At 44.6% G+C, this 426527-nt stretch overlaps 1 protein-coding gene, 1 long non-coding RNA gene and 1 other non-coding gene across 6 annotated transcripts; 1 reads left to right on the forward strand and 2 right to left on the reverse strand.

Moving 5' to 3' along the window:
- Positions 1 to 2389: 2389 nt before the first annotated feature.
- On the reverse strand, positions 2390 to 39128 carry LOC110348848 (uncharacterized). Its single transcript, XR_002394424.2, has 2 exons — positions 38722 to 39128; positions 2390 to 2811 (listed from the first exon to the last, which is right to left on the reverse strand). It is a non-coding gene; the product is annotated as an uncharacterized LOC110348848 (long non-coding RNA).
- LOC147821938 (U6 spliceosomal RNA) lies at positions 10534 to 10640 on the reverse strand. The gene has a single exon (XR_015446357.1). It is a non-coding gene; the product is annotated as a U6 spliceosomal RNA (small nuclear RNA).
- A 9722-nt stretch (positions 39129 to 48850) lies between the features above and the next one.
- Positions 48851 to 329814, forward strand: Myo18b (myosin XVIIIB). 4 transcript variants are annotated; one of them, XM_087198064.1, is made up of 44 exons: positions 48851 to 49036; positions 60710 to 60901; positions 62926 to 63086; positions 67489 to 68781; positions 69212 to 69278; positions 70038 to 70150; positions 71096 to 71272; positions 75379 to 75577; positions 77475 to 77617; positions 78400 to 78500; positions 81449 to 81512; positions 91800 to 91944; positions 116127 to 116300; positions 119236 to 119326; positions 121608 to 121800; positions 131243 to 131323; positions 133297 to 133444; positions 137947 to 138106; positions 140943 to 141126; positions 141934 to 142153; positions 145681 to 145790; positions 162965 to 163030; positions 167863 to 167991; positions 168809 to 168952; positions 170434 to 170523; positions 191721 to 191840; positions 192496 to 192604; positions 196121 to 196245; positions 199356 to 199510; positions 203194 to 203317; positions 204155 to 204355; positions 206937 to 207047; positions 208806 to 208910; positions 226256 to 226408; positions 241346 to 241459; positions 242904 to 243020; positions 244856 to 244939; positions 245875 to 246012; positions 247974 to 248159; positions 287918 to 288048; positions 296990 to 297034; positions 298513 to 298650; positions 324998 to 326222; positions 329603 to 329814. In XM_087198064.1, the coding sequence occupies exons 2-43, from the start codon at positions 60865 to 60867 to the stop codon at positions 326208 to 326210; spliced, it is 7659 nt and encodes a 2552-aa protein (XP_087054190.1). In that variant the 5' UTR covers positions 48851 to 49036; positions 60710 to 60864; the 3' UTR covers positions 326211 to 326222; positions 329603 to 329814. The 4 variants fall into 4 exon arrangements, 3 of the variants coding, with proteins under 3 accessions (XP_087054190.1, XP_087054191.1, XP_087054193.1); XM_087198065.1 differs by having other exon boundaries at positions 196124 to 196245; XR_015446186.1 differs by lacking the exons at positions 287918 to 288048; positions 329603 to 329814 and having other exon boundaries at positions 324998 to 325017.
- The last annotated feature ends 96713 nt before the right edge of the window (positions 329815 to 426527 follow it).

Below are 426527 nucleotides of genomic sequence, written 5' to 3' on the forward strand. Positions count from 1 at the left end.
GGCCCATCCCAAAGGAAGGACCTTCCAGGACAAAGGAAGGCAGTGTGGCATGTAGTTCTGACACAGCTCTGTAACATAAACTGTATGCAATCAGGCTGTAGTATGTGACCATGTAAGGGAAACAGAAACAAAAATTGTATAAAAGGTAAAACCCTACTATGCTCAGGACTCAGCCTTTGGATGTGAATCTGCTGACTCAGTGCTGGCACAAATAAAGCTGCTTCCTGGAAAAAGCTTCAGTGTCCTGTCTCTCTGTGTGAGAATCCTATAACAACATTGTCTTCTGTGAGAGTACTGATTAGGGTCCTTTAGCTGAATGACCACTAGAGTGGCATTGACAGCCCTCCCCAGGGTGCTGTCATGCTGAGAAAGGAGATTAGGGAATGGGAAGAGGCTAGACAATAGGGTATGACCTGTCAGTAATGGAAAATGGTTAAGTCACAGCCAGAATACATGCACAGAACAACTCCCAATGGTTCACATCTGATATCAAGGAAAGATATAAAATATGGTGACCACTGGCTTCAGGGTCATGGCTACTCTCCTGTCTTGCAGTGGTGTGTCCTTCATGTAACACATATGTCCACCTTTCTTCTTTTTGTACTTCACTTCTTTATCTTCTTCTACTTTATTTTTGGTACTGGGGATCGAACTCAGGACCTTGCGCTTGCAAGGCAGGTGATGGAACCACTGAGCTAAAACCCCGACCCTCTTCTTCTACTTTAAATAAATGTTACATTTTTAAGTTTATTGACTATCCCAGCCAATTCTTTGGATGGGACAAAAAGAGCTTGGAACCACTGGACAACACCCTGTCCAACAACAATACCATACTTAAGGATCAACTCCTGGCAGAGGCATCTGGCAACCATGGGTTAGATTGACCAGGTCCCTAGGAACTAGGGCACAGGTTGCCGGAGGACTGAATGTCGGAGTGGCCCTGAGTAGGAAGAGTATATCTCTTCCAATTACTGGTATGGGGGATTCTGGTATCTCCATAAAGACAGATTGGAAAAGGAAGTCTTCCAACCAGCAGTTCAGAGTGGGGGTAAAGAAAGCTGCTTGGCTAACTTCTTCAAAGCTCACAACTTTGAAAAGAGATGAAAGCTCACCCTGAGGCAGAAGATTAGGGAATGGCAGGCTGGTTGGAAGATAGGATGTAATCTGTCAATTACAAAGACCTGGAACTGAGGCTAAACAATAGGATGTGACCTGTCAATCACAGCCAGGATGTGTAGGAAGAACAACTTTTAACAGAACAGGTCTGATAAGATTATAAAACACAGCAGCCATTTACTTAATCACCACCGAAATCTTCCTATTTTGCTATCTTCCTGTTTGTGCTGTCAGCCCAGAGCACCCATCTGCTCTGGTGCCACACTTGCCTTGACTGGCAACACATGGTGGGTATCATTACCTGTATCACAACCCACTCTACAAAGTGAGTTCAAGGAAAGCCTGAACTACAAAGAAAGATCCTATCTAAAAAAAAAATTCACAAAATATCCTGCCCGTAAGAGTGGCCCCAGAGATGGAAAAGAATACTGGAGTTCAGGTCCCTTTTTCAGTTGGAGATATCCAGCATTGTAAAGAACAACTACCCCAACTGTCAGAGGATCCTAGTAAGTTTGTAGATGGGTTTCAAACTTAGATCCTTGCTTTTGACTTATGGAGAGATGTCCAATTCACTTGGCCACTTGCTGTACCCCATATGAAAGACAAAGAAGCCTATAAGAGGTTAGGATCTCTGCAGGTGAGTAATATGCTTTAAAAACAGAAGCAAACCACCACAGAGAGGCTATTCTTCCTTCAACAGAAATTGGGACTATAATACTAGTGATGGACTAAAAATGGTGTCCAATATGTTAGCTGCTCTTACCATGAGGATGAAAAGGTACACTTAAAAATCTGTTAATTTTAAGGTGAACAGGGTCATACAGGGGAAAATCCAACTGTCTTCCATCATTGATTAAAAGTCCTTCATAAATATAGATCCATCTTCTAGGGAGGCGCAAGCATTAGTGGGACTTCATTTCATTTGTCAATCAGCCCCAGATATTTGGTGTAAATTACAAAACGTTCAGATGGGTCCACCAACACCTATAGCTAACTGCTAGTTATGGCCTTTTCTGCATTTAACAATCAGGATGCAGAAGGGAGACAAAAAAAGAAAGACTAAGATTATAGCTGTTGCAACTGGCAATGCTTTAAATTCACCCAGGTTGTCTAAGGGAAAACATAGGGTCAATTGAGAAAGAGTTCCTATCTCAAGTGCATTAAGACTGAACACTGGGCATGAGACTGCATTAGGCCTGGTGTGACCTGCACAGCATAGGGTCCTAAGCCAGGAAGAGTGGTGGGAGATGAAGAAAAGATGATGAGACCAAGATTACTCTTGAAAGCTGTGACCACATGGAACCATAGCTTGTCAGGAGCTAATGGACACCTGGAGCACCATGAGCTCTTTATTTATAGTGGAAAGCAAACAGGAAGAGAAGGTGGGGCAAATAGTGCTTCATACCCTATGTGGCCAACGCAGAACGTAGAGTGTTTTGTGATTGGGGCACATGCAGGAAGGGAACAGGGAAGGATACAATGTAACTGTCTCCTGGGGCTACACCATCCAGGGTCTACAATAATCTATGGAGGAGAAAGTAAGCAGGGAGAAGAAAGGGAGCAGGAAAGAGATGAAGGACCATCTTCAGGCTCGGCTCGTGGCATCTCTCCCTTTTCTTGTTTGTGACTTGAGGTGATTCCAATGTTGTTCCAAGGCAAGGTGGAGCAGTTGGTGCTGGAACATTCAGCAGCAGACTAGAATCAAGACAATCAGTATAATCAGGACAATTAAGAGTGCAAACATGGCAACCACGGTGTCCCTGCCAATACTGGAAGGACTGAACCCATTGAGGAGGTCCAGCACTGCTGAAGCAGCTTGATCTGGGGCAAGACTCTGAACCTGTGCATGTTGTATGCCTAGAACTTGTGTACATTTTTAAAATCCAGATTGAAGTTGGCCTAGTGGAAGAAGATACTCATGAGATGAGCAGTAACCTGTTCCCTAGGGCCATGTTGTCCCATTATATTTTAGAGCTGTAATACAAATGGGTTTAAATTCAGCATGTCAGTGAAGCCCTTGATGGAATTAAAGGGCTTTAACTTGTGTTCCTAACTTGAGAACGGCTGCCTCAAGTGCTTCAAGTTGAATCTGAATCTTGGAGTCAACATCCTCCTGAGTTTCTAAGGCATAGGAGGTATTTTTTTGGTCAGATGGTTGACAAAATGAGTGGATGGTTTTGGCCAAAGCCACAGAGGCAAACCATGGTGGAGGCAAGAAGAGTGATCAGAGTCACAATACCCAGGATGATGAGGTAAACTATCTGTCAGGGATGGCTCAATTGATTTTCTATCTCTTTTAGTACTTGGAGCCCTCTGTCATTATACCAGGATCCAGAAAGATCAGTGGGAATCATGACAAAAGAGGGATGATACAACACAAGAATGGGCAGTGTATTGAGACAAGTAGCACAGTTGGTAAGGTCACAGTTGGTACAGGTAACATTAAAAGTATCATCAGTGTTATTGGTAACATTAATGGACCCACTAAGGAAAATATAGGGTGTCTCCACACAAGCATGTCCCCAGTGGCTAGCAGCTCCCACGTGACTCCGGTCTTTAAGGCTATAGCTGGATTGCATTATTTTATGAGTATATGCACCAAGCCTCCACAGGCTAGGCTGTCCGAAATGATGATTAATTTCAAGAGAAGTAACTGGAAAGAATCCACTGTAATTTAACAGTACATGAGAGCATTCTGAAAATTACACAGAATGTATGAGTCTGATTGATATGGGAGGTACAACAGTTAACCCATGACACTGAGCCTTTGAGTGGAACAGTGGCTGTTCTACTGTGGCAGGGATAACTAGAACAAAATATATTAGACAGATCCATGCTGTCTAACTTAAAAGATTTTTATTTTTTAAAATTAATTTTATTGGTACATTTTAGGTATACAATATGATGACATTCATCATTAGAAATTTGCACATTTACATAATCTCTTGTGGTTATTTTTTCCCCATTCCCTGCCCTCCCTTTAACCCCCCCATACCTCCCTATTTACAAAGAATTTGTTTCCATTTTTTCATTTTCTCATATTAATTCCATTTCCTTTTTTCCTTTCCCCCACTCTACCCACTTCCACTTTGCTCCTTTTCTTCCTATTTCACATTATCTATTATACATTTTAGTCCTTATTTAAACTTTGTTTCTCACACCAGAGAAACTATTCAGTATTTACACGTGTGTCCTGTTTATTTCACTTAAGAGTATGGCCTCAGTATGCATCCATTTAGTTGTAAATGTCTCTAATTTCTCATTTCTTATGGCTAATACTCCATATTATTTTTTAAAAACATCACATTTTCTTTATCCAGTCTCCAGTTGATGGGTATTTGGGCTGTTTCAAAGTTTTAGCTATTACAAACTGTGCTGCTATGAACATGGGTGCACATATATCACTATGGTATGATTCTTTTAATTCTTTGGGGAAGATACCGAGCAGGGGAATACCTGGGTCAAATGGGACTTCCAGTCCTAGTTCTTTGAGGTATCTCCATACTGATTTCCACAGTGGTTGCACCAGTTGACACTCCCAACAGTAGTGGAGCAGTGTTCTTCTTTCCCCACAGCCCCACCAGCATTTGTTATTGGTTCATTTCATGAAAACAGCCATTCTTTCTGGGGTGGGGTAGAATCTCAGCGTTATTTTCATTTGCATGTCTCCAATGACCAGTGATGTTGAACATTTTTCATGTTTATTTTCTATTTCTAATTCTTTGTCTGAGAAGTGTCTGTTCATTTCAGATGCCCATTTTTGGATTGGGTCTTTAAATGTGGGAGGTCTGATTTTTTAAAGTTCTTTATAGATTCCAGATAGACCTCTGTCTGAGGAACAGCAGGTGAAAATTTTTTCCCACATTGTGGGTTGTCTCTTCACACTGCTGGTGTTTTTTCTTGCTGTGCAGAGCTTTTTAGTCAGAAGAGATCCCACTTGTTGATTGGTTGTGCTAGTTCATGGGCAACTGAGGTTCTGTTCATAAAATCTTTTCCTACACCAATGTCTTCAAGAGTTCTACCTAACCTCTGATTCAGCTGGTTCAGCCTTTCTGTTTTAATATTTAGATCTTTAATCCATTTCAATTTTAGTTTAGTGCGTGGTGAGAGATATAGGTCTAGTTTTAATCTTTGGCAAGCTGAAACCCCATTTTTCCAGCATCATTTATTAAAGAGGCTATCTTTCCTCCAGTGAGGGTATTTGGCTCCATTGTTGAACACGACATGGCTGAGTGTGACTGGAGATGTTTGTGCATCTTCTAATCTGTCCAACTGGTCCTCAGGCCTGTTTCTTTGCCAGTCTCATGCTGTTTTTATCACAGCAGCTTAGTAGTACAGTTTCAAGTTGGGGATTGTGATACCCCTGCCATGTCTCTGTTGCCTAGAATTACTTTTGCTATTCTGGGTCTTTTCTTATTCCAAATGAATTTTTGAATTGTTTTCTCAAGGCCCATGAAGTATGCTTTTGGGAATTCAATTGGGATTGCACTGAATTTATATAGCAGCTTTGGAAGTATGGCCATTTTCACTATGTTGATTCTTCCTACCCAGGAGCAAAGGTTGTCTTTCCATTTTCTGATACCATTTTCAACCTCTCTTTTCAGAGTTTTCAGAAAAGAGGGCTTTAATTTCTTGTGTTAGGTTGATTCCTCAGTAATTCAGTTTTTTGCATGCTATTGTGAAAGGAATTGTTTGCCCTATTTTTGTCTCAGTGAGCCTGTTGTTCATGTAGAGGAAAGCTATTGATTTCTGTGTGTTGACCTTGTATACAGCTACTTTACTGAATTTGGTTATTAAGTCTAGAAGACTTTTGGTGGCATTCTTGGGGTCTTCTATATAGAGTATCATGTCATCTGCAAATAATGACAATTTGACTTCTTCACTTCCTATCTTTATTCCTTTTATTTCTTTCTCTCGTTTAAGTGCCATGGCTAATGTTTCCAAAACTATAATAAACAGGAGTGGTGATAGTGGGCATCCTTGTCTTGTTCCTGATTTGAGTGTGAAGGATTCCAGCTTTTGACCATTTAGTATGATACTGGCTATTGGTTTTTCATAGATGATTTTTATCACATTGAGATAGAGACTGTCTATTCCAATTCTTTGTAGGATTTTTACAATGAATGGGTGTTGTATTTTGTCGAATGTTTTTTCCGCATTTATTGAGATGTTCATATGGTTTTTGTCTTTGGCTCTATTGATTTTTTTTTTTGGTATTGGGAATTGAATTTGGCTCTATTGATACAGTGTATTACATTGATTGATTTGTGTATGTTGAATCATCCCTGCATCCCTGGGATGAATCCCACTTGGTCAGGGTGTATGATCTTCTTGGTGGTCTTCTGCATTCTATTTGCCAGTATGTTATTAAGGATTTTTGCATCTATGTTCATTAGTGAGATGGGTCTATAGTTCTCTTTTTTGGTTGGGTCTTTCTCTGCTTTGGGGACCAAGGTGATGCTTACTTCCAGGAATGAGTTCAGGAGTATTGCTTCCCTTTCAATTCCATTGAAGAGTTTAAATAGTAGTGGCAGTAGTTCCTCTCTAAATGTCTTTTAGAATTCAGCAGTGAAGCCATCAGGACCTGGGCTTTTTTTAGTTGGTAAGTTTTTAACTACATTTTCAATTTCATTGATTGATATTGGGTCGTTTAGAATTTTTAGGTCTGTTCAACTTTGGTAATTCATACGTATCTAGGAATCTGTCCATTTCTTCTCTGTTTTCCATATTATTGGCGTATAGGTTCTTGAAGTATGTATTGATGATCCTCTGGATTTCTGCTGGGTCTATTGTAATTTCACCCTTTTCATTCCTCATTCCATGGAACTGGGCCTTTTCTTTTTTCTGATAAGGTTGGCTAAGGGTTTGCCAATTTTATTTTTTCGAAGAACCAACTCTTGGCTTCACTGATTTTTTTGTATCATTCTTGGGCTCCACTGCATTGATTTCTGCTCTGATCTTTATAATTTTCTCCATTGTATGAGCTTTGGGTTTGTCCTTCTCTTTTGCTGGAAGCTTGAGGTTCAGCATCAGCTTGTTTAATTGGGCTTACTCGGTTTTCCTAATGTGATTATTCACTGCTATGAAATTCCCTTGTAAGAGAGCTTTCATTGTGTTCCATGGATTCCAATACGTTGTACTGTCATTGTCATTTAATTGTAGGAATTGTCTGATTTCTTTAGTTTCCTCTGTGACCCATTGGTTATTCAGAAGTGTATTGTTCAATTGCCATGTTTATGAAATTATTGCTATTTCTTTTGCTATGGATCTCCAATTTCATTGCAGTATGGTCTGATAATGTACAGGGGATAACTTCAATTCCTTTGCACTTAAACATGTTCTATGAGCAAGTATGTGGTCTAGTTTGGAGAACGACCCATGTGCAGCTGAAAAGAATGTATATTCTGATTTTGTGGGGTGGAAGACTCTGTAAACATCTGTAAAGCTCATTTGTTCAAGAGTTTGATTGAGTTCTAGTATTTCATTGCTTATTTTTTGTCTAGTTGAACTATCTATTTGTGACAGTGGGGTACTGAGGTCCCCCACTACTTTTGTATTAGTGCTTATATGATTTTTCATGTCCGTTTATATTTTCTTTTATATAGTTGAGCGCACTAGTGTTTGGTGCATAGATATTTATGCTTGTCATCTCTTCCTCTTGGACAGTTCCCTTTACAAGGAATGAAGTGTCCTTCTTTGTCTCAATCAGTGTTGGTTTGAAATCCACTTGATCTGCAAAGAGAATAACTACTCCTGCTTTTGTTCAGGTTCCTGTCACATGGAGTATTGCTTCCCCCCCTTTAACTTTCAGTCTACGAGTTTCTTTTTGAATTAAGTGTGTTTCTTGTATCCAGCATATTGTTGGATCTTGCTTCTTGACCCATTCTGCCAGTCTATTTCTTTTGATAGATGAATTGAGACCATTTACATTGATGGTTATAATTGATACATATTGACTTATTCTTGTCATGACTTCTTTTAGTTGTATCTTCCTCCTTTGCATGTAATTTCTTGTAATGTCTGATGGATTCATTCTGTGGGCTTCCTGGGGTTGTGATCCTCATTGTCTTGTCCTAGGATATTATTTAAAATTTTTTGGAGTGCTGGTTTGGTATTCATGAAGTTCCTAAGGCACTTTTTGTCATAAAAGTATCTTATTTCTCCATTAATATGGAAAGATAACTTTTGTAGGGCACATCAATCTGGGTTGGAGGCTGTTTTCCTCTAGGGCTTGAAATATGTCACTCCAAGCTCTTGCTGCCTTGAGGATTTGCAATGAGAAGCCTGCTGTGATTCTGATGGGCTTTCCTTTGTATGTGATATTTCTTTTCTCTAACCACCTGTAGAATTTTTTTCTTCTGTTGGGTTTCTGGAATCTTAACAATTATATGCCTATGTGTAGTTTTTTTAAAATCAAGGCTGGTTGCAGTCCCATATGCCTCACTTATCTGTACATCAAGTTCTTTTACCCTGCTTGGGAAGATTTCTGCCATCACTTCTGTGAACAGATTTTTTTATGTCATCTGCACTCTCTGTTTCGTTTCTTCATTGACTGTGATCAGTCTTATTTTATTCTTCTTTGCATCATCTAGAAGCTGCTGGGTTGATTTCTCATGGTCCCTTACAATTTTAAAGAAATTTTTCTTTTCTTGGTCACTAATTGCAATTTTATCATCTACATCTGAAATTCTTTCCTCACATTGGCTCATTCTGCTGCATAAACTTTCTTTTTCTTTAAATATTATTTTATTGGTACATTTTAGGTATACAATATAATGACAGTCATCATTGGAAATTTGCACCTTTACATAATCTCTCTCGGTTCCTATTTTTCTCCCTTCCCCTCCCTGTCCTTCAACCCCTCCATCCCTCCATATTTACAAAGACTTTGCTTCCATTTTTTCATTTTCTCATATTAATTCCATTCCCTTCTTTCCTTTCCCCTACCCCTCCCACTTCCCCTTCCCCTTTATCCCTTTTCCTATTTCACATTATCTACTATACCTTTGCATCCTTAAACTTTCAGTTTCTCACACCAGAGAAACTATTCAGTATTTACATGTGTGTCCTATTTATTTCACTTAAGACTATCACCTCAATGTGCATCCATTTAGATATGTCTCTACTTTCTCATTTTTTATGGCTGAGTAGTACTCCATTTTATTAAAAAACCACATCTTCTTTTTCCAGTTTCCAGTTGATGGGCACTTGGGCTGTTTCCAAGCTTTAGCTATTACAAATTGTGCCACTATAAATGTTGGTGCACATATATCACTGTGGTATGATTCTTTCAAATCTTTGGGGGAAGATACCCAGCAGAGAAATAGCTGGGTCAAATGGGACCTCTAGCCCTAGTTCTCTGAGGTAGGTTCATACCGATTTTCACAATGGTTGCACCACTCTGCACTCCCACCAACAATGGAGAAGGGTTCCTTTCTCCCCATACTCCCGCCAGCATGTTATTGGTTGATTTTTTTATATTCAAGATAGTACATCCCTGCTTTATTAAACAAAGAGCCAACTCGTGTTTGTGGGGAGGCTGGGGCACTGTGCCATTCTCTCAGCAGTACAGAAGATCATGTTTCCTGTCATTGTGCTGGGACCTGAAGGAAATGCTGGCCATGTCTGTGAGAGTATTGCCATTCACAGAAGACCATGTTAAAAATCTTTGCTCATTTCTGAACTGCTTAATATAAACCAAAGTTTAAGTATGAAAAACAATTAAACACTTCTGCATCATCCGTGCCTTTTAGGCCTGTCTGAACTGTACTGCAGTAATTTCACATTCAGAATAAGTTACTGTCAGTGATTCTTCATACATGAATTCAAGTGAGTTCTTGTCTGTGTCCACACCACTTTTCTCCTCACCTTATGCATAATTCATTGCAAGTTTATTTCTTATACAATATGCTCTAATCCCTTTTCTTCGTTTTAGTAATATCTGCAAGTGCCCCTTTATAGCCTGTTGGTTTTAACCACTGCCTTAACATTTACTTCTTAGTGCAGCTTTAAAAAGCTCCAATTTCATTCAGTCCTGATGCTCTGTTGCTCTGTCACTGTGCTACAGGTCCATGAAACCAGCAGCCTGGTAATGTCTTTGTGGGGCCCATTTCACTGTTAACTTCAATGCTCCCAGTCTGAATCCACAGTGGTCTATCAGACACTGCAAGGGAGCAGCAGGACTCGTCACTGTCTGATGTAATAGCTCCCATTTGTTGAGACCTGCAGAGTGGGTGGATGTGCAGCAAGACTGGGGTTTGGGTACCACCTTGCCACTCCACACTTTGAGTCTCATCTTCAGAGAGGAGTCATTTTCTTCATTCCTGTACCACTGTGGTTTTAAGTGAACACAAGGAGGGAGGGAACCTGAGCTAGAATTCTGATACTGCTGTGTGAAGTGGCCTTTTGAATGTGCATAAAAATATGGAATGCTTCACGAATCTTCATGTCATCCTTGCGCAGGGGCCATGCTAATCTTCTTTGTACCGTTCCAATTTTAGTATATGTGCTCCCAAAGCAAGCAAATTGGTTGATTTCTTGATAGCAGCCATTCTTTCTGGGATGAGGTGGAATCTGTGTTGTTTTCATCTGCATCTCTCAAATGACCAGTGATATTGAACATTTTTTCAGATGTTTATTTGCTGCTTTTACTTCTTGGTCAGAAATGTTTTTGAATTGGTTCTTTCAATTTGGGGGGGGGGTCTGATTTTTTTCATTTCTTTATAGATTCTAGACAGTAGTCCTTTGTCTGAGGTACAGCTGCTAAAATTCTTTTCCCACGTTGTAGGTTGTCTCTTAGCTCTGTTGGTGCTTTCTCTTGCAGTGCAGAAGCTTTTTAATAAGATGAGATCCCAGTTGTTGATTCTTTCTGCTAGTTCCTGGGCTACTGGGGTTTGTTCATAAAGTTTATAATAAACTTTTCCTGTGGCAATGTCTTTGAGAGTTCTACCTGTCTTCCAGAAAGTTTAGTGTTTCTGTTTCAATATTTAGATCTTTAATCCACTTTGATCTTGGTTTAGTGCATGGTGACAGATATGGGTCTAGTTTTAATCTTTGGCAGGCTGAAATCCAGTTTTTCCAACACCATTCATTAAACAGGCTATTTTTCCTCCAATGAGTGTGGTTGGCTCCTTTGTCAAAGATGAGGTGGCTTAGTATGTCTGGAATTGTTTCTGGATCTTCTAATCTATTCCACTGATCCTTGGTTCTGTTTTTTTTTTTTTTTTGCCAGTACCATGCTGTTTTTCTCACAGTAGCTTTGTAGTATAGTTTTAAGTTGGGGATTGTGATACCCCCTGACATGTCTTTGTTGCTTAGAATTGCTTTTGCTATTCTAGGTCTCTTCTGGTTCCAAATGAATTTTTGGATTGTTTTCTCTAGTTCTGTGAAGTATACTGTTGGAATTTCAATTGGCATTGCATTAAATCTATATAGCAGTTTTGGAAGTATGGCCATTTTCCCTATATTCGTTCTTCCTACCCAGGAGCAAGGGATGTCTTTCCATTTTCTTATATCCTCTTTGAACTCTTTTTTCAGAGTGCTGTAGTTCCGCTATCAGTTTTGATAGCCCTTGGAAAACCGAGCTCCTGAAAGGAATGTTACATTGATCAATAACATGTCAGGCAGCCTCACCTGGTTGAGTGGAAGTGACAATCATGGAGGAATAGCTGTCTACAGAAATATGAACATATCTGAGGCAACCAAACTTTGGAACATGGGTCACATCCATCTGCCAGAGGTCATGAGGATTCAGGCCTCTAGGACTGACACCCTGGATGGGTGATGGAATATGAAGTATGCAGATGGAATAGGCACGAACAATGCTGTATGCTTGTTCTCAGGAAATATGAAAGTCTGCATAGAGTGGAAGCATTTTGGTGAAAAACAATGTGAGGCAGTGTCCTGTTGAAGGGCGAGTGGAAGACGCTGAGGAAGGAAAGGAGCAATAGGATTATCAACAGTGTTGTTTCCTTGACACAATGGCCTAGGGAAGGAAGAATGTGCATGAATGTGTGAGATGAAACAAAGATAAATGTGGCATCTCACAAAGTCTCTCAGACAATGAAAAAGCTGAAAGAGAACTTCACTGGTAGTGGAGCAAAGGGTAGCAGTTTCTATTTTTTGGACTACACCCACTACATAGGCACTGTGTGAGTACAAATTGAAAGCAACAGAAGCAAACTCCTCAAGCACCCAAATGGCAGCCTATAATTTGGCACACTGAGGAGATGTAAAGCCAGTATCTTGAGATCTAGGGCCGGGGATTTAGCTCAGTGGTTCTGCCACCTGCCTTGCAAGCACAAGGACCCGAGTTCAATCCCCAGTACCAAAAAAAAAAAAGTATCTTGAGATCTATTCCCACTCGAGGAATAATATCCCACAAATCCATTAGAGGAGCTGTCTGTGAAAACAGTAATGGCTCCTTCCAAAAGCAACAACTGGACAACCTTAGGGAAAGTGAAAGGAGTAAGGTTTGCAAATTGTAAAATCTTGTCCAAAGGCAGATGACTGTCAATCTGTCTGGGGAAGTAGGCTAAGGCAGTCTGCCAATCTTCAGAAAACTGTCAAACCCATCACTGTTGTTGTAGGGAATAAGGTATAGAGTATATGAGCTTCTCTCACCAGGAATTGAAGACAGTGTCATTGTCCATGGCCTATCACAGCAACCACTGAAGAGGGATAAGGGGTAAGAGAGTGGGGTGGTGAGTTAGGAAGATGGATCCACTCAAGAACCCCGAGTCTGGCACAGGGCTCCTGTTGGGATATGGAGAGTGGACAAGGTCACCAACCATAAAGGCTGTTCAGGGACAACACGAGTGAGGGCTGCCTGTTGAATACCCTTCTCCACCTTACACAAGGCCTCACAAGCTGAAGGGGTTAGGAGGTGAGTCAAGGTGGGCGAAGGGTCACCTTCAAGGATTTTAAATAATGGCTGGTAGTCTGTAGTCATTAAAGATGACAGTCAAAGCCAGTTGATGTCTCCCAAGAACTTTTGAAAATCATCAAGTGCAGAAAGGTGATCAGTGCAAATCTGGGCAAGTTGAGGTCTTACCCAAGTATTTTCTAGAATATGTGCCAAATAAGAAAAAGGGTATTTTTTGGATTTTATCCAGGGCTATAACCAACCCCAAAGTGGAAAGTCCCACCTGCAAGGCAGAGTAAAGTTCCTGGAGCACAGGTAGAGAAGCATGGGCTAGAAGATTGCCATCCATATACTGAATAATATAAGCCTGAGGGAATTGTGTCATCAGAGGTTGTATGGCCCAATTCACATATTCCTGACAAAGAGTGGGACTGTTGGTCATGCCTTGAGGTAGGCACTTCCACTGACACCTTTTTTTTGGTACTAGGAATCAAACTCAGGACCTTGAGCTTGTGAGGCAGGTGGCAGCACCACTGAGCTAAATCCCTGGCCCTCCACTGAAATCTTTTAGTGGGGTCTTGATTATTGGGTGAAGGAAGACTAAATGCAAAATGTTTAGTCAGAAGGAAAGAAGTCTGGTAAAAAAAAGTCCTTGAAGTCTATGACCAATAAATGAAAGGACAAAGGAATCATGGAAGGACTTGGAAGTCTGGGCTGCAATGCCCCCATAGGCTCCATGATCTTATTGATTGGACAAAGATCCTGTAGGAGGCACCATTTTCCTGATTTTTTTTATCACAAAAATTAGAGTATTTCAAGGACTAGTGGAGGGTTCTAGATGACCTGCTCCTAATTGTTCCTCTATAAGCTGGTATGCAGCTAGGAGTTTCTTCTGTGGTAAAGGCCACTGGTCAACCCAGACTGGATCATCTCACAGCCAGGAGATGGGTTTGGCCACTGGTTGGGGTGGAGAACTGACCAACAGCCCTAGGAAAAATTTGAGTAGCCCAAACCATGGCAGTTCAGTTTGTGACAGGGTATGACAGGCTTTTTTCTTCCCTGACTATGATGTCCTGACCCCATGTGGGAGACTGCCTGTGAAAGTCTACTCACAAAATTTTGGAAAGCCTCATCAGGCCCCTCTCTGATAGTGGTTATATCCATGGTTTTTTTACCTTTCAATGAGAGCTCTCTCTAAGCTCGCAGTGCTGCAAGCTGTATCTGATCATAAGCTGGTTGGACATAAGTCAACTGGTTAACCAGACCCGTCTGATTGCCCTCTCCAGTGAGCATGTCCATAGTAATGGGAACCGCATGGTACTGTTTGAGCATGGCTTGTTATGCACACTGGTCAATGTACACAGACTTCCACAACAAATCACCTGAGGACATGCAAGCCTTGGCCGGGGCTTTCCAATCATCTAGGGGCATAGCCGAAGTGGCTACCACCGCCACAATAAAAGGAGCTATGGGCCCATAGGCAATAACAGCCATTTTTAGCTCTTTCAAAGTTTTAAAAGGAATAGGCTCATGTTGCCTAAGCATTTGCCTTGGATTATTTGAGTTGGGAACATCTATGATGGGGTATATTCCAGGCCTGAAACATTCCCAGGCTTCCCCTTGATCATGAGCTCATTAGAGTGCCATCTGTGTGTTGGGGGTGGGGTGGGGCAGACCTACAGCCAATGTGGACATCTGTAGTGCAGCTAAAGTGCCCTTTAAGGAAGTATAGCTTTTGATTTCACCCAAGATAGTGTAACTGCATTGAATTTTGCTTTCAGCAGCACAGAAATGAGAAGAGCAGCCAGAGCTGCAAGCCCCAATGCATTCTGTACATTGGAGTCTGCCTCATCCCTTGAGACCTCTGAGGAGCAATCAGAAAACTCAGAGAAGGGCTTCTCCACTGGGGCCAAGGGCTTCACCAGGGCTGAGGGCTCCATTCCCCCGACTTCCCCCTCAGCCTCAAGCTGCTCAAAGGCCACTTTCATTTTCTCATAACCCTGAACTGTTTAAAGTGTGACGCTGTGTTTGGTACTGTATCAGTGGCACATTCAATCGCAGGATGGGCATCTGAACACTCATTAACCAATGACCACAAAATAAAGGTAAAGATAGGAATCTTGTCCAGATCCTTGGTAGTATAACGATCTCTCAACTGTTTCCCTACTTTATGCCAAGTATCAAGATTCACCGTGTCCTGCTCTGGAAACCAAGGACAAGTATCCTGAACAAAAGAAAGAAAAGGGGCCAGGGATTTAGCTCAGTGGTTCTGCCACATGCTTCAAAAGCGCAAGGTCCTGAGTTCAATCCCTGGTACCAAAAGAAGCAAAACAAAAACAAACTTATCCAGGATCCCAAAAGAAAAGAGCAAAGCTTATTTAATTTGACTATAGTCCTCTTAGCTTTTAGTAATTCCTGTAGCAATTGAAGATAGAGCTGTCGCCCATGTGAGCCTGACTGTTCCATGTTTTACACCCAGCAAACCACTCACCTCCCTGCTTTGTGCACTAATGGAAGTGTCTCCTCACCTGAATTCTGAAGCCCCTCACACCAGCCACATTGGGTGCCAGATGCTGGGACCCACATAGTGTAGAGTCTGAGGCCAGGGAGAGTGGTGGGAGATGAAGAAAAGATGATGAGACCAAGATTACTCTTGACAGCTAAGACCACATATTCATAGCTTGTTGGGATCTAATGGCTATCTCAAGCACCATGTACTCTTTATTTATAGTGGAAGGCAAACAAAGAGAAGGTGGGGCAAATAATGCTATGTGGCCTATGTGGCCAAGGCACAATGTAGAGTCATTGTTTTGTGATCAGGGCATGTGCAGGAAGGGAACAGGGAAGAATACAATGTAACTGTCTCCTGGGGCTACACCATCCAGGGTCTACAATAATCTATGGAGAAAGGAAGCAGGGAAGAGACGAAGGACCATCTTCAGGCTCAGCCCATGGCACTGGTCACTGCCTGGCCCTTGCTCCAAATGTGAAGCAGCCAATATGCCTAACTCCTGGCACTTGAGGCATTCCCAGAGAGGAGATAGGCTAGCCAAAACTCTCATTTCCTACTCTGATAATTGAAGAGGCCTAGGAGAACCTGTAAAGCCCTTCTACACACACATTGCCATCTCCTAGGAGGAAACCTGGGTAATGTTAGATGTCATGGGTGACCCAATTCAACTGCTACTGACACAGGGGCAGGCCATTCCATTTTGATTTCCTTCTTTGGAAAACCCTCCTCTAGGTCTATAGCCATAGTGTGGTTGAAACCCATAGTCAAGAGTTTCTTTACTTCTCCTCCTTTCCTGCATCTTAAAGTCCAAATGTTTAACTATAAGTTTATAACTGTCTCACACTGTCCTACTCCCTTGTTAGAAAGAGATTTAATAGCAAAATTAGGGGCAATTCTCAAATTCCAGCTAAGGCCAAAACATTTTTCCTGTTGGGACTACACTAGGTCTGCCTGACCAAATTAGCCAACAGGTGGATCTTGCTGCATGGTATAATGGAGCACCTGGTATGGCAAATTCAGCTATGCCAGCAATTATGACTGAAAGGGGCATCACGCTAGATAAAATATATCCATCCATACTTTTCTAATGAAAATATGTACAGTGAACCCTCAAGTTATGACTGGCCTGACATATGAATTTGAGTTACAACTGGATTTTTAGTTTTAATTTACAAACAAAATCTTGAGCTATGATCTGAATGCTGGCTGCTTGTGCTTCCAGATGGTCTCAGATTTAACTCTTAAAAGAGTTCTGGAAGAAACATTACTACATCCTTTCCTGTATGGGGTTGAGAAAACCTGGGCCAATGTCTAAGAACAGTGAGATCTTCCTGGAAGTGTGGTCTAAAATTATACAGGAGAGAAACTTTGAAGGCTGTGTAAAGGAGCCTGAGCCTTCAATAGACCAACTTGAGTTATAACCAGCCCTCATGAACAAACTGAGTTCATAAGTGGTTCCACTGTACTTTAGCATAATGGTAGCCAGCTGTGTGTCTCAGTAGCTACACTTGGGGAATACAGGAAGAACTTTGGACTTTCTTGTTATTACGAATGGCAAGGTGTACATGTGCAAAAGAGTCAACAGGTGAGTTTTACCCACAGAATGTTTCACTGTACATTTTGTGCATCACTTGGCATTACAGGGGCCAGGGGCTAAAACATACCCATACCATACTTTTGTAATATAACTATGTACTTTACCGTAATGGAGGCCAGGTGTGGCTGACAGTAGCTGCATCTGAGAAAAATAGGAACCTATCTGTACATTCACCCATTTGGCAGATGAATGGCAAGGTGTGTATAGGAATTCCAAAGCAGCAACAGATGAGTTTTAGCTATGAAATGCTCATTGTTAAATTTCTTTGCATTTAGGATGTTTTTATTTTTCATTTTAATTTTAAAAATTTTTTTTGGTACTGGGGATCAAACTCGGGACCTTGTGCTTGCACAGCAGGTGCCAGAACCACTGAGCTAAATCCCTGGCTTATTTTTCATTTTTATTATTTATTCTTTTGATACTAAGGATCAAACTCAGGACCTTGTGCTTGCCAGGCAGCTGCAGTGCTACTGAGCTACATCCCCAGCCCTAGGATTTGTTTTAAAAAATGTTTTCTTTTGCTTTTTCTTATAGAATTAGCCCAATTCATTACAATAGCACATAAAAACCAGATTTGCAAGTTTGGGAGCTGGTTAAAAGTGAGTCAACAGGAGACTCATGCACTGATGATGATGATGATGATGATGATGATCATGACTGACAATGGCCATTTGAGCCAAAGATCCTGTGACAGTGAAATGGAGCAAGAATCAACTGATACAGACACAGGGAATGAAGACCTTCTTGATTTACATGAGGAAGAAAATGGCAATGCAAGTACATATTTGACTAGTTGAAATGCAACAAAATGGTCCCACATGCATGAATGATCCAATGTTAGAACTAGGTCCAAAAATATAATTAGTTTCTTGGCAGAGGTGAAATCTATTGGACAGAATCCCAGCACTGCAATTCAATGTTGGAGGGTGTTTGTAACAGACAATATGCTACATGGTGTGAAATACCCAAATGATGAAATATAAGTAAACCAGTCTGTATGCACCAAATCATACTCAAAACTGTGTTTATTATGACACCTCACTATTTGAACAGAAAGCATTCATAGGTCTGTTGTATTTTGGCAGGGCTTTTTCATGGCAATCATAGGAATGTAAAAGACTTATGGAGAACTGGTGGGTGCTGGCTTGAGACTTGTAGAATAACAATGACATTGAAGAGATTTGGTTTTCCACAAAATTGCCTGAGGTTTGATAACAAAACTACCTGCCAAGAAAGAAAATGAACCAACAATCTGGCTGCTACCTGCTCATTGTTTGAGAGCTTTGTGTCAAAATGTCAAGCAATTTACACACTATCTGAATACATGACTATTGATAAACAGCTTGCAGTGTTTCATGATCACTGTAGCTTTAAGCAGTATTTGCCAAATAAACTTCACAATTTGGTATAAAAATATACGCCCTTGTAGATGCAAAGACATATTTTCAATTTAGAAATATATCCTGGAACTCAGCCAATAGGTCTTTATTCATGCAGTAATAAAAAGAATGATTCTGTAAACAGACTTGTTGCTCCTATCTTTCAAACTAATCAGTGTGACATTCAACAATTGGTTTACCAGATACTGATTGATATTACATTTGCTAACAGAGCACAAGTTGACCAGTGTAGGAACTTTACTCAAGAATAAAGCAGAAATTTCCAATGAAATGATGCAAATTCAAAATACAGCAGTGTACAGTACAATCTTTGGATTTCAGACCTAACACTGGCCTTGTATATGGCAAAGAAAAACAAAGTAGTACTGCTGATGTCAACATTGTACCATGATGGCAAGAGTGACACAGAAACCTTGACAAAAATGAAGCCAGAGATGGTAACTTTTTACAACAAAACCAAAGGTAGAGTAGATGCTGTTGAGTTATGCAGCAACTATGCTGCCATTTGAAACACAAAGCATTGGCTAATGATTTTGTTTTACTCAATTCTAAAGATGTGTGGCACAGTTTCACAGTTTGCAAAGAAAATAACAAGTACAAAGTATCATGGAGAAATTTTCCTAGAGGACTGGGATTGAAAAATGATAAAAAGATCACTTACAACAGAGGAAGAACAAAATATTTCTGCCCAAGGAAAGATGCCAAAAAATTCTGGAAAAGACTGGTGAGCTAATAAGTGAACAGGCTGGTGCAACATCACAAAGATCTACTACGACAATAGGAAAACCCAAAAGATGCCAACTGTGTTCCCCCCAAATGACAGGAAAACAAAACATAAGTGCTAACAGTGTAAGCAATACTTGTGTAGGGAACATGCAGTTTTTCATGTGTGAAGACTGCCTTGGGTGTGACAATCAAAGCAAAGATTATTCCTATGGCAGACTTTTGTTTGTATATTCACTATAGTTCATACAAGAATTTATTTCTGAGGTTATCTTTTAGGTTTTGTAAGCAACTAAACAGCTGATGTATAGATGTTGATTTTTATTCTAAGCACTCATTACATATTTTGCATTTTACTTTATTGATATTTTATTTTTCTGTTAAGTACACATGGTTAAATAAAACTGTAAAATAAATAACTCATCAGTAGAAATACTTCTAAAAATAAACATGGGCATTATACACCCCTGATGCTCCTTTAAACAAAATTTGACTGAAAGACTCCAGCTCATTTCCTAAACAAAAGCAATATGTAGTTGAAGCAGCACATAAAAGCCTCCAGCCTCTCATAGAGAGGTTTCTCAAATACAGCCTTTTCAGTCCCCTTGCAATACTCCCATTCTCCCTGTAGTAAAACCCACATGAAAACACAGGATGGTATAAGACCTCTGCCTCATTAATGAGGCTGTCGTCCCACTCCACCCTCTAGTGGCAGATCCATATATAATTTTCTTCCAAATCCCAGGGAAAGCTAGCTGGTTCTCAGTCTTAAGATTTTAAAAATCCATTTTCCCCATCCTCCTATATTCAGATTTCTTCTACATCCCAATTTCTATTTCAAAAGAAAAGCAGTAGTATACTTAGTTCTTCCATAGGTGTTTAGAGACAGTCCTCACCTTTTGTCTCAGGAACTAGAGGACTTAAGGAATTTAGAACAGGAAGCCACTGTACAGTATGTAGATAGTATTCTGGTTTGGATTCCAACTTGGAAATTATCCAACTATAATACTGTACAAACTCTCTGTAGAATACTGTACAAACTTTCTGGCTAAGAAAGGATATAACATCTCCAAAGAAAAAGCTTATATCCCTCAGAAAGTTCAGTATCTGAGATATCTTCTTGCACCGGGGAATGACAGTTGACTGGATCTAAGATAGCTATGATCTTGGGCCTCCTGCCACCAAACAACAGCTTTGTTCCTTCCTGGGAATTGCTGGCTTTTGTAAGATCTGGCTACCTAGTTCTGCACTAATGGCAAACCCTTTACATGAGGCTGTAAAAGGTCTTGAGTCTATACCCTTAGAATAGACAAAAGTGCCTGAAATAACTTTAGGGAAATAAAGTATGGCCTTAACTCAGGTTCCAGCACTGGGAATACCTGAACTAATAAAACCCTTCTTCCTCTATGTATCAGGAAATAGAGGAAATGTGTTGGGGTTCTTGCCCAGTGCTATACTTTTCAAAAAAGTTGGATGGGTTGGCTGCTGGACTGGCCACCCTGCTTGAGCTACATCTATGCTAACAAAGGAAGCTGCAAAGTTAACTTTAGGACACAGGCTAAAAGTTCTGGTTCCCCCTCAGGTGAGGGATATTCTGGAGAAAAAAGGCTAATTGTGATTGTGGGAGACCAGATAGGAAGACTGAGGCTTAATCAGCCTCCTCAGTGAGCACTAAGAAGAGGGCAGGCAGAGTGCTGACACACTACAAGGAAAAGTAAAAACACATGAGATCCTGTTATTTACCTGGACAAGTATCATGGAGGGTGGTAGACAGATGAATCCTAATTGCTTGTACCCCTGTCTGAATAAAGCCAAGGTGCACCCGTTACTTGGTGCTCTACATTGAAGTGAGACAAGAGGCCCCTGGCCCTTCACATTTTAACTTGATTCTGTGTCTCTTTACTTTTCATCCTCATCACCCCTTGGCCAGGTTCAAGCTTATAGGCTGGTTCCTACAGGAGCCACCCAAACAGGGACTTGATCAAGGAAGTCCAACCTAAGGAAAAAGGTAGTGACTCAGCAACAGGGACTTCCACAGTGGAGAGGTGACAGCTGGCAAAAGAAAATGGCAAAAGGAGAAAAAAAGGAAAAAGGGATGTGAGTGCATATGGTAGTCAGCTAGGGTAATGGGGCAAAGTTCGTCAATTGAAGTACAACATTATATTCCTTTTTTGGAAATTCCATTGCACCACTCTGGCACACAAATTAGTACCCAGGTGATTTCTCAGATATTGCAAGATATTATCAAACATAATCCTTGGTGGGCTGGAGATTTAGCTCAGTGGCACCGTGCCTGCCTCACAAGTGCGAAGTCCTGAGTTTGATCTCCGGTACCGAAAAAAGGAAGAATTACCAAACATAATCCTTGGTTTCCTCAGATGGATACATTTGATGTAGAGGTGGGATTGAGTGTGAAGTTTGGAGCATGCTTATACTCAGGGCTCTGCTACATGTCCTAAAACTTTCTCCATATAGAGCTGAGTCTGTGCAGTTCTTTGCCCTTTAATTACAGGGAAACATCCTACACCTAATGTACCCTTGAGAGAAGATGAAGATAAGGGTGAAGAGCCCTGGTCCCCTCCTCTTCTTCCATCTGTGGTTGAGATAGAAGCAGTATCTTCTTATCAAAGACTGGTTAGACAGGCTGTGCTTAAGAGAGCCCTTTGGGACATGTGCATTTACAATTAATATTCATCCTGACTCTAACAATCCACAACAAAATGTTCACAAGCACAATCCCTTGGAGTAAAAGTTGCTCAAAGAATTAAAACCCAGTGTCATGAACAATGAGGTTCAAGGACCTTTCACATTAGGCTTATTGGAGTCTGCACTTGCTTCCTTTAGACAATGAGCATTTAACTAAGTCTTGCCTCTCTTAAGGGCAATACTTAACTTTTCACATTAACTTTTAAGAATTAGCAGCTAAGTAAACTCAACAGAACTAGGTGGGAGGACACCTGGAGATTACAAAAGAAATGTTGCTAGGAACAGGTCTGTACTCAGATCTAATTTCACAGTTAACATGTCCAGACCAGGCTTATCAGCAAATGGGCCTTATAATGAAAACAAGCCTGGGTAATTAAACCTGAGGATAGTATTCCCACTCAGTCCTTCTTACACATTCTTCAAGGTCTCCATGAGCCCTATGCCCAGTTTTTAGCCAGGTTGTAGGAAGCCATCCAATGACAGATGCCCAAGCAGCAGAAATTGTGGTGCTGCAGCTGGCTTTTAAGAACACTAATAAGGGGATGGAGATTTAGCTCAGTGGTTCTGTCACCTGCCTTGCAAGCGCAAGGTCTCAAGTTCGATCCTGGGTACCAAGAAAAAAAACCCAAAACGCTAATAAGGACTGTAAACAAGCACTAGGGACCATCAGAGTGACTAAAAATCTTGGACTTATTTGAAAGTTTCAAGATGTGGTTATTGAAGGTCATAAGTCCTCTATATTTGCTCATTATGGTTGGTTTAATTAAACAGAATTGGGCTTCTTCAAAGGTCCAACATTTTAATTGTGACACAACAGGGAATATTCATAAACACTGCACTCAACCTCAGACAAGAAAGGGTGCAATTGTTCCTCCCTGGGAGGGGAAAGCACCAAGCACTGGTCTGAATTGCCACAAGGGAAATCATTGTGTGGGACTATATGAAATTGAACAAAGGTTACTCCATGTTGCCTCACTCGATACTCCCCCTCCCTTCTGAGTAAACGATGTGATGTCATTTCTGGGAAGAAAAACAAAGGTTCACGAAATGCACACTGTTCTTTGAAATTACCCAACTCCCCATAAACAGAAAATGTACTGGAACATGCTATCTACTATCTAAATGTACTGGAACATGCTATCTAAATCCTCTAACCATCAGCATCTCACTTTTGTAATCTCTGCTTGCTAACTTCCCCTTGCAACCCCTATAAAAGAGCCTCGGACTCTGAGCCAGTTGCCTCTCAGCTTGTTTGCTTGGAGAGTGCCACCTGGCCAGACTAATAAAGGTCTGTTTTACTTTCCGACTTGTCTGGTGTGTTCCTTCTCAGGTGTTCTTCGCTACTGTCAGCTCCTCGGAGCGTTTGGTAAGGCCCTCGGTCTTACAATTGGGCTAATCAATGTAATTCTAAATATTATCAAAATGGCACCACACTGGTGAGAAACGGGATGCAGGCCTGGCCCCAGGCCCAACAATGGGGGCATTCCCAATATGGGCTTACAGCCCCATTCCTCTCAGTCCTTTGACAGCTGAGTCCCTTGTTACTGGTGCAGGATTAGACCTTCCTGCCACTGAATGGGTGACTTTGATTGGTGGAGATAAACCAGTTATGATCCCCACAGGAATCTGGGGATCTCTTCCCTTAGGTACTATGGGTCTAATCCTAGGAAAAAGTTTAAACCTCCAGGGTATTAAAGCACTCCCTGGGATTGTTCAACTTGGGAGAAATTTAGGTTGTGGTTCAGTCACACTATGTTTGGGTTTTTGAACCAGATTATATTGCTCAACTAATTCTTTTACCAGCTGTTAAAACCACAGCAATTAGGTGAGAAGTAAAGGATTTAGCACCACCCTCCCATAAGAAAATGTTTTTCACTCAAGATATTGTAGGTCACCAGCCCATGTACAACCTTAAGGTTAAAAGAAAATATTTTCAAGGGCTCATGGATACAAGTGCAGATGTTTTGGTGATGGATTCATCCCACTGGCTGCCTGCCTGGCTCACCCAAGCAGCAGCCACCTCTTTGGTGGGGATTGGGTCCTCCAGACAGGTTATACAGAGTGCTCTACCTCTGCCTTATGTAGGCTTTGATAATTTTAAGGAAGTCTTTCATCTATGTGTAGCAGGGATCCCAGTCAATTTGTGGGGCAGTGATCTGCTGAAAGAATGGCAAATTCAAATTACTAATATGGCAATTCAACCTGTTGATAGAAAGATGCTTAAACCTATGGAGGTTTATCAGAGGAATAAAAGGAAAGATCCTGGCTATGAAACAAATTTTTAATGGGGTCATTGTGGCTTTTCCCCATCCCAAAACCATTCTCATTAAATGGAAAATTGATGTGCCTGTTTGGGTAGATCAATAGGTCCTACCAAAGGAGAAGCTCATTTGCCTATGAGCATAAGCAGAACAGTTGAAAGTGGAACATATCAAGCCTTCCACTAGCCCCTGGAATACTTCTGTTTTTGTTATACCCAAGAAATCAGGAAAGTGGAGGCTGTTTCAGGATTTAAGAGCTATTAATGCACGTATTTATCCTAAGGGCATTTTGCAGCCTAGACTCCCCTCTCCCACTGCAGTCCCAAGGGACTAGCCTACAATAGTTATTGATCCTAAGGACTGCTTTTTTACCATCCCTTTAAGCCACAAGACTGACCTTGTTTTGCATTCTCTGCTCCTGCCACTAACTTTGTTGAGTCTGTGCCCCATTATCAATGGACAGTTTTGCCAAAAGGAATGATGAATATCCCTACCCTGTGTCAATATTTTGTTGGTCAGGCTTTAGATCCTGTGAGGAAAAAATTCCCTCAAACTTATATAACACACTAAATGGATGATATATTGCTTGCTGTCAATTCTCAGCAACAACTTATCCTTCTTTTTGCAGAAACTAAATGGGCTTTAGTAAAACATGGATTATGCATAGCCCCAGAAAAATTCAAACTACCTCTCCCTATAGTTACTTGGGAACTCTGGTAATGGAAAGAGTACTTCAAGTCCAGAAATTAACATTAAGAGACTTGTTATGAACACTGAATGATTTCCAAAGATTGGGGGACATTAACTAGATTTGCCCAAAATTAGGAATATCTACATACCAGTTAAGCAATCTATATAAAACATTACAAGGAGATCTAGATTTGAATTCTTATACCCTCACACCTGAAGCCCTTAAAGCTCCAGTTATTAGAGGCTGCTTTGGCAGACAGACAGGTGTTCTGAATTAGTCTGTGCCTTTTATGCTACTCTTCACTTGCCTAGTGGACCCTTTGGTCAAATATTGAACAATAAATGTCAACCTACTGAATAGCTTTATCTTCCTAACCAGCTTAGAAAAAGTCTTCAGACATATACAGATCAAATGGCTAGGCCCACCACCGCTGCATACAGCTTTTAGTATTTGATCCTGACCATACTGTGCTTCCTGTTAACCTTGCACAGCATACTCATTTACTATAAACTTCCTTAGTCTGGCAGATAGCCTTTGCGGATAATACAGGATTAGTTGATAATCATTATCCTTCAGATAAGTTTGCACAACTGTTTTGTCATTATTTATTTCACCTAGAAATATTCAGACAACTCCTCTTATGAATGCTTCAACTTATTTTACAGATGGATCCTCTCAAAGTTTTGCTGCTTACTAGACTATGCAAAATCACCAGAAAATTGCTATTCCTGGACTTCCAGCTCAAAGACCAGAATTGGTTGTTGTGATTACCATATTAGAATGTACTTTGGCATACCATTAGCATTTTATGCAATTCTGCCAATGTAGTTAATGTCACTATAAAAAGTACTTTAGATCACCCTGTTTCATTTGTTTTTGATTGCAGGCAGCCATTCAGAATAGGACTGCCTCCTTTTATATATAGTTCATGTGCACTCACACTCCAGTCTTCCTGGACCAGTGGCAGAAGGAAATTGTCATGCCAATAGACTCATTGCTTCAATTTTTCAACAGGCGGGGCTTTCTCACTCTTATTTCCATCAAAGTACTCAAGTCTTTTCCTCTAGCTTTAAACTTTCAAGATCACAGACATGCCACATTGTACAATCTTGTCTGACATGTCAAACTTTGCCTACATCAGTTCCATCAAAAGGTTGTCATCCCTGAGGCCTCCAGGCAAATGAGCTACAGCAAATGGATGTATCACATATCCCAATTCAGTAGATTCAGTACTGAAGTATGTGCATGTTAGTATAGATACTTATTTTCATTTTATGCATACTACCTGCCTTGCAGGCAAGACTGTGGGCCACATGCAGCAACATTGTCTCTCAGCATTTGCAAAGATGGAAGTTCCTAAGAAAATAAAAACAGATAATGGCCCTGCCTATACAAGAGGGCACTTTCAAAGATTTCTGCAGCAATGGAATGTTAGTCGTGCCACTGGAATTTCATATGATCCACAAGGACAAGCTATTATTGACCATGCACATTTAACCTTGAAACTGCAACTAGAAAAACAAAAAGACATAATAATAGGAATAAGCCACAAGCTTGATTTTGCAACATTTACACTTAATTTTTTGAATCCTGTTGGTAATATAAATAGCACTCTGGCACAATCACATTGATCAAAAGTACAAGGGCATGGGAAAAGGGAGAAGGCACATGTGTTGTGACAGTATCTGGAGACTGGAAAATGGGAGGGATTGGTTACTCTGCTGGCATGGGGGTGGGAATTTGCTTGTGTCACTGCAGGAAATGCACAGTGTGGGCACCCTCTAAGAGCATACAACCATGGAGAGGTCCTCCTCATGACACGTCCATGAAGGAATTTGACTCCACTTTTCTCAACAGTGGAAGTGTTCTCTCAGATGACAACTGAAGAAAATACCCAGGAGGTGGAAAGACTTGTTCATCTTTAGCATCTACTCAAGAAGAGAACACCTGGTATCTATTGAGGACCACTGAACTGACCTTCTGGAGGTTATCTCTGACTCATCACAACTATGCTCCTCTTCACCAGGAAGTAGTTAAAGCAGTCTGTACTTGTCCATTCCCTCTCAGCAGTTAAACAGTACTTCTCTACAGTTAGGTTAGTCATAGTATAAGCAGTCAGATAGGGCTAAGCCCTTGAAAAGAGCTAGAACAGATACATTACAACTGGGGTTGGAGGTATAGTCATTAAGGTTAGACCTCAAAACAAAAGATAGAATACTTACACCCAGATACTTCCTCTAGGGATAAACAGCAGTGACTGTATTCAACTGTTGCTATTGTAAAACAAAAAGGGAGAAATGTGGGAAAATAGGAAGACTAAGGCCTAATTGGCCTCCCTGGTGAGCACAAAGAAGATGGCATGTTGACAAACTACAGGGAAATGTAAAAACAGCTGAGATTCTGTTGTTTACCTGGACAAGTACTGTGGAGAGTGGGAAACAGATGAATCCTGTGTAACTCTAATGCTTGTGCCTGTGTCTGAGTGAATAAAGCCAGGGTGTGCCAGTCACTTGGGGTGCTCTGTCACAGGGAGATAAGAGCTCCCTGGCCCTCCACATTTTAACCTGATTGTGTGTCTCTTTTTCATCCTGGAGCTCGTAGGCTGGTTCCTCCACTCCACTTCTCTATTCTCTCCCAGCAGGGCTACTCAGTGATGGTGTTATCCTGGCTTCATCACTCTATGCTGATGTAGAAATAGTTGGGACCCCATAGGTGGGGTCAGAAAAAGGATACAGGTCCCTTAGAGCTTGAGAAAAACAGCTTCTGCAGTGTTCCTAAGAATGTAAACAACAGGCAGTCTGGTTTTAATTTTGTCAGTCCACATACTTGTTGCAATGTGTACTCAAGTTCCTTTATTAGCCCATGAAACCCAAACTCCTAGCAACAAACAAACCAATTGGATAGGGCCACCCCCAGAGGGAGGGACAACCTCAATCCCATAAAAATAGGGCCCTTCCCAGCATATACCCAGCTCTGGGGCCCTAACTTCTTGGAGTGGTTTTGTATCTTTCTTCTGCACAGTAGCTTTATTCTTGCTTTGCACTATCCTAACTCTTCTTCCTCTTTCTACACTGGAGTTAAAGACAAATTTGGCAAAGTTTGAGGGTATGCTAGTGACCCTGGACCCACCCAGGGGATGTGGCATATTTTGGGGGCTCATCCAGGATCAACTGAAGACTACCAAACATGGTCAGTATATCCCAGCCTAAAGGAGCATTAACACGGGAGGACATTCTGTTGTCTTGCTTTCTGGAGGTTCCCCCAGCCATGACTAGCACAACTGAAACCTCAGGGTGGTTGGCTTCCTTGGGTGGTGATAGGGGACTCTATTCTGTGGGAAGTTCATCCTCATATGGCTCAATGGCAGTATGCAAGGACTCAGCAACTCATATAGCTTCCCTGTGGTCTCCAGGATGCAGCCAGGAGCCAGTAACTTATATGGCTGGGTGACAATACGTCTGGGGTATCCTGCCAGATGCAAGTCCAGCTTGCTATTCCTCAGACAACCAAGTCAAGGAATTATACCAACATTCCTATATCAAGAGATTGACCTCCTTGTCTTATAACCTGGTCTGAGCCTGGTCAGGGGTTGACTGACCTGCCTACTGCTAAGAGACCAAGACCCTGCTTTGGACCCTGTCAATGACTTAAATTGGCCTGCCTACTGCCAAGAGGGGACTCCCCTTAGTTCTGCTAGATTGTAGGACTCCAAGGAGTGGGGGGGGAGGGGAGACCTACATATGCTATGACTCAATGACCTGTCTGCAGGCTCAAGAGCACAATTTTTCTGGGCCATCTCCAAACTGTACTTCTTGGGAAGATTTGTATCTCCTCATGAAATTAGGATTCTCCATGCAAGACTGCTCCGTCACTGTACAGTTAGGGAAAACTGGGCATTTCAGATTGGGCTCTGGGTAGTACTAGTGTAGCTCACTCATTTGTGCTCTCTCTTGCCCCTTTCCCCATCTTCAAATAAATCATCTTTTATCTAATAAGAGTAGACCCAGGCTGAATCCAGATCACCTTCACCTATTTACTTGTTTTGCCATTTCCTGGCTCCTCCTGATGAGTTACATTGATAAAAACAAATGATGCACAACATGGCAGGCCTTTGTCTGTTCTCAAGCCCCATCCCCATGTTTTTACCAGTTATCATGTTTTGTTAAAATCACCTGCACTGCAAATGTAACTGTTCAAGCATCCTAATTGCAAATTTAATTGTTCAAGCTGCAAGATAATCCTACCCAATGTTTCAAGATGTTCTGTTAACACTGCCCTTCTGCTTCTGTAAACATATTTACCCAATGGTCCTTCCCATAAATCTCTAAATACGGTTGCCTCCATTTGTTTGGGGCTCAGACTTTGGACTGTGAACTCCTCTGGGACTGCCAATGTAATAAAACTTGGTTCACTCCCATCTCTCCAAGTGTTTTGGTGGGTTTTTGTGTGTGTGTGGTTTTTTGCCTCCAGAGACCTTCAGCTAGCTGTAACACTGGGCTGTAATGCTGAACTGTCACACTTTGCTGTAACATCATAAGGACCTCAGAAGAGAAAAGGAACTCATGAGAGGGCAATGTACAAGGGGACTCTTCTTCCTATTACATTTGTTGTAATTCCTCAACATGAGTTTTTAAGGGAAACCCAAGAGGACTGCTCAGCCTCACCTTTAGATGGGTCCTTTTTGACCTGTTTCCTCCTCCACTTCAAGCTCTGACAGAGCTCAGTCACTCTGGGACATTGTTTTAACAGCAATCCTAACCCTTTCAAAGAAAGGGCCTACTGGGAACTTTTGGCATTTACAACATGGTATATACATCATTACTGGGGACATGAGAGGAGTTACCAAGGGTCTGGTTCAATTCCCAGGGGAGAAAGACCCATACAAGGATGCTGGCACCAAACCCATGCATAGGTATAGTGAGAATGAACCTCAATGCTGGATAGGGTAGCCAGGACAGGAGCTTGAGGGTACACTCAAACCTCTAGGCAAGATGGGAAATGCTCTGTCTCTTTAAGGCAAGATGGAAAGAAAAACTGTGGTAGGTAGACATCTGCCATCTTGGCCTTGCAACTGAGAGATCTTTTTGTACCAGGGGATGCCCAGGGATGTAAGGGGACCCTCACACTCAGTCTTTCTCTTCTTCCAAGATGGGAACCAGCCCATCAAGTATTCCAGCACATTTACCCCTAGAGTGCCTCTTTAAACACTAGAAGGAATTAGATCCTCAAATTTTAAAGAAAAAGACCCTAATTTTTTATTGTACCAAGGATTGGGCTCAGTGCCCTCTGGATGACCAAAAAGGAAAGTGGCCTGCAGGTGGAAGGGGGTGTTTCCCCTAACTTTAATACTGTACTTCAAACTTCTTTTGTAAAGAGAAAGAAAATGGAATGAAGTGCCCTGTGTACAACTCTTCTTTACCCTCTGGGACCATCTTGAATGGGTTTCTCAGTGTTCCCATGACCCCTTCCAGGAATCAAATAAAAAAGAAATACTCCTGGAGGAGGAAGGGACCCGCTCTGCAGATCAATCTGAGAAAGCCTCCTTCTATGCCTATTTTCTTCAAAGTTTTTTTTATCATAAAGGGATTTGAATTTTATCAGTCTTTTTATGCATCTATTGCAATGATCTTTTTTTAAATCCTTGGTTCTATTTACGTAGCATATTACATTTACTGACTGACATATATTAAAACATCCTTGTGTCCCTGTGATGAAACCACCTAGTCATGGTGTATGATCTTTTTAATTTGTCACTGATCTGTTTCCAAGAAGCTTACTAAGTATTTTTGTATAAATGATCATCAAGGATATTAGTTGGTAGTTTTCTTTTTTTGTTCAGTCTTTGTCTGGCTTTGCTATCAATGTAATGTTGGCTTTATAGAATGAATTTGGAAGATTCATTCTCTGTTTACTGGATGAAAAAATTTGAGGAGCACTGATATTAGTTCTTTAAAGTTTTGGTAAAAGTCAGATCTTCGTAAAATTGGTAAATTTTACCACTGGTAAAATTCACCACTAAATCCCTGAGGTCTTGGGCTTTTCTTAGTTGAGAAAAATTTTATTTCAATCTTATTACTTGTTACTGAGCTCTTTGTTTTTTTGTTTTTCGTTTTTCTTGGTACTGGAGATTGAACTTGGGACCCTGTGCTTGCAAGTCAGGTGTGGTGGGAGCACTGAGCTAAATACCCAGCTGGATTTTTAAAATATCTTTTTGGTTCAATTCTGGTAGGTCATGTATGTCTGGAAATTTATTCATTTTTTCTTTCTCTAACTTATTGGAATTCAAGTTTTCAAAATAGTTTCTAATAATCTTTTGAATTTCTGTAGTGTCCTATATTTTTGCCATTTTTGTCTTTAGTTGATTTGGGCTTTTTTTGAGGGTAAGATTGGCTAAAGGTTTATTAATCATTTATCTTTTCAAAAAACCAACTCTTTGATTCACTGATCTTTTGTATTGTTCTCTTAAGTCTCTATTTCATGAAGTTCCACTGTGATCTTTATCATTTCATTGCTTCTACTGGATTTTAGTTTAGTTTATTCTTATTTTTCTAGGACTTTAGCATACATTAGGTTATTTAGGATCACTGTTTTTCTAATGTACGCAATCATAGCTATAAACTTCCCTTTTACAACTCCTTTCATTATGTGCTACAGAATCTGATATCGTGTTCCCATTTTCATTTGAGTCTAGTAAGTTTTAAATTTCTCTCCTGATTTCTTCAATGACACAGTCACTGATCATTTAAAAGTGTATCAATCACTCCCTATGTGTGTGTAGTTTCTGTAGCTGTTGATTTCAAGCTTCAATTCATTGTGATCAATAGAACACATGCGATTAAATTTTTTTGTATTTATTATGACTGCTTTTATAGGCTAAAATGTGGTCTGTTAACAAACTGGTTCTTGATTTGATAAGACCAAGGGCTGCTCTGGGTCCCAAGGCTTCCTGTTAACAGGCTCCTTCCTCTGTACAAGAAGGATAATATACTTTCACTGTATTACTCTATAAAAACAAGACAAGACAGGCTAATGTGAAAACTTTTCCCCTTCTTTTGGTATTGAACTCAGGGCCTCCTGCATGCTAGAAAAGCAGCCTACCACTAGGCTATGTTCCTGCTGTGAAAATTATTGGCAGCTATTGTTATGACTTAAGATGGCAAACAGAACCACAAATCAACCTTAAGATAGCTTAACATACTTTCTTAATATGTGAATCTGAGACAATATTCCATAAATTCCACAGAGGATTCTCGAAAATCAAAATGACAAGCATAAAGATTGAAGCACCCATATTCAAAGGGATTGTTTTTTCTGGGTCAGGGGCTTTGAAAGAGCAGTGATATTTTCTGGGACCTGGGTTGTGGAGACCCCATGTACAAAGCTGGGCTACAGCTTTTCTGAATAAGTAAGGTTACACACAAAGTTAAGGATAACTGAGAGTGCTGGATGATCTGCATCATGGGGGGATGTATTACTGTTTTCAGGCAGCTCATGAACACCTCTATGTAGTTACTTCTTCACTTTCATCTGATTCCACAATAACTCTGAAATGGGACTGACATTTCCTAAATGAAACATGAGATGTGTGAAGATGTTAATACTTTCTAAATTCACCGAGTTTACATGGGAGTTAGAAATGGAATTTAAACTTTTTCCCCTACTTTTTAATCAGTGTTGTCTTCCACAACAGGATGTTAACTTAGAATATTTATATTGTTTTCAGTACATATTTTAATATTCTTCCCACTGTTCTACAAATTAGAAAAGAATCATCTACCATGTTTCACAAATATTAGAATGAGTTTAAATACAAAGTAGTACTAAAAAATACAAGTCATCAAAAAGACAAACACTGCATGATTCGACTTACATGAGGTCACTAGAATAAAAGTAAAATGGTGTTGCTATTATAAGCAGCTAAGTCAGATAGAAATTAATATACAGCTAGGCTCATAAAGAAGTCAGCACAAAAAGTAAGACATCAGAATTGTGGCTGGAGGCACATCAGGTCAGGCCTCAAGATGCAATGGCCAGGCCTACATGTCTCCCTAATGGATAAAGAGTAACTTGAAATTATACTGTAATTAGCATCACCTAATCCAGTAAGTCCAGATAGGCACCAGACACCCATGACATATGGACCCACCCCTTCCCAAAAATGTCTTTGTTTTTCCCATACACTCCCCTTCATGATTTCTTTCCCTATTGGGTCAATGTACTGGTTGATTGTAGTTTGACCCATGTTGTGACTTTACTATATAAATTAGCCCCGACAAAGGGCCTCAATGGCCACCAACTTGGGACCCCTTCCAGAAATCCAGGAGCTAATTCTATCCTTACTTCCAATAAAACTCTCCTAACTTTTTCCTTTGGTTCACAACTTCATTTCTTGATGTTGTGGGACCACAGACTCAGCACATTTGACATCTAACAGGTCCGCAGTTATATTTCTCCTATATCATTTCCAGAAGCTAGGGAGATGGGGCATGAGGAATTACTATTTAATGGGTACAGAGTTTCAGTTTTGCAAGATGAAAAGAGATATGGAGATGTATAATGGTGATGGTAGTATGACATTATGAATGTAATGAATTGCGCACTTATCAAGTTAAAAAGGTACTTTATGTTGTATTTTACAATTAAAAATTAAAAAGTGAAAAACAATGGCTAAGAGAAACAATTTGTTTTTAACACAAGTGAATGACAAGTATCTGCCAGTACTGAAATCAAGATTCTTTTTCTTTTTTTTTTTTTTTTTCTTTTTGGTTTTTTGAGACAAGGTCTATGTCATTCAGACTGGGCTTCAACTCACCATACCCCAGGCTGACCTCACACTCACAGCAATTCTCCTGCCTCCACCTCCCAAGTGCTAGGATCACAGGTGTGGGAATCATACCTAGCTTATTTTTCTAACAGATTATGAAGTGCTCTTTCTAGGATTCCAGCAGGAGAATAACATAAACTATTTGTTTCAAGAAAAAGAAAATAAGGAGAATTTTTCACACATGCCCATCTGGGTAATGGAATTCAAAAATTACAAGTAAAGATTATCTCCTAATTCAGCCATTGGAAACAGGCCTAAAATATTTACTATCCATAGCTACTAGGAAAAATGGTCAGAAAGACAGAAAAGCAGTGAGAATGAGAACTATCAAAGACACCACACAAGGTGCTGTTGGTCCATCTAGTAAGAAAGTTCAGATAGGGAAAATGCCCTCCATCACCAGCTCATGACCCCAACAATGAAGAGCCCACAGCAGCCACTGCTGGGACCACAGGCACCACCACAGGATGCCAAGTAGCAGCCCACTGCCTGGAACAGAAATGATATACTGCACAGTTTTAGGCTGTTCTCATTACTGCAACAAATAATCAAACCCAAGATGATTAAAGAAGTGGTTATCAAGAGTGCTAATTAAATATTAACATGCTGTTCAAGGATCATAACGGCTACAATTATTACATATAAGATTCATTACCTCTGATTGTATATGGCTAACCTTACTACATAGCCAGAACTATGTATGGAGAAAGGATCCCTATTTTCAATGGACTTCTTAAAGAAAACCAAGCACACAAAGAACATTCTAACCAATTAAGATTGAAAATATATAGTTTTAATTTTCTCTAGAAAGTTTAAAGTGTGATTACACAAGAGACTGCACTATGTTTTCACATATTGTCAGATAATGATTCACACCATCTTTTCTTGTTGGCTTAGGAGTTCTTTCTTTCTATAAAGAAAAATAAAAGGAAGGAAAAAAAGTAACCATGTGTTAAACACTATCCACATCATTTATTTCTACACCTCATTCATTCATTACTTCTTGACCACTACAAATGAACCATTTACTCTGAGCTGGCGCAGAGTAGAACAGGTCAGGGAAAGACAGAGGAGTTCCACCAAGACATTCCTAACCACATCCATCCACACACAAAAAAATCAGATCATGTCATGAAAGTAGCATCTCCCCCCCCCCCCACCCGCCCTCCCTGGCTTTTCAGAGAGAAGAGGAATTGAAATGCCAACAGTGACTCATCCAAGATCATAGTAACAGGAAACAGCAGAGACCCAGGAGTGGTCTTCTGGTTTTAAATCTATACATATCCCACTAATTCACATTTCACTGACCTTTTTCTCCAGTGTTAATATTACTGAAAGTGGATTACATTTTACAACTAATGGCATGTCATAGTTTAATTAGCAGCTTTTTTCTTTCTCAGCCATACAGAAGATGATGTCATGGATTACAATGGATGGAACACATTCAAATCAGTGAAACACAATAATATTGTACCTATTCTATATACCAAGCTGCCTCCATTTCTCAAAATCACTGTTCACCTACTGCAGTTACCATACCATACAGCCCTCAGTAGGGTATAAGCGAAGGCTAACCACTTCTATATCCCCAAAGAGCTGGAAATAAGCTGCCTATCAAGACTTCTCAGCAAGCAAAAGGAGATAAACAGCCTGGTCAAGAAATCAGACTAAAGTGCTTCCTTCCCACCCAAACCTATGGCTTCAGATGTTTTCAAAGTCAGAACCATTGAAGCTAAAAAGGGATGAGCCAAACTGGAGTACTAACTATAAACAATGAAACCAGAAGATCACTAAACCTTGAAGTGTTTCAAGCCCTAAGGAAAACAATTTCCAACACAGGCTGACTGTTAAGAGAAACAAGATATATTCATGATAGAGAGCACCTAAAAGAATTCATGACCAGCAAACCACCAAAAAGAATTTCAAGGATATCCTAGAAAGAGACAGTGAAGTTAACAATGACAAAAGGTCTAATAGAATGAATATACCTGCTAGGGTGAACAGTTGCATAGAAGGGAAAGATAAGCAAGCAGCAACAGGAAAATAAGGCAATCACGTGAATAAGTCATTATCTATCAATAATAAGTCTCAATGTGAATGGTCTCAGTTCCCCAATCAAAAGACTCAGATTGGCAGAATGGATCAAGAAAACCCAATTCCATGCTGTTTACAAGAAACATGTTTAACCCAAAAAGAAACTCAGACTAAAAATCAAAGGATGGACAAAATTATTCCATGCAACAGGAGCCCAGAAAAGGTTAAGTATAGGTATCCTATATTCAGACAAAGTGGATTTCAAGCCAAAACTGATCAAAAGAGGCAAAGAAGGTCATTACATACAGGTTAAGGGAACAATCCAACATGAAGAACTAAAAGTTATTAAAATATATGGATCAAACAACTGCATACCCAACTTCATAAAACAAATACTACTAGGCATAAAAGAATGTAAACATTATGTACCGCAAACATGTACTACTAAAAATAAGTGCTGGCAGTTGTTAATTTTTTTCATTTGCTTTGCACAAGGAATGCAGAAGGTGACAGTTGGGAGCAGCCTGAATGGGACTGGCAGAGGTGTAAATGGGAATATTTTGGGAAGCTCCAAGTTGCAGCCACAGAAAAGACCTGAAGGAGATAGAATGATGGAATGTAATGGAGGGGACTACCCTGCAAAAAGTAGCTGGTTGGGTGTGACCTAACCTTCCTTTCCAGCTGAACCTTGTTCCTATCCATCTCCATACTCTTAAGCTCTGTCACATTTGCCACTCTTTTTATGTATCCCAGGCAATTACCACTGTCTGGCCTTGGCTCCTGTAGCTCCCTCCACTAGGATCCATGTCTATCACCATCTTTGGATCTGGAAAAATTACCCAATCCTCCAGGGCCAAGTCACATGCCCTCTTCTCATTCCCTCCTGAGTCCTGCACTAATTTGATATGGTCCCCCCTCCACTGATCTTGTAGTGTCACTCCTGCTACTACTTGATTATGAGCATCTAGCTCTGGAATCTGACCTTCATGAATGCTCTGGAGCAGTTCACATCCCTTTTCTGAGCTTTGGGTTTTTCCATCAGTGAAATATTAGTTTCTGCCTTACAGGCATAACACAGTCAGTTTCCAGCCCTTTACATCTGAGGGTTCTGTATCTGCAGATTCAATCACCCATGGATTGAAAATACTCTGAATAAAAAAAGCAACTTTACTAAACATGTACAGTTAGTCCTTGTCATTATTCTCTATTTCAATATAACAACTATTTCCATTATACTCAGTACTGTAAGTAATCTAGAGATGATACAGTATACTGGAGAATGTACACAAGTCCTAGACACACCTGCATCATTTTCTAAAACAGATTTGAGCAACTATGGATTTTGGTATGTTAGGGGGTCCTGGAACCAATGTCCCTTAATAGTGAGAGAGCACTGTACATTTCAAGCATTTAATGCAATAGCTGCTTTATATTCTTGCCTCAAGTAGAAAAAACCAGCATGTACTTACAAAGTGTTCACTGTGTGCTGGTGCCATACTTAAGGGCATGACTTCATTTAATCCTCATGATAGCTCAGTAAGTGGGTATAGCTCCACTTTACTGATGAGGAAATTGAGTCCTGGTCAGGTCAAGTGACTTGCTGTGGGGATTTAAACCTAGGACTATCTGTCACACACCAAGACTGGCACACACTATGGTGGTTCTTCATTCCACAGACACCTGTGGGTGCTTCCTATAGGTGGGCTTCACAAACATGAGCCCAAGATTTATAGCAGATGCCACTGTCACTATTCCCACATTCCCAGTGAAGTTGTTCACCTGGGAGAGGCAAGGGTCAATCAGGCCTGCAAAGAGGCCAGGATATGAATAAAGGCCTCTGCTCAGGCACCCCAGGCTGCCTCAGGTGGGGACCTCAGCAGGAGGGTGGCCAGGTAGCTAGTATGCTGAGCTCTCAGTCTTCTGCACTGAGCATAGTAGTCATAGCCAGTTCCCTGCTCCTGGAGCCAGTGTCCACTCTGCCCTGGGTCACCAGTTTTTATGGCCCACCTCTCTTGGCATGCTTAGTACTTCCCAGCTCTCCCTCTCTCTCTGCCACAGGTGGGCTGCCAAGGAGAATGGTGCTAATGGAAAGGAATGCCCAACTTTAAAAGTTCATTATTAACTGAAAGAAGCCAATATGAGATGGCTGCAAGCTTATGACCCAATATGCTATATATTGGAGAAGGGAAAATTATAAAGACGGGAAACACATCAACTGTTTCCACAAGTTGTTAGTCTGCACTAGGGAGGATACAGTCAGGGAGCCCAAGCTTTCTGCAAACAAACTGAGCGCTTCTTTCCAAACTGGCGCCAAGTGCTTACCACAACAAGAGAAGCAATGGGCTTTGGGTCTTTGCAAAGAAGGATTCTGGTGGGGAAAACTCCAAAGCCCTCCCTGCCACCCTCGTAGGGAACGGAACATTTAAGGGTATAGTCAGGACAGCATCTGGCTCTCACTGTCCTGAGTGTGTAGACTGGAGAAGGCAATGCCAGGGCACTCTACCTGCCAAAGGAGCCCACGGACCCTGACCCAGGACCCTCGGAGTGAGTTCCCCTGGCGCCTGGAGGTGGCTCCAAGGACTGAGGATTTGGGGTTAGGAGCCCTGACTTTACCAAATAAAACTCCTTTCCTAAAGCCTGATTCCTCCCAGACAGTCGCATTCTGCGTCCCCTATCAGCAAGTCCTACCTGGCCCGTCAAAAGCGCGTCTCTCCCTTAAGACTCCTTACTGAGCCCACCCACCAGCATCTACAAGACTCCCACCTACAGGCCGCCCACTGTACCCACACCTGGGGGAAGGGGTCCTCACACTGCCTGTCTTCTCACACCGATGAAAAACACGGAGGTTCCCCTCCCCCAGCCAAAGCCCTTGGACCCGAACTCCACTTGCCTCCAGGTCTGCAGGAGGCAGCGCCCAGAGGGGACCTGGCCCCTGAAGTAGCCGCCCCGCCGCAGCGCCTCGTTCCTCGCTGGCGGCGGCCGCCCGGCACTTACCTCCTCCTTCACGGTGCGCTGCAGGCTCTGCCGGGTCTCCGCTTCTGGGGGCGAGCGGGAAAGCCAGTCAGCCGCGCGTTGGGAGCGGCCTGGGCTACGTTCCCGCCACCTAGCGCCTGTCTCTGCCCGCGGGGGCTGAAGTCTGGCAGGGTCCATTCTAGTCAGCAGCGACAGGCGAGCATCCTCGAACTTCGAACCTCCAACTGTCACAGACTCGCGGGGCGGGGCCGAGCACGAGGGAGGGTGTAAGGCGTGACGTCGGGGGCGGGGCCGACGGCTTCTCCAACCAGTGAACTACGGCAGCTGCGCGGGGGATGGGGGCGGAGCTTAGGGCGGGAGAAGGGTACTGACCTCAGGGGCAGGGACGAGGGCCCTTCCTACTCCGCTCCACGCTCAGCTGCCGCCGAGAGGGGCGGGGCCAAGCGTGACGGATTTATTGACAGATTTTTGGGCCTTTGTTGGGAAAAAGTGGAGCCCAATTCAGTCATCATTCTACCTTTCAGAACTACCATTGACTTTATACAAGACTGATTTTTTGGGGTAGGGAGGATACTGACAGGGTTTTGCCTTTTAATTTACCTTTCAACTGTTGAAAATATTTTATAATTAAAAATGTCTGAACACTGCATTCCAAGCAGTGCTACTCTGATTGTTGAAAGATTGGCTATTAGTTATCTAGGGAGTATATCTATGAACAAGTGCATTCTACTTAGAAAACCTCATCTATGTTATATTTGAAACTTTCAGTTTATTTTTAAAGGACAGGAAAGTGTAGGGGGCCATCCTATGAGTTTGCTCTTTTCTAGAGGGCGAATGGGGAAGAAAGACAAAAAGAGTTAGTTTAGAATGCCGGGACAGGGGCTCTCTGTCTCGAGTTGAACCGGAGCCCTGAGCATTTGGCTCACCTCACTTTTATTCACTTGGACACGTGAGTAAACAATCAAGGTAACAGAGGGTTCATCTAGCTCTGGACTCTTCCCTGGAACGCGCAACATGCTAGCGTGCTTGTGTTGTTGGCCAAAAGAGCACAGCCTGCTGTTTTTCTCCCCTGTGCTTTCAGAGAAGGTCAGCTAGGCCTTGACCCTCTTCATCTGATCTCCTACAGGAAAGGAAGACAGAACAATAGCAGCACTGAACAGGGATTTGTGTAATTAAATACTCAGCACTTGGATAGTAATGTATTACTGATGAGTTATGTACGGAGGAGCATGTTATTCTTTGTACTATCATGGGAATTTGAATGTGTTTTTGGAGAAATAAGCAGCTTAAAAACATGGAAACATTATGTCACTTTTTCTACAAAGACAGAAAATTATTTGTTGCAAGTGTGATGTTTTGTTCACTGCACCATAATCAGTCTGGAGTAATTTACGTGAAGTCATCTGCTTTTCTTGAAAGGAGACACATTTTTCTCTCACTTTAAACTATCTTTAAACAGGCTTGAAACAATGTATAAGCACTTTGTTTTTATATATTCCTGAATAGGGTGGAATTTTGGGAGGCGGTGGAGATTCAACTATACCAGAAAGGGCATGCTTGAAAACAATGTATTTGCTTTGATGATATGTTAATGAATTTTGTTTTGTGATTTGAGCCTGTGTTATATGAAATAAAACAGACCATTTAAGAAAATACATTGTAAGCCAGATAACACCCTCCAGAATAGCACTGTGAGTTGGTAGAGGCATAGGCCCATGATTAAACAAAACCAAAGCAACAGGTTCTTTTTTGAAGTTAGACTGATTTATGATAATATTTTTTGAGAAACCTAAAAAAAGGTCATTTGGAAGGAAAAAACTGAAAGTTGTTATTAAAACTTGACAATGTCTCCTCTAAGTACAATATGTATAAATCTTTTTATTCCTATTATATTAAACCTAAAATGATGTAATTCAAAAATGATACCACTGTTAAAAATCACAATTGAGTTTTATTAACTTACGTATGATTTTCTTAGCTTTTTTAGTCTACAGTTAGAGAAAATTGTTGTTACTCATGTTAAGACATTTATGTTTTTGTCCCAGGAGGCTTGGCTACTTGGGCTGGATCCAGGGTTCCAGAGGGTCTGACTTGGGGCTGGTTCAAGAGGCACCACAAGAGGCCATTGGGCAGGAGGAGAGAAAAGTTGGAGTCCCATTCCCCAAGCTTTCTCCCTGCAGGTGACCTTGGGTCAGCTGTCCCCTCATCCATAAGCCAGAGAGACTCCTCTGGGAGCTCCCTGGACACACTCTTCCTTCTCCTTCAAGCCAGGGGTGGGTGGGCTTCCTCTGCTCTTAGCTCTGAGGTTTCTTTTCTCCCGCTGGTTTCCTACACACTGCCCATTATTGGATAGAGTCTCTTTACTGATCTCTGCTCAGAGTAACCAATGGGAGAATGTCTTTTCAGCTGTGACTTCTGGATAAATGCTTGCATCATTCCTCCTCAATCTAGACCCTGGTATTCACAGTGTAGACTTTATGACAGTCCTGGGGACTAGGACAAAGTGGGGCACCCAAAGGTCCCCCTTTCTCAGGGGACCTGGAATGGAAACAGTGGATCTGGACTTGTGCACCTCAATACCACTGTGGCTTGTGTCTAGATGTCCCCGCAAAGCCTCATGCAGTCATTTTTTTGGAGGTAGCTAAATCTGGAATGTGTGATGCTAGGGTTAAGGGCATGTGATTACTAAACCACTACATGTTTCTTTTTCTATTTTTTAAATTTTTATTTTTTATTTTTGGTACTACAGGTCGAACTCGGGACCTTGTGCTTTTGAGGCAGGCAGCGGAACCACTGAGCTAAATCCCTGGCCCCTAAACCACTACATGTGAGTCATTGGTTTGACACTGCCTTAATCCCGGTGGCCTGAATAAGATAAAAGGAGCAGAAAGGCACTTTTAATTTCCCTTGTTGCCTTTGCTACCTTGTGCACACCATGTTGTTTTTCCTCTGCAATGCCTGTTTGCCACTGCTGTCTTGGAGCCAGATGATTATGGACTAACAGCTCTACAAACTGTAAGACAAATCTTTCCCTTTAACTTTCTGTGTCAGGTATCTTGTATCAGCAATGAGAGAAAAGTAGCTAACACAGACATGTTGAGCCAGGTAATTTTGAGGAACTGGTGCCTCATAGGTTGTTTAGCAGTATCCTTGGCCTTTGCTTACTAGATATTGGCAGTACATCCCACCCCCAAGTCTTGACGCTCAAAATACCTCCAGACATTGCCAGAGGTCCCCTGAGAGCAAAATTACCCCCAGTTAAGCACCAGTGGTTTTGGTAATAGGTGCTTTCATTGTGTTAGGGGATAGAATTGAGTAGGGTCTTCACAGAGGGTGAAAGCTGTCATCAGGTTTGGTGGCCAAGGCCCTACTTCCTCAGAGCCCACAGAGACTGAGACCTACTGTGTGGTAGCTATGGCCAAATCGCTTATCAAGGCATGACGTGAGCTGAGCACATGGGCGGTTGGAGATCACACCAGGCCCAGCATCAAATGTGGAAGAATGGATGTTATTGTTAAAATAGCAGGAGGGGACCCATAGCCTTCCCATAGCCCAGAGCTCTTCTAATACCTGCTTTATCACTAACTTTTTTTTGTACTGAGGATTAAACCCAGGGACTCATACATGTTAGGCAAAGTGCTATACCACAGAGCTGCATCACTGCCTTTTTAAATTTTTTACTTTTTGACAGTCTCATACATGGACTCACTAAGTCTCACTAAGTTGCCCAGCCTGGGCTTGAATTTGCAATCCTCCTGCCTCAGCCTCCTGAGTAGCTGGACCTACAGATGATCACTAGTATGCCCTGGCCTTCACCAGCATCTTGATGTTGGTGTATTTCACATATTTTTGTAAGCAGCACATCAGTCTGTAGTGGGCTCAGCAACAGGAGATGTAATGCCCTTGAGCTTCTTATTCAGCTCAGGAATAACTTTGACCACAGCCTTGGCAGTGCTGGTAGATATAGGGCAGTGGTGAGCAGAATTATGGCTACAGGGCCACAGCTTACCAGGGTTGGCCGTCCACAGCCACCTGGGTTCTGGGTATCAGTAATGGCACAGATTGTAAACATGTATGAGTCACTCACCTAGGAAAAGTTTCATGCCTGACCTTGGCCAGGGTCGTGGGTGCTGTCACTGATAGTTCAGACCCTCTTTCATGGAAGGATCCTTGGTTCAGTTGCTGGGAGTGCTCGCCTCAAATGGCTCTCAGCTGTCACCCCTTACAAGGATGCCTCAGTTACAGAGAGACACCGTGCCTAATCTCATGCCCTTCCTGGGGTGGTGGCTCCTGTCCAACAGTTGGTTGACATGGAGATATAGCAGCCTGACCTTCTTATCACAACCTGGAACACCTGGGGTCCAGAGGTCACAGTGGGTTGGCTGCGGTGGTCTCTGAGTTTTCATCACAGGTCGACATCTCCCTTTGCCCAATTCTGACTCCCTCCTCATTCCTCAGTGAATGTTGATCCCAAGGGCATTCCTTCATAGACATCTGCTCACTAGATCCCATCTCAGACTCAGGGAACCCAGTGAACAGTTATTGGTATCAGCAGTAGCCAGAGAAACCTGAGGCTAAGATGGACCTAGGAGGTGGAGCACTCCCTGCCAGGTCAGTACTATAGTATATGTGCTGTCGAAGTGAGCACGAGGTCAGTACTATAACTGGAGGGAAGGGTGGCAGGAATTAGAAATTAATTAGTCCCTGGTTCCAGGGGCAGCACATGTATTTAAACTTCTAATGGGAGTGGACTGGGATGAAATACCAGTGGAGGGGAATGATTGGCTGGCAGGTCATAGCAAGCATTTGAGACAAAGAGGAAGAGAAATAGTACATGCAGGGCAATGGAATTGGGTAGGTGTTGCTAAGTTTGATTGATGCTTTATAAAAAGACTAAAAAGCAGAAAGAAATTAATGGTCAATTAAAAGCTAAGTATAAAAGCCAGAGGATCTCTTGCTGGCATACAGGAGAGCCCCAGCTGTAGTGGGAGGCAAAGAAAACTGAGAACCAGAGCCAGGACTCAATGGCTTGATCAGACAAGCTCCAAAGATGGTTGAACTCCCAACCATCCCTGGCCTGCTCTGCTTGGGAAAGCATGAGACCTTGTCACAGGAGATGGGGACATCTGAGCTGATGTCCCCAGAAATTTGGATGTCCAGACTCCTGGGAACCTCTTACAGGATGCAAAAGTGTCCCATCCCCTCCTACAAAGAAGCAACTCCCCCTGGCTTAAGGATGCTGCGGAGGCTATTTGGACCCCATCAGTGTCTGCTCTTCCCCACTCCCACTCAGCCTCTAGGCCTATACCTGGGATTAGGTAACATTACACCCCAGCTAGGATACTGCTGGGCCTGATGGGATAGGAAGTGAATGATACCACCATGGAGATACGAAACTCAGCCAGCATGGATTGTTAGAGCAGAGAGAGAAAAAGTGGGGTTGAAAGCAGAGGGTATATGAACAAGGAAAGCAGAAAGGCTGGATAAGATCGTTTATCAGTTTGCAATTGCTCCTTCCAACTACAAGGTTTTGCCCCAGGCAAGGACACTAGGAGATGGTGCAAACCCACTACAGGCTGATTCTTATAAGCACAGAAAGGTCTGTGCTTCAAGAGGTTGAGATGCTGGAGTTCCTGTGGTAAACAGTTAAAGAAGGAACTAAAGATTCCAGAGACATGGGTATGCTTGAGGGGACATGTTAAATAAGACCAGACAACCCACTGAGGCGCCAAGAGGACACTCCAAGGCAACCAGGGGAACTGGCACCAGTACCACTAGGAAGTTCAGTGGCAACTCCCCTCTGCAGCCAGCACTGATTAGGGGAAAGGCCTTTATATACTGTATTTCCCTGGAAATAAGACCAAATTTTATAATATTAATTTTTGCTTCAAAAGACACAATAGGGCTTATTTTCAGGGTATGTCTTATCTTTTCATGTACAGTAACCTACATTTATTCATGTACAACAATCTACATTTATTCATTGGTTTATGTAAAAAAAATCTACATTTATTCAAATATACTCATGTCATCTTTTTCTGGAACATCATCATAACTCTATGAACCCCAAATTCTGGCCTGAATTTCTTGCAACTCCATTTCCTGTAGAGCCATTAGCCTCGATCTCTCATGTCCAGCAATAGAGCTCTTCTTGTCCATGTAGCTTGCTTTTTGGCAACACAGCTGTCAGTGATTTTTATCCCATGAATTCTTTATCCAAGTCATGACCTCTTGCAGGATAGACTTCACAAAATTTCCATTAAGTCAAGTGTTAACTGAAGGCTTACGAGACAGTGGCAACAAAAATGATGACAATTAAGAATGATGGTCCACACAAAAGTGACAAACAATTGCAGGCACCAAAATTCAGAAAACATTTCTTTATTTCACAGAAGTACATTAAGCACAGCTGTTACAACACACCATGTATTAAATTATGAAGAGTCATACTAGACACAACTATGTCCATTTGTTATCAAGTGTGCATGTTATTCATGCATTGTGTCTGTACTCTAATTGGTCATTTGACAGTAAGTATCGAGTTTACCTGTTTACTTACTTCTTGTCCAAAGGTGCCCATTTGGGTATTTAAAATACTTAATTATAATTTATATTATCATTTATTTTAAGTATTAATGTCAATAATATTATTTATTTATATTTAATTATATATTAATATTATTTTATAATTCAAAATGTTTATCGTGAGTTGCAGTGGACATACTAAATGTGTCTGTCTGGCTGATGATCTTAACTGGGACTTATTTTAGGGTTAGGGCTTATGTTACAAGCATCCTGGAAAATCATGTTAGGGCTTATTTTACAGTTAGGTCTTATTTTGGGGGAAATGCAGTATCTACTTTGGGTCATTCTATCATTCAGCCATCACTGAGGGTCTATGGGTCATGTGGACTAGAACATTGTAATAAGAATCCCATTTTACAGAGGGAAATCTTGAGGCCCAGCTGGGTGAGGACACTTCCCCAAGGCATCCAGTGAGGAAGTGGCCAGCACTGGATCTGGATCCAAAGCTCATGCCCTCCCTATACTCCCCTACCACCAGAGCTCTGTGCAGATCTGCAACCTTCTGGTTAGAGCATGGGTTTCATAGGAATCTTCCTCTGCAGATATCTCTTCTTCCCCTATGCTTCAGGCATATGATATTTTTCACTGTTCCTCCATTTACCAAAGATCCCATGAACAGCTATTGAGTGCCAAGAATGAACCGAGACACAGACTGGTGGTGGATGGACAGGTAGACTGGCAGATAAACATCTAGAGAAAGCATGACACAGAACCAGATCTTCAGGCACCTTCTCCAGCCCAGCTTCCATGCAGTTAGTTATTCATGGCGTATGCATTTATTAAGCACCTATTGTATACCAGCCACTTCAAGGGACATAGACTGAGAAATACTCTTCCTGTTTTTTGCTATAGGAACAGTGACATCCAACCCAGGCCTTGGCAACAGTCATGTGGAAGGTTTCTCCTGATTCTCACACACACAGACACACCAGGACTGTTCCTCTGTTTATTAGTACATGTGCAGGTACACAGGCAGGTCTCTAGGAAATTGGGAATAACAGGACCCCAAGATGACAAAGACCAGATGATGGCACTTCTCCATTCAAGCCAGGTGGCTAGAATCATCCTCCTGAGTGACAAGATGGGCAGGGCTTGCAGGGCTCATGGGGGTGATTGATTAATGGGATGGGCCCTCAGCAAGAGTTCACTCAGTTTGTACCCTTGAAAGATTAGGGATTGGTAAGAGACTGAGGTCATTTGCCCCAGTAAAATGTCACAATCCTTTGGACGTTTTGCAGACACAGAATTCACTGGCTGAAGAGGCCACGGCTCTAGGGGGAAGGACTAGGAGCCCAACAGCAGTGTGTGATGATTCCTCCCTACTCTGTCCAGAAGGATCTATGCCCACACAACTGTCACACACCCCACCCAAAAGCACCATCATCTTTTCTCTTGGTGACACCATGCTAATTAGACACAAGCCACAAGTCATCAGTTCTCTGAATGCCTTGGTAAAACTACATTCACTTTCTTTTCCTTTCCTCCTCCCTGGGAACAAAGCCTGGAGATTGGGAGATAAACGGTTAGCTGGGTGACAACATCTTGCTTACAAGGGTTTTCCTAAATCACAGCATACCCAAAGTAATACTTGGTTGTCCTGAAGGGGGAAAGAAATCCACCTAGCCCAGGTCCCAGGGGAATGACAGAGAGATGTATAACGTTGGCTCCCTTGAGGTGGACAGTTTTCTCTAGGTCACAAAACCATCACCACAGGTCACAGCTTACATGGGGCCCAGCCATAGAAAGATGACAAGGACAGAAATGCCCCAGGAGATGGTGTTGTAGGACCCCATATGAGGTGGGTTCATGTTTCATTGTCAGACAGTCCAGCACAGTCTGGAGGGGACAGCTTGGGGATCATTTGTCCCCAACTTCTTCCTGTGGAATAGTCTATGATGTCCCAAGCCACTTATATTAGTTAGCTTTCCTATTGCTGGATACAATACCTAACACTGGCAACCTAAAGGAGAAGAGGTTTAATTTGGCTCATGTATTACAAGGATTCAGCCCGTGGTCAGCTGGCTCCAAAGAAGAAGCAGCATTGTGGAAAGATGTGGGAGAGGAAAGCTGCCCATAGTGGCAAGAAAGGAGAGAAAAAGAAGGGAAGATCAGGGGACAAGAATACATCCCTCTTCTTTGGGTCACACCCTGAGTGACCCACCTCTTATAACAAGGCCCCCAACAGCACAGTCAGCTTTGAACTCATCAGTGGATGAATCTACTGACAAGTATACTACTCCATGATCCAATTGCCTTTCAAAAGCCCCACCTCTGAACACAGGAGACTTTTGAGGGACATTTTAGATTTGAACCACAATGTCACTCTCCACTGGGGGCCCAGAGCCCTCATAGTTTCCTGGTTTATATGTGGATGGGCAGCTATATCTAACGTAGGCTTCATTTAGTGTTCTAGTGAGCTTCTGACTGAATTGATTCTCCAGGCTCAGGAGGAAAGGTGTACTTTGGGAAGTTATTGTTCTTAGTCACAAAGCAGGGCAACAGCAAATAGGAATGGTGGAAATGATTCTTAGAGAAGCAGTGTCTCATGTTTGAACAATCCTGCCTTTCTTCTTTTGCAGCACTGGGGATTGGACCCAGGACTTTCACACTGAGCTATGTCACCACCTCTTTTTTATTTTTTCATTTTGAGATAGCATCTTGTGAAGTCACTAAGTTGCCCAGGCTGGGCTTGAATTTACAGTCCTCTTGCCTTAGACTTCTGGAGTGCTGGGATTACAGGTGTGTGTCACCACACCTAGCTACAATCATGTCTTTGGAATCAGACCTCTGACTCCATTTCCCGTTAGCTATGTAAATCTGCATGATTTGTTCTGTCTACTGAAGTCCCTACTTTCTTTTTTCCTTCCAGGCCGTGGAGAAAGCACTTAAAAAAAATAATTGCTAGCTGGAACCCTGGGCCTCAGGCATACTCAGCACATGCTCTATCCCTGAGTCACACTTCTAGCCCTGAGGATGAAGCACTTTTTACAGCACCCAGGTTAGTGTCAGGGTTGATTGTAACAAGCCTTTTAAAGGCAGCACTGCCTGGGCTCTCTCCACTGCCTTGGGTAAGTTGCTTAACCTCTCCATGCCTTGGCTTTCTTCTCTGTAAAATGGGTCTGGGAGAAAAGTCTGCCTCACAGGGTTGTCAGCACTGTTAATTTAGTTTGTTGCAGGCTGCCCATTGTGTGAGGGGTGCTCATCAGCATCAGGCACATTCACTTGTGTTGTTCACCCACAGTGACCAGCACTGTCCCCAGTTATTTCCCTCCCATATTCGACCAGACTGCAGAGCCACCCCCTCCTGTCCAACTCCTGCAGCCTCTGGGTTTCCATATGGGCAGGGGCAGGAGCATGGGTGTGTGGCCTGCCCTGGTACATGAAGCCTGGGAATGTGCTTGCGTCCGGAGCTGTCCCCTCCCCTGCAATGTGCCACCAAATATGTCCATGCTCTCCACTGCCTGGTCAGCGGCCACCCCAGGCTGCCGCTCTCTCCTGGCTGGACCTGCAGCTCAGGGGCTAATTTTAGAAATGACTTGTAGGCACAGCTGCTGTGATCGCATTGGCTTGGAGGAGGGTGGGGGCCAGGGTCGAGAGGGGAAGCAAGGAAAGGGGATGTGTGTGAGCGTTTAGGGAGGGTGTTTCTGACATTTCTCTTTCAGACCAGCTCTCTTGGCTGGCTGGGGTCCCTTTGTGGCTAACTGGGGAGACCTTTTGGGCAGGAGTCGTTCCAGGGACCTGCGGTCATCAGGTACTGTACTGTCTGGTGGGGCTTTGCAATGGGCACCTGTGAGCTGACGGGAAAGCTGTAATTTTCTGTGCTTTTGGGGGGCATGGCAGAAGGCCCTGAGTCCTTCCAGTTGTTCTATTTTCAGTCTTTCTGGTGCTGAAGGCTTCGGAGGCCTTATCCCTTCGCCTGTTGCCTGTGTTGTTCACTCTGAAAAACAAGACTATTCTGTGGAAGGATTTTACAATTCAATGCTAGGCTAGGTGGGTACTTTCTAAGCTGATCACTTTCCCGAGGACCTGGCTGTTTGCTAATCACTTTTTAAAATATGCCCAGAGTCCTGAGTTAACCTCTGCTGTGGAATCTTGGCCAGCAGACATCAGCATTTATATTTCTTCTAAACTTCTAGTGATTTCAGCTTCACTGGTTCAGGGGTCAGGCAGCCCAATTCTTCCCCCTTCATATTCTCAATGCTGCTCCGTGTCACTTTTAATTTTAATGCTGTTTAAATTTCAAATAAAGCATGCAGGAGTGGTGGGGGAGGGGAGTGGTGGCTCAAGGCCGAAGTTTCCAATGTCATGAGGCACTTCCTTGAGAAGGGGTGTTTGGTGATGGCACACCCGTTACCAGGCTCTTCTTTGAATGAAGAAGACCCACAGGTCTCAGTGGTCAGGCTGGGAGGTCACCTGGAGCTACTTTCCAGAAGTCTGAAGGCTTTGCTGCTGTAGGCCTCAGGGCCGCAGTCTCTCTGAGGCTTTCCCGTGGAGGTGGCTGGTGGGAAGAGCCCAGATACCTCCCAAGTGGCTCTGAGATGCCCGAACTGATCTTGACTCTCATGAGCAGTGCCTGGGTTTTTGTCCTGCAGCCTTGGAACACTAGGCTGTTATTTTCAGTTTGTGATCGTCCAAGAAGACTCCAGCTTTGTTCAGGTCATGGCTCCTGGAGGCTGAGTGTCCCATAGGGATGGTTCCCTGCATGCTGTCCCTACTACTGATCTAAGTGGTATTGTCCTGTGGCTGGTGTGTCCTGGCACACCTAAGGGCAGACAGGGAAGGGCCTGTGTGAGAGCAGGATATGGATGAGTTCTAGAAAGTAATAGTAGAGGCTGGGTGGGGGTGAGAGGGATACAGAATAGAAGGAGAAGGAGAAAGAAGAGACTGGGAGGCAGGAGGACTGCAAATTCAAGCTCAGTCTGGGCAACATAATGACTTAGTGAGACCCTGTCTCAAAATCATAAAATTAAAAGGGCTGGTGATATAGCTCAGTGCAAAGGCCCTGAGTAAAATCCCTAGTACCAAAACAAAACAAGAGAGGAGGAGGAGGAAGAATAGCAGAGGAAGAAAGAGGATGAAGAGTACAATGAGAAGAGGGAGGCTTCTGGCCCCTACTTTTGAGGGGCTGTGACTCACCAGTTAACAGGTTTTTGGTTCTACCTACACACAGGCCTGGTCAACTTGAGTCACTTGCCTTGGGCTCTGCTGACTCTGTGACCTTGAACATGACCCTTCCCCACTAGAAGCTTAGTGTTCCCTCCAGCACTGAGGGCTTTGGGACTCTCAGAGATCTCTAGGAGCCACCATCTGGGGGTGCTGGTCCAAGTGTTGGCCATTGACCTTCAGCTAGCTGGCCTGGGAAGGGGCTTTAAATGCAGGTTTCTGGGCTCATTCCAGGCTCATCAAACAGTCCTGGGGGGCTCAGCCTAATGGGCATATTGAAACTCTCCAAAGTAGTCCTGGTGTACATCTAGCTGCTTTGTCTCTGGTGGGAGATCGATGACAGAAGACTGCTGCATGGCACGGGGCTCTCACATTGCATTGTCACCAAGTGGAAAAACTGCATGGCATTTCATTAGGGTCTGACTGTTGCTAAGATTTGATTAGGCTGGAGTTCACCCTTTGGTGTCATGAGAACACAGGCCTTGCTGGAGAGACCTGCCTTGAGCAGCCAGGAAGTGGACCTAGGGCTTTGTCTTTACAAGGCCTTGGGAGTTGGCCTCCTGTGGGCCCTCATGCACTTGGTCGCTAGAGATGACAATGACCATCCGCAGGGCCCATTTTAAGCCAGGGCTTGGTTGCTGAGGTATATGGCATGACTTTCATGTTGAAATTACATAGAACCAAATTGTTTGAAAAATGGAGGAGGTGGGTTTGAGACAAACACCAGGCCCCAAGCTCTGCCCAATCCACTCCATGTTTATATATGGTGCAATTAAGGTACAGAGAGCAGAAGCAACTTGCTCAAGGACACGTAGCCCTACGGGACAGCATTGGGTTAAGGGCAGCCCTTTCCTTCAAGGCTGGCATCAAGGAAGGAGCTTGAGGGTCCCAGTGTTAGTAGTACCCCAATCTTTCCTGTTACTCTCACTTCCAAAACATTTTTTATCCTCCTCCGAGAAGAAAGGATTAAATCTCAGGTCTGGTTTGAACAGAGGGAACCAAAATGAACTTTATGACACAGGCAAGCTGCTTGACATCAGGGAAGGTGTCAATCTCCCTCTCTCCCTCCCCGCTCTACCTCTCGCCCACTCAGTCTGAAGGATTCAGGGCACCATCAGCTCCACACCACAGGCTTCATCGGAATTACTCCCACCCCCATGACTCACCCAGCTCTGTAATTTTCCTTTTCTGCTTTATGTACTGTTCTTCTGTCTGATGCTTAACTACTTAAAAAAACTAACAAACTATAGATTCTAGCAGCAGAGGGAAGATCCTCAAGATTTGGCCAAGTGGGTTGCCCATGTCTGTGACCAGTACTCACACTGGGAGTAGCAGGAATTTCAAGGTTTAGGTCTCAGGCACTGTGTCTCCACCTGCCAAAGACAGCACAGTTTCAGCTGTTTCTCAGGGACAACTGGGGTTGAAGTTTCCATTTCACAGAGGGCAGCTGGGTTAGCTGTTGAGTAGAGAGAGAGACACGGCTGCTGAATGGGATTAAATGTCTCATTTGCACTTAATATTCCTGTGAGTTTGGGTGTGAATGTTTAGCCCCATTTTATAGATCAGGAAGTGAGATGTTCGGACTTAAGTGACCCCAAGTTCACAAAGAGTGAGATAAAACTGGGAATTAGTGCTTTTTTACTCAAGATTGAAATATTTAGCTGAATCTAGTGAACAACATGGGTTAGGACAATGATTTGTGCAATATTGCTTTACTAGGATAGACAACAAAACCTGTTCACACTCATATCATTTAATCCACTGATTATCAAGGGGATAGATGACATTGTCCCTGTTTTATGGAGGAGGAAACAAGATCAGTGAGGTTTAGTGACCTGCTTTTCCTCTCATTTTTATACCAACACAGAGTGGCTTATTTTCGTATTTCTGTCTGTGTCATGTCTATTTGTTCACAGCAGATTTTTGCCCTCTTTCTCCCTCCATGCCCCTCTCTACTTGCCATGGTTCTTCTAGACCAGCGTCTGGACTAGTGTCATCTGCACACTGTTGACACTTGGGCAGGATGACTCTTTGTTGTGGGGGCTGTCATGTGCTGTGCAGGATGGTTAGCAGCTTTCCTGGCTTTGGCCCACTAGATGCCAGCAGTACCTCCTCTCCAGTCGTGTGTGACAACCAGAATGTCTCCAGGCATTGCCAGATGTCCACTGGCAGGCACTATCACCACTTGGTGAGAACCACTGTTCTAGTCCAGTCCTGTCCAACAGAGCTAGCTCTCTGTGATGACAGAAACTCTGTATGTGTACTACCTAGTAGGGTAACCACTAGCCATTATGCACTTGAAATATGCCTCATGCAACTGAGAAGCTATATTTTTATTTAATTTTAATTAATTTAAATTGAACTAGCTACATGTGGCTAGTGGCTACTGCATTAGATAACATAGCTCTGAGTAGCCCATTATCTGTCCTTTGATAGAACACTCACACCCTAAAAGTAATCAGAGGAGCTGGATGTGGTAGCACACACCTATAACCCCACCACTCTAGGAGGCTGAGGGGGGAGAACCATAAGTTCTAGCCCAGTCTGGGCAACTTACAACTTAACAAGACCCTGTGTCAAAATTTTTAAAGGGCTAGGGATGTAGTTCAGTGTGAAGGCTGTGTTCAATCCCCAGTACTGCAAACAAACAAGAAAAGTTGTCAGGGGAGCCTTCCAGAAAAATTCTGATCAGCTTCTTGCTTCATTGTAGCAAGGGAAACACCAGACTAGAATGGCAAGTGCTTGCCACAAGCACCACCCTAACTATTTCAGTGCCTGTGGCAGATGTTGCTAGTTAATCCAAGCACATGTTGAATTTGGACATAGCCCAGGATCTTTCCCAGCACAACACTCCAAGCATCCCCCAACTCTGAGTCAGGTGGTGTTGGCACCTGACACTGTTGCCTGTCCCTCAGTGGTCCCTGAGTGAGGTGCAGCATCTCATCATGTTCAAGGTGGCTGGCAAAGAGCATGTGGCCAGTCAAAGTTAGCAGGATGACCACAGACATGGAGAGGGGAGAGCCACTGTGCTGGAGAAGCTGAGATTTTTTTCTCTTGTAATATTTATAAGACCTCTACTGTGTAATTCAGGGATGGGGTGGGGTGTTGGCTTAGGTGGCAGGTTTGACATGCAAAGCACTTAGAGATTTTGATCAACCTGGAATTTGGCATGAGTGGCTGCTGCTAAAGCACCTCATAATAAAGTCCATAAAATGACTCATAGGCTTAAAAACAGTCTAGTACCCAAATCACCCTTCAAAGTGAGGGAGAGAGGCTGGTGCATCAATGTGACAGACAAGTAAATTGCAGCCCCAAGATATAGGAGGCCAGGCAGTGTGGGGCAGGGGCTTAGGGCTCAGAATCCCAGGTTTGATGTCACCCCACCCAAGGGCAGGAAGCCTTCAGTGTTTGCCCTGGTCCACCTCTTGCAGAAGGAAATGTCTATTGCTGCAGAGAGCTGGTTAGAAAACTCCCAGGAATAATGATGTTGCCTAAGGAACAGTGGAAAGCAACAATGGGAAAACAGGGTGGACTCTGCATCACATGGAAAAGAGCTCTTCTTGGCTGTTTTTCACTCCAGACAGCAGAACTGGGGCCATGTATGTGTGGCTGTCCTGGCAAGGCAGCTGTTTTAGGAGGAGGAGAAAGAGGAGGAGGAGGAGGTGGAGGAGCAGGAGGAGATGTCAAAGCCTGGGCACTAGGAAACAAGAACCTCGACTCTGCCATCATAAGAGGCTGTAGGGCCTTGAGAAGATTCCTTCCTCTCCTTGTCCATAGATACCAGGGTAGGATAAGGTGGACTTTATGGCCTCTGAGAGCCCTTTGTAGCTCCAGTTTCAAAGAATGAAATCAATGAAAAGGACTAAGCCCCAAATGTCTTAGTAGCGAGCTCCCCATCAACGGATGAAACCAAGAGAGCCTCTGGGGCTCTTCCATGTGTCAGTGCCTGTGGCTCCCTGATGGTGTCAAGGCACCCAGTTGGCCTCTACCCCTGCTCCCTTCTCTTCCCCATGCCTCTTCATCTCACTGTTGCTGGGAATTCCTTACTGGCCATGGGCCTTGTGGGGCAGGAAGAGAAGAGTAATAGAGGAGCCTGGTGACAGCTGGCGTCCGTGGACCACTCAGAGGAGTTGTGGTTGCAGACAGAGAGAGCTTTTGCCAAGATTAGAGTCAATATAGAGGGAGTGGGGCAGAGGCAGAGGAAGCCCCTGACCTCCAGTTCCTCCCTCATGCAGGTGTCTTGCCAGAGCTGTCCACTGGCCAAAGTTAAGGGGAAGCTAGAGAGGAGGAGAGCCCTGAGGAATAATCACTAGTGGTCCATCTCCTGGGGCTCAGAGCCAGCTGGCCTGCAGATAGCCCTTGGAGAGAGCATACCACATGGATGCTGGAGCCATGACCTCACTCCGGTCATCCAGTCCTCTCCCAGGCAGCTCTGTTAGCTTTCTGTCACTGTGACAAAAATACCTGGCATAAACAACTTAAAGGAGGAAAGGTTTATTTTGGCTCATAGTTTCAATCTATGGTTGGCTGGTTCCAAGGCAGAAACATCATAGTGGAAGGGTATGGTGGAGGAAAGTTACTCACCTTCTGGCAATCAGGAAGCAGAGACAGAAATCTTGCGCTAACAGGCAGGGCTTCCCACTGCTTCTGCTTTGTACATTCAGGGCGGTGTCCCCTCAGTTTGATGACTCACACACCAATCATTTCTGACACACCCAGAAGTGTGCTTTACTAACTTCCTAGGTGTCTCTCAATCCAGTCAAGTTGACAGTGAAGATTAACTGTCATACATTCCTTCTCCAGGGTGCAGGTCAGCTGTGTGTGAGAAGGTAGATAGGTTACTCCAAGGATTCAGTTAAGAAGAGGGCAGGGAGCAGGGTGCAATGTGACCATTAAGGTAGGGGTCAGCAAGTGATGGCCCGGGGGCCCAGTGCAACTCTCCCCTGGTCTTAAAGACCGACTTGTACTGGAGAGCCATGTCCATCATTTGTATACTTCCTCAGCTCTGAGGGCAGGGTGGGGTGGTAGTGACAGAAAGCCCATGGTCCTGGGTACTTCAAAGGCTTACTGTCTGTCCCTTTATAGAGAAAACATTCTGACTCCTCTTTTTGGGGTGATGCAGTCCTCTGGGGTTAGAGACAGAGGGCACTGTGATTTCCTCTGATCCTGAGGTGGCTGAGGAAGGAGTTATTGCCAGGATAGCAGCAGGGAGAGGGAGGGGCCTGCCACAAGTCGCCTTTGGACCAGGGATAGGTGGCAGGCCAGCCAAATGCAGTGGGGAGACCCATTAGCTGACCTCACCAACAGGGTGGGAAGCACAGGAGACAGTGGATAAACCCCAAGGGGATAGCATCTGTGGGCAGAGAGCAAGATAGAATATGACTCTGTGTCTGATAGGAAGGACCCAGGCTCAGAGGCTGATAGGAATGTCATCGGTCCTCCCAGCAGCTCCTTTCCCTGTGTACCTGGCCTCCCAGGTGATATTCAGAGATAGCAGGTGTCAGGAGGTTAGCTTGTCTCCACTGTGCATCTTAGCTCTGTGCCAGAGCACACAGGAGTCAGCTCCTCTGCGCATCCTCAGGACCCTTGAGGGCCAGCTGGGGAATCGGTAGTAACACTCACAAGCGGCGGTGAGGGAGGCAGAAGTCCAAGTGTAGATGAAAATGGTGCAGGGCCCAAGAGTGACTAAGTCATGTGCCCAGGTGAGCCAAGGGCAGGGTGGAGGAGGCAGGAGGGTGTCAGAGGGCCAGGGAGGGTGTCAGGGACCAGGTGGCCAGAAGGGCTGCTGAGAGATGGTGCATATGGGTAAGAGCCCAGAAGGGGAAGAGTGTAGCTGTCATGTAGAAGCTTCTGCATGCCAGCAGAGTGGCGGGCAGTGTGGGGAGACCTTGTCCTGTGGTGGCTGTGGGCACAATCTCTGCAGTCGGCCTGTCTGTATCCCAGGACTCGCTTTACCCCTCTTGGCTGGATGCAAGGGACCTCCCTGCCTCTGTCTGGGTGTTCTTCGATGGAGCTACTGGCTGAGTCCACCTGAAAGAAGAATGGGGAGAGCAAAGAGTGGGGTTATCCAGGCACCTGGCACAGCAGAGGCCAGCTCCCAGGGGTGCTCCCCGCCACCAGCTCTGTTTGTGCTGCATCCACCTTTGAGGTAGGGAGGGCAGAGAGCTCAGAGGGCAGCAGCACAGGGATTTAGGCACCCGGGCATCCCTTTCCTTTCTGTGTGACCATGAATGAATTTGTTAACTGCCCTGATCCCTGGCCCATGGTACATCCGGCCCCATGACTGGCACCAAACAAAGGCTAAGTCAATTTCAGTGCTTCCTCCTTGCACACCCAGCCCTACCCAAGGATGTACCTGCTTGAGCTAACTTCTTGGGATTCCTCACCTTGCCACTGGACACAGGGGACCTCTGAGCCTTGGCCTGGCACCCCTTGCTGATATAGAACTGGGATATGGGGAGCCAGGATGAACAAGAGGACTCAGACATACCTGGGGGGAGTCTCACCTTGGCCTTCTTACTGGGTGACCTCAGACCAGTACCCCAGCCTCTCCAAGCTGCTGTCTGCCCTGGGAAAGAAGCCAGCCATGTGGTACTGTTGTAAGAATGTAATGTGAAAAGGATTTTGGTACCAGGATGATTCTGGTCTGGTGGGAATTTCAGAATGACAGGGGCAGTTTCATGGCAGGACCTAGCTCAGTGCTTGGTGTATCACTGACTCTCTCTAAATATCAGTGAGTCCTCTTGTGCTGGGGTCTCTAGGCAAGCTGTCACCATGGAGTCAAGTGAAAATAGAAACAGGGTTGAGAGCAATGACCAGTGGCCAGCACCTGCTGCAAAGGTGGGTGTCATTCCATTTTGCAGAGAAGGAAACAGGCTGGGAGAACTTCCCAGGGCCATGAAGGTGTGCACTCCCATTGTGTGTGGAGGCAGATGATGGCAGAAATCCTTGCCACAGACCTGCTGCTCTGTTCCTTCTCATCCCCCTAACTATTCATTCAATGAATATTTATCAAATATTGAAGAAAATGGAGCAGAGGGAAATTCTTCCCTTTGCAGGGGAGTGGGATGGGACGGGGGGCTATGCTGCAATTTAAATAGGGGTGAAGGCAGGTTCACTGCAAAGAGGACTCCAAGCAAAGACTTGAAAGAGAATAAGGTGTGAGCTGCGCATTAAGGAGGGCATTCAGAGCAGAAGGAACAGGTTGGAAGTGTACCCAGGGGTCAGTGTAACTGACTTGGTGGCCTGAAGGGAAGAGCTGTTACAACAGGTGGTCATGAGGGTCTCGTTGGTACCATAAGCTCCTGGACATCTATCTTCTGTGACAGGTGAGATGCCTGGAGGTCTGGCTGCCTGGCAGTGGGGCAATGGGGGAAGGGTCCATGGGCCTCTCAGATGTAGGGTATGTGGGAAATGGACCACGTCATCCCTGTCTCTGAGGGCTGCCTCTCCTTCACCAGCCTCCCTCCTCCCTAAGGGGAGACTTGGGGCTTTTGCAGGAATCCATGTGGAGGCTCCTCATGGGCTGAATACAGCTACTGATGAGGCAGGCGTGCATTTCAGCCAGGAAGGGACATGGTGATAAGAACACTTGCTTAAATTAAGGCTGACAAAGCCTTGCTGTGGGGATGGCACCTTGCCCTGGGTCAGTGGGGCTGGCTCAGAGCTTTGGGGGTAAGGACAGGGAGAATGAGGCCCCACTGGGCTCCATTTCCTGCCCCCTCAAAGGGAGACCTCAGCCAAGTGGCACCCACTGTGTTTAGGAAAGCCTCATCTACAGTCAGGATTCCCTGGAGCTCTAAGCTGAAAGTGATTCTTTGGTGGCAGCCACGATGTGGCCAGGCTGGGCAGGGGAGGAAAGGCCACAGCCAGGACAGTGCCTCACGTCAGGCCTATTCATAGCCCGGCTCTGCTCTTCAGGCCTGATGCCTGTGAGTCACTCAGGGCCTCTCCTGTGTCCCCAAGGGGACAGTGGGCAAGATGTCTTTGACCCCCTTCCCTCCTCCAATCCCCAACCCCTCTTACCTAAGATCTGGCCTCATGTTGAACCCGGGGCCTAAGCGTCGAGCTATATCCCCAGACCATTTAAATTTTTTTTATTTTGAAACAGAGTCTTGTGAAGTTAGTAAGTTGTCCAGTCTGGATTCAAACTTGTACTCCTCTTGCCTCAGTCTTCCAGAGTGCCAGGATTGCAGTTGTTTACCACCATGCCTCATTCATACAGCCTGTTTCTTAAAGCAGACTCAGCTGTTGCACAGGGGCATGTTCCCAGAGCCTCTCTCAGGCATGTGGCCCCATCAGAGCTGGAAGTCCCTTCTTGGATCTCTGTATCTTGAGAGTCTCTCCTTGCAAGTTTGCTCAGGAGTGAGTGTTGTAGTTTCCCCTAGTCCTGTGTTGAGAAGCATTGAGCACCCAAATCCCTAAATCTGTGTCCTGTTGTAGTAGTTGCCATTTTCTGAAGTGTAGACACTCCCATGGCTGATGCCAAGCCACTAACGGAGCATTGCTGAGCACAGCATTGGAGATGGATCTTCCTGGTGGGCTCTTGCAAAGGGCTGAGAATCGGCTTGTGCTGGTTCTGGACTCTAGCTCATTTCCACCTCATGGCTGCCATGATGCGCAGCTTCCCAAGCTGTCTTCTCCTGCACAGGTCACTGCAGATGGCCACTTCCTAGCCCACAAGGCCTAGAAAGTGCCTGGCCAGTGGTGGCTCTGACAGTGGGGGATGGGCAAGTGCATCTCCCAGGGAGGTGCCTGTGAGGGATGCTTCTCAGAGGGCATGGCCAGGAGCTAGAAGGGAGCAAGTGGAAGGAAGGAGAAAGAGTCTCTTCTCATGGCACCTCCAAGAAGACCCTGGTGTATTTTCTTGCACTTGATTTTCTATGTGGGGTGTTTTTTTATTTTCAGATTTTGGTTACTTTTCATTGTGCAACACTGCATTCCACTGTTTTAGTCCATTTTCCACTGCTGTGACAAAATAACTGTGGCTGAGTTCCATTCGCAGCACTATAAAAAGAAGAACACATCATCAAATTGTGCACTTACAGTGGGTGGATCTCATAGAACCCAAATGAAACCTTGATAAAACTGTTTAAAACCAATGTTTCCTAAAATTCTCTTCCATAGAGCTTTAATATTCCTTCAAGTTGGACATACTTGAAGGACAGTGCTTTATTTGATATTCTCTAGGTATTGGCCACCATGTCTGCTTTGTCAATGCTCTAAGTGACCGATTGATGACATTTTCTGGTTTAGGCTTACTTTGTCAACTTTATTTCCAGAATACAGCTTTCTGGGCCCAAAGTTAATGCTGAGGCTTTCAATACAATGACTGAATCCTATCTCCAAAGTTGGGGCCAACTGGGAGCTATGGTTTCCTGCTCTCATCTAATTTGCAAGATCAAACCATATAAGCAATTATCCTCTTATTAAAAGAAGACTCATCTCTCTTTCTTGGTGTTAGCAGTTAGTGTAGCATTTGCCCTTGAGGGAACAGTGACCATGAGGGAGGTTCCAGGGGCTCGGTGTTCTGCTTGCATTTTGAGTTGAGATACGATTTCTGTCTCATACAGTAAAATGTCTGATCTCAGTTATACAATGGGATGAGTTTTTGCATATGATACACTTATATTAGCATCTCTTGGGTCAAGATACAGGACATTCCCAGTCCCTATAAAGGTCCCTTACACCCTTTCCCAGCTTAGAGCTCCTTTTCCTTCCATTGCCATTAGTTGCATTAAAATAAATTTTGGGGGGTAGTTTTGGTGATTGAGCCCAGGGCCTTCGCACTGAACTACCTCCCTATCCCTTTTTCATTTTGAGATGGAGTCTTGCTAAGTTGTATAGGCTGGGCTTAGAGTTGTGATCCTCCTGCTTCAGCCTTCCAGAGTGGTAGGATTACAGATGTGCATCACCACACCCAGAGAGATTCTCCTGTTCTTGAACTTCTTATATTTTTGAGATCTTGACCAATATGCTAGTTCTGTAGAAATGGTCTTTTTGTAAGAGCCACTGGGCTGCATGTGTGTGATGATGTACTTTTGTGTGTTGTACCTTCATAAAGGGTTAACATGTGGGTAAGAGGAGTTCAGGGTGCTGCCACTTCATGATCCATGGCCAGTAGCCCCCTTGCTGGCCACAGTCCTCATGAGCCTGAACAGCCATCATTGTCCCTGGTTGTGCCCTTCCCCGGTTCACAGCATTGGCGGTGGTGGGAGCGAGACTGTGCTCGTGGTCTAACTTGTCTTTCTTCTCTCCCCAGTGTGTCTCTGTGTGTCAGGCCTGTGTCCTCCCACCTCATGTGCTGTGCGTGTGTGTAAAGCCCACTCCGTGCTGCCTGCAGGGAGCACCACCTCGCCTCATCGGCTCATCACTCATCTTCTCATCTCACCACCTCACGCCCTGGTGCTGCCCAGCATGGCCATCTCATCACGCCTTGCCCTATGGGAGCAGAAGGAAAGTGATATTCAGGGCTGGGATGCAGCTGTGGGCTTGGAGGACCCACCACACTGGGGGACAGGGAGCCTGATGCCCATTTTTTCCTGGGGTGTGCCCAGGCCCACTTGCCACCTTTCCTTAGCCAGCTCCACCCAGCCTTCCTGACCCAGCTGGCGTTGGTGACCATTACCTTGATGTCCCTGATCTGGAGGCTGGGAAATGAGAATGAGGGGAGACCTACTGCCCAGTCTCTGTGCTCATGGCGGGGGCGGGGTGCAAAGGTGGGTGGCAGGCTGATGCTACAGGGGTGGCTTTTCATGGTCCCTACCTTCTGTCACCATGGAGGATTAGAAATTGGCTTTTCTTCCCAGTTACTCCTTATACTTCTCATAAGGCACCAAGAAGGGCTCTCTCTCTCTTCTCTTCCCCCCAACCCCTTCTCTCTTTCTGATGCCTCTGGCCCCTCAGCTTTGTGCATGTGATTTAATGCCTTGGAGTCAGAAGCAGAGAGAGAGGCTTCTTTCTGGCTGCCCCCTGGCCCTCTCAGGCTGCCAGGCACATTACTGGAGCCAGTGTTGCAAGGAACAGAGGGTGACTCACCCTCTTTTAGGAAGTAGGTCTTAGTCCTGAGCCTGGCCTTGCAGGACCTGACTCCCACCCTGTGCCTGGGCAGAGATCCGCATCAGAAAGCCTCCCCCCACCCCCACTAGGTCTCCTTGCCTCCTGTCTCCTTTGGATCCCTTTATCAGCTGAGCTGCAGACAGCAAGCCTTTACTAGACACATGAAGAAACTTTGATAAGGAGGCTATTTTAAACCACAGTGTGCTTCTTCCATATAAAGCCCTGGTGACTTATTCTTCCTCATGAGCAGTTACAGTGATGCTAGTTTAAGACACTCATGCGCGTTAGCCACATTTGGTCCCATGTCTCAGCCTTCAAGGTCACTCTCTGTGGCCAAAGGAAGGGCCTCAGCTTTTAGCAGCTCTGGCTTGGCCACATTTCTAGGGGTAAAATGCCACTGTCCAGGATGCTTGTTTTAAGTCAGTTTTAGGTAGACTGCAGCTGCCTAGGGGCTGGTTTAAAGGACATGAAAAAACACAGTGGGATCATGTGAGGGAACTGGAGCCACAGGGCTGGGTCCTTATACAACTGTCTCTAAGTATCCATGAGGAATTGCAGGACCCCTGCAGATATCAGAATTGACAGATGCTCAAGTCCTTTATATAAAATGGTGCAGTATTTGCATAGAACCTATGCATGCCCTCCTGAATATGCTGTCATCTCCAGGTGACTTATAATATCTTATAATACACTGTCCTAATCCTAGGACAGTGTAAGTGCTATGGAAATAGTTCTTATGCTGTATTATAGTCTGTATGTGTTTTACACATATGCAATTTTTTTTTGTTTTGGTACCGGGGATCAAACTCGGGTCCTTGCACTTGCACAGCAGGCAGCGAAACCACTGAACTAAATCTCTGGCCCAGATGCAATATTTTTCTTAAATATTTTTCCCTGTGGGTGGTTGAAGCCATAGATGTGGAACTCACAGATACAGAGGGCCGACTGTACAAACTCTGTCCCCTGCCATGTCCTGGCACTCAGGAAATGAAGCATTCAGAGATGTATCTATTATACCAGCTCCAAGTTGAGGTGAGGCAGGAGAGTGTGGATGGTTGCCGGTGATCCACTCCCTTCTGGAAACTGGAGAAGCTCTTTCCAGAGCAGGTCCTCCCGAAGATGGGTCTGTCTCAAGTCATGGCCAGGAACTTATGGCCCTGATGGGCCAAGTTCAAATCATGATGACTCGTTCCAGGCAGAAATTGCATTGCCTGGGTGGCCTCTGCTACATTCCACCTTCATGCATTGTTGTGAGGTCTTTGGGATCCCACTGAGGCTTCCCTGCTTTGATGTGGCCTCCCATCCATCAGCTTAGTCATGTGTGTCCTCTGTGGTCCTCACAGGGTCCATGGCACCCTCTCTGGGGGCAGCCTGCCTCTGCTAGCTCACTCAGATCTCTCTTTGTTTGCTTCTGCAAACAGATCCGGGAGGAGGACAAGAGCCCACCACCGTCCTCGCCCCCGCCTCTGTTCTCTGTCATCCCAGGGGGCTTCATTCGGCAGCTGGTCCGGGAGACTGAGAAAGAGTCCAAAGAGGCAAGACGGAGGAAAGAGGCAGTGCTTGCCTCCCCAGAACAAGAGGTGAGTGGCCCTAAGGAAGGGGACCAAGTGCCTTTCCAAGCATACCCACTTCCTGTCCTCTAAGATTCCTGAGTCACTGCGTTCTGCCTTGGCTCTGCTGTCCCTGCTTTGAAGAATGTCTTTTCTTCAACTCTGTCTGTTGAACTCCTATGCAAGCTTCAAAACTTATCCCAATTTTACATTCCTAGATGTTCCTCCTCTTCCTCTTCTTCCTCTGATTTCCACTGTGTCCCCCTGTGCCCGTCTTTACCGTGGAAAGCATAATATTTGATCATAGGGCTGATTTGACTAGGAATTTTTTAAGAGCACTGACTGCCTCTTTAATTCATTCTGCATCTTGGGCAGCCCTCATAGTATGTGGCCAATAGTAAATGTTCAAGGAATGCTTGTTGAATGAATGAATGAATGAATGAATGCCAGCAGTTGATATATGATGGGTTGGATGATTTTGCAGAAAGGAAGAGTTGGATACTGGCTAAGGCACATGGTTAGCTCACTTTAGGCAGAAAAAGAGACTCAGCTGCTACTCACTGATATAGATGTATTGTTGCTAAAATATTGAAATTTTTCTACATCAGGTGGGAAATACTCATGGCTCAAATCCCCCAAAAGCCCCCCAGCTGCCTTCTTCCCCCCTCCCCCTCCCCTGAGTCCCTTGGAATGGCTAAAGTCCAATAATTTGAGGACTAATTCATGGCCAAGGTAGGGATCTCAGTACCCTGCCCCATCTGCATCCATTCCAATTGATCAGTGTCCACTAAAAACCCTTCATTGTTCTGGACAGTACTTCTGGACTGAAGCAATCATTGAACATGATGCAGCCTAACGAGACCCTGGTAGGGGCTAGGCTACCTCCGTCCTTCTCTCTAGCTCCTTAAGGAGGGAGGCCGGGCACAAGGGTGGCAGACCCAGAGCACAGTGCAGCTTTCAGAAAGGGCATCTCTTCTCCTTGCTCTCCAGTGCCCTCTGGGGGTAAAGGGAATGCTGCCATAATGGGCTGAGTGATCCAGTGGCCTCATGGCCAGGTGTTGCCTGAGCCCAGTGACCGTCCTATGGCCTCCTTCCTGCACTTCAGTTTTCATCTGCCCGACCAGGACCACATGTGCAAGCTCCTGTCCAGTGACAATGACTTTGCTGTGTCAGGAAGCCCTCCAGCAGCTGAAACAGTAGCAGTTGTAGAAATAGTCTGGCCAAGCCTTGTTGGGGGAGAATGACAGGGAGGACAGCACTTTTTCCCTGCCTGTCTGATTTCAGTTGGCTCCAGACAGCAGTTGTCAGGTCATGAGAAAATAGTACTGTGTTCTGTGTATCACCAGACAACGTCCAGTTTGCTGTTCATGGGCTTACTCAAGATGCTGTGTGACAGTGGGGTGGATGAACTCACACCCATGCATCAGTGGTGGGGACTGAGCCCTGGGAAGTCAATGACTTGCCCAAGGTTGTGAGACCAGATAGAGGCTGAGCTGGAGTGTAAGCCTGTGTGCTCTCCATTTTTTGTGAGTTGCCTGGGGAAGGGCCATCTGGTGAGTGAGGTGGCCAATGTGGTGGCCTTGGAGGGTTGGGGAGGGCAGGGGCCCAAAAGGCTGTGGGTCATGCTGGCATCACTATGAACAAGAGAAAGAAGCAGAACTGAGCTGAGCATGGAGACAAATTGTCACTGCTGGTCCTAGGCACAGACTCACAGCCAAGGCAGGAGATGGACAGGCCCTAGGCCACAGCAGGTGGCTGCTCCACAAGCCAGGATGTTCTAGGAGCTGGAGCAAGGTGGCCTCTGGAGCATGTCCTTGTGGCTGGCTCCTGGCAATTGAAGTTTCTTGTCCTGATCAGTAAATACCCCACACTCCCTCTCCTTGTGCCAGCACAACAGTCCCCTTGGCCCCCATAGAATCCTGTCAGGATCCATAGGATCTATCACCATGTGGCAGGAAGGGGAGATGAGGCTCATGGAGGTGACCTGATTTTTTTAAGGTCACATGGCCAGTAGGGGCCAAGGAGAGGCTGTAGAGCCCTCGAGTGGAATGTCAAGGAGATCTGGTTCTGGCCCCGGTCCATCACTTGGTGCAGTCCAGGGCAAATCCTTTCCTCTCCATAGGCCTCAGTTTATTCACCTGTAAAATAGATGTGCTATGCATTTCCTCTTGACTTCATGGATTTTAGAAGGCTGAGCCTAGAGGGGCTACTCCCTCCATATGTGGAGAAGGCTGTGGTGGGGAAGGGCTTTGTGACTGTGAGAATCCAAAGGACGAGAACTCGCATGTCTGCAGCATGGGGGGAGCCTGGGCTTGGTGAGCTTGTGTGGTGCATCCCCATGTTACTGCCTCCTCTGTGCCAGTTGGTTAAAAATAAGGCACTGACTCACTTTTCAGGAGGGTGTAGATGGGGTGAAACTTGCCAGTGCAGTGAATCTCTCTTTTGAGGCTTGTCCTGCAGGTCCCAGAAGGTCAGTCTGAGCCACTTGGTCAGGGCTGGCAGAGCCATGGTTCTCAGCTCTGGCAGGGCACTGAAATCACCAATGGTGTGGTAACCAGTCTGACTACTTCAGAGGCTCTGGGAAGGGGGGCAAGGTGTCTGGGTTTTAAAAGCTCCTAAGAGTTTCCAAAGAGCCTTAGAAAGTCAAGAAAGGGCATGTGATATACAGCAGTTGAGGGCCACAGAATTTGGGTCCAAGAGACCCAGCTTCATGTTGCAGCTTTGCCGTGGGCCACCTGGCATCTGGGTGCAGAATGGGGTGCAGTTGAGCACCTACCTCCCTGCATCCTCAGGAAGCTTCAGCAAGATTCCGTATCATAGTGATGCAGGGCCCACTGCGAAGGGGTCTTTGGTCACCACCATTATCATTAGTATAGAGATGAAGAGAGGGCTATATGTGCTTTTGTGGCATCTGCCCTACACAGGAGAGGGACACAAATAAGAGCTAGAATGGAGTTCAGAATATGGTCACTGCCGAGATGGAGGCACCAGCCTAGCGCTCTAGGACTCCGGGGATTCATGAGATAGCTTCTGATGGAAGTGTTCAGGCAAAGCTTTGTGCAGAGGGACAGCCAAGCTGAGTATAGAATGATGAGCAGATGGTGGACAAGTGACAAGGGGAGGGTGGGCTGGTAGCTACTCAGTGTGAGCAAGCTCAGAGAAGCAGGGTGGGAGATGCCCAGTGTAGCATGAGATGAGAAGGGACAATCAGACCAGAGTAGGCCTGGGGGGCCCCTCCTTGAGGATTTGAATGTCTGATATGGGGTGGAGTGATTTTTCTGTAATCTGTGGGCAGCCACCAACATCGCTGGATCAGATTTAAAATGACTGGCAGCCAGCAGAATGGAGCCCAGTTCCGAGGCTGTGGCAATGGCCCAAGTGAGAAAGAAGATCTGGGAAAAGAGACATGGAGGCTTGGCTTGGGAGGGGGAATCAACTCATTGTCAGGGCTGGTTTGAGTGCAAGAGGGGGTGCGAGCTCCAGTTCCCAGCACAGGTGTATGTGAGACTGCACCAGCATGGTCCAGATGGAAGAGCCAGACAAGGGCTGGGGACGAAGCTAGGCATTGTGGCAGAATGGCCTCTAGGTCTCCATGTGCAGAAGTGATAACAGAGGTCTCAGGCTGGCCCTGAGAACGGGGGCTGTGCAGGGCTGAAGAGACAGGCAGAAAAGTACCCAGAAGAGAGGCCGTGGAATCCCCTTGGTTATGATGTAGCCCCAAATGTTGGGGTCAGATGGAAGCTGAGGACCTGAGGATGGAAACGAGGGCTTTCAGCTAGAATAATCAGTGGGTCAGGGGAGCAGGGCAGCAGAAGCAGCAGCTCAGATTGTTCATTCTCTCTGGGTGTTCCAGAGCCCTTCCCGCTCTGCATGGCACCCCCATCCAAAATCTGCATGGCTGGGGGCAGCTAAGGGAAACTAAAGATGATGCTGCCAGTGGTCACCCAGTTGGAGAGTGGGACCTCTAATGATAGGAAGAGGGTCCTTTCCCCATCTCTTCCTTGGCCAGCAGGAAGAGTCAAGCCAGGAATAATAATAATAGCAGCAGGACCTTCTGTTACTGAAGTCTTGGTATGTGTGAGGCTTGGTTACTGTGCAGAATCACAAATCCTCACATCCACCCTATAAGGCCTTTACCATTTTTATTTTATTGATAAAGATGCAAGTTCAAAGGGGGAGAACAATTTTATTTTCCTAAGGACACACAATGAGGGAGTGCAAGAGCCAGGAGTTGAATTTGGTTCTGTGGGGCTCCCAAGTTCACTGCCCTTCCACTCTGTCCCTTGGCCTTGAGGCTCTGTACCTTGCCTAGCATGGTGCCTGTGGGATCTTGGAGGTGCTGGAGGATATGTGGAGGGATAGATGGGTGGATAAGCATGAGCGTGTGGCAAAGCTGTCCGACAGCAGCTCAATATGGTGATCTCTTTCCTAGACCCCAGAAGTTTCTGTCAACCAATCCAACAGCAAGACCAACAGTGGCACTAAATCTGGGAGCCAACAGACTTCTGGGGACAGCCAGTCTACCTCTCTCCAGGGCACAAGCATTCCAGGCAAGGACAACCAGCATTCTGGCACTGCTGACCCTGCACTGATGACCAGCGTCAATGGCGAGAGGCACCAGGAGCCAGGCCCCGGTGGGATACCGGCCAGAAAAGCCCTACCCTTCAAGAAGACAGTGAGGAGGGGTGATGTGCTACTAATGGTGGCCAAGCTGGACCCAGAAGCCACCAAGCCGGAGCACAGAAACCAAGCCCATGATACCCCTACTTGCAAGACCCCACCTGCAGCCACAGACCCTGGAGGGGCAAAGGAAGGGGAGACCCCAGGAACTTCTGGCCCTCAGGCCAGTACTGAAGATTTGGCCTCAAAGCCTGAGAAGACTCTGACTGGGGGTCATGGGGACCCAGGCCAAGGGATGAAAGGCGAGAAGGGTCAAGGCACAGTAGGGAAAGGGAGTGGGGGCCTCCAGACCAAGGGGCCAAAAGGAGGTGAGCCCAAGGACAAAGAGGAACAGAGGACCAGGCCTCAAAGCCGAGGGGCAGGTGACGGGGGGCAACTGGGGACAGTGGAAAAGGAGGGAGGGGATCCCCCAACCAAGATGGAAAAGAGAAATGAGTCCAAGGATATGGGAGCTGAAGGGAAGCATGCTGGGCCTCGAGTGCAAGGGAAGAAGTGGGGAGAGTTCCTGAGCAGGAGCAAGTGGGATGGTCCCCAGAGCAAGAAGGACAGAGAAAGTGAGCTCCCTGGTATGGCAGAGAAGACAGGTAAGCCTCAGGCCAAGATGGAGGAGAGGGGCAAAGTGCAGGGGAAGGCCGGGCAGGCTGGGGAGGCGCTGCAGACGCTGGGGAAAGCAGCTGAGCCTGGAAAGGCAAGTGAGGCTCCAAAGTCAGAAGAGGTGGGGCAGCCTCAGAGGAAGGCTGCTGGGACAGGTCGTGCTGGGAGCCAGGCTGACAAGGGCTGCAAAGTGCCAAAGGAAGTAGCTATAGAGAGGGTGTCACCTGCAGTCACTGAGCCAGAGGACCGGCCAGAAAGCAGAGCACAGAGAGCTGAGAAGCCCTGCACCAAAGTGGAGGATGCAGCTGGGGGCCCAGAGCCACAGCAGGAGGGGTGTGCGGAGCCTTCTCTGGAAACTAGGGTGGAAAAGCCTCCAGGACAGACGCAGGCCCAGGAGGGGCCCACCCTGCAGGACCAGGGCAGAGGCGGCCACAGTGGAGGCTTGGGCCAGGTGATGGGCTGCAGCCTTGGAGTCGGGAAGGGTGGGCAGGATCCTCCAGAGATGGAGGAGTGGGAAACATTTACCCCTGGGGAGGGCAAGGGGTGGACAGGGTATTGGAGAAGGTTCTCAGAATGGGAGGTTTCCTTCTTCGCTGATAGGAATCAGCTTATTTACCATGTCACCCAACAGTTCTCAAACCTGAGGTGGCAAAAAGAGCAGATGGGCTAAACTGCCGATTCTCAGGCCCATCTTGGAAGATCTCATTCCAAGAGCCAGGAGCAGGGCCCAGGAATCTGCAGTTAAGTAAGCACCCCCTCCATCTCTCAGCAGATTCTGATTTCAGTGGTCTCTTACAAACTCCCACTCGACAGGTTCCCCGCACACTAGGGTGGGGCTGGTGTCACTTTGCTCGTTTAATTTGTGTGGTCTCTGTTCCCAGGCTCATGAGGACAGATGGTACGAGGCAGAGAAGGTCTGGCTGGTTCAGAAGGATGGATTTACTCTTGGTAATCAGGGTGTCACCACTCCCTAGGGGTATAAGTCTGCTCCTCTTGTGCTCCCTCTAGTTGTTAGTCCTCTTTGCTGGATCCTGACCACACTTTAGGGTGGAAAGAAGTTGGTAAGGAGCAGAAGAGACTAGGATGGGGACATGTGATCTTTTTGGGGTTGGAAATGCTCAGTCTTGGTAGCTGGCCTACTGGGTACTCTTTCAGTGACATCTGAGGCTTGATAGCTAATTATTTAACTAATTATTTCCTGCCACGAGAATGGTTTGGTTTCTACAGTTAGTTCTGCAGAGTCCAGAGCAGGTAGGCAAAGAGATCTCATCAATTAGTTGTGACTGATGACTACACTCTAAGTGATTCTGATTTCCAGCTGCAACATGGCTGGGAAGAGGGATTGATTAGTGATGTCTGTCACAGGCACTTTGGAGAAATGTAGTCTGTATGCCACTGCTAGGTATGGGGTGGGCCAGTCTAGGTCCCAGGAATAGGTCTGAGGTGGGCCAGTGCCCCCAACCAGCTGGGTGCCTACTCGGCCTTGCCCTGAAACCAGACTTAGCCTCTGTCCTTAAAGGATTTTTTTTGGGGGGGGAGGTCAAACTTGAGAACCCTCTATGTAAATAGACCCCAATGGGGCAGGAAGTAGCCCCTTTCTGACCTGTCCCCGTCCCTCTCCAGCTCCTAGCCTGACTCCAAAACTCTCTTCTCTATCCTTTCACATCCCCTCCCCTCTTCCACATTTCCCTTTTTCTCTCCAACCAGCAACGGTGCTAAAGCCAGATGAGGGAACAGCTGACCTGCCAGCAGGAAGGGTGCGACTTTGCATTGATGCTGACAAAACGGTCACTGAGGTTGATGAGGAGCATGTTCACAGGGTGAGTCCCCTGTCCTTTCCTTGCAGGCTCTTTACCCTCTTTTCCTACCCCTGCAAGAGATTGTACCAGACTGCAGATACCGCTTTGGATTGATGCTCTTGAGAGTTATAGGAATACCCCACTGAAGTCATTGCTCTGCTGGTGGGTAACATTATGGGGTCATTTACTCTGTCCTACAGCATCCCCTTCATGAAAACACACCAAGAGACATGCTTGTCAGGTCTTGGCAGTGGAGTTCTGATTGATCCAGGAAAGTGACTGCTTTTCACTTTATGGACATTGAAAAATCATGCTACAGATTTTCCTTTTCACTCTGGCTACTAGGAAGGTCACAGATAAATCTACTTGCCATTAACTATAGCATAAATTCCAACAACCTATATTTTGGGGCATCAACTTTTCTCTTAGGGGTTTGAGGGTATCTCCAGGAGATCAAATCTCAGGGGGCTATCAGACTCAAGAGATAGTTTGTATTTGACTTCCATCCCTGGGTACCAGAGAGAACCTCTCCTTTAAGACCTAGAAAGGAGGTAACAGCAGTGCACACTCTAAAAACATCAGCTGTCTTTTTGTGGCATCTGAGACAAGACCTTATTATGAACTTTCCTGGGTCTTCAGAACATCCTTATTGAGCAGTGAACACAGGACAGTGACCAAAGAGAGGGGCTCTCAGGGTGCACTGGGGCAAGGAGAAGGGGCTCCCCTATTTCATGGGTAGGGTCTTGTCACTCTCCCTCCAGCATCCTTGTTTCCTTGGCATGTGGCCCCAAAGGGCAAGACTGCTGTGAGCATGTGAGCAGATGCATTCATGTATGTGTGCCTTTGTGTGTGTGTGTGTGTGTGTGTGTATGTGTGTGCATGTGTGTACATGTGTGCATGTGCATGCATGCAGGCATTCATCTTGGAGGCAAAGGAGGCACGAGGATTCCTGTATGTGTTTCACAGGCCAACCCTCCGGAGCTGGACTACGTAGACGACCTGGCCTCTCTTGTCAGTGTCAATGAATCCAGCATCCTGAACACGCTCTTGCAGCGTGCCCGGGCTCAGCTGCTACAGACCTGCGCGGGTCCAGACCTCATTGTCCTCCAGCCCCAGGGATCCATGGCACCCTCTTCGGGGAAGGTGAGGTGGCGCCAAGGGCGGTGATGGCAGAGCTCAGGGCCATTGTGAGTATAGAAGGCTTGTGAGCCAGAGCCCTGGGAGGTGGTAGAGGGGACCAGTCAGAGGCTGGGAGTGTAATGGGTGATAACAACATCAGAGAACCTGCCGAGTGGGTATCGCCTGTGTGCCTGACACCACCAGTGCTTGTGTCCTGACTCGATTCTCTTACCTGTCTGAGGCAGGAATGTTTATGAGCCTATTGCACAGGTGAGCAGCATTGGCTGGGCTGGGGAAGCTGTGGTCAGGTGTAGCAGGTGGAGGGGCTGGGGGGCACCCCTCGGACTCCTCCGTGTGCTCATCATGGTACCAGACTCTTGATCCTGAATGCCTGAATGGATGCGGAAACAGAAGCCTCAGTTCTGGGTTTTTTGTTGTTCCATTTTTTTTCCCTGCGGGACTGGGGGTAGAGCCCAGGGCCTCACACATGCTATGCAAGCACTCCATCACTGAGTTACAGCCCAGCCCTTTGGTTCTGCTTTCTTCCTCCCTCTCTCCTTTCCTTCTTCCCAGTGTAGAAATGGCCAGTTTTTGCCAAGCTGGGCAGTGAAAGTGGTGGGACTTGGAACCATACCTGTATTCTTTGCTGGTCCCTTTCTCTCTTTCACCAGATGGACACTGAGCTATTGGTAGAGGGTCTCCTACCTGCCAGGCAGGGAGGTGGTAGCAGGTCAGAGGACAGACTTCTAGGGAGGGCAGCCGGCCATGGGTAGTAGCATCACAGTAGCGGCATGGAGGAGCATGTGTGTGGGCAGGTGGGTGAGGTCTCAGGTCAGGAGGGGCCCCAGCACTCATGGCACAGGTCTCCTGTGTGCTCATCATGATTCTGCCTTTCACTCTGGGAACAATGGTGGCTGCTGGTGATTCTTAGCAGTACTGGGTGGGTGGGAGCAGCTGACTGACATTATAACAGGATCCTCTCAGCTATTGTTAGAGACAGATAGGAAGAGGCAAAAGGGCGACAAGAGGATAGAGGAGGGGAAGCAACCCACTTGCACCTGTTCTGAGCACTTGTTGGCAAGGGCATAGGACACTGGGGCCTTGGGAAGACTGTGAAGCTTCTCTGGCCTCAGTTTTCTCATCTGTCAGGATAAAAAGCCGCATCTTACCTGCTGAATTCCCCCCAGGTACACATTCATCTTAGTCCCTGATGATGCTAGGTTCATAGAGAGGAGCTCATGGACCTGAACCCCTCTTCCTAAGATTTTTTTTCTTTCAAGTGATCTGCCCTGCACCTTTAGTGTCCCCCTAGGACACTGAGCAAGCTGTTGTTGGGCAGGGACTGTGAGGACCTTAGAAGCCTGGGTGGGTGGAAGACTGGTCCTGCCCTCTCCCTTCCCTGCCACGAGTGCTTATGCTTCTGTGACTGCAGCCCAGGGCCTGTGAGCTGTCTGTATGGCTGAGTGTTGTCTCTGACTCCTTGGAAGCCCCTGGAAGTGACATCTTTACAGGCTTCGGTAGCAGACCAGGTCCACATAGCCATCCTGGACTGGAACATTGAGTTCTGGCGAAAGTGCCTCAAAGTGCGGGCAGTGGAACCCACCTGCAGGGGACTCTGATCAGTGTGACCTCCTTCTCCCTTCTCTCAAGTCGCCCAACCCACAGCCTCCTCTCAGCCTCTGGCTAAGTCAACTCTGATTCCTCCAATGGCCACCAGGTGGGAGCACAGACCTGCGGCAAGGCTAGGGATGGGCCACCTTGTGGATGGCTTTGGGGCACAGCTGGGGCTCTCACTGAGGGAGGAGCTGGGCCTGGGAGCTGAGGGTATTGGAATCTTCATGGGTGTGAACAAGTGTGTGACTGGAGGGTGCAAGTGGGCATCTCTGTGTGCAGCCACTGGGTGTTGTGCCCATGAACACATGCATGTACACCTGTGCACACATGTACCTGTGTGCAGATGCAAAATCCCTTCTCTTCTCCAGACAGTAGACCAGAGGGGCCAAAGAATGGGACAGCTTGCTCATAGGACTTTAGGGTTTTAGAGTAGAGGTAGCTCCAGGGCCCGGATCCCAGGACCTGTGCCTACCCTGTGCCCTGAGGCTGTGCCCAGGTGCTGTAGGGCTTGTCCCACCTTTGCCTGATGCACGATTCTGCTGAGCTGTGTGCTTTGCAGTAGGACGGGGACTTGCTGCTCTTCATGGGGTCTTGGAGCAGGAAAGGCCAGCAGTGGATTGAAGCCTCCACCTGGAGGTTCCAGCTAGGGAGAGGGTCACCATCCTGGGCTCAAGTAACTAGGGAAGGCAGATGGGACCTTGGTGGGCTCTTTGGTTACCTCTTGGGGTCTTAGGCTCTGTGCATGCTTTTCCAGCATGGCCCCTCCTGCTCCCTCCCACTCACTCAGAGCCTCCTCTTGGCTTTTCCTTGAAGACCTGCTAAGCAGACACTTGTCAGGGTCACTGTAAAGCTCTCTGCTGTCATGATCACTGTCAGCCCTCAGTCTCCTCTTGATTGAGGTCAGCATGCTAAGGAGCTGGGCCACTTCCTGTCCTGCAAGTGCTCCTTCTCTGCCCTGGCTCTGGGACTCTGCTCTCTTGGTTTCTTCTGGAACCTCCACTCTGCCTCTCTAGGAGTCTCTCTGACTTCTCAGTGTCGGGGTGCCCCAGTCCTCACATTCTCTGCTCCTGTTTGAACACCCACACCTTGATACCTCACCCAGGCTTGTGGTTCTCAAATGACTACCCTTGGATAGAACTGAATCATTTGTTTATCATCTCTCTCTTCCCACCAGAAAGCAAGCTGCTCAGAGACAAGGACTTTTTAGAGTCAGATTAATTAAAGTGTGACTTATATACAGTTTAATTCATCTTTTTAGTGCTCAGTTCCGCGAGTTTTTGACAAAAGTGACCAGCTGTGTCACCACCTCCATAATCAATTACAGGACAGTTGCTACCAGCTCTGAAAGGTTCCTGGCCCCTCTGTGGTTAGCCCCAGATCCAAGTCCCACGCTGTGCAGCCACTGATCTGTTTTGTGTCCTGCTAGTTTTTTCTTTTCCAAGAAGTCACGTAAATGAAATTGTACTATACGTAACCTTTTGAATCAGCTTGTCCTGTTCACTACTATGCATTTGAAGATTTGCACATCTTGTTGCATCTATCTGTAGTTTCTTCTTTTATTTTAGTGTAGGGTGCACTTGTTTGTTTATTTGTTGACAACTGGGTGACAGTTGTCCTAGTTTTCCCAGGACCAAGGTGTTCTCTGAGTCCTGGCACTTGGAATGCAGAACTTAGGATGGTGGGTTACCTTGCTTCACCAGTTGAAGAACATTCAAGTTGTCTCCAGCTTTGGGAGGTTTTGTATATTTATGCAATATAACCAATGACACAGAAGTTTAGTGAGATCACAAATTTCTATTTCTCTTGGTTAAGTCCCTGGAGTGGTATTGGGGATTGAGTAAGAAACTGCCAGTCTGTGTGAAGAGATAGAACCATCTTGCACCCCTGTCAGCCTAGTCTGAGAATTCCTGTTGTTCCACATCTTCTTCAGGACCTGAAACTGACTGACAATTTTTTAAGTAATTCTAATAGACATATGAGAGTATCTCCTTGTGGTTGGCTGAGATGTCTGTTATCCATTTTGCATAGCATTGAGCCTGCTACATTGCAGACCCTCAGTAGAGTTCTTACTGAAGGAAGTGTGACTGAGTCGAGGAAGTCGGTGTGGTTTCGGGTAGTCGGTCACTGCCAATGCACAGGGCACATACCAATTCTCCCACATGCCGCACCCCGTTTGGTGCAGACATCATTAATCAATCACCCCATTTTATCCAGCTGCCTCACTTCAGGCAGGTGCTGTGCTTTGAGTAGTGACATGAATTCCAGAGGCCAATGTGACTCAGGGTTAAGCCTCTAATTATCTAACTCACTCAGGCTCAGGAAAGAGTCACAGCCTGCCCAGGGACTCACACTGAGTGAGTGACAGGACCCGCTTGGTGAAGTGCTGAGACTTCTCTGGCAAGTCAGAGTAGGGTGGGAGCTGGACACAGGGACTCTGTCCTGGTGTGGGGCACCGTCTTTCTGTGCTCCCCAGCAGTGGCTAGTTGGGAAGGCTGATGCCTGTTATCTTCCTGCAGGTGCCCAGAAGCCGCCGGGATGGCCTGCCTGCCCACGTCAGCTCCCTTGCCCAGCGGGCTTACTGGGCAATGCTGAGCCAGCGCAGAGACCAGAGCATCATAGCCTTGGGCCGGAGCGGTGCTGGGAAGACCACCTGCTGTGAGCAGGTCCTGGAGCACCTGGTGGGAATGGCAGGCTGTGTGGATGGCAGGGTGTCAGGTATGGTGGTCTTCAGGTGATGTGTGGGGAGGAGACAGTTGCATTTCCTTCACCCAGCATTCACTGAGCCTTAATATGTGCAGACCTGGTGCCTGACACTGAGCAGGGCGGTCCTCTATTCCACTGGGGACCTTTGTTGGAATTAGATAAAAGTATTCCTTCGTCAAGATGTTGACAGCTGTCTGCAGAATAATCACCATATATTGGCATTTTCGGGACCAGATGCTTGACTGCCATCTGCTGGGAAACCATACTAATAAGCACACAAATCTGGGACAGTAGGGCTGTGACCAGTCCACCTGTTGGATGTGGTGTCTGTGTGCAGTGTATAACCTGCTGAACTGTACAGAGGACCCATTGCATAAAGACAGACAGGCAAAGCCTATGCCCAGCAGAGGGGAGAGAACTATACATATGTACATAGTCAAAAGTTCTCCAAAAAATGCTGGCACAGCTAGTTAGAGAGGAGGCCTAGGAGGCATGCAGGAGTGGTGTAAGGGCTTTCAGGAGGAAGTGAAGTTTGAGCTGGGCATAGAAAGAGCATCAATTAATAATAGTAATAATAATTACAATATTAATAGCAATCAGAGTAAATATTTGTGGAAGACTTATGTGCCAGGCCCCGTTCCACACGTATGAACTTATTTATTTTCAGACAGTTCTATAAGGTAGATATTATTACTTGAGTTTTACAGATGAGGGAATTGAGATCAGAGAGGTTAACTAGCTTGCTGAAGGCCCCATAATAAATCCACCCTAGAGCTGAGATTTCACATCCAGGCAGTTTGGCTCCTGAGTGTAACCACTGGGCCACTGTTCTCATTTTTTTATTTTTGTTCCCCAAGAAGGCTTTGTAGACATTTCCCCCAGCCATCTCCCCGACAGGTAAACCATGTATATAGTATATATACATTGATATGTGCATTAAAACCACTATTTATTAACCACTTCCAAGAACTGGTGTTGCCCACTGTGAGTACAGTGTCCCCCACTGAGACCCCCTGAAGGATTGCATTTCCAATCGTAATGAATGCACCATCACTGCCACCACCACCACCACTGCTACCACCACCACCTTCGGAGCACTTTCTAAGTGCTTCACATTATTCAGTCATTCAGTGCTCATGACAACTAGGTGAGGGAGGTACTTTTTTTTTTTGGTACTGGGTATCGAACTCAAGACCTTGCACTTACAAGGCAGGTGGTGGAACCACTGAGCTAAATCCCCAGGTAAGGGAGGTACTTTTGTTGTCCCCTTTGAGCTTGTGAGGCAGGCAGTGGAACCACTGAGCTAAATTTCTGGCACACAGGAAGGTTAACTAATTGTTCCCAAATGAGGTAACTAGTGAAGGGCAGAACCCATACTGAATCTCTCCTGGACACTGAGCATACTGCCTCCCTGCTGGGTTCTTCCCTTGCTTTCCCGAGCCCCTACTCTGTACCTGGCCTGAGTTAGGAGCTGGGATTCAGTGAGAGAGGCACTGGTCTCTGCCCTCCCAGAGCTTGGTTCTGCTGTGTGTTTGAAGGTGGGAGTCAGGATGGATTGTATCTAGATGCCCAGTACAGTTGGCGCTCAGTGAATTTTGTGGAGGGACTGCAGGGCTTTTCTGACCTGCTGCTAGGCCTCAGGTCCTGAGGTAGGTCTGAAGTGTTAGCATTTCGCTTTCCCAGGCTCCTAGGGCAGCCCATTCTGACTGAGTCTTGCTAGCCCGGTGCTTGTAGTGCCGGGTGACAGCAGCAACTGGTGCTCAGCAAAGAGGGTATGGTTTAGAGCAGAGCTGGGGAACAGCAGGGAGCCCAAGTCAGGTGGAGGATAGAATGGGCTGAGCCAGAGCCGGGACCAGTGGGAAGGTGGTTCCGTGTGAGCCATGAGTGACACCCACTTTGCCACACTCAGTGGAGAAGATCCAGGCCACCTTCACCATTCTCCGGGCCTTCGGCTCCGTGTGCACAGGCCATAGCTGCAGTGCCACCCGGCTGGCCATGGTGATGTCACTGGATTTCAATGCCACTGGACGAGTGACAGCTGCACAACTCCAGGTGAGAGTTCTGGGAGTTCATACGGAACCCTCAGGGCTGCTTGGCCCCACGCATCCAGCTACAACCTGGGGTGTGTCTGAAATGGTCATTGCTCCCCTAGCCATGACCACCTGCTCTGCACCCACTCACTTGGTCCCTGCAGTATCCTGTCCCCACACCACTAGCCCCACTTGCCTGAGGCACGGCCTGTTGTGGAGATGAAGTATTTATGAATAAATATATAATTCAACCACTCATTAACTAGGTTTTAAGAGGATGAGCTAAAATTAAACAGACACTGGCCAGTCCCCCTTAGTGTCCTCACATGATGGATACGTGGCCGGTTTGTCCCCATCTCCAAGGCCATTGCAGCCTTCCCCTCCTCACACACGTTCTGTTAGAACAGAAAGTTGGATTAGGTTATGAGGCCGATATTTGTGCATGGAGCTAGAGTGACAGCCTGGGTCTTGGAAAACTTGCCAGGGGCTGTGTATCCCTTTGCTCTCTTGGCCTCATGTCCTGCCAGGAAACACTACTTGGGTGGAAGTTCTAGGGGCTTCTGTTGCAGGACGTGTGGGGAGGGCAGCCCTGTCTGAATGCAGTTGTCCTATGGTACTCCAGTTAGGTTGGGTCTGTGGCATTAGCGGACTTCCTGGGTGGCCTCTGAATTAGTGCCACACAGGGCAGATGGGTTGAGATGCAGAGGCTGCCACTGAATCTGGGCCTGGCATGAGTCCTCAGTGTGTGGGCCGGGCCACGCTCAGAGGGATGCCCTGCAGCTGACAGTGTTATTCCCTCTGTAGACTATGCTCCTGGAGAAGAGCAGAGTGGTGCGGCCGCTTGAAGGGGAAGGCAACTTTCCCGTCTTCTCCCAGATGCTGGCTGGTTTAGACCTGGATCTCAGGTGAGTCCCAGGTGGGTGGAGACATCAGAAGATGGGGCTGATGGCACCTGTTTATTTCCACCCAGAATTGAGATGCCTTCCATCACAGCTAGCTGGGGTACACACTGCTCCCAGATGTTGACCTTGGTCACACACCAGCCATTCTGAGTCTCAATGTCTTCCTCAATAGAGGGGAGACCACACCTTGGACAGACCCTACAGGATTGAGTGGTATAGTCACATCCAACTTTATAGAAGCTGGCGCAAGGTCATGTTGGTACAGAGCTTGATGTGGGACAAGACCCATGTCTTCCAGAATTTTCTGAACTTTGTGGGAGCCTGGGGTACACATGAGGGAGCCTCAGGACTAAGGGGAACTGGAGAGTTGTCAGACAGCCTCATCTTGGGGGACTTCCTGAAAGAGGTAGCCTGGAAAGTTGTCTTTGCCCCCTCAGGACTGGGCACAATCCAGTGCAGGGATCCCTGGACATGTGGCTTTCTCTGACTGAACTTCAGTTTCCTCCTCTGTCATCAACATCAACCAGGATCTAATAAAGGCCCAGGGGAGGAGCAAGCTGCCCTTTCCCATGTGCAAGGTGATGATTTGCAGTGTGCTCCTCCATGCCCCTTGATACTCCCTGCCTTCCACCCCATTTGGATGGTAGACTCAACCTGTCCTGAGCCCAGGCTTAGACTGGAGAGACCACTATACCTGCAGAGAGAGGCCAGGTCAGAGAGGCAGTTCCAGTTTTCAGAACAGAGTGACTAGGGACTGAGGAAGCTTCTGCAAGACCTGCGGAACCCACAGAAGGAAGCACTTGGCTTGCCCGGTAGAGCCCAGTGATAGGACCACAGATTCTGGGCCCAGGCTTTGCACATTTGTACCCTGGCTCCTCTGCTTGCTGGTTGTGTGATCATGGACTAATGACATCACCTCTCTGGGCCTCTGCTCACCTGTAAACCCGGTGTAATTCTGTCTACCCCAAAGTGCTATTGGGGTCAAAGTGTGAACAGGCAGCAATCCTCAGTGCTGCATGTTTTGTGTGGGTTTGCGGTTATTTTGGGAGGATTTTTATCCCATGTGTCCTCTGCCCCTGACCAGGGATTCCTTGGGAAGAATTGGCTTTTGGGTCAGAGGGATGTGTGCTTGACACTGGCTTTGCTGCAGGTGGGCCTCTCTGAGCCTCGGTTTCTTCCTCTGCAGTATGCATTCCTTGCTTTGAGCACTGAAATACTGAGTCAGGGCAGTGGGCACCACGTGGGGTGCACACTGGGGATGTGACACAGGAAGGCACAATGTGTGACTCCGGACAGGAGGGTTTGGAACCCACTTTCCAGCCCTGTGGCCTTGGGGAGAGGGTGCCCCTCCTGGGTCCCCTGTTTTTTCCACTCTCACAACACTGAGGGGCACATGCAGCTCCCCTGCTGCAGCCTGGGCTCCGGGAGAGTGGAGAGAACAGTGTGAAGCTACTCAGACCCCAGAGCAGGTCACAGGCATTCTGGAGGCTCAGTAGTGGCCCCATGCTATTTCCCAGTCTCCACCTCTGCTGCTACCAGGGTGGGGGCACCACCATCAGAAAGCTTCCAAAGGATAAAAACTAGTTTCTACTTTCACTCGTGTCTTTACTTTCTCCCAGACACTCATGTGGTAAACTCCTAAAAACCCTAGTCCAAATCCTTTTTTTTTTTGGTACTGGGTATCAAACTCAGGTCTTTGTGCTTGTAAGGCAGGCTGCAAAACCACTGAGCTAAATCCCTAGCCCTTTTCTTTTTTTTTTTTTAAAGGAGCATTGCTTGATTTTTGCTCCTCAGGTTCTCTTTTATTCCATGTTGATGCCTGGAATGTGCTTCTGTTTCAGCACCTGTCATGCTGGGGTGGACAGATCTGTCTTCTTCACTGGATTGACTATGAGATTCCTGAATCAGGGATCCCCTTACTCCTTTCTGCCTCCCAGTCACTCCCTAGCTTGGGAATTGGCACTCGGTAGGATAGATGCTTTTCAATTGTTCATCAAATTGACTTTCCAGCGAATGGAGGGGGTGTGAGGAACAGAGAGACAGACTACAGATAGCTCATTTAGAGCAGTAAGGCGAGGGAATACGACCATTTCAGAGGAAGCACATGATGCTCAGAAGAGAGAACTGCCTGGTCTGCCGAGTGTGCTCTGCATGCTTGTGGAACATGTGTGTGGGAAGGACATCGCTGTGCTCCAGCTCTGCTTCACACCCTTCAGGCCTGGGGAGAGGCCCAGCTGCAGGTTCTCAAGGAAACTGAAGAGGCCTGAGCCTCATGACACTTTGCCCATGCAGCCTGAGGCCTGAGAGTAGGCATGGGGCAGGACCACATAGGGGTCAGGCTCTAGGAGGCAAATACTTGACTAAGTGTTGCTGTCTGTGAAGCTGTGGATGAGGAGCTAAGTCCTAGTGCCTCCATTTTGTCATCTGTAAGGTGGGGGTAAGATTGGACTATTGAGCCAGGCATGGTGATACAGGCCTGTAATCCCAGCTCTCTGGGAAGATGAGGCAGGAGGAGCACAGATTCAAGCCCAGGTTGGACAAATTTAGTGGCTTAGGAGACCCTATCTTAAAATTAAAAAAAGAAAAACCTTTTAAAAAAGGCTGGAATGTAACTCAGAGCACCTTGAGTTCACCTCCAGTTCTGCTGGGTGGGGGTCAAAGCAGTGGTACAATGTGGCACACGGCAAGGCCTCATTCATGATGGTGAGGGTCGTGTGTGATCTGTGTGCATGGTCACCCAGCCGACGACCTGGAGTTGGGCCTACTGCCTTGATCTGACTCTACACCATCTCTTCTGGAATGTCCTGGGTCAGACTTGATGGGCCATGGCTCAGGGGAGCCATTGGGGTTGCCTGGCATTCTGGGTGGAGTCCTACACTGAGGGAAGGCCTGCTGTGCAGGCCACTGTATGGGCAGCCCTCTCTGACCCCTGGGCCCTTCTCTGCCTGCAGGACAGAGCTGTACCTGTACCAGATGGCAGACAGCAGCTCCTTCGGCATGGGCATGTGGTCTAAGGTAAGTTGGTGCCCTGCAGGGCGGGGTGTGCATCTGTATCCCTAGGCCAGGTGCAGGGGCCTGGAGGGTCCTCTGTGCCACTCATTTCCTTTGTCACTGCCGTTGGCAAGGGCTGGTCATATGGAAGAGGCTGTGGCTGCCTTTGCAGGGCCTGGCCTGGTGAGGGGAAGAAAAAGGGAACTGAGAAGTGGTATGCACGGAGGTAAGAGATCATCTGGCATCAGATTATCTTTGCTTAATCCCTGGCTCTGATACTTACTAGGTATAGGACCTGAGGCAGGGAATTTAACCTCTTGGAACTGCTGAATCTTCTTTGGTTAAGTGATGTTGGTAGCAGCAGTCTGTCTTATGGGTCAATTCGAGGATGAAGTGTGAAGGTGCACTGAGAGCACTGAGTGCAAGGCTTGGCTAAACCAGCCCCCAGGGCAAATCCCAATGGTGCCAAGAGAGGGGAGGTGGTCAGAGAGGTTTCCTGATGTACTTGGTCTCTGTTTCAGTATCTGTGCTGCCAAAGTGAGCACTGCACTTGGTCTCTGAGTGGGACCTTGAGAGATGTGTACTCAATTGCTTAAAAAAGCTAAATGATTCCCTTCTTAATTTTTTGGTACCAGGGATCGAACTCTGGACCTTGCGCTTGCGAGGCAGCCAGTGGCACCACTGAGCTAAATCTCGAGCCCAATGATTCCCTTCTTGATATTTTATTAGTTTATATTTTAACAATTGTTTTCTGAGCCCTCTCCTCCCTTCAGTTTAGCTATGAATTTTCACCATAGCAGGAAAGGCAGACACGGAAGTAAATACAATCATGTGCAATAAGAAGTTCCTAGAGGTTGCATGAGATACTTAAGGCACCAGGAGGTAATTGAAAGAGCTAGTAGGCCTCAACCAGGAAGGCTCTTTACTCAAGAGGACATTTGACCTGAGTTTTGAAGAGTGAGTATGAGTTTACCAGGTGGAAGTGAGTAAATCATTCTTCTCCAAAGCCTCTTTCCAAACATACAAGTCTGGGAAGTAAATGGTGCTGGAGTAATTACATAATCCCATGCCAAAAAAAATTCATTTCAAGCTACATCTCACACTATATATAAAAATTGACCAGAAGTGGCTCAGAGGTAGACCTAAATGTAAAACTAAAAACCATAAAAGTTCTAGGAGAGAAATCTCCACAACAACCTTGGGTTTGATAAAGATTTCCTAGATGGAACACCAAAATCATAGCCCATAAGACAGCAAACTAACATCATGAAAATTAAGAACTTCTGTTCTGTAAAAGACACTATTAGATGAGTAGACAAGCCACTCACTGGGAGAAAATACACGTTTGATGAGGGATTTGTGTCCAGAATATAAAAATAACTCTCAAAACTTATAAATAAAACAACTTGACACAAAAGTTGGGCAAAAGATTGACCATATACTCTTCCAAAGATAAGTGGAAAGCAAGTAAGCACAGGAGAATATACTAAAATCAGTAGTCATTAATTAAAGAAGTTCAAGCTTAAAGCCACAATGAGATGCCACTACCTGATTATTAAAATGGCTAAATTTAAAAAGTGCTAATGGTAATTTGAGGGTAACTAGGATTTTTCTACATTGCTAGTGTGAATGCAAAATACTACAACCACTTTGGAAAACAGTTTGGTAGCTATCTAAAAAAGCTAAACACATACCTCTTATGTAACATTCCATTCTATTCTAAATATTTATGTATGCAAATAAAAGTGTATGTCCACATAAAACTTTGTATCAGTTTCATTTGTAATAGCTCCAACCTGGAAACTGTCTAAATGTCTATTAGCAGGTCAGTCAGCGAGGATATTGAATGTGGCCATACAATGGAAACTACTCAGGAATAAAAATGGATGAATCACTGATACAAGAACAAGAGTGGCTCTCAAAATAATTGTACTGAGTGAAAAATTCCAGACTAATAGGAAATGAACACTAATCTACAGTGATAAAGACAGGTCAATGTTTGCCTGGGATTGGGCGGGGCAGGAGGTGTGGTGGGAGAAGATTACAAAGAGGAGCTTTTGGGAATGACAGACATATTCAGTGACCTCGTGTGATGATGGTTTCATAAGTGTACAGTAGACCATTCTTAGCCACAATTTTGCTTTCCATAGTTTCAGTTACCCATGGTCAACCATGATCCCAAAATCCTAAATGGAAAGTTCCGGAAACGAACAACTCATAGGTTTTAAATTGTGTGTCATTTTGAGTAGTAGATAAAAACTTGCACACTCCTGGTCCATCCTGCAGAGGATGTGAATCATCCCCTTGTCCAGTGTATCTTCTACTGGTCCATTAGTCACTTAGCAGTATCCTGGTTATCAGATCAATTGTCAGATCACAATGTTTGTGTTCAAGTGACCCCTGTGCTTGGCCCTGGTCTTACCTCACAGTGCCTTTGCTGTTCCCCTCACTTCAGCTCAGCATGCAGGCGCAGTGTCATCTCACATCAGCACAAGAGGAAGGGTGAACACGGTACAGTGAGATTTTTATTTATTTATTTTTTTGCATTGTTGAGGATTGAACCCAGAGCCTTGCACATGCCAGCGCCCCCCCCATCTCTGTCATCTGTCTATATTTTGAGACAGTCTCACTAAGTTGTCCAGACTGGCCTGGAGCTCAAGATCCTCCAACCTTAGCCTCCTGAGTACTGGAATTACTGGCATGTGTCACTATCCCTGGCTAAGATATCTTGAAAAAAACAGAGATGACAGACACCACATTCACATAAATTTTTATTATAGTATATTGTTTGAATTGTTCTAGTTTGCGATTAACTATTGTTAATCTCTTTCTGGGCCTAGCTTTCTCCTTGGTGCATGTGTGTAGGTGTAGACACAGTCTGTGTGGGATCTGTTACTGTCTACAGTTGCAGGCATCCACTGGAGGGCCTGCAGTGTGTCTCTCGTGGATGAGGGGGGAAATTGTATGTGTCAGAACTTATTAGATTGTACATTTTAAGACGAGCAGTTTATCCTTTGTCAATTTTAGCTTGATAAAGCTTCTAAACACACATGCTCCCACTGACGCCCTTAACCATGTTGTCTCTGTGTGCTGGCATTGCTGGGTGTCCTGCACAGCAGCCAATCAGGCACCGCTGGGGTGCAGCCTGAGCATCTCTCTGCATAACTCAGAGGTTTCCAGCTGCTGCTGCTACTGCTGGCCTGGGAACCCCACTTTGAGAATCCCTGGAGTGGAGTCTGTTTCTGCAGTGGATGAGGGGACAGAGCTCCCCATCTTTAAATTCATTCTTCCTGTTCCTGACAGCCTCTCCATTGGGGGTAGCTGCAGTATGTTCTTTCTTATTGTTCTTTCCTGTGCCCAGATCTTGACCATGAAGGTAGAAGAATGGGAAGCCATCCATCATTGGTTTCCTCATTTATTGGATAGGTCTGGACGCATGTATCCATTTAAGCCAGCCAGTGTTATTTGTTTTCTGGGTGATTTTGAGGAGGAAAGGGCCAGGAGGGCTCCACTGAGCTTCTCCAGCCTGCCCTGTTTGTTAACAGTCTTCGCCCAGGAACCCGGAACAGTGTGAGTCCACACAGAGGAAGCCTTGGAAGTAGATTTCCTTTTTTTCTCCTAGAATATTCCCATGAAATGTTTTTTATTTTTAGACCAATTGATTTATAGGAACTAGGGGGAGCTTCCTTTGTTCTCTCTCTCATACCTGGCAGGTACCAAGAGAATGTTTTCTTTGCCCTCAAAAAACAAAAATAAAGTCTCAGGTCTTTGAAACAAGCTTGGGCAAGTTCCCAGGATTGGGTGGTCTAGGTTCTGTCTCTTTAAAGGGATCTGTTGTTAGCTGATGCCCCCAAGCATGGGACTTAGTACTAAGTAGGAGTCCCCATGGTTATCAGATTTAATGAATCATAATATTACAGGATGCTTAGTTAAAATGGAGTCTCAGAGCAAATGCAAATAGTTTTTAGCACCTAAATATTGCTTGGGAAGGCCTGGAGAGCCCTGTGTGTACCAGGGGAGGCTGCCCGGAGGAGGGGGACCATCTAGGGTCTAAGAATGAGTAAAGGGAGGATGGGTGGGGCTTGCACTCTCACCCAACCAAGCATCAGGACTTTCTTATATACTAAACAGTTAGCCTTTGTTTATCTGTTCACAGAGGAGCCCTGATTTCCTGAACTGTTTTCCTAATGTGGCCCAGTTACATGGTTTAGAACCTTTATGACATTGGTTACCCTGCGGTACTAGGTACATTTGTGCGTCTGTCCCGAGAGCCCATAACTATCTTTGGCTTCCACCCCTGTCTAAAGAGATGCCTCCTGCTAGTGTCTTTCCTGCTGTCTCCTCGGTAACCATTTCTCATCTTGCATGACACTGTTTGTTTACTTAGTCTGTCTCCCCTCAGCCCTAAGTTTCATGAGATTGGGGTTCTTATTAGTCTTATTCACTGCCAAAAACATCAGGCCTAGCCTTCAGGCATGCATGCAGCAAGTACAAAATAAATGTTTGTTGAGTGAATGATCAAATGAACACACCAAACTCACCACAAGTTTACTAAAACAGGATCTTTTCAATGTTCTAGTCTTTGGCTACTGTGGTTGGTGGAGATCTATTCTTTACACTGTCATTTCCCACTGCTGTATTCTTTTACTAGTCCTCGGGATTTCATGTCTCCTTAGGACCCTATTCGTGGGTCCTGGGAGCGAGCACATTGGCTGGGGGTCCCAGAAGACCTGCAGAAGGGGTTAGAATGTTCAGGACACCCATCCTTCAGCTAGCCTGGGCACTGGGGTCCTTAGATCTGTGATAAGCAGCAGTGTGGACCCAGCTCAGTGAGGGGCACACTGTAACCCAGGATCTATGGCTCTTACCTGGGGACATCAGGGGCAACTCAGTGTCACATCCATCAATGGCTATTTATTGAGTTTTTAGGTGCCAAGTACTTACTTAGCTGGGTCTCTGTGGTCACAGACCTCATGTCTGGTTCTTGGGTGAAGCATGCTGTGGCCACCTTAGCTGGTCCTTCTGTGCAGAGGGGCATGTGCCCAGGCTGAGGCTAGTCAGGGGCAGAGAAGGGAGCATATCAGGGAAGGCTGCCTGGAGGAGGTGGCCAGGAGCTGGACCTGGGTGAGCATTCCTGCAACACTGAGCCCCCGACAAGAGGTGGAGGTGGGAGACGGCAGATGGTTCAGTGTGGCTGTAGCACAGGGTGGGCAAGGGCAGATCTGTGGAAGTGCTGAGACTTCCCTCAGGGGCTGACTCTAGTGCTGCCCACCAGTGTTCAGATTTTAGGTGAAACTTAATTGCAATCTGCTAGGCACCAGGGCACATTTGAAATCACAAAGCTTTCCTATTTCAGTATTTTCTTCTCTATAATTTATTGTTCTGCATCCTAGCCTGAGTTTTAAAGAAGTGCCCAGTAGCCATGGTCATTGTCATCATCATCACCATCATCATCATCATCATCCTCCTGCCCCCAGCAGTTTGCTTCTGGCTGTCTCATCTCAGGCTTCAGCCTGAGGTGCATTTAGTTTTTATGACCCAGTTGTGAACTGCGGAGGAGGAATGGTCTCCAAAAGGGAGTGTTGGGAATCATCCTCTTGGCCAGGGGCTCCACCCGGAGTTCCTGTGTGCTTGATCCAAAACTGTCTTTTGAGGTAGGGATTATGATATATCTGTCTTTCAGGAGGAGGAGCCAGGCCCAGAGAGGTGAAATCACTTGCCCAAGGGCACACAGCCTTTTAGTGGCAGGAGCAAGGGTGAGGATCCAGGTGTGCCTGACTCTGCATCTGACACTTTTGTTCTTTGTACTCTGTCACTTTGGTCCCACATTGTGACAGAGGCCATGTGCTCTGGGTTCTGACCCACTGTGTGTCCTCAGGTCACTTAACCTCTCAGCAGCCTCAATTTTCCACCTGTAAACTGGGAAGGAGGGCACCTAATTCAGAGAGTGGCTCCAAGGATGGGTCTCTTGGAGTGTCTGACATAGAAAGACTTGGACCTTCCCCAGCTGGGTGGCCTTGGACCTGTGTCTTTGCCTCTCTGAGCCTTGGTTTACTCTTCTCAGTTGGAGAGACCCACCCTGCTTTGTTGGGTAGATGCACCTGGTAGGATGTATTGAGTGCTCAGTGAATGGTTTTCTCCTCCCCAGGGCAGACTCCACCTGTGCAGAGGGGAAGCTGGACTGGAGACAGCGGGCCAGAGGGTGGAACCTCTCAGGAAGGGACACAGGGTTCCTGGCTCTGGTGGGCATCTGCCTGCCTCCAGAGCTCTCCATGAGGCTCACCCCCTGCAGCCTCCATGGGGTGTTTCTCTTCAGAATGGGTTGAGTTGGTATCCAGAGTTTTCCTCCCAGAGCTGGCTGTGGGTACAGGAGGTGGAAGGGTGGGAAGGCCCTGCAGGTTGGTTTTGGAGATGGGTGCAGGGAGCCCTGCTGGCCCTGGAGGGAGTGCTAGGTTCCATGCCTGTGAGTGGGTTGCTCCAGCCCAGCCCTGCCAGAGGACCCACCGAGCTCATGTGGGAGGGAGGCCTAGGGAAGCTCCACTGCACCAGAGGGCCACATCCGGCTGCACACCTGATCTTGTGGCCTGGGGTCTGCTTGCAGGCCTGCGACCCACTGCCTCAGAGTTCCTGGGCTCAACCCTTGCTCCCCAGCCTGCCCTTCTGTCTGAGACCCTAACTGCTCCCCAGCACCTGCTCTGCCCTGCTTCTTCTGTTGGCCCTCCACAACTTGCTTCCTTACTATTTCCTCCAGGAAGCACCCCCACGCCCAGCCCAGTCTCCAGCCTGTGGGACTCATTTTGTGTGTCATCATCTTTTGGCACATTTGTGTCCCTTAGAGGACTGGGAGTCCCTGGAGGACAGGGCCAGGTGTGATTTACTTCCTTTGGCGCCAGGGCATGAACTTGGGCAACAGTGGGTAAGGTGTCCTTGGAAGGTGGAGCTATGTAGGCAGAGGCCTGCAGGGATAGAGGCGGTAGTGAGTGGAGACCAGCATTTATTGAACACCACTGTATGCCTGCTGAATGTGCTGAGTGCTTTACAGAGACTCACTTGGTCCTTGTGGACAGTGGACTATTATTTCCATTTTAAAAAGCAGAAACTGGCCCTCCATGCAGGCACAAGAGACATAGGCAAAGCCACATGGTTGGGAGTGCAGAGTGGAGACTGTGTCTGGTTCTGTCTGCTCCAAATCCAGGCCTGGCCTCTCACTGCATCTTAGGAGTCCCCTCAGTGTGCTAAACTCAGCTCAGTTGAAAATAAAGAGAATATTTTAGATTTTTTTCCCACAAAATTGCTTGCAATCTTCAGTTGACCTTGAGATTTTGATTGCACCAGACAAACCTCAAGCATCTTGCAATTAGTTTCTTTTTCATACGCTAATTTTTTTTTTTAGAAAATTGAAGTAAAACATACAGGAAAGTGTACAAATTATGCTAGTTTTAAATGAATAACTCAGAGATATTTATATTCTAAAACACATTGGCAAACACCTCCCTCCAGATCAAGATGTTAAATAGTCCTCCTTCTGCCAAAGGTTTCCAGAGCCCCCTCCTAGGTGGTCCTCAGCACAGGTGACTCCATGCAGAGTCATCACCTGACATCTCTTACCCCGTGTTTTGTCTATTCTTGGGCTTCGTGTAGATGGTATCACACTGTGTGTGTGTGTGTGTGTGTGTGTGTGTGTGTGTGTGTGTGTTTTTTCCATATTTGGGAATGGGCCCAGGGCCTTTGAGCTGAACTACATCCCAGCCTTGTTTTGTTTTTTATTTTGACAGAGGGTCTTACTAACTTGCTAAGTCGCCCATGTTGTGCTTGAACTTGTAATCCTCCTGCCTCAGCCTCCTAGAGTACTGTGTCACCATGTCCAGCTTGAGTTCATGTTAATGGTATTTAAGATGCATTAGGGGGATAATTAGGGTTAGATGAAGCCAGGAGGGTCATTACCTCACAATGGTATTGATAGTCTACAGGGAAAGAAGAGGAAGCCAAGCTAGCAAGCTCGCTCTGCCTCACCATGGGATGCTCTCTGCCACATTATCATGCAGCGAGAAGACCCTTACCAGGTGCCAGCACCATGCTTTGGACTTCTCAGCCTCTAAAACCATGGGCCATATAAAGCCCATTCTTTATAAATCTCCTAGCCTCAATTTTTTAAAATAGCAACAGAAAACAGATGGAGACAGTGACCTTTTGAGTCTGACTTCTTTGACACCGCATGGAGCCCATGGAATTCCTGTGTGTGTTTGCTTGTGTCAGTGGCTCAGTCTTCTTCATTGTTGCATAGAACTTGATTGCTATGCTCTGAGCAGAGCACTCTTTGTGAATCTCCTCTCCTCTTGATAGATATTTGGCCATGTGTTGATGTGTTCCACTCACTGAAGTTATTTTAGTTTAGATCCAAGGAGCAGCTTTTCTCAGGTGCTGTGTATAGGCATTTGAAGAAGTTAGTTTTCTACAAGTTTATAAAACTAATTTTTGACCCTAGTCATTTTGGACCAGAAACATACATATTTGTTGATCCATGTTTTGTGTTTCCTAAGAGACATGGGGCTGTGGGGGACCAAAAGAAGCAAATGAGGTTTTGCGGATGTTTTTCCATTCTTCCCTTTGCCTTAGCTAAGTGGCGGATGATGGAGTCCACCTGTAATTTAAAATCAAATGCTCATAGCTGACAGTGGTGCCATAATAGGTGTGTTGCTGCTGTCCTCCCAGTGTCCTTTCTCTGCTACTTTGAAATCTCATAAATACCAGAGAGCATGTTGGTAAGACGCCTGCCTTCCTTCCCTCTGCTGGCTCCAGCGGAGCAGCTGTGGTTGCTAGGTTGAGCTTCTGGTTGCTAGGGATTTTGTGGTCCTGTGGTGGCCCAGAAATATGATGGATCAGTGGATCATGCTTTTACTATTATTGAAATGTTTCCATAGTGAATCTCTCAATGTCACCACATGCTCTGATGTCGTCCCAATTGGTCAATGATGCTTACAGGTTTCCCAGTTAGTTAGTAGAGTGGCTTGAGTGGAAGAGACAAATGGCTTGGAATTAGAGTCAGAAAAGCCTGCTTTTAGTCTTGTATCTGATGTTGAATTTGCTGTGTGACCTTAGGCAAGTATTGTATCATCTCTGAGCATGGGACTTTATAAAATTCAAGGACCTGTCAGCTTCAACAGACCATGGCTCATCACCTAAGTTCTCTGAGCAGGTCCACTGCAAGCCAGCCTCTCACTATCTGCTAGTGGATTATTGGCAACAGAATTCCTGTTCCCGGCTCACTTCCTCTACCCTGCAGGCTTTTGGGCTGAGTTGCCTTGGCCAGATGGCATGTGCACAGGAGTTTCAAACTCATTTTAATATTCAATCAAACATAATTGAGATCATGAATCTGAAAAAATACATCAAAAACTCTACAACTCATACACATTTGATCATGTCATTTTTCTCTTTACTCCTGCTTAAAAAAATACTTTGGCAGTTTCCCACTTCTGTTCTGGGGATGGCAGTCACTTTCCATTTTGGTTACTAAGGCAGATGATGTCCTGAAATGAATCTGGGCTCACTGGCTTGATGTGAGATCCTAGTCAATTAATGATGTCTGCATGGGCCCAGGAATGGATATAGAAGCACAGATCAGTGTCAGTACTTGCCAACCATGGCTGGAGTTTAAAGTCCGTGCCCTTTAATATTGTGCCTGAGACCTTCAATCTCTGATCTGCTGGCTTCTTGCTGCCTTCCTGCCCTTTTCTGTCTGATCTGCCTCCCAAAATAACATGCTGTCTCCAAAAATCTTTGCTTATGTGGCTTCCTTTGCCTATCAGGACCTCTGTTACATTAAATTGGTCAACATTGCCTATTTATCTTTCAAATGTCAATGACAGTTTTGTCTCATCTTGTAGGATATCGAAAGCTTGTGGTTCTCACTTAGATCTGGAGTCTCCCACCTAGCCTGTTCCCACTTCATTCCTTTTGTGAATCTTTCCATTTTTACCTTGCGATGACCTCAAAGTCAAGATCTGGGTATGCTTAATCTTTGTAGCTCTGGACTAGACTTAGCACAAAGTAGTGTCTCAATAAATCTGTCCTGAATGCACATGGAAATGAATAGAAACCACCTTGTATCCCAGAGTCACACTGAAGTGATTTTTATAATTTTCCCAGCATTCTGAGTTTGGATGCCAACACTCCTTAGCTTAATCATGGATAATTTACTGTGGTAATAAACTGACTGCAAGTCCTCCAAGACTGACCCTGGCTTCAAGTCATGAATTTGCATTTTCTCTGTCATGATGGTCTCTTTTTCTTTGCTCCCTTTGCTCTCAGCCTGAAGACAAGCAGAAGGATGTGGCAGCCTTTGCCCAGCTCCAGGGTGCCATGGAGACACTGGGCATCACAGAGGGTGAGCAGCGGGCCATTTGGCGGGTGCTGGCGGCCATATACCACCTCGGTGCTGCGGGTGCCTGCAAAGGTACGTCCCTGCTGCTCGGCCCACCTGGGCGGCCAGCTGTCTCCTTTGGCAGTTGTCTGACAAGGCCTTTCTCTCAGCGAGGTGGGGACAGGGTCAGTCTGTCGCTATCCATGGCTCTGGGGCTCCTCTTTGGGAGGCTGTGAAACCAGGGATGGTGAGACAGACATGGATTGGAGTTTGCAAACAGACCTAGCCCAGCATTGTGCAAAGAATTTTCTGCAGTAATGGAGATGTTTTCTGTGTTGTCTGCAGCAGTGGCCACCAGCTATATGTGACTACAGAGCATTCAAAATGTAACCAGTTTGAACAAGAAATTGAAGTTTTAATAGCATTTAATTTTAATTATTTTGAATGTAAGTGGCCATCCATACATGGCTAGAGTTTGGGCCAAGCAGCTGTTGTGTATGTGTGAGAAGGGGGAGGCCAGCAATGAAGCTGCTGTTTCCCCATAGGCATCGGGGAGGTGTCCCCACTATGTGCCCTAAGGTTGATCATGCCCTCTTTGTTCTGCCCTGTAATTGCCTGTTTGCTGATGACCCCTCTTCAAACTCTGGCCTCCTAAATGGCTGCATTCACCCTGGTACCCTTCTCTTCCTACCCAGTCATTCACTATGCCTGTAGATATTCTCAGTAGCATCATTTCTATTCTGTCTTTATCTTTACTATTATCACTTAGACAGGGTATTTTCCTTTAACATTTTTGTGCTTGGACTATTGGAATAGGCTCCTTGTCAATACTTTTACTCCTCCTTCTCTCCATTTCTATTGTGACCACTGGGCCTGTTCTAGAACACTGAGCCATTGTGCTGTTCTCCTGTATAGATTCTTCCTGGGGTTTTCCCTCACCTGCTAAATCAAATGAAATCCCTTGACTTGGCATTCAAGGCTCCTCACCTCCCTAGCTGGTCTTTTCTGTGCTTTCTTTGGCACTGCACAAGGTTCTGGGGGAGAAAGTAGGGATCAGAAACATTGTGGCTCCTGCCTCATGGGGTACAGGGGCCTTGCATGGTAATTGTGACTTCGCCTAGCTCCTTCCAGCAGGGGCCCACTTTCTTTGGGCTCAGGATATAGAGTTGAAACTTACTTGTGGAGCGAACTTGTTTGTGAACTGAAGTCTGGTGACTCTGGTAGTGTCTGGTTTGTTCCCTAAGGGATGGCAACATCCTTGGGGAAACAACGGCCATCATTTCTGCCATTTCCACATTTGTAGGTCTTGTGTCTCCTTCCTTTGATTACCATTCATTTGAGCCACACATAGTAACCCATTGATTTGATTCTAGAAACTTCTAGAAGTCATGCTGAGTCAGGGGGAGATAGGGTTGGAATTGCACAGTTGGTCCAAGCCAAGGACAGACATGCTTGCCTGGGCAAATGTCACTTACTCTCCCAAAATTCAGCCATGAGCTGTTCTAGTGCCTTGGCTGTTACGATGTCACTGCCACTTTGCCCAGGGGGCTGTGATGTTTCTATCTCAGTTCCCAGTCACTGAGGCCCACCTGGTCTGTGGGTACCAGGGAGTAAGACTCTGGTCTCCTCTCCAACCTGGTCTCTGCTTCCTGCATCACTCTAGTCCCCCATCAGAGCCTCCACCTCTGCACCTGACTCATCCACACAGGGGTCCCCCGCCACAGCCCCTAACCCTCATCAGTCCGCTCTCTACTTTTATGCTGACTGCAAACTAGGAATAGTTTGTACATTTCCATTCTATGAAGAAATATATATATATGTTATATATATGTGTGTGTGTCAGAATAATATGTCAGGACACATGAAAATTATACAGTAGTCAAATTATAGAGCCCATAATTAAAGTTTTATTGGAGCCTGGCCATGTCCATGTCTATGGGTGCTTTTACTCAGAGATTTCATAGCCTGCAAAGTAGAATGTAATTATTAGTTGTCCCTTTACAGAAAAAGTTTGCTGACCCCTATTCTGTACCATTTCCATGGAAGGGCACAGTGCTCCAGGGTCTTTGTGCCTCTGCACCACCCACTTGTTTGATTGTGCTCTGGGAAATTCCTCTGCCCTCCTCACATCAGCCAGGTCAGGGAAAGATACCAGAAATCCAGCTCTGTTAGTAACTAATGCCGTTAAGCTCTGCCTATCTTGATTTGTACATGTACACAATGTGTGTGTATTAAAACATAAAATTGCACTCCATAAATATGTACAACTATAAAATGGCAATGAAAAAACAAAAGAGAAACCCACTTGTAACCCCTACTTGTTGTATGACCTTAAGCAAGTCAGATGTCTGTCTCTCTAGGCTCAGTTTTCTCGTACGTGAAATTTAGGAGTTGAATCAGTATCTTAGCCCATTTTCTGTTGCTATGAAAAAGCATCTGGGACTCAATGATTTATCAAGAGTAGAAGTTATTTGGCTCATGGTTCTGGAGGGTGGGAAGCTCAAGAGCATAGCGCTGGCATCCAATGAGGCATTCTTGCTTAGTCGTGTGTGGTGTAGTAGATGCGTCCCATGGTGAGACAGAGAGGGAGTATGCCGGAAAGTGTCCCCTTTCATAATATAACCTCTTCTCCAGAAGCTGTGAAGCCATGATTTCCTGAGTAGATTAGTCCATAGATGAGGGCAGAAGCCTCCCGGTCCATTTGGCTCCCAAAGGCTGACCTCTCAACAATGCTGTGTTAGGCCCTTGATTTCCAAAGCACGACCTTTTGGGGGACACATTCAAACCACAGGAACTGCATGAGAGGGTGGTTTTGTTTTGTGGTACTGTGGATTCAATCCAGGGGCTTTGCACTGAGCTACATCCCCAGCCCTTTATTTTGTGTTTGAGACATAGTCTTTTAAGTTGCCCAGGTTGGGCTAGAACTTGTGATTCTCCTGCCTCAGCCTCTAATAGTGCTGGGATTACAGGTGAGTGTCACTATGCCCAGCTTGCAATAGAAGTTTTTAACTGGGCCCAGGTCCCAACACCCCCACCCCCAAGCAAGGGTTTTCTGTATGTATTTCAGGGTGTGTTTGTTTCTCAAACTGCTGTAATAAATTACCACAACCTTGATGGCTAAGAACAACAGCTTTTCACAGCTCTGGGGGGCAGAAGCCTGAAGTCAAGGTGTGAGCAGGGCCGCACTCCCTCAGAAGCTGTAGGGGAGAATCTATCCTTGCCTTTTCCAGTTTCTGCTGGGTGGCTCTGGTCATTATTTGCCCTGTGGCCACATCACCCTAGTCTCTGCTTCTGGCTTCTTGTGGTCTTTTCCTCTGTGTTGCACCACCTTGTACCTCTTCTAAGCATCCTTACTTCTGGGTTTGGGGCTCACTTGGGTAACCCTGCAAAGACGCTTTTTCTCAGTCATATTCATGAGCAGCAGGGGTGAGGATGTGGACATTACTTGTGTGGGCCACTGCTGAACTCACCACGGGGAGTCAGGATAGATGCTGAAATGGGAGGATGTGTGTTGTTCTGTAGAGAGATGGAATCTGTAGCTTTCACCAAATGGATACACTTGGCCTTAGACGTTCAGGAACTACTGGAACCCGTGGAATCAGGAGGCTATTCCAGATACAGCTACCTGGAGTGAGATTTCCCTTTTGATGTCATTGTAGCACTTTAAAACTAGAAAGGACCTCAGAGAGAAGCATCACATACTACTTAAGATATAATGGTAGCCATAGTAACCACACCAGGAGGAACCAACATTTACTTTGCACCGATTGTACACCTGGCCATGTTCCAGGCATTTTATATATATTCACTCATGAAATCTGTCCAGCAAAGCCAACAGGTGGGTGTTATTGTTACTCCACTTTATAGAAAAGAAAACAGGGGTGCAGAGAGGTTAGATGACTTGTTCAAGGTTGCACAGCAAGGAAGTGGCAAAGCTGGGATCAGAACCTCATCCATCTAGCTCCAGAATCTGTGCTCCTAACAGCTTCACAGGCAGTAGAGAGGAGCCATCTGGGTTTTCCCAGAGTACGTCTCAGCACAGGCCCCTTTCCCCAGGCCCAGAAATGAGACTCCCTTCATCCTGAGCGTGTGGACTGGCCAGACTAGAGGGATTCCTGCAAACCTTCCCCACTCTGGGGTTACTGATTTCTACTGGGAGGAAGGAAAGGCAGGAGCTTGTCTTCCAAATTCATAAAGGACTATGAATATACTAGTATCTGATTGGTGCATGTGACCATTTTCTTTGCCTTGATAGGATGGGCTCTTTGACTGACAACACTGCCCAAACCACACTTGTCAGGAAAGGCTGTTGTTCCCAGAAGGCTCAGGCTGCCATATTGGTCTGTTCTCAGTGGGTGTTTACTGAGGAGGCAGGGTTCTTATTTTTGGCTTGGGTGGAGTATGGGGACCACTCTGATTTTCTTGGATTGTGTCAGCAATAGAGAGTCACTTCGAATAGGCTAAACTGTGAGAAACTGGGGCAATTATTTGTTTCTTGCATCATGCCATTGATCCCAAGCTAAGGACTTCAGATATCCTTGTGAGCATTTTCACAAGAGCCACCCTAATCACTGAGATGAATCAGCATTGATTTTGTGCCTAGTTCTGTGCTGGACAGAAGCTGGAAAAGAAGAGGTGGTGAGGATACTGTCCCTTCTTGAGAGTTTGCCATTTTGGGAGAGATGAGATTTCTGAACTTGAAATCACCAGCTGTCTGTGTTCACCGGTGACAGTTGAGGCTGTGCTGGTGTATAGCACAGAGCAGTCAGGCATGGAAGTTCCTAATGGGTCCTGGACATCCTGGCTTGGGAATGTGTGGAAGGAAGCAAACCCACTTAGCAGATGGGACGACTGAGGCCAAAAGGCATTGGTGCCTGAACTGCGGGGCATAGGCTCCCAGATCTGGGTTCAAACTAAACTTCACTGAGCTTCTGTATCCTCTTCCTGTGGGTTAAAAGGAGGGGTGATGTGAGCACTGAGTGGACTAAGGACAAGGAAAGGGATTTAGGCTGTGCTCTCCAGAAGCAGGCTCCAGAAAAAGATTTTGGGATATGTAGTTTATTTGGGAGAGGACTCCAGTGGACCCTGGAAGAGGTTAGGGGAGCCAGATGGGAAGGGAAGGCAGGTGGACAAGCTGAATTAGGGAGCAGTTTAGATTTGGGCACTTGGGGCTCAGGCCCGTGGAGGGCCTGGGGAGACTCCCAGGACCCTGGGTCCTAGAGGCGCGAGGTAGCTGGGGACTTATCCACCCCTCCTGCTGCTGGGGTTGGGGCATCCCAGCACCTGCACTGCTTCCCATGGACCGAGCCTGCTCCTGCAGCCGGAGAAAACAGAGGGGCACAGAGAGGCACTGTAGCGAAAGCCTGGGACACATATGGGTGACACATACAGGACAGGGAGGTGTGGCAGGGAGGTCATCCATAATGACCAGCACCAGGAAACCCTCAATAGAAGGCAGCTTGAAGGATTGGTGTCACTGAGCCAGTCCTTGGTGAGGGTGAGACAGCCCTTTGCCTGAACACAGCAGCCAGGTCCCCTAGGATTACTCCTTCCCGCACTTCTCTGCAGGGCCTGGGGAGAGGGCCAGTACTGTGGACGGGATGCCTGGGACCTGCTTTCCAGTGTCCATGCTCACCCTTGCACCCTCTTTGCAAGTTGACACAGCAGAGACAATGGGAGCCCCCTGGCCTGGCAGTCTGTCACCAGAGAAGGGAAGGAACCCAGGGCAATTCCTTTCTCTCCTGGGATGAGGTCAGGGGGCATCCCCTCTGATGTGGGCTCAGGACCTGCCCTGTCCATGTCCCCTGTCCTGTGATGATAAAAGAGAAAGTCACATTTATAAATATCTTATTAATACATGATTATGGCAATAATTCCTCCCCTCCTCCCCTCCCACCCACCTTCTAAATTATTTTAAGAAGAGCGGCTGTCTGTCTGCCTGGAGGCCCCGCCTGATGATTTACTCACTATACATTCTGCTTTGGAAGGTTTCATAATAGGTTGTTCTAAAATCAGCTATTAAGAATTTCACAGTCGTATATAAATGTCTTTGCTTTGTGTCATAACAGATCATTTTGAAATATATTAAGAATCATTTTCATTAATCAAGGCTTTTTTTTTCATTAAAATGATACTCTCCTCCCCGTGTGCCTGGCTTCCTTAGCTGAGTTTGAAAGCCCTGATCCTATTCTATAAAACCCGTATCATCCCTGTGGGGAGATGTGGGGCCATATAACCACACTGGTTTTTGAACCCATAAAGGAATAACAGCCACTGCTAGTGTGGGTTTAGTGTTTGATGGTTTCAGAAGCACTTACACCTCAGTGATGTCTGTGATCCGATCAGACTCAGGCAACAATCCAGTGAGAAAAACAATGCCTCACACAAGTTGGGGGCCCACCTGCTGGGTGAGTTGGCCTCGGCAGGTCTGAGCCTCAGTTTCCTCCTCTGCACAATGGGACTCATGCTAGTACCCACTTAGCAGGCCTCTTGTGAGGATTCAGTGAGTCAGAAAGTGTGGAGCAGAAGAGCTGGTGCACGATAGACTTCCTATATATCGACTTTCCTCTGTCTCTGTAGATAAGGAAACAGGGCCCAGAGATAGAGGGCAGGTCACCTCCCTGGTGTCACACAGCTGGCGCCTTCTGGGATGAGGGCTGAGTCCCTTGTTTTCCCGGGGGGCCCTGTGCTGAGTGCTTACAGATCAGATGACGGCACTGCTTCTTTGGCACAATCTGGGAGGAGCAAGAACTGTCACAGAAGACACGTTCCTCAGGACCAGACACGTAGTGGATGCAAGTGATGGGTTGTGGGTCCAGGTCCCCCTGAGCTCCTGGCACAGCCTCAGGGACCGCACTTCCTCCCTCCTGAGCCCCTGGTGCTCCGTTCAGCTCAGTTCTGATGCCAACTCCCCACAGGGCCACAGTGGAGTGCTCAGTCCCTCAAGGCCATCCCCACTTGAGATGCCATTTGCAGGCACCCAGCCTCCTGTCTTCTGGGCTGTAAAGTCAAGGGTGCTCATGAGCACACCTCAGGGGTGACAGCTCCGACTCACAGAACTCAGGAAGAGACCCTCTTGCCTTTGCTGGTCATTACAGCAGACACAAGTGAGGAACAGTCACTTGGGTGAGTTTCATAGGGTGACGCTTCTGGCTGTGCCTGCCCAGCGCTACCCTGAACCACAGGCTAGGGACTCCAAACTTGGGGCTTTCACATTGTTTTGACCTCATCCTAAGAGACATTGCCTGTCCTAGGAGTGTGTGTTCAGGTGTGTGTATACACACACACACACACACACACAGACACACACACACACACAGAGTTTATAGAGGAAAGCCTCTGAGGAAATTCTCCGTCCACTTGAGTTGGGGTGGGGTTAAAATAAGATAAAAAGAAAGAAAAGCAGTTTAACAGTGCTGTGGAGACCTGGCATGTCCCACAGGCCCACCCCACACTACTACAGCCACTCAGCCTCTTACATTTGGTTTCACCTTGATTTTGTGAGTATTCCCCACTGAGCTGTGTCCCCAGCTTTTTTTCTTCTTTTTGAGAGAGGGTCTTGTTATGTTTCCCAAGGTGGGCTGGAACCTCTTAGTGATCCTCCTGCCTCTGCCTCCTGAGTAGCTAGGATTACAGGCATGTATCACTGCAACCAGCTTGATTTCTGCTTTTAACCTCATGCAGTCTCCCTGTCCAGCCACCAACATAGCCCTGCTTAGACACAACCCAGGCCATGCCACTCTTCTGTTCCCATGCCTGCCCAGAGCTCCCATCTTGCTTGGAGTTTGGTTGAAAGCCTTTGGGTGGGGGTAGGGTAGCAATGATTCCCTAGCACTCACTTTCTGTACTGAGTCTCCACTCCAGGATCTAAATAAATATTCAGAACAATGTCTTAAGGGGGCCTTTGTCATTTGTTCAGATGAGGGAGTCCTGGCTCAGAGAGGTGGCATGACCTGCCCAAGGGCACACAGCTGGGAAGTGTAAGAGTGCAGGGCTGTCTGATCCTAAGGTTCTCAGGCTTTGGTGGGGACCAGGGCTCTTCTTGCCTACTGTGCTCATAGCTGTGGCTCTTTTGGAGGGAGCAGTCCTGAATTCTAAGGGCTCTGCCCTATTTGAGCTATTCTTTTGGCCCAGGATGGGCAATCGCAGGTAGGCACCTCCCATGTAGGCTTCTTGGTTGTCTAGGGCAACCATTTCCTGCTCAGCCTGGAGGACAGGGATGGACTTGCCCTGCCCCACAAGCCCAGGCAGAGAGGAAAAGGCAGCCAAGCTTGCTTGCGATGCTGCCTGGCCATGCTGGTGGAGGGATGTGTGAGGCTGGCATGGTGGGTACCATTGACACCACCCAAAGGACCCCAGGGGTCCAGTTCACCCATGATGTCCTTGCTGCTTAGAGGCATGGCAGGCTTGTCTGCTGAGGAGGGCCAGGCCCTGGTCAGAGAAGGGCCCAAGGCTGGGAGGGCCAAGGGGATACTTTGTCACTTTGGCCCCTGGGATGGCTGGCGGCCAGCTGTGCTCTCTGCTCCCCTTGCTGCTCACGTGCTGCTCCTAAAATTGGCCCCCTGGTGCCCAGTTCTGTGGGGATGGGGCTGGCAGCCATGTGGGAAGCACCCTGTCATGCCAGGCCTATCCCTAGCCTTTAGCATGTGCTACTAGTTTCACTCCCTTTGACAAACTCAGCCCTGTTCTGCAGCTGGGGAAACTGAGGTACCTCCAGGAGAGCTCACTCAGGGTGTGCAGGGAGACTGGCCAGGCTTGGACTGGAACTCAGGTAGGTCGGGCTCAAAGGCCCCCTTATTCCAGTATGACCTGCAAAGGGCAGCAGTTCATGGCTGGGAGACAGATGGCCCCTGGGGAGTGTCAGGTTGGGCCACGGAATCATAGCATGGGGCTTTTGTCCCAGAGCCACAGCTGGGGCTGGCTCTCCCCAGGGGACCTTGCCTTCCAGTCAGCTCATCTGATTGGATACCACCTCTGTCCCAGAAGCCACCAGGTGTTTCCCGGGGGGAACCTGGCTTCTCCTCCTTCCCATTCTCTCTGATGTTGGTCTGGTCCCATCACAGCTGGAGGGGTCTCTCCTGGTATGTTGGGCTGGCTTTTCACCAGGGCTTCTTCTGGCCGCACAGGTGAGCTGGGAGCAGCTCCCACCTGGCCTTGGCTCACTCACTGCTCCAGCCTCTTGTGCAGCCACTGTGCTGTGTGCTGTGCTATCTCCAGCTTTTCTCCCTTGCTGTGCCTGCAAGGTCCTGGTGCAGTGGGTTTGTCTCTGTCCCTTGCCCTGCTTCCCTTGCTGAGCCCTCAGCTCTTGGCTCCCAAGTTCCCCCTCCATCAGAACCCTGGCCCCTGGGTGAGGCCTAGTATCCTTGCTAGGGTATCTAGAACAGCTTCTGCCACATTTACTTTTTGTGAAGATTATTAACTACTGGATTACTAAAAACCAATGATCTCCCCCTCTGGGATTGAACTGTTTGCACACAGAGGCCCCATCTGCTTCTGCTCATTGCTGCAGCCTAGGACCTAGCATGGGGCCCCATACATAGTATGTGCTCAGTAAACATTTGTTGACTGACACTTCTCAGGTGCTCTGAAAGGTGGGGAGGTGGCCACAGAACAGAAGTGAGATGAGAAGTGAGCCTGCCACATTGGCAGGGGAGGGAGGGGCCGGCCAGGCAGCAGGACGACAGACAAAAGGCACTGAATAAGGGCCACTCAGCTCCTGTGGGCCTCCCTCTTGTTTGGCTGGCCAGCTGGTTCCCAGGCTGAGCTGGTTGATGACAGTGACACTTGTTTGAAGAGGCTGGGCACAATTGGCCTTTGGCTCTCAGGCAGCCTGCCCTTGTGGTGGCAGAGGGCTGCACCCCTCCTCCCCTCTATAATGCAGCATCATCATGTCTCTCGGGCTCTCAATTACTGATGGGTCCCTCACAAAGGCAGTGGGAGGGACTTTGAGGACCAGCAGCACCCAGCAGGCAGGGAACACCAGGGCGCTTGATACTGGCTGCTGTGCTGCTCACCAGGGCCTATGGCCTGGGCTGTTCCTCGAGCTCCAGACAGCAGCTCACCTGAGCTCGTGCTGCTCCCCTTTGGCAGGAAGTGGCCCCGACATGGGTAGTGGTGCTGGGAATTTGTAGTGGTGGTGAGCAGAGGCTCTGCAGTCGCTTACTCAGTTAGGACAGGGCTCGGGCACAGAGAAGCTTGGACAAAGAATTGAACAGGATGCATTTAAGTCCTGAGCTCCTGGCTGTGTGACAAACCCCACATGAGTGACTTTTTTTTGCTGTTCCAGGCCTCAGTTTCCTTGTCTGCAAAATGACAATGACCCACCCATCTTCTGCCTCCATTCTGTAGCCAGACAGTGAACATGCAGTGCTTGGCACAGAGCAGGCGCTCAGCAAGCTGGGGCTCTCTCCTGCACAGAGCACTCTTGCTGTCTGCTCTGGCCCTCAGTGTTGAAGCTGCCCTGGAAGCGGGCTGGTTGTGGGTGTTAAGTCCTTTTGGTGACTGAAGAAGCCACACTGTGAGCAGCTATGCCCCTTCCCAAAATGACACACAAAGACATTTCTGTGCCAGTGAAGGGCAAATTCAGAGCCAGAATTGAGCTCTGGACTCAGTCCAGTGCTCTTTCCACAGCTTATCAGAAGGTCCCGAGGGCTAAGGACAGTGCAGGGCAGGGTTGGAGCACAGTCCTGGTGACACAGACCTGGGCTCAAATTGAAGCAAGGACTCAGCATGTGGTTGCTCTGCAGCCCTTCAGTTACCCACTGTGTGGCACACAAGCCCCCACCTCCATGGCTTAAACCACTGTCACTTTTTCTTTCCCTGGGCTTTTGAGCACCTGCACTTTGGGGGGACCCAGTGGTGTTCCCGCTAGGGTCTCCCCTGTGGCTGCAGTTAGATGGTGGCTGATGCAGGGGCAGTGGGAGGCTGACATAGACAGAACCAGCTTGGCATCTCCTCTCTGCACCTGGCCTCTGGTCTCTGCAGCTGGGCCGGTCAGGCTGGCTCATGTCATGGGGGCTTCGTTTCCCGTGATGACAGTGGAGGCTGCGTTGCCTTTTCTGAGCTATGTCACTTGTACTATGTCCTTTTGATTATAAGCTTCAGGGGTGGCAGGGACCAGACTCCATCCCTGGATGGGGAGAAGTGAGTTTCCAGAGCATATAGGGTGGGTGTTATTAGTGTGGCCATATTTGCCATGGTGGCCTTGAGCAAATAACTTAAGCTTTCTGGGCCTCAGTTTCCTTGCCTGTAAAATAGGCAAGAAAGAGCAGTGACTGAAGGGTCGGTCTGCTGTGCAGATGAACAGAGAGGTGACATGCCAAGGCCTTCCGAGGCATCTTAGTGGAGCAGGCTGCTGTGAACTGTGACATTACACAGCTTGTAGATCTCCACACCTGTGCTTCCCAACTCCCTGCTGAGGTGGAAGAGGATGCTCTGTGGACTTGTGCCCCGTGTTTATTATCAGCATCCTCACCATCCTCAGATACCCACCAAGGACTTTCTTGCCATAAAAGAGTAGATCTAGGATGCTGTCCATACTTTCTGTGCTGCAAGAAACAATTCCTGTGTCTTGGGGCATCTTGGCTATGTGAGATTAAAATCCAGCACGGTGCTCTTCCTGGCATAACCTCCATGAACAAAATCCCCCAGAGTCCCCGGTTCCCTGCCCCAGGCCAAGGCTGGGGGTCACTTTCTGGGGATTGTCTCTGAATTCTCACAGCAGCCTTGACAGGTAGGGATGGAGTCACCATTTTGTGGGTTAGGATACAGAGGCTCAGGAGAGGTTAAGCATCCTGGTCAAAGTCAGTGTGCCTGAGAGAAGGTCGAATGCAGGGCCTGTCTGCCCCCAGATTTCCTCTTTGTCTCCTCCACGAGGCTGTCTGGCTGGCCCAGCCCCAGGAGCATTCTGGGTGTTCAGATCTTTGCTCTCTCTTAAGAGCCCCTTCCCAGCTCCACCCTGTCTCCATCCGATCCTTCAATCCCCACACAGCCCTCTGTAGGGAAGGTTGGCCTGCTAAGCAGAATGGAAGAGAGCTCAGAATCGAGGCTATGGGTGACCAGTATTCAATCGACTATGTAATCTTGGTGACTCCCCTGACCTCTGAGACTGTAAAATGGGGTTGTAATAATGTCCACCTCCCAGCATTCCTGAAATCGTCCATTATGTAGTCTGAATATTTAAAGCTCTGCTGTTTTTGTTATTCTTATCAGTAGGAAACCGGGTGTCCAGGGGAGTTTCCCAGCATAACTGAGGAGGGAAGGCCCCCTGGGCTGGTCTTTAATCCTTCCTATTCATGTGGTCCTGCAGCTGTGGAAGACATTGTACTCTTCCCAGAAAGTCAAGCTTTCCACCATCCCGCATTGCTTCTCAAAAAATGACAATAAAGTTCAGAGTCCAAAATGGCACCTAGGATGAATGATGCCTGTCTCTATGGTCATGTTGCCTGGTGTTTTTTTCTCTGAAGGTCAGTGTGGTGCTTCATTTATTTGTCTCTCACAAGATTTGCCAGCTACTTCCTGTGGACCTGCTGCCTAATATATGGCACAGGCAGCCCATATATAAGCCAAGGTGGGCTATAATGGGGTAATAAAGGAGGCTGCCATTCCTCAGCTCCCACCTGCCATAATAAAAGCATCAGGCCCTGAGTAAGTGGCGCTGGAACTTGGGGAGCCAGCAGAGTGTCCACTGGAAGGAGAGACAGTACCAACAGTAACAAAGTCTTTCTTTCAGGACCCAGCACCATCACCAGCAAGGTTAACCCATCCAGGGACAGGGGGAGGTAGCCAGATGCTTTCCACAGTGGGGTGAGACCCTGAGAACAGAAGGCCTGTGATACCGATGACAGCGATGCTATTGCCACAGAGCAGTGACCCTCCACAGTCTAGGGCTTTGTGGAGGGCATGCCTGTTCCCCTTGCTCTAAAGCAATTGCATGAAAAATGCTTTCATGTTGTCTTTCTGTAAAAAATGGAACCAGTACAAAGAATATAGAGAGAAGGAAAGAAAGAAAGAAAGAAGGAAAGAAAGAAAGAAGGAAAGAAAGAAAGAAAGAAAGAGAAAGAAAGAAAAAAGAAAAACAGACCCTCCTTATGCCTCAGATCCCACTGCCTTCGAGGAGGGACCACTGGGAACAGTTTAAGGCCCATCCTTCCTTCAGACTTTTCAGAAAATTTAATGGACTTTATAATTTGGAGCATTAATTTGGAGTATTTACAGAAATATTTAGCAAGTACGGAGTTCCCAAATATTCTCATCTCTCCCCGTCCTCCTCCCAGCCTCCCCTGATACAGCGTCACATGTGGCCCATTTGTTACAACCAATGACCTGAGAATCAGACACCTTCACCGTGTGTGCACCATACATATGATGTTGACAATTGTATCCACCATTGCAGGGTCCTACAGGGTAGGTTCACTGCCCAACAGGCTGTTTTAGTACTTCCTTGGTTTTTTTTTTTTTGTGGTACTGGGTGTTGAACCCAGGGTCTTCATGCCGAACTGTGCATCTATCCATCCATCCATCCATCCATCCACCAATCTATCATTTCGAGACAGAGTCTTGCTAAATCGACAAGTTGCCCAGGCTGGGTTCAAACTTGTGATCTACTCAGAGTGCTGGGATTACAGGTGTGTGTCACCACACCCAGCTCCATGACCTCCCCCATGCTAAGCAGGTGCTGTACCACTGAGTTAACCCCCAGACAATTTTTTTCCTTGAACTTTTGAAGTAACTATAAACTCATGAGAAGTTACAAACACCGTCCTGAGAGTCCCATGAACCCTCCCACAGTGTCTCCTAGTGGTGGTATTGTTCATAGCCACAGCACATATCACAACAGGATGTTGACCCTGGTACGTTACTGTTCCCTGAGTGACAACCCTAGCCTTCAAAACTGCACTTAGCTACCTGTCACGCAGGGCTGATGCAGGGCTGGTGGGTTGGTTCCTGCTGTTAACACAGTTGCCTTTCACCATTGCCGTTTCTATGTCCTATGCTTGTTCTATGTCACACTGTACCTTGTCTTTGCATCTTTCCACACTGGTTGATGGTGACGTCCCTAATTCTCTTTGCTGGGCAAAGAAGATTGCCTGGAATGGGTGGGCCTCAGTTTACCTAACAGTTTTTCTGTTAGTGAGCATTTATATGGTTTCCTGCTGTTTTGGTATCATAAATAGCAGGACCCTGTACATCCTGGTACATAGGTGGCTGTGTACACAGGTGAGCATTCTGGGGCATGGGTTCCTGGGAGTGGGACTGCTTGGCAGTTCCATGCACACAGCCCACTTTCCTGGGTGTTATGTGGGTGGGTTGGCTCATCCAACCCTCACACGCCTATGGGTAGGTGCTGTGTTATCATTTCCATTTGTAGATGGGGAAGCCAAAGCTCAGAAAGGTGAAGTCACAAACTCAGGTCATGCACCTTGAAATAACACAAAGCTAGACCTCCTGCCTGCTCTGCGCTGTGTCATCAGGGCCCAGAGGCAGGCTTGGCATTTGCACATGGACCTTCCGTGTCCACACTGGGGATGCTGCCTCTGTCCTCATGGGCACAAGGCCTTCTCCACTCCTCTGAACCCTTTGTTTCCTTCTGTGATTCCCTCAGGGCTCAGAGACACCTGGCCAGGACCATGCTCCTCAGTACTCTGCTGCCATCCCAAAGGGCTCCCTTCCTCCCCACCCCTTCCCAGTTGCCCTGGACCTCAGTGGGGAGCTTCACCCTGAACGAGGAGAAGTATGGAGCCCAGGGGACAGGCCAGGTCTTACCCTCCCCAAGGCAGCTGATGAGCCTGGGGCCCAGGGTGGACCAGTGTGCCCAGCCCCACTCGTTCTTCAACCTCTGAACATGAGAACAGTAAGAGTTCTCAAGTCAGGAGGAGCAGGACGGCAGGGGTCCAGGCTGGATGGCCACTCCGTGCAGTGGACCTGGGGTGCAAGCACTGCCCTACCGAAGCCCAGGCTAGTGCAGGTCTCTGTTGGTATTGACCTGCCAATGTGGCTGTATGAGGCAGAGTCACCAGCCCTTCCAAGAGCCTGGAAAGGGCTTGGACCAATCAAGCCCGAGCTGCTCTTTGTACAGGTCCCAGAGACTAGCTCAGCGTCATACACCAAGTCTATGGTTGAGGTGAGACTAGACTCCTGCTCTCCTGACTCGTGTGCCAGGCTTCTGCATCTTGCTTGGTTCCTCCCTCCCTCCTTTGTCCCTTCCTCCTCAGTTCCTTCTCTTCCACCCCCTTCTCTCTCTGCTTTTGTTCCCTCTCTCTTTCCTTTTCCCCTCCCTTCTCGTCTTCTGGTCTGTGCCTACTGCTTGACAATGCCCTTGCTGGCCTGGGGCACCATCCTTATGTTCCAAGACAGAGTTTCTACTCACTCAAGAAATGAAGAACCAGGCAACTGCACTGATGTGTTGGGGATGGACAGGAATTCTAGGCAGGGGCGCCCAGAGTGGAGAGCAGTCAGGTCACTCAAGGGATCCTCAGGCACAGCCCTTCAAGACAAATGCCAGAAACAGAAGTAGTCAGGGAGGGACCTGCAGGCTGGGCAGCATCCACATGTCAGGCTCGGGCACTCACGACACCTGGCTGGGACCTGGTTGCTCCACCAGTGAGACGTAGACCTGAGGCCCTGCATGTGGAGTGCAGGCTGCTGGGCTCTACCTCAGGGTGGCTCTGCCCTGGGTCTGGCAGCCCAGACCAGCAGTCACAGCCGGAGGCCTGGCCTCACCCTCTGCCCACCCTGACCAAGGACCTTCACAGGCCCTGCTGCTCATGCAGCCTCCATCCTGCCCAGCTGGCCGCTTGGCTCCCTGCCCGACAGCTGCTGCAGCCAGGCTGGAGCTGGGCACAGGCCAGGATTTATTCTGCGTTTTCTGAGCATATTAAATTCACTCATTAAGCTGGAATGGCTGCTCTGGGATGTAAACAATTATAATTTTTTTAAAAAATGAACTCCCTGAAATGGCCATGGCTGGAGGGCAAAGCTGCCAAGCAGTCTGGTGTCCTGGGAGGGCGGAGGGAGACAGGAAGCTGGGTCATGAGGGAGACCTGGGCTTCAGAGAGGCCAGGCCACTCCCATGCTGAGAGGCCCCATGGGAGCCTCTCCTCTCTTTTGGCCTCTTTCCCCTAAGTCACAGCAGCGGCTGACATTTATTCAGTGATTCCCAGGTGCCAGGAACTGTCGTAAGAGCTTCGGCTATTTCAACATCCCCTGGAGCAGATGCTGTTACCCCATTTTACAGATGAGGAAACTGAGGGTCTGGGCCACAACTTGCCTAAGGGGTGCACTAGGGCCTCTCTAGGGCTCCCTGTTTGCCTGGATCACCAGAGACTCCACTGACCTCTCTCTGAAGGAGAGACAGGGAGGGCTCAGGTCCTGGACCCACCGTTCTGAGACAAAGTGTAACAATGCCAGTAATGATGATGACAATGATTGTGGACTTGTTATCTGCTCATATTCACCACAAAGTCAGCCTCTGCTAGACATAATTTACGTGATTCATCCTCATAACCTTGTGTGGGAGGCTGTACCCATTGTGTGGATGAGTAAATAGAGTTCCAGAGAAGTGAAGTAAGTTACATAAGGCCAGGGACTTAGGAAGGGAAGGTGCCCAGTGTGAGGCCAGCTGGGTTTGTCTTTAAAGCCTGTCCCTTATTCTTTACAACACATTGTGTTGCTTGGTCCTTGGGGTCATAATGAATAGAATTAGCAATAGTGCCTTTCTGTAGGGTTGTGGCCTTGGTGAGATTCAGTGCTGACCACCGGATCAGAGGTGTGGTAAGGATTCAGATGTGGTGACCCTGACTGTCCTTGGGCCACAGGACTCATCCTCCAAGGGAACAGTTTGATAGGTAGGTGACCCTTATTGTCACCTGGAAAGAACTCCCTGCAATTCCTCAGCTGAAGGTGTCAGTGTGATCCTCCTTGGCCACACTGCTCCTTGGCTTGGGTACACTGTCTGGCAGCTTTACATCCAGTGACTTGCTTCTTCCCTAAAATGGCCCAGTGGGAGAGGAGCCATTCCATTTTACAGATAAGGAAACTGAGGATCAAAGGAGTAACATCTTCCATTGGAGATTTCACAGCCCAACTGAAACTATCTTGGGCTTTTACCCTCTAGTTCTTTCAGCTGTCCCCTTCTTCACCCCAAAGAGGCCTCATAGTGGCCTTTTCCCCCTGGCTCCTTGATCCAATTAGTTTAGGACACCTCCCCACCCAGCTCTCTTCCTCTTGTACATTCATGACACACGTTGAAAGGAGTCCTGGAAGAAAGCAAGCCTGCTGGGTTTAGGCTGAGGTCGCCCCACCTGATTTGCCCTTATAAACCTTTTTTTTGGTACCAGGGATTGAACTTGGGACCTTGTGCTTTAGAGTCAGGTGCTGGAACCACTGAACTAAATCTCTGGCCCTGCCCTTAGAAACTTCTTTTCCCAGAACTTCTGCTTATAGTCTGCAGAGCACTGGGAGGGGATCTGTTCCTGACTTTCCAGCTGTTAGGGAGGGGCAGTGGCTCCTGTTGGATTATGAATCATTCAGCAGTGATTTACAGATGGCCCATTGGTCAGGCCTGACAGGGAGCACTCAGTTGTAGATGGGCAAAGGCTGAGACACCTGGGCAACTTTCTCCAAAGCCAGGCAGGGGGAGCAGTCCGTGCAGATGTGTGGGGCTGTGGCACCTGAAGGCAGCAGGACCAGGTAGGAGCCATGAGAAGCAGTTCAGGCCTCCAGGAATAAGAGGGCCACATTTTCCAAGGTCTCAGCATCAGAACTTTGGTGGGTGGCCCCAGGCAGAAAGCTGTAGCTACTCTAATTGTGCTTGCTCCTGGGGTTTCTCCTGATCCATTTGTCATTTTTAAGGTGGGAAGTTTCAGAGTGTGACTATAATAGAGGGACTGGTAGTGAGCACATGCTGCCCTCAGCATTCTGCACAAATAAGTTCCTGAGTCTTCGTCTGCTCTGTGGGGTAGATTCTGTTCAGCACTTGGTATTCCTCCTTTGCAGAAGAGGAGACTGAGGCTCAGAGAGTTGATCTGCTGTCTCCCACCTCTCATGGCTTTGAGGGGTGGAGGTGGGATTCGGACCCAGCAGCTGTCTCCAGAGTGATGCCTTCTCTTGCAGCAGCTCCGGCCTTTTCTGCTTCTTTCTCCCCTGCAGGTGGTCTGTCTTCACAGGCCCCGGATTGTAACTCTCTGTGTGAGGAAACGGGAAGCAGATGTGCCAGTGTTATAAATAAGTCACATAATGTTGAGTGATTCAGCAACAGCACAGCTATTGTTGGAAGGAGAAATAACTTGGTTATTAATAAATGCAGGAGGCCACAGTAATTGATAGCGATTGAACTCATGGTGCACAGGGAAAATGGCTAAGCTGTTTCTGTGTGTCTCCCTGTCTTTCTGTCTCTGTTGTCTCTCTTTCTCATTGAGCATCAAGGGAAAACTTACCTTTGCAGGTGAATTTGAGCATCATAGAATCTAAAGCTCCATCTCTGTCTCTCTGTTTCTCTCTCCCCTGCCATTTCTACCTTGTTCTCTCTATTCAAATCCCAACCTGCCTCTTACTGACAGAGTGATCATGGCAAGTGACTCAGGTGAGGCAATTTGTTCAGAGTCACCTGGGCAAGTGAGGGCTTCTTCAGACAAACCAGTATTTCCTACCCTATTGTCTCATTGAACATTATTCTTTGGTCAAATAAGTCCTAACAGAACTTCTGTTCTTGGAGAGTCACAAGATATGCTTGAAAGGCTCTGCGAAGTCCTGCAGGTAGGAAGCGCATGTCCCCAAGCCTTGACCAAATCAGCATCACACAGGAATCATTTTTCCTGGTACCTCTGATGAATATCCCACGAAATGATTGCAGTGAGAAGCACTCGGGGAGATGCCACCCCATCCTGCTCCACACTCTGCTGCCACCCGAGACTCCCTGACTCAGGCCTGCCTTTGGTATCATGTTGGCTGGAGCCCAGCCTCACCCCAGCCACGCAGATGGCCTCTGAGGACCAGGCAGAGAGGCATGGAGAGAGCAGTGTGTGAGGGGTGACCTCCTTTCCAGAGAGCCTGCCCCTGGCCTGCTGACTGAGGGAAGACCAAGCCTCACCTTGTCAGTGTGGTCATGCCTGGGGCTCGGCCTCTGTGGCTCTCTTGCCTTGGCACCTGAGCCAGGTGCAGATGCTGAGACAAGGGTTCAAGGGCAAGGTCCAGGAAGCACGGCGGGGTGGGGAGGGAGGAAAGGAGAGAAGGAAGGAAGTCAAGGTCCATGTGTTCACCCCCCATGGGTCCTGCTTTCCAGCAGCAGCCAGAAGAGTGGCTGGAAACCGTATGCTCACATAGAAATGGTCTCTGCACCGAGCTTGCAGTCAGTCCAGGTGCGGCCTCCCGTCCTCCTGGGGGTGGAGGGGAGAGCTGTGGGGAGAGTGGTGATCCTCTGCAGTGTGCTGGGAGCCAGTTCTGCCTTTTCTCTCTGTTTCCATCTCTCCTTGCTGTTCCATCTGTCTCGCTTTCTTTTATCTTCTATTGGGTCTTTCCTCACTGTGGCTTGATGAACAGCCAGTGTCCAAACAGCTGGTTCCTTGGGGCCAGGAAGCTCCTGGATTCTCTTTCCCAAACTGTGGCAGAGCAGGGAAGGAGCATGGCCAGGGCTGTCATCAGCAGCAACTGTCATTTGTTCAGTGATTCATTCCTTCATTTGATCACTCACTTTACAAAGGTGTATTGAGCCTTTCTGGGGCTGGGTCTGTTCCAAGGGCCGGGGATAAAGCTAGGACCATACAGATCTCTGCTCTCACAGGGCAGGAGGACAGCATAGCTGCCAGGAGCCCCGGAAAGCCACTCTGGGGTAGAAATCCCAACTTTGCCACTCACCTCCTGTACTGCTTTAGTGAAGAAACTCTCCCTTGCAAAATGTGTTCTTTGAGTGCCTTATCTTGGAGGGTTTTATAAATTGTTGGGGGGAGCCAGGGGAAGACTTTATTTAGCACAGTGACTGGCACATTAGTCACACACAGTACTCACTTGATAGCTTTGTGAGTAGAAGGACCCAAACATTCTCCAGGCCACCCTGCTCCCTTGGACATTGGGGTCCCTGACCTCACTGGTATCTGAGGTCTACTGTGATATCCCTGGCTTTAGGTTGGTGGCAGATGCTGAGTCAGCATGTGCCATTCTTTCGTCAGAGAAGTGGCCTCAGCTCAGAATCCCCACATCCAAGTGCCATTCCCCTCCCCGCAGGATCCCTTGCACATAGTCTTTTCCTGCTAATGGACAGACTGCAGGAGGTATGCTGGAGCCACATAACCACCATTCCACCTCATCCTCACAACTCTATGAAGAGGTCATGGGGATTTTATGATTCCATTTAGCAGATGAGTAAGCTGAGACTATGTGACTGGCTGAAAGTCTGATAGATGGGAATGTTTGTTCCATTGCCATGATCTTGCCCAGTTCCTCTTCTCTCTGCCTTGGATGGCATCTCCAGGTTTTTGACCTCTCTTGGGAAGACTTTGGCCACTGCCTTGCATGAGCAAAGAGAGAGGAATGTACAGGGTGGGATTTTTTGTGTCAGCCAGACTTCGGGGGTCTGGGGCAGAAGATATTCACTCCTGCCCTCCCCTCCTGAGTACCATCTCAGATTCATGAGCAGAGTGCCTCTCAGCAGCACTCAACTGTTCCCTTAATGTAGGCAGTATTTAGGGAGTCTGCCTGCACCTCCTCTCAGAAATAGCTGAGGCCAATTCCTTTCCTGACTCCTCCCAGCTCACTGAGGTCAGGAAGGTCATGGCAGGTAGAGTGTGGGAGATTGTATTTTGGAGAGCAGCCATGGAGAGTGGTGGGACAGGAAAGGGACAGGAACACCCACCTAGAAAGTGACCTCCTATTTCATTTAGTTTCTGTCCCCACCAGGAAGAGGGTGATCTCATTCAGTGATAACAGCCTTCAAGTCCTCCCTCTAGTACTTGTTAATCTCCCTTCTAAAAGAGAGTGGACTTCAGGCTCACAAGTATTGTGTCTAATTAGAATCTAATTACATTTTGGTGTTTATATTATAGCTTCTATTGTCCATTGTCACAGGTGAAAATGGATTCTCATTTAAGATAGTGCAATAATATCTCCTTGCACAATATATTTATTTCCATGAAAGAGATAAGTGAATCCATTTAAAAGAAAATATATCCAGGGTCATAAGAATATGACAAATTTCCTAAAGATGTTATTTGAGGAACTTATTTTGGTGAAAGAGTAGTTCTTCCATTTAGTACAGTCTGTTTCCCGGAGACTTCTCTGAGTCTGTTTTCTCAACTATAAAGTGCAAATGGCAATAGTGCTTTCTAAGACTTTTGTGAAGATATAATAATAATAGCAACAAATATTTACAATAATCATGCATTGAGTTTTTTCCACATGTCATACATGGAAGTATATCACAGGCTCTCTAGCACCAAAAGCCTTGAGCTAAATAAGATGCCATGTTGAATAAAATGAAGACAATAAAGTTTTACTATTTTCAGCACTGTTCTTATGGCCACCACCACTTTCATCATCACCATCATCATCATCATTATCATCATCATTATCATCACCATCATCATCATCACCATCATCATCATCATCATCATCTACTGGGGATTCCTGAAAAGTTACTGAAAACCTCGGTAGTAGGCTCCAGTCTCCTACTCAGTGTATGACTCAAGCCTGGGAAAAAAACTAAAAGACAGAACTAAAAGAGACAGAAAGTGGAGTGCCAGGATGACCAATGCTGGTGCAATTGACAAAGGCACTGGCCAGTCCAAGTCACTAATTTTTATTAGTAATCAATTGGGGTAAAGACAAGCTATGTACAAGGGCAGAGCTATGTGTGAAGATGTGCAGTTGTGCAGTTTCTGTGGAAATTAAAGTAAGCAAGTCTTGTAAAAGACAAGACAAAGCATTCTCGAATTAGGAACAGAATAGACAAAATATATGGTTGTAATTAGAACATTGTCATTCTAGTTAAGAAGGTTTTTGGTTATGGGAACAGAATTTGGGTGCAAGTTACTTGGCATGTAAGCTTTGGCGGACTCACTTCTATAAATGAGCCAATTGTGGGGTTAACTCTTTACAGCTTGCACTGCTTACAGCCTGCTTTGGAAATAATCTTCTCCCCAAATCATCACCACTACCACTATCATCAATCAATGCTATAATAACATCCTCAATTCTGTCATCATTCTTATCACCTTCATCACCACCATTGCCATCCTCAGTTGCCCCTATTAACCATCATCTTTATGACCTATGACCATGGTCACCGGGATAATCACCATCACTATCATCAGTTACCAGTGTATCCATCATCATCACTACTATTTCACCACCACCACCACCATCAGTCATCCACATCATTATCATCCTCATCCTTATCACCACCATCACTACTGTCATCAACATCATCACACCATCACTACCATCACCATCTTCTTAATCATTTTTGAAAGTGGCATTACTTTTTTATTAGCTGTATTACCTCTTGGTTCATTATCTGTAAAATGAATAATATGAAATGAGGGTAAAGTGATGCTTTTGTGGTGATTGGTGCTGAGTCTCTGGCATATGGGTGGACCCCAGTAAAGAGCAGTTACTTGTGATAGCTTTAATGACTGAGGCCATTGCTTTCCTTCTTGGATAGTGTTGAGATAAAATAATTTTTCCAGATTTCCAATTTTGCCATAGGCCAGACTCTTTCTTCTAGGGATCTTTTTAAAGAGTTGATCCCTCTTTTCTTGGATTGGACTAAGAAATCTCTGTGGACAGTTATCATTCTTGTTTCAAAGGATGAAACACACTTATGGGAAGATAAGAGATGGGAGAGTATTTTTAAAGGATGGCACTGTTACTTGTTTCATTTTTTATTTTTTTGTTATTTGTTTTAATAAATAATTTATTTTTTATTTAGATTACAGAGTTAGTGCACAACCACTGTAGAAAATTTGGAAAATACCAAATCTCCTTACTCAGTTGTAATTAATATTTGGCCACATTTCTGTTTTCATAATTTTAATAACCATTAAGAATAATTAAGTTTACATCTGTACTATGGTCTAGTTTTCTCATCTACTTTTCACTTACCATTCAGCCCTAAGTATTGTCCATGTTGTACAAGGTCTCTGTTGTTGATTTTAAATGACCTTATAATTCTCCATAGCATGGTTCTCCATTGCTTCTGCAGCCTTTTCTAGTGGCCTTCCTCCCCCATTTTAATCCAGTCACCCTGGCCTTCATGGCGTTTCTCTAACATACCATGCTCACTTCTGCCTTAGGGCTTTTGGATTGTCTCCTCTACCTCTAAAGTACTTTCTTGATTCTCCTTTGAAAATTAGTGCATAGTACTTATACAGAATAATGGGTTTCATTTTGGCATATTCATACATGCATATAACATTCCTTGATCATTTCCCATCCTTTATCCTCCTTTGTTTTTCTCCCCACTCCTCCGATCCCCTTCCTCTTCTCTTTAGTTTCTCTTTATAAAAAAGTCTTTACAGTTTTGTTTCTAGATGGCTCATATGAGAGAAAACATGATGTTTGACTTTTTGAGTCTGGCTTATTTGACTTAACATAATGATTTCCAGTTCCATCTATTTTCCTGCACATGACATGATTTCATTCTTCCTTATAATATTCCATCATGTATACCACATTTTCTTTATTCATTCATCTGTTGACAGCTACCCAAGCTGACTTCATAGCTTAGCTGTTTTGAATTATGTTGTGAAACATGGGTATGCCAGTATTGCTATGGTGTGCAGAGTTTAATTCTTTTGACTTCCTTGATGTGGCTAGCTCCTTCTCATCTTTCCAGTACAGCTCAGTGATCATACCTTTCTGGACCCTCTGGGACCACTCTAGTTAGGTAACAACTCGCTCAGCCTTCCTTTATCTTATTAGCTGCTCCAGTTTCTTCTTGCAGTGTGTGTGTGTGTGTGTGTGTGTGTGTGTGTGTGTATGTGTGTGTGTCTGTGGGCTATTATTACCTAGAATTACCTTATTTCTCTTTACCATATATTTTGTTCACTTGCTTATTGTCTTGCTCCTTCAGTAGACTGATAGATGCATGAGGACAGTCACTCGGTCTATCTTGCTCACTATCAGGTTTCCCAGTGGTTAACAAAGTGCCTGCCACATAGTAGGCCTGGCATTCCCTGGGAACTCTGCCTTGTTAGATTTCCCCATGAGGGTGGGGGGCCTAGAGGGCAGCAAGACCCTGGAAAGTACTCTCTCACTGCCAAGCCTCTTCCTGATCCCTTATGCAGTGGGCCGGAAGCAATTCATGCGGTTTGAGTGGGCAAACCATGCAGCTGAAGCCCTGGGCTGTGAGTATGAGGAGCTGAACACAGCTACTTTCAAGCACCACCTGCGGCAGATCATTGCGCAAGTGACAACCGGGCCAAGCCGACGGGGCCTCAAGGATGAGGAGCCCAGCTCAGGTATCACGCTGCTGCCTCTCCTCTAGGCTAGCCCCTGGGAGCTGCAAGGGCTGCAGGTATCATGCTGAACCCTTTCTCCTGTCCATCCAGGATTTCCTGAAGACCTACCCTATGCCTCTGTGCCAGGTGTAGGGAAGTCACAATAGGAGTCATGGTTGTGGTTCCTACTGCACGGTGCTCATAGTCACAGCTTTGCCCAGTGATCATGAGGGTGGCTGGATCCTGGGAGGGAGCTCTGTATTGGGCAGAGGGGACACTGTGGACAATGCCATGGGATGGAGGCCTTTCTACTGGAAAATACGAAAGTATTTTTTGAGTGCTTTCTTGGAAAGGGAAACTGAACTTTCTGTTTAAGGGACAGAAATGAGGTTAGTGTGGCTGGATCAGGTTAGGTGGGTGGCCAGAGGGGAGTCCAGAGGGCAGGTGGGACCTGCTCACAGATGGTTCATGGACCAGGCTATATGTCTCAGGCTGATAAGAAGCCATGGAGGGGCTTAATCAGGGACATGGTATGATTTACCTTTTTCTTTATAATTCTCAGGCTGGACAAAGGTTTTGGGCTAAGTGGGAGAAGGGAGATCCTACTGGGAGCCTAAAAATGTCACCAGATGAGAGAGAGTGGTGTTGGATTAAGAACAAGGTGCTGGAGATGGGATGAGGGGATGATTGCTGGGTCTGGTTTACAAACTGAGCTGAGATAGCACAAGCCCTCAGGGGAAGAGCAGGACCAAGCATAACTTCTGGGACTCAGTCTGGAGGAATCAGGGCCCTCTTAAGTGATTTGGGGAAAAGGGGGGTATTGATTCTGAACCTATGAGGGTGGTCCATGGTGTCCCAAAGCTGCAGCCTTTGCCAGCCAAACACCTTGGCTGCAGAGAGGGCAAAGAAATCGCTGGGAGTCTCTGGAGTCCTTTGAGAACTGAGAGTAGCTTTTATTGAAACAGTGGAATTTGGAATTATGGAGTGGGATCATTCTAGACTGTGGTATTGGGGGCATCTCTTAGAACTCCCTTGGGTCCTCAGAGCTGTCTCCACCTTCCAGGGACTTCAGCTGGGTGGCTGATGGCACTATGACTCTATTGGCCTCTTACAGTTTCCTCCAGACCTGTGCTCTCAAGTGAGCTGTGGTCTGCTTGCACCTTTTCTAATGTATATGCACATGCACATGCTTAAATGTGCATAGTACACTTGTGTATTTTCACACAAGCACAAACACATGCATAGAGCACCTGGGCGCCAATGTACAGTACATACACATTCAGGCACATGACACCAGTGCAGAGATAAACGAAATATAATTGCAGACACATGCACAGCCACACACTACACACATACATACCCATGCGTAAACACACTTGGACATGGGCATACATGCTGCACACATGCATAGATACACATATGGGTTTGTGAATCTGAGTCAGCCTCTCAGGCCCAGGTCTTGGGTAGACATTAATCAGGCAGGGGACCTGCAGGCTTGGGAGAGATACAGGGAGGCTGTGTGTTGCCTAGCAACAGCCCAGGGTGGGGGTGAAGTAAATGGAGGGATGGGAAGTGCTTTGGGGGCTGCACTGGGTTGCCTAGAATGTACGAGCAGAAGGATTTCTTTAGGCACTAGTGCGTGTAGATTTGGAAGCTGGGTTTCTAATTCTGTGGATGGAACTCAAACTTGAGGATGAGGACTTTTTGTGATCTGACCCTCCCGTCCCCTACTCTGCTTTATTTCATATAGCCAATCAAGGCTGGTTATTTTAATGGAATGCACACAAGCACATATATGTTTAAGCAAAATGGAGACCACAACTGAAATTACAGTTTTGTAAGCTTTTCTATTCCCCCTAACATTATAGGTGGGCACTTTCCCAAACTCCTCTTTATTTTCCTCACCTGACTAGGCGCATTGCTTTGCACAAACGGACTACAAATTATCTTACCCATTTGCTATTGTGGGGCATTGATGCTGTTTCAAAAATTGATCTTGCCAATTTAACCAACAATTGGAAGAACCTATGTGTACAGGCATCTTTGTTTCTCAGAATATTTCATTACAATAAGAGACAAAGAATGAGCCCCAGTATATGAATAAATTATAGCTTCTGATATAAAATTGTTAAATTTCCTTCTGGAAAATGAGAACAGCAAACATTTACTATATTCTTACTACATGCCAGACACTGGGGATTTAAACACCAAAAAACTCAAGGACAGTTCCTAACTTTAGGGCACTCCCAACCACGTGAGGGAGACACAGGTTAATAAAATAAACACACAAGTGAATAGTTGGCTACAGTTGATTGTAAAAAAGCAAATAAAGTTGGGAATTGGTCTAATGGTGGTAGTGGTAGTCAAGGAAGGCTTCCCTGAGGAGGTGACCATGTTAGCTCTCCATTACTGTAACACAATACCTGAGATAACCAATTTAGAAAGAGAAAAGGCTTATTTTGGCTCATAGTTTCAGAGGTTTTAGCCCCTAGTTCCTTGGCCCTGTTGTTTTTGGGTCTGTTGCAAGGCAATATTTCTTGGGGGGAGCACATGGCAGAGGAAGCTGCTCACCTCATTGTGGTCAGGAAATGAGGCACAAGAGACTAGGGTCCACTGGCCCCTTCAAGGGCTGGATACCTCCCACTATGCCCCACTTCTTAAAGGTTTCACCACCTCCCAGTAGTGCCTTGGAATAGGGACCAAACCTTTAATACATGCACCTTTGGGGGACATTGCAGATCCATACTATAGCAATGACCTTAGGTACAGGTTATGCTATAAGTCACTTGGACTTTGTCCTAAGAATGTGGACACATTACTTCAGCAATGGAGGGACATGACTGGGGAAAGGGACATTTTTGCAGTCAAGCCACCCCTGCTTCTTTGTAGTTATACTCTGGACCTAGGGGATGGTTGTGACTACAGGATCTTGACCTTGGCTCTCGCCCATCTGCAGGGTTCAAAATGACGGGCACGGAGTGTGTGGAGGGCATGGCCTCAGGCCTGTACCAGGAGCTCTTTGTGGCTGTGGTCTCACTCATCAACAGGTAATGATGCCCCTCTGTCCCACATAGCGTAGGCCTCTTGCAGTGGAGCAGTTTTGCAGAATAGCATATTTTCCCTTTTGCCAAGAAGCACTGTTTTTTATTTTATGAAAAAAATAAAACAAAATTTAATGGCAAAATAAGAGAATAACAATAGTTAATACACTGTATATCATTATCTTCAAAGTAATTATTTAGAATACAAGACATAAATCACAGAATGGCATTTTTGGAACAGACAAGAGGATTCTTAATGAGCAGTGGTGGGTTTAAATTCCTCTGTGACTTGAGTGAATCTGTTCACCTCTCTGACTTCCCTTTACACACCTGTGAAACAGCTCTATTCTGCAGGGTTGATGTGAGGATTAAAAAAATAATAATGAATTGAAGTAACTTTTTCATAGTGATAGTAAAAATTCTAGCAATAAAACCTGATGACTTCTAGGTGTCTTCTAAAGACTGGGGGAAACTCCAGTGGTTTATTTTTCCTCATCTCTTGTAGTCTCACATCAGCCCATTGGACAGATGAGGAGATGAGGCAGGGAGGCTGGAGCCAGCAGAAGCTGCACCCTTACCTCTTGCCTTTGAGTCTCCCTATCTGTCCAGTTGTTCTTATCATTTATTTGTCTCATTTTTCTTGCTGGGGACAGGGAGAAACCAGAGTATGATTTTGGGATGACTGTGTCTCCAAGGGTCACCTGCCAGGCTGCAGGCACCTGGGGCCTCGATTGGCATCTTCTGAGTTTATCTTTGGAAACCCTTTAAGTGGTTCTACCAGGGCCACTGGAGAACATGGGCAAAGGTTTCCCTGCCTCCTCTGGGGGAGCAAGAAGCGTAATTAGGCTTCTGAAATCCTGCCAAAGGATGAGGCTGGCACACAGCCATAGAAAGCTGGAAATCTCCAAGTTGGTGCCCCTTGGTCTGTCGCTGGTGGAGTAATTGCCATCAGAGACCGCAGGTACATTATCCGGAAGCTGAGGGGATCATGTGTGCTTGGAGGGTTGCAAGGGTGGAAGATGAGTTCAGGCACAGGAGCCCCTATTAGCCTGCAAGGGCAACTGTTCCACAGCTTGGGTTCTCAGGGGCTACATCTATAAAATGGACGCGTCAATAGCAAACCCTCATTTATGAATCTCTAGTAGGTACCTGGCTTCCCCAGGTTAGCTGAGTCATCTCTATCTTCATACTTTATTAGATGCGAAACCTCCGCAGGAAGAATAGAGAACCAAGGTTCACACCAAGCCTTCTCCCAAGCTGTGAGCTGATCGTGCTAATGATGATAATGCAAATGACATTTCCTGAGCACTGCCCACATGGCAGACTTCACATTCACAGTGGTGGATGAGTTATCCAATGTCCTACCAGGGGCCCTCACGGCTGGCCTCTGTCATTAATCCTTTTTTTTTTTTTTTTAGTATGGGGATTGAAGACAGAGCCTTCTCACTGAGCTACATGTCTCAACATTTAAAAAATTTTATTTGAGACAGGGTCACTAAGTTGCTAAGTTGCCCATGCTGGTGCGGGCCATGAACTTGCAGTCTTTCTTGGTCTCCAAAAGTGCTTGGATTACAAGCTTTTGCCACCACACCTGTTCATCATTAACCCTTTCATGCTGAGGCTCAGAGAGGTTGGGAAACTCTGCAGAGACACATAGCCCATTGCAGAGAGAAGGGGGAAGCCCAAATATGACTGACACCCAAAACTCCTAATTTGTGCTTTTTCATTGGAATAGACCCTGCTCTGTCCACCCAGACAGATTCATCAGGAGAATTCTAGGAAGTGATAGCTTGAAAGAACTTTGTAAATGGATACCCTGAACAAAATGATTTTCTTGTTTGAGTGTGCCACTGGAGCAACCAAAGGAAGCTCTAGTTGTAACTTTGGAGCCAGTTTTCCAGGTTATTATAAGTCGATCATTTCTCCATTCCTCTGGGCCTGCTAGAGAAGTCCTATTTCCCGAAACCTTCCTGTGTCCATGTGTCATGAGAGGTTCTTTCTACACATCAACTCCTTTAGTCCTTACTGCAATCTGTGAGATCAGCCTACTCACTTCCATCCTTGTTTAACAGTTGGGAAAACCCATACTCAGAGAGGTTAAGTAACTTGCCCAAGGTCATTCAGCTTTTAAGCAGTGATCTTGGTTCTAAAACCATATCTGCTGGATCTCCAAACCCACCTAGCACACTGCTTCAGTTTGTCCAGCTGTGCTGTGGGGAAAGGGAGTCTTGTTCCAGTGGGCTCTCGGATTCTATGTCGTACTGGGGCCTCTCTCTCCTCTCCCTAGATCCTTCTCCTCCCATCATCTCTCCATGGCCTCCATCATGGTTGTAGACTCTCCAGGCTTTCAGAACCCCCGGCATCAGGGCAAGGACCGGGCAGCAACCTTTGAGGAGCTGTGCCATAATTACATTCACGAGCGCCTCCAGCTGCTTTTCTATCAGCGGACTTTCATCTCTGTGCTGGAACGATACCAAGAGGTATGTCTAGGCTGGAGTTGGACCTTCGCCAGGGCTTGGAGGCAGAAATGGTGAGCCCTCCCTCAGCAGCCCACAACTTCCCTGTGCCATTCACCACAGAGCAGTCCCATTTCATGTGTGGTTTTCCTGGCCTCTACTGCTCCATCTTTGTGCATAACCAAGTTTCCACCCACTGCCTCCTGCTCCCCCACCCCAGTCCAGGATCCCCAGGAGTCTGAGACTTCCTCAACCCTTGTTCTCATGCTGGCCCCTTTTGGGATGATCTGTCTCTCATCTCCCACCATACCCAGGCTCAGAGCCACTGTGTCCTCCCTAGTGTGGGAGGCCCTTACTGTGTTATGGTTGGGTGCAGACAGCAGCCTGCAGTCCCGTGTGGAGCACAGGGTGACAGTCTCCAGCAGTCAAAGGCACATGTGCCCTATGACCCAGCAGTCCCCTTCTTGGGGCACTTTATAGAAACTGCACATATGTGAGCCAGGAACACATTTGGGTCCATGTACAAATGTGTTTCTTTCAATCTTTCTCTCATTTAAAAAATTTTTCAAACATTTACACATGTCCTAACCTGATTTGTGCTGCTTTTACCAGAATACTTGAGATCAGCTACTGTATAAAAAACCTAAATGTATTTCCTTACTTCTGGAGGCTTAGAAGTCTGAGGTCAAAGTGCCAAAAGGTGTGGTATCTGGTGAGGCTGCTCTCTACTTCAAGGATGGCACCTCAGGGCTGCCTCCAGAAGAGAGTGTCTGTCCTGGAAGGCGGAGGGCAAGAAAGGTGAATGCTGAGTGAAGCCTCTTTTATAAGGGCCTGAAGCCCTTGTGGGCCAATCACCTTGGGAAAGCTACACCTCTTAATATTATCACATGATGTCATTGGCCATGCAGACCTGTACTTTGGAGTGGACACATTCAAGCCATAGCAACACAGGAAAGTATATAAACCACAAATGTGCAGCTCAGTGAATTTATCCAAATGAAGATATGCATGCAGCCACCAGCCAGATGACTATGAGAACCCTGGTAGAACCCCAGATCCCCAAACCATATCTCCTTCATTTTTTGAAGGTGACCACTTTGACTCCAATAAGTGTTAATGGAAAAATATTAGAAATGCCCATATTATCATTCATCCATAGGATAATGAGTATTGAAATTACAGTAATTTCTCTGGTTGGAGCCCATGTAGCAGTCAAAAAACTCATTGACTCGGATAGATCTCTAGCAAATAATGTTAATAGCATCTGATCCAACCAGTTACTTTTTGGTTTGTGTGGCCTTAGGAAAGTCATTCCCTCTTTCTGACCACTAATTTCTTTTTTTAAAAATTAATTTTATTGGTTCCTTTTTAGGTATACAATATAATGACATTCATCAGTGGAAATTTGCACCTTTACATTTGTTATTGGTTGATTTCTTGATAGCAGCCATTCTTTCTCGGGTGAGGTAGGATCTCAGTGTTGTTTTCATCTGCACCTCTTGAATGACCAGTGATATTGAACATTTTTTCATATGTTTATTTGCTATTTCTACTTCTTTGTTTGAGAAATGTCTGTTCATATTAGATGCCCATTTTTGGATTGGGTCTTTAAATTTGGGAGGTCTGATGTTTTAAAGTTATTTATGGATTCAAGATAGTAGATGTTTGTCTGAGGGACAGCTGGTGAAAATTTTTTCCCACATTGTGGGTTGTCTCTTCACACTGTTGGTGGTTTCTCTTGTTGTGCAGAAGGTTTTTTAGTAAGAAGAGATCCCACTTGTTGATTGTGCTAATTCATGGGCAACTGAAATTTGTTCATAAAATCTTTTCCTACACCAATGTCTTCAAGAGTTCTTCCTAAACACTCTTCAAGCTGGTTTAGTGTTTCTGTTTTAAAATTTAGATCTTTAATCCATTTCAATTTTAGTTTAATGCATGGTGAGAGATGTAGGTCTAGTTTTAGTCTTTGGCAAGTTGAAACCCAATTTTTCCAGCACCATTTATTAAAGAGGCTATCTTTCCTCCAGTGAGGGTGTTTGGCTCCTTTGTTGAATATGAGGTGGCTGAGTGTGTCTGGAGTTGTTTCTGCATCTTCTAATCTGTTCCACTGGTCCTCAGGTCTGTTTCTTTACCAGTCCCATGCTGTTTTTATCACAGTAGCTTTGTGGTATAGCTTCAAGTTAGGGATTGTGATATCCCCTGCCATGGCTCTGTTACCTAGAATTGCTTTTGCTATCCTAGGTCTCTTCTTGTTCCAAATGAATTTTTGGATTGTTTTCTCAAGGTCTGTGAAGTATGCTGCTGGGATTTCAATTGGGATTGTACTGAATCTGTATTGCAGTTTTGGAAATATGGCCATTTTCACTATGTTGATTCTTCCTACCCAGGAGCAAGGAAAGTCTTTCCATTTTCTGATATTGTCTTCAATCTCTCTTTTCAGAGTGCTATAGTTTTCAGAGCAGAGGTCTTTGATTTCTTTTGTTAGGTTGATTCTTTGGTATTTCAGTTTTTTGGATGCTACTCTGAAAGGAATTGTTTGCCCTATTTCTCTCTCAGTGAGTCTCTTATTTGCATAGAGGAAAGCTACTGATATTTGTGTGTTGACTTTGTATCCAGCTACATTACTGAATTTGTTTATTAAGTCTAGAAGACTTTTGGTGGAGTTTTTGGGGTCTTCTATATAGAGTATCATGTCATCAGCAAATAATGACAGTTTGACTTCTTCATTTCCTATCTTTATTCCTTTTATTTCTTTTTCTTGTCTAATTGCCGTGGCTAATGTTTCCAAGACTATATCGAACAGGAGTGGTGATAGTGGACATCCTTGTCTTGTTCCTGATTTTAGAGTGAAGGATTTCAGTTTTTGACCATTTAGTATGATATTGGCAGTTGGTTTTTCATAGATGGCTTTTATCAGATTGAGGTAGAGATTGTCCATTCCAATTCTTTGTAGGATTTCTACCATAAGTGCATGTTGGATTTTGTGAAATACTTTTTCTGCATCTATTGAGATAATCATATGGTTTTTGTCCTTGGCTCTATTGATATAGTGTATTACATTGATTGATTTGCATATATTGAACCATCCCTGCATCCCTGGGATGAATCCCACTTGATCAGGGTGTATGATCTTCTTGATGATCTTCTGCATTCTGTTTCCCAGTATCTTATTAATGATTTTTGCATCTATGTTCATTAGTGAGATTGGCCTATAGTTCTCTTTTTCAGTTGGGTCTTTCTCTGCTTTGGGGATCAAGGTGATGCTTGCTTCCAGGAATGAATTCAGGAGTATTGTTTCCCTTTCAATTTCATTGAAGAGTTTAAGCAGTAGTGGCAGTAGTTCCTCTCTAAATGTCTTGTAGAATTCAGCAGTGAAACCATCAGGACCCAGGCTTTTCTTAGTTGGTAAGTTTTTTATTACGTTTTCAATTTCATTGATTGATAATGGGTTGTTTAGAATTTTTAGGTCTTCTTCGTTCAACTTTGCTCATTCATATGGATCTAGGAATCTGTCCATTTCTTCTGTGTTTTCCATCTTATTGGCATATAGGTTCTCGAAGTAGGTATTAATGATCCTCTGGATTTCTGCTGGGTCCATTGTAATTTCATCCTTTTCACTCCTAATTGCATGGATTTGGGCCTTTTCTTTCCTTTTTCTGATAAGATTGGCTAAGGGTTTGTCAATTTTGTTGATTCTTTCAAAGAACCAACTCTTAGCTTCATTGATTTTTTGTATTATTCTCTTAGTCCCCATTGAATTGATTTCTGCTCTAATCTTTATAATTTTCACCCTTGTATGAGCTTTGGGTTTGTCCTGCTCTTCTTTTTCCAGAAGCCTGAGGTTCAGCATCAGGTTGTGTAATTGGGCTCGCTCTGTTTTCCTAATGTGATTATTCACTGCTATGAAATTCCCTTTAAAACAGCTTTCATAGTGCCCCATAGATTCCTATATGTTGTATTGTCATTGTCATTTAATTGTAGGAACTGTCTGATTTCTTCTTTAATTTCCTCTGTGACCCACTGGTTATTCAGAAGTGTGTTGTTCAATTTGTATGTGTTTATGAAATTTTTGTGGTTTCTTTTGCTATTGATCTCCAATTTCATTGCATTGTGGTCTGATGATATACAGGGGATAAATTCATTTCCTTTGCACTTACTTAAACATGTTCTGTGACCGAGTATGTGGTCTATTTTGGAGAATGAACCATGTGCAGCTGAAAAGAATGTGTATTCTGATTTTGTGGGGTGGGACACTCTGTAAGCACCTGTTAAGTTCATTTGTTCAAGAGTTTGATTGAGTTCTGGTATTTTATTACTTATGTTTTGTGTAGTTGATCTATCTATCTGTGACAGTGGGGTATTGAGGTTCCCCTATACTATTGTCTTAGTGCTTATTTGATTTTTCATGTCCATTAGTGTTTGCTTTATATTGTTGGGCGCACTCATGTTTGGTGCATAGATATTTATGATTGTCATCTCTTCCTCTTGGATTGTTCCCTTTACAAGGTTGTAGTGTTCTTGTTTGTCTCTCTTAATCAGTGTTGGTTTGAAATCCACTTGATCTGCAAAGAGGATAGCTACTCCTACTTTTTTTCAGGCTCCTGTCACATGTAGTATTGTTTTCCACCTTTAACTTTCAGTGTATGAGTTTCTTTAAGAATTAAGTGTGGTTTTCATGTGCAACATATTGTTGGATCTTGCTTCTTGACCCATTTTGCCAGTCTATTTCTTTTGATTTGTGAATTGAGACCATTAACATTGATGGTTATAACTGCTATGTATTGACTTATCATTGTCATGACTTTTTCTTTTTGTTGGATTCTCCCCCTTTCCATTTAATTTCTTGTTGTGCTCGATGGATTCATTCTGCTGGGCTTCCCGGGGTTTTGATACTCATTGTCTTTTCCTAGGATATTGTTAAAAATTTTTTGGAGTGCTGGTTTGGTATTCAAGGAGTTCCTAAGGTGCTCTTTGTCATGAAAGTATCTTATTTCTCCATCCATTTTGAAAGATAGTTTTTCAGGGTACATCACTCTGGTTTGAAGGCTGTTTTCCTTTAGGGCTTGCAATATGTCACTCCAAGCTCTTCTGTCCTTGAGGGTTTGCATTGAGAAGTCTGCTGTGATTCTGATGGGCTTTCCTTTGTATTTGATTTGTTTCTTTTCTCTAACTGCTTGTAGAATTCTTTTCTTCTGTTGGGTTTCTGGAATCTTAACTATTATATGCCTATGTGTAGATTTTTTTTTTTTTGATCAAAGCTAGTTGAAGTCCTATATGGCTCACTTATCTGTATGTCAAGTTCATTTCCCCTGTTTGGGAAGTTTTCTACTATCACTTCTGTGAACAGTTTTTTTTATGTCATCTGCACTCTCTCGTTTCTTTATTGACTCCAATGAGATTCATGTCATTCTTCTTTGCATTGTCTAGCAGCTGCTGGATTGATTTCTTATGGTCCCTTATTATTAGTTTTTTTTCCCATTAACTTTATTGGTACATTTTAGGTATAAAATACAGTTACATTCATCATTGGGATCTTGTACCATTACATGAGTCTCTTGGTTCTTATTTTTTCCCCCTTCCCTTGCCCTCCCTTCACCCCCTCCACCCTTCCCTATTCGCAAAGACCTTGTTTCCATTTTTTTCCTTTTCTCATATTTTTTCCTTTCCCTTTTTTCCCTTCCCCTACCCCTCCCAATTCCCTTGCTCTTTTAGACCTTTTCTTCCTGTTACACAATATCAGTTATACATTTTTTAAATTACAATATTAAGATCTAGGAGACATTACCACAGATTTTACAGAATTTAAAAGGATATAGAAAGCATATTACAAAAATCGTTTTTGAAATAAATTTGACAACTTCTAAGAAGTACCTTGGAAGACAAATTAATGAAACTAACTCTGGAGGAAATATAAAATTTGAATAGCACCTATTAAAGAAAGTATATTCCTAGCTTGAAAACCTACCTATATGACAACAGCAGGCTCATAAACATTTTAACTGATAAATTATATCAAACTATTATTTTAAAGCAATTTTTCTTTTCCTGGTCACTAATTGCAATCTTATCTTCTATATCTGAAATTCTGACCTCACATTGGCTCATTCTGCTGTGTAAACTTTCAATGGAGTTTTTAATCTCCTGGATATCTGGTTGCATTTTTTTTATGGATTCCTTTTGTTTCCTATGCTCCTCAGAATGTTTCTCAGCTCCTGTATTTTTTTTTTATCTGTGTCCTCTCTAGATTTTTTAATCATGTATTGCACTATGGGCACAATCTCCTGATATCTGAGAAATTATTTTTGATTTCATTTTTTCCAGATCCTCTTTCATCGCCAGTTCAGGGAGTCCAGGTGGTTGAGTATCAGATTGTTCCATCTCTTTTCCCTTTGGGGTTGCTTTAGGGGATCTGGGAGTCTGGTTTTGAGACTTGTTTACACGTCTTCTCATTTCAATGTGGGAGGAGGTGTGCTGTGGTTGCTGCATGGTTCATCTCCTTGGTGCTGCGGGTGGTGGTACGATGGTCCAGAAGGTTCGCCTCCTGTGCGCTGGTGGCAGCTCTGCCTCTCTGTGCTCGTGGTGGTGGTATGGTGGCTTGGAATGTTCACCTGATAATTAATTTCTTTACATGGAAAATAGAAATAATAATCCTCCTGTGTCAGTTACCATTTTCCATTATAGGGCTCCACAAGCTACCTCCAAATATGGTGGCTTTAAAAAACTTTTTTGTTGTTGCTCACAAGTCTCTGGGAAGCCTGGGCAGCTTGGGTGGGTCAGCTCTTGAGTCTGTGATCAGGTGTAAGTTGGGAAGGTGGCTCTGTTGACTCCTGCTGGGCTGCATAATTTATCTAGATGTCCTCTAGTGGTGAATTTATAGCCTGTCTGTGCTCCCTGATGCCTCAGCCTCCAGCAGGCTAGCCCAGGTGTGTCTCATGTGCCAAAGGGAGTTCCAGGACCATCAGAAGAAGTGTGCAGAGCACCTTGAGCCCTTGACTTGGAGCTGACATGGGGTCACTTCTGCAGACTCTGGTCAGACTAAGTCCAAGGCTGAGCTGTGATTCAAGGAGGAAAGAAATTGGCTTCACTTCTTAATAGTAAAGCTGCAGTGTCAGTCTGCAAAGAGCACTGGTACAGGGATGTGATGCAGAGAGCTAAGTTATTTTAAAAACAATTTTATCACATTCCTTAAAGTAGCTGTTTTGAGCATTTAATGAAGTAGGATAGAGAGTGCCTACTCAGTGTTAGGATTCAATATAAAGTAGCAACTGTCAGTTGTAATGTTTCACTTATTTCTATTATTAAAATAATGCAGGATTTTTATTAAAAACTAGAAAGTTGATATAAATAAAAAGAAACAGAAAGGAACGTTTCCTTCATCCCCACTACACAGAAGCAACCATTGTCACTGATCTCTGTACTTTATACCAGTCATTTTTCCACATATTGTCTTCTGTATGGATTTCCTATCCTTTCTACACATGATTTTGTAGTCTGCTATTTTTCTCATGGCCTTAAATTATATTTCCCTGCTCCATTTACTAATTTAGTAGACATGCATTTCAGTGGTTATATCTGATTCTATAGTAAGTCTTTTACCGATCTCTGGGTGAATTCCAAGTTTAAGATACAAACAACACTGTGATGAACATCTAAGGTACACAACATTGTCGGATATTTCTTGTTACATTTAATGGCAGCTATTATTATCCATATTTCTATTTTTTTCTTCCAGCACTGGGTTCTCAGACTAGGATTTACTACGTGCTCTGCAAATATTTTAAAAGTTTGTACTGAATTATCAGTTTCCTTTGAAATTAGCACATATTAATTGTATAGAATAAAGAGTTTTGTTGTGAATTTTCATACATATGTGTGACATACTTTGATCATATCTTCCCTCCTGATTACCTTCCCTTCCCTTCCTTCCCTTTCCCTGAAATACTAGTTTCTGATGAAGTTCCTGTATGATTGCTGATGACCCCACATGATGAACAACATCAGGATAGTACTGGCATGGTGATCTACAGTGTTTCTTCTCACATAAAGGCTGAGAGGTAGTGAAAACAAAATAAGCTCAAAGTAGCAAATGATGCATATAGAGATTTCTCCAAAGCAGACATGCAAATGGTCACTAAATGCATGGAAAGATGGTTGATATTACTAATCATGAGGGAAATGCAAATCAGAGCTGCAGAGAGATACCACGCATTAGGATGGCTACTGTAACAACAAAACACACACACACACACACACACACACACACACACACACACATGAAAGCCTCAGGTGTTGAAAACATGGGATAATTTGAAGCCCTGCCCATAGTTGTTGAAAATGAAAATCAGTGCAGTCACTGCATGTAACAATAGGGGAGTTCCTCAAAGAGTTAAGAATAGAATTATTGATGATCTAGCAATTCCACTTCTGGGTATATACCTAAAATAATTGAAAGGAAGTTCTTGAAGAGATATCTGCACATCCCTGTTCATAGCAGCACTATTCTCCATAGCTGAAAGGTGAATGTAATCCACATCTCCATCAGTGGATAACCACATAAGCCAAATGCAGTGTGTACAACTGATGGAGTATTCAGTCTTCAGGAAGGCAGTTCTGACACCTCCAACATGGAAGAATCTTGAGTGATATAAGCCAGTCACCAAAGGGCAAATATGGTATGTATGAGATACTTAGAGCAGTCAAATTCAGAGATAGAAAGTAAAATAGTTACGAGGATTGGGATGTTGTAGGGAAAGAATGGAAGAATTGTTTAACAGCTAGAGTTTTGATTTTGCAAGATGAAAAGTTCAGTGCACACTGTATGCATATATTGAAATATCACACTGAACCTCATTAATATGTACAATTCATACAATTTCATTTTTTAAAATCTGTGGAGATGGATAGTGGTAAAGGTTGCATGCACCATGAATGCACTTAATACCTTCAACTCATACATTTAGAAATTATTAAGGTGGCAAAATTAATGTTATATATGTTTCACTACAAATTTAAAAAGTAATTTTTAAAAGAAACGCTGAGAAGTATTAGCTTTACCCTTGCTGGGAAAAAATACTTGACACTTGCAACTTGAACGAGGAGAGGTTGATTTAATGGTTCATGTTTTCAGAAGTTTCAATCCACAGTTGGTGGGCTCCAAGGTAGAAACACTGTGGCAGAGGAAAGCTGCTCACCTCATGGCAGACAGGAAATGAAGAAATAGGGAAGAAGCTAAGAGAAAGGGGCCAGGAGCAGACACAGTGCCCAGAACCATGCCCTTATGACCCATCTAGACACACTCAGAAGTGTTCTTCACTAATCTAGGCATCTCTCAGGACAATCAAGTTGACAATCAAGGTTAACCATCACAGTAATGATGAAAGTCCTCATTTCCTTTTTTCCCCTAGAAGTTTTCTGCCTGACCCAGCTCACTGAAGGAGCTAACTTTTACATTCTGTGATTTTTTTAGGAAGGCATTCCTGTGCCCTGTGACCTCCCAGAGTTCTCCCCAGGGACTACTGTGGCTATTGTGGATCAGAATCCCTCCCAGGTAACAAGAGACCTAGGGACTAAGTTTCCCAGATGTGACATTTTTAATAAAATATTGGAAGATATGAGTCTTTAAGCTACCAAATTCTTCACACTGTCTACACCTGGAATCCCCCTGGGTTTGTTAGAGATGCACATTTGGGACACCCTCTCCCCTAGGTCCTGCATTGATTAGTCTGGAACAGAAATGAACTTGGAGTGAGAACCACTGTGCAACTTTATGCCTGAGTCCCCATCTTAGAAAGCACCCACTGGGGGCCTATGGTCAGAGCTGGGGTACCTCAGGATCCTCCAGCTACTCTGCTCTGGGAAGACCAGGCACCTTCAGAAAAAGATGCTGGCCTGGAAAAGACAGGGAGCTCTGGGAAGTGGAGGTTGGGGGGAGGGATGGCCTAGAATCCACTTATTGACCTTGGCTTAACCTTGTCTTAGACCATTGACCCTTTCCCTTGACTTTTATTATTTTTTTTGCCCTTTACATTTTGGTGTGAAAATGCTCAGGCTGTGGAACCTGCCAGGTGTGGGTCCACTCTTGGTGACCTTGGGAACATTGCTTCACCTCTCTGAGCTTCCATTTTCTCATCTCCAAAATGGGAATGATGCTTTTCCCTGGGTGGTGCCTGTCAGTGAGATGCTGCACAGGCAACTCGTGGCACAGATTGTGGCACACAGCCGTATCCCACAATTGGCCTTTCCCCTGCCATTGGACACCTCAGGTCGCCCTTCTCATCCCTTGTCTCCCAGTAACCACAGTTGGCCTCCAAGCCTCCTCTTGCCACACAATGAGCTGTATCTGTCCTTGCAAAGCCCCTTCCTTCACAAGCCCTGGTGTCTGCCATGTTGTGCTTCTTGCTGGCAGCTCTCTGGGTCATCCTCTCCCCACCTACTTCTTCGCCTGTGCCTGGTCTTGGAAAGATCAAGCCCAAAGAGACCACTCAGTACTGTTAGTTGGGAAGAGTGGTGTAGTCCCCAAACCACAGTCCATTGGGCTGTGGTTTCAAGTGGCTACTTTGCCCAGCTGTCCACCTCAGCCCTAACATAGAAGGCCAAGGTATAGGCCTGGGATGCCTGGGATCCAGTTGCAGTTCTGCTTCTGGACTCACTGTGTAAGCCTGAATGTGTCCCTTGCCTTCTATGGAGCTCGGAGGGGTGTGGACCAACACTCCCAGCCACTGTCCTGCTGTGAACAGGACTCTCCCCACCTTAGCTCTGAAAGCTGCATATATGGGCCGCCCTGGGTCCTGGGCATACTGGAATGGTTGGTCACTGTCCACATCCCATTTCCTCCATAACTACTCAGTGTCCTTTTTGGTTGAGCCAATTCCTTGTGGGCCCTCGAATAAGCCCTTGAAACTCCCCAGGCCTCTCTGTTTCCCATAAGCAAAATTATAGAGTTGCTTGGATGGATGCTGAAGATAGTGCCTAGATTTAAAATTCCATGTCTGTGCTATTGAATCAAGTTCACTTTCTCTTCCAAAATGTTCTTTGAGTGCTGGTTTTATTTTTAAATTCATTCTCCAAGATTTTAGTTTGGAAAAATACAAAGAGTTCTAAGAGGAAGGGACAAGGAGAGAATCAATCTTTTCATGTTTGGCAATACACAAATAGACCAGCTATCTGTGTATATGCAATTTACAGAAGGCTTCCCCTCACTAAATCCTTACTGCAGCCTTCTGAGGAAGGTATTTCTGCTCTCCATTTTGCAAAGGGGGAAAAGAGGTTCAGAGAGGTCAAGTAAGTTGCCCAAGGCCACACAGGAATTAAAGACAGAGGCAGAATTCAGACCCCTTGCAGCAGAGAGGTTGCTACAGTTTTGTGGCTTCAACCATGAGTGCCTTGGGGTGAGTGGGAGCATAAGTCTAGGCTGACTGTGGCAGCTTGGATCCTGCCTCACTTCTGGCTGGTGGGAAGAAAGCCCACAGCTGGCCACTGTTGGGATCAGGGCTCCTCAGTGTATCCTGGGTCTCCCACCAGGTCCGCTTACCCACTGGAGGACGCACTGAGGATGCCAGGGGCCTTTTCTGGGTCTTGGATGAGGAGGTCCAGGCAGAGGGCTCCGAAGACAGCGTGGTGCTCGAGCGTCTGCGTACAGCCTTTGAGAAGAAGGGAGCTGGGGCCAAAGGTAAGGGAGCAAGGAGGAGGGGGAGGTGGCTGGGTCGAGCCTGAGTGTTGGAATCTGTCCATGTCATGTAGGAAAGGCCCTGACAAGGCCTGCACAGACACTGGGAGTACAGCAATGTCTGTGCATGTGCCTTTATATTCATTCATTCATTCATTCATTCATTCATGTAACAAACACATTAGCAGCCACAATGGGCTGGGTCCTGTTCTATAAAGCAGTGATCTGGCCTGACAGGGTCCCTATTCTTGTGGGGAAAATACAATGGGCAGTCTCTTGGGCAAGCACAAGCACTGTGAGGTGGAGGTTGGATTCTGAAGCTGTGCTTCAGGCAGATCTGATTTCTCTGGCAGTGGAGAGGACCACACATGCATATACATCTAACAACATGAAGGGAACACAAATGCAAGACAGGATGGAGGTGTGATCTGGAATCTGATGGCAGGAGCCCTTGTGGGACATGCACACATTTTGCTCTTAACCCTATAGCAGTGATGGTGAACCTTCCAGAGCTTTCAGTGATACAAATGATACTGTGGCACACGTTCCATAGGTTCACCCCCACTGCCCTAGAGCAATGAGAAGCCAGGAAGGATGTTAGGCAGTGGGAAGTATAGTCAGATTCATGTTCTAGAAGGTTGACCCAGGCTACAGTGTGAAGACATGATGGGAAGGCGGCTGATCAGGTGCAGGAGAAGCTGGCCTACCCAAGGGAGGTGTGCAGAGTCTGGAGGTGTTAAGCAGGTAAAGTCTATGCATGGCATTTGGTGATGGGTAGGGGAAATGAAAGGAGATTGAGACATCAAGCTGGAACAATGACATCACGGGATTTGACATCTGTTGGCCCAAGTTCAAGTCCATGTTCCCTACTTTCTCCTGTGTAATGCTGAGCAACTCTTGTAGTCTTAGTTGACATGCTTTTAAAATGAGGAAGGGAGTTAGCCTAGCTCCTCTTTCTGCAGAATTTCTGCTACAGCTATTGTGTGAGTCATGTGTGTGTAGAGCTCTGTCATAATTCTACATGTTGTTGCAAGGTTATAGGGGAGGACAGAGTGTTGATGGTGACAAGGAGTATTCCTCTGTCATATGAGGGGTTAAAGGAATACTGTATACACTCTATGCAGGGTGGCATGCTCAGAGCTTTAGCTGTATGGTCTAGTAGGATTCTTTCGCAGGTCTGGAGGTAGATATTCTTATTGCCAAGATAAGGAAACAGATCTCCAGAGAGGTGGAGGTGCTTGTCCAAGGTCAAGCCAGAGGAGTCAGAAGGCAGATCCCAGACCAGGCTTGTCTGGATTAACTCTTGTGATCTCCACACCACCAGGGATTAAGGAAAGCAAATATGCTTTCAGATCTTCTTAGTCCCAACTGGCTTTGGGGACCAGGACAAATGTGAGCTCATTCATTATGGGCTTATTCAGTAAATATTGATGGAGCACCTATTATGAGCAGCCACTGTCCTTGCCTGGGAGGTACATCAGTGATCAAAACAGTGATCTAGGCAGGTCAGTCTGTATGAAGGAGACTGAGGACCATAATTTTGGTTTAGGCCACTGAGGGACAGAAGAGAAGATGATTAAGGACTCAGCCCTGGGACATTTTAGTGTCAGGGAGTTAGGGACAAGGTCACCAACCATGGCAGGAGCTTGAGGAAGAAGGGCAAGGGAGGAAAGATGGAGGCCAATGGATGTACTGTACTCACCACATCCTAGCATGATGGGCTTCTTTACCTTCTTCCAGTCTTGGGGGCTTCCTGACCACCTTGGGAAAAATAATAATCTCCCCTCATCTGAACTCTCATCTCCCTCCCCTGCTTTCCTCTCCCCCACTGAAGTGGTTACCATTAGACATCCCACACTTGCTCACCAGCCATCTTCCCTTTGAGGATAGGCTAGGATGGTTACCTCTGCTGAGCAGCACCTAGAATACCCCTAGTGTGATAAGGTGCACAAGGAGTACTTGACATAGAAGAGGTAAGAGGTAAACATGTGAAAACTCAGTGATCCAGGACCAAATGAAATGAAATTCTCAAATGGAACATTGCCTAGATTCTAACTTTTATGCAAGAGACAGAAACCAGGTTGGCAACAGAAGAAATCTTGTAGGGCATGGCTGGGGCAGAAATGGTCTCAGATATTTTGTTTAAAAAGTTCTTTCTCTCCAAAGCTTTCTGATTAGCTCTGAGTTAATGAGAACACTCAATCAACCAGAACACTTAGGGCATTCTGGCTAATCAGGGCTTGCTCTTTATGACCCCTTAGCCTCATCTAAGGTACATTTTGCTGAATGTCCTCACATTGGCAAGTGAGTTCACTGGGAGCATTGTGGGCCTAGAGGAAGTCAATGATTAGCAAAAACTGTAGGGGTGACCTGCAGGGGCTGTGGGTGACCTGGTTGAGGGGTTCAGGGTCTTGGGTGAGGTAGTGAAGCCTGAAACCATGCTGGATAAATGTCCATCTCCCAGGAGTTTTCATGGGTCTCCTGAAAACCCAAAGATTTCTGCAAAATGCTTTGATGAATAAAATTGTGGTGTGAAAACCAATTCCAGAAGAAAGAAATGAATGAGAGGAATGAGCAGCCCTGGATCCTACAAGCTGATCTCCAGCACAGTTCCCAAGAAATGTGGCATCTCTGGTCAGGAGCAGGCTTTGATGCTAGCTTACTTGTGTATCTGCATCCTGGCCCCACTTTGACAAGCTCTGCATCTTTATCAGAGTTGCCTCATCTTTCTGAAGTTCAGTGTCATCTTCCAGAAACCAGACCAGGGATGCTCACATCACTGGGCAGAGTGAAGGCAAAGTGATATCCTCTGAGTTAGCCTTCCAGCAGAGTGGGCAGCCTGCCTGGAGCTTAGCAAACATTAACATCTTTTTTTCTGTATTCCCCCTTTCCACAGGAAGATCCTACTTAGAGCCAAGCTCTGTGGTAATTGAGAAGCCTTATGACAAATGAACCCCAATTCCTGCTCTCAAGTTGCTTCCAGACCACTGGAGGGAGGGAAACCACATAAACAGATACCTGTTTAGGGACAGTACAGCCATATGTGCCAGAGCCTGGTGTGCACCTTGCTACCTTGCTTCCTGTGGAATGCTGTTCTTTCCTATTGGAAGGCGATTCCCATGAGGCCAGGGACAACACATTTCTGAAGGTCTCACAGGAGGCTCTTGATGCAGTGGCACTTCACTTAACTGGAGATGTTCCTTGATGACAGCTTCAGTTATCCAGAACTTAGAAGTGATCCAGGCAGTGGGCACAAAAGACCTCTGTGCAGCCAGACAGGTGGTGGAATCCATGGCCTTTCCTCACGGAAGCCTGCAGATTCTCTGACTGGGTATATTTGCACGGAGTTCAAGAAATGCAGGTCTCTGATTTCTAAGATCATTACAGTTTAGAGATAGCAGATTAGGTCTTGAGAGAAAGACTCAAGACCATGATGTATGTGAAATATTGACAATAGCAGGGAAGAAAACTAAGGAAGGTCATGCAGAAGTGATATAGGAATCACCCAACACTACCTCACTAATAATAATCAGTTTGGAGCCATTTAGGGGAGGGACAACTCTTCCAAACATGGCAGTGCAACCTGAGAGCGTCATGATGGTCAGGGCAATATAACTAATAACCAGCAGTTCATTTATTTATTAATTCATTCCACAAGCACTTCTGGACTCTGCATGTGCTAAGTATGATGCTGGGCACTGGGGGTATGGGGGTAAACACTGTGTTGTTCCAGAGTATCAGTATAACGTTAAATGCAGTCAATAACAGTGACAGCCGCTATTGCTAATTGAGTGACTACTAAAGTATTTTACACTCAGTATCCTAAAGGAGTCTTATGCTACCATGGGAAGTTTGTATTATTTAATTTCCATTTTACAAAGGAGGAAGCTGAGGCTCAGCAACTTAAGTAGCTTGGCCCCTTGTACACCATAATGAATGGCAAGGAACTAGATTTTTCTCTACATACAAGGCCAGCCCCTTTTGTTCCTCTTACCCTTATTCTTGCAATCAAGTGTGTGCCAGCATCTCCTGAGAGAATGCTGTACTTTTATTTGGTTGATAATATTTAAGACAATTTTAGACATAATATGAACGAATATTTCAAACATATTTAATAACTTTATTTCCATACATATTAGAAAATAAATCTAGCTTGTATATCAAACCTGCAATCATATGCTGCTTTTTAAATGAATGTATTTGTAAAAATATTGATTTAAAGGAAACATTAAGTAAATCACAGCCTAGACGATACATGGATACACATAGCAAAATTCATGAAGATTATGTGTACTGATAATGCTTGGGTCAAATAGGTATCCTGAAAGCCAAGAAGAATAGAATCCACTTTGGAAATAATGTGTTCAATACATAAGAGAAATGTAGGCATTTTGAACTGGTAGCTTTAGCTATCTGGAAAGATATTAAAATGGAAACTGTGTTCTTGGGGATACCAGCTGATTGCAGAATGTCCCCAACATTCATGCCATTGTGTCTGCTTTCAGGGACCTCTGCCCTGCGGACCTGTGAGCAGCCCCTCCAGTGTGAGATTTTCCATCAGCTTGGACAGGACCCCGTGCGCTATGACCTCACGGGCTGGCTGCACAGAGCCAAGCCCAATTTCTCGGCACTGGATGCACCCCAGCTCCTGCAGCAGTCAAAGAGGTGAGCCAGGCAAGAACCGGCGGTGGATGGGGCTATTTGAGGTGCTGCAGTTCCATCCCTACTGGTACCTCTAAGCCACAACAACCAGTGCGTGGAGGCCGGTCGGGGACCCCATTTCCCCATAATGGACTAAAGAGCTGTGACTTGAATTGGAGTGGTACAAGTATCTCCCCAGGGCCAGAGCAAATCCAGCCAAGGAGAAAAGCTGACTGTCTGGGGAGGTGGCACAAAAGCTAAAAAAGCTGTGACTTCTTATTTTGGCCTTTTGCTTTTCATTAAGTATCTGAGAGATGTGATTGGAACAACTTTTATGGACCTCCTAGAACTTAGGGGGTTGTAAAACTAAAATGACTCATTTTGTAGCATTATAAAAAGCTCACCACATTCCCTGGTTGCTGGACCCAGAAGGGCAGGCAGTGATCATGCTATCACTTTGGAGTTAAAGGAAAACGCTTGTTTTGTGTGTGTGAGCCTGGTACACCTCCCAAGTTCAATGCCAGAAACCTGCAGGAGTGGAGCTTGGAGACAAGAAGAGGAGGTGGTGGAGGAGGGCAGAAGGGCAGAAGAGTGAGGAAGGAATGTTTACTGACTGCCCCCCTATGGGCCTTGCATCAACATCAGTGACTTTTACATATCTTATAAAGCAACACCATACCTTAGCCCAATTTTAAAGATGTGAAAATGGAGGCCCCATGTAGGCTTGCCTTCACACAGAAAGTGGGATACAGCTGGGATACAGCTTGAGTCTATGTGATCCTTGGGAAAGTTCTCAGGATGCTATGGATACCATTAATTGGAAGCCTCAAATCTAGGAGAGCTTGGGAACACAGCTACTGAAGAGAGTTCAAGGCAGGGATGGATAAAAGGAAGTTTAGCAAGCTCACAAATAATAACAGGGAGCCAGGGCACCTGAGTGACTGCAGGTAGTCTCTTTCCTCTCAATTATTTTTGCTTCTTCCAGCATAAGAGTTAGATGGAGCAAACAAAAGATTCAGGAGCTATAGCATCTCACTGAAGTCAGGCAGATGTTCAAATTCTGCTTCTGTCTCTCTCCAGCTACATGTCCTGGGCTTCAGTTTTATCAGCTAGAAAATGGACATGATAACCCCAAGCTTGGATGTTTAATGTGAGGCTTGGGTGATGTAAGGTAGCAAAGAGTTTATTAAGGAGCCTGGTTCAAATAAAGCTCTCATCTTGAGGCCTTGTAAATTTCCTTCCTGCTTTAAAATACTTTGGCTCAGTCCAAGAGAGGGACACTGAGTTAGGGAAGGGTAAGGCAAAACTTTATGGACCACATGACATTCCCATGTGAGCCATGTATGAAGTCTCAGCTCCATGGAAGTGGGCAGAAGAGCACAGTGCATTTGGGAGTCAATCCCAAATGAAAGTATTACATGCGAAAAAAAAAGTATTACATGCAATCCATCTGGTTTTTTTGTTTTTTTGTTTGTTTTTTTTTGGTACTGGGGATTGAACTCAGGACCGTGCACTTGCGAGGCAGGTGGCGGAACCACTGAGCTAAATCCCCAGACCATGCGATCCATCTGTAGAGCCAAACCTTGGTGATTTTGAAGGATAAACAGCACTTTTTAGGAGAGTGTGGCACTGAAGCCAAGAGCCTGAGATCCCCTGGGACAGTGTGCTCAGCATTGTGACTCCTGGGCCCTGCCTTGAGCCACTAGGGTGGATCCTAAGGCCTTGCATGGCTGAGGAGCTTTCCATAAATAAAATTCTTAAGTATAGTCAAGTTTCAGAACCATTGTTTCTGTCCAAAATTCATTTATTTTATTCTTGAGGAGCTGAGATCCCTAGGAATGAACAGATGACTTGGCCCAGGTCACATGGTAAATTGAAAACAGGCTTCAATTCAACCACGCAGATACAGCAATCCACACATAGAGGTCAGGGCTACAGGTGTGAATGAGTCTCCTTGGATCAATGTGTGGGCCTCACTGCTCAGGTGGCCTCAGCTTCTCCACAGGAAGGCCCTTGCTTCCTATGTACTCACTCGGCATCCTGTCCAGACTTTCAATTTAGCAACCATGTGGCCAAGCCTTTGTTCATCTTTGAGCATGTACCACACATGTAATTTTGGGCTCCTTGGGCAGTGCTTGTTTCCTGAGTAGTTTGGATAGTCAGGTCAGGAACTGGGGAACATGGGTGAAGTATTTTCAGGACTGGGGCTGGGGGTGGGACATGAACTTTGAGTGAATGATGAAAGATGCCTGAGTGCTTCCAAGGGAGCTCAGGAGTGGGGCACCAGTCCTTCTCTGGGTCTCAGTCCCCCCTAGGGAAGAAAGGGTCTTCTAGCCTGCTTTGTCCCTTTTTTTCCAAACAAGAGGCCAGACTAGCATGGGTTGATCAGAGCAGACCTTTATTAAGGGACTGGCTGCCCTTGCCATGTCAGAGCTAGTCCATTGCAGGAATGCTAACGGAAGGCCTTAGCTGTCACCTTGGCATGAGGCTCGGCATGTCATTGGCATTAATCTTGCAGCTCCATTCATTCCCGCATGAAATGTACAGTAAGGCCTACTGTATACTAGACCAGTTCTAGGGACCACAAAGATGACAGTGCCCTCTAAGGTGGCACTGACCAGTTTAGTAGGATTGCTGCAGTAGGGAAAAGCTGGTGGTCAGGGAGGACAGAGCGCTTGTTGGTGGGATGAAGAAGTTGAGGGAGGAGCTGGCACTTGTCATTAAGAGAAGTCTCCAGTGGCAGAAGAAACAGTGAGCAAATGGGTAAGAACAGGAAGCAAGGGGGTGTAATCCTTTCATTCACCAGGGCAAGGGCTCCCCAAGAGTCCTTGAGCCCTCCCTCTTTTCCCTCCTACTCCAGGGAGGAGCTGCAAAGCTTATTCCAGGGCCGTGCCAAGCTGCCACCTGTGTGCCAGGCTGTGGCAGGCCTGGAGGGCACCTCCCAGCAGGCCCTGCATAGGAGCCGTGTGGTGAGGAGGACGTTTACCAGCAGCCTTGCCTCAACCAGGAGGAGAGCTCCGTGCTCCCAGATCAAGCTGCAGATGGTGAGCGGGGCCCGGCCTGGGAAGTACACCCTTCCAGGCCACAGATCCTCATCTCCTCTGGGGAGGGGCATCTACGCCAGTCACCTCTTGCCTCCCCAGAAACCCTGGGAAAGACATATCTGATGCTTGTCTGAGGAGAAAATGGAGGCTCCAGGGCACAAATAAGCTTGACCATGGCCATGGCCTGGGAAATGGTTGAGCTGAGCCTGAAGCCGAAGCCTCCATGGCTTGGCATTGCATTGAGGGGTGTGGGGTCTCCCCAGGAGTCACACATGCCCTCTTGGCTAGGGTGACAAATACCAGACTATCTGCACTGCTTCTCACACCATGAGGCTGTCTCTCTTTGGGGATAGTCAGCAGGACCCAGGGCTGGATGTAAATATGTTCCCTAGATCCAGAACATTATCAAATGAGAACATTCAGTTGGTCAATAGGCTGAACTCAAATGAGAACAGGCTGGGACATGGGAAGAATATGTTTGGAAAAAATTCTCTTAGCATATTACAAAGGAAAAGCCCTGAGACTAAGTCTTTTCTGCCCCAGGTCTTCTGTGGGTGGTCTATGTGTCCTGGGACTACCCACTGGCCGCTCTATGCTTCACTCTCCCCATCTGTCTCACCTAGGGGTGTTATAAAGCCCCCTTATTTCTCATGAGTACACATCAGAATGGAGGTGAGATGACCTTGGTGTAGGACACAGGGCCCCAGAGGTGCCCAGGGCAGGCTGAATGTAAGTGTGGGGAGTGGCAAGGACCCTGTCTGCTTCCCTTTGACAGCAGTCCCTAATCTCCTCTCCTCTTGGCCTTAGGATGCACTGATCAGCTTGGTGAGACGGTCTCAACTGCACTTTATCCACTGTCTGGTGCCAACCCCAGCATTGGACAATAAGGGTGGGCAGGAGTCTTCAGCACCACCTTTGCCTGGAGACCAGCAGGAGGCGAGCAAGCCCCTGGCCCCAGATATCCCGGCACTGAGGGTCCAGCTTGTGGGCTCTCACATCCTGGAGGCGCTGCGTCTGCACAGGACAGGTAAGAGACAGCTGGGAACCTGATCTCTGAATTTGGGACCTGCTTGTTTACCAGTGGCAGCCAAGGGACCTTAGTACTTATTGTGCTCGAGGAGCTGTTTCCAGCCCTATGAGGGAGAGACTGCGTTCAGTCCAGAGAAGTGAAGGGACTTGGCCAAGGTCACACTGCTGGGACGAGGCACAGTCTGGATTTGGACCAGACTCATGTGATTTCTGGAATTGCCTGCATGCTCCTCAAAGGCTGGGACTGTATCTTCCTCATCTGTCTTGGGTAGAGAGCAGACTTACCACAATGAGTAATAATTTGATGTTTGAGATGCTTGATTTAGTTTGCAAGATCATTATGATCACAGGAAACAATAATATGAGGAAGGCATATGTCACACAGGGATGCAGCAGGTATACAGACGCCTAAAGGAGGGAGTTTTATCTTCCTGGGAGATTGGGGAATCCTCCTAGAGGATGTAAAACCCTAAATGGGTCTTGCAGCATAAGAAACAGCTCCTGCTGGGAGGTGCGTGCGGGGAGAGGGAACCTTAGGCAGAAAAATCAGCAGGTGCCAAGGTGAGCAGATGTAAAAGAACCTGGGTTTTCAGTAATGTTGTTCAAAATGCATGCAGAATTATGGGAGAAGGGGCTGGTGCCTCCACCAGAGAGGACTGTGAGTGCTTTTGCCAGGCACTTAGCTTTCACTGGGTCAGCCAGAGAGATGATGGGGGTTAGGGGATACAGGGGATTTAGCCAAAGGAAAGAAGTTATCAGGTCTGTAGTTGACTAAGCAAGCATATGCCTGCAGTACCCACCACTACTTCATCTTGGGAGTTGAGTTTGATCTTAAACCTTCCCATTCTTCTCTGCCTCTCAGCCCCCAAAGGCTGCCCCACAATTCCCCCTCCCCAACCATAGAAATGGTTCAGTACAGCCTGCCTCTCCACAGAGGATGGTGTGGCTGGGGCTGGTGGGAGTTGCAGGTGGGCAGCTGTTTGTTTAATGTCTCTGTGGTCACTAACACCCAGGCTTGTGGTCGCCTCACCATCTCCCCCACTATGTTAATAATAGAACCCTGCCATGAAGTATTTGGCAGAGAAGCTGGGAGCAGCTGGAAGCAAGGCTGAGACTTGAACTCCCCTGGGCACATCATTGATTTTCCCGCCCACTTGTGCAGCCACAGGCAGAGGGAGACAGATAACGTCACAGGGGAAGAATGAGATGGTCACAGCCGGCAGCTCAGCCCCTGCAGTTGATCATTTCCACCTAGCTGGCAGGCAGAGAGCACTGGGCCTTTGTAGCCTCCTTGGTCTGCTGTCCAGTTAGCACCCCAGTGTGCATGCTTGGGTATCTTCCTCCTCACCGCAGGGGCTGCCTCATCTGTAAACAGACCAACTCAGCCAGTGTGAGGTTTCCAGCTGAGTAAAGGGTTGATGTTTCATGGTAGAACTTTCCAGTTTCTGCCTCCCAGACCTGGTTTGTTTCCTCCTTTTTTCCCCCTATTCTAAGTCATTTCTGTCTTTCACACTCACATAAGATATATTTACATGCATACATAGATGCATGCATTAAATATTTATGAATTTGAATTCATGCCTATATTACAAATACATCTATATGTGCATGTATAATGCATAGAAATGTATGCTATTTTTTGAGTGCCTACCATGTGCCAGAGACATGTTACATGCACTAAATGAGGTCATTCTCACAAAGCTCTTAGGACAGTGCCCGGCACAGTCAATCTTCTGAGTCTGTGGGTTCCACATCTGTGCATTCAACCAGCCTAGGATCAAGAGTGTCTAAAAGAAGACTGCATCTGTAGTGAACACACACAGACATTTTCTTGTCATTCATTGTTACCCACATAATATAGTACAACTATTTATACAGCATTTACATCATATTAGCTATTGTAAGTTATCTAGAGATAGTTTAAAGTATATGGGAGGATGTGAAGATACTGAGGGATGACTGTTTAGCAAATGTTCATTAAACATTATCTGTCATACAGCCTGCAGGGCACAGCTCAGACTGTCACCACCTATGTGACCCCAGGCAAGTCCCTAGAGCATGCTCTGTTTCCTCTCCAATAGTTGCCGAGTTGGGTGGGTTAATAAAAGAGTAAAGCTTAGGAGAGTAGCTGGCTGTGCAAAGCACATAGTATGCCTTAGCCACTTTCACTCATACTGTCATCAGATGTCACCCTGCAGTGACCATGGATGTGAGGATACATCTTGTTATTTTCATTTTTCAGATAAAGAAATTGAATTGCCCAGAGGTAGCATCTGCTATCCCTATTACAGGGATAATAAGGGCAGAGATGGAATGTGAACCCAGCAAAATCTGACCTAAAAGAACAATGCAGGCTTGTAACCTCCTGGATCCCTGTCTTTGTGCTGTCCACATTTTCCAGAGCTTCCCCGAGACCCTCTTCCTCTCCCAGGAAGACTTCTTAGATTTTCTCTCCACATCCCTTATTGCTCTTTCTCCTGATTTATGCACCTGACTTATTGTGGAGTCTCAAAATCAGAGTAGGATTCCACCAGATCTCCTCCAACCCAGCCACTTGCAGGATCTTTCTGCAGCAAGGGAGCCTCTGCCACATCCTTCACAACTTGGAAGAAGTTCAAACTTGATACTTAGAATCAAAGTTCATGTTTCTTTTGGCCCAGTCTCTGCTCATCTTTGGCTATTCTCCACTAGATTATTTTTCACTGCTTGAGTTTAAATCCAGGCTAAGACAGTTACCATCTATGTGACCAGGTACACTTAACTCTCTGGGCCTCAATTTCCATATTCATAAAATGAGGATAATAATAAAGGTCCAAGAGTCTCTAAAACATGAGGAGGTCACACCCTCGTGTCTTGCACATAAGTGCTCAGTAAAGGCTGGGTGTTGCTGTGACCCTGGGATCAAGTTTGTTTCCCCACTAAGTCTTGTCTTCATAGTTCCCTCTGTGTAGATTTTCTTTCCATGCCAAGTCCTGGAAAACTCTTCTGGCTCCTTCACAGGCTAGCTCTTGAAATTCCCATTCTCTGTAGTTTCCCACACCTCAGAGTGCAACTCTGTCCACCCATGTGATAGAGTTAAAAAGCCTCGAATACCTCCCAGTGCAGCATCCCTCTAGGGCATTCTATAGAGTAAAAAATATACTGGACAAAAAACTTTCCATGGGTGAGCAGGTTTGGGTAGATCAAGACCAACCAGTTATCTCCACCACAGGATTTCTCAGAGCTTTTGACTTGGATATTGACGTGAACTGTGACCTTCTGAGAGGCAGAGGAGAGTTCAGACTTTTCAAAATGTCAGTGGTGTATTGAATGGGGTTCATATTTTGAGGAGTACATTTGAGAAGTGGCTGTCAAATTCAGTCTGTTCAATTAGCAAAATTAGCTGAGGTACTGGCATGGGAATCTGCACAAGTTAGTAGTCAATCGGAGAGCAGGATGCTGAACTCCTCCCTGGGGGTCCAGATCACAGGGATGTCTCTTCTCTTTTGGCCACTGTGACTTCTTTTGCTTGCTTCCCCTCCCTAGGCTACGCTGACCACATGGGGCTCAGTCAGTTCCGCCGGTGTTTCCAGGTGCTGGACCCTGCGCTGCTGAAGAAGTTCATGTCAGTCCCTGAGGGAATAGATGAAAGGAAGGTATGTGAAGCTGATGCAAGAGTGTGGGCTCCCTAGATGCCTCTGCTGAGCTCCTCTGACATATGGGACTCCCCCAAGGGAGATTTGGACCAGGTGGGACCTGAGAGTGAGGCCTTGGGGCAATACTAAGGACGGCATGAGGTTTGCCTCAGATCCGTGTTTCAGATCACACCCTCTCCACCGTGTCCTTGGGGACCATCCATCCACCTACCGCAATGGCCCTTCTCAAACCCTAGGTGAAGAAGTAAAAGAGGAGAATGAGAGCAGAATAATGAGAACAGTGTGTCCCAGCTAAAAGGGACTGCAGCAAGATGAAAAGTCACCATTTCCTAAGGTGTCCTACTGAGTACCAGCATCCTGGGATGTTCCACATGAAGAGGGCTTCAGCGTCCAAAGTACATGGGAGATATTTTACACTAGGGCTCTCCACTTAGGGATTGTAATGAATGTTTTCTTCAGGGCCTCTGCACTAGCTCTTTGCCTTACCTGGAACACTCTCCTCCAATCTTGCACAGCTGGTGATATCCAGCTATCAAATTCTGGCTCATATATGAATCTCTGTCAGATCCCCTTTGTTTTAATGTTTGTGTAGCCCCTATCCTTATTGGAAATTATGTAAACACCCTATATGTTTTTGGCTCCTATTGTCCCAGCTAAAAGATACCACAGCATGACCAAATTGGCTTGGCCAGTATTGACAAACTCAATTATTTTTAATTGTGTGAATACACAGTACTTACCTGTGTGTTTTGCTCCTGTGCATCTCCTTTCTCCAACTCTGCTATACATTCATGAACTCTTGTCTTTATTCCTGGTGCCAAAGTCTTCACAATAAATGTTTCTGTTGAGAATGGCTACAGGCTTATCAATAATTACAGAGCTTGTTAGAATTTGCAAAGCCCAGTTGCCCAGTTGCACTGCAGCAGCCCTGCAAAACAAGAGCTATTATGTGCTTGCTTTTTACAAATGACAAAATGAAAGCTCTTAGAAGTGAAGCCACCCTCCTGAGGCCACACAACCAGGCATTTGTGGGTTTGTTCCTTGAACTTTACTGCCTGGATTTCAGGGGTTGGTAGTTGAAAAAATAGGTCTCAAGTCAAATAGAAATGAATTTGACTCCCAGCTTGGGGAATGTGAGCTTAAGCAAGTTACTTATTCCTTCTGTCTCAGGTTCCCCATCTGTACAGTGGGACAATCAATAATGCCTATGTCCACAAGGTGTTCTGAGGATGTCATTTTTGGCACAGTTGATGTGCTGTACACAGGGCTTGGCATATAGTACAGGCTCAATAGATATTAACTATGCTACCAACATCACTGGCATCTTTTAAGGCCAGAGTGATGGCAGCTGAACCAGGCAGCCTCTGTACTGTGTTGAAACCTCACCTCTACAGGAGTGTGTCCATGTGTGCCTGAGATCATCAGCACTGTAGTCCTCCGTCAGTAAATTATAAGGCTAGAGGAGGAACCAGAGTCACAGTTCTCAGCCCCCTTGGCTCTTCTCTGTACCAGGGAACAGGCCAGCTCCAGCAGACAGGGCAGTACCAGCTCACCATGAGAAGGGTCATGGTGCAGGGTCACATGTGCTGCAGGGCCATCCTCTCTCAGTGTGGTAGTTTAGTTTAGAAGTCATGAAATTCTGCTTGGCTTGTTGCCATCAACAACTCTGCCAATGATTCCTGGAGGTTCTTTATCTTTGGTTCCTCCAAACTTGATCTCCTTGCAGAGGGCATGGAATGGAGCCGTTGAAAAGGTCTTGGGTTCCTCTGCAGTTGAGAATGGGGCTGGAGTTGGGTGTGGGGGCATTTTCTGCAGGGGGAATTGGGTGTAGCATATGGCACCATTTCTATTCTGGATGAATCAGCAGGTTTGTGTCCTAGCCAAGCTGAAGCCTACTCAGTATACACTAGAGGCCTCAGGAAAATGGAAAATTACAAGTGGAATGGACTTGGTTGGCGGTTTTTGTTTCTTCGTATTCTTTTTATATTTGCTCACAAATTTCATTTGCCATAGCATAGAAATTTAGTAGCAAAGAAAGGAAACACCATTCTGCTTCTTATGAAAAAGCTGATAAATATTCATTCACTAGGCAATGCAATATGCCATGAATTATACATGAACACGTGCTCGGGCGGGCAAACCAGCGGCCTCTGTGTGCAAAGCAGTTAAGACCTCAGGATTTAATAAGACAAGTTTGACAGCTAGAAAAGGTCAATATTGTCATCAGACGCTAGACGGCAGCAGAGGAAATTCATTGGCAGGGTATAAAATGGGCTTGGTGAAGTGTCCTTCATGCCTAACGTGTGGTGTCTTTTTATGCCACGACTGCTTCCCAGTGAAATACTCTCATTTTCTGGGCACTTGCTGGATATTTTGTATTCCTGAAACAAATATCATGTATTTTGTCACACCTTTTACCACATATGTGCACATGTGTAGCAGAAAAGTACTGTGTATAATGTGAAAGGTTAGAAGCAACTTGAGACAACTCGAACCAAGGACCTGTTTCTTGATGAATGGGACACAGTACTGAGGCAAAACGCACCAGAACAAGCAATTTCCGTACTGAGTGATGGCCTTCCAAAGGCTTTTCAGCAGAGGTATAGAATCAAAGACTTTGGCTGGCTTAAGGAAAATCATAAAGGAAGTGAAATCCTTTTGGCCCATTCTATAATGCTCTTTAGGAAGCAGTGTCTATGCTGACCTCTAGCTGCTCAGGATGTTCCTGTCTCTTTTAGCACCTAGAAACGTTCTCAGGCTTCTCAAATGGGAAGCCTTTCCTCTCTATTGTGGGTTCCATTCCTCTTTCCCACTACCCCATCTGGTTAAGATTATGCTTTAACCAACAGTGAAGTCCACTCAGAGCAACTACCGTGGTGGAATTACAGGCAAGTCAGTGAAGGAGCTCTTTCAGCTCCCTTTGGCTGCCTCCCAGACTCTGCTGGAGCAGTAGTTGCCAAGTCCCTGATTGATGTGGTGCAAAAAAACCCTTGGGCCCACCCTCTTCCCCTCAGAGTGTCTACAGTGTTGATTGATTTTAGCCAACATCTCTTTCCCTGGGGACTTGATCTGAAGAACATAATTAAGAGCTTTCAATTCATCTTCTCAAAGGCAGCCACTGTCTCTCTTTCTCAAACTCTGGTGGATGCTCCCAGTTTCTTCTGAATTCATCCCAATAGTCCTCTGTTGAAAAGAGGTCCTTAGGAGGCCAGGCCTAGAGAGGGAGCTGTCCACTTTCCAGGTGCTGAATGTAGAATGTATATAGCACTTTTCTTGCTCACTGTGCTATGCCCTTCTAGTTTGGATGTACTGTTTTAATCACTGTATATATTATATAGTCAGTATTAGCCAGCCTAGTGTGTGTGTGTGTGTGTGTGTGTGTGTGTGTGTGTGTGTGTATAGTTTCTACTTTGTTCCAGGCCTTCTTTTACCGTCCAAAGCATATAGAGTTAAATAACAGATTATCTCCATCTTTAGGGAAAGATTAATTCACTGTGTGAGTGAGAGGTTCAATAGTCAAGTACATGGTTTAGATCAGAAGAACTGTGTTCAAATTGTGTCTTTGCCCCTATCTCTTTGTGTGAACATGGACAAATGTGATAGCCATAGCAGAGTGTCTAGCACGTAGTAAGTTTTCAACAGATAAGCAATATGAATCTGGGTTTCATGGGGGTAAGATGCTGTACTGATGGGAGCCAGTGGTTCACAAGGAGAACATCCTATTCCACAGACTTGTGAATCTCAACTCACTTCCCAGCTAAGGCTCATCACTCTTCCTAGGGTCTTTCACTGCCTGTCCAGCATATACAGCCTAATGTAAGATGTCAGCCCATATGCTATTGAGTGCCTCCTTCTTGGATATTATAGAGAAATCTCTTGCATAATTCTAGAACACAATTTTTATATATAATTGTTCTATCAATTGAAAAGAGTCAGGTATTAAAGCCTCCAACTGACGGTATTCAATTGTCTATTCTTTAATTATATTCATGTTTGCTTTACATGTTTAGGGCTTTCTGTTTAGGTACACACATTATTTATAATTGCTATATCTTCCTGGTGGATTGATACCTTTATTACTTCAGAATGTCCCTCTTTGTTTCCAGTGATGACTTTTGTTTTAAATTCAATTTTGTTTACTGTTAATACAGCTGCCCCAGCTCTCTTATGTTTACTGTTTACATAGTATATCTTGTTTCATTTCTTCCCTTTGTAAAGTCTGTTTTTGAATATAAGCTCTATCTCTTGTAAACAGTATAGAGTTGTCATTTTTTCAAATCCAGGCTGTCAGTCTCAGCCATTTTATTAGCATGTTCAATCCATTTATATGTAATGTGATTTAAAAAATATTATTTTATTGGTACATTTTAGGTATACAATATAATGACATTCATCATTGGAAATTTGCACCTTTACATAGTCTCTCTTGGTTCTTATTTTTCACCCTTGCCCAGCCCTCCCTTCAACCCCTCCAGTCCTCCCTATTTGCAAAGATTTTGTTCCTATTTTTCCATTTTCTCATATTAATCCCATTCCCTTCTATCCTTTCCCCTAGCCCTCCCACTTCCTTCCCCTTTGCCCCTTTTTTTCCTATTTCACATTACCTATTATACATTTTAGTCCTTATTTACACTTTCAGCTTCTCACACCAGAGAAACTATTTGGTATTTACACATGTATGTACTATTTATTTCACTTTAGAGCATCACCTCAATGTGCATCCACTTAGCTATAAATGTCTCTAATTTCTCATTTTTTATGGCTGAGTAGTACTCCATTTTATTAAAAAAAACCACATTTTCTTGATCCAGTCTCCAGTTGATGGGCATTTGGGCTGTTTCCAAGTTTTAGCTATTACAAACTGTGCTGCTATGAACATGGGTGCACATATATCACTGTGGTATGATTCTTTTAATTCTTTGGGGAAGATCCCCAACAGTAGAATAGCAGGGTCAAATGGGACTTCCAGTCCTAGTTCTTTGAGGTATCTCCATACTGATTTCCACAATGGTTGCACCAGTCTACACTCCCACCAGCACTGGAGCAGGGTTCCTCTTTCCCCACAGCCCTGCCAGCATTTGTTATTGGTTGATTTCATGATAGCAGCCATTCTTTCTGGAGTGAAGTGGAATCTCAGCATTGTTTTCATTTGCATCTCTCGAATGACCAGTGATGTTGAACATTTTTTCATGTATTTATTTGCTATTTCTACTTCTTTGTCTGAGAAATGTCTGTTCATTTTAGATGCCCATTTTCAGATTGGGTCTTTAAATTTTGGAGGTCTGATCTTTTTAAGTTCTTTATAGATTCGAGATAGTAGATCTTTGTCTGAGGAAGAGCAGGTGAAGATTTTTTCCCACGTCATGGGTTGTCTCTTCACACTGCTGGTGGTTTCTCTTGCTGTGCAGAAGCCTTTTAATAAGAAGAGATCCCACTTGTTGATTGTTTGTGCTAGTTCATGGGCAACTGAGGTTTTGTTCATAAAATCTTTTCCTACACCGATGTCTTCAAGGGTTCTACCTAAGCTCTGTTCCAATTGGTTCAGAGTTTCTATTTTAATATTTAGATCTTTAATCCATTTTGATTTTAGTTTAGTGCATGGTGAGAGATACAGGTCTAGTTTTAATCTTTGGCAAGTTGAAGCCCAATTTTTCCAGCACCATTTATTAAAGAGGCTATCTTTCCTCCAGTGAGGGTGTTTGGCTCCTTTATTGAAGATGAGATGACTGAGTGTGTCTGGAGTTGTTTCTGCATCTTCTAATCCGTTCCACTGGTCCTCAGGTCTGTTTCTTTGTCAGTACTGTGCTGTTTTTATCACAGTAGCTTTGTAGTATAGCTTCAAGTTGGGGGTTGTGATACCCCCTGCCATGTCTCTGTTACCTAGAATTGCTTTTGCTATCCTAGGTCTCTTCTTGTTCCAAATGAATTTTTGGATTGTTTTCTCAAGGTCTGTGAAGTATGCTGCTGGGATTTTGATTGAGATTGCATTGAATCTGTATTGCAGTTTTGGAAATATGGCCATTTTCACTATGTTGATTCTTCCTACCCAAGAGCAAGGGATATCTTTCCATTTTCTGATATCATCTTCAATCTCTTTTCAGAGTGCTATAGTTTTCAGAGAAGAGGACTTTGATTTCTTTTGTTAGGTTGATTCCTTGGTATTTCAGGTTTTTGGATGCTATTGTGAAAGGAATTGTTTGCCCTATTTCTCTCTCAGCAAGACTGTTGTTTGTGTAGAGGAAAGCTATTGATTTTTGTGTGTTGACTTTGTATCCCGCTACTCTGCTGAATTTGGTTATTAGGTCTAGAAGACTTTTGGTGACATTCTTGGAGTCTTCTATATAGAGTATCATGTCTGCAAATAATGACAATTTGACTTCTTCATTTCCTATCTTTATTCCTTTTATTTCTTTCTCTTGTCTAATTACCATGGCTGATGTTTCCAAAACTATATTGAACAAGAGTGGTGATAGTGGACATCCTTGTCTTGTTCCTGATTTGAGTGTGAAGGATTTCAGTTTTTGACCATTTAGTATGATATTGGCTGTTGGTTTTTCATAGAGAGCTTTATCAGATTGAGGTAGAGACTGTTCATTCCAATTCTTTGTAGGATTTCTATCATAAATGCATGTTGGATTTTGTGAAATACTTTTTCTATATCTGTTGAGATGGTCATATGGTTTTTGTCATTGGCTCTATTGATATAGTGTATTACACTCATTGGTTTGCATATGTTGAACCGTCCCTGCATCCCTGGGATGAATCCCACTTGATCAGGGTGTATGATCTTCTTGGAGGTCTTCTGGATTCTATTTCCCAGTATCTTATTAAGGATTTTTGCATCTATGTTCATTAGTGAGATTGGCCTATAGTTCTCTTTTTCAGTTGGGTCTTTCTCTGCTTTGGGGATCAAGGTGATGCTTGCTTCCAGGAATGAATTTGGGAATATTGCTTCCCTTTCAATTTCATTGAAGAGTTTAAATAGTAGTGGCAGTAGCTCCTCTCTAAATGTCTTTCAGCAGTGAAAACATCAGGACCCAGGCTTTTCTTAGTTGATAAGTTTTTAATTACATTTTCAATTTCATTGTTTGATAATGGGTCATTTAGCATTTTTAGGTCTTCTTCATTCAACTTTGGTAATTCATACACATCTAGGAATCTGTCCATTTCTTCTGTGTTTCCCATCTTATTGGCGTATAGGTTCTCAAAGTAGGTATTGATGATCCTCTGGATTTCTGCTGGGTCTGTTGTAATTTCATCCTTTTCATTCCTAATTGCATGGATTTGGGCCTTTTCTTTCCTTTTTCTGATGAGGTTGGCTAAGGGTTTTTCAATTTTGTTTGTTCTTTCGAAGCGCCAACTCTTGGCTTCATTGATTTTTTTGGTATCATTCTCTTAGTCTCTATTGCATTGATTTCTGCTCTGATCTTTATAATTTCCTCCCTTGTATGAGCTTTCTGTTTTTCCTGCTCTTCTTTTTCTAGAAGGCTGAGGTTCAGCATCAGGTTGTTTAATTGGGCTTGCTCTGTTTTCCTAATATGTGTATTCACACTATGAATATCCCTCATAAGACTGCTTTCATTGTGTCCCATAGATTCCGATATGTTGTATTGTCATTGTCATTTAACTGAAGGAACTGTCTGATTTCTTCTTTAATTTCCTCTGTGACCCATTGGCTATTCAGAAGTGTGTTGTTCAATTTCCACTTGTTTATGAAATTTTTTGAGTTTCTTTTGCTATGGATCTCCAATTTCATCGCACTATGGTCTGATAATATACAGGGGATAACTTCAATTCCTTTGCACTTAAACATGTTCTATGAGTGAGTATGTGGTCTATTTTGGAGAACGACCTATGTGCAGCTGAAAAGAATGTGTATTCTGATTTTGTGGGGTTGAACATTGTGCAACATCTGTTAAGTTCATTTGTTCAAGAGTTCGATTGAGTTCTAGTATTTCATTACTTATTTTTTGTCCAGTTGATCTATCTATTTGTGACAGTGGGGTGTTGAGGTCCCCTACTACAATTGTATTAGTGCATATATGACTTTTCATATCCGTTAGTATTTGTTTTATATAGTTGGGTGCACTAGTGTTTGGTGCATATATATTTATGATTGTCATCTCTTCCTCCTGGATTGTTCCCTTTACAAAGTTGTAGTGTCCTTGTTTGTCTCTCTTAATCAGTGTTGGTTTGAAATCCACTTGATCTGCAAAGAGGATAGCTACTCCTGCTTTTTTTCAGGTTCCTGTCACATGTAGTATTGTTTTCCACCTTTAACTTTCAGTGTATGAGTTTCTTTAAGAATTAAGTGTGGTTTTTATGTGCAGCATATTGTTGGATCTTGCTTCTTGACCCATTTTGCCAGTCTATTTCTTTTGATTTGTGAATTGAGACCATTAACATTGATGGTTATAACTGCTATGTATTGACTTATCATTGTCATGACTTTTTCTTTTTGTTGGATTCTCCCCCTTTCCACTTAATTTCTTGTTGTGCCCGATGGATTCATTCTGCTGGGCTTCCCGGGGTTTTGATACTCATTGTCTTTTCCTAGGATATTGTCTAAAATTTTTTTGGTGTGCTGGATTGGTATTCAAGGAGTTCCTAAGGTGCTCTTTGTCATGAAAGTATCTTATTTCTCCATCCATTTTGAAAGATAGTTTTTCAGGGTACATCACTCTGGTTTGGAGGCTTTTTTCCTTTAGGGCTTGCAATATGTCACTCCAAGCTCTTCTGTCCTTGAGGGTTTGCATTGAGAAGTCTGCTGTGATTCTGATGGGCTTTCCTTTGTATTTGATTTGTTTCTTTTCTCTAACTGCTTGTAGAAATATTTTCTTTTGTTGGGTTTCTGGAATCTTAAGAATTATATGTTTATGTGTAGATTTTTTTGATCAAGGCTATTTGGAGTTCTATATGCCTCACTTATCTGTATGTCAAGTTCATTTCCCCTGCTTGGGAAGTTTCCTACCATCACTTCTGTGAACAGTTTTTTTATGTCATCAGCACTCTCTCCTGTTTCTTCATTGACTCCAGTCAGTCTTATGTTATTCTTCTTTGCATTGTCTAGCATCTGCTGGATTGATTTTTCGTGGTCCCTTACAATTTTGAAGCAATTTTTCTTTTCCTGGTCATTAATTGCAATCTTATCTTCTATATCTGAAATTCTGTCCTCACATTGGCTCATTCTGCCATGTAGACTTTCAGTGGAGCGTTTAATCTCCTGGAAATCTGTTTGTATCTGTTTTATGGATTCCCTTTGTTTCCTATGTTGGAATTCCATCATGTTCCTCATCTCCTCTATTTTTTTTAATCTGTGTCCTCTCTAGATTTATTAATCCTGTCTTTCACTATGTGCACAATCTCTGCTGTCACCTGAGAAATTATTTCTGATTTCATTTTTTCCAGATCTTCTTTCGTTGCCAGTTCAGGGAGTCCAGGTGGTTGAATATCAGAGTGTTCCATCGTATTTCCCTTTGGGGTTGCTTTAGGTGATCTGGACGTCTGGTTTTGAAACTTTTTTTACATGCTTTCTCATTTTGATGGGGGCGGGGCGGTGCTATTGGCACCCACTGGCTCATCTTCTCTTGGCTGGCAGTGGTGGAACGTTGGCCCGGAAGCCCCTTCCTCTGGGATTGGATTGGTGGAACAGCAGCCCAGAAGCCCCTACCTCTGGGCTGGGAGTGGTGGAATGGCAGCCCAGAAGCCCCTTCCTCTGGGTTGGGAGCAGTGGAATGGCGGTCCAGAAGCCCCTACCTCTGGGCTGAGAGTGGTGGAATGGCCTATCTAATGTGATTATACCCATCATTTTGCTGTTTGATTTCTATGTGCTACATCTCTTTTTTATCCTTCTCCTCCTTCAATTCCTTATTTTGTGTAAAGTAGACATTTTTCTGGTGGACCACTTGAATGCCTTCTATTGTGGTTGTCCTAAGGCAGTGATGGCAAGCCTTTTAGAGACCAAGTGCCCAAACTGTAACCCCAGACCCATTTATTTATTACAAAGTGCCAACATTTCATTTAAATTTGAATATTGAGGTTTTAGTTTAGAAAAATCAACGCATACATTAACATCTTTTGTCTTAAAAAACCCACAGTAACAGAGCTTTCAATGAACAAACAGCTTTCTATTGAAAGGTAAAAGTTTGCATTTGGCCTGCTTTTGCACAATTAATGTGACCTTTGCTGTTGTAGGCATGCTGATAATTTGTCAAACCTTAGCTGAGGTAACTTGGCTCACATGCTGACAGAGAGGGCTCTGCATGCCCACTTCAGCACATATGCCATAGGTTCACCACCAGTCTTCTAGGGTTTACAATATGTATCATAATTTATAACAGTCTACTTCAGATTAATACTAACTTGGTTCTGGCAGGATACAAAATCTTTGTTCTAGTATAGCTCCATTTCCTCCTGCCATCTTGTTGCCATTATTATAATATACATCATATGTATGTGAATTTATGTGTGTATATATATATGTATATCCCAACAATACAATACAGCTTTATAGTTTTATTTAATCTTCTGTCTTTTAAAGTGAAGGAAGAGAAGAGAAAATATATTCATATATATTTTGTATTTCTTAATATTCATATTTCCTGGTGATATTTAATTCTCTAAGGATTAGAATTATCTCTGCTACCATTTATTTCATCCTTTACTGTAAGTAGGAAGACAGATCTGCTAGCAAGAAGTTCTCTTCATCTTTGTTGGGAAGCCTTTATTTCATCTTCATTTTTGAAGGATGGTTTTGTCAGATACAGAATTCTTGATTGATAGGATGTTTTGCCCCTTTCAGCACTTTTTTTTAATTTACTTTTTTTCCATTAAGTTTATTGGCACATTTTAGGTATACAGTACAGTTACATTCATCATTGGGATCTTGTACCTTTACGTGATGTATCTTGGTTCTTATTTTTTCCCATTCCCCTGCCCTCCCTTCACCCCCTCCACCCTTCCCTATTTACAAAAACTTTGTTTCCATTTTTTTCTTTTCTCATATTTTTTCTTTTCCCTTCTTTCCTTTCCCCTACCCCTCTCACTTACCCTACTCCTTTAGACCTTTTCTTCCTATTTCACAATATCAATTATACATTTTGATCCTTATTTACACTTTTAGTTTTTCATACCAGAGAAACTATTTGCTATTTACACATGTATCCTATTAATTTCACTTAAGAGTATGGAACTTTTAATATGTATTCCCACTGCATCCTGGACTTCAGTGTTGATAAGTTTAGCCATTAATTGTTTTGATGTTTCCCTTTACAGAGTGAGCTATTTTCTTTTGTTGCTTTCAAGATTTTTACTTTGTTCTTGGGTTCAATATTTTGACTATGGTGTACATAGGGTGTATCTCTTTGTATTTACCCTATTTGGAATTCATTGACCTTCTGTGATGAATATATTAATCTTTGGGGATGATTCAAATTTGGGAAGTTTTTAGCTGCCACCTCTCATGTTGTTTTCTATCCTTTTCTTTGTTTCCTTCTGAGACTCCTCCTATGCAAATATTGGTAACCTTGACATTGCCATAGATGTCTCTGAGGCTCTGTTCACTTTTCTTTATTCTTATTTATCTCTGTTCTTCAAATTGGGCAGTTTCTATTGATCTGTCTTCAAATTCACAAATGCATCTGCCATGTTAGATCTCCTATTAAGTTCCTTCAATGAATTTATCATTTCAGTTATTTTACTCTTCAGTGAAGATTTCTATTTGTTTTTTAAAAATAATTTGTCTTTTAAAAATATTTTATAAGTCATTATTATACTCGTGTGTGTGTGTGTGCGTGTGTGTGTGTGTGTGTGTGTATTTGCTGAGGATTGACCCAGGGTCTTGTGCATGCTGGATACATACTGTACCACTAAGCTACACCTCCAGCCTAATCTGTTCTTTAACTCATTAAAAGCATCATACCCTTTAGTTCTCTGAATATATTTACAATAACTGCTTTGAAATTTTTGCCTGCTAAGTCTAAATTCTGACCCCATAGACATGATTTCTATTGACTTCTTCCACTTTCTTCCATGTATAGGTCCTAATTTCTAGATTTCTTTGGCATGTCCTGTAGTTGAAAACTGAGCATCCTAGATAAAATATCTAGCAATTCTGGATTTTGATATTTTCTTAACCATTTAGGAACTTGTCTTGACCTGAATTCTGGACTCTTTCTTTCCTTTGGTGTGGAGCCACTGACATTTCTGACCAGTTTTAAAAATTCTTTTCATTCTAAAGCCTGGATCTCTAGTGATGGCCCCTGTGTGCACATATCTTGGTGGTCAGCAGGGGTGGTTATGAGACTCCTAGAATCTGTGCAGTGTTTACATTTCTGTTGATGAATCTCTGTATGGATTCAGGGCTCTGCCTTTTGCTTTTCTATCTCTTCTGCCTATACATATGACCTTCTGTTCAAAGAGGGATGTTCAAAGACAGCTAGGGCCCTCGCCAATCTCTTTTATTCTTGTGTTTAGTCTAAGCCAGAAATACATAGGAACTTTGTATTGGAGTGTTTATTGGAGTCAGACGTAGAAGAGTGCAAGAGATCTATCAATGTGCTAGGGATCTGAAAAATCCAGCCGAGGACCTAGATCCCTTAGCAATATCCCACATGAGTCCAGCCAAAGACCTAGAGCCCATGACAGTGTCCCATGCAAGGTGGCATCAGGAGGCCAAGGAATCCATGATGGAAGACTGAAGGATCTTGGACTGAAGAAAGTCCAAGGGCTGGTGCTGGAGGCTAGAGAGTCTGTGCTGGCAGGTGAAAGGCCAGTGCTGGAAACCAAAGAATCCATGCAGAGAACCAGGAGACAATGCCCAAGGCAAAGGCAAAGACCAGAGCTCCCAGCCGAAGTGTCTGTGCCAAAGGCCAGCAGGCGATGCTCAAAGTGGGGGAGAGGCCCAGAGCTCCTCCCAAGAGAACAACAGCCATCCTTGGCAAAGACCAGAGTTTAGCTGAAGAGAACAGCTGAAGCTTCTCCAAGAGAAGTCAGCATACAATCCTCCCCTCCTGTTTTCCTTTTATACCGTTTCCCAGAACCATGCTAACTCAGCCCAGCTGGGCATTCCCACCCAAGGTGACCATCAATTAATCAATCACCACAAACTTGCTATGTCTGTACCATTTCCTATAACTCTTTGTTAAATTCCTGGCTTGTGTGTGGTCTGTCGTTTGCCTTAGTCAAGACAACTGCTTTAGTCTTAGCAATGCCATTGACCTTCCCATTTGTTTGCTGCCAAGATCGTGACTGTTTCCAACTAACCCCAGGTAAGGGCTGGTTCCATACCTTGCATTGTACAAGTGAGCTCCTTCTGGCAGCAAAGCTGCTAACTTTCAGTTTGCTTCACGATGGTGGGAATTCTGCAGGGACAGACCTGGGGTGGGAGATAGGGAAGAGGAGGGGAGAGCCCCAGTCATGATTGCCGCCAACTCTCACTGTTCCTATCTGAGGTTCAGTAGTCTGTCTTGAATAAATGCTTCCCAATTTTTTAAGTTCCTTTGTTTGATTTCCAGAGTTTTGAACTTGATCCTTGGGGAATTTTATCCATTTTTATCATCTCTGGGTAAAGGAGAGAGGATTTGTTAAGTTCCTTGTTTCACCATTCTGGAAATCTTACTCTTACATGCTGCTTTATGACCTCATTCAATCCTCACTACATCCCTTGTGGCACAGGTATGATTCCCACATTTCTAGAAAAAGCAACTGAGAACCAGAGAGGAGGGGTGATTGCTCAGAGTCACACAGCTTGTGGATATTGGAACTGGGCTGGATGTCAGTGTTGGAGGGTAAAGGGCAAGCTCACAAATCTTTGGATAACCTGCCATCACACATCCTAGACACATGGACTTTTGCCAAGTCATTTCTTTGCATTGAGCCTCAGTTTCTTTTTCTGTAAAATTGAAATGAAATAGTACCTATTGCAGAGACTTGAAAACAAAAACGAGTTATTATGTGTAAGTCCTTCGAGCAGTGCTCAGACCTAGAAAAAGAATTGCAGGCTGTTTTCTTGGAGCAAAATGGCAAATATCTTACTCTTCAAAGTGGTGTTCTGTGTTGAGCAATAAACTTCCATTACCTGGACAGTTTGGATCCATGGAAGTGCCAATTCTGTAAAGGGCAGGACAAAGGAGACATTTCTTATTATAACTCCCTATTCGTGCCATGTCTTTTTCTACCAACTAGCTGCTGAACAATGATTGCATTGTGTTGAACAAAATGAAATAATTGATATTTGGCCCAAACAAAGAGCAATTTCATGTCACTCACTCTAATAATATTATTAATCAGGATAACAAAACAGCAATTAAGCACAAAGTCGTTTACAAAGTACTTTTCATATATTCTTAATTAATCTTCCCAAGTGCTGTATGGTCCAGGCAGAGGGATTATCACCACGCTGCAGAGACGCATGAGGGTCAGATATATAACATCACGTTTACATTTACCTATTCCATCCTTTGTACCAGAGCTTGCTTGTCTGTAAGATGAGGTCAACAGAAAAGAATACAGTATCTTCATTAGGGCGGGTATTCTTGGCTGCACAGACATTTTAAGTGTTCTATGAAAACAAGGAGATGGAGAAGAATCCTCAGTTATTATGATGGGTGACCACGTTCTTTGGCAGTGTTTGGGGTATATCCAAGAAAAAGAAGCCTTCTGTGTTCTGCAGGATCTCTACCAAGTTTTGTCTAATACAGGTGACAATGGGCGTGGAATAGCTTCTAACATTTATTGAGTGCTTGTTCTATATAAAGCCCTCTGCAGCACAGCCTTAGAATCTACTAAGACAAATGCCATCATTTCTTCCTTTTTCCAGAGAGGACCCTGAGGCTCAAGTAAAGTACTTGCTTGAAGACAGTTTATGGGTGGTAAAACCAAGATCTGAAGCCAGGCAAATTCAACTCCAGGTTTTGATACTTTTTCTCCAAACATCTATCCTAGAGTTTATATCCAAGATAGACTTAAAAAAATTTCACTGGCCATAGATTACACTTTTTTCCATCCATCCTATTTCCGGCCAATTTTTATTATTTTTTTTGTGCAGAAAGAAAAGATATTATATTCTGGATATATTGGTTTTATGCATTTCTACCACCTACAACTCCCTTGAAACATTTTTTGCTAAAGTGTAGTAGGTGAAACCACTGAAATTTTGGAGGAGTGTCATAGAATATTCTTTCAAGAGGTCAGAAGATAAAACTGCCTTCCTGATTGCAGTCCAGGAGTAGACTTTTAATAAGCAACGTTTTGGGGGATGTCTTAGGAAGTGTTCTGTGATGCTGTTGACCCATGGAATCGAATCTCATCCGCTCAATGACTCCAGTCTCATCCCATTTTTTTTGCTTCTTGAGTGTTGCAATTATGTTTTTGACAGTGTATGCTGAAAACAGACTTTCTGATTTTCAGTGAGTGAAAGACCGATGAGGGGTGACATGAGGGGGAAGTGGGAGGGGAGTTGGCAGCCACAAAGGAACCAGGCATGACCTGCATTTATCTGAGGGTACACATCTCTGGAGAGGTTGTTTGACAACCTTAGTGATTATTTGACAAGAGGAAGATTCCATAGAAATGGCCGATGATTTGGTCAGTGCTGCATCCAGAAATCTGAGTGTATTTGTTGCTCCTGCATGGGGCTGCCTCTCTCTAACCCCTCACTTTTGCATTCTCTAATTTGTTTGCACATTCATTCATTGTAATAATTATTGAGCTCCTACTGTATAAGAGCGCTGTAGTGCAGCAGAGGAAACAAGTGATGAATAAACACGCACTCCCTTGTCATAGTCTCAGTCAGACAGACATAGTTAATTGAAATGCCATTTATCGAGTAACTATTTGTAAGTGAGGCAGGAGCTGGTAAGTACAATGTAAGAAGTACAGCGGGCTGGTTGGCTGTCCCAAGGGGATTTGGTGACATAGTAGGGGAACTTCTTAGTGCCCTTGGGTGCTGCAGAGTCATCCTAGTTGTGCAAAGCAGTTCAGGGAGCAGATGCTGCAATGGGACAGGCAGATCTTGATTCAAATCTGGCTCTGTCCTTTGTGCAAACTTTTAATCTTAGAGAACTACTTTCATTTAGGGTTTTAAATTTTTTGCATGTGCATTAAAATATACATAAAATTTACCATCTTAGCCATCTTTAAGTGTACAGTTCAGTGGCATCAAGCACTTTTGAAATATGGTACAATCATTAATACCACTCCTCTCCATAACTCTTCCTCTTGTAAAACTGAAACTCTGTGCCTTTTAAACGTTAACTCCTTATCTCCCACCTCCAACCTCAACCCCTGGCCATCTCTCTTCTACTTTCTGTTCTATGGATTTGCCTATTCTAGGCAACTTATATAAGTGGAATCACACAGTATTTGTCTTTTTGTGACTGGCTTATTTCACTTAGCATAATGCTCTGAAGGGTCATCCCTGTGGTAGCATGGGTCAGAATTTCCTTCCTTTTTTAGGCTGAATATTTCATTATATGAATGGACCACATTTTCTTTATCCATTCACCCCTCAGTGGATGCCTTTGTGTTGTTTCTACCTTTTGGCTGTTGTGAATAATGCTGCTGTGAACATTGATATACAGGTACTTCTTTGAGTCCCTGGTTCTATTTCTTTTGGGTACATATACAGAAAGGTGATTGCTAGATTCTATGTTTAATTTTTTAAGGAACTTCCACACAGTTTTCCATAGCAGCCACACTATTCATTTTGCTTTGTTTGTACCTTTTGTTTTATCCTCTGTAAAATGGACTTGGGGGTAGGACAACCCAACAGAGGCTGTGGTTTTATTTTTTATTTTGTTTATGTGATACTGGACATCGAACTCAGAGTCTCTGTATGGATCTACATATCCAGTCCTTTTATATATTTTTTATCTAGAGACAGGGTCTTGCTAAGTTGCTAAATTACCTAGGCTGGCCTCAAACTTACCATCCTCCTACCTCAGCCCCACAGAGTGTACTGCCATGCTCAGCCTAAGGTTGTTTAGAGAATGAAAAGAATTGGTTTTTCAGTCCTAGCTCCTCTTCTGTACATGCCTACATGATTTTGGGCTGTTAGGCAAACTCATAGACATGTGGAGTCATCATCTCTCTCCCAGCTGGCCTGACGGTTCCTTTTAGATTCTCCTACTTTGTGTCTATCTTCTCCTCTAAGTTTGTATTTCTGTTTGCCCTAGGCTGTGGAGGAGCTTCTTGAGACCCTGGATCTGGAAAAGAAAGTGGTGGCCATGGGGCACAGCCAAGTAAGTAGTGTCTTTCTGACCACATTGTCTGTCAGGTCGGGGAACCAGGTGAGACCCAGTTCTCACCCTCTCTCAATAACCCATTATCTCCTTTATCCAAATTAAAAACAGGGAGAATAATTTTCCTCCCTGCCTGTCTTACAAGTTGTGAAGATAAAATGTCATAGTGTGGGAGCAAACAGAATTGGGAAGTAGCACTGGTTAATGGTTACACACCAGGGACACTCAGGGAAAATTAATGTGCCGGTACCAAAATGGCCTTTTGTGCCTTAGGAAGAACTGCTGTAAACCTGAAAAGAGGCACTAGGCCCTCTTCTGCACACTGAGCCTTTTCCTTCTACGTTGCAAGTGGCTGTAACACACTATAGTTCCAGGTGATTAGTAGCAGTACATGAGCGGAAAGAAGGGGCAGGAGAATGGGCCCATGATTATTTGAGTGGAGAGGTAGTTTTTTTCCAAACTGCTGCTGAACCAAAAGCTCTTCCAAATATGCATACATGTTTAGAGAAAATTTAATACTTTCCCAGTATGTTTGTATATCACACACTTTCAGGAAGGGAAGCATGGTATTTAGCGATTCTCAAACAATTTGACATGGAACACTCAACCTTCGTTTTTGTGGAGTACTCATCACTATCTTCTGATGCTGCTGTTCCATAGGCTGTAGTTCGGAAAGTGAGACGTGGAGATTTCAAACTCAAGAACCAGGAAGTGAACAGGGGAAAAGCAATAAAGTTTAGAAATACAAACTGGAGAGGGAACAAACTAAAGGAAAGATAGTTCTATCCATCTCCCCACCTAGTTTCCATTGACTGACTGCACAACAAACCATGGTTGATAGACTCCTGCCTCCAGATCCTATGTGAGGAGCTAGGGTAGGGCCCTCCTCTCCAGAAGCCTGACCTGCTGGTATTATTGGCCATGTGTCCTTCTTAGAGTCAGCCCCTTCACTTTCCCTGGAGGTCATTCCCACTGCCCAGTGGCCCTCAACTCATCTGAACACACCAGCATCTCCCTTCTGGCTGCTGGGTTCTGCTAAGGCATGTGGTCCAGGCTGTTAGTCTACTGCAGTCTCAACCTGATTGCTCCTGCTGGGAGTTGCTTGTCTGGGCCTTTGCAGATGTTTCTAGCAGAGAGAATAAACCTGTCCATTTCTGCGCTACCTCCACAAGCCAGGTGCAGTGCAGGTGATTTCTCATTTTGTTCCTCTTTGTTCCTTGCAGTGTGCTGTGAGATAACAAGGACATTTTTGCTTTCCCCAGGAAGAGGCTGTGCCTTTGGGAAGTAAGCCTCTTTCCAAGGACTTCTAGGGACCCAAGAGCACAGACTCTGTGCAAATTTGTATTGGTCCAAATCTCAGTATCTCTCAGTCTGCCAAGGGCTCTATTATTACAGGAAATATATCATGCATTCTTTAACACGGGTCTCTGTGGTCCCATATCAAGGAGTTGTTCTTTATCTTCTCACAACTCATCCTCTTAGACCAGCAGTGCTTTCTCAAAGTGTGGCCCTCAGACCAGCAGCACCAGTGTCCCCTGAGAGCTTGCAAAAGGCACAAGTTCTCAGGCTCCCCCCAAGTCCCATTGATTTGGGGACCGGGTTGGGGCCCAGCAGTCAGTGCAGATACAAGGTGGACCACGTCTGGGTGGTTCCATTGGACACTCAAGCTTGAGAAGCACTGGTCTACATAACTACTCAGCTATTTCCTGAAGAGGACTTTCAGTGTTTGTGACCCTTGGCAGCTATTGCAGAGCCAGGAAGAAGACAGAAGTGGTTACACACAGTTTTACAATGGCAGGAGGTGGAAGTTGATAAGCCTAAACATTCCCTAAATAAAACATTGTTATTATTATTATCAAACAACACTTTGTATTGTGTTTTCTAAGAAGCTCCCAGAAGCAAATCAATGTTAGTTTACCCTTTGGAAGCCAGGCTGGATAATAGATGGAGGTCTTAGGGGCAGATGCAGCATCCTCTGTACTGCAGGATTTGGTACTCAGTAGATGGGATGTCTGTGAAGGCCAGTGGAGAAAAGACTGGTGAATCCAGTCCATACCCAGGCTCCTCCATTTCCTACCTGTGTGACTCTTGAGTGAGTGGTTAAACCTCTCTGGGGCTCAGTCACTTCATCTGTGAAAGGGACCCATTACTTTCTACTTCCCTAGTGTGGGAATCAGTACATTGTCATTTAATGGGCTAGCTGCTAAATGAATGTATTTGTCAGTAGGACAAGATGCTGATCAAATAGGATAACATCTTAATGTTTATAGAATTAAACTTCTCTGATCTGTAAAACTAACAGGAGGAGAGGAGCCAACCCCTCAGTGGTACCAGAGATGGGAGCTATTGCCATATTAAGGACTTTAGAAAACTTGGCCCTCAGCATTTTTAGAGGAAATACAGCTTACAGACAATGGCTCCTATGGATTCTTTACAGATGGGGATGTTGGGATGTTATATTCTGTATGGCCCTGATAAGCAGCTGGACCCATCAAAAGTGAATAATTTAGATTTTTCTTTGTGATTTTTTTCAGCCCTTGGTACCTTATCAAGGCTTCTGCCATGGGCTGTGACATTTATGAGAAAGATGGGATTCTACATGCAATATAAATAGGACTTCTGGTGGGCAATATGCTCTCAAAAGGGAGAAAAATCGAGATAAGATTCTGCAGAGGCAATGACTTATTTCCATTCTGTGTATGGTCGTTTCCAATTATCTTTTTAATGAAAGCTTCATACTTAATCAATAGTGGTTTGGGCCGCACCCGCCACCTATGGTAATATACGAAGTGGTGTTGTCATCATCTTGATCATTGATTTTTTTTTAGTAGCTTTTGGGACTCACTAGCTTGTGAAATTAATAATGTCATTATTGAGGCAATCTGATAGGTAATGAGTCACTCGTGTCTTTATTTCAATGAGGCTAATTGTCTCAGTGGCCCTGGCTGATAGCAAGTGTTTTTTCTATAAAGTGTTAGAAGGTTGCAAAACAGAGTATGCACCAATTGAGTGTGCTCCTTTTCATTTCTCTACTGAGTAAAGGCTCACAATAGGATTGGCCGAGTGATCGTCAGTACTGAAAATAGGTTTAGGATAATGGAGAATTGATTGAGACCCTTTGTTCCAACTGGAATCAAATTGGAATTGAACCTCTAACTTCAGATGTTTGTATCCTAATGGATGAGGAAATGAAGGCTTGTGTCAGCAAAGAAAATAGGTGCAAGAGATAAGCTGGAGGTCCTGGGTTCAAGTCTTGGCATTAATGATCACTGGCTATTTGAACTTTGGTCAGTTACAGAGCTGATTCCTTATAGGGCTGTTTGAAGTATTAAAAAGGACAGAGAGGAAGGACTTTGAAAAATGTAGCTGTCATCCAAATGTTAATTACAAGCAATGTCAATTATGGGTTTGTCTGGAGTCACATAGAAGGAAATGAATCCTGGGGTTGTTACTTGCTAGTGAAGGATTGTAAGGAAATGCTTTTCTTAGCTTTAGTTTCTCCTGCCATAAAATGGAAGATTCATAATAATTATCCTATAGGTTTGTGTATGTAAAGTGCTTTACTTATATGTTAAGTGCTTATTTAGTTCAGTTCCAGAATGTAGAAAGTGCATAATAAATGTTGCCCACTAATTGGTAACATCATCAATTAATTAGATTAATTAGACAATATCATTAATTAATTAGAGCTACCTACCAGATTCTCCAGAGAAACTGACACCTTTGGGATTCTGAGGCTCATTGACAAAGAAATACACAGAGCTGTTCTTAGAAATAAGCATCATAGAGTCATCTGAAAAGTGACTTGTCTCTTTGTCACTTAAATCTCACCATTAGAATTTCTTTCCTTTGCCTATGGCAGGTGAGAGAGCAGACAGATCAAGCTGTAGGTCCCCTACTTGGCTGGGACAGGCCTGCCCCAAAAGCTTTGGGTTCCCTTAGAAAATCCTTCAACCCAAACCTCTGGGACTCTCTGCCTTCATCTTTTGCTGACAGGCAGCCCTGTGTTCCCCCGCTTTCTTGGTCCCATTCTGTTCCCTGTGGTCTGTTTACAGGCAGCTCTGTGGGGTGCTGAGCAGACATTGATCACAGTGCTGCTGAGGTGATCATGATCATCTATTATTGATGAGCCCGGCCTGGCAGGCAGAAGGGTACCATGAGCTGTTTTCTACTGCTGGCTGAGCAGCGCCTTGGTATGGGAGCAGCAGCCCAGCCCCACTCTCTCCATCCAGGAGGGCTCCCCTTGCTTCTTTCCTGTCTGTACCTCCTTACAAAACTCAGTGAAGTTATTTCTAGGATGCTGCTATCTCTGATCCCCAGTGGCACTTTAAAAAAAAAAAGCACATTCTCCTGCCTGGCCCCAAACCCACTGATTCAGCCTCTCCAGAGATGAGGCCTGGGAAAGGATAAGGCCTGGAAACTTGCATTCCTAGTCTCCCCAGGTGATTCCCATGCACAGAGGGGTTCAGGAATATTTGTCCTAGCTGTGGTTCTCAAATTAAGATGCACACAGATTCCCTGGTCATTGGGTTGAAATGCACAATTTGACCCAGCACACCAGGAGGAGGGTCCAATGTTCTGTATTCCTAACCTGCTCCTAGGTGGTGCTCAAGCTGCTGGGGCATGAACCATGCTGAGCATCCAGGAACTGCAGGAAGGTAAAGAGGAGCCACCAGGAGACAAAATGCTTTGATGTTTAGACTCTCATCAGAGGCTGGCTGCCAACAAACATTATAGTGGATACAAGAGAGTGGGGTCTGTGTTGCAAGTTCCTATCACTCTAGATGACCCTACTGAGCAGAGAAGTCACCTGCAGCTTTCCCTTCCTCTAGGTCTTCCTCAAGGCAGGTGTGGTCTCCAGGCTGGAGAAGCAGCGAGAGAAGCTGGTGTCTCAAAACATCATTCTCTTCCAGGCAGTATGCCGGGGATTTCTGTCTCGCCAGGAATTCAAAAAGCTGAAGGTACTGCATAGTGTTGACATGCACACTATGATCCTGTGACTGTGGGGTGAACACTAGGGCTGTGTGTCTCCCAAGACAATGCTGATGATGCCTGCCCAAGGAGCACCTGGGCACTGAGATGCTTCCCAAGATGTGGTCTTTGTCTCTAGAACATGACCTCAAATTACCAAGGGTTGTTGGCTTTGATTTAGGTATCCATGAGTTTGTCCAAGCCCCTCAGGGACAATTCGTGATTTCAGCCCATCCCGGCTCTGGAGAAAATCACTTTCAAGGATCAGCAATCTACTGTAGTCTTTGGGATCAAAGAACAAGCTGAGCTGACAGTCCTGAGTCCTGGTCTCTGGAGACTGAATTTCTCCTCTACAGCCTGCACAATGGACAGAAAGCAACATGGCTATGTTTTCAGGACAAACAAGACCTAGGTTTCAGTTCCACCTCTAGCTCTTAATAGCTGGTTAAGGGTGAGAGAACATAATGGTAAATAGTGTGTTTCAATGAATCCTAGCTACTATTTTCTTGATGTTGTTATTATTAATGACTACTACTACTAGAATAGAATCTTTCCATTACGTGTGCCTCAAGAGTACGTGACTTTTTGAATTCAAGAATATGCACTTGGCAAAACAGGAAAAGGTGAGAACATTAATAATCAAAATATTGTGGGCAACTCCACTGACCCACTGCACTCAACTAGCTTATGCCTTGGGTTAATTTATATAAAGGTGCAGTCTAAACCTGCTTTCTCCATCTGCATCTGTCCTCCCTTACCCTCTCCTGGGTTGGGAGGACATCTCCCATCTCTATTCTTCCCCTCTAGATTCGCCGGCTGGCTGCACAGTGCATCCAGAAGAATGTGGCCATGTTCCTGGCGCTCAAGGACTGGCCTTGGTGGCAGCTCCTTGGTTCCCTCCGGCCCCTGCTGAGTGCCACTGTTGGGAATGAGCAGCTCCGAGCCAAGGAGGTCAGTCCATGCTGCAGACAGGTCTCTGGGTAGTAACTTCTTCCCCAGCCCTCATCTTAGTGCTTGTGTCCAGGACCTAGGGTCCCTACCCCTGAATGTTCCTGATCCAGGAGTGCTCAGCTCAGCAGGCCTCCATGTCCTCTTCTGAGTACTTCCAGCAACAGATCATCCTTTATCCTCCATCCCAACCCAGTTTCTCTGTAGGTGAGGGGTGCAAGTTGAATAAGTTATTGCCACCCCAGCTAGGGAGAGGCTCAGTAGTGGAAGCTTTGAGCTTTTTATTTTCTAACCTTTCAGAAACCACTCCTTCCTGTCCCTTCCACCCTGTAAATCAACTATCTTTCATAGATAACTGTTTTGAATGGTTTCTTGTTCATGCTTCCTATTGGATTTTTTTCTGCAAAAATTAGCAAATACATACACATATAATTCCTTTCTTTCTTACATAAAAAGCAGAATACTATATAGGCTGAGCACCCTAATCCAAAAATCTTAACTGATAAAGTCCATGCAAACATTCTAAATCTGAAAACCTCTGAAATCTGCCACAGGCCCCAGGCATTTGGAATAAAGGATGTTTGGCCTGTACAGCCTTGTCTGCAGCTTGGATTTTGCACTCAAATTTACTCTGAAAGTAATCTGTGTCCATTTTTATGGAGCTCTTCCTTGTTCCCCTTTTGCAGTTGCACATTTACCCCCTCATGTCCATGTTCTATAGTTCATTCCTCCAGCCTGCTGGAGCACATTGAAGTTGTTGCTAATGGGAGCCCCTGGCAGAAAGATGGTACTTGGAGAGAAGGAAGCTCTGAGCACGCTGTCTGCAGTCAGGCCTGCCAGTCCCACCCAGATTTAGCAATTCTGAGCAGCTGTACTCCGCCCACAGGTTGGTTGCTCTGGACCAGCCTAGTATGAGTAGAGGTGTGAATATTAGGGCCTGATGAAGGAAATGTCCCTTGTTGGAATTTAGTTTGGGACACCATTGCAGATACACTGATGATCACCCACTCTGTTCTGCAGCCATTCTTTCTAAAAATTCATTTCTTTGCAGTGCCAGTGATTGAACCCAGGATCAAATTTTATTTTAATTGACAAATTAAAATTATATATATATATATATATCACCAGGAATCAAACTCAGGACCTTGTGCTTGCCAGGGCACAGTGCCACTGAGCTAAATCCCTGGCCCATAATTGTATATATTTATGTCATATTTTGGTATGTATTTATAATGTGGGATAATTATGTCAGACTAACAAATCCATCACCTCATATACTTAACTTCTACAGTGTGGGAAAAATGTTTAAAATCTACTTTTTGCAATTTAAAAGTATATAATGCATTTTTAGAATTACAATCACTATTCTGTGGAAATGATCACTAGATCTTATTTCTCCACTCTAACAGAGAATCACTCATAACCTAAATGGAATGTGTATTTCTGGTCTGCAATGGCTTCTAGGCAAGTGTTTGTTTTTGCAGGAGGAGCTCACAATGCTGAGGCAGAAGCTGGAAAAATCTGAAAAGTCAAGAAATGAACTCCAGCAGACTGCAGATCTGCTAGAAAGCAAGGTAACCTCATTCCTCCTCCTAGGTCCCCAGTGAGGTGTCTGTGTGTGTTGAAGGGGAGATGATAATGTGCCTGGCACTGTGCTGATTACTTTACAAGCACCCTCAAAATAACCTGGGAGATGCATGCCATTATTATACCCATTTTACAGAGGAGGAAACTGAGGTCCTGGTATATTAGGTGTCTCCCCAACATCACACAGCCAGCAAGTGCTACAGTGAGATTCAAATCTATGTCATCTGGCTTCAAAGGGAAAAATTTCTTAAGTCACAAAAGCACAGATCATAGTGGAAAATGACAACTGTTTGGTACCCTAAACTAATAAACTTCTGTTGATCAAATGATAAAGTAAAGGCATAATACATACTTAAAATTGCAATACATATCACTGGCAAAGAATATCCAGAATATGTACATAAAGGACTTCTTCAAATCAATCGGAAGACAAGCGCTCCAAAAAGATAAAAGGTCCAAGAATATAAATAGGCAGTTCCAAGGGTAGGGGAGGTCTCTTATTTCAAAAATTCATGCATTCAAGAATTCAAATGACCAATGAACTCGAGAAAAGAAGCTCAACCCAAGTAGTATCAGAAAATGTAAATTAATACCACACCAGGTACCAGTTTACACTTCAGACTGGCAAAATCAAAAAATCTGATGTGGTCAACTATTGGGCAGCATGTGCAGCAGCAGGAGCTCTTATAGACTGCCAGTGGGAGTGAAAATTGATCTCATAACTCTTCAACAACTTGGCATTGTCTGTGACACCGAAGCTCCATGCCCTGTGGTCAGCAAATCCACTTCTAGGTATATATATGGGAGAAACTGATCTGTGTATACATGAAAAGAGAAGAAAAAATTTTAACAGCAGCACGTGTTTCATTGAAGGGATGTAAATACCAGAATGGGAGTTTATCTATAGGGGAATGGAGGAAGACATTTGGTTATATTAAAGACAGCTCCCAAAAGCAGGAGTGAATAAAGAGCTGGCAAGCTACAGCCCCACAGACAAAATCCAGTTCACCACCTGTTTTTTGTAAGAAAAGTTTTATTGGAACAGCGCCACCTTCCTTTGTTAGTGTCAAGAATATGCCACATTACTGTGGCACGGTTGAGTAGAGGCCACCTGAAAACATATATTTACTCTTTGGATCTTTACAGAAGTTTCCTAACACTTAAACTAGAGAAACACTTGTCAACATGAGTTGCCCTTGCAAACATGATGCTAAAAAACAAGGATTAAGTTACAGAAAATACCTAAATATTGGATCACACATTCTATGTTTTATGATTTGCAGAACATTGCAATCTTAGTCCATTTTTTACATCTGTACCAGAATACCATATGCCACATGACTCAAACAATAAAAATTTACCTGCCTCAGGGTTCTGGAGGCTGGAAAGATCAAGGGAGCACATCTGGTAGGGTCTTCGTGCTGTATCATTCCATCATGGAGAACATCACATGTGGAGAGCATATGGGAGAGAGCAAGAGAGGAATGACCTCACTATCACAACAAACCTATTCTTAAAACATTAATCTATTTGTGAGGCAGAGCACTCAAGACCTAGTCACCTCTGAACACTGTTGCATAAGGGATTAAATTTCCAGCACATGGACTTTGGTGCCTGCTTTCAAACTGTAGCAATTATGCTATGTTGACTAGGGGCATATACTTTGCATATACTTATGATGTAAAGATACTTATGGGAAGAATAAAACCAAACCCAACGTAGTGGAAAGGGCTGTGTGAATGGAGAAGCTAAGGTTGCATGTAAATGTGACTTCATTACTGAGTTGTGTTCATGGGCTGGGGACAAGGACAACCAGACAGTTCCTGCCCCTAAGATCTACACTGTAATCTGGAGGCAGGCTCCCAAGTTAATTCAAACACTAGCCTGTGGGCATGGGTTATGATCACTGAGCTCCGGTTAGACCTAGGAAGAGCTATTTGTTGTTCCACTTAGACCCTCAGGGCTGGGACTGGGGCGAGGTGAGAAAGCTCTTGTTGGGGCATAAAATCTACAGGGTCACCAAAAATCTCAGTAAGATAAATATTTTAATGTAAATTTTTAAAAAATGCAAATTAATGCAAAAATTCAGGTTGAGCAAAATATCAAAATTTTAAATAAATTCAGGATTTGTGAGTCAAGATTAGAACAAGGCAAGTGAGGCACTGTGCACAGTGGGATCCTGTATTTACTTAAAATTTTAATATTGACCATGGATTTTGTTTGCACTGAGATCTTAAAATATTGGATTAAAATATTATTTATATTTTATAACCTTGGGCCTCTCCCCTTACATTTTGCATGCTAGGTAAGAGTTCAATTTGCCTCACTAGTCCCAACTGTTTTTCTTTGAAGCAGTGGGTACCTCAGAAGGTTCTATTGAAACCCAAAAGGAATCCCTTTATTCACCCACTGAACAAATATTTATGAGCAACTCCCATGTTAGACATTCAGCATGGTTCTTTGCATATAGCTAGGGGCAAGTTAAATCTCTGTCCTCATGAGATCTCCTGGCCAACAGAGGGAGACAGACCTCAAGTAAACCAGTTTTTGATGATGAATTGTTACCAAGATAAAGCAGAAGAGAGTGATAGTTATGAGAGGGTAAGGAGGGGGGAAACTGTTTTTACCTCAGTGCCCTAGGAGGGATTCCATGGAAGAGAGATGTTTGATTCTAGATCTGAAGGATTTGATGTAGTCATTTATGTGCAAAAATGGGAAAATATAGAAATGGCAAGTGCAAAGGTCCTGAGGCATCCTGGAGTAATATTTCTCAGACCAGTGCAAAACTAGAGCTCTCTACACCATTAAGTCCTTAGTGTTTTTTACTGGTAATACTGTTGCTTTATTGGTAATACTGTTGCCACAGATAGGCAGTGACAGTTGTAATTGGATTTATGATAAACCCAACAGGGCACACCCTTTTTCCATGTGGACCAACCTGCATGGAGCTGCCTGTCTGACCTGAGGATGTGGAATGAAGTTTGGGAGGGAGCTCTCATTTTCTGCCCCCTTCACATTCTCCTGCGAGAGGGTATCTGTTCTTTCCAGAGAGGGCTGTGTGCTCCCCGGTGCCCACTCCTGTAGCCCCACCAGTGTCATCTGTGGAGTCAGCCGTGGAAAGGAAGAAGCAGCTGCTGCAGGAATAGTCACACCCATGCAGAGTTAGGAGAAGTTGGCTGCTGTGCATGCCCCTGCATCTCTCCTATGGGAAAGGCTGTGGAGGAGGCGGTGAAGCCATACCCACGTTCCCTGTCCTCATTTGTGTCCCTAGAGAGCAAGCTGTCCGACCTCTCAGGCCAGTAGCAGCAGTAAGTAGATGGAGAAGTGGAAAAATCAGAAAGCTGGGGGCTGGCGGGGAATATGAGTGACTTCGGCGTGGAAATTCCTTCCCCCTGAGCTGGCGTTTGATACAGTCACAAATCACAAGCAGTCAGGTCAGACTCAGTGATTTGCAGGGCCAAGATGCACATCCTTAGCATCCAGAGCCACAGTTTGGGGGGACTCAGAGGAGGGTAGGAAGCTCAGGCCCTTGGTGCTGATCATGCGGTGTTGGCACCTGCAGGATATTCTGCAACTTTGTGCGGGTCACCGATGGTAACAGGAAGAGGCATGGGTAAAGCAAGGCCACTTTTAAAAGCGAACAGAATCAGAGCAAAGGGAAATAAAAGTTGAAGCAGATGCAAGCCCGGTAAAAGAATTGCAGAACTGCAGTCTCCCACTGGCCTCAGACTCCCCTCACACCACGGTCTTTGCAAATACTGCCTACCCAGCCTGGAGTGCTCCCTTCACTTGCCTCCTCTGCTCAGGGCCTCCTCTTCCTTCTCATCAGTGTAGGAGCTCCTGCCCCAAGGAGTCTTATCTGCATTCTCAGGGTAGGTTAGGGCTCTACTTTCTGCTACCACTGGCCCTGTGTTCTCCTCAGTACTGACCATTTCCTAATACCTTCCTGAAGGTCTGTGTCCCAGCCAGACTTAACATCCTAGGGCAGGGATGTGTCTTGGTCATTTTAAAATCCCAGCCGCTGGCACAGAATAGACACAGAATGAATGAGCTGGCAGTCTACCGCTGAGCTTCCTAGCAGCCAAAGCTAAAAGGGAAACACAATATCCTATAGATTTGTTGTGTGCAAATTAAACAAATACCTATTGCTTGAGATAAGAGTAATTTTTCTGGTTACTGAGGTGTTAGGAAAGTTTGTATTGTGGGTCATTAAATGCCCGTAAGGAATATGGCAAAATATGATTCCAGTAATGTTCACACAGCCATTTATTCACACTGGGGTTCTGTAGGAGTGTTTTGGTGGCATTATCTTGAACTGTGAGCATAGGGCATGATACAATTCCATAAAAACTGGAAATCAAAGCAGTGCTTTCTCCAGGAAGCACATTTACAGGTCTGCAGGTTAGGATTTCTTCCTCCTCCTAAGTTCTCCTCTCCCCCCACCCCACCTCCCTTCCTCTTCCTTCTTCTTAAGCTTAATACTAAACTCTAACATACAAATAGATCCACATGTCATGCGTGTAGCTTGATGAATTTGTCACAAAGGGCATAGCACCAGACAGAGACAGAGCCTTCCTGGCTTCTCCAAAACCTCCTCTTGTTTCCTTTCCATGTCTGCTCTCTGAAGGTAACCTCCGAGCTGACCTCTAACAGTAGAGGTGAATTTTCCTCCCCATCTTCTAACTTTACTAAATGCACACAAATGGGTGTAGTGATTTATGCTTACTTCCATTCATTTGACTTTGTGTCTGTGACACTTATTCATTTTCAGTGTTGTGGGCAGTTGTGGGTCATCCATTCTCATCGCTGTCTAGTGTACCATTGTGTGAATACACTGTTATTCATCCGTTCCACACTCTGAACATTCAGTTGCTTCCAGCTTTTCCTTACTTTCCTATTTATGTATCAGTCTTAAAATTTGACCCATTAGAAATATACCAGCTGCAGACATTCTTGCACTCATGTTTTGCTGCACATATCACACATTTGTGTTAGGGCTGTGCCCAGGAATAGAACTGCTGGGTTTGAAATCATCTCTGTTTTAGTTTTAGTTTAGTAGTTCAGTTTTAGTAGAGACTTCCCACATTTGCTGAAGTGAGTGTATCAACTCATGCTCCTGCAGGGTGGGTGAGCATTCCAGTTTGTCCATGTCGCTATCAGCACTGATGCTGTCTGCCTTATTCATGGAGCAGTTTCGGTGTGGGTGCAGGCAGACCACAGTCAGTTAATGGATGCCCTTTTAACATATTTTTGGCTATTTGGTTATGCTTTTTGGCTAAGTGGTCTTTCAGCCTTTTACCCCCTTTCTATCTTCTTGTTGATTTGCAGCTGTTCTTTATGTACTCTATATACAAGTTCTCTCCTTGCATGAATGTGTTGTAGGTCTCTCCTTCCACCCTATGGCCTGTCTCTCTGGAGGCAGTAATGTTAATTTGTGTTTTAGAAACCTTGGAATGTCTGCAGGGCTGTAGAGGAGGTCAGAGGGCTCTAGAATTTGTAACCAACATCAGTTGCAGTAGCTCCACATTTTTGGTTTCATTCTATATTTTATTAGCCCTCAAATGCATATTGTTTACCTCTCTGAAATTGGGTTTATCTTTGTGATCATTGACATTTTACACTTATAACTGGTAGCACATTCTTTTCTAACATTCTGTATTGCTACATCATATAATCCATGGCAGCTCAGATTTGGAGAAGGTGGGATATTGGGGCCCATGTAAGTCTTCATTTGAAGAAATGGCTCTAATCTCCCCGGGGGGAAATTACTACTGGTTTATATTCATTGCTTTTACACCTTAGAGGGCATGACAGTCACCCAAGGAACTATTAACCGTGTAGTTTCCCAGACTCCCGCGGAGGATTTGACCCAGCAGGGAGTTGTCAGTGGGGGCCCACAGAGTCCCTTGTTGCTTTTATTGACAAGCCCAGAAGTGATTGTGATGCACAGAAAGGGGTCATGTTGCTTCACTGCTGTGGTTGTGATCCCTGAAAGTGTGTCTGCATCCTCTGGAGGACTCAGTGTAATAGAGATTCCTGGGCCCCAGCCTTGGATGTCCTGAATCAGTATACATGGATGGCCCTGGAGAATCTATACCTCCAACCATTTCTCAGGCCACGTTGAAGCTGCTGGGCCAGGGAAGCACACTTTGAGAATCCTTAGAGGAGACAGCAGATAGAATGCATCTCCTCCCAGAGAGTTCTTTCCTAGAAGGGAAATTCTGCTAACAGCTGGGGACAAGACCTCCCCACGCCTCATGCATCATGAAGATATCCATCTGCCATTCATGACCACTGCACCCCACCCTGTGTCTCAGTGTGTGGGGGGGACAATGGGTAGAGGCGCTGAAATATGTTTAGTCTCATCAGTGGAAATGTCATTTGACTAGGCTTATTAAAAAGACAACATTATTGCAAAATGATTTAAGTGCTTCATTTGCAAAGGAGCAGAGGAGGAGATGAGGAGCCATGGAGAGGCTGGCTATAAATATTCTTCAAGCATGCAAAATCTGCCAGGATGCAAAGTGGGGCTTTTTATGTTCACGAGAAATCAGTGCCCCACTGTCATGCAGGAAGTCCCTGTAAGGGATCAGGAGTTCATGGAGATGTGCCGCAGTATGGAGGTGTGCTTCCCTCTCTGGACTTGGTCTGGGTTCTCCCAATACCTTATTTATAACAAAAGACCAAGGCTCGTGCACTCTGTATTTCTGGCCTTTTTAGTCTGACAGCTTTCAGATTTTGGTAAGGAATTGCAAGGAAGATCTACTGGGGACTGGAGATTTAGGTTTGAAAGTCCATTTTGCACAATGCTGATAGATTTTGGTCATGAGTGTGGCCAGGGACATGTGACTAGAAAGGGAAGGGGAGTGACTTTCTGGAAGGGAAGGAAAAGTCACAGGACCACCTGACGATTGAATTTGGACGGTATCCTGTGCTTCCGACACAATGTAGTGCTCCTGTGAGGGGCTGGTGTGGTAGCTCCCTGGTCCCTAGGACAGTAAGATGGTCTGCATTTTCATCTGGTTCGAGAGAGTAGACTGGTAGTTAACTACTGGGGTGTGTCTCCTTCGGGGGCCAGCTGGCTGCAGACATGTTGTGGCCATACTGTGTAAATGCATGGATGACCACAGTGGGATTAACTATGGCCTCTCAGAGGAGGACGCTGATGGAATATTCTTCCTGTGTTCTTCAGTTTCCCCATATGATAACTGGGACCGTGATCAGGACAGTGAAGGAGCCAGGGCTTGCAGAAAGTAAGGAATTAGTGTAGTGACCTAACAGTGGAGGAACAGAGGGTGGCACTAGCTTGAGATTCAGGCATCAATTTTGTGCCCTTATTTCTGTGGCATTGTGGGCAACTTCTTCAAATCTCTGAGCCTTTGTCTCATTGTTGGTAAAATGTCAATGCTAGTAATTACTTGTTTTTCATAAAGCCCTGGTGAGGAGGTATGTTTAAAATAGTTTCATGCCACCTGTTTTATAGCAAGCCACATCACCGCTCTTACCAATATATGTAATTTAAAAATATTCACCCTCCCCCAGTAGATGGAATTCTTCAAAGATATTGACAGATCTTAGACATTTTTACACACTTCAGTGCCTAGCACAAAGCGTTCAAGGCAAATTCAATGAATGGATGGAGTCCTGCTGAATTTAATTACAAAAGCAACATTTAATGAGGAATGCCTTGGTGCCAGATGCTGTGATGAGTCCTTTACCTGTATTATCTAATTTCACCTTTAAATCAATCTGTGGGGAAGGTGTTAGAATTCCACATTGCAGATGAGGAAAACGAAGCCCAGAGAAGTGAAGTGATATATCCAGTTTTATTCAGCTGGTGAATAGCAGAGTGGGATTTGAACTCCTGTCTGGCTGTGCTAGAGGAGGAGCAGTCTGTGCAGACTGGGAGTGGAGTCAGGGCAGCCTCCTCTTGGAGGAAACTTGGAGGATAAGCAGGAAGCTGGCCAGGTGACAGGTAGGGGGCACAGGGAGGACACAGACGGAGTGGGACCTGGCCTGGAAGTTTGGAGTATTGTGGGAAGCATGGTTTATGGGGTTGGGAGAATCATGATGGAGGCTTGGAGTCCACTCCAAAGGAGAGCAGGACCAAAAAACAAATTCAAGCCTGGATGTGTGGGTGATGGGTCTGAGGGCTCATTTCCTCTTTCTGGTGCAGCTTTTGGGGCAGGGAGGCTTCAAAGCCCTTGAAACCACTTTCTAAAGCCCCTGACAAGCTGTAGTGCCTTCTCTCCCCGAGGCACCACAAGGCCAGTCTGATGTGTTACTCCCTATCCCTTGCTCAGGGGCATGCCCCTTCTTAACCAAGTGAGCCTCTTTCCACAGGCACTCCAGAGGCTGCGGGAGCCTCACTTTATCCTCTGTGCTCTTAGGGGCTTATGTTATGTGAGCCCCTAAGAGGTGCTGTAGTTGTGTGGTTGGGAGTGAGGACTCTCAGCCTGAGGCAAGAGGCTGAGGCTGAGCTCAAGCCCAGCCTGAACGATTTATGATCCATTGAGATCCCATCTCTAAGTAGAATTTCCCAGGTGCACACGTGTGTGTGCCCACACACACACACAGACACACACACACAGACACACACACACAGTGAGGACCCTGGCACCATTGTCTGGCTGATATCCCTACTCAAGTGTCTGTACCTTATCTGTGCTTGTTTCCTCATCTGCCACCCCGAGGCAGTGTCAGTGTCCACCTCTCTGTGTCTTTGGGAGGGTCCCATTGGTGTCTCCACACTTGGCGTGTGGTCAGTTGTGTTCCTCTGTGGTCACACTTATTGTGGTCACACTTATTGTGGCCCACTATCATCAATCACTGTTACTCATCAGTGGGATGTGACCGGCTGGGATCCCTGCCTGGAAGAGAAGTGCCAGGTGGTGCCCAGGCTGGCCACCAGTGTGTGTCTCTGGGGAACCCTGAAGCTGCCACTAAGCTGGAGATTTGTTTTGAATTTGCCCTGACAACTGAGGCTGTGTTGGGGGCTTAGTCTCGCAGACAAACAGCGCTCGAGCCAGGCGGCGCTGCAGTGGGGCTGACCCTCCATCCGCAGGCTCCTCTTCTCTTTTTGTCACTCAGGTTTATAAGGATGGAAATGGGGCATCCCTTCCACTGGGGAAGGGGCTCATCAGGCTCCCTCTGGCCATAGCCCAGCAAGAGCGGTTGAGGTCTGCATCTAACCTGGCCTTCGATCTGTATCTGCCGGGTATTTAACCTCGTCTGCTTGGAGCCACTGCTGGTCCCATCCAGGTGGGAGCGACTCCTGCTCTGCTGATCTACAAAGCCCCAAAGGGACTGAGTCATATGGTGGATGGGGACAGAGGACAGAGAGGTGGTTATGAACTTGGGCTGAGAGGGCTGCCTGGGCTGGGCTTCCTCTGTTGCAGACCTGCTATGATCTGTAGCAAATCATTTCCCCTCCAACTGCCTCAGTTTCCTGCTCTGTACAAATCAAATAACAAAAAGCCCTGCCCCTAAGCGTTTGGTGGATGTGACACAGAGAGAGTGGTGAGTGCCTGCCTTTCTCAGCATGGGAGGAGTGTGAGCCAGCACTCACAGGGGGACACAGTAAACACATCTTTTCTGTGCAAATTAAGGATGCAAGAAAGGAGGGAAAGGTTTCCTGCTCCCTGCAGCAAAGATGGCTTTGGGACTGGAGAATTCTTTTTTGTAAATTATTAAAATAATAGTTTTTAATGGGCACATAATGATTGTACATAACCATAGGGCACAGGGTAGCATTTCAGTACATGTGTACAATGTGTGATGAGAGGATCAGAGTAATTGGCACTGTCCATCAATTTGAACATTGATTATTTGTGTTGGAAACATTGAAAATCATCCCTGCTACTGTTCCGAAATATACAGAATGTATTTCTTCCAACTATAGTTATCCTACCTTACTGTGCTATAGAACACAAGAAGTTGTTCCTCCTAGGCTGCTGCATCCCTTTGTCCCATGAACCATCTTCTCTCCACCCTCCTCTTTCTCCCCTTCCCAGGATCTGGTGTGGGCTTGAAGAATTCTTGAATATAAGAGCCGAGAACAGGGTCAAGCCAAGAATGTGGGTTCCCTGTAGTCAGTCTCCCGTCTTGATTGTGAAGTAGGTGCTTACATAATGCCCATCAGACCCATGACTAATCAGTGACAGTGACAACCCCAGGGAGCCCGTGTGTGCTCAGCACTTAACTTGTATCAAATCCAGTTACCCACTGCTGTCCCAAGCTACAAATGATGTCCGTGCACAGGATGCCTTCTTGCTTCCCAACTCTGTACAGAATGTGTGGCACATTCATCCATTCCTGTCCCCTCTTCTTCAGCAGACCCTTGGAGTCATTGTCCCTAAGAAGAAAGTCCATTTCTGCTGATTTGGCCAAGTGGTAGAGCCAGGGAGGTTTGCAAAATCATTCCTAGTTAACTGGTTCTTAAATACTCCGCGAGGACCCTTCTGGGTTTCCAGTCCAGGCTCCCCCTCATTAAATTGGTTTTTCTTTTGCATTCATCTAACAGCTCTGGGTTTGTGCCCGTTCCTCCCTCCATGGACAACGCTACTGGCCCCACAGTGTGGGAAGAGGCAGAGACCTGTTGGGACATGTGTAGGTCAGGGGATACTTGTCTCTGTGAAAGACTTTCTGTCATTTTCTCCATTTGAAAGGCCTAATTGTCCTTTTGGCTCCAGACTTTGGGTTCTGTGAAACTCAAAATTAATTCATTAAATTAATTTTGTGTTCCCCTTCCTTAGGCTGATTAGCACAGATTAAATTTCACACTGATTGGCTAAGGTGGAGAGAACACACTCCCCATGCTTGGGATTTATGCTGATTTCTGGATGAGGTGGTGAAGGGTACAGGTGTGACCCAGGGTATTCCTCAATGGCACTGGCCTATGTTTGTGGCCATTGCAAATCTGTACTCTCACAAATGCTTCTGCATGTCCACAAGTGAATCTAACCCACCCCAAAGCCAAAGGTGAGGCCCAAACTAGGAAGAGAGAGAGCCTGGCAACTTTTGTAGTGGCAATTCTCAAATTTCCTTGTGCATGAGACTCACTCCAGGCTTGGTAAAATGCAGATTCCTGGGCTGCACCTTGGAGACTGGTTTGGAGGCCCTGAGCATCCTGGAATTTGCATTTCATAAACTGCCCCAGGCCATTGCAATGCAGGTCCTCCTCCTTTCCTCCCATTGCATATTTTTAGACATCAGTGCAAGGGACAGTGAAAGGAAGCTCCTCCCAAAGGCCACCAGGAGCACCTCACTTGTGAGCAAGCCATTACTTGGATCTGACAGATCTGTATGCACATCTCAGCTCTGCCACTTATTTGTTATGTGACTTTGGAATCTTCCCTTCCCCCCAGGTTTCCTTTTCTTTCTTTTTTGTATTGAACACTGAGTTTTGGTCTGAGTGCTCACTGATGTGGTCAACAAAGTGGGATGCAGATGGGCTGGAGGAGCTAAAAGATGGGGAACAAAAAATGTACAGAGCAGCCCTTGGTTTTGTAGCATAACTATTTTTGACTCTACTTGGAAGGTAAGTTTCTGTTTTCTGATTACAAAAGTGGTATAAAAAATGAACAGTGTGGAAATGTATCATGGGGAAACTGGAATCCCCTGTGAACTGACACTTCCAGGAAAAACATCCCTATTAACAATTTGGGAGCATTTTGCCCTGTGCAAGTACAAGCAAAAATGGGATCATGGCAAATATTCTGCTCTGCAACTTCGCATTTTTTCCCCTTTGGTAGTGGACCTTGGGGATTTCTAGTTCATGTCAGAATGCATATACCTGTATCTTCCTTCTTCATGAGGCAGCTGGAAGGTTTTTGAGGCTACCTGTGAGCTGACAGTGTAGATGGGGACTGGCTCTGAAGGGCAGTTATCCTCTGTGTTGTGAGGACCATTTAGCTTCTGCTTGAAAACATGTTTAGTCACTTCCAAGTACCAGTCATGACACAGGTGGTTTGTTATGGGCAGCTTGTTTCAAAAAAATGGCTTTCCAATTAAACATTACCGAGTTCTGGATTGCTCGCCTCTCCTTCTGGAGTTAGATTCTAGGTGCTTCTTGCCTGGAACAAAGAATTGAATGAAACTAGTAAAAAGCAGCAGCAAGGTTTATTCAAGAAAGCAAAAATGAAGAATGGGAGAGAAAGTGACTCTGCAGAGTGAGCTTGGGCTGAGCAAATAGAAAAAGAGGGAGAAAGCAAAGAAAAAAGTACATGCTGTCTTGGAGACGCAGAATGGGTGATTGTAGAAAATATGACAGCAAAACCTTGAGGTGTCCATGTGTTCTTTTATGCTGTCTAAATCTGGAGGAAACCCACGAGAACTTCTATTTACAAGGTCCTGAGAGATGATGCTGGGATCCCACACCTCAGGCTGACCTCAGGTCTAGGCCATCCTATTGAAAATCTCTAGTTCTCACCTGCAGGGCTTTAGGAACTGTTCTGTGCATGTGTCCAGGATCTTGCAGTTAACAGCTCACACCCACTTCCCCAGTCAGCTTTGCCATGCACTAATCTATCTCAGGATGATGGAGGAGAGAGGTGCTTTGACATCTTTGTACACAACATGTGTTGTATAGAATCAGAATGCATAGAGGACATTAAGCCTTCCCTAATCCATTTTACAGTTCAGCTGACCAAGTCCCCAAAGAGAAAGAGACTCTTCAAGGTCAACCAACATGTTTCTTACTCTCCCTGTACTTGAGCTCTGTACTCTGCTTCCTTCTTTTCTTTTTTCATTATCTGCCTCTTCTCTCTCTTCTGTCTCTCTTTGTCTCTCAGTTGCGATTACAGGTATGTACCACCATACCTGGCTCTTTTTAAATTGTGCCACATGTTTGATGTACTTATCTTATATACCTATAATGAAATGATCACTGCAATCAGGAAAATTAATAATCCAGCATCTCATATATTTATGCTTTTTCTTTTCTTTATTTTCTGGTGGTGAAGGTATGTATCCGAAACCTACTCTCAGCAAATAACCTGCCTTTTGCCTTTAGCAGCTGCCTCCCACCAGTGGCAGCATCAGTTCCATGATCTATCCTGCCTTTGCACAAGGCCCTTGCTGGTAGTTTGCAGGCTATTTAGACTTAGTGACCACAGCTAGGTACTACTCCACCAGTGACCCTGGACAGTAACAAAGCATATAAAGCTTGAACCCAAACCCTGCCACAATCATAGGTCTTATAGTTGCTGTGGAAATCAGGAAACAATGGCATCTAAGAAATTTGCTGTTAAAATCCAATGCTCTCCCAGCCTCAACCAGCCAGCATAAGCTAGTGAGACAAGCAGTGTAAAGTTCCCGGGCCATCCCGGGTCCTGCCCATGCAATGGTGAGGTCTGCTTAGCCGCACGGGCTCCTCCAAGGCCCAAACCCACTCTCCCTCCTCCGCCATGCGCCTCTGGCCTTCTGGCTTTTCCGCTACCTGGTCACACACTACAGAGGCACAGGGCATTATAAAGACCCTTGTTCTGAGCGCCACAAGATAGAGCAAAAGTTAATAACAGAAAGTGGGCTTCTCAGGCTCCTCGATGAAAACTGAAGCTCAATGGAAAAGTAAAGAGAATCTCTACAATAAAGGCACATCAGACCACTGTACTTGGTAAGTTGGAGGGATCATCACCTGGGACCATTACCTCCCATCAAAACCTGCACTATCTTCAGGGGAAGGGCAATTGGAACCTGCAGTAGAACTTTGTAGAGTTCAACCCTGCAGGAGGACAGGGAGCTCAACTTTGGACTAGCAGCCAGAAATCTGCCTGAATCTCACAGGTCTGCTGCTGGCTTGCTGAGACTCACTGACTCATATATGCACACAGATTCCTGCATTGCCTACTGTGACAGCAGAGACATACCCTGAAGGAGGCCCATAATTTTTATTTTTTGCTATTTGCAAAAAAGAAAAAAATTTTTTTCTTTTATTTTTAATTCTTAATTTTTACTTTTTTCTACTCCTCAAATTTTTACTTTTCTTTCTTTTATCTTTTTTTCTCTCTCTGTCTCTCTCTCTCTTTCTCTTGCTGTCCCACATTGCTCTTCATCTCCCCATTTGTTCCTTTCTGCACTGAATTCGGATTCCTCCTTTATTTTTCTTTTCTTCTCTTTTTCCTTCTCTTGATTATCATTAGGTTTAAAGGAAAGTAAATATGGTATCTAGCCTCCCTGTTGCTGTTAGGTGATTCTATTCACATGTTTGTTTTTTCATTCTACCTTTTCCTCTTGCCTTTAACAACTTCTTAGAGTTTGTATGATCTTCCTGTGCCTTCTGGCCTCACCGCTAATCTTTCCTGATCTTTCTACCTGTCCCTCCCTCCCCAACTCCTTCTAACTCCCCACCCCAAGGGGAAAAGATGCTATATTGAAGAGTTTATTCACCATAAACGTATGTTGGGTTGGTCCTCGATTTTAATTGAACTCACATAGTTAAATGTGATAGATTAATAACTACCACAAATTGTTATTTTTGAAGATGTGCTTGATGCTATGGTATTGCTGATTTGGGCTAACATGTTATGATTGATCTAATTAGTTTTCCTTCCTGGTATAAGGAAAATAAAATAGCCTCAGAATCATTAGAGTCTCAAAACCCAAACACAAGCTATATCTGGAAGACACCTCTGAAAAGCAATCATTTCACAAAGGTTTCAACCAGAAGCAACAAAGATACCTACATCAAGCAATTTTGAAATATCAACCCAGGAATTAAACCAAGAACAGTATCAAAAACAAAAATGAGAAGACACTTAAGCAATGCACAAATGCAGGCTTCCATGCCACAAAAAGGAAATTCTGGGGGAAATGAGGTGGAAAAGTCTGACAAGCAATCACTTGGACACCCTGAACTGATAGCACAGGAAGTAACAAAGCAGATGCATGAGGCTCTAGAAAAATTCAAAGCAGAATTAATCTCCCAGATAAATACAGAGATGGTGAGCAGAGTAAAAGACATGATTAGAGGCTCTAGAGCAGAAACAGATAAGAAAATAGATGAGATCAGAAACACGCTGGAAGCCATGAATGTCCAGCATAAGAAAGAAATGGAAACCATGATCACCCAACATAAGAAAGAAATGAAATCCACAAAACAGATTCAAGCAGATATCCAGGAGATTAAAAACTCCATTGAAAGCATGCAGAACAGACTAAGAGAATCTGAAGACAGAATATCAGATATAGAAGACAGGATTGCAGTTAAGGACGATGAAAACAGAGATTTCTTAAAGATAGAAAGGGACCATAAGAAATCAATCCAACAGCTGCTAGATGATGCAAAGAAGAATAACATAAGACTGATAGGAGTCCATGAAAAAACAGGAGAAAGCACAATTGACATAAAAAAACCTGTTCACAGAAGTAATAGTAGAAAACTTCCCAGACAGAGGTAGAGAATTGGACATACAGATAAGTGAGGCATATAGAACTCCAACTAGCCATGACCAAAAAAATCTACTCCTAGACATATAATAGTCAAGATCCCAGAAACCCAACAGAAAAACAAAATCCTACAGCAGTTAGAGAAAAGAAACAAATCACCTACAAAGGAAAGCCCATCAGAATCACATCAGACTTCTCAACTCAAACCCTCAAGTCAAGGAGAGCCTGGACTGAAGTATTTCGAGCCCTAAAAGAAAATAACTTCCAACCTAGACTGTTGCATCCTGGAAAATTATCTTTCAAAATCGATGGAGAAATTAGATACTTTCATGACAAAGAACACCTGAGAAATTTCATGTACACCAAACCAGCACTCCAAACAATTCTAAGCAATATCCTAGAAAAAGACAATGAAGGTCACAACTTCATGAGGCCCAACAGAGAGAAGGCACCATGCAAGGTAAGACACTAAAGAGAAAGGGGGGAAAATAAGAAATAAAAGAGCCAACAACAGTAAAACATCATGACAAAGATGAGTCAATATCTCTCAATTATAACTGTCAATGTTAATGGCCTCAATTCACCAATCAAAAGAAATAGACTGACAGAATGGATTAAGAAGCAAAACCCAGCAATATGCTCTATACCAGAAACACACCTAACTCAAAAAGAAATTCATAGACTGAAAGTAAAAGGATGGAAAACAGTTCTCCACATGACAGGAACCCAGAAAAAAGCAAGCATAGCAATCTTATTTGCAGACAAAGTAGATTTCAAACCAAAACTAATTAAGAGAGATAAAGATGGTCACCACATCCTTGTGAAGGGAACAATCCAAGAGGAAGAGATGACAATCCTAAATATATATGCACCAAATACAAATGCCCCCAAATATACAAAACAAATATTAATGGACATGAAAAACCAAATAAGCACTAATACAATTGTAGTGGGGGAACTCAACACCCCTCTATCACAAATAAACAGATCAACTAGAAAAAAAATTAACAATGAAATTCTAGAACTGACCCAAGCTATTGAACAAATGGACTTAATAGATGTTTACAGAGTGTTCCACCCCACAAAAATCAGAATACACATTCTTTTCAGCTGCACACGGGTCATTCTCCAAAATAGGTCACATGCTAGCTCATAGGACATATCTAAGTAAATGTAAAAGAATTGAATTTATCCCCTGTGTATTATCAGACCATAGTGCAATACAATTGGAGATCAATAATATAAGAAACCGCAAAACTCCCACAAACACATGGAAATTGAAAAACACCTTCCTGAATAACCAATGGATGACAGAGGAAATTAAAGAAGAAATTAGACAGTTTCTACAAGTAAATGATAATGCCAGTACAACATACAGGAATCTGTGGGACACCATGTAAGCAGTTCTATGTGGGAAATTCATAGAAGTGAATGCCCATATTAGGACAACAGAGAGAACTAAGTTAAATAATCTAACACAGAATCTCAAGCGCCTAGAAAAAGAAGAGCATAACAAACCCAAAGTTCGTACAAGAAAGGAGATTATAAAGATCCGAGCAGAAATTGATGCAATGGAGACTAAGAATGATACAAAAAATCAATGAATCAAAGAGTTTGTTTTTTGAAAGAATAAATAAAATTGATAAACCTTTAGCCAACCTTATCAAAAAAAGGAAAGAAAAGGCTCAAATCCAAGCAATTAAGAATGAAAAAGGTGAAGCCACAACAGATCCAGAAGAAATCCAGAAGATCATAGATACCTACTTTGAGAACCTGTACTCTAATAAAATAGAAAACACAGAAGAAATGGACAGATTCCTAGATACATATGAATTGCCAAAATTAAATGAAGAAGATATAGAAATTCTAAACACCCCAATAACAATGAGTGAAATTGAAAACGTAATAAAAAATTTACCAACAAAGAAAAGCCCAGGTCCTGATGGCTTCACTGCTGAATTCTACAAGACATTTAAAGAAGAACTATCACCATTACTCTTTAAGCTCATCATGGAAATTGAAAGGGAAACAAGGCTTCCAAATTCATTCCTGCAAGCAAGTGTTACTTTGCTTCCAAAACCAGGGAAAGACCCAACCCCAAAAGAGAACTACAGACCAATCTCCCTAATGAACACAGATGCAGAAATCCTCAACAAGATACTGGCAAACAGAATACAGAGTGTCATCAAGAAGATCATACACCCTGACCAAGTCAGATTTATCCCAGCGATGCAAGGATGGTTCAACATCCGTAAATCAATAAATGTAATACACTATATTAACAGAGTCAAGGACAAAAACCACATGATCATCTCAATAGATGCAGAAAAAGCATTTGACAAAATCCAACACCCATTCATGATAAAAGCGCTACAGAAAATTGGAATAGAAGGTCTTTATCTCAACCTGATTAAGGCTATCTATGAAAAACCAACAGCCAACATCATACTGAATGGCCAAAAACTGAAAACTTTCATGCTAATATCAGGAACAAGACAAGGATGCCCACTATCACCACTCCTGTTCAATATTGTTCTGGAAACATTAGCCATAGCAATTAGAAAAGAGAAAGAAATAAAAGGAGTAAAGATAGGAAAGGAAGAAGTGAAACTGTCATTATTTGCTGATGATATGATACTTTACATAGAAGATCAAAAAAACTCAGTCAAAAGTCTTCTAGACTTTATTGACAGATTCAGTAGAGTAGCTGGATACAATGTCAACAGAAAAACAATAACCTTTTTATACACAAATAGCAGACCCACTGAGAGAGAAATTCAGGAAATAATTCCTTTTACAATAGCATCTAAAAAAATGAAATATCTAGGAATTAACCTAACAAAGGAAGCAAAAGACCTCTTCACTGAAAACTACAGCACTCTGAAGAAGGAGATCAAAGAGGATATGAGAAAACGGAAATATATCCCTTGTTTCTGGGTAGGAAGAACCAATATAGTGAAAATGGCCATACTTCCAAAGCTGCTATATAGATTTAATGCAATGCCGATTGAAATTCCAACAATATACTTCACAGAACTAGAGAAAACAATCCAAAAATTCATTTGGAAGCAGAAGAAACCTAGATAGCAAAAGCAATTCTAGGCAACAGAGACATGGCTGGGGATATCACAATCCCCAACTTGAAACTATACTACAAAGCTACTGTGATAAAAACAGCATGATACTGGCAAAGAAACAGACCTGAGGATCGGTGAAATAGATTAGACATACTCAGCCACCTCACCTTTGACAAAGGAGCCAATCACCCTCATTGGAGAAAAGATAGCCTGTTCAATAAATGGTGTTGGAAAAACTGGATTTCAACTTGCCAATGATTAAAACTAGACCCATGCCTATCACTGCACACTAAACTAAGATCGAAGTGGATTAAAGATCTAAATATTAAGACAGAAACACTAAACTTGCTGGAAGATAAGTTAGGTAGAACTCTTGAAGACATTGGCATAGGAGAAGACTTTATGAACAAATCTTCAGTAGCATGGGAGCTAGCACAAAGAATCAACAACTGGGATCTTATCTCATTAAAAAGCTTCTGCACTGCAAGAGAAACTACCGACAGAGCTAAGAGACAACCTACAATGTGGGAAGAAATTTTTAGCAGCTGTACCACAGACAAAGGTCTATTATTGAGAATATATAAAGAATTGAAAAAAATCAGACCCCCCCAAATTCAAAGATCCAGTTCAAAAATGAGCATCTGTAATGAACAGACATTCAGACAAAGAAGTAAAAACAGCAAATAAATATATGAAAAATTGTTCAACATCACTGGTCATTTGAAAGATGCAGATGAAAACAACACTGAGATTCCACCTCACCCCACAAAGAATGGCTGCTATCAAGAAATCAACAAATAACAAATGCTGGTAGAGGTGTGGAGAGAAAGGAACCCTTCTCCATTGTTGGTGGGAGTGCAGACTGATGCCACCACTATGGAAATCCGTATGGAGATACCTCAAAGAACTAGGACTACAGGTCCCATTTGACCCAGCTATTCCACTACTGGGAATCTTCCCCAAAGAATTAAAAGAATCATACCACAGCGGTATATGTTCACCTATGTTTATAGTGGCACAGTTGGTAACAGCTAAAGCTTGGAAACACCCCAAGTGCCCATCAACTGGAAACTGGATAAAGAAAATGTGGTTTTTAAAAATAAAATGGAGTGCTACTCAGCCATAAAGAATGAGAAACTAGAGACATTTAAGCTAAATGGATGCATATTGAGGCCATACTCTTAAGTGAAATAAATAGGACACACGTGTAAATACCGACTAGTTTCTCTAGTGTGAGAAACTGAAAGTGTAAATAAGGATGAAAGTGATTAAAATGAATAATTGATAATTTGAAATAGGAAAAGGTGAAAGGGGGTGAGGGTGGTGGGAGGGGAAGGGGAAAGGGAAGAAGGGAAAGGAAAAATTATGGAAAGAAAAAAATGGAAACAAAGTCTATGTAAATAGGGAAGGGTGGTGGGGGTGAAGGGTGCACAGGTAATGGAAGAAAAAATAAGAACTAAGATACATCATGTTCAGGTACAAACACCCAATGATAAATGTAAATGTATTTTATACCTAAAATGTACCAATAAATATATAAATTTTAAAAAAAGAAAAACAAAAAAAACACAAGGCCCTTGCTGAGCTTTGTCACCATAAATGCTCCACTAACGTGCTTCTTTTGACTGTCTTTGTCATATCTTTGAACCCTGAGCACTGTGTTTTAGAGCAGTAATACCACAGAAGCCCTGATGGCTTTGTCACTGATAGATGATCAGTTGCAGGTATTGGAAAACAGAAGCAAAAATTAGTGCAAGTGGGAATTCATAAGAAAGAATTTTTCTTAATTTCATATACATATAACTCCACCCCTGCATTACGTAGGCAGGACCACAGCCTTTTGCCTTTGTATGAACTTCTGACTCAGGTTCTGCTTCTTCCTCTCTTAATCCATTCCCTTAATATTCAACCATATAATTCCCAGCTTTGACATCTTTAAAAGAGTCAGTGGCAAAGAACTATGAATGCAGAAACATAATTTTTACTTCTAGTTTTTTATATAGTATTTACACCTACATCTGTTTGACAGGTTTTTAAAAAGCAACTCACCTCTCTTAATTCTTTCTAAAACACTGCCTGGTTGTCAGGGAAAGTCTTTTTCTAAGATTATGTAGTCTTTTCTAGGTTTATATAATAGCTAACTGAATAGATGATTGTAGTAAAAGTTTAACTGATGAAACAGGTTGAGAACATTCACAATTGACCTTAAGTGTGCATGGTTACCATCTGGTAGAGGCAGATGGCCCATGGGCACCTGTAGAAGGGTTTTAGGCTGAGGGCATCTGGTGCTATGGGCATTCATCTATTCATGTGCTTTATTGAGGGACCATAATGGTCACTCTTTCAAGATGGCTTGATAAAGGATGGTTGGGAAAAGCTTCTATTAAAATATTTTTTATTGAACACTTACTGTGGCCAGACACTATGCTAAATTTTTCATGGATTATCCTCAAAATAGTTCCTAGTTATCCCTTCTGTTTTAAAGTTGAGAAAGCTGAGAATCAGGTAAGCTTAGTTTAAGGTTATACAGCTGGCCAGTGTTGGACCAAGAATTCTACCACAGGAAGAAGGATAATGTCCTAAGGTCTGTGCTTTATCTGATTATGCTTCAGGGGCTGCTTTTCCCTGACAACTAGTGGTTTGTCCAAGGTGGTGCTGTGGAGTGTGCATAGGGAGGAGGGTTGGTGTCCCCGGTGAATGACCAGCACCCCTCCCCCCAGATTGCTGACTTGACCACAGAGCTGGCTGACGAGCGCTTCAAAGGTGATGTGGCCTGCCAGGTGCTGGAGAATGTGTGCGCAGAGCGGCTGCAGGCCTCCCGGGAGGTCCAGGAGCTCAGAGTGAGTGCTCACTTAGGGTAGCCTAATGGGGTGGCTTGGTGTGGATGGTCCTGCTCCCTGGTGCCCACATCGGGATCACTATGCCTAAGCAAGACATGCAGTTGACTGACTTTCATGAGGAAGGTTCCAGGTGACTTCTGAATCTTTCTAAGCCATCGTTTTAGAAGTACCATAATGAGATGGCCAGCTTTAACTTCTATCCAACTTCAGTTTGGATGTGCATTAGTCTATTTTTGTTACTATAACAAAATATCGGATGCAGGTTTCTTTAGAAAGAAAAGAGGTTTATTAGCTCACAGTTTTGGAGGCTGAGAGTCCATGATTGGGCATCCCTATTGGTTTGGCTGCTACTGAGGGCCTAATTGCAGATGACTTCATAGAGGGAGGACATATAAGAGAGAGAGATCCCAGGGCCAGACAGGAAGCCAGAATGAAGAGGTGGCTCCAGGATGGCTGCTTGTATAACAGCCTTCTTGTAAGAACTCAGAGTCCCAAAAGACCTGCCTTTATCCATTCTGAGCCTTGCCCCAGTGACCCATCAACCTCTCACTGGGCTCCACCACTTCACATCCCATTGGGTACCAAGCTCCCCCAAACTCTTGGGAACCAAACTCAAACATCCAAACCCTGGCAGACCTTGAAGCCTTTCTTCCAGAACAAGTATGAACAAGTCCAGAAGAATTTGGGAGAAGTGGAGAGACAGTTGGAAGAAGCCCAGCAGAAAATCCAGTTGAATGATTTGGAAAGGAAGCACACTGGAGGAGGTAAGCAGCCTGGGGCTTCTGAGTGGTGGTGGATGCTGATAGACAAAGCAAGCTACCTTTACATCTCACTCTGACTCATTCATTCATGTACTCATTCATTCATTTATTCATTCAGATACACATTGAGCACTTACTATGCATTGAATGCTGCGTTAAAGGTTGAGACCCAGGCTGAGCAGAAAGACACAGCCCCTGCCCTCTTGGAGGTTCCATTCTAATGCATCAGGCAGCCACTATACAGATATTCCAACAGTACCCCAAATTGTCAGCTGGGCTTGGGGACACGTGCCTGCAATCCCAGCACTCTGAGAGGCTGAGGCAGGAGGATCACAGTCTGAGCCTACCCTGGACAACTTAGAGACTTAGTGAAACTCTGTCTCAAAAAATAAAAAAGAACTGGGGATGTAGCTCCATGTGAAGGCCCTGGGTTCAGTCCTCAGAACTGCAAAACAAATACCTCAATACAAAAGAAAAAAACATTGTCAATGTGGCAGGTACTATATAATGGAAGACTAATAGAAATAGTGGCTCTATGAAGAAGAGAATGTTATATTCATGTGACTATTTTAAGTATACATTTTGATGAAGGCAGTTTCAGGGTAGAACCTGTAAAATTGCATTTCTGGATTTGAATCTTGACTCCATCTCTCATTGGACTGGTGGCTTTGGACAAAGATATGGTCCTCATCTTTCCAATAGAGATAGTCATGGATGATTAGTGGAAGTGTTTGGCCATGGGTGTGGTACAGTGTGCCAAGTAGCTGTTAGCTGCTAAGTCATTATTATTTTGAGAAATGATAGGATCTCTGCTTAACAACCTGTGGAGCAGATAGCATCACTTTCTCCACCTGACAGACCAGCAGGTTGCACTGGGCCCTGTGGTGGGAAGGTGGGAGGACTCCTGAAGTCCCCTGTGATAAAAGTGCTCTGTAGTGCCAGGAGGTTCCTGAGCATGCTCTTCTTACACAGCTTCCTGGGGAGTGTCTCTTGTGGGTTGATGACTTGGTGACATCTTTGTCAACTTGCCATTCTGCTCTTTCTCTCCCCAGCCAAATAGAGTCTGGCAGAAAGAATATGCATTGTGTCAGCCTCTAAGAAATGCTGACATCATACCTTTAGTGTCCCCAGAGAATTTATGCCCTGGTAATGTCAGGGAGTCAGAGGCATAGAAGTCAGAGTCTGTGGACTTGGCTTTTGACTGCACTCTGTCCTGCTCATATCACAGGAGTTTGAGATTCTCTGAGAAGGGGCAGCTGGCAAGGTAAGGTACCCATACCAAGTGGGGAATGTATTGGCACAGGACCAGCAGCATGGGACATAAAATTTCTGCAGAAGAGTCTCAGCATCGGTCCCTAGTTTGGTTTCCTGAAAAGGTCAGGGAGTTGATGAGATATGCTTAGCTTAGAGCACATTATTCACAATGCCGAACAGGCTCTCAGCTCTGCGTGCTTTTTCCAGAAAGCCACCCTACAAATATTTTGTTTTTCATTATGAAAGTAATACATACTCATTGTAGAAAATTTCTAAAATATAGGAAAGTTGAAAGAAGCAATAAAACACTTTATACCACTGCGATGGCACTGTACCCTCTTTCTTTGGATCAGGCTGGAGTACTAATTGTAAAAAATATGGTTTTTCATTATGCATGGCTAGATATTTATAGAGAGCTTTTTATGGTGCTCATCCAGCACTGAGATTGGACACTGTGGAGGTTACAGAAGAATTTTAGCTTTTGGCCCTGCTGTCCAGAGACTTGGACTAAAAATGTAGAGTTCTAATAAAGCCAGGGAAGAGGTGACTGTGTAATGCAGGGCTGAATCGCACACACTGATGAAGAGAGACCCTCTTGGGCCAGAAAGCAGGAGACAGAGGTGACCCTTTGAGATGGAGAACAGGTTCCTGTGCACTCCCAGCATTCTCTCCGAAGTTCCGCAGCACAGGGCACAGGGGCAACTGCAGACGTGCTTCTATGCTTCTCTTCCTTCACAGGCCCTGGTGCTTGTCACTTGCTGGGGAGACAGGGTTCTTTTCTTTCATGATAATATCTGCCTTGGTGGGAGTGGGGACACGTTTTAACTCCTTACCACTGTATCATCTTTCTTTTGGGTTTGTGATGTGGAGTCATCTTTTCCAAGGCCTCAATCCTGCCATCCATCCATCCAGCCATCCATTTATTCATCTATCTGTGCAATCATTTATTTATCTATCCATTTATTCATCCATTTATCCATCCCTGCATCCATTCATGGGTGTGGATGGGAGATAGAGGAATAGATGGATATTCTCTAAAGCTCTCTACTTGGGAATTTATCTTTACATCTCCATTCACTTATGGGGCATTATTCTGTTATTCAAATGGTCAGGAAATAAGACATAACCTAAATGAGACAATTTTATTCAGCCAAAAAATCTTAATTAAATAAGCAAATAATTTTGGAGAGAAATTTTACCAAATGAAGGATTTGAACCCAGGGTCTCATGCACTCTAGGCAGGTGCTCTACCACTGAATTACATCCCCAGTCCTAGGATGATTCTTTTTTGCCTGATGATTTTGTTGAGTTAATTAGGCAATGGGTGAATTGTACTAATAGGTAATGAGGAATCTTCTGTGTGTAGGAAACTCTTCTAGAAGATGTGAGGAACTCACAGATAATTAAGCAGCTCTCTTGCTCATAAAGACTATGAAACTTCATTGAGAAAAGAAAAATATGAGTTACTGGTAGAGATAATCAAACAGTATAAGGCAACTGACCTAGAGCAGCTGAGCAGCCAAGAGCTTTAGATAGCTTTCTCCAAAAAATAAATTCCCAGGAAAAAGCCTGAGGTTAAAGAAAAGTTTTTTACATACTGACTTTATATCCATATATCTTGGTAAATGCTGTTATTACTTATCATTTATTTGTTTGTTTATTTATTGGTTCCAGGGATCGAACTCAGGACCTTGCACTTGCAAGGCAGGCACTGGAACCACTGAGCTAAATCCCTGGCATTACTTCTCATTTATTAATTCACTTGGTTTTGTTACGCTGACATTCATATAATCTAATAGCAGTTGTTTTTTTCCCTTTCTTTTCAGTTTTAGCCTATTGTTTTAATCTTATTTTATTTTGTTGACCAGAACTTCCAGAAAAATGTTGATAGCACTTTATAGTAGTATGCATCTTCATCTTATTTCTGAGTTTTTGATGTTACACTTTTTAGTATCTTTCTTGCTGAAAATTTTGTTAAAGGTTGTATTTATTTATAGCTTTCAAAGCTCTGTATTTTAAAAATTACCAATAAATATTTAATTTAATTTAATAAAAGAGCTTTAGACAGCTGGAGGAGGTTGCCTAGAAAAAGTGGTTTTTAAAAAAATTTGGACTTAAAGCATAGTTTCTTACCTTGAAACCCCAAATTGAGGTTTAAGGGCTGCATTAATACTGTGAAATTCCACGCAAAAAGCTGAGAAAGTAGCAGATGGCCAGTTTTACTCTTGCTTTGCACTCACGCGGCCTCCTGACTCTGTGACACAGCAGATGAGTGGCAGATGCGTCTTGACTGTGCTCAGATGGAAAATGAGTTCCTCCGCAAGCGTCTACAGCAGAGTGAGGAGAGGCTGGACTCAGAGCTGACGTCCCGGAAAGAGCTGGAGCAGAAGGTAAGAGGGAGTGGAGAGCCTGGGCCACAGAGGCATCAAGTAATGGACAGATTCTTACCTGCACTGTCGTGATCAAAATGTCAGGTGATCCTGGGGAGGAGAAAGAGATGGCCAGCTGGCTCATGGTGTCCTGCATCTACTGCTATTACAGTCCCGGCCACTGTGGGGGTATGGGAACTGTTTTTTCTACCTGTGGGTCTTCTGTTCGAGGAGAGACTGCTCTGTGGCATACATGACATCAACATTAACTCAGGGTATAAGAGTTCCTGTTCCTTTTCTGATTGGACTATATGGAAATCACATTACCTTTTAGGCCTTCGGCTCTTATCTGTAAAATCATTTCAATATACTTTTTAAATAGTCATATTTTATCCATTGTCTCTATTCTAATCATCTACCTCCATGTGTCATGTAGGCCAGAGCAACAGCCTTATAACTGGCCTCTTCCAGCCTCTCCCCTCAAACACCTCTGCCCTTCTGCAACCGAGAGATCTTGCCTCTGCCCTTTGAGATGGTTCTAGTGTTGCATGTTGTGTTGATTCTCAGGGTGGATTTCTTTCCCTGTGTTTTTAAGGTTTTGATTGTGAACTCATCTTCACAATCTCCCACCCATTAGTCCCAGGTGTTCTACATCGTGGAATGTTCTGTTTTTTCTCTTCTCTTATAGTGAATGTGTCTTTAGCTATTTTTTAAATTGTAAGTTGATCTCTAGCAGGAGATTTTAATTTTAAAAATTTTTGTTCATTTTAATGGGAGTCCTTTAATAATAGGACATGGGAGTGTTCTCTTAGGAAATGCTCTTGCACTTTCTTCTGAAACAGTCCCTGGGATGATGCTATATTCTCTGTCTAAAATTTTTGCAATATATGAAAAAGTGTTGAAAGTGTCTATCTCTAACTTCCATGAGGAAGACACCTGAGGTTTTGATTTCCTGTGGAAGGACTTTGTGCCCCTCATAGAGTCAGGGTAGAAGGAAGCTTTCTTGCCACCTGCCAGGCCAGTGGGGGAGAGGCTGGCATTGTCCCTTCTTAACTGCTCTTTTGGAGTCGCAGCAGCGCAAGGGTCTTCATTCCAGCTCTCCACTTCCATGGGTCCAAGGCCTTGGCTCCCATTTTTGAAAGAGCATCCACACAGAAACCTCTCCTTAGGAATATTTCTGGATCTACCAGTAGTTTCTCTTCCTCATCCTGATTGCCACAATATCAGCATCTATCATTATTGTTCTGGCTGTATATCTTCTGCATTTCTTATATCCTGAAATTTCCCCATCTTTTTTGAAAGTGAAACAAGATATTACAAATATAATCTTATTTGTCTCTAATAAAATTGTATCTAGTCTTTCTAGATGAATATAGTGATGGCTTGACCATTCTATATCTTCCATTATCTCGATCATTAGTCTAACAGTCTAGCCAGTCTACACTCTAACCAGTGGTGTGCTGGCAAGTAACTCAAAAAGCCCCCATTTGTAGACTTTGCCAATCCCATGATATACATTACTTGCATTGTAGCCAGTCTTAGATTACCACTGTGATGTCACTGAACCTAGAATCTGGAAGAGACATGTAGAACTGGCATTCAGTACAAGCTGACTCTAGGACTCTTATCAACTCTAACCAGACTGGTTTTTTGTCCTTCCTGAAATGCCAATTCTTTCTCGCTCCTGGGACTTTGCACATGCTATTTCTGCTTTCTAAGAAGCTCATTCTTGCTCTTCTTTCTGGATGGCTCCACTTATTCTTCAGATTGCAGATTAAATATCATTGTCTCCAGAAAGTCTTCACTGACATAGTTGAGTTGGGCGTCCCTGAAATGTTTTCCCAGACCAAAGCCCTACTGTGCTATATTGTAATTATCTGTTTGTTTCTTGGTCTTTCCCATTCAGTGTAAGAGACATGAGGTGGAGCCTTTTAATAGTTGCTCTTACTCTTACATCCTCAGTGTGAGAGGAAAGTATGATGTGATCACCTTGCAGAGATGGGTGATAGTGAGATAACATGAGATTCTGTGAATGACAGAAGTGAGCCTCAGTGTCCCCCATGGTGCTGGTGATGGTCTAAGGGTTGCTTCCAACATGGATGTAATCTTGTGGTTCTCAGGAGATATCCTGAGCCATACGTACACACAGAAGGACGAATGCAGGGAAACAGCCCAGTTCTTTAATAACAAATTATAAAGTCACATCGGTTTCCCTAAGGAAGGGGGATATTCATGCTACATTAAAAAGTAATAAAACTGCAACCTTCTCTGAGCAGCAGAATATAAGAAAACATCCCATTTGCCTTCAAATACTGAATTTAGAATTACAGGCTTTATTAACTCAGAGTTTTGCTTATTTAAAGCAACTCCTTAATGAGACCATTTCTTCAAAGCGAGTGTGCTGAGTTGTTCTCTTTCCCAGATGTAAACTAGGACATTTGGGGAGGGTGTTTCCTTGAAGAAGATGCAAGCGGCTTTGTGTCTGTGTTTGGTGAAGGCCACATGCATGCCCCGTGATGCACTCTGTCTGGAATGCCATTTACTGCTCTAATCTTTGGGACCCACCACTTTGGCTTCCTGGGCAGTTTATCTAGCTGTGTCATTTTGGTAGCTCCATGGCTGAGCTTTCCCAGATGACCCTAGTTGGTAGACCAGGAATTATCCAGTGCTCCAGGGGCTGCCAAATCGAGTTCAAGCAGGTAAAAGATGCATGGGAGTGTTGCCAGGATGGTTTTTTTTTTTGGTACCAGGGGATCGAACTCGGGACCTTGTGCTTGAGAGGCAGGCGCCGGAAGCACTGAGCTAAATCCCCGGCCCTGGATGGTTTTTTTCTTGTACCAGGGATTGAACTTGGGACCTTGCACTTGTGGGTCAGGTGCCAGAACTACTGAGCTAAATCCCTGGTTGCCAGGATGGTTTTTAGGGAGAGAGGAAACAACCTGAAGAGCTTGATGAAATTATGCTCGTTTTGCCTCTCACCCAACTGAGGTTCAGACAGGAAGCTTCCTGGAAGTGACACCAAAAGCGGCCAACCCCAGGTCACTCTGTCTCCTGGGCCTCCTTTCTTCCTATGATGCTCCCCTTGGATATGGCACTGACAGAGCAGGGTAACTCATTCTATTCCTCCACAGCTCGGAGAGCTGCAGAGTGCTTATGAGGAGGCCAAGAAGACAGCACACCAACTAAAGAGGAAGAGCCACCGTCTCACCTGGGATCTAGAGGACACTCGTGTCCTGCTTGAGACCCAACAGAGCCAGAACCATGAGCTGGAGAAGAAGCAGAAGAAGTGAGTTGTGTCCCTTTCCATCATCTGGGCTGCCAGGGTTCTGCACTGGGGCTGGGGTCCAGTAGGCCTCTGGGTTCTCTTCCAGAGCTCCTCACTTTTATCAGGCCCCCTGCTCCATGGGCTTTAACATTCTTTTCTTCCCTCCTTTTCCTTCCCCCTTTCCTCACACCTTATTTCTGCATAGTTCTCTCACAATTCCAGCATGGCTCTTGCTCCTAACCCAGCCTCAGCCTTGGCCACTTGCCTTTGGCCAGCTGAGCCTTCACCTCTCCATTTGTCCAGTGAGGGTTCATTGTGCTGCTATGAAACCATTCCAGTTCAGGTCCCATCTGTGCCTCTTTCTAGTTGTGTGATCTTGAGCTGTTTGTCTAGCCCTTCTGTACCTCCGATTGCTTGTCCCACCTGCAGGTTGGGGGTGAGGACAGCCCCTTGTGGTAAGAGCTACCTGAAAGGGTTGGACATCCAGATGAACTGAATTTGGATTCCCTGCCAGTGTTGAAAAGGGTACAAGAGGATCCAGAGGAAATTTTTAAAAATGGAGTCCTTTCCCTTCTCAGTTGGAAGTTAGACTCTCAGATCCTGGGAGCAATTCTGGCAGAAATTGGACCCAGTGCCCCCATGAGATGCCAGCACTGAAGGTGCACATGAGCTCTGCACTTGTTTTCCTGTCATGATGCTGCCCAGCTAAGCAATCATGTCTCCTAGATTGGTTCTCAGGCCCACACTCTTCATCTCCCCTGTGCAGATCTTCAGCTCTCAGTGGCTTTGCCCCTGGCCATTGTGGCTGTGTCTGCCACCCTCCTGTTCTCTCAGGAGGGAAAGGTGTACAGGAGACTTCTATTTTGAGCCAGGTAAGGCAGCCATAGAGACTTCACAGGAGGCAAATAGGTATAGTGCAGCCTCTTTTTAGGCTAGTCAGGATAAAATACAGGAAAACATTCCTCTGGGAATCAGATGTAGTTTTGCTGAAGGTGCATCTTTTCCAAGAGGTAACAGGCAGAATTGTATCCAGGGGGATCCAGGGCGCAGAAATTTCAAACTTGACTTACGTTAAATATTATTTTTTTAATATATCCTTGAGCTTTACCAAGCTGGCTTCTTCATCTGCAAAAACCAGTTTTTGAGTAATGTTAGCATGTTTCCCCCAAATAAGAGAGGTTCATTCTCTTCTCATTGATACTTTACTCTGCTCCCTTTTCTATCTTCTGGTACGTCCTCTGGCTAAACTTGACCCTTGCACCAGGGAAAATGCCTCAGCTCTAGCTTGACCACTTGCCGTGTGACCTTGTGAAATGACACCACCTCTCTGGGTCAGGCTGATATTTCAAAGGAATCCTTGGACTTCACAGGTCACTTGAGAATGCCTTCAACAGTTGCCCAGTGATGGAATGAGCAATGTAGACTCTACCATTCTCCAAGTTTCTGCCAGCTGTGACCTTCTGAGTTCTCAGCTGTGGATTCTACTCTGTTCTGAGGATTTCAGATCCCTAATGGGTAGGGATTCAGCCTCTGGAATTTGTGCAGTCAGAAAAATTCCATCTCTTTGGACTTTCCCTTGTCCTTGTGGACAGAAAGCACCATTCCAGAGCCTTTCAGACCCTGCCCCCATACACGAGGCCCCAGGAAGGCCCATTTCTCCATGCTTACAGTTCTTCATCTCCAGGTTTACCCATCTCATGAGGCCCACTACTCTGCTACTCCTTTTCAGCAGGAGCAAGTTTGGTGCTAATTGTGGATAGCAGATTCCTCTTCCAGGTGGATTAGTATTTTAGCAGAAGGCCATGGGGCAGCAGAAGTCACAGTGTAAGGGTGGACATTCAGGGACATTGGCTTTGTGTGTGTGGGGGGGTGCTCTAGAAATCAGCTATGCTTTCCCGCCTATTTCCATGTTTTATCAAAGTATAGATGCAGCTGCTTCCTTGGTTTGCTGGGCCCAGAGTAGAGTGGAGTCTCTGTGCTGGTGAAGCCCCCATCCTCTTCCTTAGCTTCTCAGTTCAGAGTGGCCAGAATGGATCCATTTGGAGTTGGCTTCTTGTTGCCACAGTTACACCCTGCTAGGTCACAAAGCTCAGTTCAAGGCTGATGGAACGCTCAGGGTGAGCCCTGCCCCAGCTCACTGGCTCCACACCCAGGGAGGTTAGACCCCAGGCTTGCCCCTGGTGGGGTGGAGGGTGTGTGCAGGTCTGCTTGGCTGCCGGTGGGCGATTGGTCAGTGTGTTCTAGAGCTGGGGTCTGCAGGAGGCTTCCTTTGCCATCAAGTGGTCTGTTGATTCAGGGATGCCTCTGAAACATTAGTCCCTGTTCTGCACCCAGTGCCTCACCTCCTTTGTTCTAGGGCACGGACAGGTAGATGGAATTAGCTAGCCCAGGGAAGCTGGGCTCAAGCTCACTTCTACAACTTTGGGACTCCACACTTCAATTTCCTCCTCTGTAAATGGATGTAGTAACATGTGTCTTGCTGTATTGCTGTAAGGACTACTGATACCCCAGCACAAGGCCTGGCACCTTGGGACTGCTGGATCACCACTGACATTACAGTATTTCCATTCAGGGCAGCAAACCTTGCCTCTAGAATGATGTCACTAGCAGCCAATCAGAAAGCTCCTGGTCTGTCCCAACAGTGGGCTCTAGTATGTGAGCTGTGAGTGACTTTCAGGGATCTGAGACTCTGAAAGATCAGTTAGTGTTATGGAAATTGGATGATCTTATAACATGGCGACCCTCTTGTCACTAAGGAACAAACCTCAGGTGCCACTCAAAGTCCTCTGAATTGATATGGCTGGACTTCCTGTTTGTGAGTCCAAGTCACACCTTGCAGAGGCTTGACAAAGGAACCTTTCATGGTGTCCTCATCTGTGAGACAAAAGAAGGCTGTGAAATCTGAGCAGAATGACAGAAGATCCAGGAGCTGCTCCAGGGACACTATCATGAGGGGCCAGAGGGCCCTAAGGGGACATTTCTAATTCCTCAGTGCCTCTCGGTGGGAGCATCTTGTCTGTTTATTCTGCTAGGGAGGCAAAGGAAGACAAAAGGAATGCCTAAATATCCAGAATTTTATCAAAAATGAGCATGCTGTAATGTGCATCAACCAGAACATATGACATAAAATAGAAAGTGTGAAATATCACATATTTGTGTGGAGACAAAAGAATGACTGTATATACACATACATTTGTGTGTATCCATATATCTATATCTTTTTGTTTATATTTGTTCATTGGGCTGTGAATTTTAGATACCAAACCAGAGCCTGGTAGAGTTAATGGGTCTTGAAAAATGTTTGCAAACTAGGTAGTTTAGTTTTCTCTCTATGTAGAAATTATATAGCTTTATATTAATATATATTTAGTTTTTGATCTGTTTTATAGTCTTAGTCTACTTTTGTTTTAATTTTAATAGGTAGTTGATTTTTTTTTTTGGTACCAGGGATTGAACTCAGGACCTTGTGCTTGCGAGGCAGGGTAGTTGAGATTTTAATAGTCAGTGTTTTGTGTACACTACCTAGAAGCCCTAAATCTCACTGGGCAGTATCCCAGATTCCTATCCACATCGCCAACCCTACACACAGGCATCAAGCATCATTCCCCTTGTAGTTCTCGGAGAACTCATTGCCTCTCTAGCCCCGCCCCACCCCTACCTCAGTTTCCCTCTACAGGCTATGATCTGTGCTCTGTCCTGGACAGGTTTGACATGCAGCTGGCCCAGGCCCTGGGGGAGTCCGTGTTTGAGAGGAGCCTCAGGGAGAAAGCGATCCAGGAGAGCAGCAGCATGCGGTGGGAGCTGGGGCAGCTGCAGGAGCAGCTGGAGGTAAGCAGGGATGGGGACCATGGGCCAGCTGGGCTCTTGGTTGCTGGGTGTTTTGCAGGTGCTGCAGTTGGTGACTGAGAGAACTTCATATGGGTGTCCTGATCAGGCAGCTAGAGTCATGGTGCCCTATGTGTTTTAATAAAACCAGTAGTGGTTGGCAGATTGATAATCAGACCTCTGCAGCTTGATGTCATGATCTTGCTCCAGTCTCTTCCACAGAGTCTAAGGTGACTACCTGGGAGGTACAAGAGGCTGAGTAGAAAATGAGTTAGCTATAACCATGTCCTATCCTATATAGACACTAGTCCAGAGGGATTTTATTAAACCATGACATGGGCTCTTCTCTCAGCTACTCCTTATCATTTTTTGGCTCCCTATTATCCCGTAAACTGTTGCACCATTTAGCTTGGTGTTCATCTCCTTCATGGTCTAGCCCAAGTTCTTTTTCTCTGGAACTGGCTTTGTCACTTGGGAGGTTCATTTGCAGACATGGTGCCTCCTTGCTCCGATGGCTCTCTCCCAGCCTGACTGGACACATAGAGGAGCACCCTTCCTTTGTGTACTGAGATTGAACTCCAGGGGCAATGGCTTGGTTCTCTCCCTGTCTCCTCCACCCCTACCCCCAGTACCTGTTGCAGCTGAGCCAAAGAGCAGCCCTTAGTGGATCCCTCAGGGGGTGCTGTGGGGACCGAAAAGTGGTGACAGAGATGTCCCATGAGAAAAGGGGAAAGCACTGCTCTCTCCAACAGGCTTCAGAGGGCTCCCTGGGGGAACAAAGGGCCTGCTCATGGGACCTGTCCCTCATGAAACTCATCTTTGTCCCCTTTGTCTCCCTAGCAAAAGGAGCAAGAAACTTTGAGGCTGAAACAGGAGGTGGAAATGCTGCAGAAGCATAAACAGGAGCTGCTGGCATCTCCCTCTCTAGGGGCAAGTGGCGTAGCTAGCTTGAAGGAGAGGCTCTGGAAGCTGGAATCCAGTGCTCAGGAGCATGAGAAAGTCCAGAACCAGCAGGAAAACACCATCAAGCAGCTGGAGCAGGTGGGAAAGTCCTGTCCAGGGCAACACCCTGCCCCAGGCTGGCTCCAATGCAGAGCAATGTTAGTAAATCACAGCACAGGAACCTCACTCCACTGCTTCTTATCCTCCTGTGGTTCCCTGCTACCCCAGAAAAACCTCTCAACTCTTCAGTCTGACATTCAGATCCATCATGATCTAGACCTCTCCTGCAGGTCAATGTCACCTCCTCAGAGAAGCTTGCATGTTGCAAACAGCTCCAGCCCCACATCACATTCACTTTTCATCTCCTTAGTTGTTTTCCTTTGTAATATCCACTATCAGATATTATATTAAAATGTTTTCTCAGTGACTCTCTCCCCCCATTAAGGGAAAAGTTTCAAGAGCCATGGAAAAATAATGATGATGTGATTTGATCTTGAGTCATCTGAGCACATAGAGCCTTGAATGCCTGCTGGGTGCACAGCCCTGAGGAAGAAGGGAGTGTGAGTCTTTGGGAAATACCAATAGGGGAATGAGGCAGGACTCTCAGATACTCTAGGGACTGTCACCTTGAACAAGGTACAGATGAATGTTTTGTCTGCTTGCTGATTTACATGTCTGCCTCATTCTATAAAGCATTTGAAGCAGCTTATTGACATGTGCAGAACAGAATAACTCTAAGTCAAACAGTCTGAACCAGAAAAATACAAATTAAAATAGGCACTGAAGAGGGAGTAGGCACAATTAATATGGGATACAAGAAATACATCTTCTTGTACACTTAATAGCTCTAAAATTTCTGGTGGCCAGAGAGAAAAAGGAAATGTGAAGGATATGTTTTTGCTTATTCCCAACATAAACAAAAACAGGTTTTCAAAGAGGCAATGAGTTCTGAGGCTTAGCTCTAAAGACATTTCTAATGTCAGATTTCGTAAAAGGCAATTCTGTCTTAAAAGGCTGAGAAGGCTTTATGCAAGGAAATGTAACCAGGTAACATAAATGTGTGAATCAGATGGGCTCTAAGCAGCTCTGTTGAAGCCAAGATTCCAGCCCTTGCATCTTCCTTATCTTTACTCTGTCCCACAGGATGGAGACTTCTGGGTGTGCCAGGTATGGAGGGTCAGGGTCTGGGGGGGTCTTGGGTGCTGATTAAGAAGCAGGAAAGAAAACAGAGCTCCTTTACTCAGTCAACTGTGTTTATTAGGTCCTTCTGTCAGGTACTGTGTGAATACTAAGGATGCAGATATGATCTTCCAAGGTTTACAGGCCTCAATATTATGGGAACATTGAACTTGCTGACCTACTCTTGGGGGAGAGCTGGAGAGAGGTTGGGAAAGACTGCTGGAAGAGGCGACATTTACCAAAGCTGAAAGCTGAGAGATGACTCAGAATTGATTGAATGAGAGTTCCAGGCAGGAGGAACAGCCTGTACATTAGCCCTGTGGCTGGAAAGTCATGTGACAACTAAGAATCCATAATATGGTTACATCTAGACAGGATCTTTGAGGCTACTCATTGTCCATATGATCTTAGCCAAGCCCCTGCTTTCTCTAGCCTTCAGTCTCCTCCCCTGTAGTGACATATGGAGCCTGTCAAACCCCAGGCTTCCTCCAGCCCTGACCCTGAATCTGAAGATTTGTGTAGAAGTATGATGTCTGTGTAGGTATTTAAGGGACACAGTGGATTGGACAGTATGATATAGCTGCCCTGTGTTCTATAAATGAGTAGTATCCTTGTTGAGCCAAGAATTCAGCAAGGACTTTGGAAAATTGCTTTAACTCTTGAAAATACCACCCAGGCACCATTCATGGCTTGGAAGCAGAAGTGCATGGCATGGCCTTGGGGACTCAGAAGTCCATGTGACTTCCTACTCTTCTACTCTCGAAGTGCAAGAGCAGAGGCTGACTCAATACTTCTCTCCACTGTTAACTTCCCCACAACCTCACACAGCACTGTGTCCTTGTGGATATTTATTGATCACAATATAGCACTTTTTCCAGGGAATTTTATGTTAACTCATATAAGCTTGACACAAATGGTACTGCAGATCTCAGGAGTGCCCAAGAGACAAAAAATGAAAAAGAAATATTATATTTACTTGCTTAGCTCCTCATTTTGATTATCTTCCCATAACCTTTGTCATTTTAAGGGAAGAAAGGAAGAAAGGTGGCTGACGTTGAAAGTGAGCCTACTTTAAACTGGGGACTGTTACCAGGGGCTCTGTTGTAACTATCTACTCACCATAGCCCTACCAGAGGGGGATATTCCCAATCATTTTCCCCCCTCAACTTAATTTCCTTGTTAGGGACAGCACCTGTGAACTTCTGGAGCAGGGATGAACTGAGGGTTCATCTTCAGAGCACTGAGAAGGGTTTGAAGGCTGCATGTAAATGCTGTGGGAGGACATGATGGATTCATGATATCTGTTCTAACTGCAGGAAGGAAGGGGGCAGCCTTTGGGCTGCTTAGCTATCATTTAAGACCTTCCAGGGTTCCTGGGGGGGATAATGTGACCCTCAGCCCTGCGGGAAAATTGGGCAGTGCAGTGGGGATACCCAGGATAACAGGGAAGGCCAGAGCATGGCAGTGGCCACCCTCACTCGCATGTCCTTATTGTCCCCAGCTCCGGCAGCGGTTTGAGCTGGAGATTGAGCGGATGAAGCAGATGCACCAGAAGGACCGTGAGGACCAAGAGGAGGAGCTGGAAGATGTCCGTCAGTCCTGCCAGAAGCGGGTGTGTGCACTGTGGGAGGAGGAGCCAGGGCCTGGGGCAAGGGGCAGCTCTTTCTGCAGCCCTCTGGGGACCTTAGCTCCCTAGGTGCTTTCAAGTGTCCAGAAGTACCTACCTTAAATAAGATCCTCAACCTTCCAGAAGCTTCTGGAGTTGTCCAGCATAGTCACCCCAAGACCACTACCAGTGGCTCCTCAAATATGTGGCTGATGCCTTGTGAGGACTTCTGAGTATCAGTCAGAGCTACTTCTTCTGGCAGTTTCCACCTCAAATCATTTCTTATGTTTTATCCAAGCCAATATTTTATCCCTGCCAATGGTCCAAAGACTGTTCAAGAAAGCTATAAACTTTGGCCATTTTTCCACCTAAAAACCATCACCACTACTATTTTAAATGTTCTTTTATCTCTTTTTCACTGTGTATACACCTGTACATATGTGTAAACAAACACTTTCACTAAATGAGGCCATGCAGTTTTGAAGCCCATGATTTTCACTCAGCAGTTTGTCGTGGCCTCTGTAAATCTAACTTGTAAAGTGGATAATAGCTTGCCAGTATTCTGCTCTAATTTATTTAAATAATCCCTGTCATTGGACATTTAGGTTGTTTCTGTTCTCTGCTATCATAACCAATGCTGAAATAAACATTCTTATAGATGACTGACCAGTGTGGGGAGATGAATCCTTAAAGGGAAATTGCCCGAGCGAGACCTTTGGGTTAACCCTTATCTACCTTATTCTAGCATTACCTTCCTTCTCTTTCCCACTTCACCACCATTATACCTGTGAACACTAGATAGAAATATTCTATGGAATGCATTGCAGAAAATGTGGCCTTGCTTGATATACAGATTTTATTATTTTGAATGTTTTGTAAGATGTTTAGCTTTTCCAGAAAGTCTTCTAAAAACAGATATGAGCGGAGAAATTTCTACTTCTTTCTCGTAAAAGAAAATGTTGAAATAAATGTGCTTTCTGCAGAAATAACCATCAGCCCTCACTTTTCCCTCTGTGGATCAGGAGACAGAAGCCCCTGCCTCTACTCATACTCCTTTAGGGGAAGGACACACAAATCTCTGCTTTGTTCCAAGAGTGCCTTGGACTATGGTGCTTGTCCTGGCCCAGGGCTACAATGAGTTGGTGATGTGAGCCAGACCTGCCTGGAGCATCTCCATGGACAGATCTATAAAGGGAAAGAGTAGTTAGACAAAGACATTTTTCTCCTTATGATAGACACTAACATTGACTTCACATTGTGGTGGCTGCTCTGTCTGGCCTGTCTCTCATGGTGGCAGGAAAGCAATTTTTAGTAACCTGGGGTATGCTGTGGTTATCTGGGATGGCTGAAAGATTTGGAGTTAGGAGCAGAACCCTTATACCCTCAGCATCACCTGATTTAAGAGCATGCACTTATGATGCTCCCTGGAACTTAGTGTGCCTGTTTGTGAAATGGGGTCAGTAATGCCTCAAGGTGGGGGTGGAGGGGATAAAATATTGCAAGAGGTAGAGGCCCATTCTGTTGGAGGACTTCACAGTCAGCCCAGGGCTCGCTCTGACTGACCAGCTCTCCCTCTTGTTGCCTAGCTCCCTAGCTTTTAAGTTCTTGAGTTCTCCCTTAGACAGATGCTCTTCCACTTGCCAGGGCAGCTTTTGTGGAACAAAGCCAAAAGTTCCACATCTCCCTCCTCCCTCCTTGCCTTGTGGGATTTGTCCTCCTGGCACTTGTTCACCCTGTGCATGCATCTGCCCTTTGTGCCTGCAGCTCCGTCAGCTGGAAATGCAGCTGGAGCAGGAGTACGAGGAGAAGCAGATGGTGCTCCATGAGAAGCAAGATTTGGAAGGATTGATTGGAAGCTTGTGTGATCAGGTAAGGCAGAGGCATTGTCCTGCATTTGGAGGACACCCCCCCCGCCTCTGTTTTCCTTAGATATGGACCATGGGGGACCAGATGGAGGGAGGTCATCCTCAGGCTGCAAGAAGGACCAGGGAACAGGCCTTTCAGCTGGCCTGTCCTTGCATTCCCAGAGTGCCCGCTTCATTCCTGCACATCACTGACTCTTCAAAGGAGACCTTCAGGCACTTCCAAACAGGGTTCTTGGAAGAACCCATGGGAGTAGACATAGCGGGCCCAGAAGCGGGAGCAGTGGAAGCAGTCTTGTTGCCTTCGGGGTCTCTTGGAGTGAGAGTATGAGGTATGATCCAAAAATAATTGCTGAGTGGTGGCACATGCCTGTGATCTCAGCACTTGGGAGGCTGAGGCATAAGAATAGCTGTGAGTTCAAGGCCAGCCTGAACTACATAGTGAGACCCTGTCTTAAAAACAAAAAACAAAACAAAACAAAAACCAACCCAGAAACAAACCAAAAAACCCCAAAATACACTGAATGTTCAAATTTTACAAAACTGTGTTGTGGTAAAAGACACATTACCATTACTCCTACTCAAAATATTACCCCTCACTTCAAACACACTTATCTCATCATTCTTGCCACTTCTGAAGCAGTTCTGAAAGCCTTCTTTTGTCATGCCTGCCTTGATGCCCAGAATCAATTTAAAATGATTACCTTTCATGGTCATTTTGATTTTGGGAAGAACCAGAAGTCACACAGTGCCAGAGTCAGTAAATAAGGTAGATGAGCACACACTGTCATGTTTCTATGAGCCTGCCTTTCTGTTGGATGGGACTTGGCAGCAGCACTGACCATATTTGTGATCAGACCTTGTAAACACACAATAGAGAACTTCCAGAACTGCTTCGTAAAGTGGCAAGAACAATGGGATAAGTTCAAAGCATAATTTGAGGGGCATTGCTGGCAATATGTCTTTTATTGTAATAAATTAAAAAAATTTAAATGTTCATCATAACTCTTTTGGCAGCACTTGCTCTAATAGGGCAAGCATGAACACAGTGCACTCATGGGTGGCCTCATGAGGACAAGGCTTTTGCTAGAAGCAGCCAGGCTCAGTGTCAGGCAAAGAGGGTGTTTAATGCTGGCTGGGCTGCCCGTCTCCACAGTTTTGGGTGGGTTAGTTAACCACTCTGAGTTCCTGGAGAAGCAGAGCCTCATGGGGTTTTTGCCATTCCTGAGCACCAAAGTTCTCCTCTGCAGCATTGTGAGCGTTTGAGTGGGACCCTTCTGAGTGATGAGGAGTGGCCTGTGTATTGTAGGATGTTGAGCAGCAGCCCTGGCTTCTACCCTCGAGATGCCAGTAGCACCTCCCAGTTGTGACAGCCAGAAATGTCTTCAGAGATTGCCAAATGTCTCCTTTGGACAAAATTGATTCCTTCCCTGTAGAGAGCCGCTGCTAGACTGAAAGTGGCCAGCAGAGTTCAGGGACAGCCCTGAGAGTTGGGAGACATCGCTCTTCCACCCTCAGTATTCCTTTCCCTGCCAGGGGGGCTGCTGTCAGAAATCTCAACAGTGGAGAGCAGCACCTGGGGCTCCCACAGTTTCTCTTGAAGCATCACGTGGGAGTATTGTAAAGCATTTGCTCACATGCGTGTAATGTCTATTAATTAGTAATGGCTCTGCTGTTAATATCCTTCTCAAAAGTTGTTGACTTTATTCAAAAAGGAATGTGGTTGCTTCAAACGGTCATTCAGGCAGCCTGGCCTTGGACTAAATAAATGCTCATTATGTATTTAAAACTAAATGGAGTAAAGTAGTGCACTTGAGGGCAGGGCTGTCACAGCAGTGTGAGTGAGAGTGAGGAGCTCAGGGAGCCAGCAGCAGTTTGAGCACTGGCTTTCTACGGGCTTTCTGGATTTCTAGCAGGGCATCTGGGACTTTTGAGTTCAGAGCCATTGAATTGCTCTCCTTCAGTATTCGTGCAAGACAGCACAGCCAGCACTTGGCTCTGGAGTGATAATCAGGAGTTCCTGGGAGAAGTTTGCCCTCATTTGGCACTGTGCATTTGAGGACGTGGTGTGGGATGTCTGGTGAGAAAGGAGTCCAGGCTGAGTGAGGTGCGGCTTAGGGAGAGCCTGTGATAGCATGCGTGTGGCCCAGGGTTCCACCCCCAGCACTGCAAAAACAAAACAGAAGCAACAAAAACAGTTTATAAATACTGCTAAAATAAATTTTACACACAAAGGGAACCTTAGAGGCATAAAACGCCAACTTTGTGTTAGTCACCACACTGGAGGCTTTTAATAAATGGTCACACTGGATGATTTCAAACATGTTTGTTATGACCTTTTGCCAACCCCATGGAAAAGTAGGATGAAGAATGTAATTGATGTTTGGGTACCAAGCACTTAGGGCAATAGGAATTAACATTTTGCCATGTTTGATTCACATGTTTTTAAGGAAGTAAAACCTTTCAAGACCTGCTGGTGCCCCTTGGTGTTCCTTCCTAATCTCATGCTTCTCTCTCCCTTCCTTCCTTCCTTCCTTCCTCCCTCCCTCCCTCCCTCCCTTCCTTCCCCAAAGGAAAGTATTGCCCCAATGTTTGGAGTGTGTAATTCCCATGAATATATATTTAAACTTTAATCAGGTACAGTCTATATGATTTTGTACTTTGTTCTCCTTCATGCTGTTCTTGAGATTAGTTCATGATAATAGTTGGAGTAGCTCGAATACATTCATTTACCTGCTACATAGTATTAATATAAAAAGCCCTTATTTTTCTATTGTTGTATATTTTCTTATTTGTACCTTAACACACAAACTGCCTTGCATATTCATATATATCTCACTGTGCACATGGGTGTTTCCGCAGGGTGTGTAGCTGGAAGAGGAGTTGCCGGGTCCTAGAAATGCACAATATTGGAAGTATTAATATCACCCAAATTGGCGCTCCAGGTGGCTGTGGCATTTTCTATGTCACCAGCGGTGTCCAAGGTTTTGCCTCTGCATATCCCTACCACGCAGTGTGCTTTAAGACATGTGTGGGTTTTTTCCAGGCATTGGGTGTTGAATGGTTCTGCATGTCCCTAGTCACGAGTGAACCTGTGCACATTCCGCATTCACTGCCATTGTCTCATGTGAGTTGACTATTCATAGGCTTTGTCCTTTTTCCCTATAAATTTATTTATGATTCTTATACCAGATGCTAATCCCGTTTTGGGTAATATAGCCTGCAAATGTCTTCTGACTGTGAATAATTATTTCATTTGTTTATAATGTCCTTTACTCACTACAGAGTTTGTAGTAGTCATATTAATCAATTTTTATGTTTTTTCTATTTTAAGGTTGCTTTCCTTGATTTCATATTTTATCGTATTTCTTAAAGTTCTAAAATTTTGACTTTGATATTATTAGGTCTTTATCTAGATTTTATTTGGGAGTGTTGTATGAGGTAGGAATCTACTCTTTCCTGATTGGGATAATCTTCATTTTATTTCATGAATACTTTTTTTCTATAGTTTTCATTTTGCTGTGTGTCCTTATTGGCTTCCCATTCTAGTTCATTGGCTCATTTGTCTCTTCCTACACAATGTGGTCATCGTTTTTTTTGTTGTTGTTTTTTTTTTGGTAATGCTGGGGATTGAATCCAGGACCTCATGCATGCTAGGCAAGTACTCTACCACTGAACCACACCCCTAGCCTACATCATGTAGTTTTAATGGTTTGGTTTCAGTAACTTGCAGAGCAGCTTGCCTTGTTAGTCTTTAAGTTGACTTGTCTTCTTGGTCTTTTAATTTTTTAAAGATTCCATGGGCTGAGGGGGTAGCTCAGCAGCAGAACTCTCTCCTACCATGCATAAGATCCTGGGTTGGATTGCCAGCACCACACACACACACGCGCGCACACACACACACACACGCACATACACACACACAAAGACTCTTTAACAGAACCTGATGTGATTTTCATTGTAAATTCATTGATTTGTCAGTAAGTTGGAAACAATTGACTTTTTAAATTAAACCATGGTATTATTGATCTTGCCATCTCTTCCTATTTTCTTATGGTGTTCAGTAATATTTCATTATTTTTATCCTTACAGGTCTTATACTTTGTTGTTAGATTTACTTTTAGGAGGCTTATAGTTTTTATGGGTATTATGAGTGGCATTTTGCTGTATTCTGTTTTTCACTTAGTTCTTGTAACACACGAGAGGACTACTGGTTGTACTGATTTTATATCCAACAGATTTTATGAACTCACTGTTTTAATATCTTACCTGTAGATTCTTTGGATTTTTTTACATTTATAATTTACTGTTTAAAATAAGAATAATTTTGCCTCTTGTCCATAAATTGGGATAACAGAGAAGTTTAAATTTCAATGAGATGTTTTGTATTTTTTTCTCACCTAATTGTATGAGCTTGGGCCTCTGATACAAGGTTGAATAGTGGAGATTGCTGGCCTCATCTCCTCATTCCTGACCTTCATAGTCCTGCTTCTGAGTTTTATCATGTATTTATTTGCTCTGTGTTTTTGATAAATAACTCCAGTCAGGTTAAAGTAGTCTTTTTCTCTTGTAGTTTTCTAATATTTAACAAAAGTTTATTGAGTGTTTTCATATGTTTTTTATGCAGTTATTAATTGTCCTATGACTGGTCTCTTTCATCCATTAATACAGTGTGTATATTTTAAATATTGCTATGTATCCCGATGTATTTTGTAGGTAAATCTTACTTAGCCGTGTGCATTTTAATATATTGCTGTATTGCACTGTTAATATTTTTGAGGATTTTTGGAAACAGAATCATAAATAAGATTGGTTTATAATTTTCTTTACTTAAATGTATTTGTCCAGGGTTGAACTATTTCATGTGTTTACAATTACATTTGAAATTTTTTTTAAATAAAACTTGAGACATGTAGCTCTTGAAAATTGAAAATAATTAGCATGTAAACCCATTTGGAGCTAGTTTCTATTGGGGGAAAGATAAATATTTACTATCTCGAAGTTCTGTAATCACAACTGGGCACAAATTCAGATATTTTTCTCTTCCTTAAGGAGTTAATTTTGGTTAATCTATTTCTGAACATTTATTCTTTCATTTTACTTTCATGTAGACTGACAGACTTTTTATATGATTTTAAAAATTCTATTCTATCAGATTGTTTTGGTTTATTAAATTCTTTTATTGGTACATTGTAGGTATACAACACAATTACATTTCTCATTGGGAATTGTACCTTTACATAATGCATCTTGGTTCTTATTTTTTCCCCATTCCTAGCCCTCCCTTCACGCCCTCCACCCTTCTCTATTTACAAAGACTTTGTTTCCATTTTTTCCATTTCTCAGCATTTTTCCTTTCCCTTCTTTCCTTTCCCCTGCCCCTCCCACTACCCCTACCCCTTTGGACCTTTTCTTCCTATTTTACATTTTCGATTATTCATTCTAATCATTGGTACATTTTAGATATACAATATAATGACATTCATCATTGGAAATTCGCACCTTTACATAGTCTCTCTTGGTTCTTATTTTTCACCCTTGCCCAGCCCTCCCTTCAACCCCTCCATTCCTCCCTATTTACAAAGATTTTGTTCCTATTTTTCCATTTTCTCATATTAATCCCATTCCCTTCTATCCTTTCCCCTAGCCCTCCCACTTCCTTCCCCTTTGCCCCTTTTCTTCCTATTTCACATTACCTATTATACATTTAGTCCTTATTTAAACTTTCAGTTTCTCACACCAGAGAAACTATTCAGAATTTATTCATGTGTGTCCTATTTATTCCACTTAAGAGTATTGCCTCAATGTGCATCCACTTAGCTATAAATGTCTCTAACTTCACATTTTTTATGGCTGAGTAGTACTCGATTTTATAAAAACATCACATTTTTTTTATCCAGCCTCCAGTTGATGGGCATTTGGGCTGTTTCCAAGTTTTAGCTATCAAAAACTGTGCTGCTATGAACATGGGTGCACATATATCACTGTGGTATGATTCTTTTAATTCTTTGGGGAAGATACCCAGCAGTGGAATAGCAGGGTCAAATGGGACTTCCAGTCCTAGTTCTTTGAGGTATCTCCATACTGATTTCCACAATGGTTGCACCAGTCTACACTCCCACCAGCACTGGAGCAGGGTTCCTCTTTCCCCACAGCCCTGCCAGCATTTGTTATTGGTTGATTTCATGATAGCAGCCATTCTTTCTGGAGTGAAGTGGAATTACAGCATGGTTTTCATTTGCATCTCTCGAATGACCAGTGATGTTGAACATTTTTTCATGTATTTATTTGCTATTTCTACTTCTTTGTCTGAGAAATGTCTGTTCATTTTAGATGCCCATTTTTGGATTGGGTCTTTAAATTTTGGAGGTCTGATCTTTTTAAGTTCTTTATAGATTCGAGATAGTAGATCTTTGTCTGAGGAAGAGCAGGTGAAGATTTTTTCCCACATTGTGGGTTGTCTCTTCACACTGCTGGTGGTTTCTCTTGCTGTGCAGAAGCTTTTTAATAAGAAGAGATCGCACTTGTTGATTGTTTGTGCTAGTTCACGAGCAACTGAGGTTTTGTTCATAAAATCTTTTCCTACACCGATGTCTTCAAGGGTTCTACCTAACCTCTGTTCCAACTGGTTCAGAGTTTCTATTTTAATATTTAGATATTTAATCCATTTTGATTTTAGTTTAGTGCATGGTGAGAGATATAGGTCTAGTTTTAATCTTTGGCAAGTTGAAGCCCAATTTTTCCATCACCATTTATTAAAGAGGCTATCTTTCCTCCAGTGAGGGTGTTTGGCTCCTTTATTGAAGATGAGATGACTGAGTGTGTCTGGCGTTGTTACTGCATCTTCTAATCTGTTCCACTGGTCCTCAGGTCTGTTTCTTTGCCAGTACCATGCTGTTTTTATCACAGTAGTTTTGTAGTAGAGTTGCGGGTTGGGGATTGTGATACCCCCTGCCATGTCTCTGTTACCTAGAATTGATTTTGCTATTCTGGGTCTCTTCTTGTTCCAAATGAATTTTTGGATTGTTTTCTCAAGGTCTATGAAGTATGCTGCTGGGATCTCAATTGGAATTGCATTAAATCTATATAGCAGTTTTGGAAGTATGGCCATTCACTATATTAATCCTTCCTACCCAGGAGCAGGGTATGTGTGTCCATTTTCTGATATCATCTTCAATCTCTCTTTTCAGAGTGCCATAGTTTTCAGAGAAGAGGTCTTTGATTTCTTTTGTTAGGATGATTCCTAGGGATTTCAGTTTTTTGGATGCTATTGTGAAAGGAATTATTTGCCCTATTTCTCTCTCAGTGAGTCTGTCATTGGTGTAGAGGAAAGCTATTGATTTTTGTGTGATGGCCTTGTAACCAGCTACTTGACTGAATTTCGTTATTAAGTCTAGAAGACTTTTGGTGGAGTTTTTGGGGTCTTCTATATAGAGTATCATGTCATCTGCAAATAATGACAATTTGATTTCTTCATTACCTATCTTTATTCCTTTTATTTCTTTCTCTTGTCTAATTGCCATGGCTAATGTTTCCAGAACTATATTGAACAAGAGTGGTGATAGTGGACATCCTTGTCTTGTTCCTGATTTGAGTGTGAAGGATTTCAGTTTTTGACCATTTAGTATGATATTGGCTGTTGGTTTTTCATAGATGGCTTCTATCAGTTTGAGGTAGAGACCATCTATTCCAATTTTTTGTAGGGTTTTTATCATAAATGCCTGTTGGATTTTGTCAAATGCCTTTTCTGCATCTCTGGAGATAATTATATGGTTTTTGTCCTTGGCTCTATTGATATAGTGTATTACATTGATTGATTTGCGTATATTGAACCATCCCTGCATCCCTGGGATGAATCCCACTTGATCAGGGTGTATGATCTTCTTGATGATCTTCTGCATTGTATTTCCCAGTATCTTATTAAGGACTTTTGCATCTATGTTCATTAGTGAGATTGGCCTATAGTTCTCCTTCTTGGTTGGGTCTTTCTCTGCTTTGGGGATCAAGGTGATGCTTGCTTCCAGGGATGAATTTGGGAGTATTGCTTCCCTTTCAATTTCATTGAAGAGTTTGAACAGTAGTGGCAGTAGTTCCTCTCTAAATGTCTTGTAGAATTCAGCAGTGAAGCCATCAGGGCCCAGACTTTTCTTAGTTGATAAGTTTTTAATTACATTTTCAATTTCATTCATTGATATTGGGTTGTTCAGAATTTTTAGGTCTTCTTCGTTCAACTTTGGTAATTCATATGTATCTAGGAATCTGTCCATTTCTTCTGTGTTGTCCATCTTATTGGGGTATAGGTTCTGGAAGTAGGTATTGATGATCCTCTGTATTTCTGCTGGGTCTGTTGTAATTTCACCCTTTTCATTCCTAATTGCATGGATTTGGGCCTTTTCTTTGCTTTTTCTGACAAAGTTGGCTAAAAGTTTGTCAATTTTGTTGATTCTTTCAAAGAACCAACTCTTGGCTTCATTGATTTTTTGTATCATTCTCTTAGTCTCCATTGCATTGATTTCTCCTCTGATCTTTATAATTTCCTCCCTTGTATGGGCTTTGGGGTTGTCCTACTCTTCTTTTTCTAGAAGCTTGAAGTTCAGCATCAGGTTGTTTAATTGGGCTCATTCTGTTTTCCTAATATTTGTATTCACTGCTATGAATTTCCCTCTTAAGACTGCTTTCATTGTGTCCCATAGATTCCGATATGTTGTATTGTCATTGTCATTTAATTGAAGGAACTGTCTGATTTCTTCTTTAATTTCCTCTGTGACCCATTGGCTATTCAGAAGTGTGTTGTTCAATTTCCACGTGTTTGTGAAATTTTTTGAGTTTCTTTTGCTATGGATCTCCAATTTCATCGCACTATGGTCTGATAATATACAGGGGATAACTTCAATTCCTTTGCACTTACTTAAACATGTTCTATGTGTGAGTATGTGGTCTATTTTGGAGAATGAGCCATGTGCAGGTGAGAAGAATGTGTATTCTGATTTTGTGGGGTGGAAGACTCTGTAAACATCTGTTATGTTTGTTTGTTCAAGAGTTTGATTGAGTTCTAGTATTTCATTACTTATTTTGAGTCTAGTTGATCTATCTATTTGTGACAGTGGGGTGTTGAGGTCCCCCACTACAATTGTATTAGTGCCTATATGACTTTTTCATGTCCATTAGTATTTGTTTTATATAGTTGGGTGCACTAGTGTTTGGTGCATAGATATTTATAATTGTCATCTCTTCCTCTTGGATTCTTCCCTTTACAAGGATGTAGTGTCCTTCTTCGTCTCTCTTAATCAGCGTTGGTTTGAAATCTACTTGATCTGCAAAGAGGATAGCTACTCCTGCTTTTTTGGGGGGTCCTGTTGCATGGAGTATTGTTTTCCACCCTTTATCTTTCAGTCTATGAGTTTCCTTTTGAATTAAGTGTGTTTCTTGTATGCACCATATTGTTAGATTTTGCTTCTTGACCCATTCTGCCAGTCTATTTCTTTTGATTGCTGAGTTGAGACCATTAACATTGATGGTTATAACTGAAACATATTGACTTGTCATTGCTATGACTTTTTCTTTTTGTTGGGTTCTCCCCCTTTACATTTAATTTCTTGTCATGCCAGATGGGTTCATTCTGCTTTGCTTCCTGGAGTTGTGATCCTCAATGTCTGTTCCTAGGATATTGTGTAAAATTCTTTGGAGTGCTGGTTTGGTATTTAGAAAGTTCCTAAGGTGCTCTTTGTCATGAAAGTATCTTATTTCTCCATCCATTTTGAAAGATAGTTTTGCAGGGTACATCAATCTGGGTTGGAGGCTGTTTTCCGTTAGGGCTTGCAATATGTCACTCCAAGCTCTTCTTGCCTTGATGGTTTGTATTGAGAAGTCTGCTGTGATTCTGATGGGCTTTCCTTTGTATGTGACTTGTTTCTTTTCTCTAACTGCTTGCAGAAATTTGTTCTTCTGTTGTGTTTCTGGAATATTAACAATTATATGCCTATGTGTAGATTTTTTTTTGATCAAGGCTATTTGGAGTCCTATATGCCTCACTTATCTGTATGTCAAGCTTTTTTCCCCTGCTTGGGAAATTTTCTGTCTTTATTTCTGTGAAGAGTTTTTTTATGTCATGTGCACTCTCTCCTGTTTCTTCATTGACTCCCATCAGTCTTATGTTATTCTTCTTTGCATCATCTAGCAGCTGCTGGATTGATTTCTCATGTTCTCTTATAATCTTGAAACAATTTTTCTTTTCCTGGTCATTAATTGCAATCTTATCTTCTATATCTGAAATTCTGTCCTCACATTGGCTCATTCTGCTGTGTAGACTTTCAATGGAGTTTTTCATGTCCTGGAAATCTGTTTGCATCTGTTTTATGGATTCCATTTGTTTCCTATGTTGGGATTCCATCATGTTCCTCAGCTCCTCTCTAGATTTATTAATCATGTCTTGCACTATGGGCACAATTTCTCCTAGATCCCCTTTTGTTGCCAGTTCAGTGGGTCCAGGTGGTTGAGTATCAGAGTGTTCCATCTCATTTCCCTTTGGGGTTGCTGTAGGTTATCTGAAAGTCTGGTTTTGAGACTTATTTACATGTTTTCTCATTTCGACTGGGGTGGGGGGCTGTGAGTGCCTGCATAGATTACCTCCTCTGAGCTGGGAGAGGTGGGACAGGGGCCGGTAGCAGCGGTAGGGATGGTGACCCAAAAGCCCTTTCCTGTGGGCTGGGAGCAGCGGGAGGGATGGTGACTGGGAAGCCCCTTCCTCTGGACCAGGAGCAGTGGGACGGCGGCTCAGAAGCCCCTACCTCTGGGCCGGGAGCAGCGGGACTCAGTACCTTGGTCTGGTGATCTGGTGACCTCTGCGTCTTTGTAGTGTGGAACCAGGTGGCTGCCTGTCTGCAGCGGGGTGATTCAGTGTCTTCCGCGCGACTCAGGACCTTGGTAGGGTGTGCACAGACCTGCCTGTCTGCAGCAGGCTGATTCGGCATATTCCACGTCCAGATTGTTGCCTTTTTAAATTACAATATTGTTTACTTTTGACATTATTTCATCAGTGTTAGATTTGCTAGAGATTTGTGTATGAATCTTATGAAAGCACCAGATTTTCTCTATTCTTGTTGCTTTTTTTCTCTTTCCTGTTAGTCTTTTATTCTATTTTTTCTTTTGTTTCTCTTTCCTTTCCTATTAGTCTTTTGTTACATTAGTATTTTGCTCTAGATTCAATGTTGAAAATTTTAATGCACTTTCAATATTTCTTATCCATTAAAATTACTTCAATTCCTATAGAACTATTTTTAATTAAAAATTTGTATATTTAAGACAATACTCTCCCTTTGCATTCTGCTTCAGTGCCACCCTTACAGGCTAAGAATTTCCTCATATCTCTTGTGCTTTTTTCTTTCAACTTGCAAATTATTTATAAATGGCACTTTCAAGTTTACTAATATTTGGAATTAACTTTTAATGTTAATTTTTTAGTTAATGACATTTCAGGTAGAGAAGATTCTGGAATGCCTAATATTTTCTTTGAAATTATTGAGATCTCTTTGTTTTTCCAGTTTATACTCAAGCTTAATAAGCTGCTTCTGGAAAAGAATGTAGGTGTTTATGAGGCATAAGGTTCTATACATGGCAAATAGATCAAGCTTTTAAATTTTGATTTGAAGATGATGTGCAAATATAAAATTATAAATCATAAAGGAAAAGTTTAAAAATACACAGCCATCTTTTTTTAAAAAATCACCTCTTGTTAGCTTTCAATTTTATTTGCTTAAGCTGTTGCTAAGAGAGTCCTTTTACATTCTTTTTTTTTCTTAAATTCTTTTATTGGTACATTTTAGGTATACAATAGGTTTACATTTATCATTGGGTGCTTGTACCTGTACATGATATATCTTGGTTCTTATTTTTTCCCCCATTACCTGTGTGCCCTTCACCCCCTCCACCCTTCCCCATTTACATAGACTTCTTTTCCATTTTTTTTCTTTTCTCATAATTTTTCCTTTCCTTTCCTTCCTTTCCCCTTCCCCTCCCACCACTCCTACCCCTTTGGATCTTTTCTTCCTATTACAAATTATCAATTATTCATTTTCATCATTTTAATCCTTATTTACACTTTCAGTTTCTCACACTAGAGAAACTATTGAGTACTTACACATGTGTGTCCTATTTATTTCACTTAAGAGTATGGCCTCAACATGCATCCATTTAGCTATAAATGTCTCTAGTTTCTCATTCTTTATGGCTGAGTAGCACTCCATTTTATAAAAAAACCCCACATCTTCTTTATCCAGTTTCCAGTCGATGGGCACTTGGGCTGTTTCCAAGCTTTAGCTATTACAAACTGTGCCACTATAAACGTGGGTGCTCATATATCGCTGTGGTATGATTCTTTTAATTCTTTTGGGAAGATACCCAGCAGGGGAATAGCTGGGTCAAATGGGACCTCTAGCCCTAGTTCTTTGGGGTATCTCCAGACTGATTTCCACAGTGTTTGCATCAGTCTGTACTCCCACCAACAATAGAGAAGGATTCCTTTCTCCCCACACCCCTACCAACATTTGTTATTGGTTGATTTTTTTACAGCACCCATTCATTCTGGGGTGAGGTGGAATCTCAGTGTTGTTTTCATCTGCATCTCTCAAATGACCAGTGATGTTGAACATTTTTTCATATGTTTACTTGCTGCTTTTACTTCTTTGTCTGAGAAATGTCTGTTCATTTCAGATGTGTATTTTTGAATTGGGTCTTTGAATTTAGGGGGTCTGATTTTTTTCAATTCTTTATAGATTCTAGATAGTAGTCCTTTGTCTACAGTACAGCTGCTAAAATTTTTTTCGCAGATTGTAGGTTGTCTCTTAGCTCTGTTGGTGGTTTCTCTTGCAGTGCAGAAGCTTTTTAATGAGATAAGATCCCAGTTGTTGATTCTTTGTGCTAGTTCCCATGCTACTGAGGTTCCGTTCATAAAGTCTTTTCCTATCCCAATGTCTTCAAGAGTTCTACCTAACTTATCTTCCAGCAAGTTTAGTGTTTCTGTCTTAATATTTAGATCTTTAATCCACTTCGATCTTAGTTTTGTGCACAGTGATAGGTATGGGTCTAGCTTTAATCTTTGGCAAGTTGAAATCCAGTTTTTCCAACACCATTTGTTAAATAGGCTATCTTTCCTCCAATGATGGTGGTTGGCTCCTTTGTCAAAGATGAGGTGTCTGAATATGTCTGGAGTTGTTTCTGCATCTTCTAATCTATTCCACTGATCCTCGGGTCTATTTCTTTGCCAATACCATGCTGTTTTTATCACAGTAGCTTTGTAGTATAGTTTCAAGTTGGGGATTGTGATACCCCCAGCCATGTCTCTGTTGCCTAGAATTGCATTTGCTATTCTAGGTCTCTTTTGGTTCCAAATGAATTTTTGGATTGTTTTCTCTAGTTCTGTGAAGTATATTGTTGGAATTTCAATTGGCATTGCATTTAATCTATATAGTAGCTTTGGAAGTATGGCCATTTTCACTATATTGGTTCTTCCTACCTAGGAACAAGGGATGTCTTTCCATTTTCTTATATCCTCCTCGCTCTCCTTTTTCAGGGTGCTGTAGTTTTCAGCGTAGAGGTCTTTTGCTTCCTTTGTAAGACTGATTCCTAGATATTTCATTTTTTTGGATGCTACTGTAAGAGGAATTGTTTCCCTAATTTCTCTCTCAGTGAGTCTACTATTTGTGTACAAGAAGGCTATTGTTTTTTGAGTGTTTGAGTGTTTTTTGAGTGTATCTGGCTACTCTACTGAATCTGTCAATTAAGTCTAGAAGTCTTTTGGCCGAGTTTTTTTGGGTCTTCTATGTGAAGTATCATATTGTCAGCAAATAATGACAGTTTAATTTCTTCCTTTCTTATCTTTATTCCTTTTATTTCTTTCTTTTTTCTAATTGCTGTGGCTAATGTTTCCAGAACTATACTGAACAGGAGTGGTGATAGTGGGCATCCTTGTCTTGTTCCTGATTTTAGTGTGAAAGTTTTCAGTTTTTGACCATTTAGTATGATGTTCCTTTCACATTCTAAATATGATTGTGGGTTTTCCAAATTTTGTTAATTGTTATAGTTTCTCTTCATATATTATGTGGCTGCATATTTAGGTGTATTGAAGTTTCATATTGTTTTATTTACTTGGCAGATTGTTTGTTTACTATATGCTGTCTCTCTTTTCAATTAGTTTGCCTGTAAGATCTTTCTTATCCATTCATTTTTAGCCTTTCCAAATGCTTGTGTCTGTGTGTGCTTGTATGTTTCCTTTAAACAAGTTGGATAATTTTAATCCAATATTTTATTAAAATGTTTTTATTTGCTATGCAAACCACATTTTTCAAGCCTCAGTTGCCCCATCTGTAAAGTGGCTGGATTATCTCTTAACAGTATTTCCAAATCATACTTTAGTAGTGCTTTTAGAATTCTTTGTCAATAAATTTTTAACAACCACCCTGAACAATTTGCCTTTATGATAAATGGTCGAACAATTGAGGTTTGAATGTAGTTTTCTACAAAAACACTAAACATCATTTAGATTTATTGGTTAATTATTCACCATCTTTATCCAAATTTGAATCTTTGTGCTGAAAAATGGGAACTCGTAGAGTAACATTTATTTCCCTTTAACCTAATAAGCCTCCCTTCCTCTCCTCTCGCAGTTCATTGTGAAGGGAAGGATGACTTGGTCTGAGATTTAGTTGTGAATTTTTGTTTGCAGTGCTCCCTCTGGAAAGGACTTAATGCCAGCAATTTCAAGCCCTCTCTGGCAGTGAAGATTATAGAGTCTGAGCCATCTCTTCCATGTGGTCAGTGCCCACATCAGGGAATGTTCCTGATGCCAACTTCCTCCACAAGGGAATTAGAGGCACTTTAGGGTGTGTGCAGAGAAAAAGCAGATGTGGATATAGGACAGGAGCAAAACACACCGCTGGAAGGTTATTATGGTAAAAAGCTGGACTTGAGAGTAAATTGCTCTGGGCTCACGTAGCAGTTCCACTGAGCATTTTATAAGCATAGTTACAGACTTACAAGCCAATGCTGAAATGCCTGGGTTCAAATCCTTTCATAGCCATTTGGTACCAATATGGCCCTGGCAGATCACTTGCCTTCTCTGTGTCAGTTTTACAGCTGTACCTCCATGTCCCCATGACATTATATACTAAAGTGCCCTGGTTAACTTCTCCTTGTGACCTGCCCCATCCTGAGGTTGCACACCATCATGGCAGCTCCCCAGCACCCCTGTTTTTGCTCATGCAGTGCACCTCCGGCACCTCTTCTTGGGAGGAGAGGTAGTTCTTGGGAGTAGTAGTAGTAGTGCTTCCACATCTCATCCCATCCCATCTCATCAAGAACAGGGTGATACTCTCCTGTGCCATAAGATACTTTTTTTAAAAAAAATTAAAAAGCAAAACGAATCCCTGTAATGTCATATCTTACCAAAATTTCCTCTTTTCAGCCAGGAAATCTGAGTTCATAACCCAATTCTGCCACTTACTTGCTGTGAGCTCTTGAGCAAGTGACTTTACTTCTGTCTGCTGTAAAACAGGAATATACACACCTCATAGAGTCATCATCATTTTAAATGTATCAATATCCACTAAATGTTTACAATAGTCCCTGAAATTTAGAATTCTCTCTATAAATGCAAACTATTACTACTTTTATAAAGGCAATAATAATAATAATCTCTATTTTTAAGTGATTGTCACAGGAGTTGAATGTAATAATGTGACAAAGAGCCTGGCACAATGCCCAGCTCTCAGTTCAGTTCAACAGATTGCGTGTGTGTGTGTGTGTGTGTGTGTGTGTGTGTGTGTCTGTATTAGAACAACATTTTAATTTATCAAAGCAATAATACATCTGAGAAAACAAGGCTAAATTCTAAGAAGCAATTCATTTTTCAAAGGATTCCAAACTGACAGTAGAGAAATAGTAATGCCAAATCTGCAGAAACACATTTTAGGTCATCAGACAATACTCATAATCCTTTATATTTGTAAAGCACTTGACAGCATACAAAGTGCTTTGTGATCCATTATTGCACATGATTGTTGTCTTATCTCAACATGGAAGATAGGGATTTCTTTTTTAACCTCCCTTCTTGTAGATAGGGAAACTCAGAGCCAGAGAGGTGGTGTGACTCAGCCAAGATTTCTGCCACCAAGAAGGGGCAAGCTGGGGTTTAAAGGAAGGGCCACATTGTTCTCAATGCCATGTTCTTTTGGGAATATTCTGGGGCATTCTGACCATCCCAGGAAATGGTTAGCATTTGGCACAGAAGGATAAAGTCTCAGTGTATAGAAATGAAGTTCCAGAAAGGAACCACCTGTTCGCTGTTTTCTTTAAAACTCTCCGTCTGATGGATGATGCTGTGTTCTTTGCTCTGGTCTCCTGAAGAACCCAATAAAGGGGTTGTTTCTCTCAGGGACTCTAATCTGCTGCTCTGTACTTTGACAGGACAGCATGCTGTTGGGATCTGTGTGGGGCTCCAATGTCTTTCTGTTTCTCCTTGGCTTTGCCTGTGCCTGTACTGTTGGCCACTGGAAGCTGTGAAATGTTCAAGGTCACCTTCCTTGTTCCCAGTCCAGGAAGTGGCTTCTTCATGACCCACTTGATCACTGTCTCCAGAAATTCACAATTCTGGGAGAAGGAATGTGCTCAGCTCTGGGTAAAGATACCTCTGCAGAAAGTGATTTCATCTGCCTGTCCTTAAACTCAAATACATAACCAACTCAAGGGACAGAATAGCATGACTTAGATCTTGAAAAGGAACATAGTCATTATTTGCTGAGGTGTGACATCTATGTGGTAGGCACAGTATGTCCTATATGTACAACCTGTGGTGTGACACTCCGGTAGAGAAGAACCCTATGTCCCTGTGTATAGCTCCATGAATCCCATACATTCATCTGGCAGCACTCAGACCAGTAACATAGTTCCCCCTGTAATGCCCATCATTATCTGCCCTGGCTCCCCTGACTTCTGTTGGCAGAGACTGGCCAGCAGCTGAGAGACTCACCTGACATGAGAGGTTCTTAGGAGAAGAGGGGAGGTCATATTGATGGCTTAGCACTAAAGATAGGACTGAATGACTTTGGACCCTGAAGTTGTGATGAGAATCATGATGTCAACTTACATTTGTTGGGTACCAATTCTGTGCCAGGCTGAGCTCATATTTAATTTTCAGAGCAACTCTGTGTGGTTGGTGCCAGTCCCATTTTGTAGGTGGGGAAACTGAGGGTTAGGGAGGAGGAGGGTCTTGTCCAACATCTCATAGCAGAGGCAGGATCCAGGGAATTTAAACACTGTCCACTACTTTGCTGAGCTCACGGGCTTTCTCTCTTCTTCTAGATTGGCCATCGGGACTTTGATGTAGAGAAGCGACTGCGAAGGGACCTCCGGAGGACTCATGCACTGCTGTCAGATGTCCAGCTCCTTCTGGTAACCGTGGACGATGGCAAGACATCAGTCAGCAAGGAGGAGCTGGAGAAGGTGCACAGCCAGGTGAGTGTTGCTGGGTCCTCTGGGCTAGGAGGAGAAACCCCCCCACCACATATGAGGCACAGGACCCCAGTTTTCAGAGAGGAATCTCTCTGCAGGGAGAGGGGGATATTTTTGGGTTGGGGAAGCAGCATGGTCGGGGGAGGTACCATGTCCTCATTATCTGTTGTCACCTGGTGTTCTCAGGTTAGCTAAGCTCAGTGAAGGACCATCAGCTAACTCCATTTCACAAGTGAGGTGCTCGGTGGCAGAGAGGTGAGATGGTCCACACAAAGGCGTGCAGCTAGAGGATGGTGGAGTCAGAATTCAAACCCAAGTCTTGTGGCTCCACCATCTTTGGCAGCCTCAGAAGAGGACCTGAGCAGCAGGTGTACAGGTGCAGGGGTGGCAAGGCCAGTCCAGGAGCTGGGAACCTCAGGAGACACGAGAATCATGGGTTGTGCCTGCTGCAGAGTGCAGCCCAGGGCAACCAGTGTCGAGAGCTATGAGTGGATCTTGGAGGGCAGAGCAAGCCCCTGGGAGAGAAGCCCCAGGGCTGAACAACATAGCAGGGACTTCAGATTTGCCACTGAGAGTGCTGAACTCTTGCATTTGTTGTTACCTTGGAAGTTACATGCCTTCCCAGGAGAAGGTGTTTTTAATGAGCCCAAGTGGATTCACCACTCTTTTCTCGGAGTATGCTTTTCCTTCCTCCTTCTCCACCTCTACCACTGGCCTTCTGTCGTCCAAGCCACACTACAAGGCTGGGGCCTTCTTCAGCTCCGCAGGTTATCCCCAGGAACTCAGGCAGGTAATCTGTGCTTTTCGTTCTGACTCTCCTGTGTTCCATCATCTCAGGATGCTCAGCTGATCCTTTGCACATACCAAATGTATTTCTGTTCAGTTCAGTTGGATTGTTCTCCTTGCTTTACAAATGAGAAATCAAGGGTCAGAGAGGCCCAAGGTCACATAGCCAGTTAGAGACTGAGCCAGAGCCAGGCCTGGAACCTACATTTCCAGATTCCAAACCTGGTATCTCCTCCCTTCTTTCTGCAGGAAGAGCTCCTGATAGAAAGCAGGTCCCCAGGAAAGCAATGGGAGGCAGTAGAGTAAATCTCCAGGTGTTAGCAGTGGAGTCCCCAGAGCTTCTCCTGCTCCTGGGCCTGCCATCAGTTCCTTCTGTAAAGGGAAGCATTTTGGGTGGAGCTTACGCACCTACCTATAGACCTTAAAAACAACCTACCTACCTCAGACTCAATTTCACCAGTTTCCCTATTAGTGCCTCATTTCCTGTCCCAGGCCCAACTCAGGACACCAGCCTACATCTGTTGTCAAGCCTGGCCATTGTCCTCTGGACAGGAGCAGTTTCTCAGTCTTCCCCTGATTTTCATGACCTGGTCAGCTTGGTGTACTGTCCAGGTGCCCATAGAATGTCCTCTGGTCTGGTTTCACCTGATGGTTTTCTCAATGTAAAGCCGGGTTCATAGGTTTAGGAGAGGAACCCACAGAAACTAAGGCTGAGACACCAGAAGCCAGCAGATCCCACGAGTCTTGGCTGACTTTGTCATCAGTTCATTCTCTTCTCTGATGATGAACCTTCCTGGCTTGTCCAGGATTTTTCTGGCTTCGTTGCAAGGTCCTGTGTTCTGAGCAGGCCCTCAGTCCCAGGAAAACTGTGGGTAGGGGGTGGCCATTCTGCTCTCTTCATGGGCAGATTGGCAAAACAGGTCCCCAGAGCTTGAATGTGTTCCTCACTAAGTCACCATGAGATCCTCCAGGGAGGGGAGGCTGGTTCATGGACATTTAACAGATGGGGAGATTTGGTGCAGAGGAGGCCATTGATGTGTCCAGGGTAACACAGCAGTAAGTGGCAGAGCTGGGATTCGCATCCAAAGCTTGTGAACCTAAGTGCACAATCTGAATATTTTAGCCTCTGGGTTTGTGCGTCTTCCTGCTTGTGGCTAACTGGGTGAGCAGGGACCCCCTGGCTCCTTGGCTTACCTTAGGTGGGCAGAGATGCCCTTGTGCACAGCTAAGGGCCAGGCACCTTGAGTTTTTGCAACCCTCTGGGCTGAGGGGTATGTGACCTGCTCATCTTTCGTCAGAATCTCCCTGCTGTCACAGTGTTCAAGCCTTCCTTCCCCCGCAGGTGACATGAATATACTTGAAAAGGAACGGTGGTGCTTTTGCTTCTTTTTCTTTTTTCTTTTTTTTTAAAAAAAGGATTCATGAGAATCCTCCCTCTGCAGGGTTAAAATGTGTGTTCTTGGGAAATAGTGGTATTTAATGAAGGTGCCTTGAGCTGAATCAAAGAGTCTCATTCTTCTGAAAGTCATCCTCCCCCGTCTCTGCATCCGGCTCGTATCAAAGGGAATCCACAGCCTTGGCTTTCCGCTGCTGTTGTCATGGAAATGGTTATAAGGAGGGATCACATGGACCAGAGGTCAGGGTACAGTTGCTTTGCTCCCAGCACACGTGTCCTGGATGCCAGAGTCAGAGCTAATCAAATAAAGCAGCTATGACATTAGGCATTGCTGCCTCTCCTCTCTGATGGATGGTATTTGTCCTTTGCCTAAAAGCTCCAAGGCCAGAGGCAGGGAGAGCAGACAAGGAAGAGGAGGACAGGGAGTGGGATAACTTTGCTGCTGGCTGCTTCTGAAGTGCTGGCTATGGTACTGAAGACAGCTAGGAACTCATGTATCCAGAGGTACAGCACCTACAATGTATCAGGGCAGGCTAGATACAGGCAATTAAGACAGGCTGGTACTCACTTTTGTGGAACTTTATCTGATGAAAAAGGGTCTCCTTTAGAGTGGGTGGTTAGCTGTGGTACCCTGGGAGGAGGAGCAGGCAGAGACTGCCACACTGAGGCCCTGGCAGCTTAGGATTTTACTCCAAGGTGTGAGAAGCCAGTGGCAGATTCCTATCCCAACCCAGGCTTTTTATTTTTATTTTACTTTATTTTTTTGTTTTGAGACAGGGTCTCACTAAATTGCCCAGGCTGGGTTGGAACTTGGTGATCCTCTTGCGTCAGCCTTCCAGAGTGCTGGGATTACAGGCGAGCACCAGCACACTCAGCCCCATTCATGGTTTAAAGGCTCATTCTTCCGGGAGAGACGGAGTTGAAGAGAGGTTGATAGATGCCCTTAGGAGGCTAAAAAGCCCTTTATGCCTGGAGGAAATGGTCACCTGGGTTGAAGAGTATTGACAGGCCCAGAAGGGAAAAACCTGGGCTCATTTGGAAGTGATGAGACTTGCAGATAAGGTTTGGTTAGTCTAACAGTACATTATTTCAGGGAATCCTTGTCCTGACCCCAGGAGGAGGGCAGATATTCCTGTTTGACCATTTTGATAGGAAGGAAGCAGGCTCTGAGCGACTGAGCGCTTTACCAGAGCACAGAGCTGTGCAAGTCTGGTAGCTGTGAATGACAGCTCTTGCCACTTGGTTTGCCTCATATGGGTCCTATTAACATTTATCAAGCACCTACTGTGTACCACCAGGATTTTCCCCGGTGCCTTGTGGACCCTCCAAATTGGCTGTACATTAGAAAACTCCACCCAAAAACCCTTGATTCCTGGATCCTACTCCCTAGATCTTTTTTTTTTTTTTCTTCAAGTCTGGGTTGGGACAGGATTTGCATTTTTAAACAACTACATCCTGAGCTTCTGATGCTATTCTTAGGACCAGCATTTGGGAACCACAGGCACCCTTTATCCCACAGAACACCCTCTCAAGTTGGGTGGCCAGAGGTCCATCTTTCAGGCGAGGACACTGCCAGTGAGGTGATATTTCTGTGGCAGATCTTAGTCCTGTCTATTTTACGGTTAACTGAATTTTGAGTCAAGAGAAACAGTTCCAGTACTTGTTCATTTTGTGACCTTCAAGCAATGTGACCTCCCCAAGCCCTTTTCCTGAAGTGGAGTGTTGCTGCCACTTCACTCAGGCACTCCTGTGTCTGAGGAGGGAAAAGCTGGTCAGGGCTTCAAAATGAGGACTGGGCCCAGGCCTCTGCAGCTCACCCATGGCCTGATGGATGACGTGGTGGTGGGGAGAGCGTTTGAACACACCTGGTCAGGAGCCTTGTTCATTCCATGTATGGTTTTCACTCAAGGGTAAGCTAGGGGCAGCCTTCAGGGACAAAGAGGAGGTGACAAAGGTCTCTGCCTTAGAGGGGCTCCCAGGCCAGTGAGAAGCAGACCTAGAAGCAGCCTGTACTAGGGCAGGGGGTTGACTCTATTGGATCAGTTGGGTTTGACTAAAGAGGGAGTCTTTAATGTTGCTTTGGGACAGAACCTGGTAATGTCAGCTCTTTTTAAAGATAAATTGCTGGTTAGGGAAGATAGATGTGGGCCTTCTAGGAGGAAGCCACAGTATGTAAAGAGATGGAAGCACCTGGCAACAGGATATACATTCAGCTTGGCATGGCCTTTCTAGGGAGTAAAATGCTCAGGAGGTAAGGATAAAAGGGGTAAGGGGTAGTGCCAGCAATAGAAGCTAGAACCAGCTTATGAATGGTCGAATGATCCCCTGGCTAAATTTATCCCAAAAGTAACAGGGAGCGATAGAAAGCTATTGGGCAGAGGAAGATACCACTGGAAGGACTTGGGAAAAAATGGCACAATTGCAGTCTCTGGCACTGGAGCCCTGATGTGCAGAATATCAGGCTCAACTGGGACCATGGGAGCCCCCTTAGACAAAGCATCTCCTGTCCATAAGGGCAGGCTCCCTTTAGCCCATTGTCCCAACATCTGGAACCTAAGAGAATTGTTTGTTTCTTTCCATCCATTTTATCCCACTGGAAACCTTGGTTGTATCTCAAGGGACAATTGTGGTGGGAACCCTTCCTGGTGACACACAGAGGACTCCGAGAGGCCATGGAGAAGTAGCTCACCTGTAGGGTTCAGATCCTGTGTCTGCTATTCAGTAGCTCTGTGATCTCAGGCAAGGCACCCTGCCTTTCAGAGACCGTGATTTCTTAGCTAATAAGGGGCTGAATACTTCCGGCTGATTAGGTTGGTGTATGGAGCACCAGACCCCAGATTTGAAAGAACTCTCTGAACTACAAACTCTGAGACCATCATTTAAAGATAGAATGCTTTCCCCTGGCACCTTTGCTCCACTCCTCAGCATTGGCTTATGGAAAGTGTTGGCCTCTGGGCACCCAATTTTTATAAGACCTCCTGGAACAGGTAGGCAAGGGAAGGGGTGGGGTCGATCGCATGACACTTGTTCTTTCAGAGCCAATTACTAATTAATTCCCATGGAATGTTTCCATTGGAAACAAACTAATCTGGAGACAGAAGCAATTCAACAACCAAGATACATAATTGAGATAATCGCTATGCATAAATAACATCTGTGAGTAGCAGATGCTGGCACCTGCTCCAAGGAAAAGTGAAGGAGGTCGTCTGCTCTGGGGCACTGGTTGGTTACTTGGTTGGGTTTCATTCATGTCTTTGACCCTTGTCTCCTCCCCAAAGGAAACATGTTATTTGCTTGTTGTTAAATAGAGAAAGATTTGCACTGAACTCTTTACTTGTTTGCTTAATTCATGTGGGGGACTGGATTCACCTCTTCCTGCTAAGATCAAAGCAGTCACCAAATCTCAGTCACTGTACTCCCTAAACAGCTCTATAGTTCCCCCCCTCCTCCCTCTCCCTGCCCTGGTCTCTCTCACTTGGATTTCTCTCAGGCCCACTGGCTTCCAGTCTTGTCCACACAATCTTTCTACCACCTGATATTTGGAGAGAGAATCTTAAAATGTAAATAGTGTCTTGGGTCTTTGTGTTCAAGATCCTTAAGTGGCTTGCTGTTGCTCTCAGCACACAGTCCATGTTTTTTTTGTTTGACCTACACGACGCAGAACCTTATTTCTGCCTTGGTGTCCTCCACACCTGTTCCTACCTTGTCACCTCTGTGAGGTGCTTGTCTCTCTCTCAGCTCTTTCTCTGCCTGTGGAATATCCATGTTTCCTCTGAAGTTGAGTTTGGGCATCTGATCTTGGGGGCATCTCTGGCTCCCATAAACTGGGGTGAAAGTCCCACCAATAGCCCACAGCCTCCTGGGATTACCCCTGTGTCAGTACATGCCACTCTCTTGTGATCACCCCGTTTCATGCATTTTCTTTATGGCTCCTTAAAGACAGGGACTGGAATGAGTAATACTTGTCCAGAGTCACAAAGTCAACTAAAGGTGGAACTGGGATTTGAACTAGGGAGTCTGTGGTGCCTGCTTGGTTAACCAATACCCCACATCCATGCAAGCAGATGTCTGATTGGCCTGCTGCCATCTCAGGGCCCCTGTGTCTCTCCTGAAACCCCTGGATGCTCCTATGAGCCATTCTCTGTGGGACTGTGGCTCAGCTTCTGTAATCACCCAGGTAGGCCATTGGCCTGGTGCCTCTTCTTCACCATGAGTTTCCAGTGATGATTAACGCACAGGTGGAGGCCCCCATTAGTGCCCAGAAGACTGATTACCCCGGATCCATCCTCAGCGCCCTTAATTGGAACATTTGTCACCATGTGTCACCTATGCTTCCATGAGATGTTGGAAATAATTGATATGCTCTGGGCTGATGACCCTGATGGGAGCCCATGGGTGAGCAGGCACCTAGGGAACTCATCTCCTCAGCCAGCAACCCCAGAGCAGGTGGCCTTGTTTGGGGATTCATTTGAAGAGACTTTATTTTTTCTTTAAATATTATGTTAGAGTAAATTGATTCAATATTAACATAACCTCCTGTCAGAGGAAATAAAGGCCACATCATAATTCGTTAAAAACATGGTAATTACAATCCTGTTCGCCCCACAAATATTAACACTTTCAAGGCTGGGATGAATTGAGGTTGGAGAAGCCAGTTTAATCAAAGGCAAGAAACACTATCTTCTCCTTGAAAGGACCCCCTGAGTAGCCATGAGGGACCAGTCCCCCAGTCCCACAGAGCAGCCACTGGCCCAATGGGGTCGAATAACCATCCTACCCGCAGTGCTGCCTGTGGGAGCACTGACTGTCTGCACACTGTCAGGCATGGTGCCAAACATGTTGAGGTCACAAACTAACTTGGATCGTCCTCTCAAACCTACTTCCCGCGGGTGCAGGGGGCAGTGTGTGGAGTATAACTGCCCAAACTGGCTGGTGGGCTAGCACAGCAGTTGATCTTTATTGTGGGTGATGGACACTTGTGTTTTGTGTGGATTTTTACTATGATGCTTAGAGCTGATGTGAACATTTTTCACATGTTATTTTACAGGGGAAGGAGGATGGGGACAAGTGTAAGCATGACTGTAGGCTCTAGATCGAGATGTGTGATATCTCCAGACTACAGTACACAGTGCTGGTTTTGGTTTTCCAAAGAACTGGTACACATTCTCTATGAAGAATGTTATCATTATGTGTATCTAAAATGTACCAATAAATGTTTTCCTAAATAAACAAACAACAACAAAAAACAAAGTATCTGTGGATGTTTCTGTATGGCTAATAGTGTGAAGGTCACAGGGTTCCTGACCCTGGCTGGTATTTGGTGTGGTTGGTCATCTTCACCTCTTAGCCATGTGGGAAGAGGGGTCTTTATGGATCTATTTTGCGTCTCCCTGATGAGTGATAATATGTAGTTGGGTCATCTTCTGAAGGCACTTTGGCCACTTGGGTATGTACTTTTGCAGGCTCAAGGTATGCCCTCACTTGTCTGTTGAGTTGTCTGCATTTTTTTAGTGATTTGCAGGATATTTTCACTATAAACTCTTGGCATGGTATGTCTGTTACAAATGTTCCCTCCTACTTGGTGTCTTACTGTTGTATTTTCCTAGTGATGTCCCTTCTTGAAGGGATACTCTTGATGTTGCTTAGACTCATCTTCAGTTGTAGGCACCTTGGAATTCAAGTTATCAGTGGGTCAGGCAGAGGGTACTCTACTTGGCTGAACACTGGTTGAGTGAGTGTTGGACCCAGGAATACCCTCCCTGCAGGGTGCAATTATCTATAAAGTCTCTGGGGCTCCTGAGCTTTCTTTTGTACAGTGAGGGAAATTTCAACTACATGGTTGGTTTCCAAAGCTTGTGTTTGTCTGTATATGTGTTTGTTTTGTTTTTAGCAAAAGAAAATTATTGAGGGAAAATATCATTAGAACATTTTTTAAGGGAACTTGTGGTTTTGAGGTGGCCTGGGGTTGTGAACACCTTCAGACTACACTGTCCAGCAGCCTCCTTTGACCAGGGCAGGTTCACTAATAACAGTTTTTCTTACTCTTAAAAAAATGGGAAAAATAGGCATTCAGGAAGAGTTTTGATTCACCAGTGGATGATAGTCCCTTTGCAAAATGGAAGGAAAATTCCGAAATATTTAATATATGTCTAAATAGCTTGAGACCAAGGACACAGGAAGTAGCCACCTTGCAGTCTTGGGAAGTTTTCCCTTGGGGCCACTGTCATCAGATTTCTGCCTTGCCCAGACCTTTGTGGGAACTGTTCTGACAGTTTTGAAAAGTTTGCATGGAACATTTTGGTTTCGAGAGGTCAAGGCTGTCTGTAGCTTGAGTTATAAGGGGTTCCCTTCAGGGGAACCCTGCTGCTAAAGGTCAGTTCTTTGCAGTGCCCAAGGGGATGTCAAGGCCTAGAACATGTTGAGATTATCCCGCCAAAGTCACACTCACTTGAACAGAATGCTTTCCCGGTGGCATTTGCGATGCAGTATTTTTAAATCCTCTGAGTTGTTCAGCCAGACTCAGAAATCCAGGATCTAAGTGCTCTACTGAAAGATCAGAATTTTGCCTTTGCCCACCTCTTTCCATATGCCTAACTATCTCCTCCAGGAGCTTACCAAGTCCAAAGCAGACATGTCACCTAGGTATTTAAAGCAGGCAGATGGCTTGCATAGGAAAGTGGTGCTGTGCATGGGTTTGCAGTTGATGTGTGTGTGAGGAGAATCTCAATTGCCTCAGCACTGAATGGAAAGGAGATGGGGGCTGGGGAGGGTGCTGGGAAGAACTCTGCAGCAGACTTGTGCACACCCAGGTGGTAGGGGAGCCCAGAACCGCCTGGGCTAGGCGCCCCACTGACGTGCATCTGACCTTGGGGACTTCACTCACCTTCTCTGGACTGAAGGATCTCTGTTTGTAAAAGGAGGAGGCTTACTTCTTCCTGGCAGGGCTGTTGTGAGCTGCAGTGACTATGAATGCCAGACAGTTCACAAAGGGCCTGATACAGTGAGTGTTAAAGAAATCTTCCCCTCCTTTCAGGTTTTCCTCCCAGTGAGTAATTGGGAAAATGGAGATGATTTAGCCTCTTGTGTGTGGGGATCCATACACAGAAGAGTTAAACCATAGTAAGTATGATTCTGTCACAAGGTTTTGATAGAAGTATGTTGGTTCAACTTCTTGGCAGGCTAGCATCAACAAACACTATCAATGAATGGTTTTGGGTGCTTACTGCTGGCCTACACTATGTATGTGTGATCTCCCCAAATCATTTACCCATCCTGTATCTGGTTCTGTGTTTCAGCAGTTTAGCTCAAATTGGCTTGAGTAGAAAAAGAGAAAAGCTCCGAGGCTTTGGTGCCTTCAGGGTTGGCTGGATCTAGTTGCTCCAACTGTGTCATCAAAAATATGTCTGTTGCTGGGGATTTAGCTCAGTAGTTCCGCCACCTGCCTCGCAAGTGCAAGGACCTGAGTTCGACTCCCGGTACCAAAAAAAATATGTCTGTTGCCACCCCTTGGCTCAGTTCCTGCTTGTATTCTTAGGCAAACACTTCCTTATTAGTAGCATGAGGATTCCCAACACTCCAGCCTTTTAAAATCATTTCTGAAAGAGGAAATTTTGTTTCCAACGTGCCAGCAAAAGTCCTTGTATCAGCCTCATTTTTCCTCAGAACAAATCACTATAGTCAGCAGGAGGGGATACATTGTTAGGCTCAGCTGGGGCTCATGCTTCTCTGGGCTTTCGAGGAGCTAGCATGACCAGCAGCACCTGGATGTGTGGGAATGAACAGCTGTGGAAAGGGGACTGAGCAGATGCCGTGGTAGATTTCTGCTACAGAGCATCTATGGTGATAGCCCAGTGTAATGGCTCAGAGTGGGAACCCAGTGATCAGACTGCCCAGGTCCATCTCATACATCTGCCATTTAGTACTTCTATGACTTTGAGAAGTCACTTACCCTCTTCAGTCTTCAGTTTCCTCAACTAGAGCAGCAGGAATGATTTTTGTCACTGAGAGAGCTGTGGAGTCGAAATGGTTCAAATACAAAGTGTTTAAAACAGAACCTGGCACAGAGTAAGAGCTCATCCTTGTAACCTATGTGCTTGGCATCCCACAACTTGTGTGGTCCACAACTTACACAACTGTACCCTGCAGTCCTGCTCAATGAATGAGAAACATTTTCTCCCGCATTTTATGTATGATGAAAACCAAAGCTCAGAGTGGCTGAGAAACTTGCTCAAGGCCACCGGATCAGAGATAAAGGATCTGGAACAGGAACTCAATTCTGCTTGAGCCCAGGATTGCTCCTAACCACCATGAAATTCTGGATGATGTCCGAGGTCCCCTCTCATCATAGTTGAGGAGCCATATGGGAGAGTGCAAACCACCCACCACCAACATTTAATCCTAGGTGGTGCTAATCTCATCTTGGCCCTGTGAACTCCAGGCTTCCAGGACCTGCAGCATTCTGCTACAATCACTGCAGTGTCAGGATCTCAGCAGATTACCCCCCCACACCCCCCTGCTACAAAGCTTAGGGATACTTACCTAATGCCCAAGGTTGGGAAGCATGTTCAAACCCATAGCTATAGTGCAGGGAGAACTGGGGTGGGTGTGTGTACATTTCATAGATGGAGACCCTTGTCTCCTTGTCCTCAGGGACTGGGACAGCACTGCAGGCCCCCTTTATCCCTCTTCAGGGCCCATACTTCAGAGTTTGAGCTTTGGGGACAGAGGCTGATTTCACAAGCAAAGGAAACAGTGACTGACTATGGGCAAGAGGGAGGGGAGCCTTCCCATTATTGAAGGTGTTTGGGGGTTCACACCCTCATACTTGTGCCATTATGATGATTCTGCAACAAGTGAAATTTGGAAGAGAAAGGAAAACATGATGTCTCTGAATGCAAACCAGATCCATTGTGCTGTCCAGGATCTGCTGTGAGGCCAGCCCTGCAGCTGGGTGGGGGGAGAGGTGGAAATTTCACCCTAAATCTCCACCCTTCTGTGAATGAACCCAAGAGACTTCCTCCAAGGGGATGTGATGGGGACCCAAAACCAAAAAGTCAGCCATCACCTAGGGTCCTTGATGCCAGGCTGGCTGCCAGGGATGGAGATTGACCCATTCCAAGGAAGCACTGGCTCCTGGGCAAAGTATTCCCAGGGTTCCAGGGCAGTGTCAAGCCAGTTTTTCCTCCACAGAAGGCTCTGAGCTGGCCCTCCTGTGACATGCCGCCAACTTCGTAAAAACATCAGTCAAAACGCCTCAATATGGAAATAATGTGCAGTGAGTTATTCTTACGCCAGGTCATCCATAATGGGAATTAGCCCAAGATGGCCCTGTATTTCTTCTTACTCCCTAAAGTGTCATAAATTGAAACTTTTAAAGCTTGGCATGAAGATGGCTTGTCAGAAGTATCCCTGAGCCTGCCCGGTGGAGGCCTTGGGCTGGAATTCCATTAAACCTGGACCTCCTTGACTTGTATGCCTCTGGGTTGCACGACCTCTCTCCCTGTCTGTCAGAGTCAGCCAGAGCGTCAAAGTCGTTCTTACCAGCGTTCATGATCTTCCTAGCCTTGTGCCCTCTTTGGGCTCTGCTTCATTTTCTTTGTTTCTAAAAATCAACTTCCCAGGCTCTTCTGGTCATGAAAGGGACTCACAACAACAGTGACAGTAATGATTGTCAGCATCTGGTAGTGTTTCTCAGTGGCAGGCACTGTGCTCTGTACTTAGAGTGTTTTTACACATATATCTTGGATAGATTCTTTGATGTAACCATCCCCATTTTCCAGATGAGGACATGGAGGCCCAGTAAGCTTAAGTGACTTGTGGATAAAGGCACATGCCTCAGAACTGGCACCTAGAAGTGCCTGTGCCTGTTGCCTTTCTTTCCCGCCCTGTGGAGCGAGCTCTTTCACCTCTGGGAAGTTCCAGGAAGGATGTGGGACTCCTAGAGGAGGATTGCTGGGCCCACTAAGTCTGTTTATTCAAAGGCTGAGTTCTCTCAGTCTGCAGACCCCATCCTGCTCCAGGCCTGTGGGACGCTTGCCGAGTGGCATCCATTGCAGCAGCAACTCACTGGGGGACAAGCCTTTCTCCTGTTCTACCCATGCTTTCTGACTTTCCAGCCAGAGGGTTTCCTGAGGGCAGAGAAGCTCAGTGGTTAGGTACTTGGGCTCAACTTGGAGCAGATAGGCTGGCCAGCTGTGTGACATTGGGCAAGTGTTCCCCTCTGTGACCCTCTGCTTCCTTACTGATCCCAGGGTTGAAGCAAGCAGAGAATGCACAGTGCCTAGGGAGTGATCCCCAAGACATAGGAATGGGCAGAGCTATAAGTGCCAAAATCACCCAGGCCAAGCTAATTCTGGCTCCGGCCTGGTAGGAGCTGAGAGAAAAGTGAGCCACTGTCCATAGGGACGGTGCTCCTGTTCATCTCAGCCTGGGGAGAAGGAGCCCTTCTGGATGGTGCTCCATTGACCTTTTGTAAACTCAGGCTGGAGAGAGAGCCACCCATGCCCTGTGGCCTGAGGATCTGTAGGGTCACAATGGTGTTGCCTGCAGTGCAGGAAGAACCCTGCAGGTAGGGGCTGACTTCCTATGCTCTGTCTGTGTTTGTGCTTGCTCATTTGCCTTCTGCCTCTGGCCTGGCCTTCTTGGCCGGGCAGTGGGGCCCTGCGTGATGCTGTCCCTCCTGTTCCTCCTCCTCCTCCTCCTCCTCTATCATGCCGCCCCTCCTCTGTTAAATGTGACATCAGCTCCCCTAATGGACCATCTGCTTCTCCCTGCCTCACCTCTCTTCTGTGCATACTCCACAGTGCGGAAATTTCCATTTCTTCCTGCTTCTGCCTGGTTGGAGCATTTCCATTGTCTCTTCCTGGAGGACCACAGCAGCGTCCTCCCTGGCCACCCTGTTTCCCATCTTGCCCCAGTAAAGCCAAGGGAGGTCGTGCCACCCACCTATTTAGAAACCATCCATGGTTTCCATACAGATTGAAATAATAAATAACCTAATAATAAATGGCCTAAGCTTTGTGGTTTAGCCCACAAGTTTCACTGATGTGACCCCCATTCTCTCTCCTTTCCCTCTCTGCATAGTAGCCCAGCTATACTGGCAGTCTTTCTGCTTTCATACAGTACTTCATTTATTTCTATCTCTGCCTCGGGGTCTTTGTACTTGTCACTGCCTCTACCCAGGACCCTGTTTCTCCTAAATCTGTACAAAGCTGTCTCTTTTGCATCTTTTAAGTCTTAGCTAAAATGTTTCCCCTTTTTGAGGCCCCGACTTCAAGGAGGGGTTGGCTTTGCCCTGCCTGCCTGCCTACTTCTCAGCTGGCCAGAGGCTCTGGACTTAGCTGCTGGAAGCTCACCTCACATCTAACATCTCTTTTCTGCCATTGATTAACCTTTAACTATGCTGGTCACCTCCCCATGCTTTGCATCATTTCCCTCACTGTTCTCAGTCCCCCCCAGTCACCATGGGAGATGAGCCACCAAGCCTTCCTTTCCTGGCCCTGTACTGCACCTACCTGTAGAAGCACACTGTTCTCAGGGGCTCAGAAAGGCAGCTGTGTTCGGCCCCTGGCAGCGGGGCAAGCTGGGCAAAAGCACCAGTGTGTGAATACTCCCAGAGTCAGAGAGCCTCAGACACCAGCGATCCCAGTGCCATCTGCATGCTAGCCTCCTCCTAGCTCCCTGCCTCATTTTCCTCTTCTGTAAAGTGAGGATGTTTGTGGTGTGCACCAGGAAGACTGGGCAGGAAGAACAGAAGAGAAACCACAAGCCTTTTTCCTTTGTCTATCAGCAGCAGCCCTAGTATTAACTCTTTTGAAGACTGGCCTGGTGTTTTAGAAGGTGTGCTCTTCAGGGAAACATATCTCTGCTTTGCAGCTGTGTGGCTTCAGACAAGGTGCTGCCCTTCTCTGAGCCCTGAGTGTTTCCTTAGGTGATTTCTAAGGTGCTTTCTCTTTGGAGGTTCTTGACTTCAGGAATTAAGAAGAAGCTGCCAGCTGCAGACTGGGCTTAGGTTTGTGCACAGGTGGGGGTTCTCCAGTGGGGCATGGCTGTCTTCCAGGGCTGCTCATTGAGGTAATTGTGCCTATCTTGGCCCCACTTTCCAGGATAGGAGGTTCATTTTGTGCAGGTGGCACAAGAAGAGAAAGAAGATGGTAGAGAGATTTAAGTTGGTGGCTCTTAGCCTTTCAGAGTCTAGTAAAAGCTGTGAACCTAGGAAAATGCTCACTTGCAGAATATTTTGCATTTCAAAGGTTTATCAACTGGCTTTTAACCCTGAGTCCTGGTTAAGAAACTTCTACTTGGCAGGCTCCCACCAGCCTTCGAGATGCCTCCTCCAGGAAGTCTCCTGGGATTCTCATCCCATTCCTGCCACCGTGTGCCCCTTCTTCCCTGTGCTCCCCAGAGGTGGTCACGACCTATCCCTGCCTGTCCCCTCAGGAGGGCAGGCCCAGGTCAATCATTCCCAGAGTGTCATGTGCCTGGCTGTAAGGGGAGTCAGCAGTGCATGCCGAGTGGGACCATGGAACACCAGTGCTGCAGCAGATGACATAGCTGTGTGTCAGAGCCTGTGATGTTTGAGTGGACACAGAGCCTGGCCACCTGAGATGCAAATACACTAGTTCCCCCTGGTAGTCCACTGATGACTAGGTACATTACCCTGTTTCCCACGAGGAGTGAGCTGTGCTGTGCTGAGGGGACATTCAGGGAGGCAGCCTCAGGGACTCAGCTCTTTCTTTGTCCCCCATGGCCTGGTCCAGCTGAAGCAGAGCGAGGCCAAGTGTGAAGATGCCCTGAAGACCCAGAAGGCACTGACTCTGGACCTGGAGAGCATGCACAGTGAGCTGGAGAACATGACCCGGAGCAAGAGCCTGGTACTGTCCCTTCCTGCAGCCATGGAGGCCTAGATGTTGTGGGCCTCTGGGTGCTAGTGTGGGCCTACAGGGTGCTTAGCACTATGAGGGAGACAGAGGCAATTATTTTGAACCTGTTGTGTTTGATCATAGAGTATCTACTGTGGGTGTAATTGGAACCCCCTTGGAGAAATAGACCTTCACTGTGGACCTGTTGGGTGCCACCTTGGAGTATAGACCTCCATTTATACCTTAGCTTTATAAGAGTGACAGGAGCACTTACCTATTGGGCACTCAGCACTCTGTGCAGAGATCCTACTGTGAGCTGAGCATTATAGAGGTCAAGGACATATACGAGGGTCAGCTGTATACTACCATCTGCAAAGGTAAGCAAGGGAGCCTGTTGTAGACCTACTGTGTGCTCAGTACTGTGAGGGTGCATCCAGTGTGAGCCTGTTGTTGCTCAGCACCCTAAATGGGAACATGACTGCTCATTGTGTACCCACTGTGCTTACTGCTGTAAGTGGTTCCCAGGTAGCTATTGTAGTCCTACTGTGTGCTCATCTTCATCAGAGGACTTGGTCTTTAGTGTTGGGCTATGTAGGCTTATTCCTATAAGAAGATAAGGGTGTCTCTCATGGGCCCATTTAGACAGTAAAGAGACTCAGGCATTTATTATAGGCCCACTTTGTACTCTTCGGTGAATGTGTACAAATGAACACACATTATGTGTCTATAGCATGGAAGAATATTGGGTATGGGTTTCAGTGCTCCTGTCTGGGTGTACATGACTGGCTTAAATTTATATTCTATGTAAAATCCCAAAAGTTTAGGTAGAGCTACAGATTTATAAATAAAAGCTTATCTCATTATTCCTCCTGGTCCTTTCATCCTAAATTTTGTTTGCACTAAATTAAGAGGAACTTGCCCACAAACATTCACACACACACACACACACACACACACACACACACTCATGCACTCACACAGAACTGTACCAACACATATACAAAATCACCAGACTCACATGCCCTCATAGGTAAAATATCCAAGCAGATTTGGCCACCCACCTAACAGACATTTATCAAGCATTTGCTATAGTACCAGCCCAGTGCTTAGTGCTGGGGGTACAGCTGTGAGCAGAACCAAGTCCTTGTTCTCAGGGAGATTACAGGTTTGCACTTCCATATCTGTGCCATGTGTATTTAAAATGTGCTTGCTACATGGATTCTCATAGGAGGCTTACATGAATAACAAATCCACCCCCCACTGCATTCACAGTCATATGCACACCTAGCGCACACACACACACCAGCAGCAGCAGCAGCAGCACGTGCATTGTCACCCACTGCAGCCTTACCCATAGATAGTCACTCACCTCACACATCCATAGCCAAGGACCCCAGGTCTCCTCCTACTTGCCACCTTTTGACCTCACCCCTGTTCCTGGCCTGCCTCCCGCCAGGTGGATGAGCAGCTGTACCGACTGCAGTTTGAGCGGGCAGACCTCCTGAAGCACATCGATGAGGACCAGGATGACCTGAATGACCTCATGCAGAAGCACAAGGACCTTATTGCCCAGGTGAAGAGTGGGCTTCTTGGGGGTAGGGTGACAGGAATGTGGAGAGGTGAAGTACTTGGACTACTTCCTGGTCTTAGGACCTTGGAGGAATGCACGCCATATAGACAGATAGGAATTAGAAATTCCTGTGGCCCTAAGAGAGGAGAGTGTCACTTCAAGATAGTGGGTGCATCTCTGGAGAACTTCTCCATCCAGAAAAAAAGTTTGATTTATTCATACATCTATTTGCCCATCCAGTATCTATCTGCTCATCAATTCATCCATTAAATTACCAGACCACTAATTTATCCATCTATCTACCCACCCATCCATCTATTTACCCACCTATTCCAATTCCTATCATTTTACCTATCTATCCATCCATCCATCCTTTTATCCTTTCATTCATCTATCCATCCATCCTTTTATCCTTTCATTCATCTATCCTCCCACCCATTTATTCATCCATCTATCCACTCATTCATCCATCCTTCTGTTCATCTATTTGTCCATACTTCCATCTACTTCTTCATTCATTATCCTTCCATTCATCCTTTCACTCATCCATCCTTCTACCGATTTACTCATTCATTCATCATCCATCCATCCATTCTTTCATTCATTCATACATCTACTCACTTGCCCATTCATTCATTGTTCATTCATTCACCTATCATCTATCCACCCAACCTTTCATTCGTCTATCCTTCTACCCACTTATTCATTTTCTATCCATCTTTCCATCTATCCTTTCATTCATCCATCCTTCCACTCATTTATTCATTTATTATCTAAACATTTATTCATCTGTCCATCTATTACTCTGTCTATCCACCCCCTATTTGCTGAAGACTTCCTATGTGTGGGGGACCACACATATGTGAGGAGGGCCAAGTATGCTGTGGTGGTTGGTTGCCCATCCCCTTTCCATTCATGACCTCATGTAGTTCAGGGTCCATGGACTGGGCAGACCTATCACATTATCACCCAGAGGAGAGAAGGGACTTGCAAACTGAACCATGAGTGCCTTCCACATTGCCCCCAGAGGATATCTGGGGTAAATGCCCCCAGACTCCAACACGGCCAACAGAGATTCCAGCTGAAGGTGCTTCTGCTAAACAAGGGACCTTCATAACAAAAGTATTCAGTGATGTCACTACCATTGTAACGACTAGCACAAAAGAGCTCATGTTACCTTTTGCATTGGTGAATCACTTATTTTTGTCCAAAATAGAAGTTTATTTGTTCAGCTATAAAACCAATGTGTACATATGTCCATTATAAAAATTTAATAAAAACATGTGGAAAGTAGGAAAAGGAGAGACCATCTTGTTCTTTGGAATTCTTCTCTTCACAGATAATCAAGCTCAGTCATTGGCTCTACCTTTTTGTAGGATCTTTACTCTCCATCACCTGCTGGAATCTCTGAACAAACCCTGTGGACAGTGACCGAGCAAACATTCTCAGCCCATTTTATAGATGGGGAGACTGGGCCACAGAGAGGTTCTTTGGCTTGCTATGGCCAGTGTCCAGGTCTAGGACTTCATCACCTGGCAATAGAGCAGCTCTCCCTTGGAATTTGGCCTTTGTATTGTGGCCAGCCCATCTCAGTCTGGGCTCTCCAAGGTGTATCATAAGGTTCTGGGAAGTGGACCAGGCTACAGGCTGATGTAATTGAAGTGACTCAGCCAACCCTGAGATGGAGGAGGTTGGGAGGGTGTGAGAGGTATTGTTTGAGTACAGCCATCGCCATGGAAGCTCTGAGAGTCATAGACATCTTTAGGAGGGGGAGAAGGGACTCTTATCCTAGCAAAGTCTATGGTCTTGCAGTGATTTTTTTTTTTTTGTCTCACCAGTCTGCAGCTGACATTGGACAGATCCAAGAGCTACAGTTGCAGCTGGAGGAAGCAAAGAAGGAAAAGCACAAGCTTCAAGAGCAAGTATATGCTCAGAGCTGCTGTACCATGGGGGAAGAAAGGAAGGGCTCCCTGGGACCCTTGGACTATCACTCACTCACTCAATAACTAGTGTGTGCCAAGGTGAACACACATATGTACACACACACACACACACACACACGGAGAGTCCCTCTTGCCTGTTTCTGCCCCATATGCAAATGACACTCAGCACTAACTAGTGCAGGCTTTTCTCCCTCTGAGAAGGGACTGGTCTATGCCTACAGGATCTTGGCCCTTTGGGACATCTTGCTTTGAAGTCATGATGTCTCTGAATCTCCCTGGCTTTCTGTCATTACCTGGTAAACTCGTATTATATAAGTCCTTCTAGAACTGTCATATGTGCATGCTTAGAGTGACTGTCAGAGTGACTAATTCTCACACAAATATCCATGGAAACTGAGCAGCAACAAGCATGACAAAAATAATAGCAGCACTGGCCGTTGTTGGGTGTTCATGATGTGCCAGGAGCTGAACTCCTTCAGTCCACACAGTGGAAACAAGGATCTGAGGCTAAGGGAAGAGAGCCTGCATACCCAAGCTGGTCTAGCTGCCAAGCAGTGGGCAGGTCCTGTGCTTGGCTCCTGAGTCACCCTGGCCTGTGGCTTTTGCTGCTGGACCTTTGCTGCTCACAGGTTAGCTTTGCTCTTTTATCACAGCAGGGACAGAGGTAAGAGAAATGATGAGTAAAAGCCCCTTTGGATTCAGAAGGCATAGGAAACATCACCTCTAAGCACCTGCCACCAGGAGTGGCATCCAGTGTGAGAGTCCAGTGGGATCCTCAGTTGGGGCCCCAGAAGTTCTCATGTGCAGACATTCAGTGTGTAGTACTTGAGCAGAGAAGGAGACAATGTGAGTGGGCCTTGGGGCTGGGACCTGTGTGTGCCTCTGTCCTGGGACTCTTCTCTGTGTGCCCTCAGCTGCAGGTGGCTCAGATGCGCATCGAGTACCTGGAGCAGTCCACCGTGGACCGGGCTATTGTCAGCAGGCAGGAGGCAGTCATCTGTGACCTGGAGAACAAGACAGAGTTCCAGAAAGTGCAGATTAAGAGATTAGAGGTACTCAGTGGCATCTAAACCTGGCTTGGGCCTGGAGCGGGAGGCTTGCTTTCAGCTCTATCCAGCCTTCCACCCACCATCTGTCAACTCAAATGCTTTTTGAGGAAAAAGAGTGCACATCTATCTCCTGTTCTTCCTCTCCTCCCTTCCCCTTTCCTTTCTTCCTGTTTCCACTGCACATTCCACAAACAGCCTATCCATTCATCCATCCATCTCTGTTCACCTCATCCACCATCAGTCATTACTCCATGAGTCTATCTCCCCTTCCATTTTTCCTCCTCCACACTCCCTCCATTTTTTTCTTCTCTTTTATTCAGACCCAGACCCCTCTGTTTGCCAATCCTTTGTCCAGTTCTTCCCATCTCCACCCCTCCACTCATCCACTTAGTTGCCCAGCACTCATTTTGAACAGAAATTTGTTTTTCACCTCGTGTGTGCTAAACCCTATGTCAGGTGCCTGGAAGATAAATGCATAATGCATAGAGCTCTGATGAGGATGTGCACAAATACCCACAGTCCGAAGAGGAGGCTGTGGGGTTCAGAGGACAGAGGTCCTTCTGAGGCTGAGGAGGTAGAAAGGTTTCCAGGAGAAGAAGCCTTTAATGCTGGACCCTGAAGGACAGATAAGCCCTTGATGGGGTGAGTTAGGCTTCACTGATTACATTTACACTTGACCTTGCACTGGGATCCCAGGTGTTTATTCACCTCTTCAGCTTTGCTGGCCAAGGTCATGGGACATTTACAGAATACATTGCTATTGTCAAAGTCAAATTATCAAGAGCCTCTCCCATCAGGCCATCCACTTGATGTTGAATAAAGCCCTGGAGGTTAGGTAGGACAGGCCTCATCTAATAAAGGACAAAAGTGACCTCAGAGGGGTCAAGTGACTTTCAGAGAAGAAAGGAAAATTAATATAACATGAAATTGAAATAGTCTATCTACAACTTTCCTCTCTGCCACCATTATTTGAATTCACTGAACCCCAGGTCCCTGGGGTAGAGAGATAGGGTACCTTGAGGACACGGTTTGTGAATCACTCTTCTTCCTCCTGCCCCTTTGCTGTGTTTTGAAATTGATGCTCGACTCCCTTTGGAAGGGGAAGAGGACCCGAAGAGTAAGCCTGCCTTTAGGATATTACTCAGTGTCTGATCTGTAGTCTGCTTCTTCCCTTGTCCATGGCTCTAGACAGGAGCTCAGAGTTAGCACAGACTTGAAATATTCATGCGGGCCTCTCTTCTGTCAACACTGGAGTGTTTGTGCATCAGGGTCGATTGGTTCTAGGCCTGTTGGTGGCCTAATGAATTCTGCAGAACAGCCCTTGGGTTTTCTTTCTTTAGCACTGTGATGCCCAGTGCACCTTCTCTCTGTTGTTTCATTGTGTCCTCGTGGATTTTTGTTCCCTTAATAGGAAAAATACCATAAACTATTAGGACTGAGGCTCATGACAGGTGATCTGATCAAAGCCACTCACTTTATAAATCTAGAAACCAAAATCACACTGCAAAGTAGTTCTAACCCCCAGCATAGTTCTTTCTCTTGGGCACAGTGTATCTGCCAGACCTCAGGATGGATGGGGTTGCTGTAAATATTAACAATTCCCAGCCTTTATCCACCAAGTCCTCTAGCATATTGGGTAGGCCTGGGCAGTATCCTTGCTGCACACAGATCCAATCATCATCTTTATCTCAGGAAGGTTTACTAACTGCTCAAGGTCACACAGCCAGGAAGAGGTAGAGGTGGGATTTGAACCCAGAGTATCTTGAGTTAGGGTTCTCGTATTCTACTGCCTCTTAAAGTAGCAGTTAGCATTTTTTTTTTTCTATCTTCAAAGTCAATTCATTTTGATAGCAGGAATTGGAATTTTTAGCCCAATTACTGTATGCAAACATGCAGAGACTCAGCAGAGGATTCTCTTCCTGGACCCTGGCTGGCCTCTCAGGGATGTGCTCCACCCCTTGCAGGTCCTGGTGATCCGGCTTCGGGACAGCCTGATTAAGATGGGTGAGGAGCTGTCACAGGCAGTGGCATCAGAGTCCCAGCAGAGAGAGAGCAGCCAGTATTACCAGCGGCGCCTGGAGGAGCTGAAAGTAGACATGGAGGAGCTGCTGCAGCGCGAGGCAGAGGCCAGCCGGCGGTGCATGGAGCTGGTGAGTCCTGTCCCCAAGCTGGCTTTTAGTGATTGCAGGTCTGGGCTGTGATGGAGCCCTCAGCACAGCCCAGGGGAGGACTTCTGAATGGGAAACTCAATGTCTTGCCTGTTGGGGCTGTGGCATGGGCAAGATGCAGGGAGAAACCTGAGGGAATTGGGCTGTGCAACGACAAGGTCATGGGCTGCACATCCAGCACTGGGAGCAAAGTGGACCAGGGGCATTCACTGCTGCTGCCTGGGTGCTGAGCATGTGGATATTTTAGACCTCAGACTTCTCCTGACTTACATTCCATTCCAAGGGCAGGGAACCCTCATGCAAAAAGGAGGGAACCGATGTGTACTGAATGTCTGCCTTGCACAGTCTTAGCATCGTCCTGTCCTAGAATCTCCATCACAACTCTGCAAATAAGAATTTTTACTCCCAGCTTACGGATGAGGAAACTGAGCCCTCAAAGAAGTGAGATATCTAGTCTAAGGCACGTGTGGTAAATGTGGAACTATTTCTGGCCTATTAACAGTAACAACAAACATGAAAGAGAAAAATGATAAGGGTAAAAGCCACTGTGTATTAAAGGTTTCCTGTGTGTCAAGTTCTGGGTGAAACATTTTTTGTTTAAGTCTTCCTATCAGAACTGTGAGGTTGCTGCTCTTATGTTGTTCATTGTGAAGATGAGGAAACTGAGGCACGGGGAGGTTGACTTGCCTAACTGAGGCTCAGAGTGATGCATTCACTTGCCCAGGGGCACACATGACTATGAATTTAAACACAGGTCTGCCCAACTCTGTAGTCTGATTTTAGCCACTAAATTGTGCCTTGCCTGTGGTGTGGTCTGAGGAACATTTTAAACTTTGTTTCTTATGCTACATTCTAAGAACAGCTTCCTTCAGAGATTGCAGATATCCCAAGGCTCCAGATTTCTGAATCTGTGACCTGTGAGGCCTCTGAAGTCTCCTTTGCCCTGTACCATAGGGCCTTCACAATGTGTAGCATGCCAGGGTTGGCCCAGAGGCCTCTAAAGTACAGTCATTGCAACAGGTTGCATCAACTTGTCCTCCTGTGGCAAATAGCTTTTGAGGGCCACTGTATCCCGTAGCCACAGTCACCCCATTAGCTTTTCCCTGGACAATCCGGGTGCCTGGCTCTTCTTCAGCATGACAGAAGGCTGGAGAGGTGCCAGGCAGAGACTGAGGTTCCCAGGCAAAGTTCAGGTCCCCTGGCTGCCAGCTCCTCTACCCTGGCCCTGGGAGAGACAAAAGTTCTGTCCTCCGGTTGACAGGCTGACTTCCTCACTGACAGCCTGCTTCTCATGCTGCCGAGCCTTCAGGCTCTGACTGGGAGGAGAGAAGACATCCCAGCCTTTTTCCTCTGACATCTTCTTCAACTGGCCAGACACACAGGCACTCTGGCTATATCAAATAGTGCTTTTCTCTCTCCCTCACTTTCTGTTTTCCTTTCTTCCTTCCTCTCTGACTTCCCTCTTTCCCTATTTTCTTTTCCCTTGCTGCATTCCTGGAGTCATATTCAGATTTTTAAAGGCCTTAAAGTGCCAAAAAGATTGTTCAGGCTCATCTTGAAGATGTTCTGGATTTGGATTCATACCACTGCAATAAAGTGACTATTACAACGAAGAGAGTCAGACAGATTTTTTTGGTGTCCCACTGAATTTAAAAGTTATGTTTCACTGTATTATAGTATATTAAATGTGCGACAACATTGTGTATTTAACAAACAATGTACATGGTTTAATTTAAAAATACTTGATTGCAAATGAATGCTAAAGGTCATCTGAGTTGTTGGAAACATGGACTGATAAGATGCCCCACACAAAGTCATCACAAACCTTCAGTTTGCAGCTAGTGTAATATCTGTGAATAGCAATAAAGAAAAGTGCAGTGAAATGACGTGGGACTGTGTACTGCCACCCATGTGATTCACAGTAGAAATAATATGAAACAGTACATAACACACAAAGCTTGCATGTATGCTGAAGTTAGGGCATCTTTTTTTTCTCATTGTAAGAATCTGTATAAGATTGTCTAGGCTAACCTTGTCTTTTTATTTTGTTTGTCTATGATTGGTTTCCCATGGGTGCCACAATGAGTGGCCATAGACTGGATAGCATAGATGTGTTGTCGCACAGCCATGAAGATCAGGGTTCTGAAGACAAGGAGTTGGCAGAGCAGTCTTACTCCAAGGCTCTAACCCATTCCTTGCCTCCTTCAGCTCCTGATGGCTGCAGGCATTTCTGGCTTATGGCAGCATGGCTCCAGTCTCTGCCTCCATCTTCCCTTCTTCTCTGAGTATGTGTGTCTCAAATACTCTTCTGTCTTTTGCTTAGAAGGGTAACTGGCATTGGATTTAGGAGCCACCCTAAATTGAGGTGGAACTCATCTTGAGGTCCTTATTTTAGTTCTCTCTACAAAGAGTTCCTTTCCAAACAAAGTTTTATTCGAAGGTCCCAGTGGACCTATTTCATGGGAAGCCACCCTGGAATTCACTCCCAGAGTGGAGGGTATGTTCCCACCTGGCTGGTATTGTGAAGGCATGCAGCACATTTGGGGTTCCCTTGGTGCTTCTGGGGGGAGAACAAGGCTCGAAGGAACAATGCCAGGCCATGAGCCTCTTCCTAGCACTGGATGTCCCACACTCACCAACCTATTTGCCCTCAGCAATGTCCCGTGTCTTTGGGCAGAGAGGGTGAGGTGGCATGAGAGGAAGGGACCAGGGAACAGATACAGTCTCCCATGATCCATCCTCTTCAGCCAGGCCTCACCTTCTGTTTCCATTGCCTCCCAAAATGCCATCACATTATGAATCTGTCAGTGGATTAATCCACTAATGAGGTTGGAGCCCTGATAATCCAGTCAATCCCCCAAGCCTGGGAACGGCATTCCACACAGTGAACCTCTGTGGGAGGTTTTGGATCCCACCTGTAACACACACACGTTGTATCTGTAGTTTTTACTATGGGTCAAGGTTGGTGGTAAGTGCTGGTTCTCTACCGAGGAGCAGGACTTGTGGGAAATGTATGATTCCATGGGAAAATAGAACTCTGGTCATTGCTAGTGTATTTTATACAAATACAGAGTTTTCTTCAGGATGAGAGGTCAGAGCTTTCGCGGGCCAAACTGGCAGCCAAGCACTGTGATTTGGGGCATTCTTAGCCAATTGGCATCAATTCTTTCTCCCATGCCCACTGTCACTACTGAAAATCCATTTCCTAGGGTAAAAGATTATCCTCTTTGTCTTGCATTTTTAAAATTCAAATTTCCCTGAAAGGGATAGGAGTTTCCCAACTCTGCAGTCCAAGCATGCATGCCCACATATATTCATTCATTCATTCATTCACTCATTTATTCCCTCAAACATTGCATTGTTCTGTGCTCAGTCCAAGGGCAGATGTTGTCATCTTTAATGCTTAATGCTGACAGGGACCATCACCATCTGCAGGGAACTGTAAGGCGGGCAGAGGTGCGAGGTTGCCCAGGGCTGCAGGGACAGGGGTGGCAGAGCTGAGATTGGCGACCTTGTGTGTCCAACACTAGAGCTGTCACAGTGCCATCCTGCTGCCTTTTCAACATGACCTCGCTGAGATACGGCTTCACTGTGGGAGGCAGAAGGAGGCTGTGGCCCTCTGGGAGATGCAAGAAGGAAGTTGATGGATCTCCCGTCTTCATTCCTTTCTGCCTGTCCCCAGCCTGCACCATTTGTCACTGTTGGTGTTGGTTTAAAGGGCTGTGAGTTGTTGCATGTGGATGATTTATACCCCAGCTGGCTCACTGGCACATCCAGATCAGGATCAGTTACCCTACCAATGGAACTTTGCTTCCTGGAAAAGAGAAAAATGAAGTTTTGCCATTAATTTTAGTAAATGTACTATTCCTGGCGACTCCAGGAGCCATTATAGAGAAAAGAATATTCTAGCTCTAAATCATTCAAGTCCATTTGTCACTGGAATGATGAGACAGCTCATCCATGAATATATCCTGTTGTTTTTCAGTAGTTATAGAGCCCAGGGTAAACCAGGCACACAAGGGGGGAATCTAGGGCACTTGAGAATCTTCATGGTGAGAGGAAGGCCTGCCTTCTGCCTGCCGTCAGTCAGGTATTCCTGGTTTCTTCATCCCTGTTGCTAGACCCTCTGTGTCAGCTTTTGCTGAGGCAGGTACCTGGTTCACAGTTCACACATTTACCTGGGCTTGGAAAACCTGGGCAGTGCTTCTGCTCATCCTCAGAGTATTTGGTTAGAAGCCACAATGGTCAGATTCTGCCTTGCTCTCTCAATATGATGGTGAGGCCTGTTGATTCTACCCTCTTTATGTCTTCTTCAAATTTGTTCCTCCCATCCCATCCTTGCTTCTTGTCTTTGTCTAACAGCATCCCCTGCAGTTTGGGCTTCTCATCTCACTTCAAGTTCTCACTTGTCTCTACTTCTCCTCCCAGGAGAAGATCTTTCTAGAAGGAATATATCTCATTGTGTTACTTCTCTGCTAGGAAATCTCCTGTGGCCCTGCCTTGGCTTCAGAACAAAGTCCATACTCCTTCCTATGGCCTTTGGGCTTCTGAATTATGGCCTCTGTAGATTTTTCTCTGGATGTCTGCTTCTTGTCACCTGCATATTCTGCTAGTGCCTGAAAGCAATGTTGAGGACCCAGTGTTGCATTATTCCTTGACTCACCACCTTTGTTCTCTTGGTTTTGCCTCCTACCTATTCTGCCTTCAAAATTCAGATCAGAAGTCAGATTAAGCATTTCCTTTGTGTTCCCATACCCCCCTAAACTCACCCCAAGGATACATGTGTCACCCGGTTATCAGAATTCACTCATCTTCTCATCTGCCTAGACAGAGATCCCTGAGAAAGAGAGTGAGTTTTATTTGCCTCTAGCTTCCAGTTTAAGGTCAGGCATAGGGTAGATGCCCAGCACTTGTCTGTTGAATATTTTCCTCAACAGTTTGAAATTTTATCTCTGAAGAGAACAGCTCAAAAAGTATATCTTTTGTTTTCAAAAAGTATGTCTTAAAAATGAGAACTTTCAGATCCACAAGTATGGATCCTATGTGTACCCAGCCCTGTTCTGATGTTATGACAGATGCAGATATGGAAGGACCAGGGATTTTGATCTTCATGTGAGGGGAAAGAGTTTTCTTTCTGTTCTCTTAAAAGAAAATAATATTGTAATATTGGGAAGCAATCCAAAATTACACAGCCAAATAATGTAAAAAGTGAAGTGTTACAGAGTATGAGCATCTTACATAATGAGGCAGCTTTGAGGGATTGGTTGTCCAGTTCATCCTTGTCTTCTGCTGTGGTTTCAGTGTGTCCTCTGATGTTTGTGTGTTGGAAACTTTATCTCTGGTGCAACAGTGTAGGGAGCTGGGAAACAGTAAGAAGTGATCAGGGCAAGAATGGATTCATGGACTTTTCATGGGAGTGGATTCATTACTGCAAAAGTAGTTTATTATAAAATGAACATAGTCCCTCTTGCTCTCTTGCTCTGTTGCCCCCCCCCCACCTTCCACAATGGGACAATGCTGCCAAAAGGCCTCTTCAGACACTGGCCCTATGCACTTGGACTTCTCAGCCTCCAGAACCATGAGCCAAATACATTTCTGTTCATTATAATCTACCCAGTTCCAGATATTCTGTTACAGCAGCAAAAAACTAAGACGCTGTCTCACACTTGCATCAGCAAGTGTCTAGTGAATTCCTGCTGTGTGCTGGACATTTCTGAACCAGTCAACCACCAGTTCTCCAGAAAGTCAGAGATAAACTGGATGTAGGTATTCAAACAGACTTTTCACTCTGTCCTTTCTTCCTCCTCTTCCTTTGTTCTCACTGCAGATCCCTCACCTCATGCCAGTTACAAATTACATTGCTCTTTCCTTCCCTAGCTTGCTTGTCCTCTCTCTCCTCCTTCCATCCCTCACAGAATTGTTTTGATTTGTGTCAGAAGATAGTATGTATTAATCTCCTATGGGTGCTGTAACAAATTACCTAAAACTGGATGTCTAAAAATAAGATTTATTGTGTCCCAGGTTGGGAGGTTGGAAGTCTGATTCATGGCACCTCAGGACTGCCTCCCTCTGAAGACTCTAGGAAGAATCATTCCTTTGTCTCCCAAGTCTTGATGGCTCCAGGTGTTCCTTAGCTGGTGGCTGGATCACTCCAATCTCGCCCCTCTACTCAGACTGCATTTTTCTCTTCTCTATCTGTGCTTTTCTTCTTCTTCTTCTTCTTCTTCTTCTTCTTCTTCTTCTTCTTCTTCTTCTTCTTCTTCTTCTTCTTCTTCTTCTTCTTCTTCTTCTTCTTCTTCTCTCCTCCTCCTCCTCCTCCTCCTCCTCCTCCTCCTCCTCCTCCTCCTTCTTCTCCTTCTCCTTCTTCTTCCTTCTCCTTCTCCTTCTCCTTCTCCTCCTCCTCCTCCTCCTCCTCCTCCTCCTCCTCCTCCTCCTCCTTCTTCTTCTTCTTTTCTGTCAGTCCCTGAGTGTCCTCTCCTTTCTTATAAGGACACCAGCTATTGGACCCTATTTCCAAAAAGGTCACATTCTGAGGTCCTATGTGAATATGGATTGTAAAGGACACTATTCAACCCACTATAGGATGGTAGACAGAACACCAAACTTGGAGTCTGGGACCTCAGAGAACGAAGTTAATAGTGTGGAATCTCAGTTTCATTACCTGTAAAAGAGTAAGTGTAACAAGCTGTCTTTCCCCTTGGCTGTGAGGATTAAATGAGACAAGATACATGAAAGTGTCAAACACTGGCACTTACTAGATGTTACTCTGTTTTACTTCTCCCTCTCTCTTACATTTCTTGGATTCTCTGACATTCCCCTTCTCAGACTTCATTAGGAGTCTACCCACCCCACATCATGTCCCATACATGTCCCTGATGGTTGATGCAGGTGATAACAAGAGCTGGTATTCGCTTACCACTTACTACCTACTGGGCTGTGGGTCAAGTATTTTACATGAGTTCTCACCCTTTGAAGTAATCATCCTCATTTTACCCATGTAGTAAGAGCCAGAGAGATGAAGCAGTTTCTCCAAAGTCATATTTCTAGTAAGCAGTGGTGTTAGAATTTGAACTCCAGTCTTCCCTGCTCAAAGTATTCACTCATTCAAGTACTTTTCAAATATCACAGAAATTAATATTACTTTGGATTCTGTATTCAAGGGTTCTCAATCTTGGCATTATTGAAACCCTGGGTCAGATAATTCTCTGTGGTGGGGACTATGCTTTCATGGTAAAATATTTAGCAGCATCCTTAGCCTCTGCTTGCTAGATGCAAATAGTACTCCTACCCTAGTCATCATAATCAAACATATCTCTAGATACTCCCAAATGTGCCCAGGGGGACAGGATCACTCCCTCACTAAGAACCACTCATCTGATCTACTCTTTAAGGTAAAGCCTATGGTATTCCCCATTTTAAAGATAATTAAACTGAGGCTTGAGGAGGTGAGGTGATGTACCCCAGGCCACCTGACATGGGGAGAAGGGTCCAGAATGGGAGAAGTAGGGAACTTGACTCCTTACACACACAGAAAACACAGTAATGCTTCCAGCCAAACCTGCTCCTAACCTTTCCAAGACCCAGAGGCAACTTCACAGCAGAATCTAATTCTGAGTGGGATTGAAAGCTTTGCCGCAGACTGTGTACTTTTAATAGTGTTTAAATAAAACATGGGAGCATGGGTGTGATCTCCACACTGAGTCTGGCTTGTCAGCTGCCCGGGCGAGGTCATAAATACTTAATAGACAACCACTTACGGCTCTACTTCTGTTAAATCCAACATCAATTATATATGGCCTATGAATTATTTATTTGGTATTACTTTGGGGTATATTTTCCACTTTCAGAGGGGAAAAATGAAAAGAATGTGAGGTCTAAAGGAAATGAGAGGATGCTCTGAGGGTCTTGTCCCTCTTCTGCACTGGTTTATTTCCCTTTAAGGAGAAAACCCTTCACTGATGCTAGTGAAAGGTGACTTTGGATCTGAGATTATCCATCAGATCACCAGGAAAAGAGCTGGGAGCAGAGATGTGCTGATAAGTGTTTAACACCTGCTTTCCAGGGCAAGCAGAATCCTGATTTATAGTCTTTGCCAATTTCTGTGGTGTAAATTCTCCCACCCAGGCTGATATGTCACTGGATGCAGAGTTGGGAAGCCAGGCGCAGTAGCACACCATTAGATATCATTTCCACCATATAGGTAGAACAGACACAAATAATTCCAATAACAGAGGTAATAGCAAAATGTTAGTTAAATAATTAAGAAGGATATGAGTATGTATTACCTTTGTTTTCAATATAATTGATTTGTCAGTTTATATCACTTAATTTTTAATAACCATGTTTGATAACAAGCTTGCAAAATTCTTAACAATGTATTAGCTCTTGCGAGTCCATTGGAGCCACTTTTAGCTACTCAATGACTTGGGGTCTCCTTGGAGTGAGGTACCCATTTCCTAGGTGGAAGGAAATGGTGGAGTGGAAAGAAAGTTTGGACACAGAATACCCTTCTATCAAATCTCATCACTCACTGATTGTCATTCTTAAAGTAAAATTACTTCCCCATCAGAAGTTTGTCCTGTGGAGCAAGTTCTTTAATGTTGTGTGTAAAATGGGTACCATCATATCTACTCAAAAAGACTAAAGCAACTAATTCATGCCATGCATATTACTTTGCTTGTCTCACTATTGTCCCTAAAGACATATTGGCTCCTCCATCTTTTATCTACTTTTTCTTGTTTTCTGAGAGTCTGGTTATATGTAGTAAGAATCAGGGAAAGCCAAAAGCCAGATTCTTTTTAGTTTTTGAGTTATTTTAACTTCTTTACTTTGGTTTTTACACCCAAAGACCTGTGTTTCCAACCTCTAGATCGGAACAGGATCCTTCGCATGAGCATTCACCCAACCCAGCATTAAAGAGGTTCATTTTGAAAAGCTCTGAGTATTTCCCTTCTGCAAATAGTTCTGAACTTGAGCACATAAAGTTGAATTACTTTGGCTGGGAAGTGAAGTATTTAAAAAGTCATTCCATATGGAGGGCATTTAGGCCCACAAGCTGGGTGTAAATAACACATTTTATTGCTCTCCTGACGGGGAGATAGCTCTCCTAATTACTGTCCCGTTATCTTAGCATGATCTAAAATTGCCCAGCATGTTTACAAACTCCATGTTCACAGACTACGTCAGCTCTCTATCCTTAAAGGCCTTCCACTTGCTCAGAGAGCCAGCAGAGCCCCCTGTGGGTACTTATGTCACTCATCTACTTCTTGCCACCATTTCTGGATTGCTTGCCCTGGCCACCACAAAGTTTTCTGTCCCAAAGAAAGTTGGTCCTAGAAGGGACTTAGGACCTGTTATCACCAGCCCCAAGCATGTTTCTGAAATTGAGTTTTCCGCTCTACCTTTATCCCAAATGCTGAATATGCTCATCTTAATTCAGAAGGTGCTGTCGTCTAATGAAATGAGTTTCTTTGCATCTGCCTCTGAGATGAGATATCCTGATAATAAAAATCTATTACCAAAAGCATACCTGGGAATAATTGGGTCTATTACTCCTTGGCTTGTGGCTTTGTTTTTGCATTGGAAATAGGCTTTCCACAATTAATCAGAATTTAAGGTTGCTAATACCAATTAAAAATAATGCACTGCATTTCAAGTTGGCAAACAGAGGAGCAGATACTAATCTTATCCCCTGAGACTTCATCAATTGAACTTTTGTCATTTCAGGCTTGTTAGAAATTAGAGTAACTTAACTCCACAATGTTAATTACTTAAAAAAGAAAGAGGGGGTATTGATTGAATACTGCAGGTGTACATTCAATTACTCAAATAAATCCAATTCAAATCGTTTAGATGAGGTTATGCTTCCCTTAATTGCATGTCAAGGAGGCCTATGAAGTTTAGTTTTCATAGTAGAAGAACCAGCATTGATACCATTCAACATCTTTAGGAGATACTGGTCCCAAGGAAATGCAAGGGCTCCAAAGTCAGACTCTTGAAGTCTTGAATTCATTTCCAAATAATAATTTATTTGGAAGGGTAATTCTTCTCTTTCTGGTGGTATTTCTTTTGCTGAGCTTAAATAGCAAGAAGAAGGCTCCTAAGAACTTAATGGTAGATTAAGTAATGGGAAAGCAAAAGTGGTCTTACTGGGAGAATTGATTGTTTTGAAATTGGAAATGTATGGAATCGGGAAAGGATGAGTGAATTTGTCAAATTATGGCTCTCTTAGTTGTAAGTGGCTAACAAAATTCAAGTTGATTTATGCAAAAGGAATTGATCAGTTCATGTCATGATGAAGTCTAATGGCCTTTGGTTTCAGACCCTGAGGAATTTAGGAACTCAAATGACCAATCAGTACCTGTATACCTTGTGGAATGATCAAATCAGGCTAATTAGCATATTCATCACTTCTAAGACTTGTTTTTTTGTATGGTGAGAACATTTAAAATTCTCTTTTATTTATTTTGAAATAGTACACTTACTGTAGCCATCTTGCTGTGCAACAGAACAGCAGAACTCACTACTGCTTTGTTTGTCTGTGACTTTGTACTTGGTGTTATAGTGATAAGCATAGCTGCTCTCTACATCTCCTTTATTTATTTATTTATTTATTTATTCATTTATTTATTTTTTGGTACCAGGGATCGAACTCGGGTCCTTGGGCTTGTGAGGCAGGCAACAGAACCACTGAGCTAAATCTCCGGCGCTCTACATCTCCTTTAAATCCATAGCTGGTGCAGATCTGTGGTAATTAAAAGCACAGCTCCCCATTGGGTCTTACCTACTCTCCCACCCTGACCCCTGAGGCAGCACTATAAAACACAGCTTGATAAATGCATGGTCAGATCTGCCTGACCTTCTGCTTTTTTGTAAATAAAGTTTTATTGGAACATACTCACAATCATTGACATGCTGCATATGGCTACTTTCATGCTGCAGTGGCAGATGTGTTTGTGACAGAGACCATTTGGCCCACAAAGTCTAAAATAGTTACTATTCATCATTTTACTGAAAAAAACCCAAAACTTTCTTTCCTTTCCCCTAGGACATTGCTTAACACACAGTAGGCTTAAAATTACCAGTGGAGAGAAAAGCTTGACAGAGCACAGGACTGGAGGCCAGGAGGCTCCCTTTCAGTTCTCCTAGTGCCTTACTGTGTGACTGTGGTCAGGTTCTTGCCTTCTTGGCTGTCTCTTGTCTTATAAAGTGGGCAGAGTCACTGCAGCTCCTTCACAACATTACAGGAAAGATTTAATGAGACAGTGTGTTTAAATGCTTATCTCAGTGTCTGACACAAAGCAAACCCACTGTTATCAGCAGCAGCATCACAATCATTATCATCCTCTTCCTTCTCCTCCTCATCACCACTGCCAACACCAACATGAAAACTGTTACTCTCACTACCGTGACTATCATCATCATCATCATCATCATCATCATCATCATCATCATCACATCATCAAGATCATCATCATCACTATCATCTTCATCATCATATTGCCATCGTCTCCCCCACCAAGACCATCATCATCATCATCATCATCATCATCATCATCGTCTCAGTGAGACCCAAATCAGAGAACACCACAGAGCCCCTTTAAGAAGTGTAGGTAAGCTCTGAGCTTCAAAGCAGGTATAAACCTAGGCCAGTGGTTCAGTGGTGGATCATTTCCAATTTTATAATTTTGGGAATTACATGCCAAATGCTGTGCCCCCACCCCTATGACCTGTGGTTCCCAGATGCTTCTTATTTATGTTCAGTGTCCTGAGCATCAGCTCCTTTGGAATTCTTGCCTTCTCCAGCCCTGCCTTGGCTGCATTCCAGGTAAATGACTCGAAGCCTGTCTTGCCACATGTCACCTCTGCCGCCTGCTTAGATAATAAGAATCAACACATTCATTTCCCTAACAGCATTCTCATCTTCCCCCCTTGCAAAGTTTTCAAATGGAAAAAGAAAGGCAAAAACAAGCTACATCTGTCCTTGTTCAGGCAATTTGCAGCTGTCCGCAGCTAACATCCACCCAGCTGGGTGGCGGATCTGGGTTTCCTGTTTGCTTTCAGTGGGAGATGACACGGTCATGGTCCATGTTGTTATTTAAGTTTGGCACAGGGTTAGAGACAGAGCTTCCTGCTGGAGAAAGTCTTATAAACAAACACTCAGGGGGAATCCTTCAGGCTCCTGCTTTTGTGAGTTAATTGCTTGGTGGATGAGCATAAAAAACGACTGATGTCACTTGTCAGCAAACAAAGGAAAGAACGTAATATGGTTTTCACCTCTTCCTGAAAGCCTGCTGAGGTTCGGTTCCGGTAGCAACAGGATGCTCTATCCCAAGGGTCAACAAATATTTTCTATAAAGGACCAGCCAGCAAGTATCTTAAGATTTTGTGGGCCATGCCATCCCTGCCAGAACTATTCAACTCTGCCATTGTAGCACAAAAGCAACCATGGACAGTACACAAATGAATGGCCTGGTTATATTCCAATAAAACTTTATTTACAAAAACAGGTGGTAGATTGGATTTGTTCCATCAGCCGTAGTTTGCCTGCTCTTTCTCTACAGAGCTAGATCTAAATCTGGCTCTAGCTCTTTCAGACTGTGTACTGGGCCAATCACCTGTCCTCTCGGAGTCTCAGATATCTCATTTCTAAAACAGCTCATAAGGAAGGCAGAAGATTAAAAGAATGTCTTTCACATATTAAGTGTTTGATAAATTATAACTGTCCCAAGTACCCGTGCCCTCACCCTGCTGAAAAACAAGGGAGTAAAACTGAACAAAGAAGGCTGTCTGCTTTCCTGCTGGTCTCCGCCATTGTTACAGTTTAGTGATGCACATCTTTGTGTAGCTCATTTGAAAGTCTAGCAGCTCTGAATTTTCAAGGATGGTCCTGTTGCTTTTGGTTTCTGCCAGTGCCCTCTCAGACCAAGACGCCTTTGCTGGCTCAATGTATTCCATCTTCATCACGAAGGGCACAGACCCAGTTGGAAAGTCCCAAGTGCACACATTGAGACTTTTCTTATGCCCTCCCCTCTTTGGAGTCATTTATGTTGTAGTTTATTGCTGTGCGAACCTTCAAAACTTTGTGTCTGCAAGTCAAGGACACAGTGTAACCAATGTAATAATTAGGATTGCATTTTAACTGGTATGATTTCCAGACAGTATTCTGAGGACAATTCAGACTTTTATCTGGTGATTCCCAGTAATTAAGATTCACTTACCTGGAACAAGGGAAAAATGATTGTTCTTCATAAGAAAAGAATAAGCAGAATCTTGATTTGTGACTATGGTTTGTTTCTATTATGGATGTCAGCTGGAGGCTGATTTTAAGTTGGGTCATGCATGTATAGCTTATATTTATTTATTGCTGTTGTTAATGATTACTTATGTAATAGTTTATTATTTATGTCAGACCTAAGTATATTTTATGCTTCCTGACACTGAATTCTTCCAAATTCCCTGTGGCTTAGGACTTTGCTTTTCAAATATATACATAGACCAGCATTCTTGGCTATAAAATTTTCAGGCTCTTTCCTGTGCTTTTGAGTCACAGCTGTGACTGTAACAAGAGCCTCAGGTGACTTTCATGCTCAGGAGGGGACCTAATGTAGATATTTTATGGTGACTATTAGATGGGAGGAGACTTAGGCCGAGCAAGGTAAGAGCCAGAACTTCCTCCCACACAGATCTTCACATACAGTTTGTTATGTACGTTAGTTATGATTTCTGCCTCTGAATTACTGATTTCATTGTTTTACTGCTCTGTGATTTTCCTCAACTATGCTACTTCCTGTGCCTAGGTGTCACTTTCTTCTGGATGCTTACAGTGTGGGCTCCAAAATATTCCCAGTAGGTGCTTTTGCTGCCTGTTGAGTGACTCTGTGACATATTTGATATGAAAAACTGAGAGTTCACTCTTAAACCAGGTGCTTTTGGTGGCTGTCAGTATCCATTAATAGAGTTTCCTAGGCACCTCTGCCCTTTGGGTCTTTAGAACATGTAACAGTAACACTTCAGAATCTTAGAAGCTTAGAAACATTGGGTATGGAAATGTAAGACCCAATGGCTCTTAGCTTAGAGTCTCTCCAGTTGACTCCCTTGGAGTGATGATTTCAGCAGACAGAACAGATGGAACATAGTGGTTTCCCCAGATTATTTTCCATCTCATGATAATGTAGACATATACCCTTGGATGGTGTTATTCAGGGTGGCAGCTACCAGCCTCATAGGGCTATTTAAATTTAAGTTGAATAAAGTAAAATAGGATTTAAAATTCAATCCCTTGGTTGCACTGATCACATATGAAGTGCTCAGTAGCCTCATGTGGCCACCATGTTGGGCAGTAGGCATGCCTGGAACCCACATAGCCTGTTGAGTACAGTCTAAGTTGCTATTCTTTGTTCCCACCCTATTTTCAGTTCCTTTGAAGATCTTTCCCTAGGTTCAAGCTCCATTTCTAGTTCTGTTTTTATTCACATGTGGCTCTTCTCATCATCATATCATGGTCATAAAAAGCAAAACCATAAAGAGTAGAAACCAAGAGCAATACATGAACAACTGGTCTCATTTGTCTCTCATTTTCTTTGGGTCATATCTCAATTATGCCTTATTTTGGGGATGGTGAGAACACAAACATTGTCATCCCTTATCTGTGTTTTACCCATTTTCCTCACAAGGTACTACTAATCTGTATCTTTGTAAAAGTTACTTGACTAGCTAAACTCTTCTATGTCTGCTTATTAGCTTTCATGACTTTCCCTCTTCTAGTGCAACATCTTCAACACATATGACTAGTCAGAGTTCAGACCCACAACATTCTAGCATTTAGAATGATAGCATCTTAGAACTCTGATGTGTAAGACCTTAGAATCTTCAAGCCAGGGCATCTTAGGAATGAGAGAATTATGAATCATTAGGTATACAAATTAGTAAACTCATAAGCTAACCCTTATGAATTTGATGTTCTTATAGATAAGATATGGTTGGACACAGTTGATTTCATATACCTCAACTTAATAGAAGTATGCAATATTGAAATGTATATATTCTTAGATTGATAAGTTCCTAATGCTACAGAATTTTGGAACTTTAGAATTGTAGAACAAGGACCAGTAAATTTTTTCTCCCGAGCCAGATAATAAATATTTCCCTATTTGCAAATCACAGAATCTCTGACTCAATCTATGAACTTTGCCTGAAAATAGTCAGGGATGATGCAAGAATGAAAAGTTGGGTTCCAATAAAGCTTTATTTACAAAAACAAGTGGCAGGCCAAATTTGATCCATGAGCTATTGTCTGGTGCCCCCTTTTGGATCATAAAACTGAAAGGGTCCCATCAAGCACCAGGATTTGCACAGGATATGCACTGACTTACCTCTAGCAGTTCTAGAGCATCCCATTCACATGTGGAGTCAGTTTAAGGGCAGTTTTGCTTAGTTCAGGCCACTATCCCTCCCAGGATGGCTGTAGTCCCCAGAGAGGGAATAAGGAGAAAAAGGAGCCCTTGAAGGCTGTGTCTGAAGTGGCCCCTGGCACTGGCAGAAAGTCACAGAACTATATCCCAGACCTGAAGAAGAAAGAACTGGAGGCCTTCAGAATCAAAGCCTGACTTCCACAGTACTGCTCAATCCCATCAGCCAAAACTTTCAATCAGATGTGGGAGAGGCTCCTGCGTACCTGGGAGGGCAGAATTGATGGAGCTGCGAGTGCTGGTGGGCCCCAGCTGTGAGGAGAATTTGATGAGGCTGTTCTTGCAAGAGACACGCGCAGCCTGGCCATAACCTAGAGATGTGGCGGGAAGAGAGAGCACACCGCTTAGCAGTTGTTTTTCTTTCCTGCTGAGTCAATAAATGGATAAATGGACCATGAGTGGCCAAGTGGCTGTTATAATTTCAGACTCCATCAAAAGGAAGATCACAAAAGTGTGTGGAGGTGACTTCAAGCATCTTTATGTTCCACCGCGGCGAGCCCAGCTGCCTAATGTCCCAGTCTGAGAGGTGTCTGAGAGGAGGGTGGGGAGCAGTCTGAGACCAACCCTGATTGCATGTCTGCTGTGAGACAGGCACTGGGCAGAGTGCTCTCCATGCACCATCTAATTAAAACTGCATTTTCTACCTTATGGTCAAGGTAATATTTTTATTTCTATTTCATACAGTTCAGGAGAGAGACTTCAATGAGCTAAGATGTTTGCCCATGGCCAGATAGCTAGGAAGATTAGCACCAGGGTGCATATGCGGTGAGTGTCTGACTCCAAAGCCTCTGCTCTGAACCATGATGCTGACATTCCTCCTCTGGTGTCACCTGCACACACATCACCTGGGGATGTGTGAAGATGCAGATTCTGACTTGGCACATGTGGGGCAGAGCCTGAGAGTCTGCATTTTTAACCAGAAGCCAGGAGATAGAGCTGGCCCAGGGCTCCTTATTTGAAGTAGCTGACATTGTACCATACTTTTCCTTAGTTCAGAACCCCGGAGTCACAGCAGAGGGAGGTTTACAGTGGGTTCATGCAGCATGCAGTTTGTCCAGGATTTGAATTCATATCTATCTGACTCCAGAATGTCCAACTTTTCAAAAATGAAGTCTGCTGAACTTAGCTAGGCTCTTAACTGGGAGTGATTTTGCCCTCCTTGAACATGTGGCAACCTCTGGAGAGATTTTTGTTTGGCACAATTATAGGGAGGAGGTACTGCCAGACACTCTGAGGTGCCCATGGCAGACCTAACACCCATAACAAAAGATTATCAGCTCCCTAGCACCCATAATAGCAAGATGGAGAAAGCTTGCTTTCCAGCTTGGTGGAGTTTTTTCCAGAAAATACATTTCTCTAGTGCCTTTGAATTAGAGGAATTGGAGGCCATTTGAACAAGTCTCACTCAGAAGTGCTCATGAGGGAAAGCAAGCCCTAACTATCAATACAGTCCATTCTGCAATGTGTAGGTGGGGCTTCCCACAAGTTTGAGATGAGGCTGTAACGTTTGGGACTCTGTAGCATCCTCTAGCTCAGCAGACAGAAGTCCATCAAGTCCAGAAATCATTGTCTTGTTCTCAGTCATTATCATGCCTGGCCACACGCTGTTTATTGGAGTCTTTTGCTGTCCATGTCACACGTACCTTTCTCTGACAGTGGCTCCTGCCTCACCTCATTTCTCAGTGAGACAGCATTGATTCTGGTCCCACCCTAGGGAATCCAGAATCTGACATTGATCACCTATGCCATAAGCTCTGTCCCACAACCTCCCTGATTGATTCTTGGGGGGGAACAGATGTTACAATACAAGGTAATCGATGAGGGCTGGTTTTCCTGAGGCAGTGCTTCTCTCCATGTCCAGACCTCATATGGGATGTTTCTTTGACTTGTGAGGAATGCTGGTTGGGGCTTCCAATGCTATAGAAAGAGGGAAGAAGCCATGTGATAAATACAGTCGTGTGTCCCCTAACAACGGAGGTACATCATGAAACACACATTGTCAGGTGACTTCTTTCTTGTGCAAACCTCACCTGATCCTACAAGATGTAAGTCCATCACTCCCTGTGGCCTTTGATGGGACCAAGAGTCACAGTAAATAAGAGAGGCTGCTACTAGGGTAGCATGGCAGACTGTTTTACAGTCAGCTTTTTTTTGGTAGTGGGGATTGAACTTGGGACCTTGTGCTTGCAAGGCAGGCAGTGGAACCATTGAGCTAAATCCCTGGCCCAGTCAGCATTTTTTGATAAGTAGAAGGAATGCACTCTAAAATAATGGCCAAGAATGTAGCATAGTAAATAAACCAGCAGCACAGTTGTTTATCATCATTAAGTTATCATGTACTGTACATAATTGTGTGTGCTATACTTTTATACAATGGTTGGTAATTTTGTTAACACCAGCACCACCTCAAACACATGAATATTATATTGTGCTGCCACATTATGTTGACTATGACATCGCTCACTGCAGAAGGTTTTAAAGCTCCATTAGAATTTTACAGCTCCACCATCCTGTTGGTGGTCCATTGTTGGCTGAAGTATCCTTATGCACAGCACTGCCGTGATGATCTTGTGCCATGTGGCTCTTCCCAGTTTACAAAGCACCTGAAGATAACTTGAACTTCATATCACTCTGTACTGAAGGTAGAGGAAGGCACAGTAGAATAGAGGAGATGGACTCTAGGATGTGTTCATGGGGTCTGAGGAGTCAGACAAATGTGTGTTTGCTTCCAGATCTTGAGCATTTTGCTTGTCCCCAACTTTAGTAGCTTTATTCAAGGGGCAACCTACGGACTCTTGTATCTTAGGCTAGGTCTGCAGTTCCCAGTCACGTCTCTCCTGGGATTGATTTGAATAGATGGTCCCTGACCTACAGTGGTTCACCTTAGGATTTTTCAACTTTATGATGGTGTGAAATCTCTATGTGCTCAATAAAAACCATACTTTCAATTTGGGTCATCTCCCAGTGTAACCATATGCAGTATAATCCTTTCTCCACACCCTGGGCAATGACAGCGAGCTGCAGCCCCCAGTCAGCTGCCTGAAATCATGCTGGACACAACTGACACTCTATAGTGTGCTGTGTTGCTAAGCTAGGATGTTCAGTAGGTCAGGGGTATTCAATGAATGTTCAATTTAGGATTTTTTCAACTAACAATGGGTTTATTGGGATAGAACCACACTGTAAGTCAAGGAGTGTCTGTGTGTAGATTCTAACAGGGTTAAGGCCTAAGGGGACCTGGGGATTGGCAGTTGGTTTTACTTAAATCTTGCGCATACTCATGTGACTTGTGACTTGACAGTGAGGAAACAGGACATGCCATGGGCATATTTTGGTGGAGAGGGGACAGGAAAAGTGCTGAGGACCATGCTGGGGCATTAAAAGAGTATGGCAGGGGGATGCAGAGCTGAGTGTAACAGATGCTTCGTGGAGATTCACAGAGTGGAGGAGCCAGGGAAAATGAGGTGAGGGGAGAAAGCATCAGAAGAGGAGACCCTCAAACTGTTACATTCACAAGCTGTCAGCCAAGAGGTTCTGAGGCAGGAAAGTGAGTTGATGGGTATCTTGCTGGACTCTGTGCAGCATTTCAAGCACTTTCCTCTGGGGAACCTCTCAGCTAGTCCCCCAGGGTAGACATGCAGTCTTCATTCCCAGGTTGCAGGTGAGAAAACTGAGAGTGGTGGGTGACAAGACTTGCCTGGTGTCACACTGTACATGTTGGAGCTGGGTTGCAAGCCCATGTCTGTGTGAACTGAAAGCCCACATTTGTAAGATCTGCACGTACTGCCCAAGTATGAATTTAGAGCTGGATGAATTTATAACTGAAATATTTATGTAGTGACTTCTAACTTTGTGGTATTGCTCTAGGCATTTGGGATGTATGGCTGAGTACAATCCTACTTACAAGGATCTCAGTGTAATAGTTAGAAACTGAAAAATAATTACTATACAAGCTGATAGGATATATTCCTACCTTTGTGGCTTGTGCTAATGCTAGGGTCACCGAGATTAAAGGGGCTACCCAAGGAAGCCAGAGGAGGTAACTATGGAATGGGTCTTGAAGGATAAGTAGGAGTTCACTTTAGAGATGAGGGATCAAGCTAGAAAATACATTTCAAATGGTAGATCCAAAGGCACAGAGGTGTGAAGAATGTGGCATGCTTGGGAGCTGGGAGAGACTGGGAATTACTGGTATGTGGGGAATGAGCCTTGGAGGGAGATTGTAGAGGGCTTTGTATGCTAAACAACAGTGTTCAAATGAGGAGCCACTGAAGGTCTTTAAGGTGGAAAGTGTGAGGATTAAAAAGATTCCTTCCTGGATGCTTTTTGCAGTATGGAGTGGAGAGCAGTCTGGATAGAAGAGAGGGGGTACCAACCACATCAAGACTATGAGAACTGTAGGAGATGAGAAAGTCTAAATTTATGATAAGAATGGAGAACAAGAGAAAGATGCAAGAGATTATTAGGGCAGTGTACTGACGAGAGAGGGTCCCTAGGCCAGAGAAGGGACAAATAATAAATTATTCTCATGTTCACCTTCTTTGGCTAAAAACCCAGTGGCCACTGCAGAAGTTTGTGTCCACTTTCCCTATTTCTGCAATCACATGGGCCAGTGGGCTGAGAAGAAATAGGAGGCACATTTCCATTAAAATTGAAATAAGACATGTCAAAGGTGACTTGATAATTACTGGCCGGAACAATGGCCCTCTGATGTGGGAAGTGTCATGTCAGTATATGCTGTACAGATAATTTTTGCATTTGAGACTTAATTATATTGATATAATTATTCCCCTGTCAGGGAAAATGAGTGGTTTAGATAGGTCATATTCATGTTGGAGCAGAAAAATGAAATGCCCTTTTTCTTTAATCAAGAAGTCATTGGATGGGTGACTCAAGTCAGGATGTCTGGTCGAGACTGGGGCTTTTGTGAAGTCTCTGCTCTGTGTCACCTTTGGGAAGGTTCCATTCCAGCTCCAGCCCTCCCTCTTCTCTATCTGAAGATCCTGCAGACGAAGTCACAGGCTAGAGGGAATTTTCAGGGTTGGGAAAGGCAAGCGTTCTTAAGAGTTGGAGCAATGAAGGACTTGAGAGTAGAGGTTGGTTGGTTTGTTTAATTTGCAAACCTTGTAATTGCAGGACCCCAGGCAGAGCTGTGCACTGGCTCCTCCTTCCCTCTCCATCTCCATCCCTGTGTCTCCAAGACCACTAGCCATATCCCTTTTCTGTGAGGGTCCCAAAGAATCTCTGCCTTGCATTCCTTCTCATCCATCAGGGAGACCTGAGACCCCAAGAATCAAGTACCAAGAACCCTTTTCATCACTGAAGGATCAGTCTTTGGCACCACAATAGCTTAAATAGGTGGAGACTGTGCTTGGGCAGTAATAGCCCATCAAAAGTGAGTGAAAGGGAGGCAGGAGTGCTGTTCCATGCAATGGGCCTGAGTAGAAAGACCTGGATTCTGGTTCTTTCTCTGCCGCCCCTGGCAGGTGGCTTCCTACTCTGAGTCTTAGTTGGGTCCTAAGTCTACAGAATTGCATGAGGGCCTTCTGTATGCCCTTAGCCTTGCCCGTAGCAATATCAGAGTCTTTGACTTTCTGCAGGCAAGATCTTTATCACCTAGGTTTTAAACAACTCAAATTGCCTAATTGTTAACTTTCCAGAAAGCTATAAAGGCCTTCAGGCAACAGCTGGGGGCATTTTGAGACAGTCAGCTTGAAATAGAAGAAGAGAAAGGAAAGATTTCCAGCAGGTGCCTGGAGCCCCAAGCTCTTTCTTCTGCCTCAAGATAATGAGGCAGGGGGCCTTGGACATGTTGGCGTGGCTCCAAAGTTCCCTGCTTGTCTGCATAGCTAACTCCATTCTGCCTTTAACAGGAAATCATTTTTACCTGAGTGTATCATAGATTTTTCTATACACATATGTAGAAATGAACACAGCATGAAAATACACCAACATATTCGTACATTTTCATTAAGAGTACTTATCCCGAAGAAACAGACAGGGTGATTTTTATGGTGTTTTTTTTTTCTTTGCTACTTGATTTTCTAAACTCCCTATAGTGAACTCTATTAAAACCAACAAAGCAAAGAAATGGTGTTTCAAAGAGAAAGAAGAAGAATATGTATTGACTTTCTAAGGCTGTATAACAAAGTGCAACAAGCTGAATGGCCTAGAATACAAATGTGCCGTCTCATGGCTTGGGGTCAGGAGTCAAAAAAATCAAGGGATTGGGAGGGCCATGCTCCCCTTGAAAGCTCTAGGGAGGAGACCATTCTATGCCTACCTGCCAGTCTCTGATGGTATGATAGTAATTGTTAATGTTTCTTGGCTTGTAGCTATGTAACTCCAATCCTCAGCCACCGTGTGACTTTTATTCTGTGTTCCTCCACTTGCTCTTCCCTCTGTCCATCTCTGTGTCCAAGTTTCCCCTTGTAAGGACACAAGTCAGATTGCATTGCTGCCCATCCAAATGACTTCATCTTAACTTGACTATCTCTGTAAAGACCTCACCTCATTCTGAGGTATTAGGGATGAGCATTTCTACTTATCGTTTCTGGGGACATAATTCAACTCCCAAACAGATACGCTCCTAGAAATGTTCAGGGTAAGCTACAGGGTTTTCCTTTATGGTTAGGGGAGTCCGTTGAAATGGGACCCAACTGTGAAGAATGCTTTGATGTTCTTGTGGTAGCCTGTCTGACAGGTTCTCAGTCATATACAATCTGGTTCATGTGTTATATCTGAGTTGTCTGTGGGACCTATAGCTTATGTTCTGGTAGTGGTGATGGTGTGTGCCTTATGAGGCTACACATTTTGCTAAAGACTTTTGGCTTCTGCCATCTTCTCTCTTAGATCCCCGGTCCTGGGGAACACTTGCCACATGTCATGGGAATGCTCCGGCAGCTCAGAGGGGATCCCCTGAAGCAGAGAACTGAGCTCTCTGGCCCACAGCCATCTCAATGAGTAGGCTTCCTGGGAAAGGACACTCTAGTACCGCAGGTTTCCTATTGCAACAAATAACTATATGATACCTTAAAACAATGAATGTATTCCTTTGTATTTATAGAGATCAGAAGTCCAAAATGAGTCTTAAGAGGTTAAAAATTGAAGTGTAAGCTTCTAGGGGCCCCAAGGACAAGCTGGATCTTCAGTTCCTTCTGTATGACTCCATTCCCTGGTTCCGTCACACATTGCTGTTTTCTCCCCAGGGACTCCTTTGCTTCACTTTTCTAAGGACCCTTATGATTATGTCTAGGGCCTCTGCATGGAAAATACAGGATATTTCTCTCCAAGATTTTTTTTTTCTGAAATTCTTTTATTGATGCATTTTAGGTATACAATACATTTACATTTATCTTTGGGTGCTTGTACCTATACATGATGTATCTTCGTTCTCATTTTTTCCCCATTCCCTGTGCACCCTTCACCACTTCCACCCTTCCCTATTTACAAAGACTTTGTTCCATTTTTTCCTTTTCTCATAATTTTTCCTTTCCCTTCTTTCCTTTCCCCTTCCCCTCCCACTCCCCCTACCCCTTTAGACCTTTTCTTCCTATTACAAAGTATCTATTCATTTTCATCATTTTAATCCTTATTTACACTTTCAGTTTCTCACACTAGAGAAACTATTCAGTATTTACACATGTGTGTCCTATTTATTTCACATAAGAGTATGGCTTCAATGTGCATCCATTTAGCTATAAATGTCTCTAGTTTCTCGTTCTTTATGGCTGAGTAGTACTCCATTTTATAAAAACACCACATTTTCTTTATCCAGTCTCCAGTTGATGGGCATTTGGGCTGTTTCCAAGCTCTAGCTATTAAAAACTGTGCTGCTATAAACATGGGTGCACATATATATCACTGTGGTATGATTCCTTTAATTCTTTTGGGAAGATACCCAGCAGGGAAATAGCTGGGTCAAAAGGGACCTCTAGCCCTAGTTCTTTGAGGTATCTCCATACTGATTTCCACAGTGTTTGTACCAGTCTGCACTCCCACCAACAATGGAGAAGGGTTCCTTTCTCCCCACACCCCTACCAACATTTGTTATTGGTTGATTTTTTTACAGCACCCATTCATTCTGGGGTGAGGTGGAATCTCAGTGTTGTTTTCATCTGCATCTCTCAAATGACCAGTGATGTTGAACATTTTTTCATGTTTATTTGCTATTTCTACTTCTTTGAGAAATATCTGTTCATTTCAGATGCCCATTTTTGAATTGGGTCTTTGAATTTGGGGGTGTCTGATTTTTTTCAGTTCTTTATAGATTCTAGATAGTAGTCCTTTGTCTGAGGTACAGTTGCTAAAATTTTTTCCCGGATTATAGGTTGTCTCTTAGCTCTGTTGGTGGTTTCTTTTGCAGTCCAGAAGCTCTTTAATGAGATGAGATCCCAGTTGTTGATTCTTTGTGCTAGTTTCCATTCTACTGAGGTTTTGTTCATAAAGTCTTTTCCTATCCCAATGTCTTCAAGAGTTCTACCTAACTTATCTTCCAGCAAGTTTAGTGTTTCTGTCTTAATATTTAGATCTTTAATCCACTTCGATCTTAGTTTTGTGCACAGTGATAGGTATGGGTCTAGTTTTAATCTTTGGCAAGTTGAAATCCAGTTTTTCCAACACCATTTATTAAATAGGCTATCTTTCCTCCAATGATGGTGGTTGGCTCCTTTGTCAAAGATGAGGTGTCTGAGTATGTCTGGAGTTGTTTCTGTATCTTCTAATCTATTTCACTTATCCTTGGGTCTGTTTCTTTGCCAATACCATGCTGTTTTTATCACAGTAGCTTTGAGGTATAGTTTCAAGTTGGGGATTGTGATACCCCCAGCCATGTCTCTGTTGCCTAGAATTGCATTTGCTATTCTAGGTCTCTTCTGGTTCCAAATGAATTTTTGGATTGTTTTCTCTAGTTCTATGAAGTATTTTGTTGGAATTTCAATTGGCATTGCATTTAATCTATATAGCAGTTTTGGAAGTATGGCCATTTTCACTATATTGGTTCTTCCTACCTAGGAACAAGGGATGTCTTTCCATTTTCTTATATCCTCCTCGATCTCCTTTTTCAGAATGCTGTAGTTTTCAGCGTAGAGGTCTTTTGCTTCCTTTGTAAGACTGATTCCTAGATATTTCATTTTTTTGGATGCTATTGTAAAAGGAATTGTTTCCCTAATTTCTCTCTCAGTGAGTCTGTTATTTGTATATAAGGAGGCTATTGTGTTTTGAGTGTTGACCTTATATCCAGCTACTCCACTGAATCTGTCAATTAAGTCTAGAAGTCTTTTGGCCGAGTTTTTTTGGTTTTCTATGTAAAGTATCATATCATCAGCAAATAATGACAGTTTCACTTCTTCCTTTCTTATCTTTATTCCTTTTATTTCTTTCTCTTTTCTAATTGCGGTGGCTAATGTTTCCAGAACTATATTGAACAGGAGTCATGATAGTGGGCATCCTTGTCTTGTTCCTGATTTTAGTATGAAAGTTTTCAGTTTTTGACCATTTAGTATGATGTTGGCTGTTGATTTTTCATAGATGCCCCTAATCAGGTTGAGATAAAGACTTTCTATTCCAGTTTTCTGTAGGGTTTTTAATCATGAATGGGTGTTGGATTTTGTCAAATGCTTTTTCTGCATCTACTGAGGTGATCATATGGTTTTTGTCCTTGGCTCTGTTAATATAGTGTACTACACTTATTGATTTATGGATATTGAACCATCCTTGCATCCCTGGGATAAATCCAACTTGGTCAGGGTGTATGATCTTCTTGATGCTCCTCTTTATTCTGTTTGCCAGTATCTTGTTGAAGATTTTTGCATCTATGTTCATTAGGGAGATTGGCCTGTAGTTCTCTTTTTTGGTTGGGTCTTTCCCTGGTTTTGGAATCAAAGTAATACTTGCTTCCAGGAATGAATTTGGAAGTATTGCTTCCCTTTCAATTTCATTGATGAGTTTAAAGAGTAATGGGAATAGTTCTTCTTTAAATGTCTTGTAGAAGCCATCAGGACCTGGGCTTTTCTTTGTTGTTAAATTTTTTATTATATTTTCAGTTTCACTCATTGTAATTGGGGTCTTTAAAATTTCTATAACTTCTTCAACTTTGGCAATTCATATGTATCTAGGAATCTGTCCATTTCTTCTGTGTTTTCCATTTTATTAATGTATAGGTTCTCGAAGCAGTATTGATGATCCTCTAGATTTCTGCTGGATCTGTTGTACTTTACCTTGTTTGATCTTAATTGCATGGATTTGAGCTTTCCTTTCCTTTTTCTGATAAGGTTGGCTAAAGGTTTATCAATTTTATTTATTCTTTTGAAAAACCAACTCTTTGATTCATTGATTTTTTTGTATCATTCTCTTAGTCTCCATTGGATTGACTTCTCCTCTGATCTTTATAATTTCCTCTCTTGTAGAAGCTTTGGATTTGTTATGCTTTTCTTTTTCTAGGAGCTTGAGGTTCTACATCATGTTGTTTATTTGAGTCCTCTCTGTTTTCCTAATATGGGCATTCACTGCTATGAATTTCCCATGTAGAACTGCTTTCATTGTGTCCCATAGATTCCTGTATGTTTTGTTGGCATTATCATTTACTTGTAGAAACTGTCTAATTTCTTCTTTAATTTCTTCTGTGACCCATTGGTTGTTCAGGAGGATGTTATTCAATTTCCACGTGTTTATGGGGGTTTTGCAGTTTCTTATGTTATTGATGTCTAATTTTATTGCACTATGGTCTGATAATATACAGGCATTAACTTCAGTTCTTTTACATTTACTTAGACATGTCCTATGAGCTAGCATGTGGTCTATTTTGGAGAATGACCTGTGTGCAGCTGAAAAGAATGTGTATTCTGATTTTGTGTGGTGGAACACTCTATAAACATCTATTAAGTCCATTTGTTCAATAGCTTGGTTCAGTTCTAGAATTTCATTGTTATTTTTTGTCTAGATGATCTATTTGTGATAGTGGGGTATTGAGATCCCCCACTACAATTGTAATAGTGCTTATTTGGTTTTGCATGTCCATTAATATTTGTTTTGGGGCTGGGAGTTTAGCTCAATGGTTTTGCCACCTGTTGCACAGGTGCAAGGACCCAAGTTCAATCCCTGGTACCAAAAAAAATCATTAAAAAAATAATAAGATAAAATATTTGTTTTGTATAGTTGTGGGCATTTGTATATGGTGCATATATATTTAGGATTGTCATCTTTTCCTCTTGGATTGTTCCCTTCACAAGGATGTAGTGACCATCTTTGTCTCTCTTAATTAGTTTTGGTTTGAAATCTACTTTGTCTGCAAATAAGACTGCTACCCCTGCTTTTTTCTGGGGTCCTGTTGCATGGAGAACTGTTTCCCATCCTTTTACTTTCAGTCTATGAATTTCTTTTTGAGTTAGGTGTGTTTCTTGTATACACCATATGTTGGATTTTGCTTCTTAATCCATTCTGTCAGTCTATGTCTTCTGAATGATGAATTGAGGCCATTAACATTGATGTTTATAATTGATAGATATTGACTCATCCTTGTCATGATGTTTTACTGTTGTTGGCTCTTTTATTTCTTATTTTCCCCCCTTTCTCTTTAGTGTCTTACCTTGCATGGTGCCTTCTCTCTGTTGGGCCTCATGGAGTTGTGACCTTCATTGTCTTTTTCTGGGATATTATTTAGAATTTTTTGGAGTGCTGTTTTGGTGTACATGAAATTTCTCAGGTGTTGTTTGTCATAGAAGTATCTAATTTCCCCATCGATTTTGAAAGATAATTTTCCAGGATGCAACAGTCTAGGTTGGAAGTTATTTTCTTTTAGGGCCCGCAATACTTCAGTCCAGGCTCTCCTTGACTTGAGGGTTTGAGTTGAGAAGTCTGATGTGATCCTGATGGGCTTTCCTTTGTGGGTGATTTGTTTCTTTTCTCTAACTGCTGTAGGATTTTGTTTTTCTGTTGGGTTTCTGGGATCTTGACTATTATATGTCTAGGTGTAGATTTTTTTTTTGATCGTGGCTAGTTGGAGTTCTATATGCCTCACTTATCTGTATGTCCAATTCTTTACCTCTTCTGGGAAATTTTCTACTATTACTTCTGTGAACAGGTTTTTTTATATCAAATGTACTTTTCCTGCTTTTTGTGGACTCCTATCAGTCTTATGTTATTCTTCTTTGCATCATCTAGGAGCTGCTGGATTGATTTCTTGCGGTCCCTTACTATTTTGAAGAAATCTCTGTTTTATGGTCCTTAAAACCACAATCCTGTCTTCTATATCTGATATTCTATCTTCACATTCCCTTAATCTGCTGTGCATACTTTCAATGGAGTTTTTAATCTCCTAGATATCTGTTTGAATCTGTTTCATGGATTCCATTTCTTTCTTATGTTGGGCGATCGTGGTTTCCATCTCTTTCTTATGCTGGACGTTCATGGCTTCCAGCATGCCTCTGAGCTCATCCATTTTTTTTATCTGTTTCTGTTCTAGAACCTCTAATCATGTCTCTCATTCTGTTCACCATCTCTGTCTGGGAAATTATTTCTGTTTTGAATTTTTCTAGGGCCTCATTCATCTGTTTTATTACTTCTTGTGCTATCAGTTCAGGGTGTCCAGGTTGTTGATTATCAGACTTTTCCACCTCGTTTCCCCCAGAATTTGCCTTTGGTGGGGTGGAAGTCTGAGTTTTTGCCTTGCTTAAATGTCTCCTCCTTTTTGTTTTTGGTACTGTCCTGGTTTAATTCCTGGGTTGATACTTCAAAATTGCATATTGCAAGTATCTTTGTTGCTTGTATTTAGAACACTTATGGAATGGTTGCTTCTCAGAGGTGTCTTCCAGATATAGCTGGTCTTTAGGTTTTGAGTCTCTAATGACTCTGAGGCTATCTCATTTTCATTATACCAGGAAGGACCACTGATTAGATCAATCACAACACCTTAGCCCAAGTGATAGCAACAACATGGCATCAAGTACAACTTAGAAAATGACAATTTATATTAGTTATTAATCTATCACCTTTAACTGTGTGAATTAAATAAAAATCAAGGACCAGCCCAACATAGGTTTATAGTGAATAAACGCTTCAATATAGCAACTTTATCCTTTGGGATGGGGAGTTAGAAGGAGTTGGGGAGGGAGGGATAGATAGAAGGATAGGGGAAAGTTAACAGTGAGGCCAGAGGACACAGGTGAGAGAAGGAAAAAGAGAAGAAAAGAAAAATAAAGAAGAAATGTGAATTAGGGCCAGAACAGGAAAAGTTAGATGAAGAACAATGTGGGACATCAAGAGAGCGAGAGAGAGAGAGAGAGAGAGAGAGAGAGAGAGAGAGAGAGAGAGAGAGAAAGCAAAAAGAAAGAAAAAATAAGAGAAAAGTAAACATTTGAAAAGAGTAGAAAAAGAAAAAAATTAAAAATAGGAACAAAAATAATAATAACAATTTTGAAAATAACAAAAAATAAAAATGAAAGGCCTCCTTTGGGGTATGTCTCTGCTGTCACAGTAGACAACATGAGCAGCAGTGTGCAGATATAAGTCAATGAGTCTCAGCAAGCCAGTAGCAGACCCGTGAGATTCAGGCAGATTTCTGGCTGCAAGTCCCTAGTTGAGCTCCCTGACCTCCTTCAGGGTTGAAGTCTGCAAGTTTCTACTGCAGGTTCCAGCTGCCTTTCCCCTGAAGACAGTCCAGGTTCCCATGGGAGGTGATGATCTCTCCAACTTAACAAGTATGGTGGTCTGGTGTACCTTTATTGCAGAGATTCTCTTCACTTTTCTGGTGGGCTTCAGTTTTCATCAAGGAGCCTGAGAGGCCCTCTGTTGTTCACTTCTGCTCTGTCTTCTGGAGCTCAGGACAATGGCCTTTATGTCCTCCTGTGCCTTTGTAGTGTGGGACCAGGTAGCGGCATAACCAGGAGGCCAGGGTGGGGTGGGGCTGCAGGCGCCCACCTGGCTAAACTGGTCACTGTGTGTGTGGTAAGTAGCGAGGGGTCCTCCTCCAAGATTCTTAATCATATCTGCAAGACAGCTTTTATCATGTGAGATAACACATTTGCATGTTCCTGGGTTAGGACATGAATATCCCTAAGAAGCTTTTACTCAGGCTACCAATGACCTTGAGGGAGAATGGCCCAGCTAGACTAATTCTAAATTCCCAGCCTAGAAAAACCATGAGATGATAAATATTTGATATTTCAAAACACTCGATATTGAAGTAATTTTTATGCAGCAATAAATAAATATAGAATGGGGATTTGCAATCCAACACTTGATTGTATAGAATTAGAAGCCATAATTCTGGATGCCTTACAACTTCTTCCTCAAAAATATACATATAAAAAAGTGAGCAAGTCTTATAAGTGAACAGTGTGATTAATGTGTACAAATGGAAAAAGCATCGTGCATCTTAAACAATGAAGCTGGACTGATCTATATATTTGCCTTTTTACTCTCAGATTCATCCTTACCCCTTCTCTGCTCTGCTGTATTATTGCAAGAAACATTCACTGGTTTGCTTGCTTTTTGATAGGTTCAAGCCAATGAGAGGTGGTGATGGACAGCTGGACAGGAGGAGGGGAGCTAGGACAGTTCTCCCTCCTTGGCATGGGAATCCCCAGAGGCAGATCTCATTGGAATTAAAGGCAAAACTATCTTCCACCGGGCAGCATTGTTGAGATTCACCTCCCATTGTTGAACTCACTTTTTGACTTTCTTTCCAGCCCAAAGTTGGCAATGCCTTCCTGCTGCTGCTAATTTCTCATGGTGTCTCAACTTTTCCATAGCCTGGGTTACTAGTTCCTTAAATTGTTTGGGTTGAATGGTTGGGTTGCTAACTGAGGAAGCCTCCTTCTAGACAGTGTGTAAAATCCTTTCAGCTTCAACAAACACTAACTGATTCTAGACTTTCTAAAACCTGAGGTTTCCCTCACTGTACAATACCTACATTTCATATTTTCTGGTCTTAGCAGGAAATGGGAGTATTTGCTGTGTGCCAAGTATGTGCCACTGAGTTAGAGATGCCAGGTATATGTAATTTTATATCACTTCATTTGCTTCTTGTAACAGCCTTTTGTTAGAGGATAATATTGTCATTTCAATTGATGAGAATATGAACATAAGAAAGGAGTAGTAACTTTGCCAAATCTCACAGTTACTCCAGAGTCTGTCTGTTCTAAAGCCGGTGATGTACACCATGTAGGGAGCAGTCTCTATCTCTGCCATTTCCCACCCACCAAGTTCAGGGTCTCTCTGTGTGATTTATTTCAGTTTCTCTGTTCCATGGAGCACTCATAAATTTTTAAGGAGAAATAAAGTCCCCAAAGCAATCAGCTAGTACAGATGCCCTTGGACTTATATATATCCATGATAAGTTAGAAATATCATAAGCCAGGAATGCATTTTATACACTTACTCTACCTAACATCTTGGCTCAGCAATGCTGGGGCAGTACAGTGGAATACTGGTTGTTTCTTGTGACTTGAAGGCTGACTGGGAGCTGTGGCTCAGCATTGCAAGAGAGAATCATACTGTATGTCGCTAGTCTGGGAAAAGATCCAAATCAAAGTATGAATGTATACTGAATGTATAGTGGCTTTGTACCATCATAAAGTCAAAAAATTGTAAGTTGAATGAACCATCATTAAATTAAGGACCATCTGTATAAGTTCTTCAGGGATATAGAAAGTAACCCCAAGAGGATTGAGATCATTTAGGATGTGGCAGAGTTAGGCGTTCTGGACAGCCCCGGCAGATTTTTAAAATTAATTTTATTAGTACATTTTAGGTATACAATATAATAACATTCATCATTGGAAATTTGCACCTTTATATAATCTCTCTTGGTTCTTATTTTTTCCCCATTCCCCTGCCCTCCCTTCAACCCCCTCATCCCTCCCTATTTACACTTTGTTTCCATATTTTCACTTTCTCATATTAATCCCATTCCCCTCTTTCCTTTCCCCTACCCCTCCCACTTCCCCTTCCCCTTTGCCCCTTTTCTTCCTATTTCACATTATCTATTATACCTTTTATTCCTTATTTACACTTTCAGTTTCTCACACTAGAGATACTATTTGGTATTTACACATGTGTGCCCTATTTATTTCACTTAGAAGTATTGCCTCAACGTGCATCCATTTAGCTATAAATGTCTCTAATTTCTCATTTTTTATGGCTTAGTAGTACTCCATTTTATAAAAATCCCCACATTTTCTTTATCCAGTCTCCAGTTGATGGGCAATTGGGCTGCTTCCAAGTTTTAGCTATTACCAATTGTGCTGCTATGAACATGGGTACACATATATCACTGTGGTGTGATTCTTTTAATTCTTTGGGGAAGATACCCAGCAGGGGAATAACCCTGGCAGATTAACTGCAGCCCATTACTGGAATGAAAGCTCAGTGTGGTGGGTCAGAGAATAGACTCTGGCCCCTGATTGCCTGAGTCCGTGCAGTAACTTAATAGATATGTTTGCCACGGGTGGAGAAAGGCCAAGAAAGAATTGTGTGTCAGCTTTCCATTGCTGGGGAAAAATGCTAGAGAAAAAATAATTTAAATGAAGGAAGTTTTTTTGGCTCATGGTTACTGTGTTAGTTACTTTTCTCTCATCACTGAGACAAAATACCTGACACCCAAAGTTAAAGGAAAGGTTTATTTGGCTTACAGTTCGTAGAGGTTTCAGTCCATGATTGGCAGGCTCCAAGACAGAGTGGCAGAGGGGCAACAGTTCATGGAACAACGGAACACAGCAATAGCAACAAGGGACCTTAACATCATCTTTCTGCCCCTTCATCTCATCCAGACTACCAGGATTAGGGTGGTGCCGAAGCAATCACTTGCATGCCGTGGTTTAGTAGCCACACACCCTTAATCCCAGCGTCACACATTCCAGATTCAGCCACCTTCAGAACAGAATGAGGCTTTAAGGTGGACACCTAGATAAAAAGCCACATGAGTTACAGAGGTTTTAGCCCATGGTCAGCTGGCTCCTTTGCTTTTAGGCTTGTTGCAAGGCAGATGGGTGTGGTAGAAAAAAAGCTTCTTACCTTATGGCTGCCAGACAGCAGAAAGGAGTGAGGAGGAAAAAGGTTTAGGGACAAGATATGCTTCTTCAAGGGCACACCCCAGTGACATACGAGGCTCGTTTCTTATGTTTCTAGCGGCCCGCCCCCCAATAATGCCATTAGATTATGAATCCATCAATGGTTAAATCCTTTGATGAAGTCAGAGCCCTTGTGATTCAATCACCACCCCAAAGCTCCACCTCTGAACACTGCTGCACTGGGAACTGTCTTAGCTACTTTCTCACCGAGGCCCAATACCCAACACCCACAGCTGGAAGGAGGAGCAGTTTATTCTGGCTCAGTTTGAAAAGGTTTCGGTCCATGGTTGGCTGGCTCCAAGGCAGCGCAGCATGGCAGAGGAGAAAATGCTCATGGTTTGGCAGTGAGAATCAGAGAGAGATCAAGGGAGGAGAGAGGGCTTCACACTTTTCCAGGCCATGCCCCCTGTGGCCCATCTCCTTACAACTTCTCATTTAGCTATAAACTCGTCAAAGGACTATTCCACTGATGAGCATCACACACCCATGACCCAGTCACATCCCAAAAGCCCCACCACCTATGAGTGCATGAGGCTTTGGGGGACATTTTAGATATAAACCATAAAAGGGAGCAAGCCTTCAACACAGGACCCTTTGGGGAACTTTCCTTATCCAAACCACAACAGATTGTTAGGTATTTGATGACCCTTCAGAAACGGGAAGGCCTCAGCTCAACTCTATCTGCCACTTTGTAGCTGGGTTCCTTTGGGATCTGCTATGGTTTGAAGCTGCTATGATTTGTCCCTACCACAACTGGTGCTGAGGCTCAACACAAATGGTGTGGAGACATGGTGGGCCCTTTAGGAAATGGTCTTCATGAGGGACTGATGTTTTTCTTGGAGGAGTCAGCTCATACTCGGGGGACTGGGTTGGTTACCTCAAGGACAGGCTGTCAAAGGGAAGCCTGGCACCTTCCCTTGCTGTCTTGCACATCTGCCTCTCTTCTGTACATGTCTGCTTCCCCTTCTGTTTTACCATTTTTTTCCTGCCATACATGGAGCAGCATATGGCATCACCAGAGGCCAAGCAGACACTGGTGCCATGCTCTTGGACCTCCAGAAATGCAAGCCAAAATAAACCTCTTTTCAGTATAAATTATTCAGTCTCGGGTGTTCTATTATAGTAACAGAAAATGAACTAAAATGGAATCTTTGATGAGTCCTCTGAGTCTATTATCACGTCATAAAAATAGCATAAAACAACGGATTTGCAGGATGATGATGAAGAAAGGCCCTTGTATAGTGAAGACCACATGCTCCCCAGTCCTCCTTTCTGCTGAAGTTTGGCTCTTTTCCATTCTTACATGAGAGAATCTGATGCATACCTTTCAGATTTTCTAAGGGCCACCCTTTCCTTTCCCCAAGTGGGACAGGGCACTACTTGATGATTCTCACTCTGCTACAAGGTGGCCTTGGTGCTCCTGCCAGGAAAACCTTCACAGCACTTTAGTTTCCCCTGCAGCCACACTGCTCCCAGGCTGGTCACCCTTGGAAGCAAAGGCAGTTCTTCATAACCATTCTTAAAGAGAGACTCCCTCACCTCCACACACACACGTCCTTGGATGAAGCGGGAACATTCGAGGTACAGAGGGAAAGAGCTCTGGGCTGGATTCAGGAGAGTCTGGGCTTAGCTCCAGATCATTTCTTAGTTATGTGTCCCTGGCATAGGCTAATCACTTAGCCACTCTGAGTGCTCATCTGTGAAATGGGAATACTGGGGCTACCAAGACTGCCTTCACTCTTGAGCAGGTAGATAAAAAGATTGTACATTGTAGTGTACAGGAGGAATAAAGCTCTCTCTAATGTTAACTTTCTGGTTAAAAAAATTCACATTCTTTGCAGAAAATCTGGAGAAATATAAAAAGGGAAAGACAAAAAACCACTTGATAGTTTATCGCATAGAATAGAGATATTAACCACCACCACTACTTTGCTGTAAAATTCTTAAGTTACTTTCTGTTTCTGCAGTACTCAGTTCAAAACCATGGAGCTGACATTTCTGCAGTGATCTAGTCTGCCTATATTGCTGGCATCTGATGCATACCAGATACCTATATCTGTTTGGGGATGGAGTGAATGGTGTTATTGCATGGCTATTAGTGGTGAAAGAAAGACAGGAGTACTGCATACTTACCAATACATACATACTATGAGATATGAATATATGAAATTCAAGTCCATTTGATCTTTGACTTGAAGCAGGAAGGATGTGCTGATTATTGATCACACAGACCCTTCTAAATATGTACTTGAAATTGATTAAATCAGCTATATGTCAGACACTGGGAATTTTTGCATGTATATGGAGATGTACATATTTGCACATAATAGGAGACCCCTGTCTGTCTTTATGAATCAGAAGAAAATAAAATGAATTTTCATCGAGTTGTGTGGGTGTTTTGAGATGTCTGATCTCTAGTGTGAACTGTGTGGCACAGGTGAAATTCACTTTGGGAGCCTAGGGAGGCAACCTCCGGAGGAAGAAAACTATGTGTGAGAGTCCTGTGCATTTGCAGGCAAGAGAAGGACCTCTGAAGGTTGAGATGCACTGGGCAGAGAAAACAAAAAGCAAACAACAGTTTTAAATACTAGCTTCTAATTGAACATCACAAGAGGAGATGATTTTAATTGCAACCATTAATTATAGCATGAGGTGCTTCCCACATGGCCGACTCTATGCATGTGCTTCTGGGGGAGCAGCCTGGAAGTTAATAAACCTCATGATTCTCTCAAGTGATGCTGGGGAGTCCAGCACCTACACATTTTACTTACTCACTGTATGCTGTTGCTTTTGTCTGTGTGCATGATACATATTATGTATGCATCGGTGAGCGTATAGTACCCCGTCTTTCTTTCACCACTAATAGCCATGCAATAACACCATTCACTCCATCCCCAGACAGATATTGGTGTCTGGTGCCAGACACCACCAGTACTGGTAGACTAGATCACTGCAGAAATGTCAGCTCTACAGAAGTAAGAGCTTTGTATTGCCTGAGCCCAGGTCAGGGTTCACACTTAGTAGATACTCAGTAAATGTTCATTGAATGAACGTATGAATGAATGACTAGTAGGTGAATAGATAATCTGTACAGTGGTACCTTGGTTCATGAACACTTTTGTTTGAGAACAATTTGGTTCACAAACAAAAGTATTTGGCAAAATTTTGTTTTTGTTTGTGAATTCTGCATGGGGTGAGAAACATAGTCATCAGCCATCTTTCCTGATGAACACAAACATGGCCATCTTTTCCAGAATCATGAAACAAATTAAATTCATGAATGGAGGTACCACTGTAATAGCATCTATATATTTTGTGTGTCTATTACAGTGTCTATATCACTACCTTGCAGTTTTATACATAGCCTTTGCATATGATATATTTCTTCACAGGTTTCTGCTATATATATATATATATATATATATATATATATATATTCCTAAGTCACTTTATATCCTAATTTATCTTCACCCTCTAACCTTCTCCATGCCAAGTCTCCACAGAGAGCTAACAACAGAGGAGACCAAACTCGAAACTGGCCTCAAAACGGCCCTGTTTGGAAAGGGCAGCCTGAGCCAATCCTGAGCTTTATTAATCAAATGTAATCTATGCTACCTGCCCCTTCCTGTTCCACGGGGATGGAAGAAAGCCTCACTCCTGGGCCTCACTCCCTGTCCCTCGAGGAGTCCCTGGTGGGGTCTTTGGCCCAGGGAGACAGGTTAGGGCCCTGCATCGGTTACTCTGTGACTTGTTCTCTGTAATCAGCAGGTTCCATTTTGATTCTCAAGTTGAAGCAGGAAAATGTGCTGATTGCTGATTACACAGACGCTGAATTTCCGCACCCCTGTCTTTGGGGTGTCCCACCAAGCCTGACGATTTTCCCTGGCAGGCGGCTGATGGGATGTGGTAGGTGGGAGGAAGTGACAAGTCCTATCTCCTGATGGTTTCCTTGTTCTCAGCGATCCTCCCTGTGTTCAGCCGATGCCTCCTCTGTGCAGCCCTTGTTTTCTGTTCCTGTCTTTTCTCTGTAGGACAGTGAAAAGGCTTTGGAGCCTGAGTCCAGCACTCCCAGCTCCTTATTTGCTGTGTGACTTTGGCAAGTCTCCTCAGTGACGTGGGGAACAATATGGTCCTTTTGGAGGCTCCTCATCTTCCTCTGAGAATTAAATGATAGCATTGTGCTGTTGGTTGAGACTTTGGACTCTACTAGGCTTATTTACTCCTTACAGCTGTCCTTTGAAGGAGGGATGACTACTACCTTCCTTTTATCAATGAGATAAAGAAGGGTCAGAGAGGCTGACTAACTTGCTCAAAGTCACATAGCCATTGAGCAGCGGAGTTGGGATTTGATCTCAGGCAGCCCAGCTCCAGAGCCTTCTTTCACTGGGGTTATGAATCTGACTCATTTCAAATCCTTGTTTCCTTGGCCTGCCCTGCTTAGGTCCCAGCCCAAGCCATCCACCCTGAGACAGAGTACTTGTCTCTGTCCCTCCCTTCCACTCACCATGAGGCTCCCTGAGGGTTGAGACTTACACCTGTGCTGCTTCTGTGTGACCCTGACATGGACAAAGATTACCCACGCAAACCATGGAGGGGACACCCTTGTCTTTTTCCTGTCTCTGCACATGTGACCTAAAGAGTTCTTCCCTGAAAACCCCAAGACCGGGATGCTTATCCCAGCTCTGTGACCTCCCACCTACATGGCCCTGGGTGGGTCATTTGGCTACTCTGGTCCTCAGTGTCCTTGTCTTTAAGATGGACAATCATTTAGCCAGTGTTTTTGGCATTCATTTTACTGAGCACATGCTTCCTGTGGCCCAGATATATTGGCTTCTGATGGGATTAAGGCAGAAATCCACATCTGTCTTCTGTGTCTTCCAAAGACACAGTGGCCATGTTTTCTGGAGGAATGTAGCCAGTTCCCAGTGACACCACTGTCCTGGACACTAGGACAGAGCCGAGTTCCATAAGCTTCTGGAATTTCCCATCCAGCCATCTGTTTTCCTAGGTGTGCATGTGAGCTGACACACTGGTGTTACAGGGTGCACACCCCCTTGCTGTCCCTACATGTCCTTTATTTCCTTTCATCCACACTGCCCTCCAGCCTGGACCCCTGCCTCAGATCGTCTCTCACCTTGTCAGTGCTGGGATGGGGATTTCACAGCTGGCAGCTTCAATCAGCTACTCTGCACCGCCAGTCCCTTCTCCCATGTCCCTCCAAGCCATCCTCCTCACCAGCTTGACTCTGCCCTTGGGCTTGCTCAGACCTTGCCTACTGCCTTTCTCTCTCACCCTTCAAAATTGTAAAAGACTCAGAATCTCTTGAAAGGCACAGACTCATAAAAATGAGATTAGACAAGCTGATCCACCAAGGAAGACTGAACATGTTCCTGTAATGAGGATCAGCTGTGGTCCTTGCTGACTACTTTGGGGAGTCCACACATAACCCCAGAAAGATCACTGCACTGAGAACCTGGAAGATAAGGGTTCAAATCCCAGCTCTTCTTCCTACTTGTCCTGAACAACCAGGCTGGCTTCAGTTTCCTCACCTAAAGAAAATCACAAAAGATCCCTCTCTGGGCCTGGGAGCTGTCTGTGGTCACAGACAGTGAATTCAGGGGGGAGCTGGGAGTTGCACCTGGATCTGATCCAAAATTGTATTTCCTCAGCCCCTCTCTCATCTTTAGGTATGTGTATGTTCCTTTCACTAACATTGCAAAATAAGCTTTACATAATGAGAACACATTAAAAGAAAAAACCCCACCCCGACCCCCACTCTATCCAATCCATAAATAATCTTAATTCTCCAAATGTTTTTCCGCATGCATGTGTTATTGGTGTAGATTTGGGGGTGATCTTCCTCGGTTCTATGCTTCACATTACTGCACGGAAGCCATCAGGGTTTTCAGTCCTCGTTTCCAATGTTAATGTCTGCCTGACACCATCAAAGTGACACACTGTGATTCCACTAACCATCCACAATGGCTGGATGACGAGGCAGCTTTCAGCTGTCCATGTCATTAGGAGCAGCATCCAAGCATCCTGGGGTGCATGGCTTTGCTTTGAGTTTTGATTTATTCCTGCCATAGGATTAATTTCCAAAGGGTGGGATTCTGAGTTTAGCCCAGGGTTTCAGGCTCAGCACTGTGAACACTGGGCTGGGTGACTCTGTGGTGGGCATTGTCTCGTGCATTGGAGGTTACTGGGAAGCATCCCCAGCCATCCACTGGATGCCCATAGGCTCCTCCAAGTTGTGACAATCCACACTGTCTTTAGATATTGCCACGTGTTCCTGGTGGCAGACAGAATCACCCTTCCTCAACAATCATGGCATTAGAGGGTGGAGGTATGAACAATGGGTTGTAAGTGGAAATCAAAGATTTTCCAGAGTCAGGACAAAATCTGATTAGGACTCTGTTAGAGAGTACTGAGCATGGAGCATGAGCACTGAGAGGAGAACCAGAGGCACAGAGCCCCGCTCCAGTACTGCTGTGCAGTCTTCACTCCTCAAAGTCTCAGTTCCTTACCTGTGGAAAGGGAGCAGCTGTCATGCATGACCCTCCAGGCCCTCAAGGAGTGGGTGACATTATGAATGCTCACCCTAGCGCTGGCCACAGGAAGTGCTCAGTGAGTGCCATTCAGTTTTTCTGCTCTGCAGGAAGCACTGTTGGCTTTTCCATCTTTGCCACTAATATCTTTGGGGACAAAAAAGTGGCAGTGCCTCGGTGGTGGAGGTAAAAGGGAACCATGCCTGCCTGTGCTCCTCACAGCCTCCTGCACCACATGCATCTTTAGGGCTCAGCTTCCCAAGGCAGCCTTTGGGGCCTTTCCTGGCTGGAAAGTTCACTCATCCATAAGAAATGAGCTGGGTACCACCCTCTGTGCATGTGTCACAGGAGTGATGCAAAGTCAGAGCTCAGCTCTGGGCTCAGGCATACGGGGGTCTTCACCCTCATCTGGATGAGGGAGTTGTGCCTGCCTAGACTGTGCTGAGGACCTTGCACATCCATTCCCGCCTCTGTATAACAGCGAGGATCTGTCTGAGCCTCCCATGAGCCCATCTGCAGTAAGAGCCAGGAGTACTTGTTCCATAATAGGTGCCCAGTGAACCCAGGCTCAGCCCAGAGCATCTCCTCCCCCAGAAGTCATGAGTGGGTGTGGTTCTCTGCCTAGGCCAATATGGGCTTGTGGTCTGTGTCTCCAGGAGAAGTATGTAGAGGAGCTCGGCGCAGTGAGGCAGACACTGCAGACAGACCTGGAGACATCCATCCGGCGCATTGCTGACCTGCAGGCTGCCTTGGAAGAGGTGGCGTCCAGTGACAGTGATACCGAAAGGTAACCTGAAAGTGACTAGGTGGGGCTGGACCCTGGAGAGGTCCACAGTGTGGGCTTCAGTGGGCCTAAGGGCATGTCTGCAGGGAATCCCAAAGGTATTTGGGAGTTGGCCATATAAGGGGATCCCTTGGATGGGTAGAGAGTATACTGCCCTACTGGAGTTGACATCTGTTACTGTTGGAACCAGCTGGGCTTGCTCACCAAGCCTTAGGTGAAGCACGCACAGCTGGAAAGTGAACTCCAGCATGGACAACTAGAAAAGCTGTATGTCCAGTCCAGGTCCAATTCCCTCATTTGTGAAGTAGACAAAATAGTATTAGGATGAACCACATGAAATTACCAAGAGGAGACCGTTTTTGACCTGCAGACCAGAGGTTTCATCTGCCCACCCACAGACTCATTAGAGTTCATCCACAACATCGCTGAGAGCAGTGCTGGGGTCTGTAAGTATAAGCTGCACTTGCCCAAAATAATGAGTGCTGTTTTATGAAGACAGTAGATGATTCAGAGATGCCAATCAATTCAAAGGGCTGGGGGTGACAAGGCTACCCAAGCTCAATGCTAGGACTACTCTTGCCTATCTCAAAAGATAAGCCACTTCCTGTCTTTTTTTAGCCTCAAGTTTCTACAGGCCATGTAGGGTAGAAGGCTGCTCAGCTAGAAGGAGCTTGAAGTGTCCCAGCTAGACACAGGGACCCAGGCTATCCTACCTCTCCAGATAGCCAGAGGATCTTCTTCCCAGGAACTGCCCTTAGAACCTCAGCTTATTGCTTCTCCTGGAACCACAGCTGCCAATTGGGCTGAAATTTTGCCCCAGACTGCATAGAACAGCCTGGGAAGCAGGGAAAGACATTTTCTTCGTGTAGCTTTGCAGCAGGGAATCTGCAGATGCAGTTCCCTCCCAACACCTGCACAGCCCTTCTAGTACCTAAGCAGGTTGCACTGGAAATCAGTGCTGTTTGGTCTTCCCTTCTGGGAAGGCTGGTTTGTCCTGCAGTCTGAGCAGTTAAATCTCCACCACTGGAGTACTTGCAACTCTCTGTTGCTAGGAGGACCTTGGCCTCAGAGAAGTTCACACACAGCAAATTAGTGTAGTATATGGAGTTAGAGCCCAGGTCTGCTGAGTTTTTTACAGACCTTTACCATCCATAGTCTTTTAAACAGGGATTCTCTCTCCCTTCTGAGAGAGTGAGATGGCTGCTCTCTGCTAGAGGTGCAGGTGTGAGACAGGCCAGGGAAGCAGAGAGGGGCATTATTTGGCTCTGGTTTAGCCCCTGGGAAGAATAAGACATTTGTGTTAGTGATATTAGCATGTATAGTTAAGAAAAAGGACTATACATAAACAACCAGCATTCTACTGAGAGAAGACATCATTGGTGACTTTTTTCTTCGCACATAGTTATATTTTCTAAAATCCGTGCAATGAATATATAGATATAGATATAGATATAGATTTCTTACAATGTTGGAGATCAAACCCAGGGCCTTGCACATGCTAGGCAAGTGCTCAACCACTAAGCTACGTTCTCAGGCCCCTCTCCTTTTTTAAAATTTTATTTTGAGACAAGAGTCTTGCTAAGTTGCTCAGACTGATCTCGAACTTGTGTTCCTCCTGACTCAGCCTTGCAAATACCTGGAATCATAGGTGTGTGCTGATTGTGTGATTTTTTACACTGCATTTCAGAACATACATCAGCTGTTCCCTTGATGCAGCCCTGGGCTGATCATAGCTGCTTGGGGATTTGCAGCCTCCAATTCTCCCTTAAAGATGTTCATGCTCAACAGCAGAAGACAGATCCCGTAGATTCTAAAACCCCATGTTCTTGCCTCTAAATAAAGAGCTTTATCTAAAAAGTCTTCTTTACTTTGTAAAGTGACTTACACGCATATTCCAAGTTTCTCTACCATTTCCTGCTAATTTGCACAGCTGCCAAACTGTTGACAAAATGGCAAATAGTGAAATTGTAGCAGCTTCCAACTCCTGACTGGATTTAAAATTCCCCCCTCCACAAAGCCCTCCTGCTTTTATTAGTGTCACGACAGAACCACCATCTGTAATTATAGACCCCTTTTGTGGACTTACATGCTTGATGCTTTGGCTGGCTTTTCCATTACTAGATATGCCAGCACATCTGCCTTCATGGTAATGAGGATGAACGGCTGTGGGTACTAGGATCTTGGGCCAATGAGCAGCCATTTTTGAATCATTCTCATTTGCATAGTAAGAGATTGTTTTTCTAAAAAACAACAAAAGTTAAAAGAAAAATAACTTGGAAAGAGGCAGGGGGATGTGCTTGGGAGTGTGGGTAACAGGATGGACAGATTTCTTGACAAGAAACAAAGAACAGACTTCTCACTGGGTGAATAGCAGGCATCACATCAGTCTATGTTTATAAGGCTCTTCCCTGGCCTTACAGGGACACCCGCTTCACCCTCATCCCAGTAGGAGACCCCTTTATCTGTCTCTCTTCCAGTTAATAAGGCTTATTCTCTGTACTTTTCCATCTTTCCAGAGCTCCAGGCCCTGGGACCCAAGAATCCAGCCTGAATGCTGGCTTTCTGTCTGCCTTTTCATGATTAAGACTTCTGGGACCTTAAACCTTCATTTCTGCTGTTTTCTGATATCTTTTACTTGACTGGGTATCTAGTTTCCACACAGCACCTGCCTTATACTTCCTAAGTTGGAAGAGACCTCACCTGCATTTCAAGGTTGCTGTGAGGTGTAGAATGACTACTGAGTACCAGGTTTAAAGAAATGCATCTTGTACCTGAAAATGCCCCAGGCAATGAGTTGGATTCCTACAGTTGGAGATGGGGGAAGAATTAGGGCTCCCATAGGCTTGGCATTTCAACAAGCTTGATTTTCAATTAGGAATTCCGTACTTAAATTTCTGTATGACCTTGAATAAGTTATTCAATCTCTCTGACCTCCAGTCTTTTCATCTCTAAGGCAAATTAGCAATAAGAAGTGAAAAAATTTGATTCTCTAGCACAGAGCCTTGTGTATCTTAGCAGATTAACCCTTGTCAATTGCTTTCATTAGTTCATTTATTTGATAAATTCTTACTGAGCACCTATTCCAACCTGGAGAAAGTGTATCGGGCAGAGTCAGGTTCTAGAAAGTAAAATGAGGGCAGTGCTCTGGGGTATGGGAAATGAAGAAAAAGTAGCTCTCTCCTCTCTGTACTTTCTCCATCCAATCCTCCTTTCCTTTTCTCCCATCTTTCTTCCTCGCTGTAAGTGACCCGTGGAAACCCAACAAGACACTCAAGTCATTAAAGCACCCCAGAACCCCAGGGAGGACCGGCTCCATCATTTGTAGGGTCCAGAAAGAAATGAAAACTTGGGCCTCTTTGTTCCAAAATATAAAATTTCAAGACAGTGATGGCTGAGCAGTAAGCCAGATATGGGCATGCAGCCAGCACTGCCCCCAGCTTTGTTCTTAGGGAACATTTACTAATGCTTTGCAGTTCTTGGTCCTAACTAAATGTCTCATAGCTCGGATTTGAGATTGAAACACAGTATAGCTTTCCATAATGTCACAGGAATTGGGGAACTGGGAAAAATTACCTACAAAGAAGTCTCAACACATTTCAAGGAATTAATAATTTACAAAGCATGATCTCTGACCACAGTGTGATTATACTTGGTTATCAACAATAAAAGGAAGTATATGTGTTATTAGGCTATGGATCTGCTGCCTAGAGCAGGATCTCCAGCTTGGATTCTTCCATTTTGGGGCAGCTCTGCCACTCTGTACTGTACTTCTAATTGTCTTATCAGTTGGAGTAAGAGCTTTAGATTGGGGCCTGAGGGGTTGGTCTGAGGTACTTCTTCAAACTGATCTCTCAATTAGGCTTCAAACCCACCTGAGAGGAGAGAGAGAGAGAGATGCTTCAGTTCCAACTGAAGTTATTTGAGAGACTTTGTTTAAATTATAATTATAAAATCATATTCCCCCATGTTGGAAATTAGATGTTAATGTAACAGACCTTCCAGGCTGGAGATGTTGCTCCATGCTCAGAAAGTCAGGTGTCATGTGTGCAGCATTTCAGCACTTGCTGTCCTATGTCAGGGCCTCACTATTGTAACTTAGACTGTGGCACCTACCTTCTTGATTAATGGTGAAATGCTTTAAGTTGATTCCCATTATTCATGAAGGGAGGGCTGCATTGGCTGACAGACAAGCCCATCTATTTCTTGCCCAGAGCCTATAGCTGCTCTCATGCCTTGGCTCTGGGTTTGGGGGTTTGGGTGAGGTGTGGGGAGGTCAGCGGATGATCTAGGTCAGCTAAAAGTGCATCCATTCCAGCTGGGTCAATCTAGATGAATGCTCTGGAAAAGTCTTCTGTTGGCTGGGGTGAATGTGAGATGCACATTTTCCAACATATGTCCTTTGATACCTGTCTAAAAGTAAGATATGTGATCACCTGGGTCTCACCACAGATTGTGGTTGCCACTGAGGACATACTTCTGGGTTCATTTATTCACTAAAAGATCCAGGCTGTGGCCAGATTATAAAGTTTCCTGCTTCATAGTAGGACAGTCTTGGGAATGCCAACAGCCCTTTTCCTGCAACTATCTTATCTTTTAGTTTATACCACCTACCCACGTTAGTGATGAGCCTGCTCCAGAGCTGGAAGGACAGCTTGGAAGGTTTCTCTATTAGTCTGTATATTTGTCACTTTCCCATCAATGGGACAAAATACTCAACACCCACAACTTAAAGGAGAGGCATTTTTTGGCTCATAGGTTTTGGAGGATTCAGTCTATTCAAATCATGATGGGGAAGCAGAACATGGCAGAGGGAATGTGCCAACCTCATGGCACCCAGGAAGCAGAGAGACAGAAAGGAGCAGCCCTGAACAAGAACACACCCTTCCAGGTCACTGTCCCAGGAACTCACCTCCAACCAGGCCTCACTTTCTGATAGCACTTTTAGCTACCCATCTCATTAGTGGACAAATCTACTGATGTATTTGGTGCCCTCATGATCCAGTCACCTTCCAAACACACGAAACAGCTGTGGGACATTTGAATCTAAACCGTAACGGTTTAAGAAGGTTGACTCCTCACCAAGTTACAGCATGAGGTCCTAGTGCAACTGAACACCCACTTAAATGCTGCTACACAGGTCCCTTGCTCTCTGAGCAGACTTCTATCCTAGACACCCAGCTTTTGCAATTCATTGGGAGCCAGAGATCCAAACTACTATATCTACTTTGGCACTACAGGAAGTATGGTAACTGTCAGAAAAGTACCCTTTCTGAAAGACTTTGTGCTGGTTATTATGCCACCTGTTTGCCATTCATTGTTCCCACAACAATTGTAACGTTCTTTTCATTAAAATTCTCAGGTTGTAGATAAGGAAACTGAGGCTCACTGGAGTCAATAATCTTTACTAAACCTACACAGTAGGTGATGGAGCCATGATTTGATTTTCAGGCTGACACTACCACCCATGCTTTGATAATCAAGCTCTGCAGTCAAGTAAACATATCCCATTTCCTCCTTCCTCTGTCAAGTCTCTGTTCCCTGCCTAGTAGCTAGCCTGTCAGGATGGTGAACTTGTATCTGTCACTGGGATATGGGGCCAATGAATTGGTGTATTACTTCCCTGGCAACATTTGCATTTAGACTGCTGTTGTCTGGCGAAGACTCACCCTAAAGGAATACATCTGAAGACATTTAATCAATTACCTTTCTTATCATCCATCTCCTGTTTACAGATTTCTAGCACAAATTCTTGTCTAAAGATCCATATACACCACGGTGAGAAAGGACCACTGACCACTGGTCAAGAGATGTGGGTTCCATTCCTAGTGTGCCTCCAAAGAGATCAGGACCATGGAAAGGTCTTCAGCCCTCCTGGGGTCCCGGCTTGCCTATTCAACAGATGATAACCACTGGGCACTTTCTGTGTTCAGACTGGGTGTGGCATAGGAAACAAACTCCCTCATGGAATGTGCATCTCAGAGACTTTTTGCCTGGTGGAAGGGCCAGTGGATTCCAAACTCCCTCTTTTAAACAGAACTTTTTTTTTTATACCAAAGAAAGTTCTAATTTAGGATGAAATACAACTGTCATTTAGTTGAAGTGAGAGAGGAAGATATGGAGCTGAGCTCTCCCTCTAATCTCTCTTCCTGACCCCAAGGAAATCCCCGTGAGGTCTCCCGGAGCTCAAGGCTCCACACACCATGGTGTACAGACTCAAGTACCTCCCGGGACCAACAGTCCTTGATGTGTTAAGGCAACATGGTGATTATTTCTACCCCATCTGGTTTAGTGTTTCTCTGGAGCAGGTAGAACAAAACTCTCCCTGCATCTTCTGGAAAGTATTTCATCAGGCCCCACCCCAAGCCTCCACCCCAGACCACCTTGCAATAGAGGTGTTAGGTGCTTTTGACATTTGCTCGTACAACAAATAGGGGACACAGTTCTCAAAACTTTTTGATCCATCCTCTTTATACTAAGCATACTCTATTTTGTTGAAGCTTCTCAAATGACAGATAATGTGTGGCCCAGACTGGACACCACATTTTCCCTGGAAAATATTTCATTCTGACTCGACAATTAGATCACCCATCAGCTCTAGACTTCTGCCTCAGAGGTCCTGTGCCAAACCCAGTGATGCAGGTTCACAGGCAGGGAGAAGCAGGGCACAGTTCCCATTAAGACATAGGATTAACAGGCATCCATACCTGCATCTTTTTATTTATCCTCATGGCTTGTTATTTTCCAGAGTCAGAGCTTAGAGAGGATAATAATGATTGCTTATAATCTTTTGCCACTTTATATTCTTTACTGTGTCTCCCACACACACATAGCAGGGTTTAGCAGTGCAGTGTTGGGTCATGCCTCCTCCCTGCTTGTTTATTATGTGAAATATTGGCCTGACAAACCCAGGTTTTCCCATTAAGGTTGGAACCAGCACAGAGATAAACTATGGTAATAGAGTCTAGAAGGAACCAGAAACCAAACCCTAATGAAGAAAACTTAAAGGGACTGTTTTCAGAGCTCTGTGTGTAGGGAGGTTCCAGGGGATGGTATGGCACTCAGGGACCTGCAACAGCTGGGAGAAGTCACTGCCATCAAGTTTGAAGGAGTGAAGAAGGATGCAAGGGGGAAGATTCCAGAAGAAGGCACATGGAGGAAGGGGAGGGAGGAAAAAGAAAGTGGGTGAGGGAAAGGGCGGGGGGGAGGAGACCACTATAGAGAGGGCTTCCTGGCAAGAGAGACTGGCCTTTAGTGGAGGGACAGAACCAGCATAGGAGATGCAATGGAAAAAAATCTGGGAGAATAAATTCTCCACTCTCCCTCTCTTCCCTCCTTCCTTCCAACTGTCAACTGAATTCCCCATTGGCTGAACCCAAGGGGCAGCTGCGGAGGCAGGAAGCTGATTGACGTGGTCCTTATAGCCCAGCCCCAGGGCACATATTGGGAAAAGCCACAAGTGAGTGAGGAAGAGGAAAAAGAAGATAAGATACAGTATCCAGCATAGTTGGACATGACATAGCAAATGGATCTCTAGCAGTGGAGCAAGGGGCCCTTTCAGGAGATGGCCAATCTGAATGCAGAGCCCACTTGTGGGGAATAACTCACAGGGCCTGCTAGGGTAAAGCATGGAAAAGAATTAACACCAGTGTGTGCTTTGATTAGTGATCAGACTAGAAAACTCTCCTGAGTGTTGTTCAAGTAAAGGTTGGTGTTTAGTTAAACAAAGTATGTGAGCAAGTCTTCCAAATGCAAATGAACGAGTGTGCCTGAGTTCTAGTAAAGCTTTCACTGTGTAAAATGGCCATTTCTCTTTAAAAGGTCAGTTAGTAAATATTTAGCCTTTGGGGGCCACATAGTCTCTGTTATAATTACTCTACTTTGTTATTATACATAATACAAAAGAAGTTACAGACAGAAAACCTTTAGTTATAAAAATAGGCAGTAGGTTGAACTTGGCCCATGTAGGTTGAACTTGACCCCTTTTCTGTTGGAATCACCAAGTATTTCTTGAGGACTGATCTATCATGACCTCTGGTGAGCCCTGGGGCTGAATGACAAATAAGGCATGGCCCACAAATGGTATCACAGTTAGAAGGGACAGATGCATGTAAGCAGACTTTCCCAAGGCGATAGGTCCTTGAGGGTAGGGACCAAGGAGTAGCAGGTGCATCCCTTGGAAGAAGTGTGCAGGTCTTCCAAGGAAGGAATCACCCGCAGGCCAGCTAGAAGGGTCCAGCCTGAGGATTCAGGATTAGATGATGTTGTAGGGTCCTGAAGATTGTGGTTTGATAGTCTGCATTCACAGTGAGCAGCTGCACACTGGTTAGGAGCATGACTTTCATTGACCCTACAGATCTCTTATTCAAAGCTGCATGACCTTAGACAGAGTGTCCAGTCCCTCATCTCTAAAATGGATTTGCATGGCTTAGGCAGATGAAATTGTATACACAGCATATTTGTTGAAAGAAAGGATTCTCCCTCAAGAATAGCTACTACTGTAATTAGTTTAGAGTTTCCCACAATGCCTTGGGAAGCTACTCTGCCCCAGGACTGATGTGCCAGCCTCACTAAGAATATAAAGCAAATGCCTTGCTTGTTGGTAATAACAATGCTATTAATAACAGCACTGGTTGTACTAAAAAAAGTAGTGGTAATGGTTGCTACCATTTAATTAGCACTATCTGTTTGCCAGGAACCATGCTGAGAAATTTACAAGGGTAATCTCACTTACTCTGCTTCCCAACTCTGGAGGCAGGGCCTTGTTATTAGCCCGATTTTACAAAGGAAGACAGGAAGCTCAGATAGGATAAGTTACTGCCCTGCAATCACACAGCAGCAAAAGTTGGAAGTGGAACTTGAACACTACTGTATCTAATGTTAATAACCACGTCCCCCGGCCCCTGCCAGCACAGGTGTAACACACTCTTTCTCTGCCTCCTTCTAGTGTCCAGACGGCAGTGGATTGTGGCAGTGGTGGCAGAAAAGAGACGTAAGTTAACCCTGAGTGGAACTGAGTAGCTTACCAAGGTGAGCCCTTGGCTGTGTGTTGTCTGCAGAGGGAACATTCACAATCACTGGGAGAATTACTAGCAATGCCTGTGAGAGCTCTGACTTCATGGTCATAACATATTGCATGGGGGAGATAAGATTCCCCTTCCAATTTAGGGAGAAGCCCATGTCTTCTCTTCCCCTGTGCTCAGACACCTCAGTAGTTCCTACATTGCCCCAGAATAGTCTTTTTTGCATAGACATCTCTGTCCCGTACAATTTGACCTTTACTTCCTTCTCCACCTGTGATTCCTTCTTTATATAGTCTCTATACCCTGACACTTTGCACCCTCCATACCTACATGTATGCTGTACTTTCCTCCTGGAATTTTCTTCCCCGGTCCCTGTGTAGCCCTGAGCTGAGTAGCTCAACCTCCACTGCTTGGGGTCTGCCTGCCTCTAGGAAACAAAACAAGACTTCCTGCTTATTGCCCTTAGAATTGGCCCTCAGACTTTTCCACACTAGTAATAATTTTTCTGGTATTTCACAGTTATTTATACAGATGTTTATTTATTTGGTCGGTTAGGATGAAGTCTTGAGGACAAGGTCAATGTTGAGATCTTGTGTGTAGCACCCCTTCCATGGTGACTGGCACAGAGTGTCCTATGAACAAACCAGCACTGGTTTCCCCAAAAAAGTAGTGGGAATGGTTGCTGCCGTTTAATTAGCACTATCTGTTTGCCAGGAACCATGCTGAGAAATTTACAAGGGTAATCTCACTTACTCTGCTTCCCAACTCTGGAGGCAGGGCCTTGTTATTAGCTCCATTTTACAAAGAAAGACAGGAAACTCAGGATAAATCACACACACACACACACACACACACACACACACACACACACATGCCACCACCACTGCACACAATGCAATACCCAATGAGTTTATCAACCAGAAAATAATTATTGAATACCCATGTGGACACTTCCTTGTGCTGCCTTCTGAATCAGAGCCTGTAAACAAATTCTCAGTTCACAGACACATTCCAGTTAAGGCAAGGAAGGAGTTAAGGCCCCCACATTGACAGAATCCACGAACATATAATTTGATATAAAATTCAATGCCAAGTTTGATTCCCAAAGCAAAGGCTTCAACATCTTATGGGAGTGTGTATGTCCTGAGGAAGAGTGCAGTGGCCACTAGTGTAGGCAGGGGAATTAAAGGAGCAGGATCTGTACCCTGGCTTCATTGTTGACCATCTGGGTGACCAGGGCCAAGACCTAGGCTGGCCTTTACAAATCCTGGAACTTCCTAATGGGTAATGGGGGCAGGACAGACTCCCTCCTCCGAGGGGTGCTGAGGGAGGTTATGCACACATGGCACATAGCACAATGCCTGGCTTACACTATGGAGTGAGCGTCTAGTAATTGCCATTACTGTGGCTGACATCGTGATGGTGGTGTCCTGCATTCTGATTCCAGGGATAATGTCTCCATCATCAGCTCCCAGCCTGATGGCAATCTGCAGTCTTGGTTGAGCTGTACCCTGTCGATGGCTACAGACACCATGCGGACACCCTCTCGACAGTCAGCTACCAGCAGCTGCATCCGCAGCTCCAGGTAAGAGAAAGCACCACTCTGCTGCCTCTGGATGGATGGTAGCTCTACGCTCTTAGACTTTGCAGGATGTTGTTCAGGTCTTCCACCCGCAATGGTGTCATGGCCCTGCCAGTTTAAGTTGTGACTTTAAGCAGGTCACTCATCTTCTCTGTCTTTACTTCCATATCCTGAAAAATGTAGAATATAATTGTATTCACTGACTCAAACAGTTGAAATGATGAGGATCCAAAGCAGTCCTCTCTGAAGCATGGTGTTCTGGAGGTTCTAAATAGTGCAGTATGAACTTTTAAAAGCAGCAATTGATATAGTTGCCTTCTATTTAGAGCAAGTCATGCTAGTTTTTCACTTACGCATAGTTATGAGTTTAAATTTCTCTATATAGACGTGGTCACTGAAGGGTTTGGTTTTGTTCTGTTTTCGATTGTGATTTTTTAAATGGGGAGTCATAAAAATTGGGCCGAAGCCAAGTATGATGGCCTGTACCTGTAGTACCAACTATTCAGTAGGCTGAGTCAGGAGAATCACTTGAGCCCAGGAATTCAAGGCCAAGCTGGGCAACCTAGTGAGACACTAAGAAAAGAAGAGAAGAAGAAAAGGAAGGAAGGGAGGAAGAAAGAAAAGGAGGGATGGAAGAAGGGAGGGAGGGAGGGAGGAAGGGAGGGAAAAAGAAAGGAAAGGAGGGAGGGAAAAAATTTAGATTGAGCTGGATGAATTCTCACTCTGAGAGTTTTAGCTTTATCTGAACATCAGGACATTATAATTTCCCTCCCATAGATGGAGATTAGTTCCATCACAGCCAAGATGGGACATGCACAGGTCTATAGGACTGCCCACAATAGGTTTCCTCAACAAATGGCTCTTAGGCTTCAGTTTTAGTTACATGAATTAAATTCCCTTTCCTTCTTGCTTTCAAGCTCCATTTTTCTGAGCTCACTTGGTTTTTCCCTTTCAAGGGCAACCTTCTTGTAATTAGGACTTAGTGGCTATAAATCAGAAATTATAGATTAAGCAGATGCATAATTGAGATGAAATGCACACTGCTTCTGTGATAACAGAAGGACCAAAGTGATAAGATAGAAAGAGAAATCACAGGTGACTGGAGCCAACCCAGACAACCCCATCTGAAGCAGGGGGCTGTCTCCATGAAAAGAAGGGGCAGGAGTTCATGCTAACCTATCGGGCAGATGTGGCAAATGGCAGATGTCTGGCACATGTCTGCAGTTAATCTTAGGCTGAAACATTTGATGTGGAAAATATCAAAGGAAGGCTGAAGGAATGGGGTTCATCTGGGGAGTTAATTAAAGTGAGATTATGTGATCATTGCTCTTAATTAAAAACAAAGGTCTGTATGGAGAAAGAATCACATCCTCCGTGAAAAGGAGGACTTGTCCTCTCCGCATGCCAGTGGGTAAGAGCAGAACAGAACCAGAGGGGACCAAAGGAGAGTACAAACCCCCGGGCATAAGATAGCGAAGGTTCACAATGAAATTACAAGGTACAGGCAGCGTATCTGTGCCCCATGGATCATGTACTCAGTTTCTGAGACCTGTTTGCAGGGGAGGTGGTAGGTGTGGTGGTTTCTGCTCATGGTCTGAAGTCAGGGCGTCTGGATTCTGATCCTCTATTTGCGCATCTGCAGCTGTGAGGTTCGGGGCAGGTTGCCTGACTTCTCTGGTCTCGTGTCCTTGGGAGGACACAGAGGTGGCTGTGAGGAATGATGCAATGATGCACAAGCTGCTTTTCACTCAGAGCCTCATACCAGGAAAGAGCTCAAGACCACCAGCTGCTTTATAAGCATTAATGCCTTTGCGATGCTTGGAGGATCCTAGAGGCAGTCACCATTACTTGCATGTTAAGAAGGAATCTGAGATCCAGAGGTGCCAAGCAGTGGACCCATGTGTGCTGGCACCCCAGCTTCTGCAGCTGACCCTCAACAGGGCAGCTGCCCTGCAGCCCCAGGAGACCTCTTCCAGTTTCTTCCCTCTTCTCCCCCATCTCCCCTCCATGTCCTGGGTGTGTTCACCTGCAGTTCAGAGTGCAGTTGCCTGCACCAAGAACAGCACAGAGGCAGGAGGCAAAGCAGATTATTTTCATATTTGTAAGAAGGGATTCTGTCCACCTTCTTGTCCATGTCCCAAGGCTGGCTCACAGTAAGTGCTCAATACTGTTTGTTGAGTGAATAATGGACCATCACACCAAAGCTGAAGCAGAGATACTAACTATATCTGGCTACAGCTCAGGATAGACTGTGGCTCAGAGAGGGTCAATAATTCACTCAGTGTCACACAGCAGGTAGGAGGAAGAATCAGAAATGAAACCGAGGTTTGAGTGGATCACTCACCTGGCAAAGTTTGCTGGCAACAATCTGGCCTGTTATTAATACTAAAACTGCCTAAGGATTGTTATTCAACATTTAGCATTTAGCCAAGAGCAATTTCTACAGAGTGCCAGATCTCTTTAGGGATAAAGTCCTAAAGCTTTTGAACACCTTCCCTTGAATATACAGTGTGTGATACACAAATATGGTGAATAATTTTAAATTTGTTTAAAATTTTTTTATTGTAGTAAAAAACACACTGCCATTACTCCCCTCAAAACACTCCCTCTCACTTCGAACACACTTATCCCATCATTCTTGCCACTTTCTGAAGCAGATCTCAGAGTCCTTTTCCATGAGTGTCTTTCTTTGCATTGTCATAGCTGCCTTGATGTCCTGAACTGATTGGAAACGTTTACCTCTCAAGGTCATTTTGTTTTGTTTTGCTTTTGGTACCGGAGATCGAACTTGGGACCTCACACTTGCCAGGCAAGGTCATTTTGACTGAAGAAAAGCCAAAAGTTGCACAATGCCAGATCCGGTGAAAAAGGTAGAGGAAGACATACAATGATTTGACAGAAATTGCTGTAAACATTTGATCAGTGAGGAGTAATCATAAAATATGGTGGATGTTTAAATTTATAAATGTATTACAGTAAAAGACACATTGCCACCAATTCCCCCCCGAAATTCTTAAAACTCTCCCCCTTGCTTCAAACACACATTGTTCCTGGCTGTGTGTCTTTTACTGTAATAAGTTTTCTTTTAATATAAATATTTACTGCATCTTTCAATGACTCCTCCTATTTATAATTTGAAGATTCTGAACACTGCGAGTTAGAGAGAAACATTGGAGACATTGGAGTTGTTAGTGTCACATGTTCATACAAATGGGAAAGCTGCGCTCTGCAGAGGGAACTAGCTCACCCAGATTGAGCATGGGGACTGGCCTAGGTTCAGTTTCTTTCACTTGTAACTCTCTATGTGTGCTTTTCTGGTGGGATGTTGGACCCAAAGCCTAGCACATGCTATGCAAGTGCTCTACCACTGAACCACATCCCCAACCCAGCATCAGCTCTTTTTAATTCACAAGTGTCATCTATGAGTACTTTGCCAAGAATTTAAAATAAAGAAAAGACAATGGTTTAAAAGATGGATATGCTAATTACCCTTGATTTCATCACTACCCATTGTATACCTGTTGACTTTTTAAATTTTAATATTTATTAGTACCTATTTGCAGTACATAATGACTGCATTCATCATGGGGGCGGTCAGTACATGTACATAACACATTTTAATTTTTTATGTCCCTTTCCCATTTGCTCTCTCCATCTTTTATATTAGCACATTGGTCTTCCCATTTGCAAAAGTTTTATCTACTTGTTTCCTATTATCTTTCTTTTATTTTGCTCTTTAATTTATTTATATTTGGTTTGCTTATATAAGAGAAATCATTTGATATTTAAACTTGTATGCCTGACTTATTTCTCTTAACCCTATGGGCTCAAGGTGCTTCCATTTTCCCACAAATGATTCAAACGTATCCTTCTTTATAGCAGAGTAGGATTCTACTGTGTATAAATACTATATATTCTTTATCCATTAATCTGTTCATTGACATATAAGTTGCTTCTAAGATTTAACTATTATGAATTGCTACTATAAACATAGGTATGCATGTGTTATTATACTATGATATTCTTAACTCAGGAAGATACTTAGAAGGGGAATAGCCGGGACAAATAGAATTGCTACTTTTAGTTTTTTGAGGAATCTCCATACTAATTTGAATAGTGGTTGTACTAGTTTACATTCCCACCAACAATACTTGTGTTGAATTACCACACTGCACTCATGAATATGTACCATTAAATTATTTTCATTAAATATACTCTCATTTCAGTGTTCCCATGTAATTGTAGAGAATTTTCAACTCTTTTTGTCCCCCAAAGGACTAGGATTCAAACCTCTCATGACCAGTTTCAGAGAAATATTTATGGCTCAATTTAAAATATCTGAACAAAGAGCTTTAAAATGAAATTCTCCAACAGGAGAAAAAAATCCAATGATGCCACAGCATTAATATCATTATTATGTTGAAAACAGTGTTAGATTTCCAAGAAAGATGAATATAGAAACCACTTTTTTTCAAAAAAAATATGTTGGGAGAAGTAAAGTAGGGATAGTTCCAAATCTGTATTTAAGACAAGGGAAATAATTTCTCTGTTCATGAAAACAAAATGTTTTGCCTTTTCATAACATGATATAAAGTTCAAACACGATTCATTTATACATTCTTCCCTAATACACTCAGGATTATTATGAAAACAAAAAAGAACTTAAAATATAGTAAAAAACTAAAATCCCCTTGGCCACAACCTCAGTCTTGGCTCCCTTTCTATAAGGATTGAGTATCTTCAGTTTGGTGAACATTCTTCCAGATCTCTCTTTGTGAAGTTATAAATATATATATGCACTTCTAGTAAACAGTGTATTTGTGGGACTTTTAAAAAAATAAATGATACAATACTTATTTATGCTATTCATAAATTCTTACAATATGTTTCTTTACCTCCACATTATATCTTGGAGATCTTTGCCTATCAGAAGACATAAGTCTGTCTTACTCTGAAATCCCTGCAAAAGATCCTAAAAGTATGTCATATTTTAACTATATCTGCATATTTCACTTCTATGTGTTTTCCAGATAGTTGTTCTTAACCTGTTGGGATTCAAAAAAACACACATACTTATGCATCTGGGCAAATGAGTTTTCAAGTCAGAGTTATTTGCATTTTAAATTTAATAGATGTTACCAAATCACCCACTGTCCTTTGTGCTGGAGACTGCTAAGAACTGGGCTCCTGGATACCTGTCCCGTCATTCTACGTGGCACATGGTAGGCCCCAGTAAACTAGCCTCCTGGCCATTTCCAATTTGACTGAGAGAGAAGGTCACTCTAAAAACAGAAGAAAGGGAGAAAGCAGTCTTTCTACCAGCAGCATAAAAGCATTCCCCTCATTATTTATAAGAGGATGTCAACCGGAGAGAAATATACCTGAGGCTGTGTGATTTACAGCCCGGGAATCATGCAGCTGCTGCTGATAAACGCAAGTGCTTCTGGAGACGAGACACTAAATTACCTCCTTGGCCCCCAAGATGGAGGGTATGGGTTTGGTGAGGCAGCTGCACTTGGCACAAGAGGCTTTCTTAACATCTGGCCACAGATGGTGCCAGGGCTGCCCCAGGGCAACATGCAGCCCTTTGCCCACTCTGTGCCTGGCATCTCCTTCCTGCCTTCATAGGCTGTCAGCCTGCTGCAGTCCTTTGAAAGCCTTAGGTCTCCCCCATTTCCTTCTGGTTGCTACAGCATAACAGGCTTTCCAAGCTAGGTCTGACCACCAGTTCCTTCCAGACCCCACCCCACACTCAGCAGTGCTGCATCATCTGAGTGCTGACAGGAATCTCTTGACCCAGCTGCACAGGATGCTCCTGTCTCGTTTCTTCCCTGGTCATTGGCTGCCCTTGTTGTACTGGACAGTTAATACTTGCTCCACTTGCGTGCCTGCTCACTCCTGCATGCTCATCTTCCTGAATTTCAGTTGTTCTTTCTCCAAATACCCTGCAGACTACATTGTCTCCATCCTGACTATACTGTCACCTATCACTCTGCAGTCCTGTAAAGTCATTTCTACTTGCCTTCACACCCAGGCTTCTCAGAATAGAGGTCTGCACACACCTGTCTTCACTTCCTCTCTCCACATTTATGCCTCAGTTTACCACAGCTCATCACCTGCCATTGCCACTTCATTGAAAGTCTTCTCACCATGTCAACAGCTTTCTGAGTCTCATATCAGGAACATTCTCCATTCTTTATCTGTTTTGCACTTCTCCCCACTGTTGGCAACCGTGCAACGCTCTTTGAGCTCTGCTTGTGGCTGGGTCTGAATTTCTTCTCCTTGGTGCTTCTCAAACTCCTCTCCCAGTCTCTCCTTCTCATCTGATCACCACATGCTGGCTGTACCTCATATGCTGCCCTCACTCACCTGGCTATTTCTCTCTCCACCTCATGCTGGGCAATTCTCTAGGGATTTTCACTCCCAGAGAAAAGCAGATGACCCCCAAATCTAGACCACTAACTCTTACATTCTCCAAAGTAGTAAACTGAATCTATCTTATCTAGTTGTTGATACTCTGTTGTATCTTGAGCTCTTGGATATGCGGAGCAGGCTCATGCCTCTCCACTGGGTTATCAGTATCTTTGGGGGGTTCTGTCTTTCATAAAGCCACTCAAATTGTCTCAGTCCTCTTTGTCTCTCTTCTCTACGTTCAGCTCATCCCTTTATCTTGACAACTTTGATCCCTCCAAATACTCGATTTTTTCTATTTCCCTCCATCCCCACTGCCATCACCTGTGTGTCAGACAATTATTTCTCTCCTAGACCCCGGCAATGACCGTTCAGTGCCACCCATTCACCTCTGGTCCATCCTCTGCACTTCAGCCTGTTTGATTCCTCAGAAATAAGAATCTGCTTTTGGTGGCTTCTCATTGCCTACAAACTCTTGACATAGGCCTAATCTTGCCTCCCAACTTGTTTTTACAATTAAATTAGACCACAGTCCTGCCCTTTGTGTCTTACTCAATATCCATGGCTGCCTTTGCACTATAGTGTCAGAGTTGATTAGTTATAACAGAGGCCGTAGAGTCTAATTTAAACTAAACATGTTGGTAAACAGATGGTAGATGCCATCTGACAATCAGATGTCAATAATCTTTGCTGACCTCTGCCCTGCACCAGTACCCCCAGTGACATGACCCTTGCCAACCTTGCTGGTCTCATTTCCTCCTCTTTATAACTTGAGTCCCCAGTGGTACCTAGTCATCCTCATATGTCCTGCTATCTCCCACCTTGGGTCCTTTGTCCACTATATTGTCTCCAACCTGATCACCTTTCCCATCTTTCTCCCTTTTCTCAGCCTCAGGACTCAGCTTAGGCATTGCCTGCCTGGGGAGCTCCCCTGACTCTCTAGTGGGCCAAGTACTCCTTTGCAGAAGTCTCACAAGCACAGACAAAGTGTTTCTGTCCCTCTTTCCACTGAGAGCCCTTGAGGACACAAACCTCATCTTTGTCCTTCTAGAAGCTCATTCCTTAGCCAGTGCCTTGCACATAGTAGGTACTCAAAAGTATTCATTGACACCTAAATGACAGGTGGATGGAAGGTAGGTAGTTCCTCACCGGGCAATTAAAAGGACAATGTTGATATCAAGAGCCAAGTGTGGATTTGCCACCCAAGTTAGGTGTCTTCCATCACAGAGCAGAACTGATGGAATATAATGGAGAGACTGAAGTTCTGGGGCAGGTGCAGAACCAGGTTGGAGGCAGGCAGGGGCCTTGGAGAAGTGAACAGGTTGACAAAGGGACTGTGAAGATAAACTTCAAAGGAGGTAAGGAAAGCAGCAGACTTTGCAGTCCGGTGGACCTGGTTTTAATACAGACTGTCACTTACGAGCTCTCTGATTGTCGCCAAGTTACAATATGAGACTCAGAGATTGTTTCTTCCAAAAATAAACTTTACAAGATTTCCTCTGTAGGGCTGAAGAATGAATGGCTATAAAGTGCCCATTGGAAAGCCTGGCACCAGGCTGGGGCTTAATAAGCAGAAACTGCATTTCACCCTTCCCCCTTTGTCTCAGGCCAGGCCAGGAGATGGTGTGCTAGGAGGCTGGATGCTGACAGTAACAGGCAGAATCAAACCTGGTTTCTTCATGTGCCAGAGGTTGAGGAAGTGGGCTAACCTGCAGTGGAAACCATGAACTCCTTAGAAAGCATCTTGACAATGAAAGTAGAGATTTGTTGAGCTCAATTTTAAATATGTTGGACCTAGGGTGTTTGGGAACATCCAAATGGAACTTGTAAGCAAGTTTGGAGGGGAGAGGAATGTAAAAAGAATTAAGATGTGTTACGTACACGTACCATGCTGAATGTAATCATTATGTACTGCACACCTGTACTAATAAAAATGAGAATATAAACTCTGTCCTGGAGCCCAAGGGAGAGGCTAGGACTTCTGTGCATGTTTGGTTTCTTTTGGGCATAGGTGACATGAAAACCACCTCAACCTGGTTTGAGCAAGAATGAAAACATATTGTTTCCTACCACTGGGAAATCTAAGAGCCTCACTGGGGATCTAGAGCCTCAGGCGTTGCTGGATCCAGGAATTTGACAATAATCCTGGAGACTTGTGCTCTTTCCAGCTTCTCTGCTCTGCTTTCCTCCCTGTTGACTCCTTCCTGCAGCAGAGAGATGGCAGCCAACAACTCTGAGCTCATGCCTGCTCCATTCTAAGACCAACAGTAAAAAGATTTCTCTGTTTTCAACAGTTTCACAAAAGTCCCAGGCCTGAAAGAGTCACGGGTCTGTCACTGAGCCAGTCAGACAGGAGAAAGGGAATGAAAGCTCTCCTCACCTGAGGGCTAAATCAGTATTTTAACCTAGTTTAGGGAGATGGGCTAAGTGCTGATACACCACGGGAACACTGGGGAGGAGGTCTCTCCGGAGGCCAGTAGGTGCCTTGCCTGGAGCTGGAGGATGATGTGGAGAAGATTATGAAGAGGGGAGAGAGAGAGAGAGAGAGAGAGAGAGAGAGAGAGAGAGAGAGAGAGAGAGAGAGAGAGAGAGAGAGAGAGAGAGAGAGAGAGAGCCGGCCCCAATGTGGCAGCCTTGGGAATCCAAATAAGACTGTGTGTGTTGGCCAGAGATTTTTATAATCTCTAAATGTCAGGGGCCAATCTATCACCATTTAATTAGTGGCGCTATGATTTGAGTTTATTACCCATCCCACTCTATCCTGTTACTCTTGGACTTGTACCACACTGCAATGTGAGCGTGGAGATTATTGTATAAATTATTCTCACTCAATAATCATCATGATTTTAATTACTGTGTAATCTTCGCTAATTACTGTTGTATTTATCTTTTGCTTTGGTGCTGATTTAACACAACTGTTTTTCATCTGGCTAAAAGATAGCATTACAACTTTTCCTTTTTCTGGGGAAAATTTGCTTTCTGCAAACACTTGCAGCCCATACTCTTGGCTTGGGGTTCCTAGTTTAAATGAAAAGGATTCAGATATCACCACCATTCCCCATTTGTTTTTATTTGGTGTAAGGCTGACTTGAATTAGTAGAAAGGTCTAATTTACGGGGTATCATTTTAAAAATAAAGTTGTATTACTTTCAAGGAAATGCAATTACTACAGACACAAAGCCAAGGACAGGTCACGTGAGGACTACTTAAATGATTAGATAAGACTGGATTGCAATTAGCTCATTAATTATGGATATGTGAATGGATGGTACTTAGTGTTAAAAACAACAGCTTGTTCTCAGAGTAGGTTAAGCATTCTCTGCTAATCTTATTTCAATAGTACATTTATTTACTGGGTTTTGCCTTCTAAGGACGAAAGCTCAGGATCATTTTAATCCATCTTGAATATACTTAATGAACGAGTCTCTCATGAATATGGTTTTACATCCTTCTGGTGTATAAGGGTTCTCTCCAGGTTTACTGGTATTAGGGGGATTAGTGGAAAAGATGTTGAAGCTGAAAGTGCAGAAACGTTCAGTGCAACACATCACCCATGGACCAGAGCCAGAGCAGATGTGGTCTGAGAACACAGGATTCATCCCCAGGACCCGCGTCACTTCTGGAGAGGAGGTCTGTGTCCTGTCTAGAACCCTGGTCTAGGACAGAGTGTGTGTGGACTTTTCACAACATTCAAGGCTTGCCTAAATCAGCTGCAAGCTTGTATCAAATCATTAGAATTAATCAGCAATGGTCCAGAACGTTCTGTTAGAATCTGTGATTCTCTAGTCGTCCTAAAGTTTTGTTAAATAAACTTATTATTAAAATATACATACAAAAATTGCACTGTGGTAAAAATTTCCAAAGTTGATCATAGCTATGTGATTACTACCAAAATTAAGACCCAAGCATGATCAGTGCCCTGAAAACTTTCTTGGGCCCATTCAAGCCATGACCTCCTCTTTCTCCGAAGGTGACCGCCATCCCAACTTCTAATGCCCTAAATGAGAAATGTCTGTATTTGAACTGTATATAGGGAAGCTTCTGGTAGATGATCCTTTTGTGTCTGGCTTGTTTCTTTCAGCATTTTGGGTGTGAGATCGTCCACATTGTCATACACAGCAGAAATTCATTAGTTTTCCATGTACTAGAGTCCATGACAATGGCCCTCACCTGGGGTCACTTTTACACCCTCCCCCAGACACAAGGTTGACTATCTCAAGTTTAAATTCAGCCTGGACAACTGGGCCAAGACTGTCTCAAAATAAAAATAAAAAGGGTAGAAGATATAGCTCAGTGCAAAGTCCTCCCCAGTACTGGAAAAAAATTTTTTAGCTAGCTTAGTGGATATTAGTAACATAAAAATTTGGTTTTTAATTTGCATTTTCCTCACAAATAAGCTTTTTCCTGTGCTTATATCATCATTTGGATATTTTTGGAGAATGTCTGTTGAAATCTTTTGCCCCAAGGGCCAGGGATTTGGCTCAGTGGTGCTGCCACCTGCCTTGCAAGCGGGTCCTGAGTTCAATCCCTGGTACCAAAAAAACAAAAAAATAAAAATCACCAGAATGAAACAAAACCCCAAAACTTTAACCGGTGCCTGCCTCGCAAGTGCAAGGCCCCGAGTTCAATCCCTGGTACAAAAGAAAAAAAAGAAATCATTTGCCCTTAATTGTTTTCTCTTTAGTTTATCTCCTTTTCATTGATTTGTAGGAATTCTTTATGTATTCCAGATACAAGTCCTTTATAGGATATGTGGACCTACCATTCAATGGCTGAAATTTTTCATTCTCTGCATGATTTATTTTGATAAACAGTACTTATTTTTTCCATATCTCAATTTATAATTTTCTATTATAGTTGGTACTCTATATAGCCTATTGAAAAATTATTTTCCTACTTTCAAATCATGAAACTATTTCTTTATTCTTTTTATAGATACTATTTATACCACTTTTGTATCTAAATATACAATGCAGTAGAAATTGGTATTTACTTATGGTGTGAAGTAGGGGTTAAGATTCGTAGTTTTCCATATGGGTAGCCTGTTGGCCCAGTACATATATTTTATTTTATTTTTATTTTTATTTATTTATTTTTTGGTACCGGGGAATTGAACTCAGGTCCTTGCGCTTGCGCAGTAGGCAGCAAAACCACTGAGCTAAATCGCCGGCCCAGTACATATATTTTAGAGAAAAATATTTTCCACATTGCACAACAGTGTCATTTTGTCATAAATCAAGTAATCTTATAAACATGGGCCTTTTATAATGTCTGTTCTATTTGATTTTTCTGTCCATCCTTGAGCTAATATAGGCATTGCCTTTCTTAATGTCACTTTATGGGGCAGGTCTTGATATCTGGAAGTAAAGCCCTCTATGTTTTTAAAAGCAAAAAATGACACCCAGGGAAGGAGCCATACCACTGTGCTCACCTTCAGTGTATGACCCTCTTTTCAGAATCTGATTTCAAGTCCTCACTGCTTTGGTGGCTCTCGAATACTTTTCCATTTGAATTCGGCTTTCTTGGTTATTTTCTAAATAGAATTTGTTTTCTGGAGGCTCTTCTGTCATATCTGGAAGCTAAATGCTGAGCTAGACTTCTACTTCCTTTTCTTTTTCCCATGCCTATAGGCATGAAGCTCGACTTGTATTTCTATCCAGTCAAAACTTGGTGAATCTACTTCCCTTTCTCCTTGAAATCACAGGTTATTCACCTCCATATCCATAGCACCTGACATGGTGGCACTCAAATGATTTTGGATAAATGGAAAGAAAGAAGGAAGGAGGGAGGGGGAGAAGGAAAGAAAAGAGAAAGGGAGGGAGGAAGGGAGGAAGAAAGGAAAGAAATGAAGGAAGGAAAGAGAGAGAGAGAGAGAGAGAGGGAGAGAGAGAAAAGAAAGAAAATCCCCATCTATTTAAAACTGTGTTTCCTTGGGGAACTGGGTGCTTTTATGAATAAATTTGAAATCTTATGTGGTTATTGCCATTTTATCATACTCAGTTGAGGCAATGTCTGTGTATGGGGAATAAAGGGATGTGCTGAAATTTTACTTAAAATATGTTTGATCCAAGTTGAATCTGTAATCAAATTAGAGATTTAATTATTCTACATATCCAGAATTATATCCTTTCAAAAACACTGTGGAAAATTTATTCAAAGGTATGACTCAAATCGTAGCGCTCATACTTTGACTACCTCATCAGTGTCAGACTAGAGTTCTCCCTTCTCTCTCTTTTTGGGTAGAAGGAGGGCATTAGCCCAGATGAGGACCCAGGTCCCTCCTGGTTCTGATACTCTAGAAGGTGACAATGTTCTGTAGAAATGAAACTATGCTCTTGGATTGGGTTTAGAAACGTGGAGAATTTGTTGTAGACCTGCACTGGAAGCTGGTTTTGAAGCTGTTGCTTTTAGGCCCCAAGAAGCTGCTTTGATCAAGTTGGCTCCTGGGCTGTGCATGACCCTGCACAGATGAAGCAGACAGAGCCTTTTGTCCATTCTTTCCATAGTCCTACTGCTGTGTTCTGCTGACCTTTCCATTCCTGAATTTTCCTTGAGGCACTCTTCTTGATGCTGGGAATTCATAGAGGAAAGGCACAGTCTAGTTCAGAAATGAACATTCCTGTTGGGAGAGGCAAGTAAGTAAACACCCAATTGCAATGCAAAATGATGAGGAAGCACTGGGGATTGCAGGAGCCAGAGGGTGTCCCAATCTGGCTCTGGAGGAGATAAAGGATTTCTTGGGGAGGCTATAGCTTGGCTGAATATTGAAGGGCCAGTAAAAAATGTCTGTTTATAAAAAAACATACAGGGCCATGGTTCCTCAGAATCAACTACATAGTACCACTTTCTTCCTCTCTAACCCCTTCTTCCCTCCCTCCCCCATTCCCCTCATTTATAAAAAAAACAATGAAGGTATCTGGACAGCATCAACCAGCCTCTACCACAATTTGGTAGTTGACAGCATTTTTCATATCAACTTCATTTCTGTCTTTGCTCCTCTGCTTCTAAGGAGATCTTAACATATTCTCATTTTCTTTCTTCCTTTCTTTTTGCCAATGTGAAAATAAGTTGAAAACATTATGACAGTTCCCCTTAAATGGGTTCACATCTTTCTCCTAAGGAGGACCTTTCTTTAAGAGCATGCCACTATCATATCTATGAAAATTAACAAATCCATCCCATCATCTAAGGTCTCAACATTCACATTACCTTAACTGTCCTAAAATTATCTTGTATCACTGAATTTTTATAAGAAGAAGGATCCTATTAAGGACACTTATTTTATTTGGTTGTCTTTACTCTCTTACTTAAAAATACGGGCTTTGTTTTAGAGCAATTTCAGTCATACAGAAAGTGCAGAGCTCCTGCATACCTCTCTCCCTGGCCCATACTTGTCTTTATCATGAACATCTTGCATTTGTCTTTATTCTCTTTTAAACTAGAATGAGCACCCCCCTCTCTCATACCCCCATTTAAATTGATTTTTTGGTAGAATTCCAAGGGCGATTCTTTTCTTTTTATTGGCACATAATATTTGTCCATATTTATGGGGGTACAGCACAATAATTCAATATAAGTATACAGTGTGTAGTGCTCAAGTTAAGGTAATTAGCATCTCTATCTCTTCCAACATTTAACATTTCTATGGGTTGGGGCTCTTTGGACTCTTCTAGTTATTTTGAAATACATCCTAAGTTGTTGTAGACTATAGTTACCCTACATGCTGTGCTATAGAACACCAGGACCAATCTCTCCTCTCTGATTGTATTAACCCCTCTCTGTCCTCATTTCCCTGATCTACCCTCATCTCCAGGGACCATGATAAACCACTGCTCCTAGTACCTGCTGGGCAGTTAGCATGTGTGACCAAGGCCAAGGCCAATCCCACTGCCTTGCAGAAGGTATGTGGGCCAATGTCCTTTGAGGGCAACTTGTGGGATTGGTTTTTTGACATTCCAAGGGCTAGATGCCTGCTTGAGTAGCAGAAAGCAGCACATAAGGCTTAGAATTGACTTGTCTCATAAGTATCATGGTCCTATGAAGGATATTGTTGCAGTGTCTGCTTCCTGACTCAGTCTCTACTTCTTCAGGACAGAACTGACCAAGTGTAGGGATGGTGTACTGCTGATGCATTACCTCTTTGACCTGCCACTGAGTCTGCTTCCTGGGTTGTCCCCTCAACCCCATGGCATCCCCTTGCTTTGAGTCCTCCTTCTCAGCTGGGTGTCTTTTTTTTTCAGTAGTAGGGATTGAAATCAGGGCCTTCTCACTGAGCATATGGCTAGCCCGGGTTGGGCTCAAACTTGCAATCCTCTTGCCTCAGCCTGCCAGAGTGCTGGGATTATTATCTTTCTAAGCCTGTTTTCTTGCCTGTGAAATTTCTTGCTTGTTGACCACTTTGCTGATGGAAGAAGCTTATATCTGAAAGGAAGAATCTTCCTTTCCTTCTTGCAGTGTCTTTCTGGACCCATCCCCACCATCCAAATCATTCCATCTTCCAAAACCTGATTCATACCCACTTCCTCGAGAAAGGCTGTGGGCCCAGGCTCCAGTACATATTGCTGGCTCCTTTCATGTCAACCTTTTGTTGCATTCATAATGCACAGTTCATCTTTTGTCTGAAACCTCTTGCACTGTGGCCTCTGTTTTGTGGATGTGTCCCAGACCCCATGCTTATAGCATGCTCTCTAGGAAGCCAAGGTAGTACCTCTTCTACCTCTCTGAGCTCAGCCTGGCATTGCAACTAGACAGAGCAGGGTGAGTGTCTCAGCTCTGCTGTTTCTTCCACAAACCCATTTGCCACTTGGAGCTTGAGCTTTCTCATATGTAAAGTGGGTCAGTAAGAGGCAGGGTAGCCTAAGGATGAGGAGGCATGGATCTGGAGTTGGGGCCCTTGGATTAAATCCATGTCCTTCCATGTATCACGTGACAAATGAGTTGTCCCTTCTGAGTCTCTTTGTGACGTGGAGAGATGCCAGTAATATCTGCCTCTGAGGACTGTTGTGAAAATAAAATTGACAGATGCTTGCAGACCCTGAGACTCAGCGCATGAGAGCTGTTGCTACCTGGAATCCACTGCACTGATGCATGCCTTAATAAATGCCTCCCATTCCCCACATCTCACATGGTCATGGACACCAGGCCAACTTTTATTACAGACATCATTTGTTATTTTGGGCTCAGTTACTGTATCTTCAGGCCATCTTAAAAGGACTTCTGCTTTCTCATCCCAGATCTTGCCAGTATTAAAGAACATTGATACATTTTTAATTTCCTCTATAATTTCAGGGTGTGGATGAAGAATGGGGGTGACAGCATGCCTCTAGGGATGATTCATGGTGTCATTAAATCTGCATTGAGTTTCCTGTAGCAACAATTTTCCCAGACTCCGGCCAGACTCAGACCTGGGAATTATATATATGTATTTTTTTCCTATGTGATTATGTTTAATGCCAGTGAATACAGCATCTTCTTAAATTGGACTAAGTTTTCTGTTCTTTATGCCTCAGTAAATTGTGAAAAATATATAAATGTAGATCTAAATTCAACTGGTTGTGGTTTCTACCCAGCTTTCTGCCTGGCAGGCATGTGGTACCGTGCAAGGGGAAAAGAACTAACTTTACATCTGGCCAACTAGAGTCCAGATCCAGTAGGCAGAGTCCTACTGCCACTTAGAAGTAGGACCTTGAACAAGTGATTTCTCAAGCTTCAGTTTCCTCATCTGCAAGATGAGGTAATAATTCTGATCTCGAAGAGGTGATGTATAAAAAATACATGCATGAATTTGTATGGTGTGCACATCTGTAACTCTAGCACTCCGGGAAGCTGAGGCAGGAAGACTACAAGTCTGAGCCCAGCCTGCATGACTTAGCAAGACCTTATCTGTAAATACAAAGGGCTGGGGATGCAGATCAGTGGGAGAGTCTCCCTGGGTTCAGTTTGCAGTACAAAAACAATATAATCATCATTCTTCAAACAATATTCATGACACATCTGTTACTGAGGTTGGCACTAGATAAAAGTGATGGAGCCATGGTACCTTGGCAGGGGGAGGGTGTGGTCCAAGGAGAGATTCTTTCACCTCAGCTGCCCGGCTGGCTTCCAGGGTACACTGACCACTTCAGCCTCTGCTTCCCTTTGCCATGCTGCTCAGATAGAGCAGGCTTGCCCATAGGATTTATGTATTCTTGAGCATCTTTTCTCAGTCCTGAGGCTTCTTGAGCCCTGGTGGAAGGGGTCTTTCAAGAAAAGCAATCAAACAAATGATAAGAGTTTAAACTACATTAAATTATTACTAGCAATGCTTTGAGATGAGTAAGCAGTGCAGCCATCCTCTGGTATCCACAGGGGATGGGCAACCTCAGACCAAGATCTGCAGGTGCTCAGTCTCTGATCTACAGTGGCATAGTATTTGCATATGACCCACACAATCCTCCTGTATACTTTAGATCATCTCAGATAATTTAAAATATCTACTCTAAGTAAATACTGTGGAAGTAGTTGTATTGTATCATTTAGGGACTAATGATAAAAATAAAAGTCTGTGTATATTAAGTACTGATAGATTTTTTTTTTTTTTTTTAGTATTTTTGAACTGGTTGAATCTATGGATGCCAAACCTGCAGATATGCCGTATCAACTTTTTGTGCAAGTTTCCCTATAGCAGTGGGAGTGAACATATGGCATGCATGTTGCTGTGTTTTTCTTTTTTTTTTCCATTAAGTTTATTGGTACCTTTTAGGTATAAAATACAGTTACATTCATCATTAGGATCTTGTACCTTTACATGATGTATCTTGGTTCTTAATTTTTCCCCTTCCCCTACCCTCCCTTCACCCTCTCCACCCTTCCCTATTTGCAAAGAGTTTGTTTCCATTTTTTTCCTTTTCTCATATTTTTCTTTTCCCTTCTTTCCTTTCCCCTACCCCTCCCACTTCCCCTGCACCTTTAGACCTTTTCTTCCTGTTTCACAATATCAATTATACATTTTTAAAATTATAATATCAAGATCTAGGAGACATTAACACAGATTTTACAGAATTTAAAAGGATATAGAAAGCATATTACAAAAATCTTTTTTGAAATAAATTTGACAACTTCTAAGAAGTAGCTGGAAGACAAATTAATGAAACTAACTCTGGAGGAAATATAAAATTTGAATAGCACCTATTAAAGAAAGTATATTCCTAGCTTGAAAACCTACCTATATGACAACAGCAGGCTCATGTACATTTTAACTGATAAATTATATCAAACATTTAAAGCAGAAAACAGAAGGAACACTTCTCCCTCATTTTAGGAAATCAACATTGTGCTAATACTAAAACAGGATAAAGATAATAGAAGAAAAAGGTATGAACATAGATAGAAATTTGTTTAATGAAACAAACTCTTAGAAGTCAGATCTGGCAGTATGTATAAAGTGGTTTTATTATAGGGATGGCAGTGTTGGTTCAGCATTGGAAGATCCACCTCCAAAAGTCATCATTTTAACAGAGGAAAGGAAAAAGCCATATGATCCTGTCAGTAGTTGGAGAAAAAGTATTGGACTAAATTCTACAGCTGTTCATGGTAAAAGCTAACAGGAGACTAGAAGTGAAACAGAAACTTCTCAACAAATCAGAGACATGTACTCCATACTTCCAGCAAAAATGACTTACATGAATGAAGAAGATGCTTTCTCCCTAAGGTGGGGAACAAGGGCAGATATGCCTACTCTTCATCTGTCCATTAAACTTTGAAACATAGGCCCAAACCAAAATAGTCTGGCAATAAAAAGAAACAATTAGCATAGGATTGGCAAGGTAGAAGTGAAATCTTTATATGTAGATGAAATGATCATCTGCAGAGAAAATACTAAGAAATCTCTAGGAGCCCCTAGAACTTGTATTTGAATTTAGCAGGATTAGAAAACACAAGGTGGATATAAAAACTCAGGTCTATATATACTTGCTATAAATGAAGAATTGGATATTGAAGTTTAAAAGTTATGTAGGAATACAAAGGACCTAGAAAAGTAAAAAGAAAAAGAAAAAAAAAAACAATGTTGGAAGACATTTAGTACCTAATTTTAAGACTTCCTCAAAAGCTACAGTAATCAAGGCAGTGTTGATGTAAGGAAAGACATATAGATCATTGGAATAACACAGAGAATCTAGAAATAGAACCGCCTATATATGGTCCACTGAGTTTTGAAAGATTATTAAACATTAACATTTTATAGAACATAAACTCAATTCAAGAGCAGAGGAAAAGATAGTGTTTTCAGCAAATGGCACTAAAACACCTGGTATCTGTATATAAAAAATTAACCTCAACCCTTTATTTCTATACCTAAAAGTAACTTGAAAGGATCTATGAACTTAAATATGAAGGACTAAAATTATAAAATTTTAAGAAGAAATTATAAGGGAAAATGTTTATGAATTTAGAGTAGGCAAGAATTTCCCAGGATATAAAAAACATGATGTATAAAAGAAAAAAATTGATAAATGAGATTCCATCAAAATTTAGAATTTTAAATGACATTGTTAAGAAAGTGAAAAGTAGACCTTAAACAGACCATATTTATAATGCATATAACCTATGACCAGAATATATAAAGAACTCTTACATCTCATTAATAGACAACTCAATTAAAAAGTAGACACAAGAAGATGATAAATAGCCAGTACAGCACAAGGAAAGGTGTGCAACACTAGAATCAGAAAAATACTAATCAGTACAATAACAAGATTGAATTATACACTCATTAGGGAGATGAAGTTAAACGTTTTAAAAGAACAAATGTCAGCTTAGGTGTGAATCAGAACTTTCTAATACTGCTAATGTGAATGTAAAATGACAAAACCATTTTGGAAAACAATATAGAAATTTCTTGTATTACTGTTAAGAACCAACAGTCCTGTTCTTAAATTTTTACTTGAGAGGAATGAAAACACATGTTCACAGTAGATTTGTACGTACAAGTTGAGAATCCCTTATCTGAAATTCTTGGGACCAGAGTGTTTCAGATTTTCATTTGAAATCCAGTTGATCTGCAAAGAGAATAGCTACTTCTGCTTTTTGTTTTCGGATTCTTGTCACATGGAGTATTGTTTTCCCCCCTTTAATTTTCAGACTATGAGTTTCTTTTTTAATTAAATGTGTTTCTTGTATGCAGCATATTTTTAGATCTTCCTTCTTGACCCATTCTGCCAGTCTATTTCTTTTGATTGGTGAAGCAAGACCATTAACATTGATGGTTATAATTCATACATATTGATTTATCATTGTCATGACTTTTTCTTTTTGTTGGGTTCTCCCCCTTTGTGTTTAATTTCTTGTCACTCCTGACAGATTCATTCTGCTGGGCTTCCTGGAGTTGTGATCCTCATTGTCTTTTCCTAGGATATTGTCTAAAATTTCTTGGAGTGCTGGTTTGGTATTCATGAAGTTCCTAAGGTGCTCTTTGTCATGAAAGTATCTTATTTCTCCATCAATTTTGAAAGACAATTTTTCAGGGTACATCAATCTGGGTTGGAGGCTGCTTTCCTTTAGGGCTTGAAATATGTCACTCCAAGTTTTTCTTGCATGGAGGGTTTGCACTGAGAAATCTGCTGTGATTCTGATGGGCTTTCCTTTGTATGTGATTTGTTTCTTTTCTCTGACTGCTTGTAGAATTTTGTTCTTCTGTTGGGTTTCTGGAATCTTAACAGTTATATGCCTATGTGTAGATTTTTTTTTTGATCAAGGCTAGTTGGAGTCCTATATGCCTCACTTATCTGTATGTTAAGTTCTTTTCCCCTGCTTGGAAAGTTTTCTACCATCACTTCTGTGAACAGTTTTTTTTGTCATCTGCACTCTCTCCTGTTTCTTCATTGACTCCAATCAGTTTTATGTTATTCTTCTTTGCATCATCTAGCAGCTGCTGGATTGATTTCTCATGGTCCCTTACAATTTTAAAGAAATATTTCTTTTCCTGGCCACTAATTGCAATCTTATCTTCTGTATCTGAAATTCTGTCCTCACATTGGTTCATTCTGCTGTGTAGACTTTCAATGGAGTTTTTAATCTCCTGGAAGTCTGTTTGCCTCTGTTTTATGGATTCCATTTGTTTCCTATGTTGGGATTCCATCATGTTCCTCAGCTCCTCTCTTTTTTTATCTGTGTCCTCTCTAGATTTATTAATCATGTCTTGCACTATGGGCATAATCTCTGTTGTTATCTGAGAAATTATTTCTTATTTCATTTTTTCCAGATCCTCTTTTGTTGCCAGTTTAGGGAGTCCAGGTGTTTGAGTATCACAATGTTCCATCTCATTTCCCTTTGGGGTTGTTTTAGATGATCTGGAAGTCTGGTTTTGAAACTTGTTTACCTGTCTTCTCATTTCAATGGGTGGAGGGGTGGGGGGAAGGGTGTGCTGCTTTGGCCTGTGTGGCTTACCTCCTCTGTGCCCGCAGGGTATTTTTTTTCTTTTAAGACAAAAGATGTTGAGTTGTTTTTTTCCAAACTAAAACCTCAGTATTCAGGTTTAATTGCAGTGTTGGCACTTTGTGATAAATAAGTGGATTTTAGGTTGCAGTTTGGGCACTTGGTTTCTAAAAGGTTCTCCATCACTGCTTTGCCTTACTGGAAGTACAATGGATAAGTGGAGGAAAAAAAGCCAGTATTTAAGATACTGAGTTTGCAGGTAACACACATCACCTTTAATTCCTAACAAAACCCTGTGACCTTAGTCATTATTGTTCCCACTCTCATGGCTGAGAAAGTTCATGTTCCAAAAGCTACCTGACTTGGAAGAGAAAGAACCAGAATTTGAATCCAAGATTATTTGCTTGAAAACTCATTTCCCTCCCTTGCAGGTTAGGAGGAGTGGCAATTCCAATATTATTGAATCTTTGAAATTTACCTTATAATGCTTTGTAATTTTAGATAATCAGAAAAAGAGAGCATTTTAATGTAAATCCTATTGCTCATTAATTCATTAGCCACCATTTATTGGACACTATAAATGTGGCAGGAACAGGAGGATCACTCATAAATTGAGCACATATTTAGTGAGCACCTGCTATGTGCCAGATGACTAGAGATTTTCTCATTCATCTGCCATGTGTTAATGGAGCACTATTACATGTCAGAGCCCTGGTGCTCATCCGTTTATCCCACACATATTTATCAAGCACTGGTCTGGCCACTGATAGACATGAACATAATGGATGAAATGGTTCCTGCCCTCATGGAGCTTGTGTATCCCTAGCATTGCAGGGTTGATAAGGTTTTGCCCCATTTTACAGCAGAAGAGACCAAGGACTCATAGTTAGCAAGCAGTTCAAAAGCCACATGGCTAACAAGTGGCAGTAGCAGTCTAGAGCCAAAGCCACAAAGCTGTGACATAGGAAATTCTAATAACCCTGCATCATGTTACAGACTCTGAATGGAGTTTGAGAGAAGGGTGCTCCTGGCTCTGGGGTCAGCTCACCTGGGGTCAAAACCCTACCTCTGCCATTTTCTAGATGTCTGTGCTTGCAGAGGCCCCCACCTAGCTGTGCCAGGAAGTCTCTACCTCCCTGGGTTGCCCTATAGCCAAGAGAACCAGTAGCTTCTTCTTCCAGTACAGTTCTTGGCACATAGGTGCACAGACAGGGGTTTTGTTGTAGTGACCATTGAATATCCCCCAACTTGATTATAGCACCAGCCCTGGAAGGCACCTTTGTGACCAGTGCTCACTCAGGCCTGACCTCTGACCCCTATTGTGGCAGGTATACCAGAAAGCTAACCCTTTCAGGCTAGACCATGCATAGGCAGTAGACACTGCTGGATGTCTCTGTGGCCTCTCATTAGAGGCCTCACAGTGCCACTTCCCAGTGTTTCTTCACGGCTGTCTCCAGCCACTCACAGAGCTTCTGTACATCATCCCTCTCCCCAGCCCAGGCTCGGAGAGGCAGGTGTGGCATCTTGGTTATCTGCCATCCATTTCTCATGCAATTCCAGGAGAGCAGAGTTCCAGCCAAGCCAGGCCGTGCTGGAAAGATAGTGGAAGGAAAATGAGTCTTCCTCAGGCCCTTGGAGGACAACAGCCATGATGCATCTGACAGGCAGGGTTCAAAGCCAAGCTGGAAGGGAGCATCTGGCTTCAAACAGAAAACCTTGGGATCCTCGCTCCTAAGCCCTGCAAAAGGGGTGGAAATCCATATTAAAGCCCACAGTGGCTACACAGAGAGGAGTGAATGGCAGAGCTTCTTACATTGAAGGAAATGGCCCAGGCAGGAAAAGAAAGGGAGCCCAGAGATGTAGGTGGTTTCTGCATGGTGGAGCCAGGAGGGAGCACTCAAATACCGGTGGCTCTTTTCTTTCATTCCTTCCTCCCCTCCCTTCCTCAGCTTGTCTCCCTTCCTTCTCACTCTGCCTCACTTCTTTCCTCTCCAGCCCCCCCAAGAATTACACTTTAGGCTTCTGTTCCTGTTTCACACTGAGCCTCCAGAGGCACCCAACCATCCCAGAAACATGGACTCAGCTCACCGTGTCCCAAGACACTGGGTCCTTGGGCTCCCCATGACATTCAGTGGGGCCTGAGTGGTGAGCTGGAACACTTTGGCTTTCACACTTTGTGGAAGGCATCACTGGGGGATCTGGGGAGTCAGGAAGATTGCACACTCTGCTGGCAGATCTCAGCCCTGTGTAGCAGCACACACATCCTGGGCTCCTGGCTCCTTCTCTGTTCCCCTACCTGACCCCTCTTTGTGTCCAAGATCAAAACAGCAGATCATCATTTACATTTACAACCCCCTTCCCTTTCCTTTGCCCCTTTGCCCCTTTGCCTCTTTTCCCTTTCCTCTCCTCCATCACCAATATCCCTTCCTCTCCTCTTCCTCCCTCCCTCCCTTCAACTTCTGTTTTGTTTGCTCTGCTCCCATCCTTCCACTCCCTAGCCACCTCCTTCTCATCCCACATCTCTGTCCTTCCTCTACTTTCCTCACCTTGGCTACTTCCTTTTCCTCATCTGCCTTGATTGCATTTAACACCACTTACTGACCATTTATTGTGTGCCAGGCTTGGTGCTAATTAAGGAGGGGCAGGAAGAGAGTCCGTCAGACCCTGTCATCTGAGCTTCCAGTCTGATTCTCCCACTCCCCTTCTGATGCCCGCCTTCTCCGTGTCCTTGCTCATCTTTACTGCCTCCTCCCCTTCTTCTTGTGACTCCTCTTCCTTCCTTTCCTTGTGCCCTGTGCTGGCATCTGCAGCCTGCAGTGGTGGTGGGAGCTGAGTGCACAGGATGGCAGAGTCCCGGGAGATTTGGCGGTAGGCGCCCCCCACCCCCACTCTGTCACCCCCAGGTGCCAGGCAATGGATGAGACTGAGTGCCCAAGTACATCCATCACGCTCGCCTCCTTTCAGGGCCAAGACAGGACGGAAATGACTTTTGTCAGCTCAGCAGCAGCTCACTGGCCCAGCAGCCCTGAGCTGTTTATTAAAAAGAAATAAATAAATAAACAAGGGAGTGCGATTGCCACCTTGCTGTGTATTTGGGGAGCGATTCTAAAGTGATGATGTTGACAAACATGCCTTTGGGTAATTATAAAAGAGGCCTCCAGCCCCTCTCCCAGCCCATGTCCCACTGTGATAGTGACAGAAAGTGACAGGCAAGAAATGGGAGAGGAGGCAGCTGCACCAGACAAATTGTGAGGCTTTTGCTTTAGCACATGGGCCCACCCTTCTTCCCCTTCTTCTTATACATGGTAAGATGCAAGGTCATCTGCCTGGTCAGCTTGTTTATGAACTTCTATGAACTTTTCTCCTTGTGTCCATCGACAGGGCCAGTGCTGGAGTCATGGATTGGAATAACAATTGCCATGAATGATTGAATGATTGAATGATTGAAGATTGATAACTGTCCATGATTGGTTATGAATTATCCCTCTGAGCTGTTCACTGTTTCTGAGTGATCTGATAGCAGGCATGGTATCAAGGGCTTTTCCTCATTTTCCTCCCTGACCATGAAGTCTGCACTCTGAGTAGCGGGTGGGAGGTGGAAGGGTGGCTCCCAGCACAGGAACCGAAAATGCAAACTTCAGAAGCAGTACTCACTCATCCTGACCCAGGAGCAGCAGAGCAACGTAAAGTAAGGGGGGAGAAGGTTAAGATAGAAGGGCATGCTTGGGAGCCTGACCACTCAGAAATTGCTTTCAGGAGATGGTGAGCAGGTGGCTCACCTGCACGGCACCTTGAAGTTGCAGGTCTATGCCATGTCCAGTCTGTGGTATCAACCCTCCACTACCCAAGTGATGCAGGGAATGCCCACCCTCATGAAACCCTTTAGCAGGACTCTTCATTGCCCCAGTGACCTCCCACAGGTGCTGGGTTGGGGACTCCTGCCAGCCTTGGAAAGGCTGCGAGTGGTTGAAGCTGACTTCAGGGGCTCAGAAAGGCAGGGTCTTAGTCCTTCCAGGCTGCCATAACAAAAAATCCTGTGGACTGGGTGAGTTATAGACAACAGAAATATTTCTCACAGTTCTGGAGGTTGGGGAATCCAAGATCAGTGTGCATAGCTGGTTGTCTTCTGTTTGCCCACATGTGGAGGAATGGCTGAGATAACTCTCCGTGGCCTCTTTTATAAGAGCACCAGGCGCATCCAGGAGGCTCCACCCCCGTGACCTATCCCCAAAGGCTCCACCTCCTAATACCATCACTTTGAGGGTGAGGTCTCAACATAAGAATTTGGGTCAGGTGTGCAAATATTCAGTCCATTGCAGTCCCTACTTCTTTCCCTGCAAAAGACCCTAACCCCCTAGCCAATCTACCCTCCAGTCCCCTCTGGGTCATCCCCTCCAGAGGCCTTTATCTTGGCTTCCTTCTCAGATTCCAAAGCCCACTGGGCCATGGCTGCCCCAAGCAATGAAGGGTGTAGGTGGTGATATTCAGCTGGGAGAGCAAGATGTTCTCCTTGGTTTATACCAGAATCCCAACCACCTTAGGTGTTGAAGAAGGCTGACTCCCACAATTGTCCCCATTGTCAGTCAGAGCGACATAGCTGCCAGAGCTGTGGGCCTAATCCTCGGCAGCCTGCACATAGCTCTCCAGCTCTCCCCAGGCCTGCAGCCACAGCTTTGTCTGCAGTGCCAGAATCTGACATTCGGCACTCCTTTCTGCTTTTTTATAAATTATTACTTTGCTGGTGGGCGGGAAAGGGGCAGTGTATCTTCGAGGGAGGACTTGTAGATTTTATTTGTTAAAGGAAAGGCTGATGGACTCCAGTCTCTCTGCTTTAAAGGATGCCCTTTATTTTCCAGTCTATAATTTTGCCCCACCGTGAGGCTCCTACTTTCTGGAGGCAGCATGGTTTTGGCTCAGCTGCTACAAACTCCCTCTGCGTAAAAGCTGGGGCTAGTACAGTCCCAGAATAGACACTGTCTGTCCTCATGTGTATAGATTTGGTTTTCAATTGAACTCATGTGACTCTTTTGCTTTTTGGGGGGACAATTTTTATCTCTGTTCCATCTCCATGAAACAATGGCAGGTGTCACAGGGAACCCCACTGCTCAGTGGGACTGTCCTCTGGGCCTGGCCCTCAATAAATAAATTACCTTCTGCATTTCCCACTCCTGTCTTGGAGAAGCAAATTACTTACTCCACAGTAGGCTCTGGTATGCTCAGTCCTATCATGTCAGAGATGATACCTCATAAATCTAAGTCATCCATTCTAGCTGAAGCGTTAATCTACTCAAATGTACTTAGCTGGGTTTAATTATAGACAGAAATTGCATTTCAGAAAGCAACAAGAAATCATTTACATGGCTTGAATTTGCACATTAAATCATACAGTTCATTTGAGAATGCAGTGGGGATGGCATTTCCAAAGAAAAAAATAATATTAGTGCCCACGCTCAGTGGCTCTCATACCAATTGCACAAATTGTATGAATTGCACAATTTCTACTGTCTTCATCTTTCTTCCTGGACAGGATGAATGCAGAGGCTGGAGATGCTGAGAGCAGAACCTGGGATGCTCATGGCAAGACTTCAAGAGACTACTCTGTTTCTCCCTGTTCTACCCGCCAGCGAAAGTCCTGTCATTTTGGGGGCTGTGAAGAGTTTGGTGTCCAGAGAAAGCCTATGGAGAGATCGGGAGCTCTGTCCACTCGTGAGGCCTCTCGGAGTCCAGACACATCCCCGCTGCCCAGGGAGAAGCTGCCCAGCCCATCAGCAGCACTCTCGGAGTTCGTGGAAGGACTTCGGAGGAAGAGGGCCCAGAGAGGCCAGGGCTCCTCGCTGGGCCTGGAGGACTGGCCCACGCTCCCCATTTACCAGACCACCAGCACTTCCAGGCTCAGGAGGGGCAGGGCGGGCAGTGACGAGGGAGACCTCTCCCTGAGGCTACAGGCCAAGTCCCCCCTGGGGGAGGAGGGGTCCCCTGGCACACCTGCTGGTCTCTTGCGGTCTACCAGCCTGAAGTGCATCTCCTTGGGGGTTGCTGAGGGCACGAGCCTGGCCCCAGAGAGGCTGAAGACCCGCTTCAGTTCCTGTGAGTCCCTCTTAGAATCAGAGCCCAGTGTGAGGAGAAAAACGAGCTCCCCCACCACCCCCAGGAACACGCTCTTGTCGCCCACGCTGCGTCCTCGGAGGCGCTGTCTGGAGTCCTCAGTGGATGATGCGGGCTGCCCAGACCTTGGCAAGGAGCCACTTGTCTTCCAGAACCGCCAATTTGCCCACCTGATGGAGGAGCCTCTAGGCAGTGACCCGTGCAGCTGGATGCTCCCAAGCCTCAGCTATGGACGCAAGGCCAGAGTGGACTTCGATGACTTCCTCCCTGCCATCCGGAAGCCTGAGATGCCCACATCCTTGGCAGGGGCAGCCAAAGATGGGCATGAAGGTTCAAAACATTCAGGTGTCCTCTTTGAGACGGAGGAGGCTGACCGCTCCTTTCTCTCAGGGATCAAGACCATTTTGAAAAAGAGCGCAGAGTCCAGGGAGGACCCTGCTCACCTCTCTGACTCATCCTCATCTTCCAGCTCAATCGTGTCTTTCAAAAGTGCCGGCAGCATCAAGAGCCAGCCAAGAAGCCCACGCCTTGAAGTTAGTGGTGGTGAGCGAATGTCCACTGAGAACAGAGAGTCGGGCACAGGAAGGAAAGATGATGACGTGGAGAGCATCATGAAGAAGTACCTCCCAAAGTAGGAAGGAGTGCAGGTAAAAGTGACAGGCTGGGACCCTCCTTGGGCCTAGAGAGTCCTCCCAGGTCTGGGAGCCTTGCAGAGAACAGGTGCTGCTTCTGCCTTTAACCCCACGACTGCTTGCTCCAGGGTTTTTGGAGATTTGAGCTGAAATTAAGTGTTGTTGGATGCAGGGCTTCTCCGAAGGGGCCGCCTATTTCACTGCACTTTAAAATACAGATGCATGGGAAAGCAGGAGAGTCCTCGGGTCATGCTAGAGGAGGTGTCGGGCTTCTAAAGCTTCCCCAGCTGAGTCTCACTTTCCTGTGCCCCTTCCACCTGGGAGTGACAAGGGCTGTGAGGCCTCTGCCACACAGTGGGAGACATCATGGAGGCATCACAGAGCCTCAAGAGGCCTGGTTGGAAGAGGCTGTAGAACAGTGGAGTCCACTCTTGCATCACATAAAAAGAGAAACTGAGGCCCAGGGTTGGGAGTAGGAGTCATGTGCAAAGGTCACAGAGCACCAGTGTGGGAGAAATCCTGCTTCTGTTTCCAGTCCTAATACTGGTTCTTCTTTGGAATAAACACAGAAAGAGGGATTCCTTGCTAGTAATGGCTTATTTTATTGAGTGTATGTATCAGCTAGTCGTTTAGGTTTCATGATATTCCCCAGATGGGGTCAGCACTATTTATTCCCATCTTTCAGGTTGACAAACTAAGGATCAGAGAGGTTAAGTCACGTATACAAAATCGCCCAGACAGAACTGAGATTCAAAGCTCAGAATTCTCCCTTTTACCTCAGTATTTTTCCTTGGGTGCATATTGCAAGTGACTTCCTGAGTGACATCAGAGCTGCCCAATAGCCCACAGCACACTTCTAGCTCCCAATTCTGACTCTCAGAACCCCAGGCTCAGGTGGTCAAGCAATCACATACAGTTGCTCAGTATACACACTGTCACAACCCCCAGACCTCTTGACCAGTGTGAGCTGCACGTCCCTCCTGGTGCACACCTGCTTCTTCGACAGGCATCCTTAGCCCATCAAAAAGTGACCGCCTCTCCCTGGAGACAAGCTGGGACTACATCAGAGCAAATGAATTTGACTTAACATGGCCTTCTCTCTGCTCTCAATTACCAAGTAAAGATCTGATATTCATTTACATTATTATGCACTTGGGGACATGGAAAGCAGTTTCAAAGGCCAAGTGAAGGGCACACGGCCATAAGGGGAACAGTGCTTAGCAGAAGTCATCACAGAACATCTTGTCTCTGCCATTTTTTTTAAAGTCTCAAGGCCTCTTCCTCCCCTGGGTGAGGTTCTTCTCGGAGGCTTCTCTCCATCGCAGCAGGGCCCCTGCCTACAGTTGCCTTGGTTTCCCAGTTGCCCCGCTCCCCTCACTGCGCATGGACAGTGGGCTCTGGAGCCAGAGGAGCCCTCAGACTTGGTCCTTCCCTGTACCCAGCCCTTCAACTTTGTGCAGGCAGTGGCATCTTGCCAAGCACCTCTGTCCTCTGCTGGAAATTGGGGATAACAATGCCAACCACCTAAAGTCCCTCTGAGGGCTTAAGGAGAGCATGAGAGACCTCAGCAAAGAGCCTGGTACTCAGTGGATGCCTTCATGCCTGGTTATCTTGTGTTTGGGAATTTGGGTCCTGTGCCAGTCAGATTTCCATTACTGTAACAAGTTCCTGAGAGAATGGACTTACAAGGAGAGAAGGGTTATTTTGGCTCACGATGTTGGAGGTCTGAGCCCATGATTGATTGGCCATGTTGCTTTCGGGCTTGTAGCAAGGGAGCATGTGCCAAAACTGCTCACCTATGTCTGAGGATAAAACGGTCAGAAGGGATGCCCTGCCATATAAAACAGAAAATTGTATATAACAATTGCCATATCTCCCTGCCAACAGGATGGTTTTATACCTGTGAAGGAATAACCTTCAATTATATTCTGGCCAATTTGACCAAGACCCATTGCTGTTTGAGTCGTCTAGCTGTGGTTCTACCAGATAGAACTGATTTGATTATGCCAAACAGAACTAAACGTTGGTCACCCTATACTGCACCAGGTTGTGATGATGATGTAGGTCTGTTGACAGATGCTGAAGTAATAACTATGATAGCATCTTTTGTTGCCTTGCCTTCTATAGGAGTCCATGCTGAAAAGGCAGTATGGAAATTAGCATGCAAGGCGGTCAAAGGGTTAAATGCTACCTCATCAGCCTTGGCATTAATTAACCAAGAGTTACAGGAACAGAGACAGGCAATCTTAGATAATAGGGCAGCGATAGACTATTTGTTGCTCTTCCACCACCAAGGTTGTGAGAAAATAAGAAATATGTGTTGTTTCAATCTGACTGACAATAGTCCAAAAATCAAAGAAAAGATAAAACAATTGGAAGACCTGGCTCAAAGGGTACATAATGAAGATGGCTGGGACTTGTTCCAATGGCTAACTAAATGGTTGCCCAACCTACAATGGTTAAAACAACTTTTTCTCATCGTTATAGTTGTGTGTATATGCTTACTATTGTCATGCTGTTGTATACAATGGATGCCTACGTTTATACGTAAGATTACTTAAGTTGTAAAATCAGTGGGGAATGTGGGACTGCATAACTCTATAATCATAAAACTCCCCTAGCCCCAACTGTGATTGAATGTGAGTAAATAGATAAAGATGCTTGTTAGTTCAGGGACACTAGATAAGATCTGTATCAGCCATAAGGTCCCAAAGTAAATTACTCAATTCTTTGTTCGAAACTGATGTTTGGACACCGCTATCTATAGAACAATCTACAAACATCTGCTGACCATCAGTACATGTCAGCTGACCACTAACCTTTGTTCCTCTTCTGTAAATTTCACCTGTTAACTTCCCCTGCAACCCCCTATAAAAAGAGCCTCGGACTCTGGGCTAGTCGCCTCTCTAAGCTACTTTGCTTTGGGAGTGCCGTCTGGCCAGACTAAGGTCTGTTTTACTTTCAAAAAAACAAAACAAAACAAAACAAAAAAAACTGCTCACCTCAGGGCTGGGGAGCAAAAAAGAAAGAGACAGGGGTTCCACAATTCTGTTGAAAGGCACAATCCCAGGGACCTAAAGATCTACAACTAAGACTCACCTCTTAAAGCTTCCTCGGCCTCCCAGTAGCATCAGGCTAGGGACTAAGCCTTTACACATGGAACTTTGGGAGACATTTAAGGTCTGGTCTATAACAGGTCCTCTAGGAAATCTGTGTCAGCCTTTTGTCCAGTCTTTCCCTCCCATTGCCTGTGCTCTGTCATCTCGCTCGGTAGACCCCCGCAAAGAAATGCCACCTGGGAACACAGAACACCAGGCTGTTTAGCCCATCATTCTCCCCATCCAAACATCCCCAGCTTACATCCCATTCATTATCTCTGACCTGTTTCCTTCCAGCCTCCTGAAATGCCGCTGCCCTTGGAGACCTCCAGACTCCACAGCTGTTTGGAGAGAGACTGGCCAGGCCTCCCCAGTGCCCTCAGTGTGGATTCAGCATCACAGCCACCCTCAAGAGCCAGATGGACCCAGAGAGCCATATCCTGCTAGGGCTTTGGGGCTCCCTGTATGCTTGGTCTGTACGAAATAAAGTTGGTTTCCTTGGCATCCTTTCTGCTGACCACGGTCACCCATGGTCATCCATCCCTGACCATGCCACCTGGGGTGCTGGAAGATTGATGGGGTGCACTAGGGTATAAGGGTCCTCAAGAGTGGAATCAGCCCAGCCTGTCAGGCAGGGTAGACACTGCCATCGTTCTCCCCGTGTGTGTATATGCAGTAGCCTTCCTCTTTCTCTTCACCCAGCCACTTGAGCTGGAGCGTGGCCTCCTCCAGAAAGTCTTGCCAGATCACCAAACTGAAATAGATGCTCATTCTCCATGCTCCTTGAATCCCTTCCTCAGCTCTTTTGTTTTCCCCTATTTATGCATTTACATTGTGTGTGCAAAAATTTGTGTGAGCATGTAAGAAACTGATGAATGAATGAATCAATGAGCCAGTGAACAAATAAATGAGCCCATGCAGCCTGAAGGCATGGGGCACATTGATTTTTTATCTCTATAAATGTGCACTCACATCAACATTCGAGAACCTGTGATCACCCACACAGCCCTCCATCCACCTCCTCATACACAGAGCCCTACCACCCCCACCCCCACTCACACATTTAAACATACACTGGCACCAGAAACTACATCCCAGCACATCTTCCAACTTGTGGTGTAGAAATCTGTTTCTTCAAACATCTTTGAAGTATTCATGATAATAAAACTATCAACTAATGTTTTTTGATCATGTATTATGTGCTGGTTGCTGTGCTAAGCATTTTACATGGTGTGAATCACTGCAGCCTTACAAAGTCCTGAAAGATAAATGCACTGATTTATTCCCTTTTTACAAAGGTGGAACTGGCATATTTATCCTCGATTTATTCAGGTAGCCAGTGTTGCCTCTGTGTAAATTTCTACTAGACAGGCTCCATATCCTGCTCCTAACGTGCCTCCCGCCATCCCTAGGACCCCACTGGTGTGGCCAGTCACAGACCCATCTGAGGGAGGGAATTCCTGTTTGAATCACAGATGGATTCACTTACTAGGGCTGCAGTGACAAAGTGCTACACAGTGAATGCCTAAAGCAAGACAAATGTGTTGTCTTTCAGTTCTGGGGGATAGAAGTCCAAGTTCAAGATGTTGGCAGAATTGGCTCCTCTATAGGTGTCTGAGGACCTCTCTCTTTGGCTTCCAAGTAGCTGTGTTCCCCCTGTCTCTGCACATCATCTTGCCCCATATGTGTTTGTCACATACCCAAACTTCCTCTTTTGAGGACACCAGACACTGCAGTGGGGCCAGTGACCTCAGTTTAACTCAATTGCCTTTGTAAAGACCTTATTGCTAAGGTTGCTTATAAGTACTGGAGGTTAGAACTTCACCACCGCCCCCCCGCCCCCAGTCTCTTCTTTGTCTCTGTCTTCATCTTTATCCACTTGATGTGGACTCAGACACTATCCAGCCTGTTCCAGCTGATTAGAGCTCAAGCCAACAGGGAGGGGCCTCAGCCCTGAACCCTCCCCAGAGGCTGTGGGTGGCAGTGGGCAGGGATGGAGGACGGGGCAGGAGGGCCCCTCTCTGGAAGATCTGGCTGTCTTGCTGCCTCTCTAGTGGAGTGAGTCAGGGAGCAGGGGACTGTTCTCCCTGGTGTGGGTACATTCTCCCCTGTGATGAGTTCACAGGCAGATGGTATCGGAGGATCAGCCACCCGCAGCCTGCCATTCATGGCGGGGCGGGGGGGGCTCCAGCTCATTAGATAGAACTGGAACATGTGGGGGCTGGGGCTGACATCAGGACCTCTGTGGGGAGTTGGAGGCCCTGGTGTGGAGGAAGGCACCATTCCCCAGCACCACACTTGGGTGTGGGTTCGGCATGGGATAGGACATGGCTCAGGTACCAGGCTCTCCTGAAGTTCCCTGTGGTGGAACACATGGAGTCCTGGCACCTCAGAGAAGTCCTTTCTCCTCCTGAGCCTCAGTTTCTTTATCTCTGCAATGGAAATAATAATAGGGAGATGTGGGGAAGGGAGAGTGCAGTACGTTGTGCTCTTTTGCTGGAGATGTCATAACAGAATATCACAGGGTGAGTGATTTAAACAATGGAGATTTATTTTTTCACAGTTTCAGAGGCTGGAAGTATGAAATCAAGGTGTTGGTGGAGTGGCTTCTCTGAGGTCTCTCTCCTTGGCTTGCAGATGGCCACCACTTGCTGTGTCCTTGCACAGCCCTGCCTCAGTGAGCATGCACCTCAGGTGCCACTGTGGGCTCAGGGTTAGGGTTTTCTCATACACAGATTGGATTAGGCCTCATCTTAATTTAATCACTTCTTTAAAAGCCTGTCTGCAAATACAGTCACATTCTATGGTACTGGGTGGTTAGAACTTCAACATAGTAATTTTCGAAGGTCTCAATTCATCCCATAATACATGCCACGCAAAAGTAGGTGGTGATTCGATTTATTATTCATGTGGTGATGAAATAAGTTTGTCCTCAGCTCCCAGCTAGTTCCCCCCCAAAAGCCATTAAGAAAGTCAGGAGCAGACTCACACTGCTTTGCTGGCATTGGCATTTCACTGACATGTTTTAGGCCTGGACGCTGTGAGTTTCCATGAGCTCCTCTGTGCCAGGCCCTGTGCCCACACTGAGGATCCTGGGAGCAGGCAGAGCCAACCTGCTCTTCTGTGAGACATGCCTCTGCTGGGGACACAGATGATAAACAAGGAAGTAAATATACTGTCAGAGAGCAAGGAGCGCCATGAAGAAAAATAAAGATGAAATTACCTTGTGGGTGCCCATTGAAAATTTGTAGGACATTTATTTATGAAATATATTTTTGTAAAGGAAGAAGCCTGTCATTGTTCTCCAATGATGTAAAGTGACGCCTCCAAAGATGTTAAAATCAAGCGGAGGCAACACAGCTTTCCTCACTGCTCAGCAGGAAATGGAAGTCCTGGAGATGCTCATGAAAGTCAGCTTACTATACTACAAGATGGTAACCAGGTTCATGCCTCAAGTTCCTTTCCTCAGGCACAGCCCAAAGCAGAAGGTCCCTCCTCAACTGGGTCCCCTGCCCTCCAAGCTACCTGCAGAAATTCTACAATCCTGTGTCAAGTGGGCAGTGTGGTTAGTCCAGCACCCAGGTAGTGAGCACCAGCCAAGTCTTCACTGCCACCACTTCAGCTACCAGGGACATCAGAATGGTTGAGCCCCTAGGGAGCCACAGTGAGTTCACTTCTTTCTGGATTTTTCTTTACTAATCTATAAGATGGGTCTATCCCCACTATCAGCCTCCCCACGTTCTTGTGAGCAATTAGATGTCCAGGAAGTATTTACCTAGCAATGGATGGTCCATATTCCAGCCAGCCATTGGTCAACAGTGGCATCTTTGCTCTCTGGGCTCATGAGTGCTGCTCCCCAATGCCCTGGTCTGGGACTTAAAGGTTCCCAAGGACAGAGCCACCTCTCACTGTTGATAGTGTGCGATGCATTCTGCCATTTCTCTCCCTGCATGTCTACATACATAAATTCCTCCTCCTCTTCACTTGGCCACATTCAGCTCAAGAGTGACCACCTCCAGGTGACTTCCTGGATACATGAGACTGAAAGCAGCGCTTTTCTCCATGCTGCCACACCCCCATCCTTAGCTCTGTTGTATCCCCTGACTACTTACTTTCTTACCTTGTGTGAAAATAAGTGTGTGTGAGCATTTAAGAAACTTTAAGACATGAGAACGAACCAGTGACAAATAAAGGAGTCGACACACTCTGAATGCATGGAACACACAGGCATGGATGCTTCCCCACAAATGAGGCCCTACTTTGACATGAAAGACTCCTTCTCTACAAAGGCAGAGCTAGTGTCTGTGTATCCACATTGGGGGAACCAGTGCTGCCTCTGGTGAAATCCTACATGACTATGCCCTGCTATGACTTCCGGAATGATACGAGCAAAGTTGTTTCAAAGATGAGGTGTTGGAGATCATGGATCCAGGTGGATTAGGCGGTCATCCCAAATATTTCCTCTTGCTTCCATACCCTGAGGTCATTTTTACAGGGTGCCAAGGTCTGAAAAGAACCCTAAACATGCAGGATGAGAAGGTCTCAGGTAGTTTTTCAAGGTGAGGAAATTGAGGTTCATAGAGGGAAAAAATTTGACATTTCTTCACTTAAACATGTATCGACTCTCCTGCCACTCCGTATCTCAAGCAGGCACTATTGCAGGCATGTGTAGACAAAGATGAGGATGGATGAGAAAAGATCCTGCCTTCAAGAAGATTATGGTTTCCTGGAGGAGGCAAGTGTCACCCAGTGCCCTAGTAGGAGTCCATTTATGTCTGGTGACCTCAGGCTCCCCAGGCTCACTCTCCAGGCCAACCCAGACCAAGCCCTGTCCCAAGACCCCAGCTCTTGCTGAGGCTCTGTATTCTTTCTCAGCTAAGAGACTATCTGTGGGAAGAAGAGGAGCAGGAGACTCATGACAGCCAGGAAAGCAAACACTCAAGATGTCACCTGGAAGGCTCAGGCTGTGATTAATGGCCCAGTCAAGCTCCTGTCACTGTCTTTGGAGCTCATAGATGGCCCAGGCTGTGGCCTACTCTCCAGACCCATTGCTTATTTACCTGTCAGCATGGCAGCTAGCTTCAGAGCTCAGTGACAGGTGCTAGGTAGCAGCCCTGGTGACACGGTGAGACAGTGACCCTGTCACCCTTTGTTAGGGACCATCAAAGCTTTTATTCCTTGCAAGTCAGTGACAGCCCATACATTGTGCTCAATGACATTCAAAAATCCCTTCTAAGGGGTAAGGGTTGGGGTTCTCCTGAAGCGTCAATCATCCCATGCGTTCTATACACAGGAAGAGAAATAGAAAATGACTCAAAATGTGGCTTTATAAATAGCTGCCTGTAGGCTTTGTGGTACTATTCTGGGCTCAGTAATAAAACTGTGCTGGTGTCCCCATGACTGCAGCTGGCAGAGATCAGTGGTATGGCTTATTTTGCTCCTTTTCATCTCCCAGAACTGAAGTTTAAGGTCATCCTCCCCAGCTTGCTATAAAGGGTAACAGGAGACCCTTTCCAAGGGTGGAGAAGGATGAGAATGGGGGCAAACCTTGCTGCGCTGAGCAGAAGCCCTTGGCCTTAGCTGGCCCCCGCTGTATGCTTTGGAGTTGTCTGCAGCAGCAAGCAGAAGGATGGAATCCTTCAAGGCACAGCTGGCTGAGCTAACCCTGACCAATTAAACAGCAGTTCTTCCTTGCTCAGTGGGCAGGGACAGAAGCTGTCAAGGGGCCAGGAAGCAGGTTAATGCCTCCCTGTATCAGGTCCTGAAACTCAGAGAAGCTGGGATTTGAACTCAGGGCTCTGCTTCCAAACCCAGGCATTCCTAGGAACAATGCCATGGGCCAGGTTTGGCAGGGTAGACCAGGGGTCCCCAACCACTTGGTCTGTGGCCTGTTAGTAACAGCTACAAAGCAAGAGGTTAGTGGCAGGTGAGTGGTGAGGGAGAAAGGAAAGCTTTATCTGTATTTCCAGCAGCTTCCCATTGCTGGCGTTAACACCTGAGCTCTGCCTCCTGGCAGATGAGCAGCAGCATTAGATTCTCAGAGGAGCATGAGCCCTACTGTGAACTGTGCATGCAAGTGAGATCTAGGTTTTACCCTTTTTAGGAGAATCTCATGTCCTGATGATCTGAAGTGCAGCTGAAGCTGTGATGCTAGCACTGGGGAATGTCATTACTATTTATTACAAGCACATGCAAATTTTTTTAAAAAATTAAAAACCACACCCAACCCTCTTCATAGAAAAATTCTCTTTCATGACAATTTTGGCACAGTTCCTACTACCAAAAACGTTGGGGACCACTGGTATAAACAGTGCTTTTGCACCAGGCCAGCTGGTGGAATGGACCCATGGGTCACATCTCTTTCCTTCCTCATTTCTGCCTGGCCAAACATCTGAGGAACCTGTGCCAGCTCCAGGAACAAGCATGGCTTTGCTCCTGGCTCTGCCTTTTGTCAAGCTGTATAACCTCAAGTAGTGGATCAAACCCCACCTAAAGCTTGGTTTCTTCTTGATTAATAAGAAGAGAAAGAGGAAACCTGATTTTAGAGCCTTCAAGGGGCCCACAGAAGCACCAGGACAAGGATTATTATGCTTATTTTATAGTTGAGGAAACAGGCTCAGCAAGACCCAGTGACCATGCCTAGTTATTGGCAAAGAGTCTGGGATTGGTGTTCAGAGCTCTCAATTCTAAGCTCAGTACTCTTCCTAACACAGTCTCTCTCTGGCCTCTTTCTGCTCTCAGAGCCTGCTCTCTGGACAATGAAAGTAAAAACTAGACAGTCCACAGCCCAGCTCAGAGCTCCGCCTGGTCCCAGCACAGCCCTCTGCCCAGTGAGCCTTCATCATTGCTGCTTGTTCCCATCTCGAAGCTGGGGTAAGAGGTGGTTGCATAGATTCCCCAGCCTGTTCACCTGTGCTTCGGGAAATCCAATTTTGTAATGGTCAAGTGTCTTATACCAAATTGTCGTGGCACAAGAAGTCACCAGAAAAGTTTAAATGTATCCTTTCCGAAAGAGAACAAGGTCTTAGAAATTACTGCTGCTGCATCTGGTTCACCAGGTATATCATTCAAAGTCATCTGGATGTCATGGCTCTTGGTCCAGGGCCTATGGTCCATCAGCCCTGTGCACAAAGGCCCCATGATGGGGACAGAAAGGAGTGCTGTCATTGGCCGAGAAGCAGACGCAGCTGGCACCAGTGCATTAGGCTGTCTCCATTATTTTTCATATGCAGAAACAGGAACAGAGATGGACCATCTATCACCCCAAATCACACAGAAAATTTGAAGCAGACCTAAGCCAAGTATTTTCCCTCCAGTTCTTGCTGCCTCTGGAGCTGGAGAGAGATGAGTTGAGGATAATTCAGTCTTTAATTGTGGATAATTAGGGTGAACTAGAAAATTCTGTTAGCATCGCCACATTCTTGTCTCAAAGATTTTTTTACATTCTTTCTTTACATCCTTGAGTGGTCCAAATTCTGTTCAGTGTGGTGTCAGGCCCACCATAGGCTGACTGTAAACTATGTAGCCTCTCCATTTCCTTTCTGGGACTTTGAAATAATACCAGTGTCATTGAGTCTATCTCATGAACCTTCTCCGGTCTTCTTGGCCTCCTTCAACATCTGGACCATCAATGGCTTCCTGTAGCATAGCTGTCGCCATGGTAACATACTCTCTGCCCATCACAACTCTCACTGCCTGAGATCAGGGGCTGTGGTCTCTGGTTCCTCCTACCATTTGCAGAGTATGAATGGGATCTTCTTCTGGGGATGAGTTTAACTACTGAATGACTGCAGACCTGGTGGATACTGCACTCTGCCATTGGGTGGACATTAAGCAGTTTTCTTGCATGACCTAACTTGAGGAAGACCACGTGATCAGGCAGTCCCTGGGGCCAGCTCAATAATGTAACACTGACCTCCATATATCTTATCTTTCCACCTTCCCTTCCCTTCTCCCTTGGTCTCACTGCCCTGAGATTGTACCTTCAATAACAGATGAACATTTACGCCTTGCCTCAGGTTCATTTTTGAGAGAGACTGCATTAAGACTAAAGCTATGGCAAAAGGTGATGTGAGATTAAATAAATGAATACATGGAAAGCACTTTGATCCACTGCTAGCACTTTGCAAGTATCCCACAGATCTGAGCTGCAGCTGTTACCATTATGGCTGTTAATATCATTGTTACTTTTATAGATGACTACATTTGGGCTCTTGAGTGATGTGGTCCCCACCTATTTGGCGACCTATGTGCTAGACCAACCCCAACCCCATGCTGGTCTCTCTTGAGTGCCTTTATCTCTGTCTAGAATGCTCATATATTAATTTACTCATTCATAAGACAAGAACTTGTAGAGAATCCTTTCAATCAATCAGACATCCTGGATGTGTTTCCTGGCCCCAGAAAAACACACAAGTCTCACCTGTCCATCACTTTCCTACTTGTTTGCTTCTTCTAGCCTAAGCTCCTCAAGACTTCCAGGTGGAGCCAGGGGCTCAGCTATAGCCCCCTGGACTCCAGGCTTCTCTCTGTCATGTTTGCACCATAACTTGCAGCTCTCTGTTTATTCACTGCTCTTTCTCCCCAACTGAGACCCCAGGACCCTACTCGTGGGTGATGCTAAAGAAATTTATTTGTAAAACATCTACTAGGTTCCAGAGCTCTATGGCTCTGGAGATAAAGCAGTGACTATCACCATGCTCTCATGGAGCTGCTGTTCTAGTTGGGAATAGAGGCAAATATGAGCAAGAGAAGTAAGTGAGCTATGCAAAGTTTTAGATAATGACAAATGAAGACCAGAAAAAGAGAAAGTGGAAGACAGGGCTGGAAGATACTGCAATGATGCAAAGGATATTTTAGATAGAATAGGTGGGGAAAAGCCTCCTTGAGAAAGAGACATTTAAATAAAAATCTGCAGAGAGTCAAGTGTCCAAGAATGACTGTAAATCAGAGAAGATTCTAGGCAGAGGGACTAGCCCGTGCAAAGGTTCTGAAGCAGGAGCACAAATAATGTATTTGAATACTTGCAAGCATGCCAGTAGAGCTGGCATGGAGTGAGCCAGAGGCAAAGGGCAGAAGATAAGGTCAGAGAGGTGAAGGGGGCCAGATCATGTAGAGCCTTGTAGAATGTTGTAACTGTATTGGCATTAAATCTGAGCAAGATGGGAGCCATTTAAGGGGACAAGCCATCTCTTTTTGCAAAAGACTGAGGGTGCTCCTAGAAGACAGGACCCTAAGTGATGAAGCAGGAACATTCCTGGGCAATCCAGGATGAGGCAGTCACCTAGATTCACTCAGGGTTTTGAGAGAACTCTGGCATGATCTCACTGGCAGAGTGAAGATTTCTGTGGCTGCAGAGTGAAGAGTAGATTCTAACAGGACAAGAGCAGAATGAGAGGGACCTGCTCAGTAGCCACCAATCCAGACAAGGAAGGAAGATGGCTCAGGCCAGCACCACAGCAGTGGAGGCATGAGAGGTGGAAGACCCTGAGTACATTCTGGGCAGCCACAGTGGTAAGAAAGATTGGTGGAGAAATAAGTAAGTATCTGTTCCTTACAGTGACAACCTGGCAGAACCCTTGCCCCGGTGGCCTTCCCTGGGATTTCACTCAGCCCCACTGTTTTCTGTGTCAGAGAGACCAAGAAATAGTAACCTGTGGTGTGTCCCCGAGGACATCCTGGCCCCACCCTGGCCCATCCTTCTTATGAGGGAGGAAATCAAAGCCCAGAGCCAGGATGCACCCAAGTTCACGTCCTCACCAGGTGAGGGCAGCCCAGGCTTCAGTGTCTCAGGGGCCACTCACCTGCGACAAGTGAGCTACAATTTCCCAAGCCTTAATTTTCCCTCTGTGAAACGGAGACAGTGATCCTGGCTAGCAGCATCAGAAGGGATGGAGATCTTGTATACAACATGTGGAGCACCGCATGGGGTGCGACGCATAGTAGGTCTTCAGTCATGTCACTCTCCCGTCCTTCCCGGCCCCGGTTCCACCTGCCCTTACAAGCTTTGCTGTGTAAGTAAAAGGATGCTCTTAAGGGCTGTGCTCAGGAGCCCATTGGAGCCATTCTGCTCAGCCAAGTGGGGAATATTTATATCTTCCTTTCTAAAAGCAAATGATTTCCTAGAGATGCTGAATTAGTTCCTAAGCAGCCTCTGGGCTGCCTTGTAAATACACAGATAGGAGTGTTAAGCGTGCCCCTATTTGTCCAGCAAGCCAGAACAGAGATGCTTGAGGGCTGTAAATATGGGGACTGTGTCTCTCCCAGCTCTACTTTTTTAAAGATAGAAATTTTTATTCACTCCTGCTCTCTTCTTCTTCCAATACTCATTCAATCATTTAGAAATTCATTCAGCAGATGTTTATCCAGTACCTATTATGTCCTGGGCACTGTGTTACATACCGCAGAGCCATGCAGGAGCAAGAGGGACCAGATTCTGCCTTTGTGGCATATCCAGTCTACTGACCACAAGATAAGACCATGTTGCACAAAAAACAATAATGACAATAATAATATCTTGTTTTTTCATTGAAGTCCTCAAATCTGAAGTGTGCTTGCTACTCAATGTGTTTTGACAAATGTATGTCATACAGATCATTTTTAATCACTCCAGAAAGTTCCTTCACGCTCCTTCCCAGTCAAGTCTTTCCTCCTACCCCGAATAACCACTTCCCTGACTTGTACCATCATCCTAGGTTATCTTCACCTGATCTAGATTTTTATACAAATGGGATCAGCCACAAGGAACTTGGGGTGGGGCTTCTTTCACTCAGCAAAACATTTTTGAGATTCTGCTGTTATTGGATGAATTAGTTATTCATTTTTTAAGTTGATAAATAACATTTCATTATCTAAACAGACCACAGAGTTTTAAACTATTTTCCTGCAGATGAATATTTGGGTTACCACGGAGAGAGCTGCTGTGAACAGGAGCATTCATGGTTCAAGGTTTTTTTATGGACATTTGTTCTCCTTTTGTGTGGATAGATGCCTAGGAGGTGCATTGTGGGGTCAGGGGTAAACATATGTTTAACTTCTTGGGAAATTGCCAAACTTTTCCCAGTGTGCTTGTGCCATGTTCTCTTTCCATGGGCAGTGTAGGAGAATCCCAACTCCTCCACATCCCCACCCAAATTTGCCGCTGTTGATCTTGATTTTAGCCACTCTGGTGGGTGTGTGGTAGAGCCGTGCTGTGCTTCAATCGGCATTTCTCCAATGACTAATGATGCTAAACGCTTTTTCAAGTGTATATTGACTATCTCCATATATTCTTGCATCAAGTATCTATTCAAGCCTTTTTATTGGATTGCTTATCTTTTTACCACATTGTTGTAAGAATCCATTATATTTTCTGGATGCAAGTGCTGTGTCAGATATATGTTCTGAAATATTTTTTCCAGTCTGTGACTTTCCTGTTTACTTTCACAAAGGTATATTTAGATGTGTTTTTTTATTTTTTATTTTTTATTTGTTTTGGTATCAGGTATCGAACTCGGGTCCTTGCACTTGCGAGGCAGGCGCCAGAACCACTGAGCTAAATCCCAGGCCCTAGATGTTTTTATTTTTGATGAATCCTAGTTTATTACTTCTTTTCCTTTAAGATAATCTTTTCAAAACCCTTTCTAAGAAATCTTTGCCTTCTAGGGGCCAGGGATTTAGCTCAGTGGTTCGGTCGCCTGCCTCGCAAGCGCAAGGACCCAAGTTCGATCCCCGGTACAAAAAAAGGGCGAGGGGTGGCTGGGGCTGTAGCACAGTGTGGAAGCCCCAGGTTCAAAAAAAAGAAATATTCGCATTCTCAAAATGTCATCAATATATACTCCTACTGGGCATAATGGTGCATTCCTGTAATCCCAGCACTCTGGGAGACAGAAGCAGGAGGATCTCAGGTTCAAGCCCAACCTGGCAACTTAGTGATTTAGTGAGACTTTGCCTCAAAATAGAAAATAATTAATAAATAAGTAACAAAAGGGCTGAGTATGCTGAGTATGTAACTCAGTGAAAGTTGTGAGTTCAATCCCTCTATATGATGGTTGGGGGAGATAACCTCCTATCTTTTACTTCTAGCAGTTTCCTGTTTGAGCTTTTACATTTATGTCTATGAGCCCTCATAAGATATGAGAGATGTATCAAGTGCTCTGTGTGAAATGTCTTCTTTAATTCTCCTGAACAATGTCTTCTTTAATTCTCTGTGAAGCAGGTAAAAAATGATTCTCATTTTTATATAGGACTCTAATTTAGATTTTTCATTGCAATTCACTATTTGTTTACTTCCATGATCCATAAATACTGGTTATTTTGGAGCTAGGCAGCAGTCTTCAGAATCTGCATTTGGCCAAGGAACATTGAGGCGATAACACCTGTGGATGGGGGCACTTCTCAGGGGAAGAGGGTTGAGGATCACTACTGGAGCTTGGGTAAGGCGCAGTACTTAAGTTTAAGGATAACTTGTCTCTAGGGGGAAAAGTGCATGAGCAGTGGCCCTGAGACTGGTGTGCTGCTCAGTGGGTTGGTTTATCCAATGCCAATGAGCACAGGAAAATACAGTGATAGCCCCAGTAACACATCTCTCACTATGCCCTTGCTTTGTCATGTGACCTTGGAGTTCTTACCATAAAGTCAAAGTACTTCCTTCCCATGTGACTGTCTAAGCCAACAGAATAAGGAAGAAGAATGTACCAGTTAATAGCTTGGATCAAAAATGCCCTCCAGGAGGTTTATATGTTCAGGGTTTTGGAAGGTGACTGGATCGTGGGGGCATTATACTCATCAGTGGATTGATCCATTGAGGCGTTCATAGCTAAATGTGTTGTTGGGAGGTGGGGCCTGGTTGGAGGAAGTACGTCATTGAGAGTGTGACCAGAAAGGGTGAATCCTCTTCCTAGCCCCTTCCTCTCTCTCAGCTCCTACTCTTTTCTCTGCTTCATGGGTGCCAAGAGGAGAGCAGCTGACCTCTACCAGGCCCTCTGCCATGAAGTTTCTGCCTTGGAGTATGGTTACCATGGACTGAATCCTCTAAAACCATGAGCCATAATAAACTTCTTCTCCTTTAAGTTATAAGTGTGAGGTATTTTGTCCCAGAAACATGAAAAGTGATTTATACACAAGCCAAGAGGGCTTTTCTGCTTGCTCTCTTATGCCTCTCGTGAGCATCACATGCATCTCTCATGAGCCTTATGCCTCTCATGAGTAGTACATGAGCTTCATGAGATAAGCACAGACAGCTTACACTATTGTTTGAACCATGACCTTCCAAGGCTGGCTAGGAGCCAGCCAGCCTCCAGCATGTCTGTTGAGTCATCTAGGGAGCAGATTCATAGATAAAGGTAGGACTGCAAGATGGTCATAGAGGGATACACCAACAAAAGATAAAAAACGAAAAAGCAAACTTGGCAGGGAAAGGCTTTAGACACCAATGCAGATCTGACACCTGTGACAAGGATTGGGCAGAGAGCCCCAAATCCTGGTCCATATCTGACCAAGCCTCAGCCCAGCCAAATGGAATGCTGAGCAAAGACTTCCCTGGATGGGAGTCTAGCCCAGAATGACATGGCCAGGCTCTGCCTCACCCACATGTCAGTCACGATCTGGGGCTGCGCTCCAATTTGTCATCTTGGCTTAAAAGCTGAGGAAGCAACTGAAGGTACCAACTGCTGGAGGCTTTCAAGTAACTGCAGGCTTGGCATTGAACAGGAAATTCTTGTATTAGAGATAAATTGAGCTACATCTTCAGCCCTTTTCAGTTTTTATTTTGAGACAGGATCTCCTTAAGTTTCCCAGGCTTGCCTCAAACAAGGAATCTTTCTGTCCAACCATCCTGAGTAGCTGGAATTACAGGAGTGTTCCACTGTACCCAACATAAAAGTCTTCTTGAAGCAAGATGCAAACAGAGCATCTGCAAGACAGGTGCACACAGAGATGTGAAAGTGGCCAACCAAGGACAGCAGAGCAAAGCCAGGCAACTGGATCAGTGACCCCAGACACATGAGCACAAAAATGTACTGTTGCATACCACAGGCTTTCCTGAATGCTTATTATGTAGCATTACTCTGGCAGTAAATAGCTGATACAATGAGTTAACTCTGCTCTCAACAGGCAGATCATTCATTTCTCACTGAAGCAAATTGAAGACTCTACTCCAGCTAGAAAAATAAATGAATAAACAAATAAATGTTGATTATTCATTATTGTGGGTGTGCCTTCCTCTACTGGACAACCAATCTATTGCTATTTAATAATGTCTTCATTTCTAACTTCATGAAGTATTACTGTGTAATTTCTAGCAGAACTGAGGCACTCTGGCACTCTCAGGGACCAGGTGGGAGGTGGGAATTTTATACAACCACTGAAATGCAGTGACTGTCAGAAAACCTTAAGATACTTGTTAATTATTCATGCTCACCCACTTACACACTCACAGCTCAGCTCAGGGGCAGAAGGTTGACACGGTTGGCCTGTGCTCGTTGAACCTGGAGAAATGCTGTAAATAATACCCTTTGGGGAGGGGAGGTACTTCTGACTTCTAACTTGCACCAACTCTCAGCATTATTGCAAGGTGGGCAACGTGGCAGGTGGGAAATGCTCCAAGTTGTTCTTGAGGGCTCCTGCCAAGCAGTTCACACAGGCATCTTCAACTTCTCTCTCTCAGTACTTTATCCAGTCCCTCAGAGGGACTTTGACTCTACCACGGAAATATCCCAAGTAGGTCTGATCCTCTCCGCCCCCTCCACTGCCATCCTCATTAGAGCCACAGTGTTTCCTGCCTGAGTGCTGTAATCCTCTCCCACCTAGAGCCCACCATCTGCTCTTGCCCCCAACAGTCTCTTATTCATCTGATATCCAGAGTGATCTTGTTAACAATAAAGTAAAACAAGGATCCTCTGCTCAGAATTCTTTCATGGCTCCCCATTTCTCTCCAAGTAAAAATAAAATCTTTACCATGGCTTTTGCTTATTGCATGCTAGGAAACAAACCACCTCAAAACATAGTAGTTTAAAATAACAATTCAATATTCCTCACAATTTTCTGATTGGTAACTTCTTCTGAAAAGGGCTGGGGCATGTGGACAGCAGGAAAGTTCAAAGTGGACCATGGCCATGGCTGATGACTAAAGTTGGCTGTTGGCTGCTGCTGGAGCTCATCTTGTGCCAGCACTGGATGTCCAGTCATCCATGTAGTCCTCTTCATGAGGCTACTTGTGCTTCTTCCCAGCATAGTGACTGAGTCCCAATGCAATAGCACAAGAGGTGAGAGCAAAGGCTGCAAACCTCAGAAGGCCAGTCCTTGCTCTGCATCATTCCACTAGTTGGTCCATCTATATTGTGTGTGTGTGTAGAGAGACCACAGAAGGGCCTGACTAATGAGATGCATGCTTCATTGAGGGAAGAAGTCACCAGTGTAACTGATTATCACTGCCACCATTCCTAGCATTGTGCTGTCCTAGACTGCAGCCACTAGACACATAGGGCTGCTGAGATCTAAGATATGGCTAGGCCAAACTGAGATAGGTTGGAAGTATAAAATTCATACCAGATTACAGAGACATAGATAGAATGATAAAAAGAAAAATAGCTCATTAATACTATTATATATTACAACTTGAGATAAAATATTTGTTATCCTATATTGGGTTAAATAAAATATATTATCAAAACTGATCTCTTCTTCTGGTTATTTCTACTCTTTCTAGGAATCTAAGGCTTTTCTGGCTTGCACTCCATTTCCATTGCAGAGAGCTACTACAAAATGCACTTGCTAGAGGATTATCCTCAAGAGACTTGGGACATACGAGGCATGATCGAAAAGTACGGTATGTGTTTAAGTTTCAACAACTTCCTTAAAATATTTTAAAATGTCATTACAGTAAATGTCATTACCACTAACCTGCCTCAGAGGACTCCTCCACAAAGATGCAGCAGAGGAACAGCAGGCTTCTGGGAGGGGGCTGACTGCTCAGGGGCTGCCCCTGACTGTTGGCCTGCTCCCTGTAGGTGACACCCAGCCCCCAGCACAGAGACACACATGTTCGTGTGGGATGTAATAGCAAAGGAGAGCAGAAGTCAGTGATCTGGAGACCAAAGAGCATTTTAATAACAGCAGAAAGCTGAGAGCGAAGTGATTGAAAGGACTGTAATTTAATCTGAATGCAATTGCTCCGAGTATAGTAAACACAAGCCTGTGGTTCGGGGAAGATTGAGTAGAAGAGGATACACTCTCAGCAACAGGCTGCTCCAGAGACACAGGTCTCATTTGCCATCTATTTAAGCAGCGGGAGCACAGTAAGTTTACTCAAAATGAGATAATGGCTGTGCAAGCATGCTGTAAACTTTAAAGTACTCTGCAAATAAGAGGGAATGGTTATTTTGCAAGCATAATGTGCTCTTAATATAAGAATTCTAAAGATTACATAAGTGCAGAAGTGTGACCATCTTTCTTCCTGTGGAATCCCCAGACCCAGACACTGGGAGACACTGATATATATTTGTTGGATAATAGAGTGATTGAATGAAGAATAAATAATCACAGGTCTGGGACACCAGATGCCTCAGTTTGTGTTCTGTCCACACTTCTGAGGGACCTTGGGCTATTCACTTCACCTCTCTGAATCTGTTTCCTCATCTATAACCATAGTACCTGCCTTATAAAAAGAATCCAATAGGGAAATGCAGGTTAAGTGCAGGGCACAGTGACTGGAATACAGCAAGTACATAATAATGGTAAGCTATCCTTTGCATTGCAAAATCAGAATCCAGGCTAAAAACATCGGAAATTCTAAATTTAAAGTACAGCTATTCTGACAAAGCAATTCTAAATCAATGCATGAGTTGGTTTCAATTCTTACAAGAAATGGCCTCAGGAAATAGTCTTGTTTCTCTCTGGTGGGAAATTAAGTTATGAAACAGATAAACTAAGGTGACTACCATTCATCAGGCTGTGTCAATGGGTTCCTGGAAATGGATGGTCATCCCTGAACACATGGTTCCTCCTATAAAGCCACCATAAATAGGGGTGGCCATGTGGGGAAAATGAGCCACTTATCTTTGGCTGCATGTGGGCCTACAGATGTGGACATCGAGCCATAATTAGGCACTACAAGTATGCAGTAAAGTCTCCAGCATCTGATTGGAACCCTAGTGTAATGAGGGCAAGGTAGCTTCCTTGAGAGTCTTCATGTACAGACTGTGGGCCGAAAGTATGCTCAGAGTTCAGGCACTCTTCTGGTCAGCCTGGGGATATATGTTTAAAGTTCTCTTCTGCAGCTACTTATTCTAAAGATGTTGGTGGAGAGATGATGAGGAATGAATAACACATCTATGTAAATGTATGAGCATCTGGTGATTTAATGGTGGTGAGGGGGTGGAGGGTCTTCACACTCAATAAATGTGCATTTTCTGGACACAGAAAGGTAAGAATACGGGAGGCAAGATAGCAACACAGCTCCCTTGATTCCCAGTTCTTAGCAAGTTTCTTACTCCCACTTCACTCACCTTCAGTTTCCTTGTCTGTGCAGTGAGGATAATAAGCTTTCCTTTTCTGAGTATTTACATGAACTATGTGTTTGGAAAGTATCAGGTGCATAGAATATGCCTGACACATCCTGGATCTTATTATTGTTGCCCCTGAGTAATGACTCAGAAGTCCAGCCACTAATAGGTCCCATTGTAGGTTCCAAGGTTGAATATGGTTGGGTAGAAAATTTGCTGGAAAGAGTTTCAAATTTGTTGAGGTGAAAGTCTTGAAGGTAAATGTGACTTGCTATTAAGTTCAGGGGCAGATATACTTCTGAGGGAGGGAGATGAAGATGAGGGATCAAATGCAGGATCAAAGAATTTTGACTTGCATGATAAGACTTGCATGATGAACAAGACTTGAAGACAGACTAAAACAGCAAAACCACCATTTATTAAGCATCTATTATCTTCCAGATGCATGCTGGTCATTTTGTGTACGTCATCTCAGAACCAGGCAAGATCTGGATTTTTACTCTCCTTTATAGGTAGAAAACAAAGATCTAAGAGGGAAAATACTAAAGTCATATAGCTAAAAAGTGAAGGCACCGGGTTTGAATCTGGGTCTATTTTCAAGTGAGTACATTTTCTTCTAAAAAAGAAAAAGTTTCATTATAAAGACAAGCTTATGGAAAAAGAAACACCAAAGGCCATGAGTGAAAAATGTTTCTTTCCCACTTTCATCCCACCCCATTGCTAAGGCTTGACTATTCCCAATGATTTTTTGTAATTTTTTCCTTATAAATTTTTTATGCATGACAAGAATAAATGTAAAATATGACAATTTTAAATATATAAAATAATTTGAAAAACAAATTCAAGCATATAAAATGTATTTGCCCCTCAGTATCCATGGGAGATTTGTTCTATGTCCCCTGTGGACACCAAAATCTGCAAATCCTTTACATAAAATGATGTAGTGTTTGCATAGAATCTATGCACATTCTCCTATATACTTTAAATCATCTCTAGGTGACCTATTATACCTAATATAATATGAATGCTGTGCAAATTATGGTTATTCTGTATTATTTAGGGCATAATGACAAGAAAAATGAAGTCTGTGTACATTCAATTTTTTTTCTGAATGTTTTCAATCCATGGTTGGTTGAGTCTGCAGATTTGGAAACTACCGATACCAGAGGGAAGACTATAAAAGCTTCTGCACATCACTTTTGCATTTAAAAACTTACCTTGGAGATTTTCCTGTATCAGCACAAAGAGGCCCACTATAACAAGTCCCTGAAGGAATGTACCACTGTATTTTTACCAGGCTTCCTTGTTGAGCACTCAGATAGTTTCTGGCCTTTTGCTTCTACAGTGTTATAAAGACTACCCTGGCAGATGCATCTTAAGCTTTATGTTTGAGGTCATGTGTAGGATGAATCCTTAAAGGTAAGCAAGTACTAATCAAAAGGTGTGTTGTTGTTGATAGTAGACCTTGCTAAAATGCCAAGTCAGTGTGGTTTTCTGCAGCCTTAGAGCTCCCTTGTGTCCACTAGGGGTTGTGCCATGGGCTGGCTTTGCAGGGGTGAAAGACACCCGTATGGGGAATGGGACTCCTTCTACCTTGGCTGCAGACTGCTTTAAGATGGCAATGACCATTTTATACATTACTTTCTTCTAGAATAAGAAAGTTCGTCTCAGTTTGTCAAGCTTGCTACCATTGTTTATATCGTGTTCTAGTTTGCTGCTTTGACAGGAACAGTAGGACTGATGTGCATATAGACCATTCCTACCTCATTCCCTCCCATCTCTACAAAGACAAACTTACTTAGAATTTCCCCCACCCCTCCTTGTCCTCCTGCCCTGGACTCAGTGTGGGATAAATGAACAATTGGGGCTGGAGAGATTCAGTCCACAGATGAACAGGAGAACTAAGAGAAGAGGAAAATCGACAGCATGGTGCTGAGTTCTTGACTAAAAACTGCAGCTTGCGGGGAGGTTAGTAAAGGAATCATTCTAGGGCAGCTGCCATATGGAAGAGTAAGAGGAATTAGAAAAATCAGTTTTAAACATGGTGCTATGAGGTATGAACTGGATATTTCTGTGAAAGAGGTGTGTAGATATTGAAATTTCTTTTTTGTACTCTTTGGCTGCTGAGCAATATTTCTACTCCAAAATTGGACTATGTGGTATACCCAGATTTAGTTGGGGCTGTGGTTTAGATCAAGAATGGCTCTCCAAAGGCTCATATGTTCAAACATTTGGGCTTTTGGAAGGTGATTGGATCATGGGGGTACTATACTCACCAGTGGAGTAATCCACAGATGAGCTCATTGCTAAATGTGCTGTTAAGAGGTAGGGTCTGGCTGGAGAAGGTAGTCACTGGGACATGATCTGGAAGAGTATATCCCTCTTTCTGATTCTTCCCTTCATTCCTGGCTTCCTTGTTGCCATAGGTTGGGCAACTTTTTCTCTGCTATCCTCTTTCTGCTAGCTAACTATGGTCTGAAACCATGAACCAAAATAAACTTCTCCTTCTTTAAGTTGAGGTGGTTCAATACTTTGTCCCAGTGATGAAAAAATGACTAAGACACTTGGGTTTTGTTTGTTTTGTATCAGGGATTGAACTTGGGTCCTTGCACTTGTGAGGCAGGCGGTGGAACCACTGAGCTAAATCCCTGGCTGTGGGTTATTATTTTTATTGCTATCAGTCACCCTCAGCATTATTACTGTTCTTCCTTAAACACATCTGTGAGGAAGATACAGCATTTAATGTTTACCAAGTTAAAAACAAACACATGAGATAGGTAATATTATTATCTATATTTTACAGAGGAAGATACCTAGGCTAAACATGGTTCAGTTTCTTGCTCATGGCCTCATGTCTAGTGCTAGGGCTAGAATTTACATTTATGTGTGTCTATCTCAAAACCCCACCATTCAGTCCACTGTGATCTTGGTTAACATCTTATTAGTGTAATCTATGTTAGTGTTCTTAATTTGCATGGTATACTTTTGAGCCTCTTGGGAGTGATCATAAAATTCATGGTTACCTAAGACTTTCCTGGAGATCTAGAGCTGTCCCCTGGGAGAGAGTGAAGCATGAAGTCTTGGTGATTGCATAAAGTAAACCAGGCTAGCCCGCATTTGTGAATAATGGAAACAGCATATGCAGCAAGAAGGAGGTGAGAAAGTGCACTGCTGCCCAGAAAGAGTGAGGGCTGGTACAAAGGGATGAGACACCAGAACTAGAGAGGGCTTAGCTATGGAGGAATTTGAATGCCAGGCTACAGGATTTTGTTTTATGATGAAGACAGGAAGCTGGGTATGGGGCTTCAGGATTGTAAACCCAGCACTCTAGGAGCCAGAGGCAGAAGGATGGCAAGTTCCAGCTTAGCCTGGGCAACAGCAAGATCTGTCTCAAAAAGCAAAAAATAGAAGATGAGCTGGGAATATAGCTCAGTGCAAAGACTCTGGGTTCAGTACCCAATACAAAAAAAAGATGGAAGTCCTAGAAGAATTTTAGTAGATTTTCCTCCTTCTAAGAAAATGACTCCAGCTGCAAAGGAGATGATGAATTAAACAGAAAAGAGTATTAGCAGAGGCTGGGAACAATGGGGACATTATTGAAAAAGTCTAGGTAAGAGACAATAATGAGAGAACTCAAGCAGAGAGAGGCGATATAAAGGATCTTGAAACTGATGGGACATGGGACATGGTGGTTGAGACAAAGGGAGGATCCTTGGATGTCTCTGAGGTTTCTAATCCAAGTGGCTGCTGTTTCCCAAACACTGCTTAGCATCAGCCCAGAGCAGAGGCTTTGGACCATATACAAAGTCTGTAGCTTCAGGCCAAAGCTCTGTTCCATCACCTACTTTCTGGGCTCCCTGTGAGAATCTATGCCATGAACTACACAACTTCAACCAGATGTTCACAACTACATTTTGCCTTCCTCTTCCACACCATGAAAAGAGGCTGACAGCTTCTCACCAGGACTCAATAAAATTAGCTCTGCTCCCGTCCCATTTCCCAGTCCTGTGTGCCTTCTTGGGTTCCCTGCCAGGAAAATCTGCCCAGGCAGTGGAGCCCTATGCCAGGGATGTACACTCCCCTGTTACTATGATTAATTTGGATAAACATATGTTGGAGAAGCAACAGAGAGTGAGCCTTCCTCCATGAATTAGAATGAGCTGTGTGGAAACAGGGTCATTCAAGCTCCAAATTTAAAGACAACTTCCAGGGGGAATGGAGAAGGGAGATGGAGTTCTGGAATTTCAAAGCAAAGGGGATGCTTGAAGTTCCTTGAAGGAAATCTTCACATGCCACTTGCTTCTTCCAAGTTGGCAGGTAAACAAGGCTGAGAGCCCTGGAGCGGAATCCTTCTTTTGTTCCCCATGGAGTTGGGAGAAAAAGCAACTGTTTGCTGAGATAGTTTAACAGAGTAGTCCAACACTTTGGCACTGATGTCAGCTGAACTAGGGACAGAGTCTGTTTGGCTTTGCCATTGATGGTGGAACCTCAGCCCAGGGACTTTTTTCAGAATCTCATTTTTCTCGTCTGCAACATGTAGGACAATGATGTTATATAGCTCATTGAGTATCTTGAGACTTCAACCTATGTAATAACACATACAGAGTGTGTCTAAGCAGCATGCACTAGAAGCATCAGTCACTGGCCAAGCACCAGGCCAAGGACTGACAATGGGTAAGGCAAACTGGCCCCCTGACTTCTTAGAATGTAAAGTCTAGTAGATCATTAGCATGTCCCATGACTCAGACTTTGTTAGTGATTTCCTTGTGGATGCCAGACACTATTGTCTCTCTCACTCTCATTTATAATCTGTATGCTTTAATCAAAAGCTATACCAAGCCTGATGTCTTTTCTCATTAAAACAGTGAGTTCGTTTAGAAAGAATACTGGTAGGATGCTCTGTTCGCTGTATAAGAGGCCCTTGGTCACAACAACCTCTATGCAGTATAACAAGCCTCCCTTGCTACTTGGAGAGAAGCTGCTTTATATCACTTGCTTTTTTTATCACCTCATTATGTTCTGTTTACCAGTGTTGGGGAGAGCCATGTTCTGGTCTACACTAGGATTTCTGTAACCTGGAGCGTTGAAAAGGGACTTGTCCAGTTTAATCTTTTCAGTGTGAGGTTGCTAAGGAGACCACTGTCATATTCAATCAGTAAAAATGAAGTGCTTGGGTGGTAGTGAAAACAGGAAACTTCTCCTTTGAGGAAGAAAGGCCCTTCACCCCTTGGATTGGAGGGCAGTAACTGTCATGGAGATTGGGTGGGCAAAGGGGGCTCTTTGTGACTCTGTATCTTTCTATTTCTCCTGAAGCAAGGGTGAGGGGTTATAAAGGAATATCTTTTACCTAATCAAGAAATTAGGTTCCCTAAGTTTCTCCCTGGAAATCTGTGCCTTGAACTTTCAGAAAGTGATTCTAAAAGAAAGAGAGAAAATAAAATCAGAAGAGCCAACCTGAAACAGAGTGAACAGCTGGGTTAATAAGCAGCAGGCACCTGATGAGGTGAAGATTTTAGATGTCAAACTGGCTTGAAGATGCAGAAAAGCTTTCACCACTGGAGGAATTACTCTTACACCTGAGATGTGTTCATCCTGCTTGCTTAGGAAAAACAAGATGGACACAGTAATCTGAATGCCAATTGACAGCAGCCTGGGCTTACTTACTGTAAAGCACCAATCTGTGTGCTTCTTGCCATAAAATAGCATAAGATTTAAAAATAAAAGAGGTAAATTGTCTAGATGAGTATACAGTATCTCAGGTTGTTGAAGTTCTGTGTTCTGGGGTATGTGAATGTGGATTTATCCAAGATGTATCCAGATTTTGAAATCCTCATATGTGGTCAGTTGCATTTCTATAGTAAGTGCAGAGGCTGGGTCTCTAAAAGCCAGGTAGGAGCTTGCCAGAGAACTCAGTCTCTCAGCCTGTTTTGGGTCATGGGATCACCACTCCTTGGATTATAACTGCAGAGTGGAAGCACAGGGCAGCTCTCACCCAGTAATTTCAGACTGCAGCAGGAAAAGCTGGGAACCAGAAAGGTACAGTGACCTGTCCAAGGTCAAAATGATGCCCAGAGCCCAGGGAGTCTTGCCACTAGGATGCTCAGCTGATTAGTTCCTGCTTCACCTTTTATCTCATTCTCTTCCCTCCTGCAGGACTTAGCATCTCTGTCTCCAACAACGTCAGCTCCCCACTCCCTGCAATGCCAATCCTGGCTGGTCCCTGTGGAGGAGGAGAGGTGATAGATGGGCCTCAGAAAAGGAGATGGACAGCAACAGGAAAGAATCTGTGATCTGGAGCTCTTTTGGTGACACGCACACACAAAGGACTGCAAAAGAATGGCTTTCAAACAGCATAAATAGGCAACCACTGGGCCCGAGTGCTAGCTGCTACATAATGAACACACTTGCCTTTTGCTAACAACATTTTAAGTTGGTAATTGGCCCAACAGGGGACACGAACTGTACACTGAGTCACAGGATAGTACAGAAAAATCTCAGAATGGCTTTGCCTCCCATCAGCAGAGCTGCCTGTGTGCCGAGCCCCATGGAGATGCTTTCTTGGCATTTGGAGGAGTCAGACATTCAAACTATGGGCTTTAGAGGACATCCCTCCCTGAGCTCCCCAGCCTTTTCCACATCAGAAACCTCTTTGATATGTTCCCCTCCTTCCCTTGGGTCTCATATTCTAAAGGATGCAGCTAGAAAACCAAACTACTCTGATCATATGAAAAGCGATGTGCTTTCCCGCAGAATAACCATGGATCTCTATAACTAATGATCACTCTGTTAATAGGATGTCTTTAGAAGGTAAGTGGCCTGTCTCACCTAAAATCATGATAGTATCAATACAGTTATGATTTATTGGATGCTTACAGAAGCCCAGCTGAAGGACTAACATGTCTTATCTTACTTAATCCTTAGCAGTCTGTCTCAAAGTTATTGTTATCTTCACCTTTGGACATCGAGATATAGAGGCATTCTGCAATTTCTCCAAGAAGCTCCAATCTTGGGTTAATCTGAACACAAAGTCTCTCTTAACCACTACATGCTACACCTTTTCAGGAGTCTTTTAGAAAAATTGACACTCATTTGGGGAATACCCATTAATTTCTTCACAATTTATTTTGCAAGGTTCAAGGTTAAATGTTTTTCTTTTGGTCTCAAAATTTTCCCGTAATAGTTAAGATGATGGAGGCCGGGAGAGGATTAGAAACTTGCTCCATATAGACACTGCTAATAGGTAGCATTGCTGGTTTTTAAATTCTAGGTGTTCTAATCCTGACATATGACCATTTTGTATCTCACTCCACTTCAGCAAGTAATGGTTGAACACCTACCATGAGAAGAGCAGCTATGTAGCATTCTCCTAACCTATGCCCAGGGCAGACATTACTAATCAATCATGGAACTCTTTCCTGTGGAGTGTGGATGTGCTTCGCGGCATGAACTCCCAATCAACTGGAGTTTGCAAATAAGATAAAACCTATTTATTACTGGCATCATACATAATGCAGTTGACACAAAATAAGTACTACATGAGTGTCTGCTTTCAAAAATTGTATTGCTTTCCGAAAATAATTTCAGTCCAAAGTAGTTTCTTTTGAAATCCAGCTTTAGTATCTCTAATCTAAAAATCGAAAGTGTTCTGTAATCTGAAACTTTTTTTTCCCTAAATTCTTTTATTGGTACATTTTAGGTATACAACACAATTATATTTCTCATTGGGAACTTGTACCTTTACATGATGCATCTTGGTTCTTATTTTTTCCCCATTCTTAGCCCTTTCTTCACGCCCTCCACCCTTCCCTATTTACAAAGACTTTATTTCCATTTCTCAGCATTTTTCCTTTCCCTTCTTTCCTTTCCCCTGTCCCTCCCACTACCCCTACCACTTTGGATTTTTTCTTAATATTTTGGGTTCTCGATCATTCATTCTAATCATTGGTACATTTTAGGTATACAATATAATGACATTCATCATTGGAAATTTGCACCTTTACATAGTCTCTCTTGGTTCTTATTTTTCACCCTTGCCCAGCCCTCCCTTCAACCCCTCCATTCCTCTCTATTTACAAAGATTTTGTTCCTATTTTTCCATTTTCTCATATTAATTCCATTCCCTTCTTTCCTTTCCCCTACCCACTCCCACTTCCTTCCCCTTTGCCCCTTTTCTTCCTATTTCACATTACCTATTATACATTTTAGTCCTTATTTACACTTTCAGTTTCTCACACCAGAGAAACTATTTGGTATTTATACATGTGTGTCCTATTTATTTCACTTAAGAGTATCGCCTCAATGTGCATCCATTTAGCTATAAATGTCTCTAATTTATCATTTTTTATGGCTGAGTAGTACTCCATTTTATTTAAAAAACCACATTTTCTTTATCCAGTCTCCAGTTGATGGGCATTTGGGCTGTTTCCAAGTTTTAGCTATCACAAACTGTGCTGCTATGAACATGGGTGCACATATATCACTGTGGTATGATTCTTTTAATTCTTTGGGGAAGATCCCCAGCAGTGGAATAGTGGGGTCAAATGGGACTTCCAGTCCTAGTTCTTTGAGGTATCTGCATACTGATTTCCACAGTGCTTGCACCAGTCTACACTCCCACCAGCAGTGGAGCAGGGTTCCTCTTTCCCCACAGCCCTGCCAGCATTTGTTATTGGTTGATTTCATGACAGCAGCCATTCTTTCTGGAGTGAGGTGGAATCTCAGCATTGTTTTCATTTGCATCTCTTGAATGACCAGCGATGTTGAACATTTTTTCATGTATTTATTTGCTATTTCTACTTCTTTGTCTGAGAAATGTCTGTTTATTTCAGATGCCCATTTTCAGATTGGGTCTTTAAATTTTGGAGGTCTGATCTTTTTAAGTTCTTTATAGATTCGAGATAGTAGACCTTTGTCTGAGGGAAAGCAGGTGAAGATTTTTTTCCCACATTGTGGGTTGCCTCTTCACACTGCTGGTGGTTTCTCTTTCTATGCAGAAGCTTTTTTAAAATTTTTTTTCTTTTTTTAGAAGCTTTTTAATAAGAAGAGATCCCACTTGTTGATTGTTTGTGCTAGTTCATGGGCAACTGAGGTTTTGTTCATAAAATCTTTTCCTACACTGATGTCTTCAAGAGTTCTACCTAACCTCTGTTCCAACTGGTTCAGCGTTTCTATTTTAATATTTAGATCTTTAATCCATTTTGATTTTAGTTTAGTGCATGGTGAGAGATATAGGTCTAGTTTCAATCTTTGGCAAGTTGAAACCCAATTTTTCCAGCACCATTTGTTAAAGAGGCTATCTTTCCTCCAGTGAGGGTGATTGGCTCCTTTATTGAAGATGAGATGGCTGAGGGTGTCTGGCATTGTTTCTGCAACTTCTAATCTGTTCCACTGGTCCTCAGGTCTGTTTCTTTGTCAGTCCCATGCTGTTTTTATCACAGTAGCTTTGTAGTATAGTTGCAGGTTAGGGATTGTGATACCCCCTGCCATGTCTCTGTTACCTAGAATTGCTTTTGCTATTCTGGGTCTCTTCTTGTTCCAAATGAATTTTTGGATTGTTTTCTCAAGGTCTGTGAAGTATGCTGCTGGGATCTCAATTGGAATTGCATTGAATCTATATAGTAGTTTTGGAATTATGGCCATTTTCACTATATTAATCCTTCCTATCCAGAAGCATTTTCTGTTATCATCTTTAATCTGTCTTTTCAGAGTGCTATAGTTTTCAGAGAAGAGGTCTTTGATTTCTTTCATTAGGTTAATTCCTAGGTATTTCAGTCTGTCATTCATGTAGATGAAAGCTATTGATTTTTGTGTGTTGACCTTGTAACCAGCTACTTGACTGAATTTGGTTATTAAGTCTACAAGACTTTTGGTGGAGTTCTTGGGGTCTTCTATATAGAGTATCATGTCATCTGCAAATAATGACAATTTGACTTCTTCATTTCCTATCTTTATTCCTTTTATTTCTTTCTCTTGTCTAATTGCCATGGCTAATGTTTCCAAAACTATATTGAACAAGAGTGGTGATAGTGGACATCTTTGTCTTGTTCCTGATTTTAGTGTGAAGGATTTCAGTTTTTGACCATTTAGTATGATATTGGCTGTTGGTTTTGCATAGATGGCTTTTATCAGATTGTGGTAGAGACTGTCCATTCCAATTCTTTGTAGGGTTTTTATCATAAATGCATGTTGGATTTTGTCAAATGCTTTTTCTGCATCTATGGAGATAATCATGTGGCTTTTGTCCTTGGTTCTATTGGTATAGTGTATTACACTGATTGATTTGCATATGTTGAACCATCCCTGCATCCCTGGGATGAATCCCACTTGATCAGGGTGTATGATCTTCTTGATGATCTTCTGCATTGTATTTCCCAGTATCTTATTAAGGATTTTTGCATCTATGTTCATTAGTGAGATTGGCCTATAGTTCTCCTTCTTGGTTGGGTCTTTCTCTGCTTTGGGGATCAAGGTGATGCTTGCTTCCAGGAATGAATTTGGGAGTATTGCTTCCCTTTCAATTTCATTGAAGAGTTTGAACAGTAGTGGCAGTAGTTCCTCTCTAAATGTCTTGTAGAATTCAGCAGTGAAGCCATCAGGGCCTGGGCTTTTCTTAGTTGATAAGTTTTTAATTACATTTTCAATTTCATTGTTTGATATTGGGTTGTTCAGAATTTTTAGATCTTCTTCGTTCAACTTTGGTAATTCATATGTATCTAGGAATCTGTCCATTTCTTCTGTGTTGTCCATCTTATTGGCGTATAGGTTCTGGAAGTAGGTATTGATGATCCTCTGGATTTCTGCTGGGTCTGTTGTAGATTCACCCTTTTCATTCCTAATTGCATGGACTTGGGCCTTTTCTTTCCTTTTTTGATAAGGTTGGCTAAGGGTTTGTCAATTTTGTTGATTCTTTCAAAGAACCAACTCTTGGCTTCATTGATTTTTTGTATCAATCTCTTAGTCTCCATTGCATTGATTTTTCCTCTGATCTTTATAATTTCCTCCCTTGTATGAGCTCTGGGGTTGTCCTGCTCTTCTTTTCCTAGAAGCTTGAGGTTCAGCATCAGGTTGTTTAATTGGGCTCGTTCTGTTTTCCTAATATGAGTATTCACTGCTATGAATTTCCCTCTTAAGACTGCTTTCATTGTGTCCCATAGATTCCGATATGTTGTATTGTCATTGTCATTTAATTGAAGGAACTGTCTGATTTTTTCTTTAATTTCCTGTGTGACCCATTGGTTATTCAGAAGTGTGTTGTTCAATTTCCACGTGTTTATGCAATTTTTTGAGTTTCTTTTGCTATGGATCTCCAATTTCATTGCACTATGGTCTGACAATATACAGGGGATAACTTCAATTCCTTTGCAGTTCTTAAACCTGTTCTATGTGTGAGTATGTGGTCTATTTTGGAGAATGAGCCATGTGCAGGTGAGAAGAATGTGTATTCTGATTTTGTGGGATGAAAGACTCTGTAAACATCTGTTAAGTTAATTTGTTCAAGAGTTCGATTGAGTTCTAGTATTTCATTACTTATTTTTAGTCTAGTTGATCTATCTATTTGTGATAGTGGGGTGTTGAGGTCCCCCACTACAATTGTATTAGTGCATATATGACTTTTCATGTCCATTAGTATTTGTTTTATATAGTTGGACACACTAGTGTTTGATGCATAGATATTTATGATTGTCATCTCTTCCTCTTGGATTCTTCCCTTTACAAGGATGTAGTGTCCTTCTTCATCTCTCTTAATCAGTGTTGGTTTGAAATCTACTTGATCTGCCAAGAGGATAGCTACTCCTGCTTTTTTTCGGGTTCCTGTCGCATGGAGTATTGTTTTCCACCCTTTAACTTTCAGTCTATGAGTTTCCTTTTGAATGAAGTGTGTTTCTTGTATGCAGCATATTGTTGGATTTTGCTTCTGGACCCATTCTGCCAGTCTATTTCTTTTGATTGGTGAATTGAGACCATTAATGTTGATGGTTATAACTGAAACGAATTGACTTGTCATTGCCATGACTGTTTCTTTGTGTTGGGTTCTCCCCCTTTACATTTAATTTCTTGTCATGCCAGATGGGTTCATTCTGCTTTGCTTCCTAGGGTTGTGATCCTCAATGTCTGTTCCTAGGATATTGTGTAAATTTCTTTGGCCTGCTGGTTTGGTATTCACGAAGTTCCTAAGGTGCTCTTTGTCATGAAAGTATCTTATTTCTCCATCCACTTTGAAAGATAGTTTTGCAGGGCACATCAATCTGGGTTGGAGACTGTTTTCTTTTAGGGCTTGGAATATGTCACTCCAAGCTCTTCTTGCCTTGATGGTTTGTGTTGAGAAGTCTGGTGTGATTCTGATGGGCTTTCCTTTGTATGTGATTTGTTTCTTTTCTCTAACTGCTTGTAGAAGTTTGTTCTTCTGTTGAGTTTCTGGAATCTTAACAATTATATGCCTATGTGTAGATTTTTTTTTTATCAAGGCTAGGTGGAGTCCTATATGCCTCTCTTATCTGTATGTCAAGTTCTTTTCCCCTGCTTGGGAAGTTTTCTGCCATTACTTCTGTGAAGAGTTTTTTTAATGTCATCTGCACTCTCTCCTGTTTCTTCATTGACTCCAATCAGTCTTATGTTATTCTTCTTCACATCGTCTAGCAGCTGCTGGATTGGTTTCTCATGTTCCCTTATAATTTTGCAGCAATTTTTCTTTTCCTGGTCATTAATTGCAATCTTATCTTCTATATCTGAAATTCTGTCCTCACATTGGCTCATTCTGCTGTGTAGACTTTCAGTGGAATTTTTCATCTCCTGGAAATCTATTTGCATCTGTTTTGTGGATTCCATTTGTTTCCTATGTTGGGATTCCATCTGTTCCTCAGCTCTTCTCTAGATTTATTAATCATGTCTGGCACTAGGAGCACAATTTCTCCTGTTACCTGAGAAATTATTTCTGATTTCATTTTTTCCAGATCCCCTTTTGTTGCCAGTTCAGTGGGTCCAGGTTGTTGCGTATCAGATGTTCCATCTCATTTCCCTTTGGGGTTGCTGTAGGTGATCTGGAAGTCTGGTTTTGAGACTTATTTATGTGTTTTCTCATTTCCACTGGAGGGGCAGGGTGGATGCTGCTGGCGCCCGTGCCACTCACCTCCTCTGAGCTTGGAGAGGTGGGACAGGGGCTGGGAGAGGTGGTAGGAATGGTGGCCTGGAAGCCCCTTCCCCTGGGCTGGGAGTGGTGGTACAGAAGGTGGCCCAAAAGGCCTTTCCTCTGGGCCAGGAGTGATGGGAGGGATGGTGGCTGGGAAACCCCTTCCTCTGTACCAGGAGCAGTGGGATGGCGGCTCAGAACCCCCTACCTCTGGGCCGGGAGTGGCGGGAAGGATGGCGGCCTGGAAGCCCCTTTCTCTGGGCTGGGAATGGCAGGACTGACCCTGAAACTTTTTAAATGTTGACATGACACTAAAAGTTCCAGATTTTGGAGCATTTAATATCTTTGACTTTCAGATTAGAGATGCTCAACCTATAAAGTGTATTCAAATATTCCCAAATCCACAAAGCTCTGAAATCTGAAATATTTCTCATCCCAAGTATACTCAACCTATTCTAGTGAAGATCTGATTCTAATTCTGATAATTTTTGGAGATATCTAGACAACTATTGTCCACAAGATCAAGATAAATTGGGATGTGAGTAGCAATGAGGACCACCTGGAGGGGCTGGTGTGACTGGGAAAGGGTGGTCCCAAGAAGACAATAGGCTGAGGATAATATGTGAATGCCTGAAGCTGAGCAGGAGGGAAATGCAACCTGACTAGAAGAAGATCATACATACTTGGCTTTAGGGACCAAGCCAGTATTGACGGACCAGGTAAACTCTTCTTTCAGATCCTCTACCTCTTTTATATGAGTGACCATGGCAAAGGGGCAGTTTCTAAAACTGGGAGGGGTCAATATGATATTGGCTCCCATGAAATCTTTGTAACTGTTGCCCTCTCTAATGATGACTGGGGCAAGGACATTCCCCGACTCCTGGGAGTAGCAGTTATCATGTGGCCAGAAAATTCTGTTAAGATTCTTCCAACCAAGCAAGTCATGGTTGTCACTTTGTCCTCTTGAGGGTTATGGTTATGGGATGATGAGTCTCAGGAACATTAGCAAAGGAAGTCAAAGAACATAGGGAAAGGAACCAAACTATGGTGCAAGGGAGATGGAGGAGGTTAAAGTTATTAAGTCTAGAGTGTGCCCCACCTAGGCTGGGAAGGGACAGAATGTGCAAATGCCTAAATGCCTGTTTCCTTTTGAAATCCCAAAGAATGAGAGTTTTCTGGGGAACTTTGCCTTTGGAGAGAGACTTTTTTCATGGTTGTGTCAAAGTTTAAAACCAACCCCTTTGTCAGGCAAGCAGAGTTCAGACAGGCAGTGGCTGTGCCCTGGGGTTGGGGAAGAGGACAGTGTCTCCCCAGGTTAAACAGTTGTCTGCACCACTTTGGTCCAATTCCAACTTGAACACCTTTCCACTGCCTCCATAACTCCATCCTCAAGCCCCCAAGAGAATATTTCACAGAATTATTCACACCAATCTGCAGACAAAATTATCCCCTTTAAAACAATGAGTGATCAGCCCTTGACTGGCGTTTTATTATGTACAATTCAAAATCAACCCCCTGTTGCTCACAATTCCCTCATCCTTGGGTTCTTGGAAGAATAAATTACATGTTGTCCTGGAGAAGGCTGGAGAAGGTGTGTGAGCCGAGGCTGTGAACTATTGATGCATCTTAGAGACATGTGTAGTGACAGTGTAGTTGCTTGTTGTTACAGTCCAGGGCAGATGTGGCAAGGCAGAATCCTGGAAAAAAATATAGTAAGCATAGAAATATTTCTAAATTGTTCTTAGCGGAGCCAGTGATGTGTGAAAGCACAGGAGTCTTTTCCTGTTGAAAGAAGCAAAACATTCCCTTTCTGAGTGTCAAGTACAAGGGTGATACCTGCCCCTCACACATTCTCAGGATCGCTTTATGTTTGAGGGCTTGAGAACTATGGTCCATGCTCCAAATCTGGCCCTCCACTTGTGTTTTTGTTTTTGTTGTTGTTTGCTTGTTTGTTTAGATGGGGTCTCACTATATAGTTCAGGCTGGCCTTGAACTCACTGTGTAGGTGTAGCCAAGGCTAGCCTTGAACTTGAAGCAGTCCTCTTGCCTCAGCCTCCCAAGTGCTAGGATTATAGGCATTCACCACCTCTCCCAGGTTCACCATTTGTTTTTATACCATCTCATTAGAAGACAGCACTTTGCATGGGGTCAGTTTGCCACAGAGGCCCAACAGGCTGCAGAGCAGGAAATATTTTCTATTTCACCCTTTACAGGAAAACGTTTGCCTAAGCTGGTCTTGTTATCAATGTGTGTGGGGGTGGGGGTCCTCAGGGGAGTTGTTTCCAGGATCTTGGTATCCTGAGCAAAGAATTGAGCAGAACACTCAAAAGGAGTAGCAATAGTAAGATTTATTGAAAGCAAAAGAAATGAAGGTACATTTCTACAGGTGGGAGCAGACTGGCCCTACAGGGGCAGGTACTGGGTTTCTTAAGATCATGGGATTATGCAAGGTCCCCTATCTGGGGACTAACAGGAGTCTTAGGCCAATAGGGTAATTGACCCATTGGGAGGGGGAGGTTTTGGTCATAGGAGGTTTTTAGATGGTGCCATGATGTCCAAAGCCCACTGGGGAGAATCAAAACTACAAGTCAGATGAAGGTGAATACAGACCAAGTCATGTACTTTTGGTTTTCAGCATGCCTGGGGGCCTTGGCATGAGGGAGGGTGACCTCTTTTTTGATTTCTGATATTTTGACATAGTAGCCCTTGCTCTGTCTAATTTCTCAGTTCTTTGCCCCATAGCTTTCTGTTGCTTACTTGTCCTTGCTCTACCTTCTACCTCAATCTGAGAGAACATCTGGGAAACCACCTGATTGTAAACTCTGGAACTGGGTTTCATGCTGGTCCAGAACCTCCTAGTCTTTTTCCTGCTCTGTTCTGCAAAACAAGAAGTGGCCAAGCAGCTCATTTCCACATGTGCATTGAAGGCTTTGGTGTCCACTGGCTTCTCTCTCAGTCCAGAAGGGCAGGTGCTGATGGGAGGCTACAGAAGAAAAAGAAGGGACACATGTCTACACATATGTACATACACACATATTTGTGGGCACAAATATTTGTTGACACCTCCAATACCAACTGTGTCTTCTCTGTGGCCCAAGACCCTGTAGGGCTGGCCCACTGTGTTGCCAGCTTCTGCTGGAGTCCCAGTCCCAAGACTCTGGTAACACTGTCTCTCTCTCTTTGAAATGCCAGGCAAGCATGAGGGCTTCTTGCTGTGTTATTCTCTGTGATTTTTCACTGTCTCATTCAGGTGCTCAGCCCATCCACCACCTGTACCAAAGACTCCATTTAAAATCCACAGAATTGTTTCTGTGCTCCTGGTTGAGTCCCAACAAGTGCAGGTTCTCCCCCTGAATCTCAGCCAGAGCCTGAAAGTCCTGTTCGAGCTGGCTGTGGATTTCCCACCTTGATGGAGCTGTTGGAGTTTGGCTTGGAATGCTAAGTGGCATTGGGAGGAGGTGGATCCATTTAAGAAGGCCTCACTTGAACCACGCACTTCTGCTAGGGCTTAAATGTGAAGTGTCCCCCAAAGACTCAGGTAGTGGGGGCTTGATACCCAAAGCAGCAGGGTTCAGAGGTGGAGCCCAGAAAGGTGATTGGACTGTGAGGGCACTGATGTTATCTGTGGATTTACCCATTGATGACTTCATGGCTGAATGGCTATTAGGAGGTGGGGCCTGTTACAGAAAGAAGGTCACTGGGGGAATGATTGAAGAGTGTACCCTCTATCTCAGGCCCTTCTGTCTCTCTGCTTCCTGGTCACCATGAGGTGAGCAGCTTTCCTCTCCCATGATGTTTCTGCCTTGCTTCAGGTTTAAAAGCCATAAAGCCAGTTGACAAAGAACTAAAACTTCTGAAACTATGAGTCAAATAGGCTTTCCTCCTCTAATTTGATTTCCTCAAGTATTTTGTCACAGTGACAAAAAGCTAACACAGCTTCTCTACCCTCACCAGAAGAATACCCATCTCCACTTTCCAGTGTGGCTCCTCTGAGATGGTCCCCGAGTAGGAGGCACCATTACATTTCTTAGCCCCTGTTTGTTTTGACCACTCTGTCACATCCAAGCACTGCCCCCCTGTCAGCCAAGAAAGATCATCCTTCTAATGGTCTTAAATTGTTCCTGACCCGCTCATTCTTAATGCATCTCTGCTCAACTCCAGCCTTTAGCACAGGAACTCCAACTTCACTCCCACCTCAGATTGGCCTTGGTGGCCTTGGCATTTGAATTCTTCCCCAATTTTCTGAGGTTTTAAAGTTGATTCTGAAAAACAAAAAGATTAGATAATCAAATGTTTTAAGAAATACTAGACTAAACAAATTTAAAGATGTCTTTTCACCACAGGACTTCTTAGAACCTTGAAAATACAAGGTTCTTGAGATTGCAGTGTCTTCAAAGCTAATTCGAGCATGGAACTTTTATTCCCTGTGTGGGTGGATTGTTTTATGGGATTTGGAATCCATGAAGCATGATTTGATATAATGAATATTTATGGCTGTTTTTTATCCAGGTTCTACCTTCCTTCACCACCACCACCCCTTCTTCTGCTGACAAGATATTTATCTCAAGTTGGAGACCTTTTCCATCCAGGGTGGGAGGAATGTTCCTCAGCATCCATCTACAGCAACAAGATCAGGCATGTGACCCAGACTCATCCATAGTGACTGGCTGAGAATAGGAATAGACCTAAATTGGATCAATCAGGTCTTTGGTTGAGCTTTTCTAGCAAGGATTTCAGGAATGGTTGCTCTTTCTTTTACTGGGGATGCTGAGTTGCTAGGACACATGTAGGTCAGAGGGTCAATGGCTGTAGACATTGAGAACATATTGGAGGAGAAAGCCAAGCCAAGAGAGACAGCAGAATTGCAAAGTGGAGATAGCAAAATCCTGGCAATATATCCAAAGCTCCTGAGCCCAGTGAGGGCTGAACAAGTGAGTCCTATTCCTTTGACTTCTTGTTACATGAGCTAATAAATCCCACATCCCCCTTTAAATTTTACTTTGGCTTAAGTTAATTTGAGTTCACAGTTTGTCTTTCTCATATGCAATATGATCAAAAGATGGAGAAAACACAGGTTTCTCTGGCTCTTACTATGTGCCATGGTTTCTGGGGTCAGAATATCCTTGCTGGCCCTGAATCCCCAAGGTCAAGGCCTGCAGCCAGTGTTTCACCCATTCCAGGTCCCCTGATGAGAAAAGCAGTAAAGAAGTAGGGATTGAACATGGCGCTCACAGATGGAGCAAACCAAGGGCACAATGAACCTCCACCTGTCACTCACTTTTCAGAGTTAAGTCATGGTCCCAGCATCCCAGAGCTTGGTCTATGCCAACCTTTTGGTAGAATTATAGGGGCATGGTCACCAGGTCCCCTACCCTGGATTATGCCATGATTCTATGTTTACCATACATGTCTTCTTCTCCAGTGTTATACTGCTCTAATACCAAAGACCATTGATTCTAGCCCTGGAACAATTTACTGGGCACAACTAGAAAACAACGTATGTTGACTTGAATGATATTCAGATTAATAAACGAAAGACTTCAAGGCCTTCCAGCTGAGCAGCAGTTTTAATTTGGAAATTACTCATGTGGAATGGCAGAAGTGTCAAGAATACAGGTGTAAACAAGTGGCAGAAATGAGAAGCCCCCTGCGCGTGAAGAGAACAATGAATTACACCACCTTACGAGCTCCACACTCCACAGCAGGGCAGGGGTGTGGAGCATGGTAGAGAGAGTAGTTCCCTAAATGCATTTTTCCTGCTCAGATCACCCTCTTAGCAGGTGAAGATGGCTAGTTTCACTTTGTGGAGGAGATTACTGAGGTGGCCAAGAATATGAAGTAACCTATGGCACCCAAGGTCACATAGGCAGAGGGGGACAGTCAGGGACTGAATGGGAAGTACTTGGCTTAGCACCATTTCTCTCTTCAATGTCACATGAGGTAATTGTTTGGTTCCATCTCATCAGCTTTATTTTCCATTTTTCCAGCTACTCAAAAATCTCAAATTTGTATCCCCCTTTTGCTGAAGTGTCTGTGGTTTCTTTTCTATTAGCCCATTTTGTTGCTATCTATGCAAACTGTGACTGCTCAAATTATAGATGGTCCATGACAAAGAATATTATATTACATTTTAGCCTCTTCTTTTTCCCAATTGTGTAGTTCTTGGTTTGGTAACTGATGGCCTATAATGACATTTTTACTAATTAAGGTATTGGGGAGGTGGGGGGAAAGTAAAGTAAAGTACTCCAAAGATAATCCAGTGGACATAAGTAAACTTTATTATTCTTAGCAAACCCAACCAGTTTCGTGAAGATGAGTTAACAGTCCCTAATAAGGACAGCAACTGTTATGACTTAGATCCAAAATGTCCCCGAAAAGTCTCATATTCAGAGATGGAGCCTGATCAGAAGAGGCAGGTCAGTGGGGCCATGACTTGGAAACATCTTTTCTCTCTTCTTGGTGGCCACCATTCCATGAGCAACTTTCCTCTGCCAGGTCCTTCCACTATGCCATTCCTGCTTTGGAGCTGGCCAAACATGGACTGAACCTGTTGAAACCGTGAGCCAAAATAAACCTTTCTTTTCCTTTAAATTATGGATGTTAAGTATTTTGATCCAGTGATTGGAAATCTGACAAATACAGCAGCTATCAGTTAAATAATTACTTTTCATTTCTTTAGTATCTTCTTCTCCCAACTCAACCATAATATACTAGGATAAATTGTTCTTATTTTGCTCATCATGCTATATTCCTAGCAGTAGGAAGATGCTGAGCACATAGTATGTGCTTAATTGAAAAACTAATGCAGTGATTAAATGAATAAATAAAAAATTAAGATGACATAGTCAAGTAAGCACGAAGTAGACATCTTCATTTGCTGATCCTAGGTGAGCATTAGTTTCTTACCTTTATGGCCAGAAATGAGCTTTCTGCTCACTCAATATGCTTCACACCAGTTAACAAAGAAGTTATTGATCCCTTACTGTGTGCCATGGGTATCTTAGATTGAGAATCACTTGCTTCATATCCTTTTTGGACTGAATCATGATGTAAACACACCAACACTCAAAAACAAACATATACACACAAACACATACAAATACTCATAGATAAATACACACACATCTTTTTTAAAGTCTTGGCTTAACACGTCTGTGACATATTGGGCTGGGCCTGTGGCTCAGGGGTAGAACCTGTGCTTAGTACTCATGTAGCCCTAGGTTTCATCTTGGGCACCAAAAGAAAAAGCATTATACATTTGATTACACACAATTTTTATTTTTCCACTGGATATTTTGAAATAAAATGCATTTCTAAAAAGCTTTGGCTTTACTCTGTGCTAGTCAAGATATCTTCACATGTTCCTTCCCTTCTACACCTGTAGCTACCTGATCTCCACTCGCACTCTACCCCCACCTTGGCATGGGGGACCAGTCCTACATGCAGGTGAGCCACATTAAACCTCTGTGGCAACCAGCCTTGGGGCTGACTTTGGTTCCTAGTCCAGTCTTCCCTTTGGGCCTCTGGTTTGTCTTATGCCTGGCTTTCACCCTGAGCCCAGGTTTTGTTAGCAGTGCTGGCCTGGGTCCCAGTCTCCGAGATAAAGCCCAGGAGCCAAGCCCCGCCCAGTCTTGGCTGTTCCCCTTGAGCCCTGGAGCCCCACCTATAGTCTTGCAGAGGACTCCTCTGATGCCCACTTTTCTGGGACCCTCAGCGCTTTGCCTGTGGGCACCTTTGGACCCCACAGATCATGCTTGCCAGAACTTGAGCCTACCTCATAGATGGAGAGCTCCTTCCTGCCAGTTTGCACTCACTTTGGGCACCAGTATATATGTCATCTCTTCTAGGAGGTAGAATTACTCGACAGCCTCTGTCTGCACCACCCTATTGTAAGTACAAGGGCAAAGTCCTGGGGGAGGCATGGTTGTTGTGTGTCTATTTACTTTGAATACAGGTGCATAAGGGTTCCTTAAGTGTGAACTCTGAGAACAGTTTCTTAACCACAGCACTGTTGACATTTTGGACTGGATCATCCTTTGCAGTGGGGGACTTTCCTGTTCTTTGTATGATATTTAGCTTGGTCTTTCCCCATTAGCGTTAATAGTGTCTCCTTGCTGAGACAGCCAAAAGTGTCTCCAGACACTAGCAATATCCCTCAAGGGGAAAATAGTGCCCTAATTGAGACCCACTTCCTGAGACAATCCACATGCTTTCCTCTGAGTAGAGGATGCCATATTGTTATTCCCATATCTTGCTTCATGGGGAAAAAGAGGCCGTGAGTCCCATGATCCAGAGGTAATGGTTATCTTCCAAGACTGTGGTGACAAGTACCTCTGTTAGAGAGGGCACCTGTGGCTTCAGTATGTGCAGTGTTCAATCCCATACAGAGCCTTGGTTTTCCTTGGAGGAACCTTTGCCTCCACATCTCAGGCAATCCATCCCCCTGGCCACAGGATTGGCTCAGGCCTGTGTACTGACATTTGTCTAAAAAGAGTCAGCTCTGGGACTTCAACTGAAGTTTTGGGACTAGTAAGCTCTTTTACCCACTCTGGTTTTCAGCTGGAAAAGAGCAGTTCTAGAGCCGTTTATGGTCAATGTTATCATCTTGTGCCTCTCTAGGAATGGAGTCACCACACTGACTCCGGGAAAATAGAAATGAATATAATAGGACACGGAATACCAAAACAAACTGACTATTAGTGTGGACACCTATACACAGCCATGCCTAAAGCACATGCACCTTTGCGTATGGTGGCCAACATATCCTTTGTTTATTTAAACTGTTTTGAGTTAGAGATTTCTGCCATTTACAATCAAAAGAGTCCTTATAAATATACCTAAGATATAAAACACCTAGCATAACACACATTAAATTGGTGATCAATAGAAATATTGTTACTATTTATGTAGTTGACAACTATTTGAGTATAAGCTGTGTGTCCAGCAAAATGCTGATGGATAAGTGCTGAGACCAGCAGTGGCACACTTGAAAGCTTGGATCCCAGTCCTAGCTCCATCCTTTACATGTGATCTTGGCTAATTAACTACTTCTGGCTGAGCCTCAGTTTCCCTGTTAGATGATGGGATTGGGACAGAGCCATATTTGCAAATCGGTAACTATCGGCTATCCCATCCCTTCCTTTTCTGGCGTTTCATTTACCTGCCAGCATGTTACAATTCAGAAAATGTCATATATGAAAATTCATGCATCTGACTTTTTTAGAAAAATCAGGGGATTAGCCCCATCAGGCCTCCACTGCCACATGACAGAGACAAGTAGGTTTGTGGAGGGGTGCATTGTCTCCAGGTCACCCCAGACCCCACTTTTTCCCATTGTCTCATGTCAGCTCTAGCTTCCAGCCTGCAGCCACACATGCACTTGAATCTGTGCCTCCAGAACCTTCTCTGTCAGTACGAACATTTTCTGAGATGGCAGAACACACCTTTCAGAAGCAGGAGACCAAAAGGTAAAAGGATCCACAGAGAGAGATTGACCCCAGAGGAAACCATCTCGCCCTGGGAAGCACTGTGTTATTCTAAACGCTCCAGGCCAGAGAAATGGCTAAGGTCAGGGGCAGAGACAAACAAGGCAAGATTGTCTTTCTCTGCATTTCTACCAGACAAAGAAAATCCCTCTCCGCAGAAAGCCTCCTCAGCAGGCTTTGATGTCCCTCATCCAAGCAGCCCCACTTCACCCAAGAGAGGTGGTAGGGCCAAGGAGCCGAGAACAAAGCAGCATTTTTTAGGTTTCTAATTATTCTCCTTCTGTGTAAATAATTATCTGGAAGGAAAAAAAAAATTATGGCTAAAGAGCTGGGAAAGCAAAAGAAAGATGAAAAGAGGCTGGGGATTTGATGAATCCCTGTCCCCTGGAGCAGTTGCAGAAGGGAAAGCAAGGCCTGGGGAAGCTTCCTGTCTGCCTTTTAAACACCCAGTCTGTGGCTTTCAAAGCCCTGGGCATCTGCACTGTGATTAAATCCTGGTTATGGAAGCTGGCATGGGGCCAATCCTCTGTTTGACCCCGCTGGAGCAGACACAGGAAGTCTCAGAAATGAAGGCTCAGGAGTCAAAGTGTGATCCTGGCTCCACTGCTTATTATAAATGGGATTGGGATGAATTACTTATTATAAATGGGATGAGATGGGAACAAGTTGTTTCTTCCCACTGAGGGCCTGTGCAGAGGCCATCCCTTTCACCAGCAGGAGACACCACTGGTGCCTGCCACAGCCTTGCACTTACACATCTGTGCACACCCACCCAGTGACCAGCTGCCACCACCCCTATTCCTTGGCGACTGCTTCCCTGCACACTTGAGCCCCAGCTGCCATCGGACACAGTGCATCAGGAGCCCTAGGGAACTGATGCCTTCCAGGAGCATCCATCCACCAGCGACCTGTGAGAGTTGGGGATAAATACCCAGCTCTCTCGCCCCTTTGGCAGCAAAAGTCAGAGGTCCCTCCTCTGCACCATTTCTCAGTTCCTAGACAGGAGTAAGCTGAGTTCCTGGCGTGGGTCCTGGCTCCATTGTTCACTTCCTGTGGGTCATTTTTTTCCCTCTGTATCCCCTCTTCCCTCCTCTGCAAAGGTTTCCCTGTGTCATCTCCTGACTCAACTACTTTCACACAAACTCTTATCTCAGGCTCTTCTGGAGATCTCAAACTAAGACATCAGTCTTTCACTCTCACTCGCCATGCATACCCATTCCTGCGGGAGCATGCTGACAGCCACACCTGAGTGGGACTTGGAGTTAAAGGCAGTGTTCTCTCTCCAATTTGCTCATAACACTCATATCTGCTGTGATCATATTTTAGAGGCACCTTAATTTTATCAATATCTGTCTCCTCCAGCTAAATATAAACTCCCAGGAGGGAAAGGACTGGAACAGCTTTACTAATTGCACTCTTGGTTTCTGGGATAGAGTCTAGTCCAGTGATGGTGAATCTTTTAGAGTTTTCAATGACACAAACAGCCTGCTGCAGCACAGGTACTATAGGTTCCCCATCACTGGTCTAGTGCATACATAATAAGTGCTCAATAAGCACTCAGTGCATCTAGGTTTCCTCTTACATAAAAAAGGGGTCAATAACAACTGCATGGGAAGCTCTGAGGATGAAATAGCATAATCTCAACCAAGAGATCGGGGCCAGGGCACAGCCTAACAGCGAGTGTTCGCAGCCTCAGCTCTCCACACCTCTCTCACCCACCACTGATGTCACATATAAGATGGAATTAGTCTTAAATTTTTGTGAGCTTGGAATGATTATCTCTGAGTCACAAGTGAAGAAACTGAGCTTCAGAAAGTTGAAGTGACTTGCCGAGGGCTGCACACAGCCTTCTAGAGGAATGGCCAAGATTCCAGGCTGGCTCCATCTGGCTGCAAACATTCCTGGCTCTCCCTTCTAGATTCATCCAGGGGTGAGCCAGGATTGAGACAGAACAGGCTGGTATTGGGGAGGCCTGTTAGGTGCAATTGGAAGCATTTTCAGGAGAAACAGAGATTCACACGGTCAGAAAAGTCAGATTGGGGGAAAAGAGTCAAGCAGACACTCAGTGACAAAATCAGCCTGCTAAGTCATGATCATCTTCTTATCCTTCCTTCAAAGGGCCCTTTGAGTTCCCCCTCCAGGCAGGAAAAGCATGGGTGGGTGGGTGTCCTAGTCTCTGGTGCAGAGGAAGCGAATCAAGTCACAGGATTCCCTCTGCCTCCTGTCATCTCATCTCCACCTTCTGTCATCTCATCTCCACCTGACAGTGAGGCCATTCATTAACAGGACATTCAAAGGTACCCGTGGGGGACATTTGGAAGACAGAATGAGAAACAGAACACCCCCAATCATCTGGCCATCCACAAAAGATCTTTGCACCCAGTGGCATGTGCATCTGGTGGGCAGCGGAAGACAGCCTTGAATTTGGCTGTCTGGACACTCCCAGGGAGCACATCCAGGTGAGTGAGATACATGATCCTCTTAACTGCCTACTGGGCCGATCCCACAGAGCCTGTTCTGGAGCCTCTAATCAGCACCAGAGAACCAGAACCACCAGCTTTGGGAGAGGCAGGGGGATTTCCTCCCCTCCCCCAAGATCAAAAGTGAGATGAATTCAGTGATCAGCCTGGTCTTGCATTGTGACCTATTTGGAAGGCATTAGCATTGTGCTGTGGGGCAGGGAGGCCTGAATGCAGGGCAGGGCTCCTTTGGCTTTCTCTGATGGGTCTCTGTGGCCTCCATCCATCAGTAGATGAAGGAGATGACAGGACAGGACTGCAGAGGAATTGTGATCTGAGCAGCAAGAGTTATGGATGAAGGTGCAGCATCAGGGGGGCTCACATGGGCCTGGAGGTAGAAATGGAGTCAGTTCATTTCTCCTGTATTGGACCAGGCGAGCAGGTCTGAAGAGTGGTTGCTAACCTTAACCATAACCTTAGCCCCTGATAAATTTGAATTTCAGATTTTAAAAATTAGCATAAGTAGTTAATGTTTTGGGGGTATACTTACACTAAAAATGTCATTCACTATTGATCTAAAATTCAGTTTACTTGGACATCTTCTATTTTATTTGCTAAATCTGATAGCCTTAGCTAGGTAGGGGTGGGGAGGCTTGGTGGAAATTTAGTGTAGGAGCTGAAGACATCTAACTTGCAGGCTGAAATGTTTTCATGTGGCCAGCTCTAGTATTTCAAAATAAGGAAATTTCACATAAAATCTAGATTTCCACCTTGTCTTGAAATTGATCACACCACCTACTTTGTTCCCACTTTGCTACCGTCCTCACCCGCACGCACTCACCTGGACCTAATATACTCCTTTATTTCTGTGTGCCTGGCTCCTGAATTGTTTGGGCTTGATACCCATTGGCTGGCCCCTGTGTACATGGGGAGACACTGGCTACTGACTGTATAGGCAAACCCTCCAGATCCAGAGCCTGGAGTCACTGGGTGGAGATCCATTCTCCCCAAGGGCGGATCTGCCTCTTCTCTTGTACAAAGTGAACCTAAATTCTGCCCTGCCTCACCCTGGACTGGGTAAACATTCTTTGAAAAAGGAAGTGACCTTGATCATGATCTTCACCAGAACTCCACCCCTGTGCCCTTCAGCCAGCGTGATCTGCCCAAAATATGTATCCTGCACACTAGCTTGCAAATAAAACCCAAACTCCTCCTTTGACAAGCAAGTCTCCATGGTCTGGCTTGCCCTACCCCATCTCCAAACCATCCAGTATCTTCCACTCAGTGCTTAGATACCAAACTTCTCAGGTCCTCAAACATGCTATGCTCTTCACTCCCCAGACCCCTGAGCTCGACACTCTCTGTGCTTGCAGTGTATTCCTGCCCTCCTGGGAGGCTGCAGCTTGAATGTTCCCTTCTCTGACAACTTTTTCAGGATACCATTGTCCCATCTGTGTGTCCCACATCATGCTTCTTCCTCAAAAAGTCATTCCTCTTGCAGCTTCCAGTTGGGGTCTAGGTGTCAGAAGCTGTATTAGTTAGGGCTTGCTAGAGGAACAGATTCAATATAAAATATATGTATAGCTATACAAGAGATTTATTAGGTAGGCTTCCAAGATGACAAGGGCCATCTGTGGGATCAGGAATGGAAGAATCCAAACTGGTCATCTGTGTCTTGGAGAGTCAGAGGATCCAGCGGCCGTCACAGGCCTGGAAGTTCCCTGTAGTCCCTGGTGGGAATCTGTGTTGGTTGGCTGAAATAACTGGAGATGAATGTTGAAAGGTGATGGTGGAGATCAGAGCACCTCCAAAAAGGGAAACACTTTCTTCTTTATTCTGCCCAGGCTACAAGGCTGTTGGTTGGTGCCACTCACATCCAGAGTGGGTCTTCTCCTCTCAGTTTGCTGGCCTACATGTCATCCACAGACACAGCCAGAACTTACTAATCTAGGTGGTTCTTACTCAAGTCCAGCTGACATATCATAATTAACAACCACAGAAGCTGACTTGCTCACTTAAAACAGAACAAGAATTACAGGGAGAAAGCACCAGGCTTCTGGAAGGACACGTTCCACATAAGCTTCAGGGACCATCAAAGCAGCAGTAGCAGGATGGTCTCTCCAAGATATAGTCAAGGGTAACACAGTCCCAACCATTTTCTGCTGCTGGGTGCCTCTGGTCAAACTTTGGATTCTTGGCCAAGAGAATGTCATTGTCAGGTGTGGTCTATATGGAACTGTCTGCATCGATCTGAGATGGAAGTAGGGTCAGGTGGGTGCAGATCTCCCAAGAGAAGGAAGGGACATTGTTGTCCTCAAAATCCAGGAAGGGCACAGCTAGATGAAACCAACAGGTCTCATGGGTTCACACTGACACTGGTTTCAGTGTTTTCTTTGTCTTTCTCTCACTACCTAGATTGATAGTTCCTTGAGATTGGAACTTTCTGTTCTTGGGCAAATACATAGCCTCGTCAACCCAAAAACTTAATGAAAGCTTCATAAAGACTCGGAGAATGTGTGTAAGTACTCCAGAAGGGAGTCTTTGCAGAAGAGAATTAACCCAACAGGCCCAAGGATGTGATCTTTAGGAAGTTCTGCTTGCAAGATTGGTCTTTAGCCGGCATGTGGGAACCTGGCTTTCAAACATTCTCTCCATTCCCAACAGATGTGGTTGATTCTCTAGGCTGAAAATGTCTACACAGACAATGTTACATATGGTGAACACCCTCTTTCCTTCTACACATCTGGAATTTGAGTAGTTGCTAGCCAGAGAAATCTACATAAGCAGCACTCCTCAAAAAATACCCCTTAAATTCTGTGCCTCAAATAGGCTACCCTGTGCAAGACAAATATTATAAATACAAGTGACACCCATGTGACACTGCCCATGATAGGAGGGAGTCCAGGAAGCCTGCACAGGGACAATCTTAGGCCCCTCCTTTGTCTTTTTCCATTACTGAGTGAACTGTATATTCTCACATTGTCACTTCAGCCTTGAGTGCAGCCATAAGTTGAGGCTGTGTATCTGGTGACTCCAAGGAGGGGTGTGTGGTCTTAGGAGCTCCCCAGCAGGGCCAGACCTTTGAAGAAGGCACTAACACTTACAAGGTGCCTTACACCAATGTTTCTACATGGGTCTTCTTAACTATCCCAGGAGGGAGGTCACATTCTCATCTTAGACATGAAGACAGTGAGGCTCAGACAGGAGGAGTGGTGGGACTAAGGCCATAAAGCTAGCTGATGGAGGAGGAGTGTGTGATGCACCTGGGCATCTGGTTCCAAAGTCACACTGTGGCAGTGGAACCACAGGAAGGAGAGACTGCCCATCCTGACAGTCCTCCAGTGTGCAGAGCTGCTGTAGTCTGTGCATCAAGAAATACGAGCTGTTCCTTTGGGATGAATAATAGAATCAGTCAGTGACTTTTCATTGTATTCATAGAGGAGCTGATATTTGCACCTGTGTCCATGTAACTCTGCTGTCCCCAAGTTTAGAACCATTACACTATGATCTTTTGGCTATGTGACCTCTGACACCCCACTCCATTGCCTCAAGCAATATTCTTGCACTGAGAAAGCAGTCATTTACTGGGACAAGCACCCTCTATGAAGCAGCCCCCAATGTTGGTCCCTCTGTCCCCTGGCCCACTCATTCCTCACTATGTGAGCTGGTGTGGCTTCTACCATTCTCTCCATTTCCCCCTGCTGACTGATACTCCCAGAATCCTCCTGGTCTGGCATCATAGATCAAAGAACAAGCTTTTCTCCAAAGTAGTCCTTTAAAATGCTGCCAGCTCTGATCATAAGAGACAGATCAAACCCATCTTTTGCCCACTTAACAACAAGGCGATGCTGGGTGCACTAAGCCACAGAGGTGGGAAAGCAGGCTCCAGCCTCTCCCAGACACCGAGCAGAGAAAGGCAGGTCAGAGTGTTTAACTATGGTGTAGACAGAGGAAAATGGATAGTAAAGAAATTATAGATGAGGTAATACTCTTTACAGGCAGGATCATCAATCTAAATTCTTATAGAGCCCAGTGAACAACCTGTATAGAGGAAGAGAGTTAAAAGGTGGTTGAGAGAGTAAATAGGGAGTGGTGGGAAGTGTGACAAACTAAAGACTCCATTCTAGCCTTGGTTGAGGAGTCTTCTAGCTCCAATTGATTGCTGCCAGTTCCAGAAGAGACTGCCATGTAATCTCTTTTTTTTCCTTTTCTTGATAAAAAACCAAAGATTTAAGTACCTGAATTTTTAAAGTGTTGGCTTGAGTTTTCTTCTTAAAGATCCTTGTGGGCCCAATAGAACTCTTGAGGTGTCTATTGGTTTATGCACTCTGAGCAGCTGGCTCTCATTTGCAGTATCTTTGTCACTAAATCGTGAAGAACTGTGACCACAGTTGACCTCCTCACATCCTCCAAGGTGTTCAGTTTCAGAGACATGGGGAATGATTTTAAAGAAGAGTTAACATCATTTAACTTTTATCTCCCCTCCCAAATACTGTGCCTCTTCATACCCTTAGGCCTTTCTTTAGGTACATTTCTCTTCAGTATAACATCTTCCTGGAAAAATTCCTATTCAACCTTCAAAACCAGTTCACATGTTAACTCCTCTCTGAAACTTTGACCAGCCCTTATGCTTCCCTCCCTCTTAGTTCCTGCTCGGCTCTGCATACCCACCACTCCACTCTCCCTAACAGTATGAGAGTGATAAGAATTACCAAGTGCATCATGTAGCACCTGCTGACATAGAGAGACTGGGAGTTGTCTTTAGATTAGGTGCAGGTGTGGAGTAATCATGAGCTTTTCCCTCACATCCAACAGATTATAAGTTGACCTCTAGGAAGTCTTAAACTAGAGATGCAGAGAACAAGGAAGACATCACAGATATCTGTTCCCAATTCTCCCAGTGGGGATGATGTAGAAATTGGCTTGATGTGACACTCAGATATTTCCTCAGTGCACGAAAGTCCATTGTCAAGTGTAAGTCTTGTGAATTAGTCAAATGCCTTTCCTGCAGAACTTGTCAGATCCTTAATGTGCCAAGATGTATTATGAATCTCCTAAAGAAGCCATAGTGAGCAGCTTTGTCCACAGTTATGCATCCATGGAATCCTCTGCCCATGAAGCATATAGTTAATCCAGTTTGTTGAGATCTGCTTTGGAAGACATTGCTCTTCTTCAGCCGTTCAGAAATCTGAGGCTCCAAAGTAGCTCTCACCAGTCCCTCAAGCAAGAGTACGGACTGCACCAGAAAACAAATGTGCTGCACACTTTAATTGAGCACCTCTCAGCGCCTCTGAGTCTGCTTTCAAACGATCGTGTATGTTGTCTTGCTGGGTCTTTTCCCTAAGTGCTGCCTTGGGTGGGCAGAGAGGAGCTGATGGCCTTCCAGCCTCTAGCTGTGGCTGTCTGAAACACTGGCCTCCTAAGGGACAGGTCTGACCCTTTCTGAGATGTTGTCACAGTGATCAAACAGAAGTTTGGTGGGCTGGGCATGGACAGAAAATGACAGTGAGTCAGGGAAGGGAGACAGCATGACTCCCCCCTTGGATGTAGCTCCTCTTGTGGCTAAATCCCTTGGCCATCAGCACCAGGCAAGAAACTCCATTCCCAATTGGGCAGTCAAAACAGGAAACCTGGCAACAGCTCTCCAGTGCTGGCACCCTGTTCTGGCTCCTTCTTGCTGTGGGGCAGTTTTAGAATCTGACCATAGATTTTACTTCCCCCTTTGGCCTAATCTGGTGCCTCAACCCTCTCCTTGACCCTTGTCCTGCATACACTGAATCCCAGCAGACCTGGCAGGAGCTCCCCTCCTCCTGGAGCTCCTTTTGCCCCCTTATTTGCTTAGCCAGTTTCCATCACGGCAGGCAAGGTGGCAACTGGTGAGTCCAGAGCTCTGTAGCCTGTGGGTCTGGGCTTAAACCTCAGCTCTGCCACCTCTTAGCTGTACAGCCTTGGGAATATGACCTACCATCTCTGAGCCTCAGTTTCTTCATCTCTAAAACGAGGATAATACTGTCTCAAAAATGTTTTAAGGGTTAAATGGAATCATTCTTATAATAAGTGAGATAACAAAAACAGCACTTGTGATTCTTCTTTAAATTTTTATAGTACTTGGAACTGAACCTAGGGCCTTCACACCAAGCTGCATCCCCAGTTCTTTTTTATATTTTTTTTATTTTGGAACAGGGTATAATTTGCCCAAGCTGGCTTTGAACTTACAATCCTCCTGCCTCCCTCTAGAATACTGGATTACAGACACATGGTGATGAATCTTCTTCCTCATGTTTTAGTTGAAATACCCAGTGCTATGGCTTGGGTAAGTGATCCCAGAGATGAGCCCTTGAAGGAAAGTGTGCACCCTGGCCCCTTCCTCTGTCACTTGTGTTTCTGCTCATGAGGTGAACAGTGCTCCACTACACACTCCAGCCATGATGTGCTGTCTCCCCACAGCTCACAGCTACAGAATCAACTGCTCATGGATGGAAACCTCCATAACTGTGAGCCAAAAGAATCCTTTTCTCTTTATAAGTTAATTATTATCTCAGGTATTTCATTATAGTGATGGAAAGCTGACTAACAGACCCATGTACCAAAAATGGGTCTCTGATGGCTCCTAATATACACATGCACACATATGCACATACATTCACGCATGTGTGCATGCACAAGTAGGCACAGCCCTTCCATGTCTCCAGCCAAGGCATCTGTGGCTTTCCCAGCCCTCTCCCAGCATCAGTCACATGGGGAAGCCACTATGTCCTTCTTTGTCTCCACTTCCATTTCCCTCACTCATCAGCTCCAGGCAAATGGGGACTGTATTGCATCCCCAGCACCAAGGGCAGCACTGGGCTCAGAGAAGGTGCATCTGACCCATGCTGGACAATTTTTATTACTTGCTTTTGTGTTAGGCAGAAAAGGTCAACATCTGAACAGATCTCTGAGCACAGACTCAGAGAGGGACAGACGTTTGCCCAACATCACACAGCTCCTCATGCTGAGGCATCAATGAAGTAAGTCTCACATTTGTGGGATGCCCTATGTTCCTACTGAAGCTGTGCAAAGGGACCTCACTTCCGGCTACTTCCAAATCTCAAGATTTTCATGCTGCCCCGCAGTGCCTTCCTCTTCCTTACATATGGCTTTCCCTTGTATAGTTTAAGACTAAATGTCAAATAATTTATTATTTAATAAAAATTATAAAATGGTTCTTGGAATTTTGTTGTGCATTTAAAGGAGTAAAGAAAAGCCTATCTAATTTTCTCAACTCCCCAAGCAAATATTCCATTTTCTGAAAGAAAATGGGAGTCAGATCCTTTTCAATATAGCAGCAATGGTCTCCTTATAGAATCATGGCCACTGAGGGCTTCTTTTAAAGAGAGCATAATCAGCTCAGGAAATGTGTTACCTGGGTATAAATGGCCCCCTGGGAGAATGAGGGTGGGATCCAGGACAGCCCTTGGGCTTAGATGTCCCCAAATGAAAAGTGGAGCACTCATCTCTGCTTTCAGCTTTGAATTGTGTTTTAGGCACAGTGGCTTTGGGCGGGGTCACCCACTCCCGTCCCCATGGGATCATCCTGGCTCTGTCTAAAGCAAGCGTTCCTTGTTCTATTTTGTTTCCTTCTTCCTGAGAACAGCTGCAGGGGTGTCTGAAAGGGTGACCTCCTTTCTGCACATAGATTATTCATGGTGCTGAGTGGCAGCAGGGTGGGCTTCAAAATCAATTCTGGCCTCCTCCTTACCTGGAGGGAAATTTAGGGTGGGAGACAGAAAGCAGTTTCGTGGGATCACCTGGCATGTCATCCGCAGAGCCCACTGAGATCTGTCCACCTTTCTGCAGCACCCAGAGGCTCTCACTGGCTATTTCTGGATGTCCCTGGATGGATGAAATAGTCACTTTGCAATGGATTTGGCATTGTCACATGCAAAATGGCAGAGTGCCCACACAGCAATTGTACCTCCCTTGGGATGCTCCTTCAAAAGTTAGAAGATAGCAGATGAATATGTTGAGTACGCTTTGCTGAGCACTGACTAAATGCTAGGAACCACCCTAAATGTATTTTACTCATGTCCTCATTTACTGACACCAATAACTTCTACAAATGGGGAAACCGAGGGTGGCAGAGGATAAAAGACTTACCCAAAGTCACGCTGCTAAGCTGTGACAAAGCCAAGGCCTGCCCCTGTCTTTCTGGGAGCAAAGCTAATGCTCTTAACTATTCAGGTATCCTGCCTTTTGCACAAATATTCAGTGGGGTCCACTCTGTTGGTTTGGGTGCTAAAATGTTAAGGCTGAGTACAGACCCTGTCTTCAAGAAGCTTATATTCATTTGGTGAAAATGCACATAAATAGCTTATTATCAAGTTTCCTGTGATCAGAACTAAACATAGGTCTGCACTCCCCAAGTGGGCACTTTTTTCAAAAGTGCTCATGTTACTCCATTTCAGTTGCATTTGAACTCATGCAGAGCCAGGTGGGCAAGGTCCGGATTATCTACCTTTGACAGACAGGTGCAGGTGATGCAAGAGAGGAGAAAGGATGGACTCAGGCAACAGGCCAGGCTCATCTCCTGCCCAGGCCTCCAGTTTCCAATGGTGGTTCTTTCTCCATGAGACCGCTGGGCACATTCCAACAGTTTCCAGTAGTCAGAATTGGTCCAAAATGCTAATGATTACAAAAGCTGCTGCACAGAGAAACTGCACCCTCCACAATGTTCGCTTGGAAATCCTTCTTGGCTCCGCTGAGCAGGACAGCTAAGGAGAAAACTCTGGATTCAGTGGATGCACAATTAACTCACTGGCAGACTTTATTGTAGCCCTCCAGCCTTGCTTTAAGAGATGTAGGACAAGGGTTTATTTGGGCTTGTACTAAGAGATTCACTATTCTTGATCCTCGTCTTTGGCCTAGAAATCCCAAATAGAATTTTTGGCGTTATATTCTAATGGTCAAACCTGTGAGTTTGCCAACCTGTTTTGTAACTTTTACTCTCCCTTTTAAATTTCTGCCAGCCCCAACCCCCATCAAACACACACCCACTTTCTGAATAATGAAGGAAACATTACATTGTGCAGCCTCAATTCCACTGCTATTTCTTGTGGAAATGAGTTTTGACCTTAATTAACTGTTCAGAAACTGGGCACATGCATCCCACTGTGATCAGAGCAAAGAATTAGCCCTGAAGATAAACAGGAGAATATCAGATGATAGGATGCCTTATGGAATTATAAGTTATCAAGTGAATAAGAAGGTGCTTGGACTCCCCATGGAGATGCTATTTAATTTGTTGTTGCAAAGCTGCTGGTGATCATGCTAGAATGGACACTGGGGAGTGTTACTCTGTGAAGAAGAGCTTCTGCCCTATCTGTGGTGCTGATTGAGTTAACTGAAGTGTACCAAGGACTTCCACACTCTAGGAAAGGCATAGGCCCATGCCCTGGCCTAGGAGTGGGCATAAGTGTTCATGGCTGAAAATCCTTGGGAAGATATGGGTCAATATTGTAAGCCTATGGTTGTTTCTGATGAATGGGGCATCTCCCTCAACCTCCTAGATCTCTGACCTGTCAGTGAAAGAAAACACCTGTGCTACCTACTCCATGGAGATACTCAAAAGATGCAGTATCACTAAGTGTACTTAAAAGCATAATCAGGGCGGGGGATTCAGCTCAGTGGTTCCACTGCCTGCCTCACAAGCGCAAGGACAAGAGTTCAATCTCTGGTACCAAAAAAAAAGCATAATTTTGTTCCCTGGAAATGTGATGATAGTGATGATGATGATGATAATGATGATGATGATGATGATGATGAGTGAATTCAGCTTTCAATAATATTTCAGGTTGTTTGCCTGGAACAGTTCCAATCACTTTACATGTGTGAATTCATTTAATTGTCACAATAAAAGATATTGTGATGTTCATTTTTTATAGTTATGGAACTCACAACACAAGAGGTTGAATTATTTCCCCCAGCTCACATGGTTAATTGGGTTCCAAGCACATAGTTATTACTGTGAAGGAAAAAATAATCCATGAACACAGACTTCAAGCCCCATTTGGATCCTCAGCACTGCCCAGAGTAGGATCTCAGGCTTCAATTTTCTTTTAGAAAGGGGAGCCAATCGCTATACCCCTATACTGACCTTCACACTGGGAACAAAGGGCTTGTTCTTAAGCTGCAGCCTCATCATGTCACCTTCATGCCTGGAAACTCTCAGTGACAACCACTCCCTCAGGACATGAAATGTGATTTAGATCTAAAATGCACCTTCAAGTCTATTGTGTTTGGAAAGTGATTCGCTCACGGGAGCACTGTATTCATGAGTGGATTAATCCATCAATACACTCATGTATTAGAAGGTGGGGCCTGAATGGAGGAGGTGGGTCACCTGGGGTGTGACCTAGAAGGGTGTACTCTTGTGTCCTGCTCCTCTCTTCTCTTGTAACTTCTTGGCTACCAACAGGCTAAGCTGCTTCTACATTGGAGCCAATCAGGCATAGACTGAACCAAATAGAACTCTCCTCCTTCAAGCTGTGGGTGTCAGGTGTTTTGTTCCAGGGATAGCAAAGTTGACTGATACAGTGTCCAATCACCTTAGCCTATCATCCAGGACCACTCACCTTCAGCCTTCCCTTCCCAGGGCTTTTGTTGTTCCCTGCATTGACTCTCAGGCCACCCCAGTCTTCTCCTTGCTCTTTGAGCATTCAGTGACCTTCCTGCTTCGAGGTTTGGGCCTGGGATGGGCTATTGTCTACCAGAAGACCTTCCCTTGTCTAACAGGATGATTTCTCCCCAGTCTTCATGGCCCACTTTGCACGTTTCCCCCTGGGAAAGCCTTCCCTGATTCTACTTTCTCCTCTGTGCACCTAGATCCCTTGTGGTCATCTCTCCTATGAAACTTAGGTGTTAAATCACAAACAATTCCACAGGTTGCTTTCACTGTGAATAAAGGCCACCATTTCAACTCTGTCCTTTTAACACACTGGACAGATAGGAAAACCATCTTTAGAAATGCAAAGTTCTGAATCAACAGCAAGCATTTAAAAACCTGAAGTGCTCAAAGATCTACTATCTAGAATATATAAGAAACTAAAAAAAAACAGACCCCCAAATATAAAGACCCAATTCAAAAATGGGCATCTGAAATGAACAGACATTTCTCACACAAAGAAGTAAAAATAGCAAATAAACATATGAAAAAATGTTCTACATCTCTGGTCATTCGAGAGATGCAGATGAAAACAACACTGAGATTCTACCTCACGCCCAGAAAGAGTGGCTGCTATCATGAAATCAACCAATAGCAAATGCTGGCTGGGCTGTGGGGAAAGAGGAACCCTGCTCCACTGCTGATGGGAGTGTAAACTGGTGCAACCAGTCTGGAAATCAGTACGGAGCAATCAGTAGAAATCAGTATGGAGAATCAGTGTGGAAATCAGTATGGAGATACCTCAAACAAGTAGGATTGAAAGTCCCATTTGATCCAGTATTCCTCTACTGAGTATCTTCCCAAAAGAATTAAAAGAATCATATCACAGTGATATATGTGCACCCATGTTTTTAGTGGCACAGTTTGTAATAGTTAAAACTTGGAAACAGCCCAGTTGCCCATCAACTGGAGACTGGATAAAGAAGATGTGGGGTTTTTTTTTTTATAAAATGGAGTACTATTCAGCCATAAAGAATGAGAAACTAGAGACATTTATAGCTAAATGGACACACACTGAGGCAATACTCTTAAGTAAATTAAATAGGACAAACATGTAAATACCAAATAGTTTCTCTGGTGTGAAAAACTAAAAGTGTAAATAAGGATCGAAATGTATGATTGATAATTGAAATAGGAAGAAAAGGTCTAAAGGAGTAGGGGAAGTGGGGGGAGGGGCAGAGGAAAGGAAAGAAGGGAATAGAAAAAATATGAGAAAAGGAAAAACATGGAAACAAAGTCACTGTAAATTGGGAAGGGTGGAGAGAGTGAAGGGAGGGCAGGGGAATGGGGAAAAAAGAACCAAGCTGCATCATGTAAAGGTACAAGATCCCAATGATGAATGTAACCATATTGTATACCTGAAATGCACCAATAAACTAAATGGAAAAAAAAAGACTTAGGTGCTATTTAACTCTCCTCCCTGCACACAGAGCAAGTCCAGGGCAGATTGTCTTATTCATCTTGCTATCCACGAAACACTTCAAAAAGTTTAAGAGGCTTGTCACTTAGACTATGTGTATGCAAGGGTGAATGTGGCTCCTCTCAGAAGGAAGAGAAGGAGCCTTTGCAACCATCACTGAGGAAAACAAGGCTAAAAATAACACCACAGATTCAAATTTAAAAGGCTGTACTTACCAGTTAAGCTCTCCCCATAGAACAAGAGAAAGAACTAGAACTTGGCTGTCAGGTGACTGCAGCCATTTTCTGCACCTGCTGACTGTGATCTAGGAAAGACTCTTCCCTTCTCTGAGTCTCAGTCTCTTCACCTATAAAACCAAGAGAAGCATGTCCTACTCATTGGAATCTCTTCAGGAAGAAGTAAAACTAAGTGGTAGTCAGGGTGGCTTAACCATTATAATTTTTGGAGCCAAGAGTGAGTTTATGAGTGGGGATCCGCCCCCTTGCTGAAGACCTGACTAAGGTACTTTAGTTCTCTGTGCCTCAGTTGGACCAGCAATTCTTCCTATAATACCTCACAGGGGTATTGTAAGGAATAAAAGAATTACTATGTGTAAAGTGCCTAAAAAGCTGCCGGACCCGGAGTAAATGCTAGGTCAGCAATAGTTCCTATTATTACTTTTGTTTAGCTGTTATTACTACTGTCATTATCATCATTATTTAGGGACATGTGCATGATGGTAAAACTGTACAGAAAAGCAAGGAAATAATTAAATCAAGCCTCAGAGTGGTGTTTTCTCTTAGGAACTTCTAAATGATTATTAATGTCCTGTTTCATAAGATGAAGGATGGGTATACAGATATTCATACTTCTGGTAGTCTTTCACTGTATGTAGATTTTCACTATTTTGTATGCATGGTATATTTTACAATAAAAGGTTTAAAGATTTATGTAGCCCTAATTATTGAAAAGGACTGATACCGTTTCCCCATGATCCTAGCTGAAATCTAGCTTTGCGGTGGGATTCTGGAAGATGTATTTGCCTTCACAAAGAGATCTTTAACCTTCTGGAGAGGACTGATCTGCTCGGCAGCAGCCCCCATCCATCATCCCTCAAGTAGTGTGTTTTACATTCATCTGCAGATGAAGATAAAGGAGTGGTGAGCTGTCCTCTTTAAGACTGCTAGCAGGATGTGCATGAAGAGGAAGGCTTTCATATTCTACCCTAGACACTTCAACAGCTGCCTTCTTCATTGAAGAAGCTTGGCTTGCTTCTCAAGTGCCAGTTGAGAAACAAAATGTGCAGGGAAGAACAGAAGATTCTGAGCTCCAGAAATGCAACATCTCCAGGTTGGCTTGTAACACCAAGGACATCACATTTCACTGGAGCGGCTGGATATTTCAGAGATTTTCCCAGCATGCTTGGTGGTTGTTATTTCACTGTGGCCTTTGAGTTCCAAAGCTTCATAAAAATAATAATGATGGGTATTTATTAAGCACCTGCCCTCCACCAGATTCTGGGCCAAGTATTTTATTTGCATGGTTTCTTGTAATCCTCAAACAACCTTATAAAATACTCACCCTTATCCCCATTTTATAGCTATACAAACAGAGGATCACGAATGTGCAGATGAATTCTATTTTAGGGGATTTCTGAACCAAAACACCAAAGCCAAGGACAAGTGAATTCCTTAGAAAAAGCTCAAATAAGCCTTTGTTCTAACTTCCTTGGAACAAGGCCGGAGAATCATAATAAGATCGCACAGTAAATGAGGGATGGAACAAAGATTTGAATAAAAACCCATGTATTTTATACTCACAACCTCATTTGATTCATAATTCTGGAGACAGTTGCTGTTCCCACTCCTATTTGACAAGAGAGCAAACTGAGCCCCACAGAGATCAAGTCACTGGCCAAGGTGACACAGGAAGTGTCAAGACTCAACCTGAGCTTCACCTGAAAGGCTTAATTTCAGCACTCCCCACCCTGCCTTGTCCTCTTCCATCAACAAGAAAGATGAATTCCTGTGACCATGCATTGAAGTCCACTCAAGAAGGCAGATGAGGACAGACTCCCACCATGCATGTAGAGTGTGGGCAGAATTGCTTTCATTTAAGCCTTAGACCTGAAGAAAGGTGCCGTCATAACAAGAGTAGGCAGGGAGGCCTTTAGAAGATGTGAAGATGAGTCTGAAAGGGCAGAAAGCAGGCCATGTTGGCAGGTTCAGGGGTGAAAAACAACACAGAGATTTCTGGGGGTGACTTATTCAGCAGGGGTGTGGCCAATAGGTAGAGGTAACAGAAGAAGCATGCATAGGTCATGAGGAGCTCTTTATAAGAAATTCTGGAACAGATATGATATCTCTAGCTGCAGGGATGGAGCATCCAAATACTGGGTATTCTAAGGTTCTAGTGAGTTCCTTTTGTCTTCACCTCCTTTTTTCCCAGCCACCCCCATCTACTTATTCTTTCATGTGTTCATCCATCCACTCAGCTATCCATCCATCCACCCACCCATTCATCCATCCATATACCTGGCCATCCATCCATCCATCCATCCACCCATCCTTATGCTCATCCATCCATCCATCCATCCATCCATCCGCTAACTCATAATGTGAGCTCCTCACGAACAGGAACTTTGCCCACTTTAATCACCACTATATTCCCAGCATCTAGAAGAATCCCTATTGTAAGACAATCATCCAAAAAGTACCTATTAGATTAGTGAATAAATAACACCCCTCCACTGAGCAAACATTTTCTGTGTGCTTATTGGCCATCTTCAGAGGAGTTTGGTCTACTCCTCTCTGGAGTTTACACTGTGGCAGGAAGAAAGAGATGATCCCACCACTGGGAGTGGGAAAGTGAGACAAGGAAGGGAAGAAAGGTCATGATACTGAGGAACTTTGCCCTGGGTGGCTGGGATTCAATCCTGCTTGAAGATCACACTCCATGTGAGCCTGCCAAGGGTGAGGGAGTGGGATGTTCTCCACCAACTCTTGCCTCTTGTGGTCACATATGAGTAGGGCTGGACATGGGGATGATCTTTTATCTAATACAGTCATAAAAGTTCTCTAATAAGGTGCAACTTGAGAAGAAGTTAGTAGAAGGGAAAAATAAAAGTACAAATGTGCAAAGAAAGACTATTCCAGGAACTGGAAAGTGCAGGTTCAAAGGCCCTGTGACATAGCCAGAGCTGGTATGTTCATAGAATTGCATAGAGGCCATGTGCTAGGGCAGAATGAGCAGGTGAGAGACAGGCAGCAGGGGCCCAGGTCATGGAGGATATTTGCCTCATGGTAAGAATGTGGCTTTGCTTTGGGTGACATGGGAAGCACTGGAGAATCTTGAGTGGAGCGGAGAGGTGATAGGACTTCATCTCCTTCCATTTTCTATGTAGAGAGTAATAGTAGGCACAGGGATGGGGCCAGAAGGAGACATGGGGACACCACTGCAGTTGTCCAGTGGGCTGCAACAGCAGCTTAGACCCGCAGAGTAGTGGTGGAGGTGTTAAGAAGTCATCAGGAGTGGCTTCCTGGCAGACTAGGTAAAAGGGAAAAAAGGGAAACAACAGCATGGATTTCAAGCATCTGCAGGGCTGGAGCTGCCATGTGAGACAGGAGCAGTGCAGATGTGGGTGCCTTGGGTAAGATGCACTTAGACATCCAAGGAGAAGATGCTGAGCAGAACCTGGGCTGGGAATTTGGAGCACCTGGGGGAAATGAGGTAGGAGATGTGTATTTTGGGTAGGAGTTGTCAGAGTTGAGATTGTGGTTCATGCTGGGAGATTGGGTGAGACCCTGTGTAAGTGAGTGGAGTTGGAGAGAGGGAGGAGCCCTGGTCCCCGGGTGTGCCAGGCGGTGAGGGGAGCCAAAAAAGGAGGTGGAGAGGGTGCCACCAGGGTAGAGGAGGCCTCCAGTGTGCTTGTCCCGGAATCCAGGTGCAGAGGGCATTTCTGGGGAAAGGGAGCAGTCAGCTGTAACAAAAACTGCTGCCAGCCCCAATGACATGAGCCCAGGGGACAGTCCATGTGACATGGCACCAGGGAGACCATCACTGATCTGGCAGTGGTCTCAGGACAGCTTAAGTGCAGAGGGCTTGATGGAGAGTGGGAGAGGAACTCTTTCCAATTGGCCTTTTTCTTTTTCTAAAGGGAACAGATGGTGGCTGGACTTGGGCATGGGGTCAAGGGAAGTTTTTATTTTGTTTTAAGAAAGGAGCTGAGGCAACAAGTGTCCAGCTGGTGGGTGATCCAGGAGAAAGAGAAAAAGCTGCTGATCGGGGGGAGAGGGGGATTGTATGTTTGAGCAATATGCTGGGTCTGGCCCAGTGGAGGCACTGATGAAGGGGCTGGCAGTGCGGGTGGGGCATCGAGGACCAGGGAGGGGCAGGCACATGGGCACCCAGGGGAAGCTGGCTGGGCTGACGGCGACGGAAACATGGGGAACACACCATGGGGGGAGCCTTCTCTATCTGCTCAGGGAAAAGAGAGTGGGTGATTCAGCAAAACTGAGGAGGAAGAAATGGAGGATGAAGGTTGTCTGGCTGCTGGGATCACAGACACACAAGTAGAGTCCCAGAGGGGTGAGTGTTGTATGGATTTAAAGTGACACCAGGTTGCTTGGCTGTGTTTTTCTCTCCTGCAGCCACAGGTATGAAGCAAACCAGTACTTGCACATAAACCAATACTTGCACTTAACCTGGGTTGAGATTTTGCAAAGGACGTAGAAGGCAGAGGATATTAAGGTACAATACAAAGGAGTGATGATGACTTAGGACCTCTACCTGCCTGTCCCTTTTTCTGTCTCTCTGTTTCTGTCTGTCTGTCTGTCTGTCTAACTCTGTCTCTCTGTGTCCCCCTCCCCATCCCCTACCTAAACACAGTGGGAGTGTTTGTGAGTCATTGAATACTAGAGACCTTTCAGCCATGCAGCATCTCTATAACTGTGCAGTGAGGCCCTGAAGTGACTGTGACATTTGCTCTGTGTTGTTGTACCTATTATGTCCCTTTTCATCAAACCAGCGAAGAAAACAAAGACTGCGATTGTCAGAGAAGGAGGAGGTGGTGGCTAAGACTGTTCCCTTGCTTTCCTCAAGCCCTTGTGCCTGTAAACCAAGGGCCAGGTACTTGGCGGGGGGGGGGGGGGTGGCATGAGGGATTCCCTGCTTCTCACTCAGAACCCCTTGAGTTCCTTTCCTGACCTGGAAAGGTGTAGATCTCCATGGGGCCAATCTGGGACGAGCACTCTCATCAGCGGCTAATTCAGGTGCCAGGAAGCTGCTGGACACAGGCAGAGGGCAGGAAGCTCAATGCAGCTGAGGGGGGAGGTGTGGACAATAGCCACTGAAATAGATAGGAGTGTTAAATCTCACTGGGAAGGACTCCTAATTATGTGATTCAGCTCTCAGATAAAGGATTATTTTAAAGCACAAATAGATTTTTCTGTAATAGCTGTTCCTTTTCTCTGGCAGAGAGCCAGAGGACAAAGGAAGATGTCTCAGTGACCCAAACAACTCAGAGCCCTGTGTGCTCAGCAAGGAATAGGACTTTGGGTCCCTGGGCTCACAGGACAGGGATTTAGGGGTGGGACAAAGAGTTGCTGCTCCTGAGCCCAACCGCAGTCCATTGTAAATGGTTTCCCAGAACTCTGTGCAAGGAAAGCTCAATGGGAAGGACTATAGGGATTGATTGGCAATGTCTGTATGAACATGGAAGTAGAGTGGTGGCACCTAAGCTGGGGATCAGCCATTTGTGATCTGTAAAAATCTGTTGTGGGGACTGATTAGTGATGTCTGTCATGTTCATGAAAGTGGAGAGTAGTGGTATATATGCCATGTATCAGTCTTTTTTGATCCAGTGTTTAGTAGAGGGTCAGGTTGGTGGGTCCTGGCTGGAACATAAATTCAATTTTACATCTACCACTCTGTTATATGACCTTGGGCAAAGGACTACATCTCCTCCTCCTCCTCCACCTCCTCCTCCTCCTCCACCACCACCTCCTCCTCCTCCTTCTTTTCCTCCTTCTTTCCTCCTCATTCTCCTCTCCCTTCTTTCCTCCTCCTTCTCTCCTCGTCCTTCTCCCCTCCTCCTCTTCCTCCTCCTGCTCCTCTCTTTCCCGGCTCTACAATAGGAGGAATAATTGCTATATCATTGGTGGTTGTGAAATTAAAATGACTATCAAAGCCCTTGAATTTCTACACAGGCTCAAGGAGTTGCTAGCTCAATTATAGCTTCTTTTATTATTAATGCTTGGTATATTGCCAGCTATGTGCCATGTATCCTGCTTGGTGCTTTCTTGTACCTTAACTTTGGCTCTGCAAGTTAGGTATTTGTCATTGTCTCCGTTTTACAGAGGGGAAACTGAGGTTTGGAGAGGGTAAATGACTGATTCATTGATACACAGGCATGGGAATGGATTGAGGACACAAAACAGGCCAGAGACATCTCAAAGCCATCGCTTTAATCTCCATTTTGCTGATCTCTTTGCACCTCCAGCTGAGGAGCCCAAAGTCCTGGTCCGAATCCTTGTTCCTTTGAGGACTCATGGTGGGTCCTGTGGCAAGTTCCTCCCCAGCAGGAGCTCAGTCTGCACATCTTGGAAAGAGACCTGGAATCGCCACCACCACTCAACCTGGGCTTCTCTCATTTACTCTGCTTTCCACATCAGAGTCCCAGGTGTGATGTAATTGGAAAAGGGGTCTTGTTGCTAAACAGAAGTTTGGAAAGCATCTCCTTAGATGTCATTTTGTATAAACCAAGCTACCACGTGTACCATTTCCAACCTTCAGTAACAAATGACAAGGTAGACGTTTTATCTACATTTTTCAGAAAAGGAAATCGAGATTTAGAAAAATTCAATCCCTGGCTCAAAGACATCTTGGTAGTTGTGCCAAACCTGGGCTTCCATTTCGGATCTTCTAACTGTCCTTTTCGTTTTCTCTTTATTTTATTTTTGAGACAAGGTCTTACTATGTAGTCTAGTCTGAGACCAAACATAAGATTTCCTGCCTCAGCCTTCCAAGTGGAGGAATTACAGAAATGCACCACCATGCTCAGTTTCAGATTTGTCTGATTTTAAAGCCTCTGGTTAAAACTTCAGCCTGCTACACCGCATCTCTCCCAGAGGAAATGTGCACATAGGGTTTTTTCCTTGGTACTGGGGGAGGGCATTTCCAGGGAGAATCTGTTCAAAGATGGTGCCGAGGTCAGCCAAGAAGAATTTGGACTCCCCAGCAGCAGCTCACTAGCGCTGACAAGGGCAGTAACCTATTCTAACAAGCAGCCTTCTGACTCTGAGAACCGTCCATACATAGCGAGCACGAGTCACAGTGCAGAGCTGAGGAGGGGATTTCACCAGCCAAGACCACATGCCCAGAAAACTTTTTTAAGTCTTTTGGGAGCTTCCCTGGCAGGAATAATTTGAAAATCTTTCTCTTTAACACGCAGCCTCCTGTCAAAGAATCAGATTCTCATGCATATTTCATCCTGTTTCTTTTTAATTAAAAGCTATTATATATTTATTTTTTCAGCTGCTGGGGAGAGAGACACAGAGAGAGAGAAAGAGAGAAAGGATAATTGACTTCTTTCAATAAGCATTTATGTCCTTTGATGTCCCACCCTATAGGGGCATTGGGCCACACCATGATGAGCAAATCGCATCCCTTGGCTCCAGGGATCATGATCCAGCTGTCAATAAGATACACAAACACAAAAGCATAAGAAGCAGTGTCTGTGCTGTGATGGATGTCTAACCAGTGCCCCGTGAATCCAATTCAGTCCCCAGCATATTCTGAGGAACCCATGAAAATTGAACTTGTGGCTCAGATTCATGTGGAAGGAAGGGCACAAGGACATCTGTATTTGCAGTTCCAGGCAACAGTCAGAAGACCTGGTAATCACATGTCTGGATTCCACAGCACAGCCATCAGCTGGAGGGAATAGAGGCCACTTCCTCCCAGACCGGCTCCAATCTTCACTCTGCCTCAGTCCCCACCACTCTCTGTTGGGGTGCTCTGGGCTCATCTTTGCTGCCTCTCTGACCTGTGAAGGGTTTTTTTTATGACCTTTGATAGGAGCTTCAGATGAAGATGTAAATAAGCATAGCCCTTATGGAAGAGTATGGAGGTTCCTCAAAAAAACTAAAAATAGAATTACTGTAAAATATAGCAATCCCACTACATGATGGAAATAAAGTCAGGATGTCAAGAGACACCAGCACTCTCATGTTTATTGAAGCACTGTTCACAAGAGGCAGATACGGAATCAACCAAAATAGCCATCAACATGCAAATGGGTAAAGAAAAATGTGGTACATACACATAATGGAATACTATGCAGCCATGAAAAAGATAAGCTGTCTTTATCTAAAACAACGTGAATGGACCAGGGTGTATTGTGTTAAGTGAAATAACCAGGCACAAACAGACAAACACCGCGTGATTTCACTCTATGTGAGATCTATAAAAGGTGAGGCTGGAAGATTCCAAGTGGGTGACCAGAGGCTGGGAAAGGTAGTGGGGAGGGAGATGGGGAGAGGCTGATTAATGAGAACAATGCTACGGTCAGACAGGAAGAGCAAATTCTGGTGTTCTATGGCCTGGTAGGGTGAATGCAGTTAACAGTGATTATTTACGTATCTCAGAATAGCTAGCAGAGAGGACTTTGGATAAACTCACCATAAAGAAATAATAAAAGTGTAAGGTGATAAGATCCTAATTGCTCTGGCTTAGTCATGGCCTGATGCATACAGGCATCAAAACATCACACTGCAGCTCATTAATGCCTACAATTACCACATGTCAATCCCAAAATAAAATACAACATTTAAAACAGGTAAAATCCAAAGGACTCATGGTTAACTCTCTGAGGGGAAAGGGTCATGGAGGGCTCCCTGGAGGAGGTGACCCCAGGCAGCACCATTCTGGGAGCTCTGGACCTTGAGCTGCTGCTCCTCAGTTGCTCCCCTGGGCTGCATGTACTGGACTCCGGCTTCAGTGCTCAGCACCTGGGGTGGTTCATTTCCTTCTAGATCTGTTTCCTCAAGCTTTATAATGTTGAATTCTGGTGCAAGTAGATTTCCAAAATTTGTTCAGGGAAAGAAAGAAGGAAGGAATGAGGGAAGGAAGGAGGGAAGGAGGCATATATACATACGTACATATATGTGTATGATTATCCTTTAGTACTTTATATATACATATTAGATTCTCTAGATTGATGATTGACAGAATCTAGTACATATCAATATATACTTATATCTCTATATTTGTGATTGGTGGATAATTGATAGAATGTAATATACATCTAATATATATTTATAAACAGATAAAGGATAGAAAAATGGAGTCTAATAGCTGGATCATAGATTGGTTGACTGATAATAATAGATCAATGACAGAAACTAATCTAATATATCCTGAAGGGTCATTGGCAGAACCTAATATCTGCTGAAAGATGCACAGACACATGGTTTCCTAATATATGTCCAACATGCTTAGACAGATGGACAGATCAGTATAAACAGAAACAATAAAATACAAATCTGCCTCCTTTGGAGTGTTCACATAAAACCTGAGGATGTGGTACCTTTCTCGAAGCACCCAAGCAGTTGAGGAGGTGGGGAGAATCAGCTAACCCAGACTCTCTGGCCTTTCCCCTGCTTCCCTTCCGGGATGACTGCCACAGTGAGGACCCAGCTCTGGCTGTGCCCTGTTCCTCCCCCACAGAGCCATGGCACCCTGGCCAACAGGATGGGGTTTTCCTTGGCTTAGTGTCTCCTCCGAGTTTGCCTTTGATTGGTCTCCCTGGCTACACAGCCTCTCAGCGTCCGTCAGAATTGAGTTCTGAAGAACGTGAACAATCTCCCTGGTTTCCCTTTTGTTCTGCACACTGGAGGCTGGGGAAGGAAGGCTTTGCTGGAGAAAAGCTGGGTGACTCAGCCCATGGGCCCTGAATCCCACCATAGTCCAGGCTCCCAGCTCTGCAGCGGGCGCTGAGGGGCTGTGCAGAAGCACCGGGCCTCATGTGAGAAAGGGTGCACTCAGATTTCTCTTCCCAATGCTGCAGATGGGCAAACTGAGGCCCAGATGTGAAGGAGCCTTCCTCAGTGTTCTAAGATTGCCTTTCCCTGAGATAAGAGGAATCTTGTGGTTTTTCAGCATCTCCCTTAAGGTTTTTTGTGGGTGCTAGGGTTTTATTTGGCCAGTCTTTGTTTCTTTGTAGCCCCAATTTCCTTAGCCCTGACCTGAAAGAGTCAATCTAATGCAACAGTGAGAATCAAGCCCTCTCGAGCCAGATTGCTGGAGTCTATCAACTTTCCTGCTGTGTGACCTTGGACAAGTTTCTCCACCTCTCTGTGAGTCACTTGCTTCATCTGTTAAATGGAGGTAATCGTAGATTGTTGTGAGGATTAAACAGGCCAATTTAGGTGATGTGCCTGGAGCAATAAACACCATTCCTGTCCTTGGCAGTTTGAGTCCTCACAAATGCCACTGCTTGTCCCATCCATCCTTTGAAGACTTAATTTGCACGTGCAACATGTTTGCATGCAAAGCCCCTCTGTGTTCTTGAAGTCGAGTTATATGTAGCCCTTCAGCAGCATCGCTGTTATGCTCCTCTGTCCATCCCCACACATCTGTAGACCTACTGTGTGCAGGGGCCCACACAGAGGGCACCACCCAATGAGCAAGCAGCCCCAGCTCTGTGTCTTGGTCGTTACCATCCGCTCTCACCTTTGACCTCCTCAGGAAACCTCCTTTGTCCATGCTGTGAGGGAGCTTATCGTAACTGAGTCACTGCTGCTCTGAGAAGGTCACAAATGCCACCTCACCTGATCTTCAGGAGAATGTCATCAATCCATCCTCCCCGGACAGAGAAGGGATGAGATCATGCATAAGACACGGCTGAGACTACCCAGCTGCTAGAAGGCAAAGATGCCATGTGACCCAGACCCGATTTGTCCATTGCCTGGCACAGGGCTCTGCCCTCAGTGGTGTAGTGAGGGCTGCTGAGCTGATCATGTGATCACTGTCCTGGCCTGGGGTCCATGTGGCAAGCTATTTACCTCTCAAGCACCATCCCAGGGGTGGAGGAAAACTGGCCACGGAAATGAGCACCACTGCTGTCAGATGGGGCTCGGTTAGAAGTCAAGTCAGCCTCCAGGAAACCCCAGGGGGATTAAGAACACAGTGGGTATGGGCCGGGGATTTAGCTCAGTGGTTTTGCCGCCTGCCGCGCAAGCGCAAGGACCCAAGTTTGATACCCAGTACCAAAAAAAAAAAAAAGAAAAAGAACATAGTGGGTGGTTGACCCCATTCAGGAGGCCAGTTAGTCAGGTGAAACAAAGGAAAAACGGGATAGAGGTATCTACCTACCAAAGGTGGGGAATGAGAGAGGACAAGACACTTGCAGAAAGGCAGCTATGTGCCTGCAGCAGGGTGCTGGGCTGGGCCCGGATGAGGACAGTTGAGCAAGACCCCAGAGGCTGAGTGGTGATCACAGCTCTGCCACTAACTCCCCTTGGGTGAGTCCCTGTGCTCTTTGGGGCCTCAGGCTCCATGTTGATCAATGGTGCATCATCCCTGTTTGTAATCTGCAAGCTCCCTTCCCACTTCGATGTCCAGGTTTGAATTTCCTGTCTGCCTTCAGGGCCTTCAGCAGCCTCCTGCTTCCCTGCATGTGTCCCAGATCCCAGCCTGTGGGCTCTGGAGTCAGGTCATCTCGGGTTCTCAGTCCAATGAAGTCAGATGCTCCAGGATCTGTATTTCCCTGTCTGTCGCATTGGAGTGACAAGGTTCCCCCTGTGCAGCACAACACAACTCACAGTGCTCTGGCAGGTCAAAGGCTAAGGCCCCACTTGGCAAAAGTCAGTCATCTATGGCTATCTAGACAACTGGTCTTGGCCCACCTGCTGCAGAGCCCCGGAGAGAGACAAGACCTCACAGGGCCTCTATGCAGGGCCAGGAGGCTGTGGTAGGCTGGGGAGGCCAAAGGGGACTCACCCTTAAGCCCCTGCATGTGCCAGGATGTCTGCTCTGGTCCTCACGATAACCCTATAAGGTTCAATTATTAGCTGAGTATAAGGGCTCATGCCTTTAATCTCAGCACTCTGGGAAGTTGAGGCAGGAGGATGGCAACTTCAAGCCCAGCCTGAGCAACTTAATGACTTAGTGAGGCCCTGTCTCAAAATACAAACATTTTATAAAAAGGGGGTGGGGTGCTGGGGATGTAGCTCATAGCAAAGGCCCTGAGTTCAATCCCCAGAACCCTCTCCTCCCAAATCGATTATTATCCCCATTTTAGAGATGAGAAATCTGAGGCTCAGAGAAGCAAAGCAACCTACCCTGTAACTGCCAGGACATGAACCAACTCAGTCTGATTTCACTGAGTCACTAAGCCAGACAGACAGCACATGGTTTTGGTTTTGTGATTGATGCCATCTCTGCGGCAAACACTCAGCTCCAAGCCTGCAGCACAAAAGCAGACAATGAAAATGCTTAAGTGAATGGCACATTTGTATTCCAGATGGTGTGGGGTCTTCAGGCCATGCTTTGTTGCTGCATGCTGCTTCCCTGGAATCTGATTCATAAACATGTCCGTCATTACTGAGCACTTACTACGGGCCTAGCTCTGTGCTGGGCCCTTGGGCTGCATTTCTGGCTTTATCCTTATATTGGTTCTTATGTCACACTGACATCACCCAGACAGAGCCAAGGGAAACTTCTGAGTCTCACATTTTCTTCTCCCATCACATGGGCTTTCACATTTTCCTCTACAATGAACAAAATAAGTAGATGCGTGTTTGCAAAGGTCAAGGAATTCAAATCAAGTGCCCAATGCCTCCTCCCTCCTGCAGAAAGCAGAAGAAAATAGAGTGGGATGACATTGATTTTGTACCCATTTCCAGGTCAGTTCCTATGTTTAGGAAAGGCCTGAAACCTGGGGAGGGAGGAGTGGCTGGTGACATTAGGAAGCCTCCCACACCTGGAAACGAACAGGACATGATGGGCATAGCCACTTCCTGTGAACAATAAGCACACACCTTTCTCCTTGGGAAATAAATTATGCAGGAGACAAATATACATACATGATGTGGACCAAGTGGCATCTCTACCCTCAAATGTCTTCCAGCATACTGTCACAGATTTCTGCCTGACTCTTACCTTACTAAGAGTGACAAAAAGAGTCGACCAATCATTAACACAGTAGTATTAATTAGTTAGACCTCAGAGAGAAAAATCACTGACCTGGTAGTAGAGAAATATGTCTTTTAAATCACAGTGGCTTCGGCCACATCAATGCCATGGCCATGGGTAAGTGATATTTTCTTGTGCACCTTGTAGAAGTTTAACTAGACCAAAAGTTACAAGTAGTGTGTGAGCTAATTTGTCTTTGGAAATATTTTTTAAATGTATTTAATTGGGATAATTTTAGAATGGATGGTCCCCATATGACTTTTAATCCTGATATATCAACTTCATCAGATTAAAGAGCACCTAACAGATCAGTAGAGCATGCTCCTGGGAGTGTCTGGGTGGTTGTGGGTGCCTGGCCTTGGGTACTATATGTGTTCCCTGAGCCCTTCCTCTTTGGCACTGTTCCCCTGCTCTGCTTCCTGGCCACCATGAGCTAAGCAGCTTTCCTCTGCCACGCCCTTCCACCATGATACTTCTGCCTTAGAGCCATGCCCTGAATCTCCTGAAACCGTGAGCTAAATAAAACCCCTTCTCCTTTAGGTTGTTGGAGTCAGACACTGTTTCCTAGTGACAGGAAACTAAGACATTCCAGACTGCAGTCGTCCCTGATGTCATATACAGCTGCCTGTCACAGTCATCACAACTGTCTGGCCTAGTAGTGATTTGGCTTCGGTACCAGATTGTCAGGGCCATCACTGGTTTCTGAGACAAAAAAAAAAACTGACAGAGAGGTGTGAAATGATGGGATTCTGGCTGAGTATGTTTGGATGGAAGGGAAGGCAAAGCACCTACTGTCACATAGAGAAGGCTTTCTGGGTAAGAAACTGCATGGCACCATGGGATAGGTAGAACACCATCCTTCCTATGACATTTCAGTGCCCTTGCTCTGAGGTAGTGAAGTAAAAAGCCCTGGAGTCTAGTTTAAACCCAACCCCAACTCAAAAAGAATGTTTCCCTGGGGAAATTATGGGAGCCTCAGAGTCCCTTGATCAATGAGCCAATAATAGCCACCTCCCCCACTTATTTTTTTATTGGGTCCCATGCAATGCAAAAGGACACCAAAGTTGGACGTGGTAACCCCAGCACTCTGGAAGGCTGAGGCAGGAGGATTGCAAATTCAAGCCCATCTTAGGCAACTTAGTGATTAGTAAGCAAAATAAAAAATAACAAAAGGGCTGAGGGTGTTGCTCAGTGCAAAGGCCCTGGGTTCAATACCCAGTACCACAAAAAAGAAGGGGAGCTCCTGTGTTTGGCTCACAGGCCTGCCTGCTGGGACTCCTGGGCCCTGGCTATTTGTGACTCAGCTACTTCAAGAAGATTCTTGCTACTGAAACAATTCCATTCCTGTCTCTGACACATTCCGTGCCTTGTGGAAGCAAATGCCCAAAGGAGTCTACCTGCTGCCAAGCCCTTGATTTAGGAAGCAATCACCCAGCTGCAGCCCTGGGCTGAGAGGGAATGCACCGGGCTCTCACTGGGGGTTACTGTCAGTGGTGAGTTTCCCGAAGCCGGCAACTTCTCTGGGCTGGCTTTTGAAGAACATGGGGCAGGGTGCTCCCTCTGAACCTGAGGAGGGTGGCTGGGATGAGCCCTCTCCTTGCCCAGTTCATCAGGGCTGGGAGTGTGGTGCAGTGGTGAGCACTGGCCTAGCATGAGAAGGCCCTGAGCTCCATCCCCAGCACTGCAAAACCAAAATAGAACCTGAATCCATGGAAAGACACAGAGGAGGCCTTTGAGGAAGGGGCAGAACAAGCTCAGGGCCCTGCTGTCTGCTATCCATTATGCTAGTTGATCCGAATGGCTTTGTTTTTCCTGTTTTATTATCATCATCGCTATTATATCTTCATTACCATTTTTCTCCCTGTGGAGTTTCATGGCCCATTGGAAGGGCTTTTTCTCTGCAATGGAGTAAGACATCAATTCTCAGAATATTTTCCTCCCCCAGACTGAGAACACAGCGATCCCTTATCTAAGACAGACTGACTCCCTGGGGGTTAGAGGGGAGGCAGAGAGTCAGCCAGGGTATCAATGAGGGGGGCCTTGACACCCACAAATAGTAATGGAGATTTCTTACTTCTGCGTACATTAGTTTTTACATACTTTTTCTTTCACCTTTTCAAAGGCTGCTGAGACCATGGTCTCATTTAGGTCTCCTATCAGCCCCGGGAGGCAGGAAGGACAAGAATTTTGCAGGTGAGAAAACAGATTCAGAATGTTTGGACATCTGCCCAAAAGCCATGCAGCAAGTCCCATCAGAGCCGGTCTGGACTCAGGCCCCTGGCCTGTCCACCATGTCCTCTCCACGGAGCCAGATGGGAATCCACTCATGTCTCAGCCCAGAGCCCAGCCCATGGACAGATGGGGCAGCCAGGAAGGGTGAGCCAGACAGGACATGGCACAGACTCCATGTGGATGGTGGCCTTGGGATGCTGTCCTTTCTGGAGGGTTGTGGTGGGTGGGAAAGGGGCCCTTGGGACAGATGGGAGCTCAGAGACCACTGACCCCTCCGTTGGGCCTGGATCTGGGGCACTGGAGAGTCCGTCTGTACCTCCCAGGCCTCTGCTCTGTGCCTGTCCCTGCCTCTCTCCGCCTTTCTCTCCCTCCCTGTCTGTCTCTGTCTCTCTTTTCCTCTCCCGCCATCTGACGGTGCTTCCCTGCCTCACCAGGTGACATCCAGGAGATGAGGCGGCTCTTTCTTTCCCATGGGTAGCAGCCCCTGGTAGAGAAAGTGTTAGATTTCCCCATCCTCACTCCTTTACAAGGTAAGTTTCACGTCTCTTTGTTCCCTCCATTTGATACCATAATTGGGCTATTTTCCTGATTCCTTCATTCAGCAGCTCGATTTTGGAACTGTTCATTCCATCGGCCCTCCCAGGCCTCATTTCACAGGCTCCCCTCCCCCTCCTAATATTATGAGAAGCAGTCTGCACCTGCTTCTCATAATATTATCCTTCATTTGGTGCAAATCAAAATATGTTTCTTTTCTCCCCAAACCCTGGTCCTTACAATTGATATCTTTCATAGAAAAAAAATAATGATTTGAAATACCTTTGGATCACTTTGAAGCTGTTTGCAGTAGGCCTGCTGTTCTAGCGGGTAAGGCTGTCTGCAAGGCCCTCCCTGCCTTCAGGGACAGCAGAATAAGGCAGGATGTGGAGACAGAATGATTACACAAATCCTGTGTCTCAGGTCTTTGTTCCTCCCGTTCCGCAGCAAATAAATAGTAGCAACTTGCCTCAAGGTGAAAAGCAGGAAAATGAGACCTCAGATGGAAACAGGAGTCTGCTAAGCTTTGTTCTCATCACAGTCCTCTAAGAGTCAATGTGAGAACTGTACCCACTGCACAGGGGTGGACACCAAGAGGCTCGGAGACTTGTGGAGCGTGCAGGGCCTGCTGCTGGTGCCTGTATTCTCACTCCCACAGGAAGATGCCTGACACAATACATTGCTCCTAGATACACACTTTGAATGTTCTTGTTCCTGCTCCTCTCCCAAAAAGGACACCATTAGGATGAGGGTCAGCTTCAATCTTTGGCATAATAACTGTGTGTGCCCTCTCTCCAGAGAGCTTTGGAACAAAGGCTTCCTTAATTAGCAGCATGGTACTCTTTGGGGCCAAAGTAAAGAGACAATAAAGCAACACCCAGAGCAGACAGGCGAGTGGCCCTGAGCCAAGCACTGGGTCCTGACGCAGGGAAGATTAATGACCCAGAAAGTGGCACAGGGCTGGGAGGTTCCGCCTGCGGCTTCTTGGGTGGGGAGCAGTCTGCAGTGATTCAGAGCTGCTGACAGGGTGTCATGCTCCCTCCTGGTCCTTCAGGGCATCGTTGGGGTCATGGAAGCCTCTCCAGCCAGCATCTGTGGCCCCTGCCATAGGGCCCAGTGCAGGAACTCTACGGCAGCCTCAGCCTGGAACCAATCGCAGTGCCCCAGCCCTGTGTGCTCTCTCAATACAATGTACCACATTAGAAATCAAAACGAGAAGCATGATTTAAAAATGTGTATTTTAATTTACAAATAACAAGAATAAAACCATTACAAATGAACCAAGTAACATATTGTGGGGAATAATCACTAGGATTTTGCAAAGCAAAAAATATACTGAGAAGAAGGGATTGCTTTCCATTTCTGCTGCTCTCTTAGACCTGAGAAAAGGCTTTGATTTTCTTGCCTCCTGCACTCAGTCTGTTGTGATGTTGCTTGGATAATGTCTGTGAAGAAAATCTGGCCTTACACAGGTACATAGTTACGGAGAGGAGGACAGCCAGAGCTTTCTGGAAGGTTCTTAGGGACTGTCAGGAGTCCTTAGGCCACACCTTTAGAACCACTGAGTTATTTATTCATTCATTCATTCATTCACTCGTTCATTTATCTGTTCATTCTTTTATCCAGAATGGTCATTTAGCATGTATTTTGGGTACTTCCAACCCTGGACTTGGATATGAATACAGTCCTGGTTGGGGATGCAGGCCCATGAACAGGCTTAGATCTTGAACAAGTGGTGTCACTTCTCTGAGGCTCAGTCTCCCATCTATAGTGGTTGAAAATGTGAGTCTGTCTCTAAATCATTCTCGACTCAGAGTGACTGATGAGAGTCATGCTTTCATGGTCTGTAGCATCTAAGGATGAGAGCGATGATAAGACGATGATAAGACGGGATGATGGTGGTGATGGTGATGGTGATGGTGATGGTGATGGTGGCTATAGGATAATGAGAAGATGACAAGGACAGGATGACGGTGATGATGATGATGCTGAAGATGGTGATGCTGATAACGTGCTTCCCTGCAGCTTCTGCCCTATCATCACACTGAGCTACTTACTTGACCAATGAGGACACAGAGAGGTTGACTATTTGCCCAAGGAATTCAAACCCAGGGACCTGGGCTCTAGGTACTACATTCTCAGGCAGGACAAGGTGTGTTCAGTCCCTGCTACAGATAAACAGTCTCGGGCAGAGACCCACGTCTGCCAAGGTGGTAAATCTCTGGAGTTCCACTTGGCAACTAAAAGTACAGACTACATGATAAATAATCAGGGCCGGGTTTATTCAATGCTGTGTTTGTTCAATGTTTGATCTGGGAGACTTAAATGGCATCTTTTCTCTAGAGATTGGAGCCTGACAGTTTCCACACAATAAAGCTGATTAAAATAGTCCTAATTGTAATCATAATCAAATGTGTACAGTTCGCAGAATCCTCCCATACATGTGAGCTTATTTAATCCCTTACATACACGGTACTTGCCAGTTTTTCCTCAAATCTGCCCTCCATGTTTTGTTCCCACAGTTTCGAGTGTAAACTGAGATTCATCACTGCTGGCCTGGACTTCTGCTGTAGCCCCCAAATCCCCATCCTCTGCCTGCCCACTGGCCCATGCCACCATGCAGGTGCCTCCAGGGGCTTCCTTCAACAGCAATACAGTGGGAGTAAACAGTAATTCAGATTCGCCATGTGCCAGTTGCCCCAAATTTCTTCATTTGCAAATAGTAATTTAACATGCATTTCAGATACTTCAAAAATGGGACATAGGAAGTGAAGTGTGTCATTTGCGTCTCTCCATAACTCTGAGTTACAGATTTTTGTGACCATTATCATCATTTTACAGATGAGGAAAACAAAGCTCAGAGAAGTGCCATAACTTACTCAGATATCCCTGTGTTTCTGTGTAGGCGATACAGATTTGAAATTTGATCACAGTAAACTGATTCTCCAGCCTTTTTAACCATGGAACAACATTGCCCCCCATCAGTAAACCAACCAAAGCCATTGCTGCCTTCTATGGACTCTTTGGGTCTTTGACGAACATGTGATAAAGTAACAAAACACTTCAAAATGGCATCCAAGTACTGTACTTCAAAATTGGGTTTCTGGTTTTATCCTGTTCTCAAGCCACATCAAACCCCTCAATTCATCTTCGCTTGCCCCAGTGATTTTGTACACTCTGTTTCCTCCCCTGACAGCCAAATTCCTGCACTGCCTTGAGGTAGTCCTGCCCATTCTGAAATCATGGGTGATGTTTTTCCTCCTCTCTTAGAGCACTGTCAGAATACTCCGTTCCAACTCGGATTAACTTTATCAGCCTGTGTTGATTAGAGAATTGGATAAATGCATGGGTTACAGATTCAGACTCCCTGGCCTATACCTGTCTTCTACCACTTACTAATTTATGCATAACCATGCTTGAGTGATTTCACCCTTTGTGCCTTAGTGTCCGCATCTGTAAAATGGGTCTGATAATGGGGTTGCTTGCTCTCACAAGGCTGTTCTGAAGATACAGGAGAGTAAGCTTTCTAGATTAATAGAGAGGAGGGCTGAGAGGTTGTCCAGGCTCACCTGGCCACTGACCTGCCTTCTCCCCCTAGGTTGCTGCTGCAGGATGCTCCTCTCCTGGTGCCTCCTGGGTGTCTAGAAGAGTGCTCTGGCAAAAGCATAGACTGTACAGATTCTCTCTGAAAGGAAGCTCCAAATAAACAATTGTAAGGCCACAAGGAAGGAGGGGATCTCAGATCTGGCAGGCCCCAGGGGTTTGAGATGCAGTCTGAACACATGCTGGGGTGGGGGTGGGGCAAGGTCTTTTCCAGCCAACACACTGGACTCTGCTACTCCCAGTTGGGTAGCCCAGGAGACGCACACCAACCCTCACCAAGGCCAAAGTCCCTGCTCATACGTGTTCCCTGGTCTTTGCCACAAGAACAGTACTGTGCTGTTTTTTGTTTTGTTTTCTTCTGCTTGAGACGTGAACTGCGGTCTCTTTGGGCTGAGATCTGGGGTCATCTCCCTGGCTACAAAAGAACAGAGGGCTGAGCCAAAGGCTGTCCTGGCCGTTTGAAATGACTGATGTGAAACGATGTGCGTGCGTGCGTGCGTGTGTGTGTGAGTGTGTGAGTGTGTGTGTGTGTGTGTGTGTGTGAGTGTGTGTGTGTATCTATGCCTGCACAGGCACCCGAGTCCCATCTAGTGATTCCCCACCACACACATGCACACACGCAGTGCACCCACACATGTATGCACACACATGCACACTTATCCATGCACACTCTCCACTCTGACCTCTGTTTGGTGTCTCTGCCACCATTTCCTCCTCCTCTCCTTTCCAGCTCTTCCCGGTTGCCTTGTGAAAACCTCAGATCCTTTCCAAACCCACTGCTGCATTTCCACCCAACATTTTCCTTCCCTTCCCATTCCTGAGCCCCGCACTGTTTCCAGCCCAGTGTGGAGGATGCTCAGAGACACTCCGCCCTCTAGGTTGAGGGGAGAAGTTGCTGCCTCTGGCAAGGTGAAGGGGAGCTGCCAGCTGGCAGAGCGCTGTCTCTGGTGGGCACTTGCAGTGGTGGGATCTGAACCTCATTCTGTGCACTGTCAGGGGCTGGAGGCTGTGACTCTGGGGTGCTGTCCCCACGGCAGGGCCTCTAGGCCTAGAAGCTGTGATGTCCTCCTACACCTCTCATTTCCAGTCCTGCCTCCTCCATGCTTACTGACTCCTCCTCTAGTTCCCAGATTCCTTCTGGAAGGCACCTCCTCTGGGCAGCCTTCCCAGATCCCCAGCCTTAGTCTGGTCCCTACCTCTGGATGCCGAAGCAGCCTCAGCTTCCCCATGAGAGCACTCAGCGTGCTAGATTATAATTGCCTAATGGTGACTCCCCGTTGCTTTCTCCCTACACTATTTCTAGGATCTGGAACACAGGAGGCCTGCAATTGTTTTTTTAAATGAGTGATGAAAATAACACTATTTTCCCCTGGCAAAACATGATTTGTGTGATTCTAGGTGATTTTCCAGAACATTTCCCCAATCCGCCTCCAGCCCCCGAGGCTGTTGGTCACACCAGCTTGGAGTCTCCTGATTCACGATGCGTCAGCTGCACTACGCTGACGAGGATGTGGCTGAGTGTTCAATCATGCTCTTCCGGTCCACCCAGGGCAAAACCTCTGAGGGTTTGGACAGACAGAGTCGGGGGCACTCTGGGGGCCGGGCTTCTCCTCCAAAATGATAAGGCTGCTAGATCCTTGCTCCCCTGGGCTGAGAGCAGCCAGAGAATGGGATCCACACCTTTCTCTGTGCTGGGGGCCTTGGGAGACAGCAGACTATAGGTTTGTTTTTCATTAACTCCTTTTGGGCCTCAGTTGTCACAGACCATGGAGGGTTTGGTCTTAGGAGAAGTTGTTCTGTTGTGGAAATAGGCAGGGTTTCTGTCTATTGCTATCAAAACACTGCCTTTTCTAGGGACCTTTTCTGATATATTTTTACCTAAGAGCTGTGACAGAACCTGGCAGGTTGTACTTTCTAAGAATGAATGTGTGTGAAAGGAGGGTGGAAGTGAGGCTGTGGGACTTCTGAGGTGAAACCATATAAAAGGTACTGTTTCTTCCTAGAGTGCCCTCTCCTTTCCCTCTCCCCCAACCCAGCCTCTCTCTGAGCCTTGTTTGCTTTCAAGACCCTCTATTATGCTATAGGGAACCCACCCTATAGTGTGGCACACTGAGAGGCCACAGACAGGAGCCATGCCCCAGAGCTCTGGCTGTAACCAGTACTTAGCAATGACTGCCAGACACAGGCCCACTCCGGGCTTGGGGTGGCTCCAGCCCCAGCCTCCCAGGTTCCAGCTGTGACCCTAGCCCTAGGGAGCAGAGACTGGCCATCCCCACTGTACTCAGGCCGGAATTCCTGGGCCCCCTAGATCCTCCAGGCATCCACATGGAACCTAGTTTTGGGGTAGCTGGTTATGAAGCCACAGTAACAGAAAAAAGACCAAGCCACAGAAATACATAGAGATGCAAAGAAATTGCGAATGCTCAGGGATGGGTCATGGAGCCACCACCTCCTATCTCTGTGTAAGTAAGGCTTTCAAGACAGAACTCATCAACAAAGTGGGACTCTCAGCAGGGACCACCTCAAAGGACTCTGGTGAATAACAGCCCCATCTTATAGGCGAGGAAACAGAAGCCCAGGAAGACCCATGAAATGATCAGGGAGGGACTCACCTACACCAGGTATGCAAGACACTGAACACGTGATAGACATAATAACGTATGTGTTCTCTCCTGGTGAGAACAGTAATAAGGAGAACTTACTGAGCATCCAGTGAGCAGCAGAGGCTTCCTCTACATTACTAAATGTTTTTGCCTTGCTCCCTGAAGGGAGCACATTCCCATTTCACAGATGATAAAAATAAGGCTCAAGGAGAGGGGAGTATCAGAAAGCCAGGAGGTGATGGCGCTGAGTCCAGAACCCAGATCTGTCTTCTCCCTACTTGTGCTACTCATTCTATATGGTCATTCCCTGCTGTCCTCACCCTCAGGGCGGGGTGATATCAACATACATCTTAATGTGCATGGAGACAGGAATCAAGTAGAGGGTGAGGCTATTTGCCTGCCAAGTCAGATGCCATTGCTTAAAACATTTTATCTGCAACTTAGGACCTGTGAGACCTTAGCCAAGATGTCATTTTGCCTCTTTGAGCCTCAATTCTCCTGTCAATAAAGTGGGAGTAAAATGCCTTCTGGGCATGAGCATCAAATGAAGCAGGTGTGTAGTGGGCCTAGCATGGCTCCCCGCAACTGACAGGTGGTCAAGTTGGTTTTCTCCTCTGATCCTTATTCAAAGACTCCCCCATCTCAAGGGCTGTCAGGGCTAAGGTGGACAGCTTACAGTATACTGGGTACTGTTTAAAGTTGCATGTAAAGTTAAATTGCATGTAAGCCACAGAGCAGGTGAGGTCTAGATACCACTATCTTTTATTTTTTTCCAGTACTAGGGATTGAAGCCAGGCTCTTTGCACTGAGCTACATTCCCAGCCCTCTTTTTATTTTTATTTTGAGACAGGGTTTCACTAAGTTGCCCATGCTAGGCTTGAATTTGTGATCTTCCTGCCTCAGCCTCTCAGAGTGCTGGAATTATAGATGTGCACCACCATGCCTGGCTCCATGGTTATCTTTAGAGATAGAGAGGCACAGAGATATAGAGTTCTGTGCCCTGTAGCTGTCATAACAAAGTGCTATAAACAGAATGACTGAGGACAGCAGAAAGGTATTGTCTCATAGTTCTGGAGTTTGGAGCCTGAAGTCAAGTGTTGGCCAGAGCCATTCTCCCTCTGAAGGTGCTCAGGAAGGGTCTGCTCAGGCCCCTCTTAGCTTCCAGTGCTCTGCTGCAATCTCTGCTGGCCTTGGCTACTAGAAGCACCGACCAAGTTTCTGCCTTCACTTTCACAGCATGTCCTCCCTGTGTCCAAATTTCCCCTTCTAATAAGGACACCAGTCTTGCTGGGTTAGGGACCTACTCTGCCCAATAGGACCTCATCCTAACTGATTACATCTGTGGTAAACTTGTTTCTGAATAAGATCAAGCTCTGAGATTTGGGGGTTTTGGCTTCAGCATATGAATGTAGGGTAGGCACAATTCGACCCACAACAGCCACTGTGTCTGAGATCACACAGCTAATAACTGGTGACGCCGGCCTTCACGTCCAGTTAGGCCGGCTCAGTACCTGTGCCCTCGAACCTCCACTCATGATAATCTGGCTGCCCTGTGGATGGATGGAGCAAAGGATTCCCTGGGAGGAAGATGCAGCTTGCTTCGTGGGGAGCGCTCTGGCTGCTGTGAACAGCCCCCTTCCTGGTGGTGACTCAGAGGCAGCTTGGGAACACCGGGGGTGGCTTCTCCAATAACTCCACTCAAGCACAAGAACAGTTCGTTTGCTAAAGTAATTAAAAACATAATCTGTGCTATTAAATTCCTCCTCCATTTTTCTGCTGTGTGCATTCCCCAGCGTGCCGAGTTGTATGCCTTTCCTAATCATTGCTGACATGCCACCCCCCACTCCCTCTGAACCTGCCATCGTTTTGAGATGATGGGGGATGGAGACAGTTTGTTTTAATGTCAGGATCGACATCTCTGATAATTATATACACACACCTCATTTGCTGGAAATTCACTGTGGGAATAGAGGCTGGGTTGACAGCTCTGACACCCAGCCCTCTCATCAGCTACAGCTCGGGGTGCATGCCGAGGGCATGGTGGCAGTCTTGTCACCATCACCGATGGAGTTCATTCCGAGCTGGCTTTTGGTGGTGACAGTCACTGTGGGGCTGAGCTGGAGGAGTCAGCCCTTCATGGCCAAGACCACTCCAGGAAAGATGGTGCAACCCACCCACAGCACCTCCCCCACGATACGCACCCTTTTACACATGAGAATAAAAACTGCTGCGCCCAACTCACTGAGGGCACTCTGGTTCTCTTCTAGTTGGAAGCACTTCTTGATGTGCACATGGTGAGGGCATGGAGGAAAGCCAGCCAACCCCTATATAAACATCTACTGTGTGCTAGGAACTGCTAGACCATCCACGTTGTCCAACTCCGAGACAGCCTTAAGATGGGATTTTATTGCCATTTCTGGAAGATGAAGCCAAACTACAGGGCTGGTCAGAGAGATACCAAAGCAGCTGTGCTGAACTGAGCTGGGGAATCTCTGGCTATGATTTGACATCTTTTTGCCACTTTGTACTCCTGGCAGTGCCTTTCCACGAAAGTCCTCTTATAACTAGGCTTGAAGCAATGGAATTTTTTCCTTGTTTTTATGGTTGTTTTTATGCATTCTCCTTTCTACCCAGGGTTTTCTCTGTCGTTTTATCATTAAATGTCAATGTTCTCTGGGGATTTTCTACATCCTCCCCTCTTTTCACTCCCCAAACTCCCTCTCTAGAGACTCTCACCCAAGCTTCAACTTTCAACCACAGGCTCCCTGGTCCATAGGTTCAGTTACAATGTCTTACCTGAGCTGGGAGTCCACATATTAAACCATCCTCTGTACATCTCCACTCAGAAGAGACAAAGAACTTCCCGCCCCAACATACACATATGCTACCCCAATTTGCTTCTCCTCCATAATCCTCAGTTTGGGAGTTGATGCCGTCACACAATCCACTGCCCAAGCCACAAACTGGGGAGTGACTCTGGTCCTCTTCTGCTAACTTCCTTTTCCCGACAGAGATAATTAACCCTTAGATTCTGACTCTGCTCCCTCTTTTCCATAAACACTCCCTCCCTGTAGAGCTGGAACTGCTTCCCACTGCAGTGGTGTTAAAATATGTCCAGAAATTCTTTAGTAATTCTCCCACAAAAGATGAAAGCTAATCTTTCTCCTCCATCCTTCTCCCTCTTTCCTTTTTTTCTTCTTCCTCTTCCTTTGCCTCCTCCTTTTGCTGTCTTCTTTCCTTTCTTGTTACTCCTCTCATCCCCAACCCCTTCTACCTCTCCCTGGGAGAAGCCATCTGTCATGTTGTGAGGACACTCAAGCAGCTTTTTGGTGGGGTTCATGTGACAGGAAACAGAGACCTCCTGCCAACAGCTGTGCACCATCTTGGAGGAAGATTCTTCAGCCCCAGCCAGACTTTTAGGTGACAGCAGCCCCAACCGGCATCTTGATTGCAACTGCACAAGACATTGTGAGCCAGAATCACCCACCCTCACTGCTCCTGAATTCCTCACACACAGCAACTAAGATCATAAATGTTTGTTGTTTTAACCTATGTTTGAAGTAATTTGTTCCCTGGCAAGACATAACTGATGAACCTGCTGACCCATTCTCTCCACGACAGACATCTCTCTAAAGTGCAATTCTTATCATGACACCTTCCACTTAAATATCTTCCATTTTTCCTATTGGCCTTGAGTAAAGTCTATAAAGTCTTGACATGGGCTGTACAATCCTTTAGGAACTGGCTTCTGTGTACTTGTCTAGAGTCTTCTTCTCTCTCTTCTGTTCTCCCAAAAACACCCTGTACACAGATGCATCGAGATGTTGGGGTTTCCTGAGTATGACCCATAGTTCTCAGCTTCCCTGACTCTCCTTGTGCATGGACTTTCCTTTTCTGCAGATTTCAAGCAAAGATTTTCTACTCACCCAAAATAGCTCCTAGATTGCCCTAAGTCTAATTTGCTGATAAATTGAATGACCAGTTAGTCAGTTTAGTGATAAACTCATCTACTAAATACTTGGGGGGCCTCCTATGCCTAAGGTACATTTTCTAGATGTACATAGAACCCTGCATGCCTTCTGTTACAACCGGTAACATCTACATCACAATTTTTGGTTTATTTTCCTGTTTTCTCCAATAAACTGATAGTTTCATGAAGGCAGAAATGACTTCTGATGTCTGAAATGACTTCTGGTTTTAGAGTTTACTAGTCAGGTTTCTTCAGATCAACAGCACCAGGAGGACCTACAGCTGCCCATATCTACATCTATGTATCCATACCTACAGATATTCTACAGATATACACACAGGAGTCCCCCCATCCATGGGGACTGCATTCCAAGGCCTCCAGGAGATGTATGAAACCACAGATAGCACTAAATCCTTTATGTGTGCTATGTTTGTTCCTACACATATACACCTATGATAAAATTTGATTTCTAAATTAGGCATGGGAAGAGATTAATGAAAATAACTGATGACAAAATAGAACACGTATAATAATACATGGTAATAAACATTAAGTGAATACGGTCTTTCTTTCTCTCTCTCATGTGATATAGCAACAGTTGGTCTGACAACCGTGAGGGCTTCTGAGTGACTAACAGGTGTGAGTGTCTGTGGCACAGACTGTGGGACCAAACGATGAGGCACCTCCTGGCCAGGACGGAGTGCAATTTCCTCATACTGCCCAGAATGCCTTGTAGTAAAATACATGAATTATTTATTTCTGGAAATTTCCATTTAATCGTATCAACCACAATTGACCGCAGTAGCTGAAACCAAGGAAAGTAAAACTACAGATAAGAAAAGATTACTTGGAGCAGGGGATGATAGGAGATTGATTGACTTTAAGGAACTGATGTATGGACAAGGGAAGGGGTTGGCAAGTCCAAAATCTGCAGACTAGACCCTTGGCTGAAAACCCAGAGAAGAGAATCAGTGTTGTAGCTGGAGTCTGAACACACTTTGGAGGCAGAATCCTCTCTTTCTTGAGGGACCTCAGTCTTTTTAAAACATATTAAGGTCATCAACTAATTAGACAGGACCCACCCACATTATGGAAGATAATCTATTCAAAAATCTACTGACTCAAATGTTAATCTTTAATGTAAAAATAAAATGCTTTCTCAGCAGCATCTAGACTAGTGTTCAAATATATGCATTCCAAAGCTTTGAAAGAAAATTAACCATTACTTAGAGAAAAGCCCAGTAAATCCTTTCTGACTCAGAAAGTGAATGAACAAATTGGTAAATTAATGAATGAATACATGAGGAAGATGATGAATAGATGGATATACAGGTAACTGAAGGAATGGATGGATGAATGGATGGCTAGATGGCAGGATGGATAGACAAATGTAGATGGATAGCTAAATGGATGGATGAATGGGGGTGGAAGGAGGGGTGAGTGGATGATGGATGGCTGATGGAGGAATGGGTGAATGGAGAGATGGACAGGTGGGCTGATGGGTTGACATCCCTAGACAAAGCCCTTAAGAAACCAGTGACCTGTTATAGAAGCAAGCATGTCCAGGACCAATGGTCTAGTGGCTTAATATGACAGTGACTCCTGAGGTATAAGAGCGACAAGCTACAAGAAACACAGCCAACACACCAGGGGAGCTAAGGGGAAGAGGAGGTGGGGAGGCTTTTTGAACAAAGAGGAGCCCAGAATAGATGTGAAAGACAGGAAGAAATTCCACAAATGGAGACGGAAGGAACGAGTCTTCCAGGAAGAGAGACCAATGAGACACACATACATCTGCTCCACCTCACAGCTGAGAAACCAAGACCCAGGTGAGGTGGAGGGAGAGGTGGACCTCACTTGCTCATAATCACCCACTGAGTCACCACACTAAAGTGGTATTTAGATCCAGACTGCACAGTCCTGGTGGTGGATTTGTATGATTTACAGATAGCTGAAGAGGAAGGAAGTAGTTAGTATAAATCCCTCCTCATGTTTGGAGAAAGGGGGCACTCAGCAGAGTCATGGCTTGTGGTTCTGAGTGCCCACCTTACCAGCCTCAAATGAGACAGCAGCTATGACCTTCAGGACACAGTGGGAGCAGAGACAGAGCAGGGCTCTGAGGGGGTCAGCTCGTTAGCTGTGACACTGCTGAAGGGTACAGCAAATCTGGTCCCCACTGAGAGCGGCCAGAGAAGCCAGGAAAGTCAGATCCAGGTCAAAGGTTACAATAGGAAGGAGGCATGATTGATCACCTACTAGGTGCCAGGCACTGCATACAAGTTCCATCTATTGAGCCTTCCCTATGTACTGGGTATGTGCTAATCTCATCATGAAGAAGAATATGAATATCTCCCTAACAGATGAGGAAATGGAAGATTGAGGAAAGTGAGTAACCATCCCAAGCCCATACCAACTAGTAATGATGTGATGTGAAATTGAGTCCAGTTCATACTGTTGCCTTGCATCAGAATCGTTAATACATCCAACCACCCTGATGGCATAAATCTCATCATCCCTCTTCAGATTATGGAGAGGAAAGTGAGATTCAGAGAGGTACACCAAGTTACAAAATATCCCAGTGGCAAGACAGATTTGATTCAAATATACCTTAACTTCAAAAATTCCCCCTTACAATCATGCAGCTTCAATTTACATGCAATAAACTCAATGTAGTGGGAGGGAATTGCGGGATGTGGGATGTAGATGTCTCCTTACTCCCACCTTAGAAAGAAGCAGGTGAGGTATGCACTGAGAGCAGTGGGTTTTCCATCAAGGACAGTTTTTCTTCCAAAGGGGTATTTGACAATGCTTAGAGACATTTATGGCTGTCACAACTGGAGTGGAGAAAGAAGAGCTGTTGGCATCTAGTTAGTAGAACCCAAGGAGACTTAAACTTCCTTCAAGCTCGGTGTGAGAGTGCACGTTTGTAGTCATAGAGACTCAGGAAGCTGAGGTAGAAGGAACAGGAGTTCAAGGCCAGCTGGGACAAGTTAGCAACTTAGCAAGATCCTGTCTTAAAGAAAAAGAAATAAAAAGGGCCAGGGATGTGCCTCTGTGGCCTACCATGTGTGAGCCCTGGGTTCTATTCCTAGTACACACACACACACACACACACACACACACACACACACACAAACACACACGCAGAGCACAACATCCTTACAACAAAGAATTATCCTATCCCAAATGACACTTACACTGAGCTTGAGAGACTCTGAATGAGCTCTTCTAAGAGTGAACTGGGGGTCAGGATGCAGCCACACTCTTGGGCTTCCAACATGGTAAGTAGAATCTACAGGCTGGGCTTTGGGCCAGAGGGGAAGACAGGCACGGCCCCCCCTTCACCAGCTGTGTGACCTTGGGCACAGGGACTCACCCATCCCAGCCTCAGCTTCCTGCCTATAAAATGGGGAGACCATGCCTAGTTCACGGAAAGCTAACGGAGTGCTTCCCAAACTGACCAAGCATCAGCTTCCGCAACACATGTGGCCGGGACCCACCCCAGTGTCTCTGAGTCAGGAGATCTGGTGCCAGCTGGGACCCAGGGATTCACACTTCTAATAGGTTTCGGGCAACAATGCCACTGGCCCAGGGACCACATTCTGAGAGCCATCAGGTAGCTCATATAAAGACTACAGCACAGTGGCCGGCATACAGTGAGTGTTTAGTAAACTGCTGCCTGTCGGGGTCGGCGTCATGGTCAGCATCATTGTAGCCCATGATCCTGTTGGCTGAGAACTTTCTGGCAAGAGATACTGGGTATCACTGCCAGGCAAGATTACAGAAACTTTATGTCTTTTGCTCTTGGGAGGGAATGAGAGCTGAAGGATCTGTTCCGAGTGAGACTTCTTGAGCCAGAGGATGAGCAGAGAGGCTAGGAATGTGAAGACTATGAAATCCTATAAGAAAGTAGGATTGAAGCCTTCTATGGGATTATGATTCCCTACAAGGGCTTTGACATCCGGCAGAGCAGAATTTAAATTTGAATTCTACCCTTGCATCTTCCTGGCTGTGACTTTGGGGAAGTCAGTTGTCCTCTCTGTGCCTCAGTATGGTTTATAAAACAGAAGTGGTAATAACAGTAGCTAATAGTGTTTCTATTGCAGATTCAATGGGATCCTTCCAAGAAGAGCTTAGTGTGGTACCCAGCACACAGTACTGAAGGATCAGGCTCTGTTATTAGTTTCCCACCACCCAGGCATACTGAGAATAAAAACTGTAAGGCCTCCAGTGTACTGGCCTCCAAACCCCAGACTCAGTCAGGAGGCCAAAGCGCTATGTCTGCAGATCTGCTTTAATTTCTTTGGTTCTTTCCTGAGCAGTTTTTTCTACCCGTGCACCCTCCTCTGGGCCCCTGCGTCTTTGGATAAAGATTTGAATTGTTACCTCCCAGAGCCAATAATGCACCTCACCTCTCTGCCAACAAAGGTAAATACAATTAAAAAGTGATTATAATCTGGGACTATATTCATAAGCTTCACTAGACCTAATTATACAGCAAGTGCAAGTCTCTGGGCATCAAATCCTTTCTCGATGAGATTCACTGACACCATCGGTTACATGCCCATGTGCAGGGGTGAGACTCGCACCATTGGTGGCAGAGACGGAGCCTGAGAAGCGGACACTGGCCAGGTCGAACCAGGGCCAAGTCATCCTGAATCTGTTCATTCAAGGGACAGCCAGATCCTGCTCTTGGGGAGTTCATGGCCTGTTAGAGAAGAGGGAGTTATTAATAAAGGCAGTGATAAACCAGTGAAAGAGCATGGTTTACCAAAGAGGACAGGTGGATGGCAAATAAACACGTGCAAAAATGCCCATCTTAATGGCCCACTGGGGAAAGCAAGCAGAAGCCACAATGTGCCATCTGTACCACCAATCAGAATGGCTGAGACAGAAAGCAGAGCCTGCAGATGAGATGGGAATGTAAGATGGACAGCCATGCAGGAAAAGTTCTGCAGGTCCTTAATGAATCTAAGATGTGGCAACTGACCCCGTGGGCATTTATCCCAGGGAAACAAACAGTTTATATTCACACAAAAACCTGTCTGTGAGTGCTTATGGTAGCTTTATTTGTAATAGCTGGGAACTGGAAACAACCCAAATGCCTGTGCTGCATCCATATGGTGGAATATTACTCAGCAATCAAAAGGGGTGAACGTTTGATACCTACAATTGTTCTCATGAATCTACAGGGAATTTTGCTCAGGGAGAGAAAGCCAACTGCCAAAGAAGACAAGCCATAGGGGTCCATTTATACAGCATTCTTGGGATGACACAACTATTGCAATGGAGCTGAGTGGCTGGCAGGTCTTGAGGGAGGGCTGGGGAAGGAAGGAGCGGGGGCAGCTCTGAGGAGCGGTAGGAGGGGCCTGGAAACACTCTACACCCTGGCTGCATTGCGTTAATACCCATGTGTGACATGTCCTGCTGCCCTAGAGTTCTGCAAGATGGCACCACTAGGGGAACTGAGGAAAGTGTACATGGGTCTCAGCATTATTCCTCACAACTCATATGAAACTGTTACTATCTCAAAATACAGAGTTTAACTTATAAAGAAGAGAGAGCACGTGTGTGCCTGAACCCTCCAAAGCTGCTGGTTGTCTTCCTAGCACAACCCAAATCCTCATCTTGACCCCCAGACCCTATTCATCTCCCAGATCACCCCATCTGCCCCATTTTCCAGACTCCTGTTACCCTGGGCTGCTTTAATCCCTTTCTTCTCCCATACTGAGGCTGCCTCTATTACCAATTGTCTCATCATTTGGACTTCAGCTTCAACACCACCTCCTCAAGGAAGTCTTCCTTGATTTCCCCTAAGACAGCCTTTGCCACAGTTATCATTCTCAATCTCTGGGTGGCTTCCATAGCACTTAGAGCTACACGTGATTATCAGTGGATTTTCTGAATGACTGATTTCTTTTATTGCCTTTTCTACCAGACCATAGGGTCTTTTGATAGGGCAGTAATACACAATAAGACAGGACAATGCCTTGCCCCCATGGGTTTTTTTCCACAAAATATTTTGTTCTGGAAATGTAACAGTTTGTGCTGCAGCACTTCTACCCAATATATCAAAATGTTTTGTACCCATTTGAACTGCGTGATCTTTCAAGAATGTTCTGTTAACTCCATATCCCCGCTTCAGTTAGCATGTTTGCCTACCCCATAGATTCCCTATATAAGGAGGCTTCCATTTCTGCTGAAGTGCTCAGACTTCAGAGTATGGACTCCTCTGAGCTCACCGGCATAATAAAAGATTTTTCTCCACCCCTTCGAATGACCTTTGGATTCTTGGGTCTTTAAATTGTAATAGCTGCGATCCAGAATTGTAACACTGAATTATAATACTAAGCTGTGCCTCTGAGCTGTAGCACTTGGCTGTAGCACTGAGCTGTTCTGCTTTGCCACATTTTGAGAGCAGAACCATGGCCCAGAGTCAGCCAAGGAGCTGGAACATAGTAGATACTCAGTTAACTCTTGCAGGCAGGAGGAGGATGAGGCAGAGAAGAAAGGATGAAAGAATAGAGGGAGGGAGAAGAAAAGGGAAGAGGAAAATGACAGAAGAAGGGAGAGAGGGACAAGGAAAAGACAGAGGGTGGGTGGGAGATGTCAAAGAGGTGGCCACGCAGGACTTTGGCTGTGGACATAGCGGGACAGGAAGTGCTGATCAAGTTCATGCTGATACTTGGCCTGGCTTAGGCATCTTGGCAAGTGCTGGTGCCATCATCCTTCTCAAAGAAGGAATGTATGTGCCACAGGGGAAAGAGATAAGTACGAGGTCACTGTCCACATGTAGGAGGCCCCCACCTCCCTGACCAGGCCCTGGTCTTGGCAGCTGGCTGTCCTGGTCACACAAAGCAGCCCTTTTGCCACATAGACACAGGTCCAGTCATTGGTCAGCTCACCAGAAGAAAAATGAGTAAAACTGAGAATGAAAATGAGAAATTCCTTAACACTTTTTTTTCTAACTTAAAGCCCTGTTCATTGATTCACTCATCTTAAGACAAAAAGGGACTTTTTTTCAGGAAGCAAGTTGTTGCTATGGGAATTTCACCTGATCTTCTTGCAGTCACCCCTGGGTCATCCCACGGTCACCCTCACACCTAATTTGATAGCGGTTATTTCTACTATTTCCAGAACTCTTCTCTATTGAACCTTTGTATAGCATTCAGGTCCCTTCTCATAGAAACATTTCCATTTCCTTTCACTCTAAATTTAATTGGCTCACTTAATCAAATTGTTTACGTATGATGACAAACACAGCCAGCATAAACAGGTCTGGGAGCAAACACCACCGTGTGGGACTAAGTGTGTGACTTGGCTGGGGTCCCAGCACTCAGGTGGACAAGAGTGATGTCCTGTAGCCAGTGGTGGGCGGGGCCCTAGTCACCGTGTTGCATTGCGAGGATAAGAGAGTCCGTGACCACAGATCCATCCTCAGTCATCCCCCTGACCTCAGTGTTCTCATCTGTGAAGTGGTCCTGAGACTGGTCAAATGGCAAAGTTATTATGGACATAAAATAGGGACAAAGTGTATAAACCCAAGGCTGGAGCTGCAGCAGAACTTTCCAGAGCCCTCTGACTTCAGGTTCTGTGAGGGAGCAAACTTTTACAAAAGACATAAAACAGAAATGTGATTTATAGTGTCCCAAAAACTCCAATGACAAGAGAAAATCAACTTCCTCCCTCCTGGATATATCTCAGGCAGCCTGTGAGCAAAACCGGGTCAGATATGGGGGCTGGTTTACATCCTGACTCCACTTTCTACTGCTGATGGCTTCTTGGGCCAATGATTTCATCTTCTAGAGCCTCTGTGTCTTCCTCTATAAAATGGAAGACAAAATTAGTGTGCATGAAGGCAGGAGTTTGTGTGCCATGTATAGTAGAGATACTGTAAGAGGTAGTTAAGACTATTATGTATTGTTTATTATCATTATTATTACTGAAACTTGAAACCTGGGAGCGACCAGCAGCTTCTGGTCATGCAGCAAATGATGCTGCTTTTTCTGTCCTAGAGAGGAAAAAGCAATTTGCCATTTCCTCTCCCACTTGAGTTGATTGCTGCTTTCTTCTGGTTAATATTTATGAGGTTGGCTTTGTGCTTTGGCAAGGAAAAGGCCCTGTTGTTGTGCAGAGGTCTATAAATCTGTATGGTAATTACCCTCCCCTCCATCCTGGTACCCCAGAAGCCGAGATAACCCAAAGGAAGTACCCATGGCTTAATGGTGGGAGGCACAGGCCATGGAGACAAAGGCCCACAAAGCCTCGCAGGGAATCTGTGGGGCCACTTTCCTAGACTCCTGGAAGCCAGCATTAGAGGATTAGTCCTCAGAGATTGTCCCTGCTAATTTACCTGCTTGTTTCTCTCTGATTTCACCTGCTTCTGGCACACCACCCTGATTTTCACTAGGAGCCATTGCTTCCTAAGTACAGGGAAAGCCCAAGGTCTAGATCTGGTCAGTTGGCATAGTCCAGCCCTCTTTTCCACAGTGATTGGTTTACAATGGGCACAGGACTTGAGCTGGTCCAATCAGAAGGAACCTTGGGACACTAGCCCAAGAGAAGTGAGGCTAAACTGGGGGAATGTCAGCTTTCAAGTACCAGAACTGATTAGCTGGAAAGAGCCTGCCCAAGAGTAAACCAAAGTAGAACCCCTGGAAGACAAAAGAAATGAATTCTTTCTGTTATCATGCCAATCCTGAATGGAGCTGTGCCTGAAATTCTGCTCTCCAAACTTTATAATTATATGAACCAATCAATTATTAATTCTTGCCTTAAGCCAGTCAAGTTTGACTTCTGTCTCTTTGCAACAAAATAATCTAATTAAAGTGTACCCTTCATATAACAGGTAAAGAGAAAGTCCAAAGAGGGCAAATGACTTGCCCGAGGTCACCCAGCAAGTTTGTGGCAGACTCTAGTAAGGATGAGGGAACTTGAGTTCACTTTGACTTCTGTGTTTTAAGAATACACATTCGGGCCAGGGATATAGAGCTCAGTGCCAGAGCACCTGCCCAGCATGCACAGGACCCTGGGTTTGATTCCTAGTACTACAAAACTAAAACAAAGAAACATTCTCCAGACAAAACTTTAAAACAAAATGCTGGTAGCCCATTTTGGCATGGTGTGAGGAAAAATCACACTCATGTACTAACTAGAAACCATACAAATTGGTAAACTTTCAGCAGGGGGCTGGTTTCGGGGTGGGGTTGGAAATCTCATTGATATTTACTGTGTAAATAGATCATGTTATACCACAGAAACTCTAGATGCATGAAGCCTACTTCAAAAATACATGTATCTTGGGGTTGGGGATTTACCTCAGTGGTGCTGCTGCCTGCCTCAAAAGTGCAAGATCCTGAGTTTCATCCCTGGTACCAAAAAAACAAAAAATATCTTTTCATGAAGCAATTCCCCCTTGAAGAATTTAGCCTACAGAAAGAATCTAAAAGGCTACAGACATTTAGGCCCAAAGACATCCTTCTCCATTGTTTCATTTGTAATCATGAAATTTGAGGAAAGGGGAAAACTTACTAGGAAAATGGTTAAATAAGTGAGCTACATCCAGAAACGGGAATATAACCGAAAAACAGAATGCTATGAAATGATTCAAATCATGTTGTGGAAGAATGCTTTATTACACAGGAGAATGCCCAGAATATATCAAGTGCAAAAGGCGGGTTATAATCTGATTTGTACCATACGATACCATCTGACCTGTATGAAGGAAGAAAGCACCAATATTTATGTACATTAGCATATGTGGATACAGCACAGAATACAGACAGCAAGAAAATAAGCCAAAATGTTACTAGTGTTTATCCCTGGGTGATATTATTTGCTTCTTTGTGCGATTCTGTGGTTTCCAAATTTACTACAATGAACATGTGTTACTTATGTAATCACGAAAAAAAAATGAAGTATAATATTTTTTTAAATAAGGCAGGTTGGTAAGAAAAACCCAGGCCAACCAGTGATGAGGACATGATACAGTGACTTTGTGGACTCCATGGAGGCCCCAGGTAATTGCCTGGTGATGGAACTGCACCTATAATTGAGGTGATTACAGCAGTGAGCGTGGGCTCAGAGTCAGGCAGTGCATAAAAAGGTTATCTTCATTCTCTCCATAATTTCTAAAAGGAGACTTTATGAGCCCCATTTTACATGTGAGATAACTGAGGCTCAGGGAGGATAAATGTCTTGCTCAAGGTCACATGGCTGTCAAGGGCAAGGTTGAAATTCAGACGCCATCTATATGATTCAAGAATTAGCTTGACTCTTAACTGGGCTAAGCCTTAGCCAGCTCCTGTGGGTGGGAAGCCCACGCTGTAGCTGCACTGTCACTGGAAGAAAATCGTGCACCTTTCTCCTGACAGCCCTGAGCTGCTATTGCTCTTCTCTCTTCAGAGGGAGGACTGGAGTGACCCCATTTTCCAGAGGAGGAGACTGAGGCTGTGAGCGGTGATGTCCTTGGCCTGAGATCACTTAACTAGGAAGTAGCCCATAGCCATCCCTGAAGCTCTGATGCCTTCGACCACCTGGTTATCACTGAGCTGCCAGCACAGGCTGTGGCAGGGGGTGGCAACCTCTCCTGGGTCTGGGCTTTGGAAAACCCCTCTGCCAGAATCAATTTGTGCCTATTTCCCACAACCCCAAGCCCACTGAGACCTTTTTCTGTGTCCTGCAAGCCTCAAATTGACTACAGGCAGTAGAAGTCATTTCTAAGGGAGCCTTCACTGTTATCAGCCTTGGCAGTGTTCTGGGCCAGGCTCCATTCCTCAAACCAGTGATATGGAAAGGGTCTTTGAGAAGGAAGGGGGCACCTCATCAATTCTGATTGCTCTGGCAACAGTGCTGCTGGACCACCTTTGGCAAAGCAGCTGCTGAGAAAGTTCTTTTAGTTTAAGGTCTGAGAGTGGAAGCAAGGAAATGTGGAATCATTCATATCCTCTCCCCTAAATCTGTCCTCCTACGGAGCGCACACATCCATGCATTCTCCAGCACTTATGCAGCACCTGCTATATACCTGAGACGGTGCAAGGCACTGAAGTAACAGGAGAAAGACACAGAATTTCCTCTAGAGAGGCACAGATTAGAGTGGAGCCAGAGAGGAGACAGAGGAAGTGACAACCCATCCAGAGCGGGTCATGCCTACATTTGTTCTCTCAGGGAATATTTAGAATGAGTCCAGTCAAGTTCTTGGGAGGTGGACCCCGAGGCACAGAGAGGAGCAGGAAGACAGTCATGCAGGAGCCCCCCAGGGAGGGGTGCAGGGCTGATGTCAGATCTCAGGGAGAGAAGGGAGCACCATGCGGACCAATCCAGCCCTGTGCAAAAGGCCCTGGAGCTAGGCTGTCCCCTCAACACTGACTGAATTGGCCAAGATGACCAGGCTTTGTGACCACTGCCACGGGGCATGGGCACGTGCCTAGACAAAGCAGTTCTTGGAAGCTAAGACATCCCGAAGGTGGGAGCAGAGGTTCAACCACCCACAGCGTCTGAGGAGAAAGCCTGGCTGTGCGGCACCATGTCCCTCACAGGAGAGAGCAATGACCTTGAAGAATACCATGGTGATCCAGTCGGAGCCTTCCTTCTGTCTGAGAAAAGCTGTTGTATGGAATAGACGACTTTTTTTGCAAGCACGAAGTACATCCCCATTCATTCATTCATTCATTCATTTTGAGACAGGGTCCTACTAAGTCGTTAAGTTGTCCCTACTGGGTTCAAACTTGCAATCCTCCTGCCCCAGCCTCCTGGAGTGCCCAGTTTATCCCAAACTTTGAGGGGTTTACTGCAATGTCCCTTCAGTAGCTTCTGTTGTTCAGCCAGAACAATAAAGTGGACTCAGTGGGACTCTGCCACTGAGCCACACTCCCAGCCCTGCAGGAGCCTTGTAGACACAAACACTTTGGTAAGTGCTTTGTACAGCCCCTCAGAGAACAAGAATGCCCTTTGCCCGCACAGCTGCCTCAGGCACGCACCATTAAGTCCCTCCATAGAGCCCCGTAGGGACTCAGTGACAACATCACTCTCCTAAAATGCCTGCTTTTTTCTGATCAATGAAATCTGGATTCTTTGGCTGTCGACAGTTTCTACAAATGTCTCTTTAAGATAATCCCTTGGCAATAATAATAATAGTTAATGTTTATGGAAGATAGTCTACATTCCAAGCATGTTATTAAATGGTTACCCACATCATTTTGAAGGATCCTAACAAGACTGGGTATGGATACTGTTATTTCCAGTATCCCGTCCAGTGAGGAGGAGAAGTCTTGCGCAGAAAGACTGAATCACTCACACAAGGTCACACAGTCAGCCTGGTCAGAACTCAGAAATTGCCCCAAACCAAGCATGCAATGCCCTGCACTGCTTGCAGGAACCTAGAGTGACATTCAAAGACCCGGCTTCTTTTAAGGCTCAGACCATTTCTCTGGCTGTAAGCTAACTGAAAATGCTTTTACTTAATAAAAATAACTTTTTCCATTATCAAATAGAAATGCTTCTCAACTCGTGATGCCATTATGTCCAGATATACCCATAGTAAGTTGAAAATATCTTAAGTTGAAAATGCACCAAATACAGAGCACCGCTCTTTCCCCCGTGCTCGAGGTGCTAGCTGGGCTGCGTGTTCACTGTTACTTCCTACCATGGCATGTTCCTACCATTATACAGATCATCACTGGCCTTGGAAAAGGTTACCATTCAAATTTCCAAGTATGGCTTCTTCTGAATACATACTGCTTTTGCACCAATGTAAAAGTGAGAAATCTTGAACAGAAGCAAGGAAAGTGGAGGCCTCCTGCATCAGCCTCCAGAATGCTGGGATTATAGGTCTGCACCACCTGGGCAGGACCATGCGATATACCTTCTAGACACATTGTTGCAATAAATTAAAGTAGAATGAGGAAAAGTATCAACTGTCCCACCAAAGAGCAAGGGTGGTTAATGTTTTGACACATTTCCTTCCTCTTCTGAATATTCTATTTGCTGTTGTGAATTTTCGTTCCTGTTGTTGAGATTAAGCACACACCCACTCAACTGTTACAAGCATTGCCTAGGTTGGTGTACATATTTTATAGCCATGACTTTTAATGTCTACATAATATTCCATGGAGTGGAATGGTGCAGAATTTATTGGGCCCTAATATTGGACAGTTAGGATGTTTTCAGTTTTTCACCTGTACAAGTAACACTCCCACAGACATGCTTCTACCCTTAAAGCTTCTATTTCCTATTTAGGATTATTTCATGGAGAGGGAATCTCAGAAATAGTTATTGCAACAAGAGTCATAAATGACTTAGAGAAGTTCAGCATTTCACCGCATCCATTGCTGTCTGTGACTTTGGTTTGCATTGATCAATACATCTGGCCCCTGGCAATGAATGAGGCTAACAATGTATTTTCTCCTGATTCTATTCCCTTACACAAGTAAGCCTCGTGCATCGCAGAATAGCACTGTGAGTTTTTAATAGACCTAAATGGAGTTTTTTCCCCAAGGTCATTCAATCCACCTTCCTTTCAGATACTGACAATGCTGTTGGTTCCAGGCTTGCGGGGTCTCACCCCCACCTGGGCAGGTTACTATAGCAGCAAGGGGAACCAAAGCTGATCACTAGCTCTCACGAGCTCAGCACTGTGAGACAAGAACAGAAAACTTAAAGCGTCCACCTCTGAGAGCCAGGCTTTAGAATTTTGCAACAACAGCCTCCTTTTCTTTGGCGCCTCTATAGGGTTCTGCAAGGTTGCACATTGAGCGCTGTGATTACAGCAAATTTATGGAGCCACTGCAGCCCTCCTGGGTCTCAGGTGTGCCTTGAAGCCATGAACTCCATGTAAGCTGAACTCCAGTACTGGGGGTCTCATTCCACACATCCCCACACACCCACCTCAACACTGACTCCTGCCTTGCTTCCAGTTCTAACCTTGTGACTCACTTCTGGCTTATAGGCTGACTTCCCTCAGTTGTTATCTTGGGATGGGTATCCCCCCAGGGGAGCTGGCTTCTTGTTCCTAGCACCGGTAACCAGCTGCTGTATTGTATGTCTGTCTCTCCACCCCCATGGCTGCCTCTACATACTGGCCTAGCAGCTCTCTTCCCTGGACTAGAGTAATCATCTCCAAATAGGCCCCCTCCCCTTCTGCTTCCCCCTTCCATCTGTTCTGCAGGACAGTGATCTATTTAATGAAGCCAGAGTGAACTCTGGGTGCAAACTTCTAATCATTCACCATTTGGCTATACACAAATACTCTGGTCTTCTCTGCTGTGCTGTCAACCTCGCCTCTCACTGTAGCATGTTGGTGCTTTAATCTCCCCACAAACATCCTGCCTCCTCCCTCGTGCCTTTCTCAAGCTGTTCCCGCTTCCTGGAACTCTCTTCCCTCCCTCTTTGCCTTTCTGACTCCTGTCTCTCAAAACTGAAGTATCAACTTCTCCGGGTAGCCTCCCCTGATCATTCTTAAATAGGATTTGGAATCCCAGCACTTTTGGGAGGCTGAAGCAGGAGGATCACAAATTTGAAACTAGCCTGAGCAACTTAGTGATTTACTGAGACAGTCTCTCAAAATTAAAAATTTAAAAAAAGAAAAGGAAAGCAAAAAGGACTGGGCTTGTAGCTCAGTTCAAACTCTTTGTACTTTTCCTATATTCTGTTTGTTAAAGGTAAACGTGTTTGGGTGATTCTTTTTAATTGTGGTAAAATACATATAACAGAACAGTGACCATCTTAGCCATTTTAAGCGTGCAGTTCAGTAGTTTTAAGCACATTCACAGTGTTCTGCAATCATCACCACCATCCATCTTCAGAAGGCTTCTCCTCCTGCAAAGTGAATAACTCAGTCCCCATCCATAAGAACTTTCCTTCCTCTGTTCCCCCTGGTTACCTGGGCCTGGTTACCACATTCTAATTTCTGCCTCAATGAATCTGATCTCACAGATATCTCCTGTAACTACAGCCATACAGTATTCGTCCGTTGGTGGCTGGTTTCTTTCACTTCTCTGAAGTGCACAAGGTTTGTGAGTTCTCTGCATTCTTATCACCATGGTGTACCTTTTATTGGTCACCATCCTTATGGTGGTTCTCATCAGTATTTCTCTAATGATTAGTGTTGTTGAGGACCTTTTCATGTGTGTGTTGGCCATTTGTATATCTTCTTTGGAGAAATATCTATTGAAGCCCTTTGTCTATTTTTAAGTTGAATTTTTTAGCTGGGGTTTTTTTGTGATTTATAGGAATTCTTTATCAGATATACAGTTTTTAATATTTTTCCCATTGCTTGGGTTTCTGGTTAATTTTGTATAGTTTGTCTCTGCCCCACAGCTGTGGGATTCATTAGGGCAAGAGCAGGTCTGCTCTGCTCATCAGTGTATTGCAAGCACCTAGTGTGGTGGCTGGCTCATAAAGGTCCTCAATAAATATTTATTGAATGAATGAAGAAATGAATGAATGAGTGAGTGAATGAATTGAGTGTTGCTTGGAGACCCCTCCAGCTGAGCTTCCTCCCAGCTCAATGCCCTCTTTGGCTTCTGTTGCTGAGAAGACCCCTCGTGGCAAGGACCCAAGTGGACTCCCTTAAGCAAATAGCAAGAATGTTGCCGTAAGAGTTCAATTTTTACTTTCACTCTCACACAGCTTTTCCCCAATGGCTAAAATCTTATTTTATGGGAAGTTGCAGTCTTTACTTTGCTGGGGTTTTTCTCTGCAGTGAATAACATTTCGGTTCACTGCAAGCCAGAGCATCTCCAACAACTCTGCCAAGAACAAAACCTTGAGAGAATAAGAGAGAGGAAGAAAATCAGCTTGGTCAGGCAAAACTAAGCTGTAGAATCCCTGAGAAGTTGCCTGGAGCCAGGCCTCCTGCAGGAGGACCAAGGCCAGACTGGAGCTGCTGGCGGAGAAGCCAGAGTGAGGTTTGTTGTGTGCTCTGGGTGGAGTGGGGAAGGGGCAGCTGTGACCACAATGACAGGCCTTATTATTAGCTATGCAGTTCCCTTGACCAGCCATCAACTGCATGATGCTGGGAGGAGAGAGATGAGGTGGATATGCATTGTGACAATGCTTTCAAAGCAGAAATAGCAGTGCATTAGGCTGGAGGCAGAAATGCTGAGAGAGAGAGAGGAGAGACAGAGCGCTGACTGGAAGTGGCACTGCCCTTGGTGGACAGAGATTTCTGTGCGTACCGTGCATATTCATGGATAGTAGTAGAGGTTGCACATAAGATGGGCTCTGGGCAGCTGGAGGATGCAGCCCATCTGCATCCCCACCATCAGCTCCTCAAGTGATGCCCCGAGGACCTGTCTGTCTCATCAGTAGAAATGGTATCTCTCCTTTGGACCTCTTAATTCCCTAAGGCCACCAACACAGGGGTGGCTACAAGACAGTCCAATAGCAGGGACCAGGTCTGCCCAGTACCTAGGACTGGCCTGGCATGGTGTGGGCTCCC

This window comes from Heterocephalus glaber, unplaced genomic scaffold (genome assembly GCF_053883595.1).
Source record: "Heterocephalus glaber isolate CG9 unplaced genomic scaffold, H.glaber_assembly_v1.0 deba00001687, whole genome shotgun sequence".
NCBI classification, from domain to species: domain Eukaryota; kingdom Metazoa; phylum Chordata; class Mammalia; order Rodentia; family Bathyergidae; genus Heterocephalus; species Heterocephalus glaber.

Bases quoted from the DNA above. Each gene is read 5' to 3' on its own strand.
- Myo18b (XM_087198064.1), top strand. From the start codon at position 60,865: ATGGCCATCTCATCACGCCTTGCCCTATGGGAGCAGA. The intron at 133,445-137,946 runs GTAAGGGAGCAA...GTCTGCTTTCAG, and splicing joins GAAGGGAGCTGGGGCCAAAG to GGACCTCTGCCCTGCGGACC. The intron at 244,940-245,874 runs GTATATGCTCAG...GTGTGCCCTCAG, and splicing joins AGCACAAGCTTCAAGAGCAA to CTGCAGGTGGCTCAGATGCG.